The sequence below is a fragment of the Thunnus albacares genome, chromosome 17 (assembly GCF_914725855.1).
Source record: "Thunnus albacares chromosome 17, fThuAlb1.1, whole genome shotgun sequence".
NCBI classification, from domain to species: domain Eukaryota; kingdom Metazoa; phylum Chordata; class Actinopteri; order Scombriformes; family Scombridae; genus Thunnus; species Thunnus albacares.
The window spans coordinates 15374534-15951249 of NC_058122.1; the positions used below are offsets into that span (position 1 = coordinate 15374534).

The 576716-nt window shown below is 41.6% G+C and overlaps 24 protein-coding genes, 1 long non-coding RNA gene, 1 other non-coding gene and 1 pseudogene across 53 annotated transcripts in view; 17 read left to right on the forward strand and 10 right to left on the reverse strand.

Annotated features, from left to right (window-relative positions):
• Positions 1-39886: 39886 nt before the first annotated feature.
• On the reverse strand, positions 39887-61213 carry pdgfab (platelet-derived growth factor alpha polypeptide b). Of its 2 annotated transcripts, XR_006398554.1 has the most exons (7): positions 59779-61213; positions 58402-58498; positions 53692-53835; positions 52225-52415; positions 43701-43827; positions 42975-43099; positions 39887-42230 (listed from the first exon to the last, which is right to left on the reverse strand). XR_006398554.1 is itself a non-coding variant. In XM_044331718.1 (6 exons), exons 1-6 carry the CDS (start codon positions 59839-59841, stop codon positions 42217-42219), a joined length of 636 nt encoding a protein of 211 aa, XP_044187653.1. In that variant the 5' UTR covers positions 59842-60553; the 3' UTR covers positions 39887-42216. The 2 variants fall into 2 exon arrangements, 1 of the variants encoding a protein (XP_044187653.1); XM_044331718.1 differs by lacking the exon at positions 42975-43099 and having other exon boundaries at positions 59779-60553.
• Positions 61214-74371: 13158 nt separating this feature from the next.
• prkar1b (protein kinase, cAMP-dependent, regulatory, type I, beta) lies at positions 74372-140880 on the reverse strand. 2 transcript variants are annotated; one of them, XM_044332266.1, is made up of 11 exons: positions 140671-140880; positions 138627-138814; positions 124733-124903; positions 120261-120352; positions 101661-101722; positions 98082-98128; positions 94221-94379; positions 88337-88397; positions 85744-85865; positions 77621-77702; positions 74372-75774 (listed from the first exon to the last, which is right to left on the reverse strand). In XM_044332266.1, exons 2-11 carry the CDS (start codon positions 138798-138800, stop codon positions 75602-75604), a joined length of 1143 nt encoding a protein of 380 aa, XP_044188201.1. In that variant the 5' UTR covers positions 138801-138814; positions 140671-140880; the 3' UTR covers positions 74372-75601. The 2 variants fall into 2 exon arrangements, with proteins under 2 accessions (XP_044188201.1, XP_044188202.1); XM_044332267.1 differs by lacking the exons at positions 138627-138814; positions 140671-140880 and adding an exon at positions 129698-129780.
• A 1906-nt stretch (positions 140881-142786) lies between these two features.
• On the forward strand, positions 142787-167006 carry LOC122967309 (dynein axonemal assembly factor 5-like). The gene is made up of 13 exons (XM_044331875.1): positions 142787-143371; positions 144099-144283; positions 144414-144538; positions 144756-144874; positions 147003-147235; positions 147646-147870; positions 152271-152414; positions 153856-154024; positions 156635-156782; positions 160367-160517; positions 162100-162256; positions 162551-162742; positions 166281-167006. The coding sequence occupies exons 1-13, from the start codon at positions 142834-142836 to the stop codon at positions 166433-166435; spliced, it is 2541 nt and encodes an 846-aa protein (XP_044187810.1). The 5' UTR covers positions 142787-142833; the 3' UTR covers positions 166436-167006.
• A 259-nt stretch (positions 167007-167265) lies between these two features.
• Positions 167266-173070, forward strand: LOC122967310 (glycerophosphodiester phosphodiesterase 1-like). The gene is made up of 6 exons (XM_044331876.1): positions 167266-167717; positions 169006-169181; positions 169509-169614; positions 169890-169982; positions 170254-170465; positions 171246-173070. Exons 1-6 carry the CDS (start codon positions 167457-167459, stop codon positions 171391-171393), a joined length of 996 nt encoding a protein of 331 aa, XP_044187811.1. The 5' UTR covers positions 167266-167456; the 3' UTR covers positions 171394-173070.
• A 537-nt stretch (positions 173071-173607) lies between these two features.
• LOC122966672 (MAPK regulated corepressor interacting protein 2-like) lies at positions 173608-178219 on the forward strand. 2 transcript variants are annotated; one of them, XM_044330937.1, is made up of 6 exons: positions 173608-173967; positions 174097-174174; positions 174287-174356; positions 174883-175022; positions 176147-176239; positions 177812-178219. In XM_044330937.1, the coding sequence occupies exons 2-6, from the start codon at positions 174120-174122 to the stop codon at positions 177880-177882; spliced, it is 429 nt and encodes a 142-aa protein (XP_044186872.1). In that variant the 5' UTR covers positions 173608-173967; positions 174097-174119; the 3' UTR covers positions 177883-178219. The 2 variants fall into 2 exon arrangements, with proteins under 2 accessions (XP_044186872.1, XP_044186871.1); XM_044330936.1 differs by having other exon boundaries at positions 173610-174174.
• An 816-nt stretch (positions 178220-179035) lies between these two features.
• On the reverse strand, positions 179036-188836 carry trap1 (TNF receptor-associated protein 1). Its single transcript, XM_044330935.1, has 18 exons — positions 188631-188836; positions 186203-186397; positions 186009-186091; positions 185767-185907; positions 184512-184583; positions 183871-184031; positions 183613-183722; positions 183429-183502; positions 183113-183268; positions 182801-182921; positions 182590-182659; positions 182252-182399; positions 181962-182147; positions 180945-181083; positions 180753-180838; positions 180360-180505; positions 180189-180261; positions 179036-179337 (listed from the first exon to the last, which is right to left on the reverse strand). The coding sequence occupies exons 1-18, from the start codon at positions 188749-188751 to the stop codon at positions 179236-179238; spliced, it is 2184 nt and encodes a 727-aa protein (XP_044186870.1). The 5' UTR covers positions 188752-188836; the 3' UTR covers positions 179036-179235.
• A 704-nt stretch (positions 188837-189540) lies between these two features.
• crebbpb (CREB binding protein b) lies at positions 189541-228259 on the reverse strand. 4 transcript variants are annotated; one of them, XM_044330319.1, is made up of 31 exons: positions 227376-228259; positions 215506-216125; positions 210746-210913; positions 206160-206412; positions 205155-205268; positions 204166-204417; positions 203876-203969; positions 203322-203459; positions 203087-203204; positions 202730-202904; positions 202504-202566; positions 202049-202170; positions 200817-201005; positions 200285-200665; positions 199853-200026; positions 199387-199564; positions 199141-199259; positions 198782-199021; positions 198486-198574; positions 197351-197431; positions 197139-197195; positions 196937-197014; positions 196753-196820; positions 196511-196661; positions 195363-195509; positions 195156-195269; positions 194881-195046; positions 193873-194040; positions 193462-193623; positions 192996-193277; positions 189541-192882 (listed from the first exon to the last, which is right to left on the reverse strand). In XM_044330319.1, the coding sequence occupies exons 1-31, from the start codon at positions 227458-227460 to the stop codon at positions 190555-190557; spliced, it is 7374 nt and encodes a 2457-aa protein (XP_044186254.1). In that variant the 5' UTR covers positions 227461-228259; the 3' UTR covers positions 189541-190554. The 4 variants fall into 4 exon arrangements, with proteins under 4 accessions (XP_044186254.1, XP_044186251.1, XP_044186252.1 ...); XM_044330316.1 differs by having other exon boundaries at positions 197351-197461; XM_044330317.1 differs by having other exon boundaries at positions 199387-199567.
• A 1072-nt stretch (positions 228260-229331) lies between these two features.
• On the reverse strand, positions 229332-263386 carry LOC122966716 (adenylate cyclase type 9-like). 2 transcript variants are annotated; one of them, XM_044331015.1, is made up of 10 exons: positions 259793-263386; positions 241698-241870; positions 239785-239895; positions 239118-239374; positions 238874-238976; positions 237914-238122; positions 236938-237097; positions 236584-236726; positions 234377-234400; positions 229332-234091 (listed from the first exon to the last, which is right to left on the reverse strand). In XM_044331015.1, the coding sequence occupies exons 1-10, from the start codon at positions 261603-261605 to the stop codon at positions 232711-232713; spliced, it is 4374 nt and encodes a 1457-aa protein (XP_044186950.1). In that variant the 5' UTR covers positions 261606-263386; the 3' UTR covers positions 229332-232710. The 2 variants fall into 2 exon arrangements, with proteins under 2 accessions (XP_044186950.1, XP_044186949.1); XM_044331014.1 differs by having other exon boundaries at positions 238868-238976.
• Positions 263387-267739: 4353 nt separating this feature from the next.
• srl (sarcalumenin) lies at positions 267740-281975 on the reverse strand. 2 transcript variants are annotated; one of them, XM_044331483.1, is made up of 7 exons: positions 281875-281975; positions 272984-273073; positions 272759-272854; positions 271795-271830; positions 270346-270462; positions 269685-269918; positions 267740-269530 (listed from the first exon to the last, which is right to left on the reverse strand). In XM_044331483.1, exons 1-7 carry the CDS (start codon positions 281933-281935, stop codon positions 268719-268721), a joined length of 1446 nt encoding a protein of 481 aa, XP_044187418.1. In that variant the 5' UTR covers positions 281936-281975; the 3' UTR covers positions 267740-268718. The 2 variants fall into 2 exon arrangements, with proteins under 2 accessions (XP_044187418.1, XP_044187419.1); XM_044331484.1 differs by lacking the exon at positions 271795-271830.
• A 3326-nt stretch (positions 281976-285301) lies between these two features.
• On the reverse strand, positions 285302-295499 carry tfap4 (transcription factor AP-4 (activating enhancer binding protein 4)). 2 transcript variants are annotated; one of them, XM_044332041.1, is made up of 7 exons: positions 295124-295499; positions 291217-291382; positions 291019-291117; positions 290701-290871; positions 290441-290590; positions 288722-288889; positions 285302-288538 (listed from the first exon to the last, which is right to left on the reverse strand). In XM_044332041.1, the coding sequence occupies exons 1-7, from the start codon at positions 295210-295212 to the stop codon at positions 288380-288382; spliced, it is 1002 nt and encodes a 333-aa protein (XP_044187976.1). In that variant the 5' UTR covers positions 295213-295499; the 3' UTR covers positions 285302-288379. The 2 variants fall into 2 exon arrangements, with proteins under 2 accessions (XP_044187976.1, XP_044187975.1); XM_044332040.1 differs by having other exon boundaries at positions 288722-288892.
• Positions 295500-299828: 4329 nt separating this feature from the next.
• Positions 299829-329251, forward strand: glis2b (GLIS family zinc finger 2b). 2 transcript variants are annotated; one of them, XM_044330644.1, is made up of 7 exons: positions 299829-300897; positions 320094-320295; positions 320419-320549; positions 323045-323200; positions 323293-323426; positions 323527-323645; positions 323812-329251. In XM_044330644.1, the coding sequence occupies exons 2-7, from the start codon at positions 320118-320120 to the stop codon at positions 324552-324554; spliced, it is 1461 nt and encodes a 486-aa protein (XP_044186579.1). In that variant the 5' UTR covers positions 299829-300897; positions 320094-320117; the 3' UTR covers positions 324555-329251. The 2 variants fall into 2 exon arrangements, with proteins under 2 accessions (XP_044186579.1, XP_044186580.1); XM_044330645.1 differs by having other exon boundaries at positions 299829-300892.
• A 1694-nt stretch (positions 329252-330945) lies between these two features.
• Positions 330946-446838, reverse strand: LOC122966427 (mitochondrial import inner membrane translocase subunit tim16-like). 3 transcript variants are annotated; one of them, XM_044330641.1, is made up of 31 exons: positions 446407-446575; positions 444479-444575; positions 443833-443913; positions 443579-443649; positions 442534-442720; positions 441356-441432; positions 437356-437406; positions 414247-414330; positions 413469-413551; positions 346855-346909; positions 346530-346587; positions 346264-346409; positions 346036-346134; positions 345839-345943; positions 345500-345659; positions 345208-345383; positions 344918-345026; positions 344717-344803; positions 344443-344585; positions 344114-344218; positions 343784-343869; positions 343422-343563; positions 343220-343309; positions 342955-343071; positions 342667-342802; positions 342383-342474; positions 342109-342195; positions 336844-336928; positions 335041-335177; positions 334514-334579; positions 330946-331118 (listed from the first exon to the last, which is right to left on the reverse strand). In XM_044330641.1, the coding sequence occupies exons 1-31, from the start codon at positions 446464-446466 to the stop codon at positions 331029-331031; spliced, it is 3162 nt and encodes a 1053-aa protein (XP_044186576.1). In that variant the 5' UTR covers positions 446467-446575; the 3' UTR covers positions 330946-331028. The 3 variants fall into 3 exon arrangements, with proteins under 3 accessions (XP_044186576.1, XP_044186575.1, XP_044186574.1); XM_044330639.1 differs by lacking the exons at positions 330946-331118; positions 334514-334579; positions 335041-335177; positions 336844-336928 and adding an exon at positions 339272-341193 and having other exon boundaries at positions 446407-446838; XM_044330640.1 differs by lacking the exons at positions 342109-342195; positions 342383-342474; positions 342667-342802; ... (22 more) ...; positions 444479-444575; positions 446407-446575 and adding an exon at positions 337277-337398.
• Positions 367192-392691, forward strand: vasnb (vasorin b). Of its 2 annotated transcripts, XM_044330642.1 has the most exons (3): positions 367192-367446; positions 375002-375063; positions 388730-392691. In XM_044330642.1, exon 3 carries the CDS (start codon positions 388761-388763, stop codon positions 390810-390812), a length of 2052 nt encoding a protein of 683 aa, XP_044186577.1. In that variant the 5' UTR covers positions 367192-367446; positions 375002-375063; positions 388730-388760; the 3' UTR covers positions 390813-392691. The 2 variants fall into 2 exon arrangements, with proteins under 2 accessions (XP_044186577.1, XP_044186578.1); XM_044330643.1 differs by lacking the exon at positions 375002-375063.
• A 453-nt stretch (positions 446839-447291) lies between the features above and the next one.
• dnaja3a (DnaJ heat shock protein family (Hsp40) member A3a) lies at positions 447292-452062 on the forward strand. Its single transcript, XM_044330653.1, has 11 exons — positions 447292-447538; positions 448342-448478; positions 448571-448654; positions 448771-448977; positions 449158-449310; positions 449409-449556; positions 450190-450254; positions 450530-450658; positions 450767-450882; positions 451108-451205; positions 451649-452062. Exons 1-11 carry the CDS (start codon positions 447331-447333, stop codon positions 451669-451671), a joined length of 1368 nt encoding a protein of 455 aa, XP_044186588.1. The 5' UTR covers positions 447292-447330; the 3' UTR covers positions 451672-452062.
• A 1028-nt stretch (positions 452063-453090) lies between these two features.
• On the reverse strand, positions 453091-459859 carry hmox2b (heme oxygenase 2b). Of its 5 annotated transcripts, none has more exons than XM_044330657.1 (7): positions 459838-459859; positions 458642-458802; positions 457981-458064; positions 457752-457869; positions 457091-457582; positions 455679-455802; positions 453091-455551 (listed from the first exon to the last, which is right to left on the reverse strand). In XM_044330657.1, the coding sequence occupies exons 3-7, from the start codon at positions 458040-458042 to the stop codon at positions 455424-455426; spliced, it is 924 nt and encodes a 307-aa protein (XP_044186592.1). In that variant the 5' UTR covers positions 458043-458064; positions 458642-458802; positions 459838-459859; the 3' UTR covers positions 453091-455423. The 5 variants fall into 5 exon arrangements, with proteins under 5 accessions (XP_044186592.1, XP_044186589.1, XP_044186591.1 ...); XM_044330654.1 differs by lacking the exon at positions 459838-459859 and adding an exon at positions 459400-459485; XM_044330656.1 differs by lacking the exon at positions 459838-459859 and adding an exon at positions 459304-459363.
• Positions 459860-464759: 4900 nt separating this feature from the next.
• LOC122966430 (tubulin epsilon and delta complex protein 2) lies at positions 464760-473588 on the forward strand. 6 transcript variants are annotated; one of them, XM_044330649.1, is made up of 12 exons: positions 465913-466111; positions 466338-466449; positions 467934-467992; positions 468500-468931; positions 469052-469088; positions 469212-469265; positions 469357-469435; positions 470492-470636; positions 470944-471039; positions 471913-472106; positions 472234-472303; positions 473037-473588. In XM_044330649.1, the coding sequence occupies exons 1-12, from the start codon at positions 466069-466071 to the stop codon at positions 473042-473044; spliced, it is 1329 nt and encodes a 442-aa protein (XP_044186584.1). In that variant the 5' UTR covers positions 465913-466068; the 3' UTR covers positions 473045-473588. The 6 variants fall into 6 exon arrangements, with proteins under 6 accessions (XP_044186585.1, XP_044186584.1, XP_044186582.1 ...); XM_044330648.1 differs by having other exon boundaries at positions 465918-466111; positions 472207-472303; XM_044330647.1 differs by lacking the exon at positions 473037-473588 and having other exon boundaries at positions 465916-466111; positions 472234-472906.
• On the forward strand, positions 466871-466944 carry trnat-agu. The gene has a single exon. It is a non-coding gene; the product is annotated as a tRNA-Thr (tRNA).
• Positions 473589-474045: 457 nt separating the features above from the next.
• On the forward strand, positions 474046-479146 carry LOC122967632 (transmembrane protein 100). Its single transcript, XM_044332379.1, has 2 exons — positions 474046-476467; positions 476604-479146. Exons 1-2 carry the CDS (start codon positions 476397-476399, stop codon positions 477067-477069), a joined length of 537 nt encoding a protein of 178 aa, XP_044188314.1. The 5' UTR covers positions 474046-476396; the 3' UTR covers positions 477070-479146.
• Positions 479147-485282: 6136 nt separating this feature from the next.
• Positions 485283-497406, forward strand: ccnf (cyclin F). Of its 3 annotated transcripts, XR_006398341.1 has the most exons (18): positions 485285-485642; positions 486458-486612; positions 486777-486883; positions 486988-487055; positions 487287-487483; positions 487856-487909; positions 488310-488414; positions 488657-488734; positions 489473-489627; positions 490512-490676; positions 490797-490920; positions 491051-491231; positions 491406-491493; positions 494311-494410; positions 495166-495299; positions 495986-496161; positions 496487-497080; positions 497169-497406. XR_006398341.1 is itself a non-coding variant. In XM_044330193.1 (17 exons), exons 1-17 carry the CDS (start codon positions 485630-485632, stop codon positions 496930-496932), a joined length of 2343 nt encoding a protein of 780 aa, XP_044186128.1. In that variant the 5' UTR covers positions 485283-485629; the 3' UTR covers positions 496933-497406. The 3 variants fall into 3 exon arrangements, 2 of the variants coding, with proteins under 2 accessions (XP_044186128.1, XP_044186127.1); XM_044330193.1 differs by having other exon boundaries at positions 485283-485642; positions 486461-486612; positions 496487-497406; XM_044330192.1 differs by having other exon boundaries at positions 496487-497406.
• A 3148-nt stretch (positions 497407-500554) lies between these two features.
• On the reverse strand, positions 500555-501181 carry LOC122966198. Its single transcript, XR_006398345.1, has 2 exons — positions 501079-501181; positions 500555-500834 (listed from the first exon to the last, which is right to left on the reverse strand). It is a non-coding gene; the product is annotated as an uncharacterized LOC122966198 (long non-coding RNA).
• Positions 500828-528006, forward strand: abca3b (ATP-binding cassette, sub-family A (ABC1), member 3b). Of its 2 annotated transcripts, none has more exons than XM_044330189.1 (31): positions 500828-500956; positions 502189-502287; positions 505053-505299; positions 507848-507975; positions 509176-509341; positions 510295-510554; positions 510641-510757; positions 511010-511130; positions 512537-512710; positions 512850-513031; positions 514728-514874; positions 515017-515146; positions 515250-515404; positions 515888-516043; positions 516145-516355; positions 516637-516787; positions 517223-517321; positions 518708-518906; positions 519062-519368; positions 519459-519732; positions 520141-520345; positions 520471-520690; positions 521006-521164; positions 521840-522012; positions 523114-523248; positions 523400-523594; positions 523748-523935; positions 524068-524238; positions 524396-524592; positions 524779-524852; positions 525527-528006. In XM_044330189.1, the coding sequence occupies exons 2-31, from the start codon at positions 502234-502236 to the stop codon at positions 525656-525658; spliced, it is 5127 nt and encodes a 1708-aa protein (XP_044186124.1). In that variant the 5' UTR covers positions 500828-500956; positions 502189-502233; the 3' UTR covers positions 525659-528006. The 2 variants fall into 2 exon arrangements, with proteins under 2 accessions (XP_044186124.1, XP_044186125.1); XM_044330190.1 differs by lacking the exon at positions 500828-500956 and adding an exon at positions 501112-501199.
• Positions 528007-528927: 921 nt separating this feature from the next.
• LOC122966197 (cytochrome P450 2K1-like) lies at positions 528928-532206 on the forward strand. Its single transcript, XM_044330208.1, has 9 exons — positions 528928-529206; positions 529352-529514; positions 529714-529863; positions 530219-530379; positions 530678-530857; positions 530959-531100; positions 531292-531476; positions 531618-531759; positions 531863-532206. Exons 1-9 carry the CDS (start codon positions 528997-528999, stop codon positions 532048-532050), a joined length of 1521 nt encoding a protein of 506 aa, XP_044186143.1. The 5' UTR covers positions 528928-528996; the 3' UTR covers positions 532051-532206.
• A 5414-nt stretch (positions 532207-537620) lies between these two features.
• Positions 537621-541644, forward strand: LOC122966187 (cytochrome P450 2K3-like). Its single transcript, XM_044330197.1, is given in 8 exon segments — positions 537621-538208; positions 538354-538516; positions 538776-538925; positions 539265-539425; positions 539727-539906; positions 540008-540149; positions 540343-540810; positions 540914-541644. Coding segments are annotated over 8 exon segments (1662 nt in total). The 5' UTR covers positions 537621-537998; the 3' UTR covers positions 541102-541644.
• Positions 541645-544196: 2552 nt separating this feature from the next.
• Positions 544197-550199, forward strand: LOC122966955 (annotated as a pseudogene).
• Positions 550200-553907: 3708 nt separating this feature from the next.
• On the forward strand, positions 553908-557197 carry LOC122966188 (cytochrome P450 2K1-like). The gene is made up of 9 exons (XM_044330198.1): positions 553908-554225; positions 554369-554531; positions 554649-554798; positions 555183-555343; positions 555641-555820; positions 555919-556060; positions 556254-556438; positions 556566-556707; positions 556803-557197. Exons 1-9 carry the CDS (start codon positions 554016-554018, stop codon positions 556988-556990), a joined length of 1521 nt encoding a protein of 506 aa, XP_044186133.1. The 5' UTR covers positions 553908-554015; the 3' UTR covers positions 556991-557197.
• Positions 557198-560056: 2859 nt separating this feature from the next.
• On the forward strand, positions 560057-574005 carry LOC122966189 (cytochrome P450 2K1-like). Of its 2 annotated transcripts, XM_044330200.1 has the most exons (14): positions 560057-560404; positions 561172-561334; positions 561446-561595; positions 561697-561857; positions 562340-562524; positions 568729-568897; positions 569042-569204; positions 569946-570095; positions 570437-570597; positions 571449-571628; positions 571730-571871; positions 572066-572250; positions 572391-572532; positions 572628-574005. In XM_044330200.1, exons 1-14 carry the CDS (start codon positions 560207-560209, stop codon positions 572813-572815), a joined length of 2337 nt encoding a protein of 778 aa, XP_044186135.1. In that variant the 5' UTR covers positions 560057-560206; the 3' UTR covers positions 572816-574005. The 2 variants fall into 2 exon arrangements, with proteins under 2 accessions (XP_044186135.1, XP_044186134.1); XM_044330199.1 differs by lacking the exons at positions 568729-568897; positions 569042-569204; positions 569946-570095; ... (4 more) ...; positions 572391-572532; positions 572628-574005 and adding exons at positions 562613-562754; positions 562861-563045; positions 563172-563313; positions 563396-563812 and having other exon boundaries at positions 562340-562519.
• Positions 574006-574300: 295 nt separating this feature from the next.
• Positions 574301-576716, forward strand: part of LOC122966192 (cytochrome P450 2K1-like) — a 2598-nt gene continuing 182 nt past the window's right edge. The window contains exons 1-6 of one of the 2 annotated variants that reach the window (XR_006398342.1): positions 574301-574522; positions 574624-574765; positions 574960-575144; positions 575285-575426; positions 575522-575772; positions 575912-576716. The exon at positions 575912-576716 is cut by the window's right edge and continues 182 nt beyond it. Coding sequence is in view for 1 of the 2 variants with exons in the window: in XM_044330202.1 (XP_044186137.1) it covers positions 574334-574522; positions 574624-574765; positions 574960-575144; positions 575285-575426; positions 575522-575709 (846 nt within the window). In the remaining variant the exon portion in view is untranslated. Of the gene's footprint in view, positions 574523-574623; positions 574766-574959; positions 575145-575284; positions 575427-575521 lie in introns of both variants that reach the window. The other variant, XM_044330202.1, reaches the window with a different exon arrangement.

Here is a 576716-nt window from a genome sequence, read left to right on the forward strand (position 1 = left end):
TATTGCAAAAGAAAAAAAAATCCCTCAAAAAACATGGACAGCAGCTTCACTATCATACAAAGCTATTTAGATCCTTCAGTGAACAACTCTACATGGGTCTCTCCTTATGTTCTCTCATGTTCCACATAATTCGAGGGCAAGTGTAATGTGTGTAGCACATGTGTGCAATACATAGCAGCCACATGTGAGATCTGATATGCATTTCAGAGGAATGAAGAAAGTTGAGCAGAAAATAAGTGAAGGATTCATTCAGGTAAAGCTGTCAAAACCTGCTCTCCTGTCTCTCATATCAAACACATCCTTTACCCGGGACAGGCCTGATTGCCTGGATTGAATATCCAGCGTGTGTTTATTAAAGATCAAACTGTTCTCTGCTTTTGTGGCAGGAGCTGGATGTCTTTTCTGTGGTAAATTACATCAGCAGTAATTTGTCTGTCTGATCAACTGTATCTATTTGTGTTACTGCACTCCAAATACTTCTGCAGGTGGCAGTGCTCGGCCTCTCAGTTGGTGGCTTAAGCTCACAATAAGTATGAAGGAACAGGAGATTGATTTGAGGTTGACTCTTGAGTCAGTGTTTATATTGTCAGGTGACCTCACAAGTAAAGTTGGCCACATTTAAAAGCTTCATGAAGGCTCTGCAGTGGTTACTCATGGCTCCTCTAGCCACGCTGTCTCTCTGGACTACATACCGCTTGTTATCCATCCACTGCCTTACCATCAATGCCACAAAAATCTCCACTCTTTGTGTGTGTGTGTGTGTGTGTGTGTGTGTGTGTGTGTGTGTGTGTGTGTGTCTGTGCGTGCATGCATATGTATTTAGCATGTGTTGCTATGTGTGCAAGGAAGCATATGTGTATATGGACTAAACTGTGTGTATATATCTAACTGTGTTTTTGCAGGAGCTTGCACCAGCCGCAATCACTTTTGATGGATATCTACTCTGGCTTGGGAGAGCTGAACGTTTTCCAGTGGGTGACTCATGGGGTTTCTGACGGATGCCTGTACCAATTTACTGCTACTGCCACTGCTGCTGCTCTTGTTCCCCACCCCAAGTGTGTGTGCGTGTGTGTGAGTGTGTGCTAGCCTATGAATAAGTGTCCTGTGCATTGGCTGGTTGTGGTTGTAGTTTCCAGCTTCTGCTTATGGACTTTCCACTCTGCTCTTGAACAGCAGATGGGAGACCGGGACAACCAGAGTTCTTTAATGGCACACATATACACACAAACTAAAACACACTTTGTTTAAAAATGCTTAGAAATTTGGTTTTCCAGGTGACTCACCCCTATCTTCTCCCTTTTTCAGACTCAGACATGATGATCACTTAAATTCCTGATCTACTCAAACATAAATGAGTAATATGTGATCAGTGTTACACACCCTCTGGTACAGACAAAAGTGCGTGCCATTCGTTTATAAAGGTTACATAACGTCATTGTTGGTACAAACAGACCAAAGTGTGGCGATAACACATTTGCTGCTGAATCCCTAGACGAAGCTGTGGCTCCGCAGGTCACCCAGTTCAGGTGTCTTGTGGAACTTGAACTTTTGAACTTGCAGAGCCCTGAGTGATAGATTCTTTACCTGCAACGCCTTACCTGGAAAAGCTGACTTGGATTGCTTTATTCATTTATTAGCTTGACAAACAGAGCGCCTCACAAGTTATTTCCTCTCTTTGGCATCTCCAGCCAAGACTTCAAAGGATCAGACACTTACCAGTAATCTGTGTTTCCAAGACAAACATAGAGATAAAGTGTAAATTGTGATATTATGCGTGTTACACAGGAAATAGGTCATCTTAACACAGTAATAATGTGATGTCAATGAATCCAATCCTGCCAAAGTTAACACTGGATGAGTAGGATTTGTCTGTTTGCAATGAAAAATGACAGCTGTCTAAAACCTGCCTGTCTGTGCTAAATCCTAGTCAGTGTGTGTGTGATTGGAAGGTATGTCCTCGTCAAGACGTGTGTCATAGAGTCCAGCAGATTTGAACAGGCAAACTGGAGCCTGCTTGTGCACTCAAACCAGGCTTAGGTGGAGAGGTAGCACCCTAGAGCCTTATGTCATGGTCTTTGCTGGTACAAACACACTATTAAACTATAAGGGGTGAAATCCCTTTGACTGCAAGTAAAACACAATTTCTTTAGAATCTTCAGGAACTATAATACTTTAAAAGTATCACATATTTTTAACCTGAGGTAGTTCTCTCGCTAAAGGGACTTAATTCATCCTTAATTACCCTGGTCTAATCTAATCCAACCCAACCTGGTTGAGAAAAGGGTGAATAGTCTCATCTAGTCAACTAAAAAAAGAAGATATAGCTCAGATTCCCATAAACGACATGGCTGTAATGCATCAGCCATATTTAAAAACCGTGTGACTAATCGCTGACCACTTCAAAGCAATCAGAAACTCTTGCCCGAGCCTGTGGCCTGCCTGGAGGACATCCCACCTGGGAATCATTCAGAGATGATGGAAATACAGCTCATCCCTTTAAGCACAGCATATTTTACATCCCCCCTTTACATCTGTCGTCTGCTATTAAATAGCATAAAGAGAATGACTAAAATCTTTTGGCTTTGACACACATGAGAGTGACCTGACCACCCAGTCAGCGTCCAGCCTCCCTAGTTCATTCTCTATAGAAAAAATTTGCCAAATTCCAGTTGGCTGTTACTGCTGACCCAGGCGTCAAGTCTTTTATCGAGGATCATATCTGGCTAGAAGACTCTCACTTCTAGTTACTCCCTCTCTGTTTTCATCCCTCCCATCCTCATCTGTAAGCAAAGGAGACACTGTGACTCCTGTCTTCATCACAGGCTATTCTGGGCTGAGGTTACCCAGGACATCATGTGGCTTCACCCAAATTTAGCTGCCCGCAGTATGCCTGAGTTAAATCATCTGTGTTTGTTATGCAAATAATAAATATTCATTAATGGTTCTTCCACAGTTCCTCAGATTCTTCCTCATTATTTTGTGTCAGCTCTGTAATCTCTGAAGGGATTTTATCCTTCTGGATTTCTAGAAATAATCCTAAACTAATATTGACGTGTGCTAAAGAAGTGCGCCTGCGGTGGTAGAGTTGGACCAGAGGGCTGTGAAGAGGGTCGTGGAGCCAAGGCCAAACCGCGGGGCTACACAGAGAAGAGAGGGTGGCCAGCGGAACAACGGTGCATCAAAGACATCAAGCTGAACCACCAGCCTTGTCTCCGTTCCTCTCCGCCTCTCACACTCATACCCTATTTTCAGAAAGACCAACATGAGGGCAAACAGCAAAGCCTCCATTATTGTTGTTATCATTTCCAAACAGCAATTTTCCAGGCCAAAACAAATTTAGAAACGCTGGTATATGATGTGCGTGCGTGGAAATGCGCGGGCACTTGGGTGTGTTTTCACGCTAAGTTTTATCAAGCTGCACACACCTTTTCATAGATCTCCATGTGTTTACTCATGCTGGTTTAGCTCACGGAGAGTCATACTCTATCACTTTTACTGTAGCCAGTTGGTCCAGAGCCCCCTAGCTGCTCTGCCCAGTGCTGTGGCTCAGCTAGGGATGGACTTGGCTGGGCATGGCCGCTCTGGGCGCTGATCCCATTCCCACATTGAGGTGATGAAGGAGGACTCTGTCTCCCCCCCCCCCCCCCCGACCCATGGCCACAGAGGTGAGGAGGCACCCAGGGGACATGCTGGCTGGCGTCTGAGGCCACATTCACACAGCTGACAAGACCCGAGTTGGCTGTTCTCAAGGTGATGGTGCCAGCGTGTCTTGCCTGCTGCTGCCCACGGCTACCCTGCCCAGCTGTGAAGTGCTCCATGACCACTACAGTATAGTCAGGTCAGCATTTCCCATCTCCATCGGTTCATGTTGCAAATATGGGTCCTGCTGTAGGAAAAGGGAAAAATATAAGAGATGACCATAGTTACTACGTGGTTTACGTTTCATAAAATAAGCACAAATCTACAAATTACATTTCTTTGTAAAATGAAAATGTTAGCCAGTCTGTATGATCGTATATTCAAAACATACTGCAAAACTGGCCTCCCATGTTGCAACCTGATAATGGTTTTAGGATTTGGCTCTGTCCGAACTCCACTCTCCACTTGCCCCCTCTTGTTGAGAGAGAAGGCACCCCTGTTCATTTTACTGCTCTCTTAAACACAGTCTCTCAACTCACCCTACATCTCCAATCCTCTGAATAGGGACTTGCATTTGTTTTGATAACACGGCAGAAAGGTTTAACTGTGCCGGCCTGCCCAGGTGCTGGTGAATAGGGAGCTGCGACAATGGGCCATTACATGAATGGAGCATCAAAGCTGCCACTGATGATTTGATGATGGTTGAGGGTCCCTGCATAAGGGTAGGGCCTCCTGCTTCAGAGAACTATTTGTGAGCGAAAAGCACCATCATACAGGTTCACCCTGCCTTTGATTTTAGTCTTTCATTAAGTGCAATAGTGGCACCGATGTCAGCTACATCTCACTGATCATTGGCCAGCAGGGATAAAGCGTTGGGTTAACCAGGTGTATTGTCCTGATTTTAATGGCAAACACAGGCAAGTGCTGACTGGGGATTTGGTTGAAATTTTACTGAAGAACAGAAGCACTGTAGATAAAAGAAAAAGGGGGGAAAAAGAAAAGAAAGCTTTCTTTTCCTTTTTTTCTTTTAGTCAGCGAACTAAACACTCAGTTCAGGCAACGACCCACATGACTACCACAGCTTGCCACCTGTTTCGTGGGAAAGCAATGTTCAGGACAAGGGTTCTCAAATCCGAGGGGGGATAAAGAGAAAAAAGAAATAAAGAAGAATGGAAAAGCATTTAGTTTGAGCACGCCGGGCGCATACCGAGGCTCGACTCGGAGATTCCAAAGACAAGCTGATGGAAGCGAGCCAGGTCGCCTCACACGGGAGGGGAGGAGATATGAAAGAGAGGACAGAAGAAGATGGAGTAAGAGGGGAAGAGAGTATGAGAGGGGGGTTGCTGGTTACAGGGGGCATTAAAGAGATGTTTTCTTTAATCAGGAATCTGCAGGATGCTGATGGACAAGGGACAGTGAATGATGGAGGGAGAGGGTGGAGGGGAGGCAGGGAGTGACAAAGATAAAGGGAAATAGCTTGAGGAGAGCTACAGCTGGAGTACCTCAACACCCCCCACCCATCACCCTACTAACCCCTGCTTGCCTTCTGTTTGCCCTCGTACCCCTGGAAGAAAATGTCACTGTCTCCTTGCTAACACCCCTATATTAACTGTAGAAAAGAAAAGGATGAATGGAGCAGTGCAGGGAATGGGGGATGCTCTGTGAATTGTTGACCTCGGCTGTTCACTGACAGAACGGCTTTGAGAGAAGACGGTAGCCAAGCAGGGCCTTGCAAGTATTAATAGTTCAGGGAGATGCAAAGAGACAACCATGCCACAAGTGGTTTGTCATGTTCTCTCTACAGTTTCTCTCAGTGCTCCCACCATATCTTTATCCCACACGCACACATCACAGTCCCAACTCCACAGTCCCAGACTCTGAGCTCTTAGTCCAGACTCAGCGTATGTGTGGAGAACAAGTGAGGCTCTTTGTTCGCTGACACCGCCATCTGTCACTCCAGAGCAGTAACTCACTGACAGACTGCTCAGTCGCTGGAAGAGAGATGGATGAAGACACTTTGTACCTTGATGAGAGAAGGAGGGGAAATGGACTGATATGACCAAGAGATAGCAGAAAGTAGGAGAGGATACGTTATAATCAGTGAGGGGGTAAAAGAACAGAGATAAGGGATGAAGCCCACATTAGAGAAGATCGAAGAGGGAAGAGGGGAGAGCAGAAAAGACCCAACATAAATTTTCGATTCATTTAGTCCAGGTCAGAGCAATAGGAGCTGCATCCTCTTGAGACATGGCGGCATCACAGGCCAGATTACTGTCTCCACCGTCTCTCAGCTGGACCTCTCTTACAACCAATACCCATCCAAGAAGTCTTGTAACCCAGGCCATGAGAGGGTGGGGCAGGGTCAGGGGTTGGGAGTTATAGGTCTGACAGACAAGAGAGATTGATGCCCGTTGACAAAACTTGAGCCCTACTTGGTCTCAGCAGCAGCCCTGCCTGCTCCCCAGGGGCCTGGGGGGGGAATCAGAGATACAGATACAACCCCCCATCCCCTTCTCATTCCGAAAGACACACACTTTGACTGCCCCCAACTCACATACACCTAAATGCTACCCCACTTTCCTGTCCTGTCTTGTTTGATCACGTCTTAAACTGTAAGAGGAAGCAGAGAAAGGCCTCAGTAAAAGGAGAGCTCTGACATATATTTTGTTACATCCAGTCGTGAATTCCTGCGGGGTGGCGTGCAGAGTTACTGTATGTGTGTCCAGCAGCTAGAGGAGAGCGTGGTGTTACTGGGAGAAGGTAAGATGGAGTGAGTCTGCTGGGTGGAGGTAGAGGTAGAGTAATGCAGCATGAACTGTCACAGATAGAGTTACATGGGGGACCAATTCCTTAGACCAAAACAGGCTGTTAAACTCAGAAATGGCCTTTCAGAGATACTGTTACACATAGCCAACTGGCTCAGTGACGGAATAGGAGTTGGATGGAAAAAAAGAAAGTAGACAGGTTTTGCTTTATTGTTTGTTTTGACATTAGATTGTTGTAGCACTTCCTCTTGTAGAAAAGAGTCAACAAGGAGAGCAGAACATGTAACATGGAGCCCGGCTATGAGTGCAGATCATTTACTCTCTCCGTCTCTCTCGTCTCTTGTTACATGAAGTCATTCATGTGGAACGTGAGAGCGTTCTCCAACCCTCTGCTCTCTGTGGAGAGAATGTGAGATGATGGGTATACTGTTTGCAGATATGTACAAAGTTGTAAAATTTCATCTGCAGGAGCTGCCAAATAAATAGTGCTCTGTGTGGACGTGTCTACACGCAATTTGTGTGTCTATGTGCGCTGGCAGAGGTGAAACTCTGAATGGCAGCCAATGAAGAGTCTTCAGGGCAGTCATAAAGGAAACCAATATTATGTAACACACATACTTTATGTACATAAACTGACCATCAGTCTACTGTATGCAAGACAGAATTTGATTTCCTCACATACGTGAATCAGTGTCAGTATCAGGATTTAGCAACAAAATAAATCTGAGAAATTTACTGTCATCAAACCATTTTTCTACGTCAGATTCTAAAAACAAATCTGTTCATGCATGTGATTCATATATGTTGCAATTATCATAAAATTAAGTTATTGTTTATTTAGTTTGTTTAGCACTCTATATGTCTTGTGTATGACAGAAAAAACATACAGAATAGATACACAAACATATCTATACATTAATGTTCATATAATTTGTTATATATATATATATATATATATATATATGAAAAATATAAAGTAAAAAAAGAGAAAAAAGTAATAGAATTTAACAAAGTAATTAAAAAGTTAATATGGGAAATGGGATATCAAATATGGAGCAAATAGGACATGGAGCGATATGGAACAAAATGTCAATATGGATATTGTGGAGTATGAAATGTAAGAAAGGAGAAGGAGAAAAAGAGATTAGTATATTGCACAATATGTCAAATATACTATTCGATATATTGTGCTGGGATGTTTGTACAGGTATTTATGGCTATACAGTGTGTATATACTGTATGTAGATGTCCAAATGCTTGATGTTTTACTGTCTGTTTGGGTTTTTTAAGTCTAATGTCATTCTTGCTTGACACTTTCTTCTGCCAACTTGTACTGCAATAGAGGACCAAAATGGAAATGAGCCTTAGGGCTTTTTTGTATATTTTAATCCTCGACTTTTAAATCTTATATGAAGTCTGTCTTTGTGTTCAGCCTGTCATGTATGTTTTTTAAATTTTATAAAATAAATCTATCAATCTATGTAAAAACTGATATCTGACTTAACTAGAAATTCAGAAGTTTGCATCTAAAACAAGCAATGACAGCAGTTTTGAGAGAAAGTTTCAATAAGATGGAAGTGAACTAGCTGACCTTCCTCCATCTCTGGCTAACTTTAGCCGATCAGAGGAACAAGGTGAGGATTAGGTGTAAACAGAGAATGACTGGCCGTTTGAAGCCAACCAGGAGGTCATGTTCACATCCCTGGCCACTTCCACCCTGTTTCCTCCATTGATTGGGAATGTTTATCACATTAGGGAGAGGTCAAGGAGGGGGTCAAGTCAGAGAGGGGCTAGTGGGCTGCCACCCAGCAGTCTGGCTTATGATACTGTCCAGAGCCTGACCACAGGCACGAAAACCTGTTAAGTAGGATTTAGTAGATTTTAGAGATAGAGGGAGAACATGTTTGTGATTAAATGAAGCTGAAGAAAGCTGGGTGTTTCTAGAGGAAAGTAGCAGGCAAGGAACAAGAAACTTCTTGAATTTCCTGTACCAAGTGATTCCAGTGTTTCTGCCCACTGGCGCACCAAAAAAACAACCTAAACCTACCTGTTAACATCCTCAGTCCACCATTAACCTGCCCATGTTTAACTCCTCCTCTGTAATTTGTAGCGTCAGCCTGGTCTCAAATCAGCAGGACACTCACATGAAGCTTTCATCTCCAGACACAGGCTGAGTTCAGGGCCTTTCACTGTAACCTGGACCATGCCTTGGCTTAGCCTGAGGCACAGAGACATCCCTCTCATGAATGACAGGGCTGGGACCTCCCCAACCTCCCCATTTGACCCCCTTGTTGGCCTAATTGTGTGTAATGCCAGTGTCATGCCCCACCCAACCCCAGCAGGCCCTCGGGCTGCCACAGCGTGGCCCAGCGGCTACAGAGGCCAATTATTCCCTTATTGTTGACACAGACAACCTGACAGTCTCCCTCCCACATAACTCCTGTCCTCCCATGTACTCCTGTGTCTCTCTGTCTTCCCATCTTTTTTCAAGACCACCTAGGTGTTTGCAGGACCTAATGCACACAGAGGCCGTTTTTTTTTTTTTTTTTTTCTTTTTCACGCTGTGTTGGCAGGATCCTTTCTGTTCTGCTCGCACTCTGCATACCAGCGGAGAGAGCCATTAACCATGCTGCCTCAAGGCACGACCGTGACGGAAGGGTGCAAGGGGGTTAAAGATCACCCGCTATAGAGGCAAAGTCATTTGTTTACTTCTTGACCCATAACAACTTTTATGATAAAGTTGTTATTTATTATTGTTGTTGTTTTGGGGATTTTTAATTCAGGGGGGTGGGCGGGGAGCTGGGGCGGGGCATCTCTTGCCAATAGCCTTTTTTTCATGTTTTCTCTTTTCTTTACTCTGTATCTGGTTTTCTCTTCTTGCTGGTGCTTGGTACGGAGAAGCTGTGGGACACATTTGGCATGGAGAACTGTGTGTTACGATAACTCTCTGGTCTGGTCTTAATCCCTTAAAGACATAGTTTCTTGGCCAGTTTTCCTAAATGTAACTTTTACCAGCAGTGGCACAAACACCCTGTCTGCATTAAGAGAATGACCCCTTGCTATGCTAGGCATGTACTGTATCTTCCATTTTCAGCAAGTCAGCAGTTTCAGTCACTGGTGATGACCGCTAGTCATCTGTTTCAAAAGCAAATCCTTCAAACAAAGCTGAGTTATATAAACAGCATTGAGTGGAACACAGCAAACTATAAATTGTAGACCTTTTTCATCTTGAGCCCTGCATGGACACCAGCCAAAGTTTGAGGAGAAGACAATGACAAGACTGTGAGTGATTGTATTTGTGTGTGTGAGTTATGATCAGCACCTTTCTGCAAGTTGTCAGGCATGGCATTGGCAAAGGGATAGAAACGTAAGAGAACTTCATGATCACACTTTGATGAGAATAAGGGGGCTTGCCAAGTGCTGAAGGCCCAGAGGGACTGTTTGAGTGTGTGTGCGTACACAATATGTGTGTAGATGTGACTGCTCAGCTCTTTGAATGCATATATACCTGTTTAAAACTTCCCTCCCAGGTAAGCAGTAACAAAGTCCTACCTATACAGTTAACAGCTATGTGATCACACCTTAGTCCTTTCCTTCCTCACTGTGTCTTCTCTCTCTTGTAAGGTCTTGTGGCAGAGTTGGATGGTATTTGGAGGCACAGTGCATTTTAACAAAGCTGCTTCTGTGTGGACCCACTCACTGTGGTCTCGACCCCTAACTACCTCTGCTGTCAGACCAAGATGGAGTGTGTATGTGTGTTTGGTATAGCTGTCTTGATCTCTCTCTGTTCAGCAGCCTAAAATGTTCACTCCACTTCTCAGTGTCCAAACAATATCCAGTATGTGACAGTTATTGTTCTACAGGGATACAAGTCCCACCAGGTGTGTGTGATGTGTGTGACAGCCTGATGATTTAGCACCACAGCTCTGCACTTTTTAACGAGTTAGAGGAGCCTGCCCAGATGGATGGATAAGTTGGACCCATGGGAGCCATACAGGCTCCTATAGAGAGGTCCCTGGACTGCATGACTCCACCCCAGAGACAGTGCTGCGACCGGGGTGTCGGTCTGGGCTGGGGCCGGTCTGTGGTGTGACGAATGGGACACCTGAGCCAAACTGTAACACCGCCAGCGTGGTGGGTCCCCCTAATCACTCTGGCTGCCCAACTTCCAGCTTCGGGTTTCAGATTCCTTAGGGTGTGATGGTGGAGCACTGGGGCTGAGGTGTCTGGTTTGCTTTAACAACAAACATTTACAGACACTCCTGCACATACCACTCAGTGCCCCTACAATACCTGACTTAAAAACAGACAAATGAGCAAATTAATACATGCAAGCACACAAAACACATGCACCTCACACCCAAGGCTCCTGGGCCCCGTAATTGTAACTGTGATGAAGTTACAGGGCAAATCACAGTCAACCTGGGTCTCACACTGGATCAGGATGACAGTTTACAAGACTAGGCTTCACCCAGCAGATGGTGGACAACTGGAATTTTCTGAAATATGATCACCTATATGCTAGATGATGCTCCTCCAATAAAGCGAAATATATGGAAAAAATATACCAGCTGTTGCTCTCCATTCAAATTTCTAGCCATGCCACTTTAAAGCCCCCACCCAATAACAAGTTTTAGGAAGTAGTATTATTAGTCCCTTACATACACAGCATTCTCATGATCAAATAAACCTTGGCAGAAAATGAAACGGCCAGTGAATAAACACTACTCTAAATTTGTCATTGACAGTTCAAGTTGGCCTACTTTGTGGATATAAGGGGGCAGAACTTAATGCTTGGTGATACAGCGCTCTGTTGACATGGCAAACTATCAGTTTACCATGTTAATTGAACATCTAATAGCTTGCGTAGAGCAGATGGCCTGAGGTGAAACATGTCCTGCCCCCTCTCTTTGGGTTTTTATTTCTGGATCAGCTGGAGGAGGTGGGGTGAGAAGGGGGCAGAGGATGGTGTCTCTGCCCAGGACTAAAGCCTCCCTGTTAGGGCACATGAGACTCACTCCTCCCCTCATCTTTGCCGACATCCACCACCGCCAAATTTAGGTGAGGGGAAAACTACGCAGGGAGATATTTCAGTAAACTCTGTGTCAATAGTGATTTGTGCCAAACCAAACTCCATTTGCACTTGTTTCTCTCCTTAATCGCTCATCTAAACAAGCTTGAGGGTTGGTGGGAAAGGAGGAAGAAGGGCAAGGGGGCGGGAGGTGGAAAGGTGAGGAGGCAAGAAAGGGGGAGTGGACGGGGGTTTGCCAAAATAAATGCATGAATGCCGTCTTTGACTGACTGGCATCTTTGAAGTGAGCTATAATTGCAGGCCTCTTGTCCAGCAGTGGAGCCTGTGGCAAGCCAGGCCCTGGCCATGCTGAGATGTCTGGCTGCAGCACTGAGGAAACGTCATGGCTTGACAATAAACAAAGTCGAGAGGCCTCAATTCAGCGTGATGCAGCGTCATGCTTTGGTGGCAGCGGAGTGGAACCACACAAAAGAAAATCAGTTATTGTTTCATTCATATGTAGAAATTCTGCATTCGTAGAAATTGGGTGTTTATAACCTTCCATTGCCTAATCATTGCACTGATATGAAACCAGTGTAGTTCCACATTGGGTGCACCACTTAGAAATCCCTTTACTAAGAGATGACGGCATGTATAACGAGGTAAGTACCAAAGCACTATAAGGGCTAAAGAGGATCCCTCACAAAGCTCCTTTCACAGCAGCACATATCCAGCTATTAGGTAACACTTGAGTCCCCAGCCCTCACAGAACAGCACTACCTGTGTGTACTGTACTCTGCTGCTCTCCGAGAACGCACTGAATGTATGAGCATGTGTTTATGTGTTCATGCATGTACATGTACATAGGTACATACGTGTCAAGGGGGCAAAGGGGGGGTCCTGAGACATGAGAGCCGGACGTGCTAGGGAAAAGCTCTCTCTGACCACGGTGATGTTTTTCCACTGGGGGGGAAGTGTGACAGGGTTACATGGCCTGTGATTAATACACGGCCCCTTGATGTCTTATTTAGAAAATAAACCCACCCAACCCCATGATTATTAGACTGAACTCCCTGAAGAATACCTTACACAATGCACCTTTCAGCTACCCTTTTTAAACTGACTTTTTTTTTAGCAAAGGGTGTGTTGTCTGGGTTTTTTAAATGTTCCACTGCAGCACTTGTGAAAAGGGGAAAACCCAGCTTGGTATTGCATTACAATACTCCTCGGTGTATGCATATGTAACTTTGTACAACTTTTTTAAGACTGGAAAAGTAAACGGAGGAGGGATCAGTTAGGTGTTGCGGAGAGCAGAGCTGTACTTGTCAGGGCAGCACTTAAAATGGCTGCTAGGGGTTTCTTGTCCTTTGTTTCATTGATGAGAAGATGGAGAGGCTGATCACTTTGAAGCGGCTATTTTATGTTTGCCTGAATTCAGGCACCGTGCCAAATACGCATTCCAGGTCATGCAGATGCAGTGTCCCTCTTTAACCAGCGGGTATTTTCACAGCCCTGAGAAATGTAAATCAGTTCCTATCAAAACTGGTTTCAATAAGAATACTGTATCTGCATTTTTGGGTGTATATTGTCACTCAGATTTGTGCATACAAACCAAATCTGTGATTATTGACCCATACTTTATCTGCAACAACACAAAGGTTTTTCATACCCTAACTCCAAACTTAATGTTACAAATATCATTCCTGCTCACCCACAGGTGTCCTTGTGGTAAACTCTACAGTAAATCCACTCTATTCTGCACCATGCATCCTCTATATGCTATCTGCAGCCGGCGGATTCCCTCCTTGCATGCAAACCCTGCTGCTGACTGGAGGAATCCAGGCCCAGGTGGGGGGTTTGCGGGTGAACCTGGCAACCATCCAAAAGGCTAAAATCCCCCCACCCACCCTTAAAGTCACACAGACAGCCCCTTTCCTCAGAGTACACACACCTGTGCCTGTGTCTGAGCCTTTCTCGACTGCCGGTCTGAACCCCAGGAACCCCAGTGCTGTTCTGCTGTTTGATCCAACAAAATCTCAGGTTTTCTTTCACTTTCAGGTGCCGCACACAGAACGTACACCTGCACTAATGGTTAAACACAAATGCACACATGCATATACATTCACATACACGAATATACCATGCATTCATGTTGTGAACTCACTCACACCACAGATGGCGACTAGATTCTGCTAGCTGCAGTAAAGTTTCCTGAGCTTGATTTGTACTTTAACTGACAAAATGGCATGGGTGGATTGAATAACGTGTTTTGAAGTAGCTAATTTCGGTGATGCATGCTACAATATAACAAAATGTTATTGTAAAACCATCGCAAATTGCAGTAGTCAAAGAGTCCTATAAAGGACGGCTTAAAACTTAATCATTCCTGTGAGACAACACCTGGATATATCAGTTTTGGCACAGTTTGTGTTATTGTAGGCAATGTTGTGTCTTCAGTGAATGAAGAAAGTATGACTAAGATGAAGAGTATGTTGGGCAGTAGAAACAAAGCGTAATCAGATTTCTATAGGTTCAAGTGCTCTTATGAGAGGCCATGGGACAAATAATTGATACAGAAATATTGTATAACTTGTATGTATTGTATAATAACTCATACACACACATGAACACACATGCCAGTGCTGTATCAAAGGAAAATGGACCCACATACACTGTGGACATAAATCCACCTGATGTGCTGTCCACTCAGCACCCATTTTTCAGACCTCCATCGGGGTAAATCACATTCTGTGAGCATTGGCAGGGTGGGTTGAAGCAGGGGCTTAGTGGGGTGGTCTGTGAGCAGAACAAAGAGCGACGAATGCCCCTTCTCACCCTCACCCCTCCCCTTATCATAGAACCAGGTTCACCTTCCCACTCCCAGCCCCTCCGCTCAGATGGAGGGGTTGAAATTACAGCAGTGCAGGCTCCAAATCTCCCTCCATTCTCCACACATGCCAGACAGAAGGGAGGAAAGAATAACAGGCTTTACCGCCTCTGGCCTGCCTTTCTCTCTGCCCAGGCCTATGGCTCAGCCCCACCAACAGATAATCATTACAGCTCATAAAAACATGGAGGAAAGGAGGGAAATGTAGAGGGAGGAGGACAAAGACAGGAGGGAGAGAGAGAGAGAGAAGTGATACTTCGTTGAGTTGAAGGTGGGAGGACAGAAACAAGGAACTGTGGGCAGAAAATGATGCAGGGCAGAAGTTGGAGTCTGAAAACGAAAACAGGTTGGGTGGTGGTGAAATCAGAAGAAATTGGAGCATAAAAAAGCTGCAAGGGTTGTGGGAATTGTTGGGATGTAGTGTAGTTGAAAGAAAATATAGCAAAAAATACCCACAACTGATTATGACTATAAAAAAACAAAAGAGTTAGAGAAGAAGGATGAGGAGAGACAGCCACAGCGAGAATAAAGTGACCAATGAAAGTAAGACAGAGACAGCACAAGAGATATGGAATAGAAATACAGGCTGACTAACATATCAAACACGTAAAAAAGAGAAGAAAATGATGACAGAAGACAGACTTGGATCATATCCAAGTCAAAAGAAAAACACACTTAAGCTGCATGCTGATCACACACACCTAGTGTGTCTCTCCATGTCTCTTTCATCTACAGCTCTGAAGCAACAGCCAGCACACATGAAAACAGTTCAGGTAATAAAAGTGTGGAGGGGTAGTTCCCCAAGTCATCCTCAGCCCGCAGACAGCGTGCAGACAGATATAGAGCCTGCTTGTGCAGAGGGAAGATGTCATACCTGGATGGAAAGCGAGTGGAGACAGGATGAGAAGAAAGTGATGGAAAGGACCCGTGACAGCAGAACATAATGAGTTACTGTAGGAAAAAAATGGGTTTATTCAAGATTAATGAGCCCATCAATCCGTCTTGATATGAACAAAAAAAAATGGTTTAAATTCAAGGAAGTAAAGAAGAAGTTACATTTCAAATAAGGGCATGCATAATGTTTTAAATGCTCCCTGCACTAATCAGGTTTTATAATATGTATGAGGTTCAGCACACTTTGTGATCTAAACTACAAAATTTACCCCTGTAATGTATCAAATATTCTCATGCGTTGGCTAGATATTGGTGTCTTATATAGCAGAACATAGGCCCTGAAATATTTTACCCCTTAATCCACACACAGCAGGACAAAGAGACCTTTTAGCCTCTTGTGAGCTGTCATCAGGAAACATCTTCAATCTCATTTTTGAAGTATGATGAGCTACCTGAAGTCATCTATAACATGCTTATGTAATGTCTACAGCGGCACTTTTGTACTTGTGTGATGACAGAGAGAGAGAGAGACAGAGAGAGAGAGAGAGAGACAGTAACCATGAGTGGAGAGGTGGCTGTAGCGTGAGTCCAGAGATGTGTTTTGCTGATGTTATCTGGACAGCTGTAAACAATCCTCACTCAGAACAGACTGGCCAAGACACTAGGACATACTGATTGTAAACTAAAACATACAACACCCACCCTCCCTCTCCCCCCCCCACAAAAACAACCTCTATCTGCCTTCCTCTCTTACATGCTACAAATACATACTATTTGATATTTTGTCTTCATCACTATTTCCCTTTTTATCTGCCATGTAACTCTTTTGCTTTCTCTGATGTGTTTTCATCCTTCTCAATTTGTTATACACTTGTGGATCTTGTCTCTGCCGTGGATGTTATCGCTCCTATCATGTTCTCTCTTCTTCTCGTCTTTCTCCTTTTTCATCTTGTCTTTCTGTGTTCGTCACAGCTCACTGCCACTCCATCACACGCACTCCAATCATACCTCTGTCACTGCCAATCGTTTTGGTGAAAAAAAGACCAGCTTTTGCCTAATCTAATCCATTACCAACTACTTTACATGACTGCACCCTTATCCGCAACATGCAACGAGCTGTAAATATAATTTTAATTTGAATGCTCTTCATTCTCCACTCCGTGATCTGGGACTTTGCCTAAGCAGATATGTGTTTGTATTATACAGTGGTATGAAAAAGTTTAGGCACCCCTGACAATTTCCATTATTTTCATTTATAAATCATTGGGTGTTTGGATCAGCAATTTCATTTTGATCAATCAAATAAGTGATGGACACAGCATTATTTCAGTAGTGAAATTAAGTTTATTGGATTAACAGAAAATGTGAAATATGCATCAAAACAAAATTAGACAGGTGCATAAATTTGGGCACTCCAACAGAAAAATCACATCAATATTTAGTCGAGTCTCCTTTTGCAAAAATAACAGCCTCTAGATGCTTCCTATAGCCTCTAATGAGTGTCTGGATTCTGGATGAAGGTATTTTGGACCATTCCTCCTTACAAAACATCTCCAGTTCACTTAGGTTTGACGGTTGCCAAGCATGGACAGCGCGCTTCAAATTATCACACAGATTTTCAGATATGATATTCAGGTCTGGGGACTGGGATGGCCATTCCAGATCATTGTACTTGTTCCTCTGAATGAATTTCTGAGTAGATTTTGAGCAGTGTTTTGGGTCGTTGTCTTGTTGAAATATCCAGCCCCGATGTAACTTCAACTTTGTGACTGACTCTTGAACATTATTCTCAAGAATCTGCTGATATTGAGTGGAATCCATGCAACCCTCAACTTTAACAAGATTCCCAGTACCGGCCACACAGCCCCACAGCATGATGGAACCTCCACCAAATTTTAATTTGGGTAGCAAGTGTTTTTCTTGGAATGCTGTGTTCTTTCGCAGCCATGCATAATGCCCCTTGTTATGACCAAATAACTCAATCTTTGTTTCATCAGTCCATGGGACCTTATTCCAAAATGAAGCTGGCTTGTCCAAATGTGCTTTTGCATACCTCAAGCGACTCTGTTTGTGGCGTGTGTGCACAAAAGGCTTCTTCCGTATCACTCTCCCATACAGCTTCTCCCTGTGCAAAGTGCGCTGAATTGTTGAACGATGCACAGTGACAGTGACTGCAGCAAGATGATGTTGTAGGTCTTTGGAGGTGGTCTGTGGGTTGTCTTTGACCATTCTCACCATCCTTCGCCTTTGCCTCTCCAATATTTTTCTTGGCCTGCCACTTCTGGCCTTAACAAGAACCGTGCCTGTGGTCTTCCATTTCCTCACTATGTTCCTCACAGTGGAAACTGACAGCTGAAATCTCTGAGATAGCTTTTTGTAGCCTTCCCCTAAACCATAATGTTGAACAATCTTTGTTTTCAGGTCATTTGAGAGTTGTTTTGAGGCCCCCATGTTGCCACTCTTCAGAGGAGAGTCAAAGAGAAGAACAACTTGCAATTTGTTGCCTTAAATACCTTTTCTCATGATTTGATGCACCTGGCTATGAGGTTCAAGGCTTAATGATCTCACCAAACCAATTTTGTGTTCCAGTTAATCAGTTCTAAGTAGTTACAGGTGTTCAAATCAACACAATGACAAAGGTGCCCAAATTTTTGCACAGCCTATTTTTCACGTCTGATTTAATTTCATACAACTTAATATTGCTACACTAAAATTCTTTGTCTGGAAAATACCCCAGTACTCAGCTTTTATTAGAAAATGAATGGCATGCCAATGTGATCATTTTCTGTGAAGACAGATTAAATTATTATGCAGCCTCAGAGGGGTGCCTAAACTTTTTCATACCACTGTATGTCTGTTTATTTTGATGGCAGGGTTAGTAGGTGCATTAGAAACTGTCAAAGCCTTGTCATACACTACAGCACATCCACAGCGGTCGCATGCTTGACTGCATCCAGAACGGGAATGCATTGAGAAAACTCTGCCAAGCCTATCCATCAAACCAGACCCCAGAGTTTGGTCGTGTGAGCCTTGTGTTTCTTGGAGGACTTCTCTTTCCAAAAGCCATGTGTTTAACGTGAGTCACAACAGTCGCAAAACTCACTTTTCTACTCATTATGTGTTTTAATGTGTAAACTTTTTTTTGGATGAACTTCCAAACACACATAAGGGACAACACCTTTCATCTATTAGCTAAGAAACTCGGCATGCAATCCACAATGTTTATGTCTGTTTAGCCAACAAGTCTGCACAGGTCTGCCATCTGAAATCAATCAGTGATTCAGACACAATTAATATTTCCTCCCCAGACGTTTCTAATGAATAACTTATCAAAATGTCCTCTTCAACCCAGTGTGTGTCTACAATATGTGTGTAGGCCCATCTGTACAGTATCTGTGTACTTGCAATTGATAGGCGTTGGCTAATATCTTGGAGTGAATTAGGATACTGTACATTAGCAGTTTTCTGCACAGTAATGACATTTCTCAGTGTGTCTGTTTTCCTCCTGTGTTTTATAGTTTTGTACAGAGAAGGTCAGCAGGTTGCTTCACTGTACAGTAGGCCTCAGCTCCCTCCACTTCCCTCCCTTTCAAACTGCAGAGATGAGCTACAAAAAAAGAAGGTAGACAGGAGGCAGTGAAAGAAAGAGACTTATGAATATTGTGTGCATTTGTCATTCAGTAAAGGAGGAGGAAATATTTAAATGGGCACTTGGAAAACAATGGCCGCAGTGTGGTGGATATATTATATTTATGAGCGTGCAAGCTGAACCAGCATTGGGTTTTGTTATGGAACAGTAGTTCCTGAATGGGACAATTTTCAATAATCACAACACATGGAAATAAATGGAGAAAGGTCATGAGCAGCATAGGGCCAAGCATCAAAGAACATGTGAGTGAGGGAAAGAAGATCATGTAATGTGACTGTTAAAATGATAAAAGGAGGGAATGTGGGAGGAAGCAGGGGCATGAGAAGAGAAGACGGGGGTGTAGAGGATTGTGTATATGGTTGTTCTGCTTGCGGATGTTGTAGACGGTAATGTTATACCTCCTCTGTGTTTTGACATTTGAAGACTAATGGAACAGTTTCATACCAACAAAAAGCCAGACGATTATTAGGCCTCTTTTCTAGACGTAAATAAAGGGTCCAGAGACATCACTTTCCCATGATGACACTTGTGCCTTTGTACCTGATATCTCCTGCTATTTATTCAGATTACAACCACAAATATCTCTATAATTGGTTTATTTATACTTTGCTCCTCTGTTGCATCCTCCTCTTGAATGCTGATAAGAAATCAACTCCATGGTTAAGCATGAGGAGGATTTTTTTTCAGTGTTTGGACCAAATGAGAGGCAGACAGACAGATAGACATAAAGTTGTTCCTAAGAGGAAATGCCGTCTGCATAATTTGGATGCGGGTGGATGGTTAGGAAAGAGAGGGGGAGAGAGAGCTGAAAGCTTGTGGGACGAGAATGAGAAAAACATATCCTACCGTCCACAGCATCAACAATGTGTTCTGCTGTGTGTGACCCTGACATGGATCATGTAATACCACTTATGTTATTATAGAGGAGACCAGTGTATCAGTGAATGTATGTTCTACTAACATTTAAAGTCAGCTAGTTCTTATTTGACCTTTGTTGCAGGTTTGTCTCTGGACGTCACACAGAACTCAAGTCTGCAACTGTAGTTCCGCAAGTCAACTGTGCTAAACCACAGTATTACATTACATAACACCATGTAAAGTTAAGTTTCAGTTCAGTTTTTCTCTTTTACAGGATTTCCTTTTCTTGTATATCTACTTGTACATGCTCTTTACTCCCTCTCACACTCTCTCTTTTTATGTCATTCTTTTGTAGACCAGTCCAGTATAAAGAAGATTTTCATGAATGGTCAAACATCAATAGCATCAAATTAAGTTCCCATTATGAAGACACCTGTTCACCAAAGCCAGGCAGCATTGAAAACAGGGAAGGAAGGGGGTTGAGAAACCAGATGCAATGCTGGCCCATCAAGATTGACCAAAGCACTGTGTCAGTAGTAAAGGAGTGTGACACCACCAATGTACAATACAGCAGACTATATCACAGGCAGCTGTCTGTTGGTCTGGTAAGGGGAAATTGTGTCCCAAATCTCTTCTTAATCCTCATGGAAAATAAATTTAAAATCAAAGTTGGAAAAAAAAACATCCATAGGTATTAGTTATGAAGAGTTTAACACTCATAAACTCAGATAATCTGCTTCATCAAGATTATGCGGAAGTGGTTTCGAAGTTTTGATTGTCCTGATTGACTTGGCGACATCAGCAAGCAGTCACAAAACTTTCATCACACTTTGATTCAAATATTGCTAAATCCTGATTGCTACATGGATGTGCGTGGCACCACCTTTACCAACTGAGTCCTGCCTACTTCAAACCACTAAGAAGTGCTCAGACAATTGCTTGCTATTATAAAATTAGTTTTCAGGGCCTTTAAGGTAAGACTAATTTTTCAAACCATTCACCCAAACTAAACAACAAAATACAGTGCCAGTTGAAAGTTTGGACACACTGAGAAAGTGTGTCCAAACTTTTTACTGATGCAGTACATAATTTCTCTTCCAAAATGACCCATATGAGCATTTTCTGATCTGCAAACTCTATGGTTAATATTTGGTTAGATTTAGGCACAAAAAACAATTCATCAGAGAAGGTTGAGGCTGATGGTTTTCTATATTTTTCTTATTGTCAACGAATCTCATGTGCAGAGCCAAACCAACAATGAACTAATGCTACTTACAAGTATTGTCTGTGCATCCAAAGTCTGGTATATCTTGTTCCTCTGTGCCATACAGCTCTGTTGTTGTCCAAAAACTAAAAACGATGTCATTGGGCCTCACCGTAGCACTGGATGACATGTTCTTTCACCACAAAGGCAATTGTTACCGTAGTTTGTTTAGAAACGGTTCCAAAGCGTAATAACAGCTATAACATTTTCACTCTCAGGAGAGCAGTTCCTTGTACGGCAGACGCCACTGCTAATTTGTTGGAATACATTTCCGTTTCACAAGAGGTTGTGATATGTAGTACAACACGCTAGCAACGCCCTGTAAATGTAACTGCATTCCCATGCATGCATAGTGGCATCTGCTGTACACAGAACTACTCTCCAGAGACTTAAAATGTGATTACTGTTATTAGTCTTGGCCATAGTTACAACAAGAGCTACTTAGTTAGTGTTCATAGTTAAGAGGAACCGATGTTGACAGTTACTGGAAAACAGGATGAGAAACAGTGAGCTCTCATATGAACGTCACTTGTTTTGGTGACCCATCCATCAACCCCGATGTCATCACCACAAGGTTTTACTGCAAATGTGACAACATCACGCTACTTCCACTTTTGTTCCAGACAGACAAGGATGATAATTCACATGCCCGCTGGATGTCTTATATGTTGTAAACATAAAAAGGTTGTCTTTGTCTTTTCTTGTAAGGACAATCTCAATTTTTCTGGTATTTTGTTGATCCAAGCTTGAACCATAATCCAGCTTTCATAAGAATGTGTATCATTTCCTATTTCATTTGTAGCATTCATCTTTTCATAATATTTTGAAGGATTAATAGGACTCTCTCGTCCTTACGGCTGTTGGTATTTCAGCATCATCTTTATAATCTCTCCCACTCTGCTGCACACAAAGATGTCTTTTGTACTCCTTAAACGGGCTGCAACACCTTGACACTTACTACAAGCCAGGTGGCTACAATCTCTCTGTCAAGTGTGATATCATTCATCTAGAGCTGATAATGTCTTGGAGTCCACTGCCATCTCTCAGATTTGGTTGCTGTGGTCGTTGCCTGACGACGTCAGTGTTGTGGTCATGTTTAGGAGATAAATCAGGTAGTATCTTGTTTGTATGGTCTGTGGGACAGGTGATAGAGTGTGACTTCATGGTTGAGCTGTCTTCTTATTACTCTGGGGTCACATTACAGCATAGCCAGCCATTACTTTGCTACTTTCTAAACTCAGCAGTATATATACTGAAGTTAAATATCAAGAGAGGTTCAGCTTGATGTGATCCTGGTTTTGTCAGCAACTTAAACTTTAAATGCCAGAATACAAAGGTCTATCCTCTGATTTACTTCTCAATTAACCTCCACACTTTCCAGCCTCTTTTTCCCTCTTTCCGTGTGACCTTCTCACCCCTTCCTCTGTTTTTATATCCCTGCCCCCCTCTTCCAAACACAGGAAACCTGTGCTGGAAAACTCAGCTTGTGTGTCACTCCACTTTAAAGTGAGAGTATCAAGCAGGAAAATAAATACGGGATAGAGAAAGTAGCAGCAGAACAAAGCGAAACAAAATTGGCGTGGCTGCATAGCCGGGTTCTGGCTGGTGTCCATGTTGATAGAGAGGCTTAGGCTGAGACTGGGAGGACGCTAGCTTTTCAAAAAAGCCGCCTCTGATGCTATCACATCTTATCGCTGTGTTATTAGACTGCCAGGGTTGTGATTGTTGCTTTGATTATGCTGCACGGGGTGTAAGGCAGCCCTCTTGTATTTCCTATCCCTCACTGAGTAATGATTTGGAAAGTCCTAAAAGCTTAGTGTGTACCCACCATGGCAACGATTGTGTGTTTGACTCTCCTGCTCTTCTCTATTTTTCATGCTCTTTGATTTACTTCCAACCAACCCAGGCATCCCTCTGTATACACCGGTCGCCGATCTCTCACCTGACTAATCCTTCAAAGCTGACAGAATAATTTGTCTGGCAGAGTCGCACTTATCCACTGAGCTCTGTAACTGTGTATCTTCATTGCCAGCCTACAACGAGGGCACCAACAGATGATCAAAAAGCACAGGCAGGATAATAATAATGTTTCGAAACTGTGATCTTCTCTTACAAGTGGTGCATTGTGGGATACAGGCTGTCAAATGTTCGAGCTGATTACATAAAGGTGTACATCACTCCTTTAATCACACATCAAAGACTCATCATTGTCATGGCGACAGGCTGGTCCGTCCCATCTTGTACACTTCAAAGAGGTGGAAAAATCTCATACGCAGACACACTCTCACACAAGTACCTCTCACTTTGTCTTTACACATAAACTGACACACACAGGCAATTTAAGTGGCTCGTATCAACAGCGCAAACATCCTTCAGTGGGTAAACTGATATCACTAGGTATGACTTAAAACACCATACATAGATGGGCAAGCGTCAAGATGAAAGCAGATTTCCCAACAAGTCTTAACGGCTTTGTTCTAGAAAGATCCTGAGTAGAGATTTATCTGCTGGAATGTGGAGGGAAATCGCAGCCTGCATATTAAGCAGCTTGGCAAGGGGAAAATTCGATACAGAGGACAGATATGTTTAGGTGGTGGGGGGCGTTAAACATTCCTATAAAGTTGCTGTAGGGACAGGCAAGGCTGTGTTCCACGACCGTGTCCACATGTTGACAGCTTTACGCCTGTGGTCCTGTACTTTAACTGCTGCCTTGGATAAACCCAAAAGCCATCGACTCTTACCGCTTGCTATATAAAGTGAGACCTAGAGAAAATCTGGCCTGGACTGAAGCTTGTTGCTCAGTTACAGACACTTCAGGTAATGGATGAATACTGTAGACAAGAATTGGAAGATATTACATACAATTTCATTTGAATGACAGTCTCTCCCCTCAACAGGTGCCCCATCTAAAATCCAAACAAAAACCTCAGAGAGCAGACTTCAGATGGTCACACTGGTTAAGTTCGTCGACCTATGAACCTTCCTCCTAACCCCAGTTAACAAACACACAGCTTGTCTTTCCTCAGTCTACCTTTCAGGTCTTAATCACAGAGGAGGAAACATTGTTGGTTTGGGGTTCACAGAAAAATGTCCCGGGCTGTTTATAAGGTTAAAGGGTCAGTCCAGCCAAATTACAAAGAAACATATTTTCTCACTTACCCCCAGTGGTAGATAGCCATGCAGATAGTTTGGGTTTTATTTGCTTGTGTTCTTTAATAATACCTTTTTAAAAAAGTAGGTCCTATGAAAACTGTCAACAGAATTTAACAGGGACATTGATTACAAAAATAAATGTTGCTGTTGAATTTTTTAAACAAATTTCTATTCACCTCCATTATAATAGTGTGGGGATGGAGACAAATATATAAAAACCTGGACAAATAAAATAATAATTTTATTTAATAAGTAACACTGCCAGATACCATCTAGGGCAATTAAGAGAAATGAGGCATAGCATTTGTTCAGACAGATGACTGAAGCCAGGACCAGCTGTTATGCTATCAGCTGACTCATAATATCCAGTCATATTCATACAGGTGTAGAGCTTAACCATTATCCATTATAATCTGACACTTCTCACTATTACTTTGCTATTACTCATGCCAACGCTGTTTGCTGCTGCACTATTACTCATGCTAACGCTGTTTGCTGCTGCAGCTCCCACCACCTCCCCAACCTCCTCCTCATTTGCTATATTTTCAGTATTGTTTATTTTAAGTTAAGACTTAATGTGCATGTTTGTTCTCAAAGAGGCTGGTCTGCCAAATCTCACAGTGTAACAATTTGCTATAAATGGTCAATTCCTTGTCTTAAGTGTTTCTGACTAAAATGTTTTTTGGGGGGGTTTTTTGGGGGCAGGGGGGGAGTCCAGGGAACTGCATCATCCTTGCTTTGATTCGTGTTGAAGGCCTTCGTTGCATGTCATCACACTGTTTTTCTCTTTCCCTACGTTTCTCTCCACTCATTTCAGTCAACTGAAGAATATAATTTTTTTTTTTTTGCAGGGTAAGATCCTGTTCAACTGTGCAGCACTTTTATGCAGTGGATCACTCTCGCTACATTCACATTACAGGCTTCAATGCTCAATTCACTTTTTTCTTGTCAGATCCGATCTTTTTGTGTTGATGGGCCACATTCATGTTTGTAAGTGACATGTATCAAGCTTCAGTGGTTTAGACCTCAACACCTGTCATGCATAGGCAGATTTAACTGAAAGGTGAGCCGTATGCATACAAGAAAAACAACTATAACGTAATTTGTGCGACAATCTAATCATGAACATGGATGAGATGAGATCTGATATGAAAAAAAAATCAGATTTGGTTTGTTCATACTTCCATGAAAAAATAAGATCTCATGGAGGCAAAAAAAAAATTGGACGGATTTGGACCACTTCAGCATGTAATGTGAACGTAACCATTGCGATTGAAATTAAGTTTACCATGCACGTAAGACAGGACTGTTGAAGATTATTGTAGTTATTTTTTATTGCGTAAATGTGTAAATACACTGCACAGCCATGCTCAGGGAAGCTGACCATCCCAACACATGTTTGCTTACAGGAGCTTTTTTAGGGGCCCTGTTTCCCAACATGTGTTGAGCTTTCTGGTCCATAGACAGTCCTCAACCAACCTCTCCACACCGATCCCTCTGTCCATTACCACCTCTCTCTCCACCCTCATCCCACACACACAGCATCATAGTGAGACCATCCAACCCCAGCACCAGCTTTGATGACAGTATTAAGTGTTTCTAAGTGTAGCTCTCATAAGTGTAGTTCCCTGTTTTCCTCGATCCTGTTGATATGTAGCAATAGTGGGGGCCTCTGCAGCCCACAGGTGTTAATTTTACGCATGTGAAGTAGTCTGTTTTAAACCTGATCATGGTCATAAGGTAACCAAAGACAAATATGCAAGTGCATTAAGTCTGTGTTTTTCCAAGGGCCAGCTGATGAACTAATACACATTTGGTGGATATGAGCGGGCTACTTATAGGCTGAGAAGAGAAACATATTCTTGGTCCTCCCATATGGCATGGATGATATTCAGTGGACCGCTAACACTGTCGTTTTTCACGAGGCTAAAGTGCACATTTCATATGAGATGTGCCTGAATTAGCTGAAAGGGGGCAAACAAATTGTCTTTCAGACTCGGTCTCGACACAGTGTCTTCTCTCCCTCCCTCTATCTGCCCCCTCCGCTCTTTTAACTGGAGCTTCTCGAAGCAGGAGAGCTGCACAGTGAGTGGATTTCAAAAGCGACAGTCTGATGGGGCTCTTTATATGAAAGAAATAGCTCCAGTGTTCCCTTAATGGATTTTTTTTTTCATTGAGCACTTCTCAGAATACCCTCCCTTGACTTTCCTCTCCACTTTATGATAATGGTACATTCTGTCCTTATTGCCCAGAAGTAGTTCATTCCTCTTCCGTAGGATGAATGGAGAAATAAGTTATGAACATGCCATTGAATCTATCTTTTCTTATTCCCATAAAGAAATATCTATAAGTAATGGCATTAAAATGACAAGTTAACAAAAGGTCAACAAAGAATTTCTGCACGATTCTCTGCCTTTATCTGAATAAACATTTATTTGAGAGCAACAAATATTAACATTGTTCCTCAAATGTGTTTTGTGCTTATGCAACAATGTGCTGAGAGTTTTTATCATTCACAGAGTTCCCGTAAGGCTACCATGTGAGAAGAGTGTGTTTCCTTTTACTTTCACAGAGAAGAATGGCCTGGTTGCTCCCTGTACTGGTATCAGTGCAGGGCTCAGATATTTGAGTATAAATAGCGTGAAAAGAGGAGTTGTGCCAGACAGGAATGTCCTGCTCAAGGGCATCTGTTGGACGATGCCCAGCGTGCCATGATGGGTGTTAAAGTTTGCTGGAGAGCAGCCAAAAGCAGAAGGGAAGAAGGGGGACTGAAAGAGAGAGAAATTCCTCCAAGGAGACTCTTGTCTCACACTGTTCATTTCTCTACCATGCTCCATTTATGAGCAGAGGGGGGGGGGAAACAAGACAGAGACAAGGAAGAGATTGACAGATCTATGAGGCAACAGGTCGATACAGAAATATGGTAACTCAAAAGAGAGGACAAGGAAGATGAAATGAAAAATTGCAGGAAAGAGAAAGGAGGGAGAAATGAGTTTAAAGAGTGTCAGAGGAAATGAGGGAGGAAACAAAGACAGAAGATATCTGATTGGCTGGAGGCAAACAGGCAGAAGGGGACAGGAGAGGTGAGAGAAACAGAGGATGGAAGAGTTATTTCACACTTCTAGTTAGCATGACACTTTTCCTTCACTGTGTCCTATTAGTCCTCTGAGGGTGACTATACACAGCAGTATGCACAAAGCTGAACTCACTTAACACACTTTCATTACCTCATCCTGAATGTCCCCATTTCCTCTGTTTTACTTAGCCTATTTCTCTTCTCTCTCCTCTAGACTGTAAACCTAACAGAAAGTTTAGTTTTTAATCCATCAAACACCAGGGCAACTGGCAGCTATTCTGAGTGGCCGTCACCTGGATATCAGAGACATGAAAACACACCGCTCAGGAATGGAATCTGAGCAAATGACCTTATAAAATAACATGCCAGACAAGCTTTCAACAGCTCCTTCTCACTTCTCAAACAGAAACCCTGCAATGCCAAAGCAGAGCATAAAGCGATTAACCAGGTATGTCAGGTATTGTGGAGTGATTTTGTGTATGTGGGTCTGCACTGCTGCGTGTCTGTATGAATATTAGTGAACTGTATGCAGCCACAGTAGCTTTGTTGCCTTGTTTGTAGCAACAGGAGCCGCTGTCAGTTGCACAGTGACCCCGCTATTTTGCAGGGGTCAGAGGTGAGAGGTCAATGAGGTGACACTGGGATTGTTGGGAGATATGGAGTGAACTGGCCCGGCCCTGACACAAAAACAATAGGCTGTGACCCTGAGAAGTTTTTAGGCGCAAGCAAAGTTGCTGATTTGGATTTTAAATCAATTGTAAGAAAACACTTCAGCGATAACTCATTAAGCTCCTGGAGGGCTTAGAGAGGCACCAAAGACATGCGGTCATTTTGCCACCTCGGTGAAAAGGAGAATGAGGAATGACCACAAAGCAGAGTCATCGGTGCATTCCAGTGTGGCGGGATATGAATCACAATGCTGACACTGTGGAGACACTCTGTAACTCATGGCAATGGGATTACAATGAGGAACAAGGATATTAGTGCCTGTAATTTTGGAAATTTGAGATTTTGTGATTTTGACAGACACCAGAGAGGTCATCTGCTGGGTTGTGTTGGGAGGGGTGATGCTGGTGGTGCCGTCCCTGCTCCCCTGGTGCTTGAGATTTCACAGCAGTGGTGAATTCCTAGGCTCCGGCTTGTCACAGTGAGATTTGTTTCATATGGCAACACAAAGGCAGTGCTGGCTGCTCGCGGGCCCCCAGCACAGAACCAGTCTTGCTGGAAGGGCCACGCAGTCACACAATGGCACCTCTGTGACTCCAGTGTGCCTGCAGAATTTTGCTTTTGATCTCTGATCACGCGAAGTCACACTCCAGAATAGAAATAAGAAAATCCTTACATCTTCCTTGGACTATCTGGCGTCTACTTCCACTGTTTTGTTTTGGCTCTCGTTGTCAAGAGCTATTTTCAGAGAGGGAAGCTTCCATTTTGATCTCCACCCACGGAATACATCTCTTGATCTGACACTGAGGAAAATGAGCAAAACAGGAATACGGGAGTAAGAATAGAAAAGAGAGACTGAATAAGACCAAGACAGGGAGAAAAAAGATCCTTGCCATGTTCTGCCCTTGCATGCTATTAGTGACAGAACGGGTCAGAGAGGCCATATTTTACAAGGTAGCATTCAGTGTTGCTGTGACCTGCAATGCAAACAGGTGTTCAACAACATTATCTGACTCACTGTCTGTCTCTGCCCCCAAAATTGTTGACCTTTTCTCCTTCAAGCCCCCCATCTGTTACCTCCTTAATCCTCCAGGCTCTTTTCACCACAATGGTTATCCCTCTTTAGATGCACATGAATCTTCATGAGACCACAGTAAAGATAAATGATGTCAACAAAGTCACACTGCTATGGCCCGTACATGAAGTAAACATGAATTCATATTTGTTTTATTCCAACATATGTTTTGAAGCTAAAAATTTCCAAAAAAAGACAACAAGGTGATCAAATGTAGGTTTTAGGGAAATAGATGTAACTTGACACTAAGGTTTTCAATCTTTTTTGAGTGTATTTTGGAGTGGTTCTTCCTTTAATACAGAATTAAAAGCATTTCTGCACATTCACATACAGTAAATCCCTGTATACCAGCATGAAATAATCAGTTCAGCAACCCCATTGTGTAGAAGCTTTGAGGTTAACCAGAAGACTTACGTGACTCCTCCACACATTAGACCACGCAATGCCACCTTGTAGCACCAACCGCAGTCTAACACAGCTGTTCAGAAAAGAGCATGCCACCCATATTTAAGCCAGGCACCCACAACCAAATGCTTGTGCCTCGCTAGAGCCTGATGAGACCTCTTGTTGTCGGATTGGGAACAAGACATGAAAAGAGACAGTAGACGGAAAGAAAGAACAAAATGTTGCCACTGCTGCCAGTAATTCAAGGATTTGATTTCGCATCTTTGTGTGTTATCGCAGGGTGGAGATCGACATGGAGAGAGGGTGAGAGAAAAAAAGAATAGAGAGAAGAGAGAGAGCAGTGTGGGCATGCCCGCTGTTTGCTCGCCTATCTCTCTTCTCCATCAACTCTGCAGCAACTCATCCAGCAACAGGAGGACAGCTTTCCACTGAACCAAAGCTGCAGCGAGATCTTCAAACACACATGCACATGGCACAACACATACATGCAGAAGGATCACTTGCCTTCCAGCTGTTTTCTTTAACTCGCTTCTTTAGTAACTCTCAGTGCAGCAAAAGTATCCTTATTCTTCCTTCTTCCTGATTCCTGATTGATCTGATTGATTGAATCAGGCACTCTTATTAAACGGCATTCCTGAAGTACAGGGCATGCTGGTTGCCTCAATCTCTGCCCTGAATCTCTTTATTCTCCCTCCTGCTGCCTTCTTCATCAACTTTTTCACCTTATGTTTGGTTTTATCAGAGAGCTCAGATAAATATTCTGCACTTTTCCTCATCTCCACTTTCTTTATCTCACGCTCTCTAACTTAACCTTTATCTCATCCTGGTCTCCTCTCCTCTTACATATCATTGCACATTTAAATATGAGACTCAGTGCTAATCTCTGTCATAAAAAAGAGCCATTGTCCTAATTTGCTCTAAGATAAATGTCTCAAGCCTGTAATATCATCAAATTATCAAACACATTAAGATTTTCCTGTTGCAGTATTGGTTTCCCCAGTGCAAACATACTACCATTGTCATTCTCTGACTCTCATATACACACGAGCCCCTCAGCATTCAATGTCTCGGATGAACTCAGAGCCGAAATGCACACTTGCGCCACTGGCATAGGAGCAACAAAGGTCTACACAGGCCCTGTTGTCCTGGGACAGTAAGGTAGTTATCTGTGCCACAGTGGGAACATAAAGCAGTCAATAGATGAATGCTATCTTTATATCTACTGCACCAGAGGTGATTTGAAACACTGCCACTGGACGTCATAGAGCCCCACTCTGAAACACAGCCTTTGAAGCACTGACAGCGCCGACAGAATCAGGCCAGCTCTTTGATACGGGTGGTGGGGAAAGGAAAACTTGAGCGTTAAAAGGGAGCATTATTTAGTTACAGCTCCATTAAAAATGTTGAACTTTTGAGAATGATAGGAGGAATTACACATGTTGGAGTTGGCTAGAAAAGTGCATAGAAAGTGGTTTTTAACCACACATTGGAATGATGTTTGTTGGGGCTTCACTTCAAGTAAAGAGGGCAGAATAAGAATGTTAAGTACTTGTGTGTATATATATATGTATATATATATATATATATACATATATATATATGTGTGTGTGTGTGTGTGTGTGTGTGTGTGTGTGTGTGTATGTATGTATATATATTATTATTCTGCATTTACATGTTGTGCAACCATAGGTTAAATCTTTTAAATAAACATGATTACTGTATACCACACAAGCACAGAGACCACTAAAGTAATCCTAAATTGGGAACTTGTGGTGTTATTCTTTGTTTAATCAAAAGGCCTCAACTATAATGAAGTCCCTTGTTAGACCTGTTTGGGCTTGAGGGAATTTAGCTATCTACCCCAAATTCTGTTTATTTTACTCAGACTTCCTGTTTTCCTATCACACATCATCTAAAAGCTCTTTCTCACTTCCTGCCCGCGGGACTGCAGGTAAACCAAAACATTACGTCAGTGAGGAACTCACGTCTCGCCGCTTTGGGCCCCGGAGGACTTTTTGAGGCGAGTGATCAACACAATCGCTGGCAGTGGGAGAGAGAGTTAATTACTAAAAGCCGATTCACTCACTAATGACTGTTTCACTTCTGTGGGGTGTTTTTAATGGGATTCAGGAGTCAGGCTGAGCAACGGCACAATCTGTTTTTAATGGGACTTTGAACGGTTGGAGTTGATGCTGTTGCGCACAGAAACAAAGCCACTGCTTTTATTTGTGCTGCAGAGTGATCTCATTTGAGGCTTGGCAATAAAAGAATAATGGAGTGATTAGATCAGGAGGAACATAGAAAAAAAACTGAATGACATTATCGCCGGTTTCACACTGCTCAGAACACACCCCGAGGCATTTCTTTCACCATGATCACACTTAATCCCTGTTGTTGTGCTGTTACAACATAAACTTTTACTGCAATGCTGATTCAGTCTTAGGAAACTGGGTAAAAGAAAATCTTTTGTTTACACTACATACTGTATGCATATAAAGTAGAATGCATTGAGAATGAAACTTATTTCTTAGAAGATGGTTGTATTTGCTGATACACATACAGTAGATTGTAGCCTGAATCTAAGCATTTGGAGAGTGAGATGGTGTGCGTTGATACACAGTGGAAAGTTCTTCAGATCCTCCTGAAGACTTCCCTTTTTTGTTTTTATTTTTTCTGCGTTTAGAGACAATGTTAATGGCTGCACCTCCTCTCAGTTTCATCATTTTTTGCTGATGAGGCCTGCGTAGTTTAGGCGTTACGTAGTTAGCAAAGTTGAGTAAGAAAATGGTTATTATAATCAGCTTTTTTGTTTGTTTGTTTATTTTTTTTTATAATTATTTGATAAATTAACTTTTTGTGTTTTTTAACTCTTGAATATTACTGACCAAAACATAAGGGATAACATCATTACAGCACAATACCACTGCAGCGATAAAACACTATCTCACTTTAATATATTAGCAGCAAAGCATTCAACATGTTAAGCATACTACAGGCCTCAGAAAGGAGGCTCAGTCGATGAAAAGCAGAAAGGTGATTAGCAGTGTAACAATAGAGAATGATGACAAAGCATTGTGTGTTTCACTGCGGACCCCTGTATGTGACTGTCCACGGCTACAATGAGACAATGGCAGAGAAGAGGAGCCTCAAGTCACGGGGTGAGCCCTGGACTTATCACCTCAGCCCCCTGCTGCACAGCCAGGGATTACTGAGCTCTTTATAAAAACCACTTCCCTCCACATGCCTGCAGACCCCCCAGCATTCAGCACGTGTTCACACAATGTACATGCTCTGCACATATAGTCATATACACATACCTGCTCAAGTACACTCACTCATCTTCCCCCTGATTGTCTGTTTCACAGCACATATTAGTTGCTGTAGTATCAACTAGTAGAGTTTATACAAGAATGCAAACTATTTACATTCACCCTGGCTACTGAGATTGAATGACTTAATCATGCACTTTTTTGGAAGATTTCTCGTTTTTGTTTAGTGCGTTTCAAGACATTGAAATCGTCATCTGTTAAGTGTTGTGAGAACATTTTTCCCATTCCCGTTCCTGTGGTCCAGACTGAAATATCTCAACAGCTATTGGATGGATTGCCATAAAATCTTGTAAAGACATTCATGATCCTGAAAGAATGAACCATTCATGATCCCGAAAGAATGAACCCTAATGACTTTGGTGATCCCTCGACTTCTCCTGTAGTATGACCAGCAGGTCAAAGCTTATCCAGTAAAATATCTCAACATCTACTTGAGGGATTGGCACAAAATTTCATACACACATTCATGTCCCCCTCAGGATACATTCTAATAATGGTGATTCCCTGACTTCTGTAGTGTTGTAGCGCCAACATGGCTGTACACTCTGAGGCTTGTTGGACTTAACCTACTTGCACTAAATCCAGTCAACACACCCTACAGCACAAGATACACTTCTGCTCCATTGCAAAGACAACACTGAGCAGCTACTGAGCAATCTACAAGTGATTTGATAGCTGTGTGTGTCTGTTGTTGGGTCAAGCTTAAATAAGGAAGGGGGAGTGAAAGAGGAATTCCTGGACGCTGAGCGCATGTTCTGTTTTGCCCTCCTTTCTCCGTGAGCAGGGCAGAGGTGTCAATCATATATATTCGAGTGTACGTGCACAGCAGCCTCGTGCAGTGGCCCACAATGATTTACACCTCCAGCTCTGCACGACAATGAGTATGTCATTTAAAATAGCAGGTGTTCACTGCTGCTTAGCTCATGGAAAGCGAGTTAAAGAGAGAGACAGAGAGAGAGAGAGAGGGAAAGACAGAGGGGTGTGTGTGAGGGGAAAGAGGAGGGGGTAGGACTGAACCTGAATTAAACTCATAAATGGTGCAGTCAAACTGGCATGCAGGTTCACTGAGTTTCCCGACCACTGCGGGGCCTGTTTCTCATCCTGCGACAATAACTTTGCCAGGCAACTTCCAGCAGCACTGGTAGCAGTTATCCTGTTGCTGTTATTAGCTTTGGTGAAAGTCATGTCAGAGATATTCAGGTCAGACTAAAAACCACTGAATATAAAGCACTGGGGTTAGTGGGGAACTGTGCATGCATGTGTGTATGTGTCTGTGTGCACTTCTGTTTCTGCACAGTGGAGTGACATCATCTTACTGAGTAAAGAGAAACGTGAAAGTTTAAAAACATATTTTCATATGCACAGTGAGCGTGCTAGAGAGAGAAACCGGAACTTCCGGGTTTTGTTCAAGAAGTCAAAAAACTTCATTAAAAATGCCATAAATGTTTTCAACAGTATGTTGTGTGGTTCGCTCCATATGTCTCAATAAAGATTGAATAACGTTGTTTATTCAGTATTTTTGTTTTTAGCAGCCTTTGCTGGACATGATTTCAAGATTTCAATAGATTTCAAGAGCTTTTATTTTTCATTTCCCATGAGCCCTAGACATTCACAGGCTAAACGTCACGGCTCGACAGAAGAGGCGAGTCCATGAAGGAGTCGAGGTTTCATGGCTAGCTCAGATGTCTGTAATAACAGCAGGACAGAAAGCAGAGAATGCTGTAGAAGTTTTTAGACAGCAGAGATTACAACCAAAATGTTGAAAAAAACATTCAAAGGAAGCATTGGTGAGTTTTATGGATGTTGATGAAACCAAGCTATGATCATGTAAGTACCTGCGCTGCCATGCTAATATTTTCATGTGAGCTGTATTTTTTTCTGTGCACGTAAAGTAAACGTGTAACTTTGTTAAAATCACAAGGGTTTCAGCTTCTGATAGCAAGTGCTGTAGTGCCCATTTGTCTTAGAATATGAACAGTAAGTTAAATACATTTTCAGACGGGCCGATGAAAGAAGTGATGAATGAGAGATTGCATTGACTCACAGAAGCTAGTGGAACTAGCCTGGACTGGATGTCATCACTTTGGGTCTTTATACTTTAACTGGAAATTCTGTTTCTGAAAACAGACAAACTGAGCCGTCAGAAAATGTAAAATTACTACAAAAGCAATTTTAATGGATTTTACCAAAAAAAGTAGCCAGATGAAACAAGAGTTTGGAACAGAGATGCAACGCAACAAAAGAACAACATGAAGTTAGAATAGGAATACAGAGAGAAATCCTCATACTGCACAACAAAGAGAACAAACGGGGTGCTGTGAAGTCTGAGAGCCGGCAATGTTAACAGGCTGTCAGAGATCCTTTCACAGTCTTTCCTCTCCCCCACCATCCCTCCATCACTCACTCCCTCCTCCCCCCACTGTCGTGACCTTCCCTCAGAAGCCACTCCGTCAAACCAACTTCCGCTCAGACTCCTGCGTCTGAGCCTCACCTCGCATCAAAGACGGTCATGTGGGGACTTTCTTACAGAAAACATCTTTACAGAAACACACACACACACAGCTTTTAAACGGATATAACAGCCAGTAGCCAGTGTTTTGTCATTCTGTCATTTATTCACCAGCTAGTCACTAACTTTGTATGTGCCCTTGGGTGCTGGGTGTAATGTACAGTGGGTTTTTAGAACTTTTTCGCTGAAATCAACTACCTGCTGTGGCTGAAAATGGCGATGACAACAGCGTGAGAGTAAGCCAAAACAGTAAAGGGCAATGCCTTTCTCTGTAAAAACATTGATTAGAACAGTTTCAAACAGAGCACTAGACTAGACTTAATTAATGTTTTTAGTTACACCTGCCAACACAGGTGAAAATGTTGGCCATGAAAAAGGCCTAAAGCACTATCTTAAGCAGTTACATGAATTAATAGTATTATTAAGTCTTCTTTTTGGAAAACCGTCATGTGTGCGTTCAACTACTCTTCAGTACCAGGTGTGTCTGCCACCTGCCAGCCGGTGTGAACAGTGTGAGGTCTGTTATGTGATGTTCTCATCATACCCCCATCAGACAAGGAGGTGTGTGGCTGCTTTCGTGGTCTTTCCCACACTCCGAATGTAAACTGCATGCACACAAAGTCTGCGACACAGACACATACCAAGGTCCAGAGTCCTACATTAATGTGGCTCGTCTAATTTTTTTCTTTCTGTGAGCACAAGAAAGTCTGTGTGTGTGTGTGTGTGTGTGTCTGCCCTGTCTATAGACAAGTGTTTAAAAAAAAGCTTAAAAGATAAGAATGTGTGTGTGTGTGTGTGTGTGTGTGTGTGTGTGTGTGTGTGTGAAGGCTTGTTCACAAGAGTTGTAGTACGGTTGTTAAACTAGGTGGTCTTATCTCACTGTTGAATTATGGGATGTGCGAGAGCACTAAGCCCTTTGTGTTTTGCTCACTTCAGAGACAGTTCAGCTTTCTTCCAAAGAATCAGGAGCTACGATGATCTGTGTCACACACACATCATCTAGTCAGCGTATAAACGGTGCCTCCTTTTAGTTCACCAGCCCTTTCTGTGTTGAAAATAATAAAGTAAAGGACATCCTGAACATCATCATTGCCCTTCGATAAAGAGAATCGCTAAGAGGAAAAACAGAAAGAGAGAGGGTTCAGCTGAGTCCATTACTCCTCTGATGGTGGTTGGATCAAAGTAAATACTGATAATGGTTCCACCACAGTTAATAATACTGCTGCCCAAGAATGTTGGCTGGGCCGGCTACTCCCGACCTCACACGTATAATTGTGCACACACACACAAACATGCATGTGCACACACGCATGCACACACTCCTCATTCCTCAATAGCAGTGACACATTCCAAGCTTTCTTCCTCTCTTCCCACAAACCAAACACTGCTCACTCCTTCTTTCTAATTGTAGACTTTCGATTTATTTGATGTGCAAAGGGAAACTGGCTTCCCTAGCTGCGCTCCCATCGGAAAACATGCACACTCACACACTCACCCAGTCACACAAACAGACAAGCAATGACTCCATGCATCTCCCTTTGTAATTACAACACATACAGACTTCAGCCCCCATTAGAACCTGACTTATCTCCCTCCAGAGACCTCTACACTCTCAGTAGTTCCTCTGACACACCCTCCTTCACTCCCTGCTTCTCTTGCTTCTTCTCTCCCTCCATTTAACAAGACCTTACAGAGGCTTTGCCAGGTTCCCTACAATCAGATAGTGCTGAAGTTGAGTACTTCTGGATCAGTCAGTGTGAATTTCCGTTTTGCCCTTTTTCTTTCTCTCCACACAGACATACTGTAGACAAAGTCAATTATAAGAGATACAGTATGATTTAACCAAGAGGAAGTGAAAACTAATTCCATCAGCCCACCAGTAAACCCTGTATGGTTGTATGGATTAGCGCTGTTTGCTATGTGTTTTTGCCATCTCTTGTGAAAGAGTTTTTTTCCACGTGAGAGAATGTGATTACTTGTCTTTTGTAGAACTGAATATCCTTGATGAGATTATGTGAGTAGAATATCATATGTTATGCAGGTCTGCATACACACAAATGGAGAAACAGAGTGTGACTCTAGGAGGGGTCCTGTGTCAGCGAGTTCCCACTGAGGGGCCGAGCAGGCTGCTGTACATCTCAGGTTTATCAGCAGCATCAGTCAACTCATTTCCCTGGTGGATCCAGAGTGCAGCGATCTGGTTTCAGAGCCCATCTTTGCCCCATCTCCCATCTTTGCTTGGGCCCAGAAACATGACAGGTGATGGGACTGTGACATAGCTGTAACTAAGGGAGAGGAGAAGGGCAAGAACAAGGTGGAGAGAGGAGAGCCTGTTGTTGGGGATTAAGGAGGTCTTGGATATAGGGACGGAAAAATTGTGGTTGTCTCACCAGCAGGTAAAGGTTTTAAATTGAACCCAGAAAGGTTATAATTGAGCCTTGACACTTTTTCAGAGAAACAAATATCAGAATGATTGAAGTTTAGTGAGTATTTATGTTCTGTATCATCTTTCCTGTGTTGCTAATAAACTGTTACATGTGTTAGGTGAGAAACGTTTCTGAGGGACTGCCACTCACGGGTAAAACCAGAGACCAGAACTCAGAAGTTCAGGTGACCCGCTTACCTACCCCTGTGCCAAACCCCACCACCACCACCACTCTCCTCAATCAACCCTCGCTGCCCTAATCCAGTGTTTACATAAAACGCTGGGCAGTAATGATAGCCATGAGACCATGGACCACCCCACGTCCCACTCCCTACACACCCTCCTCTCCCCGACCGCCCCCACCACCTTCCACCACTAACCCAAAGCTGTTTTCACAGGAGCCAAATACCTTAAATACATAATTAGCGGGGTCATTTGTGCGATGGGGGCCCCACCGAGGGCATGAGCGTGAGTTTGTGGGGGGCAGAGGGAGGATGAGGAGTGTAGCGGGGTCAGGATATGAAGACGTGAGAGAGCCGGACAAAGACGTGTATTCATGGCTGTGGCCCCGGACAAACTTGGCTGTCGCCATCTTCAAAGGCCACCTCTGCCTTTCCTCAAAACCCAGAGGCCACAGGTTGGGGCAGAGAGGAGAAACATAACAGGGCGACATGGAGGGAAAGAGGAAAGGGGAGGACGGGGGACGGAAGAGAGGGGTGTAAGTAATGAAGCAAAGGTTACAAGATCTGTAATCTGGGAAGAAAATAGTCAAAGTTGACTTGAGGGAGTTGAGGCTGGAATTTAACTCCTTCTCGATCATATCCGGTAAGTTTTCGATCCAATAATGTTATAATTGTAAGATTATGTAATGACCATACATATTTCAATCAAAATTAAGTAGAATTTATTTACAGTAAACATAGAAATGGAGGGAGTTAATTAAATCTTTACTCAACATCCGCCACTTTGCACCACCAGCAACATCCCCCATATGACCCCTGCACCCTGAACTCTGACCCTGTGCATTGTGGGTAGTCAAATCACAGTTTGCCCTCTGCAAGGGCCCAGAATTCCAGTGGTCCATGTTTCACACCAGGAGACCTCCTTTGTATTTTTAAACTACACACACACACACACACACACATTTGCACACTTGCACACTTGCACACACACAGAGCCAATTCAACAGCCTTCTTTACACCTTGTCTGCCCTCTCATCCCCCTCTGGCATTGTTTATGAAAGCATGTCCACTTAGTGCTGCCCTGTCTGCTCCCTCTTGCTGTGGTGCCGATTACCCACATCCTGAGTCCACTTCATTCTTGCTTTTTTCCCTCTTTCTCCTCATTTTTTTCCCCTGTCTCCATCCACTTACACTCCCACTCCTCAGGGTATTCTCACCCCTCTCTCCTGTGCTCCATCCTCCCTCCCTCTTTCCCCACCATGACATATTGCTCTCTTTTTCCTGCATGGTCAGTAGGCTGTACACGCTTTAATGACTCCTCACTCGCTTTAGCTCTCCCTCCTTCCTTATGAATGAAGCTGTGCATGTCAGATAAAAACAATAAAATCAATCCAACCCCTGCTCTTCCTTTTATCTTTACTTTATTTGCTTTATCCCCCGTTCCACTGGCTTGCTGAGCTGCTGTCTCTCTGATCCTTCCCCTCTTTCATGTTTTGCCTTTCTTTATCTGACTCCCTCCTGAGGTAATAAGCGGGGTGTATGGCCGGGAAGTGCAGAGGAGAGAGACTTTCATGTCCCTTAGCCCTGGGATTAGGGTGAGCTGCTCGGGGAAAAGTAATAAAGCCCCCAGCACCTACCGTCTGCTGCTGGTGGATCCTGGAATAAAGCCCAGCTCCTGCTCAGCCTGCAAGCCTGGAAAAGCTCACATTTCCTGTGTACACCACCACCCTCATATCCAGCCTCTGTCCTGCCTCCTGCAGCAGCACCAATACACATCGACTCCTCACTTGTGAACTCACATAATCTATGTCTCTGTTACATTTTTGCATTTTTTACTTTCATTTAGATAAAAATCAAAAGTTATTTGAAATGAGGGAGCAGGTAAGGTTTTTTTGGTGCAGGGTGGTCCCTCTAACCTCTTTCATATGCTGTACTGTTTTTTCAGCTTATTCTGTTCATTTACTTAATGTTTTACTTTCCATAACTTTACTTTTGTGCCCATTTAAGTACTGCAAAACATCTGTTTCATAACTTAATTCAGCCTCAAATACCATCCTTGACACACAAATCAAACAAATTATGGGACTCAACATTCAGTGAACAATTTCATGAGCAGAAATATATTTATTGTTGAAAACATAAATATATAAATTATGATTATTGCTGTCTTTATCCAATGGAGGCCCAAAAGAAAAGTGATAAAGGCTTAGTGATAGCGTAATGGCATTTTCTTTAATCAAATAGCTCGAAGCGTGGTCCCTTGTTTACTGAGAACACTATCTTACATTGATGTGAATGGAATTGCAAAACAGTGATGAAACATCAGACTTATAAATATAGCACCAGTCAACTGATGGTTAGTTAATTCACAGACAGGCTGCGTCTATTTAAGATCTGATGTTCACAACCCAGTGGCAGCTGATACAGCAACAGTCAAACTTTTCTTGTTTTACTTTCGCTTGACTCACTTCACTGTGAACAGTGACTCACTCTTTTACTGCTATAAAAATCTCCTTCAAACTTCCTTATTCAAACACAGGTTGGACTGTTGTTTTTGCTATGTGTTGGCCTGATTACACATTATTCACTCTTACAGGAACTGGTAAGGAAGTAATTGTTCCATCAGGGCACAGGTTGAGGCCAGAACTGCACTGTTTTCAGGCCACCTCATCATCATCTGTCCTGGTGGTATCTGGCTTCATAAAGTGTGAGTCCCATCAAAGGGTGGAGTGATCAGCGATCTGTTCTCCCATCAACAGAAGAGTTAAAGCCTGGTTAAACAAGGAGCCCATTCATGCGCTTGTCGATTCGCGTTGCTCACTCATTCGCTCTTTAAGCTGGCCGAGGTGGACTTTGCTCTTTGCAGGCTGAACATGTGTGCTGGTAAAGCAGGCCGGGCGGGCATCTTCCTTATCAACGCTTAAGTGATATGGGTGAAAAATAACTTCATGTACTGTAGGAGAGAGATTGTGTGTGAGCGTGCACACGCCCTCTCTACCCTGCCTCATACATGGGTACTTGCACACTAAAGTTGCTCTGACATAAAGTTTTAGTGTGTTTATGGGATTGGCATGCACACACTCTAATGTGCTGTCTGCATGTTTGTGTGAAATGGCACTCTTGTTACATAAATGATTGGGCAGTGCTTTTTAAGGACATAGAATAAGCTACAATATGACTACTCAATATGAAGTTGCCATGTTTAAGCCACTATATCCCCCTTTAAACACCTCTGACACACATTGCCAATGCACACAGGCTAACAAGCACTGACAGCCTTTTTTCTCCCTGATCTATTCCACCATGCCCCCTCCACACATGTTTGCATCTTTTCCAATGGATTAAATACAGGCATTCATCAACAGAAAGAAATAAACATAATTCCTGCTTGGCTATAAGTAAGCATAATATATTTCATAACAAAAATAAAGCATCTTCCTGTACTGACTCCCACATCTCCTCCTTGCACACATATATCCAAACCATATATCATACATCATTCAGATATACTGTAATATAATAAGAAACATGGATGACAAGATAAAACAACAACTAGAAAAAGGACATTGAGATTGTGATACTGATTGTTACAAAGAACCAGACCACACATTGCATGTCTCCAAAATCATACAAACATCCTTTTAGTTCTTTCTTTCTTTTGTACTGGAAGAGACAGAAAGCAAACGTCCACACGTATAAATAGTTTGTAAGTAGCGGCGTGTCTTCCTTTTCAGATTTTACTGTACAGAGCAAGTGGGCACAGTCACAGGCCGCCAGGGGTCTCTTGATTCAGAGCAAACATCTAAAAACTCAACTCAGAGCTTCTTGAAGAAGAAAAAACACATCTCCCATCTGTCTCTTTCTTTCTTTTTCTCTTTCCATTGTTTTTCCTATATCTCTCCTTCCTGTGTATGCAAGAGTCATTTAAACAGGGCAGGGCACTTTTATGTTGCCCAGCTGGAGGTCATCCACTGCTGTTTTGGAGTCTGAGTAACCGATTCCCACGAAAGCTCGATCCAGCTGTTTCATGGCCGTTACTGTTGTGCGTCTTGTTCAAACAAAGTCTGTCAAAATGTTCAACACAAATCCCTTTCATCATCTCCCTTCGGCGTCTTTATGCTCTGCCCGAGCTCCACAGCATCATTCTCTTTTCTTCCTGATCAATGGCAGGGTTCAGTTGACTCGGTAGATGGCGTACCACAGAGGAAGTCATCATCACTGGTTATTGTTTTTTTTTTTTAAAAGCACCTTTGGCATCTTATTTATTTTTGTCTGTTGCTTATTATTCAGTCACTCATCTTAACAGAAAAGTTTGTTTTTTTCAAACGAAGGTGGCATGGCGGCGGGGAAGAGGACAGAGCAGGTCTCCTGATGGTGGCATCCTCTATTTAGGTCCCTCCCACGCTGAAGTCCCTTGTTCCAATTGGTCTCACCTCACGTCCACTGTGGGAGAGAGAGCAAGAACTAACATGAGAATATGAATTTATAACAACAACAACAACAACAACAACAACAACAACAACATGGGTTTCATCATGAAAAGAAAAGAAATTGGATTTTTGTAATTTGTGCATAATTGCATCAATTTCTGCATGCATTTCAACCAAGCTGACACAACACACACAAGATCCACAGTGTTCCAAATCATCTCCAGATTTCAAAGATAGTGATGAGACCAGACATCATAATGTCCAGTCAAAATAATCATGTGTCATTTTGTGTGTGTCCAAAGTAAAAGGCAGAGGACTCGGCAAGAAAACTTTTGTGTTACAAAACATTGTGGAAAAAAAATCTCTCTTTTAGTTACAGCCGGAGATCACAGAGGATAAATATTGGTGATGATACAATAAATTGAAGGTAGGTGAAAGCAAAAAAAAGAGAGAAAGGTGTCTTTTTAGCAATGGAACAAGACATACAGTGAGTGTTGTCTTACTGTACAACACAACAATAACAGTGCACACAACCACACGCAAGCACAACACAGTGACACAAAATATGTGTTCATGCTCAGCAGGCCACAAAATCAACATGCAGCGGTGAGGAACAGAACATTTCTGCCCTCCCCCTTCTCAGACTGATTGGCTGTGACGTGATTGGTGACGGTGATTGGCAGGCCCTTTTTTTCACCCCTGATTGGGCCAGTGCAGTGCCAAAAGGTGAGAGGACACTTTTGTGCTAAAGTCCTACCTGTTCCCTTCACAGCTCTCCAGTGGACTTTGGGTAATGAGTGCAACTTTATTATGTCGCCAATAAATCCTTGCTGGGTCTTAGTTTTTTTGGTTTCCTTTTTTTATCTTTAGCCCTACGGTGGCCTGAAAACACAAAGTTGGGGAGAGTGGATTGGAAGGAGGGTTAAAAGCAAGAAGCAGGGTTTATGATACAGAAAGAGGCAAAACAGCCCTGGGACAGAAGCAGAGAGTGCAAAGATATGACACACTATAAATACTTCAGATGCCTTATCAGCACACATCACAGCGCTTATCTGCTCCCAGGGAGAGAAAGGCTTGAGATCAAGGCACTTGCAGTTTACCTGCTGTCTTGCCAAGCAGCCTTTGGACACCCTCCCTTAACACACAGGCTTTCACACACACACGTACACATCCTTGTCTAACAAGGCACAAACACACAAGCTTTACAGTTTTGCAATAACTGCCCACCTTACAGGTCTGTCTGCCTGTTTGTGAGCAATCATAGAAAAAAGGTCACTCAGTGCAAAGCCAAGAGCCAGACAGGGAGAAAGAACATCAGACAGACATGAAGAGGTCAGGAAAGGAAGATGATGTAGGGATGAGGGCAGGACTCAGCCATCAAACTCAGCCTCAGTGTTTGTTTGTTTGTTTGTTTGTTTGTTTGTTTGTTTGTTGCTTTGACACTATTTGCAATAATGTAACAAAGATGTATAACTTTGATTACCTGTTTCTGCATCTGAGTGCTCCACCACATGATGCTGTGACGTGCACACACACTCCAGGTGGTCTTCTAACCGCACAAAGACCTCTTTCAGCTTGGGTTTCCTTCTCACATACTCCACCTTGGCTACCTGAAGAGAGGAGGAGAGAAAAGGTTAGCTACAGAGGCAGCTCCTGCACCATCATTACTCTTCGCCGTGCGTGTGTCGTCAATGAATGCACACTCTCTTTGCCCATCCACTGACATCAAGAAGCATAGCGCTGTGACTGATGACTCTTTCATAAACTGATTCATAAAAACGCCAGCCATAGCTTTGCCTCCATGTGTTTGAAGTATGACGACAGCATTCCTCAGAGGCTGATGCATTGGGTTCCGCTCACTGTGTGCTCTATGGGCTGTTGATCAGGTGTGTAAATACTGAATGGAGTGTATGACCTTGTCCAAGCAAGCTCAAACAATGGGAGAGGAGAGATGGAGAATAGGTGGGGAAGCAGTGTACGCCCTAAGGCCCAGGGAAGGTTTACCCTGGCAAGAGAAGAGAGGCTGGGAGATCCCCCCCTGCTCCAGGCCTGGAGCATCCACATCCAGACAGACACACACCTAAACTCCATTGCCTTGTCCTGACATGTAGGTTGGTTTTAAACCGCATTAATATTTCTTCATGGGCTAGGGAAAGTTGCTTAACTGCTGCATGCAAAAAATACAGTTTATACGGTCTAATCTAAGCAGTAGAACCCCAGAAAGCAGCCCTTCCAATCTAACAAACACAAAAGCAATGCAGGAATTCCTATCCTTCAGTCCAGCTAACACCCTCTCAGTTTAACACAACAGGACTGACCTCCACTTCCCACCCAACAGCTAGTAATGAAAAGGACTGATCCTCGGAGGGTTATGAATAGGCTATGTTGATTAAAGCTTAGATGAAAGCTGAATAGAGAAGGTTGCATGGAGGTTATGATGATCTTGTTGTGTAACCCAGGGGAGGTGGCTACATGCTTTTCCCTCTCTGATCTGAGTGCCAAGGGCAGGTAACCTCCTCATCCACCACTGAGGGCCTGGGGGCCACATGGAAACAATATCCCCTGCTTCACCTATCTTTCTGGTGACTGCACGAGAGAGGATATTGGCCGACAATCTCCCAATGCTCTCTAGTGTTATGAACAACATGGTTTTACAGTCAGCATGAGGCTCACACACGCACAGACAGAGGGCCAAAAGAGATGAGAGGCTTTCTTCCTCTATCCTGTGATGGCATAGCGCCAAAGCTGGCTCTTGGTGGTAAATTAGTCATGCAGACAAATGAACATACCAATCTCTGTCTGATAAAACAAAGTGTAATGTTGACATTCACACAGCAAGAGCTGCCTCATGTCAGTGCTGTAACAATGGCTGGGGAGTCACTTGGTGAGTCTAAAACTGAGACCAAAAGAAGTCAGGGACCAGCGGTTTCACCGGCCGCTCCTTTGCAACAGTGTCTTTCTATGGAGGGAGGAGAAAGAGAAAGAAGAGAGGGAGTAAAAAGAGGGTAAGCAAGCAGGGGAGGTATGCAGTGAGCAAACAGAGCACAATGGTGTCTGGGTTATTGGTGGTGTGTTTGCTGTTATCGGGCCCTGACACAGAGAGAGAGAGTGGGTGTGTGTGCAAACAGAGGGGGTTATTCAAGGAAGAGGGAAGAATGACTGACCATGATCATGACTAGCATTAGATGACATTCATGTGTTACCTATTAACATTTAGTTTCTGGGTTACCCATTGGGGAAATTTACTACACCGATACTGACAAGTAGATGAAGACAGATAGAAACGTTATCAAGAGTTTATTATTACCTGCTAAATGTGCAGACAGTATCCCAGAATGATATGATTTTCCCAGAAAACCATTGCCAATACTTAATCAAATTATCAGACTGAAAGACAGGGTACTGTAGGAGTGAGATGAAAAATGCAGCTGTCTCTGTGGACCGCTCTGCTGTCGTTGGTTACGGGAATCTCTCAGCTGAGGGGGGTGCAGAAGTACCTAACAAGAAGCCAAAAGAATCAGCCATGTCTGACACTTACTACTGAGGCTGATCCTAATGACTAACACACACACATACACATGCCAGCACAACTCTTCAGGCCAAACAAACAGCTATTGATAGAGGGATAAAGCAATGGGCCCCCTTGATGGGAGGCCCAGCGGTAGGCTTGTCTCCTTGCCCTTCAAACAGCAGGGTTATAAACACTCCCTGCAGGAGTCATGATACACACACTTACACATTTATATTTGTGTCTGAATGTGTATATGTGTGCCACAATACTTCTCAAACAGCCTCTGCTCTGCCCACTTCATCAATACTCTCTCTCTCTCTCTCTCTCTCTTATTTCCTGTTTTGTGTGTTACGGGAAACTGTTGATGCTACAGAGGAAGGAATGGTGGTCTTCACTCCCAAAATTTTTCCACTTTACATCCATATTTAACTCAGCCTCCCCTCATTTTCATCCACTTCTTCACTTCTGTACAAAGAACACCGGCTTCCTATCCGGCGCACAGTCAATGACTTCCCACATAAAACATACATCAGAAAGAGACCCCCACACTACGACGAGGGGCCCCACACTGTCTTTGTATAAATCAAACTGCTCTAAACTCCCTAGAAAGCCAGGCCCTGAGAAAGAGTCCCCTGAGTGGCTGTGGAATGATATCTGATCCAGAGGGTTGGGGTGAGGCAGGGGGCTCTGGGAAGTGCACCCCCTTCGGTTTGACCTAGGCTTTCCTCTGAATCTCCGCGGCCCTCTGTGTGAAGCCGATTGTCCCGGTCGGGTTAATTGGGAATTCCCTGAGCACCAAGCACTGATGAGAGCATGATGGAGGGGAAAGTTTTACTCCAGCCTTCCAAGGAAAACACAACAGGGATGTGGATGTGCACCGCGGGCCATCGTGAATTGGAACAGTGACAGAATCAAGCAAGAATAAATAAAAATGGATGTGTGTGTCTGGAGAAAGGAGGGGTGGAAAGAGGCAGGGTGGGGTGGCAATTCATCTTTCAGGAGGGAAATCGGGCGACTGAGACACAGAGCTTGTGCCCTGGAAAAAAAAGAGCTCTTGTTGAGATGCTACAACTGTGAGGTAGGGGATGTGCTTGGGAAGAGGAACGTCTGTCTCATGAAATCAAACAAGGAAGAAATGAGACCCAGAAGAAGAGATGCAAGATGATCTGCAGAGGGAGGGAGAGCAAACCACAGCAGACACAGACTGAACATCAGAGGAAGGCAGGCTAGACAACCTGCTGTTACCCTCTGCTTCAACCCCCCGCAAAACACACACACACACAGACACACTTGGGGTGACGGGTGGAAAGGGTTATCACAGGCGGTGTGTGCAGAAGAGAGGAAGCAACGACAGCATTTATCATGTTGCACAGGCCTGCAGTGCCAGAAAGGCACTGCGTGGCACACCACTCCCTCCCCACCTCTCCCAAACACACACACACACACACACACACATTAATGTATCACCAGATGTGAATATCTATCTAACCCTGTCCCTTCCCCTAAGAGACCAAAAGAAACCATCATACAATATCAAATATCAAAGAATACCACAATGTGTCATTTTTCTCCTCCTTCGCATGTCTTTACAGAACAGCAGAATTGCAGACGAGAAAGACATTACTGAGCATTTAAAAGAGGGAGAGCGACCAAAAAAGATACAGACTGAATTGCAGAGACAGACACAAGGGTAAAATTAGTGAGTGGGAGATGGCTCTCTTGCAGGAGAGAGAAAGAAAGAGCAAAGAGGGAGTGAACAACTATTTCACATAACAGACAATCAGACTCCAAGAGTGTAGAAGAGAGGTGGAGGGGGAGGATGAAGTCATAATGGAAGAGCGAAAGGGAGGACAGGAGAGGAGGAGTGAAGCAAAATACAGAAATGAAGTAAAATATGATTAAAATACGACTGCTACTTTTCCTGCTCAAGCTGATGCATTCCAGCCGGCGCAGCAGAAGCCAAACTCTCCGGCTTCTGGCTTGGTCGGGACGCTCCCATGGTCTCTGACCCGCTCCGCAACCCCCGTCGTGCACACCACACTCACACATATACACACACAAACTCCCTCACCCTTCTTCATCTAGTCGAAAGAGTTGAGTGAATCAAAGGGAAAATAATTCACAGCTGCAAAGGACTTCAAACAGGGGGGCCCCTCATTCCCATCTGCCCCCCCCTCTTCACCTAATCCACAGGACCCCTCAGACATTCATAAATCATGCACACTGTATCACCGTCACACTGTCTTTTATTTATGAAACACCCCGTAAGTCAGGGTCCCACAAAACCACATGGCTACAGCTACTGCTTCCCCCAACACCCGGATCTGCACCACTGTTGCTGAGGTAACTGTCAGTGTGTGTGTGTGTGTGTGGGTGGGTGTGTGTGTGTGTGTGTGTGTCTCAGGGTCGGGGCTAGGGCCAGTGCAAGGAGATGTGTGGACCCCCACACTCAGCACTGTGGCTATATCCGCCTGGCCTCTGTCAGCCTCCACTTTGATCCAGCAGCCATCAACACTTCATTACTCTGCGGCCCGTCTTCCTCTTGCTGCCACTTCACACAAATGGCCTTGTCCCTGCGCTGCGGTGGGGGAGTTTACGTAGCATAACGCGCTCTCTCTCTCTCACACACACACACACACACGCAAACAATCTCCTTAGGTTTACACAGATGTGCGCTGTCGACCCTCTCCGACCTCTGCAAAATACTTGTACATATGCTTCAAGGGCCATCAAAAGTTTCCAGCTACTAAACCAAACCAAATGATAGAAACTGTACTTTATTGTTGCCAAAATATGCTATACTAATTAGATCAAACTACCTTATAAAGGCAATAGAAAGCACTGGTTCTCGTGTTTTGCTTCAATTTTAAATTGTGTCAGTAGTTATTTATGTGAATTATGTTACTTTTTTTAGCAGCTCTTTCCCCATTTTTCTCTTCACTATCTATTATCTAAAGCACTCTGTGAGCTGTTGTTGCAATAGGATTTAATTTATTTGTGTAGTGGAAAACCTCCAAATTTACTGGGGTACATCAAGTATTTCTAATCTGCTCATTTTAAAAAATCTGGTTATTTTTTGTGAAAATGTCATCTCATTATTTCTGTATCTGCTTATGTGGGTTCATGAATGAAGAAGGGGAAGATAATGAACTTACAGACAACATGTACTGCATAAGTCTTAGAGTTAATGAGTGAGAGGATGAGTGACAGCTCCATTCTTTGCCTGTGTCATGGCCTGTTTACTCTGCCCCACTGGAAGAACAAGAGGCATTTAGATTCACACACATACTGGTGCACAAAGACTAATGTGCAAAAGAATGCAAAAGCGCACATACGTGTGGCGATCACTACGTAACTCACTCTCCCTTCTGTGCACACCTTGTTCACTAGTCTCCTCCATCCTTCCTGTCCAAAATCACCTGTTATTTTATGAGTGAGTTTGTCTAGTGAGCAAGAAATGAGAACCCCATCAAAAATTCTGGTCACAGGTGCAGCCGTGAGCACATGGAGAAAAAGATATGAGGGAATACAGAAGAGATGAGGAGAAGGAGAAGAATGAGGGAGAATGATAAAATATGAAAGAGGAGAGATGAAAGAGTGAAGACCAGAAGGGAGGAGATGGAGGGATGAGGGGAGTTTGAGGGAATTCATCTTGTTCCATCGAAATGATGCCAATGCTGACATTTATTTTGATGACTGTCATTTCACGCCATAGTGTATCTAGATCATAATACATCTAAGAGCACTATGACACAATAACACTGACAAAATGGTGAAAATATTCTGCAAGCCTTCGGTGATAAAACACCAAAAGAAAAAGAGAAAGAAGAAGAAATGTGGAGGAATCACTTCGATGGAAAAGAAAGGATAGAGCAAAGATGCTGGGATAGGGGGAGTGAATATGGAGTCATTGAAAGTGCAAAAGGAGGTGGGGTGAAGGAGGAGTTAAAGGAATGCTGGGATGATAGAGTTTGAATACATGAAAACATTTGCTCATTAAATATTCTGTTTGCATCTGTGCTCTGTCCATTTCCCCCATTTGTCTGTCTCTCTTTCCATCTCAGTCTCTCTCACTAAATCTCTTTTTAATGAATTTTGGACCATCCCTAAATGGCTCGCAAGACGCTTGTCTTTACACTTTCACTGTGTATTTCCCATGCCAAGGTATGCACAAAACAGGAAAACAACTACCAACGTAGCTGCACACATATCACAACTGACAGTAATGGACAAAAGTGCAAAATAAGTTTAAGAGAAATGCAAGAGAATGAGAGGAGGGGAAAGGAGAGACAAGAAAAAGAAAGAGAGTGACTTTAAATCTGCCCCTTCTCCTCCCTCAGGCTTGTCCTATTTAAAGTTGCCTTTTTTTATTACCCTGCCACTGAACAGGACAGGCTTGTACAGTACAGGGCCTGCACAGACCTGTTCTCTTTTTTTTTGGGTCCATAGCAAGGAAAAGGAAAGAAGGAGAGAAAGAGAAGAGGGGGCATAAATAAATAAAGGTGCATTTGGACAAATGCATAGTGGCATGAGATGGAAAGAAACACAGCGAATGTGTTCTTTTCCCATCCTTGGCCAGCAGAAGGAAAACAGGGTAGACAGGCAACATTTTTAGCTTTCTAATAAACGGAGGGAGAAGCACAAACTGAACCCCTATTCAGCCTAACTGCTGAGAGGACAGACAGGAAAAAAAAACTTGGCATGAGACAATGTTTCTCACACACAATGTGGTGAATGTCTCCTGACCGGAGCGAGCCCTGACGGATGACCTTTCCAGGGATACAACGCCTCTCTGCCCCCCGCGGCTGAAACCACATGGAAAAAAACGGCCCCGTGAAACCCTGTCCAACATGCCTGAAGGTCCCTCTCCAGTCTGTGTGCTCATTTTGTCCTCGGGGGTTTGACAGTGTCATGAGGGGGACACGGACAAAGTCTTATGGATCATGGCATTCCAGGAATAGCTGAATCAAGCCTTAGTGTCTTGTATGCCGTCGTCAGTGTCTCCCCATCCGATCCGTCCTCGTCTCCGTGATCACAGACAGAGCTCCTATTGAGGACGACGGATACCGACTGTCTGGCAGACGGAGAGACAGACAAGCTTGCATGCAGACAGACAGACACACAGGGTTGTACTGTATATCAGAGATTGACTCTGTTACCGCACTATGAGTCAGCATTTCTGACCATAAACCCTGTGCCCTGGATGCAGTGCCCTGTGCCCTTCAATGGCCATCTTGTCAGTGCAGCCTTACTGTCTCTACTCTATAACTAAAAGAGGGGGTCAGAGAATGTCCTCCTATCCATATTGAAATCTCCCGACCTGTGCCAGTGTGCCAAGGGGCAGGAGGCAGCAGCAGGTGGGGTTGGTATTTGTTTTATTACTCTGGTCTATCGAAGCGGCATCTTAAAAGCCCTCCATGGAACAGGGGAGAAAGCAATGTCTCCGTGCCCATGGCCAGGCAGGATGACAATGATTAAAGAGTAGAGACAATAGAGTGCAGAGATAGACTCAGAGAGAAACACAAACACACACAGAGTGTTCCAGGCTATCCTGTTTATCCCCCACTTGTCTCTTACTCTTACAGAACAGAGCACATAACTCCCATACCTCCAAACAGAGCCATGCACCGGCTATCAGGCTGTAGTGTAAATACACCAGAAATATGACTCAGCTCCAGTCATGGTGTCTCCTCTGATCCTGAACAGAAGGACATGTTTTCAAGCTACCGATGCCAAAGAGCCTCTGAGAACAGTGCAACCCCCTTCGCTCTCTCGCTCTTTCTCTTTGTCGCCTCGTCTCCTTCGGGCTCCCTGCTTCCAGAAAAGACAAAGGGCCCAAACAAACAGAGAGTAGAGAGATGGCTGTGCAGTAACCGGTGACACTCAGACATTCTCAAGATACAGGAGACTGTTTCTCTCTCTCTTTCACTGGCTGTCTTATATCTGGCAGGAGCATCCCTCTTGGGTCGACCCTTCAACAGATGTCCTTGCTGAAGGTGCCAACAACCCTCCCTGTCTGTCCTCTCTGTCCTTCTCTTCCTCCCTCCTGCTGTCCTGGCACGGCCACCCTGGCCTCTTGCCAAGCATGGGAAAGAGTTGATGAAGAGAGAGGATGGTGATCGGCTGTAATGGAAGGAGAGAGGGGAGGGGGCAGCGGAGGTGAGGTGGCCACTATTTTGGATACTGGCCAAGGAGGCTCAGGGGAGAGGGTTAGACTGAGATGAACTGTAGAGGAAAGAGGGAGTGAGGTAAGAAAGGAAGAAAGGTTGACCCAACCTTGCCTCCCATGTAATTTACTTACCTGGTGAGAGGAAAAGTGGTGGAGATCTATGTAACTATAAAGAGTGTATGTGTTGTAAATGGGGAGACTATGATATATTGTGTGTTTAACCTTGCAATGCAGTAATGTTTTTGGCAACTCATCAAGCTTGCAGACAAGAAAGTGAATGTATGTGTGCATATCTATACTGTAGGGGTGTGTGTGTGTGTGTTTTACCTTAACGGTGCGGTGGTGCTTGCGGGAAGGGTGACAGCGCATGTTGCTGGTGTTGCAGCAGCCCGTGCAGCGCTTCACCTCCACACAGGGCGGCCATATCAGGAAGTTAGCAGACGTGGGATCCACCTGGCTCCTGGGGATCTCGTAGATCACCGTCCGCGTCTTACACACCGCTGGGACCGCCTCTTCCACTGGAAGACAGACAAGAAGAGGAAGGAGTCAAGTTAATGCGTTTGGTCTGCATGAATGTTCAGTGACACATTTTCCAAACGCAAGCGCACACTGATGTATTGTTGTATTCCATCCTTTTCATTCCCAGCTGCTTCATGCATTCCTTCACTGCTCATTATTTGATGACTCACTTGATGTGGGAGCTGTTTGTCTTACCTCAGATCACACCCAACCTCCTTTAAGGCTGTTAAGAAGACAAGCTATCCAAAAAGCTGATCTCATATCAGCTAAGGAGCTTTGGGATCAAGTCGGTGAGACAGAAAAAGACTGCTCCTTTGTTCAGAGCCCTCAGTGGGGTTAATGCAGCGTGACTAGGCCAGAAAACCTTTATGTCCGCCGGTGGGAAATCTAATAATGGCCTTTGACCCTGTTGGCCATTGTGAAAAGAGGAAGGCAGTAAGCATTCATTTCAGATTTAATGCTCTGACAGGCACTCAAACCTTAAGATGTGACAGCAAGTGTACAGTAAGATACCATTATGTCGTAAAGATGATATGTGCATCATGTACAGAACGTGAAGGCCTTTGTGGACAGCTGCCAAAATGTTATACTGTATCGTACACTTATCATACAGTGCACATACATGAAATACGACCAGTCGCTTTATCCTGCAATGCTTTAAATGCTGTTGCTGTTGGGAGAGATGTGAAGAAAATGCAGCCAATCTTAACACACACATTGCACACTACATGGTATTCTCCACGCCTCGATCAGATATCGTACCGCGTGGCGTTTTATGAAGAAATCTGACTGGGAGCCCAGACGGGCTGCAACTTGAACCCTGAATGCCTGGAATTTCCACGCTCAAGGATATATTTCTCTCCTGACGCGTGTGCCTTAGATCTCCAAGCCTCTGGCCAATTAAAAGGCTTCATGTCAGACGTCCTCGTCAACCTCACACACCAGTCTCGTTTCTCATGATTCCTTGATTGCCATAAATACTAGGTAGATGTCTTCATTAAGATGCCTTTTATCCACAAAAACACTATATAAAAGCCACTAACTATTAGCTTTATTTGAAATTAGTGTAAAGCGATCGGTTTCCTCTTGTGGAAACTCATATATGTACAGTAAGGGGGGGATATTTAAGATAGAAGTTATTTTTAAGGCATTATGACACTGTAATGCTGTGCCAAGTTGTGATGTATATAGTATCAAACATGGTCATCATGATGCAACCTCTGAGCTGCGCTATGAGCTGCGCATGACAGCATAATTGTATTATTTCAGTCTTACCGAGGCTCCTCTTGCGTCGGGTGTGGAGCTGGGAGCTCTTCAGGTCGTTGTAGTAACCAGGGTGACGGGAGTAGTTCTTGTGGTGGTTGTGGTGGTTGTGGTGTTTGTGGTGCTTGGGCTCCTCAATAACATCATTTCCCGTACCTCGTCAAAACAGAAGGCAACAATATTAATAATGTCACACAGACAAGGCACAAACACACACACATACAAAAGCTTATTCAACCAATAAACTAGCTATGAGACTGTTAACCGCTGCTGGAGCTTTAGCAGTGTTGACTGACTGTGGTGGGTGGCTTGCAAGGCCTCACCAGAAGGCCGCATATGATCCACTATTGATGTTTTATGTACCCTTCCACAACAAACAATGTGTTGGTTAGTCACGCGACCATAATGAGATGGTAACTTCCTACTGGCTTCTTGTGCTGTATGTAACACATGCTTTGATTCCCTGAAGGGCTTAGGGTTCCCTTTATCGTGCTAGCAGGCGGGCAGGCAGGCGACTACTGATGATGTCACAAATTGAGGTAAACAGTTAAGAGTACACAGGGTACAGGAGGCACAGTTTTACACAGACCTCTGTGTAATTGCAAGCTTTGTGTGTCAGCCTCAGTCACTCATTTGGCTAAACCTTCCCAGCAGGAATAAAGTAGCTAGACACAGGTGAGTCAGCATGCTCCTTCAAAAACAACTAGCTTTCACACAGGGGACTAAAGTGGTCATTTGACAGGTAGTACTCAGTCGCCATTATCCCTGCACCTAATTAGTGGTTTCATGTCTCTCATTTACCTGAAAGTGTTTACTTTTTCAATCATTCCTTGGCTTGGAAAAGTACATGTTTTGTTCTGCTGCAGTGCTACCCTCTTAAACCTCTCTAACTCCAGTCTAATATAGCCAGCTCAGCGCATTCACAGTCATGGTCATCTGATAAAGCTTGCTTGTTTTGGTCCACACCCAATATGAAGTGGATTACAGAAGAGTGCCAGAGCAGCAATAAAACGATAAAGCTTTCCCAAAGAGCAGAGTCTGACAGTGTTTGCGAATTGGGTGGGTCTACCTGTCTGTAGGTACAGCATACCCACCTAGCTAACACAATCCTACACCTGTACACTTAACATAAACACACACTCACAACTACACAAACTCCTCTCATTATCCTCCATAACATGTTAAAGCCCAATGTACACCAGCACAACAAAGCTTAGCCATAGGCAAACACATTCCACTCATCCAGCTTCTTTGTGCTCTGACCAGAGTCATCTGAAGGGATTTCCTCTACCTATGAATGGTCCAATTCTAGGATTGGTTGTTTATTTGCTTTTAGATGCCTTTTCTGCAGGTATGTCAGGTTCCCACCCCAAGATCATCTCCTCAGTGAGAGTGGAGGAAATTTCCCTCTAGCTTGTCTTGCAGTCAGTCAGACAGCCAGTGACCCAGAATCAAAGGTCCACAGAGAGGAAGTGTTGACTGCAGCTGAGGCCTGCAGTTAAGCAAAGGGCTGAGCAATCAGTGTGCAAGGCCAGTGTACCCACATACAGAGACACACACTCTCCAGTGCATGACACATAATTTCAGACACACACCTACACTGTCTGCGAGGCTGTCAGGTGGACTCATTGTCACAGCTGGCTGATTTTCCAACCTAACAACCTTTTAACACTGCAGGTCACTGACTGAACTCCCAGTGTGCCTCCTCTCACTCTGCCCTACCTATCCTTCTCTTCATCTCCTCCTAGCCACCCGGAGACAGTTTGTGTCAGAGCTGACAGGAGAGAGGGAGGGAGGACATAAAGAAGTCTTTTATAGACTGCACAGTCCATTTTTCAGCACCATAGAAGGGCCTTTCTGTAGTTTTTTCTATATTCAAAAGAGAGGGATGAAGAAAAAAGAAAATAGGGAAAGAACGCAATCAGCGATCAGGCAGGAAGATTCAGGAAAAAATGAGGTAAGAAGAGAGGAAAAAATAGAGGCAGAATAAGAAAGAGTGTTAAATAGAAAGGTGGAGACAGGGAAAAGTAGAGTGAGGGGTTTGCTCCTCCGTCGGTTCCAGGTGACTAAGAAGTAATAACATGCCCAGAGCGTCGTCAAACTGAGACAAGAGAAAAGAGGACAAGAGACAGTCTCTTGCCATGAATCAGGCTTTTATGACTCGCAAATTACTCCCTCCATTAGCTCAGGGCCCTGTCTCCCTCCCTTTACTCCTCCTCCTCCCTTTCTTTTCCCCTCTACCTGTAAAAAAAGAAACATGTTGTTGACTTGTTGTAATAAGGGTCTCCATAATTCTCTCTTTCTGTCTCTCCCCTTTGTTCCTATTATCAACATGTTACATGGCTCAGTATTAGTTTAGGTCATATGGGCAACAGGTCCTCCCTGTGGGTGTGCAGGCTAGTAGGAGACACGATAAGTCTGTTTTTAAAGGCACTGTAAGTTTATAGGAAGTGCTGCCAACTGTAAAGGAGGTAAACACACTGCCAGCTTGTCAGAAACAAAGCAGATTGCTTACTTCTGAGTGACGTGTAGCGTGAATATAACCTCCAGAATCCTAATGCTCCCTCCTCCACCTCTGCCCCACGCCAAGAGTCAGGTTCCCCTTTTCTGTCAAAGTCCTTCACTGAGAGAGATAAGCAAGCAGGCCATGGGGCCGCATGAGAAGGGAGACAGGGATAGAGAAGAGGTAAAGCGAGCAGAGGAGCACCTCAGGGGCCAGACAGCCATCTGCAGACTTCAGCAAGGTCATCTCATCTGTCACTCAGAGCCGAAGACACCATCCTCACAGGATGTGTGCACATTGAGGCCCAAAAAGAAATACAAGCCTGCACTAAGCAAAGCAACACTAAATGAAATACATAGCCACTAGCTAGATAAGCCCTGAAGGCCTTCTCAGTGATCCTGACACATCCGTTCTTACAGGCTGAATTATAAAGTCATTCTTCCAGTTGACAGAGATCTCAGATAAGGACAACCAAGTGCTATGAAGACAACCACAGGGTAAAAATTATCGCTGCCTACATCAGTAAAGTGCTTCAAAAAATAAATGATTGACTTTGAGGATCTTCCGGATCCACTATTCATCACTGTCATCATTTTTTGTTACATCTCCCAGGTCCCAATGTGCTGCATAGTATCAAGGATAGAAACAAATAAATTTTAGCCTTTCCTTCCTCCTTTCCTGGCTGGCATACTATGCCATGTACAGTCCAGCCTGTAGTACTACGGTAGCTTTACTGTCCTGGCCATTCGCAACAAAAGCTCTGAAAATACCCCTCAGGCTGGCGTCAAAGGTCTTTTAATGGGCTGGCCAGGGCCGCCAAGCTGGCCCTCAGACAGATTTATGTCCTCGTAATAATAATCAGCCTACTACTGTTACCCTGCAAAACATTCCTCTGTTTGAAGAAAGACATGTTAATTCAATTATAAACACCTCTTCTCATGCTAGAGGCACTTTGGGGATCTATTCTGGGCTCAGCATAAAATGGGGTGATCACTGTTATGGAGCGCAGGTTGGTTTGATTGTGAATTAATAAAATTAAAACAAACACACTAATGATACAGGACTATTAGTCCTAATTGATACGTCCATCAGAAAAGTAATCATGTGGTTAAACAGAAGAATACTTGAGTGAAATACCAGCTCTAATGCTGCCTTGCTTAATATAAGTTTTGAGGTTACTAATGAGCTATGACCAGTGAGGCAGCTTACATCATTAGACTGTTAAAGTAAATTTAGTAATTACCTATTTCCATCAACAAATCTTTAGGGGGGAGCCATGTATTTGATATATGGCCGCTGCCTGTGTAAATACAGGCTCAAGTGAAGGCAAACAGCTTCTTCCAGCGCACCCCTGTAACTTAATCTAAGACAGTCTGACACAGACTGGTCCCCCACCACAGAAGAAGCAGCACCTCCAAGAACCCAAAGCTGAAGAAACCCGCCTGACCTGCGAGCCGCTGTCTCTGTTTACAGGGCAACATATGTGACAGTCTGGTAGCTATATCATTGCTTATTGTGGTAATAGCAGCTGAAAGAATATGCAAAAATAAAAGCCTGCCAGTGAACGTCCATCTTTGTCAAATGTGTACAGTAGATGCACCTATCACGGCTACTGCTTTATCATGCACGGTAGAGCTATACTTGGAAGCTCCCCTGGGTGCACAGATCCCTCAGCAATTTCCTGTGCAGTGCTGTAGTCATGGGCATGCCTTTTGAGCTTGATTTCAGGAGCTTACTAAAATGAGCCATAACTACACTAATTCCCTGCTGAATATACCATGCAGAGTGTGCAAAATCAACACGGACTCCTGTTTGTTCATTAAATTCACTAAACCCTCAGCTATGGCAAAGTCCTGGCATCTTATTAAATTAAATGCCATTCAAACATCTGATTTCCCCTATTCTCCCTAAACATTGGATCCAATTGGATCCATGAATTGTGACACTACACTATTAATTTGTGTAATTATTACACATAGGTCACCTCGACTTCCAGTAAAAGTATAGATACTGTAGTTTCAAAGGACAAGCACACTGTATTTTACAGTTCATGAAAGCTGATGATGTAGATCATGGTGGCGCTTTTAGTACTCCCACACTTTTCCTTTACTCTAACATCAGCAATAGCAGTCTCACATGTGGACAACATCCCACTTAGGCATCAGAGTCAAAAATGTAAATCAGGTCTGTTGAAAAAAGTATCAAGAGGCAGAATTTACCTACGGAGTCAATCTCCAATAGCCGCTGGAGGTCGCTGATGCTGTGGATTTCACTGTGGGACAGTCTGTCTATCAGCTCCTGGGGAAACTCCACTTCCTTCAGGAGGCGGCGGCGGGGGGGGGGGGTTGCAAAGAAATCAAACAAGAGAGGAGGGTTAGAGATGTGTCAGGTCAGTGGCAAAACATTGCTGTAATTGTTTGTCTGTATAAATAAATGTGCTGTGTTTAAACAACCACCAAGAAGATCAGTGCGTTAACCACTTCGCAACAATGTGCCAACTACAGTAAGCAGGTCTGTTCTTAGGCTACGTCCCCCTCATGCATGGTGAGAATGTGGATCCGAACTGTCTTCACAAATTATGCAATGTAATTATGCTTTGCTAATGCGCAAACGTTGTATTCCAGTGGGATAATATACCAAATATTTTTTGATTTGGGTCTTTTGGCTACTTCTGCACCCAGGTATTTCTAGAAATTATTTTTTTCTTGTAAAATATCTATTTTTTTTAAATGTTCCCAATTGCCTGCATGCAAGACAATGATTATGGGAAAGCTATCATGAAATTGAAATCGTGTTAATGTGACTATTACTTTTAGTATAACTTGGATGCCGGATGAAAGAAAGTATCCTAATTATCTTAGAAAGCCCTTTGTTTCATATTGCTTATCTTCCTTGTTTGCGGATAAGTGAAACAACTTAAAACCGTTTGCTTTCTAAAGGAATTTGGAGCACTACTACAAATCGGGGGCTACGTCTGCCCGTGTGAACGGCAGCTCGCCACACTTTGCACTTGTTGCGGTCCTGCAAGCACCTCAACTTGAGCAAACCGTGCAGTCTTACAGGAACAGTGGCTATTTATATCGCCCGGAGCGGTTCCCATGAATGCTCTTTGCCCAACCAAAACGTTTGCCCAGTTGGCTCAGGCTACAAACAGATTTGGCACAAAAGCCAAAAATAACTGCGATATGCGTCCAAGTGCAGACGCGATGCTGGTTCCGAAAAGCGCGCAGTCACTGCTCCTCATGGTAACTGGAGATGATATGTTGTTTGGTCATTCTCGGATTCATATCTTCACACTGTTCTTAAAATAGCCCCTCAGATTAAACTGCTCATTTTATTTTCTTAGATGAAACCGTTTGTATGTTATAGGTTAATTAAAATGAGGCTGTGCCTTAAATTATGCACGTCCTTATCTTCGAGCCTAACTATATCAAAACTTGGAGCTATTACTCCAAGTTGTGGTGTCTAGCTGTTAGAGAAATGTGCGCTCTGTGAGACCCTTGCACCCTGCACCACTTTGTATGACATGGGGCCAGAGGGACACAGTCTATCTGGTCCCGTACCACTCTGGCTGCGTGGAGTCCTTGTAACTTTACCTCAGAGGTGGCCAGCAGCAGGTACGTCGTCCACAGCAGGAAGTAACAAAGTGCGGCTCTCATCTCCCTTTAATTTAGATTTAACCCCAAACAAGAAAAAGGTGCTATTCTGTAGGAGCCGCAGAGTCGCTCCTGGCCCCAGAAGATCCACAACCATCCCCTCGGGGAGGGAAACCGGGGTGTCAGAGCTGTTCAGCGGGCTCAGTCAAACTCCGTGCTGCACTTGCTTGTAACTGTGAAAAGCTGAAGAGGCTGGAAGTTGACTCTTGTTATTCACATTGGACTGCGTCCTCTTCAACAAGCTCTGTGCGGCAGATCGACATAGCTCCTCAGGCGCAAGTGGGACAATCCCAAGAGACAAGTCTGAGGCGCGTTGCACTTGTCCTTCACCCTCTAACAAATAAACTTCAGCCCAGTTTACTGAAATATTCAAGAAACGCAGCTCCTCTTCTTTTGGAGAATTTCAGTATCAGACAGAATTAAGACGCACGAGTTTTTTCTATGATAGGATTTAATAGCCCTAAACGAATATAATCCAATAAGCAGATCCTCTGAGAAAAATCACAAAGGCAGTCGAAGCAGGGGGAAAATCGTCCGTGTTGTGCTTTCCAGAGCCTGTCTCGCAGCAGTCTGCACAGGTCCTTGGCTGTGTAGGACTCTGAAGTGAATGGAGTCAGAGCGCCTCTGAGCCGCTGGATATAGAGCCAGCAGCTCCGTGCCCGTTGCGCCTCCCCTCGCGTTTCGGTGATCGTGCGTCTATTTAGTAAGGGGAGCTGGTTGGCTGGTTGGATGACTTAAGACTCAAGAGCATGTTCCCATCCCCCCTCAGCCCGTGTGTGTGTGTGTGTGTGTGTGTGTGTGTGTGTGTGTGTGTGCGTGCGTGCGTGTGTGTGCCCTTCAGCAGACAGCCCACTCAGAGATTCAGGCTGCAATTTATATTGATTATCGCTGATTGGAAAGGATGCGAAAAAGTGACAATTAACTTTGGACAAAAATTGAAACAAAAAGACTGATAATGAAGATGATGACAATGAGATATTGTACTCATTCCTCATTGTCAACTATTGCATATATATATATGAATTAGGGGCTGATGAAGCCATTTATTGCATTTAATCTGTAAAAATAGACAGAAATGTAGTATTTTCTGGAGGAAAGGATGTACAATCGGCGAAAAGTTAGACAAAGTTTTTGATGATGACTATTATCATCATCATCATACATCATGGCGGTGGCGGTGATGATGATGGTGACTCATGATGATGTCTCACAATGATGTTGAGATTGTATCACAAACTGTGCATCTGAGTTTAAGGCAAAGGAATGTATTATGTCTATTATATATTAACGCTAAAGAAATATGTAAGAATGTCTGTAAATGTAGCAAAACGCCAACAAAAATGGCATGAACGATGACAGATGATGACAATGACCCTATATTATCTTAACCATTCAATACTGTGTGTGGGCATGACTTTGGGACACAGGAAGCAACTAGTTAACAGCAGGTTAACAACTGACTGGTCCTAACTTGTTGTGAGGAAGCTGGAGGCTGAGAGGTGCTCTACTGTGCTTGGAGGTCTGGGAGAGGAGCCCCGGGGGCCTGATAAACGAGGCATACCTACAGGAGCAGAGACACAGACAGAGACAGTGTGCACACGAATGATCAGCCAGAGGTGACAATCAGCAGGGAGCCATAGGTCACCTAACCAGGTGGTCTGCCCTCCACCTTGTCCATTCAACTAGATCGCATAGCGCAAGGCCAGCCTGAGGGCTTTGTGACTGGAAATACTGCATGGAGAACACACTGCAGCAGCAGCAGCAGCAGCTGGTGGAGTAATTAATGTAACTATTTTAATAGGCTTATGAAGTTCATTTTAGGATGGTGTTGTAAAATGAATATAATATTTTTATAATAAATGGCCCTCTGCTAAAGCTATTTATGTGACACGTTTCTTTGACTGAAGCCTCTTTTTTTAGATTTAAAAAAAAAGACTGCCCTGCAATAATCATTCATTCTCCAGTTTGACATTGCACAAGTGACTGCACAGAGGTATGTGATTTTTTGGCAAAATGACTAACACTGGCTGGTGATAGACAGGTTTATCATACCCCCCATGTGTTCATGGTTACATCACAGGTCAGCCTCCCTCCCTGGATGTACGCTCTCACTGAAATACATGAATCGTGCTTCTTGTAGGTGTACACTTCACGTCACAGTGGGAAAGGGGGAGTCAGAGGAAGAGGCATGAGAGCAGTAGGAGAGAGTGATTGTTACGTGTGTGAGGTGAAGAAGTGAGTAAAGGAAAAAAGTAGCAGGTGAGGATGACGTGTTACAACTATTTTGCTGTTGATCATTTTTACTTGTCTTTTTTGTTTCGGTGATTGTGAATATAAAAGGTGCTTTTGGCCAAATCATTAAGAAGAAACAAAAATCTTAAACTTGAACTTGAGATACAGAAGAGTGAGGCAGATGGAAGACAGATTGGATGGAAGAGGTGGTGAGAGGAAGATAAAAAGAAAACATTATATAAAGGAGGGGAAAAACAAACTGAACTAAGTAAAAGAAAGACAGAGAAGAAGAATGACTAAAACGTCTCTCCCTCCTTCTCTTCTACGTGAGCTATTAGGCAACATGTTTACTGGCAACTGAAGTCTGTGTACCTAACAACATTAACCCCATTAAATGGTTTTATAGATGCTGGTGCACAGTAAATCTAGCCATAAAGACGCTGTGGAGAGGACGTATTCTGAGTGAGGTGATGACTCCTGTTTCCCCCCCCGGGCCACACATAGTTCCCAGTGAGAGGAGAGAAGAAAAAGGGTGAACATTTTTTTAAGAATGTGGTGGATATGAGTAGCATTGCCTTTGGGGGATTGAAGTGTGCCTCTTAGTCTGGATAAAGGACATCTGTTTTTATCATTTATAGCCATAGTAAGAGGGCGTGATCATTTGAGGAGTCTTGATCTTGTGAGCCCAAATGTCTCTTAAGCTGGGACAGGGAGATATTATTTTTGGTTGGTTGTCAAGCATAGTGTTGGACCTGGTTCATAGTCAAAATAAACCCATATATAGGGTGACTGAGGAAGAAATGAGGCTGGTTCAAAGATGATTTTTTAATAATGTTAAAAAGAAAGGAGGTAAAGCATGATGATGGAAATCTATTTGTCTGATGTTATATACAGTATCTACCTGGACTTCTTATCGGGTATTTTCCCATCTTTATTACCTCAAAATATACTGGTTATTTTTTTATTTTGTTTGTTTGTTTCACTGACAAAATTCTAATATACTCATAAAATACATCATTTAAGACTTTGTGGGGGATAAAATGATAATGTCCAGGACTTATTGCTATCATTGCTCTTTTTTTTTTACTGTCCATCAACCTTTAACAAGATGGAGAATCATTATCTCCGTCCTAATGAAGAATCTGTGGAAACTGGTTGGTGTTTTAAACCATTCATATGCCTGACTAAATTTTCTGTGATACTTGTATGTCAGCCAAAGTATGATAAAGTCCTGAAACCTATTGGATATGCTCAAAGCTATATCTTGTATCCCAGCACAGAAAGTGTTATAACACACACATTATTATCCTTAACCCAATCTCAACTTGATCCCTGAACAGCTGAACTCTGACCCTGCAGCGAAAGCAAAGAATCTCACACTTCATTGTGCTGGAAAACCATAAAAAGATAGCAGAGCTGACAATAGAAACTCCACATACTGATAGCCACATATTCACGACAGTTATGATACCTGCAGCTGTTATGTTTCCTTTCCAATGAAACCAAGTGCATATTTTCCACTGTGCATCCCTGTTCTATTGCACCTCATAATGTCAAAGACCAACTGGATTACAGAGTGGATTGCCTTGCAACAGAGAAACAAACACAGCTCTTAATCTGGTGTCTCCCTCAGCGCTAACCAGCCATATCATGAGCACGTATGAGTCACGGACACGAGCGACTCCTTTGTAGACTCATGAATGATCTCCTCCCTCCTCCTCAGGGTAGAGCTAACTAAAGCCCTAACAAGCTCATCAGCGTCTATGATGACAAAGTTGATTCCATTAGTGGGTTGTGTCTTGATGTTTTTAGTGTGGAGCTGTGTGTTATTTGACACGAGCTCATGTCTTGTAATAGGCCCATTAGAAACAGCGGTTACATTTATGGTTGGGTAACTCATGTACGCACACACACTCATACTCACACGGGTAAGTAATTCAGGTGAAATTTCCCAGGAGCAAAGGTACATTCCTGAGGCTGGTAGCGATATAGATTGGACTTGGAAGTTATCCAGAGCAGAGTGCATATCCAGGGCAACCTCTACACACATAAACACAGAGTCACACTGACAAATACTCAAAGACACACTCTTACTGCTTGTTCACCTAAATATTAAGCAGTGTAGAGAGGCAAAGTACAGCAGCCATACTTCCAACTTGTCCTAGAAGCAGCTGCTTTTTTATAGGGATGATTACTGGCAGCCATTTACAGGCGTTCATCTCTCCAACATGCATAGCAACCTGAATGAAGTGCTCTGTGGGGCCTCCCAGCACCCCTATGAACCCCTTTTTCCTTTAAGGCACTATAGGTGTGCAGGCATTCAGGGGGCACAATGCCCAACTGCTCTTTCATAAGTCACAACTGTGTAGTGTAAGTTCACCTCTGGGATCAAAAATTATGCCACATGCACACATAAATGCACAAAGCTGGTGGTACAAGGTATGCAAGGCAAACATCCAGCTGCAACACATTATACATTACAGGAGCACACTTCAGTTGTTAAGGGACCACGGCATCCTCTCCGTGTGATCTCCAGATCTGTCAAGCTGCGGTCTGCTCTTGTCATAACGCTGCCTTGACTTTTTCACTCTGTAGTCTTTCCATGAAAGCTATCCTTAGAGAGCCAGAAATAGGTGTTCGGTGTGAAGGAGAAATGACACCAAAGAGAGAAAATACTGGGAACACGCTGGAACAAATCTGTGTTTGTGTGTGTGTGTGTGTGTGTGTGTGTGTGTGTTTGCTCGTTCCCTGCGGGCTCAGCATCCAGTTCCTGCGGGTTCCAAGGACTTGACCCCGTCGTTTAGGTCAGAGATGGACTCCTGACCGCAGACTCCAACCACAACAGTGCAGAGGAGGCATCAGACAGTAAGCGTCAACTCCATATGTGAGGAAAGGAAATGCCATCTAGAAACAAAATCAGACTTGTAGCTCAGGTATGAACAGTGGGAACCCTAACACTTACACTTACTTACACACCTGCACTCTCTTAGGCACGTTCTCCAATTTCCACAAATGGACAGACAGACAAACATGAAGCAATCCGGCACAAGTCCTTACATGCAGTTCCCCGTTCCCCCTGTCCCAGCTCCTTTTTCCCCTTAAAACACTGCCTCTTTATTCTCTATGAACGAAAAAAAAAAACTTTTTCTGCACACACACACTCACACAGAAAACAGGGGACTTCCAGCCACAGAGAAATAGCAGCATAATTGCCGGTGCTCTGTTGTCTATCAAGACCTGACCTTTTCAACATGTGTGTGCCATGTTGGGAGCGGTGGGAACCGGCAAGGAGGAAGACAGGGGTCTCCCCAGCTCTGTGGTGGTCTGACCCAACCTCCCCCCTCCTTTCTACACTCCAACTCCCCTAAAACTGTGGGAACTCCCACTGCGTCCCCGTGTTCTGTGGATTTGGAGGCTAGGAGGGGAGGACATGGCTAACCAACAAATCAGACTCTTGGCAGGGGGATATCAAAGGCGGGACAGGACGATGTGGAAAGGACAGAGGTAGACAGAGCTGCCCTGTCTCACTGCAGTCCCAAATGGATGGAGGAAAATTTGAGGTCTATGTGTTGAGCCTGGACATTATAGTGGCACAAATGTAAGCTTTCTGTTAGTGCCAGTGGGAAAATAGCTGACGAGGATTGCCTTACATGAATCTGGCCCTGAAATAAGGACAGAGAGAATGAAACATATACAGGGACATATTCATAATAAACATAGGGGAGTTTATAGGATTATACACCAATGGTAAGCGGAAAGAAATGGCTTTGACTTGCAAAGGAAAGTCATCCAAACAAATAGCAAGAATCTAATATAGTGAAAACGTAGATGTGGGGTTCATGAGGGACCCTTATATGAAAACTAATAAAAAGCATATTAAAAGCAAAATGGATCACTCATGGGCCCAATGACAAGTCATCTTTATGTTGCTATATGACAGACAAGCTCACTTCTCAGAGGGGGCACACAAAGCTGTCCTCAGAAATGTATTAGGAGCCTGTAAGCCCATAATTACTCCAATTGGCATGTCAGATGGGGCTTTCACTTTGTTATTTACCGTTCCTTCTCCATGTGTCTTTCACTAGCCATAGGTCGTCCCACTGATGGTGAGGGGACCATGAGATGGGGGAACTACTGGTGGTCGTGATGATGGCGGTGGTAATGTGTATGTGGGAAGGGGGCAGGGCTCTGTATCAGGGGGATTAAGGGGAGATTTCTCTGCTTGACTTGAGCGACATTAGCTATCCGTGAAGTGAAGAGGAAAGAAGAAGACTAGGATGGAGGGAGGAGGATGAGAAGAGACAAGGAAGGGTAGAAAGGGTTTGAAAGAAAACCAAACCACCAAACGAAAGCCCCTGGATTAAAGGGTGATTAAGACCAGTTATACAATCCACTTTGGCACACCTGGTTGCTTGATGCTTTACCATGGTTTGAGGTATGCTATGACATAGAGCAGGGCCCAGGATTGTGTTTGAGATTTTCGTCAACACAGCGCCATTCCTATAGCAACCACACCTCCAGGAAAGACGCCCACCCAGTTTATGGGTCATACCGTGATGCTGTTTCGCACGCATCTTGGTAACGATTAAAGGTGGTTAATGTGAGCCCCCTACCCCAACAAGCTCCCAGCTAGCTCCTCTGGAAGCAGGACTATAGCTGCTTTTAAAAAATAATTACAGCAGATTTTTGGCTTTTTTATTGTTGTTGTTATTATCGAGGGCCATAAAAGCAGTACCAGATCCAGGCCCAGCATTGAGGGATGTATGTAAGCAAGTGAAAGGGAGAAAAGAGAGGGGAAAAAATCAAAAGATGGGACAGAGTTAGGGAGACCCCCATTGTTTTTTTGTTGGTTTTTTTTCTGCCTGAATTAAACAGCCCACAGAAGAAAGTAACAGAAAACATCCTTGTTGTATGGACTGTATGGATTTGTATGGATTTGAAATATATGGATTTTAAACAGCATGCCAACATACCAACTCACAAACATGGACACACCTTGTACCACAGAACATATCATCAAAAAACCCACATTACCCCTGAGGTAGCTACAACTCTCATATCACATATTGCAACCCACAAAAATAATGAAGAAGACTTGGTTAATAACTTTAACTAAAAAATGAAAACAGTGCTTGACACAGTCACTCCAATCAAAACCAGGAAAATAAAAACAAAAAGGTTGTCCCATGGAAAAACAGTCAAACCATGGACCTAAAAAGAGACTGCAGAATTGCTGAGTGCAGATGGCAAAAAACAAAATTTGTAATACATCACACTATACTCATTGAAAAACTTAAAAATTACAACAAGGCAATTCGAACATCACGGCAAAAATATTTCTCAAACCTGATAAACACGAACATTAGTACAATAGATTCTCTGGTAAATCCCACAACTAACTACAGTATTGAGCTTCCAGGTTCTAAATGTAAAGAGTTTGCTCACAACTTCAGAGAGAAAGTAATCAACATTAGATCTGGTATATGTCAGCAGAACAAGCACACTGCACTTTTACCTATATCCTCTGTACTGAAACTCTCATGAAAATAGTAACAGAACTGAAGCCATCCACATGTTCCCTTGACCCAATTCCTACCTCCCTTTTTAAAACTATTTTTAATTCTGTATATGAAGACATCCTTGCCTTAGTAAATCACTCCCCACAGCCTGGTGTCTTCCCCACTGATTTTAAAACTGCTCTAGTAAAACCTCTTTTAAAGAAAGGGAACCTAGATGTTTTAGCACCCAGCAATTTTAGACCCATTTCAAATCTCCCATTTTTAAGCAAAATTTAAGAGAAATTAGTTTTTAATCAGCTAAGTACCCTTTTAAACTCAAACACTAAATGAGAAATGTTTCAATCAGGTTGTAGGACACATCACAGCACAGAGACAGCCGTGCTAAAAGTAATGAGTGATATCCAACCAAATCTTGACAGCAACAAGCCTTCAGATCTGGTGCTACTTGAGTGCTACCTTTGGCACTGTGGACCATAAGATTCTTTTAGATAGATAAAGTGAGCATGTTGGACTGTCTGGAATTGTTTTTACCTGGTTTACCTCATATCTTTGCAGAAGAAAATTTTTTGTATCTATAGATGACCACTCCTCCAAACACTATGAGGTTACCTGTGGGGTACCACAAGGATCAATTTTAGGACCGTTACTTTTTAATTTGTACATGCTACCCCTGGGCAGTGTCATCAGGAGGCACGGCATCTCTTTCCACAGCTATGTTGATGACACTCAGCTCTATGTGGCCGTGTCTCCTGATGACACCAGGTCAATTGACTCACTTTTTTTTGTCACAGAATTTTTTACAGCTCAACCAGGATACAACAGAAGTAGTGATCACTGGTTCAGAGGCTCAGAGAGAGAAACTGTCCTCCAAACTAAACACACTAGGACTCAACCCAAGCCAAGGGGCAAGAAATCTAGGGGTGATTTTTGATTCTGGTTTTAATTTCAAGGCTTGTGTGCGGGGCATCACAAAAACAGCATTTGATCATTTGAAGAACATCTCAATCTCCAAAGTGAGGCCATTTCTCTCTCTGAGCAACACAGAGAGGCCAATACACGCTTTTATAACTAGCGGGCTTGACTACTGTAACACTATCCTTTCTCGTCTACCGAAGAGTACAATAACTCAGCTACAATTGATTAAAAATTCTGCTGAACGTGCACACATTACACCTATTTCAAAGTCTTTACACTGGTTACCTGTTAATTTTTGCACTATTTGTTATTTTAACTACCCATCTTTTATTGTTGTCTTATTCAATTAACTTTTTTGCTTTCTAGCTGTTTTGGCATGCATTAGCCTCTAAATACATTTTTAACATCCTATGTTTTGTCATTCGCTTGTAAAGCACTTTGAATTGCATTTGATTTGTTTGAATAGGGCTATATAAATAAAGTTTGATTTATTGATTGCTGGAATCAAACCAGAGATGTAGCAGCCACATGGCATCCATCCCAGATTGCTGGCCCTCCAGGACACCCTGAGAGCCCCATTCTTGTTTGATGTCACACATCTATGTACTGTATAAATAATGATACAGCAGGCATCCATACACAGAGGTCTGTTATAAGATCTGGGACTCTAATTAGAAAAATAGAATTTTTTTGGTCTCTATGCCTTTGATGCCACCCCATACTGTCATTATGGTACACAGACCAGAACCATAATAACACCTCTTTTCCTCCTCCTCCTCTCCTAGGATTTAAAATGAAGTGTCAAAATCCTGAGGCAGAGGGAGATCACAACACACTGATTATCAACAGGAAGTGCCTCCATTATGAGCTTAAAGATAGGAGAGAGTGCTCTCTGGTTACAGCACTCACTCAAATCCACACATTCCTGCGGGGTTTAGGGAGAGCCAGGTCACCCCTGCTCCTCAGCCACTGCCTCAGCCCAGGGGCATAGCTCAGGGTACAGCTGGGACATTGAAGGGATTTGAGGGTCTTCAAGGAGGGGCTGGAGGGTTGCGGATTCCTAGGGTGGCCTGACAATCAAGAGATGCTTGACAACCATTGCCTTGTGACTTAACACACCTGTACTGAGTGGTTGTGTTGTGTGGGATGAGGTGAGTCGCCTGGGATGTACGGATAGACTTAGTATTAATTCCTGGAGAATCTTATCTAGATATCAAAGAAGGAATATCTCTTAATTGTCAGCTATTGAGTTGTGATGCTCCAAACTGGAGTGGGTGTATTGAAATCATAAGAGCCTGTAGCATCATCCAAAATGTCTGAAAGTCAAAATTCTATTAACATTATCTGAGTGGGCGTCTAAAACCATTTCCTAAATAGTTCAACTGGGGCTTTTCGCTCATTGCATTCCTTCATCTTCCTAATGTGATTAGAACAGGGCTCCACTACTTTTATGATCTGCACTCAAAACCCTAACGACTCCTCAGAGAGTAGGAGGCACTGACAAAAAGGAACAATTGAGACAATTGCTGAGCTGCCTCCCCAGGGAATGAAGTCAGAGCTGAAGTGAAGAGATGGATTGTGTTTTGGCCGGGATCAACGTGGGTAGGAGATTGCAGAGTCATGTGCACGATGGAATATCTCACTCAGAAAAATGCTACTGACCCATTATTTCCCCTTGAGCATGCAGAATGTTAGGAGAACATTTCAGTCTTTTGTTTGTTTTTTCTACACGTCGTTTGAAGGCAAGTCACACAAGGCTCTGTTGGCTGGGAATAACTTTGAAACTGAGGCCAAAATTGAGGCAAGTCGGGGAGGCCTGGTCCCAGTGTCGGTACATGTATACATGTGAATTATTTACTTGTCGTCCAGCAGGAAATGAGGAACGATAACAAGCTTGGGAAAGAAAAGCAGAAAAACAAACAGATGGTATCTCATCCCCTCCTTCATTTCTTGCTTTCTCTCTTTCTCCTTTCTTCCCTCTGAGGCAGTCGGCCGTGTCCTACTGTGGACAAACAGCAAAGGACGTGTCACTTTAAAGAAGAGGACATTTCCAAAGCCTTACATCTGCTCCTTTGCTGATTTGCTCCTATTAAAGCATCAACGAGAAAGACGATTGCCTTTTAATGTAACTTATTATTGTGCTCTAGTAACACCATATTGGTATTTACACAATTTTGGTTGTCACTATGTAGAGCAGCAGCAGTTAACTGAGCTGGACCTTGTGATGATCTCCTGACCCAATTTTTGACTCTCCTTCTCCTCCTGACCTCGATGCAATACCCCCTGTCCTCCCTAACCTTTCAATCCCATCAGCCTCACTATTGCCCAATCACCTGTGACCAGGCCTGGGTGGTGACCTATGACCTGAAAAGGTCACGATTAGAGCTGAGAATCAGAGCTCTAGAAGTGGGGACAGGCGGAGATGAGATGCCACTGGACCAAGAGCTTCGACCCAGCCAGGCTGAACTCTGCTCTGGAACAGTCAGGTCGCCACACCCAATATATCCAGACAAGAAAAGAGATGCGTATCAAAGGCTCTGGTCATTAGTGCAGGCGGCTGGGGGTTGATTCTTCCTCCGGGGTGTGAGGATCATGGAGGAGGGAGAAGGAAGGGAGAATCAATGGAGGTTGTAGCCCAGTGTTGGCAGGCATTTTAATTAGCCTGGATCCACCCAGACAAGAGAGAGGGAAGCAGAGATGGTGGCTATGGGAACATCGGGAGTAAGAGAAGAAGACAGGAAACAAAAGAGAGAGAATCAGGGATAAAGAGAAAGAGAGGGGGTGAGGGTCATGCGCCCAGGGGCTACACTCACTGTGCCAGATCTAAATATGCAGCACCAAATAAAAAATCCTCTCATGAGATCACGGGTGGCTGTGTCTGGTTATGGGATGCAACTAATAAACATACAAGCATGCACACACACACAAATCACTCCCAGCCATCTTATCTTGTAAATATTTGGCAATCATTGCATAAAACTTGGAATTTGGATTAATGTAAATTAGGAGGCAAAACGTTCCCATGCGGGACACATTCTTTAAGATCTATCTTGCTGGTTAAATGAGTGGAATTCACACCACTCTGGGGTGCACTTAAAAACCAAGTGAACATTTTCATGTTCCTCCTCCATCTCCTACTTTATCCTCTCTGTCTCCTCCCTCTCCTCCTCCCCACCAACTCACTGAGTCTGTCCTCTTGTATATTTGGGCAACAAGATGCACAGAAGTCCCACACCAAACATTCTCCAGTGTGGGAGTAGCCGGGAGTTGTAGTACAGCCAAGCTGTAGCAACACAAAAAGGATGGATGGAAGGAGTAAAAGGGATAGTGGTGCATTTGGGGTCAAGTCCCTGCTACTGCTGCTTTCCTCCCCTCATGGACCACTTTCTTTCTCTCTGAAAGGGAGTGAGAAGAGGCACAGTTGAGAAAACAAAGCTAAAACTCAAGCGGATAGGATATGGCAGGGAGAGCAAGTCTGAAATCATTTAATGAGTAACAAACTGGCTGTGAACATAACATGGAAAAACACTCAGAACAACTAGAAAAAGCTGCTTCACTTGTTCAAAGACATTTAACACAATATGTTAAAAGATATGTATAACAATGTGTGGGCTGGAGGTATTTGAACCACTGTATGTAAGACAGAACTCGGATCCAAGAATTTGTTTTTATTTTTTTATTGCAGCTTTGAGCTTTAAAGACTGTCCAAACTGTGGCCAACTTTAATTTACTGAACAGAAATGATGAGCTCTACATGATCTGTTGTGGCAAAGTAATTGAATATAAGCATAAACATACAGTATGTATACTGGGAATAAAATTCACATTTAATCATCAACCTTAACATGGCATGCTCTCCAACCAGTGGTTTGCAGGCCTTCATATAAAAATGAGAATAATACTGGGAAGCTTTAAATGACTGTAATCAACTTTTCATCCATTTTGTCGGATAAAATCACTTCAAGCAAAAAAGTACTTTTTAATTGGCTGTTGTTGACCGAGTCTTGATGGTTGGGCCTCTCCTGACTTGACGATCATGTTGCCTGCAATATGAACACACAGTTACCTGAACTGGCAGCTTAGCTGGTGAAATGTTGTTGCTCTCAATGTTACAGGCACAGTGGGACCACAGGAGCTGTATGACGGATTATGAAACCATGAAAGCATAAAGGAACCAAACACAGAGCTGAGTGACTTAAATTAAAAGTTGGTAAAGGAGTGTGTGAAAGTGCGTATTTGGTGGTGCTCAATTTTTGTAGCGCTGGCACAGTGCCACGGTGTCAAAGCTTCATCTTACTGCTTATGTGACAGTGCCAAGTTTTGTCCGCAACTGGCCCACCCAGAATGGCCCAGTAATGGCTGTGCGTAATCAGGTGCTTTGGACGTACACCAACCACACTCACACTCACACTCACACACACACACACACACACACACACACACACACACACATAAACACAGGTCGGCCCAGGTTGACCTGTTCATTTTAGTGTCACCAGTTACCAATAAGGCTTCGTTAAGGGAGATCAATGTTTGTTGTATGACAAAACAATTCAGTCCCAGCTTCTTCTGTAGCTTTCATCTGAACCACATGGTCTTCATCAGTAGCAAGAGTTTGCTCGGTAATAATGGAGATTGACATGCAATGTCAGTACCTCTTGGGATATCATCGATAGCACTTTTAGGAGTTCGTAGTAAGAAAAATCAGCCCCAACTCAAGGTCCAGTTTTAATCACATACTATCATACATAGTTGTTGAATTTTGTTTTTCTTTGTGTGTATCTTACCAACTATTTCTCAAGCTGAAACATCAGCTGCATCCTCTTCAAGGCAAGGTAAGTTTATTTGTATAGCACATTTCAACAACAAGGCAATTCAAAGTCCTCTACATAGAGCATGAAAGGAATCAAGACAGAGTTTAAAAGCAACACAAGGCAATGTAAAAAGACATTTAAATACAATTAAAAAGTGTTAAATTTGGAATGAAGCCTTTGCTTCAAGAAAGCAAAGACAAAAGGAAGACTGAAAGAGGGATCTAGAAAACAGATGAGAAGAAATTTTGATTCTTTATAGAGTCTCTAGTATTAAAATGATGGAGCGAAACTGCATGACTGTCAGCATCTTTATCCAAGTGACAGTGGACCAATTACTAGTGCACATGAAGGAGAGAGAAAGATTCATGTACTGTATGCAAGTGGTTTTGATATGTTATTCACGGTTAACTGCCATTAGTTGATGCATTTTTTTTCCCTGGAAATCAAACCCCACACCTTTGCTGGATGGTGATGGAGAGGCAGTACTTGTTTCACTGAGCTACAAATCCCAAACTTGTGTGTTTATTCATGTTCATGTGTGTTAGTGTGTATTGTCAAAGTGATGAATGTGTATGTGTGAGCATGTGTGTATGTGCGGGGAGGGGTCGTACTAAACTCAATGTCGGTGAGTTGGGGGCGCATTCCTTAGTTGATTTAGTGGGCATTAAGATGAGGAGGAATGTGTCAAAGCTGTAGCTGCTTTAGTCCACTGTGGTGTAAACTGGCTGGGAGGAACTCTGCGACTTTCTGACAGCCCAGACTGACGAATGACTGACACTTGGCTTAATGTGAGAAGGATGGAGAACAGGGCGGTGCAGAGGGAGCCAGACTGTGGTGGAGAGGGAGGCTGGGATGGAGGGGAGGTAGCGTGTAGACTAACACCGCATGAGCTGAGATAAAGGGAAAGAGAGAGAACTTAAGTCCAGTCAGGAGAGGAGGTAAGGATGCCAAAAGTTGGGATAAACAAGGGGGAAAGAATGTGAAAAAGAGTCACATTCACACCGGGACAAATCAGGGCCCATGAAGAGATAATAACAACTCAAATCAAAAGGCTTTCAGAAGCTTATCTTTATTTGCTCAAGATGGTTTGATAGTTGAAAGAAGGAGATACATAGAGAGAGAATACAGAAAGATTCTTTTCTTAAGGTCCCATTTTATACAACATCAGTCGCTGGGTCAGTTGTGCAACTTTGACAGATTACAATAGTTCAAAGGAAAGCAAGTTGTTGTTTTTTTTTTATATATTTAGTACATGGAAGTCTTAAAAACAGCTAAATCAAACTGCTGTATTGACCCAGCATTACGTACTGCAAAGTGGTGCAAAAGCTTTCATCAGCAATAAAACAGAACAAAATTAGCTTAAAAAAGCATCAGGTAAGACGTGTGTGTGTGTTTTGAAGATTCATTTAGTCCTGAGACAGTGTACGCATATACAGTATGTTTGTGTGTGATTCAGACTCTGTTTGTTTGAATGTGGACTGGACTGATACCACTATTGCGCCTTTGGAATACCGCAGCTCACGGATCAAACTGAACCACTTTCAGGAAACATTGGGACAGAGAGGATCTGAAAAAAAGCAACTTGTCAGTTAATTTGCCTGGCACACGCCACACAATAGTCTCAAATAACCCCCCAACTGATGATAGCAGTAAAAGCACATTTAAAAAGCAGTGAAAAGGAATATAACAGCCAAGAATTCATTGTCATACCTCTAAACCTATGTTTTAGGGAAAACAGGTCTGTGTAGTGCGGGTCTGATTTAACCTAGAAATGGCACCACACACACCCAGAAGTGAAAAAAAGGCAAACCACAGGCAGCGAACAAAGAAATGTGTACTCACTTCTTCCCGCTGTACGTAAACATGACTTTGCTTCCTCCTTATTTCCTGAATGAATCCTTTACCCTTCATAAACTCACGAAAGTGCAAGCGTCATCCTTTGTCAGTCGAGAAGCATGCATCATATACAGCTGACGCACTGTATAAATGACTCATTTACAAGATAGAATGAGCTCAATGATCTCTGTTCTCGCTCTGATTTTTACACTCCTGCATGTTGTTTTTGACATAAAGCTACGTGACAGCACAGGTCAAGTCAAAGTGCACAAGATCAAAAGAAAGAAACGCGCAAAATGGAAAAGAGGCAGCAAATGAGCGCCCTGTCGTTGTAGATGTAAAACCTATGTCCTTTCCCCCGAATCCTCACCCCTTCCCACCCACTGACCAAAACTCTGATGCTGATGTCGCCCACCCCTGCTGGTAGGGCCCAGAGGGGCCGACCTGTCACACCGTGAGAGAGATGAAGCTGTTGTATCTCTGGATGTTCCTCTTGAGGATCTCTGAGCAGGGCCCCAGCACACGCTCAAAGCGGGGCCTGTCCAGCTTCACACACTTGAGCGGACCACGGGCAACTACAGTGGCAGCCCTGGGACGGTTCAACAGCAGGGCGATTTCACCTTGAGGAGGAAGAGGAAGAGAGAGGACACCAACAAGTGTTCAGTGTTTAGTTGGGATGTCACTAAAAGTGCCACAAATCTAGAAACATGAATGATGAATGATATGATATGTTGTCTAAGCATTTGTAATGAATTAAATGTCAGTATCTGTAATGTATCACTGTGTAATAAATAATTCTGATGTCTTCTAAGGTGGCTGTTGTTGTAAAGAGGAGCAGCTCTGATTGTCTGTTTCAGTTTTATTTTTTCCTTCTGGCAAGTTTGTTTTTGGGACATCTGGCAACAAATCCAGAACAGAACAGAGAAATTGTCAGGAAATACTGTATTCCAATAAAATGCAACTTAGTGGGGAAAAAGGGTAAATCACTTTTCCAAGACAGTTCATTGTTTGATTTTCTTTTCTTTATTCTAAGAAACTTACTCAATTCTAATCTATGACATTCAAAAATTACACCACACATTGTTTGGAACGACACTATATTTTGTTCAGAGCTGAAATGATTAGTCCATTAATCAATTAGTTGAATGACAGAAAATTAATCGCAAACAATTTACATAATTTTTGAAGCAAAAATGTTAAGATTTGCTGGCTTTCTTTGGTTTATATTAATGCAGACAAAATGTTTTTGAGTTTTGGACTGTTGGTCGCACAAAACAAGACATTTGGTGACATCACCTTGGATCAGTGGTGAAAGAATAATCAGATCCTTTACTTAAGTAAAAGTAACAATACAGCAATGTAGAAATACTCCAGGGTCACCAGATAAATCTGAGGAGTCTTGAGATGATCAATGGGAGAGGAAAGCAGAAAAAACAAAGTTCTGATACACAAATCTGTTTTCAGTTTTGGACTTTTTCTCTCATCTTTGATTTTTGGTGAAATATTGGATCATTTGAACATTTATTGAAATGAAACCATGTAAGAAGTTTAGAAGGAAAAATCACTATTTGGTGGAGCTGTTAACAACTCATAGACATCTGAAACGTGACCCGACTACACACTGCTTTTTGTAAGACGGCAAAAGCCAAAAAGGTTGGAAACCACTGATTTCATCTTTAACAATGTGTTGTATTTTAAAAGCTTGTTATATTATCCATCGTGTCAAATCTTCAATTGAAAAGTAACTAAAGCTGTCAAATAAATGTAGTGGAGTAGAAAGTACAATATTTCCCTCTGAAATGTAGTGGAGTGGAAGTATGAAGTATTAGAAATACTCATGTAAAGTATAAGTACCTCAAAATTGTACTTAGGTACAGTACTTGAGAAAATGTACTTAGTTACATTCCACCACTGCCTTGGACTGATGATGGCGATGGGCATTTTTCTGACATTTTGATAAAGATTAAACAATAACCCTTAATCAAGAAAAGAATCTGTATATTTATTGATCATAAAAATAATTGATAGGTTGAGATAAAATGGTTTCGTTTGGGGTATTTTTTTTTAGTATTTCGTTGCTGAAGAGATTATGTGATCATTACATACGGTAATTTTACAGCATAATTTAAGATTCCACCTTTCTCATAGTCATATTATTTACAGCTTCTTTTACAGTCTAGTTAGTTCAAACTCTGACTGGATGGAAATAACAATTATTGCAATATTAAGACAAAACACTCCTGCTACACTTCAGTGCAATTTAATCAACATTTGACCTCCTTCAGCTAAGATATAGCAACCCTGACGTGCTAGAGTTGTTATATTTGGGTTTCTTCTCGCGCAATTTACATTTTTAATGCTAAATAATAGGTATAACACAAACCAGTTGTTGTTCTGACCGATAGCTTTGTGTGTGTGGTGCCAAATCTGGAGGAGAAAAGGCTGCATTGGCCCAGAGCCACTCACCAAAGTAGTCAGAGGGTCCGAGGCGTCCAACCTCCACATATTCCTCATTGTCAGACCTGCGCTGCAGAACAGAGGCTATTCCCTGGAGACAGAAAAGAAAAGAAGGAAAGTCGGAGGAAAGAAAGAAGAGACAAGATAAAGAACAGGATAAGAGGGAGAGAAATAAAAGGAGGAGGGAGTGTGGGTGAAGAAAGGAAGGATGGAGAAAAAAAAGGGGGGGGGGGGGGGGGGTTATTTCGAATGGGGCTGAAAATCATCAGGAGGATTAAGCCAAGGAGAAATTCCTTTGCTTCATAAGAACACAGGTGCACAGGATTTAGCTCACTTTTCTGTGGGACGGACACACACTCATATATTCCAACGGAGTACATGATACAAACTCTGATTGGTTCTGCTTTATTTCCTCCAGAGTGTAATAAATACAAACATCTAAGCCAGATAGGGACTGAACCGATTCCGAAATATCCCTCAGTGTCTCCATCACATAATCCCCTTTATCAGCATTCATCCACATAATGGAAACAACTGAATTGTCCAAGACTGAGGGAGCTCCAACATAGTGTCCCTAACTGACCCCAAAACACTAACACACATTCATGTAAACTCACAAACCAAGTATGTTAACCACATCGTCCATTGTGTATTTGCAAATGCACATACACAGACAGAGTGAGAAAATCAACAGCTGATGTCTGCTGGACAGACTGACTGGACTCAATGACCAACCACGATACGCATATTATCCATCACCCACTGTGCTGTTGTGTGTGTGTATGAATGTGACTCATCTAAAAAGTATAACGGAGGAAATCGGATTTCCATTCTCCCTGCCCAACAGATGATAACAGTTTGTGTTATCATTTCTTGCAGCTGTTGACAAACTTTGTGTGTGTAAATGAGCATAATATTTGATTTTTTTCTCTTTGCATAAGAGCTACCAGAAATTGTGGCAATATACTTGATGCCATATATGCTTACACTAACATCTAATTCAATCAAATACTTGACGACATGCTTCTCAAAGCGTTGCTGTTTGTGTGTGATGGACACAGATTTGGCACGTATTTGTTTAGACAGAGGTAGAATATGTGTTTTGTCATATGTCTAGACTCTTACATGTGCTCAAGTCCAAGTGTAATTGGTAGTAGGTCAAACATGAGTAGGGGAACTTCCCAGCTTGTCTTGGACTGTGTCTTAAAACAGATTTGACCGTTCCAGCGCTCCCTCGCCATCTCTAATCCTTCTCCGCTCACTCTGTTCCTTCTACTGACCAGGCTAATAATCCTAAATATGAATATAATGAGACTTAATGAGAACCCCAAAACTGCCAGCTCCCTAATGCAGGCATACAAAGGTGTGACTGTATTTCAGTGAAAGGGATGTGTGTAATTTTGAGTTTGTGTTTGAAATTAGCTATGGAGAAGTGGGGAATACGGTGCACGAGAGAGTCACCTACAAGTCATACCTGGCCAAACTGTGCCATAATGCCATGACCTCCACACACGCTATTCAGCAGGGTGGAGTGGGGTTCCCGCATAACCACAACCACTAGAAGACAGGCCAGTAACACTGTTACTGTTGGCTGAAGCTGTTGAGAGCGTCGGGAGCCGACCGACATGTTTGCTTACTTATTTTTGTTTAAAAGTCACTCTTGATAGTTGCCTCTCAACAAAAGATGATAACTTGCATTACTTGTCAATAACAAGACATGATCACACACGTGATCAGCAGCAAGGCTGGTGTTGTTTTACTTGTGGACGAGCACAGCAATAAGCAAGATGAAGCGTTTTACAGTGTATTGATGTAGATGATTCGTGAGAGAAAATGTCTTGAAATGAGTTTTCTTACTTTTTCTTTGTCGTTTAAGGAAGTGGCAAGTATTATCAAGAGCATTATCAAAACAGACCATGACACTGCAAAACAATATGCTAATAATGCTAAAAGTGACAATTATTCACTGAAAAATGTAATTTCTGTTCAGAGACAACTGCCACAACTTTCCAGCAACTGTTGAGGATAGATGACGTCTATTATTTATTTATTTCTTTGGCTAGGCTACTCTCATTTTTGCTTTTGGTTTCCATTTTTAACAAGTAAATTCTAAATTCATATGCATTTTAAACAATATAATATTGACAATAAACCACACCTCAGATTCTGGCCTGAGGATGTATGCCACAATGGACACATTTCTGTTTTTTTTCTGACGCATTAGCACACTTTCAATTGGACTTTTTAGAAATGTCATGTACAAGGAATGTTTACACAGTATTAAAGTAATTTAGTGAGCGCTACTTGGAAAGTGTGCGTGTTTACGAGTCTGTGTGTTTTTAGCTTGATCTGATTTAGCTTGGCAGATGATGGGGCTGGTGGCCAAAATCACAATCACTTAGCAACTGCATGAAATTTGTCTGATGAGGCTGACTGAGTAAAGATTATCCAGTCCCAGTAGCTGAACTGATCACCCGGGACAGTTATCTGAACTGCCCTGAGCACGAGGCTGACAGCTGGAAACAGGTAACTTCCTGCGTGTGCTACCCTAGGTCCTAGTGCTGCTCCAGACTGCTCCTTAAACATCCTTACGAGCATGCAGCAAGAGGGGAAAAGCTGGTGTTTCATAGTTTACTTTTATGGTTGACTAAAATGCTGCTATGCTGACCAGTTTACATGGCATGCTGTATGGCATTTAAGCCACAATGTGAACACAGCATAAACTAGAAGACACTTACTAGACTACATCAAGTATTAGTGCATCACACAGAGGAAGAGTAGTTGAGTAGTTTAACAGATAGTTGAACATAATTATGGGATGAATGTTATTGCCATTCATTTTCGAAAAGGTGACCAAAGACAGGAAATACAATATAAAATTATACCAATACATTTACACCATCTCTCTATGTTTATTCTCAATCTCTTAACTCCACAGCAACAAATTTTATTGTAATGAACTACATTACACCATGATTTTGATGGTGCTCTGATTTTGTTTGTGCTTTGTGCACCATAATCAAATACGCCTCGCTCAGTAATTCTTGTGAAATTTTCCCCTGGAGAAAAATTACAATCATTCCTAATTTCTGAGCTAAATGTTTTCCATGTTGCATCTACTTTTTGTTGACTCATCCAAATGTGATGATGATCCCACTGAGGGAATGTCTGTCTGCTCATCTGCACTGTCAAACGAGCTTGCGGAAAATGAAGAGCTGATTTGCTCCACACTTTTTTTTTATAATATAATTCCTAATCTTATTCATTTCAAGTAATTCCATGTCAAAGGGTTAAAGTTCAAGTTAGGTCACAAATCGAGTCAAGTCTTTTTGATTGCGTCAAGTTAACACATCACATTCAGACACCTCTGCCTTTTAGCCTGTGGATGAAAATTCAGTAAAATCAGGTAATGGTAGTTCATCCTCACGCCATCCTCCCTGCTAATGCATTCACTCCCATCTCTTCTAGTCATCAATCTAAACAAGTCAATATGTTGTCTCATATTTGTCCTTTGACCCCCCACAAAGGTAATCACACTGAAGGGATCTAAAGGGTCCCTGTGGGTCAGACAGAAGAGGAATCCTCATCGACAATACATTGCCTGTTGCTGTAACCTACGTGTATGTGCTGACATGCAATTTAGCAAATGGAGCTGCTTTTATATACGGAAGAGAAATGCTGTTAATGAATGAAGTCATTTTTGTCTGACTGCAAGCATACAGTCAAAAAAAAAACAGTGAAAAAAGAGGCTGTCGTGTGTATGCAAGAGAATAAATCTTGCGGGAAAAGCTGTTGTCCTCCAGTATGTTCAGTAAATGATCTGTGTGTGTATGCGTGTGTGTTGGTGTTTGAGTGAGAAGGTGCAGACGCTGCTGGTACTGGGTGGCCTTGTGAACAGGCTACTCAGGATATCACCTTTCTTCCTCCATCTCTTCTTGTGCCTCTATCCCTTTCTCTTTCTGTGTCTGTTGTTGATCCAGCGGTCGATACTTCCCATGTTGCAAGATTTTACGTTTCGACATGTCAACAGGAGCCTACTGGCTATGCTCTGCATGCGGTGTGTGTGTTTTTCAGGTATGATTATGGCAGATAGGAGTGTTATCTGGTCAGCGATTCCTGCTAATATGAGGGACTCATTTACCGCTCTTCAAGCTGACTCACACTCTTCCTTTTCTCTCTCTTCCCTCCCTGCTTGTTTATTTTTTAATTCATTCATATTCTTCGGTTTGGTTTCCCTTTCTCTCTGCCTTTTCTCCTCTGCTATCTTTTGTTGTTGCCAGCCCTTCACACCCTGTGTCTGGCAGCGTGGTGAGGAGGATCTCTGATGTTTATAAAAGAAATATCTGGAGCAGAGCGCTGCCCCTGGGGTGGTACAGTATGAGATGGTTATCTGGACCACACTGGATGAGGCCTGTTCACAAATTAACTACTGTACTTGACGGCGCTGCACTGTCTCACTCTCTTTGTTTGGACATGACTGGAAAGGAGAGGAATCAACTGGTTGTAAACACAGAGGATTCAATGTCCCACCCCCCTCATTCTCTCCCCATTCACATATTTTATACCACTTCTGCACTCAAACTTCACAGTTTTTTATTTTCTAATCTGCTATACCCATCCTCTCTCATATTTTCTGCCATGTTTAAAATTGTTACTGAAGTTCTGATATGATCAGACAGTAGGGAATTCAAAGATGCAAAAAATTAACTTTTCCACCATTCATATTTACATAAAATTGTTGCTGCCATAACTTCCTATCAAGTTATGGCAGCAATCCAAGCAATCCCCAGCAGAATCCCATTGGATGCACGATGGAGAGGCCACCATATTTGGAGTCAATTCCAATTTCCATTGGAAATAAAGGCCTTGCTCGGCTCAGTATGTATGTATGTATGTATGTATATACTATACTAATCATTTAAAGATTAAAAATGAATAAAAGGCACATAATGACTTATTACGGACAGTGTGTTTACGGATAAGTAAAAAAAAAGAAATGTACCTATAGAGCAGCATATTTTACACACCTTTTCAACACCATGTTTAAAAACTGTCCCTGAAATCCGCCTCTCTGATGTGCAAGAAGTCTCTTAATCCCTCCCTCACCCTTATTTATATACATAATTTCAGGTGACAGTGAGAGCACAGATGACAGGGTGCTGAGCTCGGGTCTATGAGCATGAGGGAGACTGTTTGTGTGCATGTGCGGCCCTGAAGAACGGAGGGAATGGAGGAAGTAGGAGAAGGAGGGGATTCGAGGGAAGGTGAGGCTGATCCTCCACGGCCCTGGAGTTCTGTAAAGGCTTGTTTGTACAGTGCAAGAAAAAAAATGTAAACATGTCACTTTTCATTAGGACCCTATTCCTCCCTGTAGGCAAAGAAAGTGATGTCTCTATATCTCTCTTTTGTTAATCCTCCCCATCAGCAGCATGTAATTTGTGATTGTGGGGTTTGTCTTTGGCTGATGCACCAAAACCACAGAAACAACAAAAGTAAGTGAGAGGAGACATAAGAAGAGGGAGGAGGAGTGAGAATGAGAGTAATGGCAGGGTTTTGACTGAACAAAGCGCTGCAATCTCAGCCTGAATTAATCAAAAGAAATAAAGGTGTGCACATGAAGAAAAAGAAACACAAGAGCGGAGGATAGAGGATAGAGGGGAGACTGATCTTACTGAAGAACAAACTCTCATAAAATCCCTCTCTCCCTCCTTACTTGTGGTCCTTTTTGAATCGACCATCTCTCTACCCATACGTCCCTCCCTGCCCTCTTTGACTCATCCCTCTCTCTCTCTCGTCTCCCTCCCGGGAGGCTGGGTCTCCTGACCCCGTGTGAAAGTCAGCAACACACATTCCACCACAGTCCCTCCTGCTCTGGGAAAGTCAGGCACTGCTGCATGAGAGACGGACAGAGAGAGAGAGAGAGAGAGAGAGAGAGAGAGAGAGAAAGCGAGGAAGGGGGGGACTGAGAGAGGGAGCTTAGAGGAAAATGGAAGATAGACAGGAGAAAGGGAAAAGGGATTAAAGAAAGAGACAAATCCTGCTGTTGGGTGATGGAATTAAAAAAGGGAGCAGCAGTGAAGTAAAAGAAAAAAAAGGAAAATATTGTTAATGCGTGTTAAGGAAAAGTGTAAGGAAGTGGAAAAGTTGTCCCCGTTCCTTCGTGGTGAGTATGGATTCACGCTGCAATCTAAAAAAGGATGAGGCTCAAAGTGTCTGGTCTAATGTGACACACTTCCCATCTGCCTCCTCCCTCTCTCCATCCTATAATCCCCCAGATTCCTCTGCATATTTTGCCTTTCTGCTCTCTGGGATGTCTCCGATTGATGAGTCATGCATTGCTAACTGCTATATTTATGTCCTAAACCCCAATTGGGTTCATTTTTGCATAGACAAACTGGCTTTTAAGGGATTTCTGTAGCTTCAGGAGGCTTCAGTTGGAGGCTTCAAACTTGACCAACACTGCTCAGATAATGTGAGGTGAACATAAGATATATGCAAAGCAGTCTATAAATATTTGTACAGGGAGATTTTTTGTAGTACTGCTAGCACATTAGATTTGAAAGGAAGCAATAGTCTATGAGGTTAAAGTGCCAAACTTCCGCTTTAAAGTGAGACTATTTAACTTTGGAAAGACAAAATAAAACATTCATAAGCAATTGCTCTGTATAGTTTGTACAGTAGCAGCTAATTTCGCTGTTACAGCCTTCTTTTGTCTGGTATGACCATTAGCTTATGGGGGCTACTGTTACCAGTTTTTTAAGTAGATTTAGATACTGCTGTGTAAGTCACATTACTAAGTTTTAGTATTATTCTCTACTTATTTTACAGTTACAGCTTGCTTTCACCATTATTCTGTAAATGTCACTTGTGGCCACAGTGACCACTTTTTGGCAAAACATTACATTATGTCTTTCATTTGTTTCATTTGAAGGAGTCTACATTCACATAACATGAACAATGTAGGAAGATTAGCCATTTTTACACATACATTTATATTTTTACAATTTGTTTGGAATGTCTTTGCAATCAATGACATCCTGCCAACATAACTTTCCAAGTGATGCTCTCCCAGGGCTTTACTGCAACAGTTCTTGCTTGTTTCGAGGGCTCTTTTCCTTTTTTTTGCCTCCACTTTGGTTTGCAGCAAGTGAAAGAAAATGATAAGACAAGATCCACTGTAGAAGTAAACACCCTAAAACCTTTAGAGTTTAATGTCTGCTCTTTAATCATATAGTGACTTGCATTTCAAATTCAGCTTGGTAAGACAGAACTAATCTTCTTACCAATCTTTGGTAAGAAAAACAAAAATATGTCTCTGTCCAAATACTTTTAGACGATAAGGTATATATTTGAGGAGAGGTATAACATGGTGAGTGAAAGGATGGATGAGAGAGGGATGGAGGGGAGGAGCGTTGTGCTTGAGGAGCACAGGTGGAGATACATCACTCGGCACCTTTGATAAAATCCTCCTCTGGCTCAGTCGCGCCTAACCACTCCCATGCAATGTAACCAATGAACTGCTAATAAGGACTATTGATAGACATAGAATGAGATGGACAGACAATAACTGACAGACAGAGAGACAATAAGCGAGAGACAGACCAACCTTCAAGTAAGTCTAAGAATGAGAGAAGTGAGGAGGAGGAAAGGACAAAACGACAGCAGATTGCATCCCTACCTCTCCCACAAAGTGCTCTCTTGACATGACCCTGCCAAAAGCTGTGTAAGTATGGAGTTAATCAAAAGTGTGTTAGGATGACAGGCAGGGGGCCCTTCATGGAGCTGCGCCAGGGGCCCCAGCTCAACAAAGCCTCCAGTGTGAGGGGGGCTATTCCTCGCACAGGAATCGTGGTTGAGGGCCGGTGGCAGGGGAGGGTAGTCTGTCTGCTGGTGTCAATAAACTGGGATCAGTTCTGATCTCAGCAAAGAGCCCACCAACGTCTCGGCATGATGACATGTACATCAACCCTGGTGCCCAGCTGATTACACATACAGGGTCTTGGGCCCCATATGTCAACACATACAGGAAACGGGACAGTAAAGTTGCCACGAAATGTCTTACTAGTGCACCTATTACTTTTTCTACACACACACACACACACACACACACACACACACACACAAAGATTTACCTCTGTGATAATGAAAAAGTCATCACCAGGTTCTCCCTGCACCACTATCTTCTCTCCATCCTCAAACTGAACGGGCTCCAGAGCATCTGCCACAGTCAGACGTTCCCATTTATCCAAAGACTCTGTGAATAGAAAATGCACACGGCTCAGTAAGGGGTGTTAATTTACAATGATCAAGGCAATCTTATATACTGTTCAAAAGTGCAAACTCAGTGTGTTTGTGTGTTTCATGGTCTGAGAAGATGTCTCTTGCTCTAGTCCAGTAAACTGGTGGGAACAATAAATCCCACCTCAGGCTAATCCAGTCATTCACCAAAGACCATTACATCCCAGATCCCCTCCCACCTCCCCTCCTCTCATGGAGCCTCACAGAGTTAAACACCTTGAAACTAACCTGTAATCTGTAAGCCCTCTGTTCTACTGATTCTGGGGTGTGCTGACAGAGAGCTGTCTTCTTTGAGGTTAATTCAAATCTGACCATCCCATAACAGAAAGATCAAAGGTTTTATCCCCAAGAAAGTCAAGTATCCTTGAGAGAGACACTCGCTCAAGGTAAATTGCTGTAGATAAGAGTATCTGCTTGTACAACATGCACAGAACTGTGTTCTAAGGAATACAATGGGCAGTGCAAGCCTATATATGTGGATTGAATAAGAATAATGTTTGCTCAGTGGCTGACGTAAGCAGTGTTTAAATTGAATATTTCCCTTCTGTTGTTGTAAAATGTGATTCAATTATACTCCATGCATAGGACTTATAATTTAATGAGTTTATATTACCAATGATTACATTAAGATGACATTATTTTAAATGGAATTGAACATAATAATAAATGTAATTTAGATATAATGACTTAAGTGACTAACCTATGAAGGCTTGGAATGATCTTTATTTCTAAACATGTAGTACATTTCAAAATTCCCTGGAAACCATGTAGAGAATGGACCATTTGTGAATGAGTCCTGCCAAAACCTGAGATAGGATCTTCTATCTCTTTTCAGTTTTGTTGATCTTACAGTAAGAGCTGGTGGCGACAGCTATCTTTCCAACTGTCCAACCACATGTTCAGTGACATGGTTAGCCCAGGATATTTCTAGAAGCTGTTGGTATTCACACAGAAACCAAAAACATAGATGGTCACACATTTTTACTGGGAAAAATGTTCCAACCCAAGGAGTTTTGAGCAACTCAGAAATATTGCTATTTATAGATATAGAGATATTTATATGAGGAACGCGAGTTATCTGCAGTGAAAACACTTCAAAGCTTTAGCTTTGTCTACATATAAGGATGATTCAATGTTTTGATTTGACTAAGACGTGACTTAAAGGCGTAAAAGTACAGCGGAATCTTTTTGTCTCTGACTATTGTCTCCCGATGTACTTAGTAACTGATCCCAGTGTGTGTCTAGTTGTGTGAATGTGTAAATGTGTATGTATTTAGGATTAACTGAGGTGAAGTCTGGTGGTTTGGAGGTGTCCAGTGTCCCCTCCGGTGGGGCCGTGATGTCTGCCGGCCCCAGATGGATGTCCTCTGTCTGTCTGGCAGGCTAAAGGTAAGTTCCTATAGAAGTGATCCTTAACAGCTCGGCAGGTAACACGATACACAAATGTGCTGACTAAAGAACCTACATTTCACGCTTCGCAGAGCCTGCATCCACTTGAATCACCTTGCTACACACATACATAGTACGCACAGAGGGAATTGGCCATTGGGATGCTGAAGCTTTTGTGTGTATGTGTGCGACAAAGAACATGTCGTTTTCTCCCATTCACGCCACAACATCAAGGGCTTGTACTCAATTTCGTGGTTATCTCAAAAATCAAAGACAAACAAAAACACTACCGCCTCCTACCCCTCCTCCAATTCAAAGAGGTAGAGCAGAGAAGGAGGAAAAGCACTTCGAAGAGGGAGGCGTGTATTTGAATACAGGCCTCGACAGGGCTGTCAGAAAGGGAGTCACAGAAGAAAAGAGGTGAATGAAAAGAGAGTGGATCTCGCGGAGACGTTCTCCTAAGACCTGAATTGAGTGTATGTGTTTACTCAGCCAGCTAATAACTCTGTACAGGGGGCATGGCCTCAGTCTATACACCACACACACACGATCAAGTGGAAGGGGATGAGATGTCAGTTCCAATTGCAATTCGTTTTGAAAGTCTGAATGAATCTCATTCGCCATTCCACCAAACTCAATGGCCTATGTAGGCTGGTGTTATCCAAATTCCAGTGAGAAAGAGAGGCTTAGCTTAACTCCCGATTCTTTAATTGTCCACACAGCGACAGTGCAGAGTGTGACTGGTTTTAGTATGAACAGTGCGAGAAGATTAGGACTGTACATACAGACCTTCCTGAGCCATGGGCCTTGTGTGACAACGTGCGCCTGTGGGCTAATCTACAGTATATGTTGCCCTCGGCAGATTTAACTGCCTGCACTCTGGACTCTATGACTTGGTGTTTAAAATTAATGCGTAACATAGCATACACGTGCAAACACACTCATGCTTCAGCATATTCATAAAGCAGAAAAACAGTACAACAAAATCTGTATTATCTTCATTATGCAGTACACTTTGACACATATACACAGACTTACCAAGGATGGACACCTTGCTTAGGAACTCTTCATACATCTTTCTCTTCCTTAAAGTGCTGCCCTGTAAAAAGAAGAAAAAGAGGAGAGACATGCACCATTAGACACACTCTCTCAGTAGCGGTAGCAATGGTAAAAAAAACTGCAACAAATAAATGTCTTGTTCTTTGAATGTTTTTTTCACATACTGTCTCACTGTGCTTCTAATCTAAACCAATTCAAATAATTACCACTTTGGAGTGCTGCTACTACTGAATAATAACTCCTTGGACAAAATCTGCAATAGTTTGTTGTTACAGATTGTTACAGACCGACGGTGATTCCTTTTTTGGAAATGAATGAATACTGATATTCAAAACATTTTCTTCTCTAAATATGATTCTTTCTATTTGTTACACTTTCCTTGGTCTGTAGAAGATTTGTCACCCTCTTTCTTTTTCACTTGAACTCACATCATACTGTAACTTTTCTTTCGCCACCATGGCTGTGTTAAACAAGACTCAGGATGAACATATTTTAAGAGAAGGGAGTATGGTTCTATTCTAAAAGAATAAGTTAAAACGAAAGTGATTAGGCTGGTCGTCAGTGGCTTTACTGATGTTCTCTGGGTGTAACTGCCAACTTATCTGGTTTAGAACAATGAACAATATATGGCAACAATCACAGTATTGTATTAAAATCACAGCATCCTAAAATAATAGCATATTCTCTAAATGAGTCCATTTAAAATTACTTAACTATCAGAATTCTAGTAAACATAAAATGGGCTTATATAACAAAGTATTAGGATTTATTAATTCTAACATGCATGCAATGCATTAAAACGTATTCTCTGATCTGCAATTCTTATGACTAGTATATTCTTATACAAAACAATAAATTAACCCAAATATTATAATAAATTCAATGGCAAGTATTACAAATTAAATAAATTATTTTCTATAGGTTTACCAACTACTAACATCATGGTTTCTGTGCTAAATACAATATATCTTATCTGTATTTACAATGTAGCTTGATTCTGCACTCTATTCATATTCCATTAGCACATGAATATTTACCGTTGCTATGGCAACAGGTGACAACTGACGTTAGCATATATTAGCTAGCTTAGCTTAATCATCCAAAAAATAAATACACACAAATACCTCATAAGCCACAGCTGCACATTACTTGTTCACTGATTCACAAGTGTAATAAAAGCATATTATGTCACAAATGGTCTTGGAGGCTGAGGCTAACATTTAACAAATACCAGTACCAATAAATTACATTATAAAATATGGAAACATGAAGTTAACAATTAAAACTGCAGTATAGTGTAATCTGTCGTTAATGGTATAGACGCAGTTCATGAGGTCATGCCTGTGGAGGTGTGTATGAGCTGTGTGGTAATGTTCATGGCATGTGTGTATCTGTGTGTGTGTGGCCCACCCCACCCACCAGGCAGGGGACTTTCCCCTCTCTGCCTCTGCCATGAACATCAGGTGCTTCCTGACAAGTCTAGACCCAAAGGACCCCCTTCCCTAACTGCATTTCTCTTTCTTCCCCTCCGTCATCGCATAGAACCACTCAGCAAGAGCGGGAACATAAAGAGAAAAAGAGAGAGTGAGGAGAAACAATCTTGTCCGCCCTGTGTCTGCCTTTGCATATGGAAATGATATATTGAGGCTTGGGGTGTCTTTATTGCATAAGTGCCTGAGTTCCGCTGCTGCCTCTAATTTCATATAATTTCACATTTTGTCTTAAAAGGGGAGAAAATGTTCCCAAGTGAGCCAACGTCAAACTCAAAATCGTAAACAACTTGATTAAAGGAATTCTAGTCTGCATTGCCTCCCTCCTGGATAAATGATTCAAGTGTGTATGTGTGTGTGTGTGTGTGTGTGTGTGTGTATGTGGTGTCAGTGTGTGTGCGTGGAGCACATGCAGTCTGTTTTTAGTTTTGCCACTTATGTTTCGTTGCTGTCTCTGCAGAGATGAAACTTCATGCTCATTAAGCAAGCAAATACAAACACTCACACATGTATATTCTACCTCTAACACAATCTCACACGCACCTACCAACACACACATGCGGTCAGTCTTCCACAGCGGCTTGAGATGTTGAGTTGCTCTCCTGATTTCATAGCCTCCCCATAGAGCTCTTCAGCTTAAAGGCTTCCCATGCACACATAACATTACACTACACAGCAGGTCTGATTTATGCGACTTGAGGAAGAAGGGCCGGGTGGGCCAAACTAATGTCAGTAACATAGGGGTTTACTGGAGTGGATGAAATAAAAATGTATACTTTCATAATGTTCTGATTCTAATTTTTCAAGTTATTTTTTTTTTTTACTGCACATCTTCTTTGTCTTTGCATTCTTTTTATTTGCATCTTTCCTTATTTTTATCTTTCATGTCGACTTGGGAGGGCATGAGCACATGTTTCATGTATAAAACTCCCCTAATGTGTTCTCTCCTCCCGTGGTTAAAGATGAGCCAGCCTCTGTCTGCTCGCTGTCTTTGAGGTAGAGTCATCAAAGAGTTGAGGTGTGGAGCAAAGCCAGGCTAAACCAACTGCACCTTACTCCCCATCCCCATCACCTTCATCTCCGTCCAATGCGAAACACACACCCCCCCCCAACTCCATATTTCTTGGTATCATCCTTTCTTGTCTCCTTTCGTCTTGTGTTCTGTTTGTTGACAGTGGTCTGTCAGTTTGTTAATGGCTTTGTCTGTAGCCGTGTGTGGTTAAATACCATGATGACACAACAAGGTGGGTATTGTATGACTGGCGGCAACACAATGGAGAGAGTGTATTTATCACAGGGAATGGTATTTATATTATATTTTATTATTATAAATGCACTCCTAGATAAGGAAAAGGAGGAGGCAGCAAAGTGAGGTGGTTTTTGAAGAATTTCTTGGCTCAAATCAATGAAATCTTCTTATTCTATATAAACTGTGTCATCAGCATGCTCAGTGGTTGAAAGTGCTTCAAGACCAGTTTTCATGATGCTGATTATGACATGTGGTTAAGGTACTGCCCAAAGGTGGTGTCATCTTCAAGGAGACACATTAAGGATGATTAATCCCACAAATTCCTGATAAAATCTGCTCTTATTTCCCAGCAGAAATAGCTGTGGGGACCAAGCATTATTAGCATGTGAGTGCTAATAATAGTGTTGCTGCGTGCACCTGTGCATTAGGGTCCTATAGAATATTGTATGTACTAAAACTAAAGAGTCTTTCTCCAAACCTAATTTCTTCCATGCAACTGTCATAGATGTCGTCAAACAACTGCTGTTATTACAGTTATACAACTAGATCAACTTTCCACTCACTTTTCAATACTTTTACTTTTAGATAAAGTAAACAAAGTGGAGCGCAAAATCTGTAAATGAAAACTACGCAGTGGCTTAAATTAATATGCAGATTGCAAAGCAGTGTTCAATGACTTGAGTATTGATTGCATAAGATCATAACTTAACATCCAATAACAATGCTCCAATCTCTCAAACAACTAAACAATACACTGAGATGGCTGCATGTCATGAATATTCCTTTCCTGCCACTGCGGCAATAATAGCATCAGGTCAGCTGCGTACAGGTGGTAAGACGCTGGTTTGTGAACTTCACTTTGATCAATTGAAATTAGTATTGACTTTCCTTTTTATGCGTGTCATTTTGTTTTCGATGCACATCATGGTTGATAACCATGGCTCGTCAATGGTTATATAGCCAGCAAAAGTTGACAACTTTTCAGGCATGTGGTGGCTAGAGACATGTTTCTTGAAATACAATTAATCAGAGTTTATCAACCTATTTACTTGACTATAACTGTACAAATGTAAGACAATTCAGTCACATTAAACTCATCATTGACTATCTGGAGGTGCACCAGAGAGGCAGGACACGGTAGAAGCAGATGTGCAAACAATGAAAATGATGGTAGCAGCAACACACCTTCCTGAGCTGCTAACTATCTAGCTGCAGAAGCAGAGACTCAGCATAGTTTTACTGGGGAAACACACACACACACACACACACACACACAGAATGCTCATTGTGTTTTGGCCTGAGACGTTGCCAGAATACCATACTTTATAAAAACAGCTTAACAAATCATTGACAGCAATAATTAACTACAGGTTCACATAATTGAATTCTGCTTCACCCCGTCTCCCCTCCTGCTGCTGCTGCTGGAAGGAATGCAGGAATGAGAACAGGAGAGAGAGAGAGAGAGAGAGAGAGAGGGAGAGAATCCTCTCAAAGAAAGGTTACCAGGGCAAATTGTGCCCTCAGTTAAACTATGTGCTTAAGAGGTGACCTGAGTGCTGGGCAAAGCCAGTGCCAACTTTACACTGAGCTGAAAGGTCTAAACACAGATCTGCTTCCATCTCTGTGGGTTCAAACTGTTTGACACTGTTTTCAGCGATGCACTTAGGGGAATGGAAGGTTAATTGGAGGCTATCTAATGTATTTAGAGAAAGTTTTTAGGAACATTTGAGGAAGTATTTAGTTTGGCATGGAGATTCATACACACACACACACACACAAACATATATACACACACACATACATGCAGCAATTAATCATTATAACAGCACCCAAAATGTGTGTGTATGTGAATCTGTATGACAGATAGGGCAGAGCACCTTGTGTTTCCAGTTTAAACATTTAGACATTCCTACTAGATAAGCTCCTAGAGGGGGAAGTGTGTGTTGAGGCATTAGAGTTGACTCCACAGCCCTCCATTACTCCCTCCCTCTATCTCTCTTTTTCCTTCCTTCGTCTAGAAACAGATTAAGAGAAACATTAAAAAGGGAGGATACACTCATGTGTGAGTCTATGTATGTGGGGGTGTGTTCGTGTGTGTGTGTGTGTGTATTTTGAGTATAAAAATGAAAGTAATGGTTTTAAGTGTTTAAGGATTCTTAAGTGGTTGAGTGGGAGACAGTATTGCAAGTGAAGGACCACAAATGATTAGAGTGTAGATAGTGTATTACAGTACATTTTTGTTGTGCGTACATCACACTTATTTGTATATTGTGTCACAGTGTCAGCATTTTTTCTTTTTTAAAAGTTTTTTATAGAATAATAGGAAGAGTACGGAGTTTAACTGTTCCAAGTGTCCTTCTAGGAGGAAAGAAGGGTTTTCCTAATCACATATTTTGTCCAAACAAAGAAACTAGGAGGTTGTGATACAGAAGCCAAAATAACACATTACAAAATTATCAGTGTAGGGTGACTGTTCAAGTTCTTTTTTTTACTGTGAATATTTGAGTTGTGTAACTGACATTTTTTCCGTATCTGTGGTGTAATGATAGAAAAATTAGGATTGCAAGTGACTGTTTCTACAGACAATTCAGTTTTGTTTACTTGTCTGATGCTACCCAAATAACTTAAGGTAATGCCCATTTATAAATAAATAAATTATATAATATCAATACATTTATTTATAAAATCTTCAAAATGGAGATTAGTGTTACATAGTGACACTTTTAATTATTTTAAGTAAGTGTGAAACGTAGCAAACAAAATAAAACTGCCATTACATTTTTTGCCTTTAGGCATTTAGGTGACAACAGTCACATGGCTACTACATCTGCAGGTATAAACTGCTAATACTACTCTTCTTAATTATTTGTGGTGCACACACCATCAGGTAATTTTGCGCGTGTTATTACAATCATTTATGGAGCGTCTTCTCTTAGAACAGGGCAAGCAAATTATTATACACATTGTAACGAACATCTGACAGCACCAGAAATATTTTTGACTAGAAATAATGGCTACCCAACCAGGTCGCTGTAGAGCAAGTAGCCTGTGGTGCATGTGCATAAAGTTTACACTGAACCCGGAGTGTAGTGAAGTTGTATTAGTCAGTGTGTTAAATTCATACCATGAGGATGCGCCGGTAGCTGTCTCGGTCGATTCCCCACAGTTTAAGATCAGTCTTGGCCTTCACTGTGGCAGCTCTGGGTGTCCCATAGATCAGGGCCAGCTCTCCAAAACTGCCTCCTTCTCCAATGCTGGTCACCCACTCCCCATTCACATAAACCTGCAGAAAGAGCAAGAAACACAGTAAGAGAGAGGATGTTACAGAAGTTTCAATGCTTCTGAAGAATTAAATTTTTTCTGTCTTTTCAGCCTCTCTATTCACCTTGAAACACCTTCTCCTCCCCTTCTTCTCCCCCTCCTCAGTTTCCGGGCTATTTGATATGCTCACTAGGCTTGTCACTAAGTATTTGATCCCAACTAAGCCCTCAGATGAGACCCTCTAAAAGGTCCTCTATCCCTCCTATCTCTCCATCCATCCCTTTTATTTCCTCTGTCTTGTCTTGGTAGAGCCTTCCCTTTGATTTGGGAGTGATGGAGGACAGGGGCCGTGGTAGACTTTGTGGGTATACTCTCAGATCTAAAACACATACATGCACTCTCACATGCTTGGTTACTTACAAGCACGCACACACACATACACGCACACAGCTCTATTTAGGCCAGCGACTTTAGCTCTACGGACAATACAACCTCATTGAGACACATTCAGTCTGTCTCTGGGGCCGTTATAGTTTCACCTGTCGACACACTATCCACTATCTTGTTGACTTAATAACACAGAAAGAAAGAGAGAGAGAGAGAGAGAGAGAGAAAGAGAGAGAGGGAGCGAGGTTTTATCCCTCCAGTGGCTGTTGTGAATTGCTAGAATTGTTGCGAGCTATTATCCAAGGCTCAGAGTAGACCACAGGGGACTCATCCTTCACCATAAACCGGGATAGCTTCAAAGAAGTGCTGGCTATGGTTATGTCAAGCTTAGAAGTACAATCATTATGAATGTTGCAAAAGTGTTGCATCAGAGCAAACAGGTTGTAGTATTTTTTTCAGCTGTTTCCTGATTCAGTCCTCAAGTATCTCCTGTCTTTGTTCAGTCTTCATTGTTTTATGTGTGATCCCACATGGTTAACACTTTCATGCTACTATATGCCTGGTAAGGTAGAGTTGTTACAAACTAATAATCAGCAGTAAATCCTAACCAGATCAGGTATGCATGAGTAAAGCTGCAGACTCTGCAGAAAAGGTGGTACATAAGGACTGAATTTGGAAATGCTTCTGCTGTATTGAGTTAGCACTGTGCAGAAGGTAAAATGGAGTTCATGATAAATAAAATTGAAACAATGCAAGTCTTGAACAATATATGCTATCTTGCAGCTGTCACTGAATTTTAAATATGTGATTATGTCTACAGTAAACTGTGAGTGTCTGGTGGTAATTAAGAAGCAACAAATCATGAGTACTGGAAGGTGGACGAGCATGCAGTGTCACTGTGTATTTCTGTTTGTAGTTACTTGAAGTGTGTGTGAGAGAGCGTCTGTCTCTATTCGTTGTCTTTTTGGAGGCAATTATTTAGTTTTGTTCCCAAATGCCATATCCACTTCAAAAAATAATAATGAAATAGAGCCAATTCTTACAAAATCATTACTTGCACTATGGTAACAGTAGTAAAGTGAATTATCACAAAGTGACAGATTTAACCATGATTTAAAGATAATTAATATTTAATTACAACTGGCATCTTTTTCCAACAAGATCATCTCACATTTTGGAATGAAAGCATTAATTTCCCTCGTTTTGCACCCATATAAACACACACCAACGTCTGTAAGTGAATACATTTGTATGCAGACATGGAGGGGTGTTTACATCAGTGGCAGTGGTTGTCAGCTTTCAGGCAGTTTGTGGGATGCCAACAGATTTACACCCCTGTCTAATGAGAGACATCTCCACACTTTAATAACCTCGTCACTGAGCTTGAAGTAGTTTAGAGCCTGAGCTGTGGGTGGGAGGCAGCGGCTGTCTGTAAAGATAGAGGGATAGATGGTGCGGTGAGGTGAAGGAGACACAGACAAGCATGGAGTGTTCTTCACCCAACTTGGGTGACATGGTTTTTGGCCAGATGCCAAAGATTCACCAGTGACAGACAGGGAGAGGTTGAAGTTCCAGCCCGGAGGGGACCACCTCCAGTTGAACATACTGGAGTAGACAATAAAGAAAAATGCTAGACTGAGCACCAGGCCAACTGTGGATTTAACATGAAGTTGGGTCAGAGTCAGAAATAGCTACTCCTGAGATCCAACTGGACCAAGTGTTTGAGCAGACTGACCGACATACCTAAAAAGATGCAAGCCAATGACAAACAGATAAGAGGTGTGAATAAAACTGCAATGTTTCCCACTAAAGAGCCTCTACCGTGTGACTCTAAAGCTGAAAACACACCACTGGCGCAGCTCCGTGGTGCGTCATATGACATGCATCAAGTGCTGCCCCTAGCCCCAACAGGAAGCGTTGTGCTGCAGGGCATCAATCAGTACAGCGTGAGACAATGAAATGCCATGGATGAGTTGCCCATTGTAGTTGTGTACTTTTGATTGCTGACTTGAAAAAATTATAATCTGAGCAGTGAGATTATGTTTTGAAAGCAGCAGATCAACCAACAATATTAATTTTTGCCTTTTAGATACAGGCACAAGTGAAATAGTTAAAATTAAAGTGAAAAGCAAACAACAAACTAGTAAATAATGTCTGTAGCTGGGCCAAAATTTTAGTGAAGTACAAAACAGCTTTTTCTCTGGAAAAAAATGTGTTTTTTCAGGAAAGGCGATACTCAAAATAGGACAGTGGCGTGAGGTGTCACAGTGCAGCGTGTCGACATGCCTCGCCACCATTGGTATGGGGGTTGTACATAGGAAATAATGGTGGTGGTGTGTTCTGGTCTTAAGAGTATCATACATTGAATCACAGATGTTAAACAAGACCTTACACTAAAGATGGCTGAGGCAAAGAGGGAAAACAATAGTTGAAGGAAAAAGCAGAGAATATCTGTACACTGGATTATAGCTCCATACTGTTTCATCAGGCCTGATGAATATTGTTGCTTGTTCAATCTAATAAACTTGCAGAACTATAATCAAATATGCAGATATTTTCTGCTTTTTACTTTACTGAATTTCCTATCTTGCAACTTGACTAAATATAGGATTGTGTGTGCACTTAACTACCCTTCTGTAAAAACATCAGGGCCTATCACTGTTTCACCAGAATCTAGCAAGAACTTATCTAATCACATTTGACAAGGCATCACCCGAAACCATGCAAGTCAATGCAACAACATTGGTTTAAGTTGGTTTTACACGGCCTTTCTATCAAGGCACCGTCTCTACATGCAGTATTTATATGCTCCTTTATTTCTGTCTCTCAGGTGGGTTGACTTTGTCGCGTCACGCTCAGCAAAGCTTGCCAACCTGCTTCTCCCCTCTTGGCCACTCTCAGTCGGCACTAACCGCTGTAAGCCGATAAGTTCATTTCCTGTTTAACTTTCCGTCAGCTCCTGTTTTATCTCCCCACTTAACTTTATCGCTCCGTGTCAGGCTCGCTAAGACAAAAGACGTTCTCAGTTGTCTGCTTCACAGAGTGCAGGAGTCTATAGCGCCGTGTTCAGATTGTCATCCGAGTGGAACCGAACTTTGAAGAGAACAAAACATGGGGGCAATCCAATACAACCTGTCCATTGTTGGAGGGAAACATTGTCTCAACATGAGTGGAGAAGGCTGGGTTTTCCCACTGAGGCACAAATCCCTCTTATGACCTACCTCTGAAAACAAGTGAATAAAAGCTAACATAGGCACACTGCAATTTGGAATCCTCAAATGGTTTGCTTAAGGAGTGTTTTTGTGTATGTGCCTGTGTCTTCTTGTCAGCCACTTACGTCCACTTCACCTTGGTCAATCACATAAAAGTTGTCTCCTTCATCGCCTGGAGGGGAGAGAAGAGGAAAAAACATGGGAGTTTGTGAGAGAGAGCAGAAAAAAGAAACATATATCTGGTGTTGAACCAACCTTCTGCTTAAGTTCTTAAAGGTGGACTTTTAAACCATTAAACCAAAATGGGAAACAATTCTGTGCTTTTGGACTAGAAGATTTGAATATCCTGAAACTTATACATTAAGACACATAGGCATACATTTTCTCAAACTCTCTTCCTCATGTCTGTCTACGTCCATTCCTTCCCCTTCTTTTGGTCTTTAAGAATTGAGGGCCTCAAAAATCTTCAGGGCAGCACCAGTGTAAAAAGGAGCCCCTGCCTCCTCCCGAATGCATATTTCACTGGCCCTGCCAATATCTTTGTGAAATAGGGCCCTCGCCAGCAGAAAGTTGCAGCAACAGCAGTATTTATTACTGCTGCTTGTGTGGCTTAATAGTGGAAACTCTGAAACTGTGCTGCCTGAGCATGCAGAGCTACAACACCTCAGTACAATGTTAGGTACAGAGAGATTCATAGGATGACCAAAGTGCGGTTCAAAAGAGTGAACATAATGACATAATGACTGGTCTACACAACAGTGAACATAGACACAAAAACAAAGCAACACAGACATTGACAGTTATGTTTTTTTTTTAAATGCAGACATACCAGTTAGATGGATATAATGCCAGATTAATGTGTGTTTAGCAGAGAACCTATGCATCTGTCTGTTTCATTTATTATGCTGGAGAGCTTGCTACTCTGAACAGAAAATAGACGCAGACACAAATTTTCCTTTAGTAATCAGGTAGTCCTATTGAGATATGTGTTTCTTTTTCAAGAGAAACAGTGAATGTGAGCAGAACACAAGACTAGAAGGTGTACACGAGGCTGTAATGCTCATTGCACACTTGAAAACAAAATCGTACGGTGGATGAAAAATAGAGACAACTTGCTATTGGATCTTTACCACTTGCAGGGCAAAAATGATTCGGTTTGGCCCGAGTGCAGGCGGAAAGCCTGCGTTACTGCATACATCAGGATTTGCTCCCTGTATAGTGACCATTTTAGGACAGACTCTGGTCAGGAAAGATGTGATTTTCTTGCCAAAGTAAAAAAAGGTGCAGCACCTGATTTTTGGTAAGAATACAGAATTTTAGCTTTCTCCGTCTCTAACAGGCTAGATCCACTGCAACTAATTGCTGGATTACTATTAAATGTTCACAGTAAGCAACTCTACATGTTGTCTGGTTTGCTGACTGGATCTCTGTTGTGTCATTGACAGAAGCATTCTGTGCTTTCTCTGGACCTGAAGCGAGCCATGGGATCTGGTTGGTTGATGTCTGCTAAAAGCATCTCGTCTGGAGATAAGGCTGAAAAATGGCAGAGTGTTCCTTTAATTATGCTATCTGTTACATAGGGCTCAGGGGAAATTATTAAAAAGGTCTGACAGCCACATGCATGAGCGCTGTGAAGCTCTCCCTGCAGCTACTTCTTACAATAAGATATAAATGCAACTCCATTCAGAGGTACAAGTGGGTAATGATGCATGAGTCTACATGACACAAGTATGCATGTGTATGCATTTCGTAGGTACCAAGCGGGGGCGTGTATGACTGTGTGTGTGTTCTTGTGTGTATGTTCACCTGAGGAGTTGAAAGGCTCAGAGCACCCTGTGTGTAAAGTTCACAGGAGTTCACACGGCTAATTAATACTGAGTGGAGAGTGCTCGTTAATCATACAGCTCTATTTGTCACACAAAATGCTCCTTGTCTGTCTGATGGTCTGTCCTAGTGGAGACCCCAGACACACGCACACATACATACACGCACGCACGCACACACACACACACACACACAACCTGCTGCAACCTGGCCCTACGCTATCTCCCTCTCCCTGTCTCTCCCTCTCTTTCTTTCATCTCATCTATCTCTCTTTCAATTCCCTCTCACTCTGTCCTTCTTTTCTTCTACTCTTCCTGTCTTTTATCACTTTGGTTCTCAAGCCTTTGTTTTGCACCCTCCCAATCCCCCTGTGCCTGAGAGCCCTGGCAAATATTTGACCAGAATGTGCACAGACACACACACACACACACACATACACGTATGCAGGCCAGTGTACTCAGAGTGGCCTTGTTTCAACACAAGCTAATTGTCGTACACACTGTTAAGGTTCTTTGGCTGTACTCTAAAGGAGAACATGGGTTACATCCTTGACTACTAATGTGTTTTGTATCCACAATGTTGGCACACCATAAAGCTGACCAACATGTTGACTTTCTATTTTGGAATTTCAAATTTGAAACAATATTCTTAATTTTCTCTTTACCATATCAAATTGCTGCAATCAAAGACTGCAAAGTTGCATATATATGAGAAACAATGAAAATATCTCCACTCTTCATTTTGCATGTTATGATAAAGTAAATTCTGCCTTTGTTTAAATACCACTCGAGCCACAGAGTCGATAACTTCTAGCTGTGTCTAAATAGTGTGTGATGGGCCAGTAGCAGAGGTGGTTTCTTGAAGCTGTACAGTAGTCCAGACATTAGCAATGACATCAGCGCCGTATATACTGTATACCACACACTCTATAGTGTATATAACAATGGGCTGTCTGGGACTGGGGGGCCTGCAAAGTTAGCTAGACTTATTATCACCAAATTAGGACTGATATATCCCTGGATGCTGTCTTAGAGTAGGTGGGGGTGACTGATGGAGTGTGTGTCCAAGCGCCGACAGTTTTCCCTCATTTAGTGTTTATGAGTGTGTGCTTGTAAGATACGCTCTACAAGTGCGATTCTATGCAAGTGTGAACACAGTATTATCTAATACTGGGCATTTGTCGGACCGAATGTGTGTTTTCAGTGTTTTAAATATGTGGTTGAATGTGTCTGTGTCTGTATTTGATAGGACTTTAAGTGGGGGGCACTGGAAAAATACAGTCTGGCCTTGCTAGGCTCTGTGTTCCTTCAACGTCCAGAGATGTCTAGATTGAAGGCTTTGGAGACTGTGGTTAGGCAGACGAGAAGGACCTGACATCTGGTGCAGACTGAGGGAATGTGTGAATGAGGCAATGAGAGGGAATAGAGGGAAACAATTTATTGAAGTAAAACCTGATCAATAAGTGTGGCCAGGTGGATCTAATTTATGCTGATACAATGTAACTCAGCTCATCAAAAAGCTGTCTGAACATTACCTTCATTATGTGTCAATGTTGTCATGTGTCAAGGGCTTTTATTAGTGGCTAAAATTGCAATATTGCAATGTATTTGTACAAAACTGAGTTGGACTGAATGAAATAGTAATATTCATTTTTTTGCCATTATATTATTACAACTATAAATTGTGATTTTAATCTTGATATTATTGCATGTTATAGCACCATCATGACTACTTTCAACTACAGCACTCATTAAAAAATATCAATATCACTGTTATCCCAATTTTCTAAAATTTTTAATTATGGAAAACCAAATTGTGATATACTCAACAAGTGATTGCAGCTCTACATAAATTCAGCTGAAAACAACATTTATACGTACCTTGCTGGATGACTGTTTCCCCTGCAATGTGGGTGACAGGGAACATGGCATCAAATATGTCACTGAGGGAGAAAAAGGCAGAGACGAAAGAGGAGAAAGAGGAAGAAGGAAAGCGAGAAAGAGAGAACACATACAAATATTAGATTCCATCTGTTGCGGTGTATTACTCAACTATTCTTCAGAATTGTTTACTCACTCTTATACAAAAACATACAGTACACACACTCAGGAGTTTGTTCTCTGGAAGAGCGGTATGATGGGAAAGACAGCCATCATCACTCTGTTAACTCTGTCATCTGAGGCCATTATTCACTGACAAACAAGTAGCATAGCCAAAGAGACGGGCCTGGAACTCTGGATGACCCTAACACACACACACACACACACACACACACACACACACACACACAACTTGTGCACAATACGCCCACCTGAATGAGTTCACTACTGATTTCATCATCGTCATCCACATCCAACAAAACTCCCACTGTCCTCAGTAAAAACTATCAAGAAAGAAGAACAAAGCTGCTAACAAGAACGCATAAAGTTTTATAATTTGACTCCAACAAAACCACCACAGTTTGGTTCATCATCAGGCTCAAAAACATAACAATGACATTATTACTACTTATCTGGTAATACTGGTGTTTAGACTGAACTAGTTCAAATGAACGTACAAAACCTAAGGGCATGTTATTGTCAGATAATCTCTTTACATATTATTGGTATGGCACATAGACTTAAACATGACTCTGTATTGTTGAGGCCTATGATCAACGCCTGTATCTCTGTGTATAAAGAGACACTCTCTGAGTGTATCTTCAGAGAGAGGCGCTGAAAAAACAAACAAAATGACGGCTGCGCAAGTACTTAATTTCTGTTTCAGCCCGGCAGGGAAAACGCCTGTTAGACTGTTCCTAATCGGGCCATTTAAATGCATGAAGCCTCAGTAGATTAAAGTTCCACTGCTGGGATGTGTTGGGACAAGAGAAAACTCAGTATCCTTCCTCTCCTCCTCTCCGCCCATCTCTCACCTTCAGGGTATATTTATCTATCTAATCAGTTGCATACCACCCGTCTTATAGAGAAATATAGAAAAAACAATAAAAGAGGGTCAGGCATATCAAAGACATACTGTACAAGACCTGCTGAGTGAATGCGGGGCAAGTTTGAGCCTGTTCTCGGTTATGCGTGCATGTGTGTGTGTGTGTGTGTGTGTGTGTGTGTGTGTATGCATCACTGAATGTGTATTTGAGCCAGTCTGTCTGTGTCTGAGTATATATTGCCTATGAAAACACACATGTTTGTTTGTACAAAATAACGTGTGGGTGTTGAATATGACTGCGTTCATGACAGTACACTAGGCTATGCATCACTTAGAAATGAAAAGGCTTACACAGGCGAACGCACCTTGCTGCACATAACAGACATGAAAGTGTGTCTTTACATGAACTTTCCCGGTAAAGCTGCAGGTCAGCAGATGTTGGGGAGAGATCTGAGGATGTTATTGAGTGGTTTGGAAGTGAATGGACTCTGCTGGTATTTGTTTATGTGACATTGAATAAAAAGCAGACTTAAAAAGGTGGATTTAGGCCAACTACACCCACAGGTAGGCCCTGTGTGTTGCAGCTGGCCACTGACTCACACATAATCCAGGACATGCAGCGCACACACACACACACACACACACGTGTTCAAAAAACAAACTCACTCTTTGAAGTATGCAGACACCAGCTAAAAGATGCAGGGACATACTTATAAGTAATCTAATATACAAGACAAATTCTATTACGTGGTACCGTGAACGCAACCACTACAATCAGCTGTATATGTCAACATACTCACACACAAACTTACAAGTACAACAACATATTTAAGCGCAGGCATTCCTGATTAAAACATGAATACTGGCACTCTCGTATGACACGCAAACTCAAACGCTTTGATGGTGATTAGTCAGAGCAACATCTGCAGGAATGCCCTGAACTCTCCTCACGTCTGTGCCCACCTGTGCTCAGCATGGAGTCTGTTTATTCAGGGAGCTTCGGAGCACTTAGTTTCAGGTCACGTATTACTAATTTTGTGTAGTCTATCAAAATAATTACCTTCGCAAAAGAAAAAAAAATCAAGAGGAGACCAATTCAACAGCCTGAACTGAGGAAATAGAGAAAGAAAACAGTATTTATGAGTCAGAAGGTGTCTTCTTGTGCTCCTTAGCTTTGAAGACTATAGGCTGTACTTCGGTAGTGGTGATGATGATGGTGTTGATGATGATGATGATGATGATGATCCTACTAGCCATGCATCACATGGCTAGTAGGATGTTCAAGACTGAGCGAGATAGTCATAGCAAGAGGATCAAAGGCAAGCAAACCTGCGTTTAGGTAATTACCCTTGACCACCTCTCTCTTTCCATGCCCTGCCTCTCTCCATCCCCTCAGTGAATGCATCGGTGAACACAACAAAGACACTTATGCAGGTAATTACTTCCCCTCGTCTTTACCTGTCTCTCTTTCCCTTTCTTCATCCCCAACTTCCTCCATGTCTGTTCTCGATCACTTTTTCTCTTCCTCTCCCCTCTCAATTACCCTTTTCTTCCCTCTAATTCTCTTGTTGCCCCACCTATTTCTCCCATCTCTCGGTCTATCGCCCCCCCCCTCCTTGCCTGTCCCAGATGAAGTGATTAATCTTGTCCTTTCCGCTACCTGTACCCCCTCTGACCTTATGAAAAGGCAGGGAAGCCCCTTAACAATGGATGTGCTGTTCTGACAGAGACAGACAGAAAGAGAGAGATAGAAAGAGAGACCCTGCAGACTCTGTGGGGGCTAGGAAGTTCACCTCCACCCTAGGGAGGGAGACAAAGCTTCTGTCATGGTTGAGATATGTGGAGATACTTCCCTGTGACACATGTGTACGTGCCCTCACACGCACACACACTCTAGTGCACATGTACACAAAAACAAAAATGCATCTATGTAAATACCCAATTGTTTATTTCTTTCATCCTATCCTCACTGACATCATTCTGATCTCATTTGAAACTCTTACAATCTATCCCCCTGGGCGTGCACACAGTCCCTAACCCGATGACATCACATAGACAGTACAAAGCCCGTATGTGTGTGTGCTTGTTTGTAGCGCAGGAAGTAGAAGCTAGAGATAATGACACTTTTGTAATAAACTAAGCAGGCTTGTGTGGCGATAAAGCATCAGTTTCAAAGGAGGATGCCAAAAGATGCAGTCATAGGTAGAATTAACATCTAAATGGATACAATTAGAAAGAAGACACCTTTATGTAACACCCAGCATTGTATTGTGTTGTGCTCATCATTAAACTGTGGTTTTGTTAAGAAAAAAAAAAAGCAAGTCAGAATAACAAAGTGTGTGTATACATGCATGTATGTGTGCAACTATGTGGGAATGACAGTTTATGTGTTCCTTCACTCTCGCTTACACACACCACACTGCAACACCCCATTATTGTTCTCAAACACCCATAAAATGTGGTTAGCTTGGGGGATTTCAGTCATTAATTAAATAAAATCAGGCTTGCTTGTTGTAGCTGGATTGCTTGTTGTTCTTTCTGGTTGGCGTTGACTGCCTTTCTCTCTCACCTCTTCCCTCCTTCTCCTTAATCTCTCCTACAACACAGCTGTTCATTTGTTCAGCAGCAGACGTCTTATCTCTTACATTACTACCTCAACACACAGCACTGCCATTATGCCATTAACACCAAAGGGCTCTTTAACAGCACGGCGTGCCGCCATGTCTTTGTGTTTCTTAATGGGCCGCAGAATGTTGAGTTACACAAGTGCTTAATGGGGAACCCATCCAGAATGCTCACTCACTGGGTGGAAGGGGTTTTGCAATAACCAAAATAATCAACAACCGCATAGGGGAACTTCAAGTTGTGTCTTGGTTGGCAGCACTGTGCCGCTGATTTGGCTGGCACAGTGTTCATGTCGTAAGTGCTTGAAGGATTAATTTTCACTACAACTGTTGAAAGTAATTCAGATTGCTGATTCTGGCAAATAAGACAATAGGCTTTGTTTCGCAAGTCTGCACAATTCAGCAATATAAGCAATGGCCCGAAGACACCAAATGTACACGTGATTTGTTTAATATGTTCAAGTTTTGTAGGCTAACAAGGACAACAAGTAACAGGGTGATAAGGTGATAATACTTCACCTGAAAAGCCACATGACAACAAACAACTGCCCGACTCTGACTACACTGTACATTGAGATGAGGAAAAAAAATCCTACATGGATCAATAGAATATTGTGAGAGGTTGTAAGCATCTGACAAAGGGCGAACAAACCAAAAAACTAGGAATTTATAGTTGTGAAAGGTAAAAAGGGGAGTTCTCCTCTTTTGCTCATATGACTATTATTACACCTCCCAGATGAGGCTACTAATACAGTATGCTAGGGTAAGAATGACTGTGCCATAAGACGGAGGAAAATTGGTTTTCATGTGCCCTATAAGTTGGAAAGCCCTGTGTTGGTCATTTATGTTGGAAATGTAGTCTACCAAGAAGTAAAAGCTCTTGGAGGTCTACAGAGATGCACTGTGGATTTCAACAACTTTAACTAAAATGGCAGGTTGCTATGGATGACATACTACAGTAGTGCTTTTTGTTTGGCTACCAAGTGCAGAGTTGTGATTAGTCAGCAAAATGTAAAAAACGCAAGCAAATTCAAGAATAAGCATGCAAACATTAATTAGAGTTTCACTGATGACGGTGGTGAACAGAATTGTTTACTAGCCTTTTGTGTGACTCACTCTGGGTATATCACATCGCTATGGAAAACCGTTTTATGAGGCTGACTAAGTGGTGCACAGTTTAATGTCCAGAGTTTAAAGTTAAGCACAACCAGCCAAAGTTACTCACATGGAAGAACCAACTCACCCCCACTGAGCTCTGTTAGTGTGCACACAATGAATTTTTTTTTTAGTTTTTTTTTTTTTATAAACTATCTAATTCAGTCTCATCTAATTAAATACAGTAAACATGTATGCACATACACACAGGACACAAGACAGAGACACACCACTGACACATAACACATAGGCAGTAGTATTAAAGAGTGAGCAAGAGAGAGAAAAAAGGGGCAAATGAAGAGGGTATAATTATAAAGCACTGAAGCATTCAAGGAGGATATTTATGACATGAAAGCTCTTGGCACGCGCCCTGAATCTCCCTGGAGGTGCAGCAAAAAATGGAGAGACCAGGCCGTGCCAGCTGCTGCCCATTTCTTCACATTAGCCTCCAAACTCCAAAGGAAAACCCCCGGCACTGTGTGTTGTGCCCAACCACCAAATCATAAGATTCGTCCTCTAGTCAAACTGGACAGGATACTTTATAATACAACAGCTACAGCATGATTTTAACAGCTGCCAAATGAATAGACAATGTACAATGATTTCTATATATTTCTTCTCACACACCATAAAGTCCTATTGGCAGATGCATATGATCGAAAACTCTGCAGAGAAGAAACCATACAGCAGAATCCTGCAAACTGTCAGTCACTTTATTTTATTTATAAAATAGAAAAGACAAAAATAAAACAGAAAATAAATGGAAATACACATAGAGTAGGCTGTGTTCAGTTTGTTATGTTTGTTTGAGCTGATGTGAACTGGCCTTAGAGGTTTACAGGTGGGCATAACAGTCGGTCGACTGGTGGCAATGACCACTTAGGGATGGTCAACAATGTGGAAGGAGAGAAAAGGCCAAGGCTAGAAAGAGTGAAAGAGAGCCTTCACTTTTCTAACACTCAATTGGCCTTTTCCCAGTCTGCCCTTGGCTTTGGTCCTCAGGGCTCTAAGACTCCAGGTCTGATAAACATAATGGGCACCAAAACACGCTGGTCTATTGCACAATGAAGAGTTTTTTTTAAATAGAATTTAAAAGTGGTTTGGACTGATATTTTTGTCTCAAAAATCTAATGGGGGCTAATGTTCTCGTACACGGAATCCAAAGAGGTCCAGTTAGAGTAAGCTCTGTGATTAAATGTTGGAGGTTGCATTTAAAACCAACAGAGGGCAGGGAGCACACTGTGTTAAACCCACACACCTGGCCCTGGTGGGTTTATAAGGGGTGTAAACCTGGATGCATCCTGTTGCCTCAAACTGTAGACGTGTGGCTAAGTATGTGCGCACTGCAGTACCAAAGCACCTGAGGGCCGGTGCGTTTATGCTGGTGATACACTGCTGCTAAAACCTGAAGGAAACAGTGTCATTTATATGTACTGCAATGATCAGACCACCTGAGAGAAAGAGAACGTTTGTTGAAAGTGTTCAAGTGTAGTCTAAGATGCGTAGTTTTCCATAGTTCTGTCTAAGATGGTGAGATGCATAATTTTTTATCCTTTCAAAGCCAGACAACATTTCGCAAGCTCTGTTTTTGCTCAGAAATTTCTGGAGAACTGACTCAGCATTGTCAGATATACACAGCAGACAGCAAATAATGAGGACTGTTTTAGTTGATGGCGAGACATACCACCTCGAGAACCCTTCAACCTCATTATCACTTATTTAAACAAGGGTGTCTGTTGTTGATATAAGATGGAATGTAATTCCTCAACTACACAGCCTATTTCTTAGCTGAACTTTATTCAGAATCTGATGTTGTTGAATAGTCAAGAGGTGCAGTCATCCAATCAGAGGTAGTAAGGGTTTATGTTGATGATGAAGAGTGAAGAAATCTCAAACCATGCCCTTGGTAGACCACTAAGGGAAAGGTGAATTTACGTCTAAGATGTAAGATGACCAAATGAACAAACTGTGTAAATCAAGGAGCCCATGTCACCATGGGGACTGCTCAATAATGAACAGTAGCTAATACATTATCTAGTAAATACACTTTATAGCTGTACTGTATAGCTGAATAATTGATACAGTAGCTTTCCTGAAACCTTTGAGCCTAACTGTAGTCCTCACACACTGTAAAATATCAAGTTGAACTTTCACTGAACTGGCACTGGCACCTTGGACCCTGCTAGCCTGCCAATGCCAACTTCATGAAAGGGCAATCCGGCCTTATTGCCTCCATTGCTTTCCTAACACTGTCATGCTAGCATGGCAAGGGTAAAGACAGGGTTGGAAGTGTTTGTTTAGACATAAGAAAAGGTAGAAACAGAGAGACAGTAAAAGAGAAATAGTGAGATTTCATTGAGAATAGTAAAATGCTGTTGAGAAGGACAGCCAGCTGATGCAGTGAATACCAGACAGCTTAGGCCTACTACCAGACGGAGCTAAATGAACACCCTGTTCACACTTGCTTGTACATAAACACACACACACTCATACATACAAAAGCTTTAAAAAGATAATTTACGTCTGCCATCAGCTTTAATGGCAGCTGTGATAATGATGTGGAGGTTGTACAATCGAATTCCTCTTCTGTGACTACTGCTTGGAACATACCCATCCAACACACACACACACACACACACTAACTCACAAATATACAACACATTCATACTGGCATCAAGGAGGTGAGAAGCAGAGTTGCATGGCAGTGGAAGAAAGGACCAGACTGAGGAGGAAAGGAGTTTGAGAGCAGTTGATAGGAGGATGTGAGGAGAAAGGAGGATGTGTTCCAGGGCGGCGAGCAAACATCAAGTAATTTGACAGTATCACGATTGTAAATATATGCCTCATCAGTATCTTTGATGTTTAAAATCATAGGATTATTGTGTGATACTACAGAGAATAGCTGAATAATTTCCAGTACTAGTACTCAGTTGGCTGAGATGGTGTCTTGTGGGTCGATATCTAATCTATTTTCTCCTTCCTCTCCTGTATTCTGTCTATAAAGAACACACACTATCATGAAAAATGGAGCTGGATTAAGAAAAGGGATAAAAAAATAAGACTCACTAAATCTCAGAATACATTGCTGGCCTTCTGGTGATATGGATAGAGGTTTTCCTGCTCCCTCATTGTCAGACTGCGCATTCAACATGACAAGGCTGTTATACAGACCTACCTGATGATCCAACACACACCACCTGCTGATGCAGCCATGATGTCAGCCTATAAACATCACAAACATGTCCAACCCTGCTGCCTCTCCCTTTCTTTCCTTTTCTCTTTCTCACATTTGCTCTGTATAGTGGTTAAGCTGCTGTGCTGTTGATTAACTTTAATAAAAACCTATTTCTGTCTTTGCTTACTTGAGCTAATTTTCCTCATGCTGTCGGCCTAGGTCATTCAGTATTTTCAGTGCTTGTGCGTTTTCACACTTCCTAATGCCCCCTGTCTCCCGTTGTTTGCCCCAGGGCAGGAAAAAGCGAGCCTCCTCCTCCATTTAAGGGGAAAAACGGTCAGGCTGAATCAGGCGCTGACAGGACTAAACCTCCACCGCTCTGATGTGTCTACAGGGGACATGTCACTGGAATGAGGGAAAGAAACAGACAGAGAGCGGGAGAGACAGAAAGAGAGAGAGAGACAAACTCTCTTCCTCACCTGATATGCAGAGTTAAAAAAGACGTAATTCCACCAAATGCACACAAATATATTATACACAGATGAAATAACCCTATACATTGTGTACAGGTGCCAAGAGCTGTGTCTCATTCTCTCTCTCCCTCCCTCTCTCACTCTCTCAAACACACACACACACACACACACACATCCTGACACGTCGCTAAACATCACAAGACATGCCGCTGTCTCGAGGGCATGTCCTTTCCTCTCCTCTCTTCTCCACCCTAACCCTCCCTCCTCCCTCATTCCCACCTCGAAGAAGACAAGCACTAGAACAGGATAAGCATTTGAGAAGCAGATTGGGACAAAATTGCTTTTTTTTGTTGGGGTTTAAACCTGAGACTTTACACAACATGGCCCATTATACATGCACGCAGAAACACATGGATACAAATGGAAATTGAGACGGAGAGGAAGAGGAGGAGGGAGGGAGGGATGAGTAGATGACTAGATGGAGAGAAGTGAAGGAGGGGGTATACACTGTAGGACTGCAAAAGGCTAGAACTGTGCACTGTATTTGTGTGTTGTGTATGTTTGTGTGTGTGTGTGTGCATGTATAAACTTCATCAACCAGTCAGTGAGGTAATAGGTGCAGCGGGTGCATGGGAGGGAGAGAAATGGTCGACATTCAATAGCTGACATCTGACTGACGTAAGGCCTTCCCTGCTGTAAACAGACAGCTTCATCCGACACACAGCCTGCAGACCTGGACAGTGTTGAGCAACCACCTAGCACCTTGTGTATAATGTGCTACCACCATGGAATGTGCTATTGTTAGCGGCTTGCTAACTGAAAACCTCATTGAACTGTAACAACAACATAAGTTGACTCGCTGAGGCTGCTATTGGATACAATACGAGCCGTGATTTTCTCACCGAGAAGTGACAGCACAAGTTTCAGTCACAATTCTTAGGGAGACTATTTTTAAATGAAAGTACTTATTTTGTATCATCCTTGTGCCTGTATGAGCTTCTTGGGTATGGTGATCCTCAAATGGTTTTGGATCCTCAAACTACTCGTTTTAGGGAAAACCCTGCTGTTATAAACGTTTGGGTGGCCTCATTTTTGTTTTTCCTCCAAAGGATATTCTTTCAATATGTTACTCCTTCATCTCTCTCTCTCTCTCTCTCTCTCTCTCTCTTATACACATCAGATTTGTTTTTATTTCTGCATTTGCACCGTCCACCATGTGGTGTAAAACAACCTTGCAAGTTGTTAATGAAAATTATGGAGAAATTGCGAGTGCTTGGTGAGATAAAACAGATCTCTCTGCTAATGCAAATACAGCAGAATTGTTATCATGTATAAGTTTTTATAGAGATGTGAATCAAAATACTGTAGCACTTATAACACAAAAAACTGTAAAGCCCTAAAACTCACCGAGAGCCCTCTTGATAGTCAAGTTAATGTACATACTGTAACTAGATAGCAGCATTTGTCCGGCAACTTTTAAAAAAATCTATTGCCTGAAAAACCCAATTGCTCTATGGTGGCCTACTATCTACAAGTTCCCTGAGACATCGCACATTCAAGGTTATCAAGCATGGAAATGGGCTGAGCGCCTCTTATCTAAATGAAACTCGACCAGAGTGACACCCACACACCAATGAGTAGGTCATGGGAGAATTAACACGCTATAACTAGACTCTTGTCTGTGCCTGTGCGCTGGAACCTATCACAGTAGCATAGACAAAGCAGACGGGATGTATACAATAGGAGGCCATGGGCCAACTAGGGCTATTCTGTATAGGGCGCTGGGCTGCTCCGTCCCCGTCTAATGTGTGGTGGTCAGTGTGTAGGTTGTACTTTGGGCCTAGCTGAGCTATAAAGCCACTGAAGGGTTGCAGGAACATCATGTCCTCACAGCAGGGGCAAACGCTCACTCGGAAGTCAGTGTCATGCACGATTGTACATTTACCCTACATATTCATTCACATAAAATGAATCGTGACACTGTCCACGTTCACGAATGCCATGCATCATTCCAAACCAGTGTACTGCTACACAAACACTGACATACATACACAGGCGTGTGTAAGCTTTAAAGTGTTAACACTGATTTTTTTTTTTATATACACTTGCTCTCTTCTACTACTGCACTACTTTCACTCTCTCAGCAGTTGAAGTACTCAGCCAGGACCATTTTGTGAGGTGACACTGAGGGTGATTCACTGTTTCTCTTATTGTAGACATTTGATCCAACTGTTCGGATCCAAAAGGAAGGCCAGTTTCTCTCTGTTTTCCTGTTTACTGCAAGACAAACATGCATGTGTGCTGTACATGCATACATGTACAGAAACACACAGTCGCACACCATTTTTGTAAGGATCCGCAAACACATAAATGAACGGGCAAACACATCTAACCCTCACTATACCCACGCATGCAAACGCACAAAAACACACACTCTCATTGATGGTATAAGCAGCTGAAAAGGCAGGGATGAATCATAACTAGCTGGAAAACTGTCCCGTATTGACTCTGGGGTACATTTTGGAAGGGATACAGCTTTCTGAAAGGACTCCAGACACTAACACTACTATATGACTCATTACTGGATGGAGAAATAGATTGAGTGAAGGATGGAGAAAGATGGCTGGAGGGCAGAAGAGGCAGCAGGGGACAGGTTGAAATACAGCAGAGGGTGTGAGAGAGGACAAAAGTTTCCAGCTATCTGTTCATTCGTGTACTCTCTTATACACATGTACACGTGTGTTTGTCTGCAGAGGCTTGCAAGCATGCAGATTGGCTGATACGAACTTCCTACGAATTATTATGTTCATGTCCGTGTCCTGTGGTTTGCATGGGCGTAAAGGTGAAGTCGTCTGAGCTGAGGCAGAGATGCGGTGCGCTGGGGGAGGTGAGACTGCTGGCCTGTTCTGTAAGCTGGATGGTGGTGGGGATGGTCGAGGTTCAGTCAGGCCTGCAGCTCTCCTGTGGAGAGTGACCTCATCGCCTGGCCCCTGGCATTGTGGCAGCAGCACAAAGCCACGCAGGGGACAGAGAGAGAAGACTACAGATGAATGTGGGGGAGGGACTGGATGTGAGGGTGGATGTAGATGTGAATGAGTCTGCGTGACCGAGAGAGGGAGAAAGACAGGAAGGGAAAGAGAGAGAGTGTGGTGAGTTCTGAAAAGGGGGGAAGAAGAGGACCACCGGGCTCTCAGGAAGAACAGGGATGAGAACACACAAAGAGTCAACGAGGAAATCAGTAAGACAGGAAATACAAACAGACGCACAAACAAATAGACTAAACAACACACAACATAAACCTGCTAATTTGTTCATGCTTCGGACTGCTGTTGTTGCTTAGCTCACCATAAAATACAAATCATAGACCGAGTCAAACATCCTCACAACTCCTCCACCTGAACACACAAAGAAACAGGTCCTGTTAATGACGGGAAAAGACAGACAAATAACCGTAAAGCCAGCACGCACACACACACACACACACACACACACACACACACACACAATTGAGGTATGAGAGACTACAGGATACCTCCTCTATCCTCATCCCAAATTCACAACAGTGGGAGAAGAGTGTGCAAAGTGTGCAAGTGTGTATGTCCACACACATACCATTAATCTTGGATATATGTACTTGTTTGTGTGTCTAGCAGAGACAATGACTCAAGTGATAACTAGTTAATATCTACAGTATATTATCTGTGTGTGGCAAAAACACCCTCTAGAGGCAGCTATATGGTAACAACACATTCTGAGTGTCACTGTATGCATCTGGATGCCAATATTGATCTAAGTAGGTGTGTGTTTGTGGTTTTGCATTTCATCATATATTAAGAAAAAAAAAGTTCTGGCTGTACTGTTAATTGTAGAAACAGAGGCTTAAGACACAAGAGCCTGTGTCTGTGTTTCAAATATGAGGCCATCTGCCGGAGCACTGAGCCCAAGTTCCACATCCATAATGAAGATATGAAGCCTGATTCAAATGAGTGAGCTATCAGATATTATAATGGGAGTTGTGTTCATCTGATATGGCTACACAGCACACTATCTACCATCTCATCCTCTTTGTTGTTTTGTCCCTTCACACTGGCCTTAGATAAACCTACGCTGGAACACGAGACAAGACAGATCTCTCAGGTGACATCAGTGTCTTTCCCTTTGCTATTGTTTGTTTACTTGAAGTTTTCTGTTGCTCGCTGATTTATTTATTATTGTTTTTGCACCTCTTCAGGCACACACAAACTCACACACACACACACACACACAAGGAGTGCCAGTACACTAAAGATGTTCCCCGTCCATCGGCAGGGGCTAGTGGGGAAGGTGCAGAGGTCAGGGTTTCAGGGTCAGAGGTCAACTAATCAGTCACTTCATCAACTCATTACTCTGCTTGTTAATTAGAGGATTAAAGCAGACAGGATGAGGTGAGCACCACCTCTTTACAATCTCTTTCCCTATTGTATCCTCAGCTGAAACGTTTAAACAGCAAAATTTAGCTTGTATAAAAATTTGTTTAACTTCTGACGTTTTGGTTCTCTATTGTGTATTTTACAATTGGGCCCCGTCCTGAAAAGATTTCACAACTCCTATAACCAGATGGTAACTGGTTATTTTAGAATTTTGCTGGCTCTGCCAAGACAGCTCAAGTAATAGGATGGACAGGGTTTCCTTGTGCCTGCCAGAGTATTTATGTCGTTATAAAGGGAACAGGGCTTCTAGTATCTGTACTGTCCCCCAGGAGAGTGTTTTGTGGTATGAGGGTGTTAGACTAATGCAGGCAAACAGGACAAGACAACTTGATGTGCATATATGTGTCTATTTGTGTGTGTTTTTATGTGTCAACGGCAAAATAAATGCAAAGGAGCAGTGAACACCAATGGCAGATTTCCCAGAGGCCTCTTATTCTGTAAGTATAATCCCTCTCTAAATGTAGCCTCAAATAATTGCTCCAATCCTTCACTTCATTCCCTCATACATACCGTACACAGAGTGAGAGATCGTCAAGGTCATTTATCTAGGTGTGCAGAAAAACTGACAAAAGCATGAATACATACACAGCCCATTGATATCAGAAGTTTCATTTCATATCACTTGAGTGGGAAGTTAGATAAGAAACACTATCACAGAAGGAATGAGTGTTTAAACAGGCGATATCGCTTCTATTGACCATATTAAAAGACTGATTCTCAATGGGAATTCATTCTCATTTGAGGTTGCACCTGGATGAACAAGAATGTGCAGGTAAGCACATGAATGCAAACACACACACACACACACACACACACACACACACACACGTGCACATACATAGTGTACAAGTATGTAATGTGACAATTTGGCTGAGGTAAGATATCCAAATTGGCGCAAAAGAAAATGACCTGATTCTTCCTGTTATCAATCCTGACATGTTCCTATCAAAACCTTTAATCTGAAAAATATTATCATCTAAATGCTGTTAGTTACCTGAAAGCAAAACAGAACAATCAGACAACCAGATGGTAAGTTGAGATAATAGTTTCAGTCGATATGATAACAACTACTGTACGGTTACAGTATTGAGACAGGTGGTTGCTGGCTGATTTGGGCGTTAGCAAAACAGGCTTGGGACAATGTGAAATCAAACACCTGTTCCCAGCTTATCTTGCGCACTTGTGAGTCTGTTTGTGCACATAATAATGAGGTCATTATGGCAGCTAACGGGCAGCTAATAGAGAGGTCAACCCAGTGAACTGCTGGGAACCACACCATGGTAGAGATTCAAACTTAAGTTTAGAGACCAGCCAAGGTCAAAGAGATAAATAGACAGAGACTCAGTCCTCTGATGGTACAGTACATGTTCACTCCCTTTTAGTTTGTATCACCAACAAATCATGGCCATTTTATTCAGCAAAACAAAATATCCCTAATGTTGCACTGTATTTACACTGGTGCAATGCATGAGCATATGTATGTATGTCTACAAATTTGGAGGGCAAAACGTGTTAAGGTTTTACTTCCAGGCAGCTGAGGAAAGATGCACCACACACACACACACACACACACACACACACACACACACGGCTGGAGGAGCTCAGGAGATTTGAGGCCATAAAGTGTGACATATGGAATGGTGTGTTAATCAAAGACTCCACACTCACAGCTGGAGCAGACTCACTGGGAACTCAGACTGACGTGCATTCTTGAAAATGTGCGTGTGTGTGTGTATATATCCATATAATCCCTGTCATCATTTGTAGTGATGGTGGTAGTATTTGCATGCCTGATTATGTGTGTACGTTGGTGTGTGCGGCGTGTGTTTGCTTCACATTTTACTGTTGTTCTCTTTCCTGTTCACATAGCTTATAGGATGGATTCCAACATTTTGGCCTTATGTCTATTTTATTATTATTTGCTTAATCATCCACATCAGAGAAAGTCGAGGGTGTCATGGTAGGGGTGTAGGTAGCAAAATGTGGGGCATTACCACATCCATCTTGCTCCCTTTTTTCCTTCGTTTTTGCCTCTTTCGCTCTCTGACTCTCACCTTTAAAGGGAAAACAAATGTCTTTGCTCTTGCTCAGTTCTCTTCTCAATTCTTATCTTCTGCTTTTGTTCTCTCTCCAGGACTTACTCAAACACACACATACACCCTCGACCCTGACATCTTTACATTAGTGACAATGAAAGCTGAGGACACAAACATTTACAAAACAGGATATGATCAAAAGACAGACCACAAGCTTGCTCTGTTTTAGTTGAAGTAATACTCTGCCCTACCAGATCATTTTTCTCTTGTCTGAACCAATCTTGTAATTATACACACAGTCACCTCAGCCCCATCAAAAGATTGATAACGCAGCTTCACTACTGAGAGATAACTCTCACTCTGGAAAGAGTGAGAGTTATATGTATACTGTACATGTATGTGTGTTCGGGGGAGTCGACGTAACACTTGAATCTCTGAGATTGCATTCTTAAAAAATGTACACACATATTTAAAAGCGTAGACTTTGTCCACTGTGACTGATATTTGTCAAGCAGGCAACAAGGACGCACGCAGTGGTCTATCTTCCAGAGATGCCTCTGAGGGAATTAACTAAACTAACCAGGAAATCACTGTAAAGCCTCTCAATCCTGCAGTGTCAGCTGTGTGCACATGGACAAATTTTTTGGCCAAGTAAAAAAGTAAACACACAGTCAACCCATTTATTATTATATACTGTTTTAAGTCACGGACTGGCATGATATATTGTTGCTAACTACTAAGTTTGACACTTAAAATTTGTACATCTGACTCATTAGTGGTTCTAGTGTTCAAGACTGGCAGATATAAATCATGTTCCATAAAAGACCACAGATTTTAATTGGTATCTATAGAGTATGATACTGGATTATGCCCAAATATGCCTTGTACATTTTTGCTTAAGAAAAAAAAACATAAACACTCATAGGAGATGGAGCAGCAATACCAAAAAAGAGAAAGAAGAAAATGGAAGAAAAAGTAGTCCTGTCAACTAGTCTGTTATTAAATTCATCAAAATGCACTGCTTACAGAGCCAGTGCAGTCTCCCTGAATTCCTAGAAAGGCAGATAAGTAACTTAAGAAGATTAGATTATGATTATGAATGAGAGACTGAGCGAGCGAGGACAAGACAACACAAGAAGACAACAAGGAAAAAAAGAGGGCAACAAAAAAGAAAAAAAAGTGATGAGAGGAAAAATAGAGCGCTAGAGAGAGCAGAGAAACAAAGAGGGCTTCATTGTTTTCAATCTTGCTCATTACTGAAGGGGATGATAGCATAATATAGCGCTAATGGGGGAACAAATTGTGTGGTGTTCAGCTTACATAACTGCTGAGTGACTAATCACACAAGATGTTTTCATTGACACACACACACGCACATACACACACTGCTATCAGCCTTCTGGTTTTCCTCTCTCTGTCTCTCACATACACATACCCTTCAGAAAAAATGGCTATTTTATCACAGTTTAAGCCAATTATTGAACAAAATGCAAAAAAATACTTGCCGATGCAAAACATCAGTCAATAAAAACTAGTCAGAGGCAGTTTTTGTATGCAATCATCTGTAATCACGCTGCATGCATTGACCTATTCCCCTGATGTCAAGCAAAGGACCTGAATGGTCCTGCAATACTGATGTGATATCAGAGGTAATGGTCGACTGTCACTGTCTTCTCAGCCAATGAGACCACATGTGCAAGGGCGTGTGATAACCCAAATAGCCAGCTGTTTGAGGAACAAGAGAAGAGCAAGAAAGAGAGAAGGAGTGAGAGGCAGAGAGAGAGAACCGTACAGTCAGACTCCATCTGCTAATGTGCGTCAGTCCTTGACAGCTCTGGCACATCTTAAGAAGCCAATGTACTTCATACCGTGACTTCATCAATGCCAACAACAGAAGGGATCAACAAGCAGAAATTATTACTTCGAAGCTTCGAGTTTGGCTTCATCTGCTGTTTTGCTGCCTGTAATAACATGGATACACACTACTATTGTAAATTACTGATATTGTACAACATTTAGTGTGAGCCAAAATCACAGATGCACCTTCTCAGGAAAAATTTTTGTGCCATCCCTGACCAATGTAAGCATGTAGTGTGCACTCCAGCAACTGAGCTATGTGCAAAGGCCTGCTGGTTGCTGTGTGCAGTTTTTCATTAATGTTGGAGGACCACATTGGCTATACATCAATACACTTCTGTCTGTAGGGGCTCCAGGCGCGACAACCGCAACATTACCGCAATGCGACCAATTCACCAGCCAGCCAACCGGCCAGCCATCAAACATCATCAGCTGGAAGTGAGAAGTGAGGAAGAACAGAAGAGATGGAGGGAGAGCAATGCAGAGAGGAATAGAGAAAGGACGAAGTCATAGCCAACTAACTGCCATGTCGCTGTACAATCTAGCAAATCAGACAAGGTCTTACCCAATTTTCACGAGCTGAGAGCCTTAAGCACTGCTAGCTGCATGTTCACCCACAAATCCCACAACAACGGATTCCTGTAAGTGCAGCATTAATGGTTCATGCTAGCTGTGTGTAGCGAGACAGCAAACACGACAGCCAGTCGAATAAATTCTACATCATACATGGTTTCAAGGGCTGACGACAACGCCATTACATAGCTTGGCATGCCAAGAGGCCTTGAGTACATTAAAACCCGATGGTTTATGGTCTACTGGCATATATTTTTCTGGTGTAACTCTAATCTGCCACATCAGCCACCCAAGTATATGGTTTTTCAGACTGTCCAGATCTATCACATGTTGCACTCCGCTCTGTGCTGCTACAGAGGCACTGACGTGCAATCAGAGGCCTGTGTGCCTGTGCCAAAGGAGCACGGTAAATTGTCAGCTGACGAAAGACTGGAAAGAGTGTGTTTTGGGTTTGGTCCGCAGCGGCTTTTGCCGACAGGAAAGCTCTGGTGTTTTCCTCTCCATGGGGCATAATGGATTCTCCCCGCCAATGAAACACTATTCCGGCTGGCGGTCCCGCCCGGCAGCCACCTGAGAGACTTTCCCACAAGGCCCCCCTCCCTTGTCAGAGCCAGACCCAGCCATCACTGGAGATTTGGGACAGATGGAAGGATGGAGAGAGGATGGCTGAAGAGAGGAGGAATGTGATGGAACAATGAATAGGAGCAGATGGTATGAAAAAAGGGAGGGATGGAGAGAAATTGGCATCCTTCTCTCTCAAAGCCAACTATGGAGAATTGTTGATTTCTGACCAAGGTGTCTGCGTACCACCGCCCATATCTGTATACACATGATACTGACATAATTTCAAGTTACCATAACAGCCGACAACACAACACAATACAACATACAGACAGATCCAGTTGCCCCCTTACCCACCCTTCGCTGTATCCCCCTCCTCTTCTGCCACATCTGTCCATATTCAATCCTCCTCCTCCCTCTGTCGTGTCTCTGCAGACCTGAGGTGCTCCCTAAGCAGGCAACACTGGCACACAGTGGCCATGAGGGCAATACACTCGACTGGAACAATGGCCTTTTCATGACTGCTTACAAACATACACTCATTGTCCAAACACACGTCTCGCTTTCTGGAATCACACTAGATGCTGTGCAAACTTATTAAAGTTGTCAATGGAGTCATAAAGGTTTTTTACCTTCTCTCATTGTCGTCCAGGTGAGCAAACAGCACATTCTTGGAGATGGCTTTGGCCAAGGCCGTCATGGTCTTGTAGTCCTTTGGGATCACCTGTATAGACAAAGCAGAAATATCCATAACAGTAAAGCGCAACACCATGCAGGTGGACACATGAAACAAACCAGTGCAAACACATAATAGGCCTGACTTCAAAAGCAGACTAAATTGAGTAATTAAAGAGCAGCGTACTGGCAAACGCTGAAAGGAATATACCGCACGTGTGTCTGTGTATTTTTGGGAAAGCCCATCTGTTCAGGGATTACACTCAAAATGTCACAAAGCCCTTAAAAATTCACAAGAGGCCTGAACTCATTCATAAAACATGCATTTTCATGTCCCAGACTCAGTGGTGTGTGTATGTGTCCATGGGAAGGGAATGGCAAAGTCTGTAGCCACAACAAAGCCACAGAAGTCTGTATTTATAAAGAGGCATCCCAGAAGAGAATTTAAGCTCTTTTTATCATAGGATGAGAAAGGCAAAAAAGTAAGAGAAACAGGAGAAGAAATGTAATAATATGAAAGGGAGAGGAGTGTGTGTGTGTGTGTGTGTGTGTGTGTGTGTGTGTGTGTGTGTGTGTGTGTGTGTGTCTGCGTATATGTGTGTATGTGTTTTGTCTCTGGTGGTAGGGGAGAGGAGGGGGCAGGCTGTAATTACTTTAAGGCAACAGATGTCTCCACATGAAGACAACCACGTAGCACTGTGCACAGCATGCACACAAAATACACACACAACCACATCACATATGAAATAAAAAGTACCAAAATTTTATCTATCTGCAGTACTTGGACAGAGAAAGGGAAAAGAGTCTGGCCTGGCCTGGAAACTGAGTTGGTTGAGGACACAGTCACCCAGAGGGGGCTCAGTGGTAGAAGTCATTTTCAGATTCAGATTTCAGGTCAACCTCCTAATCATCCTTCACAACATCCAGCTCCAGCTCTGTCACCCAGGGGATCATTAAATGTCAGGGCTCTCAGCTTGTAGCCAGCTTGCAACCACCTATTTAAACTGTTCAGAATTATATATTCATAGGGTGTCCTTTCTAACTTGTCAGGGTAATGTCAACATATTCTGCTCTAGCCAAGTGGAAATTGCAAGATACATATTTGGGGTAAAGCCACATATATTCCTCATGATTTCACAGCTAAATTTACAAGTGGTTATATGAGAGAGCCAATCAAATTCAACTGAAATAAATACTCAATAATAAAATGAGATGAAAAATGGAAATTAGGTTAGACACAAGCTGATTATTTGCTTCCATCAGCAACATCCATATTATATTCCTTCAACAGCATTACTTACAGTATTATATTAGCTGTGAAATATGTTTGGAAATCCCAAAAATCTCCATTTGAAGTTGAAAGAAACATCTAATCCCAACGTCCACTCTGTTCCTACCTCATCAGGAGAGTGCTCTCAATCAATCTGATGTCAGTCCTGACATTCATTCTGTTAATGTGTTCTCCAGGCCTGACTGACAGGCCTCGCTATTCATTAAGAGAAGAGTCGCAGCACTTTGCAGCAAAGCTATTTTAATCGGATGAGCAGGGTAAGCTAATTGATTGTGTTCTGTTAAAAACATCTGTTGATTTTCACAATGGAGTCACTAATGGAATTGATGATGGAGGAAGATGTCAGCATGTAGGCTGTGTGTCTGCCTGTGTGTGTGTGTGTGAGACTAGTGTTACCTCGGTGTACAATGGCCAAAAGAAAACCTCTCCCATACTGAAGCAATAATGTGCTTTCATGTTCTAAATCAGTTTTCCCGGATGGTCTGTTTTGTTGGGTAAGCACATTAAGTAATTTCTTTTTCACATGCTGCTGACGTGGCTGTGTGAGCCGTTGCATGTGTGTGTGTGTGCATGTTTGTATGTGTGTGTGAAAGAGAGAGAGTCTTTAAGAAAGTGAGGGACAGTGAAGAAAATGAGGCTAGAGATAGAGGAAGGCTTGTTGCCATGACACATGACTGCAGCATCTGGTAGGGACCTCAGAGCCATGAACACAAATGCATGTGGGTGCATGTACACACCTGACACACACACACACACGCACACACACACGCGGCATGCTCCAGTGGCCATGCGATTACAGCGTGGTGACGGGGGTTCATGCCGTTTTGTCATTACCCGGCAATTAATGCCGTGTCAAGTTAATTACAATTGAACAAGCACGGTAATGATATAACGACTAGGGTTTGTGTGTGTGTGTAAAGGTGAGTTATAGTTTCTGGCAAAAGAGCACTCTATCCTGTAGCCCTATTAAATTATAAAATGGAGACAAGATGATAGATAACAACCTCGATGTCCGCAATAAGAAAACACAAAGTCAATTTACAAAAGAAATCATTTTCAGGTTCACCTACCTGTTCACCTCCAAAGACAAGTAAAAAGAAATGTCTTGATTCACTCTTAGACTTTGTGTCAAGAAGTGTTTATAAGCACTTAACTTTCTGCAATAACTTAATAAGAAAACCAATTTCCGTAATCAGGTTAGGAGATTAGAAAAAAACAAAACATTCGACAGCATAACAGCAAGAAAACATATTACATGTAATGATGCATCCTTGTATTCAAAATAATTTAACTGACAGTTGAACCTGACACGAACCAGCCTCTTTAAGTCTTCTTCCACACTTTATTTCCTGATTTTATTATAATATTAATCTACTGTATGTGGTTTAAGACTCTTAAAACGAAGCAAGAAATGGCTTAATAAAAACAGTCGCTCCGTTCAGCATTAGGAAGATGTCAACTATCTGTAAAAACCTGAGGGGGAGTCTATCACAGTCAATCTAATATCACAGAGTTGAATCTCAACATCCATGCTGAACATCGGTTAGGGCTGCTGACTCATAAATTGTGTATTTTGTGTCCAAGTCTATTCATTAATTTCTGTAATAAATTTACACAGTTAATATCCCTTCACACTGTCACGTTGTTCCAATGAGTGTGTTTATATTTATGCACTAAGTGGGTGTTAACAGAATGACAGCTCTCTGTCCAACAAATAAACAACAAACAACCTCAATGTCTGCTTGATTAGTAGAGCAGCAGAGCTAATAGGACTTGATGTTTCAATCCTGGTGGTAAGTTGGCACTCTTGATGTTGGTAGTGGGATTGGAGTGGTGAAAGGAGGGGTAGGTAGGTCATCGGGGTCATCAGGTGGGCACCTTCCTTCTTTGACGTTTCACTGATAAGCTCACGACATCTCCAGAGGGTTCGACGGTTATACCTGGCGTCCCAGTTACACCCCCCTCAGTTCCATACCCCTCTATCTTCATCTTGCCGCCCAGTTGTTATCTCTCCTTTTAAACCAAAGCTAACTACCACTTTTTTCTGCTGCGTTTGACAAGGACAGAGGAAATCTTGGTCTTCCAGCCGTTCTGGGCAGCTTCAATTGCCAGTTCAGAGTACTTGGTCTTTTTCCTCTCAGCGCCAGCAGAATCCTTGCATCCTTTGATGTTATGTGGTGCTCTGGAGGTTGGCCTGCTGGTACGAAGGGCGTGAAGTGGACATTTCCTGCTGATGTTTGTGGGAAAGCATTTGTCGTGGTTCGCCTCTGCTCCAAGACTGATGCCAGCTGTCTAAGAACTTGGTTATGCTGCCAAGTGTAACGTCCTTGGGTGAGGCTCCTAGCGCATCCTGTTAAAATTTGCCTTAGTGATGCAGGTTCTTGACAAATGAAGAAAAAGGGGTCTCCCAACCACTGCTTCTAGGGTGTGGGTAGGAGGTCATAAGTGGCTCTGATGACAGCATAACTGAGATCCCTCCATCTCCCAGATGTCATGCCAGCTGGGTTTCCTCTAGTCCAGGCTCTACCAGTTAGTCCATTGACCTCCATCACGAGTCATCTCTTCTACACTGACGTTGCCTTGTGCCATTGAGGAGCTTTTGGGACTAGCCCTAGACCTGCTTTCCCATGTTGGCCTTGGCCAACCACATCCCTAAAGTGAAGACCAGACTTAGCACTCTGAACGGTTTCAGATGGGGTCCACTTCCTCCCTGTTGCCACATGAGGAGCTGCTGTTCAAATAACAGTACCTTCAGATTCAGTGAGGGTCATGACCAGCCTTGCTTTGGAGCATTTGAATTCTTCCATAAGACCTGCAACTGGTAATTCCAATTTTCTATTTATATTAGACTGTATTTTTAATTCCTTGTGTTGGGGAGGGCCTTTGATAAACCCCCTTAATTTCCTCCATCCCCTGCACATTTTCAGTTTGTTACGATTATGTGTAAATCATGCAAATACAAAAACAAATAAATATCATATTGTGTTTTTCAATTTAAGTGTTATCGTTCTGTTATCTGTTTCTGTTATCTTTCATATAACCGCAACAGTATGTGCTTGCAGGCACTGTACTAGCTGTGTGTGCCTGTGCATGCCTGTATGTAGATGTTTGTGTATGCATCCATCTTCCCAGGCTGACCTTGCGTACGTAGCTGACAGCATCCTCTTCAGTGTAGACCTCGGCACTGACCCCTCCCCTGCGGCGCCGGGCCTTGACAACTGGGTTGGGCGGTGGGGGAGAAACCTCATCATCGTGTGAGTCCGACTGGCTGTTAGATTTCTGGCGTGCCATGATCTGCTTGCATTCTTCCTGTAAATGCAAGAGGAGAGACAAGATTGGTAGGGGGGACATGCACAGAGCGAGGGACACTGATAGGGAGAGAAAAAAGCTTTTCAGTGGTTTAAATATAGATAGGCAGATGCTCTATCAAAACAGTGCCTTTATTGACAAATTCTATGAATGCATAAAAAAAAGACGCATGAGTAGGAAAACTGATGCGACAATTATTGTAGCTTTAGGCAAAACAAAAAAAAAAACATCTGAGACAACAGTGTTATTCTTTTGCCTCACAAATGATCACATGAGGAAGGGCTGACAAACATCTCCAAACGCACTCTCCAACATCAAGCATCATGTGGATTCTTCATCAAATCAGATAGTACAACATTATACAATAAACCTCAGAGAAAGTTTGGACATGTCCTAGTCCTGAGTGTATACTTTGTGGACATCTGGCTGCTGTGGGATGAAGGGAAAGCCATCAAACATTAATATCTGTGGGCCTGAGCATGTAAGGAGAAGAAGGCTAAGCCAGGTACCCTCCTCCTCTGAGATAATGAACAACAAGGAATAAAGACATCAAAGGGGAGACAGGATGCCTCTGGCTTGCTGTTGTTTCAACTACTGAACCCTCTGCAGGTGATGAATTATTGATGGCAATCTTGATTAACAGATTAGCATAAGTACACAATATAAAAAATAAAAACACTGTAGGTTTGTTAATATGTGAGAGTGCTGTGAGACAAGGGCAAGGGGATAACATTTTGTGCAAATGGAGCCAGCATCCACTGCTTTGTATATTAAGGTGTACCATTATGTTGAAATACTAACTAAAACTTGTTAGTGTGGAACTAACAATGGCTAGTGTGTATCTGTGTTCATTTGCTGGCATTGTGTGTTTAATTCTTTTATGCATTAGTGTTTCCAGTGGCACAGTGGGAATTGAACTGACAGCAGTATTACTCACCACCACATGTTTTCAATATCTAAAATACATTTTAGTGTTTGTCGTTGCAACTATGGCCAGAGATCGCACTCTCACACTGCAACACAGAAACACCACATGGGCAGAAATAAACAGACAGACAGAAGTCATGTAAAAGAGGCAGGTAGAGTAGTGTGGTGATTTTGTCAAGTCTATGAAGCAGATCAGTGGTCTCTCCTGCAAGTTTATAGCAATGCTAAACAAAGTTTCGCCTTGGTTATTCCTTCATGAAACAAAAAAATGACAGATTTTCAAATCAGCTATATTTACTTTAGTTTGCATTAGTAATGTTAATTATTAATTAATCACAAATGTATTTACCAACTAAACAAGAGGTTACAGTCAAAGGACACACAACTCTCTCCAGACCAAGTACATATGCTCACATATACTTGAGTCTTTTGTCAGAAGACCGAGACAGCCGATTTAATCTTTCTGCTCAATGTAGGAATTCATTTTCATTGACACACATATTGGTCAGGCTTTGTTCTCAATAAAGGCCTGTATAGCTACTCAAGTGACATTTTTACTGCAATTACTTGTAATAGAGTATTAGTCATTTTTAGAAGTAATTTTTGTATTGCGGTATTGCTTCTTTTAATTAAGTAGTGGATGTGAATACTACTTCCACCCCTTGTCAACACACTCCCGCTGTGCAGCGCACACCTGTGTAACAATTTCGTCTCACCGCCTCCGTCCCTTTGAAAGGATACGCTCCCACCTTTTGCTCGTAATCATTGTCAGACGATTTTCTATTTCATAACATTTATGATCATGTACAATTGTAATTTAAAATTTACTTGTGTTTAATTAATTTATGTTTCAAGACCGCTAATTTATTTTTATGCTTAGCTGACACAATAGCACACGTCAATTGTTCAAATATTGCTTTTGCCAAGAAAAAAGCAGGCATTTTGTTTTCTATAAATGTTTAATGTTTAATTGATCATTAAGATGACTGACAATCACTTAAGGAACTTGCTTCAAATTTGAATTCCTGGCACGCATCACTAAGAGAAAATGAAGACGCAAGAAGCAAAGAAGACAAATCTTGCGCCTGACTTAATGCCAACATCGTACCACCACCATTACCGCTGATTTGATGCATCCGTATCTGAGTGTGTTGTATAATGCAAGTACCACCATTTTCTATAAAATGTATTGAAGCAACTTTTCACTCTGCAAAATTGGAGAGGGAAACAGGAAAAGGAAGAGCCGGAGCAGCCGGGAACAGAGTGATTACTGAATGCCTTGAGCAAGGAGCTGCTGCTTCCCTCCGCTCATATACTGGCAGGGAGGGTTAAAAAGAGACAGTGAAGGAAAGAGAGACAACCTGTGACAGAAACACAGAAAAACCAGAGATAGAGGTGAGAGAGAGTAGTTGACAGCGAGGAGGCAAATGCTGAGTTTCATCAATCACTTCTCAAACTGCCATATTACCTGAAAATTGAGACAAACAGAAGTGTCAAATCCAGAGCTCGCAACTCAGCACTATGTGTTTCAATCATCCCAACAAGGTAATGTAATGGGGATGGGAAGAGTAATCTGCAATGCTATAATAATACAAAACAGCAGCCATTTAGACAGTTTTCTAAAGGGCATTCATCAGCTTGATAAAGAATGCAATTCCACACTTTCTTTGAGTTGGTATCCTTTTATCTAGCCATCTTTTTGCCACAGTCTCTCTCAGATTCGCTCCCTCCTCTCTTTGTCCCTCTCCTGCTCCTTTCACATCCTAAGATTACTGTGATGCTTTGCTCACTGTCTGTGTAAAACAACGTGATAATGAAGATCTCTCTCACATACACACACACAAACATACATACCACTGTGAGAAGCAAGCAAACGTACTCCACAGCGCACACATACACACACACACACACACACACACATTTCGTGCTTACGCAGAGTCACTGCCTGAGGGAACACAGCCAGCAGGAGGAGAAGAGGGGAAATAGAGCCAGAGAGTAGCATCAATGCACACACACACACAGACACACACCCAATCTCACAAGCAGACTGCAGGAGAGAGGAGATAACATACTCCAGCTTCATCAAGGTGGCCAGATCTGCCATCAGGTAACACACTACATCCCTTGACAACAGCAAAGCCAAAACAAACACAGTGTTTCCCTTTCTTTCAAGCACTGAAAATACATATTGATTGTCTCCTCATCATGACAAACTACAAGGCAAAATTGCAAAATAGCAAACACCAAGTCTGTAAACAACGCTTCTGTCTAAAACATTCACTGATGTTTCACTTAAATTCTCGCAGACACTCAAAGTAGCAGCACGCATCTTTACCTTGCAACAAAACTTGCCCAGATTCACACGCTTGGACAACAAAGACAGTGTATCCTACCTGCTCATACCTCTATGAGATTATACACATTAGCTCCAGCTGGCTAGGTATTTACCATGGCATGGAGGGCCCCTGGCCAGGCCTGCTGTGTGTCCCTCAGCCTGTCAGAGGCACCAGGCATCAAGTCAAAGTGTGAGCGTGTCAGAGTGTGCATGGGAATCAACACACCTGAATCCCCATCTCATACACACCTGACACACATGTCACACTATAGCAGCATCTCGCTATACAAGCACAGCAAACCGCTGTGTGTGTGTGTGTGTGTGTGTGTGTGTGTGTGTGTGTGCGCGTGCACTCAGGTTTGTGTGTGTGAGTAAGCGGAGAATCCAAGTTCGTTTGTGAGAGAGAGTAAGAGAGCACAAGTGGCAAAAAAAATATCTGCAATCCCCACGACACAGCAGCTAAAGAATAAGACTACTGATGAAAACACTGATCACAGCAAAAAGCCTGTCTCTCCATCGCTCCTGCGCAACTCTCTGTCTCTGCTTTCGAGCCTCTCTCTCTCTCTCTCTCTCTCTCTCTCTCTGCCTTATCTCTCTCTCTCTCTCTCTCTCTCTGACACACACACACTTACAATCAGGTGGCGCAATGAGCGGGCTCCTCTCGCTTCCCCCCCTCCCCCGTCACTATGACAACTGGGTTCTGTGAGCATCCTGAATAGTTAGTGGTGAGTCTGAGCAGGAAGCAACAGCGGCTCGCACACCTACATTTGTGCACACAAGTTCTGACGCCTGCTGACAGATCGTCCCTCTCTCTCTCTCTCTCTCTCTCTCTCTCTCTCTCACTCACACATCCACAGTGATTCAGTTCACAGAAGGGAGGACGTCACTCCCGTCAATAAGGACTACTGTTCTGGCCAAACGGCACGTCTGTGTGTTTTGCAGCAGCGAATGGCTCCGAACATTCCCATAGGGATACAGCATCGTCCCATACGTTCCTCGTGTGTGTCAGACACTGTTCTGTACCATGCAGTGTCTCTCTCACTTCTCGCTGATGTCCAACCCCACCCACATGCTTTCCTCTTAGGTCAGAGGGTCAGGCGACAAGTGAGGACTTTGTGTCTGGCTCCAACAAGTCCTCATACTGTTCTGGTCCCAGCACTCAGACACAACAACACGTACAGTACAACTTATGATATGTCACAATGTAAAGGGGTGTACACTGGGGGCTTCATTAGTCCAAGGTGAGCTGAAAACAGCTGCAGCAGGGACAAAGTTTTTCCTACTTTAGCTTTTCTGTAACAAACAGGCAAGAATCCAGATAAAACTGAGGTAGAGCCAATTTTTTTTTCTACGGCTATGTAGCTAAGCGAAACCTTTATCAGCAGACTGTATTTGCAGCTGCTTTAGCTTTTTGCTTGCAACACATAGGACCAATCACAATCTGAAGTATCGTAATTTCAATTTTCAAGCAAAATTAAATGGTCTTTTTTCCATCTTGCAATCTTCTATTTATTTACCAATATATTTTCTACCGTAGCATCGGTGCCGTTACACTATGTCAGAGTCTCTCTCTCTCTCTTCTCTCCCCTCCTTCTCTCCTCTCCCTGCGTCATCATCAGCGGCTGGGTGCCAGTGAGAGAGGACAGGAGAGGACTGAGAGGAGAAGAGACAGAGGACACAAGCGTAAGCAGGATACAAAAGCACTGGAAAAGTTGTCAATTAGAGATAGAGTGCGGGTCTGCCGGATAGAGATTAACCCGAAAGAATGAAGACACAGACAAAAGATGACACACACGCAATGCCACGTGCACTCGCTCCATCTAAAGTCACCGTTATCGGTTCTGATTTCGACTAAATTGTGGATGATGAGTCATATTAAAATTGGCCTCACCTGTTATTGTTTGTTCCCTGAACCTATGCGCACCATTATGACTAACTCTCATCCTAATAGCTATGCCTAACCAATATTAATCAGTCTAACCACCCATCGTGCTCACCCCAAAAGCATTCAATGTATCGGAAGATCAGTAGGCTCGCAGCACAGGAACATATCAACTCTTTCATGATGTTCATTTCTAAAAATTTAAAGGAAACTTTCATCGGCTGTTACCTTAGGTAGCCCTGTGTCCGGTGACGTAGATGATTTCACTCTCCTCTGAAAAGCCTGTGAGTGAACCAAAAACAACAAAGTGCCGCACAAACACACACATACACACACAGGTAATGAAGCATGGAGTGCTGATCCACCAGCGGAGCTAACAGTCTACTCATCACTCTGTTCCACATCATTACAGAACCACAATGGACAGAAAGTTCGCTGCTGTATCATGTCTGCGTGTTGTCGAGTGCTGACCTCCTGGTTATGAAATGATGTTCATTCTCTTTATGGGCTCAACACAGACACGCACACACACACACACTATCCAAATGGTGACTCTCCATTAGGTAAATTCATTCTCTATCTGTAACCCTTAAATCTACTTGCTTAAATGTAACCCTTAACAAACAGTAATTCTAACCCTTACACTACAATAAGTTACTCTGAACTCTAAAATAAACTCGTGTGCACCAGCTTTTCCATTCCAAGGTAGTCAAGAGTAAATGTATCTGAGTAAACTGTTGCTGAAGACTCATAACGTGCATAAACACCTAACTCCTTACATCACATGTACAGTTTTCTCATGCTTGTAGGATGTTAGTGGGAGTTCTTTCAGTTCTTCGAGTATTTCCAGTTTATTTACAAGAACTAAAGGGGGATTTTCTTTTAGCTAAAACAATTTTTGGTGAGTCAATAATTCAAATGTAAATACTTGCTGGTTTCGTGAGTCTTCTGAGATATTAAAATGAATATTTTTGGATTTTGGACTGTCGGTTGGACAAAACAAGCAATCTGAATGTGCCAACTTTGGGAAATACTATTTTCTGATGTTTTACTTTTCCGACCAATTAACTGATTGATCAAGAAAATAATCTGCCGTTTAAATGATAATGAAAACAACTGTTATTGCAGTCTTATCAATTTACGCAATGATGCTGCCTAATCACAAACAAAGTCAGTGCTTTACCAGTGCTGTGTTTGACTGTAACTTTGATTAACTGCTCTGTCAAACATCCTTTGCTTTAATTCCTTGTGTAGTTTTTGTATTTATGGATCCTTCTTGCTGTCTCTGTCCTAGCTCTTCACATCTTAGGGCTGCATTACCTCCTCTGTTTCTTTCACACCAACCACAGATTAGTAGAGGAGGGATGCAACGGGCAGATGAGAGAGGACAAAGGAGGACCACCAGGAAGACAGGGCCTGGGGGTCCGATTTACCTGCAGAGGCCCAGGGTGGGCCAGGGAAGAGGAGGTTTAGGCCTGGGTCACTGCATGCACCCCAGGCTGATTTGACAAAATACCCTGTTCCCAGCACGGTGGTGATGAGTGAACATACAGAGGCTGGAGACACTAATTACACTATACATCACAAACTAAATGTATAGGGCATACTACACATCATTTACACACACATATAAACTGATACTGATATAAATAGTGTTGAAGCAGAACAAACAGAAGACTGAGAAAAAGAAAGAAAAAGGGAAAGAGGAGATAATCCATAGCTACGCTCAATTCTCCTCTAAATGCTCTCAGCAGACTCAACAAACAACCAAACCCTTCTGACAAATTGTCAATCAGAGGCCTTTGAAGGGACTGGTGGATTTGTTATGATAGGTCCTGGTGACAGCTGAATGGCTGGCAGCACAGACGGGCTTCTCATCTTACAGGGGAGGGGGAGACAGTGACTGATAGACTGACAGACATAATGCAATGTGATGGGACCATTCGCAAACAAGAGTTGATGGAGCAGGATTTACATTTGTTTTACTTAACATGCAGAGATGTAGAGACACAAATAAAGACACAAGCAATCCAATCACCGTATCCAGATTTTGCTACTGGTTTCTGATGGGGGTCCGTCTTTCCTGTTTTTGTTAGACATTATTTTACATTTAGTCATTTATATTTTAAACTAAAAAAATAAGACGAAAGAGCAAGATAACTAGGGTTTCACATTAATAATAACTTTATTTATGTAGCACTTTCCTTATCATAGTAAGAAATTGTTTAAAAAGTGATGATAAGATGCTAACCTTACATTGAATAAATTAATTAATAGAAAAATAATGACAACATAATGCATCTTAAACTAAAACCAGGTTTTTCAAAAAAGTGGTTTTAGCCTACATTTAAAGGGTCACTTCAAAATACCTGGGAGAATATAAATGTAGGTTGGAGCTAATCAACTTAATACCTAAAAAAAACAATGAACGGAAGAGAGAAAGCACAAGAAAGGATGTGTCAGAGAGGCAGGAAGAAAAGGGAAATAATAATGGAGGAGAAAAGAGAAAGAGGTTAAGTATTGAATACATGAAAGAAGGGAAGCGAGAGCGGATGAGACAAAATCCACATGGACTTGCGAAAAGAAAACATGACTGCCTAGGAAACGGAGAGACATGAAAAGATAGACGACAACGACACGAGAAGGGATAAGGGAGAAACTGTAAAAAGCCAGGAGTGAAGCATGAGACACAAACTTATGACAGCCGTGTGAGCGTAATGAACACAGGGTTCATTCTACCGATACAAAAACCCAACCGCAAACACACATCACAGTACACAGAAGAAGCAGAAACTGTTTAATAGCAACTAATATGAGGGCAAACATTTATGGGGCAGTTCACCCAAATCATAAAAAATATACTTTCCCACCCAAGCACCAGTATCTAGTTTTGCAGATACTGTAGATTTAGATCACAGCACATTTGCCAAAGGTTTTGAGATCTTTGCCTCTGAAAAATCTGCTGACACAGCAATACAATGGAATACAATGAATGGATTTTTGTCAATGGTTCAATGGTTCAATGGTTGAATGTATTCGCTGTCAACTGTTATCAGGATTTTCAACCTTCAGCATAAAGTAGTTTCCAATGAAAACTGTCCACAACTGTTCTATGACAAATGAAGAATAGTATCCCAGGGTAAGAAACCAAACTTGCTTGATAAGGAGAATGGTGACAGAGACCCAAAAGATGAAAACATGAATTGGAGACTGGTTATATGTTGGGGTTGAGATCACAGAACAGTGTCTAAGCGTGTATTCATGCCTTAGCATTTGCTCATTCAAGATTATCCAAACAGGACGCTGATGTCCAAGCACCACACAGGAGTGACAGCTGTCATGTGCTGAACATTTGGGCTGTGTTGCGTGTGTTTATGTGTGCGGATGCCAGTGCAGGTGGTATGTTATGTACAGAACAAAGTGTTGATTTCTACATAGCTGCAGTGAAAATTGCAGGAGGAGGGAGACACATCTTAAGACATCAGATATGTTCTCCCAGACAGTAATAAAAAGAGGAAGAGGGGGTAAGACGTATGCAGCATGTATGGATCCTTTGTAGTGTGCTGTAAAATTAAATAAGAAGTCTAAAGCAAGTGTCAAGTCTCTGCAAGTTGATTGTCATACATGTAGTCATCTAAATCCTGCGAAAGCAATTGAGGGATTGCAGAAAAAACTGTTGAGCCTTGGAAGGAGGAAATGTGACTAATTCAATAAAACATCTGTGGTGGCAGCTGCCCACTTGATATACCATCCAAGTGACATACTGTATCCACATTCACACCTTCGGTCCTGGCACTTTGAGCTGGCGCGTGGTGCTGCCTGTTGGACGGATCTGTGATGGTGCAGACTGATGAGAGCTAGCCATCATCTCTAGCTTAGTGCAGCATTCATTTGACCATCTAAAGCCAAGCCTGTCAACTTAATTGCGACAGCAAAATACGTTATGCTTGATAGGTAATGCTGGATGAATTATGATTTCTCTCAACGTAATGAGAAAATGTTGTTAATTGTTAAAGTATTTGGCAAGTTGCAAAAACGTTGATACTGAACGTATGAGTGAAATGTTCAGGGACAACGTACCTAGTTGGGGTTTTTTCCCCCAAAATATCTTGCAGCACAATATCTGCAGCAATATTAAACTTTTTATGGTTATTTTTAGACTCTAGACGCAGTCTAAACTTCGGTCTAAACTTAGCTGTACATGAACATAATTTCTAGGGGACAAAGTTTTCTAAAACAGACCTCTGTAGAAACCTTCACTTATTATGCACATGGCTGTGCCAAAAAGGACTGAAACAATAAACTCTGTGTATTAGAAATCCATTCTTTGTTCAACAGTGTTTCAATTCCTGCTGTCCATGAGCCATAATCTCCTACAATAAGCTTTTGTATTAGTGAGAAACAAACTTGCTCTTTAATTACAGATTCCAGAGTAAACTAAACAGCTATGCTACAAAACTTACAGTAAATCATAGTGACAAACACACTAACAAATAGGAAACATGTGTTAAAGCATATAGCCCTGTCAGAATACTTTAAAAACTCCGCTAATGTGTCATAGAGATATCGTCTCTTTACACTGCAGTGAGCCAAAAATTAAGGCTCACTTCTCAGCAATTACACACTGCTGAGCTGAGCTGATGGAGAAAGGGAGATGAGAACATCCATCTGAAGCTACTGTTGTAGAGATCAAAGGCATCATTACCATGCATAAATGGGCAGGATAAAAAGGAGCGAGACGCCTGTTATTTTCCCATTCACAACGTCAGCTGGGGGACCAAAGACGTGTTATTATATCCAAACAAAAGTTAAAAACAAACTAGTCAGACTGATGATTTAGTGTGTTGTAAAATGTGCATGTAAAGTGTGTGTGTGTGTGACTGTACGAGTGTATGAGTAGGAAAGAGACATCATATAGAGAGTAAAAGAAAGAATGAAAGAAAGAGAGACAGAGAGAGGAAAGGAAGTGTGTATGTAGAGAAACAACAAGGGGAAAAAAACATCAAAGAACAAGACTGTGAGAACTGATGATGGAGAAACCGAAACAGAGGAGAGATCTTCTAGATAAGACAGTGAGTGCTGTATGAAATGGATCCTGTGCAGATATGAAATGAGATTAGGTCAACCCCGCCGATCTAATTGGTGCACAGCAAAAGGTTGAACGCAGGAGAGGAAAGAAGGAATAAACTTTGTGAATAAAGGGGCTCATTGAACACAGGATAGACTACAGTCTATCTATCCTCTACTGTTGCCTTGGTTACCGCCTCTAGTGGGCGACGAGTGCTGACGAAAATGGCTGGAAGAGACGAAAGAGAAACACACACAAACATGGAGGGTGAAGTACAGGGGGAAATGTGATGACAAAGGTGTTTCTCGTTCTATTTTCTGGTATCTCTTTATGTTGAGAGCAAGATCTTCCTGCTCTGAAAGACTGTTAGACCTGACACCTTCATTACAGACATACACAAAAAAAATCAGTATGTTGTTTTGCATTTAAAAAAAAAAATCTTATTCTACTAGTAGTTTTTTGTTCAAGGAAACATAATATTTTAAGACATTAAGATGGATATTTTGCACGATAGAATACTGAAAACCCACAAAATTCAGAAAACTACATGTCAAACATGGCTTGTTGAACCAAATATCGTCCTCACAGTTGCCCTGTGGAGCGAGAAACAACACAATAAGCTCCTTAAAAAAAACTGGGGCACCAAAAAAAAAAAAAAAAACAGACATGACCTGTTTCAATTCCACGAATGACTGACCTCACAACACAAGCATAGGTTTGAGAGGCTAGACTCTGTCGGTTGGGACACAGAAAGGCTGAAAGCTTGCAGTTGTTTTTATTCCAACCGCTTGTATAAACCAGGTGATTTCACTGACCGGCGTTCAACACAAGCATTTTGCTCCTTAAGCTCCCTCAGCTCAACAAATGCTGTTTTGATCCTGAACTTTGACTCACACAAAGAGACACAAGCAACAATAATAACATATTATTATAGTTTTATAACAGGTTTATACAGTGAAATCATGATCTTTAAGCAAAACTGCAAACACCATTTCCTTTGAATAATCAAAATAATATTTCCTGTCTTATAAACAGAATTATGTTGAGCTGTTAGTTTTGCAGTCATTTTAGTCAGACAATGTGCGTCAGTCAGACTATTGCTTTTTTTTTTTTTTTTTAATGACAGTGTTTGATGTCTGCCCCGGCATACGCTTAGCCAGCACAGACGGAGATCGAGGAGTGACAACAACTAATTTCCTCCACTTCACAGGAAAGAAGAATCAGAGCCAACGGGTGGACGCAGCGGTCGAGATGGGGCTTTGAGATGAAACACTGTACGTGAGCAGCAGCAGCAGAGGTAGTGTGATACATGTGAAATGTAACTACTGCAGCGTAGGCAGGGTGTGATGGGCATGCACTGCAGAGAGTGGAGCATGTCACATGCAATATTCCACCTGATAACAAGGTATTCATCCCGCTCCAGCTGCTTATAGAGGAAGTAGGAATTCTTTCACTTACATGTACTTGTGCACAGTTTATACTTGTGCAAGATAATATAAATCCTGTGTTTATCTTTTCATATGCCCTATAATCAACAAGGTGGTCAGCACATTAGATGGCTCACTTGTGAATAACTTCATAACGCAACGGAGCGTCTTTGAGGTTTGTTTGTTATTGTGATGGGATACACACGGCATAGGTGTGCAGTATGTCACTTTACAGCATTGCTAACACACACAACATGCTACTGTATGCTTCTGCTGAGCTATATCACAACCATTAGTATTCATGCTGCCTCTCTGACAATGCAGCATTACAGCAGCAGCGGCTCCGCTATCAATGCTCTGCTCATTTTGACGCTTTGTCTCTGTGAGGACCACAATATTTACAAGCGTACAATCTCAAGCAGAACAGCCTGACCCTGACCTTACAACTTGTTGTACGTTCTGCCCTAAAACCTAGGATTAATATGTTGTAGGCGCAGAGTGTTGCCTTACTTATTCCTTTATTCACTTATTCATTACATGTGCTCGAACACACAGGCAAAACAATACTTGTATTAACATGATACAGCCTTTGATTTAAGAAAATTACAAATATTTGTGGAGAATATCACTTGTCATAGTAAAGGCTGATCAAATCAGATGATTCTCACATGCTAGCACGCACACACTAGGACACACACACACATGCACACACACCACTCTAGCGAGGATGGAGACTCTCCTCCAGGCATGACGAGAAGGGTGAACTTCAGCTCTACTATATCTGATGTCTCCTCACAATCACTTCTCTTGTTGGAGACGTCTTCCCGAGGCCTAAGGCTCCACCTCATACACCTTTATGATCTATTTCTAACAGCAGTGTAAGAGTGGAGCCCATTGTTTAAACTAACACGTCTTATGATCCACACATGAGCAAACTACAGCTTGATCAAAGCAGAGCCAGAAGCTCAGAAAGAACATCCATTTAGGCTAAAACCCTGGGACACCACGTTTTGTAGACAACATATTGTCCGCAATAACAATTTGCTGATCATATGATATTTCTTAAAAGGTTAGATAAACCTGACAATATTAACAAACTTGCTTATTTTTATATCTACAGTATAGTGTTGCCTGCCTCTTAGTAGCACTTTTGCTCATAAAAGCACATTTCAGCAGTCAGGGGGGCAACTTTTATGTGAAAAAAAGAAAAAAAAAAGCATCTTGCCACTGTAGAGGTGCCAACTGGAACCAACACTCTATCTTATTGCTCTAGCACATTGTTTGTGGTCTATCGGGAATGTGCTACATAGGTTTCCCCTGTTTTCACCTGTTTCCTAGTTCTGATCTTTCTTGTCTCTCTTCTCTCAAAAGCCTTTCTCTCCTCTCTGTAGCTGTTAATGAATGTGTCACATCTTTTGTCTCCCTGCTCACAGACGGACAGACAGACAGACAGACAGATAGAAACAGTCTGTTCCCTGAGCCTGCAAACAGGACACTGGCCTTTTATGGGTGCTCCTCTCACATTCCCTAATGGATTCTACTATTGCAGGATGAAAAATGAAACCTCTCTTATAACAGTTTGAGCACAATCTGTTTTTTTCTAACATACACAAGCTAGTCAGGGATGTTATTTGTCTGCACATATGTGATACAATATAACAAATAAATACAACCACTCAGGAACACAACTATACAGTAAAAAGTCCACATGAAATACCAGCACGCTCAATGAGATGTGCATATTTACACACACAAGTATCTACCATAAAAAAAGCATTCCCCTTTGTAACTGAGCCTATATTTAAAACTTTAAAATCTTATAATTTATAGACCCTTTCATTGACGTAGGCTGCATTATGATACATGGTTAGAGGAGTTCAACATCAGAGAAGTCAGACAAGAAACACTCCTTGTTAACTTGCACACACTGCAATGAGCATTCACATCACAGATCATATCCAGGTTGAAACAAACTGCAATTACCAACTTCAAAGTCACCACAGAAGAATTCGGACAACACAGATTCCCACATTAAAAAACGAAAGACCCAAGTCATACAAACACAGAACTTTGTTATCACCAACCTTCTCCAGCTTTTCAAAATGCTCCCGCAGGAACTTCATAGGACGCTCAGGCTTAGCGATGCAGAGGTTCACAATGCACTCTTTGAGGATCTGCTGGATGTTGTGCTTCTGCACAAAAATTTCACAGCCCTTCAAACTCTCGTCTTCTTCCAGTGTGGAGGAGGAGGTGGCCATCTTATCTTTTATCTCTGTGGCAGTGGGAGAAAACAGGGTGGACCATGAGAGGAGGGGAGGGAAAGCAGAACAGAGAAGGGGGTAGTACAGGGTGGCAGGGGAGAAGGGGGTTGTGGAAAACAGAAAATAGAAAGGAGGGGCAAAATGGGGAGCTCATACTGTATGATAAGAGGGGAACAGTGGAGAGAATGGATTGTGGGAAGGAGGTGACTGAACATTTCACACCCTGTTGCTAATGTATCCTGTGAATGACCTCATGACATCACCTGTTGTCAGTTGGCAAAACGTTCAGTAAGACATGACATTTTTTGTAAATAAGTTATGAATCATTAACTTGGTGCTTTAGTAGAACAGTTAGTCATTATGACAATATATTGTGAGCCAATATAAATTTGCTAACCATCAGATTTTGCCATGCTGTTTAGGGCTGCAATTTACGATTATTTTCATTATCGATTAATCTGTAAATTATTTTCTCGATTAATCAATTAGTTGTTTGGTCAAAACAATTAACTGATTATCAAAATAATTGGCAATTAATGTAATAGTTAAAATTGATTAATATGAATTAATATCTCTGGGTGTATTAGACATTTGTGGGCCATGCTGCAATACAATGAGCAGGAATGCTTTATGGCCATAATGGATTTTTGTGATATTTGAATCATCGTGGTGAAGTACCTTGATTTGAATTTGAGATGCCAGGATAGAGGATTTTATCCCTATCGCCCACTCTTACTTGCTATATTAGTAGTAAAACTGTATCCCTGAGCAAATGTGCAAGCCTCTTCCTTGTGTCTTTGACTGTGGACAGGTGACAGAAGAAGCCCACAAAAGAGTGTATTGGATAACAGTATTTCACATAGGACTGGGCGATATGGACAAAATCAAATATCACAATATTTTTAGACCAAATACCTCGATATTGATATTGCAACAACATTGTAGAGATGACTATTGATGCTTTCACAAAATATTTACACAATGAGGTTTTTTGATAAATAATCATAAGTGGGTAAAGGCAAATAATAGAACAGCTAGAACAGGCTGGTAAGTTCAGAAAATTACATCAATTTACTGTAATGCAGCCATTAAAACCAAGAAAAGACAACACTTATGCCATATCACAATATTATGATATCCAAAATCTAAAACGATATCTAGTCTTATATTACAATATCGATATAATATCGATATATTGCTCAAGCCTAATATCACACTTAATAGGGGTGCACACCTTATGTTAAATGAATACATAACTAATACATGCTCATTAGTATGTTTCTTTGTGGATGAGGATTGAAAACTGGTGCTTAAACAGATATAATGTTATTAGTGAAGTAAATTAGCATAAGCAGGTGGAGGCAAAGTAAATCATGTAACAGTGTATGGCAACTGACAACATGATCATATCAGGCTACAGTTGTGCCAAATAACAGCAGTATGTTACATGACAAGCCAGGAAGCAAACTGCTCACTACCCTATATGACTTCCTGAAATGGAAATCACGTCTATGATATGGTTAATGCTGCATAATAAATCACAATCAGTCATGACTTTAGGGTATGACATGTACCGAGTGCACTTTCTTCACAGCAAATGACAAAGCAGCGTCCACATATAGCAATTTTTGCTGGGTACACTATAGAGCTAGTGATGAAAGTGGGCACCTGTTCCAGTGCATTCAATAGACGGCTAACCCAGCTAGCCTTGCTAACCTTACAATGACAACCAAACCACAACGAGGCGGAATTACTGCGACTACCACGACGTGAACGCTGCCAGGGGGGTGGGGGCTGATAGGCTATAACCCGCTACTCTGTGTCCATAAATGCACGGTGTAGTCGGTGCTCTGGCGGGTATCCCTACCGTTATATTTTGGAGGATGCTCAGTGAGAAAACACCTCGCTGCTGGTGGGAGATTGGTGAGGTACCGTTTGCTGGCTTAGGATGCTGCTGCTGCTGCTGCCGCTCTGCCTCTCTGCTACCTCGGCTCGCTCTGCGTCAGTCCGGATGACGTCAATCTGTCATCTTCTCGACCGCAAAGGCGCTCACTCCCTCTCCCTATCGAGGCCAGCAGCAGCAGCCTGTTTGCAGGTGAAAAACCTTTAAAGGAAACATACACCTGAAATCATCATTTGGGGAAGGGGTGTCTTTCTGTGATACTGAACAGGTTTTGTCTGTGAATTTGAAGACTTACTCCAACAATAAGGAACAATAAGGAACATTTACTTGAAAAAATTCAGATTTCAGAGAGTTTAATGGCCTCTCAAAATTAAAAATCTTCCCAGAGAAAGGAGACAGGGCATATCTTGCGGCCCCCAATATGTATTAACATGCCACAACCTGAGGGACAATGAATGACCTACACACACACACACACACACAAATTCATGCATAGGACATACTGTATAAATACATGGATATACCATATATAATTAATATATATCAATCCTAATGTTATGTTAATGTTATTTTGTTTCACTGACTCTTGACTCATGCCAATAAAGCAGATTTGAATTTGACTGTATGCTGATTCCATTTATAGAGAAACCCTGGAGCTGACATATTTGACACAGGGCCATAGTCAGGATTACTGAGGTCATGAGTCTCAAAATGCTCCCCCTCTCCCCTCTCAGATAAAGACCAGACTGGCCAGATTTTTCATATGCCTATTTTATTATTATTAGCCTAATATTCAACCGTTAAATTTCCTAATTCTATTTCCTAGTGTGAAAGTCTGAATGCTGTTTCAAAGCCATTCTCTACACTGTCAGGAAAACAATTTTGGTTTGGTTTATTAAGCCTTTATTTCTTTTTGTGCTCCATTTTGTTGGCATAAAAGTAGTCAAATTTGAATACTGAGTGCAGACACACCAACTGCAACAAGTGACAGCATAAATTAAAGTCTTGATGCTTGATGTTGACTGTTTTCACTGTTCGTAGATATGACTTTAGGCTATTCTGCTACTGTTTGTAGATATGACTTTAGGCTACTATGCAACATCACTGAAATAGCACAATGTAAATTTTGTATGAGGGCAGATTTGACGGTGAAATATGTGACAAGACTTGCATTTTGCTTTCATCATGTGCAACCAGACATGGGGCTAAATGAGCAGTATGCCCCTATTGATCCCCCGTTATTCATGCTTTCTGCGCATTAGTGTACCCAAGTAACACAGTGGTAGTCATGCATCTTAATTATTATTTATGATTAATTATTTTGCCATTTGTCACGTTGTTTGTGTAACTAATCCTAAACAAATCTGCAATAGTAAAATGATCACAAACAAAAAAAAACAGTATGCAGCCCTAACCTTGGTTGTTTGGGGGCTGCTAGGTTCTGGGGCATTTGTCCATTTTGCCCAGTTGGTAATCCAGCCTTGGTTAGATCCCACTAAAGGAGGGGTCAACAATGACATGTTCTTTTGTCCTTGTTCTATGGGGGGGCAATGTTTCACAGGTGTGGTGAAAACACAGGCCTATATTTTTCCTTTTTTTTGTTTCTATTAATTTATTTAAGAATATTGATAAATGAAACTGTTTCTTTTAGGACAGTATCCAACCGCAAATTTCGTTTTTCCCATTTGTAATTGAGGACTAACAGAATTAAAGCAATCAATATTATTACAATTTTTGCAAAAATGACTGTGTTGCACCACCAGACTAGAGATGTAATAGTAGATTTGCCATCTACTGATAGTAGATTGCTTTTTGGGAAATCAACAGAATAGCTTAATCTTAAAAGGGTGATTGTTTAAAAAATTATAATTATTGTCATTTTAATTGCATTATTTACATGTTATTTGGCAACATGAACTTAATACTTTTGCTGCCCCGATCATATCTTGTTTGGATTCAAATTCCATCGTGAATAGAAACATTTGTAAACAAATGTTGGAGGGGAGAGAACTAGGTGAAGGAAGAACGTTGTGATTGCGAATAAAGTTTTACGTTTTGAATAGGAAGCTATCGTAAAGCAGCCGTTTGTTTGTCGTGCAGCTGCCGGTTGCTATAACAACAGCCAAGATGGCAGCGATGGCGGCTGGAGATGAGCATGCTGCTTCTGAAGTTTTGAGAGGACTTGCCAGACATTTAAACTGTCTGAACGAAGACAACAAAGCGACAAGAAAGAGGGCTCTCGAGTTAATCAAGAGGGAGACTGTTGATAAAAAGCTCTCCAGCAGCGTCCTACAGGAGGTTTTCTCTGCCCTCCTCAAGCCTCTCCTCAAATGTCTGTCAGATCCGATGGAAAGATGCAGAGAAACCGCAATTGCGACGATAACAGAGTTTATTCGCTGTGTCCCCAAACCGGAGGAGTCGTTGCCTTATCTCATGCCCTGTCTGGCTCAGCGGCTCGGGGAGAAAGAGATCCAGGAGCCGGCGGAGGAGCTCCGGCTGTCCGCCGTGGAGATGTTGACTCTGACGGTGGAGGTGTGCGGGACGCAGTTAGCGCCGTATCTGACCGAAATGTTCAACATACTGCAGAGAACCGTCGTCGACCCTTTCCCAGACGTTAAAAGAGAAAGCTGCAAATGTACCGTCGTCTTTGCAAAGTGTTTGCCGGGTAGGTGAAAAGCTTTTCTTTTTGTTGATAAACTTTGTTGCCATGGTTCCCAGGCAAGCAGACAGATACACACACGTACTACACAGCTGCAGATCTCAGGCTTAGCTCTAGTATTCTCGATTATCGATTTATCTGTCACTTATTTATTTATTTATTACTCATTTAGTTACTAGTTCCCACCTTTTTTGGGCTCGTGCTACCCTTAAAACAAAGCAACAATCCACTTGAAACCAATTATCAGCAGTTGAAAATGATTATAAGATTTATGCTGGGTCAAATATTTTCTGATCACTTGTCTTATTTTATTAATTTTTAGATGTGCAACCCCTCAGATGGTCTAAACCACTAGTAACTGTTGATTTTCTGTTGGCTAACTAATCGATGTATCATCTGAGCACTAATTATTTACCTTGATCCCAATATTTGTTGGATTTGGCTTGCATGTGATGCTCTAGCAGGGAGATCCAAAGCTGAGAGGCCCCGATTGAAAAGCGCTGGTCACCCCTAACTTTTCATTTCACTCACTTTGAACAGTCACAACAGTGTATACAAAAGTGTGTCACTTAAGATTTATTCATTATTTTATTCTAATGATGTCAGAGGACACACTCCTCCTCTCAATCATAAATGGTCAGTATAAACGTGTAATTGAGCCTTTGAAACCACAAAAAAGACATTTAAAGTTATATCATGATATAATACAAATAATATGATCTCTGTATCTCAGAGCACTTTCACATGCAGGCTGAGAGTCTGACCACGCCTCTCATGCAGACGATTGCACATCAGCACTCCCGGGTACGAGTGTCTGTCATCGAAGCCACCGGGGCGGTCATTCAGCATAGCACTGGGAAAAACATGGATGACGTACTCTCTCATCTGGCGCAGAGACTGTTTGACGACTCACCACAGGTTCAGTTTCAGCAGTTATTCACCTCTAGCAGGGCTTGCACCTCTCTTCAAAGTCAAAGTGTGTTATATCGATGTAAACTATGTGCAATACTTCTCTGTGAAATATATCTGTTTCTCTCTTTGGGTCCAGGTGAGAAAAGCCGTGACTGCAGTTGTTGGTGATTGGCTGCTACACATGCGAGACAGATACTCTTATTTCCACAAACTCATCCCACTCCTGCTGAGCAGCGTTAATGATGAGATTCCTGAAATAAGGTAAAATAGTTTCCCCTTTGCTTCACAATGCAGTGTACCTCATGTACTCTGTATTAGCTGTGTTAAAAATATATCATATTTTTATATTATATTATATAACTGACATCTGAGTTGGATGTAGGAACAAGAGCCTAATCTAAATATCTACAACATATGTGAAATAAGGTGATGGTGATGATGTTGAGGACTGAGAGAATGACTGGTGTTTCTCCTGCAGACTTCTAGCAGCTGATTTATGGAGGCAGGTAGGCGCCCAGTGGGAGAAGGAGAATGAGGACGACATCAAGGACAAGATGGACTTTCTTCTGACCCCACCTCCCCTCTACCCACCAGGAGGTCAGGCGCTGCAGCAGCAGCTTCTTCCTGCTCTATACCATATGGGCAAACAGAATTTGATATGTAGATGGATAGACTCCAAAGGACTATCACCATCCATCAACAATAGCCCTTTTACTTAGATTGTCCTTGAGCTACATTTGTCTCTACCCCTACAGTGTATCAGTTTTAAAAGTTGTTTTATGTGATCTACAGATATTTAGATCTTTTATTTAGGTTATTTATCCTTCCTGGTTATTTAAACTAGTTGTCAATTGGGTCTACATGTCATTCCACATGCAGCATTTAACATGCTAATTACTCGCCCATTTTAAGGTGCGTAGGTTTGAAGAGAAGAACATTTGGAGTAATTGTTAGGAAACATACACAAAAGTCATGGCTGTTTGTGGCTCATGAAAGTGTAAAGAGTGCAAAGTAGGGTGGTAGCATTTTAGAGATACTTCTACTCCTGCCATCTGAAGCTCTTATTAGCACACATTTCTGCCATTTGTCAACACAGCAATGAGGAAGAAACTAACTTTATGTTGGGCCTGGGTGATGGAAGGACGAGACTGTAAAGACAGCTGATTTTTTTTCCTGATGAAATAAACTGAGCAGGAAAATCCTTGGGATCCAGCTTAAGCCCAGGCTATAAACTCAGACTTACATCCTATAAATATTATCTCATGTGCTCTTTCAGTAGATGGGTTCATTTAGGTGAAATCTAAGGTGGGAATGAATTTCATTGTCACAACAGAGCTAAGTTTGGCTTCATTGGTCCTTCCACTTGCAGAATAAAATCCCTGTCACACTAGTAAATCAGAATTTTGAATCTAAATCAAATCCCTACACCTTGCTGCATTAAATACTTTCTGTCCAAGGTTATTACAGCTGTCCAAGGTTATAACATGCAGTAAAAATGACACAGGTATGACTAGTTTTCAGTACAGGCACTGGCTTGGAGAGATAAATGTCAGCCCTGGGGCTTGGAATGAGTGTGAACCTGAACATGGTCACCACAGCTTGCCTATAGGGCTAGGCTAAACTTGTGTGTCTGTGTGTGTATGTGTGTGTGTGTGTGTGTGTGTGTGTGTGTGTGTGTGTGTGTGTGTTTATGTCAGAGGTACGGTACCCGGCCATGTCCCACAGCTACACATGTGACAATATGGATAAATACGGGTTCCGCCTGGGGACAGGAAAGGAAAGGAAGAGGCTCTCTCCCTCTTTGTCTTTTCTCTTTCTTGCCATCATAAATCTGCCGGGCCTCCCAGTGTGAAGAGGTCACTGTCAGACAGTGAGAGACAACCAGAAAAGGGCTTGTTCTGTCTTGTCCTGGTGTGTTTCTCTGATTTATCCCTGTCTTCCTTTAGTCCTCCCTTCCTCTCTTATTAGTGTAGGAATAGGAGAAGAAGAATAAGGGAGGGGGAGAGAGAGAGAGAGAGAGAGGAAGGGAAAGAGAGGGACGCAGGATTGGAACTGTAGAAGGCCATTTGAGAATGTGTTTCACTTGCTCTGACAAGTCCCTTGTGGGGAAATCTCAATCGTAAAAAGTTATAGGTAGAAAATTAAGAGCCCTGTCCGCCGACATTTGAAAACCTGTGAATCTGTGATATTTATTGTTCCCTATATGCTATTTCTTAGTCTATTTCTTTGTTACAATACATTTTTTTAAAAAAAAGTGTGTAAAATGGGTGATCAGATATCCCAAAAGCTGCCTCAATAGACATGTAATGCAGCCAGACGATATGTTCCAGTTTGAATTGCCAGTGTTCATAAACTACGTGCTAAATGCTGATTGGTTATATTTATATGCCCATTTCCTGGTGTAGTTCTGGAAAGAAATAAGTAGTTCACTTACTTAAGGCAAAGTAGAAAAAGGTGGGCTGTGAGACAGTGAGTTCTTCCAAAACATAAAAAAAAAAACTTGTGAAAATTCACTTTTAGATGTTATTTGAGTTTTGGTTTTCTTGGATGAAATGGATTTTTGGGTTTTTTTTAAATCTCACCAGCACAATCACTTTTACTCCTTTTATGCCATATGTCATTTTGTGTCTTTTTATTTGTGCAAACTAAAACTTAAACATCGCAGGCTGATGTCTAACAGTAAAGAGAGTGTATGAAGATGAATGCTCTTCATTTTCTCCTCCAGTGGAGCGTCCGGGGCTTGGCTGCAGAGAGTTGGTGGTGAGGAACCTTGGCAGGCTAGTGCCAGCCATCACCCACGACGTGACCGACTGGCTGGTTCCCACACGGGTCAGGACCTCCCAGCTTCTCTCTGTGCTGCTGCTCCATGCAGAGGACCACAGCACCCAGCACCTCCAGCCTCTCCTGGCCACCCTCTACCGGGCCTGCACCGACTCAGAGAGGGACGTGGTCAGCAATGTGAGTTCCAGAGAGCTTGTCATCAGATTAGCAGGATGTTATACAATAATACTGTATTTCCTTTTTGGGATCAGGGGTTGGCATTTATTAACTCTGCACCTCTGCTTAGACACAATAGAATTGTTTGGTTATATTTCAGTTCTCACCAGACTGAATTATTTCAGGACACATCTGTTGAGCTTTGAGTCAGCACTTCCAGTGACATGCGAGTCTACCCACTGTCCTCATTTAGACTGGGCCAAGCGGAGCTCAAGGACTTGGGATGCACCTGTTTACATCGGAGGATTCTGTGGCTCTTTGATGTTTGGCATATTAAAAAAGACTTCCTGTTGTTCTTCTCCTTCACACTCCCCCATGCCTCTGTATCTCTCTTCACTCTCCTCTCTCTCTCTCTTTGTACCTACAACTAGTGCCTGGCAGCTGCTAAACTGTTGGGGACCTTTGTCCCTCCTGCAGTCTTCCTCAAGCTGCTGCTGGATCATGTGACAACCTCATCCTCTTCCGCTCACCCCTGGGCCCCCCTCATGGTGCTGGCTGCAGCTCTGGGAGGCTGCTCCAAACCTCTCCTTAAACCACATCTCCAACAGATCGCCAACACACTGGCCCAGCCTGACGTCTGCCAGGAATATCAACAGGTCAGAAGAGGGATGCCTGGGTTTGGTTGTTGTCAATCTTTTTTTTTTTTTTTTTTTTACTTATCAACCTGAGAATGACTGCTCTCTGCCAATAACATCATGTATCTCATTCACACCCAGTGCAACCACTTCCTTCTATTGGTAACTTAGTAGCTCCAATAGTCTAGTGACACCTTGGTAGAAGTTACTGTTGAAGAGGAAAGAAAAAGATGACAGCTTTGCCAGGTCTTTTCTGCCCTCATAGGTTGCCATGTCTTGATTCTCCCTCCCCTGATCTGTGCGCACCAGCTGTTTCAATTCCAGTCTTGTTAGGTGATCTTGGCAGTGTCATAGAAGGTCATTTTCTAGTCTCTCTGTGTACCTTAGCACTCTTATTTTTGGCAGTGACAGTGGAGCAGTCATACTCTATATTTCTTGCCTAATTTGTCCCTTATGGAAATGGGTTTCGTGATAAGATGCCACATCTGTTAAAAGGGCTTTCGCTGAAGAGCCTCTTTTCAATAGCACCACTGTACGTGGTGAGTTCAGTGGGTTCGCTGTTGAGTAATTCTGCAAAATGCCGACCCCACTAAAGTGACAGTCCGGCCACATGGTGTTTTTCAAATCTTACATTTCAAGTCTATGATCATAACGTCTCCACTCACACGCAACTGTGAAATGAGCTCCCACATTTTTTTTTTTTTTTGAACTTAATAGAAAAAAGTGATTAAAAATGCCTTCTCTGAAAATAAGAGTCTACCAGTGGAAAAATCTCATCAAGTCCAGAGCAGACTCTTCCCCACTTCCTTTCCTCTTGCACCAAATATGTTTCCCTTTCAGAATCAAAATAACAGTTGCTTGGCAGAGGGTTATTTTCTGATCCTGCCGCACCACTGACTCACCTATACCCATGACCCCACCCGACTCCCAGTGAGGCCTGCAAGAATTTCCTCCCTGGGATAATAATAACAAAAATCCACTAATTTCACGTGACCCCTGCATGGCTGCTCTGACCTCTCTGAGTAGACAAGGCAGCGCATAGTCTTTGTTTTTTTTTATAGCCCTGTGCAAGGTCTCAGCACCGGACTGTGGTTCAGTCACCTTCATTCTCCCCTTCTCTCTCACAGCGCTAAGCCATTAAAAGAATCCCTGAAATTTCAAAGCCTGCCTGGTCAAGGCCAGTGATAAATGGGGAGAGAAGCTGACCCCCTTCTGTCCTCCCGCATCGCTGCCCGACGAGGTCAGCCAGAGGGAGAACTAACAGGACGAGACGGTCACACATTGTCACACAGATGGAGGCAGACCTCTGCTTCCTCTCGGTCTGTTTCTCCATCTATCTCCCTCTGTCACTCTCTCTGTCTGTGAGTCTGACGGCGAAGCAAAGAGCGCTGTGATTCAAGAGCTCGACCAGACAAAGCACCTGCAACATTCTTCGACAACAGGCGGGATTCTTAGCAGCGTGCAGGGCCAGATCCCTGTGTAGCTGTAAATAACACTACTGGAGACAGTAGCACCTGCATCCAGCTCACCCTCTTTCTCTCTGAAATGCTGACCCAGATTATTGCACATGTACTTGCTGCACAGTTGCACGGTCTAAAGTGCTGGTTAGCCCCCAGATCCCTCATATAGGTCTGACTGACTTTGTATTTGCAAAAAAACAAACACTCTACTTTCTTTTTTTTTTTTTTTTTCAAAACGAGGCATCTTAAAAATATGTACGTTTGGATCCGACTTGAGAGAGCTCTGTGTCATTTGAACCAGAGGCAGAGAGGAAGAAAAAGTGAAGTTTGACTTGGACAAAATGAAGCCCGTTAAGAAATGAAATATAAATAATCTTCAAAGTGAACAGTGGCAGGGGAAACTGCGAGGCTCTGTGGGGAGTTGAGGGAACAAGCTGAAGATTTGGCAACTGATATATGATGCTTCTGCACGACTCAACCTCGCCGACTCTTTCAAGTCTCTGTTTTCTTTTCTTTATTTTAGTGGGGGAAAAGACAGCTTACAAAAATAAATGGCAGATGCTCGGGCAAAAAAAAAAAAAAAAAAAAAAAATACTGGTCGTAAATTGAAGATGGTGTCAAGGGATTGAGGGAAAATGAAAGGAAAGCCAGCGGTTAGAGAAGCCACCGTGTTCTGAGGTATCCTGTGCAATGTGTATGGGATGTTTGCTTATGATTCACATACGGGTTTTGCTTTTAAAGGGGTATTCCAGAGAGGATTAACAAACCTCCACCGTCACACAGACTCTTTACACAGCTGAGTGTCGCTCTGTTGTGGGTTGCCATGGGGATGACGGCATCACAATATCTGCAGGGCTGGAGAAAATTGGTAAAGATAGTACTAAGAAGAGAGGGAAAGAAAGTTATATAGAGGTTGCCTGACAGTGAATTAGCAGGGATATTTACAAGCGGGCTTGTTAGAAGGGAACATGTGCTTTTGGTGACACACTGTAAAAAGTGCCACAGTAGCCCAGAGGAACAAATCAGCAGGAGAGCAGGGGAGAAAAAGAATTCTCCGTTTCATTTCACAATATGACAACAAGCCAGTATTCAGCTGAACGTCCAAACATACTTGCGTACATCATCGTCTCATCTGCGTGCCTCGGAGCCTGCCCTTTGTCATGAATGACAGCTGCGTAGTCGCTCACTGCTCCACTGAACGACAGATGAAGAGAGGAGAAGAAAGGCAGAATAGCAAACTTTACCTGACTGCAAAGGGTCGGCATCCCATGCAACACCAGTGTTTGTTTCCCTGTTGCCATAGTAACATCAGTAGCTTTGGGGGGGTGGGCTCCCCACTGGATAGGAATCCATCGCTTGTGTGTGTGTTTATAATTGATGTATCCAGTGGTGGACAGATGCGCACACACACTGCGTAACGAGGCCCCCGGAGCGTGCCCAGACCAATGAAACCAGGTGTATCTCGCCTGGCTCCAGGTGTCCACCTAGTCATTACACCACAGCACTTTTTCCGCTCTCTCTCTCTCTCTCTCTCTCTCTCTCTCTCTCTCTCTCTCTCTCTCTCTCTCTCTCTCTCTCTCTCTCTCTCTCTCTCTTGGCCAGCTCTAATGGATGTTTTCTGCGCATGTATAATATGCGTGTCTGTATGCGTGTGCGCTAATGTGTGTGTCTGGCACAGTTTGTCACATTATTTCCACAACTGCCTCCCTGGAGCTCTCGCTGTATTTACACGCCAGTGAATGGCTGTGTCGCAGACAGGGAATTCCCCCATCAATGAATTCACCATAAGAGTGCACAGTGCGGTGCGTAAGCCGTTATAAGTGTTTTGAGTCTAGTCAGCTGAAGAAATGAGGGCAATGTTCAGGGCTGCATGGGAGTTTAGTTTAGCCTCAGACTGCCTCAGGAAAAGATGTCTACACACGTAACACCCTGGACTCAAGATACATATAACAAGCATTTTTTCCAGTGTGTGCTCATGAATGCCTCGCGCTCACCTCCACTATCAACACGCTATTGCAAAAAAAAAAAAAAAAAAAAAAAAAAAAAAAGTTTCTTGCAGACTGGAAATCCCTTAGCTGCCGTTTCTCATCACAAGTTCTGGCTTTGTTAACACTCTGAGCATCTTTACTTGGCTTGACACTTGTTTTCCTTCCAGACTAAGCCAAGCTCTGCTGTACAATAGCCACTTCAATTTGTGAAAAGATAGTGCGCCTCCTAGTGATACCTCTTGTAATTGCCAGTCAAGCTCAGCGAGTTGTGTGTGTCTGTGTGTGTGTGTGTGTGTGTGTGTGTGTGTGTGTGTGTGTGAGGTATGAATGTCACATCTCGCCACCCAACTCCTCATCACCAGACCAAAGCAAACACCTGGAGGGCACTCAAACTCTACAACTCTCTCTCTCTCTCTTTCTCTCTCTCTCTCTTGCTCACTCACCCCCCCCCCCCCCTCCATCTAGCCCTAATGACAGACTGGTAGAAAACAGGAAAAGAGGCCATGATCCCAGTGATGGCATGGAAATTAGCCTGAGCCGCAGGTCTTTGTCTAAACATGAGCTCACCACAACACTGGCTGACAAGTGACAGCAATCTAACACACACTCGTGCTCGGAAAAGGAAAGAAAGTTCTCGCTCTCGGTTACCGTATCTTGTCGATCGCTGTTATTTTTTGTGCAAAATAGGAGACGGGGAGCTGGTGTGCTTTTTAAGTTACTTTCTGTAATGGGAAGGGAGGTATTTGGTTAAGAAGCAGCATTACTACTTAGTTACTGCTGAAGAGTAGATAGTGGAAGGTGGTGTGTGCTGTGGAAGAGGAAAGAGGAGAAGAAATGGAATCAAGGCAGAAAAAGGAGATTGTGTGGATTGAAATGCAATGGGGTTCCCTCTCACGTAATGACAGCTGCTATCCAGATAAATCTTAATATGCTTTTCTCTTTTTCTCTGTCTTCCTATCTCCCTTTTTTCCAGGTTATGTACTTGGAGCAGTTGTTGGCCTGCGTGGATGTGCTGCTGTGTCAGTGTGAGTCAGAATGTGGCTCAGTCAGCCTGCAGCTGCTGCAGGTGTTGGTCACCGTCCAAAGCCTCTCCACTGAGCCGCAGTTCAGCGAAAAGGTGAGACAATACAACTTAACCGCACAAAGATACAATCCCAGATACATCGTCTTCTGGCAACTCTGCCATCAATTTGTTCCGCGTGAGCAAATCATCTCACCTGCGTTCGGTTATGTTCTGACATGGCACTTTTTTTTTTTTTTTTTTTTTTTTTTACCTTTTTCACCCCTTCAATTTTCTTTTTCCATCCCAGTTTTTTATTAGAAAGGTAAGCAGGTTTTATGAAGCAAGAGAGCTATTTGAGGAATGTGAGCATTTGTACAGGTTCAAAGTGGGCATAGCCAACAGTATAATTACCCACTTAGCCAGTGGAGCTGAAATTGCACCTTTAGAGTGGAACTTTACATCTAGTGAAGGGTTAAAGGAGATGGGTGAAAAGCAGAGAAAGAGAGAGAGAGACAGAAACGGAGAAGAAATGGAAAGGGCGTGATGAGCTGTGTTTCTTAGCAGGTGTGTGTCATCAGCCAAGCCCCATTTGTGGCTCCATAATGCCTCCTAACATCACAAGTAACGCGTTTTAATGTTTTGATCAGCCTCCAAGTGCAAAGACACAGACAGGAACTGTGATTAAATTAAATGAAGCCAACGGTATCAGAAGCCAGTGTGTTGCTTAACTGCTTGACAGGAGCGGGAAGGGATTGGCACCGATGCTTACCAGACACCATATGTATGTTCAGAAAGAGAGCAGTGTTAAAGATGAGACTGGGACAGTAAGAGTGGAATAGATTAAGAAAAGAAAGGGAGGGTGAGAATGGCCTTGGGCATTCCGGGACCCAGAGGAAAAGCAGAACTTGTTTTCCCAGAAAAGGGGCACGTCTTTCCCATCAGTGGACAGCTCAGGGTTGTCTAGCGTTTCTCTGAAGGGGCCGATATGTGACTCAGACATTGTCTGTGTCCCTGTCCATCCCTGAGGGACTATGAAGGGAGCTATGAAGTGCCCTAAAGGTCAGTTCCCCTGCCCTGTAGAGTCAGCTAATTATTTACTCTCCTATCTCTCATTCCTGCCCTTTCCTCTCTGCTCAGCTTTTATTGATGTGTGTGTGTGTGGGTTCCTGTGCCTTTGTGACATCCTGTCTATCTGTCGGGGTTTTTGTTACTAAGTGGTTTTATGTGTTAAGATCTTGTCATGTCTGCTGTGTTGTTCTTCCCATGGTTTCACATGATGGTTTTGTGCCTCCCATGTGAGCATGACCTGAAGAATTCCTGACATTACAAGAAAACAGCTGTAATTGTTCAACTTGAACACAATACACTCTGCTCTGTTACTACTTTGTGTCATCGACATCATCAGCCTCTCTCCCACCCGATCTACTCTGACTTCTTGTCTTTTTTTTTTTTTTCTACATATTCTGTATGATTTCGTGTAAAAATTGCAGCTTAAAAATGTGTTGACATAACTTTGTTTTCCTCCCATCCCTCCATGTCTCCCTCTATCCCTCAGGCCCTGGAGAGCGTACGGTGCTTGGGTAAGGTGCAGGGCCTGGACTCGGTGATGGAGCTCTATAGACAACATATGGGCCAGCTGCTGGACTGGCTGTCTGCCTCTGTCAGCACCTGGTCCAGTTACTCCCCACAAAGACTCCAACTGCATATCATAGTCATTCAATCAGGTGAGAAGTGAAGCCTGAATGTGCACAAGACATTGCCAAATTATACAGCAGGTGCTGAAGTTTGCACGTATAAAGACACAATAATAGACAAAGAAATACACTGAGAAAACTGCCTTGTCAAATGACCTGGTAATGATGAGAAAATCACTACATCATTCATCCATCTGAGCATACCCTTTGGCTCCATTTCTCCCCAGTATGTTGGTGAGACTATATAATCTATCTAATGTTTTATTAAACATTACTTCACGGTGTGGTTTGTGAAGCCATTCCTTCCTGAACTTGTTCAGACACAACGCGTTACATCATATTTTAAGCATCGTGCTGTTTGTCCTGTTCACACATGATCCATCATCAAGGCAGCACATCAAGGCCAGCAGCTGTCGAAGCAGCAGCACAGATTCTCTTCCACAAATAGTTTAGAAAGGGTCAGGGAGTAGCATTTTCTTGAATTCACAAAAAAGCAGCAAAACATAACCTACCTGATCCATCCTTTTTCCTTCAAACTCTCTCCATTCATGTTTTCATACAGTCCCACTTTTCTCCTGAGGTTAACTGTTGTCAATTGTTGGACACGTGTGCGTCAACACCGGTCAGAGCAAGTGTCAGCAGCACTTGACGGATGCGAGGGCTGGCAAATGACCCGATGTTTAATGTTAAAGTCTATGTGATGTATTGCTTGATGCCCCAATGGATGTTATATTGTTACATCGATGGTTTCCAAGATGGATGAGTGACTAGGAAACACAGAAATCTCCATTATTTTCTGTTACCCAAGCAGAGAGGCACATGGTCAAAGACACACACACAAAAAAAACAGGGCTGTCATTAACACCAGTTGGCTTACTTTTGTAAATCCCTGTCTTTCCCTCCGTGTGTCAGTCAGCCAGTGTGTCTCAGCCTTGTCTTAAGGAGTTAAAGTGTCTGTGTGTGTGTGTGTGTGTGTGTGTGTGTGTGTGTGTGTGTGTGTGTGGTGCAGTGGGTTAAAAAGCTATGACCCTGTCCTCTGTGCTGAGACTTCACTTTACCGCCCTCTATACCAAATAATCCTCCATCATCAGCACCTCACTGTGCCACACTTTCATCTTCATCTCTTTCTCCCTCCCTTCCCTCTCTTTCTAATTGACTGGGCAGCCGGGTACCTCTCTAATCCCCACACACACATCCACACACTCCCACGACTAACTGACCAGTCCACTCAGTGATCCCAGCGCAGGTCACCACATCAAACGGCCCCACAGCCGCCTGCTCTTGACCTTTTCCCCTGGATCAAGGCCACTTTGAAGCTCTGTGTGTGTGTGTGTGTGTGTGTGTGTGTGTGTGTGTGTGTGTGTGTGTCTTTATGTGTATGAGTGTGTTTTATTTATGCAAGTTGAATGCTGCACTAAGCCACCCTAGGTTTCATTCTTGCAGATGTGATTTTTGGTCTATTAGAGAGACCCGGCCGAACAGAGAGTGTGTGTGTGGCCGATGCGTTTGATGTGCACATGATTCAGGGAAATCAGCCCTCTGCCAAACAATTGACGGTAGTTAATGTGACAACTGAGAATTGGTCATTTTGCTTGCTCATCAGCTCTTCGCACACTTCATCTTTGTTCGTTTGAGACAGGAATAATTATTGCCTTCTCATATCCTCCTCCTCCGCCGTCTTTTGTTCTTCAGCTGGTGTGCGATCCTGGAGCCTGCAGGAATCTCTTACCCCCTCTTTCTCTATGTAGGGGTATAGTGCCTTGCTCAAGGACAGGATACACGTTGACATTCTCCCTAAGCAATTACGAGAAGTGTGTTTGACACACACAGACAAACACCGCCTCGTCATGTCTGTAGTCGATGTGAGTTGACCTGCAGACGTCTCTGGTCGAATGACACACCCTTTGATTCACACATTCCAGCTGGTTAATGCAGGTTTCCCTTTCTCTCTCCGTATCTCTTTATGACTTTGGCCGCCACCCTCGGGCAGTGTCAGGATTTCCTCTGTCTCCCTTCACGTCTGTACAATTGAGTCCAAACAGGGCACGGACACTTATCGGCCATGGCGCACACATATCACTAAATATAGCTCTGTAAACATGCAGCGAGACTGTCGGTGGGTGGGTGGGTGTGTGTGTGTGGGCATGAATGCAACTGGGAATATTTGTACTGTGAGATTTTCACTTTTCCTGTAATAGACACTTGTATAGAAACACTCTGTCACACAAAGACCTTTTTATGCCTCATTTCCTCGGAGCTGTGTGTCACCGTCTCACCAGTCCATTGATCTCTCAATAACACAAGCCCTCTGGTCAGTGCTAAACCAAAAAAAACAAAAAAAAAGATCCTATGTGTGTGCAGGCTTTGTCTTGTTTGTCATGAGATATTTAGTCTCGACAAAGAGGGGAATTAAGAACTTTTTACATTTAATATTTAGTGGCTGGCTAAAAACGGCAGAAAAAAATCAAGAGGTACCCGGAGATTTTGATATCAAGTAATGCTATGCAGCAGTTCTTTATGAGTGGATCCCTGTTTTGTTTGTCCCTTGCAGGCTACTTTGTGTTACTGGAAAAGCATTATGTTCAATTAAGTATCACAGCAGTAGTAATACAAATGTGTGTGTGTGTGTGTGCATTAAAGGCCCAGTGATTGGGGAGTTTGTGAACCAATTGATGCCTCTGCTCCGTGGCTGCCTCCAACCAGACAGAGACCCAGAGATGAGGATGACCATCTTCACAATGCTGGCCAAGTTGCTGCTGGACTCAGGCAATACACTAGATTCCCAGGGGTGAGAGGGACACATATACACATCCACATATAAATACACACACACACACACACACGCAGTGAGCAAGGGAACCTATGAAATAATGTAGGAACTGTTTTTGTAGTAGGTTTAAGAGAAGTTCTTGTATGTTTTTCACTTAACAAAGACGCACGCAACAGCAGAATTGCAGGTTAATTGTCCATAATTTCATAATTTCATGATGTAACATTGAGCTTTGAACTCATCCAGTTGTTTGGGTTTGTCTAGTCTGAATTTTCCAACTCATTGTTATTAGCACAGCTCATATTTTTAGGCTTTACCTCACATTATGTGAATAACCACCCAGCCCACACTATAATTAGAAACACACACACAAAAACACAATAGTGTACTTCCATGAAGTCATTATAACCCCATGAGCTTTTTTAGGACCTTGCGGTTTATTCACATAAGGTCATATTGTAGAGTCCTATTTAAGTTAAAACAGTCTCTTAGGGAGTATCAGATAGACTAACTCAGATTAGTTAATTACTTCCCAGCATGCCTGTAGAAGAAGGCACATGTCGTCTGAATCACTGGTCAGTAATTTAACAACACCTGGATGGTTATTGAATGATGATGGAGGTAGGACTTGTGTTTGGGATAGCAGAGATGTCTGACATCCAGAGAAGATCTCCAGTTTGTGAGTTCTTCCTCTTTGCAGCCCCCGTTGCCCTCCCGGGTCCCCTCTGAGCCCTCAGCTGTGCAGCCTTCAGCCCGGACTCAGAGCTCTAATCTGAGGGAATGCATTAAGCCTGAGGCCCTCCCCAGGTCCCAGCTATCACCACAGCTGCTCCTGTCGATCAAGAAAATAAACCTCGTCCATGGGGTTGTCTTGGAGACATCTGTGCAGCGTGTCACTAACCCTTAATATGAGGGATAGATTGATAATCTTTGTGTGGTGCAATGTTGAAAGTGCCTTTGGCATGAACCTGGCAGAAGTGTAAAGAATACAAGACAAAATAATATCCATGTCAGTGAAATATGTCACATAAACAACAGGAAGTGTTCTTAAGCCAAAACATTCAGCCACCTTTGCCAAAATTGTGGAAATTGGAACTTTGCTTTCAACTTTCATCAGATTATTTTATCCATAAATGTGCATATTAGACAAAAGGGGTCTCTGTCTCGTCCTCACTCTCAGCACGGCCACCTGCGCTGCTAACTGCTCCTCTCATTCCTGAGCTATATCTGCGGTAATCACAGGACCATCAGGAGACAGAAATCATGTTACACCTTCAAAAGGTTTCAAACAAATGCTTAACTTACAGTATGTGGGTCTGTGCGGTCTGCCATAATATTTCCATTCATACTCATCTCATCCCTCCATTCATGATTTATGGCGTAATCTTTGCTCAGCAGATTGTAGCCCACACACACACACACACCCTATATGTCATCAAGAGGACAATGATAGTCATAGAGAAAACCTCTTCTCTTTGTTCTACAACCCAAAATGACATAATGACAGCTCTGCTTTACAACAAGCAGAAAGGGAAAGGAGTTTGTGTAAGTGCCTTTCATCCACACACACACACACACACACACACACACACATAATGTCTTTGTTTCATGTGGATTTGTGTGATGTGATTAAAAAGATGGATGTGAAATCTAAGTAGAAGGTAATGTGTGAGAAATGAAAGTTTATACTTTTTTTTCCCTGGATGCGGCAGGCCAAAATCATGTGCCACTTGCAAGGGAGATAAGAGAGTGTGTTCTCATGCATGCGTGAACTGCAATAGGCTGCAATCTGTCTGTAATCTTAATTTCAACTTTAAAGACTTAAAACAAGAGAAAATAAATGCTACCGGGATGAGATCTTCCTCTTATTCCAAATGCAGTTTCCCTTTTGCCAGGAAACAAGACATGCATGTATCAAAAATGACCCTTTATTCTGTAACTAGAAAACCAGAAACAAGACTTAACCTCAAAACATTGGCACATTCATTTAACAGCTTTATGAAAATAACATTTTGAAAGTAACAATAACAGTGACATGGGAATGGCTGATATAAAGTACCAGTCAAAAGTTTGGACACATTTTCTCATTCAAGTGAATGGGAAGGTTTGTCCAAACTTTTGACTGGCACTGTGGTTGAAATTATTATCATAGTAACAATATGGATACTATCCATTATCATTATATATCATTATATATGGCAAATTTATGCACAATCACGCATTAAACAATCAAACTCATGTTCAAAGAAATGATAGTGCTACACATTACCAAATTCTTTATATGAGTGAAACAAAAATAAAAATCACTAATTTTGTTAGTTTTTAATGACAAATATCAATAAGTTGGATGTAAGGTCGTATTGTAATTTTGCTGAAATATGATAATATTATTAAATTAACGCCCATCCCTACTTGATGATAGACTAAATTTCTCGTTAAGATGTAGATTCTCTATTGTTCTATTGCTCTGAGAGAGCAAGTACTGATTGTTTTCATTATCATTTATTTTATCATTATTTTCTCCATTAATTTATCTTTTTTTTTTGGTCTATAAAACATCAGAAAATAGTGGAAATATGCCCATCACTGTTTCCATAGAGCCTGAGGTGATCAAATGTTCCACTATCGGTCCCAAACCCAAAGATATTCAATTCACTATGAGCTCAAGACTAAGACAAGCAGCAGGTTTTCACATTGGAGAAGTTGGAACCATAAAATGTCTTTTTTTTGAAAATATACTTAGATGACGAATTGATTATCAAAACTTATCTTCAGCCGTTCAACTAAACGATTAACTGACTAATAATTACAGCTCTGCTGTTACTTTGTGAGCATTAGAAGCACAGAGAGCTCCACTGTGTAGAGACTCATGAAGCGTACAGTCAAAGTTCCCTGGATCTTTGTGTGTATGTGTGCGAGTGCGCTAGCGTGCATGCACAGACATACATGTGAAAGGTAAAGTCCTACTCTTCTTTCCTTTGGAAATCATCCCTGTAATGTGGAAATATGTCTTTCCATCATCTGGCGTCATTCATGATGAGCTTTCAACACCTGTCAACATGAAGCGGCTGAGTTACAGTCCTATCTTTATTAATGGCACTCAGTCTCCCTCTACTGGCACTGAAACACTACAGCATACTTTATCAAATACATGACAAGTTTATTGTGACACCAGCTGAACAGCCAGATGCCAGGGCAGCTACCAGAATTTTGTGGAGTTGGTCGGGACTAAAGGACAGTGCGGACTCGTAGCGTGTGAGAGGACGTCAGAGGGCCTAAGCCAGCGTGGAAAAGACAGGGAGAAGGGAAAGGAGGACACCCAGATGTTCTACTCCTCGCCTTTTTGCCTCTCCTCCACTGCGCCCCCCCGCCCCTCCTATCTTAGAACGAGTGTGGGAAAATGACTGCAGTATAGCAATTGTGTTGCAGTAGCTTATGAATTCAACAGTCACATAGCATTCCCAACAGCCAACATCATTCGCTTAACTTCAAAACTGTCTTAAGTGCTCCATTTTTATAAAACTAAGATGATTGCCAAATGCTAATTCATGGAAAGTGACTTCTCTGATCCTGTCTATCTTTTTCTCTCACCCTTCTTCCAGGCATTTTCGTAATGAGTCAGAGAAGTTCCTGTGTGACATCCTGCTTCCTAACCTGGTTTGGCACGCGGGCCGCACTGCTGCTGCCGTCCGGACCTCAGTCCTCAGCTGTCTGCTGGCCCTGTTGCATGGAGGGGCTGTCACACCTGGACAGGTACCAGCACTGCATAAATGACATCTACAAATACATATCATTGCACACAGGCTGCATACGACACACAGTGGTTCCATTTATTCCCACTTGTGCAAAAAGCACTGGAAGCAAACACCGGATATGAACCATCTCCAGTAGTAAATACTCCTGATCTTCAATCTGCAGAAACACTTTTTATTGACTCAGCTGTAAAGGAAAAGATGTGGTAGTGCATTCTTCTAATCCATCAGGAAGTGACATTTACTTGAAATTCTCTGTTTTGTCCATTTCACATCAAAACAGACTTCCCGCTTGGCCATTTGGGGAAATATATCATCCGCCATCTTTTTCTCCTTAGCTGAAAGAGTTGGCCACTGCAGGTAGCAGGTGTACATGGGGCCAAGCGGGTTCACATACCTTTGTCCCTGAGGAACAATGCTTCTACTGTTCTGGGCTCTTGTTATATGTAGGAACTATCACCAGGACATGCCCTTGCACCTGCCTGTCAAAGCTTGTGCCCAGTTAGGGTATGCGTGCTCTCACACATGTACATCTGGCTGTGTTTGCCCTTGCGTGTGCAGTTGAGTGACCAGTTGAAACCGGCTCACACACCTCTGCTATTCACACGTCTTTAACTTAAAGGCAAAGCAAACAGCTGGGGGACAATGCGAGTATGGTTGTGGGTGTGTATGATCAAACTTTGATTAACTTATGGGAACCAAACATTCATGAAAGAATAGAAAACCTGAAAGAGTGGTTGCTAATCAGGGCTGCATTACTCTAACTTGAAATTTGTAATTATGTTATAGTTGAGATTAGATAAATAAGAATGTCAACTTCAGGATATGTGTGTATTTCCATCAGCAAATTTAAACAGCCTTTCATTTAGACGGACATTGTTTCCTCGCTACTCCCTGTGAAAACAATTAGCAGGTCCAGTTACACTTGGCACCCTGATATTGTCACTGATGTAATGCCAGATCACTCTCTGCCAAATTTTCCTTCTCTTTCTCTCTCCTCGTCTCCCTCTCCCCTCGCTCCTTCACGGTTACGATAGCAAACAGACGGGGTGACAGAGGTTTTAGCCATCACCTCTTGGCCTGTGGATCCCGGCGCTCAGCTTCACCTTGTTTGTCCATTTCCTCTGTTTCTCATCTGTTGGTGTGATGAAAACATTGGTTTTCACTGGACCTCTGATATTGGGCTCTATGCCCATTTGTCTGTACAAACTGATCCAGAGCTTATGTCAATCTGTCATGGTTCATGTGATATTTCACTTGGGTAAATATATACAAAGAACAGTAATATTTCCAGTGGAAGTGTGGACATTGTAACTTTCTTAAAGCTATCCTGGGCATGTGTTGTCGCCATCACTATCCAGCCGTTTCCTCCTCTAATAAAGGAGTATGTTTACTGTGGAAATCTACATGAGAAATGTAGAACTTAACTTAATTTCTTAATTTTTTTAGACCTATTTTGTGAACTGGAGACATGATTGCCCCATTAGTGAGTTTGAAATGTGTCAAACATGCACACAGACTTTGAACTTGTCATTGATGGTCTAATCGCTAAGTAAACCGATCTGTGCCTTTTCTGTGTGCAGCTGCTTTGCATGGAGGAAAAGCTGATTCTTCAGGTGTTATCAGCCCTGGAAGAGGACTCTCAGACGGGCAGACTGTTGGCCTGTCGCTCTCTGTCAACCATACTACGGCTCATAGGATCCAGTCTGCACCCTGAGGCCCTCAACAAGGTCTACCCTGGTAAACAAACACATAAAAATGAATGCACAATGCAACATTTTGTCGCACTGAAAATGACATGTATGCTTTGCAATTAATTGTTTAGAATTTCTTGAATCTAACAAATCAAAGAATAGCAGCATATTGGCCATTTGGGAAACATTTCACTTCGTTTATGTTTGCTGTCATTAAAAATGAATGTTGTGAGATGCCACAGATGTGGTGAATTACTGGCCTAAAAGTCAGCCAAATTGAAGGAAAATATTTTTTCAAATCCTTAGACTATTTTTGTGTGTGGGTGTCTTTCCTCCACAGAGCTGCTGAAGCGTCTGGATGACAGCAGCGAGGAGGTGCGCAGCGTGGCTCTGCAGGCTCTGGGGCTGTGGCTGTCCAGTCTGACCAAAGACTACAACCCAGAGCTCTGTGCTCCCCATCTCCAGTTCCTCTTCCAGGAGCTCCTCCTGCACCTGGACGACCCCGACAGCTCAGTGCAGGACCAAGTGCTCGGTGAGACTGGGTGGGGTGTTTGAACCAGCGACCTCAGAGATGAGGATGGAGTGTTGATAATAAGCTGATGGTGAAGGTTTAACAGGAGGATGTGCGACTTTCCTGACAATGCTTTGTTCAACGTGAACAAAAAAAAAAAGAATAATTTGTCTGGATCCTAGAGCGATGGACGCAGAATTATTGTCTAAAGCTTTAGTCTGTGTGGAATGTACCATAGCTGGGTGAGACGGTCAGGGAGGTGTCTGGAATACTTACTTTTCCTTCATCACTATTCGAATCCTCACTATTAATCATAACCATAACTCTTGACAAAATTTGGCAAACATTTTTCTAGCTGGCCTCAAATGCATTTTAGTTTTTTAAAACATGATGCTGACAGTCCTTGATACCACTGCTGATAAGAAATAGGAGGGATTGTGAAGATAACATAATGGGATACATAATATGAAACATCCTCTTGCGTATATGTGTGTACGTATACTGTATTTGACTTAAAATAATGATTCGTCATTGGCCTAATGACCCTGATTATCTGATAAACATGTTCAGATGATACAGATATTAAAGATGACGATGCTGAATGTGAGTCGATGATGAAAGCAGCATTTAGCTGTGATGATCTGCAGACCGGCCTGCTGTGTTTGAGACGCTCACAGAGGGATGAGAGGAATTAGGGGTATCCTCTATCAAACACTCGATTATTGCCCTGGCTCGCTGCCAGCAGATTCCCCTCTCCTTCATTTCAAAAGGCTCTCCGTTATCCTTCTTTTCCACGCAATTCATCACCGAGAGCAGCTCGAGCAATTCCCCCTGCCAATGTGAGTCCTTTCAGGGTTGGGTTGGAGTGAAATATAAGATCCAGATATGGATAAGCACCCACCTGAGAGAGACACTGTGCCCTAATATCTGTGTAACTGCCTCATTCCCCTGCCAGCACACCTGGGATAGACTGGGCAAATATCTGCCTCTCCACCCAGGATCTCACTCCAGAACATCTCAGAACAGTCTCCCCTAATGACAACCACATGGGGCTGAACCCCCTCCCCCCCCCCCCACCTCCACCTTTTCCCCATCTGTCCTCACACCCATCCCGCTTAATCCCTCCATCCTTTATCTGTCTGTCTGTCTTCCTCCTCTTATACCCAGTGTTGCTTCACGGGTGTGTTTTTATTGATGTTTCAGTGGAAAGTCTGAGTGGCTTCTCCTGAACTCTGTAACTGAGGCTCAACTCTTCTGGACTTTCACTCTCTCCCACTCTCATGGATGTTAGCTGTCATTACTTCTGACAGGACACAGGTGAGCGCTGATGCCTTAGCCAGGGATGAGAGGCCTCGCTACGGGATCTCTCATCTTCATACGGCTAGACGTGGAGGGAAAGAGGGGAGGGAAAAAAAGAGTAGAGAAGGCATTCTTACACTCGCCAGATGCAGCAACAGCTTCCATGCCATGACTTCTAGTCTCTGCAAGATTACTTTTGAAAGCCCTCCAAGGAAAATAAGCATTTTTGTTGTTGCCATTGGTTATCAAGTGTCTGTAACCTTGACTGCAGAAGGCAGAATAACAAATGTAAATGAACTTCATGAAGCGACCTTCGCCCACATACTATACGTCTGAATTCCTTGTATCTGAGTGCTTTTGTGTCATGTTCGCGTACGTGTACTGTAAGAACTCTCTTTGAAAAACAATATGGTAATACTGTATGTTCCAGTTTAAACATGAAAGGAGCAGTTATTGAGGATTTCTTTGTTGCATATCCAGCACAGGTTGAGCCAGCAATGATTTATCTTTAACTCATGCTCTGGCAATTAGTTACGCACCTAAACTGATACTAGCGAAAGCATAAGTCTGGTGACATTTTATATTTTTCTTATTGTCCACAAATCCCATGAAAAGACACAAACTAAAACCTTATATCACTCATTCCTTTGTGGCATAGACCTCCATAGATGTCCAAAAACGATTTATAACACATGAATAAAGCACACCGTATTTTGAGTCTATCCCACATACGCCATCCTGTTGCTGTAAATACTCACTAACGTGCCAAATAGCAGAAAATAGTCCCCAACAAGTGCATCATTTGCACTGTTAATGGAAGGTATTCATCCCTTTTTAAAAATGCAAGTTATATATTTGTGACCTGTTTTTAAAGATGTATGTTTTCATTAGGAACTGTTTTACACTTTACACAATATTGCCAACCTTATCATTTAAACGTAATTGTGTTGTAATTGTGTTGGGACAGTATCTTAGTAGTTATCTAGTTTTCTCCATCCAATCTGATAGTCTAAGTTTACATTACTGAGGTAGAGTAATTGATATGTCTTATAATATGAAAAATGAAAACAATGGTGATGCATCATTAACGAGAAATTAGCTTTAAGGAGTATGTCAGCGTATCTGTCCTGTACAGAGGCCCAGTTCATCACACTGTGATCCCCATGAAGTACAGTACACTCATGTTGAGAAGAGCACGTAGACAGCTCTGAGTCTCTTTGTGAAATGAGCTGACCTCATATCTTCCTGAGTGATCGTCTGTATCTGACAGCACCCATAACCGCCTGCGCCGCAAATATGGAAGCATTCCACACTCTCATGCATGGCTCTTTTTGAAGCGTTCTTTTTTTTTTTTTTTTCCCCTCCCCGCTCTTTCTTTCTCTCTATCTCTGGTTCTTTGTTCCTTTAATAGTTGATCCCATTCTTATGCTTCTTGAATTTCAAACGCATATCTGTGAAGTGGCTTGATGTCTGCAGCATGTCCTGACAGCATGACGGACAGCACCGCCAACCCCTCCTTCCCTCACTCCTCCAGTTCTCCACCCTGAATAATCCCAAAGTCCTGGCAGCACGGCGGCTACCTGCTCAATCACACACACACACACACACACACACAGACTCTTTCCACTGATATAACTCACTTCTCACAAGTCATCATTGTTCTCCTTTATCTCAAAGTCCACCCCCACCCCCCCACCCCCCGTCATCTCCATCCCAGCTAAGTACAGTATACACAAAAGCTAAAAATCCCCTCAATCTCCTTGAAGAACAAAGGCTGGTATCAGATGATGAGTTTACATGAGCTAACTCATCCAGAGTGACGGCATGTCACCACTAGAACAGCACTTTTGCATTGCGGTTTCCGAAGCATTTTACCCACTGACAGCAGTTAAAGTAATTCAATATACCTCTGATAATCAGCAGATGGTGTGGAAATGATGGCAGGAAAAGATTTGGAAAGAGAATTGCCGCCTCCCAGTGGAAGAAAAGGGCATTTGAACATTTTTGGTTTGCAGAGTTAATGTAGTGTAGTTCATCACTGCCATCTGCTGACTGATTTTTGACATGAGTAATGAATGAGAAAGCAATCAAGGCAGGCATAACTAGAGCACCATCACCTTCAGTTTAATATTTACGGTACTTCATGTTCTCTGAGTATTGCTGCTTTTAATTTGACTGCATCTTTTTTCCTCTCATCATGTCGCTAGTGCTGACTCCTGTCTGTGCTGTGTCTTTTGGGTTTTGTTTTGTGCGTTTCCAGAGATCCTGAAGCAAGGCAGCTCGGTCCACCCATCACTCCTGAAGAGGGAAGTGAAGGCAGTGAGGGACAAACAGCGGAGTCCTCTCTACTGCGACCAGCTGCTGCAGCACATCAGCTCACTGCCCACAGAGACTACAGCAGACTGTCCTGAGTGACAAGCCCAAAACAGACACAGAGACTGATATTTGTGCCTTTTAATCAAAGAACTCTCACTTTTTGCTGTGAAACTGGCTTTGATGAACAATCTATAACAGCACGATGAATCATTATCTTGCTCCTGTGTTGACCCTTGTGTGGGCGAGTAGATGACTGAATTTTCATTTTTTTTTATTTTCAGTATGTCCTTGAATGTGAAATGTCTCCTTTACCATTTGTTCAAGAACAGTCGTTCTGCATCCGTTGCATTTTATTCCTTTGGTTCTGATGTTTGGGTTTTATGAAAACAACATGTTTGATTCACTGTGGTTGTGTTTACATGTTTCAGTTATACACTTATAAGATCTCTTTGTTCATATCTTCGTAATTCTGGCAGACTGTTTGTGATATTGTTTCATTCCTGCACCTACTCTATCAGCATCCCAGCCTCCAGATGGTGCTGAGCCTGAGAGGAGGTACTCATGTGATATCTGTCTTTAAAGTGCACTTGTTCGCTTTGTGTTAAAAGAAAACCTGACAGTCAAGATGTGTACATACAAATCACATTAAAATATACCTGAATCTTTTAAATATGGAGTGAAACTACTGACACAGGTTTAAAAGAAATGGTCATCGGTAAGAATGTTATTTTGACAAAAGCCAAAATTACATTTTAATACATTTTTCATGTGCGTTTTCACTGAACCTCTTAATATCAGTGGGATATTATTAAACATAATCGTAATAAAATGGTAAAAAATGTTCTGGCCGGGTGTTTTAAAATATTTTGTCTAACTTGACCGTGATGACATCAGCGACGCTCCCTCTCTCCTCTCCCATCCTCCGCACAGTCAGAAGTGAAACTGCTGATTCTCCATCATCTCTGTGTGTGATCTGCTGTCTGACCCATCCACCATATAGTCAGTTACCTGAGTGCTGACAGCAGAGCTCCATCCATGGCATCTTTCTGAATCCACGATTCTCTCATCCTCCGGTGCGGTCGTGACATAAATAGGCTATCCGTGCGCTTTTGTTTCCACCATGCTGCAGATTGGAGATGAAGTGGTGTATTTCTCGGCGGTGTTTCTGCTGGTGATGTTAGGGACGAGGAGCGCCACGGGGGCCTCCCTTCTCACTGCATTGCTCTACGTCTTTATGGTGATGTTCCGGTTTCCTGCGGTGCCTGCGAACCAGGCCGGCCGTGTCCTGCGGCCCAGGGCTCCTTCAGGCGGCGTCACGGTGGTGGCGCACCGCGGAGGGAGCCACGATGCTCCGGAGAACACCCTGGCAGCGATCAGAGAGGTCAGACTGACATCCAGTCATCTGATGAAAATGCTGGAGTGCTGCACTGTATTATAGGCTACTTTAGAAATCACCCATGTCTATTCTCTGTAGTAATCTATAGAGGACCACATGGGAATTAAAGTCCCTAGGGAGATATTAGGACATTTTTTCAAAAAGGATTTTGTCTGATAATAACTGTTATATAATTATATTGATAGCCTGGCCTAATAGTTGCTTGGGCATTGCATGTCGTGTTTTTTGTTTGTTTGTTTTTTGAGGTGTAAGCAGAACACACTAATCACGATGGTCAGGTTTTTATCAGCCTTTACAGTGAAAGCAGATCAGTGTCTATGTAGCTTTATATTCTTTTTACCTTTTAAATAAACCATTATACTGATGCCATCTGCATTATGAAGTCTAGAATTGCATAACCTCTGACTCACAGGCTTGTAAATCCTTCCCCTCCCTCTTGTAACTCAATGTCCTTTCACATGTTGAAGGTGCTGAGTCAGCGGTGCTTGCAGTGTCTCATAGCTGCCCCACATACAGTCATCACTGTGCCCACCCACTCTTACCAAAATCCTCCTGAGATCATAACACACCCAGCTTTCTCTCATATTATAGCATATTATATAGCTTATATCTAATGTCATGGCAAATATCTCTCTGGCTCAGTTGAATCAGCTGTTTTCAGGGTCAGTAATCACACTGATGCTGTGGTGCACTACAGTTTGCTGCTCCTTAACCTCATCATTGTCTTTGTTGTTAATGTCCATTTTTATAAGATTGTATGGCACGATATAAGACTGGATGGCACAAGTTTCCCTCCCTTTCTAACCTGATTAAACAGTCAGTGGCTATTGAGTATGTAAAATGTGCAGAATTTTGGTCCACCAGTTTATATAAAATCCTCCTCTAGGTGTCACTTTTGACACTTGAATATACTGTATTGTGACTAACATGGTCACTCGGTCGTGCTCACTCAGCAAAGAAGCCCTACTTTATTCAATACATTCTATATTCTCTTTTATATTTGGGAATATTTACTCATTCTTTATTTATGTTGTCATTTTGAAATAGTTGTAATACACTGTTTCTTCTCATAATCATTCCAATCTAACCTTGGATTTTGGGGCAATGTACTGCTTTTGTTAAAAACTAGTATAGCTCCTATGTTATGCCTTTGGACTGCATCCTTAGTGACCCTCTGGTCACTTTTTTTTAAACATATGTAGGCTAATTTCCATTTTGCAAACAAAACTGTCTCTTTATCTTTTTTTTTTCATTCCATAACTTCTTGCTTTAGGCCAGTAGGAACGGGGCTACTGGAGTAGAACTGGACCTGAGTTTCACAGCTGATGGAGTGCCCGTACTGATGCATGATGAGACTGTGGACCGCACCACCAATGGCTCTGGACCAGTTAACAAAATGCAGTTTGTCCAGCTCAGGAAACTAGATGCTGCTGCTCGCCACCGTCTGAGGTACACTGCATTTCAAACACCCACATCAGCTAGTCTAGACTTGTGATTTCATGCTCAGATAAGGAAACTAAGACCAATGTGTCCATGAAAAAAAAGTGTGAAGTTCTTGCCAAAAAGTGAAAATGCAGAAATGTCCCACAAATATGTCACCATTTAAAGTTTTTGACACATCACCTCTTGTCCTACTTGTTCTTACTTGGATTTTATCACAGATGTTAAAGACTTTAAAGAAAGGAACAGGAGAAACAGACTGGGAGCATGAATGTGTGAAGTTTTTACAGCAGGAATATTACCTCTCACAACTGATGTGGTTGTCTTCGCGGCCAGGGAGAGGTTCAGCGGAGAGAAAGTCCCGACTCTGCAAGAGGCAGTGGAGGAATGCATCAGACACCAGCTGACCGTCTTCTTTGATGTCAAAGGTCAACCTGATAAGGTAGCGAATAAACTGAAACAACCTGACAGACAAGTGTTAACAAAAAAAACTCTTTTTGTGGATACATGCATATCTACAATTCAGCCAACCTCCTAGACAAGAGGCTTACTCAGATTGCCTACTTTTGTGATCTGCACTTTGACCCTATAAGAAGGCACATATTTCAGTAATTTCTTTGACAATAAACCAGCTTATGTGGATAATTACATAATGTTACCTTAGTCATTTATCCTGTTTTTATGAATGATTGAAAAAGGTCTCCTTTCTTCAATCAGGCTGCATCAGTGCTTCATGAGATGTATAAGAAGTTTCCAGTCCTTTACAATACCAGCATGGTTTCCTCCTTTGAACCCAAAGTCATCTACAAGGTAATAAAACATATAACATATTAATACAAATGCTTATCATCGTCTTTAGAAAGATGTTTTAGTGTTTTGGCTGATATATTTGAAAGTTTTGCTTAGTTTTCTCTGATTTTCTGTTCCTTTAATTATTTTATCTCTAACTTACTTCCTTGTTTATCTACTGAATTATTAGATGTTATGTATTATTACATGTATTTGTCATAAAGAGCTCTGATTAAAAACTGTATAAGATAAGACAGCATGCTGTTGACGTCTGACCTCTTCTGATCAATAGATGCGTCAAACTGACCCCAACGTGGTCACGGCTCTCACCCACCGGCCCTGGAGACTGAGCCGCTATGGTGATGGCACTCCTCGGACCCTGTCGTCGTGGGGTCAGATGTGGACTGGGGTTCTGGATGTGTTGCTGGACTGGGCTCACCACCACATACTGTGGAAACTCTGCGGAGTCTCTGCCATCCTCGTGCAAAAAGACTTCATCTCACAGTAGGTGACATTAAATGTGTTTCTTCATTGTGATGCAAAGCTGTGTGTAAGTCACAGAGTTTATGGAGTTTTATGATGTGTTTATTTAAAACTTGAAAACTGAATTACCTTTTTTTCATTTAATTCAGCTGTGTAGTAATTCAAAAGGTCTGGGAAGATTTGAAACTGTTCTGCACTCAAAAAGCAGGATATATTTGTAATTTAGTGGTTGACTCAGCAAGTTTCTCTCTATCCAGAAAGAAACTGTTTTTATAGATGTACACAAATTGGTTCTGCAACAGATTGTTTGTCCAATTTAACTTTATTAATTGTGAAAATCTGATATGATAAATACCAGGATGTCTTTCTATGTATATGAGGTAATGAGAAACTAGCAAAATGCAAAACTGCCTCCAGTTTAAAATGGTTTGATTTGCTTGGTGACATTGAGACACGTAGCACTGGACCATCTTCTGTGTGAATGGTTTTCAACTTTGGGGTTGGTAAATCTGAGGGGTCACAACATAATTAAAGGCAGTAAGAAAATATATTTCAAATATGCAAAATTATGTTCACTTTTTGTTGTTTTTTCATGTGAAATACTAGATGCTTTCACCACTTCACACCTCTAAAAATCCTTCAAATGAAACTAAAAGGAAAACACTCATAAGCAGACATTACCTCTTTTGATTTTTTACAAGCCAAAAAGGTTGCAACTGAGAATGTTTCTCTGGCTTTGGGCCCTGCTGTTCATCCACCGATCTGTACTGTCTCCCCCTCCTCCTCTTCTCTTTCACTCAGGGACTATGTTCAGTACTGGGCAGAGCGTGACGTGGAGGTGGTGGGCTGGACTGTTAACACAGCTGTGGAGAAAGACTACTACCAAAACCTGCTCAACATTGGCTTCATCACTGACAGTCTGCTGGAAGACTGTGATACTCATTACTGAATGATCTCACAAACACACACATGCGAGGTTGTTCAAAACATGTGACAATGATTAAAAACAAAGAAAAAGTTTCCTTATAAACAAATTAGACATTTCATTAACATTTCTAAGTTTCTTTTCTTGTTTTTTCAAAGAGCATAACATACTGAAATACATAGATGAAGTTTTAAGAGGGAGGAAGCTTGATATTTGGTGCTAACCAGCTGAGTAGTGGCAATCGAACAAAGCAAGCTTTATAGAAACACATATATGATTTAGCGTAAGACATAATAACACATTGTTACCTGTAGCTGGCATACAGGTAATTTCCCTTTAAATCTACAGTCACGTTAAACCATGAAGGCTCTACTGTATCCTTATCCTACTACCAGCAGCTATACCTCCGACTCTCCTGGACCAGGGATTAGGATTACGCTACTTTAAAGATCTTTTCTACCTTCTGTGCTGATCTTTCAGAGGCTTTGTTGGGGCGTTTAAAGAGACATCAGTATATATAATTGTAACTTTAGACATATTGGCATCATATTAATGCCTGCTATCATGATATTTATCCAATTCATAGACTTCTCTTGTGCATATTCTACAACTTGACATAATTGTTTGATTAATCTGAAATTTCCCCTCTGTTATTAAGTGCCATTGTTGCACAAATACATGAGAAATGTTGTTATAAGACATTAACGTATGATAAAAGACACTTATATAAAGAAGACAAACAACTTGTAAACCATAGAAAGTCCTCACACTCAAATCTCAGAGACTGAAAACAATTTAGAATTTGTTTAAAAGCGACTTGTCTTTTAATTCAGCATTTAATTCAACAGCTGCTCGGAATAAGAAATGTTTATATCTATTATATTACAGTATGTGCCGGTCTGAGTGCTCTGACACATCTCTGCCACCAGAGACCCAGCAGTTTTGGCAGACACATGAATTAAAAAGACTAAACATTTTGATCCTAGCTGCACCGAAAGGCCTCTGTTGTCTGTTTTGTGATCAGGGCCACAAACAGGATTTAATAAAATACTGAGGTCAGGAGTTCAGATTCCTTCAGTGCCACCCCACCTGCAAAAGAAGTGTTTGACTAGACACCCAAAAAACCTTAATATTACATTTCTTTCACATTATATTTATTCACTTAACATTTCAGTTATATATTCTGCACATTTTATCTCTCTACATAATGGTCTAAATGCTGCTTTAAATAATTCTCCACACTGCCAGGTGTATAATTTTGGGGGATAAATGCTAAATCCATTAAATTGACTTTTATTGAACTTAATTGTTTTGCATGAAAACATGTACAGATACTGACTGTGGAGAATATCAGAATCAGCCTTAAAAACCAAATTGTCTGTAACTGTAGAATGTAAACTGTTAATCAAAAGCTCCAAATTTCCAGAGAGGGTACAGAGGACATGGAATAAACATGTACAATAAGAGAATCTTGTAGGCTAAAGATGAGGTTATTCTCTTGAAAGAAAAATCTACATTTCAACAAGACTGTGGTCTGAGATTAGTGATAAATCAACAAGCGATTACTCATCAACATTTCCCTGTTTGGCTGAAATATATCTTCAGAATGTATATCCAGTCTGCAAAACAGATGGAAGCTAATAATGCCTTGTAAGTGAAAATCCTGAATTAATAAATGTTTTTGTATTAGTTTCCGTTAATGGCCAGCTGTGTGTCTTTGTGGACTTCGCTTTTTAATTTACCACAGCATCGCTAGTTAGTATAGTAAAGCCTGATTGCATTGTAAACAGGGTTATGTGTGTGTGTATGACTGCATTGTGCACCTGACCTCATCTGTGTGTACTGTAAACACAGAAACGTTGGATAGATGGAAAGCCTGTTTCCAGACCCTAAAACAAGTCCAGAATAGACAGATGACACCAATTTAATGAATTCTTGACCCACAAATTTAACTCATCTGAGTGGATTCTATTTTTGAGATTGATTTTATGCTGAAAATGGCAAATCTGTGGAAAAGGAAGTCATGACTAAAATCAAAAAGTCATTATTACACTGCACATTTGTGTCATCATGACTGAGCAAAATAAGGAAAGAAAAAGTGACATTTTCTTCACATTCTGGGAATCTGCTTGTCTCTACTAAGTGGGGGAAAAACTGTAAATGGAGCACTTTTGGGTTCCTCCCTCTGAGTTACAAATTTAATCCCCACAATACTGGGACACTGTCTCTTTAAAGCGCAGAGGGAGGCGTGTAAGGACGTCGAGAAGTGGTGCGCTTTGACGGTGTGCGTCCAATGTCTTATGAATGACAGCCGATGTTTCAGGTTATGTGACATTGTAGCACTGCGGGACACTTTAGCACCAACGTGACTTACATTGGGTGTCTGGTCTGCAGGTGAATAAGAGGTAGGGTCGCCGGTTGAGATGCGCCCCGGCTGTTGGTTTTACGCGGAAAGGAGCGTGGCGCACGGTTCTGCTTCCTGAGGTTACCAAACAGCCTGAACGGTCTCATGTCTGCTCCGTGGATTTGCTTAACCTGCGAATTGAAATTTAACCTGATTAGCTGAGGAGAGGACTGACGTTTCTCACATCGAGAGAGGTTTTTTTTTTATTTTTTACATCGGCAGATCCTGGAGGAATGTGTTTAACTTAAAAGTGCCTTTACAAGTAGACTTGCTCCTCCTGCCATCTGGACTCTAGTTCTTCTCACAAAGTGCCAAACTCTAAGTTTACAGGTGGTTTTCCTTGCGCATGATGTACACAATTACAAGAGGTCCCAGCAAACTGGTCACCCAGCGACGGACAGGTAACAACCAACTTGCAACCCTTAAACACTCATTGATAGATCCACCAGGCGTTCATCTTGTTGGATAATGATTCATGTGGAACCTACATGTGCATATGTTCCTACTTTCTAGGGCCTACACAGCAGCTTGACAACAAAATTAACGACTTCAAGCACAAACAAACGTCCTGGAGCATGCCTGAGTAAGTGTCCAACTTCTGGAGAGACAGCTCCATGTAATGAAAAACCACCAAAATGCTCTTTTGTGCTGTTTATTCATGTGTGTCTTAAAGGTTTTGGACATTTTACAAGGACCAGACTTACTTGGCAGATTAATAGTGTTGGTTAAAGTGTGTGACAGTGTCCTAGCAGCAGTGGACGTCATCAGCTTGAGACAGGCAGTGTCCATCAGCGAAGGACTGAATGATTTATAACACACCTTCAGAACCAAGGCTGAGTGTGCCTGCTTGGCTGTTTTCATGCCTTTGAACCAGCCTCTATGTGTGTGTGTGTGTGTGTGTGTATGTGTGTATGACCTTGTGGGAAGGCAAAGGTGGCACATGGTCCTTCATTCAGCTGTTGCAATCTCTAACTCCTGCACAACCAACCTTGCTTGACTTTTAAGAAACATCCTGCTGGAAAATAACAGTGGCAAGTCATGTGTATTATTTTCAGAAATCATCAGACTATTTGTGACATGTTTTCTTTCTTTCTCTTTGTGCCCACCAGCCTTCCTGCACCCAAGATAGTTTTCAACCGTCTGAATGGTAAGAAGTACCATCACCCTACTCCGGCTCTGCCCGCAGACAATCAGCATGAAGAGAGCTTCACCCCTGCACACGAAGAAAACGTCAAGTTTGTCTATGATGGTAAGGAAATGAATGAATGGTCTGACTGGAAATACAAGAATATGACGCTAGACAATACACATTGTATCATCTTCCAGCCCGTCCCTCACCGGCTGTTTTGTGAATGACTTTGTTTTACTATCAGAGTTTATAAGAACTGCTAACCAGCCCCCCTCCCAGGCCTCACCCACACAGCTGCTCTGACACTGATAGGCACCTAACAGAGAGCCGCTCTCACACCCACATATCATGCTCCCCATGACCCCCGCTGCCACACGTGCTGAACAAAACAGGATTTTTGGCTTTGACTTCATGCACGCCAGCCACCAGGGAAAGAGGCTTGTTGTCTGCTTTGAGCAGCAGCAACAAAGGGGTCTGACGGGTTGAAGGGTTTTGCTGGGTCTGGGTGAAACTTTACACAGTGACCCAGTTTTGAAGTGTGTGGCTCTCTTTGGCATTCACAGGCTGGTTTAGTCTCCGGGAGACTTCATTTGGCTCAGACGCTCTTACTTTTCTGTGTCCTGTTAGTTGTTGGCATTGAAGCTCAGCCACGGCAGCTCATAAACAACTTCAGTAACCTTGTCGTTGAGCAGACAAGGACACAAAGTAGGCCCGACCTCCGCTGTTGAGAACGAATACTGTTCAACTCTCTGAAATACCTCAACCCACGATATAAACACTCGTTCAGTTGACTTTTCTGAAAGTCACGACCTGGAGGCCGCTACCAGAGATAAAAATCAGCCACAGTTCACATACACACACTACATGTGACGAGTCCACATGTTGCCTTATTTGAAATACAAACGTTTGCCAGGAGTGACATGCCTTTGTAGCAGTTGCCCTTGTGGACTTTACTTGTTTGACACTGTGGGTGTGACTGACGCTAGGGTGCAGGACTTTTTAACTAGGACAGTTAGGGACATTAGCTATTACCTGCTAATAACAGTCTTAATAGTATATCTTTAGGTTCATCAATTGTTTAATTCATTAAAGGAGCATGCACCACCATGAATATGACTGTGTTAAATCCTGGTTGATGTGCAGGCTCTGATAGTTGATTAGAAGCTTACTAAATCAAATAATGGACATACAGTATCTTAGAAGTGTTAGTGGTGGCTGCACTGACTGATCTGTTGTGTTTTCAGCGTGGCAGGAGGTGGTGCAGCAGGAGCAGGGGCCTGACGCGGCTCAGGGAGCAGTCCACTATAAAGAGACCACTCCCAGCCCACACATGGACAGTGAGTACAGCTTCTCCTCCTCTGACACAGTTCTGTCCTCCTCCGTCCTCCCTCAGCTGCTCATGTCCTCAGGTCATAAGCCTATTTGTTTAATAGTTCATTTTAAGGCTGAACCTAAGCCTAAATAAATCGGTGACAAGTATGAAAAATAAGAAGCGAAGTTTACTGCTTTGATGTTTGGATGACTTCTTAATGTTTTTGTTGTTTAGTCTCTTATGTTAAAAGCCCACAGTCTTGTAACTGCTGTAACCTGGACAGTAGGTTATATCATGACAGCCAGCCAACTGAGGATTAGTGGAGCTGCTTCTAATCCTTCCAGCTGGAAGGAAATGAGTAAAGGTTAAGGACCTGTCTCTCCTCATTGTCCAAATAAGACGTGGCAACTCTGTGACACATCTTTAGATACTAATTTACATTTCATACTTAATTGTCATGTCAACCCAGTAGAAAGAAATTTGTCTTTAAAAACACAATACATGGCATGCATGGAGGGAAGATAAGAGGACATTTCCATGTGGTCTGTAGTGTTAAGTTTCAAATTGTTATTTGATTTTGCAGACCATAATCAAAATAGTGCTAAAGGCATTAAATGTGCACCCAACATTACCTCTACACAGCCAGTTGGTTGAAGATATACAGTTTTTTCTTAGCCTGAAAAACAAACTGAATATCTGTTTAGTTTTACTTCGTTATTCAGGATTTTTTATGTTATGTTCAGGAATATCAATGAATCATTGATTATTAATTTGTAGGAGCAGTTCCTCACTGTGTCCACTAGAGGGCAGTGAACACTCCTGATTCTTTGATAACCCAAGATAATGATAATAATGACCAGTTATAATAATTATCAGTTCAAGTATAAATATGTGTATAAGTTTTGCTGTAGAATGTTACTGCTGTTATTTGTAATAACTATACTAATAATTACTTCTACATTTTGAGAATGAGATATTTAATGATAAATTAATAACGAGTTTGTTAGCAACAAATAGAATGGTGTCACAATTCCTCACGCATTTTTTTTTCCCACCCATATTCTGCGAAAACCCACCCTAACCTTCTCACGCCTCATGCCTAAACCTAACCAACGAAGTCAACAAATACTAGCCAATCAGAGGCTAGTAGTAGTAGGAGGAGGAGGAGGGCGGGTCTTCGCAGAATGTGGGTGAGGAAAAAAAAAAGTAAGGTATTCCTCACTATGACCACTAGAGGGCAGTGAACTAGTCAACTGTAAACAGTGAGCGCCAAGGCAGACACAATGCCATACTAACTCTTCCGGGCATAACTTTAAATTATAAATTATATTATATAACTTAACTCCACTTGGCACCAAGACATGTCTTATTTTTCTATTTCTACATGTTAAATACACACATTACCACTTAGAAATGAGTGACAGAGCTTCCGTAAGGCTAGCAGTTTCCTCCCTGCTTACAGTGTTTGTGCTGAACTGATAAGAAATACAGAAAGAATAAATATTCTTTAGATCTTTATTTATAATTTCGACTGTGCCAATTCATATATTTTTCTGGTGAATAATAATCTTTTGCACTCCTCTCTTTCCTTTCTCAGGCTTTGTGCCGATAGATCTGGATGAATGGTGGGCTCAGCGTTTCCTCGCCAACATTGACAAGCTATCCTGACACTTTTTTTGGATTTGTGGATCTTGACGGACAGTCAGGAGATGAAGGCCTGAGGCAGGATGGCTCACTGGGGAGAGGAAGCCTGGGAGCGGCGGCTCTCAGCGCCCTCATGTGGTTCAAATGGACGGACAGCACTGGGATGCCGACATAAAAACCACAGTCACTTCTCTTGAACTCTAGCCTTTTAACTACAATCCATCCAACTCTGAGTAGTCAGTCTGCAACAGACGGCACACTGGAGGACAAGTCTTGAAGCTGAGGTTTCCCTCATCTTACCACCCGCACAACAGAGATGTAATGTTACTTTGAAATGCAGTAAAAATTGTATTTTCAAGAAGCTCTGTACTGACATCTTTTTTTTTTAATCTGCCATTAGAGTGGATCCATGTTTATTCATCTCATCACCGACATCTTCATAAACAATGCTGTGAAACCTGTGAAGTATCTATGTTTGACGACTGACAGCTGACAGTTCAGTTATAGCTAGTACATCATCTACAGTATATAAGTTCTCAGTTCACATGTATTTCATCACAAGAAATATTCCCGCATTTCACGTATTCAGTTCATAACATAAAAGATTAAATAACAAGAAAAAAGGATGAAAAGATTAAAAAAAAACAGACAATGGTAACAGCTCTTTTCAGCAGTTAGGACGTCTTACATTTGTTGCTGGATCATGAGTAATTTTACCACCACTCTCTAGCATCTTCAAAGCTGTAACTCCACATTTTAGAATAAAACTCTGCTGTGGTGCTTACACTTGTCATTTCAAAAGGATTTTCAAATGCAACTCAAGAGCTCAGATTGTATTACTTCTACATGTCTGACCTAAATTTTAACACATCTGAATTATTTATTCCCACTTAACCTCCTCATCTCTACATTGTTTGTGGCTGATTTGCTTCCAGACTATTCAGGATGTGGCCTAAACGTTTATTTTATTGGACCTGGTCATTAAAACAAGGTATGATCGGAGTGTGAAAGTCACATTGAGATGACAGGTGTAACCACAACGTTCACAACAGGCCTGTTTGTGGCACATAGTCTTCCTAATATTATTACCAAAGCATGAGGACATAGAAGTCTTTATGGCAAAGCTCTCTAGGAGGCTGCTAGCACTTCATCTTCACTCCATTTTTTGTTTTAAAGCCTTTTTGTGCGCTCCATCAGCGGGGATGAAATACTCCAGAAGGGGAAACAGATGTGATTTAATGGTTTCAGATGAACAAAGGCCTGTAGTGCTCTTCAGAAACTGCAGTTCTCCAGCTTTGTTAGGCCCTTCAGCTGCTGTAAATGCTTCAGTCTAGCAGGCCACTGTCAGTCTGCACTGTTCATGTCTGCACGCAGCTCTCAGTGCTTCTCCAGAGCTTTCGTCAGCAGATCGTTGAGGCGGGAAACCATTGGCCGGGGGTCGTCGTTCAGGCCTGCTGTGATCATGGCGTTGTCATAGATCTGAAAAATATAGATAAATATTTAGAACTGCACTGGTTGGTTTCAAATCAATTATCAAATCATGTCAAAGACAGTAATAACATTTAGTTAATTACCCAGTTGGCCAGTTAACTGAAAGTTAAGTCATTTTATAAGTAAAAATTCCAAAATTTTACAGGTTATGACTTCACAAGTATAAATATTTTCTGGCTTTCTTTGTCTTCTATGATAGTAAACTAAGTATATGTAGGTGTTGGACTGCTGGTCAGACAAAAACAGTTAAACAAGTCAACTTCAGCTTTGGGAAATTGTGATGCACATTTTCCCCTATTTCTGACATTTTATAGACCAACATTAATCAAGAAATTGAGAAAATAACCATAGACAGTAATCAGAGTAAACAATAATGAAATAACTTAGTTGCAGCCCTACAGTAATATCCAGTGAAAGGGATGGATGACATGCAGCCAGAACAGCTAACCTAACAGACCAGTATCTATTGTTTATCATCTATCATTTTAATTACATTGATATTTTCTGTCACAAATTGAGAGAAATGATTCCCTGACAAAAAATAGTCCCCAACAAATGCACTAATGCTAAAAACTGCTGTTTTAAGAAGTTATGGATACTTTTTAGTAGTGAAACTATGTATTTTGGGCCTCTATTTAAGATTTATGTCTTCAATAGGAACAAGCTAGGCTGAACACCACAAGGAGAGAAGGATGTCAGAAAGTATTGAAAGACTTACACTTTGCTGCTTTTGGTCTTTTCATGGGGTGTGTTGACAGTACAAAATAACAGATGCAAACCGGCTTTATGCTTTAACAGATATCATTATATAAATCTAACTCAGTTGTAACCCACAGTACCTGTTCCAGAAGCAGTCCAGCCAGTTCAGAGTTTGTGTCCTTCAATGCGTGCAACTTCTTGATCAGATCATGTCTAGCAAATGATGGAAAAAAAGTACAGTGAGAGCTGAACACAATCTACATTATTTAAAACAATCCCTCTACACACACACACACAGACTCCTCTCTTACCCTGCGTTGATCTCCAGTGTGGGCTGCAGGATCTGGGCTCTTTCCTCGGCGCTGCGGGCCAGCTGCTGGGTGCGGAGGAAGTGGCGTGCAGCACCCATTTCAAGCACGGTGATCATAGCTGGGTGGGTGTCCAGTCGTGGAGTCAGCTGGGAGCCAAGAGTGATATTGTTTTATGCAAGGTGTGTTTAGGATGAAATATGAGACTAAGTTGATAACTTAAAGAAATGTGACATAAAAAAAAAAACAGTTGCTCAACATTTAAATACATGCTTTCTTCTTAGGAAAAAGAACATTTGAGGCCTTGGGTTTAAATGTTTACACTTGAGCTCAGTTTATTAATTAACAGAAACCACGATACCAAATCCAGACATACCAGACACACATTTTCTTTACCTTTATGTTGGTGACTCGGGTACTGAGAGTATTCTTCATCCAGGCTATCAGGTCGTCCGCCTGCTCCTGTGTCAAACGCTCAGAGGCTGCGGAGGAGAAAAGAAAAACAGGAGTCAGAGTTGATTTGTGTAGCAGGAGCCATCTCGCTGTCACATCTGTAATCCTAACTGGACACATGAGAGGGAACCAGACCGGGTTTGCTGTCCTCGAACTTCTCCTCCTTGTAGTGATCCACCACGATGTCCGTCTCTGCTGAGATCAGCTTCTTCTTGTCGAACTCCCTGAGGTGGAGCAGGGTCAGTTCATCGAACTGCTCGTAGCAGAACAGCACCTGCACGCATGATATTGTCACAGTTTTTATTAGCTGACATCTCACAATCTGCCATTTTATCAGTCACTTTTTTTCTACTGTGACACAGAAAACTGACTATTGTATGATAACCTAGTGTTTTATGAATTGACCTATCTGGGTGCTTATTAAACTAAATAAAGTACAAAGTTTAAAGTTTCAAAGCTACACAATGAGGTTCAGAGTTTGGCTACAAGCAAAAACATTTTAGACCTTGATTTACATTTGAATCTTTGTATACTTGTGTAGCAATAAAGGCATAAGATTATGGTTGCTTCTACATCTAACATGTTTGTTGCAGTTCAAACAAACTCTGGTGCATCTGCCCATTCACCCGTTTGGTTTGTTTATGCTGAAGTTAAAGCTGCAATTCAAATTCAGTTCAACTTCCAATCCAACTCTGGTGTTTGATGTCTGATAAAAGATACAGTTGTGATTTTAGAATGAATATATATAGGCTAAACTACTATTAAAACTATCTGTGGATTGTGGGAACTGTTGAAGAATCGATATGTATAACCAATGTATATTTTTATGCAAGATTTTTTGGTAACCATAGTAACACATATTTGCTTTAGTAGATGCTTTTTTTCTTCTTTGGTCTAGACCAAGTGAACAGAGCTAGAGGTGTGAAAGCGACCTCTGGGTTAAAGCAGACCAGAAATAATAATTTTTAAAAAAGTATAGGAGGTATTAAAAGTATGGGAAAATAACACAACTTAATTTCACTCAATACATTTGGGGGATAATGTGATGAGCTACCCATTAGAGCTTTTATTGCATGGGCCTTCAACCTATTGATTTCTCAGTACACGTCTCTACAGGTTTAATCATCACTGAGAGTCCTGTCAGCCTCTCACCTCCATGTCTTTCTGTTTCATGGCCTCGTAGTAGGGGGAGTGTTCTGCGAGATGGCGGTTGGGGGCGCACAGGTAGTAGATGTTACGTGTGCCAGCCTTCATGCGGGCGGAGTACTCCATGAGACTGGTCTGCTGGCCCACTGGCAGAGCTGAAGACTCAAACCTCAGCAGCTTGGCGATATCCTCCTGCACAGAGACAACATACACCGTGTTTCTGCTGTTTTCAACACCGACCATATTTATGTAACACTGGTCTCTGATGAAAACAAAACCCCCCAAAGCTAATTCACCTTGACGTCCTGCTCATGGGTGGTGACGATGCCTTCCCGCATGAAGAGGCCGTAGTCCTCAAAGAACTTGTTGTACTTCTCTGGCTCCTTCTTGCCTTGGTCCAGCAGGAAGCGGATCACCCTCTGCTGCAAAACGTCACGAAGTTTCCTGAGGCAAGAGGTGGAGTAAAAGTAAGGATCTGTGTCACACAATGTGAATTCATCAGTATATAGACTGTATATATTCATAAAAACATAGATTTTGATTATAAAAAAAGTAAGAGTAAGACACCATGGTTAAAGAGAAGCGAATACATTTCAAACAAAAAACAAAGGGAGTTGTAAGTCTGGTGCTGTACCTGATGAGGGCACTCTCCTGCAGCAGCTCTCTGCTCAGGTTCAGCGGGATGTCCTCACTGTCCACCACACCTGCACACACACAAGCAATGTTCAGGTCAGGATTTTTGTTTTTTTTTTTTTAATTATAAAACCTTTTTTTTTTTCCTTAAATCTATGCATGTAAAAAGAGAGTAGAAATTCTGAAACATTAACAAGCAGGAAGATCCTCACCTCGGAGGAAGCGCAGCCACTTGGGCAGGATGTCAGTGGCTTTGGTCTGGATCAGCACCTTCCTGCTGTACAGAGCCACACTGGAGCCCATCTCCCTGCTCACGTCAAACATGGACGGCTTCTGTTGATAGATAAATTCATATTGGTAAAACTCGATCTTTAACACCGGTTGCCATAATTTTACAGGTTGGCAAACCGGCTTTGAGCCTGGAAAGTTGCTGGTCTTTTTTTACAAGGTCATCACTGGCTGTGCTTACAAAACTATATCGTGAAAAAATACAGACAAAATACAGACAATCCTGAGCTCCTCACCGCCTCAGGGACGTAGAAAATGCTCCGGATGTTGAGCGGGGCGTCTGCACGGTAGTGAAGCGTGTAGCGGGGCTTGTCGTAGGCCTGGGCAACATATCGGTAGAATTCCTCGTGCTGCCAGTCACTAATCTCCTTAGGCTCCATCATCCACAAGGCCTGGTGACACAGAGGTCAAAAAACAATTGTATTTTTTTAAAAATCCCACAAAATTAAGTGTATGTTAATGAATCAATGTCTACATAATTCAACATTTAGTTTTGCTTTAGTGAATCTTCATTCAGTGAGCGTATGAGCATTAAAATCAAGATCGGCTCACCTGCAGAGTGTTGAGCCTCCGTCCATTCAGGAAGATCGGGAAGCTGACAAAGTTGCTGTACTTTGTTACAACGTCTGAAAACGGACACAACAGCTTGTCATCATTTGGAGAGATGGACTGATGTTTACCTTTAGCTTTGACACCGTAGCCCTTTAACTGCCTGAGGCGGCTCTGGCGGTCATACCTTTAACTCTGTCCTCAGAGCAAAACTCCTTGCAGTCGTCTTTGAGGTGCAGCACGATCTTTGTTCCCTGTTGAACGCCACTGGCTTCAGCGATCTCAAAAGCTCCGGAGCTGAAGGAGACAATAGCAGAGCAACATTTGGTTATAGATGTTTCACTAATTTGGGTATACACTCTTTGTTCTACTGCAGAACCTTCTCTTGATGTAAATAAAACACTTTCTTTCATTGCTCTCATTCCCGTCCCTTCCTCCCTCTCACCCATCTGAGGACCACTTGTATCCAGGTGTCCCCGGCTCAGAAGCCTGGGAGTAGACGTCCACACGGTCAGCCACCATGAAGGCCGAGTAGAATCCAACACCAAACTGACCGATGATGGTGCTGCTGGCCTCTGCCTGGTTCTGCAGAGCATCCAAAAATGCCTGCAATGTGTAGAAGAGATGATGATGATGACTGAAAGAGTGATCAGCAGGATACATTGTGTATAAACAGTATACACAGGTGTGAACTTCGTAGATCTGCAGTGGTGGAAAGTAACTAAGTACATTTACTCAAATACTGTATTTAAGTACAATTTTGAGGTACATGTGCTTGAGTATTTCCATTTGATGCTACTTTATACTTCCACTCCACTACATTTGACAGATTTAGTTACTTGTCAGATGAAGATTTGACACAATGGATGATATAACAAACTTTTGCAATACGGCAGATTGTTAGAGATGAACAAACCAGATAGCAAATAGCTGTCAACTCATTGAACAGATGAGATACACAACCGTACATTTTAAAAACTGAACCTTCATGTAGGACAGACATATCAAATAAATTACATGAAGAGGAAAGGAAAAGTGAAAGAACAGCACAAAGAGCAGAAATGAAAGATATATAACGACAGCTACCTTTGAACCAGAACGGGCGATAGTGCCCAGGTTGGCAATCAGCTCCTCTTGGTTCATCCCGACTCCTGTGTCCTGTTATGAGAACAGAGAATCCCAGTCACTCAAAAACAGATGTCACTCTAGCATGTTGTATCCTATTCATCCACCAGGTGGCAGTATCGCTCAAAAACAGGCCAGGACTCAGAGTGCACGGAGCCCTTTTCCACTGCAGGAATTTATCAACCAGTAACCTGGAGCTTCTCATAAACCGGTTCTTCCTTTGTGTTTCCACAGTGTTTTACAAACCAGGACGTATCTGATATAACTCACTGTATCTTATGACTATGTAATTTTTATGTACTATTTGGTAGGTGAGCAGTTAAAGGACAGATAATGATGGAAGAGGTGGCACAGATATCATTACCAATTTTCTTACATGTTTAAGCTGCTTCAAACCACTTTGTAGTTTTGTAGTTTTTTGGTTTGCTCCACCGTGTGCATTGTGAATCTTTATTTTTCTCTAATCTTGTTTTATCTTTTTATTGCCCTTTAAATGGCCTCATCTCTCCAAATACTAATGAGTGTTTGAACGTCTTTATCTGTCCAACAAGCGTTCTCCATTATACATTTTTTTTTATATATAGTATTGCTTGTCCTGGTTGATAAAGGTGCAATAGTGAAGTGGTGGTTACAGTTTATTGTGGTCGTCTTTGCTGGGATTAGGGCTGCAACTAATAATTATTTTCACTATTGATTAATCTGCTGATTATTTTCTCAATTAATCAATTAAAAAACAGTGGAAAAGTGGCATTTACAATTTCTCATAGCACAGTGATGCCTTTCATTGATTTGTTTTGTCTGACTAACAGCCCAACAGATATTCAATCTACTGTCATATACATCAAAGAAAAAAAGCAAATCGCCATATTTCAGAAGTTGGAACCAACAACTATTTGGCATTTTTGTTGGAAAAAGTTACGGAAACAATTAATTGATAATCAAAACAGTTGCAGATTATTTTTCTTTCGACTATCTAATTGATTAATAGACTTATCTACTCATCCCCAAAATGGTTGTAGAACAGCAGAAAGAAAAGCAGAACCTGTGGCAACAGTTAGTCGTTATATTACATTTTGTTCCTGCAGTGCAAAAGGCCTAGAGGTTGTACGTTTCAGCAAAATTCAACATGGAACTAGAAAACCAACAACAATATAAAACTAATTGACTTAAATTCATGCAGGCTGCACGTTCTCCACAGACGTGTGTGTGTATGTACCTGGATTGTGAAGGTGCCCTTGGCAGCGTCAGTCTGCAGGTGGATCTCCATAGGAGCCGTTTCACCACCGGCTGTGATCAGTTTGTGACGCAGTTTTTCCAGAGCGTCACTGCCGTTGGAGATCAGCTCCCTGATGAACACCTGGTGGGATGAGGGAGAGAAGAAGAGCAGTTATAGTTAACAGACACTGTAAAATTTTAAATCATAAATACTTTCCCCCTCTCTCTCTCTCACACACAAACCTCTTTCTCCGAGTACAGGGATCTGGCGACAATGTCCAGCAGCTTTTTCGTCTCTGCTTGAAATTCATGTTTGGAGAAGCTGCCTGGATAGATCAAAAGGAGGACAACGTTCAAATCATCTTACATCTCACAACCAGTAATCAGTTATGAGCTGTAACATTCAACAACGGTTATGAGTGCAGCTGTTCCAGCACCTTGTACGGACTCGGTGTCACTGATGATTGTGTGCAGAGGCTCCTCCTCGGGCTCTTTCTCGGGCTCTTTCTCAGGCACTTTCTCGGCCTCCTGGGTGCTGTAGTACGACTGCTGGCTGATGCCGAGGCAGGACTGCTGAGAGCTCCACACTCTGGGCCGGCTGCTCCACCTCTGCTGCTGTCCAACCTGCAAGTCTGATGACAGGTGGATTTAGCTGGGGGAGCTGCCTCACAAGGAAGCTGAGGCAGTGAGTGTTTTGTTTTATTGGATGCTTTACGGAGAGCTTATTAACCAGAATTAAACTTAGGTGTGCTGTCAAAAGTCAACGGAGGAGTAAAAACGTTTTGTGTAGTGTGAAAAATTAGACATTTATCAAGCGACTCACTCTTACTCACAGTTAAGTGTAGGAGTTACTTTTAAAAGCAGCTTTTAAGTGTTTTTAATTGTTCATTTAAAAAAAAATCTTTATATTTTCTCAAGTAATTTTAAGTCTATATATAAAACACTTAATTCATGAGTAATCCTGAATATTTCCAATTGCAATTAACACCTTCAATTATCAACAAGGAGCTTCAAACCATATAAATATGTGTGACATAAAAAAAAATTTGACCAGAGAGTTTGTGAACACAAATCAATACCAGCTTTATTGTTGCTGTTTTGACTGGCTAGGAATAACTGCTGTGATTTTCAATCAAAAGTGAATTTGCAGATAACAGTTTACAAAAACAGCAGCAGTTGTAACTGGTAGGCCAAAACAATCTGATTCTACATTATGAATATTGCTTTAGATGGCATATTGTTCATCAGGACAAATACCATGTACAGTCCTTCCAAAAAACACATGGTAACATTCAGTTTCCTTTTATTTTCTGATTAAGCAGCTTTAAGGTTGTAAAAATCATCTTATTCCACTCTGACATATTCGTATCATGTATATATATATATATATATATATATATATATATATATATATATATATATATATATATATATATATATATATATATTTATTTATTTTTTTATTTATTTATTATTTTTTTTTTCGTAGCTTGTTTCAGCTCTTTGTTAAAGTTATGGGATGTGAGTGAAACCCAAAACCCATGAAAATATTCTATTCATTTTATACACATTTCCGCAAATTCAGTCTGACATATCCGGTGTCGTTAACCCTTGTGTTTTACTGGCATTGGCTTTTCTTTCCTCCTTACGTCCCACAGACCCCCACTGCTGTATGTGTAAAATCAGTAACTATAAAATCATATCAAATGTTTATCCTTCAAATATTTTATTCCTAACCTTATTAAAACCCAATATCTAGGAAAGTACTGAAGTGTTAAATCTTCCCTTTGTCATATGAGATGACAAAGTACAGAAATGAACATACAGCATTGTTGTTACACCAGGAATGCAAATGTTTTATATATTACATGAGTTATGCATGGACAAATATAAATTACTTTTGTTTGACAAAAAGTCATTCACTGTCAAAGACGTGCAAAAGACAAGTTCACAATTTTCCAAGTCTGTCATACTGACCATTAGAGGATCCCTTCATAGTGTACTTACAATGTAAGTGACGGAGGCCAAAATCCACAGGCCTCCTTTTGTGCAAAAATGTATTTTAAAGTTTATCTGAAGCTAATATGAAGCTTCAGACATCCAAATGAGTGAAATCAAGTATATATATTTTCCAGTCTTTTTAGTGCCAAAGTCCCTCTTTATGTTACTATATTTCCACCGCAGCTCAACAGAGAAACACTGTCCAAGGAAACACAAAGAGGCAATTTGATGCTAAAAAGACTGTAAATGTGGCAGATATCCACTTGATATGACTAACTCAGACTGCTGAAGCCTCATATAAGCTTCACATCAACTTTTAAATGCATTTTTGCACAAAATGACTGTGTGGACACATTGTGAATTTTGGCCCCCATCACTTTTGCACATTTGAAGGGGATCTTTTCATAGCCGGTATGAACAGGAGGAATGATCACAGCGAGGAAAACCTCCTCCAGTGTTGATAGTGACACCTGACTGTTGTTTTAAGACAGACTTGAAAAATGGTGGACGTATCCTTTAACCCACGTAGTGACGTCACTCATGTTTGGGGTCAATTAGAGCAAAGACAAGTCAAACTCCGTTAGTAAAACCTCTTGAACAAACTGTGATAAAACAATAGCAGTTATATATGTAATGCATACAAGGCGTTTTGCAAGTATCTGTTCTGTTGTCAAACACAAATCCGTCTATTTTTGGCTGTTAAATGAAATCAGTTCATTCTATAAATTTCACTCTGTGTTTAAGTCTGATGTAATAACTTTATCTACAGCTGTCATGTCTATCAGACTAACAAACTGCGTTATCTTGTAGCTGTCAGCTATCCGGCTAGGCTAACACACATACACGCAGAGACACAAATCTTACATCCAGTGAAGGAGCGCGACACAGTCCGGCTGCTCAGCCCGCGTGCACATGTCATCAGTCGTGAATTGGTCCTCTGAGAGAAACCGAGGGCGAACCGAGCCAGCGCGAGGCAGCGGGACATGGTGAACGACTAGGGGACAAGAACACACGAGAACTCGGGTCGTCGGTCGGTTGGGTTACACACCACACGCTAAACCACGGTGCACCAAGGACCCGTGCATAATGACGTAAGCACGGCGTCCATCACACTGCCTGATGAGAAATGGGAATTATTACACACTTACTGCAATTCATCCCATGTAAAAAAGTATCTAGATGATTTTTTTTCTGTTTGACATGTATAAAAAACACCAACAGCCATAAATGTACAAATTTATCAATTTATCCTTCATTTGATTATTTACCAGCCACTTTTTTATTTGACGTGGATTAATTTGTTCTTAATTTGCCCTTCAAGGTCAAACGGTGGTCACCTGAAATGCCCTACAAATTCAACTAAGATATTTATACTTATTTTATTATATAAATAAGTTTGTCATTTGAAGCTGACAGGAGCTGAAATTATAACTAAATCCTGCATTAAATTTATCTACAACTATTCTGATAATTGACTATCTTTGGAGTCATTTTTTAAGTAAAAATATCAAACATTTGATTGCTTCAGCTTCCCAAATATGAGACTTAAGTGCGTTTCATTGCCTAATTATAAACTGAACCTCTTAGTTTTGGACTATTAGTTAGACTTAAAAAATAAATATATTGGACACATCACCAAGGGCTCTAGTATATTGTAACGACCAGTTTTGTAATACTCAAAAGACCAACTGATTAATTGAGAAAATAATTAATAATAATAATAATAATCAATAATGAGAATAGTTTTATCCAAACAGAGAAGTTAGAAGCAGAGTCTGTGGCACACAGGTTTATTTAACAATATGGTATATAAGTACGAAATGAGCCATTTGAACCAGTTTGTACAGTGATTTCATTCTTATTTTTCTGCATATTTACAGTACTGTCTAGCTGCATGATTTACATTAGAGAACAGTTCATCATCAATTCAAGTTTAATGCAAGAGAGAAAATGATGCACAAAACTCTCTGAACACAAATCAGCAGTCAAACAAGTTCATTTCCCACCACAGGCAAAAGAGGTTTAGGACTTAATGAGAATTTCTTTAGACTGAAGGAGAGACAAAGCAATTATTTAAACATCTGCAAGACAAATACTGGGTCCAGGCCAGTAAAAAGAACATTCCGGCACCTGTGAACATTAACAAGCTTCAATACAAGTTTCTCTTACACCTGCATGTTCTGTTTGGGTGTGTGCAGAAGTTCCTAGATCTATACAAATACGTTAATCTCCCATAGACTCTGCAGACAGGAAAGAAATTTAAGGCTTTCCCAAAGGCAGTCCTTTTGAAAAATGGCATTTTAGAATAAATTAGCCAGGAACAGAGAAACTGAGCGAGAGGTGAAACCTGGCAAAAAACTCCCAGACAAATAATTTTACAGTCTGCTCAACACAAATACGATATTAATTTGCAAAGGTACAAAATAAAAAAAAAGAATAATAAAATGAAATATTTTTTGTTTTGAGAAGTTTTGTTAAAAAAGTCAATACCAGAGCATAACAAATGAAAAACAAATTTAAACAACACAAAGACCAGAGCAGAATCTTGCAAGGCTGGTCTGAACCAAAAATATATTCTTTGTGTCTTTGTTGTCTTCTTTTCAACAGCAATTATTAAATCACTCTGTGTGTTGGAAGAAAAAGCAGTCCGTTGGTTTAAGGAAAGTTCACAGTCCATAGGCCTCATATGACTCATTTGTTTGCGTTTCTTTTAGCTTTTTACATCAGCAAGTACAAAAAATGTCTCAGCTGAAAACAGAACAAGGCCTTTTTCTTCTGTCACGAAATGCTACAATCCTTCAACAAATTTCTCCAGCGTGTCTCCCGTGGTGTCACCCACCATACCCATGTCATTACTTAACCCCCCTCGGTTTGGTGTGTTAAGCTGTGGGAGCATGGCACTCTGCTCCGGTGTTCCCATGTGTCCCTGGTCCATGGGGCCTGACATCGGTCCTCCAAGGCTGGGGTGGGGAGAGCTGGAGTGGAGGGCGCCGTGCTGGGGTGAGGGCTGCGGCTGTATCCGCGGGGAGGGACTGGAATGTGGGGGCTGCTGCGAAGGCGGACGGGGCGATTGCACTGGGGCTGGCGAGCGTACTTGATTTCCCAGGGTATTTGCCATCGTTTGGCCAGGTAAGTGAGCTCCTCCCTGCGCTTGGCCTTGGAGCATGTGGGGTTGTGGACTCATCGAGTTAGCCTGTGCTGGAGAACCCATCTGCTGCTTCAACATCTGCTGCTGCTGTTGCTGAAGCATGCGCTGTTGGAGAAGGTTCTGGGCCCCATCCATGCCCATTCCAGGTTGGCCCATTTGGGACGTTGGAGGGAGCTGGCCCATGGGCCCCCCACCTCCTTGCATAGCCATTTGCTGCTGCATACGGAGCTGGGAGTAGCTTCCTGGCCCCGGCTGCTGCTGGGGGAACTGACCGTGGCCCTGAGGCATGCCTCCTTGTTGTTGCTGTGCCTGCTGCTGCTGCTGCATCTGCTGCATCCTGAGCAGCTGCTGTCTGCGGTACAGCTGGGGATTGCCGTTTTGAGCAGCATTCATCATCTGACCTTGGGGGCCCATGGGTGCCATGCCCTGGGGCCCTGCCTGCTGTGGAGGCTGCTGCTGAGGTGGCATCCCTGGCCTTTGTACCTGATTTGCCATTGCTGCCATGGCCTGCATTCCTGCCTGAGAACCCAGCATAGCCTGAGGGTTCTGCTGCTGCTGGGCCTGCTGCTGTTGCTGCGGCTGGTTGGCCTGGTACTTGGCTGTCCTCTGTTTAATGAAGGCGGCCATGAGGTGGGGGTTAGACTTGAGGATGTTGAGGACCTGCTGTTGCTGCTGGGGGGAGCTGGGAGATTTGAGGGTGCGCAGTAGTTCCTGCAGAGCACTCGGAGCAATGTTACCAGGAATCCCCCGGGGCATGTTTTGCTGCTGTGGTGTCATGCCCTGCTGTGAGGGCCCCTGGGGAGGCATGACCCCAGGCATTTGGAGACCCTGTTGCTGCGGCATCATGGGTCTCTGCATGAGCTGGGCCTGCTGGGGCATGGGGGTTCCCTGAACCTGCTGAGGAGCCATGGGGCCTTGTTGAGGAGGAACTTGTGGCTGATGACTCTGGGGATTCTGTATGGGATTCTGCATCCCTGGACCCCACTGGCCCTGCTGCATTGCCTGCATCACCTGGGGTCCCCGTGGCCCCTGCATCATCTGCATCTGGCCCTGCACGGGCCCCATCATTCGTGGATGGTTCATGGGCATCCCATTCATGGCATAATTTTGCTGCTGCTGCTGCTGCTGCTGCTGCTGATGTTGTTGCTTTGCCTTGGCAACCATCTCAATCTGTCTGGCCACTTTCAGGGCTGCCAGCAGTGGCTGCTGTTGTTGCGGCTGCTGTGGCGGCTGAGGCTGAGGCTGCTGCTGTGGGTGTTGCATGCTAGGCAGAGGTGACTGCTGCTGATGGAGAGGGGATGACTGAGGCCCTGGTTTGCCCTGTGGGACTGGTGTTGGGGGCTGGCTGCTGCGGCCATTGTTGGGGAAACCTTGGGCAATATTGGCCGGGTTGGGTGGCTGCTGCTGTTGGGGCTGGGTGGGCATGGGCTGCGGGGTCTGGGGTGTATTAGGCTGCTGCACAGAGTTGGGGGTGTCAGGGGCAGCTGAGGTAGGTGGAGATGGCAACGGCATACCCCTTCCAGCCATGGTGGCCATTCTGCGGCGCATCATTTGAGCCTGCTGGAGCCTGTGCTGCAGCTGCTGCTGACGGAGTTTGTGCTTGATGTTGAGACAGAAGGGAACAGGACACTTGTTCTCCTGACAGTGCTTAGCGTGATAACAACATAAAGCAATGAGCTGCTTGCACACAGGGCAGCCACCATTGGTCTTGCGCTTGCAGCCCTTGGTGTGTTGGACCACCCTCTTCATCTTCTGGCATGATGGCAGAGAGCAGTTGGCATTGCGGCACTGGCAGGCATGGACCAGGGACTGGATGCAGCGCTGGATGCTGAGACGTCTGCTCTCCTGAGGGCTCTTGGAGGCTTCTCCACCCTGGCTGTTGCTGTCATCGTCTATACCCAAGCCCCACTTCACCATCTGGTGCTCATGGCCCTTAATGTTGTAGCAGTTAATGCATAGGTCGTAGTCCTGTTGACAGATAAGGTAGACCACAGCAAGGTTAGGTTGAGATTTAAATTTGATTCAAAATTGATACAGATGTAAATTTCAAAACATTTCTGTAAAATTCCAACATTCCCTACCTCACAAACAGTGCAGTGCCAGCGAGTCTCCACATGGTGCTTGCACTCGTTGCAAGTGTACACAAAGCGGTCCTGGCCCTGGTTGTGCAGCTCCACCAACATGCACATTGTGCTCCATTTACATCTTCTCAGTGAGCTGAACTCCCAGTGCTTGTCCCTGGCCAAAGTCAGAAAGGCATCACGGCCATCCATCAGGTCACATGTCAACAGAGGGTCGGGGTCCATGATGGGTGGCAGGGTGTTAATGACTGGCCCGGAATGAAGGTGGATAACAAAAAATACCTAGTAATAGAAATAAGGAGGAGAGACATTCTCTGTTAGATTTAAAGACAGTCACAGTGCACTAAAACCAATTCCCCACTCTCAGTTCATCCCATGTAGGAGGCAATCCCTGTATGTGATATACGTATGTGCACTACTCTCGAAGCAGAAACTTGATAGCTGCAATGTTGTATGAAAATCCCACCTCCTTATGCTTCTCCATCGTGGCGTAGAGCTTCTGGGACAGATCGTTGGCTACATTCGGCATCCCAGGCTTTTTCTTATTGGCTCGGCTGACGCTGCTTTTGTTTTTGTTGGTTTTCTTGTTGTTCTTCTTTTTGGCATTCTTGCTGTCAGCCTGGGCTCCCTTGAAATAGATGGAAATGAACGTTCAGAGAGGCAGAGATTGCACAACAAGCAAGATGAGGTTATGCAATTAAGCTGAGTGGTTACACAATGCCTGAGTGGCTGCTGAAAGCTTTTATATAATGAGGACTTGAGGATGATAAAATGAGACAGAGGCCTTAGCACCAGGCTGTTGGTTTTGGCACAAAAAGAGCATTCCTTTATTAAAACCCATTTCAAAACACTCAGTCCACCTATCCATCTAACTCACCTCTGTCGTCTCAGAGGAGGCCGTGTTCTCCTCCTTCTTCCTCTCCTCCTCCTCCTGCTCCAGCTCCTTGATGCTCTCCTCCAGCACATTAGGCCAAAAGTCACCCTCAAAGTACGGCAGCTCGTACGCACTGGTCAGCCTGTCTTCTGTTGCTTGCTTAAAAATGTCCTGAACACAGACACACAAGACTCCCATCAAGCAAGATAGTAAAATAGCTACAGGATGTCTGCAAGTTTCACTAAGTTGAGTATATGACTTTCAACAGCTTTTTACTGACAAATTTATATGTGAGATCGTTTTTCAACTGAAATTAAATTCGAAAAGTAGAAAAAAAACAAAATGGTCATCCTATTGGGGCATACTGTAAAGATTAGTCGAAATTATTTAACTATATATTGTCTAAAAATGGTTGGAATTGTAGCTTTTGTTGCCAGAATTTTCGCACTAACCCATATCAAAACACATAGGGTGAGTCACTCCTATGCTGCACACTTGTGGAAACAGTGGGTGGAGATAAATAGACATTTACGTTTAAACTTCGAGAGTAAAAGCAAAATCCTGTTTATCTTGTAAGGCTTAAGTTTTTTTGTGCATTTTAGTAAACCATATTAATTCTATAATTAATAAAAAAATATCACCATATCTCTATGAGAATCTTGTAACTAAACAAAAACACAAAATTATCCCCCAGACTTAGATTTAAAAAGAGCTACCCAAAAGAAGATGAATAAACACAAACTAAACGGTGAATAGTTAACAATAATGCCAGACCGAAATAAATTGAAATTTTAATATCTGCTTACTGTAGAGAATCAGGACTCATTGTTTTTATTCTAAAAATAAATCAGATAAATTCAGCAAAATGGCATCTGACAGCGATATTCATCACAATAGACACCTAGATTTACACCCTAGATTAGTACTGGTTGCGAAATAGTTAATTATAACTGATGACATGTTTAGAGAAAGAACATCCCACCGGGGACGATACTATGATCATATGCTGACCTTGTAATCGTGTATGATCCTCTCAGCGAAAGCCTTGTCCAGCATCTTCCTGTACCACTCTTGGAGCCTCTTGGGCTTGGGGATCTTCTGGTCGGGAGGATGGCAGTGGAAAATGTAGTCATCTCCTTCACTGGGTGGGCAGGCCCAGATGTGACCCATCACATACCTGAGCAGGACAAGAGTTATTAGCCACTTAGCACTAGCAAGAATTATAAATATAGTATTAAATAAAAAAAACGTAAAGACTACTACGTGTACAGTTACTCGTCACCTACCCCAGTTTCTTCACATACTCCAGGTAGCCTATTAAGATCTCATGGTACACTGCAGTCCTTAGCAGACGTGGTTTGAAGAAGTGAATACTGTCGAGGTATGATATGTAAACCCGTCTGCAAGACAAATATGGAGATTTTGATGAAAATATACTCAAAAAATACAAAAATAAAAACAAGATCCATCACTTTTTTTTTTTTTTGTTTCACCTGGTATTTGGAAAGGGGCACTCTGAGCCGTACTCCTGGACGTGCATGCCGAAGAAACAAACATCCACCCCGTCTATTTCCTCAAATGCAAAAAGTGCTTTGGTTCTGTAAGGGAAGCTCTCCACCATCTCGCCTGAGTCCACAAACCTGGAGAAACAGAAAAAGCACAGGAAAAAGTTGAGAGTTTTGTTCTTTGTTTATTAGTTGTTGTTGTTTTTTTTACAGAGAACTTAACTTGAACAATCAGCTAATTTTTGTAGAGGACGGAAGATAAAACTATTTTGGGCTCCAGACTCGAAAGTGCTCCTGGATCATTTCCATGCTCAGGTCTTTCAGGCATGTTTTTTTTACATGGAGATTTTATTTATGATATGTGGACAACTGTGCTGTAACTGGAATTTATTTTTAGCGCAAAGGCCGAGCAAGAAAACCACAAAATACATTCTTAGTGCATTTGGAAACTTCTAGCTGTGGAAGGTTGTCACAATGAAAATGTATATGGAGAAGGTCATTATTTAACATGTTTAAATCCATCAATCAAAAGTGTCAATCTGGCTGGTCCCTAGTACTCTTGGGGTTCAAGACGCTGACCATCCAGTGAGTCCAGCTGAGGACCTATGTTGTCTTCCCTTCTCTTTCTCTCTCCTCTCATTTCCTGTTACCTCTATACTGTTGCTATCAAATAAAGGAGAAAATGCCCAAAAATACTTCAAAACAATTGACAAGATGTCGGTATCCGAACCTTGTGATAAGGGGAGTTCCACTGATGCTTTCACAATTCATACTATCACTAATTTGAGTTCAAACATCTTCTTGATCTGTGATTTTGAAGACTTTGCGTACATATCAAATGCATGACACAACAAATACACGATCAATGAGCCACATTTTCTTACAGAACACCTAAACAATCCCTAATTTGTTTTAAAGATTAAATGTGGAAGAAGCCACCAATGAAAACCAGCAGCAATACATTTTTAAATTGTAAAATGCATTTTATTGAGTATGTTGGTTTTGTGCCCACATTACAGACCAATTTCCCTTTGGGTTAATAAAGTTAGTCTGAAGTATAATGTTATAGTATTCCAGATTGATCAAATGTCCTTTTCAGTGAAGACTAAAGCACTAACAGCAGGTGACAACCTTACCTAGACTTCATGCCAGGCTTAATCTCCACAGTTTTGTCAGAACTGGCCACCACTCGTACAAACACCTCACCAGCCTCTGGGTGGTTCTGCCTTTTCAAGTACTTATTCACTCTGTCCTCGATGTATGTCCCCAACCGTGTAGACTGCAACCCTTCACAAAACACAAACACATTTAAGATTAATACAAGTATTAAACATTGAGAGCTTTACCTGATTAAATAGAGGAATTACATGTAACTTACTTTTGGCTGAAAACTTGTTCTCCTTTCTTGTTTTGCCAGACTTCTTGAGACAGTTGTCACAGATAAAGCTAGAAGAAAGAATATCAAACTCTCAACATACAGTAACTCGTGTAGACAGGAACTCCTGTGAATTAGCAAACTCAAAAACGTATTGAAATCTGCTGTGATAAACCGTGAGACTTACCCTGATGGCCAAATGACATCGTAGTGCAGCACGCAGATCTGATGCATCTTCCGCCCACAGTCTTTACATTCAATAAACCTGCAAAGACAAACATTTGCCTTTTACATGCTTTTCCTTAAAAATTAGTTATGAAAAATCACTGTCATCACGTGAATACCATCACATAACATCACACTGAAGCTACTGCCCGGACAGTACTCACGGTTCAGGGTCCAACATGTCATTTTTCTTCTTTTCAAACTGCTCTTTTGATATCATGCTGCATGGAAAAGAGTAAAAGAGACAAACAGTTTCACACCGGCCCCTGCGACCAAAACTGCTTTCCACAGATATCAAGTCCAGAGAGACAACAGCCTGAAAATCTCGAAAGAAGACCACCAGGTAGTGTTCGGCCACCCGGGCCTGGTAACTTACGTCTGTGGCTGTGCCGGGTCATCCCCCAGGGTCACACTGTTGCCCTGGATCTCGTTGAAGCACTTCTCACAGAAGTGATACCTGTCGGCAATAAGGCCATATTTGGGTGAACTGCAGCCAGCACACACAGTAGCAGCACAGGCAAACCGGCGCACAGGTGGCAGAATGCAGAGTGAACGGAGAACATGGCAACAACCGAGGAGGGAGCATGGGCAGCGAAAAGATGGAAGGACACATACACATATACACACACACACACACACACACAGGCAGAGGTACAGATTAGTCACAACTAAAATGATCATGATCCAGCCACTCTCAATCAAACTACAACATAAATGGGAGAAAACATGCTAAAAGGCTATGTTAATGACAGATGAAGTATGAAGGTCAACATCAAATGAATGTTTAACAACAGGAACTACAGTATGTCCATACAAAACCATTTACCTGCATGCTGGATTATAAAAAAAACGGTTTCACTACAATCATTTATAACGTTAGCAACATGCATTATGGTAAATGAATGTTATGGTTGTGCCAGGGGAGACAGAATGAGAGATAATGGAAATGCAAGTGTGGGCGTCTTTCAGGAAAACCAAATAAATGTTATTGAGTCTCAGAGAGTTTCAATCTTAGTATACTTTAGGCATTTAGCTCAAGATTTAGTCAGAAACTACATAGTGAAACACTACATTCTCAATTCTCATAAACACTGAAGTTTTCAATCAAAGTGTTGTATCCTAACCTTGTAAGCTTCACAACATATGTAGTGAATATGTGCAATAATTGAATGGTGTTGCATTGGAATGACACTTAAGTGCAGTAGCAGATTCTGCACAGCAGGGGGAACATTGGTGCTGGTTGTAGGGTACAATAGCTGTATGAAGACAACACAAGGCATGCACTTTCTGCTTGGCCACATTTTAGGTATTGTCTGTGACACCGCTATAAAAGGAAAGATCATGTGAATAAAGTCCTTCTAGCTTTGTGGAGAGGTACGGCTGTACGTGCGGTGGCATCTTATTCCATGTTTTATCTTTGAGGGTGCAGCTACACACCCTCTTCACAACTGCTCCTTCACCTTTTCACCCACCCACCTATTTCCTTAACAGAGTCAGCATGCAAGGTTTACCTGTTCTGGTAGCTGTAGTAGGTGCCATCCCTGGAGATGGTACACAACTGTTTGCCATAGCAACACAGCGTCTGGGGCGAGAACTCGTACTGCGGAAACACCAAAGCAACATTAATGATCCGTTTAATTGTTACAAACGGGTTGCACTTCAGTCAACAGCAATGTATAGGTAGAAATAAATGTGAATTGACAAGATAAATGTAGTACAAAGTGGTTTATAAAGAACAGTCCTGTATATGCCTCAGTGTTGTTCAAGAACAGTGTCTGTGTTCAATTTCTGTCCTGTATTGTCTCACCTTCCTGCCGCAGCAGTAGCCCAGGCCCTGCATGACGGGATCGATCTCTGCCTCAAACACTTCTGCCAGTTTGCTGCAGTACTTGTAAACACGAGATGTCTTACGGTTGTACAGCCAAGCATTGTTGAACATGAGCCAAATATCGTCCACGTACTGCCACGGCTCCTGGTACTGACCCGTATCCAGCTTGCGCTTGATGGTTGATAAATCAATGGGATTCTTCACTATGTCAAAGTAGTCCTGTAAAAGCAAGAGAGAGACATTTGCAGGAATGAACGAGGAATACTCAACAGTGCTTCTCTGCATCTTGTAATACTGGAACAAAAGGTGTGTGTGTTCCTCTAATTGTGGACACTCACAGGGATGCCCAGTAGCATGGGGTCTACAGGTTGTCTGAAGGGCAGTGACTCTGGGTCTTGCCTGTAGAGGGCCTCAAGTGTTGGCATTAGGGCTTGTCTCAGTTCTTCTGGCTTGAAAACTGGACAGACAACAATAGTGTGTCAAGAAACAAACAACGTTAGTATTACAGCATTCAGCCCCCCAAAAATATATCACAATAGGTTGTTGCACGCCCTAATATATACGAATGAAATCTGTGTTCTCACTTTTTTTGCGATTCTGAGTGGCGGAGGTGGTTGATGTGCCGTTGGCCCCACTTTCCTCCTCTTCTTTGGGTTCTGCCTTCATCTCCGGCTTCTTCTCCTCAGTTTCCATTGGTTCCTGCTTTGGCTCTGCTGCGTCTGGCTCCTCCTTCTTCGTCAGTGGGGGTTTGGTTTCATCATCCTGCTTTATGAATAGAACCATGATTAACCAACTATCCTATGGTGATGAGTCAGGAAACCATCAAGTATTTAATACATTTTCTTGGAGGCAGAGAGTGAAAAAACCACAAGTCAGATGTACTTTATGGCCAGGAAATGTGAGCAGAACTTGTAGGTTGTGGTGGATGGATTTTGCAATAGTAACCAGGGGAATTAACAGCAAATGGCTTCTGGTCTGATCTACACTAGACATAAGTCAACAATGCCTTTCTTACCTACTGATCACTTATTTGTAAAATCATGTACATACCTCCATTTTTACGTTCATCTGCTTCTTCCCAGAGTTGCTGTCATCATCTTCTTCTTTTACTTCAGGTTTGACTTCAGTGCCGCTCATGTCAGGCAGGGCCTGCTGAGAGCTCAGCTCAGCCACAGAGCCTGGGGTGGGCACTCTGTTATCTATACTGGCTGCCGCCTGGGACAACTTAAAGGAGAGAAGAAATAGACATTCTGCTTACCACAATGCTGATAATTTAAGAGATCATACAGACCTATAAGTAAATGTAGTACTGACTGTTAGTGATCCTCTGTGAAAAATAATTAGCCTTTTATATTCCTTTGAAAAATAGTTTGGTCAAAAGACCAGTCGGGTGCCTCAGGGAGCTTTAACAGAAGTTAGCAAAGGCATAAGCAATAACAAAGCCCTAGTCACTTTATCAGTACTAACACAGTTGTATCTCACCGGTGTGCTCGGATGCTGTGCTTGCACTGACGTGGGCTGCTGCATCTGGCTGGGGGGTTCAGGCTGGGGTTGTAAGGGCGTGAGCGGCTGGGAAGGATCAGGTGGTGTGCTCATGGCTGAAGGGGGACCAGCGAGGCTACTGGGTATGTGGGTTGGGGTGGAGGAAGGCCCGCCCGTGGAGTTGGGGGTGGAGGGCCGCGGTGTCACCTGGGCCTGTGCAGGAGCATGGTGCTGCTGCAGTTGCTGCTGTTGAGGCTGCAGGCCAGCAGAGGCATTGGGTGGAGGGGTGGCACCCATGCTGGGCTGGGCTGCGGGGCCACAGGGCAACTGTGAGCCAAGGGAGCCCAAAGCATTCAGAGGGAGGTTAGAGTTCTGCGATTGCTGGAACAAAGAGGGATGCACGGTTAGCATACCGATGTCACAATCAAAAAAACCCTGTTCAAAAAAAAGGAGAAAAAGCAATGTGCACCAAAAAACGCAGGGAACATACAAAATGTAAACATCTCTCTCAGCACAGCATATGTCTCCTCACCTGGGTGACAGCAGGCTGTGTTATGGGCTGGCCCAAGCCTACATTCACATTCATTGCTCCACCTGCAGCTGCGGGGAACTGGCCCTGTGGCAGGAACTGGCCCTGGTTGGCTGGCTGAGCTACCATGTTATTAGCATGACTACCCATCATTCCTTGAGTCTGAGGCATCCTTGAAGGGGACATGCCCATCTGGGAAAGAGAAGAGAATGAAAAAAGAAAATTATGGGAGTAGGCACCTAGCATTCAGTGCCTGCCAAGTAAAATAAACTGTATCTAAATGGAATGCAGCATACAGTCCATGCGTGCAACCGCTACAATAGTCTTCTTAAGGGCTTGTGGTGTAACTTACAAATTGATAGTGCTGAATCACAACATTGCACGGCAACAGATCTAAAGCCAAAGAGAATCATTAAATGGCTCTAAGCCAGGCCTTACCCCGTGTCTAGACAGCAAGCGTTTCAGACGCGTTTTTCATATGCACGTCGCACGCAATACATACGCTCTCGTTTTAATCTATGCAGCTGCCTGCATCAGCTCTGTGCAGGCTGGCATGTCAGAGGCGTAACCGTGACCTGAAGCATTCATTTATGCTTCAAGTATATTTTTCTCCATTTTACACGCGTCACTACAGTCATGTGCACTGGACTCTGAGCGCTTCCTACATGCGGGTGACCCACACCTAACGCTGTACCTGAACGCCTCCAGTGTAGACACACAGACGGAGCACTCGCTGCTGCTACTGCTGTGCTGACGTGCTGCTTACGCTACACTTGCTGTCTAGACATGGGGTAAGTCTCTGCCATGGTTTCATTACAGATTACTTTTTGGCAACCAGGCAGCTAGTACATAAACGGATCAGGACATGTGTCAACCACAGGCAGAACACTCCGTATTTATGTTGTACAAGTGTCAAAATGGTGAGATGCTAAGAGATGAAAAACAGCCAAAAGCAGTGTGGCATTTTTACAGCCATCGGGAGAGGAAAAGTGGAGGAAAGAGCCAAAGAATGACTTAGAAAAACAGAGCAAACCATACTTTAATAATGATGCAATATCTATCTATCTATCTATGAAAGTGAGGAACTGCGTACAAAACAAACATGGTGAAAAATATTTCAAAAATGGTTCCAAGAAGGGCAAGTTTTAGAGGAACTGAAGGGCTCGGAAACAAAAATTTAAAGACAAGAAAGACAGACCAAAAAAAAGTAGGGAGACAGAGGAGAAAGATCTCACCGCTGGGACGGAGCTCATGTTCATCTGCTGTGGATGGTTCATGGGAGAGGGAGCACGTGCTCCCATGGGTGCCTGAGACATCTGCGCATTCTGCATTGCCATTGGGTTAAACTGATTGATTCCTGTGGGAACAGACACACACAATTATATACCTGTTTATTATACTGGGGAGCTGTTGTAATTTAATATTCCATGTCCTTCTGGGCTGCAGAGGCACTGAACCAGCTCACTTAAACATCAGCGCTCCGACAAATCTATTCAATTGTCTTAACACTCAGGTGCGCGCGAGGAAGTAAAACTCATTTCACTGTTGAAATGTTTAACGTTTCCTATTCTTCGTTTAAAGGCCATCCATTAGCAAACTTAAAATCTAGGATTGTTGGACAAAAAAAAGGATATATGGATTGTGTTTCCCAGGACAACAATTGCTAAGAAAGCAACGGGTGCACACATACCTTGGGGCGCCTGCATACGGTTCATTATCTGATTTGGCATGTTGGGCATAGTCACAGGGCCATCTGAGGGAAGACAAAATATAGCAGCATTCATTTATGCACTCAGCATTCATTTTATAGTTCATTTAGAGGTAATTATTGTTTGGAAAACACCCTGACAGTTAGATATTAGTACTTATATCAACTGAGAACTGTCAACCAGAGTGAGGAGAGTTTGGCTACTAACTGGGAGGTCGGACGGCCTGTCCTGGGCCCATCACGTTGGGCTGAGCCATACCAGACTGCTGAGGCCCAGCTGTACCGCCCATGACAGGCTGTTTCTGGAGCCGTGAGCGCCTCTTCTCCTCCAGTTCCTTCTGAATCTTGTAGATCTTCTCTGCTAGGAAGTGGTAATACTCGTCCTAGTGAGAGGATGAGAAGAAACAAACAGCAGACATCTTTAAAACGATACTGTACGTGTTTTGTTCTCTGCTCTCATAGCATCAAGAGAAAGGTGTTGGAAATAAAAAAAAAAAAATGCTCATCAAGGATGGCTGTCACTCATGTTGCAATGGTGTGATAAAGGAAATGAACTTAGTGTTACCCTGCTGTTGGCTGACTCATACATGTCGCCCTCAACCTTGCGTGCATATGCCACCAGGTTCTCCATTCGCCGGTCCTTCAGTGCTGCAGGGTCTGGGGTGGGGAATATGGCTTGTACGCTGAAGAAAAAGAGCAGAAAAAATACAAAACTCGATCATAATACATCAAATTCTATTCTATTTGCACCTGGATGGATTTCAGTAATTCTAGTACATCTGTTTCATTGTCCGACTTACAGTTTGTGCACCAGGTGGGTGCGCAGGTCCTGAGTGACATGTTCGTGCCAGGCCTTCCTTACCCCCGAAGCAGAGAGAGGGGTGGCAGTGGGCAGGTTTCCCATGCCTCCTCCTACTGACCCATCTGGCATCAACTGACTGTAGGGCAGAGAGAGAAGGAAACTTGTTTAGTCAAGTTCAAAATAAAGGTTTAAATCATCCCACACAAAGTTTCATGAATTAAAAGAATGTGCGTAATTTGCAGTTTTTCCTCAGAGGGAATGTGAGTTTTCCAAGATACATTTGAAATTATATTTAAAAGAAACCCAAAGGAGAGTGGACAGATTACAATCATGGATTGTTATTTGTCAACAGAAGATGCACATGATAGTGATTTTGTTGATTAGAACAAATTAGAAGTCATAGGACTCATTATCCAAACCAGCTCCTAGTCTTTGAAATAAATGGCAGCTACATCATCAAGATAATGTTGTAAGAAAGATGAAACAAACTGTGGCAGCTCTGTCGGTAAAAGCCTGTTTTTGCTGTGATATGGAAAGGATGAGATTGCTCACTTGCTGATTGTGGAGGGTAGAGAGGAGTCGGAGTGCATGCCAGCCTGATCTGAAGAACCCATGCCTCCTGCCATCTGGTTCATCTGATTAGTGCCTGATAAACATTCATTAGATTATTAAATGAGACACAGACACAGATAGGTAGGCAATTAGGTATCTGGTTACAGTCTGGTTGAATTTGTATTTACAGGTTTCTCAGAAAAAAAATTCTTCTGCAGCTTTTTGTAACTGAAAAATCACATGCTCATTAACTTCTAAAATGCCAGTGAAATCATTTTCTACCCCCGTACCGAGTGGGTTCATATTTCGCAGCTGCTGGTGCCCCTGGGGGTTTTGTTGAGCAGGACCCTGGCCCTGGTTCTGTCCCTGGACTTGAGCAGGAGACTGGTTCCCATAGGGCAGGCCCAGGGCAGCGTAGGCCCTCTGCATGGAGCTGGGGTCGATGTGCGTGGCAGCACTGTTGATGGCTGTGGCGCTGGGCTGGCCAGGCCCCACTGTGTTGATGGTGTTCTGCAGACCAGCCCCAGGGGAACTTAGCATAGCTGGAGGGAGAAGAGGAAGGAAATAAATAAAAAGTGTCTTGGCACAATGAAATAAAGCATTTAATTAATATCTTGTAATAACCGAGGTGTAACTGCTGCTTCTGGTGTCACGTCTACATTTCTATATATCAACATGTGTACATAAATAATACAATTTGATATTTCTAATTTATATGAGTAAATTGCCATCTCATCTGTATACAATTTGTGTTTTTCTGTGTAAAGAAAAAAAAAAATCTTGGGCTCTATGAACCCTGCACTGCTCCCTGCTGTGTTGATTGCTGACAGGGAGCATGCTGCCTCTGTGGGGGATTTAAATCTGTCATAGCGCCTTTTAACCAATCAGAGAGCATGCAGTCCCAGGGCCCTGCCCCCACTGATAGCAGAGCCACAGAGCCCCTCCCCTGGGTGTCTCATTACAGGCCCTGCCTTTCTAGAGGAATCCTCTCACTATTGGAGCACTCACAGCCAGCGAGCCAGCACAGAGCTGTGGCAGGGAAACACAACCTGCAGGTGGCACCACTTTATACTACACACTGACTTGAGGCTTACTGCTGACTAACAGCTGCCTTGTTGAACAGTTTACAAGGCAAAATGACCACAACCAAGCAGATAACCGAGCCACATCAGGAATCCCATACTATGGTTTTGTATCAAATTAAAATTCAACCTTTTTTTTTTATATGGATTTATAAATGAATAAGAAGAGAGAAGGGGGAGCTGGTGGAGTTACTCACGCTGCTGGTTTCTTTTGTCACTTGCATTCTTCAAAGGCAGGCAGACCGGACAGTCGTGCCGCGTACAGTTCTTCCAGTGGGAGATGATCTGTCTGGATGATGCACAGTGAGCCACTAGGGAGAAAAACAAGGGAGACAGTGGAAAAAAGAGTGAGGCTTGATGACGGGTCATTCAGCAGAATCTGACATTTTTCAGGTTAGGTTTCAAAAAAAAAAAAAAAAAAAAAAAAAAAAGACTATGAAAACACATTCAATTTATACATTGCCGCAGTGAACGGAAGTAAAACAGGTGTTGACTCAGTGAAGAGATTTGGATCATAAAATGGGGATGGTAAAGTGATTCAACCGGCACAGTCCAAAAAAAAAAGACCCTTCAGCTACAGTACAATGTACAAACAGCTATGTTAAAGCTATTAATCTACATGCTGTAAAACCATAAAACGCAAACTAGTATTTACTATGAGTGTGTAAACAGTATAAATATCAGAGCTCAAAGTTCATGATTTGACCTTGTGTGACCTCCTCACTACCCGAAGCCGTCAGAGGGAAGCTGCTAGACACCGGGGTAGACACGGAAGTTGAGAGCGACCATCATGACAGGCATTTTAATAAGATTAAACGTATGTGCCTGCTGATGTTGTCAGGTGAAGAGACGCAGGCGACAGCAGGCGCTTATATGACGTGTTTACTGTGTTGTTCCTGTGGCATGTACAGCTGCTGTCCACGTTGCAGGTTCTGATTGCTGTTTATCACAATACACATGGTGCAGTTTTCCCATCCATAAGGAAATTCTAACCAAGTCTATTTCTTGATCCAAATCTCAGTCGATTCTTAACAGTGACTAATAAATAAAATACAGACTACCAACATCATAGTCACATAAAAGCTCACGAGTGGCAATTTTAAATTAGTACAGTTACAAACACATTAAAAAAGGTGAACTCCCACAAACAGGAGTCAGCCAATCAGACCCGGTTGCTCTGAAAACACTTCACTTTCACTCACCCTGGCAGGACTTGCCAGCCTGGCAGTGGGTCATGTGGTTGAGGACGTTCTTCATGGTGCGGCAGTGGGGCAGAGTGCAACCTCTCACCTCCCCGTTGGCCTGCTCCCGCCGCTGGCACTTATGTGCATGGAGCAACAGGACCAGCTGCTGCTGAATAAGTTTGCGCTTCTCAGGATCGGCCGTTGGGCCTGCTGACACGCCACCAGTGCCAGGGACCATGCCCACTGACGCTACCTGCTGCTGCATCTGGGACTGCAAGAGTACCGACACACAGATCAGAACACAACATTTTAAACTTTGGTGTTGAATGTTAAAAAAAAGAAACCAATAAATATAATGAATGAGAGGAAATATTGATGTAAAGCAGGGGCTTAGAGATGTAGGAGAAGAGAAACCAAGAAAGAGGAGGCAATTCAGTAGAAGTTAACACATGAAAAACTCAAGAATTAAAAGAAAATGTTGATGACAACACTGAGAACAGAACTGGTAAACAAATCTACAAACTCAATATATTAACTTTCTCAAAAACAGAGTGACTGACATTTCCTGTCTCGATTAAATACATTTCCTGTTCCTCAAAGAGATTTGCATGGCTCTGGCCCATTTACTTTGTGCCTTGACAGAATATTACTCTCTCACTACTCAAGAGTTAGTGTAAACACTCAACAATATCAGACTGAACAGCCTTCAATAAATAAATATGTTGGCCTTAGAGTGATTTAGGCTTGCCGCGGTAGTCGGTGTTACACAGTGTTCAGGCATACACCCATTACATTATTGGCTGACCGCCCACACTGTCATTTTGTTCTTTTAAAAGAAATAAAACCCATTCAGTTTATTTTTGCATATCAGCACCCACGTTCATCAAATAAAGACTCTAATTTGTAACATACTAAGTGTGTTATCAATATTTAGTCGGACAAGGGATGCTACACACACACACGCACAAAAACCATGGTGAAAGTGGACTTGCGTTATCCTCCAAAGCTGAGGAAATTGTTGACAAAAAAGGTAACGCGACGTAGGGCGGGCAGCTATCATCTGTTCAGGTGGGCGGCGACTTCCTGACCAAACACTAGCATTGGCCACTAGTGTGTGCGAGTGATTACGCCGAGCCAACAAGCTTAAATGTTTGTCACCTATTTGTTCTGATACTAAATTATTGTACGTTATAAACCATAATCAACCTTCTGGTTTCTTTAGGGTTCTAATGCCGGCCCACACCAAACCACTTTTTTAACGGTTTCACTGTTGCAGACAAGTTTCCGATGTGGCGCGTTCCCGTTATCTCAATCGTTTGGTGTAAGGTGGTCATAAAACTGTCTTAAGTGAGTAAGTCTTTTTCTCGTCTTGATGTTCCGATAAAATCAAACATGTTTAATATTATCATAAGTCTTTAATCTTGGCTCATGCCAATAGTGAAGGTCATGTCAAACAATCAATAGGTGCGCTCTCCGAGTAGTTACTGTAACGGTCGAAAAAAACTCCTAAAATACCATCACACACACACACGATAGACGGTGTATTAATAGTGTTATGAGTTAGTGTTTAACCCAGCGTGTCTCTGATCCAGCAACCAGCACGTATTTTAGTGAGAAATTTAATTCTTGAAACGGTTCACCTCCAATTCCCACGGTCCCCTCCCACTAAAATAGCGCAGCTAACTAACAGAGGCTCGGAGCGAGATGAGGGAAAAAAAAATCCAAAACGTTAAGTTTGTACACAGATGCACTTTATCTTTATGGATTATATTGATGCCGAATTGACAAGAAGACTGTCAACATATGACGCCTTTGATCTTGTGTTTCTAGAGTTTGTGTTTTTTTGCAAACACACGAGGAATTGTTAATGTCATATTTCTTAAAATGGAGTTTGGTGCAACATTTTCCCCAGAGAGCACAGGAGCTTCAGTTTAATTCAAACTGCTAATATGAATATTTTTAGTGTTTTCTCACCACTACAGAAACACAAGGTAACTGCTAAAGTATGATAAGGTTGTCTGACTTTGACTGCTGTAAGTTTTTGGTTTGATTAATGGTTTACAGCCTAATAATGTGTGTTTGTATTGATTACTGAGAGTAGCTAATTGTACTCAGTTTCTAACAGCAGTGTGCAGTAAATGGTTTCCCTTTGTGTGTGTGTGTTTTTAAACTACTTTCCTAACATGATGTGCTTGATGGTGTTATTAACAACTCCTGATGAAACTTGAAAGCTCAGCATTTCTGTTGCCCTTTAGCTTCCCTTTTTATAAGTCACATTAGCATTTTTTTTTTACCCAGAAAAAAACTAATATTTCTCTGTATAATTTGACCTCTTTCTGTCAGCTGCTGTGTGTCTGCAATGTATTTATTGGTTTTTCAAACATGATTTCAGGCCGGTTAAAGAAGTTCAACCTGTGACTTTCTACTTTTGTATAATTATCCAGGCTGCTGCTGTTTCTACTGTATTTCATGCAGGTTTCCAACAGAAATACTCCGACATCCAGCAGCTGAAAGCTGAAAGTGCTGTGTACAGATAGTTAATGGTTGAAGGTGGTTTCTGTGGGCAGCTGAATAAACTGTGTAGCTGTTTTAAACTTGTAAAAAATACAAGTACAGGACGACACCTGTTGAAATGTAATTGTCTTAGCTGGTGTGATCTAAGAAACATTAACTCAGATATATTTTTATTCGAAGGGGGAAAAAAAGGTGTTAAAAGAAAATGAGTTAATAACAGGAACAATAAGCGTGTAGTGTCTGTTATTTCTCTTCTTAGTTGTTGCGCAGTTATAACTGAATTAATTAATTCATTTACATTTTCTTTTGGCTGCTTTTTCAGAACAAACCGCTGCACACACAAAGGCGGCTGTGGCCAAAAGCAGCTTCTGTTTCTACTCCATTATTCAACAGTTTTTCTTCTTGTAAATTTCCACCAGGAGCAAGATGGGAAATAATCTCAAAAAGGAATCTAGTTGTAGTCCGGCAAAATCCCCGGTCTTTGCAAAATCTTAATCTGGGACTGAAAACTCAGTGACTTATGACATTGTCTTTAGATGTGAGAGGGTGTCAAACTTCAGCCTTAAAAGTCTTTTCAAAGTCTTCTAGTGTATGATAGGCATAAGGAGAATACTCTTAAAACTGTAAATTGAGCATTATTATTATTAATTATTATAATTATATTATTATTGTTATTATTATATAATTAACTATCATAATAATTACGGACCTCAATGAGTATAAAAAAATACATCGTGATAACTTTTTTTGGCCATATCGCCCAGCCCTAGTGTTGTGCCTGTTTCTATCTGGCAACTATGTTACTGCATTCCCTCTCAGGTTATTTGCTTATACATGTTTTCTACCTGCATCATTTTAGTTTTATTTATTTTCATATCTATCAAGATGAAAATCACCCCACTTAAAAGATTTATGCTTACACCCTGACAGCACAACACCTGTTTCAGCCGCATATTTTAGTTGTTTGTCTGACGTACATCTTATGAAGCCAGTACACTCCAACTTTAATGAAAGCAGCTGTCTACATGGGCCACATAACGGCATGAGCTTTACATGCACTCCAAATCCATTTCCTTCTGTATTAAGAGCAAAACTCCATTGACTGTGTACTGCACTGTCAAAAACACCTTTGAGTACACACAAGCACTGTGGCTGACCGGATCCAGTCTAGACACTGATGGAGATCTGCAGCTGCTACTGCTGCGCTGCTGACATGCTCCTTCTGCCAAGTGTCCACTGTACACAAAGTATTAGGCTCAAGCTTGGGAGGAAACCAAAGTATTTTACTGAAATAAAGATGAAACAAGGTAACAGCTGGGGCTGCAACTAACCATTATTTCCATTTTCGAAAAATCTGCAGATTATTTTACTGATTAATCAGCTCGCTTTGTTAAAAGTGCCCACAGTCAACATCTTTAAATGTCTTCATTTAAGCACCTAAAGGATATTCAGTTTATCATCATGTATGACAAAGAAAGGCAAATATTTGGCACTTTACTTTAAAAATGAATGAAAACTTGATCATCAAATTAGTTGCCAAATCACTTCCTGTTGATTGATTAATCGACTAATCATTGCAGCTCTGATAACAGCCACAGTGAAATTGAAACTACTACCGTATTTACCAACAGCTGGTCTGTTTAAACTGTGTGTGCAATGTGTTTGCTTTATCCCAACACTTAATACTGTACAAAGGAAACAAAGGGTCCTTTATATCAGAATGTCAATGTTTCTGTAAGGCTGACAGACTTCTATGACAACTGTCCTCATGAATGTGCAGGGACGACAGCAAAGCTTATATGTATACTTCAAGTCTACAGAATAGCATGTCCATTTCAAAGTCAATTCCTATAGATCTTATTAAACAAAGACCCTACTTAATATGAGTGTGTGTTATATAGCATGGTACCAACACCACAATGCACATTGTTTTGGTTTTACATTGTATCTATTTAGGCGGTGTAGATGCAATGCAACATGCAAAACATTGACAATGTTGCCTGAAACAAAAACATGGCTGGGACAGATATCCAGCTTTTTTTTTTTTTTTTCTTCTTTTTTTTTTTTTTAAAGATCCTGGTGACACTCACCATGTTTGGCACACTCCCAGCTCCCTTCAGCTCAGCAGGGAATTGGGGCAGGTTGTTGGGAAGAGCTGTCTTGTTCTGGAGTTGTTGGGCATTGACCCCTGCTGCCCCCATCTGCTGCACCCCAGCTTGACCATACTGCTGGCCAAATGGAGCTCCTGACATCCCCATCTACAGTGGGCAGACAGGACAGAGGGATGGTCAGAAGATTTGCATATCATGCGGCATTCCATCACAGGAGATCAAACCTTGACCTCTGTGCTGAATGTATGTGTGAATGCCTGTGGAAGGGTTTCCCTCTTTGAGAAGGCACAAACGGCGAGGTGAGGACGACTCCAGCTCTGGTACAAGTCCATCAAAATTAAACATGCCACACAACTCTCAAACTTAAAAAGCTGTTTAATGTTAGCTTGAACGTCTCTTGAAACTGAAGTGATTACTAGAAGCAAAATGAATTGTCGAGTTGCTACAAAAAAAATCAGCAGAAATAGATCATTTTTATTTTTTTTTTAATTGGCCTCTGAAAGAGAATGGTTAGTCTTCTTCTTTGGATGGTCCTCGACATCCATCTGTCTGCTGGCTTTCTACAAAACTACAGCCTGCTTTGCTTCGCAGAGGTTCCCCACTGCCAGCAGTGCTCCAGCAGACAGAACAAGCCCAGCCCAGCGGAGAGAAAAAAACGGGAGGAGACACACACACACACACACACAGAGAGAGAAAGACCAGCTTGCTCAACAGCTGAGCAGAGCGCTGCTGCCTGCCCCTCCCCCCTCCGCAGCACAGAAGCTTGCCCAATGACTCCCTCTCATTCACACACGAGCATGGCTTCAACCTCCTCTCACACACACGGGCTTTCCCACTTGATGATCCGCACTTATTACAGAGTGCCACCAGGCTAGAGGATAGCACTGTTGTGCGTGAAGCCTCTGGTGTTTCCCCTCCTCTTACCATGATCCCCCTTTTCTCCTCTTCTGTTCCTCCGTTTCTACCCCGGCCTCCCCCACCCCAACAACACGCTAACCGGCTCCTCTAAACGTGATTTACAGCTCCACTATCAAAGGCCAAGGGGCCCGAAGAGAGACGGCATATGCCAGAGAAAGAGAGAGAGAAGGAGAAGGAGAGAAGAAAAAGGAAACAGTTGAATGTAAAAGAGTGAATACTAGCAAATAAAGACAAAACAAGGAGCATCTAAAAACATTTTAAAACAGAAAAAAATCTGAAAATGAAACACAGGTTGTTATTCACCTCTGCATCATTTCCATCTTAGTGCTGAATAGCAGAACCATCTAGTGATTAAGTGATTACTCAATGTCACTGTTAACTTATATCCTAAAAAACTCAAAGGGTTTAAATCATTTCAATTGTGTTGAATGTTGGTTCAAAAGAAATGTTGATTACAATTGCCACGAACCTACACATCATCAGTAGCATCTAACTAACCTGTCTTACAACAGTCTAAACCCAGCTCACCTTCCCTAATAAGTGGCTGAACAATTCGGTGACTTCTGTTTCACAATGACTGGAAGAGCTGACATCGCCACAAGCCAGTCATCCTTGAGCTAACTTCTGTGTTTTGTTGTTGGAGCCCTCTCTATTGGCTACCCTACTGTCTATTCATGTCTAACTGGCATTAACAGAGATGAAGTATTTTTTTTGAGAAAGCGCTGTTCTACATCTGAAAACGTGATCATTGAGAGCAGGAAATGACGTACCGGGAGTTTAATCTGCCAAGATCAAGAGGAGAAACCGGGCCGTGTGTCGAAATGGTGTATCCTTTCAATCCCAGATATCTGTTAATCCTTTAATTTCCTGAAGCCCAAGGTGACATCTTTGCTTGTTTAGTCCAGAATTTCAGTGATCTTCAATTTAATATTACACAAGACAAAGAAAAGCGGCAAAACTTCCAAATTTGAGAAGCTGTAACTAGGAAATGTTTGACAGTTTTGGTGAAAAATTAGTTAAATGATTAGTGAATTATCAAAAATTTGCAGATTATTTTTCTGTTGATCAACTAATCAACTAATCCATTCAGCTCTGAGTTAATCACACAACTAGTTAAGTAAAGTTATGATCTGCAAGCCACCGACAAGCAGTTTACTCAGGTAAACTCGGCAATGTTAACTGCCATATATGAGCATTCTTCTGTAACTTTGCCATTTCTAACTTTAAATAATTATTCTGCCCTGTCACAATTTGGTCCAACAATCATACATGTTGTCTTTGCTATTACAAAAGTAAAGCCATCTACATCGGAAGACACATCGCCAACGTATCGAACCCTATGTATTATCCAAAAATGTACATTTCAGTGATCCATTTCCCATGTGCTCAATACGAGTAATGTTCCATTTTATCCATAACATGCTCAAATGATAGTGAATCCAGTTACAGTCACCTGCCATGAACAGAAAAGCCGACGTCACTCTATGACACAATTCAGCAGCATGTTTCCCTGATGGCAGCTGCGCAAGGTAAATATGACGTGTGCCAGACTCGTTACCGTCCAACCACAGACCCGCATAGGCGACACTCAGAGGCAGGTTCAAATCTGTGTCTTCCTCTTTCCCCATCGCTGCCTATTAGACGCAATCTTAGTACATAAATGTGATGTAAACCCCTTTGTTTCAGTTTTGTATTAAATCTGAAACTGCTCATGTACACGCAGATGCAGGACGCAATGACTGTCTGTAGCGTAATGAAAGAAAATGAAGGCAGACATCAAGGTGTATGTGTCTTTATGGGGAAGAAGGGAAGGAGGGGCTTGTTTCATGTGGTGACGTCTGTTGAAATAATCTTGGTGTGAACTAGCGAGCTGGTTTAACTTTGGTTTCCTGTCAAACCACAAACCCCTGAGACTCAGAAACAGGGGGAGACATTTTCTCACACTGCGCACTTCAAAGTGTGAGAGAGCAAAGATATTCACATAGAAATACGACCAAAAAACACATCACGTTAAGTATGTTTCATTCACAAAAACATTAAAAAATCGTTTCACTGTGTAGTTGTGCCGTGACAACTGTAGCTCATTCTCAGATTAGTAAAGGCATAGGAATACAGCGATAAACACATCAGCATTGATCTGCTATGAAGCTCTCAACTGAGCCAAGTTAGACCCACAGAGATTGATGCACTTGACTGCCGATTCAACCCCTTCAACTGATTGTCTGCTTCCTCCAGGAGACACAGGAAGACGAACAAATCAATATATAGTGAGGGTGAGATAACTGACGACAAGCCAGCGGTAGGGCTAGACAATACAATTAGTACTTTGCATATACTTATCTAGATAAAAGGATGAGATGAAAATGAGAAACTCCATGATACTGTCCACTGGGTTCATTGCTTAACATCAACGTCCCATTATATTGCGACATCACAGCTATTTCTAACTAATCATATAGCATTTAGGAAAGAACGGCCCACTTCGTTAAACAATGCACAGCACAGTTGGCTGAGTTAGCTAATCTCACCACATGCTATTACTTTACTGTCAAAAATCAGAGAGAGAGGGAAGATAAGCCCTTGACTCATACTTTATGACCTGAAGCACTGCCATCCAACAAAACAAATTGGTTTGAAATATTAAAAGGACAAAAATGCACTATTAGTGCATCTTGCTAATGCTGAAGGAGAGACTAAAGTTGTATCTTATGAACAACAAATGTTCCACAACAAGATGAAAAGAAGGAACACGCTGACTGAAACTTGATAAAAAATAACATTGAAAATAAAATCCCCTCATTTGACTGCAGGACTGCTGTGAGGAGAGAAAACTGACCAGTACATGCAACACTTCATGAAAATTACATTTAAATAAGTATATTTGTGATAAAGTCCAGGCTGTTTAACCCCACCCTGAATTCTGACTCTGGCTAGGAGAAGCCCAATAAAAACATTTATTACTGAACTCAGAGATAAGCAGCACAAGGTAATTAGAGTTGCTTATATATCTGCTGCTGGGGTTAATATAACTTAGGGTATAAAATGAAAATGAAAATGTCCACGTTTGATATATTTGCAGCTGTAACATAACATATATCAGTGTTTCCCCTAGGTTGGCTGCCTTGGAGCGGCGGCGGCTGCAGCGGGGGGGGGGGGGCACTCAAGAAAGAGACGTTCTCTGTTTAAGAGCGGCTGACATTGACACTAAATGAGACAATGAGAATTGCGGTCCACCTTAAAAGTCAGTCCACCTTAAGTGAGCCTGGTCAAGTTAAGCTAATGTTGTTGCTAACTTCAGGGCTAACCCCCTAGATGAGTATTTTCTTTGTCTTGAGGAGCTGCAGCATTTATTAACTGACAAACTGTAGTCTGTACTGTACATTTACTGCCAGATTGACAACTTACTGCTAAACTTTTCCTCTGCTCTGCTCGCATTCACGTCATGTTTCTGCCGCTCGCGCAACTACTCACGCACATTTACACACACATACACATACACACAAGCACTGCCTTATTCCTTAACGAGTTATGCTACTCTTGTACCTTTCACATAGATGTCCTTTGAAGAACGAAGAGAGGGAGGATGACTAAAAATAATCCACAATAACGCAGGGTTTTTGTGCTCACACAGTGTACGAGTGAAAATCATTAGTAATGATCGATTAATGATCGTCTGAAATTTTAGCAGCGGCGCTCATAATTTTGCAGTGGCAGTGAATATAGGGGAAACACTGTTTGTAGCAGTTCATGTGCTCAACAGATAATTATGAGTAACCAACTGGTCACTTGTGGAACTAATGAAGATGGATTTTTAACCTCACCTTATTCATGTTTCCAGGTTGCTGAGCATTCATCGCGTTGTGTGCACCCAACTGTGGCCCTCCTTGGGTGAGGGTCTCTGCCAGCACACTGCCACCAACACCCGGTCCAGCTCCCACCTGTGCCCCCTGCATGCCTTGGCCCTGGTACTGCATGCCGGGCCCAGGTCTCCCCCGGCCTGCTGGTCCCAGAGTCCCGTTCATCACCTGTCCCGTCTGGCCCAAGACCCCATGACCCTGCCCACTGTTCAACATGGCCTGATTGAAGCCCATGCCTGTGCCTCCATTGCCTTGTCCAGTAGCTATGCCTCCTTTCTGGGCCTGGGGAGACTGGTGATTGGGGGAGCCCTGCCCCATAGGACTTTTACCAAGCACGGCACCTAACTGGCTTCCCACCATGCCTCCCTGTTGCTGGCCACTCCCCAAGATGGAGGAGCTTCCTGGTCGCAGGAGCTCAGACAGCTGCTTGTGTTTGGCAGCTGCATCGGGGACGATGGAGTTGAGACCAGGACCCCCTCCTCCACCTGGACCACCGTTAGAGGACATTCCCATTTGGGACAAGTCTCCATTTGGGATGAGCTCATCTGGAAGGTCATTTTCCAGGTCAAACAGAGACACAAGATCTAAAGAAAAAGAGAGAGAAAAGGAAATAAGAATTTAGCCATCATCTCTGACACACCCACTTAAACCCATATCAAACTGGCAGAACAAGCCGATAACCATCGAGCACAGAGAAACTAAGGTATTTGTTTCAAGAGAGAATTAGAAGGTTTATTCAATCGCCTTTACAGATTGCTTCCTTAAAAAAAGGTCCCATGATCAGCAGAGGGATTCAGCTCTGGCTCAGCTTCTGAAATTAGGCTAATTTCTGTGATTGGTCTGCTTTGCGTTCACTCCACAAACTAACTACACTTAAGAGGCAAACACATCATTGTCCGTCTGAACCAAACCAAGAAGGTTATGTGTGAGGAGGCCCTCATTTCTAAATGCATCAATTGTCTAACAATTATCAACAATTAACCATGTGTCAACCACAAAAATTAACTTATTTACTGATGGTGTCAAAAAGATCTGACCAGCTGTTATAACCAAAATAAACCAGACCTGACCAGAAAACAAAGGTAGAGATAATAATGGAGCATATTTTTGCATTTTTAGGAGATAAAAAAATGCTATACTGTAGTAAGCAAAAGCCACAGTAAATTCACTGGATCTACAGTGGGATTATCAAAATATAGTACATGCAACACGTTTCTTTCTACAAATTTCGCTTTAGAGTAATTCATAAAAAATATCCACAGAAAGGGCACGTTTGGCATGTGTCAATATGACAAAAGTATATTTGTTGCAGTTGTGCAAGAGCAACCATTAAAACCAAAATCATGTGTAAAAGAGCACAATGTGACTTTTGATTGAATACTTGATAAACATTGTAACAGTACCACAAACCACACACCAGTTTGCACTATTTTCCTGAAAGTGCATATTGAGTTACCTTATTCTATGGTTGACAGTCAGACTGAATGAATAAAGTAAACTGTACTAAGGTGACTTGTTAGGTGTGCATGTGTACACATAGAGAACATGTATGTGCACAAACATACAATAAAGTGGCTCAGCCCCTAGACTAACTCTACAGTACCATTGGGGACAAAAAAAAAAAAAAAAGGTGAGGAGAGAAAATTCGAGCTATGTAGCTGAGAGCGCTCGTGGCTGGCTGTGCAGAAAAAAGTAAACATGAACATTCAACACACACAGAACATTAATAGAACATTAATGGAGGTTACAGTCCAAATCACGCGTCTATGCCAAGATCCTTCACGTGAGGGTGCGAGTGTGTGGCTGTGTATGACAGCCCATAAAGATTTTACCAGCACAACCGCCACACCCCTACACACGCCTTGCTCGGTGTCTGGGGTTACTGGGTTGTTAACAGTGGAGAGGAATCCAATTGGTTTCGCAATTGGATGTGGTGGAAATTAATGGCAGCCTAAATACTACAACCACAGGCTTTAAATGAAGTGATTGATCTTTCAGCGTATAAGGTTAAAGCAACAAGTGTAAGTGCACACCGAGAGACATGGATGGTGCATTGCTGAGAGCCAGCACCTGTGTCTTGCCCCGAGCCTATTCAGCAACAAGATTGAGACCACACAAATTTAAGAGGGAGAGGATACAGTGGAGCCAAAAGGCTGGCTGAAGAAGAAGAAGTGCCTTCAGCATGGTGGTTCTTTTCAAAAAGGTGCAGGAGTATGGTTTGAATTCGCTTATTAGACAACAAGGATATGATGAACATATCCAGGAGCGAGCAATCACATATCAAGTAGTGAGAACAGATGCATCCACTAACCAGAGAATCCCAACACTTGAGTCACATTATTCTCACCTGAAGAGGACATTGCTGCTGCCGGTTGTAATTCATCCAAAGCTTTTCAGCAGCCACATGAAAATCTTAAATTAAGACTCTTCAGTCTGGGAGATAATAACAGGCTGCAGAAGGCTGTTGCTACCTCACCAAAGTCAAAGAGAAATGGGATGGAGGCTGAAACGTAGATGCTTCCACTCTGTCCTCCAAGAAGGGGGAGTTCAGTTGCTACTCAAGCACACTGAGGGGGAATATTAAACGTATTTGGGAACAGGCTACACATCTCATGTCTCGACTACCAAGAGACCACCTGGCTGTTGGTCATAATATTTAACCAGATGGCTACTTACTCGCTTCCAGTGGAAACGTACGACGGAAAGAGACTAATTCTCGATTACAACACTTTCATTGGACAGATTTAGGATGTCTGTTGGATGCTCAATGTGCATCCAAACTTAAAAATGTCACTGAGACAAAACTAAGTTCATTGCTGAGTGAAACGTGTTGCTCATATAAATAAAAGATCCATGATTATATACTTTTATGGGCTGAGTGTGCCATCACTTTTCTAACCATATGCAAGTCTCTTCACTGAGAGGCTTTTCTATAGCGACAGGAAGTAAAAAATCTGGTGACATACGCTTGTCCATACTAAGCTATCTTTTTCAGAAGTGGTTTGGAGTAGCATCTGAAAATACTAATCTCACTCTCTTGACTCCAACTCTCTCTGATTGTTCATTTTGTATAGAATTATAGCTGATCACACAATACAGGTGTTAACATTTTGATTAGCTTAATGTCTCAACGCAGCTATAGATGAATTACTGTTTGCCGTTTGGTTAACAGATTATATTTTTGAGTCTCATGCTAATCGCCATTTTATACTTGTGCAGTGATCTGACAAGATAGGTCAATGAGAACAACTTAATTATACATTTGGCTAAAAAGAGGTTTAACCAACTGAGACCAGGCACAGTAACAGGATGTTGTTGCACTCCTTACTAGATGATGGCTGCAAACCCAAAGAAGGAGGAGGAAGAAGATATTTTGCTGACTCTATTTTCTATTGTTTTTGAGTTGTGGGTGTGGAGTGAGGACTTTTTAAAAAGCGGGTGTTACTTGAATTATTTTTCCCATGTTAAAGTTTATTGGAGGAGCATAATCTTCAGTTTCATAATTAAATGCCATAGCGTAGACATGGCCTCATTGTTCAATGCTTTACATTATTACACTAACTAAAAACTTAAATTGTCTTAGTTGTTTTATATTAACGCTGTTATGTGTTTAGAAGTAGAAAATGAGCAACTGACGAAAAGTTACCCTACACTTTGAAGAAATAAATGTGGAAGTAAATGTACAAATAACTATATTAATGTGGAAGCAAATTTATATATATAAATATATTATTCTATTACTCTATTTATTTATTCAATCTATTCATTATTCTTATTTGGCAGTATTACAATTTATTTATCTATTTTTTTATTTCCTTTGTCAGTTTTGGGCCCCAATATGCTGCTAGAATAGCTAGAATAGCAGCATATAGGGGAGTTTTTTGGAGACTAAAAAAAATACATATTGTGTAAACAGGACACCTTAAGAGTTGGGAACATATTGATTCTGTGTGTGTGGCACATTTAAAAACTGTGGAGGTTTGATGCTGGGTTGTTTTTCCACACATTTGATTGGAAGTACATCTGTAAATATGGTACTTTATAAGAAAAGCTGTGATGACTTCAAGATGTGCAAAATTAGTGGCACACTACACTTGTAAAGCTGGGGCTGCACTCATTTGCTGTTCTGCTTTTATGAAACACAGAAAACCACAGTCTTCCACAGAAAATGACAAGAAGAAAAAACTTTGGGCAAGGCTACATGATCCGAGAAGGCGAAAAACTGTTTTAATTTAGCTTTTGCAGACAGACACACGGCTAACAGTCTTGTTTAAGAGGATATGAAAGTTAGGAGTAGAGGAGGAAAGGGTAGATGTAGCGAGGGCTGCAGGACAGGGGAACTGCTGGGGTGGCCGACTGGTTGGTGTCCAGTGCTACCGGCTCTTCTCCTTATCTCAATCAGTTCCACATTAGCTCAGACATTGGCTAGCAGATCCAGAGAATCATCTGCCACTGCTTTACCACACTGGTGGAAGGCAACATTTTAACGCTTGACTGTATTTGAACGCATGCTAATGTAGCTGAATAATGCTCACCCAGGGGCTGGTGATCATACACACAGGCCAGACGGAGGAGGCGGAAGCCCCGCTAGGTGAGCAGTCTGGTTGGAGAGTGGTGGCCCATTTCTCACCTCTGGTGCTGACATGCCCACTCAGCCATACAAATGAAAACAAGAATGACATTGGCCTGTGGCCACAGAAGCAAACGCATACTGACACGAGACTAGAGGACCATAAAAACTGTCACACATTAACAGAAACACCACAGACAGGCTGCTAATCTGTGGTTTAGAGCGACAAACACAGCGTTCAGTGGGCTAGATGTGGTAAAGGGGGACGTCTTTGCTATCTGACTACCAATTACGGGTCCATGCCAATAACCATGTGCTGTCTGAAAACAGTGAGTTTGGTCATTCACTCTACACATTGAGTTAGGGCTGCAACTAACGATTATTTTGATAATCAATTAATCTGCTGATTATTTTAAAATGCCCGTTATAACTCCCCAGTCAAAGTCAAAGGTGACCTCTTCAAATTTCTTGTTATGTCTGACCAACAGTCCACAGACATTCAGTTTACTATCATGTATGACAAAGAAAAACATTAAATCTTCACATCTGAGGAGCTGAAACAAGCAAATTTCTGGTATCTTTTTAGGGGTTGGTATCTTTAGGAATCTCACGATTCAACTCTGATTCTTGGTGTCCGATTCAATTCAGATTCGATTCTTGACTCAAAACCAATTCTCAATTTAATGAATAGAAGAGGGCACAATTTTTAGTGTCTTACTCCAGTATACTGTGTGCCAAACCATTCACTGGTGTCCTTAGTCCACTGAAAACACAATACGAAACATAACTGACAGTTATAAATGGTCCTCAGCTTTTTGATTTCAAGTTAACTGTATTAATTAATTCATTTGAAAGCATCTTACAGTCTTCTGCCTGTATGAGAATAATGAAATGAAAGTGTAATTTACCGACCGACATCACTGGTTAAATGTCTTTTGTAGAAACAGAAGCTGGTTCGTTCGCTCTGGAGTAGGGGGAGGGGGAGGCAGAGTGCTCCGCTGTGTTATTATTAGCGTTATGTCCCCAGCAGTGGAGAGCAGCCTCTCTGCTGCACCGTTAGCTGCGGGGAAAGCCATCGCTGTCCAAGATGCTGAGCTTAATAGGTGCAGGTGAAACAGACTGCAATGAGTTATTTTCTTTGCCAAACCATAGTTGGTTTAAGTTGTTGAAGTGTTGAGTTTGCTGCTCCACTAGCAGTCTCAGTGATGGCGTAAAAAGTATTCACAATATACTTGACGTTCTTCCTGCAAAGGTAATTATTTAGTCATTAAATTTAAAAAATGCGCCCAAACGCTTGCCTTCTTTGAAGATGAACTACAAGATATCTCTAGCGTGTGCACACTGTAGACTGCCCGGGTGCTGCACTGACCTCGCAGTTGAGTTCCACCTTTTTCATTCCTTCAACGTCACATTATTAACTAACATTCAGAAAATCGATTTTTGACATTTGTGACTCCATTCAGAATCACAGGAGACAAGAAGTGTGATTCTTATGTGAATTGATTTTTTCACCAACCCATAGTATTTTTTGTTTAAGAAAATGACTGAAGTGATTATTCGATAATCAAAATAGTTGCAGATTAATTTTCTGTCAATCAACTAATCGATTAATCGACTAATTGTTGCAGCTCTATATTGAGTACAATTGTAATTCAAGTAAATTTAAGCAGACAAAAGAAAAAAAGGCACAGTAGACGATCGAGGCTATAAATTAAAAGTTCTTCACAGATCTTCCTCAGAATTGAGGCTTTATCATCCCAACGACAAAAAACTTCAGTGCTTATCCTCCCATCTGCAGCCTGGCACTTAAAATTTTCTCAGTATACTTAAGACCCTGAGCCGCATCCAAGACTTCAAAAGAGAGCAGATCTCCAAGAGACACTGTGCAATATCATACTAAATACATGTGTTTGTATGTGCGTCGACTGAGACAGAGAGGGCTTCTGGCGGCGGTGGGGGAGGAGGCCCGATGTCAGGTTACTTTATTGCCCAGCGAAAGCTCCTTCCACCCCTCTGAGAAGATGAGCTACCTCGCCGAAGACTGCAGACTGTCAGCCGACTAGATAATGAAGCCACCAACAGAAGACAAGGCACACTGAACAAAGAAATGTCTGCAGCTGATTGTAACTGCCGGACAGATGTTTCCGATCTTTACTACACTTTAAATTAAGCAACTGTACCAGTCATAATGCGCTCTCTAGAGGATGAGAGTTAAGAGGTGGCTCCAGTGGTGTAATCCCAAAGCCTTCTTTGCTGATATGAAATGGTCCATGGTTTTTCAATGCTTGGTGCCAGCGACTGCACAGCGAATACCAACAAAGCTATTTTCAGTCCACAGCAAGTATATACACATGCGCAACTAGAATGTGCTTTGCAGGATATTATTTCTGAATGCACCCTAGACTGGACAGCTGATAAAGACACATGCAGTATCTTACTATGACAGCTTTTAAGCGTGGTGGAAATGATACCCAACAGTGTTGACGCCATTGTTTTCCAGCTTGTAGCTGAAAAAAGTCTAAGTCCAAAGCACGCTCTTGCAGTAACAGTGGATGGAAGTCAGTGAGACATTTTCATATCTTAAAAGGTGTCTTAAGGCTGTGCGACAACAATGATCATGTCACAATGTGTGAGATACCTGTGATAAAATCTTGGTTTCAATCTGTGTCAGACTGTGCAAAATCAGTATGAGGCGTGTCAGATTGTGTGATGAATGTGTGGTGAATCTTAGCACAATGATGTTAATAGAAAGAAGTGGCCTATATGAGAGTTTTGTTTTGTGTGTGCCAAGAACGAATTAGGGGGAACAAGTGTGTTATCTCACTAAACAAAAAACAGCATATACAAAATGTCATGACAGCCAGTGTGTTCCGTGTCATTTCATGCTGTGTTCTGATTGGTTTATTTGTATATTTAGGTCACAGCAGCAGTCACGTTGTGAGAATTTGGTCTTAAAGATCTCGTGTTACTGTCTTTTTTGACTAATTTTTATGAATACGGAGTCTATTTTAAACATCTTTCTTGACAGCCCAGATTCCCCTCTGTCCTCCAGTAAGCTGTTTCAGCAGCTGTTTTCATAAAATCGACATTATTGATATCCTCTGACTCTGATTGGCCGGAGGCGTGGCTCCCACCTTTACCCCTAACCAATCGGAATATGACCTAATGAATAATGAAAGCTCCCTTACGCCACATCTTTGCCTGGAGTAATGGCTGCAACTGGAGATTTAAGACAGCATGTAGCGATCTATGAACTGGAGTCTGATCCTGAATGGGAAGAGGAAGTACCTGCTGTTGCACAGTCGAGATTTCAAATGGATGTTTCAGAATGGTAAGATCGTGTCCAAGTTTCGTAAGTAAAAGTCTTTTTTTCTAGGGCTGTAGTCAACCAAAGAAAATCTTGGTCGACTGAAATCGTACATAATCTTCAACTAATCGATGAGTCACGCGCGGGGGGAGGGTAACGGGACAGAGTGCACAGTAAACTCGGCAGCCACACATTTCTCTGTTCTGTATTTCTCTGTTGTGTCTCCAGGTTAGGCTAACCCATTGTTGCTAACTTTGGAGCTAACCCCCTTTACTTTTCCAGCATTTGGGGAAACAACAGACGAGACTTTTTAGCATTTATTAACTGACTAGACTGTACTGACAACTTACTACTTATCTTTTCCTCTGCCCCACTCGCATCCACCGTCACTTCTCTGCCCCTCGCTCTTTCCCACTCGCTACGCAAACATACTCCTTAACAGAGCCACACTACCAATAGTTTCCCAGGCAACGACAGAGGTTGACTCCCGTACCGGAACAGCGCTGCACAGAGACTCCCAAACGCTGTCAATTTCCGAACGAATGGATATTCATTCGGATAACAAATGTTAAAAAATATTTTTTTTGGCCTGGCGGGGGTTCTCGTTCTCATTATGGAGAAACACAGATTCAGTAAACGTTCAGTACGGTTAATAAACGTTGAGTACAGTTTTACCCAGCAGTCTCCATTAGGTTGGGCGAGTTCAAAGTTTTGAAAACACAGGTAATTTGTTAGTCTGTCCCTCTCGCCACAGGATATAATGAATTACTCCTGGAAAGCTATTGATGTAGCACTTTTCTCCTTATGAAAATAACACGGAGATTGTTCGACCAATGAGAATTTAGTCGGACGAGAGCATATCGACCAACTAATCGACCGGTCGACCAGCAGACTACAGCCCTAATTTTTTCAAAGCTTCAGCACAGATACATTATATTCCTCTAGCTGAGTAACAGAAAGAAACAATGTTTACGAGTCCACTTGTTTTAAAACTTGATCCAAAGATTGAAGCTCAAAAAGTAGAAAATCCAGCGGCGTACTGAGTCTCATTAAGAAGACAGTCGACCGTAAAATATGCAGGACACACACAACCACTTACCGCTAACGAAGGGAAGATTGTCTCCAAAAATGAATTTCAGCCATTTCTGACATAAATTTCCATCCTCTGAGACGCTGTTAAGACTTTTTAGCTGCTGACCAACCAGTAACACTTCCAGTGTCCTGTTTTGCTCATCATCCGGCTGCAATGCAAACTCCGACTACAGAAGATCCGTACGCACTCAGTATAGCGCTGGGCGGCAGTGGGCTCGTGCTTAAGCTTCCTAGTATGTTTGATTTGACTTTCTGGTGTTAAGTATTGATGGGTATGCCTCAACACCGCTAGCTCTTGACCTGCGAATTCAAAATTTAACTCAAAAATACAGAGGAGATAGTAAAAAAAGTCATTTAAAAGCAAGAGGGCCTCACCCTAATCCATCCCTAAGCTTATTTTTCTTGTTTTCTACAATAATAACCCTTTAAATATCTCACACTGTCAAAATTTTGCCTCAGGCTGTTGATCGCCAAAGCTCCACATCGCACATTGGTGCACGCGTCTCACAGTGTGATCTAAGACCACCGTTTTAGAGGGACGACCGAAGATTTTACCAAGTTTCTCTCAGGATTGTCAAGTCTTGCCTCAGACAGCTGAAAATCACACATGTAAAGGCACCTTTAGACACTGTCCAGTCATTTTGTCTTGTCTGTTGTTAACATCAAACTGGCAGCTAGCACTAAGACACAACCACTCACTTTTTCTTTCCTTTCTTCTGAGAGATGCATTAAAGCCTCAATCTCATGTAGAACCTATGTAATTGCGGATCCACCATTCAGACAGCACTCATGGTTTTAACTCGTCAAAGTCTGAGTCACCATCCATATCATATGTCCATGTTAAGTGAGTTCATACATGATAGGATACTGCAGGTCCAGGTTGGACAGACTAGAGCTGAAGCTATTAGTTGATAAATCAATTGACAGAAAATTAATCTGCAACTGTTCTGATTAACTGTTTTCAAGTCTGTTTTTAAGCAAAAACGCTCTTTCAAACATTTAATGGTTTACGATGTCTTAACATTGTAGTAAATTTAACATAGTTGGGTTTTAGACTGTTTGTTGGGGTAAAAAAAAGACATATGTTGGGCTGTATGAAATTGTTATGGGGATTTTTTTTAGTTCTCTGATATATAGACCAAGCGATTATCAATTAACAAAGAAAATAACCAGCAGATTAATTGACAATGAAAAACAAATGCCCGAAGACGAAGAGATGCCAAAAGTTCTGTTTAATTTTAAAAAGTCACGAGGTAATTTTAGAGCGATAGCGAATGAGTATTCTGGTGCCAACTTTATCAAATTATTATTATTATGCATATAATTAATTATGTCCTCCAGTCAGATGGGTAGCAGCTCTAATTTCGTGGTGTCTTTCAAACTTCAGACATCTTTGAAAACATACCGTCCTTAGTTTGTGACGTGCAAACTTTTAGTTCTTAGCTTGAATCAAACTTGGCATTGTCATTATGGAAAACCACTGAAATATTGACCCATCTTTAATTCCCAGGAGAACACACAACACAGCAATTCTCTAAAAGTGCATCTGTTACATGCCCATGTGGCTGGTCTCTGTCTGGACAGTTATAATAGTCGATAACTAGAATAAATAATGACCACTGTAAAATCTCAGACCCCATAGTCCATTTCTGTGTCAACCACTTACCACACACACAACTCAGAGCGTGAACAACACTGGGAGACCATTTACTGTTGGTGTGAGCAGAACACACATAACCTCACAACATGTTAGAGCTAGCATGTCATCGGCTGCTGATGTAAGTAATGTGTTATAGCCAAAAGAATAAGAAAGCTTATATTAAGAGGGCACTTTCTTTTAAAAACAGTCCTCTTTCTTTTAAAACTCTACCAGGTAATCCAGAGAAGTTGCTCTGCAGGTTGGACAAGTGAAGACACAACCTAGGGCTAATTTCTAATACTCAGTCCTATCATGGCAGTGGTTCTTCTCAACTTTGCAGCTTCTGTTTTGCATGTTACTGGTAGACAAACACATGACAGAAGAAGAGTTGGACATAGGTACAAAACAAACGTAATCTTCCGGTATATTTTCTTAGCTAACTTTGTTTTAGCCCAGAGCATTTTGTTGAAGGAAAGAATGGTTGAAGCTTCAGTAGTAGTGGGCTGACCTAGTGGTAAGAGACATTTGCAGGTTCAAGTGCTTCTTGTGCTGTCAAGAATCTGCACTGCTTTTGTGTCAATGAGCAAGAGACTGAATCTCCAAGGGAACAGATGCAGCACTCTCCTCTGTGCTGATTGGTAGAAAGAAAAGGACTTTCTTTAAATCACAATATATTTATGATGCCAGGCGTATTGATATACAGGTGCCTGGAGATTACTTAAAGCCCTGTGCTAAGTGCTAAGAGGTGACAAGGGGGAAAAAAACAGGAACCAACACCATAACATCCCTGCAGATACACTGTCAACATTTTACTCACTTATTTCTCACAGCTGTCGGTGATGGGTAAGTACCATTATGTTTTTTTTTTAACTTTTAACCCAGCAAAACTGAAAAGTTGGGCGCAAACTCTTCCTAATGAGCAACCACAATGTGATGAGGAGGCAGTGAGTTTGCACTTTTTTTTTTACACTAACAGCAGTTATGCATTTGTCAATCACATATAGATTTAATCAAACAATCCTACAGGGACTTTGCGTGCATGTGTCCTGTGATATGAGCCCCGCTTTAAGTGGTGATAGCTTTACTTCACCGTGGCTCTTTTCCTCAAGGTGGAGGATGCATCCTACCTCATAAAGCAGCAAGACTGTGCAGTTTGCATGTGTAATAAACACAAATGCAAGTTAGCACATTCTTGCTACAGTTGTAAAATCGTGATCTGCACTTACCTGGGCCATCTGATCCTGAGAGAGGTGAATTAAGCTTGGGTCGCTTTGCAGTAGGGGGTCCGACGTCCAGCAGATTGTCAGCCATCCTGCTCGGCAAATATTATGAGTGGATGTTGATGCAGGAAAAACACAACTGGATCAGTCCAACTTGTGGGCCTCTGGCTCGTAATAACTGATAAGTTTCTCTAACGTTACGCGTAAAGGATCAATTTAACTGTTTGGGTTTTTTTTTTCTTGACTGGCAGGCTGGCGAAATGCTGCCTGGAGAAAAGGGTTTCAAAAGAAAGGCAACAGCGCCACGCTTCGCCACCGAAGATCACCCCATGATAATCCAACACCCAACACCCACATAATTATCCTCAATAATTACGTCCAAAAATTATTTCAGTTCGAGAAAAATAAATAAAAATCAATCATAAAATATTACACAAAGCGTAAGCAAATCCCTTTCTCCGCAGATCGCCGGATTCACGTCTGTACAGAATCATTTTTTTCGCAGTCGAAACGAGCATCCATAAAATCTATTTTGGGCTTAAATAAAAAGAGTAAAATTCAAAAAATATTTTCTATGAGGTGGATTATTTTTCTCGTCGCTGTCTCCCGGTAAATACAGCGTCTCGGGACGGAGATACGGCGAGAAGCGGCGCTCTCTAAAAGGGAAATCAAATATACAGTGGGCTTTCGACACGATAAAAACCCATGTAACCCTCACATGTTTGCATTAATTCTCGTCGGAAGAACTAATACTTCGATTTTCTGCAAGAAAAAAGCCGTTTGAGTCCGGTCTGGGTAGCTCCGATCGGTTTTTAAAATTAATGCTCCCCCAGAAATCCCGATTCTGAGCCGCGTCAAGATGGCGGCTGTTGATTCCTCCGATACAAAAAAAAGTTTTTTTTTTCTTCCCAGCTAGACTGTGGGGGGAGGAGGGGGAGGTGTCGCGCTATGACGCCCTGACGTAAACCTGTGTCCCACCGTGCGTCATGTAGACGTACGTATAATAGCCTCAAAGAGTGGAATAATCCCCCCAAAATTTAAATTACCAATAAATATTAACTGCTTCAAACTTTGTAAGCACATAACAGTCACTAATACAGATTTAAAATAGTAATTTAAGAGGGAAAAGAATGCATTTAAGATATGATACAAATAGATACAAATAGCGACATTACAACTATTTCAGTTATTCTTACCATATTACAATAGGCTACCACATTTAAGTCCCCATACTAATACAGTATATTAGAATAACTTTCCACTCCGATCTACCGATATTTCTTTTTTTTCTTCTTCTTCTCTTTTTTTGTTTTTCAGTATTTAAAAATGAATGAACAGCAAAGATTAGCTGAAGCCATACCCAGCTTCACTGGTCCTGCACCAGCTCCAGTTGTTGGGAAAATTGAAATGATTCTCAGGGTTGGAGCACTGTTACATGTTTATGAAAAAGTTATGAAAAAATCTATTCCCGAGCTGTCCCATTATTATTTAAACATATGCACTCAACCAAATACGCTAAGTAATTTTCATCTCTTTTGATTCCCTGTGTGGGTACCAGTATTCAGATCCTTTACTTGAGTAAAGTAGCAAAGCTATGCATTCAAAAGCTTGCTTAAGTGAAAATACACAACTCATATAGTAAAAGTCTACTTAAATTAAGTATTCATTATGCAGCATAACAGCCCCTGCCAGTGCTATTTTTCATATTATTCAATCGTTATTACTGATGCACTGTAATCAGCATTTTAATGATGTTGCTGGTTTAAGGAGGAGCTAATTTAAACTATTATGTTACAAAGTTTAATCTACAACAATGCTTCATATTTTATTAACTGATCTAATGTTTTACATGCAAGATCTTAAGCTGCAATGTAGCAATGTAAGGCAATGGCATAGTATACCTGGTATAAAAAGTATTACATAGCATAAAACAGAAATATTCAAGTAAAAGTAAGTACCCCAAAGTCATTGTCTACTAAGAAAAAGAAAATGTGCTTAGTTACAATCCATCACTGCTAAATACAATGTAGTGTACAAGCTATAAAGTCAACCGGACAACATTTCCCAGCAACTCTTTATTCAGTTTTGACCTCCATTTGCATACCTATTAGCGTGCTATATACAAAACATTTCCAAAGAAAGCAACAATTTATTAGAACTAGGCTATAGCAGGCTACTCAATTACTGCCTACCAGCAGACATCTAGCAGTGTCTCACCATTTTAATTATATGGCCAGTTTGAATTTCTAAAAAAAAAAAAAAAGAAAAAAGAAACCTGTGTTGATTGAGTTCTCACTGTCCTAGCATGTCATACTTTTAAAGAGTATAAAGTTGACTAAAATGTCCAGGTCGCATTCCTCCTAAGATTAGAGCATCCCTTCCAAAACACACACAACCACACAGTTTTACAAACACTCATACATTTTTACACACATGCAGGCAAACAGAATGCACAAATATTATTCCAACATTGTTAAAATACCCAGTTCTTTATACTATTTAATACTCTAGCACATGCGCATATATAAATAATAGAAAATGCTCAGATACTATACAATACAAAGGCATACTGTACATAAAAAGTGAGTGCCTTGTGCAAATGTGTTTCAACAGTGAGATCTATGTTGAACGTGCTCAACAAAATCACAATCTAAGAAGGAGATAAGACAATACATACAAAAAAAAAAAAAAATCAGGAGATGGCAATGACACTCTTTGGCATCTAAATTTTCCCAGTGTGCCATTCTGCTGGTTCAGAATGTCACTTACATCTCAATAAATCCAACCAAATCAACATTTAAGCTCATGTTTGCAGTGTAAGAATAAAAAAAAAAACACACGTGGCAATCAAATCTGTGAGTTCTCACCCCTATTTCGTTGTTCCTGTTTGTCCCAAATACAATAGTAATCCAGAAAAAATGTTCAAAGTTCATAAAAACACAATATTCAAAAGAGCTCATCAAAATTACCAACAAAAGAAATGTAGCTAATGCAGTATCATGACCTTTGATAGTAGCAACACTGATTATTCTAAGCTTCCCTTTATTGTAGTATAAGATACATGAATTTGGGCTGGTACAAGGGTTGTGTGCTCATCAGCGTAATGAAGGTCATTTTCCCTTTAAATCCAAAGATGTTTAACACTTATTATTGCATTTAAAACAAACAAACTCCATCTGTGCAATAAATACGGTACTAAATGGAGGGCCAAACAAGAAGGAATTCGAAAACAGCAATAAGGCCAATTAATGTTGAATACGTTTGGTATGATTACATTGAGTTTTATATATTAAGAAAAGGCACTAATTAAATTTATGACCTCATTGTAATGTCATCAAAATTAAACGTGATTCAAGAGCAAAAGTAAACATTCTCCTCCTTATGCCTGGCATAAGCTTTTGAGAAATATTCAGTGTCTCAAGAAATGAAGCCTAGCCTTGAGCTGACTGTGAAAAAAATTATCAGGGAAATCAAGTTCAAAGTTAAAAGGCACAAGCTACCCTAACTCCACACATAGAAAACAAAGCAAAACAAATAACTTACTTATTAGGGCAATATTAAATAGTGCAGCTGAAATTAGATGTTAGGTTAAAAGAAGGCAAATCGGTTCTTTGTTTTTCTGTAACATTTGTCTCGATTGCTTTATTACTTAAAAGTATTGATTATAAATGGTGATTTAAAAATATGAAGTTGTTAATCTGTTGTTCAGGGAATTTGAATGTGAAAAAGAAGACAATGAACTGGATTTCATGGTGAAACTGTTTTGCCTCTGAGCACACAATCCATTTAATCAGCTTGATTTCCTCAATAATATTGACATAATAGAATGAATTTAGGGAAGTCAAAAAGAAAGCATAAAAACACCTAGGCAGACACCTGACCTACATTTGGTGCACTGCCTTTGCATTTACAGTGCTTATATACTGAAGTTTTATGCCATTGCAAGTGTGAAGCAGCTAACATGTTCAGCTGTTAAGATCCAGTAATGTCTTTCAAATCATAGAAGTAAGAGAGGGGAGCTTCACATGAGCAGTTCAAGTTTTGTGTTACAATAAATACAATAAAACACATTTTGATTTATGATTTTGCAACATTCCACTTTGATTATCCATGTCTTAAAAGCTATCAACTAGCACACAGTGTAATCCATAGCAACCTAGGCAGCTGTTTTCTCTAATTGATCTAAAGTCACAGCTAAAGACACTCCACAGGTACAGAAGTACCTTGTAGGATCCATTGAAATACTCATCAACACTAAACACAGCTTGAGTTCCCACAAGAGCCTGGATCATGGGGGCACATAGTCTAGTAACAGTTTAGCCTCGTCTATGGTGCTGTCGCAGCAAGCACGCTGATAAGTGTAGCTGAGACCATCATGCCTCAGTACTGAGACAATACAAAGATCTTAGCTGAGGCCAGAGAAAAAACTGCCACATCAGCAAGCAAGAGTTTTTCATCCAACTGCGTTCCTAAACTGTTTGTCATCCTGTTGTTTCACCAAGTCAGCCTAATATCTCATAGGCACCCCTCCTCATTAATGTCTGCATGATCTTGCTATTACGCTAACACATAAACACACACTCACACACTGTATACATGCAATTACACTCACACAACACGCAGCACAGCCTCCTCTGCCCTTAGTCTGCATTGATTAGTTTCTGCTGTGCCTATCACAAAGAGTTTTTGGGTTTTCATGAAGAACATGGAATCAGGCTCTGCTGCATTTTAGTGCAGATTTTACTAATATATATATTGGAATAGCATCTTACATCCTCCTCATAATGTAGCACTTTCCATATGTAAGGTCAGCTTGCTGAGCTGTTTGTTGATAAAAGGCAAAAATATCATAGCAAACCACAGTTTTGAAAGTAAAATTGTAACAAAAGCAAAGCATTTTTCCCAAAAAAGTTTGCAAATGTACAGTTTTCCCTTTATGTTATTCTACTCTTATACTCAAAAAGGCTTAGTCTACACATTATTCTATTCTAAAGGCACTTAAAAGACATATGAAACGCATAATCAAGATTAAAGGTGTAAAGATAATCAAGTAGTTTAATGGGACATGATGGGATCTGTAGCAGGCAAGAGGAGGTTCAGAGTCAGCCATCATATCTTCCCATTTCTTCTGTGTGTCCCTGCCTGACACCATCTTTGTGGTCGACCCAGCACCCCCAGATTAAGACCTAAAACAACCTGCTGCCTGGCTGATGCAGAAGAGAGGCCTGTGGGTCTACCTGGGGTAGGACCAAATGTACAGCAATTCTACAAATGCAAACTGGCAGGAACAAGAGCTTAAAGGGTAGAAGATTTGTGATAAAAGCGCCATTGTAGCAAATTCTTAAAGTCTGGTTAACTCTCCAATGTTACTGTCATAGGCATCCTCGTATTTGTCTTTCTTGGAGTCTTTCTGGGACTTTGCTGTTGAACTTTGGGGTGCATTTTGCTGGACTGTGGATGAGATGATGAGTGGTTTGTTATTTGCAGAAGGAGGTGGCCCCTCTATGTTGGTAACAGGTATAGATGTCAGGCCACTGTGAGATGTAGATCGCTGGGCATGGGAAGTCTCTGCAGAGGGACGTCTTTCAAGTATGTCCACCCTCTCTCCGCACCGTGCAGCTTCTCTCTCATGGCCAAGCCCTGTGTTGGTAGAGCAACCAGCACTGGCACTGGGAACCATAGTATTGGTACTGCTTGCAGTTATGCTGGTTGTTGGCATCATGCTGGCGATTTCATCAGTGGGTGAGCGCCCAATGCTACCATCCACCTGTGCCCGGATCTCTGGTGAGACTGAGAGTTGATACTGAGGCACAGGGCCACTGTCACTACTCTTAGGGTAAAGGAAGGTCTTCATCTGACCTTTGCCTTTGACATTAACTGTGCCACGGTAATCAAACTCGTAATCCATACCACTGAGCACACAATAGCTCTCCTCACTGACCTGGACACGACACTCCACACCTGTTGTATCCATGCGACTGGCGATGTTGACTGTGTCACCCCAGATGTCGTAGAGAAGCTTGGTGGTGCCAATCACCCCTGCTGTTAGAGGCCCGTGATTGAATCCGATCCGAAGCTTGAAGCCAAAGCCCAGCATGTTCTTGTTGAAGTCGTCCACCACACACATCATTTCCAGAGCAAATTCAAAAAGAGCGCGGAGGTGGGCATGAGGATGGGCTGCATCTGCACACTGCTGTGCATTGAGTCCTGCTGCTGCCATGTATGTGGCACCAATGGTCTTGATCTTTTCAATATTTGAGAAGGCTGGCTTCCGTAACAACTCATCAAAATCTCCAATTAGCTCATTGAGGACACGATAGCACTCCTTGCCTCCCTCATAGCTCTCTTCATAAAACTCACTAAAGTTAACAATACTAGCAAATATTACACCCACATTGTCGTGGTTCTTGGAGTAACTCTGCGTGACCTTCAGTTGCTCAGCCACATGTATTGGGATGATATTGCGAAGCAGCCAATCGGCCTGGTCCCTCATGTTCTGGATCTTGATGCGGTGTTGATCAGCCTCCACGTTGCCATGGTAATGCAGACGGTAACTGACCTCAAACTCACGGTTAAGAAACCACACCAGGAGAAGGAGCAAGAAAAAGGCCACGCAGGCCTCAGGGCCCAGCAGGTCCTGGGGGTGAGGCTGTGGGTCAGGGTCTGCTAGGCTGTCAGATATGAAGATGGAACTGTTGCTGTTGTTGTTCTGTCCAGCCGACCTGGAGGAGAGAGACAGACAGACAGAGGGAGGGAGAAAGAAATGCAGTGAAAAAGACAAACTGAATGCTTGTCTAAATAAATTGTATCTGAAAGCACCACAGCAATTACAGAACCTTACAAAAATACATTTCTGTGCATGATGCAGGCGATAGTGAGTGACTACCTGCAAATATCTATAAAAGAAGGAAATTGAATGGTTTATGATACATGTATGCTTTCTTACTGAGCACAAATGTGTAAAAAGACAAAAAAGCACCAGAATGAACAAAATTTGTTGTACGTACCAGAAAAACAGACTCTTAGCAACACTAGAAGAGATAAAACACATGTAGCACTAGTTAATACATCAAGAACATGTCAAGATCTAGTGCAATCCAACATATACTTATATCCTTTTTTTTAAATTAGTGTCATCATGGTGAATGGCTACTGCTCCGAATTTTTCAAATTTAAGAAAGGTGTTTGGCAAGGAAATCTGGCCTTGCCTATTCTGTTCGCTTTAGGTGTCAAACCGGGAATGATCAAATTGAGGGGATAGTAGGTGGGGGAGGCATGATGCACAAAATAGCGTTGTTCACGGATGACCTTCTTTTGTTTATAAGAAATCCATTATTGTCTATACTTGCTCTCATGCAATGTCTGAGCAACTATGGATAAGTTTCTAGGCATAAGGTCAATTAAGGGTAATCTGAAGCAATGATGATCACAGGAAGTTGGCCCAAACAGAGGTGAAATTCAGATGGTCAAAAGGGGGCTATAGATACTTGGGGGTCACTTTGACTAATAACTCTTCTCAATTATACACAGCCAATTACTATAAACTTATTTCTCAGGTCAAAAAGGATTTGGAAATTTGGAATATGCTTCCCCTGTCTTAAATAGGTAGGGTGGAAACTATCAGGATGAATGTACTGCCATGGTTGTTTTTTCTATTTTGTTGCCTTCCTATAACTGTCCCAGTATCTACATTCAAATTCCTGGAAAGACTTGTCTCCAAATTCATATGGCAAAATAAAGGCCCCAAGTGAGACTCAAAGGTCTCTGCTCCCACAAAGCCTCGCCTCATTTCAGAAGTTACTCCTGGGCATCGCAACTTAGAATATTGGTCTCATGGATTAGGTTAGATGTGGAATCAAAATGGGTGCACATAGAACAAGGCTCTGTACCTAATATATCAGTTTCAGTTCTCCCCTTCCTAAAGGCAAGGGTATGGCGGAAACTTAAGATACAGAATGAATGGGTAAATTATACTTTAAAGGTTTGGGAGAGGATATGAAAATAAATTAATTTACCTATAGTATGTCTTTATCAAGGGCAACAAAAAAAGCTTCTATTTGCAACTTTTTGCCTGAAAAACTGGATAGTGGTCTTACGGTCTTACTAAGTGGGTGGATGGAGAAAGGTCTGACCGCAGTAAATCAGTTATTTGAAGGAACAACTCTCAAGGTATTCTCTCACCTCCAGGCCCAGATTGGTATTGCATCTAATTATTTTTTTTAGATATTTTCAGATATGACATTTGGTGACACACAAGAAATGGGACAAAATTAAAGAAGTACCAATCAATCTTGAACAGTACTGGATTGAGAATCAAACACACTCGAGGAAAATAATAACATGTTTGTACAGCAGGATTCATATGGATTCAACAGACAATACATTAGATGTAAAAGGTAAATGGGAATTGAAGGTCAACACCATAATTAAACATGAGGAGTGGGAGAGGTCCTGGATGTCTTGGCATGAATGCTTAAGTAGCCCAACACCAATAGTAATATCCAACAATGACAATAAATCTAATCCTCTCTATTGGAGAAGATATGGTTTAATAAGAGACTTTTCTCATATTTTTTGGGATTGTCCTAAATTACAAGTTTATTTTAGAGAAGGTAAAAAGGAAATAGGAGGAATTCTGGCCTTAAACAGATCATTTGAACCACATTAAGTGATTCTAGGCAATGTATCTCTTAAAGGGTTGGGGAAAAACAAATAATAAATGCTCAGAGCTCTTGTGTTAATAGCCCATAAAATGATTACAATAAACTGGCTTAAGCTCCACCCACCTACCTTTGACCAATGGACCAAAAGACTTAAGGCCGTGAACTGAATGGCCTGCGAGACACAACTGCGAGAATGCAACTCTAGAGGGACATTTTTTTTAGAAAGATGGTCTTCTGTTATATTGTATCTAGCAAAGTGAACATACTGTAAACATTTAGTTGGATAATTTGGGGTGAATATGAAAGTATGTATAACCTGTCTTATGTCTTTGTATTACTTATTTTTTTATACCAATATTATTTGTGTATGTAAAGTTGTGTGAGACTTATTGTCAAGGAACCTGATTCAATAAATGTTCAAAAAAAAAAAGATATTAGTGTCATCACATCCTCTTTAAATTGTTGTTTAACACATTTTAATCATATCATATTTTCAGAATCACTGGGTAAACAGTGTTATTTCCTTCCATCGATTCATAGGTATGTCATACCTGCAGGGAGAGCTGAAGAGCAAGGCAAGCAGTGCCATTCCCACCAAAGTTGCTAAAGTTGAGCGCATCCAGTAACTGAGCTGGCAGGAGTTACAGTACTGAATGATAGCTATGATGACAGCACAGCAGATGAACATGGTGAACTGGGGAAAATATAGGACACAGATACATATTCATTACACAAAAAATATAAAAGTCCGGGGGGGAAATTTTACTAACAAGGTAGCCTTGCAGGCACACATTAAGACCTGAATGGGAGCCAATAAATCTGCTGTGAAAACAGCAGCCAAATAACAAAACCAGAATCCAACACCCTCATGATCCATTCCTAAAAATATGAAACTGTCAATCCACCTGGATGGAAAGATGCATGTCACAGGTGACATGGGAGAAGACAGTCACAGCAGGTAGGGACACCAGGACAGCTCCTATAAAGTGACGTGGTATCCAGCCTGAGATGGCTCTTATCAGTATTCGGGTGCAATTAAAAGCATTGTCCAGGTAGAAAGCCGTCCTGGAGAAGGAAAACAGGAAGCAGTGATTGATATACAGATTATTATGATTTATTAGAGATGATATAAATGAAGTGTTTATCTAATTGTTGAGTGTCCCATGTGACCCCAGCCTGATCACAACCTGATCACACCCTGAATGATAAACTGATTCAAGACATGATTATGCATACCTGGGTTTGTATTCACAAAGCTTCTCAGTACATGATTAATAACAAGGATCAGTAAACAAGACTTTACAGATCCACTCATTCACTTTATAGATGTTGATCCATCATTAGGGCATCCACTTTAAGTAGCATTGCAAATGGGGACAAATGTATTGATCTGTAATATAAAATCTATAAAATATCTGTAAAATAAAAATATGTTCAGGCTTTTTTCCTCCAGCCCCCTTAATTTTTTTTTTGACTGATTTTTATGCCTTCATTAGACAGCAATAAGAGGGAGATGACACAAAATTAGGAAGAAAGAGATACAACAAAGGTCCCCAGATGGAGTTAAACCAGGGGTGTTGCAGTTCATGGTTAACATATTCTCTTAGCCACAGAGGCGCCCCCAAATCCCAAATAATTATCTGTTCCAAACATTTCTTTCCTGTCTCCCCTCATCCATCTAATTATCTGCTTTCCAAAAGTATGAATACATTTAAATACACTATAAATACACTAATAAATTACACTAATGTTTCCCATTAGAATTAAAAGCAAAAATCATCTATGTAATATAAACAATATTCCCATGTCATTATCATGGAAACTAAAAGACAGAAAGCAATTTTCTGCGAGCAGGTCCAACCTACATATTCATTTTCTCACCGTATAGCAAACAGCAGAGCCACAGCCTCCAGCAGGGCAGCTACAGCAGTCAGAACGATGGCTGGTGTGGACGGAGTCAGCTGGGTGACTAGCGGTCGAAGGAAACAGGCCAGTGACAGAGCCAGAAACACTGAACAGCATAACAGCATGTCCAGGAAAGAACTGAATGTTGGACTGGCAACAGTCTGCACCGCTGCTTGCGTCTCCACCTGGGACAGAAAAGGAAGAGAAGGAGAAAATCAAAAAAGATATGAGAATATGAATAAACATACACATAAGCATGAGGTATTAATGAAAATTAGTCAGTGGAAATAGTATATGTTATTTTAGGACATCTTTTCAAAGAGCAAAAACGCATGGAAAAAAAAGTCTCATCGTTAAGGATGAGTTGGAAATGAATTATCAAACAATCAATAATAATTTAATGACTTAAGTAAGTCTGTACTGAAAACTATCTCCATTCACATAACAGTGACTCACTATACTTACCAATGTAACAACAGTTGCAGCTATGACAATATAAAAATGCACTTCTGATGTTACACCAGCAGAGGGCATCACAACCTCATACAAAACTACTTTTAAGGTCCTGCAGTGATTTTTCTTTGCCGCAGTCTTCACCGGTCTGGTCATAACGCAGCAGTGCTAACAGGCTTCCCAGACAAGACAGAGATCCACAGAGAAACGCAAACAGGCAAAACGACAAACATGTACAAACACAGGCAGATTCCACACCCACATGTGAGGACAACAGAGATTGGATAACTGGAATCATATGAAGACACTGGTTTTCTATGAGTGTGTTGTAAAACTCTGAGCGATCGTGGGATCGCTGTCAGACGTGGCATACATGGATAAAGTCAGAAATACGCAGACACAGTCATGTGTGAATGCACACTTGTTAAACACACAGGCATGCAGGCACCATTGTGTCACACACACAAAACAACTCACACACACCTCCTCCTGGAAGCTTATCCGGTAAGCAGACTCCAGGGTCCTCTCCAGGAAGGTGAGGCTCAGCTTGTTTATTGGAGGTCTGTAGAAATAGTCCTTCATAAGGCTGTCACAAGCAGAGAGGAAAGTCAGTATAAATTATGTTCAGTGTTACAATAACTATCTTAAAAGCAGCTGACAAATTCACAATAATTGGCTTCATCCACTAATCTAACATCTATTATCATTAACTCTTTTTAGCACTCACCTGTCTTCTTTGATAACATCCACAAAGTGGGCATCACTCCTCTCCCTGAAGTTCTTGGATCGTAAAGGGATGAGCGCTGAGTGGTCCATGCCCATGGCTCCTCCACTCCATGTCTTCTTCTCCTTCTCCTGCAGCATCTCACACAGTGACGTCTGGCTGTTGTTCAAAGCTTCCAGCCGAGGACTGAGCAGGCCGTTCAGAGCCTTTGGGCTGCGTCCTGCAGAAACCACTGGGGAGCACTTAAGAATTGTAGATTCCTAGGGTGAAAAGAGGAGAGAGAGGGGTACTGTATCTCCAAATATTATATCAGTATGGCCAGTAATATTACGAGGCAGTCCATACAATGTATTAAGCTAAAAAGTTTAAAGAAAGTGCTACAGTAACACACTTTTATGTGCACGTGTCTGTGGCACACTTTAACTGGGACTCATGGAGTTCTATTTCTTTGAACTATTTTTGAGTCCTTTTTGCTGCTGGGCATGAGCAAATGAAACCAGACTTGGTTTATGATTGGCCCCAATAAACTGATGGAAAAATAATTACATAAAATATTTTATATTGGACAGACACAGACTCTTGTTCACAATGAAGAAGTCAAACATTTATCATCTTAGATAAACAGTTAAAAGTCTCATCTGTGTAGTTCAGATGATAACAACAGACTAACCTTGCTGCTACTGGTCTTGTGGTCGTCATGGCAGCCATTGTGCACCGTTCCTTCTTCCAGAACCTGATCCTCCCCTGGTATTAGGACCACACTGCAGGATAGACAGGGAGACTGCAGGGAGGTAGAGATCGGAAGGGGACAGAACGGGAGGGAGATGCAGCATATGGGTGCAAGAAAGAAGAAAGAGAATGAATAAATTTGAAAGATACAGATCAAGGAAAGCACAGGAGCAGAGAAAAACATGAAGAGACGGCAAGAGATTGAGATCAAGGAGGATGACAAAATGACAAAAGGGAGATGACAAAACACATGTATCAGCAGTGATCACCACAGCACTGCGGCAACAAAGGGACAAAACTTGTCACTTAAACATAGGGATGCAGTGACAAGTCTTTCACTCATTTTACTGGCTTTATTATTTATTTCAGTGCTGAGCGGCAGCAGCCACTGAGAAACGGATGTGCAGATGGAAAGTAAACAAGAGCCGTCTGCATGGGCTCATGATCTTTATTCTCATCCCACTCACCCTCTTCAAACAGAATGGAAAGTGTGCGTATGATAGAGAGAGAGAGAGAGAGAGAGAGAGAGAGAGAGAGAGAGAGAGAGAGAGAGAGAGAGAGAGAGGTTTGTGCGATAGTTATGCTGCGCTATGACTGACCATGACACTGACACGTGCGAGGAGTATTGAGATGCCAAAACACACGCACGTACATAATGTAAACACACAGAGATTGCACGCTCTGTGTACCTACATGCTACATTAAACGTGCAAACATTCATTACTACACCTGGCCTATAAATCCTTTCACACCATTCAAATGTCGTTAAGCCTTTTTGAAGATCCATGAGTGTGATCCTTCACAATGAGCCGTATCTGTATTTGTGTGTGAGCCATGCACAAGATGAAAAGCTGTAAACGGAGGAGTCATCAGGCAGAAATGCTCGAGAAGGGCTCCCCGTCTCCCTGTTTGAGTGAGCTCATTACCAAACTGAGGACCCCCACTGATTCTCCTGTCTCCCATCATCTTCTATCCTCTTCGTACTCTTTTTTTTTTTTTTTACACCCTCAGCTACCCCTCCCCCGCTCCACCTGGTCTGGCAGAGAGCTGAAAGATCTGTGCCTGGATCATGCAGTGCACGTGTACAGAGAAAGGAGGATTAATTGGGGTGAATATAAAATACAGTGATGCAGGGTTTTAAGGGTAATTATAAAGAAATAACGTGATGCAGGGTTATGGTGAGTCCAGTATGACCTCGTGGCACATTTTGGAAGCGAATGAGAAATTCCCCTTGAAGGCAGGGCTAAGGAGGACATAATGGATGGACATGTTCTGGGTTGATGAGCACTACGGGTCAGTTATTATGTAGATGGCTGGCTGGGGAGAATAGTGCTTTGGGTTGCCTAATTAATAAGATCTTGCTGTTTTATTCTCAGATTCTTATTAATAAGGATTTAATTAGGACTGGGGTGCTACACAAGTGGGACATGAAGGCATGTGTGAAGGTGCACACATACAGGTGCACATAAACTGAAAAGGGAGATCAAAAAATATGCTTTAACTATGCAAGGCGCCCAAGGTTAAGATCATGTAATTACATGGAACAAATGGAAAACTTAAGATGCAGGGTAATGGCACGGATGGAAGCTATTCTGTTTCTTTTTCACTTCCTCAAGGTAAGTCAAAAGGAAACTCTTTGCATGCAAAAAAAAAAAAATCAAAATATTTAATAAAGCTTCTGCAACACCCACATAAACAAAAGCACAGTGAGAGCAGAGATGAGGCTGTAAAGGCTGTAGGAGAACATGCAGCTCAGAATTCTTCCTCAGGCAATATATTTGTGCAGTGGAAAATGATCCTAGAAATATACTTACTCGCTCAACCTACATTTTCTCAGATATGGTGTGCACTCACCTTGGCTTTGTCAGGGGGTAGGGTGCCAGCTGAAGGGCCTCCATCAGGCGTGTGCGCCCTGGACGTGGGGCACCGAGGATCTGCATTCTCTGGTCCAGCCAACCCCAACTGGGAGCAGCTACAGTGAGAGTGTGGCTCTACTTTCCTACCAGAGATCAGGTAGGTCCTAAGGCCTAGAGAGAGACACAAAGAGAGAGGAGTGAGTGATGTCACTGGCAGATCAGTTCTTATTCTCAGCTGTAAGAGGAACAGGCCTGAACTGTGTGGATGAAGGTCTTGTTATTTGTGGAGTTGCTTTAGGATTCAGCTCAGTACCCAGCAGGATGAATTCTCTCTGTGAATTATATAAGAAAAAGTCCTGGCAGAAACCCAGAATCAAGAAAGGATGAAGCACTGAATATCAATCTCTCCCAGTTGATAAAGCCAAGGTCATACACATGAGTTGTTCTTGTTTCCATATACATAAACATGACATGTGGTGCTTTTATGGTGGATTTTTTTTTTCTCTTATTCAAAATATGACAGATGAGAATAATTGAGTGCTAAAGAGACACAACAACATACACAGCCAACACTTCTTTCAAGGTCCACAGATTTATTTTTCTCCACTGTCATTTCTTTTTCACCCTCCTCTTCACACACATTTCTCTCCTCCTCCTCCTCCATAAGCTGAGGAGGAATTTCTGTGTAGAATTGATGAAATCCTCTCATATATCCTTCTTAATCTATTTTCTCTGTGATGAGATAATTACTCTTTAACGTATATGTCATACAGGTGCATGTGTGGATTTCATGCATGCGTGTCTGCTGACCATGAGATGGTTCCACTTTCAGACACAACAGGCCAGGGCCAAATATTTGAACACCTGCGTCCTCCCTCGTCTATCAGCGTGTTATCATTTCCATCGGTCCTAAAAGTGTGTGTATGTGTTTGTGCAACCTTTGGCCCAAAATTCAGCTGACCAGTTCACTAAAAATAATGATAAGATGTGGTAATTTTGAGATCAGTTCTTTTAATTAACTGTTGATAGACACAAGGTGTTTGACTTGCTTCGCTGACAAAACATAGATGCATTGAAATGCAGAAAGTTGTTTATTTCACACTCTCAGTAAGATTTCTTCTTTTGTTTCTACCGCCTTAGACCTCTGAGTCACCAGGAAGCTCCCACTGAGTGATTTTAATCATGATTGCAGACATATGGCCCATTTCCTGTTTGGGTCTTTGTTGCCAACTTTGTCGCTCAGATAGATACATAGACAGAGGCTGTGGCTTTTGACTCAACCTCACTGACACCAAAGAGACCGAATGTATGTGACTGAACATACATCATTTTTTCCCCCTCTGTCTGCAACACAGTTTTTTGTCACAAGACAAGGGTGACAAGCCGCAACCACAATAACAGTTGGCTGTGTGTATTAGTCAGTAACACAGGTAAGTACCTGTGACCGTGTGCGTAGCCACATAATTCAACAGTCAGTGAAGCCGCAGCCTCAGGCTCTGAGCATTGTCTGCCCTAAGTACTTCAGACAAGCCTGCCACTGCCTCGCCTCGGCGGAGCCACCCTGAGGCTGCACTCTCTGACACATCACACACACACACACACACACACACACACACACACACACACACACAGAAAGACTGCACACATGGCACAAGTAGACTGAGACTCTTTTGCAAAGATACACACATAATTTAATGGACAAAAAAATTAGATAAGTAAGAAGCAGACACAAAAAAAAGAAAGTAACATGCAAACAAAGAGACAGATGTAAACACAAGTGCTATTATGAGACCTTCACAAAAGCACTCCCCCTCCAACCACCTACACACCCAGTCAAACATATAAACGCACAGCTAGCGGAGGTGTGGATAGACAGCTTCGCTCTAGCTGGGTCGATAGCCAGGTGGATCAGGATTCAAGGATGAGAAATGAAGGCGGTAAACAGCAGTGACAAAGAACTAATTCCCCACACCAGTGATGCAGAATGGCGCAGCAGACGAGAAGAAGGCGGCAGGAAACTAAGGGGAGCTTATCACTGCTTCTGACAAATGAGAATGTGCGAGTGGGACTGTGTGTCAAATACGGATCCAGAGACACAAACACACGATGCACACACTGATGACTGATTTCATTAGCTTGCGAATCAAATCCTTCCCTGCCTCCTACCATGACATACACTGACTTCTGCTTCTGCTCATGGGTCAATGGGGTTATTTTTTTCCTTCCCTTTCTGTTTGTTTCCTTTTCTTCTGTCTTTCCCTCAATATCTCTGAGGACAAACTGGCTGCCTGTGACACTGAGTGCTCTTTCAACACATACAAGTACCACAGGTTAAGATAGCTTGAAATGAAATATGGAAAACAGCAAAGAGATGTCAAACGGTGCCTCATTTTGCCTCAGCACTGTGGGTAGAGAGATGCATAGGTGTTTTTTTTTCCTGTCTGTTCACTCAGCCAGATTGGGAGCATCTGAGTCAGAGAAACAGTCATGGCCGTTTTGAGTTGAAGCACATAAAGCTATAAAAGTAGAAGTCACACTGTATTATTTATTAATATATTTAGAGTCATGATTAATACAAATCCTATATTGTCTGTAAAACCAATGGTGCTTGCTGAGTAATAATAAAACTGAATAAGACGAGGACGAAGCCGAATCCACCTAAACAAAAATCGCTGGACCATTCAGCTCCATTCCCCCAATACTGTAACAGCTTATTAAAAATAATGAAGTGTTTAAAGCTGGATAATATGCGCACCAACACATTACCAGAGAGAAAGGGTGGAGAAGACTTAATAGTGAATGAAAGAATGATGACCTAATATAAAAAACACAGTTAATTAGATAATTACAAAGAAGATGCCAGAGACGAATGCAAATGAATAAAACAACACAGGAGTAAAATGGGTCAAGACTAATAAATAAATAAAACTCACACATCAAAATAAATGTGTTGCCGGCTTGATTTTAGAAAACATACAGAGACTTCATTCATCAGACTTCATAATATAGGTAAGAAATATCTCAATTTGGCCTTCAGTGCACCCCTTTCATCAGATTAAAGAAGAGAAACATGGGTAGTGCTTAAAAGACGGCGATCCATGGCCATCCCGTTCACATGTGGTCGTATGTTACACTGATCCCATCTTGCGGCCAGACAGCTTGTTTCAGGAAATCATTTCACATGGCAGAGCCCTGACAGCCGGAGAAGAGCAAGATAAATCGACCACAGGGGCTCGCAGAGATGTACGCTGTGTTATCTGAGTGTGTTTGTATGAGGGGTTACGTGAGTTCAAGTGTCTGCAGATGTGTGTGTTTGTGTTCCCGTTCCTGGCCATTCTAGGACAATCTCTCGTCTTTACGATCCAACCTTGTGGCAGCTGAAATTGCAATGTTGTCAGGCAGTAAATTGTGGCTCTGATAAACTGGGCTGAACAGGGTCCAACATCATCAGAATACAGCTGTGCTTTTTGGCCTCACGGCAGGGAAAAAAGGTCAGGAAACGTCATGCTGTGTGTTCAGATTGATGTCTCTTGTTTCTTTCCAGCTGAGTGTGTGTGTGTGAGTCCGTCCGTTCACTTGTCTGTCTGTGCGGATCTGTTTGATGATCTGTGATGCAGGTACATTTGTGTATTGGCCTCTCTCCATCTCTGATGACCCTGGGCTAATTGAAGAGCATCATTAGTGGCAGCCTTTGGGCATTATGGGACTTGAAGTGTCCTGTCCTGTGCTATCAACTGACAGGGAACAGTAGATAACCTTTCCCCATGAGAGCCCAGTCACATTATCTCCTTCTCCAATCCCCTTTGTTCAGGACAGAGGAGAGTGACATGAGAAAAGCACTTTGCAAACAAACAACACCATCGCCTCCACTCCTCCCTTACTCTCACCTCGTCGCAGCACGCCCAAGCTCTTCTGTGACAAAGGCCGCCCCTGAACCCCCTCTTTCTGTGATGAGAGAGGGGTTGGGTGTGCCAAACAAATATACACAAAAAACAGTGGATACGACACACACATTGTCACTGCAGTGGTCATTCCATACACTGCCACTTCCATTAGCCCTGAACAGATGGAAGGACAACTGGCTTGAATACAAACTATCAGGTACAAAAAGCCTGACTTCTACATACCCTTACACTGTCCTATATACCACAAAGCACACAGAAAAAGACAGAATAAAAGATAGAAGGCCAAATGGTTATTCAAGCAAAAAAAATCTAATCTTACCCTTGGGATATACAACAGACAAAAAGAAGAATAGATAAATTGTGTTTAAAAAAAAAAGACAGGCACACCAATTCTACAGGCACAGTGGCTATAAAAATGAAACTTTTTTGGTTGTTTATCACAAAGCACCATCATTCCTTTCAATTCCCATTTGCAACCCGAGTGGGACTGAGCAGCCAATGCTGCTGTCTCAGGGAGGTTTACTAAAAGCCGCAGAACAAGAGGGCAACGGAGAGGGAAGGAGAGTTGGCATGGCAGATACGCTTGAATCAGCACACACACACACAAACACAAACATATCATGTGCCTGATCTTCCGATAATGACAGGTTTGCCTTCCAGGGCCAGGTATGGGAGCAGGAGGGCAGTGGAGCAGGTGGCGCACAGAAACTAGCACTGCTAGGCTGGGCAGCTCTCCATGCCAGTTGGCACTGCCAACCAGCAACCTAAACCCCCCACAACCCCTTCTCACTCCACTGCGTCCCGATCCTGGGATATATTGTACATCCTGTCCCTGTTGGGGGAAGAGGACAGGAGGAACAGGAGGAAACCTGTCCAGTATGACAGCCTGTTTAGGAGGACTTTATTAGCCCTTTATTAGTGGCTTGGTTTGCAGAGGAGAGGAAAGGGAAATGAGGGGTAAGAATAGCAGAGATTTAAGGAACAATTCAAGTAGACAAAGATGGAGCCAGGACGAAGAGAAGTAGAGACTAGAAAGAGGCTGTGAATTTGTGGTAGTAGTGGTGGAATTAAATATTTTGTGTGCGCTGTCTGTGAGTGAACCCATTCAGTCAGATAACATGAAAGACACATATGCATTTTTCATGAGGAATCACCAAGGGACTCACACTGTCATATCTGACAGTAAAAGGAGGTGCAGAGAGTTTGTGTGTGTCTCCCGAGATGAGGATGGGTGGGGGAGGGCAAGGGTGAGCGTTGACCTTCCTCTTTGCAGCTGAACACTTCTGCTGAGCCCCGGTAACTTCTGAGGCATTAAAGGACATGTAAGAAGGTGAGCAGAATTATTCACAATGTCGAATGCCAGAGAATGTCAAGCAGAGGGAGACGTGTCAACAGAGAGAGCTGTTTCACATGCTGACTTTGCCAATAACTGACTGTCTTCTTAATAATATATAAGAGAGGATGTTTCATGCTTATCTCCTTTTACTACATGCACAAACATGCAAGATGAGCAAAATGCTGATTCTGTTAAAAATAGATTGTGTTTGTGTGTGCACATGTACTGCACTACCTAATATGACTTGGGATGGTCATAGTATCCTACCTCTGATAGATTTACAGTAGAGATATGATGATACTGGGAGACAACAGAGGTTTTTCAACCTGTTGAGATTCTGCTACTGTTTCTACTGAGGTATCTATCCCTTTAATATCTGTGGTAGTATACAGTAATTGTGGGTGGTGTTGCAAATCGATGAGCAGGACTGCTTTACAGCAAAATTTGATCTACAGGGTTTCATCAATGTGATACAGCACTTTAATTTGCCAGGTCTTTAAATTCACTGGATTACCCTAAATAAAATTCCAAGTGGTTATTCTATCTATGAATGTCTCAGTTGAAATCCTAGAACATATATCAATACTGCCATATAAAAGTATGTATACCGTGATAGAAGGTCTATGCATATTGGTCATAAATCACTGCTTTTATAATGTGCTTCACAGCATCAAGAGTATCAAAATTTCTAACTACTTTTATTCTTCTATTTTCCCATAACCGTGCTGTTACTGGCTATATTTTTAAACTAAAAAGTATTGTTTTTCCTTTTTTTTCTTTTATTTCATTCATTGTTTCATGTTTGTCTGAGTAAATTATTAGAAAAAAAAGAGATATCAAACAAATAGAAAAAAACAAAACACATCCTGTAACAGACAACATCCTGCTAACTATGTAATGGAAACTACTCTGATGAGATCTTAGGCTACTGTTTCAAAAACATTGCGACAGCCTTGTTCTACATTATCAGCAAACAAAAACATATAAAAAAAAAGTAGGAGCACTTTGCAGTGATGGATATGCAAAGCAGACTTGCATGAGGTAATGTTTCAGAAACCACGTGCCTTCTTGTTCTTCAGAAATTCCTCAGAGCTCTGAAAAAGGCATGTTGTTACCAGTTTCCATATCAGTCTCCATTTGAAAGTGCTCCTGCTTCTTTTTCAAGTTATTATTTTTGTTTGCTGCCCAATGCACGTCATGTGCAGCAGAGCATACTTCCCTGCAGGCTTGATTGCGTAAGCTACTCAAAATTCTTATTTTGCAACTTTGAAACAACATCTATTAAATCATATTATGCTGTTGAAGTGGGTAAGACTTTAAGACTATTTAGAACTAATGAGTTAGTAGTCAAGTAACTTTTAGACATAAAAAACATTTTTCTGTAGCACCAAATATTGGTGCTTGACAAAAAAGGTGCCTAACATGTACAATATAAGTAAAGGTTTGGACACACTTCCTCATTTAAAGGAATAGGAAGGTTTGTCCAAATTTTTGACTGGTACTGCACACATCAAACTCATAGAAACACAGCTAAACCAATAGAGTTTTTTCCCAACATTCAGAGACACCAGATAACGCACAGTGACCTCTTGGTACGAGTTACATAAGTTCATAAAGAGAAATGGCAAATCTTGCACACCACCTGGGTTTTTTCAGCACATTATCCATTTCAGTTGTGAGTCAAAAACACGTCTCTAAACTGTGGGTTACATCAGAGTGCTTCTCTGCGTACACACAAACACACTCTCCAGCACAACAAGCCATACTGAAGTCTGTCAATATCCTTCCCCTCTCTCTGCCCCTCAGTGCTGTAAACAGGGGTGGCACTATAACAAAAGTTCCATATTTGGCTGTTGTTGTTCTTTTTCCTGGCTTCAATCCCGCCCTACCACGGCTCACTCAAAATGACAATAGAAACACTTGACATCTCTCCAAAGTATTTAACTCTCGCTTGGCTGTGTCTGTCTCTTACTCCCTGTGCTCGTTTTATATTCTGTGCCTCCGATCCCTCCATCCTTGACAGCCCAAGGCTGCCATGGTCTGCTGGCAGAACAATAGATACAGTTGACATCCCTCCAGAATCTCTAACCCCCCTCCCCTCACCTTTTGCTCAGTGGCCTGTGTTTTCTCCCTGTTTTGTCAATCTCACTGTAACTCACTATCTGTCTTTCCCTCTCTCCGTCCCAAATCCAACTCTCCTCCCCGTTCTTTTGTGTCCGAGCCAATATCCGTTTGCCTCATCACCACCCAGGCTTAAAGAGCTCTCCACTGTGAAGAATTGCTCGGGCTGACATCATCTCAAAAGCTCACTTTCCATCTCATCTTTTTTACACTGTCTTACTCTCCTCTGTCAAACCCTTCACCCGTGCACGCTCCTTTGAATGCGAATGCCCCCACCCTCTTTTCATCTCTCTCATAATGGTCACCATATGGCTCTCCATATGCCATTCAGCACATCTGTCCACCCTGCAGAAATATCCATATGAGCAAGCACTTTTCAAACTTTACCTTTATCATAAAAACAAGTTAGGACGTTTGCTACAGAGGTATCTGATTTCACTTGTTTCCCATGTAGCTCAATATGTCTCAAAGATCTTTTTGAATCAGTTGCAATTTTCTTCATAGTGGTGATCTGCCTTGTGTTGTCTTGTTTCAAAATATAAGTGGAATTATCCTCATTCGATCTTTTACTTGTTTTAAGAAAAGATTTAAGGAGAAGACAATGAGTGTGAACCCCTTTGGAATCAACTTAAGCATCAGATACTGAAGCAGTGTGCTTTGTGGAGTATTGTGTGGGAAGTCCCAGCCCAGTGCATCAACATTTATGTTTAAAATCTCTCCTAATTACTTAATTTTACAAGCAAGTCTTTGTATGATGTCCTTAACTCCTTTTCAGGAGTTCATTCCTCCTACTTTTATTCTTGACCTTCTTGTTTTAAGAGACTAACCAATTTTAATGTGTTTGGATCCTTTTAATAATTATGTAATATACTTTTTTTAGTCTATAAAACATTTTGAACTTTGGTTTTGAAAACTGCTATAACTAAAACTATTAAAACATTTTGAGGACAAAGAGCTAAAAGTCTTCCTCTACCTCATGATGACATAAACCATTGGTTTTAACGACCCTTCGACGTTTTCAGACAGCTGTCTTCATCTCACAAAACCACTTAAAATAAAATAACCATGAAAAGGAAGAATTTCTAATTTATTCCTGACCAGGAGATGACACATAACTAAAAGAAACAAACAACGTCTCTGTGACTATCCTGCTTCTAACTGAAATTCGATTTCATCTCATGCTGAATTATCACAGCCTGAGATCCTATTGACCCACAACTATGAGCAGTGCTCCTTCATCGATTAAACAGTGACCGAGTCTATGGCTGTGGGTAAATGATCAGAGTGAACAGCCAACACAGACACAAACATCTCCCTCCCGCTCACACTCCTCCACTCATACTCTTCTCCTCTAATATCACAGACTGCGCTTACTCAACACTTCGGGTAATGGCATCTTCACCGTAAGTTGATGATGAAAATGTTCTAGATCTTCTGCTGAGCACGGCACCGCTCCCCAAGGACTCTTTATCTAAAACAGGCTAATAAAGCTGGAGTAAATGAAGATGCTAACTACAAGCTCAGATTCCACCAAAGAAAGCCTGAATCATATTTTGGCTCAGACACAGAGACAGACAGTTATTTGCACTGTTGACCAACATCCTCTTAAAAAGCAGAACCGACAGGTTCGTTAAATCTCACGGTCAAGCACAGAGAGGAAGGCTGGAAACAAGTTGATATGCAGCCTGTTGATATAAGCGTTGCTGTAATGTTTGTTGATGAAAGTGTCGTTTCAAAAACAGCGGAGGCAGCATTCTGACTCAACAGTTACAGAATGAGACAGCAGCAAGATGGAGGCTAGAAAAAGGTAGAAAGCCAAGAGGGCAGAAGAGTGACCTGAAGAGACGGACTGAAAGTGATAATAGGATGGGGAGTGACCTCTGCCGGGAATACATTTGATACTTAGCACGCGCACACACACACACAACCACACATACACACATGCAGTAAGTCAGCAATGGCCTTTAGGAGTGACAGCATGGGGGATTCCTGGGCAAAGTATGTGGAAGAAGGAGCAGCTGACAGGTGGCGGAGACACAGGAGGTCTGTCCTACACTGAAGCCAACAGATGGCGCTAAACCTGAGACAGGCTCAACTCACTTTTTTTTTTAAAAATTCTAAGATATGATATCAGTATCAGCCTCACAAATCCAGTACCAGTCAAGCTATATCATACATTAGACATGAAAACAACATTTTCATTTTAAATGTATGTATTAATAATCTTTTTTGACTAATCAGTTCATCATTTGGTCAACAATAATCTTGCTTTTTATCTGACCAACAGTACAAAAATACGATGATGTCACAGAGAAAAGCAGGCAAATCAAATGTAAATCAGCAAATTTATGGCATTTTCATGATGTATTACTAATCAGTTACCAAAATTGTCATCTATTAAGTGTCACTGACTAATTGTTTGAGCTCTAGTATGCCAAAAAGCACACTGACTCCCACATGTAGTGACTGGGCCATGTAAGAAGAGAGTTATATAACATCGAAATGATAAAGGAGGAGACCTTTGAATATCGAAGATTAATAATCTAAGTCCACATACCACAGAAATATGGGTACAGAAAAGATTATAGGAATGTGAAGAGGAGAGGAAGAAGAGAGGGTGGCGAGGAAGAAAAGAGGCTCAGAAGTGAGATGAAGAAAATGAATATAAAAGAGAGACAAGCATTGCAACATACAGGCTTCCTCATCCTTAGAGCAGAGAGAGCTGAAACTGTGCTTAGATACCACAATGCATTTCACGGTCTGCACTGCTAATAATAAAATACTTCACAGTCATTTATAAGACAGACACAGTGCACATGAATACACAACATAACAAAATAATGCACTGCATGACACACACTTTTACTGTACACACACACACAAACACGCACATTCAATCCGTGCAGGGTGAGTGCAGTAGCGGGCTCCAGGGTTGACTGGCTCCCCGTCATCTTCCCTCATTCATAATTCACACAGCCATTTATCACACACACACTCCCTGCCGTGCACACTAACGAGTCACTACAGCCGCAAACATGGACAGGGTGCGGCTGCATGGGTGGGTGTTTGCATTAAGTGTATGCAAAGAGTAGAAAGTGTGTGTGTGTGTGTGTGTGTGTATAGGTGAGTGGGTGTGGGTTTTTTTTGTGTGTCACCTTAAGAGTGAGCTCCATCCATCAATGTCAGTGAATGCAAGTGTGCATCTGTTAGGAGGAGTGCTGGCATTTTCTGTACCCTTGATCACAAGGGAGAAAAGCTCAGGATGCATCAATGAGTCATGATAGCCCTTTATCACCCCAGTATCTGCACAGCTGTGAGGAGGGCTGAGCACCATGCACGGGCTCAACTCATACTTTACAAGAGGAGATTTAAATGAAGTATCAAATATACAGTGAGATAGCAACAGCAGGAGAGAGAGACACACAAAGACACTTTCACATTTCTTTCACTTTTTCAAGGTTTACAAATCTTTGAGAGTCAGATTGTATGCAATTTAGTGCTGTGGAGTGTTCAGCTTATTCTTACTGGGCTCACACAAAAATAAGCCTTCACTTGGCTTTTACCACAATATGAAAGTCAGAGCTTCAGCGGAATAACGTCAATTTGGCCCGTCTCTCCCAGTCAGAGCACCAGTCCTTCCATCTAAAAAAGAACCTCCAGTTTCCAGCTGACCCTCGTCCCTTTTAATAGCCTGTTGCCATGGCAATTAGCCTTGGTGGGCCCAGGGTGCAGAGCTGGAGTAAGTATGTGTGTATGTGTTTGTGTGTGTGTGTGTGTGTCTGTGTGTGTATGTTGCTGCAGATGGGAAATGTCCTTTCCCATGTGTTGTGCTGAGACTGGTGTTATGACTGTGAGCCGAGTGGGGCTGCAGAAAAACCCTGAACATGATGAACCGTACAGGAGCAACTCTATCCATCTTTTTGTCACAGTCTGTAGACAGTGTTTCAGTCTCTTTTTTTCCTCTCTTTCTTTTTTCTCACCTTTCTTTCATGCCCTTTCCTCTTTTCTCGACTCTCTCTATTTCATTCTGTCTAAGTTTGCAGGAGGGAAGTTATGTTTGCAGAAAGATATGCAAGCAGATCCTCGCAGCACATTTGCATATGTGAAAACTCCTACAGCGTACGATAACAGATTGATTTGCTGTGTGCAATCAAGAGAGAGCGACAAGAAGATTCCTTTATAATCTCTGGCTGCATAAGCATATCAAGATGGCATGATATCATTGTATCTTTGACTCTGTAAATAAGATGTTTCTTACCCTAAGGTAAAGGAAGGAGTCCAATTCTAGTGGTAATCATGTTTGCAAGCCTCTTCTATTTAGGGAGCCTGATAAATATTGCAAATGCAAATACTACAAGGAAAGCTCTTTGTGGATTTACAATACACTTTGCAATTTGGAGATAAGAAACCACATAGTCCACATAGCTAAGACATTATGTTTACTATCCTGCAGATCAACACTCCCTCCACCCTCCACCACTCACAACCTCTGTGAGGCTAATTATACCAGAAAGCAGATATCTGTCATATATGACCACCTCCACACAACAGACCAATGCATGGCTGCACTACATTAACTTACTTGCATTACCCCACCTGTTTAATGGTAGCTAATGGAGCAGCAGAAATGTGGAGGAGCCAAAGCACATTATTCTCCCATTTAACCAGACAAGATCCCCCCTGAGCATAAATGGATAGTTCATAAGCTGACATCAATATTTGCTTTAAAAGATTATAAAGGCTGTAACAGGTCTATAATTTATTTGTATTTTCTTACACTTAGAATGAGGTTTGCCAAATATTTTGAAGTAATCATGGCTCAACAAATTGATAATACAACAATTACTGTATAAATTGCTAACAAAGCTAAAATCCCCTCCCTGGCCTATCCAGATCATATTTCATGCCACCAGAACATTATTCTTTGCAGGCACTGCAATTATATCAGTTTCTATCCTTAACTTATTCTAGATTAAATTAAAAATAACAAAAGGCTTCTGAGCTAAGTGAAACGATGCGTGAAGACAGCATCTTGTGTTAACATGTTATACTCCACATGCTACATGTGCTGTGTTTTTCCTACAGGCTAAGCCATGTCAGCCTGCTCGCATGTGGCTCCTTATCAGACAGACAGTGGTGGCACTGATATCAGGCTCTCTCTTATCCACCTCGCCCTGGGTCATCTCTGTCAGACTAGATAGAGGCAGGACACTTCACCACTGAGCCATTAGGACAGCTGTCCCCTATAGGGGGACTGAGAGGTCTGCAGGGTCCTCTGACACTTGTCAGGATTAAGTGGAGCACAACAGGATACATGGATGTTCAGAGCAAAATCTCCAACAGCATCAGCTCAATGGAGAGCTCACTGGCCCATGCAGATAAGATTATTTGTAGCTCTTTGAAATAATATGTTTTCTGCTTTTCTGTTTTAGATCCCAAAACTCATTACACCCCCTGAGTACTAATCTTTTATTGCTTGCTGGGATGAAGCAGCAAGCAATACCCTTGCTGCACAATCCTCCTGAATGTGTACAGGTAGCCCAATCCTGCTGAGTAACAGCGTGACACAGCAGATAACCTAAATGACTGCAGCTATAAAATCCCGCTAATCACCACATTGTAGACCTTCAGACAACCTTGCCACAATGGCCCCATGTTTGCAGAGCATGACAAGGGATCCTGAAGCTCTGCAGACTTGCTCAGTATGATAAGGCCAAAAAGATGATAAATGGCGAGATTGTGTTGCTGCAGGCTACAATGCCATGCTGTGCTGAACTATAATACGCAGTATAGAGCAATACTGTACAATGCAGTGTGATGTATTATGCCATTAGTCTCAGCAGAGCTGTAATCTACCATGCAGAGCCAAGGTGTTCTAGGCAGGGCTCGGTCACTGCAATACAATATTGCAGCTCAGAGTCCCTCTGGCTGTTTCATTCCCCCTGGCAGTCTCTGAGCAGTCACATCCCCCTCTCAGAGTTCAGATGAAAGGGCCGCAACAGAACACAGTATGGTGTGTAACAGTAATCCCAGGATCTATTTACCAATGGTTTTATAAACCATACCAACAGCTGCCACCACAGCCTAACCACACTCTCTCCATGTCTGCCCCTCCTTACCCCATCCTATCAGTAAGCCACTTGACTCAAAGTACTCTACTCCACTATTGACCCATCACCCCCCACTCCCCACCCCGTCTACCTACAGTGGGGCTGAATGGTGTGTGTGCATACTGATTTGGACTCAAGAGTCTAGACAAAAATTAAGCCAGGTATTTGATTGCTGGCTGGGGGAGAAGACAGCTGTGTATATAATAGGGTGAAAAAGCCAAACCATTTAACTTTTTGAGTATGGCAGTGTGTATAAAGAGCACACACGCAAACACGCACACACAGCACTTTAGGTGTGAAATCCAGAGGATTAAATGTGTACCGCCCCCCCTTTATCAGCTTGTGGGTTCTCCTGGAGCTCAATGCTGGGGTCCAGTGACATGGTAGCTTAACGTAGTGGTGGTTAGGCAATGCTGCTGCAGTTTCTGCTCCCTTAGTACCACCATCAATTTGGAGCAAAATCAAGTGTCAGCCAGCGAAACTGCACCACAGCTAAGAGCAGTTCATCTACTTTCACTCTCTAGTTCTCTCTCGCCTTCATTTCTCTGTTTCTTTAAGTTTCTTTAACCTCAAAACCAGCCTCATTTATCAAGGCCAAGGTCACAGGTAGCAGCCGTTATAAGGATTTCTCCACTGAGCCTCAGGCAAATACTGTACACTTTATTGACTGACAGTTCATCCCTGTGGAATAGCATTTGCAGGGTAGGGGAGGGGATATGTGAATGTGTGTGTGTGAGTCTCCCAAAAGCCCAAATGAATCTTCCAATAACTAATACCTGCTGCAGAGCATGAAGTAATAGGACGAGAATGAGGGGACACAGAACATTCATCACCAGAACCATTTGCAGCCCAGTTCTACTCTGTGTCCACATCAATCCTAATGTAGCTAATCAATTATTGTTCTCAAGGCTTTAAAAGGCAGACAAGGAATTTATACAAATTAATATCATGGGCCAGAATATATATAATCTTTCGTCTTATAGCTAACATAACTCCTGGCCTTGGTTGATTCTCTTTGATATCCACACGACATGAAAACCTCTCTTGTTGCCTCATCATAAATATCCACGGCCATGACAGCCTCATTATAGGCAATCAATATCATTTGCTGTGATAAAAACGGTTGGCTGGCAGGCAGCTGATGTGTTCGGGGTCAGGATAACACCACGCCAGCGTGAGAAGATATGATGACGGAGAATTACTAACATTAATCACTTTAGCCAAGGAGATTACCCAGTCTTGCTTAATTAGAAATCTCCCATAGGGCAAAGGAGAGGGGAGAGCAGGGCAGGATACTGTACACAGCTGCCCAGCACAGCTTTGCTCAGCAGTTAAGTTAGAAAAGGTCATGCTCACAATTTCAAACTGAATCTGAAAACATGCCTTACCTTTAGGCGACTGGTTACTCAGAACTGTGTACATAATGAGTGGAAAGGGGCTGTGCGATGATACAAAAGAGCGGTCAGAAGCTCAAATTAGTGAAAGTGTTCTTCAGATCATCAAAGTGGAGCAACTAGTGTTCATTTGGGTTATTTCTTTAATTTTTTTTTTATTTATTCAACTTGAGTTACAGCAACAGCCTGGAGGATTCACAGCAGGGGAGAGGAAGTAAGATAAAACACAACAAGATTCTCCAAAACAAGAGGAGTTTTTAAATATCTGCCACCAAGACACTGAAGTAATCTGGACATTTTATGTACTATTGCAGTGTTACAGATGATAATGGCTCTAATAACTACATTTGGTCTTTTCACATTGTTACATGACATTAAGCCAACATCAGCACACAAACAAGTTCATTTCCCTTGGAAAAAAAAAGGCTGCTTGGAGGGGAGAGGGAGCAACTCCGACTCTCTGTGGTGATTCTATCATCATCAGAAAGATAACAGGGCCGTACTGACAGTTTCCTCCAAAGGGATAATCTTGTGCAGGTGCCATCATTCTGAATTAAGCACAAAGGAAGGACATGGACAGTTACTTTCCAGGGAAACGGAGCCAAATATAGCAACCATTTCCAGCAAGGAAAACGCACAACACAACAAGGTCTGGCCTCACGTGCAGTCCCTTATAGAGACGACCACACACAAAGAGCCTTGTACAGAGCATTGTGAGGTGTGTGCATTGTTCAGAGCAGCTTTTAAAAGGATCATCTTAGTATATCCTTCCCATGAGCTGTATAGTAGCTTATTTTTTTAAGCTACAATAATTCATTAATCAATTGGCAGAATATTAATCAACAACTCATTTGAAATGGTTTAAAAATAAGTTATTTATTCAGAAGAAATGCCTGGTTCTAGATCATCAGTTGAAAGCATTTGCTGCCTTTCTGTGTTTTTCATTGTTGTAGGCCTAAATTATACAGTAAGCAACAACTTCTCTTTTTCTATACTCATAACTTTATAAATCGAGAGCACTTCGAAGTTAATTTAAATGCTGTCGTTTCTAATGTTCTATGTGTCAAAGAAATTTCCACTGCAGTTGACAAAAAGTTGTATTGTATTGTTAACTAAAAACCTTTTGGACCATTGGTCAGACAAAACAAGCAATCTGACAACATCAACTTGGGGTTTGGGAAATTGTGATGGCTTTTTTTTTAAATTTTAGAATTATCTGGCATCCTATAGACTCAACAATTTTTGAGGAAAAACAATCATTAGATTAATTGATAACAAACATATCATTAATCAGAGCCCCAAATGTAACTGTAAAGTCCTCAAACTGTCTTCAGTTTTCATCCACTGGGATTTAAAGTGAGGCACCACTTCTTCATCTGTTGCTAAAACCACAGGCCTCAGGTCAGTGAAGAGCCAGCAGGATGCAGCTGTAACACTCAGCTGACCACACGTGGCTGCACTCCATGTGAACCTCTGCTACAATGAACCACAAATAGTGCATAATTACAGTGGGCAGATATAAATAAAAAGTAGAAACTTTAGAACATGTGCACCTGGAAGATGAGACAAAAAGACTGGACTCTAGCTGCAGCCTGAAGTTATAGTGGAGCTGTAAAAACACTTATGAGTCAAAAACTATTTGTGAGAAGGTGAAACATCACACTAACTCAAAAAGGACATCAAAAATACAAAGAAGACAGCTGCACAAATCAGTGTCTAGGTCAGAGCAATTTACTTCTGAGTCAGGCAACAGGGACCAGCCCCAGCCAGGATCCAAGCCTGGCTGCAATGTTACCCAAGTGATTTACACCGACTAAGCTAGACAGTGGAGGGATTTTTACAGCACCGGAGAACAACTCTCTCCTGACAGCCAGCTCTCTCACTGGCACGGCAAATCTACAGGGAGAGGATAAATCTTAGGAAGGGAACTGAATACATGATGGAGGCCAGAGAGAAGTCGAGGGGAAGAAGAAAGAGGAGGGGGTGAAAACACTGTGGGTAACACATTTATCCTTGCAATAAAAAAAGAGGAGCAAGTGCAAGAGTGGTATACATTCATTAATCTAAGAGATGAGGGGAAAATGCAGGCCCATAAATCACTCTGGGCTGGCTGGTAAACAAAAGGCACTTTCATTCCATCTCCTTCCTTGACTGGTGACAGCACTTGTTTCCAGGCCAAGTTGATCATTATTAATTATTAATGTGTACACTTACATTGCTCATTTGTACAGATTACCAATTCATAATCCATGCTAATCTGTGCCTAAAATGCACTGTACAAAATAAGACATGCAGTCTCCAAAGAGAGAACCAAAACAAACCTGAAATGCAAATTTGAAAGGACAGATGAACACCATCTGCAATATCTTAGTCAGACACTGTCACTTCACTTACACCAGGTGATAATGGATCAACAAGCCTCAAATGACGAAAAGAGCTAGTAAGCCAACAATTAGTTACACGGGAGAGAATTGCTTAAACGTGTCAAATCAAAGCTGCAGTCAAGCAGTTTTGAGGCAAGGCAAAGTGAGGACAAGATAGAGAAGTGAAGACAAAGCTGCAGGCAAATCACTATTAGAGAAGGCGACAATTGCAGTGTTGTAAAGCAATCCCTGGGGTTCAGAGTGAGGTTAAGAGAACAGGACACATTGAGGACGTCTGAAAGGCAATGTAATTGAACAAGGGAATAAAGAGTGGGCAGAGACAGGGTGCAGGGGAGGCTGGGAAAGAAAATGGCGTCTGTCTGTGACACAGTCACATAATACTAACATCACAGAGGGCACTGATAACAGACTCAAACTCTTGCCAGTCAATCTATACCAGTTACGATACACAATGCTAAGACCCTGTGTCCACCTTGAGTTATACAAATGCTCCTGTGCCACTGTTTTGATTTATATCGGGGTGAACTGCTGATATGCTGGCATAATTTCCTGTAGGGATGGCAAGGAAGCATTACAGGACATAAACATAACATAAAAATGCCAAAGTTTGTGGGCTCATGGAGGAATAATTGCATCGATAAGTCTTACTGTTGCAGCCCATTTGTAGCATCTGCTGCTGACCTTCGTATTACGTTATTCTTGTTAGATATTAAAGCTACCTTTTTCATACTGCAAGCTAAAATACAACATGAAATAATACTGGAAAAAGGTGTGGCATTACCTCCACTAACTACATCTATACTTGGCATGTTAATTTATACCTTATTTTCACAGAGCACCTACCTTTGAGCTGGTCTGCCACCACACTCTGTCCTATTCTCTCAATGACCTGTCCATCTTCATGCTGGTAGCGATCATCCAGAAAGTTGGCGGTGGCCTGCGATAGATGCACCTTCCCAGCCACACCTAGTTGCTCCATTAGGTTGGCCAAGTTGACATCATTTGACCAAACATCAAACTTGAAGCGCTTCATGCCAAGGATACCACACAGTACAGTGCCAGTGTGGACACCCACCCTCATGTTGACCATCTCCCTCTTTTCCTGGCAGAATTGTTCAATAGCTTGGATCATGCCCAGGCCCATCTCCACACAGCAATAGGCATGGTCCGATCTGGGTTCGGGACAACCAGCCACACAGTAGTAACAGTCTCCTAGAGTGCTGATTTTTTCACAGCCGGTGAGCTCGCAAAGCCGATCAAAACGTCCAAACAAGTCATTTAGAAGGCCAACTAGGGCATGAGCAGATTTGTTGGCAGACATCTTTGTGAAGCCCACAATGTCTGCAAAGAGGATGCTGACGGGCTCCATCCGCTTCATGTTGAAAGGTCTGAAGATGATCTGACCTCGGGGGATGGAGGTTTTCTTGCGTTTATTGTTCTTAGGGCTGGAGATAGCAGCTGCTGCACCACTAGTGGAGTATCGCTTCACAGAATTGTCACCTATCTCCTCATCGCCCTGCTTCATCAGTTCATCAGCCACGATCCTGGGCATGACAGAGTGGATCATTCGCTCCTTTAAGGCCTTCTCCACCTCCAGGTCTTTACCATGCATGATAGCTTGCCCCACCTTAAGGAAGGTGCTGCGCGACCGCACCTCAGACATGATGAACAGGTGAATGCCAATGGCGTGGGCACAGAGGTGGAGCAGGGCTTTGGCTGGACCCAACCAGCTTAGTGTATTCCAGTCTGTTTCAGAGGCTATGCTCCAATTGCCCCCCACCTGGGTTAGATGCCACCAGCCCAAGCTCTCAAAAAATACAGAGTAGAGAAACCCGAGTAGGACAGAAGCATAGAGACGAACATGAAGAACACTGTAAAGCAACAGAAGAACCTCAATACAGAGTGAGAAGGTGCCAACAGGAGAGAGACAGGGGGACCAGGTGCTACCTCCCACAAGCTTGTCATAGGACATGTTGTATGTGGGCTCCATGCCACTGAACTCTTCCACATCAAATGCTGGTGTAGGAGTCTCCGGATCTCTGAAGCCTGATGTCTGGATCTGGGGGGCCAGGGTCAGGATGAAGGTTACAATAATAAGCAACAGAGATGCTTGGTTGTAACAGCGAGAGTAGAGCTTTGTGAAAGTTAAGAGGAAAAGGAGGAGGCAGAAAAGGAGAAAGGATGCAGTGGGAATGAGAAAAGCTGTCCTGTCACAGCGGGAAGGGTTGGCAGCAAAGTACAATCCCCAGAGGAGGCCAGCAGCAGCCAGGTAAAAGAGCACATAACGGAACCGCCGCTGGGTCTGAGGGAAACACCGTTCTCTACAGGCCTCCTCCAGGATGGAAGAGTCAAACTTTGGGTCCCAGAAATGACCTGCAGACCTCTCAAAAAGCTGAGGCATCTTCTTCTGTGTGCGAAAGCTCTTGACCACCGGCCTCCTCACTCCAGACTCTCCAGAGCTACAGCTGGAGGAGATACTGTACTTGCAATGCTTGGATCCTCCGATGAAGCCTCCCCCGATTGAACCAAGCGGCCCGCCTCCGTGCTTGTGTTTGACACTACTGCCAATCCTCACTGAGACGCCCCCATCTCCACTTGAGTCACAGCTCACTTCTGTGTTGTGAGGCAGCAGTTGTTGATGTTGGGGGGATGCCATGTTGCTTTTTTAATCTTTCCAAAATCACAGACGATGCAGAGGGGACAGTTCAAGGTAGAGAAGATAGGTAAAGTAGTAAGGCAAAGTATGGAGCCACAGTATAACAACCAAATCTTAAAAAGTCTTAAAAGTGAAAACACAGAGCATAATCAAAACCTCTTCCAGGAAAATTGCACTCAGTTAGCAGTGTAGTGGCTGTAGAAACACTAGCAGACCTTCCAAAGATTTTGAGTAGTTCATTATTGCCCCTCTTGACGTCAATCCCTGCATTCCTCCATGTTCCCGTCTGTTTTGACGCACTCCACGGTTCACTCTCTGCCTGCTAGGTTGCACTCCAAGTCCACTCAGCTGCCTACTCACTGTTTCACTCATTGGAAACATATGTAGGGGAAAAGAATTACAAAATACTGTCTGTAAAGGGAAAAGTTGAGAGAGAAAAACCAAGTAAGTAAAGAAGATGATTTAAGGAAGTTCCTGGGAAGTTACTGAAATATCAAATCCAGTTAAATGATGGTGTTGTTTTTTGGAGAGCTTGCTGCAGTCTTTCATTACTGGTGCATGTCCAGTCATGCTTATCGATTCAGTTTTTTACTTTCACTGGAAATACACAGTAATACCTCCTGACGTTTTTGTTCTGAGCAAAACTTAATCTAAAACTAATTCTCTCTAGTGTTTGTTTTTACATCTTTAAAAAAAGACTCGACACATGGATCTGCTGTTTGCCGTGATGAGGGAAGAGATCGGCTTTCAACTTTGGGGCGCTGATCACTTCCAGGTAACGGAAACATGCGCGCAAAAACTGCCACCTAAGCTTGTGTTTATACCCACATGCTCCTTGCTGTGGGGCCTAATCGCGACTATTTCCGTGGACAGAGCCCCGTCCTTTCCTGACTTCTCGCTCCGGGGTCTTCACCGCTGCTGCGTCTCCAAAAACGCAGAGGGGTTTTTGTGCACGGAGGTCAGCAGGAGACAAATGCATGAGACGCGATGTGCAGAAATCCCAGGAAAAAAACTGTTCGGTTTTATTATGAGCTGTCAGTGACTCGTGTGTAAACACTCTGTCCCGTGGCTATGCACCAACCAGTCTTGGTTTAGCGTTGCATTGGTGGTGCTTTGGTATCCACAGACACACCAAATGTCGCCAACTCATCGTCACAATGCGCCCTAAGGAAATATCCAGATTGTCCAGATATCCTGACCATGCCGGTTCCTGGCTGTATATTCTGTGTCAACCGGCCAGCTGAGAAGAAAAATGCAGACTTGCACCGACTAGGCTACATGAAGTATCGTCCAGTCCATCCTTTTCCCTGAAGTAAAGTTTGCCCATGGCAGCTTGGTGCCCCCCAGTTAAATGGCAGACGACGAAAGCCCGGAGAGAGTCGGGCTAATTAAAAGGTCTCCACCTCCGCTCCACGCCCCCCACGCCACAGTCCCACAGGTCAAACCAGAGTGCTGCCTTGATCCAGCCACTTTAATTGAATTGCATGGGGTGCACAAGAGAATATTTTCATATCTCCTAATAATTATCCTTTAATCCAAGACAGATATGATGGATTAGGGCTGCTGCATTGTCCAGCCTTTCAATTCCCTGCATCGTCCACAGTGAGATAAGATTGTCTTGTGTCCTTTATCTGACCAGTATCTGTGCGCCGCAGCAGCGTCGACACCTGCGTGAAATGTGGTGTGCGCTATCCAGGCGCGGTGGGTAACGCAGTGGCCGCAGCCGCCACCATCTTCTGTGCGCTGACAGCCGTCCAGCCGCGAGAGGTGTGTGTGTATGTGAGAGCGTGTGTGTGAGTGTGAAGTATGCCAGAATAAAATAAAGATGATTTCCGCCCCTTTCTTTCAGAATAAACCCTCATGTAGTACATATAATAGCATGTTTAATACAACTATACAGTTCTTCAGTGACGCACACTTTAAACTAAAAATGAAAACGGTTCTTTCATGGCAAGTTTTCATATTCTTTTTCAATCTGCATTGCTAAACATGCTACAGAAGACCCCATTTATGCCTCAGGTGAAGTTTTTTAATCTTTCATTCTCACATGATGGGACTTTGTTTTGGTGACAGTGGCCACATGGTCGAGCTGAGCATATGATTTTCTTAGTCATACCTTCAGAATAACTTGTATAAATCTTTTATACAAGCTTAATTTCACACAGTGAAGTCACACATACCACTGTTTTGAAGTAATTTCCCAAAGTATTACAAAGGTAAATATAGGCTTTTTTTTTTTGCAAGAAAAAATAATCTGCTGCACACGATCATTAAAGGTGCAGTGTGTAGGTTTTAGTGGCACCTAGTGGTGACATTGCACATTGCAACCAACTGAATACCCCTCACCCTCACCTTCCCCTTCCAAGCGTGTAGAAGAACCTACAGTGGCCACGAAAAATGCGAAATTACTTCTCTAGAGCCAGTGTTTGGTTTGTCCATTCTGGGCTACTGTAGAAACATGGCAGTGCAACATGGTGGGCTCCATGGAAGAGGACCCACTCCCTCTACAGATATAAAGGCCTCATTGTAACATAACGAAAACACAACAATTCTTATTTTCAGGTGATTATACACTAATTAAAATATACTTATGAATATTATTTTCCATTTCTGCCAATAGATCCTCCTAAATCTTACACACTGGTCCTATAACACATGTGACACATCATTGTAAAGGTCTGAAAAGTAAAAGCAATACTTAGGAGGAAAAACTGAGGCAAAGTTCAATTAAATTCCAGACTGTATGGTGTAACAACTGTACCAGACATTAGTATTGAATTTCTTCAGATCTACTCCTAAAGACTCCAAAATTACAGCCTCAACCAAAAAAAAGTGATAAAACAGACTATTAAAGGTCGTTTATTTAGAAGTCCAATTGCTGTGCTTCCGGTTTGAGGGCTGCGGTTAACTTGACGGTTCTGTCTGTGTTAGGCGAGCAGGGAAGAGGAGAAGGGTTGACTGTTAATGGGAGGGGAGGGGGACCGTGGAGCTACGTGCACGCACTGGGAGAACGGGAACTGAGAGGTAACGAGCACGTATTTTTGGAAAGGGTGGGGACGCCTTCTTCTCTTTTTTTTGGACCGCAATGAGCGCAACCTCACTTTCAGTTGAACGATGAAGCCTCTCCACCTTCTTGTCTTTTCCACCCCTTATTTATTTTATATTGAACCTCTGCCCTTGGATGACAGCAGAAGAAAAACTCATTGCAGAAAAAGGGAATATCATTATATTACAGTGAAGCCACAGAAGACAACATACACTAATTCACTAAACAGCTCTAGACACTCACTATTAATGCAATATCAATATTGGATTATAAGATTATTATGATGGATTAAGATCTTCAATTAATAAAGTTAGCACATAAAGGCAGACTAAATTTGGTGTTGCACACTGACGTATTTGAAAACGGAAATCTCAGTGCGGAGAAGTACAATCCTACAGTATGTGCAGCATATTTCCTAATTGCTTCATTCTCCATTCAATAGCCTAAGAAAATATCAAACTGCAGTCTTCTGTACAGTGGCTTCACAGTATACTGAGAAGATCACTGGGAGGGAGTGTGCACACTCTTTTGAAGTACACTTCTCTGTAGGGGAAGAACAAAAGCACGTCTTTTATGAGAGGAGAGAAAAGAAGACTTCTGCCACTTTTAGATCAGTGTGTGATTTACATAATATAATACAAAGCTTTGTGGTCGTGCCATAGAACTTGCTAGTGTAAGGTAAGTCTTAAGATGAATTTCAAAGCACAAGATTTATTCTACAGATACAAAAGTCTTTCTCATATGTAGTGAAGAAAGATACCCTGAACAAGATACAATATGTACATGTGCCTGTGCATATTGGGTTATGCATTGTAAATGTATATGCAACATGCACATCATACAATGATCTTGTTTTTAATGCAAATAATGTGTCTGTTTTGTGTGTGCCTAAAAACTCAGAAATGTTTATTTTTCAGGAAACATTTTTGTGTGTAAAAGGATATTTTAAAAAAAAAACCTTTTCATTTACACAAAGCCCCTGTGTGTTAATTCCTTAAAATGGTTGCCGTTGAACCTTTTATGCATAAAAAGACTTCTGTAGAACTTATTATGAACTTTAAATCTTTTTTTTTTCCATTTTCAAGTCAGACCTCTCATGTGAAATCATTCTTTGAGGAACAGTGCAAATACACTCACAGAGAAACACACGTGCTTTTAAGTCTTGGTGCATAGCTATCAAACCTACTACTGAGTTACAACATGTGTATACTCACTTATGCACACAGACATATACACACACACATCCCTCCCCACTTCAGGTCACGACAAAAAGTTGGTGCAATGCAGCTGCAGGATAAAACCATGCTTTCAAGCCCAAATGTGACAGATTGGACCCTCAGAGTATTCAGACTCTTGGCGACAAGGTATAACAGAGAGAACAGAGATGAATGGAGACAGAGATGTGATAGAGGGCTGCAGTAAGATAGTGGGAGAGAGAGAGGGAGGAAAAGAAGAAAAAAAATCAGTTTGCTACAGGAACTAATCTCTCTGTTTCCTTATTTAATGGTTCCTGGTTGGGAATTGATCATTTTATCAGAATAACCACAAAGTTTCACTTAACCTAGTCAATCAGAAATCTTTATTCTTGATGATCAAGCTTTCCAATATGGCTAAGAATGGTTTAAATTTGATACCAAAACAAAAAAAGTGAGTCAGCAACTACTTTAATGGGACACACATCCTTTCCAAATCTAATTCACAGGTAAATTAAGATGATTGATACTGAAACATACTAAAAACACAACCACACAACACTAGTTTAGCCTGGGCTATCACTCCACTATAAACTGTTGCCATGATGAGTGTTGGTTAGTGGTCTGTATATATATATATTTTTTACACTTTTACACAGCACTCTCTAGTGGGCATGTTCTGGATCTGCAGTGTAAACATACTAAACACATCCTGTGGAGCACTCACACTCAAAGAGAAAATTAAGTTTAATTGGAGTTTGTTCATTAGATTTATTTGCATTATGCCTCAGAGTTTAGTTGGGAAAAGACTCTTCTCTGTGGGGTTAGTGGGGGAGGAGGCAGAGGGAATTGGAAGTGCATTTGTCCATGAGTTAACTTGGTGCTTTTTGGAGCTGTACTCTTTACCACCTACTTGTGCTCTGAGGATTTAGGACTTTATATTTAAAGCAATAGTTTGACATTTCGAGAAACATGATTATTCACTTTCTTGCCAAGAGTTAAATGAGAAGATTAATACCACTGTAATATGTGTATGGCATATGTAGCTGGAGCCAGAAGCTGGTTAGCTTATCTTAGCATGAAGACTGGAAACAGGGGGGAATAGCTAGCCTGGCTCCGTCCAAAGATAATGAAATTCACTTACCTGCACCTCTGAAGCTCACTGTTATATCTTGTTTGTTTAATCCATATAAAAACAAAGTGAGAGACACATGAAAGAGGGGTTATGTGCCAGACTATTTCTTGGCCAGGCGCAGGAACTTCCTGGCTGCCTGACCAACTGATTGTAATGACAAGACTCTATGAAGTTACTGCGCCCGTTCAAGAAATAATTCAGTATCGAATAGGTGTATTTCCAAAATGCTGAACTATTGCTTTAAGCAGTTTCACAATGCCATACACCTAGAAAGTTCATTGAGGTAGGCTTACATAAGAACCTGCTGGCTAGGACATGTATCACTCCAAACCAGTTGTGATGTGTAAGGGTCAGTATTTGGGGCTTCCTTCTTTCCACAGAGGTCAGGGGTCAACTCACGAGTCCTCCACTTCACCTTTCCCTCTCTATCACCTCCAGACCAACTTAAGCAAGCTGAGAAAACCGGGCATCAGAAATCTCATGATCAATGACAGTTACATTTTTGAAGTGAAAGTTCATAAAATTGTACAGCAGGATTGTTCAGTACACATACACAGCCTATTTCAATGCCCATTTGGAAAATTTACACAGAAAAAAAAATCAATAAATAGATTTCTAACCTGCAGAAGTAATGGCAGAACAAATGGATAAAGACAGCTATAATTTAAACACATCTTTCAGGTGTTATTTCTTATGGTCATTCAACTTAAAAAGCTGGGAAGCTTATTGATGCAGGAAAAAAATAATTCATAACACAGTATTGAATTTCTGCCAGAGACTGGCAAATTTATAGAATCAAACAAAACAGTAAGAACAGTTTAAGAAGTGAAGCAGATGAACGTACCCTCCCCACTCTGAAGACTCTGACTCTTGAACCCTGACCTCTGCTTCCATCACAGTGCTCATTTCACAGGTTGTCAACAACCAAGACCGGTGAGCATATAAAACTAAGAAAAAAAGGCCTCATTTGTTGCATGGCAGGGTTGGTTCAGGTTTCAGTAACATAAGGAAATGTTACATGAGTTTGTTAGAAGGCAAATACACGCACCAAAACTGACATCTGTTAAATAAGATGTTACCACTAACATGCAGGGTTAAGATTAATCTATGTCAGCAGTAAAGGTTTGCATAACTACCCAAACACAAAGGCTTTGTGTAGCACCCACAAAAAGGCTACTTCAAAAACAGCTTATGAAGCTTATGGAATTGACCTGCTGCAATGCAATTCTCAGGATTTTACAACACAAATTTGCAACACCTGTTTCCACTTTCCTGTTTTATTCACATACAAGGGAGCTGGTATTTGACTGTTTTTAGTATCAGGATTTTCAATTTTTATTTGCTCTAGCTTATCGTTTTTTCCATTTCTGTTTTTCTTCACATCATTACTTCCCCAATCCCCAAAATCCCAGACAGTCCACTGTGATTGTGCAAGGGAGAGAGGAGGGCATGTATTTTAACAAAGCTCAGTGATCAGTGGCATGTTCTCATTTATTCAGCACTTGTATCCTTAAGCTGCCTTTTCAAACAATGACCCTTCCCTACCTCTATCTGCCTCATCCCCACAGTTCCCTAAATGCACCTTGCCATATTCTCCTGAGGAAAAAAACACAAACAAAAATCTCCTTTCCTCAATACAATACAGGCATTCTGACAAAAGCAGGGTTGGCTTTCATCAGAGCCCTTTTCTCCACCTCCTCTATCTCCTTACTTCCCCCACTCAAGTTATTTGGTGTTCCTCAGTTCTTTCGGTAGCGATTCTTTGGCTTCTCACCACAGCCAGTAGCCTCGCAGGAGGACAGGCCAGGCTGCTTGCCAGAGTTAATGCTGCTCAGAAGGGCGGGCAGCTCATTGGTGATTGCCCTCTCAATCTTATCCAGCAGACAGCCTCCCATGTAGGAACACTGAGCCGTCAGGGCCTTGAAGTTGTTGATTGGGTTGATGCCAAAGAAGTCACGGTAAGCGTCACGGTTGGGCAGGTCAAACTTGCTGACATTGGTCTTGGCTAGGATGGATTTGAAAATATAGAACTTATCGGGGTCGTCCACAATCTCTTTGAAGACTAGTTCAGGGTCACTGAAGAAGCTCATCTTCTCTTTAAAGGTCTGGACATAGCGGTCCACCAGCAGGCCGTGGATGCGCACGCGGATGCCATGCTGGCGGATAAAGGCAATCTTGTTCTCCATACGGTTTTCAATCACCTGGTTAAGATCTTCGAGCAGGGAGATCTCCTCTCGCTTGAAGAGCTCACGGCTGGTGTCAGGTGCGTAGTCATATGGCCAGAAAGAGCTGACGTAGACGCGAGGGGGTTCAGTCACATTGATGAGGGGAGCTAAGCTCCAAAAGAGTGCTCCATAGACTCTCATCAAGTCCTGGGTGGCCAAGTTGTCAGCCTTGTTTAAGATGATGCGGATCTGGGACTCACGACCCTTCAACTGCCGGAAGAGCATCTCCAGCTCCAGGCCAACGTCCAGCTTGGTGGGGTCAAACACCACGAAGATCAGGTCAGCACGGTCAATGAACCACTGGCAAACATCATTGAAAGGATAGCCTAGATCGAAGAAGAGACATAAGTAACTGTTACAACTAAATACCGAGTTGCATCACATAGATCAACGTCCACGAGTAAAATTGATTAATGAGGAAGTTCTAATGTATCTGAAAATTTGCAAACTGAGGGTAAAATCTTCTGCCTCGTGCTTTACCTCTCTCCTGCTGCTTGCGGTTCTCAATGATTCCAGGTGTGTCTACAAAGGTCACACGTTCCAGCAACTTGTGGGGCATCTCAATACCAATCAGCTTTTCCAGGAAGTTTTGGCCAAACTTCTCCAGGGGAGAAAAGGAGCGAGAGCTGTCTGCAGCCATAACAATGCCCTCAACAGAGCGGATCTTCTCCCCGTGCATAATTACAGTGAACTCAGAGGTAGTAGGCTCAGCTCCTGAAGATTCATGAAAAAAAAGAGTTTAGCAAGAACACACGAAAAAATCTGAATAGATCCACACAGAGATGAGATAAGATGTTAAATCGATTGAGCAAGGGGTACTAGATTGCCAAAAATCATTGTTGAGCCTCCTTAATATGGATCTAATTCAACAAAATGCATGTGATGGTATCATGTGATGGATCTGCCTACTTGATAGCCAGAATGACATACTCGTACACTCACACATGTAACCTTGTAATATTTAGATAAGACAGTTGCCTCTCTAATGGCCCTTTTGGTTTTATGATGCTATTTTAGGGTTACTTCATCTTTCTCTTTGACATTTACATTGGGTATCTGCCTGAATGCTCAGCCTGAATTGTAGATTACAACATTAAACATTGTTGATTACTACTTTAAAAAGAAAATGTGTGTAACATACCTGTGTAGAGCTGATAGGGGCTGTCGCTCAAGCCCAGGAGGTAATTGATCATGGAGGACTTGCCTACACTCCAGGGTCCCAGGAACAGCACCATGGGCTTGGAGGTAATTTCTCCATCTGTGAATAAAAGATGACAAAGATTAAAATCTCAGTAGGATGGCTAAATGATGATGGAGAACCTCTCAAGTTCATCCCAAATGTTATATGTGAAATTAAGTTACACAGAGAGATGTAGGCATCTGCAAAACTATGCAATTGTATTTGTTTCTGATGAAAAAAGGCCTTAGAGCTTGTGCTGCAGTCTCCATTTCCTTTTATGCCTCATGAAAGGATAGTTTTTTTAACCAACAATCCATCCCAAATATATTCTGGGATTGTTTTTGGGATGAACTATATTTTAATTCTGAGAGACACCAAGAAGCACATCAGAATAACACTGTCACTCTCAATCCAGAGGAAAAGAAAAGGATATGGGTAAAGAAAAATGTCTCAAAGCTGTTAGGCATATTTAATAGCATAATAAAAAGCTCAGTGAAGTGCTGCAGCCATGTCTCAGTGACACATAGTTAGGCAGTGTCCATACTATGACTAAAGACTCAAGAGGGAAAGGCTTTCAAAGCAAGCTTTGTGTCTCATAGCAGGCTGACATATGTGTGTGTATGTGTGTGTAGGGGTAAGCTCTGCTGTGTTGGTCCAAACCTGCATGAATTCAGCAACATATGAAGAAAAGCAAAAAAAAGAAAATGTCATCACAAAAGAATGATAAATAATTCAATTAAAATAAAATTTAAAAAAGAAAATAAAGAAGAAAGTGTGTTTATTCAGTTCACTCCTAGCCAAACGCTCACCACCCTTCCCCACCAGTGTCCCCTCCTCCAACCTGTTCATCCTTTGCTGAAGCCAGAACTGCACATGCAACCCCCCACATTTTACACCCTAACTACACAACTTTCTGTGTAGTCTCTCATTAAATACATAATATACTACCTAGACATTAAAAATTCATATTTTAGGAACTTTTGATAATCTGTATATGCACATTTCTTCCCTTTTAATTCATTAGTAAGAAATTAGAGTTTTGGTAATTTTAAAAAATTTGAAGTGACAACCAAAATGTCTTTGAGTAATCTCCTTGGATAACACTGCTGTCCAAAGTGATATGAATAGAAATCCTTATGACACCAAAGATAAAAGTGGTGACATAAAGAGTACAACCAATTTAGACTCACACTGCACTCCTTCTATGGGTTGATGCTTTCACTCATGGAGCACTTTGACCACACATCATCTAAAGTGAGCCGTGCTTGAAAAACTCAACCCATAGAGAGCAGCACAATGTTCATTTTGATCTAAGTGACTCACAGATGTATGAAGACAAATGAAGGGGGAAACCGAGGGGCTGAGCACTTCAGGCAGTGCCATGCATGGGTAAGTCCCACCCACACCCACCTGTGGCTGAGTCCCCCAGGGTTCGTCCGGAGTAGGCTGTTAGATGAGGGGAGCGGAGGGGATGGGGAAGGAACAGAAGAGGATGGAGTACAGAGAAGTGAAGGGAACAGGAAGTGGAGGAGAGTGAGGAGAGCTCAGTGAGGGAGTGAGGTTTCTAGAAGCAACAGGGAAGGGGTAGAGTAACAATGTGTATGAATGGGTGGGAGATAATGGAATGTAGTCCCATATTTGACTTGATGTGTCAAACATGTCAATCTCTGCATAAATGGAAGATGTGAATCTGATTGATTGCCCAGTTTTTGACTCTGTACAGCGAGAAATAACACTTCATATCAAGGCATGGCACTCAAATGATATTTTATGCCAAGCCTGGAAAGCCGCAAGAGGGTGAGATTTATTTCATTGTGAAAAAGAGTTTGTTCTTGGCAGTTCAGTGTACTGTGTTGAGGTTACTGTGGAGAAATAGTGCAAAAAGTCATTTAAAAATCAAACAGGGAAATTACAAAAATGAGTAAAAAATGAATAGAAGAAAAGGGGAAGAAATATTTTAAAAGTAGCATGAACGGAGTGATACAGACAAGATGATACTTTACCTTTTCCCTAAAGCCTGCATTGCCACAGCTAAGTTCAGTTTAAGTTGGACTTTAAACTGAATACAATTGGGTATGATTACATTTGTTGTCACAATTTTTATACTCTAGAGCCTACAAAATTTCCAACATACTATTAGAAATATCACAGGCAGTCCATACCTTCATATAACAGTGGTTCTGAAGAAGAGCCCTAAGAGCCCCAAGAAGTGAAAAAGTACAAGATCCTGCTATTTTTATGAGTTGATAGTGTAAAGATGTTGCATGTCAACAAACAAGTCAACAAATCAGTCACTAATGCAACCCAAACAAAAAATCCACACAACGGAAGAAAGTGAAGCAGAGTGCAGTTGAAGTTGAAGCCTTGGTTATACCTGAGATCTCATGCTGCCTCAGCTCATTGTACTTGTAGGCCTGCTCCATCGGCTTGATGGATGTGTGGTAGATCTTCCGCAACCTCTCCAGAGCCGCTGGTGGACAAGAAGGATGATGGGAAAGAATAATAAAGATGTTAGCATGAGGAATTTCTCTCTTCTTTTCTTTCACATTACCAGCTCTAGTACATGTTTCTAGTCTACTGAAACATCTCTGATTTTCACCTGCATAGTCTCCCGATTTTTCCTCAGCTGCAAGTCGCAGCGTCTCATCGATGTGAGATCTGTCTCTCAGGGCAGAAATGAAATCTTCCTCTGTAAAAACAACAATGATAAAATTAAACTCAGTTCAAGTTCTCAGTGTCTCTTTAATGGTCTGATAAAGGAGTGATGGAAGTGTACCCAGGTGGCCAGATTTGGTGAAAACCAACTGAATGACAGTTTCATTATATGTTTGTCATATGTGATCAATAAAGCTTTGCTACTGAGGCAAGTGATGTTGTTTTTTTCTGTTTGCGCGTCAATCAATACATCCTACATCTCGCTATATATGTCACAACTGCTGGGTGTAATACAGAGACATTTGGTAATAAACGCTGGAGGACAGTTTTACATTGGGTGTCATCCGTTTCAGACATATCAGACATCTGAGCTGTCTCATGATCAAACGTTTGCCACCCGAGCCTTCATCTGCAGCTCCTTGTGCAGGAAAAGGCTCTTCGACATCGTCTTTTCTTCTAGTTCTCCTCTGTTTTACTGCTATCTATTAGATACAAAACCTTAAGAGTGTTCACTGTACATGTTAGCACCAACCTAATATTTTATAATACCAAGTGTCTGGAAAGAATGACCACAATGAATAACTGATATCATTTCGGTGCTTTCAGTGTGGCAGACTTCTTTCAGCATTGATTCCCTGCTGTGTGGTTCTTTTCAGCAATGAATATGAACAGAGGCAAACAGTCACAAAATGTTCATACTGAATGTATTAGCAAAATGTTCACTATTGAACTGGGAATGACAACACTTAACCTAATTTTATGTGTTTGTACTGAAAATTGATCCATTATAACATCATATGTAATTAAATGACCTTTAAAATGGTATTCTTAAAACACACAAAAGAAATCTACAAAAAGGATAAAATAATCTCATTGTTTTAATCCAAATTTATTTTGAGCTTTATTGTTTAAAAAAATATTTTATTATTTAATTTTTGGAGATTTATTATGTATGAATTTCTTTCAATGTACACATAATATTGGGCATTTTGGTCCAAGGCAGATACCATTTGTCCCTCAGCATACATATACAAGGGGAGCAATTTGGGGTTTAGTATCTTCCTCATGGACCCCTCAACACGTGAACAGGAGAAGATGAGAGTTAAACTACCAACTATATAGATAACTGCTTTCAGGAATGTTTCATAAATCTTTTGACTAATCCCTCTGTTAGTTAGTCATGAGGTAAAAAAAAAACATTTTAAACATGCATATGCATATTTCATAGGAGCCACACTGATAATGTTAATAACAAAATGTATAAAAGTAATAATATATCAGTTGTGTGTGTGACTAGGAGAGAGAGAGAGAAAGAGAGAGAGAATCCGAGAGAACGTATCCGCTCACCAGTGTGTCATGTCCAGTGTTGAGCATATCGGATTACTTAGATCACAGCTGTTAGTACAATCAGCTCTTAATTTAGAAAGCAAACGCTGAAAATAAACAGACAAAGACATTTGTTTGGCATCACCATGGGATTTATAACAATGGCAAAGATAAGAGAGAGGCAGACAGACAGAGTGAGGGACTTCCCCATTTCACCTCGGACCAGGAGGAGAACTCAGAGCTGGACTGAGTGTTCTAGTCAGTAATATACATGAGACAATGATGTGCAATCCTCTGTCTTTTCTCTTCTATATTTACCAACCAATCACAGACTTATCAGTCTGTAAGACCTGTCCTTGTGTGCCCAGGTCTCAGAGCAGGCGTCCCTGTGATGCCTCTCACACTGTCCTGCTTCAGACAAATCTGCTGCGGTTATGAGCTATATATAGGAGTAGTTGGGAAGTCTTCCTCGTTCACACTTCCATGCCCTGGGGGGTTATGGGCCTTAGTATCCAAGCTACCAGACACTCCCCTAATAGAGTTGTGGGGGAATTTTAAAGGCATTTGCAGCATGTTAGTGGAATATTAAAGCTGATATAGTAGCAGCTGTGGGGCAGTTAATTGCAGTCATTGAATTGTAAATCAGAAAACACATGCCATAATCTGAATATTGATGTTGTTATATAAACACATCATCTGCATACTTCCTGTCAGCACATCCCAGTTAAACTCAGTTTACTGGTGCAGGAAACATATTAGCATAATTCAAAATCAATCCTTGACTTGATCTTGAAATAGGTTAGAGAAGAAAGTTGATAGAAAATGACAGAAAAGAAAAAAACCTCTTCAGCTGCACATCTTTTGACTTCCTTGACAAAAATCTAACAAAAACCTTTTCAAAGTTGCTGCTTATTGTGTAAAACTAGCAATAAATGTTCAGATGAAAATGCTTGCATGGAGGATCAGAAATCATGAAAAGTTAGCACTGTTGCCAATGGCATAATAGTCATCACAAAAAAACACAAAGTGAAGCACTCGAGGGAAGTTAAAGATTTCTTATCAGGTTACAAGTCAAGTCATCTTAGGCCTATGGGACAACCTTTAATAATTTTATGTACACTGCAGTAAGAGCTCAGGTTTCTTTCATTCAGTTACATCATACTGAGCTGAAACAGGTCCAGGAGCTTTTATAGTTTGCATCTTTCCTCTGGTGTACACCAAATAATAACACTATAATCATTTGGTTGTCATTACACCTGATTTGCTATTGGACTTTTTTGCACATAAGAAGGTTGTATTTGAATTAGCGGCAGATTCTGGGTAGTAAGAAGTGTCAGAGGTCAGGAGGTGACAGAGGAGGTACAACCTAAAGCCATATTCCATGAAATACTCCAAAACCTCATTCTCTGGCATCACAACAATTCATGTTGAGCGCTGGAACTCATTTAGTCAAAAATGAATGACCATATTTTTGATAATATGATTGTGCTTGTTTGATGACAATATATAATCCATGACATTATTTCTCTGGAAGAGATAATTACAGAACTGCTTCTTTTTTAGTGTCAGAACCAAGCAACAAAAGTTTGTCTCACAGCAAAGCAGTGTTGGATGTTAACGGTGTTTTCTACAGGTGACTATATACTATATTTTTAAGTGAGGAGGCTCAACCCTCTCAGAGGGTAGCACTGTAATGGCATCCTGCACCCTAACCTGGAGTAAAGCCACTGGCCATGTGGTCATTGACTTCTAGTGTTTCTGGCCAAGTGTCCGTCAGAATTGCACGTTGCTTTGGCCAAAACTGACGCTGTATCAAATTACAGGAAAATCATCCGAAGGCCTGTTTGTTTACAAGCCTGAAGCAAGCTTTTTTATATCACAACACCACAACTGTTTAAGATATAGACACATTTATATCATAAAATGAACTGGAGTCAATAAAAATGTATGCCAAATGAGTCAGAAATTGAAAGTGTCCTTTCTCCATTCATAAAAATCCAGGTAGCACTTTCAGTTAATCAAAAGATTTGACACCACAAGAAGCCAAAAGGAACATTTCAAACCGTGCATAGCTAAACAATAAAATAAAGACCCCCCACGATAAAACATTATATGGCTCAAGATTTAATTTAGACCCCAACAGATTTTTCTTTGCAGCGTAGCAGCAGTGACACACTTCTGGTTAAGGAACAACGCAACACCGCTGATTCTCCCCGAGTCAACCTGCTAAAAATAAGCCTGTGTAATGTTGCTCCCAGCACGGTGCAAGAACAAGAGAAACCAAAAGGTTAGCAGCCAGAATAAAAGGAGGTTATAAGTAATGCTGCAGTCCAAAAAACATGCAGTAATGTGACTACGTATTTATATACATATAGAATATGTTTAATTGTCAGGTTGTTAAAATGGAAAGGAAAATGGGTGTTATCCTTTCATGCATTTGAACTCATAATACCATGTCTGCCATCCCTTCTTTATCCCGTCACTACACTTAATGCACTGATGAAGTAGCAATACAACTTTATTTTTGTCATCTTTAGAAACAACAATAAATTATGTAATCTTGTAGCATTATCTGTAATAAATGGTTGCCATATAGAAACCTCAACACAGATCATGGCACAGGTTGGCTGCATGTCAAATGAATCAAAGAGAAACACGGCACAGGTAAGAATCAAGGTTATTAAGGTTATGGCTTACACTCTGGCACAAAATGTGACAAGTTACACTATGAGTAAGGGATTTTTTCTTGTCAGTGTGAGAGAAGTCACCTATCAGAGGATGCTGAGGATGATTCAACTTGGAGGCTAAAGTGGCTCTTGAGGAACAGGTTTCATCTCTTCAACATAATAGGATTGTATCTGCAGTACACAAAGCTTACTCAAGTTTCTGTAACTTGACTCATCACTAAGAAGAGTCATGTCTTTTAACACTAGTCTCTTGAGTGGGCCTTAACTGCCGTGAACTTGTTAACACCTTCCAATCCAGTCAATCCCTGATTGAGGCCCAGAGCTCCGCAAAGATCAGAGAGGCCAGTGTTGCCTGTGGACGGCGGGCCTTGCATCAGTGCTCAAAATGAACCCTGCAGGCGCCAGGGGAGTTGAACCCCTGACATCTGCGCCCAGGACCATGTGTCCTCACTGAGCCCCGTTGCCACACAACCCTCCCTCAGTTTGGAGAAACATTCTGGTGTCATCGGCACATCCAGTAGGAATGTTGGCGATTTAAGCCTACTGCGGCCTCAGCGGCTGAGTAAGTCATGCCTCAACTATAGATCCTTATGTGGATGCTGTTCAATTATCAGATACAATGTCAATTAACTACTCTGAGTGTGAAACTCCTGTGCAAAGGTTGAAAGTGCCCAAGTTTAAAGACCCCCTCTACTCTACTGCATTTTTATTCCCCCAAATATTCGAATTTAACTATACAAACTGATATATGTACAAAGTTTGTCTCCTGAAGGCTGAGGGGAGAAAACTGCTCTATACTTCCCTCTGCACTTCCCTCATGTGGACATATCAGCTGAGACAAGTTTTAAAAAACAATGCAAGTTGAGTTGAGAGCTCTCAGTTTCGTTCTGAACAAAAATATGCATTATTTTATGTACTCAAAGCATACAACCCTAATGTGTATATATTCTTATGTAGGCGTGCATGTGTGTGCTGGTATGTATTTGCAGTCATGTGCATTTACACTGTACGTATATATTAGGTAAAACCCCAGGATGTGTAAAACCCCCAGATCATGTTCTGCTTGCAGCACAGTGGAGGTAAATTGAATTAAACTGAACATGATGAGGGTGGCGGGCCGGAACCTCCAGTCAGAGGATTTATCCTGAGCACGGGGGGATTCAGGCAACCTTAACTAAAGGCCAGGGGGTTCCACTGGAAAGATCCATGGAGAGGTCTCTATTTTTTTTCAGTTTAAACAGAATGGATGAGATTTTTACATAACAATTGGTTTGTAAAATCCCAAGGATTTAAATGCCATCAATGACACACACAAGCCAATTCTCCTGCTCACTTTAGAAGGACTTTGCATCTGCATTTCACTAAAAACAGAGTCTAGTTTATGCATAATAAAACTGTGCCCATAAAAATACACAATTCTTTCTCAAGCAAGCATCAGAGGTGTGAACGTAGTCAGGAGAGCTTGCATAGGGTGTGGTGAGAAGAGGCCACGGATGGCAACAGGTGGCACAGCATGTGGAGCTAGTACTCCCCCATAGTCAGAAATAGCCCTACAATGGGTCAGAAGATGGATAGAAGAGGGGGCAGAATTGCCTCCTATTTTAAGGCATTGACCGTTAGTCATTCTGGAGACTGAGAGACATCCCTCATAACAGGCTGTGTAATATAATGTAATATATATGTATAAATGTCAAATACTGTACTGATTTTAGCAAACTAAACAAATTACAGTCTCCCATGTATCTCAGGTATTTTACACATGAAATAAAGCTCCATCACAAGTACAATCCAGTTTTATGTCTTTTTTCTACATTTCACATTAGTCCCCATAAATGTATGATCTCAGCCGGAGTTACTTTACATGAAAATGCTTTCTAGATCCAAAGGTGGGTACATGTTGGTCTACAGTAAAGGCTGGGCTGTTTTTAGCTGGACTGACTCAAGGTTTATTACTGGCACTTACAGATCATCTTATGTTAGCTATATCCACATTGGAAGTCCTCTAAGGGGTCACAGACGAATGGATACGAAGAGGAGTGACAGGCTCAAAGGAAGGTGCAAGGGCAAAGACACTTTACGCTGAGGTGTTGATCTGATGCTTCTATCCCTGCTCTCCTCTCCGAGAGCCAGGAAAGGTGCCCTTGGGACTAGGAGACTTGTCTTAAGGAGAGGTGTGGAGTAACAGAGTACAGTTCAGTGTCCCTTCCACTATTCCCTTCAGAGGGATGTCCCAGACATGCCACATGCCATCGCGTGGAGACTGTGCGCCATTAACTTTCCATGTCTCCTTTCTGCACACTGAAAAGTCCAAAGACGTTTTTCTTGTTTCAGTGATCGATAATATTATCACTTAAGTATAAACCACATGTGTAAAGAACTAATCAAGGCTCCAATGAGGCTGTAATATAAGAAAAAAATATATATCCCCAAAAAACCCCCCAAAAACCCTTATAATTACCTAACAGTTACTATAGTAGCCTATGTTTACCCCTACATGTAAACACTGTCAGATCTACCTAAAACTCTGGTAAGGAGCAGAATCATGGACCAGGTTACTCATGTAACATATGTTAATCCATTCACACCCACAAAAATATAGAGGATTCCACTGGTCATTGCTTCGGCATGAAAGATCGAAGTATGTAACACATGCAGGTAAATGACTGTAAAGGAAATATTACGGCACAGTCAGAGCTACCCTGGCACAGCAGATGGAGCAAGCTGTACTGAACCCGGAGGTTTGATCAGATTGCTAAACCCGCATCTAATGATGTCTAACCATACATCTGAGGTAGGCAAAGCATTATTATGCCAAAATGATTCTTCTATTTTGTCTACAAAACGTCAAATGTCAAGGTGTCCTTAGTTTACACCAAAATGTGGACAGTTCTAATCTTTCATTTAATGCGATGGATGCTGTTAATCAACTGGCTTCAGTCTTCAAATTTGCATGTGACAGTAATGAGTGTAAGATTTCACAACATCAGTATTACCATGTCAATGTGTAGGCCCTGCTGCTGCGTTCAGCTTTATTTCTCACAAAATCCACAATGAATGAAACTAACTGTGTTAGAATATAATGTTAATGTCTTTGCTTTTTAGACTTGCTTTTTTGCACAGCCCAGGGCTGTTAGACAGCCTATGATGAAATGATAGCAAATCGATTCCACATTCCTTTAGAGGGAGATTACCCTTTTCTGCTCCTCTCTGCAGAGTTAGCAATTTCATTGGAGTTCCCGACAGCGATCAAACCAATCAATAACACAAATGATTACATACTGAGCGGCAAGAAGTTCATGATTCTCATAATTGCCCATAACCTGCTGGTATTGGAATCAAAATTCTTGTGTGCTCTGTAGCAGAAATCAATATTATGCATACGCCACCACTAAAAGACACCTGCACAGGCCTGCAGAAGAGGTCTATGAAGGCATGAGTTGCAGCCACAGTTCAGCCCCTCCTGCCTGGAGAATGCATGTCCCTATAAGGCCAACTGCTGGGAATAAATTGCGATTGTGACAGTGCAGAGTGACAGCAGCTGTGCAGCGTATCTAAAGGGTAGCTAGGGGATGGGAGGGGTGAGGAGTCAGGAGGGAAGGGGAGTCAAGCGGAGGGAGGGAGGAACTATAGTGGACAGTGTTGGGTTTCAGGAGGCCTTCCAATCTTAGACACCTGACAGCAGCCTGGAATATGGAGGCCTGGCCCTAGGCTGTGGAGCTGAACGCCACCCCAAGGACAGACAAGGGTGACAGACAAGGGTATCTTCTCTAGTCCAGATCCATAAGCCAGTCCACATTTTCAGCTGGGATAATCTGGGAGTAGTTGTGGGTGATCAGCTCACCAAGATATTCAATTCCATGGGTTCCATGTAATCATATTTATAATGAGATAGCCATAATCCCTGTGCTTTACGATGCTATCATCACAGCGACTTGAATTTCAAAGAGGAGTATCTCTTCAAAATCAATAATAATAATTTAATTAATAATAATTTATGAACTTGTAGAGGATGTAATTCAAGAATGAAGCAAAGAGACCAAATCTATGAATGCGTAGGTAAAAGAGACTCGTGTGTCCAATCAAGCTCCCGCATGACTGTTCTCTTCTAGTCGGGTAGACTTTCCATCAGCTGGTGCCATGCATTAGGACAGCTGACACGCTGTCAGTCCACATGAGGCTGAACTCTAGTTTGAATATTCCTGAAGAGCTCTACTTCAGAAACTCTCCAACACATATGATAGGAAATTTGTTCATATATCAAAAGTAGCAGACACTACAGTATTTGTTGTGTTTCAGATTTAAAAATAAAAAGGTTAGGAAGATACACTTAAGTCCTCCATTTAACACCTGGTGCCAAAAGTGTAATTATAAACTGGGACAGATTTTAAATAGTTCTTCTTGGTGGTAAAGACTGGTGTAACATTTCTGTCTCTGTCACTGTCTATCCTTGGCTGGTGTCCCCATAACTGTCACTGTCCTCATACTCTGCCTCTAAAAGCCAATGCCATTCCTGGCTAAACTGCCCCCACAATGGACACAAGAACCTACTTGAACTAACTATTTTTGGCAGTAATACAATTTAATATCTATGACTATAACAACAGTCTGAATCACATCTTCTGGATCTGAACAGTCACTGTATGATCAAACTAATGATCAAATGTGGCAGTAGCACATTCAATACCCCCACCTCTAAACTTAAACCAAATCACTGTTTCATTCTTTGGCAGCACTTGTACACAAACATATATAGCCTCAGTGCACCGCCCGACATAAACCTACAGGCCACCAGATATTTGACCAAAATGCGTCTGAGTCTTACCTGCTGTGGCCTGCAAAAGCAGCAGGGAGACGAAACAGCAGATCGAGACTGCACCCTTCATGATGGCTGCCAGGAGAACTCTGATAGTCACACAGACTATATATACCAAGGCAAGAAGGTTAAAGGGCTTGCAGAGAGAAGAGGCGGGGCACAGCAGCTGGTGGAGGGGATGAGATCTGTGTGTGCCCTGTGTATTCGAGGTGTTGCAGGAGTCATAGCATGCCACAGGGACTCTACGCGTACAAGCAGCTGACTCTCCTTTTTAGAGAGGCTGCAGCTCAGCCCCCGGCATCAGTGCAAGGAGACCTGGCTGCTGCAGTGATGATAATAATACCAAATTTGTTTCAGTGACTGAAAAATGTGTGTGTTTAAAAGAATCAAGCTTAGAATGGGATACTTCACTTTCACATGCTGTATTTCTTGGCTGGGTGCAGTGACTTACTGGAGTCTTGTCGTCACTTTAAGATTGACAGAAAATCATCACGTAACTGCCAGAAAAATGACAGAAAACTTGCAGTTGTTACATTTCTGTTTGTGTACAGATTAAACAAATGAAATATACGGTGGTAATTTGTGATATTTAAAGGTACCAGTAGGGATATTATTTTTTTTACCTTTGGAGAGGGTCTCCCAAAATGTCAAACTATACCTTTAACATTCAATTATTTCAATTAAAGGTATACTACGCAGAGAGTGCAGCGGTGGTTGAGTGAGCTAAAGAGTGAATGAAGAGAGTGAGCAGCACTGGTGAGAACAAAGCTGTGAATCAGATAAATAAAATGTTATTTTCTGATTGTTTCACAGCATTTAGTTTGAAAGCACAAATAAACGCACCCACACCTCTGCACAAGCCTGCCAGAGGGTGCCGCATTGCCGGATTTTGTGTGAATGCTCTGCGTGTGTGTAGCTCAGACACACAGACCTGCTGCTCTTCGTACATCCATGTCACAGAGACAGAGAGCAGAGCAGAGCAGAGGAGGGAGATGGAGACAGCTATGTAACCTGGTCGCTACGCTCCGAGTCCCGACCTCACTCCCTGCGCACTGTTGTTGGTTGGGGGCTACACACCCACTGCCCAAAGGTTGATGTCCAGAAACATCCCGAAAACAGCAAAATAATAAGAAAATACAGGCAGAGGGCAGAGTCTCTGTAGATACATACACCGCCACACACTTCTAGTGGGTCATAAGTGATGATTGAGAGGGATTACTTTTATATGAGTCTATACATTGTTTGTTTTTGTTTTTTTAGGAAAATCCTGCATAGTGTACCTTTAAGCATAAACAGATTGAAAATGAATATTGCCTGCCTCTTAATGAATGGTAGAAGAGTAACTTTAAATTTGACAAAATGAGGCAGAGAGAGAATCACAATGAGTGGCCATGATTGCTTTGCCCAACAGAGAATGATGATCAAATGACTGTAACAGCTTTAGAGCCCTTGCAGTAAATGAGCTGCAAGTAAATTAGCAGCTGGCATTGGAGAGAGCTGTCAAACCCTTATTCTAGTGTGGAAGACACAATGCTCACTTGGCTGGCATGCTGGGGAAGTCATCATCATAAGAGTGTGTGTGTGTGTGTGTGTGTGTGTGGTGTGTGTGTGTGTGTGTGTGTGTGTATGTAAAAAAAGGAGGGAAGGGTGAAGAAATGGTATGTCTGGAAACATAAAGACCTCTGAGTCAACCTAGAATCCCTAACACAGCTAAACGCTTGGCGGATTACTGCTTTATCACACTCAAGCAGACACACTGTGCTGAACATAATCCCACAATTCCTCAGGGAATCAACATCTCAACTGTAAATTAATCCCCAAAATATGGCAGGAGTTTCTTACTCGAGCATGTCCATCCCAAATGACATGGGAAGCGTGTCCAGACAATACAGCGTGTTCATTTTGGTGCGTAAAAACTGCCTTAATCTTGTGCAACTTCACTGGCGGTGGGAAGTGGTTGAGAGGCATGATGATTTGTTTATGGAGGAATCTGTGTTTTGGATGAGCTTTTATGAATTCTAATTCTTTGTAAATTACAGACTGACAAATACTGGCATTAGTTTCCAAGCACGCTCTCAAAATATTGAGTGCAGCTTTAGAGCTGCTGTCACTAGCAGGAAAATAACATCATACAGGTGACTATCAGTAATGAATACAGACTGATCATTTGTAAAACCTTGTGTAGGTTCATTCAGACATGTTGAAATTGTAGTCCAGCCCTGGTTAAGAAAGGTGTCATTTTATGTTTTTGCTTATAATCCGTGCCTTGATGAACAGGGCTGTAACCAGGATTTTAGAAATGCTCCTGAGTCCTAGTCCCCCCAACAGCCCCCTCTGCCCAGACACAAAAAAGAACATCTTTTAATTCAATTACTTCTTGGATATTTCATATTTTGTCATTCAGATGCCTGTACAATTATATTTTCTGTATATTTCATAGGGGCCTACAAACTTTTTTAAAACCTTCCTCACCCTACCAGAAATATAAACTTGTTTTTTTAGGCCTAAAATTTGAATTTGAATTTGAATTTCAGTCTAAAAATAGAATCAACATATAAAATAGCCACAATTTTGTAATTGTGGAACGTAAACTCCTCCCTGGTTGTTAAATACCCACATTACAGAAAATTACAGAGGAAATGTACTCAGTGTCCTCAAAGGTAGCTACAGTCCTGTCGATAGAGCATTAAAATGCTGTTGTTGGATGGCATTTCATATTCCAATTACATTTCTAAGCAGTTTTTCCCTAAGTGCCGCCACAAGTTTGTCTACACACTCTATAGCCACCGACTTTGCCCATTGACACAATAACTTTGTCAAGATGCCCTGTTCAAAACTAACCTCACTTAGCACGATCTCACTCAATACCTTGTATATTAAGTCAATATCGCTGAGCAGAATTTCATATAAAGTGCCAGTGCACATTTTGCAAAATTAGTAATATAGTTGACTGTTGTGGTTTTGGACACTCCCTGATTTAGCTTTTTAACAATAATGTATGTTGCTTATATATTTTAAAGTCAAACACTAACATAAGGACTGACACCAAAACTTCAAGTATTTGTGAATGAACGTGTGAGGGTGTGAACATGAGGTTTGGCGTGTCAGCAGATGATGGCAAGAGATGCCACCTACTGTCCCTGGTGTGCATTTAAACTGACACAGAGAAGGTGGTCAGTCTTAATTTAGCAATGAGCTGCTGAGCTGGGGAGGGTGGGGGGCTTCAACATCCCATCCACCAATCAGAAATAGACACTTGTGCATCAACTGTACCACTTGAGTGACAGCCAACCAGTGCTGCAGAAGAGACCGGTTCAGCTAGTTATGTCATCGTCACTACTATAATAAATGTTGTCTTTTCACATCAAGTTTTTACAATGTTTAGACTGAAATACTCATTTTGAAAAAAAAAGACACACACACAAGGCCCAATGTGTAAAAAACAAAGTACAAACTTTATTATTCTGTCTTTACAAAGGCACAAGCCTCTTTATCCCCAAAACATTTCTCTTAAAAAAACAAAAACAAAATAGCTTCTTGATGACCATATGCACTGACAGGTCTAACAAAAAAAAAAAGGTATAGAGGACAGACAAAAGGAGGGGCAAAGAAGGGAGCGGCAAAATGTGAAGGGAGACAAGAGATATTGACGACAGATAAACAAAGACAGCATAAAAGATTCTGCAAAAGAACAAAGAAGATATGAGGGGCAAACAGGACAAGATATAGGAGGCCTGGACATGGAGGGAAACAGGGATACACAGCTGTGCGGTTTTTACTCATAACCTCAAGAGCTTCAGCTGAGGAGGTGCCCCTTTTTACAAAAGAAAGAGGCCGACTCCAGTATAGTACAGTAAGTGCTTTGTAATCTTGACCCCATTTAATGATCCCCAGACCCACCCCACTCATCTGACGATCTGATATGTCCACGTAACGTATCCTAAACGCACAGAACAGAGTGTAAAACAGATGGAAATATAACAGTTCTGGGCTTCGGCAGAAAAACTATCAAATGCAGATACACAGAGGAAAAAGCAAAAGGCTCTACAAAAAGCAGAGCACGCAAACTATGTTCTCAATATCCAGGAATCCCCTTCCTATACTGATAAGTACTGGGAAAACGTCCCTTGATTTAATTTTACACATGACGCATTTCAGTGCAGCTGACATCAATATTTTTTAAAGGGCAATTCTGTGATGTAAATAATGATAGATGAGTTGTGTTCAGTTGAACACATTATCTGTCCAGCAGTTCTAAGCTCCATCTATGCATTGATGCAGGTGATTCTAATAATAAATTTGTAACTAAACGGAATTTTAAAATAGCAGGGATGTGTCAAAAGCCCTAAATATAACTGTAATCTCTAAATCCACCAGGTTTTACTGTTGAAAGTTACCTGGTATAAAAGAAAATGTGTAAAAATTCAATGGAATGTCAACATTTAATTGTGGAATTTTCTTCCACACATCTGGTAATAGTAGTGCACACAATGGGGGTAAAGAAAAAAAGGTTGCCAATCTACATGTAAATCCAATCAGAGTATTCAGATACATTTTGAATACTTGCATTGGGAGGGGAGGGGGGGGGGGGGTAATAAGGAGCGCTTGAATGTAATTAGTATATCAGCAACCTGTTCATTTTTGAGGCAAACATAATAAAACAAATACTCAAACGGATTAAAAACCATTTTCTAACACACCAAGGGTGTTTTTACGAGCCTGTGTGGGATGGCGCGGTGAAAACCAAAGTGGCCACCAAAAGGCCCAGATCAAGTGTTCAAGTATGTCTCTCAGATCCCAGGGCTGTGTTAAGGCTGGCTTTACAGTGCCTCCCTGCACCCACAGGCTATTAGTAAGGCAAGCTGCTGCCTCTCTCCGTTACATGTCTTAATGTATATCTGTCTGTCATCCAACAGTTTCAGGCAAAAAAAAAACAACAACAACACATTTAATAGTAAGATCTATGCAGGAACATGTAAATAGCATGGTACACTACACATAAAGCGCACAAAGAACAAATGCTGTAAGGAAATGCATAGAGCATGTAGTCTACCCAGTCACCTCCATGGCACATTCAAACAATTTCACTGGGCTTTTTCCTCATATGTGAAGCAAACTCTGCTTTGATAGATGTCCCAACATTTGGACAAGAAACTACACTTTAAGGGCTAAATAAAACAAGCCCTTAAGATTGAGCAAACAAGTGATTGTATGTCAGTCGTATTTATGTGTGAGTGTTGTGCGCACAAACACACACAAGTGTGCCTTAATTTCAAGGCAAAAGTGGTGCTGTTGCAGACTGCCAGAGTCTGGGGCACCTCTAAGCCCTGCTGATTCAAAATGCTAAGAGGGACAAACACATACACACCAGTGAAACTCACTCAAGAGAGCCCACAGATTAGCTTATTTAACAAGCCAGGTGCTTTTATATTCAAGAGGGGAGGATGTCAAGAAATGTCAAAGCACTGATTTTTTTTTTTTTTTTTTTTTTTTTGTCAGGCCATGAGTAAAAAGAAGAACATGCCAAATACATATGTGGGATTACTGGGAACCCAGCCCAGTAAAAAATGGCAACAAACAAACAAATAAACAAACAAAAAAAAAATTGTGTTGTGAACCAGTAAGTGCACTCTCTCCTCCCGTGCTTCGCTTCATTTACTGTGAGCAGTAAATGAAGCGAACAGCTTTTAAATTCCCGTCAATGTGGTGCTTTTTTTTTTTTCTTTTTCTTCCAGTACAATCATTTTAACTTGCTGGCCGAGGGAGCCTTAAAGAAACGAAACACGAAAAAAGTAGACTTCACAAGAGTAAAATAACATATTCTTTCATTCAGAAGCCTAAAAAGGTGGAACTTTGAGACAGTCTTGTTAGCTCACAGTGTCTCTCGAAAAAACAGCTCAGATGGGTCAGGAAGAGAAGGAGGTTAAAAGGATGTTCATCTTAAGTGGAAAATACTCGGTGTTGGGGGTGTGATGACGCCACATTGCTGGGCTCTTCGTTGACTTTGTCTCCTGTTGTCAGTCACGTGGCTTCAGAGCCAAATAAAGAGAAAAGCCCCGGCGGTTAATGGAGATGTTTAGCAGACATTTGAATTTCTAGTATCCAGTTTGACGGAGCATTTATAGGTCAGTCAGTGAAGAAGTCGCTCTAATAACCTTTCTATAGAGTAATGAATAGACATGAGTGTGTGTGTATGTGTGAATGAGACAGCGGGGGGAGGGGGGGCTATAGATAAGCAGAGAAAAGATGCAGAACAGACTGCATGTATGAGTGTCTAAGTGTAAACCTATTCGGGCTGCCTATCACGGTACAACATGTAAGAGTGTGTGTATTAAAAAAAAAAAAAAAAGTCGAGTGCTTCAATCTGTCTACCAGCCCTATTAACGTCCACGGAACAAGAGTGCTGTGGGTTTGTAGCCTCCCGTAGCCCTGGTCTGCTTGGGCCATTTGCATCTGTGTGTGTTTGTGTATAGGTGTATGTAAGTGTACGGCGTGCGTGATGTCAGGGTTGAACTCAGGGCAGTGAACAGTCGTCGGGCCCGTCGCTGTTTGAGGCTGTGTCTGAGCCCGCCGCGTCGGAGAGGACGCGCCCCGAAGTGACGATGACCGCCCTCCGCTGCTCTTCCTCGCCGACGCAACCCTTCCCCTGGGTGCCCTCGATGTGCTGGATTGCCTGGAGAAACAGGACGAGGGAGAGATGAGTGATGTGAGCGACTATAGCACCCTCTAGTGTTCGGATTTAAAAACTTTTTTTTTTCAAAGATCCAAACCAGAATGTTCTTAACCAAAAAAAATGGTGTTTTCACAACCTTTGTAAGCAAATTCTGCTTTTATCTGCCGTTTCTCGGTTTCTTACTTGAACAATGGTGTCCAGGTTCTGTCGAGATGTGGACACTGTATTGATAACTGATGTCTGGCCCATGGTTACCACGGTGACATGATGGGGCTGTGGAGGTTGGACAGGTGCAGGGACAATGACTGTGGCATGGTGTGTAGGCGCAGGGGGGGTAGCCGGGGCCAACACCTGCTAGAAAGGAGCAATTATCACACATTACGCTTATGTCACCACTTCACTGTGCTAAGAAGTGATGTTAGCACACTCAGGTATCATGGTAACAAACTACCATAAATATATAATATAAATACATACAAACATGCTAAAGCAGTGTGTACACACCTACACGGGCACAGATACATATATAACAATGAATTCAACTGGACAGTGTACTGGATATCAACCAGACCAGATGTTAAGATCTCGCACTGACCCAAGTTTTCTCATGTCCCAATGTTTAGGGAAGGGTTTTTTTTTCCTCACTGTGTGCAATTGAGAGGCGTTTATTAAAACTAAGCTTATGGGGAAACCATTTTCCCCTAAAATGGTGCAGCAAGCGGTGCTCAGATTTCTCATGAGTGTGGCACTTAACAGGTGCTCAGGATCTATGTGAGACTGAGTGATATACTCGCCACTTGCCCAAATCTGTCACACCGCTCAACCTGCACATGCATCAAACTCACGATTTAAAATGTGCATTAAAAACCTGCTTGCTCTTCACTCAAGGTCCACTACCTAGGCTTTGACCTGATATTAGTAATGTTCTCACTTATAACATGTCATAACTGTGCAATGTGGTTGAAAACTAAAAAAAACAAACTAGTAATTAAACATTTGTTGACATATTTTGTCAAATTTCCCTATATTGTTTTTGATGGTAGATGCGATGCGTATGTAATTCCTTTATTGAAAAATATCTGTTTCAATAGTTCAGCAAAGTTAAAATGTGGTATTTAAGCAGATAAGAGGCTGTAATGGTATTAAAAGAAAAATGTTTTTTTTAAATTAGGTTTATTCATTTCCCAATATAATTTTGAAAAAATGATTTAATTTTGTCAATTCATAGAGATATTGATTTGAGGTCATATCACTCAACTCTGCTTAGTGAGTCACAAAGTGGCGCATGGCGAATCTAGAGTGTATCAATCATCTTTCACTACCGGTGCCCAGCTGCCACTAGGAGTAAATGGGCAGACGGCTTGCGCTGATTGATTTGGCATCATGTTCAGTTAGGGTCAGCCTCTAGAAACAGGATACTGCGGCTGTCAGGACAGGAGACAGGCACAGCAGAAAGACGTGTGAGCTGCTTATTTAACACATTGTAAATGTGTCTTAGCTGTTGACAGCTCTAACTCTTTGACATCTACAATACACCGTGAGATTAGTCAGGTGTGTGTGTGTGTGTGTGTGTGCGCAACATGCATGGAATTTGGTGCCAGACCAAACAAAGACTAAACAAAACAAAAACATTAAAGCAGACACAAATCTTTAAATGGATTTATTTCCTTGTTCTGCTGTTTGAAATTTATGCCCATGTGTCAACTTTATGTATATATTCAACAAGAAAAAATAAAGTCTAAATTTGACAGCTGCCAAATTGACAAAAGGTCCATCTCCTCAATTTTGTATAGCAGGGGTTTAAAAGAAAAAAAAAGTAAAATTTATCAGCACATGAGCATAATTCTCTAAAGGATTCTGCTGTTTATGTGTGAGTCACACTCCTATGCAAATGTTTCAAACCTGTGGGCTGTGGGCTGGAGTAAGGTCCCTCTCCAGCTGCTTATGCTGCTGCAGACAGACAAGGCTCTGTGTTTGGGCCTGCTGCTCCTGGAGCTGTTGGGCGATCGCCTTCAGTTTCTCTGGGTACAACTGGGCATCCAGGGAACGCATCTGCCACACAGAGTAGGATTTAAAAAGGTGTGAGTCAGCATGTCAAAAAATATCGGGTTTGTCATTTGAAATGGGCAGAAATTGTGTTACATGTCACGGTTGTTGCTCACCTGATCTTCCAGCATCATCCTGACTGAGCGCTCTTTCTCCAGCTGCTGCCTCAGCTCGATCATCTCCCTCCTCAAATCATCAGTCTTCTCCTCCTCCAGGATGTCTGGCGAGCCGATCCCTTCATCCTTCTCCTCTGCACGCCTCCTCTTGGGGGAGGAACCGCTTAACTCCTGGGGAGAGCAAAGAGAAAAGAGGAATAAAATCATGGATTAGGGAATCTGTAGAGAGATGAGCACTGAAATTCATGATACTGTAAGGCAAAAAAAAAAAGCCCAGATTTGTTCGAAGTTTTAGGGCTCTGTATGATGATGCTTTACTTGTATGATTCGTTTGAGCTGACTGTTCTGCTGCAATAGCCGTGTTTTCTCCTGCTCCAAAGTAAAAATGTACTCTGCTGTCTGTTGCAGGATGGCAGCCTGAGGAGAAGAGAAGAAGGTTTTCATTTGAGAGTGAATTCAGACCTTAACGGATACATCTAAGTCATCGTCCAATTCAAACCTCTCTTTGTGACCCACCTTGCTGAGCTTCTCTCCATCGCTGTGTGGGATGAGTGTTTTAAGTGACTGGAATCCAGCATTGATGCTCTGCATACGCCGACGCTCATTGCTATTGGCAATCTCTCTGCGAATTCGCCTCTCTTGGTCCCGGGCTGTTTCTGGGGTCAGAGGAATGTTGGCCAGACTAAGGAAGAAGGGGAGGTAGGGGGCATAACAGTCAGTGGGACAAAAAGACAAAATAAATCACCCTTATATGGTGAGTTTTGCCCTAATCCAATGATAGAAAGAGCACCAAAAATAGAAAAAAAAAGTTAGAACCTAATTTGTTCCTACAAACGACCCATTCAGCAATCACTTCCATTGGACCCATGTAGGCTAACAAGCATTGACAAGATACTAAATTGTAGCTACCACTGTACAGTCACTATGTTCTTTAAAGTTTGACCATGTTATTCAGATGTTGCATCCTCAGATAACCTTACGCAAAATCAATTTGTGGTATCAAATGCTTTGCGTGACTTTTTCTGTGATTAAGACTCTTCATTTGCTTTTTCTACTCCGACTTCTGTTAGTAGAGGGCCGTAACATTCTTGTTTGCAACCGAAGCTGAGTGTATGGCCATAAATACAGCACTCCTGTGAATGCAATCCTGTCTCACTCAAAATGCAACATGTCTTGTGACTTCATCTGTTGACGCTACTGTCATCGGAGATCTTAGTATTTTTGCCAGTGTTTTTAGTACTGTTTGATTTTGAGGGACTGGCTGTCAACAGTTTTATTAGAACTACTTTGCACCAGAGGAAAATGTAATTAAAATTGTTTACTGTAATGTCTGCGGATTGTCCACAATAACCAGGACAGGGCGTTGTTTCTTGAGACACAAATTGCTGTTGAGTTTCCAGTTACGTCACTGTAATGGGATGGCAGCAGAATTTTGCATGTGAAAACCTTAGTACATAAAACTAAGGGTAAGCAGGAAAATCTTTCTATTTAATTACACATCATCCACAAACAGCGGAATGGACCTAAAAATGCAAAGTACATCACCAATTTTTTAACACATATTGAGCGTGCATTAGTCTTTTAAGTCCATGACTAACTATTCATGTGTGGATTAAAACAATTACTAAAATATTTAACCCTAAAGCAAAAATTTAAGTCCATGTTGGCCTGCATTCACCCTGAAGCCTTGTGCAAACACAGAATGGGGCTACAAGATTGTTCCTCTGCCATTTCTTAACAGGTGTTTAAGTATCACACTCATATGTACAATATGATTTAGTAATGATTTAGATTTTTAATGAGTGATAATGTTTCCTCCTGATAAAGCAGTGTTGACATTTCACAACACACACATGCGTAAAAAAAGGTATCTTTTCAGTAGCACCATTGCCGGTAACTCCAGTAGACTTTTTCTGAGATGTAATTGAAGCAGCACCCAGACTGTAAATATTGCCATCCTGAAATTGTAGAGAAAATCCACTGCAAGCCACCTGCTGTAATTCAGTTGAGGGGAAATTCTAACCGAACTTCCTCTAACAACCTCTGTATCGAGCTCAGTATCTCTGGGACCCTCTCTAGCCAAGCTCTTATCTGTACTGACTCAGCTGCCTCAGTGCAAACACTGGGAACAATTGTGCAGACACAGATGAGAAAAGTTGTGTGTATGCGTGTGTGTGCGCACATTGCGGTGGCACATCCAGCAAACACATCCACTGCCAAAACATGACCAACTGGGCCTGGACTTCACCATATGACACAAACACAAACCAGTACAGAGGAGCAGTATGTGTGCTAGTCAAAGCATAGAACAGGAGTTGCAAGTGCAAGGCAACTGAGTGAAGCTGAAATGATTAGTTGATTAATCTGTTAGCTGATCTGCAGTAAATCATCACCAACTATTGTTATAACCAATTAATTGTCAATTTAATTAAAATTTTAAGCAAAAAAAAAAAAAGCCAAACATTGATGGGTACAGCTTCTGTATGGTGAGAATTTGCTGCTTCACTTCTCTTGCGTCATGGTAAATTGAAGATATTTGGGTTTTGAATTACTGGTCGCATAAGAGAAGATATTTGAAGACATCATCTGGACTCTAGCTAACAGTGATGGACATGTTTCACGAGAGCTGGGCAATATATCGATATTATATCATGATATGAGACTAGATATCGTCTTAGATTTTGGTTATCATAATATCGTGATGTGGCATAAGTGTTCTTTTCCTGGTTTTAAAGGCTGCATTACAGTAAAGTGATGTAATTTTCTGAACTTTCCACACTATTCTAGCTGTTCTATTATGTGCCTTTACCCACTTAGTCATTATATCCACATTACTGATGATTATTTAGCAAAAATCATTGTGCAAATATTCTGTGAAATCACCAATATTCATCTCAACAATATTGTCGCAATATCGATATCGAGGTATTCAGTCACAAATATCATATTTGATTTTGTCTATATGGCCCAGCCCTACATTTCACTATTTTCTGAAATGTTATAGACCAAATTATTAATCGGCAGATTCATTGACAATTGAAATAATCACTGGTTGCAGCCCTGAAAACTGTTGGGTGGATTTCTTTCTTATTAACAAAGGGTATTAATTATTAGAATATTTTTATTTTATATTATTACAAGTTTTTATGTCGTAAACTATTTATTATATGATGACATGGTCTCATGATTACTTGATAAAAGAGTAACACTTTTTGTTACACAGGCCATTGCTTTTAAGTTTAAATAAGCGCATGAAGTCAATCTGAGTTAGTTGGGGGGGGTATATTTCCTCATTTCTGTAGGAATGAAAATAAAAAACGCTTAGACGATCTAAAAAAAAACATATTAAAAAAGGACTACATTTCCCAGCTTGCCCGTCTCAGTGTCAGCAGCAGCAAACAGCAGCTGCAGATCCCTCCGCCTCCGTCTTCAAACAGGGCTGCGGACGTATCGACGGGCCTTCCGCGACATACACACCCCCTTATTAATAACGCCACTTATAATTTTTCTGCCTCCTCGCGAACGCCAAGTGTCCCTTTTACTGACACACCGTATGACGTGTGACTCCTCTAAACAGTCGCAATAAGCACCCCTCGTCCTCACAGACGCTAGCACCACCACAACCACCACCACCGTGCTCCAAGCAGACTTTTCGTATCCTCCGCCATTACAACAATGCGGCAGGCAGCATGGCAGAGGTGCGGGATGAAAAGACGCAGTGGAGGCGACTCCACGGCGCGAACAAGATACGCAGAAACGCCAGTTAAACTATCGCCACGTCGAGTGTGGCCAATTTTGACAACAGTTGTACATTTTCACGATGGGAGTGAAGGAGAACAGGGCGCCATAAACAGGAAACAAACGCCAGACCCCCTCATCGCTTTTAGTACAAGCCACAAGCATGGCCGCACTACCCACAATAACTTCGGATCGCTCTGAGCGAAATCTGCAGCCCTCGCGGTGTGTGCGGCAAAACTAGACCCTTTCTCTATATATAACACCCGCACGTATAATCATACCCTTTCTTATGCAAATAACAGCACCTATAGGTGTCACTTGGGGATAATTTGAGGATAAATAGAGCAGTGATGCGCTCTGGAGCGGAGTAGCAGCGTGGTGTGCACGGAACCACGTGCTTTATGTTTGTTAGCCACAAAATGCATCGATTTCGCAGCCAAATGTGTGAAATAACATAACGGGGTGGTTGCTGCGGTCTAAGTCGGAGCCCCCACTTGCCCGGACGCAATATTATTTCAGGCTTTGGTGACAATTAATGCCCGCAGCTCCCTGTGAGCGGGTCGTGTACATAATAACAGATCAGATCGAGCATGTTGCCTCAGCGCCGTCGCTAAGTGCGCGCACTCCAAACAGATGACTTATAATAATACACACAGCATGCAGGGTGAAGCGCGTTTATACACACCTACAAAGACCTCCAATCACTTCTTTCTCCGTTTTCCTGAAATGTTGCAAGGAGGGCACCTTCTGAGCTGGTACCATGAAATACTCCATGCTCGCCTCTCTCCAGTTTGGTTTCCCCCCCCCCCTCCAAAAAAAAAAGCAAAAACAGTCACCGTAGAATAAAAGAAAAATGATGACGTTAGTGAGCAAAAATCCCGTGATCCGACGCGGGTTAAATCCTCAAAGAAGATATGAATCCCTCGTATGTGTAATGTAGTAGTTTGAGGCTGCTGAGAGTTGTAATGTTACTCGACTTCCAGCTGATGGGGTTCCCTCGTTGTGTGTGGCGCTCTACCTCTCTCTCTCTTTCTCTCTCCCTCCCCTTTGCTCTCTCCCTCTGCATGACCGTGTGTGTGTGTGTGTGTGTGTGTGTGTGTGTGTGTGTGTGTGTGTGTGTGTGTGTGTGTGTATGCAGCTGATCGGATGGCTTTCAAGGCGGGAAACAGCTGGTAGGAGTCACTGCACTACCAAAAGCCTCCCTCCGCAGAGACGGGGGGACTGCATGTAAACAAAGGACTATTTAGCGCAGATATACACCGACAGGAAAGCGCGCATATGGAGTTAAATGGGATTAAATGTCTTTAATAGGAATTACAGCAAAGCATTGACAGTTAATTCATAATTAAATGTTCGGTATAGGGTTGATCTAAGGCAATCCACCAATCCTCCAGTCGGTGATTAACATATATATCAATTAAAAATCTTTCCTCTTCATATTAATTGCCTCAGTTTACATGATTACCACTTTTTTTTATACAAAGAGCGCATATAACTTTAACCCACAAACATTTAAAGCACTACTAAAAAAGATGTTAACAACAGGTAATTATATAATCATAGCGCCTGGAGTCAATTTTTATCCTTTTTTCATCGCAATTATCCAAATGTGTGTTGCATCTCGGCAGCTATGACTGATATACAGCTCGGTAATGTAGCGGGACTACTACAGGGGCGGATACTCAACAGCTGCGATAAGCGAACAACAGATCAGCTGACGAGCTGGCAGCAGGGCTGCACAGCAACAGCGCACCGCGGGGAGGACGGACTGCTGCTGCTGACACACAGTACGGCTCAGCGTGGTCACCATTTTGCGTGTAAAAGTGGTAGTTAAGGAGGATATAATTGCAACTGCTGTAAGTGCATGTCACTTTAATACTGTTGGTTAGAGGCTATATGAGGTGAATGCAGCGAAAGCGGATACAAAATGGGAGCTGTACATTTTTTTTTTTTTGCTCTCGCACCCGGAAATGTGAAAAGCACCAAGCGGCACCTTTGTGGAGGCGCCCTGCTGGCGTTTATTAATGAGTCTACGTTACGTGATGCAACTACAAGTTGATAATAACATCCGTGACGCTTATACAGCTGTTTAGATGTGAATGACCTTCACGGATTTGCGAGAAAATCGAACCGTGGCATAGATTTTTAAGAGAAACCAGCTGAAATAAGAGAAATAGATAAATGGACTTTATTAATACAAGTGGGAAATTGATTGGAGATATTGCAAAATGGAAAAATAGGAATTTAAAATAATACATTTCTATGCCTAATTCCTGGAATGACTAATTGGCCATTAGTATTTAAATTGACTGCTATATGTGCAGTTTAGGATTATATTCTAGTTTTATAAGCAGAATTTTTCTTTTCACTGCTTACTTTGTATTAGGTATTAATTATCATTTGATAGATAGAATCTTAATATTAAAGTCTGATAGTATGGTACGAATTATTAAATCAATCAACCGGCCCTAAAAAAGGCAGCTGAAGTACAATCCAGACACTATTGTTTGGCTGAATACTACATGCAATACTGAAACGCATAGGCCCACACAATAACTTGCAAAAAGTATTATTAGTAAACTGAAATGTTTGTATTTCGGCTGTTTTGGTGTTACTGTAACACAATTAATTTGCTCTGTCACTGAACATATCATTTTCCAAGGAGGTCATAACTTCTAAAAACAAATACATGAAATAAAATCCAAATAATGAGCTTTAGGTCTACAGTACAAAATGCTTTGGAGTACATGAGGAAATCTAGATCTTTACAGAATGAAGATTTATTTTAATTTATGAACTGTATGATCTTTAATTTAGAAATATTGACTGGTTGGAAAGTTGTGGTTTTCCACAAAATGGAAATACAGTATATGATTTTACAAATCAATTCTTACTAATGAATCAAATCTCTGAGGGCTCCATGGTTTAATTAATTAAATCTTCTCCCAGGCTGCTTCATGCCCTCTAGTGGTGGCATGTTGGAAAAGGCTTATCATGCACAGAAAAACTCACCCAGCATCAGACAAACTGGGTGGCACAAGGTGAAAAGCTTTTTACCTTTTGTTCTGGTGGTGATGGTGGCTTTATAGGTTGTGGGACTTCTCTTAAAGCTGATACAGAGGCTACTGCTTTACCTCAAAACTGATTCACTTGTGTGGATACCTTTTTAAGAGTCATTTACAGAAGTTGGTGTCTGGATTTGTGATGTGTTGTGATCAGCTGTATGGCAAAATTAACATCATGATGACATACAACAGACTGAACAGTGGTCACATGTGCACCCTCACGTGGCAGAACAGGACTGTAGTTCAGATCTCACTGTGCACCACATCTTTAAATATTAATCTTTAATTCTTCACAAGATAAGAGAGGAGTTTTTTCATTAAGTGAACCAGTTGAACATGATATTTGATCCGAGACAGACATACAGTATACATGCTTCAACAAACATGCATTGTGTAACTAGCTGTAATGTATTTTCTACACTTCTGTCATATATTGCTATCAAAACAACAAGTCACTTAACATTTGTATACTTTGCCTTTGTATTTTGTATAGATATAAAGGTTTAATATTTCAAATCTAACACATTGCCATTTTACACGCAATAGTTTTCCTGAATTGTTCAACCAGTTTGCCTAATCTTTTTTTTTCCAAACACAATCTTGTAACTGTAATCTTATGATGTTGTTATTGTGGGAAATAAATGGAATTAGGACAAGCATCGGAAATCAAAGCAAATTGTTCAGTGATTTAAAAACAGAGGGGGATAAATGGCTGTCTGTTGAAGAGGGCTGAGAGTCGTCACAAGGTCAGAAAGACAATTGCTCGATTGTTTGAGATAGTATCAGATATTTCAAAAAGGCATAAATCTTTATGAGGTAAAGTCATGGTGTTAAGGGCATATGGGGGGGGGGGGGGGGGGGGGGGGGGGTTATGGGGGTCACCACTCCTGCCATTGTTGTTTTTAGTACAAAAATGCCCTTCATGTATGACAAAATGTTGGATTTTTTTCCTCATCTGTTTCATGTATTATTATCTGGTCCAGAGATGTAACAAAAGACAGCAAAGTAGGCATAACAGCAGAAAGCAATTACATTTACTCAAGTACTACAGGCAAGTACAGTTTTGAGATACTACTACTGCTTCAGGAGGAAATATTACACTTACATGGACTATTAGTTATTTTTCAGATAACAATTTTACAAAACATATGATCAAACACACAGAGAATATGATACATCATTATATTAACTACCCAACATAAATGGTGTAGGCCTAATTAAGTATTTTATTATTTAAATTCTTTTTTTAGTTAGTTTGTTTTATCTTAACCATTCCTCTATCTTCCAGTGAATGTTTATTTTGTAGCACATGCTATAACTTTGTTATTATAAAGTGCTTTATTAAGTTTATCTCTGAAAATATAATATATTTGTGATAAGTAAGTCAGAAGTTACCAACCTCTCAATTAAGCAACTTTAGGTTGTGTTTTTATGGCAGCCTGTTGAGCAGAGGTGGTGGCCAGCATGAGAGCAGAGATGTCTACAAACTAGGGATGTGCAGAGAGCCCAGTATTTGTATTTGTATCTGTATTTGTTGAGGCAGAAAAATTGTTTGTATTTGTATTTGTATTTGAATAAAAGTGGAGAGAAGCTTAAAAATCCTGTTTTTGTTTTTGTTTTATTACGCTTTTTTTTTATATTTTAGAAAATTAAAGTGTTACAAGTGTTCATGAATAAATTACTTTATGCAGGAGGTCCCCGCACTGGGTCTTGGACTGGAGTCTCCCAGATCATCATGAGATGACTGCACTGACTAGCTAAAACTTTACTCATTGCCTCATTGCAGACAGACCTTTACCTATTTATACACCCATAACACAGAGACAGCACACCATGTAACGCATAGGGAAGAACTTCAAAGGCAATTCTTGCTTTGCACTTTTCATTTATTGCCTATTTTTTACAACCTAATTTTGTGGAAAGCAAAAGGGGAACAACAGGTTGTGGAGAGTGCCTTGAAAGCACTTTGCGTGTGTCAGTGGCTCAGCTTTATCTCTGGGGAACATCCCCAACTCTGGGAGTGAAGTCCAAGTATACAATATGCATCATGTAGCAGATGGATGTGACTACCCTTGTTGAGACATGTGGATAGATGTAACAGCTGTGCAGAGGAGAGAGACTGAGATAGCGACGTAACCAACCTGTGCAGTGGTATTTGACATGTTTTTTGTTTTTTTCCCTGAAAAAACAAATAATTTTTGTAATATTTGTATGAAACAAATATTCGTTTAAAAAAAAAAAAAAAAAAACCACTATTTGTGCTTTGCCGAATAGTAGCCTATTTGTATTTGGGCACACCCACCCCTACAACAAACTCTGGAGAAGAAAACCTTTGAGAGGACAACAACGCGGTGAAACAGCAGTGGTGTGTTACCCTTCATGATGGCCTGTTGATGGCGGGGAGCTGAGGCGGAGAGATGGCCATGAGGACAGAAAGAGCAAGGGGGAGAGTTTGGAGAGGAGCCGGGGACTGCCCATGGTGGATGGGCGGAGCAGTAAGCATGCGCTGAGCTGGCAGACTCTGGGCTGGTCCTGACGGGCTGGCTGGGCTCCGGGCGGCTGTCTGTGCGCTTCAGACGGTCGTGGGGGAGACTACCATCAACACTCAGCGTCTCCTCGAGTGCTCAGAGGAAAAAAAGACAGAAGAGACACGGGGATAACTAGGAGAAAAGAAAGCAAACAGCCCCCACCTCGGCATCTGGAAAAAGCACCGAAGAGGAAGGGGACGATCCTCCCCTTCTACCCCACACCCCGTCGCCAACCCGCCCTACCTACCCTACCCACCACTTCGTGCCATCCCTCTGGTCTGAACTGCCCTCCCACCCCCCCTAGGAGAACCACGACCACCCATAGGAAACCCCCACTTGACCAGCGTTGCCATTAAGCGATGCGCTCTGAATTTAGGAAGAAATCACCTATGCGTTTTTGATGCACAGTACAACCAGTGGTCTTCATTTTTCCACAGCGGGAACAGTTAAGGCTACGGATTTGGGTGTTTACACTTTTTTTGACGGGTTTCCAGTGGCATGATAACATGCATCATATATCATCCCACTGCAACAAACAAGGCTGTCACTCCTTCGATTAGTCTTTATTTAAACAACCAGCTGTCACATACGTTGCGTTTGCGTTGATGTTTGATTTTTCCATGCTTAGAAATAATACTGATAATGGTCTGGGAACGGACCGCCTCTCCAGACACCTAGTGAAATTTTCTCAAGACGTGTCAGCTCTATATTTCGTTTTTATCGAAGAAAAAGCGACAAATTGACGAGGAGTCACTTGACACCGACGGCGCTTGAGCCAAAGGACTTTGCGTGGCGAAGTTTGCAGAGGGAAGAGGGGCACCAAGTCGGAGATATCTCGGCCATATCCACGGCATTTTCCCTGTAAGGTAAGCCAGCTCTGTGTTGCATGTCAGTCCTGTGTATTGTGTCTATTGTCGTGTGTGTCCACGTTGGTCTCAGTGCGTTGTTACCATGAAAAAAAAATTGTACGGGTTCAAACAGGGCAGTGACCTATTTTCAGAGACTATCCAGCGGTGCGCCGATATCCTGCAGCCTGGACTCCCCACACTGTCATATTCAAGGCCGGTCGTGGCGGACGTGCCTTTACCGGCGTTTGTGCAGTTTACGCAGACACTGTGCCAATACCTATTTCAACATGGGAGCGACCTTTTCCTCTGGTCTGCATCCTCTCTTAAACTATCATCCTCTCCTCAACCCTGAGAGACATTTTTAGAGCAGTATCACAAAATCCTGCTCTATATATGGGCGTACATCACAGCTCAGCCAGCTGTTGTGCAAGATTCAAGCTCGCACTGAGCCCTCTTCTGTCACAACATCTGATAAAGAGTTCAACGTCTGCAGACCGCTGACAACCATTTAAACCAGCGATGTACTGGTAAATAAAGACGGTGGGTAAACTGTGACCTCCAGATACACATAAGGTAAATACCCATTGAAATCATGTACATTTTTAGAATTACAGTTTGTCTTCCCCCAAAGTGTGCACTTTGTTTTTCTGACTGTGTTCCTGTCACAACAGCAGATAAATCTCTTCATGACTACAGCCTACTACTAGTTATGTATGCTTATTAAAAATCTTTTCAGTGTGGTTCACATACTTGGCTGGAACTTGTCTTGCCATTTTATCATTTTTGTTTAGACCAATTCTAACTTAGTTGAGGCCATGCATGTAGTGCAGGGGGCAAGGATGAGCACAGGCGGAGAGGCCTAGATAAAGAGCTATTTTCCTCCAATTAAGCAATTCCACTGTCCCTAAGCCTCATTGTGTGCACATTGGGACTGGGTTTGGGATGGACCTTCTCCCCATTGGCTGCCTCCCATGGGCCCATTGTTCCAGAAGATGCCAGGGGAAAGAGCCAGGCCCTGCCAAGGCAGACCTAACAAGCCCTGTGCTGGAGAGGAATAAGGCCTGATCATTAAAAAGCATTAGGCCACAATACAGATCGAGGCACACTCAGGGGGCTGCAGTTGTGTTTTGCATCGGAGTTGGATGGCTCTATCTTTCCAAGGTGACTGTTAGGTACAGTATGAACATTATCATGTGTTAGTGCATGTGTGTCACACAGACAGCACATGAGACCGGAGGAGGTCTGGCCATGGGCCCACTGGACCTCTCTCAGAGTATGTGGGGAAGAGGAGCAGTGAAAGAGGTCGCACAGGCTTTCTGCAGAGAGGGGACTTTGACTCCCTCCTCCCTCCCTCCTTAAGGCCCCCGCTATTTAATCCATAACCCCTCTCTGAACTGTGAGCACAGGTGCTCCTCACATTCACAGGCCAGCCGGTGCATTGTTTATCCAATCAGCTGATGATCAGTTCAGCTACAGGTCAGCCATAATATCCATCTGACAGAAAGACCGTGGCCAGACGGAGAGGTATCTATCACCATCGGTACATTGGTTATTCAAGCGAGGCCTTTCTCACACGGTACTTAGTCACTGCAAAGGCTGTCAGCTCCACCATAAAGCCAGATGTCCACTGAGGTCCAGCTGTGCATCCCTGTGGTGGCATTCCACACTAACAGGATGTGTGTGTGTGTTTGAGTAGGCAGCCTTTTTGCTGTACATTTTCTCATCCTGACTGCATGCTTGGCCAGATGTAGATACTTGGACAGCTGCTGGAAGCAACAGCTTGCACAGAATTTTTGTCAGAGTTACAGGTTTGACACCAACTGGCTTCATCTGCTGTAATTTGTACAGCAGCAGATATACCATAAAGGCTTTCCACCATGTCAGTTCCTGAAATCAAATCATGGGTGTGGCTCTCATCCCCCTCCCCAATTTTCCTTGTGTATTAAGTCTTTGCCCCATACCGCAACTGTGTGACATCATACCCCTGAGCTGAGGTCCCAAACTGTGTGTGAGAGGGGCAGCTACTTTATGGTGGAAAAGGTGGACCCTAATGGCATATTCTTGCGTCAGAGAGCAACCACGAGGCATGTGGTAGAGGGATGGTGGGAACCCACAGTGCACTTGTACTAAATGCTTTAGACCAGGCTAATAAAAGTATACCACATCTGATATAAAGAGAAGCATGTTTAGTTGATTCTTACATTATGAGGTATGGTGCCGCAAGGAAAGTTGCGAGAATGCTGGTAAACAGAAGTCCTCTGATATCTAAGTTGAACAAGTTTTGTTTTTCGCCATGTTGTCGGTCTGCTGCGGTGCCAGGAGGAGTGATTGCTACTAGTAAATGTGTGGAATGTAAGCGGCACAAACTGCACTCTCCCCGTGTAGTTTGTGCCAGTGTGAGTGTTTGAATTAATATCACAGTGGGGCTCCATAGCTGCTGGGGATTATGGTCAAGCTGAAAGGCAACTCAGCAGCAGGGGAGGAAGGATTACAGTGGTCAGTGAATGAGGCAGCACGCAGTGAAAACAAGGCACCTGACACACACTCACATTTATCTTCTCATGGATAAGACCCTCTTTATTTCAGATTCCCATGACAGACGTGTCCTTTCTGTGGCAGCACTTGTAGCCAAGTGCTCGGTGGCAATTACCGCTAATCAGATGAACACTATTGTCATGCATTAGCGTGCTCAACAGATGAAATACCACCACCATTAAGGGTATGTCATTTCTCTAACATGTTGAATGGAGTTGGACATCCCAGCTCTTGACCTTTGTTTGAGCTGAAAATGTCAAAGGAGATGCATGATGTTCCCAGATGCAGCCATGTGTCCCTTCGGTGAAATGAGTTTGAGAGAGGATGTGATGTAAAATATGGTATTTATGGTCAGATTTGGATAAAGACTTATTATTAGTTTTAATATTTATAATATTAACGTGTAAGTTTGTCCCATAAACGCTGTTTCTTACAATACCCACAAAAACTATCAGTTAACTATCAATCAAATTCCTTGTAATTTTGCAGCCTATATTGACTGTATGGTATACCAGTGGAAATCATGACCCTCAAGGCTGAATTAATGTGACTCAACGGAAACCTCAGTAGAAATAAAGCTGATTCAATGGCTGAACATAAGTTAAACCTGAAAATGACAGTAAATGACTCTCTCAGCTCATATCATTGCAGACCAGAGTCGTACATTTTTTCCACGCTAATCATTGCCATGTGTGCAGCAGTGGAGGTGACACTCATACTTTGGAGCAGTGCGGTGTGATGTGTCTGTGTGGGGTGATGGCCAAGCTCCCCGACCCATACATTAAGGATAGACAAAGCGAATACAGAGCCTGACTCACACTAACTTGCAAGCTGAAAGAGACCAGCGCGTACAGCTTTGCTCCCTGGCTGGCTGGGCTCATGGACCGTGCATTTTTCTCCAGTTAAACTGTAACCACTAATCACCTCACAGCCTCACCGTTTCCTCCTGGAACGAACCATTCCTGGGTCCCCGGGGTGGGTTAAAATGCCCCCCCTTGGGGATATATGGTCCACCCGTTTTAAAAATCACCTGCGTGGGACATCCCAAATGACAGCAGAGCTCTTGCGCTTTCTGCAAGGATCTGCCGTGGTGAAGTTGAGGGGTCAGTTCCTCTGCTGCAAGTCTGCGGGCCTGCATTTCCAAAATAAACACAGACAACTCAGTGCCTCACTCCAACTACCCCACCCTACCTCTTCTCATTCTCTTTAATGCTCCTTCTGCGCTCCCTGCTCAATGTTTCTATCGTGTGAGAATTTCAGCTTGTGGAACCCTTCAGACAATACGCAGACCATGTCTGGGGTAGGGCACATTTGATGAGGAAAAGTTAAAGAAAGAATATAGGAGTAAAGCCAAGACATGGAAGAATAACAGCAATGTAAAGAAGTTGGCAGAAAAAAGGGTTGAGGGAGAGGAAAGCCTGTTTTTACAAAGTCCATTTTGGGGTAGTTCCCACCAACATATTTAATATTTAACTTATATATGATAGTAAAAGTGCATCTAACTGGAGCCTTTTAGATATCTGGGAGCTCAGTTCAGGGAGCTGTGAGTTGTACAGTAATATGCTCAGAGTAATGCAGTTTAAGTGGAGAGACAGCTGGTTTGTATTATTATTTACTTGCTTGGCCAACACCCTGGATTCTCTAGTATACCCTTAATAGCACTACGGCAGTTCAGTATGACTGAGGTATGTATGTATGCATGTGCCTGTTTGCTTGTTTGAAGAGAAAGAAAGGGAGGAGTCGGGCAAGAGGGGCTCTGCCTGTAAGTATGGTTGAGGAAAAGCATGCTGGGAAGGGAGAGACGGGGAGAGGGATAGATGGTGGGTTTTTTTAGAGAAGGGGATGAGGGAGAGACGGGTGAGGCATTTCTGAGACTCAAATAAAGCTCTCAAGTCTGGGCCTGGGCCTGGCTCTCTGTCTGGGCATATCCAGTCCTGTCAGCTAGCTTCCAGACTTTGCCCCCTTCACCCCCTCCTCCCCTCCCTTCTTCCCTCCATCCCCGACTCCCTGGGACTCCATCTCCTCCTCGCTTTTAACTCCGCTTCTGTTCCCTCTTTCCCTTCGTCCCTCCCTCGCATTTTCGTCTCCCACTTTCCATGAGCCCCCAGCTTCATACTGTAGCCGACGTTTACATTATATAAGATGTTCTCCATCTTATACATGCAGAAGGAGAAGGGGAGAGAGAAAAAAGTTTGGCCTGTAAGTGTTTACCTTCTCTGGTGTTGTGGAGATGTTGCCAGCACTAATTTAATTCATATGTACCGTGGCTGTTTTTTTTTTTCTTATGAGGGAGCCTTATGTAATTTGGAAATGTTTTAAGTTTGAGGTTACATTTTATGAAATAAAGACTTATTCTGACCTCAGATGTGCCCGTGAAATAGCCTTACTGTTTTTATTTGGTTGCTTAAGTGTGTAATAATGGACTTTCAGTGGCCATCTTGAATATTGACCAGTCACTATCTTAACACAGCTTCTCTTTTACTGCATCCATTTGCTTCTGAGAGTCCTTGCTCCTTGTTTGCTCGGGTCTCAATAAATGGTTCTGTCAGTCATAGTGAGCTTGGCTATTCCTTAATTGATTCTAAATGTCAGTATTGATTCAGGGCAGAAGAGTGTGTAAGAGCATGAGTATTGCCCTGACCTTCAGCACTAATAGAGATCCTCTCTTTGGCTCATTCTTTCCAAGGCTGCCGATATATAATCACGTTTGTCCATGGCACATTTATTAGCCCTCGCTGTTCAGTTTGTTTCACCGAATGAAAAGAGGAATCAGCTCCAGATCTTTCTGATGCTTGTTTCCAACAGATTGCACAAATCGGACATGCCAACGAATTCAAATCAAGAGTTTTGTGCTACTCCATTTTACAGCATTATGGTGAACTCTGTTTGTTGCCATCTCAGTCGCCCTCCATCTGTCCCTTTGCATCTGTCTCTCTGCTCTCTTTTTCTGTTTCTCTCTCTTGGATGGAGGCCGCAAAAGATGAAAGCTTTAGGGTGGAGCCTGTCACTTGGTTGAGCTAGAACACAGAAATACAAAGAAATACAGAGAGAAGAGGAGAGGGAGGGAGATAGAGGGTAAAAAAAAAAAAAAAGAGGAGAGAAAAGACTGTCATATTGACCTTGTCTTATTGCCAGCCATGGTGGGAGGGGATGTCGGGTGGAGGGTTACTCAGAGAAAACAGGCGCTCCGTGTGAGGAGGGAGAACACAGGGCTGCCGTTAAGTTGGCACAGACACAGAAGGAAAAGACAACACAAGCTTTGTGTGTACACGTATATGTCAGATCACTGGAGAGGGAGACAAAAAGGCTGAAATGGAGGTACAGCAGGCGGGGGGGGGGGGGGGGGGGGGGGGGGGGGGGGCAAATTTAAAGAAGCAGGAGTTACTTGATCGCCTGGCTGCTGTGTTTGCCCCCCCAACACACACACAAATACACATCACTTCATCTGCTAATTGCTCTCTGCTGTTTTGTATTTCTGCCTCTTCCTGTTTTCTTCCCCTTTCAATATGCTTTGGTTTTGGAAGCTGAGCCCCTGCCCTGTTTCTCCTCTGTGTACATATACACAGTTATGCACACATAGACTTGCATGTTAACAAACTCACACTAATGGAGACACTCCCTGTCCAGGGCACATCTGGCTCTGTGCGGGCCCCCTTACTTCGCGCTCCCCCGTGCAGCATGGCTGGTGCACAGGTGTCACCTAGTCTTCTCCAAGGACAGGGAGTGGCCCTCCAGGAATTCTGGAGTAAAGAAGTAGAGAAGGTACGACACCCCAGACGTGTTCAATAGGCCTCAACAACACCACACGGAGATAAAGACAGCACCCACCACCCCACCCCACCCCTTGCCCCTAGCCTCCCAGAGGCCGTGTTGCATAAAGCTGATGTTGGGATCATATTACTGTGGCTATTGAATAAGAAGACTTGCTTCCCAGGGAGTTCACTATGCGCCTTTGGCTTATTGAGTTGCAGGCAAATGAAAGTGGCTGGGGTCAGTGTGTAAAGGCAAAAGGGGTTTGTTTCTCATGCGTGTGGTGCCATAATATCCCCGTCCAGGAAATGACTGTGAGACAGGCGCACCCCTCCCAAAGCTGGAGCGGTACCACAGCGCTCTGAACTGGTCTGAACTCCACAACACACAGCCAGCATGCTGTGTACTAGTGTGTGTGTGTGTTTGTACACGTATGCATGTCTGCATGGCTGTGTGTTTAAGTGTGTATATACTGTATGCCACCATACCTCATACCCTGATCGTCGAAGTTGTCATTGGGAGGACAGACCACAATGGCCCAGCAACTGGAGCCGAAATATAGCTCAGGATTGCTGCTTATCGTACCACAGTTTCCATACGCAAGTCACCCCTATTAATCTACCCTCAGCTTGCTGTTAACTGTGTGGGAGAGAGGGGGAGAGAAAGAGAGAGAGATTTCTGGATTTCCTCCCATTCCCTCCTACCCAGTGGCTTAGAACTGGTGCTGGGTTTTCACCAGTGAGGGAGTAGAACAGACAGATCTCCTGTTGAGTTCAAACGCAGCTATTTTTGAGTTTTGAAAGAAGCTTGAAGCTGTGGTTGTTTTTCAGTGATACATTTTGATAAAACCTCAAGTCCTGGTGTATACACCTGAGTCTTTCGTTTTGGGCTAAAGTCATTCCTCTTAAGACTTAAACCCTGACCCGGGGTTTAGGGAGTGGCCAGCAGTGGCCTTTTGTTTGTGCATGTGTGTGCTGAGAAAACCTGGTATTTTAAAGATTTAGGCAGGTGCCAGTGCTTTGCATTCCTAACCTGACCTTGTGCTCATTTCTGCTGCCTTCAGGGGAGGTCTGTCTCTGCAAAGCTGGTATAGCAGGACTGAATGTGTGTGCGTCTGTGTGACATTTGTGTGTGTGTGTGTGTGTGTGTTGTGTGTGTGTGTGTGTGAATACATGAATACACACCTGTGCATAAATATCTCAAGGTTTCAACTTTAAACTTTGCCTTTTAGTAGTGCCACAATATCATTTTCATCTGTGTTTAAGAGCATTGTGTTTGATAAGATCACTCTTTGCATGCATGCAGCTCTACAGTGAAAAGCTCTTAGCATACCTGCATATCCATTACACGCTTACACATTTTAGCTGCCCCAGTAAGGACATTATGCAGAAGCGGAAGCGTCTTTGAAAAAGTATAGACAGGGAATGCAAAAATGCCAGATATGACAAAGTTATACCACCACAAATATTAGTAGAATTTCATACCAGCCAGCCACTGTTAGAATAATGCTAATGTTGGGAGTGAGTCAGCTGGAATGACAGCATTTAGTGTGGGAGTAGCAAAGGACCGTCACTTCCGAAACACAGACCCTATCCAGCAACCCCAGCAAACCAGACACAGCTGGTTAGTGGGCTGATGAGAGGACAAGAGCTGGGGTGTTGCAACAATTGTGCTCTTTGATCTTCCAGAATCAAATTCATTCAAAAGTTCCTTCAAATCAAGTCAAGTCATGTCAGTTTTATTTATATTGTGCCAAATCATAACAGAAGTTACCTCAGGGAATTTTTCATATAGAGCAGGTCTAGACTGTGCAATATTATTTACAGAGACCCAACATTCCCCCATCAGCAAGCACTTGGCGACAGCGGCGACGAAAAACTCCCTTTTAACAGGAAGAAACCTCAAGCAGAACTGGGCTCTAGGCGGCCATCTGCCTTGACCGGTTGGGCTGAAAGAGAAAGAGAGAGGGGGGGGGGAGAGAGCAGGAGGAAAGAGAGCATAGCACAATGCAAGTTCCACATAAAGATGTATGGTAGTAATGAAAAATAATGATAATAATAATACTAAGACATCGAATAATAATAATAATTGTAGCAGTGGGTGCTGAGCAGGATCACAGGGTCAGTGGGTGGCTTGCAATCACAGATCCAGATTCTACAGCTCCGGAGGCAGAAATACCTGCAGAAAGCAACAGGACCTTCAGTACACACACCTCACCACATGCACTCACACCAAAAACATGTTTACCCCAAAGTAAAATAAACTTGTGAATATGCTGTAAAACGGAGCCGTTAACTTTTATCGCTGTACTTTTTCCTCTGTCACCCACCACCAGCTCAGACTGTTTTCCTCCCTTCCCTCATTGGCTTTATTTCTTCTTTTCTTTCTTCCTCCACCTCCCCTCTTTCCTCTCCTGTTGCTTTTCCTACTGAGCATGGTGTGGTGACGCCCCTGCTTTGCTGGCGAGCCCACTCCAGACCCTGTGATTGCACGCAGGAGTCGGAGGATTGCATCACTGCCTGTGGGGAGAGGCCACAGGATAGGACTGAAAGAGAGAGAGAGAGAGACATGAGATGGGTCGATGAAGGAGAGGAAGAGAGGAGAGAGTGATGACAGACGATGGGGATATAGCCCGAGGAAGTGAAAAGGAAGTCAAGAGGGAATAGAGCTGAGGGGGATCATGCAAGTTCATGTTTATATGGAAGTATGGCAGAGCAGTGATGAGAAAGGAGGAGTGAGGGTTAGAGGGAATACATTCAGTAGACTGCAGGAGGTAGAGAGGCCCAACAGTTAGTGGGAGGTCAAATCTCCCTAAGTGCAAAGACAAACAGATTCTTCTCTTCTCTTCTCTTCCCTTCTCTTCTCTTCTCTTCTCTTCTCTTCTCTTCTCTTCTCTTCTCTTCTCTTCTCTTCTCTTCTCTTCTCTTCCCTTCCCTTCTCTTCTCTCTTCCTCTTCTCACGGATGGTGGCAGGCATCCTGCTGCGTTCGCTGGTTCCTGCCGCCCTTTGCTGCGCTATGAAACTGCTATGTTGTGAAATGCCCCACGTTATTGTAAGATTACTCACCGCTCTTCAAAGCCTACAGTACCGTTGTGCGAAGTGCCTTAAGCGTTAGTGTTGGGTAGGTTTACTGCTTAAACACTCTGAGTCATCGCCCACTGGGGATTATCTGTTTACTGTTGTTCGCTGTCCTGATACTACAGTTGTAGATTAAAACAGTTTTAGTTGATTAAAAACTTATGTGGCCCATCTGATAGTCGGGTTTTGAATGGGAGTAGGTGGGAGAAAAACTAACCAGTGGCTCAAAACACGTGTTCCTACACGTGGGCCCTCAATCACGTACTGTTCATGTCATATAGCAGCTACAAGGGAGTCTAATAAATTGACTGTGGCTTGGGGGAAGTTTCCTAGCCTCATGCCAATGTACAGCTACCCCAACCCCCTCCCCACCCCAAACCTTCCTCTTCTCTTTTCATTTGTTCTGTCATAATAGTTTGGATGATTGCTTTTATTGCAGAACAGATTTTCTAATGATATTTCCACACTGAGGCACACTTTGTCCTCTTCTAATTAATTACAGGATCAAAAACAAATCTCAAGAGCTTTGCTTAAAGATGCACTCGGCATTAGATGTTTCATGATTCAAGTTTACAGATGTAGTCAAATTCTTATTCGCAAAAGGCAAGCATTATTATACTGGCTTGATAACGCATGCTTCCCTGAAACCCACTCATCATCCTTTCAGCCATCCATCCGCACCCCTCCCCTCCCCTCCCCTTCCTACCAAGAGTCGAGTCAGGTCACTGTGTCGTGCGATAATCCCAGGTTTAGCAGGCCATAAGGCTTACTGACACAATGTGAAATCTCAGTCAGATGGCTGTTTATAGATCGTTCATGGCCTAATCTCACTCAATGGCAGACTGAGCGGAATTGCTGCTCCGTTGTCAGGTCTGTCTGAAATGCTATTAAGATGCAGGGTCTGCTGGAGTTTTTGCTCTCAAATTTAAAATATATAACACCGACAGTCTGTCTCTGATGTTTAATTCATCCTGGTCTGAGCTTAATATCCACAGTGCTGTCAATAGTGTAGTCTATGCAATGTTTTTTTTATGCACAGTTGCAAAAAGGTCTTAATACTGTGGGTTTAAAATGCATGTTTTCATTTGTCAGTTCTTTTCATTATCAATTAATTGATTTAACTGTTTAGTCTATAAAATGTCAATAAGAGTGACAAATATCATAATAAAATCCCAGAAGTGACGTTTTCAAATGTCTTGTCTGACCAACCAACAGTCCAAAAGCCAACAACACTGAATTTATACTAATGTAAAACAGAGAAAAGCAGCAAGTCTTCATATTTGAGAAGCTGTAACCGGCATTTTTGCTTGAAATCTGACGTAAACAATTAATTGATTAATTTAATGTTCATTTCCAACACATTTTCTGTCAATCAGTTCATTGACTAATTGTTTCAGCTCTAGTTGCACAGCATCAGATTTCTTTATGCTATAATATTTCATGCTGTCTTTGTGTGTGGCAACTTTTGCACTATTGTAACTTTTTGTAACATTAGTACATTTAGACTTAAAAAAAAATCATAATCTACTGTGAATGTACAGTTGAAATCCAATATTGCAATCCAAAATCTCATTTAAACATACTAAACTGTGTAACTAAATCTCCCAAAACAGAAGCAAAAAGACACATTAAATGAACACGGCGGCGGCTTGACATGTCAAACGGTTCAGTGTATTCATACCGAAGTTTTGCATCCTAACAAAAAATGTTAATGTTCAACCACAGAGAGATATCGCTTTAAGTGTGTGCTCTTTCTTTCTCATGTAGCAGTACCCTTTGACAACAAACCGCAAGTGCGACCCGCCCTCCTCGTTCTTGCCTCCCTCCCTCCCTCCTGGCACCTTCCCTCCCTCCCTGCCCTCTGCCTGGAATTCCTCAGTGTCTGAACACTCTGGCTGGAGGCCATTGGTAGCTCGCTGAGAGGCTTCCTGTTGCACTCTCCTCCTTCGCTCTGTCTATACCTCCCTTTTTTCTTTCCTTCTCTCCCTCCTTTCACTCCTTTCTCCCCAGCCTCATGTGTTGTCTCAAATCTCTCTCTTCCTTTCCTTTTCGTTGCATCTTTACCTCTTCGTTTTGCATGCTCACATGCTCTTTAATTTGTTGTTGGTGGTATGTTTCTATTCTCTCGTTTGAACCCTCCGAAGAACAAGTGATGATCTTGTGTTTATTTCTCCCAGTGTTTGAAGCATGCGAACGCACGTGTCACTCTGTCTCTGCGTCGCAGCCGTCTTGACTCCAGCTCTCCAACAACTGTATTTTTCCTCAATAGCCCTTCCCCATTGGCTCCATGCATGCTGCTATTACATAATCCTGTGTACTATCCAGTGTGCTTTTTTGCAACCATGGGCAAGAGGAAGGGGGGAGGTTTAGATTGACAGTCAGAGAAAACTGTGTAAGTGAAACTTGAATTAATCTCTTCATCTTGATTACATTCGTTTATCTTGATGAACTGATGTGAATATAGAAAGTAATTTAATGTCGCATAGAAACCGGGGTGGTCGGTGGGACAGTAGTTGGTGAGAGAAGAACGAGATGAGAGTGGAAGAGGAAAAACAAACTGAAAGAGGAGGCAGAGCGGCGAATGTGAGAGGCAAACAACGGCAAAGAAAGAATAAAAGGATAGAGAGAGAAAGAGAGAAAGAGGGAATGAGAGGCCCAGAGGAGGAGGAGGAGGAGTGGAAACTGAGGTTTCCTGTCTGAGGAGGCGGCTGGCTGAGGAGGACAGAGGCAGGAAAAAAAAAAAAAATCTCTCAGCTGTGTGTGTGTTTGTGTGTTGGGTGATCCATCAGGGCTGCGGGGTGGAGGGTGTATGCGAGGGCTGTGGCTCAGGGGTGTATGTGTCAGCGGAGGTGGGGTCACTTGCGGCTATTACCTCAAGAAACGTCAGCAATGACATGACTGAGAACGAAAGAGTGATCTTTTTTGGGCCTGTTGTCTTATGTCCCAAACAAACATGCAGTCAATTGGATATTAAGCTGCCTTACAGTAGGTCATACACCACTGGTAGCCAATGTAATGTCTCACTTTTGTCTAATTGTTTTTATCAATGTTCAATAAAACTTGCTGTATCACATCTTTCTCTGATTAATTTCACTTTGATATGAGTTCAGTTGTTGTAAATCTGGCTATTAAGGAAAATTGCAAATGGTAATTGCTTTACTTTGAAGCGTACAATTGCTTGGATCATTTTGATCTGATTATTCACATAGTATTTTGTGTAAAAACCTGCTTGAAATGTGCCAACTTTGTTTATTCCTCCTTGGCCTTACAGATGTAGAGCCCAAATGCCAGAGGTCAGAGTTCACACCACACCCATCCCACACTCGGTCACCTTTGACCCTGTCCTTCCCACCTGGCGGATGGAAAAACCAGCAGGTCTAGACACGATGCACACTGCAATTGCAGCTCTTTAAAACCACAGAATTACCAATTGTAATGGAAACATATTTACTAAACAGGGGCTGTTAACTTTAAATGTGGTCAAAGCAATGTTGCACTAAAGACTCACTGTGGCAGTGAGTGTATTTCATAGGATATCTTTTCTTTATTTGGTCACCTTTTAATGCAGTAACCTAGATTTGACAATCATGTTCCATCTCTGATATTGAGAAGAGTTTATGCTTGAAAAGGTGGGACCTAAATTTATAACAGTTATTATAGAAACCCTTAGAGCTGGCAGATACCAATATTGATATTTGAGAGTTTAAAAATCTGATATTTCTGAACATAAACAATGAGGATCCCTCAAATTTGGCATCAAAGAATTGTGACCAAAATATGTACCAAGCAGGACATTTTTTAATAAACTTTTAAAATGATAATAGAGACACTAATTATAAATTATCGCAAACATATTAGCATTAGCATTTCTGCACTGCAACTTCTAGTTACTTTTCAGCCAGCATATACAATACACTGTTATCTGTGATAAATTAACAGCAGCCAGTAATATAGAGCTGGCAGATTTATTGGCCATTCATACCTGTGCTCGACCCCGATTCTGAGGAGTCATGAGGCCAGGACAAGTGGAGCATGATGACCTATTCATAAAAAAAGATTTATCACATGTCGGCTGTTTTGGTCTTAAAGCTGTTAGTTAGTACACACCTGCGGATGAATGCTTGTTCTCTATAAATGAGGGAACATACCATTCTTCTGAAGGCTTGTTGGCTGAAGTGTATGAGCATAAGAAAATTAAACTGTAAACTGAGCTCATAGTATATTTTTACAGTGCTGCCATCTCACTCCATAAATTGGTCTTAAAACTTTATTACTTTATCAATACTCGCTGATTTCAAAATGATACCACAGCAAGGTCTGCAAGAATCGCTACCTCCCGCATGAAAAGTTTAATGCAGTATGATCGTTCATTATTTAAAACAGGAGGTTAAAGCTCTTCAGAATCACAACGATCAAAAGCGTTAGTTGTTAGAAGCGGTCGTTCCCACCATGTTCTTCTGTGTGTGTGTGTGTTTGTGTGTGAGAATGAAAAAGAGAGTGCAAAGAGCCCCAGGGAGAGATGGCTTACCTCCTACAGACCACCTCCCAGGGTCACAGCAGGAGGGAGATTAAGTTACAGCCAACCTCAGAGGGGGTCACACAAATGTACACACACACACACACACACACACACACAGACACACAATCTCTGAAAGCCTCACAGATAACAAAATATTACACCACACGATTTATACCCTGCAACATAATCATCTTACACCTCACAGTTTTTATGTTCTCTGATGCTTTTCATTGGCTCTCATCTCCGCACAATCAGACCGAGCCCAAACACACGATCCCCCTCGGCGCCGATCTCGTCAGATCAGGCGAAAGATCAGTCGTTCGGAGCGGGGTCAAGGGTCAGTACTGATCCGTGTGAGCCTAGCCTCGGAGCACGGAGGTGTTGAAACACATAGCCCTTCTTTGACCCAATGTCCCCCTCGATTACCTCACCCTCCAACCTCGACCGATGTTCACCCCCCCAAACACACGCACACACCCATACTCCATCAAAGACGTTTGGGGCGGCTTCCTAATGTAATAGGGTTGATGTAGGACTCAGGTGGAAAAAGGGTTATGCAGGGGAATAGGTTGCTAAAGAGGATACACACAAACCTCTCTTTCAGGACTCCTCTTCCTCCTCCACTTCCTCCTCCCTTCATCCTCACCCTTGTATATCCTCGCTGTGGCCCCCTCGGTCATCCGTCCTCTCCTCTCTCTCTCTCTCTCTCTCTCTCTCTCCTGTTCAGCTGCTGTAGCCTGTGTTTACTCTGCTAGAGAGAGAGAGAGAGAGGGCCCAGAGAAGGGACAATGCCGCCTTTCAGAGAGACTGTCGACCCCACGGCTGAGCCGAGGAAGTCTGCATGGGGGCCAGCCAAAACCCCTTCCCCAAACTTCACAGCCATCCGCCACAGAGCTTTACACACACACTCGCATATCACGCAGACGTGCAAACCATGCTCTCTCCTTGTCTGTGTCATTCTTTCTCTCCGTCTTTCTCACTCTCTTTGTCTCACATTTCCCACAAACCCCTCTCTCAGTGATCGTGGCTGTTTGGAGGATGTAGTCGAGATCCTGTAACTGCAGTCCAAAATCCACACACTGTGAGTCACTTCCCAGCCAGTCCCAACTTCTAAGAAATAATCGTGATGAGGGTGGGCTGAGGTGAAATCCAGCTGCAGGGGTTGATTCGCCAGGAGCTGTACTATCCGACTCCACCGGGATCACATTAGCGCGGTATTGACTGCCTTGGGTATAGTGGATATTGTAGATATTTTATGACCTGCTGAGATTTGTTGGAAGTTTAAGAGAGTCTCAAGTGAATTATTTTTTTCAGATGTTTGTCACGTCGGTTGCTTTGCAAAAAGTGGCTACCTAAATTATTTTGGTTTCATACTGCATCTTCTCAAATGTGATGATTTAATGCTTTTCCTTGTCATGTATCATAGTAAACTGAATATATTTGGGTTTTGGACTGTGGTTCAAAACAAAACAAGACATCACCTTTTTTTCAATTTTATTAAAACTGGAATTTACATTATTTTATGGACCAAACGAATAATCCAGATAATATCCACAGCCCTATTGGAAGTCGTAAAATGTTGCTGGGCTGCAACTAGTAATTATTTTCATTATCAATTAAGCTTCAGGTTCTTTTTATGATTAATTGATTATTTGTTTGGGCTATAAAATGTCAGAAAATGCCTAATACAAGTTCATGATAATGACAAAATGGCTTGTTTGACAATAAATCCAAAAAAAAGTTTACTGTCGTGTAGATGAAGAAAAGCAAGAAACGCTGACATTTCAGAAGCTGATTTCTCAGCTAATTTTTGGCATTTGTGCTTGAAAAAAGATTTCCATTATTAATTTATTATCTAATTTGTTTTCTGACAATTGATTAATCGACTAATTGTTTCAACTTTAATGTGCTGAAGTGAGCAGATCAGTAGAATTAAGATAACCACATTGAGGAAAATGCTGGAAATGGTTATTGCATTGGAATCAGCTGAAATATTTACACTCCTGACAACTTAACCTGCAATTAAAAGGAAAAAAAGATATAACATTAAAGTAAATAACTTGCTTAAACTGATACTTTATTGCAGTGTACTTCTAAATTAAACTACCTCTCCTGCAACATGCAACAAGCTGAGTGATACAAACAATGCTCTTTATTATATAGGGGAAAGGACACATTTTTATGAGACTGGCTGTTGTTTGAGCAGGAGAGGAATAGCTAGGGAGACCTGCTTAATAAATTGGAAAAGATGAGCTATACAGTCCGTTATGGAGGTTTAGTAATGGTTTGCACGTGGAGCAGCCGTCTGAGAAAGGCTTTTGTGTACGGAGACCCCTGTAGTGTCTCTCAGCCTGTCTCACTCTGAGAGATTTAGCATCATATGTTTTGAGGTGCCAGGTCCAAATGGTTGTATATTCTGAGTTATATAATAATAATGATAATAAACTTTATTTACATAGCACTTTTTTTAACAATGTTACAAAGTGCTTTGCAAAAGGGAAATAAAACCAGACATGACAGATAAAATGAGAATGAGGCCAGAAGTTTCATATCTGTTTCACATTGTATTTTATAGCATGGATTTTAGTGCTGACGGGAGGCCAGATTTCTGTTTGTTCCCGCAGTGGATGAGAGTTGGATTTGTAGAAAGGTTAAGCTGATTCCTGGTCTGTGCCTCTGAGTAAGGGGCTTACTCATTTAAAGTGGATGACAGGCGATTTTCTGCTACTTTCGCCAAACAATAAAGCCAAAACTCTTGGCAGCCTGTGCGGTAGGAGTTACAGTAAGTTAGTGAGACCCACCCAGCCCAGAGGAGAGATAGAGAGAGAGAGAAAGAGGGAGAAACAGAGATGTGGTATTAACCGCAGCTCGTTCTAAATGAGGATCATATCCACTCAGACAGATCTAAACATGTTTATTTTAACAGCTAATGGCAGTGTTTGCCTGCATAACAATTTCTCTATGGTCAAAATGATCATTAGAGCAGCTACCAGTAATACTCCTCCTTTATCATTACACATTTGCACTGGGTTTGGTTGATGGAAATGATACATTCATTATGTGTCAAGGTATAATCTACTCCACTGATGTGGTCGCATTAACAGTTAAATCTCTTTGTTTAGCAGTCTGCACAGGTGAAAATGTAGGACAATGCAGGACTCTGACTTGCATACCAAAACCCGAGTGTTCTTATATTATATCACACCACCACAAATATTATGCAGACATTATTAGATGTGAAATAGAGGACCCGAATGTACTCAAGAACCAGTGAGAGCACAAATGGGCCTGTATGCGCTTCATACAGTAGTTGTTACACGGCAAGATTATTTAAAGGAAAGGTTCACTTTCTTAGAAGTTAGTCTTGGTTATGAAGAGATCCTTTCTTAGCGTGATTCTGGTGCAAATGTGAAACCTGAGGGGGTGATGTATTTGTATTTTGTTAGCAACTGGCTGCAGCTTGTTGAAATTGGCTTTTCTAATTCTGTCAATTAGTCTCTATAAAAACACCCTTCTCCTAGCATGAAGCATGCTTCTGTGGGTTTTTCCTTCACAGTGTGTTGTAAGTTATCGCTGACATTTCGGTGTTAAGTCATTCTAAACTGCCCATCAAGATGGACCTGTGGGTCATGTGCTTGCCACTGTGGTCTGTAATCAGATAAAAACCAAAGCTTATGTGTCCAAACATCTGTTTCTTTGAGTGCATGTGAAGAACATGAGTTATATGTATATGCATCTGTACAGTAAGATCTCACTGATAATGCTATAATGCTGCTCTGTGTGTGTGTATATACAGTATGTTCCTTAGTTTGTATCAGTACGTGTGTATATTATCATCCTCTTATCTATGGCTGATTGAGTCTGTACATCCCCCCCAGCCCCTCTGGTTGCATATACGAGTGTGTGTGAGCTGGTGGCCATCCCTCATTGGACTGGTGAACCTGGTGACCTCCGTGCTCCGTGCCTCCCAGACACAAGGGCTTCTCATGTGGCCCCTGGCCAGTCGCTCTCAAAGCCCACCATTCACTACCACCGCGGCTTCTGTGAGAGTGTGTCGGCATGTGTGTGTGTGTGAGGGAGAGGGAGGAAGGGTGAATTTGTTGAAATTACAGTTTGATTAATTACTTGTGTGTGTGTATGTGTGTTTCTGAAAGTATGACTCTTTTCATAGCATACGCACTACATGTACGCTGGGAGTGTTCCACATGAACTCGAACACAAATGTAGGACACTCACACTGTGTGTGTGTAGACGGAAAATGCTTTGAGGAGATGTATGTGCGTGTGTGTGTGTGTGTGTGAGCCTGGTGAGAAGGAGCAGTGAACCCTAACACATTGTGTTGAGTGGAGAGCTTGGCTATAAACCAGCAGTACTGTACTAGCACCGCCTGTATGTGTCAAGCAGTAAATGCTGGATGGGGAATCATAGAATCAGCATTTATTTACATCTGAAATGTTAAAGTCTCTACTTCAGAAATGACCACTTTTTCTGAGGGTGGTTTTGTTGAATATTATTAATCTTTTTTATGACTGCTCCGGACACCTCATATATGATTTAAATCCTTTAATTAATTGCGGACATCTAGTTGTTTGGAATGAATGTTGAATTCTTTGCATGGTAAAACACGCTGATGCTGGGCCAGTCTGCTGGCTGAGGTAGTGGGACTCAAAATGACAGCTAGATGAAGCGTCCTGCCCACAACCCTCAGGCTGGGTCCAGAGGTCAGTGTGTTTAGAGGAGGGAGGAGGTGGACAGAGTGGGTGCAGCTGGACTTGAAGGCCTGAGGGGGGGTTGCCGGTGGGTCTCAAAGGTCCATGGGGTCTGAAGGTGCACGCTGTGGGGTTGGAGGTTGGGACTTGGGAGTTGTGATGTGACAGAATGCAAGGGCCAGTGACTGGCCAAGGGGTGGGGTGATGGAGAGCTGGCGGTGAGGGTGACCATCTGGATTGGATTGTAGACATTCCTCAGGAAGAGTGTGTGAGTAAAGGTCAGGATGGAAAAAGAGGAGGGGGTCACTCAGCTCTCTACGTGTGTGTATGTGTGTCTGTGTGTGTGTTTATTTTTCTTTGGCTTACTCAGTGTTTCAGTTTGCAATTGTGGTGAGTTTACCATTGTTGGGGAGTGTTTCTTACCCAATGGGATTGTGGAATGTGAAATACTTTGAATAATATTCACGTGGGAAATATCGCAGGTGTGAGAATCTGTCTTCTGAAATCTGTCGCTGTTTCACACTGGAATGCAGCATTTCATCGTATGTGTGGTTATATGAAGCTATCCTCCACTGGCCCCACTTGGCCTGACTCTGCCCCTCTGTCACTGGATGTTTGTGCAGGTGGGAGGTCGGAGGGTTGCGGTCATGCTGTCCCTGGACGAGCCCCTGGACCTGAAGCTCCCTCGGCGAGCTAATGGGCGGGACAGAGGGGCACGCTCACCCCCCCTCTCCCCACTACACCCCAAGCGAGCTCGCCAGCTCCGCATGGCAGACGATGGCACCGCAGTCATTGAACCCGCTTCGCCAGCATCTCCACACACAGGTAGGTAAAACCAGTAAAACTAAAATGTGCATTTGAGAAAGAGTGACAGAGTGGGAACGGTGTCCCCATATGAGAGATTATCTTACCAGGTGTGTATGCATGTGTGTGTGTGTGTTACCTCAGGTATGCAGGTGGTCCCTCATGACCGAACAGAAACTCCCACCCCCCCTGCAGTGGACCTGAGCCTGTCTCCCTCCTCCCGCCACACCCCCAGCTCTCCAGAAATGACCAATGGCAACTACATCCCCTCAGGGGTGAGTATGATTGAGCTCAAACACACACACACACACACACACACACACACACACACACACTCACACACACTCACACACCTGCACCAATCCAATACAGGTGTTCCACCTTACCTTTTACCACTTTTGCCCTTCAATATCCACATTATTTCCCCCCTCTTACTTTTTTCTCACACTTTTTCTTTGTTCACTTCCAAGTTAAAATAAACACGGTAAAGCAGCAAGTGGCCAACACTCAGTTGGTCAGGAAATCAGGAACAACACTGGGTTGTGTCATACTCTCTATAAGAGAATCCGGCTATGCAAGAGGTGGGAGGTGTATGTGTGTGTGAGAGAGGAGAGGGAGCTATTAGCTCTTATCAAACACTTCTTGTGTCCCCAACAAGTGCCTCTGTCTGTGCAACTTGCACTCAGTGGCCCCACTGGTATGACGTGTGTGTGCATGTGTGTATGAGTGTGTGTGTGTACATGTATAATCGGATTTAAGACAAGGTACAGCCATGCAGACCTCACGCCGCCTAATTCAATTCCCTCTCAATTGAATTGAGACACGCTGGCTGGGACCATTCAGCCGCCCTGCATCCCACTGAGTGCTAGATAGCCCCCCGACCCCATCGCTACACATAAACTCTACACTTTACTTATCCCCCATGGACGCAAATAGGACATTTTCTTTCCCTCTTACTCTCTCTCCCTCTCTCTCTCACACATACACACATACACACACAGACACACACGCACACACTATAAGCATTTATAAAAGAACAGCTGCATACAGGCACACTCACATGTTCTCTCCCCTACAGCATCTCACAAAGCAGCTCACATAGTTTTGCATGCAGAGGCAGAGCTCAGTGAAGGAAATTGGTCTCATTTTATGAAATTTGTCACATACACATTTCTGACATAGCTGACGACGATGAGACAGCCACAGGATTGTTACCCATTTGCACCCTTTTTCTCTCTTTTTTGTGCTCCCCTGGTCTCACAAGACAACATTGACTTATTCTAAATTCCACTCTTTATCAGGGCTCCTTTCTGTTTTATGCTTGAGCTAAGTTACACTGTATGTGTGTGTGTGTGTGTGTGAGAGAGAGAGAGAGATGGTGCATTAGCTCTTTGAGCCTCAGCTGAGGTTCAGTGAATCTTACAGCTCTCATGCCGAGCTCAGGGATGTGTCAGGGTTTTATAGTTCGCAGCGGGTGACTACAAGAGAACAAGTAGAGTGAATTTTTGAAGAAGACGATCAGCAGTTTTTGTACTCCACTGACAAAAAGAGGGGATTTGTCACTGCATTATCCAGTATTTTCTCAACTGAGGTGGAGTGTCCAGTCATCCAGCTGATTGTCTGTTCTCAATTATGCCATCTGCATAGGACTATCACAGCTGCAGAGACAAGAGGCAGTTTTTACCCTGGTAATTGTTTTGTTGTCTTTAGCCCCGTTTGGACCAAAAATTCTAGGTATTTGGAACCAGAGGAACTAATCTTAAAAGGTTCTTATTCCTGGGGAAAGTTCCTGTGGTGGAAATAGGGATGTCAGTTTCAGTTAATTTTGCTTTCGACAGACTGACACCCATTAACCGGTAACTAACCGGTTAATTTTTAAGAAAAGTTGTGATGTAGCTTTCATTTGTGAGAGCTGTCCAGCAGTAGGTGGTCAGAGCTAACATTAGCTCATCCTTCTTCTCCTCAAAGTGATTTTCAATATGTTTAGTCACAGTAGCTCTCGATGGCACGAACTTGAGCTCGAGGTACAAATATAAATAATAATCCGATTATAAGGTGACCCTTATTATAAAACGACCCCCTCCCCCTTTTCCAATAGCTGTTTTTGGAAAAATAACATTACTTTTTGAATATAACTTACATTATAGTATAGTTGCATACTCACACTCTCCTGCCAGGCTCAAAAAATTTCTCTGGCAATTAGCATTTATAAGCTTGTTTGTCTTTTTGAGCTCCTTATCATCTTTGACAACGGTATTTGGCAGCTTGACATATTCCTTTTCTGCAGTAGAGACATTGGAAGACGCTTTGGACTCGTTTTTACTCATCATGAATTTATTTCCTCTGTGGCAGAAAAACATGTTACACTAGCCTTCAGAAACCCCTGCATGTTAAACTGGACTAACGAAACACTTTTAGGGCTGACTGACTCTAACACACTCACTATAAACAGACTTTAAGACACTCTCTAGCCTAGCAACATTAATGCTACAAACAACCCATAATGCAACACTCCGTGTAGAAGTCGGTTTTACACCAGTACTTTATCCATTCAAAAAGAATATCTCATGTTGTGAACACATAACTGTCTAGCCATTAGCGGAGTGTGTATGCAAATTAACCTATAGACTGACACATTTAGCTTTCAGGTGTTTTTGCACATTTTGGGTAAATATGAACAACGGTAAAGTTTAAGTGCATGTTTCTTTATTATTGGTGCAGTAGACTGATGATCCCCTTGTCCCTTTTCCCCTTTTTTATTGTTTCCCAGAATTCTCACATCTCACAGGCCTTTCAGTTCTTTGTGCCAATCGGAGCTGGGGCAGGACTTCACCTGCCATCCTCCATGTTCATTGGCCAGACGAGTGACAAAAGGGCCTCTCCTGACCTCTCAGCAGATGAACAACTGGCTTGCCGCTGGAAGAAGGTGAGACCCAGAAAGTAAAATGGTCAAAGTCAAAAGAACCTCGTCAAAACAACACACGCAATTTGAAATGCTGAATGTCTTCTCTTCTCCAGTGCCATCTGCTCTTTGACTCCCTCCAAGACTTGGTGGATCATGTCAATGACTTCCATGTCAAGCCTGAGAAGGATTCTGGTTACTGCTGCCACTGGGAGGGCTGCGCTCGCAAAGGGAGGGGGTTCAATGCTAGGTGAGTGTTTCATACACTGGGGTTATTTAGTGAAGTGTACGTCTGAGGGCAGAATTAAAGAGGTAGTTGCTATAGTGAATGTTGTTTTGTGTTGCTGCAGGTACAAGATGCTCATCCACATCCGCACTCACACTAATGAGAAGCCCCACCGCTGTCCCACCTGCAACAAGAGCTTCTCACGCTTGGAGAACCTCAAAATACACAACCGCTCACACACAGGTCAGTGGTGGAGCTGCACCCAGTGAGTTACAGAATGGCGTTGGAGGTCATGACCCTTGGATATATGAAACGTTATCTGAAAACCTGTTGTATGCATAGTATGTAAAAAATGCCAATCTGTATCTGTATGTCAAAGCTAAAACCTGATTCCTCTCTCCTCCTGCAGGTGAAAAGCCCTACATTTGTCCATATGAGGGTTGCAACAAGCGTTACTCCAACTCAAGTGACCGCTTCAAGCATACACGCACACACTATGTCGACAAGCCCTACTACTGCAAGATGGTGGGCTGTCTGAAGCGCTACACAGACCCCAGCTCTCTTCGCAAGCACATCAAGGCCCATGGTCACTTTGTGGCTCAGGAGCAGGGCTCCCCAGGTGGTGTAGGCTCTATGCTGAAGGGGAGTCAAAGTGGAGTGCTTGCTAGCGGAGGGGGGAAGGATTCGGAGTTGTCCTATGTGAGTGGAGCCCACATTATCATCCCAGGGGCAGCGGCTGCTCTCCTGGGAGGCCATGCTCTGCAGGGCCTGGGCGGCTCCCTGCCCTTGTCCCCCCTCAGTCCTCGACCCCTGGACCTCAGCACACTTGGTTGCCCCAGCTCCCCTCCAGGCAGCTTGGGAGGCACACCCATCCTGTCCTTCAATGGCTCCCCGCTGGGCCTGGCCAAGTCCCCTCTGCTCTCCCCGGCGTTCCCCTCCTCGGCCCTGGGCCTGCCAATGGTGTCCGTGCTGGGGGCTGCGTCTGATCGCAGGGTCCCCAGTCAGCAGGCCAAGAGGGGCCGGGGGGAGGAAGGCGAGAACGAGGTGACTGGGGGGGTCCTAAACCTTTCCACAGGAGGGTCTCATGATCCCCTGTCCTGGGTGGTCATCCCCCCAGGCACCGTGGTGCTCAAGCCAGCTGTGGTCAACTGATACACACACACACACTCACACACACATTCCAGAAGAGCTCAGGGGGTCGGGATGGGAGGGTGAACGCCATAGTGAGGGTACGGGCAGTCAAAGGTGATAGGGATTGGCTCGCACAATCAAATCCAGGCAATGCATTTCAGAGAGGGGGTGGGAAAAAAGAAAACAATAGAGAAACTCAGTCAGATAAACAATAGATAACACTACACCTCACAAGAATTAAGAATACAACGCAAGCCTCTTTTATTGTTGGGAAACTAAGGGGCCCAAGAACTCTGTTCAGGAACATGTAAGGCTCTGTATTTCTATCACAAGGCCTGACAGCGGGCTCCTTGTTGCTTATTTTATACTTTATTCATTCCTGTTTGCTGGTTCTGTGGACGGGGGTCCATGAACGTGACAGTCTTAGTGCTCTGTGTTCTCTCAAAAGTCCTGATTCATTAAAGTATTTATATATGACTATACTTAATCGACAGTGTGCCTCCAGCTTAGCAGTGAGATAGATACACCATGAAACTGAATGACGCTCTCTCAGTTAGGCAAACGTGCACGTGACAGGAAGATTCTCCACAGTTGATTTCAAAGTTATGACCTATTTTTCACAAACTGTGATTAATATGATTCAGACAAGCTTGCCAAACCAAAGCAAGTGAACTCAAACTGTCTTGGATTGGGTGTTGTGCTGGAGAAGGCTGCAGGAGCCGGCTTCAGCTCTGAGACAGTTCAATTTAACACAGCACTTAATAGTGTCAAATGGTTATAGTGTTGAAACCTCAAAACTGCTGCTAACCTCTTGGCTCCCCCAGTGTAACATAAACTGGGAGAGAGCAATTTTTGACAATCTGTCCCCAGTTTGGGGAGGGTGACAAACACGGACCAGCCTAGTCCACCAGAATGTGTGCCAGGCATTCAGACTAGGGGCTTTTAGGGCGCAGAGCAATCTGATGACTTACTGCAGACAAATGGTGTAATATCACCTGACAATGACCAATCATCACTTCCTCTTTTACACAAGTGAAATTTAAGGCACTTGTGTGTCTGGCTCCCCCCTCTGGTCGGACAAGATACACAACATCCCACTTGTCATTTACAGAACTCGCACTGTTTTGCTTCTGGATTGTCCAGCTGCTTTCCCGTAATTGAATCAACACGGCCAGTTTGTGTATGAAAGGGCCACTGTGGTGATAAACACTAGCGTCTTGTACTTTGAAAAGTGACCCGACCCAAAACCAGCTGTGAAAAACAGGTGGTCATCCATTCAAAGCCCAACATAGCCGTGTTGGTTGAAGTTTTGTCCCAAGTTCAACAAGTCCCAAGCTGTGCCAAAAATACCTGGAGAGGGAAAAGAGGGATGTACGTATTATGCCACAGAGGGGGGTGTGATGCACTCAATGCCACATACAGCTGGACTGTCTAGGAAGCCACACTATTGCAAACTGCCTCATTTTATTCTGTCCAAAGGGGCAAAAAAAAAGAAAGAAAAGAAAAAAAGACTCCTTTGACTTCTGGGAAAACTTTTCTCACGGTTCGATTACGCAGTCAACATGCACTTACCACACACTATATTTCTTACATGTTTTATGAAATGTTACTGCCAATTCATGGTTCTTTAAAGCCTGTCTTGCTCTTATCTCATTTTGGCTCAGGCCTGCAAGGGTCGATTTCGCTGTGGGGTCCTTCCAGGCTTGTATTGCTAGTTTGCTAATGCATGTATGATGTTGATTGCCGTGTCTAACAGAGGAGAGGTAGGGGAGCAGGAGAGGATCATCACAACACAAGGAACATTCCCTCAAGAGACTGACACACACACAACCCTCTTCTCTTTAACTCCTCCATCTCTCCTCTTCCCATCTGCTTTGTTGGCGGTCTTACTTTTCCATCGCCCAGTCTTAGAAATAATCAGTTATTGCTGTTTTATATTTGTGTCATTGTTTTTTTTGTTTTGTTTTGTTTTGTTTTTGCTGTTGTTCAGACGAGACATTTTTTCTGATGTTGAAGTTGCTTCTTGTGTTCTGCGAAGGCTGCTCTACGCTCAGCTTTCTGCTGTTGTGGAGGAGTCTTTTGAGGAGTTGAAGAGAGGGAGAGGTTTGGGTCATCTTTAAGGGCAATGGTTCCTGACCTGGGGTTTGGGACCCCCAAAAAGTTCCCTGAAATGATTCTGAAGAGTATCAATTTAATCAAGATGATTTCATTGATATAAAAGACAATTTTTTTTCCATTACACAAAATAGTGTTAATGTTTATTTAGTAATATTTGCTTTTAGCCACGCTAGCTGGGTGGCTCATGGATGGCAAAGTCAGTCTGTGGTTCGATCCACCACTTTTATCCAGACTGAAATATCTGAACAATATTTGCATGGATTGTCATTAAATTTTGTACAGACAGTCATAGTGCCTATAGGATAAATCCTAATGGCTTTGGTAATCCCGACTTTTTCTCTAACGCCACCATGAGGTTGAAAATCTTTGTTTTGTTTGTCTCAACAACTATTGGATGGATTGCAATGAAATTTGATACAGATATTCATGTCTCCTTTAGGATGAATATTAATAACTCTGGTGATCCTGTGACTTTTTATCTTGCACCATCATCAGGTTAACCTTAATTTTTTCAATACTTTACTTTATGACCATATACCTGTAAAATTTATAACATTCCCATCAGCCTGCTTAACATCAGCATGTTAGCATTTAGCTCAAAGCCTCAGTACAGGCAGAGATGCTAGCGTGGCTGTAGACTCAGTAGGTTCACCTATTCAGGTCTGTGAGCTTGATGTACAATGAAAGCATGTGGGAAAGAAATCTGCTCACAACAATATGTCCAAACTATGACCATAAACTGTAGATATTGCTTCATTTTATGGGGGTTGCAAGCCAAAAAGGTTTGGAACCAATGCTCTATTGGGAAAATGAGATTTTAGATAGGTATTCAGTGGGCCACATGACATCACAGTCCTCCATGACAATCACATTGGTGCACTGAGGACCATTTAGAGAGTTGATGGGCATAGAAAAAAAAACGCATTTTGTTTTAAGTGTCCTTACAAAGAATTATCTTCGGTCTCTGCTCCCTTTGTTTTGACTTTTAATTCCAGTTCCATAAAGGGAAGCCATAGAGAAATAACATCCGACTGTGAAATGGCGGGCATCACTGGGAGAGTGCGAGAGCAAAGAGAGAAACGATTGGCTGAATGAATAAATGAATGAACAGGGGACAGGGAGAGATGAGGGGAGAGGCTGTGTGCCAGCAGAGGGAAGAGAGGCAGAGGATAGCTGTGCCGTGCAGCCGCCCTCCATCTGGCCACCTACCCAGCAAACGGCCCTCTCAGCTCTGAAGTCACTGGCTGTGCTGTGCCCAATGTGGCAGCCACTCACATGCATACCAGCCTGCAGAAAACTAGGCCACTGAACTCTGTCTGCCCTCTGGGTTTTTTCTTTTTTTATAGATTAAACCCAAAAGGCTCAACTCCCCCACCTCCCGGCCACAAAGCTTTTTACCAGAGATGGAGAGAACAGTTAAACTAGCAAGCCGCATTCACAGTAAACAAAAACAAGTATAACCCTCCCTGTCTGAGGACGAGCTGTGCTGGGCTGCCCACAGGTCTGCAAGGATTTACATCAGCGATGCACTTCATACCTGTGTTTCTGCCTCAGTAATTCTTTGTCATTATTATCTCAGACACCTCCTCCCCCCTCACCACACACACACACACACACACACCAGTGGTCAGTCTCTTGATATCAGAGAGTATTGAAGAGGATCTCTCGCTGTGAGTGGACAATCCTGGTGTGTGATGTCATCAGAAACAGGTGTTAAGTAGGCTAGACATGGTTTCCGTGGCAACAGTGAAACCCACAGATGCGACGGCTCTCCTCCTCCTCCCTGTCTGTCCATCTCTCCTCTGCTGGTAGCAGACAGGGACAGAGACTCAGCACAGCGGCAGAAAGCTGATAATATGACACGGATCCTCCCAGGGTCCAAATATTTTCAATATTAAATAAGCTGTATGATCCATTAACCCTTTGAGCTCAGTCTGTAATGAACTGCACTTTTGTTCCCCTCATTGCGTGTGTAGATAGGGGGATGCTGTTACATCCTTTCTCAGTGTAGAGCTTTATTCATCAATTGTTTTGGGAACCAAGAATAATTGTAAAAAATCATCACTGTTGATACAGTCATCCTCAGTCTGAATTTAAAGTCTTATTTTTAAAAGCGGTACTTGCTCCTGGAGATTTTAAAGTAACCCTCACTTAAAGCTATGAAAAGTGGAACTGAAATCCAGGGCACAGGAAAATTGTGTTAGCTAGGTCAGTGACATTTTAAAGGGGTGCCATTGACTGAAGTGCCACAGTGTTGCACAAAGGGTTAATGATAAGACTAAGGCCACGCAAGGCCTGTTCCAAGTTATGTTTTTTGCACATTTGTGAGATATTATGTCAGTATTTTAATTTTTCCAAGTGCCTTTTTATTATAGGTAAAATATAGAAGCTATACACTATATGAAAAAAAAATGATTATATGAAAATATATTTTTTCCTGGCATCATGTTCTGTGGTTGAACATGCAGAATTTTAGAGTTGTAAAAGTCTCCAATTGGTACAACATAGCGGTGTTCTCCTGTTTTAGAGGAATTTTATTACGATATTGATAATAATGTCAATGAAAAGAAAAATGTTTAATAAAGTGGCATTTGATACAACTTGTGTTTTCATTTCTGTCCAAATCACACAATCACTACACATTATGGAAATGTACATGTAATAATAATACATAATGCCCCTTTAAATACAGTGGGACCCAAAAGTCTGAGACCACTAGTCAAGATACTTCTATTTTGCATTTGTTTCACATGTAATACTATTTTTTTTCCATTATAAATGATAATATCAGCTTAACAATTTGAGTGAAAAATGTACATGAATTTCAGAATATCTTAGTATTTGGTAGGCCCCCCTTTTGCTTTAATGACATCATGCACTCGAGCTAGCATGGACTCCACAAGTTTGTTGAGGTCAGGCGACTGTGGAGGAAAGTTCACGACAGTCGACAGTCAGGACTCCTTGATTTTCTTTGGTCCTCAAGTAGTTCTTGCAAAGCTTTGAGGTGTGTTTGGGATCATTATTTTATCCTTTACCACAAAGATGCAAACCAGAGGAGAAGAACAGAGTGGTACTTCTCCTTGGTCAGGGTGTAGTAAATTCAGTGCAGGTGTCCAAATCCAGAGTAGGCAAAACACCCCCTGACTTGAATATTCCCACCACCACGTTTCACTGTGGGTTTGATACACTGTGGTATTATTCTCTCTCCTATTCAGCTCCTTACATACACCCTTCCGTTACTGCCATACATCTCAAAATTGGATTTATCAATAAAAATGACTTTTTTCCAGTCATCCACTGTGAAATGCTGGTATTTCTTAGCCTACGCCAAGTGTTTGGCCTTGTTTCCCCTCCTGAGAAGTGGTTTAGAAACTGCTACTCGTCCTCTAAAACCACAACAAGGCAGCCTTCTTTTGCATTCTTTATTTAGCAAATTCTGTATCTCTCAGTGAACTTAACTTGATGTATTGATCTTCTGATGGTGTGGTCACTTTTGGTCTGCCTGATAGTGCTTTGGATACAACTGATCTAGTTTGTGCAAAGCGTTTTAGAGTTCCATGCACTGCCCACTTTAGTCTAGCTATGATTTGACACTGAGAAAGCCTCTTTGCTTAGAATAATTTGACTTCTGACACTTTCACTTAGTTCTGATGCCATGTTTACCACTATCACTATGCTACTTGGTAAGCAATAATCTGCTGGAAACAAGGAACAGCCATATTAGTAACAGGTGAACACCGGCTGCAAGTTGAGTTACTTGAACGAGCCTCTGATGAGTAGATCAAATCCACCTGAGTGTCATCTGAATGCTTCAATGGAAGGGATACAACTCACGGAAATCTGACCTTTTGTACAAAGGAGTTACAGTAAGTTGGTCAATGCCACAAATTTGCTTAAATTTGATTACTGTACCAGAAATAGTTCAGAATCTTAAATATTTCTTTTTATGTTGTAACGCCTCAAACTTCCTAATTATTTCCAGGTTTACATGAAAATATTAGAGATTTGTTGTTTCTGATTAATGATCAATGAGCTGTAGTTTCACTCACTGTATTATGTGTTTTAGATATTCAAACCCACAGTAACCAAAAAACTAACATTAATTTATTTTACTCTTTATGTTCATTAGATCATTGCAAACCACACAAAACCATGTGACGATCTGTAAGCCTCTGAAGAACAACATTTTTTTTAATAACTGGTATATATCTTGATGTTGTAATCATGTTTGTGCTTCCTCATCTTGAAAAAGCTTCCACTGGTTAAAAAAATAAAACATAAACAAAGTCAAGACTAGAGAAAAGGTGAAGGCTTTTATTAGGTTATAATTTACAGAGGATGGGGAAAGGAAAGAAAGAGCGAGCATCATTTCATACTTCATGTTTCCGTTTTCTGCTGTGACTGCTGCTTTTCTTGTTGCGTCTGAATACTTATTTCCTCATCTAGACGCTCTTTAGCCCGCACCACCTGGACATAGACACACACATACAATAATAATGATGACTGGGAGAAAAGAAAGACTCTTTCAAAAATAACCAAATTACACTGTGGCTCACTCAGAGCACAGAAGAATTGTTGAGAGATAAAATCAGTAACAACTTAATTTCAAACATGACCCAGTTCAAAGAGTGGATTCCTCCTATTGTACATGCTGAGAGTCACATGCGTCGTAATTTTATATTTGACACAGACACAAAAGCAGAAAGAGAACTGATCATTGTTTGTTTGGATGTTATGAGCAAAACAAGTAAACTGAGTGACTAAGAATATGAAAACCATTGTTTTAGGTTGCGCAAGTTCTAATGTTTCACAACTGCATCTATGGCTCAATAATACTGGTGCCACAAAAACATCAAATTAAGTTTTCTCCTGAGGGTGAAAACACAGTGAGGTGAACAGAGATTGAAAGAGGAAAAACAAAAGATTGAATTGTTACAATCATAAAAGCAAACTAGCATTGTGCACAGCATACCTGTCCTTGTCATAGAGAGGCTTCAGTACTCGGTGTACTGAGCAGTCTACTTGCTCTTTATTTACCCTCTAGACCCCATAGCACCCAAGAGTGCCTGTCATTTTAAAATGATTTCCAGTGTATCAAAAAAGGGAAAATAAAGTCATGAGCTTTTTTATTGTATTGTAGATACTTAAAGTTGTCATTGATGAACCAGAACCGGAAATATACATCATCATAATTTTTTTTTTGTGGGTTTCCACCCGGTTTCCTCTTGTAGACAAGAGAATGGCTTTGCTGACTAAGTGTCACAGATGCCGTAAGATTGTGTTGTGAGAGAGATCCTGACTCATCATGCATGGTGGAAAGCAACAAAGACATTTTTGAGGTCAAGTTTTTGGCCCAAAATCGCATAATCACCGTCAGTAAACAATGGGACCTACCTAGCTCTCACTGCCAAAGACAGACGCTGTAGACGGAGACGGATGAGGCAGAGTGCCTTGTCGGTAGGGAGGACTGACCGGGTTGCGGCGACTTTTTCCCGTATGAATTCTTTTTTCCATATAAGTTTGGCGACTTTTGTTGACTGTTCTTATAACACTGCTGTGTGGGTTGAAGTGTGGGATGTATTTTGAAAGCCGGGCATTATCCAGTGACGGACCTGTTTTGTTGTCAGACTCTGAATGTTGACTCGAGAAGCAGACGGAGAGAAATGTTGTGGATCACATTTGTTATAAAATTAACCTGAGGTTACTTTCTGTTCTTTAAGGTAGAGTCAGATGGATTTCTCATTGAATGTTTGGATTGTTTGGCATAGTTATATGTTGATTTCATATACACTTAAGTGAAAATAGGGTTTGATTATAAGCTATGATTTGTTGACACTAGGAAGCAGATGGAGGGAAATGCTGTGGATCACATTCTTGTTGTAAAATGACCTGGAGTTACTTGATCTTCTTTTAGGATCCATTGCATCTCTCATTGAATATTTTGATTGTTTGGCATCATAACATTTATTAATTTCATAGTATGTACACCTCAGTAAAAATAAATAGGATGTTACTAAAGGCTATTATTGGCTGACTTTGAGGTTTTACTTTTTGTAACTGCATGTACAGTTTGTAGTGACTTTTGCAGTTATGATAATAAAGTTTCTTCCAAAGAAAAAGTGTGTTGTTATATTTATATTGTCATATTTCACACTGTAGAAACTGATCAGTGCCTCATCACATGAATGTCATCCTGAGGGGAGGTGGGGTTATGAGTGAGTGCAGGTTTATAATGATAATTACTTGATGTTTCTGCTATACATGCCACATATTGGTACCACATTAAAGAGGAAGTTGTGTTTTTTAAAATGAAAACATCTCTTGATTGTCAGTTTCTTTCTGTTTTTGAGATAGAGCTGTTTGGATTGAGTAGGAAAATGCTCATGAGGGTTCTCAGTGAACTGCAGCAACATTTTAGAATTCTACTGTGGTCTAGAGGGTTAATTAATCAATTTATATTAATGGTATTAATGCAAATGTACTCTAACTTGAAAGTGCAAACAGTTATAAGTATACATCCTAAGTCCGTGTCTAGACAGCAAACATAGCGTGATGCACTACGCTATGCAGTGTTGAGCGTAGGTCACCCGTGTGTTGGAAGCGCTCAGAGCCCAGTAAACATGACTGTAGTGAGATGCGTAAAACGGAGGGAAATAGACTTGAAGCGTAAATGAACACTTCAGGTCGCAGTTACGCCCGTGAGACGCAGCTAAGACGTGAGTATGCATGGAGCCGGTGCAGACAGCTGCACTGATTACAATTAGAGCGTATCTGTTGCGTGTGATGTGCGCGTGAAAAACGCATTTGACACGCTTGCTGTCTAGACACGGGGTCAGACAACAACTTGAGCTTCTCTGAGAATCCATAACCATATTTTCAAGAAATGCACCCAACAGCCCAACAATCAGTCAGTCTTAGAAATAGTTTACAAAACTCGGATTGAGAAGGTGCAGACATTCAACTCCGTATCACAGTTTGGTGACCTGAACGGCAGGTTTAGCAGTAAGCTTTTTAGTTGAGTTGCATTGATAATTGACAAGATAATATGCTGAGTGACATATATATCAACACTCTGAACTCTGATAGGTGCTATAGTCTTTAGCTACCAAAAACATTTCTAAGAAGTCTCTTATTCTAAGTGTGATCAGCATTGTAAACTCAAATAAACAGAGCTGCAACAAATAGTCAATTAATCGAATGATAATCAAATAATCATTCTTTAAGCAAATATGCTGAGAATTTGCTGCTTTTAGCTTCTCAAATGTGATGATTTTATGCTTTTCTTTGTCATACGTAACAGTTAACTGAATATCTTTGGGGTTTGGACTGTCGTTTGGACAAAGTAAGACATTTAAAGATGTAACCTTGGACTCAGGGAAATTATTATTATAATGGGCATTTTCACTTTTAACATTTTATAGACAAAACAACTGTTCAAATTATCAAGAAAATAATCAGCAGATTAACTGATAATGAAAATAATCGGTAGTTGCTTCCCTACTGCAAATCCTACTTCACATAAGGCATTATTTTATGTCTCAATGCCCAATATTCTGTTTTTAATCATTTTGTTTATACTTTTCACCACTGTGCTGTGTTTTATATTCCTATGACGTCCTGTTACATCTTAGTTTTATGTTCTTGTGCTGTTTTTTTATGTCTCGGTGAGCTAAAAACAATTATCCACTTTGTGAAAAATAAAATCATATTTGCTTCTGTTCTATTCTAAATTACAAGTTACCTTCATTGTCTTCCGCTCTACAATATACTTGAAAATAACAGTGTGATGCAATATAACTAATTAATACTTCAATAACAAAAAAAAGTGAAATGTCTTGTGTCACGAGCTACAAAATACTTACTTTTGATTGTAGGTAAAATGAACCTCCGACTGACTTATCATTGACTTTGAAAAGGTGTTCATAGTTCTGGAAGAGATACACAGTAGTGTGAATATTCAGATAACAGCATTTCATCTTCATTTAAAACATTTATTTCAAAACAGCGAAGACACAGATAGACACATTTTCTGATAACCATTACTGTAGAAAAATAAATAAATCAAACAAAAGTCAGTTCACATGAATCTAAATCTGTGTTCCTGCTGTAAAAACTTTATTAGACAGAGGCAGTGTGTTAAGCCACCAGAGGGGTTGAGTGTTTCATATTCAAAAGACAGATTTGGGTTGGAAGAATCCTTTTGTTATAAAAATCATGGTGTATCTCTGTATCTGACTCTTCTTCCACTGGCACAATGAAACGGTTTGCAAAGCTCAAGGAATAATTTTGTTAAATTAAGGAGGGTGCTGAACTCATATAGACAGAGACACATGTTTAGACAGTGGCTGGTGCTATAAAAAAAAAACCTGACAAGAGAGTGTGTTCGCACCTTCTGAATCTCCTCAGGGGAGAGTGTGGAGACATTAAGAATTTGCTGAGCCTCTTGAAGGGTCATCCCAGTGATGCTGGAGGCTGCAGCCGACTGCTGACCTGCAGTGTTTCTCGCCCGCGCTGCTGCTTGACTGGCTGTAAGGGGAAAAAAAATGTAACACACACTAAAGTTCACCACTTCATTTCATCAGACAACCTGCATCAATGTGAAAGCAATTAGGGCTGGGTGACACTATGATATTATGACTTATCAAATTTCAGCATGATATAACTTCATCATATTATTCTACAAATTTCTGTTCTGAGCAGGTTGTAATATTATCAAGAGTAAACTAAGAACTTGGTCCGACATAACACTAGAACACAGTTTGTTACTTTGAACATCAGTTTACTTATCTAACATGTGTTTACACATACATTTACCATATTGTGATATATATTATTATGGGCCAATATTACAGCCCGACCAGTAATGTATTTTTGGAGTTGATGCCAATACCAATATTAGGGAGTAAAAAAATTCCAATACCAATATATCAGCCAATAATCATACAGAATATATATATATAAACACACTTTTTTTTTGCAATGACCCCTCAAATGCAGTTACAAAGATATGCAATGGAGGCATGATATTTTACAGTTTAACAATAAACTTTATTTTATGAAATGATATCAGTGCACTTAAACAGTAAACTTCACCTCAGGAATTTAATAATTATAAATAAATCTAAATAAAAAAAACACACACAAAAAAAACACATGAATATAATAAACTTGAAGTAAGAAAAAGGATCAAATATACATAAAATGCTGCCTATGTAACTTTAAAGCTGGAATGCGGGACTTTTGTCTCCCCCTTCTGGCACTGAGAGTAAAGGGGGGCCGGTAAAAACAAATATGTTTTGATGTCCACCAGCCCAGAAATGTACATTTCTAACGGTCCACTGGTCCATCGGCCAAACAGGATTTGTCCCTGTATGCCAGTACACCACTGGCCATAACCTACTGCTTCAGCTGTAAAATGGTGGATTGTTTTGAGAATCACACAACCCCCATGAAATGACTTGTTTCACTATCAGAATTTGATCCAATAACATTTGGAAAGTCTACAGTCATGATTAACAGCCAAACAGCCAGACAGCGCGGGAATGTTGCTCCTGACATGAGATTTAGTAAGTCTGTGTACTGTGAAATACAAAGAGACTTATCGGGTGGTGATAGGCTTAATCTGCATTGTGTGAACTTGTTTGGCGAAGGCTTGAATGTAACAGATGTTCATTTATATGTAAAAGTTCTGCACTACAGGTTTAAAAAATAAAAAATAAATACCGGTGCATATCGGACCACATATACGCCGATACTGATATTTCTGTGATAGGCCAATATCGTCCGATAATATCGGCTGACCAATATATCTGTCGGGCTCTGGACAATATCTCTATTACTCACGTGATAATAATTACCACATCAGCCAACCCTTGCTGCAAATAATTAATCTGATGGTAAATTTGTGATGACTCACTCAGTCTTTAAAAATGTTTTCTGAACCAAGGGTTTTGTCTGTAAATTACTTGTTTTGTCCAAGCAACAGTCAAAACTCCAAGGTATTCAATTAGCAATGATATAAAACAAAGAAAAGCCAATTTTTTTGACATTCTTGCTTAAATTGCTGCAACGATTAAAGAATAATATAAATTATTGCTTATCAATCTGCTGATTGATTAATCAGTTGTTTTTTGGATGTTTTACATACCACATTGAAACTCTAAGAGACTTATGGCCACATTATGAGTCATACCTGCATATTCCTGTTGTAAGGCACGAGCAAAAGCACGTCCCACCACCTGTACTCCCATCACAATGACCTGTGCTAGATATTTAGCCTGCAGAGGAAAAAATAATAACATCATGAATGCAAGAATGAAGACAAAAATGATCACACCAGTCCTCTGACAGTGCCTGTACATCTAGCAGGTGACATTATAGACTGAGTCCTGGTTTAATATAACTAAGAAGATGTCAGGAACTTAGATATTTGTTACATTAGCTAAACATAGACCAATTGAACACTGTCCCAGTGAAAAGAAGGCAACTATCTTATGTAACAGTGCTGGAAAAGTAAACTGCGACAACGTCTCCAGCTCATGCTAACATTTAGCAACATAGCTCCACACTAACGTTAACAAAGACTCTGGGTATAAGAAAACGACAACTGTGAAATGTATTCTTACCATTTTTAATATGTTAAACGCCTTTTACCGACAGAGCACGACTTGTTTTCACACATGTAGCAACACCAGTGAAGGTTACTGAAGGGTCAAAGTTCAAGCTAGCGCACAATTCAAAGGGAGGCTGTTTGTAATACTGACACCTACCGGCAGGGAGGCCAAACTGCAGCCTGAGCTCTGCAGCCTCAAAATTGTTGTTTACTGGAAATATGCTGAAACAAACTGTTAGAAATTTTATTATATCAAAATTTATTATATCAGGATAAACCCCTTTAAGATGTATTTGTAGATTTAAATGTAGATGTACCCCCGTTTTCAAGCAGGTCCAAAACAAACACTCAGAAAACAAATAGAACACAAAACAGCTCAAGACACAATAATACATAACACAACAATGACAAAACAAACAACCATACAAACAAGAACCTAAGTAACAAAAACAGAAGTTATTACCTTCGACTAGACACAATCAAAAGAAAAATGATCAATCTATAAAGGAACAGTGATAGCATTACTGAAAACACAGGGAATTTGTTTTAAGATGAGAAAACAAAACATTTATTGATATTTGCATGTAACTTATTCCAATCAGACATAGACAGAAATATAAAAGCTTTTTTTTATCACCTTCCTTTGATACAAAGAGGACCATAAAGATGATCTGATCAGAGTGTCTTTGTGAATAATTTGTCATATAAGGAACAAAAATTGTTTGAAACAATAAGAATAGTTAAAGTTAGTGCATTTCAAAATAAAGTGGTACAAGTGAAATTGATGTCTTATATCAAGAGGGAGTCTAATATTGTGCAATGGTGTGTAAAAAAAAGAACAACGTAATATAAATGTGCAGACTCGGTTATCTACAACATTTATGGGACCAAGATCAGTTTTAGAGGCATTCTGGTAAAAAATGTCAGTGTAATCCATTATTATATTAAACTGCTGCTAGTTTGAAACAGTTAGTATATTAAATTAAAATGTCAGAGCAGCTGTTCTGCAATAAACCAGACTTTGAACGTGACCCTGCACAGGATAAGATAATAATATAGTTTAATCCATAATATAGTTTCTGATTGCTTCAGTCATTTCATTTTAAAAGTGCTGACCTGTCTGCCATCGATGTGGTTTCTACACCACAAGGCTGATCACAAATCAGCTTTTTATTGTATTTATTTATCAAAGACCATGCTTATTGATCAACATAAAAACAGCTGTTAATGAGTCAGAGTTAGCTTAGAAGCCCTATTTAGTGAACATCCATTACCAGATGTTATACAATATCATAAACAATATACAGACCAAACTCCATTTATTTATTCTTCAGAATCAGAATCAGATTTATTCACCAAGCATGTTAACACACACACACACACAAGGCATTTGGCCGTTGGTGTCTCTCAAGCAATGCAGACAATGTACATATTATTTACAGAAAATACACAATATACAACCAACATTCAGATAACATAAAAAACAAACAATATACATAAAGTTCAAGTGTGTGTGGTATTGCAAACAACAATAATGTGCATCACATATGGGAATGAAATTGTGATGTATGAGTATTTGTATGAATTTTTGGCAAACTATACATGTATTTATTTAATTTACTTATTTTGTTATTTATTTATTTACTGTATGCACCTAAAGTTACTCATGACATAACCCAGACTATTTGCACTACTGTATATGTAGTTTACAGTGACAGTTTGACCTGTGTATATACATTGTTTGTATGTTACTGGACATTGTATGTGTGTATATATATATATATATATATATATATATATATATATATATATATATATTTGAGAGCGATTGGAATTGAAAGTCAATTAGCTTTTGTGTTCAAACATACTCGACTAATAAAGCTGATTCTGATTATTTATTTTACACTTTGTCACTTAAGGGGCCCGTAGTCTCAACCAAAGAGACCTTGATGCTGACAAGCTCAGAAATCGCTGCAGTTTATGAATATTAACCACACGAGGACAAGTATTAATGGATTCGAAAGGTGTTTATTGCAAGACAATATTGAAAAAAAAAAAAAAATCCACAAACCATTACTCAAGTAAGACAGTAAAAAACAAACAATGCTTTACTCACTGTATAAAAAGGAAGTTTCTTTTTTTTACACAATGGAAGGCAGGTTAATATCCAAAAATTACAAAGTATGGCGTTTGAGAATCACAAGCACATACAGTACACATCATCACACAAACACTGACGACACCTGCAGTTCATGTGTACAACATGATGCGCATGACCATGCGTGGCTGAATTGGTTGGTTTATTTCAGTCCATCAGAGGTTGTAAACAAACTCGGTTGGTTCAAGCCTGGATAATTGATGATATTGCTATAGCCCTGATTAGGAATTACATGATGGCTGTTATGGCTGCATTGTAAGTTATTAATACTGTAATGTTATTGTTTCATACACACCGTGATTGAATACTACTAATAAACATCGGATAAGAAAATTAGCTCATTTAAGTGAGGAATACCCCCCAAACAGTCTGAAAACCGACAAAGATCATGATTAAAAGTCCAGCAAACAAGAAACTAAGAGAAACAATCATCTTTAAGTGTACAAAGGCCCCTTTAAAACTCCAAAAAGGAGGTGGTTTGGCTTTCAATGCATAACAACCAAAAGACAAAAACATCTCATTATAATTGACCTTTAACCCCTACTTATTACTATTCTATTCCTAGATGTCAAAATATTCAAATAAATCTAACTAGCACAAATACAATAACACATTATCATGTTCAAATGGCGTTATTCTAACATTTGATAACAAAGAAAAGTGAACTTTATGTTGTTGTCATAAGAAATTCCAGTTCAAGGCCAAACATGAACACTGGTGACCCTGTTGTATCCTCACTGTGGTGTTTGCATCTGAAGGCTTGAACATGTTACAGTAATCGTGTGTGTGTGTGTGTTTTACCTGAACAAACAGGAAGACAAGGTTTTTTACATCAGATGCATGATGTTCAAGATCCACATTACATTATTCAAAGACACAATCTGACTGAGCGTGCTCACATGACTGACCAGTAGGAAAAAAGCAAGCAGTGGTCCACTGTGGAGGTAAATGTGCACACAGATAACAACTTTGTACACAACAATTCACAACCTGGTATCCCGTTATCAGAAAATAGCACAATGGGCACAAGCATAAAACCATTATTTTTTAAATATTAAGACACCAGAGTGAACTATCATGCTCATAGCATGACCACATACCACAGACACGAATAGAAGCTGTGCTCAAATCATCATCCAGTTTTAAAAAAAAAAAGTTTGCTTGTTTGTAGACAGTGTAACCCATGATTAAGAGTTAACTGGTAATGTAACATGAGAGCAGAAGTATTATTGCTTTGGTTACCTGCAGTTTTCATTGACTTGGAATGGTTATTTATCTGTTGACTGGAGCTATATTATACAAATCAATGGACTTGTCTGGTATTTATTGTTGTATCATCTTGTATTGTGGATTTTTTTCTAAATACTGTGAATAGTGTGACATCATTTTATAGTAACAAACCAATTAGTCAGATTTATCCCAGAATATGATTTTAAATATTTATAAATTCCAGCTTTCATATCAAATTTCATGCAGTCTGATATGATGAACATCAACTTGACAATGTGACATTTGATTTTCAAAACCCAAACATATTGTGATACATACACGCCTGATATCAGAGGTTTTAGTTATTGTGATTTTTTTTTTAAACCGTTTAGACTTTTACATTGTACAGTATTCTTTGAGTGTGCAGGAAGGCTGAGATGTAGCTGATAAAGCTCAAGAGGACGACTGGGTGGCACAGCACACACGAGTGACTCTGGCTGGTCTCTCCTCTGTCGTTGGCACCATGACTGAAGCAAAGGAAGGCGACGTCCCCTCTAGTCATCCTGGAAGACAGAGAATACAAAGTCAGATGACAGAATCAATATCCCATAGGTCCCGAATGTCTCCATATTTACATAAACTCTTGACTACATTTCTCCATTTCTACAAACTTCAGGCGATTATTTGCTGTTATCATCTATAAGATTTCAATGGAGCTGTATTGTGATGCTATGATGATATTACACACTTGTGTTGTTGAATTTCATGATTATAAGCTAATTATAACTAAAAACAACAAAATGATGTAATGCATAACAGTGGAACACAGTTCACTCTACTCAACATCAAATAAATTCATGCTATACATTGATATTATGTGTAATATTATTTATGTGAAACACCAGAGACTGTGCTGAAAATAAGTCCAGATGAGTTGTATTTCTATAAATATATTATAATATAGCAATAAACCAACATTATAAAACCAAAACTCCTAATTATAAAAACAAAACATGTAATAACAGTGGGATATTGATTTTAGTCATATCGCCCAGCCCCCATAACCTATTCAATAACTTGAAAATATCCGTATTTATCAGTCATAAAGGTTTCTGAGTTCCCGAAGAAACCCAAATTCAAATAGTTTGGAGATTTGAGGCTAAGACAGCTTGCCATAAAAACAGGATAAACTCTTTAACCATAGGAAAGAGCAACCTCAGAAGTTCAGATGAATCAACACAATGTTGATTATGAGACACCTTTTCTTGCAGAGATTTTGTAGGCTGCAATGAATTGTACCAGGTTTCATAATGTCGAAAATGACACAGTAGACGCTCAGTGTGTTGTGTGGCAGGATGTGTGTCATTACTGTTAAAGCACACTCTTTATTTTAACATCAATACTTGACAATTGAAAACAGAAAGGCAGAAAAGTTGGGAGACTTCATCTTCACGGCTGCTCCCATTATGTTCACTCACCCACTCGTCCTCATCGACCCCCTCGAAGGACTCCTGTGGCAGCGGGTCATCCATGTTTCCCAACTTGGCCACCATGGCGCTCAGCAGCTGGGACACACACACACACACATATTCAATTTCAACATACATCAGGGAAAAGTAACCAGAAACTCTTGCTTCTTTTATTCAACAACCAAGACATGTGTATGAGGATTTCAACATATTTAATATGCATAATGGAAACCCGACATATGCTCCAGATGAGATGTACTGGATGACACCAGACAGGCCTCACCTCCTCTTTCTTCTGTTCATCAGTCTTCTCCTCCAGGTAAACAGACGAGGGCAGATACTTCCTAACTGGAGCCTCTTTGGGGGCCTCACTCACTGAGAAAACACACACACACACACACACACATGCACATAGCATCAAGACACCAAGACATACCCACTGCTGATATGTCGACTGTAGTGGTAAGAAAAGATGTGGATGAACACAAACAAATCTTTCTATGCTGTGTGTTAGACAAGGTCATATGGTGTGTATACAGTATGAGAGTCTCTGGTTCATGTCCACACCTGGCGTCATGTCTTTAGGCTTCAGGCTGATCTTTTTGTGTTGACCGTTGGAGCCAGAGAGCCAGGCAGAGGCGGTCAGCGCCGGTTCCCACCACACTGCTGTGTCTGAGTACACATCATCCTGGAAAAACTCTTTCTGGAGACCCAAAGTGGACAGGAGGGGAGAGTTATAGTAGGGAATGATAAAGAAACTTATGGAAAAAACCGTGGCCATTAATTAGAAATAACGCTCAGTAGGCAAGGTATGCAGTGTTCCCATGTGTCCACTAGGTGGTGGCGTTGGCTCACCTTGACACGTGGCACTCTGAAGGCCACCGGCTCTATGGTTGTCTTGGTGAGCATTAGTCCCATAGCTATCTCCACATCACGCACATTACACTCTGTCTTGGGAAGAAAGGCCAAGCCCTGCAGAAATGAAACAACCAGGTTATCTACTAGAGACAAAAAACAGACTGCTAAGAGTAAGCATGTATGCAGATGTGTGGTGACTGACTGATACATTAAAACATATGAAAAAGAAAAGTAAGAAAAGTAATGGAGATCAGCCCAGTACCTTATGTGGCTCAGGAGAGTTAAAACTGCTGCAATCAACAAAGTAGGGAGTCTCAGGGACCAGCTCATAAATGTGCACTCGGGTGTCGCCCTGGAAAATGGATGAAACATTTAAATGTTACATCAAATTTTTATTTTATGCAACATGAAACTTGTGGCAACAATGGCTGTTGATTCCATCAAGTAGTTGTTAATGCTCTTACTTTTCCAGTGAGGATGACCACACTGGTGTCGGGGTCGTAAAAAGGGATGAGTGTAGAGGGGGAGACGTCCACAGAAGTGCTGGCTATGGCTCCGGAGGACAGGGATTCAGCAGAATACAGGTAGAGTACTCTCTCGCTGCGACTGCAGAGGCAAGACAAGAGGGTGGATTGTTTAGATGTTTTAATATAATAAAGGACTTTGGTAGAAAGCTCACACACCTTTATATTGTTAAAACCGCCAGCAAATGTCACTGAAATAACTCAAATAAATATATATATTTTTTTTTTTATTTTATTTTATTTATTTATTTCTTTTTTGTGCCTGATTTATGATACTTTAAAGGTCAAGTTGTGTTCAGTACCTGTCAAATCCTGACACAAGCAGGTATTTGCCCTCACACACCCACACCACACGAGCTCCTCTGTGGCCCTCAGGACCTGGACCCTCCTAAAAACCGAAAACAGTACATTTACGTGTGAAAGATGTATTAATGGAACAAAAAAAGCTATGTTTTGCATTTCTTTCTGTGTAAGAGCACCTCTTAGTTACCCCAACTCATCATAAATATTAACAACTCAAAGTTGTTTTGATATATTGAAATATTTAAGTATCAATATGAGAGGGGATTATGAGACAAATCTCATCTCTTTATGGCTGTATTCTACCATATTGCCCTTTGTGATGTATGTACCTGCACAGGTGAAGTGGACTTGCGAGGGTCATAGATGCGAACTTTCCCATCTTTGCACACTGTGGCCAGGAGTTTGCCATCTGGGCTCCAAGCCATGCCAAAAACCTGAACATGAACCACAAGAGAGGGCAAGAAGAAGAAACTCAGGGGTATTCAAAATAAACATTTGACATCTACAACTATGATCCTTTCTTAACAAACTTTCCTTAATTTATCCTCTCATCATGGCTGAATGAAAACTTTTTAAACTCAGACTGAGCTTTGATTTAATAGTTTTTCAGTAGTCTTGTATTTCAAGATTAAAATTTAAGTGGTTCCTGATCACCCACCTGGTCCTCGTGTCCAGTGAGGAGCTTGACCTGCTCTCCGCTCTCAATGTTCCACAGTCTGACTGTGAGATCATATGAGGAAGATACCAGGAGTCCACTGGCCAAAGGGTGGTACTTGATGGAGTAGATTTTCTCCAAGTGGCCTACAAGGGGTCACAGCAGCTGTCAATCAGCTTGACTTTCTCTTTGTCAGACTTGTCAATCAACAATCTATTATAAAGAAAACTGAATTCAAGTGATTTCAGTAGTGTGCCCTTTGTGGAGGCTATCCTACCTTGCATGATAAGGTCAGGCTCAGTCAGGGTCTCTTTCAGCCCTCCCTCTGGTACCTGCCACACCCGGATCTTTGCATCATCACCAGCTAGCAAGGTCAGAGAGAGAGACAAGCATCACACTCATGCACTTACAGTAATAACACAGACAATGAGCAGTCCAGCATACAGCTCAAATATATACAGTAGACGCATTTACCCACCCACAGCAAGCCGTTGTGTGTTGAAGGGATCCCAACAGAGGTCAGACACATTCACAGAGTTTTGGATGGTGGGGAAAGCTGTGTCTGGCAGCCTGCCTGGCTGAGAACGCTGGAAGAGGAGATAAATATATAACAAACATACAATAGTCTCATTTTCTAAAATAATTCAACCAAAATGATCATCTTGTACATTGGTTTTAATGGGATAATAGAGAGACTTAACTTGGAGACACTCTGCAGTTTTTCTAAATCAACATGACTTCTCAGTCTGTTTCTAGCTGCTTCCATACCTCAAGGATGGCGATCTGGCCCCCGGAGATGGCGAGGGGCACTGCCACACGTTGACGGTTGACACAGAAGCCGTCGGACTCGCCCGGCGTAGTCAGGTTGAGGCCTCGTATGTTGGTGATGTGTGTGTCTCTGTGCATCACTGCACCCTGGATGTGACGGAACTTGGAGGTTGGCCCTGAATCAGAGGTCATTTTAAATAAACAGCATTGTCAGTGAAGAAACGTGAATATGAAATGACAAACATCAGAATGAAGATATGTCAGGTGTGTCTGTCTGTTTGTGTGGTCATACCCAGCAGGCTTTGGATAGTCTTGGCATTCTGGCTGGGACTGGGGGAGGGGAGGAAGCCTGAGGAGAGGCCCGAGGTGGAGGAGGGAGAGCGGGACGGGGCAGCGCTGCTGCTTGGAGTGCTGAGAGGACTGCTGGAGATGGAGCAGCCACGTGCCGGATCCTGTTTAACAGAATGTTATGTGTCAGAAAACAAATCGTGTAAAATTTTTACTATATCATCTCCTGACATGAAGTCAATAACTCCTTAATGATCAGATGCTTTTAGAGAATTTAATCCTTGGTTAGCTAAAAGTTGAGACCATTTCATACGAAAACATTTTCTACAGATGTGTCTCTCACCTCCTTGCTCCCCCCACTGGCCAGTTCCTTCTTTGCAGGTGTCTTACTGGCTGGTGGAGCCTTGGGTTTGGGCCGTTTGTCTGGCTGGAGGCTGACTTTCTCCACCTGAGGACAAACAGAGCTAATTGTTTGAAATGTCCGTACAATGTAAAGACTGTAAAAAAAATTGTTACTGACATGGAGTGTGTGTTGTTTACCTGCTTGTTCCCTCCCTGCCACCACTCGTCAGCAGACATAGCCGGTGTTGTGCCCACTGTGTCTGGGTAAAGGTCTGCATGAAACTCCTGGCCTGAATTCTGGAAGATACACACAGCACACACACACACATGTGCATGAAAACACCAATGCAAACATGTAAATTACTTGCATGTGTTATAAATCTGCTGTGTGTGCGGGTATGTCAGCAGTGCTGTGCTTTTGCGCACCTTGCGAGGGACTTGATAACTGATTGGCACAATGCAACTGTCTGTCAGCTGAAGCACACGCATCACTTCGCAGGACATGACATCCAATGCCAGCTTGGGTACCATGGCAACCCCTCGTGTCGAGACATCGGTCAGACAGTGGCTCACTACGGAAATAAAATTACGAGATGAAAAACATGATAAAAAAAAAGCAAAGAAAGGGATCAGACACTAGGAGGGAGGCTGTGATAATCCGAACAGAATGATAACAGATGACCAACTCTTACCTTGAGAGAGGAAAGGCTCCGAGGCAGAGACTTCAAAGCAATCAACCACAGTGTCTCCCTGTGCAGAAGAGAACATCAGTAAATCATACACTGTATTACAAAGCATGACTGTTTAATCTGTTGAATCAGAGAATGAAATACTTCAAACTTAATCTTCCGTCAACCCAAGATATTTATCAGCACAAAAATAGAATCTAAATCACAGAAATGACGGTTGACCTTTAAATTACGTAACAGTCCAAACTGCTGAGGTCCTGATTGCTATGTAACTACATAAAACTTTTAAGGCCTAAATATTTACATAGACGGTTGATCTACATCTTACCATGCCAGCCAGTATGAGCAGACCAGTGTCGTCATCAAACAGAGGGATCAGCGTCCTGAAAGGGCAAAGAGGCAAAAGAAGGAGAAGAAAGGAATGGAGAGAAAAACATTCAAATTAAGCTTAGAGTTTGCACATTGATTATGCACACTTACTATCACACAAACTTTTAAATATGTCACAGTGTCTAGTTTTATTACGGCGCCACTAGATGGAGCAAAATGCCCAATTGGGGGGCAAAAGTGGGCACACAGAAGTTTTTCCATAAATTTTCTCTTCAGGGAAAAAAATGTTCAACATGTTCAGTTAAACAAATTCACAGTCAGACTCAATCATATTCACTCAAAACCATTCACTGTGATTTCATTTTACACCATTAAAGCTATAAAGCTTATTATAAAGGGAAAAAACAGCACTGAGCACATGAGGAATCATAGTTAAACTAATGTCTTGTTCATTATGAATTAATTCAATGATCGTTTCTTCATTTAACTGATGCATTTTAGTCAACAAAACGTCAAAAAACAGTGAAAAACACCCATCGTCAATCTCCTACAGCCTGAGTTGACATCTACAAATGACTTGTTTTGTCAGACGAACAGTCCAAAACCCAATGATATTGAATTTCCTGTCACATAAGTCCAAGAAAAGCAACAAATCCTCACAATTGAGAGGCTGCAACCTGATAATGTTTGACATTATTGCTTGAGAAATAATAATAACAATAAATTGTAATAAATTAGAATAGTTGCTGATAAATTCTGTCGATCGATCGATCCAATAGAGTAACTGTTATAGCTCGACCTTGGCCCAGGCAGGCCTCATGAAGGCTACAGTCACCTGCCTCCTCTCATGATCTGAGGTAATAAGATTGAGGAAACTGAATGGGATTTTAACTAAATGGGGAAAGTACAATTGGCTGGAGTAACCAAACCAAACAGGAAATCATAACTTAGACAGAGGCATACTTGCCCAGGAAAGGCTGGCAAATCTCCCTTTTATATTCTCCCCGTACTGTATGCTCAGAACTCTCTCCTCTTCCCTCCCTTCATCAACAAGAGCGAACAGTCAGCATACTGTATTTTTCTCCAGAGCTGGTCCAGAGTCAGAGGAAGAGGACAGAGTGCTGGCTGATCTAACCACTTCACATCACAGGGCTGAGACAGGCTGACTGAAGAGGAGAGGCATTTCCAGTGATTGGCTTATGATGACGACCTTGTGTAATGGTACTATTCTAGAGAAACGCCACTCGGCTGCCTCCACATCAACTGAGAATGACAGAGCGGTGATGTAATGCTCCAAGTATGACAGCATAATGACAGACTAAGTTTGGGTATCTTAAGCGACTGCTCATGGTGACACGCGATGGCTTATACTGCGTGTGAGAGTGACAGAAAGAAAGAGAGTGTGTGTGTGTCTATTTGTATGAATTTGACACTTGAAAGAAAAAAATAAACGAAGGAAGATTTTCACATTTTGACAAACGAACTTACACAAGTCTGTTACTAAAAACTAGCTGCAATGATCCTGCGGTTGTAACAGCTCATATCCTTTTTTTTCCATTTATGAATCTTTTCCAAGTGAGAAGGATCATTTTCATTTTAGTCTTTTGTCACATTTTAAGAAGTAATTTTGCTCTCTGCAGTTTCCAGTAATTGCAGTCAGAGAAACCACTGAATGCCAGTCATGACTGTGAATCTGTTACATTTTTTTGATAAACTAGCCTGCCAAGTGGAAATTATCCAGTATCCAATATTCCTGAGTTAATCAAATTAGGCTATACAAAGCTGCTGCTTTATATGATTGCAGAATGATTGACAAGAGGGACAAGTAGTCTAGGTTATTATGTGGCGCCGCACATAGACTTTAGCATTCTGTATCATTGAGTACATGCTAAGGGGCATCATTTAAAAAAATCATATAAAAAAAACTTTTTATAGTCAAGCCTCTTACTCTGACATTATTGTAACTTTTTCTCCCCATTAACATAAAACTCTTTGAGACAAATTTGCGACTGCATTTTTGACCACAAATGTCATAATAATGCTTTTTTTTTTCCATCCAAGGTATTCATGTCATATTGAAGCAGACACACATGGAGCTGGCTTGTTATCAGGAAGCTCTCTATTTCACCCTCACTGTCTTTGCTTCACCAACAAACTAGACCTGTCCCAGACCTGTTCCTCTTCATGCCTCTTACATCTCTCCCTCCCCTCTATCCACAGCCTGTGAAGTCAGCGAGGGGCGGCCACGCTTCGTTAGGGTGACTGTGTGTTCCCATGTCCGAGTCAGTCCGCAGGGAGTCCCTAAACGCCTCCATTCCCACACCCCTCCATTCTCGCTGCCTGCCTTCCTCTCCCAAACTCTTTCCCCATTCCTAGTCAACAACACTACCTTTCACCCTGTGCTCTCTTTATGCCTCCAATCCCAATTATTCCTCTAAATTGCCATCACTTTCTCCTCTCCTTATCTCTGCTTTTCTCACACTAAACATACAAGTCAAACAGCCACGTAATAGGAGCGGAGCTTTATCACTGATAATGGCCTCTGTTTACTATCACTTTCATGCTCCACCTCACCAGCCTATTTTCCCACACAGGAAAACACATTACACATGCAAGCACGCATTCATGCACACAGATGTACAAGCACACATACATACATGTGCTAATAACACAGCTTAATAACGTGTGGTTATATGCTCACGCAGGGTTAAGTGTGGGAGTAAGCTCGTTGGTGCAGATCACAATCACATGGGCTGATTGTGAATGAAAAGAACAACAATTACAGACCTCATTCATACTCTTAGAAGAGATGTCATAAATAGGTGTGTGTGTGTGTGTGTAATACCGAATCCGGCCTGACACACTAATCCAGACATAAGCTTTATTCAGTTCAGTAGGTGTGTGACTGAAACAGGTTTAACCACACACACGTGCTAATTAGTCAAAAAAAACGATAAATCTTTTCTGAGTTACAGGATAAGAGAGAGAGAGAGAGAAAAAAATCATCTGGATAACATGAGCAACAGCTAAAAAACACTCCACCAGGAAAAGATTTAACTCCATAAAACGACAATTTAGTACTTCCAAGTCTCATACTGTCAGGGCTATCTGCTTCCACTAAAGTCTCAACACCTTTCCAACTCTTCCACCACTCAGCGATGAGCCCCCTGATGCTCCAGAAATCCTCCTGGCTTCAGTCTGTCACTGGCACTCCGCTCCTATCGGAGTTTACACAAGACAGAAAGCGAGGGAGAGAGTCCGTCTCCGCGCATCGTCTGCCATCGCTTCACGCCGCTCTCTCGCACAGACTCAAGCGCACATCATAAAATGACCTTCTGCCCATGACAGCAGCCTTCAGCACCAGCAGATATGATGGGTATATTACTCTACTCTAATGTGCATCTGTGTGTGGGCATGTATGCCAGAGCCTGAGCCAGCCCAGGTATATTATGATTATGAGAACGTGTTGTCGTTTGATAACGCAAAAGATACTGGAATGACTGACTAATGGAGGGCCAGACAAATGGATATGATGATAGACAGATACAAAAAGGGTGTGTGTGTGTGTGTGTTTAAAGCAGGGAATGCATGTGATAGGGCATCTGTAGCTGAGATTATGGAGAAGAGAAAACCTACAGTTGACAGAGTTTGACCGAGCAAAAATGTCTGTGACGACAACAACAACAACAACAACAACAACAACAACAACAACAACAACAGGCACCGCAATCAAATGACTGAAACACACATATATCGACACATACACAAAATCCTTCCAGAAACACATTAAGGTGAAGAGATAATCACTGTATTATGAGAAAACGTTGCGGTCACACATGGTTCATTCCTGTGCACGCACCATCTATGTGCTTACCAGCGTGACAAAATATGAAAAAGTATGCGCACAACACACATGAACACACACACCAACACACGCTGTAAGCTTGTGTGAGCACATATAGGCAAGTCGAGGCGCGGTGATAGCATCGGACACACACAGCACCGTATTATGTACAGTATATAGGTGAAGCTAATGAAAGCAGCCTGTAGAGGTATAAGGTTATGGGTTGAGCTATAGCAGCTATGACCAGATCAGTATCAGTCAAAGGGACCTTTCTCTGTCATATGAGATCATGACCTTTAGCTAGACCAGACGTAGTGCTAAAAACACACACTAGACAGCACAATAAGCTCCAGCCGACCAGGTAGGCGCTGGTCAGAAAGTAGAGAAGAAAGAGAGAGGAGCCGTTCGTGGAATATGAAAGCAAAACAAAGCAGCTGGTCGTCTATTTCTCAATTTTAGGTGGACAGACTTCTGAATTTGAAGATTTTTAAAATCAAGTTATCAAAGACTAAAAAAAATTATAATATATTTTGGAGATTACAGTTGTAGACAAGCATGATTATAATCAATTTTCCCTCATAAGGTTTAAATTACAGAATCAAAAAAATTAACACGTCAGTGCTCTTTGGTAGACAAACTTTGTAATGGTGACACTGTTTCTAAACCACCCTAAACATATCTTTGGCATTTCTGTATTACAAATTCTTGTTACTTATTGGTCAAACTATATGCTGATGAGCTAATATCGATCAGCTCTAATTCTGGCTCATCTAAAGGTCATACAGAATAAATCTCCACCCATTACAAATGATGTATTCTGTGCAGACTCGTTTCTTCTCTGTCATCCACCCCCCTCCCTTCTTCCTTTTCAGTCCCTCGGTTATGTCATCCCATTCAGTGGGAGTGAGTGAGTGGTGCGGCACTATCACTGAGCACGAACTGTGAACTCCGACAGTCCGCTTTATCAGCCCTCCTGCCTTCACAGACCGCAGGCCTGCAGCTCGTTCTGCCGTACAGGCTCGCCTCTGCCCTCCTGTCGGGCAGAGTGAAACTAGAGCTGCTGTGGCCATAAAACAATGTTTGGATTATCACACAGGGTCGCAGGAACACTCGGGGTGGGTCACAGCAAAAACAGTGCATGTGTTGTTTCTTCGATTCACTGATTTCTGAGTTTGAGTGTGAGGGTGCATATTAGTTTCCCCAGTAGGTCCAGTAAACATTAGGTCAACACACTGTTACAATATTCTTTATGGCTTCATAGTCAATGACAGCTAAGGTCTTATTTTGTGAGGTTCAATAACTCAAAGTCGACATATTTTGGCGCCTCGGGAGCCTATTGGTTGATACGCACACTACATAACTGCAACGTCAGCATTTTCAATCCCAATCCTGTCTCTCAAACTGTAAATTAAAGGCAAAAATGGCAAATAGTAATGCCAAAAAAGAAGATTAGATATTAGCTATATAGATATTAGAAGCTGTAGGATTTAGTTGTGTTGGTGAAATAATTTAATATCAAACTGTGGTTGACACAAATATCATCATAGATTTTTCTTCAAATCTTAAGTGTTGTTGAATTTGGGTGCTGTTGTGTTGGCTGTATGTGTTAGTGTTCACATTTAAGAAAAAAGGCATTTCAAAAATACTAGAACATGAGGTTATCTGTTAATCTCCGCTATTTTCATTTAATAAATTGAAACTGTAAATCAATTTTAACACCATCCACTCATTTTCAATAACATTTTAGGCCTTATTTTATCTTCCCCACACATACACACTATCACTGATGCGGCAGATCTGATAGTGTAGAAAATGAATCAGCAAAACTATTTGGTATGTTGAACTGCAACTAAAGAGCTGTATCTCCCATTTAAAAGTATGATCATATGAGCACACGCTTTTTCATTGTCTTAAGTTATCTTCATGATCGCTATCTGATAACGACACGTCATATGACCAGCAGATTATTCATTTGTTCTTATGATAACCCGGCCCTCTTCCTGTCTTTACTGTTTTCTGTGACAGACACTCTTGCTGTTCCAGTGTTATTACTCTTGTGTAAGGGTATTGGACACAGCTAATGGTTTTAAGCACACTTAGGCTGCAGGCCCATGGGTCTTCACATTTCCCAGACAATGGAAGGACCAGTGCGGAATAATCCACTGCTGATTAAAAGGGATTCATAACGGAACAACACTGGACCAGTGAAGCCATCTCCAGGATGGTAAATCCTGGGTTGGTTTCTAGTGTGGTTTAAGAATGTGAAACATTTTCATACAGAGAATTAGAGACGATGGTAAATACAGTCTATAACTGAGTTTAAGATCATGGAAAGATCATCAAAACAGCCAACAAATGGTTTGGCAATTCAGACTTAAAAGCATCATAAATGAGCAGAAATGCCCGAGCAAGCATATAAACAATACATCACAACTAATGAACTTTGTCACCTTTGTAAACTCACAAGTTACACAGAGGAATCAAACCTCTGCACTCATGCCGTCTGAATGTGTAGAAATGTTTCCATTAGCGCCATCAGAGCTCCAAAGCCTGCACTACAGAGGCTAAACCACAGGGTCACAGCGAGGGCAGCTTCAATCTCACAATGGTTGGATGCTACATCACAGTTACACCAGCATTAAACCCAAATTCATATGGTTGTCCACACTTCATTCCCATAGAGGGGATCAAACTTTCAGACCTGATTGTCTGCCACCTGACTTACATGTGGCTCTATTTCTCATTTGTTTCTGGACACGAGATGGTTAAGAGAATGATAATTTGGTTTTAATAGCCCCGGTTTGAACCTTTCATGTATCATAATTACATTCAAATCACAAGGCTAAGCATCTGTTTTTCCTCACGGATAATTCCCTGAAAATCTTTGAACAACCCAGAAGGTCATTTAACACAGTTAATGTAAAAAAAAAAAGGAAAGATTTTTAACCAGTTTCCCCAAGTTGCAACTATATTTCCTACAGTAATATATATGTGTAGCCAAAAATTACTTATGTCCTTCCTCATTTTGTATGACACAGAACATCTTGTATCCAAAATATGAAACAATGGAAAGTAACATTAATGTAGACAAATATACAGTAACTTATAAAAAGAAAATGAGCAGGGGAATTTTTTTTTTTTTTTTTAATCGAATGGAGTGTTTTTTCATCCAGATGGTCTTTGACATATCTGTGAATACCTTTAAATAAGCTGTAAATGTCATTTAACAACCTTTTGGGTTATTCAGAGATGAAGAAACAGATCCTTAAGTCTACAAGCTCAAACTCCAGCAAGGTTATTAAAAGCTAAGACTCAGCTCTGCTTGGGGTGGCGGTAAATGCAGCCTGGAAGTCATGATGAGTTCAAGGATGCTCAGCAGGTGTTTGAGTCAAGCTGCACAGTCGCCCCGGTGAGCACTGAAATGTACTGAAGTGCAACATACTTTCTCTTCTGTGTTTGAGGTGTGTGTGTGTGTGTTTAGTTTCCAGTGTGCGTGTGTTTAATAAGTGCGCTGGGCCTGCCTGCTTAGCTACCTTCAGTAGCCAGTTCATTAGAAGGGAATTAGAGTTGACGCACTGCATTACTGAGAGGGAAAGAAAAGCCAGGATTGTTGGTGGAGGGGCCAGCTGTGGCCACGTCTGAGCCCAAGTGACGAGGCTCTCAGATGGGCTGCCAAGCGGCTGCTCTCCCCTCTCTCCTCGCTTCACCGGGCCCCGTCCCTGGCCCCTGACAACCGGCGTACACATGTACAGACACACACGCACGTGCATATAGGCATGCTCAGGATTTAATTAAACTCAGTGAGTCCCATGTCAACAGGTCTGCACTGACCCCTCTGACACCCCCCACACGCTCCCAATTCCACATACAACCGCATGCAAAAAAAAAAATGCCAAAGGGGGGGAAAAAAAATGCAAAAGCTTTAGCAGTCATTTTCCTCCTGTCCTCAAGAAACAGAATAATGCTTCATTACCATTCCAACTTGTCATCGGTGCGGCTCAATCTTCACAATGCCACAAGCAGCCACAATCAGTGCCACACATCTCAGCTAATCCTTGCTCACAGGGGAAACAATGACCCCGCAACGAGACAGTCCATTACGCATCAGCCACATATCAGATCTTCACACAATATCAAGTATGTGTAGAAAAACAACCCTTTACAACATAATAGACACTTAGACACATCGCGGGACAACTTAGCACACAGCGCTGTCTGGCCGCAAGATGGACAGCATGTCTGTTTTGCATAATGTTGACATGAAGAAAGGAAACCCCAATCTTTATTTTTACAAGAGGAGACACAGAGAGAGAAACCCAGGGCTTCAACTGGTTGAACGTATGACTACACAGACCGATTAAACACGCAGTTCTACTTATCTGAGATGAATAAGAGACATTAGAAGCTCTCTCACATACAAACGCTCATGCAGACGTATAAATGCGTGGTAAACTGGTCCAGACGGGCTGAGCCATAAAGCAGCCGGGTCACTGGTCATAAACTGGCAGAAGCACTCAAACCTTCGACATCCAGTGCTGCTTTGTGGACTGGGAGGGCTCAAGGGTAGACTTGGGTGCAGGGGGGAGGGTGGGAATAGCAGGATGTGGGTGGGCATAAAGGTGTCAGGGTAGGACAGACTGAATGAGAGGTCAAGGCGTGAAAATTCTTAATAGGAAACATGAATCTTTTGAATGCACTTTGATAAAAGTAAGACAGCTTGCAGACAGACATTAAAAAGTATGTGTGTTTTCAATCCTGACATGTGCTTGAGTCTGTGTTTGCATCTGCGATGTCTGAGGTGTGTCTCTAAAGGGTTTGTCGACGGCTGCGGAGGTCCGGAAGAGATACGTTCCGCGTTAACCCTGGGGTTCAGCATCAAGGGCCCAGGCTAGATGACCATTAAATAACCTGTTGGCTGGGGCCTGGGAACCGACCTGCAGCCACGACTGCCACAGACGAGAGAAGAGAGAGGAAAGGATGGCACAGAGGACAAAAAGAGAAGGGGTGAGGGTAACGACCATAACGACCATCTGTGCTGTAAGGTCACCGGAGGAAAGTCCGGCTCTCGTCACGGTTGCATTTTAAACATTAAACACAGACAGAGGTCCAAATGTTTCAGAGGAAGCTGTTTTTGCACTCTCAACTAGCAGTTGATGGATTATCATCCAATATTAGTACTTCACAGATGTGCTGTAATCAGCAAAATCTACGCCAATGACGCACAGATAAATTTTGCAGAAATTTACAATGAAACAAGCACTGAATGCCTGCATGACAGCACACCAATTGTCTGAAGAAATATGCTTTCGGCAACATCGAGGCTCCAAAAACATCACCCTTAGTGCGTGACTCTCACAGTGAGTGCAAACTTAGGTTAGTTTGCAAGTTAAAATAAAGAAGCGAATCATGTTTTTTCCATTCCTTTTCATTAACAAATGTCTGTCTCTTCAGAATAAATATGAGTGTTTCATTAGCAGTCCATTAAAGTCCCTCTCTTTCACATGCAAGCCATACCGCCAATGTTAATGCCAAAGACATGGGAATATATTTTTAGAAAATCAATGATGAATAAATAAAAATCATAACAAGACAAATGGAAAATACACCATTTATGGTATGATATAAATCAGCAGATACTATAATTATTGGAAATCTAAATTGCACATAATCTGTATCAGTATCTGACCTAAAAATATTCTGTATAAATCCACTTCAATTCAGTGAATAAACCACAAAATACAAATTTCATGCTCTAAATCAGACATGGATATCATGTATTCCATAGTAATTATTCTGCATACCAGAGGAATAACTTAAAAGTAATGATCATAAGTTCAGCCTCGACTTGGCTCCAGTGAGTCAGTCGCTCCACACCGTGCATTGATTTGTTATAGGGAACAAATTGGAGATGATGTCAGTGTTAGGTGCACTCAAGCCTATTTTTCCTTCTGTGGAAAGGCTACAGTCCAAACTGCTGCTGTTCTGCCATGCGCACACTGAACCACCCAATAAAGTCCACTTTAAAAACACAATCCACCAATAACAGGCTCGATGACTGACTTACTGCCCTGTTAAAATCCAGTCCAGCTAAACAGACCGTGGTCGCCCTCGGACGGACACTTGGCCGCTAAAGAGCAACAAGCCAGCCGTTGGTTTGGAGGACGCCACAAGTTAACTGTGATATCACATGACTTGGACATTTAACAAAGTTCTTTTGAACGATGGCAGCGTTTGACCTCGTACCAAAGCTCATACTGGATGATCCAAACCATTTTCAAAACATACTCGCTCTACTGTATATGACTGAGTGTATGTGTGTGTGTGTGTGTGTGCATATGTGTGTGAGACTTTCCTTCATAGACAGCCAAGACAGAATTATTGGAAATGCTAGAACCATAAAACCCAGTAATTTACAGACACACAACATTACTGTTTAATATTTGTTTTTCTTGCAAAGCCTGAGTACGTGTGTGCAAATGAGTGAGAGGGTCAACTCGAGAGACTGAGTGAGAAAAATAAAGAGAGAAACATAAACCTTAAAACAATTCCTTCAGACTTTCTCTTTTTTCCCCCACCGTTTCTGCTCGACTAGAGCTATAAAAACATTCTTGAGGCGTTCAACAGAGCGCCTTTCACCGATCGTCATTTGCACTTGTTTTGACTCCGTGGTGTCTTCGAGTTCTTCTTTATCAGAGTTGGTTAACAGAGGAACGTTTATCAGTTGCTCTGTCTACCAGCCAGTGGGTCTCTTATCTGGGGCACCAAGCGACAGGAGATCTGACTCATCTCTCTGTGACACACATACATCTACCCACACACACACACACACGCCTTTGCTAGCTGTGACTATGTGTCTATACTTGCTCTTTCTGGTCCATCTAAAACTCCACTTTTCACTCTTATCGCCACTTCTGATCTGTCTCATATCTTAAAAGCAAACATTCCACTCCTGCTGGATGAAAAACTTTTGCATCTCCATAAAGTCAACATTTGGTGGAAACACAAAAAAAAAAGGTTCACCTCTTTTCAGAGTGACAATTGTGATGTTGCTTTCACTTCTTGGCTGATAAAATTGCTTAGTTCGAGTACAAACATGAAAATCAAGTTAAACATGAAATCAACTGTACACCGCAAGAGAATCCAAAACATACTTGTCCCGCATCACGCTGTATGCCAATTTAAAATTTATTTCAGCATCTTACCCTCAGCCTCGCTGTGGCCGGAGGCCCTGCTCCTTACCTTTCCCCCTTTGTCCTGGGTGGACCAACTTTGCACGAAAGCTTGTGTTTTACTGTTAGTGGGTCCAACACACCCACACTAAATCATCTGCTTTAATGACCGAAGCAGGGATGTGTACAGTGAAAACCAATAAAAACCTCACGGGACAGAGCAGATTTACTACAAGTGACACGGTGAAAGATGGCGGGGAGGGAGAAAATAAGAGAGAAACTAAACGAGACAGAGAGAAGTAAGAGATAAGATTGCTATCACATTTGTGTAGTAAATCAGAACAGCTATTTGTGTCTTCATACCGTCTGTGTACATGTGTCCGTGCACGTGTCCTTATGAGAATGCTTTGAGTTCTATCGTGCCACATCTGGGAGAGTTATTGGACAGAAAGGGAGGAAAAGAAAGTACGAGATTGTTACTGTAGCCTTAACTTGATCGCCCTGATGGGCTGCAACTGGTACGACAAGATTGACTTCTATTCCTATAATACACACACACACACACACACATACACACACACACACACACACACACACAGACATTTTTGTTCTCATTTTCCACCATCATTGTGTGTATCTTGGTCAGGAGAAAACCATGTTTTGTGACCACCCATGCAGAGTAACCATTGCTAATGCACAGTTTAGTATTCCAGTCATACATTACAAACATTTCAAGTGTATGAACTTTACATAGTAAATAGAGAGGGGGGAGGGGGTGGTTTACAAAAAGTAGAAAATATGCATTTGACGAAGAGAGATCTCCCGGTGCAGTCTATGTGGCGCTCATTGAGCCACCATCTCGTAACAATGAGCAGTGCTGACCAGGCGTTTACAAGCCCACATACAGCCTCAGCCTGGGCCCTTCCACCGCTGCATGACAAGGGAGCTTTGAGCAATTTGTTTACACAGCATATGCGTATTCCTCTGGAGGATAAAGCTAAGTGGCGACCGTGTTGCGTTGAGTCGGACTCAGACGGGCTTTAGCCTCGCAAACTCAGAAGAGGCCGGAGAGACACTTCTAATACCGATAACAATAGGAACAAGATGCTCTCTCTCCTGCTCTTTCTTTTCATTGAATCAACGTCTCTTTGACCTTTCCTCGACGTCAAGGCCGCCACATCCATCATTTCAACTTAACGTTATCAGTGCTTTGTGTCGCGGCCGAAGGAAAGCTCGTTATCTTTGTTCACGTGCGCCTGTGTGTTTGTTTTTATTCAACCTTCTTTATTTAACTAAGCAGGTAATTTTAAAGCTAAACTACTTGCTGATTGTCTTGCAAAACCCAAAAGGGCTTTTGACAGTGACGCAGTATCATCATAAAATATCACAAAACACAGAGAGACAAGAAATAAAGCCTAAATCCATGCAAGGCAGTAATGGCGCCACAAGAGTTTGGAAACAATGCATCAAGGAAAGACCACACAGTTTGAATGATGGACAACAATGAACAGTGGTAGAAAATTGCAGTGTAACATAGTAAAAGAAGTATTCAATACTTTGAAAGATAGGGAAATGAGACAGAAGGAGAGTATAGAATTACTGCCAAAGAGAAAACCTGTAATACTGTGTGTGCATGTGGCTCAGTATAACTGAGGTTTATACATTTTACAATGTTTTTTAAAATGTCCTCTGTGGATGATCTCAGCATTGAGCCGTGTGCCTCCACACAAGGCACGCTCCCACCACACCATGTGACTGATGATAAGTCCGTGGGGGGGTTGACCAAACATTTCTGTCTGCTGCTCCACTGGACTGAATGGAATCAGACTGACTGTGAGTCAGAGGCTTGGAAATCTTTATTTTCACTCTGTGGTTCTATCAAGCACTTTAATTTAGATTTACATCTCAGAAAGAAAGGCTCCATCTGCACTCTCTGACACAAAAAACTATGACTGCATAAACACAAAAAGGGATTAGAAACAAATTAAAAAAAAGAAAAAGTGAACCAAATGTGTATAAAAAGATATTTGTACATCACATATTGCTGCATAGGTTTATAAATGTTCGCCTTGATCTATTTTATCACAACATGTAAATGACCCATCTGTAAGCACTGGGCTGAACTTATGTGACCTGTGCAACATAGTTGCTCTCATCTCTCTGATAGGGTTTCTGTAATACAGCAGTGAAGTCATAGTGAACATACTGTAGCTAAGCTGCACTCACTTTGCTTCCCGCACTAAAGCCACAGGCATGCTGCTGTTACTCAATACCTGACATACCAGACTGCAGGGTGCGAGTGGGACCGAGAGGTAGGAAGGAGGGAGCACGGGAGGAAAGGAGGAAATGAAGGAAGAGGATATAAAGGAACAAGGAACAAAGGATGGTTGAGTAAACAAGAAAGAAAGAAGAAAAAAAAGAACAAATGCAAAAAATGAAAAAAAAAAAAAATCATGTCTCATCTTGGTTAATGGTGATCATGGGAAAACGCCACTTCTGATGACCCTCAGAGCAACTGAGCGACCAGAGGTCACCCACACGCCCCCCACACCCCCACCCTCTTCCCTTCGGATCTCACCCCTTCTCCTTAAGGCCTCTCTGCACTCTCTCCTCTTCTATCACTCTTGTCAGAGCCACAGTGATAAGCAGAAATCCCTCTCTTTTAGCTCAAGAGAGCACAGATAACCAGCCGTAATTGTTCTATCCACAAATGCAGGATACCACACAGCTGACACAGAGCCCACATGCGTCTAGTTTAAAAGACTTTGAAGGCTAAATGGCTATGAAAAATATGAATCATAGATTTGCTAAGGGAAACATGTTCTCAATCAGCTCGATAATATACGTTGGTAAACCCAGGATTGTTTTCATCCATTTAACAATAAAATGAACACTAATAGCTTGTCCCGCTCTGAGGCGTGCATGGCCCAGCTGTGCTGTCTGTCTCCGTCTCTCTCCTTAATGAGAAGTGCCAGCATGCGCAGAGTCAACAGACTAGTAAACCTCAATGTGAACTCTGGTCTGACCTCTCTAGGTTTCTGTGTGTTCGCTGTCTCGCCCTCCTCTGAGAGAAACAAACTTCTCCTGCAACTGCAAAAACTTTAGTGTACAGATTCTTGAGGTTCTTGTGTTGAGGGCATTTTAATGTTGTTAATTGACATAACTAGCTCACATGAAGCTCTCAGCTTGCTCTAATGAGGCCGAAATGCCACAAGGGGACCAGAGAGAAATGACAAACAGCCCAAAATCATAATAATAATAAAAAGCACACAAACAAAACAATAAACAAGCCGACAAACGGGAGCCAGAAATTTTTTTTTATGATGACATCCAAGTCTGTGTTCCCAAAGCGAGGTTCGTTAACACAGCCTGTCTGACCCTCCGTCTGACAGAAAAATGGTAAGAAAGGGCAAGATGATATTTTGGGTGACACCCCGAGCCCTTTTCACCCTGGAAATGAAGTTCACTATGGGACACGTATTCCTCCAAGTAACCAGCGATGTATGTAAACAAGATAAAATAAAGTGCGCTTGCTATGATAGCGTTATATATGAAAGGTTCCTCTACAGATTGACTTATACTGGGTAAAGCTAGCAAGAGAGGACAGGTGGGAAAAGTCAACATTTCACCTAATGTTTAGACAGGTATGGACTTTTATCTGATCCGGTGCATTTGATTATAGCATTATGTGTTTGTTCTCACACAAACGGTGACAACTTCTGCTTTGAACACACTCATTATTCCCCTCTTTGTTGTCCATATTTCTCCGTCATGCTCAGGTTCCCATTGCAGCCACTAATTAACCATGGATGCTCCTAGCTTCTCCCTCTCCCTTCCCAGGTTTCTTTTCCTCTCTGTGGTGCTCATTCTCATAGACGGTTTTTTGCTAACTACTGGGTGCTAAGGCGCTGTGGGAAGAAAATCAGCCCGGGCTTCGTGAGGAAAACCCGGTCATGTCTCACGACAGCCCACACATTCTGCCGTCAGAACATATTTATGTGTGACAGCAAGACATATAGTTGCGGACAGAGGGGGCAGGGCTTGCACATGCACAAACACACACATGAATACAGATACCAATACATATGCAGATATACTAAACACTAACAAAGGACCTACTCACACTCTCACCTAAGCCTCTAAAGGACACGGAGAGGCTGGGGGAATAATGAGCATGGGTTGAACTGGGGCTCCATCAGAAAATAACCCCGGATGATCATTCCCAGGCTGTGCTAATGGGAAAACAACCGCCCCCACCCTCCCCCTCTGTGTTTGGGCTCATTAATTGTGCTGAATATTGCGAAATAAGACCTATTCTGTACATTCCCATACCACTTAAGTGTAATAAAGTAATGTTAAAGGAACAGCCCACTGCAAAATGAGATTGTAATCATTATCTAAAAACTTCATAGGACTGCATATAGAGCTGTTTTGCTCCCATACATCCAACTTACACTTGTACTTTACTAATTCAGTTCATGCAAACATGTCTTTACAACACAAAAAGACAAAATGCAATCAAGTATTCAGCTTATGCAACAAGTATTCTGCTGGTCTTTTTCTAGTCTATGTGACCAGAGCTTTGTCACTGAGGAAAAATTGGGGAAATTATGACAAACTGGACTTTTCAGTATAAATTGGCCTTGTTTGGTTTAAAAAATATGCTGCAAAATCTGTTTTAAGAAATGTGATGGACACTTCAAGCTTTTTGTGGCGCTGTAAAAAGATCCTCCTGCTAACTTCAATTCTTCGAAAGAAGGTATGTTTGTTGTTTTGACTGACAATGTGGGGAGTAAGTGAATAAGTGAAATGTCACTCTGTGGTGAACATTTCTCCTAAACTCTCATTCTCACTTACTCTCTTCCTATCAAGAACCTCCTCTGGTTCTTCTGCAGGGACACTGGTTTACTCCTTTGTCTGCCTAAATCACTCGTACCTCTTTTTTGAAATGTAAAAGCCACAGGCATGTTGTGAACAACAAAGCACATACACCTCAAACTGAGACACATGCTCATATTTCTGAATAGATCTATGGACATGATTATGAATTCTATGACTATGTGGTACGACTATATTTATGTCTTCATGGTGGTCTGTGTTTGTTTTTGGCAGGAAGGTAATGTGCTGTTGGGTCACAGGGTCAAGGGCAACCCAACAGCACATACTGCTATTATATATACTTATATACTTTTGTTATATACTATATATTCACAGCATACATTATAGCAAGTATGCACTAAACACATAATTCAGTTTACAGTGAAAATTGAAGTGATTAGGAACATAAAAAAATCAGGAAAAAGTAGGTGGTCATTTGTCACAAGAAATGAACTGTGTTGTAGATCCAAAACAAACATATCCTACGATACAAAGCAAGAACAGATCATTGCTGAGTAATACCGCACTAACTCTGATGTTGGTCTTGGGAACTAAGTTCTAACTTAAAAATGTATGAACAAGCAGACCAGACTGAGAGAGCAATTTTAAGAGTCTAAGAGAGGATGAAGACAGTTTAGTCTGTTTAGAGTCGGCTCCTTTCTGATAAGCTCTTTGTTGCTGTGTGGACTAGGAGTTAATACCAGTACATCAAAGCTTTCGTCAGGAGAAAATAAAGTGTGCGCCGATTTGTAATACACCAGAGTAATTTCTATTTTACAATCATGCCAAAGAATGAATCATGTGACAGGTACACAAGATCTAAAGTGATTCATATCAAATCCATAAATTAGGCAGGCAGATTAGGCAGAGCTGAACATGAAATAAAATTGAGCTGAGGTATAAAAGCTTGTGTATATCGTGGAGGCAAGAAAAGGTCGAGTGGAGTCAGAGATGATGAAGCAAATGTTAGAGATACCAAAGCATCCAAAAAAACAGAGGGCATTAGGGCCTAACAGGGTGGGGAAAGAGAAGGTGATGAAAGTCTGGCTGACAAAACACTTAAGCAGAGTGTACACAGACACACACACACACACACACACACACACACACACACACACAAAACACAAAGTTGCACACGAGTGAAAGAAAAAAAATATTAAAGAAAAAGAGAAAATGTGAGAATACAAGTAAATTCGTAGAGAGGGGACTTAAGAAAGATGCCATCCTTAGGAAAAAACAGACAAAAAGGGACAAGAAGAAGAAATCCGTGTCACTTCCCTAAAAGTCCAGTATGGTGCTGTGTGGATAAGTGCTCTAGCTTTTAAGTGTTAGCAAGCTGCAGTTGGCTCAGCAGCAAACCAGTGTTTTACTGGTTCCCCCTGGGCAGTGTTATGGAGCGGGCTGGATGCTGCCTCACCATCTTTTACTGAGCCAGGGTGATTAGAAGCCCAACATGCTGACAGCACATGCAGTAATGCTGTTACAACCATTAGACTGTGATTTACACCTCCGACCAAGCGCCTGCGACTGTCCTGTAATGTACAAATATGTGGAACAGACTGAAGTAAGGCGTTCCTGCTCTGCTGCTCTGGTCACATAAATGCAGAACAGAGTGGACACTTCAAAAGAAGTCGAAACTTGATGAGTAGAGGTGTAACAATGTACAGTGTTTTATGTTGGATAGTTGGATGATGAGTGGAACAATTCTCCACACATGTTCTTCAGTGTTTGTTGAAAACTACAGTGCACTGTTGTTGCGATGATTTGATGTTTCATGTTGTTGTCACCACATCTGGTTGACTGTTTTAAAGAACTTTTTTTTCCTGCTAAGAAACTATTCTAAATGGGTAAAAAAAAAAAAAAATCAACTCTTTCATCCCAAAGTCGCTTTAATAAAGTGGAATGTTACAATAAATTGTGGGTGGAAATGCAGATAAATCCTCAAGCACTTCTGCTGGATTACCAGTCTACTGAATCATGATACCACCAGTCCTCTATTCTGTTTAGAGGTCATGTCCTCAGTATTGTCTCTGGGAATTTGTTGGTTTTAACAACTTGAGTGGGAATTTACATTCTACAATAACACGATAGGCTGATTCTGTTTTTTTTTTTTTAAATAGAATATCTTTAAATTTGAACATTTTTTATTAAATATTAAATATATTAAATAAATATTAAATCAAATAAACAAATAATGAATGAATTTAGTATCTAAACCATCGTGTAGGGAGATAAACTTTACCGAAAATATAATAAAATAGTTAAATTAATATATAAAATGAAATAAAAGTATTAAAATCAGAAAACTGCAGTCAACCGTGGTCAATAATGTCTTGAATGTCGAATAGAACTAGCAATTTTGTGAATCATTATGCCTGTAATGATGGTCTAGAGATCAAATTCAAGTTTCTATCTGAATTTTTAAAATATAAATCCATCTGGAAAAACATAAATTATATTATTTTACATTGTAAAATTGCAAGAATCTGAAACATCCAAAGCTGCTCCGAACTTTCACAAATATATGTTGCTTTTTGCTGCCAAATGAAATTTATCTTTATCAGAAAATATATTTAAGTAGATTATTCATTTTTTGTTTTATGTATTTTTTCCTCCAAGTTCCCACTATCACCACTCCATAATGCATGTTGGCACTGCAACACTGTATTTATTGGTCAATTTACTTATTTTAATCTCACAACCCGCTGTGGCAACTTTCCGTTCATGCTGACTTTCAATCTGAGAAATGTTCTGTGTGCTCAGCAGCTGGCTGTAAAAATCGAGCCACAAATGAGACAGACAGTCGCCAGTCTGTAGGTGAGTCGTTGAGTACCTGAGCTCTGGAGACCCTGGTCTTCCTCGTCATCCAACAAACTCCCCCTCAGTGTACCTGGATAACCTCGGCACTGCTGGTGTAGTTTGCACACAGAGATTTGCAGTAAGTGTGTGTGTGTGATAAAGGTGGAGGGTCAGTGAAGGGAAGGAGCACTGATTTTCTAAGCCTAATACATGTGTGCTAAAGTACAGCAGCGTAAGATTTATTTCTTATCCCCTTTATTTCTTCTTAACATGTATAACTCAGTTGCGGCTATGACTGAGGAGCTACATCTGGACACTGCAGGACATGTGTGAAATCATTTCTCTATTCCTGCAATTTACTGTAATGCTTTGCAGATGGTACCGTGCGTGTGTGTATGTGTGTGTGTTACATGGGCAATAACTCCTACAGTAGGAGCAGGAGGAAAGAGAGCAGGAGAAAGGCACGAGCCACAGACTGTGTGGAGACTGCTATCAAAAAGTAAACTGCACAAAATACATAAGCATGGCTAAACAAGTGGAACTAAAGTGTCCCTTGTCCAAAGGATACGGAAGGTGGTGGGTTGGAGGGGGGGGGGAGTTCAAGAGACATGTGCGACGGCTTCGAGGCCAGAGAGAGGTCTGTTTGTTGAATCTTTTTCTTGTTGGGAGTCTCTACGCCTCCAGCACGAGGACGAGTGACATCAGCACAAGGAGAAGTTTGGCCTGCTTCCAATTATTTATTTTTTTTACAATTTCTTGTCAACATGTGGAGAAAACAGAAACTCCGCAGGAAGGTGCATGTCAAACCAATGCAAGGGTAAAGTATGCAGCACTCTACAATTCTGCGACATGTGGCTAAAAGTACACATCGGAGGTGACACAGTTCCTGAGAGCTATCACCTTACTGCACCTTGTTGGGAAGCCACTCAGGCTGACATTGAAAAAGGCTGCCAGCTGCCGACGGGTAGTTTGTCACTGGCGTTAGGAAGCATTCAATAGCTTTCTCAGCTTGAGGATGGCTCTGTGAATGAAGAAACCATATGTGCAAATATACACTGCACGTACGCTGTCAAGGCAACTGTCCCTCATATGTCAATGGACAGCTTCAGAACAGATAAGATTAATTAATAACTTGGACATAAATAGAAATAACTTTCTTAGCAGCTTTTATATAAAAAACATTATTACCAAACCGCAAATGTTTACTGGATGGTGTATTTCACATCAAAGGGATGTTGTGTAACCAGACAGTTTTATTTGGTGTGATGTGATCCCAGCTTTGACCATGTCAAAGTGTCTGTAAACAAGATGCTGAAACCAGCCACTGGCTTGGTTTCCTGCAGAGGAGCTGAGTAAAAATGCATACTTTCAAAAGCAAGGTACTAATTAAGAAATAGTCTCTCAAATGAAATGTAACCAACTTCTCAGTACAGTACATAATGAAACCAGTAATGTCTCTTGCTTAAAACAGGTCCTGCAAGTAGGCATCAAGATATAGTGAACTGAAAAGAGGCTGGAATTTCTCTCCTTGAGCCCTCAGCCAAGCGGCAAGGTGAGTTGCTCGCTGCTCTCCGGTCTGTGCAGGAGTGCGCGCTGCTGCGGTGCGCCTCGACTTGCCCCTCCCATCCCTCTGCTTAAACTCTCCTCTGCGCTCACCAATAAAGCGCTTTTTGTCCAGGGAGTCAGCACTTGAGCGCATTCCTTGACGTGGAGGTTGGTGTTCCTCTCCAAGGATTTGATGAACACCGATCGTTCTAAGTTTAATGCGTTCACAGAAACTTTTTTGAAAGCACGCGTACAAAGAAAACAACAAGGTCTGGAGTTATATCGGCGAACTGCTCCGCTTGGATAAAGACACAAGCGCCACTGCGCTCACAACTTCACTTCTCCGAAGTTAAGGGTAAGAGTTTCCTGCTTTGACTAAAAAAAATAAGGATAAACACTTTATGCTTTTCGGCTTCAACGCGGGGTACAGAATCAAGGACTGTGCGTAAAAGGGTATGTTGACAGCTGGGTGACATTATCTTTAGGAACATCTTAATAGATTAACTGCACGTATTAACCTAATTAATTTAAGAACACAAACCAAACCTTCCGCCAGGTTTATGTCCCTTTTAAAATATAAGCCACCAACGACCAGTGCAGCTCATTTAAGATTTGTGTCCTGCATGACAGGAGAGAGCAACTCCTGAAACGAAAACTCACTAAAATAATCCAGAGACTCGCTATGATTCTGTTTTCTCAGCGGTGGGTAATAAACAAGTCATTGCATTTAATTCGCAGTGTATGAATGTAGTAACAGCACGTCTTTAGTATTTCTGTGATAAAGAAAATGCACACGCATCCCTGTAAAAAGCAAAAAAAATACACTGTAGTTCTTTGTTGTAAGGAGTTAACAACACAGCATGAACGCGCCACGGACTTATTGGATGTAACAGGTTTTATTGGCGATGCGGTCGCCACTAATGCTTCAGATCACCCAATACTGGCTATAAAACAAAGTTTGTCTGTAGTCGGGAAATGCGTAAAACGCGAGCGTGTGCGCGGAGCGAAAGGAGCCATCGGGGCGGTAATAAGGCGGCCTGGTGTTGGACCGCAGGACGCCGTGCAGCATGCAGGGGCCGAGCCGAGTGTCTAGACCGCACCGGGCCGTGTTCACCGCAGAGGACAGCTGTTTTTGGACCGACAGAGGGAAACGTCCCACAACAGAGAGTAAAAGAAAAAAGAAATGGTTTCAATACGCAGGACTCGCAGGGGTCAGATAATGAAAAGTCACTGCATTTAGTGTTTTGGCAGCTTGCGGTCAAGACCAGATTATCTAGACAACATCTCGACTAAATCTGGAGACAAGTAGATGGTAATATTGTGTTATATTAATGTATCTTAATGTAGACCACGCGTTTCTTGTATTATTTTATATTTTTCAGAAACTTTTCTGACAGTTAAGTGGATCACTGCTTTCCACTGCACTGACAAACACCACTGAACTGGGACTAAGTGGGCAAAGACATCAAACGCCAAGCCTGAGTATCAGCGATGAATGTGGTTTTAGCTCGCTTAGAACAAAAACAAACTGTGAGTAATTCATTAGACCAGGAAATAAACCCCATAAGATGGATGGTTGACAAGAAAATGTCTTAGCTTTGTCAAACAGTGTTGGTGGCCAACTTTCAATCATAAACAAGATTGATGGAACACTAACATTAAAAGATATTCATCAGCTTGCAACTCCTACCGTTTGTAAAATTACTCCATAACTTATTTATTATTAATATAATAAATTAAACTTCTGACTGTGACTGAAATGTGGACACGTTCCAAAGCCAGATTTAAAGGTTGAGCAGCTCAATTGTTTGATTTTTTAGCTGAAGGCGATGCAGTGAAGACAGATAAATTAAACACGTACAGGTACACACATAAATTAGAGAGATATCAGTTTTCTTCAGTAGAGTAAAGACCAATGAGGTCAAATTCCTGAAAGATTAAATCTCTAAATGACCTGCTCCACCGATAAACTAACGTTCAATAAAATGACATGACTCAACATGTTTAGACCAATCTCTGTTCTAAAAAGTAAAAGGTACGAGGAACTGTCAGTGCATCCGTTATTTCCAGATTATATAATTTTATCTTTCAATGTTAAACTTTCAGCCTCATTTGTTGTCCTGCCATAGAAGCCGTTTTTAAAACTTAGTTTTAACCTTACATTCATGTAAGTGTTTCTGCTCTGTTGCCAGGGTGATAAGCAGAAACATGATCAAACCAGTCCTTGTTTAAGACATAATCTCACTGTGTCAACACTGAATGAAATAGTGACATTTAATGGTTATTTATAATGTGAAGGAGCGCTGAAAGCTCCTAAGGGATACCCGGTAGCCCCAAGACCCAACAGGGGAAAAATAAGCTTTAAAAAAAAACATATAATAGTGTTTATATGCCTTCATTCAAGATGCTTAATTCATGTAACAACAGTCTTCTGACCACAATCCTTTATGAGCTTTCAGCCAGATTAGCATCTTTTACACAGCCCCCACAAACAGTTACGGAAAATCACATAATCTTTCCTGGGGGCGAAACAGGCAGCGTAAACTACTCCAATGGCCCCGCTATTAACCCCTACACCGGTGTAGTGCTTGTTTCCTCGCCATGTGTTTCCTCACAGAATGTCATTATGCTATAGGAGAAGCTACCGTGTCATTGACAGTATATAATGGTTGTAATTGGTTTATATTAGGCTACCAGACACAGTGGGGCAGCCACCGGAGGCCCATTAACCTGTGCTAACGTGGAAGACTTTCAGGCTACTATGTTGCACAGATTGTAACACTTACAGTACAAGAGAGCGGTTGTGGGCACAGCTTGACATGGTAAAGAATGCAGAAGTTTGCTAGTATAGTTATTTTCTATATGTGGAGCCATACAATAACAATACAGGGCCTCATTGCTTTCTGCTCCGGTGTTTCACTCTCTACACACAGCAGGCTGTTGTGTTTGCACAGTCACTTGTTTACGCTGACACACTTCTCACTGCTCAGAGGCTGAAAGAGGGTTTGAAGAAGTCTGAGAGGGTGAATGGTGTCTAGGATTAAAAGACAGAGACAGAAAAAGGGAATAAATGAGGCAAGGTGAAGCACTAACTGCATCTCTTCACCTGTTGAATGGTATAGCTTGTCCAAAATATTAGTACCATAACATATGGGGACACTTTGATGATAAAATGTGCAATTGTGCGTGTTGGTCTAAGCATTAAGTGAGACACACATGCATACTGGGTGGATTACCCCTTCCCCACAGGACATAGCTTACCCTTAAATGACTGTCTGTGGACGGGAAGCATGGCTAAGGCAAAGGAGCCCTCTGTCATAAAACCCAATTTAAACAATTAAGCACAGGCTTGCTGTCACACCACTGTGACAGTGATGTCGAAACCGCACTACCCATCCAGGATTTGGTTACCGACATTGTGTCAGCCTGTACTTTTATCTGTTTTTTTGTTGTTGGTTTTTTTTTTTTTTTTTACAAAATCAAGGGTGGCATTTCATTATCTGTGCCAAAGAGCTCGGGAGGAAAAGAGCACTGATGTCTAAATCTTCTGCTGACAAAAGTTTGTCAGCTATGAGTCTGCTGGACATTTTACAGGAGTTTATGAAGTGAGTGTATCTGTTGATTAACACGACACAGTTCTTTAAACTGAAGATTGCCCCTTTTCTTTCTCCAAACTGGCGGACAGTAGAGGATTTTCACATTATGCTTCATACTGTAGCACCACAGCTCCGTTTTACCACAATTAAGGGCAGCGCCTGAAGCATCCTGCGTTCTGCATCAGAGGGATTAGAGGGTTAAAAGTCAGGTGCTGAGGCGAGGAGGCCTGGGGAAGGGAGTAGAGGAGGTGGAGGTAGGAGAGGAGGACAAGAGTGGGGCACTCACACAGCAGGCAGAGAGAGGGGACTCGACAGGGTAGAAAGTTGGAATTAGTGTGTGAATGTGTTTTTCTCAAGGCCACGTGAAAGTGAGGTATCATCACAATTAGCAAGGAGTGTGTGTGTGAGTGTGAGTGTGAGTGAGAGAGAGAGAGAGAGAGAGAGAATCCAAGATGTACAAATCCTTCCTCCGTCAGAATTAAAGGCTTCAGCGTGCCCCTCCTCACAGCGGCATCAGGTGCTGCCCAGCGGGGGGCGGGGGGGGGGGGGGGGGGGGGGGGGGCGTTCCCTTGTTGACAACCGAAAGCCGGAGCCGCTCTCTCGAAGGAGGCATCTTAAATAAAACCTCGGCATCAAAGGCCTCAGCCTCACACTTCAATGCTGACCCGGCGGTATGCAGAGGCAAACCCCAGCTCGTACGGCTGCCAAGCTAAATTGAAGAAGAGCTTGCCGATGCAGCCAAATGATGCGTTCAGAAGAACCACTTCAAAACCTTGCATAAATATACACACACATGCAAAGGGATCTGAGGGCTTTGGAGCGCCCCAGCTTGAACACAAACCCCAAATAACTGCTGTGTTCACATCCACATACACACACATGCTCGCTGCAGTCAGATATGTTTGTCTGTTTTTTAGGGCAGATGACCTCCTGAAGCAAAGACAGCACTAAAGAAACTTTCTTTCCTTTCAAACTTCAACTATTTTTTAACCTTCTCACTTTGTTGGAAAATCCGCAAAAGGCTAAAAATCCCCCAAAATTCCTAAACCAACTCCAGTGCAGTATTGATAGATAGGAGTAGAGTGGGAGAGACACATGCAGAATGAGACAGAGAGAGGGAGGATGCTCATCCCAGAAAGCCACCACAAATTGCTGCATTTCAGTGGGCCCCTAGAAAAAGAGAAACAGCTCTTAATCTAAGGTTGTAATTACCTCTGGCCAACACCGAAATTAGGAAATGAGCCTTGAACCAGATCTTACTGGGCAAGAGCAAAGCCACAAAGGCGCACACACACACACACCTATAATGTTTGACCAAAACCAAAACAAGTAAAGACAGATCTCCCTTTGAGAGGAGGGTCAAATATTGAACACCTCGCTATTAATGACTGATGAAAATTAAACAAGCAAGTTCTGAGATGATCATTAACTATTCCTCCAAATATAGACTGAGTGACAAGACAGTAGAGTAAATTTATGAGGTCATACAGGGTGTGTGTGTGTGTGTGTGTGTGCCTATGAGTTTTTTGTGTGTCTGCTCATCGGGTCATGCAGTGTCCAAGAACTACATCATGTGTCTGAGAATGTACATCACAGAAAGTGGTGACATCCACACACACTCTCATGTAGGCACATCGTACTAACAAGCCAACACGTACGCACACAGCTGCTCATTCATTACATCAGTCCATGTTTGAGTTCTCTGGTCCCATTTTTCTGAATGGCTATTTCCGTTGTAGCCGGTGGACACAAATAGTCTTGTTATCTGCTGCTGTCCACACTGGGAGAGAGCCAGATGCAGCCTGAGACAGACTGATAGAGAAAAACCTGTGCGTGTATACGTGCAAATGCCTGCATGTGTATATCCGAGCACTGCAGCGTATCAGCCCGAATCTCAATCACTCAACGCCGCAATCAACAGCCAAGCGGTTGTGACAGTGCCACAAGTCACAGCTTGCCGCTGCAACATACGAGAAACAGAATATCATATGAAATGTCAAACGCAGCACACCTACAGCAAAACATCCAAAGTTTTTTGTTTTTTTTTCTCTGTTTATCCCACCCTTCTTCAGCAGGTTTATGGTTTACACTGATGTTTTGAGCTGTAATTTGTACAAATTGTTGGCAGTTTTAGATGATGCCACTACAAAGTGGTTCTAACATTAACGCCAGACTGCGCCGCTCTGTTCTGCTTTGGGAGAGATTAAACCAGATGGGGAAAGAGAAAGGGAGTGACACGGAGCGAGAAGGAGAAACAGCGCAGGCGAAGGGTGAGGCAATATTTATGTTTAACAGATGAGCAGAGAGGAAGAAAGAAAGAAAATTATAGTGGACAGAAAGGCTGAAAAGTATCAGTGCTCTAAAAAAAGAGAGTGAGGGAATGGCAGACGAAAATAGGCCCCTCAAAAGAGAATAAATATGAAAGTAGACCGATAATGGAAGAGAGATAATAAGAGGTACTGGCAGGTTAAAAGATACTACCATGTTTTGGCAGCGCGCAGTCTGCACAGATTAAAGACCAAATGTTTCGTGGAGCTATGTGGAAGAGGCAGCCTGAGCTATTACGGCATACCAAGGCAGAAATATTGTTGTCAACAAGTTTTGTCCTTTATAAAAGTGCTACAGTCATTCAAAATGCTAAGCGGTAAAGATAATTTGCATCTATTTTGAGTGTCGAGTTCCACTTTGAGAGCTAAATATTTACAGTGCAGTCAAAGGAGGGAGTCTAAGAGGGAGACACACTGACCTCGACAAACTGACCGCAGCAGGGTCAGCGCATTAGAGTCCCCACACTTAACAGCTACACACACACACAAGACGGTCACTCAGCCCCGCATGTATTCCTGTACACTCTAAACCGTTGCACTGTGCTGTCCGCCTGTTCAGATCAATGAAATGTATGCAAACAACCTAAAAAGACGTACTGAGCACACACACACAAAAAAACATGCACACGCCTTTTGTGCAGCAGTGCAAAATACTCACAAAGACAAACAAACACACGGATGCAGAGTGCAGCGAAGGCCTCGGGTCACAGAGCCAAACCAAGCCCAGGATTGTGACAGGTTATTTTCAGATGTAAACACTGCATTCTGTATGCGAGCCAGCTTGAGCCACAGGGCGACTAAAAACTAAACTGTTGTATGTAAAGTAGAGTGAAGTTTCAGGTGTTACACAATCAGGTTCGGCACGTGTTTTAGTAGTCATCCTTACCGCCAGAGATAGTTTGACTCAGAGCTTCGGTATATAAAATATGGCTGGAAAAACACAGCTTAGCGGAAACAAGACTGGAAGAGTGAGTCTAGTGTATTCAGTATGCATATGCGGATCGTTAACAGCGCGTGCGTGTGTATGTGTGTGTAGTATGGAAGCGTAAAAGTGAGAAATACTGTGTGCATCTCAGTTAATTATCTCAGAAACCATTTTATGGCCATGCCTTAAATCAATTAAATGAGAAACCGAGAAAGCCTGCCATTAGAAAGAAATGTGGGCGCTGCTCTTGGCCAAACGTCTCCCACTAATATAACATCTATCAAGTGGTCACTATGTGTTGGGGTTTTCCCCAAAACCAACTCACATTTATGATCCTATAACCACGCAAAAAAATACCAATCATACAAAGCTACAAGCATATGAATGCAGGCATAAACATACACACACTAATCGTTCTGGTAATGGATAACGAGACGGTAATTGTTATAAAACACACAAACAGTATAATCAAAACTGAGGAAAACAGGCGCAGATGTCCCTTTTTTTGAAAACACAAAAATGGAGATTGAAATTAATACCTTATATCTGCTGTAAATTTTAGCCATTGTTATATTACTTTTACACAAACAGGTTAAGCAGGTGTAACTAAATTAATCTTACAGATCATAACAGAAACCGTGCTATGAACACATTACAGCATATAGGGGTTTAAACAAGAAGTGATTGTCTCAGGTCACAACGCTTTACACACACACACACACACACACACACACACACAGATACACACACGCTCTCGGGACACGGCTGATGGGTTGATACCACAGGACAAGGAGCTGACAGAGTGGAGAGTGGTCGGCCTGCATTCTTCCTCTCCCCGCTCTGTCATTCTCTTGTGCTGCCACACGGCCTGCCAGTGCTCAGCACGCTCCCGCACACAGCTGGAATCCGACCAATTAACAGGAAAAAAACTTCCTGTTTTGCTTGTGGGCCATTAATAACGCATGGCAGAGGAACGGGTTCCAAATACGGGAAGAGAAGAGCAAGTCAGTAACATATTGCAACATATTTGGCTAAAAGGTGAAACTTTTGTGTTATTTCCAGGGAAAGAGGTCCTGAAACCAAGCTAAGTGGAACAAGGGTAGAGGAGGAAGCGTCTTCACTGGGTGAGTGAAGCATTAAATTAAATCTGACAGTTTTATTTGTAATCTGTGTAATTATGAATAATATGTGGCCACTTACCATAATACAAACAAACTGTGAACATCAGGAATAGTTTTTCATCAGACCTAATGCACGATATAAGCAGTGTCGTATGTTAGACACACATCATAATAACACACTCCTTTGAATATTTGCATCCAGAAACCCAAACCACACGCTGTTGGCGGTCCTTATTGTGTTAACCGTAACACCCTGCTTCCTCAGTAGAGTCCTTTCACACAACTCTGAGCCTCTTAACAAGACTGGCAGGAGAACAAGAGCTGCTCTCTTAACACACATACAGCATTTAATAGATACAGTGAGGCTGTGTAGGGTTACACACAGAGGGAAAAGGAAAAGAGAGAATAGTGGAAGTTTGGAGTTTACCATGCCTGTCTGGTTTCTGAAGTAACGGAAGTGGCTAGGAGATAGACATCTCAATAAATTTAACCCTGTGTTTGTCTATTGTTCATGTCAGGCTCATTGTTTGACCGATTTTCTCAAAAAATACACAAATTACACATTTCCTTGCAGAAAAAGAGAAGACAAATGGGAAAAAGGCATATGATATGTTTTTTTAAGAGACACATTCCCAGAACTTTACTTAAAAAATAAAAAACAGAATTAATGAGCATGTACATATAGATGGTCCATGCGTATTTAGTTATTGGCTGTCATTGCATCACTAGTGAAAAGCGCTGCTCTGATTCTCTATTCTACTTTCCAACCTGACCCCTCTCCTTCCATCCTACTTCATTCCTGTGTTGTGCTAGTTGCCAGTGAGCTGTGACAAGGACTGTGTGGGCTTGTAAAGACACACACAAACACACACACACACACAGGACTAGACTGTAGCCCTGGGCCTCTGGACGCACACTGCTACTCTCGCTAATTGCTTTACAACCTCTCCACCTCTCTCTGAGCGGCCCAGTCCTCCTTTAGGGAAAACAGAGAAGAAGAGAGGGCAGTGGCGCAAAGTTCTTCTTCTGCTGTTGACTTTTGGTTACAACACATGCGCACATTCCTCAGGTTAAGGAATTTGTGCATGGTGTGTCTGCTTGCATGCTGTAAATTATTTGCCATGAAGGCAATGCTTCACTGTCAATCTACACGCCGACTCTGTTTCTGCCTTAATCCTGGAGTTAAAACATCAAAGCTCATACACGCTGGCTTGAATTACAGCACACTCTGACATCCTGCGTGTGTCCGGAGTACTGACTACACATCTCTGCCCCACCTATAGGTGTGTATTTGATTATGTAGTAAAATACAAGAGTGTGCATGTGACATTTCTCTGAATTCAAACCAAATGTCTGGCTTTTAGCTGTCTGTGTTTCCCATTATCTCTGTGTGTTAAACTTCTTAACGTGAAGGTGAAAAACAACATTAACACAGCCTTTCCCATTCAGGTGTGTTGCTCATAAACACCCAATCACCATGGAAACTGTGCGTAATTTGTTATTAATGTTAATATTTCTACCGAAAATCAAACAGTGGAAGAGCAAACAAGGGTGTTGGATGATGTATGCATCTACTCCAACTCTACCGCACACATCATTGCCATCAGGACACACAGACACACACATCACAGGTGTGAGCAAACACACACAGGTGAACATTGTTCTAGGTAGAGCTCAGGAATCTACTGTACTCACTTAATGACGTGTTTGGAAGAATGTGTTGATTAGAGCAAACATACTGCTCTTTATTTAGACAAATTGCTGTCCGCTGCTACAATAACAAAGCATTATTCATTCCTTCTCTCCCCTCTCTCTCTCTCTCTCTCTACCTCTCTGTGGCAGTCTGTTGGGTCATCTCAGGTTCTCTATGACAGTGTAACTAATCCATAGGTCACATGTGGTCAGAGGCACGGACATACACACATCCTGTAAACTGAAAGCATATATCTAGGCTCCCTTAGAACGACACCAATGGACCGTCTCTCTGTTCTTAAGCAGGTGTCAGCATGAAGGCCTCTTTAAGGGGACCATACCAGTAGTTTGCATATTTTTTAGCCCATTTAACACAAATCATGTATACTTTACGTCACAGTTAATTATTCGGCTGTGTTTTTAGAAATTTGAATGTGTTTTTCCTACAATTCCAGGCATCCACTTTTTTTCTATTAATTTCCTTACAGTATGAAAATCAAGTCTGTGTTTTGTCAATCTTACATTAGGGCTGTGTGGTAATTCGGGTTAAGTGTAGGTTGATTTGCAAATACTGCACTGTGTTATCTTAATAATTTAACTTTGACAAAAACGTAATGGATAAACACGATTGTTAATTGATTTTCATCCTGTATGGAAATAAATTTAAACTAATGGCCGCCCAGGAATGGTTGGAGAAATATATCCACAAGTCTAAAACTGTATTGCATGCGTGCAATAATGGTCAAAGAAAATGTAAAGTTTGTTATTTGTGGTTAAGTAGCCAAAACTTGCAAACAACAGTGGAAATGTCCTTTAAAGTGGAGCACCATGTGGAATAAATGGCGGATCCTGACCAACAATATCAGCAGATCATCCTGCTAAATGCTTTTGACGTTAGAAGGATTTCATATTGTGTTGATTTGACGGGGTGAGGTGAGGATCGTTGAATTTAGAGGATTTAAGTAGTCTGCAGTCAGTGTACACTTGCACCCTGAAGCAAAAAAGGAGTTCTCACATCTTTGTTCCTCCACTTCTGTCACTACCTTCCTTCTCCTTCCTTTGCTCTCACCTTGTTTGTGCTGGAAATGAAGAACCTTCTTGTAGCGCACACCTGCTGCAGGCAAATTGTGGAGTTGAGGGTCACTGATGATGTCTTAATAGACTGTTGCTGACTGATGTCTGTACACTCACTAAGATAGTGGGGCTCACCTGTGTAATCAGTGGTTGGCACAGGTAGAGTATGCAGGTCAATGTGATAATCAAACTAGGGATTACAGACTGATGTTGGCTCACAGGATCCTGTCAGTTATCCGTGAAATTTTAGGATAACATCCAGAGGCATTGCTTGTAAGTCATGATACCAAATCCCACAACTTTTTAGATTGTAATATTTATGGATTTAACTGTTCGGCAAGGTTTTCCAACACCTCACCAAAAGTTGCACTGTGGTAGTAATTTTAACTTTAATAAACCAGCTAACAGTCATTGTTTCATGAGGTAAACTCAGGGCAACCAAGGCCATGGAGGAGAGGCATGTTAGTGTTGGGGGTGGGGGAACTGTACTGCCTGCCTGCTGGTTTGCCAGACAGCCTCCTCACCGCTGGCATGGTACCAACACAGGCAGCCGTTTCACAATAAATTCCTTTGTGACATCCTAATCAACACCATCTTGTGTGTGTGGCACATGTCTGAGGTGTTTTGTTTTTCTTCAAAAGGAAAAAGGCTGCGAGGCGGAATGACAAGAAAAATCACAAACGGTAACTCTTGGAGGTGTGTGTGTGTGTGTGGGGGGGTGTTATACAACGTCTTAAATGAAGGTTGCGGTACAGGAAGAAAATGAGGAAAATTCCACGTGCACCAGATTTACGGTACAGCTTCTAAATTACTTAATGCCACTGACAAGTGATTGATTTCAAAGCATGATTTCACACCATACTCCACTCATGACAACCACATAAATCAAGGCTGAGATAGAGCATATGAATAGTAGTTAAAACCAATAACTCATTTGTCAATCAGCCTGTCAATTAATAATTTGCTTCCTTCTCCTGCACTACATAGCTACCATTTTTCATGTTCTTTAGTGCCATCGTGTTGCTACTGGGGACAGCAAGATCACTTTAGAGCACTTAAGAGAACAACTAAAGCTCAAGAGGTCTGTCTGGAGGATGGAAATATGAACTTCTGTCATGCACTTAAACCTTCGTGGAGCTCCTTGAGATGAATATTCCTTTGTTTATCCTCTTGATTTTATGTTTTACAGAGAGAGATCGATAAATTGAGGCAAAGCTGCCGCATGGTTGAATGTAGAGACAGTAAAAGCTTTGTCCAAGTGTAACCACAGATGTGTGCCTCTTGACCTTCAAATATCTGCTCTAAGTCCAAATGAAAAACTGCCCTGTGCTAAGGAGGTGCGTGAAGAGCGTGTATTTTCTTTTCAAGTCAACACAACCTACATTTTAAGTTAAGTTTGTGTGCTGAAACACTACAAACAAGTTGATGTTTACCTGTCAGCACATAGTACGGCTCTAAGTTTCTGTTTACCGTCCCATCGCCCTAGCCTTGAGCTCTTACGGGGTCTTCAGTCTAATGAACACTTTGACAGCAACACAGTTGCCACGAGGCCCTGCAGGGCTGTTGGAAGGTGTAGAAGACGTGCCTTCATCAGATTCCTGTCATACTCTCACCAGCTACATGAACAAACCTGAGAGAAAAAGGTCAGCACAGGAACAGTGGGAGGACAGAGTGCAAGATTGACGGGGTGAATATAAGAATCTTTGTGTCATGTGTCAAACAACAGTGTCACTTGCTGCATTCTGCCATACACTGTGTTTCTGTGTGTGGCTCACTCGACAGAACTGCCGTCAGACTGTTCTGTCGAGACAAATTTGACTTCATGGAAGGATGTGGACATACTTTGATAAGTAACTAAAGTTTGTTCAAAGACTAAGTGGAAAGATGAGCCAGGTGCTCAGACAGCAGAGCAGACAAGACGGACAAGGCAGACGGATAATGCGCAAGTGTTGCCTCAGTGAGTGCGTGTGACAGTGTTTGTCTAACACAGAGAGACAGCCTGCCAGTCAGTCGGTCCTACAGTCAGTCAGTGTGCCTGCCTGATGCCTGACTCATACACAGCCTCTGATTTAGTTGAGCTCCAATTTGAACTCTTACACAGTGCTGTCGCAACAAAGAACAATGGAAAAAACAGTGTCAACATCAAGCATAAAAAAAATGTCATCCGTCGCTTTATCTTCTAATACAAAGAGAAGAATAGTAATAGCTTAAGTGTACGTAAATCAGTCATACTTATGTTGTAATTCAGGTTCACTCTTAACAATATTCTGATCTTGACGGAGCTTTTCATCATACATGATCGCACATGCAGTTCCTGAAAGCCTCACACCTTCTATTAAGTCAATTAAACAATGACATTAGAGGTATGCAGCAGCTTAAAAATCAGCATTCTGTGTTTCATATCAGTGAAAGATCATGGTGGCCAGGTTAAAACCAGCATTGCAGTCATGTTGGAGCTGGAAAAAATGTCAGTGAGTATGCAGAGTGTAGGAGTGTGCACATTACTCCTTGGCTTGTGGCTTACTGATAAAACTGGTCCATCCAGCCAGTAAGACACACAAGCACACACGCTACACAAACATTACCCTGTCCCTGCTCGAGGCTAGGATGTCTCATGTGCTTTTCAAAAAAAATGTCAGGAGGTCTTTTTGAACTGCCCTCTGTTGCCCCAGACCTGTTCGCTCTGGGTGCCCCTACCAGGAGCACAAAGCTCTGGACAACACTGTGTTCAGGGTCACTGGGCTAGACAGCACAATAAAGTTTTGATTTTGCGATGAGCCGTGGACAGGATATGAAGGCATGAGCCAAGGCCTGGACAGAATCCAGTTTTGTAACACTGGGATGTCGTATTTACTGTTTCCTGATAATGCAGTGCTTTTGGACACATCAGACTGTGACTTCTGCAATGTAGTGGTTTGCTGCTGTTTCTGACAGAAAAGAAAAGAGAGACAGTGAGTAAGTGCAGCGGAGAGGTGTTGTATTTTTATGCCACTCAGCCGTGACTGATTCAAGCAAAGATAGATGCAGTGGAGTAATGGGGTAATCTTTTTTAGGTCACCGACAGGCTGAGCAGGACGGGAGAGGTTGCTGGCACAACTACGGCAACTGATTTTTACAAAAGACGGCAAACTGGCAAAAGTTACAGATTCAAATGAAAACAGATGAAAGCCAAGGTTCCTCTTTATGTCTGTGTAATGTGAGAATCCCACGGTGGAGATCTCAGACAGACGTGTTTGTGTGTCCCTCAGAAAGGACTGTGACTGTGACCTGAATGACATTATGTCCCCAGAGGTCAGAAGGTAGCATGCGGTAATGAAAGACGTGTGTCAGTGATGAGACATCGCTCACTGGGCAAAACAAGAGGACACTGTGTGGGAACTGAGAGAAGGAGAGATGACCTACCTCAGCCAGAGTGTCTTGTGTCTCCCCCTCATGTGTGCCTTTATAAAAACAAAATCAAGTCTAGCATCTACAGCACCATCTGTCATATCCTTCAGCAATAAAACAAAAGGAAATGGTCCACATTTCCTTTTGGAACCTGAAGTGCCTGACCTCTATGCTCTAAAGCTCAGAGGAGGCAAAGCTAGACTGCAGGAGAGATCCAGTTCTGGTCTGGTTTGGCTGCCCGGCCGCCCACCTCTGCCTGCTTCCGGTCCCTACCCGCCTCTCTTGTCTGAGGCGAGAGTGAGCAAGCTGGAGCTTTGGCGCAGGTCGCATCATTTACTCTGACACACTCCAACGGTTTTGGATTTCATGTTGCCCTGCAGGAGCGGAGAAAGCACCTGTTGCAGAGACAAGGACCAGCAAGCTTCAGGTGTGTGTGTGTGTGTGTGTGTGTGTGTGTGTGTGTGTGTGTGTGTGTGTGTGTGTGTGTGTAACCAGAGCTGGGTGTGTGCCTGTGTCAAACAGTGCCTGTTATCTTTGTTGTCTGGGCTCCAGTTACAGAGGACACAGCAACACTGATCTGAACCTGACCTCTGACCTCAAGGAGTCTCTCTCACTGGTTCATGAGCTTTGTTGTCCTCTGGACTGATGCTATCTGATCAGATTAAATAGGCAGAGGAGTGGCTGTGTGCCTTTCAAGTTTCTTTTTTTAAATATTTTTTGTTAATATTTTACAATCAAACATTCTGCACTTCTATAGCATGTAAATGGAACGTAAAATGTAAATACTGACACGGATCAGTAAATAAAACATTGAGTTGCCCCGTATTGCTCCTATAATGCAGCAAATATACACTGTTTATGTGAGTTTTACTATTCCGCTAACCTCGCAGTCACCCCTGGACTGTATATTATGCCTTCTTTCAACTTCTCCAGCTGCAGGCTCTAATGGTAATGCTTCACACTGTCCTCATAAACAGGCTCGGTTAAAACCGTAAATCCCGAGATGAAAGGGACCACCTTTCACACCAATAATAAGACGCTTAGCAACTCATTTAGATATGCACAACGAAGGAAATAAAAAATGAGAGGAAAATGTGTAGAATGAGAGAGGGAGAGCGAAGGATAAGCAAAGGAAAGTGAACTGTGTTCCGTAACGAGGAAGCAGCCCGACAGGAGCCTGTTTGTTGGTTAAGTGGATGTTTGCGTTAATTAAAACAACAACCCATTGACATCAATCAGTGCTGGCAGAGCTGGCATACCATGGATGTGGCTGTTATGTGCTTTTCTTGTGGTCAGGCTGAAATCAGTTGGAAAGCTTTGTTTGTGCAGCACATTGTAAAACTACTATGTCCCCTAATCCCCCTTCACGCCACTACAAAGCATAGCAATGATATTGTGGCTTCAAGAGGCGCATGGATAATGACAGACATTGTAAAACTATCATCCTTCTTTCATTCCACATGTCATCCTCTCCGCTATCCTGTTGGCTTGACCGACCTTGATAAGTGCTGTGTTAGTAGAGCGCATTTTGGAATATCTTCTCTCTTTGCGTTTTAGCGAGGTTACTGCTGGCCTTACATATGTTTTATGCGGCTAAGCCTTGATCTTTGGACATTATATTATTTTGTTGTTGTCTTTTCACAGATACATGCATCTTAGAAGACTGGCATTTCAGTTCACTGGTATTGGTGCGATGATAATCGGCTGAAGACAGACAGATGCAGTACAGGCATAGGATTATTTTTAACATGACATAAATTATAAAAGAAAACATGGCTCTTTGATCCCTACATATTCTAATATAGTTTGCTCAACAGGTACAACCAGCACTGGAGCGCTACATTAGAATTAGCATCAGCTCATGCCATAAACAAATACTTCACAGCATTACATGCGTACCAGCAGGGTTGCATTAACATAGCTGACATTTTCAGATGCATAGTTGTGCTGCATGACTCTGCTGTCTCCACAGACGTGCTTTTTTTTTCCTTCTTCTTCTTCCCCATAGCTACCTCTTAGGTAATCTTTTCATCCCCATATTCATCCAGGATATTCTACACAACTCTTGTTCCTCCTTCCCAATTCTCTCTTAACCCCTTTGTCATGTTGACGGATAACCCCGCTCGATTGTTGATAACAGGGTCCAGCTGTGGCGTGGACGGTGCTGACAGTGGGAAGGGATGGGAACATGAGGAGTGGCTCTTTGTCTTCTCATTGTGTGAGGGTTAGAAAAGGTGGCAAAAATAGCGAGGGGAAAGAGGAGAGTCAGAGGACTCACAATAACATTCATCACCAGCCTTTCTCTGTGTACCTAAGTTATAGTTTACAACCAGTGTGCATTCGTGTCCCTGTGCTACTGTGGTAAATCTACGCGAGGAGTTGAGCAGTGAATTTTAGTAGTACACCCAAGTGAACTGAGCCCCCAGACCTGTTACACAGTAGATCATACTCTAATGCACATACCAAAAGCATTGTTCCTTTAGAAGATAAAGTCCCCGAAGAGAAGGGGCCTCTTTAATGGGAGTATGCACTCTGTAGTGTGCAGCCTTATCCCCTTACTGTGACTTGGCGTGGTGCCCCCCTGCAGTCTCTTGGCCAGCCAGCTGAATTATGCAAGTGCGCTGTGACCTGCGACTCCTCCACACACACACACACACACACCAACATTTTCTACCCCCTCTTGTACCATTCATTGCCCCGCAGTGTTGGCCTTCAACTCTGAAGATAAGAGCTCTTGACGCTCGGCCTGCCGGGACTTAATTGCTGAAGCCCACTTCACCCTCCCGAAGCCAGGCCTTATCCACCTCTTCACCCCGGTGCCCCCGCTGACAGAAACCTGCTTTTGTCTTCACTGTTCCCTTGCTTAAAAAAAGAAGAAAAAGTGGGATAAGAAATTTGTTGAGGGAGAGGAAAAAAAAAAAACAACTTTTCTTCCCTTCGCCTCTCCTCATCGCCTCGTTAATGTTTCTTTTCAAGGGGCTGACCATGTATTTTGCTTTGTGTTGCGCAAAGACATTCCCATGCTCTTTTCTTTGTGTTTTCTCCTTACTGTTTCTGGCCCTCGGGTGATTCCGCATATTCATCAGCCAACACATTTTATTCTAATACAAGCCACAAACCTAGACTCGAGCAAAATGAAAACACAGATGTAAGAACAATAGTTAAAGAACAGATCTGGTCACAAAGATGTCTTTACTTCCATTCATATAAGCAGGACCATCCTTCATCCAATCTATCGTCTGTTTATAAACCCTGAAAAACTTCCTGTTAGTCTCTAAATGCCAATCCAATGACACACACAAGTGCACTTTTTCAAGCTCAGCTGCTGGCTGTCTCAGGAATGTCTCAACAAGTGCGCAGGGGAGAGAAAAGGAAATTACAACTCAAGAAAGGAGGAGCGAGGGAAGATGGGAGGGGGCATTCCTTGTGCAGGATGACAAGCCTGTCTTTCTACTACCTCTCTCTCTCTCTTTCTCTGGGCCCTCCACCTCCACTCACTTCAAAACACTTGAAGTTACAGACGCACAGTCAGGAGTCACTCAGCACAATGGTATACTGCGGATCCATACTGTCGTGACGCCGCTTATCTTACACGCTGATATGACCTGCACAAGTCACTTGCGTCCAAACAGAAAGACAACAGAAGAATCTAAACTATCAAGCTATAGTTTATCTGTGATCTGGCATTATTCACAGAACCCCTCCCCATCCACCCCCAACACAGTTTCTCCTCCACTGGGTTATCAGATGTGCCTGGCTTGGTTTGGAATGAGGCACATTCAAATAAACATTCTGCCCCGGGGAGCTACGGTAGAATCACCATGTTGAGTTTCTAAGAAAAATATTCTCATTTTTTATCTGCATAGCTCGCACTCCTCTCATGACTGCCTTTATGTTGTTGTATATTCTGGCTCTGGACCTTTATACCCGTTTCGGGCCCTCATATACTGTACTAAAGCCTTCTATCTCCGGAATGGAATGAGATTGGATTTTTGGAAGACTTCAGACGCATATGATACCTCTCTCACACAAACAGTAAAGTGCATGCAGTGTTTGTTCTGAACAGTCGCCCTTTAATATAAAGTGCACTGTCTTTGACACGTAAACACATGTTGTATCCTACACTGCAACTGAAATGCTGTGATGATATAAAAAACTGAAGCCATCCGCATATGTTCTAGTTTTTACTTAATTCTGCCTTTCCTCTCCGTCCTTCTGTTTATCTTCCCAAATCCTTTTGTTTTCCCTTATTCTGTACACACACGCAGCACGGCAGCCACACTTTCTTTTCTTTCTTTTCCCTCTTCCATCTGCAACTCCATCATTTCTGAGCCCTGTAATGAAACCTGCATTTTCCTACTATTTAAAACCATTCTGGCTGTCCATGGAACTTGTGGCTGTAGTTATTATTGATTACCGCCATTAAAATTTTTATTTCCAACAGGAGCATATAAAATGTTCTTGCTTTGGACTTATTGCAAGCCACTGAGACATGAACCAAAAATCCTCTCTGTACATGTAATTACGCACCTGTTTAAATGAATTCCCTCAAGCACTGTGTGTAAATTATGGGATAACTGCAACCCTTCACCTTTGCTGCCCATTCAGCTGTAGCCAACAGCAAACTATGGCCATCAGATGTTATCGCCATTTTCTGGACAAGAGTTTCCACAAACATTTTCAGTACTTTTCTGCATGGCTGGCAAAGTTTAGGTAGTGTTTCTGTGCTGTTAGCAGGTGCCTGAAAACTAGTTAGATGCTTTGTTCAATCAAGCCTTGAGGTTTGGGCCAATTTATTAGCGTTTGGCTGCACACAACAACATTTCGACCCTGTCTGAAAGAATCATCCAGATAATAAGAGTAACATATTGGCAGTAGGGTTCAAGCGCATGCCAATGTAACTTTTAGTCTATACACAGGAGAAAGAAAAACAAGAGATCAGGGAGTCTTTCCAAGAAGGGTGCAATTTCAAGGAGGAGTGGAAAGAAAAGTATGTTGAAAGTGAAGGAAAATAAATGCCATAGCTGTGGCGTGATGAGATGATACTGACCCTTCCTCTGCCTCTCCGCTGCGCTGCAAAAACCCTTGATCTCTTCTCCAAGTTCTGACATTCAAGGCAGGCGATTTTTTTGCGTAAAGAAAATGTTTCATTGAACAGTCAGAGTGAGCGGAAAGAGAAGTAAATGAAGTTTAAAAAGGAGAAATTATTTACATTGGAAGCAGCTCTGATGCTACTGTAACAAGCACTTGGTTTAAATGAAATATTTTTTATTTACACACGACAGACAACCCTGTTTTCAGAGGTGGCACTGATACCTATGGGCAAATTAAACAATGCTATAGCAACATGCAAATTATTTTGTGTTTCCTTGACCAAACACAGACACTATGGGATGCTTCAGTGTATTAGGTAAAAGAGTTAACCAAACATCATTTTATTTTAAAATTAGAATAAAACAGAGAGATTATGTTTGTCAATTAAATTGTGCTTCTACAGACATATCTGGGTATATAAAGGCTGACAAGATGCATAGTTTGTAAGAAAAATATATTTATGCTGTAACTTCAGAGGAAAAGTACATAGTTCCAAGAAAGAAAAGGAAATGAGGAAAATAAAACGTCCAAAGCAATTTCTTTGACGTTTCTTGTGTGATGGGCAACGACCCTAGGTAAGCAGTGTGAGAACAGAATGTTCTGTGTGTGCTCCATCAGTGTAAAACTGTAAGTCACACATACGTGGCTACTCATTCAGGTATTTGTGCAGTGCAGACAACAACAACTGCACCATATAAGGCTCTAAAATATGCTCCCTCGAGCATTCAAGTCGACCAAGTACTTGTGGGTGTCATAAATATTCTCTCTTACAGAAAGCGAAGTTTGGAGATATCAGCCACTGTCCTCACCCCCATACAATACACTTAAATCACGGCATTAATAACAGTAATTGAAGGACACTAGGGGAATTGTGAGTGTATTGTATAAATCAGGCTTTGGAGTCTCTGGTTAAGGATTCAACACAACACAAAAATGGTTTTCTATTGACTCACTGAGAGTGAAAAAAGAGAAGACAAAAGCTGTCTAAAAAGGAGAAGTTGCCCCCCCCCCCCCCCCCAAGGCCATCTTACTCAATAGCAGAGGATAATAAGCTTCCACACAGACTCTTGTCAACAACTAGTTTCTTCTTCATCTCCCCTGATTCCTCTCCCCCTCACCTCCATCATCTCTTCCCTCCTTTTCAGCCCTTTTATGTGCAGTGTTGATGCTCTACTGGGGTGTTTGTTTTGTGAGGCTTGGGCTCAGGTGAAATGGGTTTAAATCACAGAAACTTATCTTCCTGATGATCTGCTTTCTTCAGTCTCTGTATATTTGACAGTATTAGGGATACTGGCAAGTAGCACTGGCCGTCAGTCTGCGTAATGACAACACATAAAGTTATTTACGTCTATGGTCAGGGATCAGCTCCAGGCTATCAGTGAATGGAGCTCCTCTCCAAGTTAAAACGCCACAAAGTAAATCATCCACAGATGTGTGGCCACGTGCAGCATGGCAAACATACAGACACACAAAGCGGTACAAACGGTAAAGTTATATGAAACAGGAGAGTTTAGAGCACTGTTTATGATGAATCATTCAGAGGGCGTATGTGAAGCTTTTCACTGTCTCAGTGGCTCTTGAAGGACTGAAAAACATATAAAGTTTGATACATCATCTCAGAAACAGAAAACAACTTGAATCTGTTCATTGCCACTGTGTGTCTGTGTGTTTCATAGGCTATGGAGTCTTTCATAAACATGGGGAGAACAGTTAACTGTGTCCCCACTACAACCACAGAGTGTGTGCAGCACCGTAAACAGTGGTGGGTGGGCGGCTTAGACACAAATACAAACCCTTTTGTTTACAAACACCAACACACATATAAACATATATAAATGAGTGGTTGTGCGTGTGCACATGCACACACAGACATCTAAAGGAACATTAGAGAACGAAACAATGGATTTGGCATCCCACAGTACTATCTATTACACAGATCATTGTGGGGAGAATGTGGCACTCCTTTAGAAAAGTGTGGCAGGACGCCACTGTGTCAACTTTTCTCTGAGTAGAACAGAAAGCTCCCTCTGAAGCCTGAGGTCATAGCTATAGCCCTATTGTTTGAGAGACCTTGTGACAAAAGACTGCCTTTGATCATTGGCTATGCATAGTTAAAGCTCTGATAATAATCTCAGTCTGTGAAACACATTACAGAACTACATACTGAATCAATAGCTGACCTATGCCAGTCTGGAAACTAGTTTACATAGAGAAAAAACTTATTTTGTAAAAGAAATTCAACATTGTGCCATATATGTTAAACACTTGTTGGTGCAACATCTGGATGCTCTTTATCTGACAGAAGCCAGGAATATTATGTACACAAATGTTGTATCCCATTGAGTAGGCATTTACCGTATACTGTATATTCCTCTAAATGCATATACAGGTCACTGACGGTGTATGTCTTCTCTTGTTTTAGGCTGAGCAGGGAGAGAGAAAGAGTCTGCACCATGAAGGTCTTTCTCACTCCTCTGATGCCCTTCCTGCTCTTTCTCATCCTTCCTGATGGCACCTTATCCAGCGACTGCCCAAGGGACTGCTCCTGTTCCACGCCAGAATCTATCCTGTGTTTCCAGAGACGCTCTTCTACCATTCCCCAGGGAGTTCCCCCAGCCACAAAAAGCCTCTACCTCTTTGCCAATGGCATTGAGGGCTTGTCCACTGAGGACTTTGATGGTCTACAGAACCTGGAAATGCTAGACCTCAGTCAAAACAAACTGACCGAACTTCCTGATAGGGTGTTTGAACCTCTGACCTCTTTGAGAAACCTGGATTTGTCATCCAACCAAATCACTCACATTTCAGAGCAATGCTTCCAAGGTATGGCACTGCTTGAGCGCCTTTATTTGTATAGTAATCACATTGAGACCATCCATCCTGCAGCATTTAAAGGCTTGGAGCACCTGCTGGAGCTCAAATTACAGGGCAACCAGTTGACATCTTTGCCTACACTCTCCATGCCTCAACTGCTGCTGCTGGACCTTCGCTTTAATGTCTTACCCACTTTGGGCCCTTCAGACCTCCAAACCCCAAATCTGGAGTCACTCAAATTGGGTGGGGTGGGGCTCACAAGCCTGAATAAGGAGCTCATAGGTAGTCTGATGAACCTCCATGAACTGGACATCTCGGAAAACCAACTGGAGTCCTTTCCCCCAGTGCTGAAAGAGACCCAGGGGCTGATTCATCTCAGCCTGGCTGGGAACCCAATGGGTCCTCTTACAGTCCAGGACCTGCAGAACCTTGGGGAGCTGCAGGAGTTGGACATTAGCAGCCTCAGTCTCCAAGGCCTCCCTGAAGAGTTTCCCCAGCTCTTCCCCCACCTTAGAAAGCTCACAGTGGCAGAGAACCCCTTCAACTGCCTCTGCAACATAGCCTGGTTCCCAAGGTGGCTGAGAGCCCAAAGCATCACCCTGGAGAGAACAGAGGAGACCCGCTGCCATTTCCCACCTATCAATGCTGGAAAGGTATTGGAGAGACTGGAGCACAGAGATTTTGGCTGTCCGACCACAACAACAGTCACTACTAGTACTGTCAAAACTACTACTACCCTGCCTGTTCCTGTCACTACACTCCCAAGTACGACAAGAGCTATTGCAGTCCCGAGGGCCAGTGACAACCCCACAGACAAAGATGATGACTACCTCCTGCCCCCTGTCCCTGCATCCCCCAGCATGGGCCCAGATGAGGAGCAGCATCTCTGCCCCTCTCACACCTGCCTGCATGGGGGCACATGTCGTTTGGACCAGCATGGCCAGGTAGAGTGTACCTGTCCACATGGTACCTCTGGCATGTATTGTGAAGTCCAAAACCATCACCCACCTTCACCACCTGAAGCTGAAATCCCCATGGCAACTGTCACTGCAGATGCACCAGACATCAGCTCACGTCAAGCAACCTCAACCTCAATCCTACTGGACCTCCACCGCTACATTGAATTGCGGCCTTATATCCGTGGAATCCGCCTTACCTACCGCAATCTCTCCGGGCCAGACCGCAGGCCGATCCAACTCAGCCTGCCAGCATCCTACCCAGAGTATAGACTTAGAGGCCTGAAGCCCAACTCCACCTACACTGTGTGTGCCAGTCCACTAGGTGCCCCTAGTGGCACAGACACTGTCTGCACTGAGGCCCGTACAGCCGATGAAAAGAACGTCAGCGTCACAGGAGCACAAATTGAGGACAAGAGGCTGACCACTATGCTGGTGCCTGCAATTGCCATCTTGCTACTGCTGGTGGTGATAGCAACAGCAGTGGGAGTGGTATGCTATCTCCGTAGGAAGAGGGCTAAGGGCCACCTGGACCTAGAATGTGAGCCCTCGCAGCTAGAGTTGGATGGAGTAAAGACTGGTTTGGACAATGGGGCACTGCCTCAAAAACAGCCCCAGCTTATGATCTCTGAACCTGCTGTTCAAAATGGCAATCTGGAATATGAGGTGTTGCTACTACAGGACCACTGTACATCAAATAAAAATGTGTCTTCACACAAGCCTTCCTACTTTTGACATCTGACTCAGTACTACTCGGACCTAAAGAAAGATTTTAATTCCTCAGCTTTGTTCTTCCCACTGGTGAAATACAGAGACCGGCAACTGCCGCTGTAAGAGTGGAGGAAAGAGCATCAGTCAGCCAACCAGCAAAGGAGATACTGGTTATAACTTGGACTTAATGTCCTCCATTTGTCTAAGTAGACATTAAACATGTTTGAACTTTAAAAAGCATTGAAAGTGCCTCTACTCCATTTACATGCTTCATACTGCTTCAACAATATTTCTTCACTCACACTGCTGGATTGACAACCACTCCCATGTTATCAGCAGCAGGTCAAAGGCCAAATGATGCTGACAAATGGTGTGTGGCTGAAATTTAGGGTCAAGGGACATACTGACCTTTATCTGTTCATAAGGGAGTGTGTGCTGAAATGGGGTTGTGCTACCTTTTCCCATCACAACAGCCTAACTAAACACTATCATCAACTGTTTTCGCTACAGGTTGTAACTCCTCAGTACTACCCCAAAGGGATCAGTGCTTGCTGTGAATGGCCTTTAAGACACTAAATGAAGTTGTGCAGAGAAAATTGCTGATGCTTGTATTTCTTTATTTGGCTCTAAAACTCATGATTTTTTTGTTTTGTATGTATGTCTTTTATACTTGTGTAATTTTTTTTATTGTGCAACATTGTGACTGTTAACAGCCCTCTAAACCTTCCACCCCCACCTCTTGTGACCAACAGACAAAAAAGCAGATTAAAATCTTTGAAGATTAAAACTCGTTTGGTACCAGCAAAGTCAATCAAAGAGCTTTGCCCCCAGAATGTCAGACAGTCTAAGTAGATGTGAGTCTGGACAGACTCAAGGCTAAATCCCCCTTCTCCATTCTGAAGCCCTCAGCCTGCTTCACCATCACAAAGGAAGAAGGTGGGCAGTATTACAAAAAGGTACAGAGGAAAACAGTTGACCGAACCCCTCTGTTTCAGCACTGTACTAATTTTAACCAGTTTAGAGCCTCAATTACTGTAAACACATATATGACTACATCACAGCATGAGAGAGCTTCAGAGACTTTATTTATTGTTTATTTTCCCTGTAAGGGAAACTATTTTATCCCTCAGCCACAATTCACATAGAACATACTACATTGCCTGACCCACAACAAGCAAAGCAAATACTGGTTGTGTATTGTGTTTCCCTTGAATAAAAATAGCCTTGCTAGGGGTAACGCAGTGCACAATTTCTCCTTGGCAAAGAGGGTCCAAGTTTTGCTCACTTACACCTAACTAGACTATGAAAAGCCCAGACGCACAGCACAGCATATTCATAATGTTGATACTGTTGTGAAGAGGACAATGAAACTTGTAAAGTGGGAGATCCACTGGAAGGTTTTTATGTAAAATACAGAGTGCTGAGATCCAAATCTGTGACTATGGGGCAAAGAAGGACTCAAAGTAACCTTTTGTGTGAATGAATGTGTGTGTGTGTGTGTGTGTGTGTGTGTGTGTGTGTGTGTGTGTGTGTGTGTGTAGATCTGTCAGCATCAGTGATAATGCAAGTACGTGTTCTGTCTTGTGCAAAAACCTGCAGATATCAGTTACCCCCTCTATGTGCCCACATGCCTAGGAGTACATTAAGCACCCAATACCTCTACCTATATACAAAAACACACCAAAGACACATCTGTGAATTTCTGTAAAGTTACCCACAGTATTTCCAGCTCACAATTAACAGTTCCATGCAAACAAAATGTTTTGAGATCCCACACAAAAAAAAAAAACAAATAAGCAATGCAACTGGAATATTTGTCTGTAAAATAGTATACATTGAAGATAAAAAAAGTATTTTCGATGAGATTGTTATTTTTTCCCTGTTTATTTTGGGAAGCTCCTTGTTGTCATTCATTGTTTTGTTTTTTTAATTCTGTGAACTATTTGTACAAACAGAAAAAAAGTGATATTATCATTAAATGAATATCCAAAAATATAACTGGGCAAGTTATCTTTTTTGTTGTTCCCACCCTTTGCTTGCAAGAGGAAGGATTAGATTGACAGTGTTTGTCATTAACTTCTTCTCTTTTAAATCATCACTCGACGGGGTGAGGGGAGAGATCACAGGAGAGGGAGTCCGGGAAAGAGAATGAGAAGCGAACATAGGTACAAGTGCAGGTATAATTATGCCGCATATTGAACTCATCCATTCAGTAGTCTATTTGTGTTTGTGTGCATTTTTGCAAAGTAGCCGAGCCTCTTAAAAGAGTGTGTCTACACTGATATTAATGCCTTACTTTTTCTCCCTCTTTCACATCTTTGCAGAATAATAAAAACAGTTAAATCATCCAGGTCACTTAAACAATTTCCAAGGTGATTAATAAGCAAATGTGTAAGTGTTATATAAAAGTATTAGATTCTCTTTGCTGCATCCAACAGTGAACCACCACCCAAAACACAATTTTACAAGACTGTTTAATGTGTGTTTTCAGTGAACAAGAGGTCTTGGAATTCTTCCTTAACAGCAGTGAGCTGGAGGCAAAATGGAAATAAAGATTATGATTGAAAACACTCAGGTTAAGGTAGTAAGTGGATTTAACCATTACTCATAGGTTTAAGTCTAAGCATTGTTTGCAAACCCACACAATAAACAGGCTGACCACCCGTGAGTTTTATAGGTCGGATGCTGGTAGGGAATTGATACAGCATGCACCCCCATGCCCACAAACAAACACACACATATACTGGCCCAAGAACATACCTGGGAGCTGTTGTGCAAGATCCCACACTAAAAACACAAACACATAAAACAGCACCACTCCTGTCATGGAGGCTCATTATATCAATTTGCTCTAAGAGAACAAACTTCCTGGTTAAATAACAGGAGATATAATGCACCTCTTGGAAGTCAATAGGCTTTAACTTATTAGTCCTTCCACTTGTCATGTTTCCCTTTTTTGAATGTTCATTAACATAAAGTTATATAGGGGTTTAATGTCTTTTAGCCAAAAAAAAAAAAAAGTTATGATGGAGAAGACAATGGATGGGGCTAAATTGTGAGCATATGTCTGCATACTGGAGTGGCTCCAGGTAAAAAGACAGATGATGTCAGATAAGAATAATGCCTGCAGCAAAAAGAATGCATGCATGTTTCTGTCCCTCTCTCTGGCTAGGCATCTGTAAATGTTCATGTATGTCAATAACAACAGGAGTGGGAGAAAACAGTGAGAATATATACAGTACCAGTCAAAAGTCTGGACACACTTTCTCATTCAAGTGAATGGGAAGGTGTGTCCAAACTTTTGACTGGTACTGTATATGTGTATGTGTGTGTGTGTGTGTGTGTGTGTTTCTCTCCTTTCCTTCCATAAAACAGTCCCTCTTTTCTTCCCTAGGCTTTAAAAGAAACTTGGTCCCTGGATGAGAGCCAACTTTAATGCTCAAACTCAGTCTGAGCTGCTCAATGGCCCCTATTGTAGCTCCAAGGGACCTTTTTCACAATTATCAACCAAAAAAAAAAATTCCACACAGATTTACTTTTGAGTAAATGTTTTCACTGCCCCCCATTTTTTCTTTTTCTCTCTCATTTTTTTTGTTCCTAATTTGTTTCCAAATCCAGGGCTGCGAATAGGCAGAGCAAGGACAATGAGTTGAGGCACAGGGTCATGTAGCTACAAGTAGCGTATACACCCAGAAGTTGGGGGCATGAAATTAACTACACCAAAATCATAAGATGAAGCATTAAACTCATCATACACCAAGAAAAATGATGGTATACAAGTAACTGTATGACATTTTCCATATTTCTCCCCCCAAAAAATTATAATCTTTATGGTCTAAGGAGAAAGATCTTCATTATTCCTGAGCTTCATTCGGTTTCTGTGATGTGGCTACATGCTAATGAACATGTGCCTATGATTTAAAAAAGAATAGCAGCAACAGAGAGTAAAAAAGCAGAGAAGGACTAGAAGAGCTGAGTAGAGAAAACACACCACCACTTTGTTTTTGGAACCTGGTTCTCTGGCTCCAGTTGTTGGCCCTCTGCTTGTTTCCCTACTCACTCCAACTCTGCAGCCCCGCATCCCACCTTCCCTCCCTCTAAATCTTTCTGAAGTACTAATAACAGATGATGGGTGGTGTGCCACCAGTTCCTCTCATGCTGTACAGCTGCCAGGCTGTGCCAGCAGATGGCCCAGATGCTGATCTGACAAAAAGGCAATGAGAGGAAAGAGGAGAAGCGAGCGAGAAAGAAAAACAGGAAAAGAAAGCAAAAGGAAGAATTTTACTCTGGTTAGTTCTTGGCAATCTACATTAGCAGGCACACATGCAATTCATTTCACATGCTGTTCGGTAGATTATTAGATATAGAAACAAATGGCAGTATGATTTCCCCAGTGCAGATATTTTCTTAAACCCTATTCTTGTCATTCTTGTCTTTTTCAGTCATAGTCTTTCCTCTCAGTAGGATGTAGACCAAACTTCCATATCCTTTTATACTGGAGAAGGACAATGCAAGCTAGCAGGTAAGTATAAACGGGGTAAATTAGGATTATACATTGTTAGGTTTGAGTCTATGTATGACCAGCCTGTGGCTTAAGCAAAACAGGCACTATACTGCAAATAGCCACATCTATTCTTAGGGGCCCCTACATGCACACTTGATTGTGTTTTTGAAGATACATTCAAGGCTCCAGGCGTATATATTAATGTTGTGCAGGGTTTAAGTGTCTTGCTCCACATGCTTGCAGAGAAACTCTGTGACAACTTAAGATCTGAATACACTATAGACTGTTCTTTCCTTTTATCTTGGAGTGTTTTTTCATCCTCTTGTCTGTTGTGAATTTTTCAATTCTTGTCCCGAGTAGAAGGGGATATGCACATTTTTAAAATTACAAACTTTTGTCATGATGTGATATTCCTCCTTAAGTCGAACTCTCACGAAGGGATAATATGCAAGGTTAGAAACTCCAAAGCACGCTGCAGTTTAATGCAAGATACATGAAACAGTAGTTAACTTCACATATTGGGAACTTTTGTTCTCTGTTTAGTTTCTCCAACATAAAATGAAATCTTTTAGTGTCTAAATACTTATTTACCTCCTCTTATTCAGTTTGTACTTAATCTGCTGTAAATGACATTCAGTATTTTCACCTTGGGCCTTATGTTTCTACTTTTCCCATCATGACAATTCAAAATTGAATTGCTCTCTTCACTGTAGACCCTAAGTTTGTAGGTAATGATACTGGCTGAGTCTAAGCAGGGCCACATGCACTGAAAAGCCTTTTAGAAATGTACTGACCAGAGGCACTGAGGGGGACAGTTGTGGAGGTGTTGAGTGTGAGTGTGTGCCTTTGGGAGTCCAACAGACAGCACTGAAATTAAAGAACACTTAAACAGAACCGCCTGTCACTAGGGATGGGTATAGAGAACCAGTACTAAATTGGTACCAGTTCCTGACTGGTCAGTGCCGAAATATTGATAAGCTCCTGAACAAACTGTGCTGTTATCGGTATTTATATAACATTAATTCATTCTAACATAGCTGGCATAGGTGGTGGTAATGTACCATAATGCTGGTTGCCACCCGCCATAAAACGGGAAGAAGAAGAGGATAGAGCTGCACAGCCAGCAGCAGGCCGAGGAGACAGCCACCAACCATGGTGAGTCTGAGATGGAGGCAAGAGCAGGAGGAGGAGAGGTCTTGCCCGGGCTTGTCAAGCTCTGAGATAACGTTATCTTCTGCCTTCTGCTTAGAAGTGGTGAATTTACAGCTCACAGCAATTTAAAGCAATATAGTCTCTGGCTTTCTATGATATCTATTATAGGAAAAAAATCTTTCCAACACTAGATACCACCATGATATCGCTATGTAGTTAGCACGCATTAACTTGGAGGGATAAATGTGGCTTTTTTTACTATATTACATGCATGTTTTCCCCATCGACCAATCCATTGGTTGAAGAGTAGGTAGAATTTCAGTCGACCAAGATTTCTTTCGGTTGACTACAAACCTAATCGTTATAAAAATAAGTGTAGTTAAGGTCAACAATTAAGGCACCTAATTAAAAGCAAAATAGAAAGATGTAGTGTTAAAGTAACCTTTAAGAAGGTCTCACTGGGGATAAGGGATGTCTGTTTGTCAGCTAGCCCTAAGCAAGGTTGCTTACCTCACAAGGCCTTTGCAAGAAAACAGCTGTGATGAAAAGTCCTGAGCAGCTGTTCGTGGAGCTGGTAGTTAGAAACACCAAGAGGCATATAAGGGCCCCAGTTTTAAAACTCAGCGGTGAATTCCAGTGATTGTCACCAACAGTTAAAGTTGCCACACTAGCGTCTGGCCATCCGCAAGGCTTCATACAATGCTTTCTTGTTTGTCAGGATCCCAAAACCTCAACACTTCCAACCAAAATCATCTCCAGACAAAAGAAAAAAAAGAGAACAAGACAAGTGACAGTAACTGGGAGCTGTCATCATTTCTGGGTTGTCTAAAAATCACCCTTTGGTCACAGCTGTGGTTATGATTTCAATGCATCTTTTATCACACGCATTATTAATGTGCTGCATGCAACTTTTACAGATTGAGAAAGCAAAGGATTCATGGCCAAGAGAGGGTAAAAAAAACCACATGTAAATTTCACTGTGATTATCCTTCACTTCTGGCTTGAGGGCACATAGAGAAACCTACAAGGGCCTCAGTCTCATACTCACAATTAATACAGTGTTGCATACCAATTGCAGGCAAACACATATAAAGTGATATCAAACCTCATCAAAGATCTAGATTTTCAATTCAACCCTGATGTATTCACTAAAAAAGCTTTAAAGAGAAATTCAACACGATAACTTCAACGCATCTTTGTCTACTTGGAAAAGAAAAGAAACAAATTATCAACAATTAGTACAACAAAATTACTATGGTGTGAAAAAATTATTGTTAGTCTCATTTGTCACTGCAAGAGGCCACCCATGCATCTATGTGTAGGTGGGGGGCAACAGCAGGAGGGGATGCTCTTGACACAGCCTGCTTGGCTGAGTCCCCAGCATTGATCAAAACAATATTCCTCAGTGCATTACTTCATCTCAGCAGATCAGCAGAGATTCAGCTGACCCAGCAGAAGAAACATATGATGCACACATGCACAGACTTGCACTTCAAATGAGGTTTAAGGAGGAATCAATGGTTGTTTGTGACATGCTGTAAAAAAATAATGTACTATTGAGTTCAAGCCAGGTAAGCAGTTGCTCTGTCTGGCATGCTATGGCATTATTCTCTGTATATTAATCTAGCTGGAGCGGCTCCCTGTAGTTGTAAAAATGCACCTGTGGCCAAATATAGACAGAAAACACCGCAACAACTACAGTGGAAATTACAGCTTTTAAATCATGATCTAGATATTTGAAAAAAAGGGCCAAAAAAGGCATCTGCAGCATGTATTAGAACTGATCTTGAATTTAGCCTGGGAGTTATTTGACGTCAACAAAACCAAAGTTACAACCAGAGTACTCGAGATCAACAACTAAATTAAAACAATCTCTCGTCAGCTCATAGATTTCTTATTTCAACAGGAGGAAGAACAGAAGTCTTTCCACTCTGTTCCTCCAGTTTCTTTTATATTCGTCAATTTTTCTTTCTCCAGACATGCAGAAACATTTAAAGAGATAAAAACCTGCAGCACAAACAAAGCAGCAGAAGCATAACATCCATAACTAGAGTAGCACACTGACAGAGAGCCAGCCAGCTAAGGCTTTGGGGGGGTCAAGCATTCAGGCCTCTGATACATCCCCCTTAAGACACCAGCAGACATTCATCAAATGCTTCTGTGTACACATCCTGCACTGACTTTCAAACTCTACTTGCATCATGGCAGTGCTGTGTATGCACATCTGCGGATTTCACATTGTTTGTGGCTGGAGCTCCTGTGTAATCTCAAACTGAGCAAGGCCATGTTGTAATGTGGGTGGGTATATTATGGGTATGTGCAAATAAAGAGAAAAGAAAACTTCCACTTGAATTATTAGCTCTACCAACCACGAATCCCAATAGGTAAACCTCACTTTTTGGAAATATGATAAAAAACACCTTTAGAGAAATGAGGCATTGTATAGGTTGGCAGATGTGGAAAACTATATATAATTCAAATCTGACTTTTATTCTACCACATTGGAGCACTGTGTGTGTGTGTGTGTGTGTGTGTGTGTGTGCGTGTTTGTGTTGAGTGGAGGGTGGCGACAGGCACGGATTATATGTCTGTAATCCTTTTCATCACAGTAGGTGCTCCTAGTGTCTCTGTGGTTGACAGCATGATTTACATACACCTCTTATAGGATGGGAATCACTCCCCGCATGTTTAAGTGGATTAAGCAAGTTTTGTAAATTGTCATGGATTCTTTTCAAGGGTAGAAACATAACATAAATCTGCTCCTTGCATGTTTTTTTGGATCGTGTAAGAGGCTGACCAGTTAAAAGATGTGTTTAAAAAGTGTGTTTAACTATGTGTGTGTATACAGTATGTGTGTTCTGGCACAATGGTTGACTTCAGTAATCCGCATCAGTCAAGACTAATTCCGTTTGCCCAAAACACACATCCACATCCAGCCCAAACACAAATCTTCACTGGCAGAACATAATGGCCATTTCAAACATCCTGCTGTCACAGGGCTGAGTCCAACTGACCTCTGACCCCCACCAACAAACTCTAACCCTACAGGAACGAGCCGTCAACTTTTGGCCAACAAACACCAGTTTGTTCCTAACTGCTAATAACACTCGAAGGGAAGGGTGTGTTTGGGATTGAGTCATTACACTCAAACACACACAAAATGTTGATCTGCTAATCCTGTCCGAAGGGAGGGTCTGGACAGTCACAAGTGTCTGGGTGCTGATTAGTAGTGAGCTGGTGAATGAGAAGCAGACCAGGATAAGGCTGATTTTTACAGGCTGTTGTCTGGTAATTAGAGTGCTGGTTTACATATCCAGGCCAGTTGGCGGTAAACAGGGACAAAGACACACAGACGTCCTTTTATATCTGGAGTTAACAGTGTTTTAAGCCTATTCATACGTACATTTGTTCAACTTGTGCATTCTTGCAACTCCCCACTTACTCTCCAACATGAAATTAGCACTATATAATAAAAAGGTTGATCTTGTTGGTCATGAAGATTACAGCAAATCAAATGTAAGGTTCAAAATATTTGTTCAAAATATTGTCAAAATTTAGAATTTAACAATTGCCCAACGCTTGCCCAATATCACACACAATTTCAGGCTGTATGTGAACCACATCGGCAATGGTTCCCGTTCCTGACTCAGCCCAAACTCTCCGGGACAAGAAAAAAAATAACTGCCAAAAAATGTTCTGTATTTTGAATTGGCAAAAGCATGGTGCAACTTGTGCAATTGGTGCATTCAAGTAGGCAAAGTGTACTTAACACTCTTAGATTTTCACTTCAGTCAGCAGTCAAACAGCAAATGCTTCGCTGCAACAACTGACCGGATTTAATTCTTTTCACAACAGTGAAAATAAGATGAATCTAACGCTTTTTGTCGACTGACTTTCAAATCTGCCTGAGCTTAACTTGAATGCACCACCATGAGGGAGTTTTCCCAATTTTTTTGAAGAAAAACAACACGACAAAAACACTGTAAAAATAAAAGTGGACTAAACGTTCACTGCAGTTAATTAGCTATCTAAAGCAAAATTCAAGATTCTAAGTTGATTTTCATTCTGAACTAACAAAATATGAAAGCATTAGCTCAAGTCGAAGATTTATGGTATATGGCAGGCAGTAATTTAAAGTATACACAATTTGTAGTTCATGAGCTAAAACATGCAAACCACCAGAATGATCCTTTTAAGTACAGTATGGCCTGAGCTCGCAGCCACAGCAGACCTCTGTCCAGTCTAGTTGCAGTGACAGATGCCAAAGGCCGCTTACAGCCCATAACAGTCCAGGGCTTGGCCGGGGTTGGAGAGGGCATTTCCTGGTGTTAGAGGGCGGCGTGCCAGGTTGGGTGGTGCTACAGTCACTACGGCCCAGTGAGAAACTAGCCACCACGCAAGACAAACATAAACAGGGACACCCGCTGGGCAGGCTGACGCCGCGTGCCTGTGTGGGTGCCTGCCAGCCCGGGCTGTGGCCAGGGGGTGTGGGCACGGCGGCCGAACACCCTGGTAGGCACCCCAAGTCGATGGGTTCACCCCAGTGGAAAGTCTGCATCAGCCCGCGCGGAGCCCACTGTGGCTAGGAGAAGGTAACGATTCACCAGACCCCCCCACTAATGTAGCCATCACTTCCCAAGCGACCACAAGCTAAATGTATCCTCCATGCACAGCAGAAAATAGCATAACTGTGGGCAGGGAGAAAGAGGAGGGAGAAGAGTTGGGGGGAAGCTGATATAAAATCATAAAAGTATATGTTTCAAGATGGACAAGGCAGAGGTGATGAATGGACAAAATAGGACAGGAATGACCGAAGAGGACAACAACTAACTAAAAACAAAGGAATGAATATTGAGAGCAAGATAAGGAGAATGACATAAAGACAGGAGGAGTGGGGGGGTATGAAAGATGGATGGCGTACTTATGAAAAAGAGTACAGCAGAAAGAGATGAAGAGGGGGAGGGGGTCTCTCCAGTTCAACCACCGCATATTTTCCCTCGTAAGGGATATAATTTACAAAAACCAGCTAAAAAGGTCAGGAGCAGAGCATGCGGTGCCAACTCCATCTCAGCAGCCAACACATACTTTTTTTTTTTCTTCCTTTCTCTGTCTGTCTCTCATTCTCTCTGTCCCTGTCTTTGTCTGTCTCTCCGCTTCTCTAAGCATCTCATCCGTTTCATAGAAGATTTCGTAGAACAATATTTATTTATATGGGACTTACTCCAAACACTGGATGGGTTTAGAGATGTTCGTGTGTGTTATTCAAAGGTCGTATGTCTTTTAACAGTCGGTTTTTGCCACGTGTGGTTGGCAGGCAGCTGTGTTCCACTCCAGTTTCACTGTCTCACATCCCCCTCTTCATGGTCAAAACACAACGAGGGGAAGAGATGTGAGGGGAAGAAAAAAAAAAAGAGTGTAACAGCAAAGGTGCAATGGGTGTGGCATTGCATACAGGCCAGAAAAATGAAGGATTTACAGACATAAAGGTTCCAAAGTACTGCTTGTCGGACTGTCAAAGAGCATCTGAAACCACCTCCACCTTTCCAGCATGGAATAATAAATAAATAGGAATTATGGTATTAATGTTATCCCCCATTTGTACAATTAATCATGTCTCACCTCTCTATAATGCCAAGCTTTTCAACCCATCTTTGAATGTGGACATTCGGAACAGATATTAAGACTTAAGCCTTTAGATGAGGTCAGACGACACGTTGTGCTACTTTGTACAGTGTGAAAAAAGTGGAGGAAAGTAAGGCTTTATAAAAAGTCTGATCTGTGCTCTCGGTCACCTCAAAATGGCTTCCAAAATAAAAAAAAAGCATAAAATTTTAGACAAAACAGTATTTATCATACTGTGAAACGTTCCACTAATAAAAGCGACAGTCAGACTCCGGAAGCAACATGGAATTTGTCGTGTGTTTAAACAGATAATGACAACAGTCAAAAAATGTAAATGTTTCATAAAGATTACAAGGTGAAACGGTGGGGAGAGGTGGAGACAACCTGAAGTGTTTGTCAGAGAAATGAGCAAGCTGGGAGTGAAAAATAAAAACCTGGAGACCAACATTACTTTCCCAAAATTACTATACTGCTCATAAATCTTGACCTCTTCCTCTAACCACCACTGAACAGAGTAGCAGTGTCATTCCCTTAGGCCAGTAGGCTGGGTCAGGTCAGATGTTCACCACTTAGTTCAAAGGATAAAGACATCTGTTGACAAAACACTGGTATTGACTCTGCAGATGACTGAATACACTGGATGTGTAAGTTTGCACAGTCATTAGCTTTTTTTTGTTTTTTTAGATGATTTTTTTCGGTATTTTTGCCTTCATTGGATAGTGGGCGGTGAGGAGGCAGACAGTAAACAAGGGGAGAGAGAGAGAGAGATGGGTATGACATGCAACAAAGGTCCCTGGCTGGAGTCGAAGCAGGGACGTTGCGGTTATGTGGCATGTGCAGTAACCATTCGGCTTTAGCTTTTGTGAGTTGCGCAGCCTGCCAGCTCACAGCTGTGAGTCCCCATAGCTTCACAGCAGCAGTGGAGCGTGGATGGTCCATGATGGCCAGGATGTGTGGAAAACAGTAAAGAATAATACTTTTTTATCACCATTCGTCCATCAAGTAGGTATTTTTTCAGTCCAGTGCTAATGAAAGGGTTGCTCCCCTAGGAAACCACCAGGGCAGGTCAGAGAGAAAGGCCCAGCAGCTCCCCAGCTTTGTCCCTTTGGCCTCTAAATATTTCCCTGCCACTGGGCCTCCCCCTGTCTCCGGGCTGGTCTTTTGGTCAACATGTTTGTCTAAGGTGCTTTTGTGAAGGAGTTGCTCTTTCACCCTCACTCCAAGACCAAATCCTCACAGCTGGCATACAAAGAAATTCATTGGAAAGGAAAAACAGCAGGATACAGTAAACATGTAGGTACAAAACTGAGAAAGCATAGGAGCTTTACAATGTCTATCTATTCAGTGGCAAAATACTTCCTGCTCTGGAAGTAAAAAAGAAACAGAAGCTGATAGAAAGATTATTTCCAAACAGACGGCTCATTTAGTCATCATCGTCACCTGACCAACCAATAAGAGAAAGACGTTGTGGCATCAGCAAATGCAGCAACCGTATTTTAAAAGTAATGCTAATAAAGCTAATTTAAACGGAATATAACATATCAGACTTGAAATAACAAAGAAGAAGAAAGGAATGTGGAAAAACAAAGAGGTAGAATTCATACTGTTTGTTTTAAAGTGTACTATCTTGTTAAAGTAGCACCTATGTGATGCCTGAACACAAGGCTAAAGAAAGACATGGATGATTAAGTCTGTGTCACTCCACTTGTCAAATCCTGCTGAGTGATGATGAATAATGTTTGGCCATGGTCTGCGTGTGCTGAAAAAGGCAAATACATGGCACACTCATTTAGGCACAAATGTGCGTATGACAGTGTGGCATGTCGTCTGAAAGTACACATATGTGTATGTGTGTGTGTGTGAGACTGAAGTAAGAATGCAGCCCCTCCACCTCATGGTTGGGTTGCTGTGTGAGAGACACCTGTGCCCCACATGCCCTCGACACACACATACATACAACCATGGAAGAGTGCCCCTATAATGAGGTTAATGGCAATGCAAAGTCCCTCATGCCCGTCAAGTCACCACACACACTTCAATGGGTGATGCAGGACAGGAACTATTCTCAGGAGACGTTTGCGATGGGAGCTACGGGTGAGAAAGTCTGCAAACTTTATGGGAGACAGCACACAGCAGCAAACCACCCCTTCAATGTATGTCTGTTTGCCTGCATCAGTGATTGCAGAAACACTAGCAGGTCGATTTTCATCCTACCGCCACCGTTTAACACCTGCTAATTTGATGAGATTAACATGTCAGATGAGTCTTGCACTGTTAGAACTAAGGATGCCTTGAACTTGAAACAGTTTCTCTAAATCAACAGCCATGATGAAGTCTGCTTTCCTCATCATCTTTTGTGGCTGGAGGAAAAAAGCTTAGGACAAAAGATGGCAAAGGCACAATAGAGGGCTTACACTCTACCTCCCACTTGTATCCAACTATTCAGTCCCCTGCGCCCCCAGCCTTGCACAAAACATCCATACAATAGCTGGCTGACTAATTGACCTTGCTGAAATAATGTTAGCTGGTTTCATACAGAGGACATTCAGTTGATGTTAGAGCAGGAAAGTCCACAGAGGTTTCTTCAAAAGCACACAGACTAAAGGCCAACCGGTGTTCACCCCAAGGGTCCTCCACCTTTTCTTCTGTTCTCCCTCTCTAACTTGCTTTGCACAATGGGGAAATTATTTCCTTGCCACCACCAACTCCCCAGCTCTCCCACCAATTACATTTTGATGAAATTTTTTAATCTGCTTAGGCCAAGTGCACTTGCACAGACAAACACAGACACACACACACACACGCACGCACAACCCTGAGCAGAAAAACAGGGAGGCCATGCAGGTGCAGAGCAGCTTTTGTTGTCAAAACATTTCCATAGAGACGAGAGAAATACGACATGCAGTGATGCTGTTCAGTCTTTTCCCTGCTATTTTCCTCCCTTTTGTACACCTGCCAGTTAATATGTGTGTGCACATATTACACACATGAACACAGACGCACATAACAGTAACTGTGTGTATCAGTCTAGTGCATCAACACAATGAAAACACAGACACGCATCAGAGCATCCAGTCAAATGACTAGATATATAGCCAAAAAAAAAAAAAAAACACACACACACACACACACACACACACACACACACACACACACACACACACACACACACACACAGACACAGACGGTGAGCAGCGGCATGCCTCAGCACTTTTCCTATTAAACTAAGCGTGGCATATTACTCCTGCCTCACTGACACTGATGTGTTTCCACAGTGTGGGCAGACAAATAGGCCCCACATGGGAAATGACATCAGCCAGGAGCACATGTGGCCCACCTGCCACCGACCAATCAGGGTGCCTCTTTAATAAAGAGTTTCCTTCTGTTTTCTGGAGTTTCCTTTTCAGACAGCAGGTCTGCCAGTGATTGGCCCGGGATCGCTGGTTTCTATCACGGAAACATGATCATAAAAGAGAATAAAATGAGCAGACAATCCACCTAGCCTGCTCTCCCTATTAAGCGATAGGAAAAGTCTGCTCAGTCAAACTCACTCAAAAAAAGAGGAACAGTTGAGCTGGATTTGCTATTGTGCCAGATGTGGATGAGTGCGGCGCTGATATTGTACAGGCCATTTACAAATGGGAAAAGTCTTTGGCTGAGTTTAGCTATGGCATCACTATTGGCAATCACGATAATGTGTAAGTATAGGGAGAGGAATACTTTTATGGGTTCCAAAATATTGGATTCGACATGAAACAATGACTCTGGTGTTCAAGCATCCACTTGCAGATAAACTGAATTACTAAACATAATGGGACAATTGTCTCATTTGTCTTAGCAGGTGTGTTTTGCTGTATCATCCAAGAGCTAACAAAAGCTTTACAGCTTCTTCTAGGTGGGACATTTGCATTTGGAGTCTATTGCTTGTCCACATAAGGACCAAATAAGCCATGGCGTAAGAATCCTTGGAACGGTGAAAAAAAAAAAAGGTTTACGACTGTTCAACCAATCAAGAACATTTTCCAGGTTGTAGGTTTAGATGTGAAAGACTACCATTAAGGAGAGATTACACCAGCATTATGTCAGAACATAAGATGCAAACCCTAGCTGGATAACTCTCAAAGATAGAAAGGGGACGTTATAGTTTGCAAAACTAGTATAGTCAGAAACCTGTAGAGTTATGGAGCAAAGAGTTTGAGTTTGGCAGTACTCGTTTGACATTACAGTAGATCAAAATGCAAGAAGACACTGATCATTAAGCTACAGCAACAAAGGATCTTTTAGGGCCAAGGAGTGAAATGTTTTTGGTTTTTTTGTTTGTTTGTTCTTTTGGCATTTTTTCCTTTATTGGATAGTGAGCAGTGAAGAGGCAGACAGGAAACAAAGGGAAAGAGAGATGGGTATGACGTGCAACAAAGGTCCCTGGCTGGAATCACACCAAGGACGATGTGATTAAGTGGCATGTGCAGTAACCATTCGGCTACCAGGGTGCTCTAAGTGAAATGTTTTTGACGGGTCGCCAATAAATGTGTCGAATACTTATGGATTGCATTGTGGGCTTCAACCACTTTTGATCAAATGGACTTTCATGTTGACATATCAGTGGGAGTTAGAGCTGCCACAATTTTTTATCTGGGTTTTATCTTAGACTGTAATTCAAGAGAGTCCATCTATCTCTGTCTCTCCCATTTCGTCTGTCCATGAATAATGTGGGCAAGAGCAACTCCTGCTTGTCTGAGTGCATAAATATCCTAGTCTTTCCCATTCTCTTTGTACCTTCATTATTCTTTGTAAGGCTATGAGGTGTGCAGTGACATGCTGCCAATCTGCAGCACTCCCAGAGGCAGCAGCGGAGGCCAGGCAGCAGGACGGCGGTGGGCGGGGTGCAGGGCAGAGGAAACCATCTACTAATGGGAAACACACTTCTCTCCATCACTAAAATCGTTTTTCTACCACAGCAGAGAGAGATGGCAGCCATCCAGGAGGTGACTGGCGTCCAGAAGCGAGGCATGATTTAAAAACGGGAGCTCTGCCGCGCCACGGTCCCTGATTCTCGTGAAAGGGACAATCATGAGTCTTATAAAACAAATGCATGTGTTGAAAGAGAGTTTTGGGGGGGGAGAAGAGGGGGGTAAATGAGAACATATAAAATAGAAAGAGAGAAAGGATAAAAAATGTACAGTTAAGGAAATTGAAAGCAAAACTAAAGATAATTATAAAACAAATCGGACAGTAAGGAAACCTTGCAGTTTTTATTACAAGCTGCGCCTAGTTTGGAAGATCGCCGCGAACCTGCTATTGCGGCTACAAGACTAATACTATTCCTTTGCACTGATTCTTAATAGCAGTGTGTTTATTCATCTCCTAGCACTGCATCCATGTGTTGTGAATAATGCCCTGTGCTGTTTCCACTTTAGCCCTGCATCTTCTGCCAACTCAGCCTTCCTCACGTCTCTATCAGATGTTCGGCTACTGGAGATCTACCCCACAGAGCACAGAGAAAAGTGCTGAAATGGACTTGGGATGGCCCAATGTAGTGTGAAGGCTTTTGGTAGGGCAGAGATCCCAAATGTTATTGCTAGTGCATTTTTAATAAAAGGAAAAAAGACATTTTTCCAGATGTTGGAGAAAAGCAATATCTGCAGCTGCAAGTGCAACTCTGCTGCTGTTTTTGTAAAGGACGGAAAGTGAAGTCTGACACTGTCTCAAACTCCAAAACTGAGACAGATTACAGTGAGGTTACAGAAAAAAAAAGCCTTCCAGTTTTTAGTCATTTGTACAATCACCTTAACAGCATTAAGACCTTCTCAACTGCCACGTAATACAGAGCACCATCCCTTGACAAATCATCTCCAGTTTAGTCTGCATGAAATTATAATCCAAACCATAAAAGAAAATAAAGTTAAGGTGAATGGAAGAGGAGAAGGGGGAGGTAGGAAGGAAGGAGGTAGCTGAAGGTGGGAGGGAGAGACTTTTTCTATTTTTCCTTCTGTGGTGAGTTCACACAAAAGGGTCCTTCTGATCCCTGGAGTGCTGAGCACATACCTGCGGGATGAAATCAAAACCCTCTGTGAATTATATTAAATATGCCCTGCCAAACGCTCCACATACTTCCATGTGTTTTGACCAGTTCTGAAAGGCTCCATTAGGCTTTGCTCTAAAAAAAAAGCACTTAATTAGAATCCCAGACACCAGCACCTTCAAAACTCAGCACCCTGTTTCCATTTCGTTTGTGCAGATAGAAAGAAAAATGAGAGGAGTGAGGGAATAAAGGTAACAGACAGAAGGTGTAATAGGTGGCCAGAAAAGGATAAAGACAGGATTCTCTGAAGGATGGCAGCTGTATTTTTGATAGGTTAATAGGGCCTGGGGATAGTAGGACATTTGTTCTTTTCATTAATCACAAGGCATGAAAGAGGAACAGAGGACTTCTGCAATGAGGTGTTATGGAGTAAAAGAAGGTTGGGATTGCCACATGAGCCTCCATGAAAAGTCCATAAAAGCTAATAGAGAGATGATATCTCTAAAAAATAAAAAAAATAAAAAAAATGAGGGGATTTCAGAGCTCCTTCCTCCTCCTTCCTCCTCTTTTCCTGGTCAAACTCCCCCTCCACTGCATCAGAATCTGAAACCCCAAATCACTAACAGATTCCAGACACCATGTTTCAACTGTCAGAACGCGGAGTTCAGGTTCTTTGAGAGAGCGTGTGCGGTCACATCTTTACCCCACCCCATCCCCCAGAGCCATCCCGGAGAGGGGTGCAGCAGCTGAACTGTCAACTTGACCCTGCCAATCACCTGAGGATTGCAGTTTTGCCTTTCTCTCCATGTAAAACATTCGTTTCTGAGGTGGACCCAAACAACAAAGCTCCGTTTTGCTCTTAGACAGTGAACTCTGAGAAAGGAGCAAGGTCAAACTATCGTTCAAATATTCTGTGGCATTTTTTTTTTTTTTCTTTTGGTCTGGTTTGGTTAGCAGTGCTGCAGCTGCACCTAATCCCCACAGGAAAGCCTTCATCTGGGACTGATTTTAGAGCGCCTGGGCCAGAGTGGGAGAAAGGGGGGACTGTTCTGTAAAGGCTGGTTCCCTTCTCGGGGCACGGGCCTCTTCTCAATCCATCTGATTAAAGGGAGTTTGGCTCAATTACACCCAATGACTAGGCCCTGCTCTCAAGCACGACCCTGGAAGAAAAAACACACAGAAATAGATTGTGGAGAGTCAACAGGGGGTGTGAGTATATGCATCACACCTGTGGCACTCCCTTCTGTCCACCGCAAAACTTCTCCCCCTCAGCAGCACAGTCTGTCAGCAGTGCCTGCCTCAGAGGGTGATTTCTTTGTGTAACCCATGACTGGGTTGTGAAAACAGTTGGGTCGGCTCTCCGGGGACAGGCTTATGTCCTCTCCAATCGGTAGGCTGGATGCAGTCGGACACCGGGTCACAGCAATCTTTTCTACTCAGCCTCAACATAGAAGAAAGAAAGAGTAGCCGAGGTTTGCCAGGATGAGAGGTAATGGAAGATGCATGTGTGTTGTCTACTTGTATAAGTTCAAGTGCTTGAAGAGAAGAGCAGAACATTGGTGGTGACTGGGGACAATTACAGGGGTTAAAGCCAGAACTTTCTCTCAGGTTATAGTTTCGTCACACTGAATCCTAACCGAGTGACCCTCGGAGAGTTCACTGTCAGCTTTATGACACGATTACAAGCTACTATACAGGCATGCATCATCAAGACTTTGCTGTGTTAACTCTGTGTGAGCGTGTTTAATATGTGTGTAGCTGCTAAAGTGGGCGAGTATGGATAATTATCGCAACGTCTCAAGCATTTACACGGCAAGCTGGTTGCAATCGTGCCCAGTTGTAAAGTTCACTGATTGCAGCTGGCTTAGAGGCCCAATTAAACTCATTATTATAATTCAGGTTTATAGAGGGAAGAGTATGAGGGAGAGAGCCGTACACAGAGGTCCATGCTGTTCTCCAATGTCCAGATCTGCAGCTTGCATGGAAAACAGGCCTGCAGTAATAGCTACCTCACAGTTAAAAACACCCCTCTCAGACTCATCACCCTCCATGTCTCGATTCTTCAGTCTCCATTTCAACCCCAACCAAAAAGTAAACATTTCCCCTCCATTATTCTCCATCCAAATTATATTCCACCCACAACCCCATTTTACTGGCTCATACTCCGGGCCTCTTTATGTTGTGACACTCCAAAGAAAACAGTCCTACTGAATGTTGTGGACGAGCACAGCTAACCTGATACAAGCCAGCTCGCTGCTCCAATTACACACCCTGTTTACCACGGTCCTTTTAATTAAAAACAGGCAGGAAAAAAAAAGAACAAATCCATCTTTATATGCACCTCAGGCCTAAAATGACAGGGAGGAAATGCTCAACTATGGATGTTTGACTTTGAGCTTCCTCAGCTGCTCATGTACAGCGGCACGGTTCAATCTTTCAAGTGCAGAGAAAAATGGAAACAAGGTCTCCTTTTGATCATTGCATTTTGTCTTTTTCATAGCTGCTTAGTCATACACAAGAGACATGCACTGAGGCAATGCTGAACTAAAACAAAATTATCCACAGACAACCTACCATGATAACAAACCAGAAACAAAGAACTAATACCCTGAAGGCCAAAGGGAATTTGAGGACAGGCTGAAGCTAAAGGGAACAAGCTGAATGATGGCAAAGTATGGTGCCTTTGCCCAAAATCTACAAGCAGAGTGAGATACCGAATAATGAGCGGCTAGCATGAGTAGAAGGACGCCCAGACACGAGCCTGTATTCCCCAGTGGCGTTATAAAAACACTGATAAAAAATATACAGTAAGACTGAGTAAACAGTCAGTAACAACGGACATTTTGACCTTGCCATTGCCTAGAAATAGGCCAGCCATTTCTGTTATCAGCATTTGCTGATTGCAGACTATGTCTCAAAGCTATTTAGTTTCATAAAGTGTTTGGCCGGTGCTTAGATAGATCTGACGGAATAGGAAGTAGCAATTACATTTTCCCCCCGATTTAACTCCTGAAACTCCTGTTTGTTCTCGACTGTGTTCTGGATGCTTCCCGCTGTGGAGATTAACAAACAAGAATGGAGCCTCGGCCTGTAACAGCAGCTTGGGTCAAAATCCAAGAAAGGAGCAGCTTTGTTAAACTGTAGCTCCATTTAAAAAGTGCAAGAGGCGAGGAAGAGGAGGATGAAGGTTAAGGATTAAGAAGGATAAGAGGGAAGAGAGATGAGGTGGTGTATAATATGCTATTAATAAACATCACAAACCTTTTTTAACACAATTGGAAATGTGCTTGTTTAGTACATCTTTCAAAAGTTTGATTGAAACTTGAAAATATAGTTAAAGATGCTGAACTGATAGTATTCTGTGAGATGGGTATCTTAAAGGTTCAACAGAAAGTGTTTGGGGGAATAAGAAGAGTCGGGAGGGAAAAGGATGAGGGCAATATTGTGGCTAAGAAAAATTGAGACAGTGAAATGGATGTCAGTAAAGGGCAAGGTCTCATCTGTCATTTGATTGCCTACCTGTTTTATATCAGGGCTGGTCTGCAGGCATCTGGAGTGGATGTGACCTTGGGAATGATAGCTCTCTGACACACCAACCCACATATGATATCATGATTGAAGTGATTTAATACAGGACGTATTACAGATGAGGCAGCACACACCCTTGCAATTATGTTGACTGGAAAATCACAGTATTTCAAATGAACTAGAATCAAAATACAGGAGATTGTAGGGCTGTTCTCAAAATCAAAGCTAATGAAATGTATTTAATAAATTCATCATGATGTGATTTAAGACAGCGTGGACATACTCATCAACAACCAGACAGCCCGTGGGTATGAAAGCATGGGAATGCATAACAGATCAGATCATACCAGATGAGGTGGACAATTCGGTAGAAATCCTCACACTGTTGGTATGTTCTCTTCAGTTTGCGTCATTATCACAACCACAAAACAGCAACTAGACTCTGAGTAAACTTCAACATTCCTTTGTCTACGAGCAGAGACATCAGGGAGACAAACCTTCCAATAAAATTAACTAATTAACACTATCTTCTGTGGGTTTTAGAAGACACCCACTTCCTGATGTGCTGTATATAAAAGTGTTTTGTGGGTATTTTTTCCGGTCATGCAGTATGAATGTCACAAAACACATATTTGTTTTGGTAATAGGAAGAAAAAGAAAAGTGGCATCAGTGGCATCAGATATCCTCCATTTCCATGACAAGTATGCTGGCATCAAACAATGCGATGGATTCAAAAGAGGCACTCAGACAGACAACTATCTGTCTCACTCAAATGACAGAGGAAGTGGAAGAAATGGAGATGAGTGGCAAGCATGAAGGCAAAGGGAGGAGGGAGAGCAGAGGTTGTTATTTGGGACCCCGCTGCGGCAACGTCTTAACGTTTCTCTATCTCACGCACACGTACAGATTCCAGGGAGGGAAAAAACAAAGACATTCCTCCGACACCGCCTTCAAACGGTAGTCTTGGGTTAGTAAAAACTGTCAAAACTACCAATATAAACTTAGATTTCCCAAATCCCTGCTACAACCACATATAGGCCCATCGAAACTCTAAAGCGCACACCTCTGTCGTGCTCTGTGCAGCTACCTCACTGCCTTTTTACAGTAATAATAACGATAATAAATTTATTTAATCCACGACGGCATGCTGCATGGCTTGGCAGAGTCTGGTCGGCTCTAGTTTGAAATGACTTGGCACGCCAACCTGTTTATAAGAGCACTAAAATGCATGAGCTGGATCTGACAAAGGAACCCTTACTCCCACTCCCCGCTGATCTCTTTCTAACTCCATCCTTCCATTCCTCTCCTCTCCTCTCTGGAGTGCGGCCACGCTCCCACTCTCCTTCTGTCCTCGGCAGCCGTGTTTGGAAAAATAAACGGCGCGACTGGAGCACAAATGACAGGCGGTGAGCTGAGGGGAGAAGTGTCAGTGTGTCTACTGCTGCCTGCCTGACCATTCACAGTGCTTATGAACAGAGGGATACAGAGCGCACACATACAAGTCTCAGAAATATGGAGTCTCTGTGTAGCTCTGACCCAGGAAATGGCAGGAATGTGGAGGGACCGTGTCACATCTCAGGGAGGTCCGCATGTTCATCCAGCTGTACAGCCGCAAGGAAGCTTCACAATGTCCTGAGGCCTCCATACATCATTCCATATAAGCAAATGACACACTAATATGCACATACCACACACATACACTGTATGCTAAGTATGCCAAATCACACACACAGACACACTTTGTACTATAACACATGACCTCTCTCACTCACTGCCATTAAAGTGCAACACTGCCAAGGTCATGACCTTTGGAGGGGGAGGACAGTGGTTGCACACTGATGCAGTACTCACCCGCTGGAAGTGCCGAGTGACACGGAGCTGACCGAAGAGCTCAATTTTCTGCTGTCCCAAAGCCTCACCTCCCGGCTACGCATCTATACACACACAACGACATGAGACAATTAGTACTGTATAGGCAGGCAAACATAAAACAAAAAACTAAACATGCAAATTAATACCAGCAAAGGAGTGGATACAAACCAAGTGGGGCACAGATCATGAAAACTGAGGTAATAAAATTTCCAACATATTGGGTTGGTATTAGTCATTTTTCAAATATCACATTTCAGTGTGTTTCCATGTATTTCCTCACCAGTATGAAGGACAATAATAGTGATTCACTACTGGAAATTCTTCTTAATGCAGCTGCAGTATTGCATAATGACAATTCACTCATAGCAGGTGAAGTATTGCATTTTACAGTTTTTAATTAAGTAGTGCACAACTCTACATTTTTCATTCCATTGTGGGAAAGTCTCCGTACAGTTTTTTACACTTTTTATCATTAACATCTTGTTGTTAATAGTGTTGTAGGTCTCAGGGCATTTTGTTTTTACACCATCTTTTCTGTTTATTCAAACAACATCAAAAAGGAATTACATTGGCAATTTAGTCTTGGTTTTTATAGCATAATGTTCAAATTTAACAACAATATTGTCATTGGATAATATTTAAGAATAAACGGTGGCTAACAGCAGTGTTTGATTATATTAAATACTACACATTGGAAACACAGGACTCCTGATCCCCGCAAGGTGTAAAACCACACCTGGGCTTAAGATTTTCTCACCATATCAAAGCCGGTGGTCAGTAAAAAGTCATCTTTGGTCCACAGGATGCGTGAGTCCTTGTTGTGCTGAAGGCCCTTGGCACTCTGTGAGACAAACAATGCAAAAAAAACATACATCAGATGACCTCAACAGCATCACAATTAAAGAAATAAAATATATCCTACTTGACTACTTGGTGTTGACTTCTTTAAGTCAGTGTCTCTATGGAATAAACATAAACATAACCTAGGGGTCTAGTTCAAGATAATGAGGGAGGTGATGAGTGAATGAATTGCAGGGGAGAGAAAAAAGACAGCGAGAGGAAGGGAGACAGACAGGACTATTCCCGGATGCCTCCGACAGATCCTTGTTGTTGGACAGAACAGAACTTGTCCCATGAAAGGAGCGCTTGTTATTGTTGATGTAGAAGACGAGCTGACTTCTGCCCCGAGTGCAGTTTAGATTACAAAACTGTGACATAGCATCTGTGTGTGCGTTCATGGTACTGCGACTTTGTTACGTTGTTTCCATAGGGAATATGTGTCAAAACAGCATTGCCGGGCTTGGTTTGATAGGTGGTCTTCAAGTACAAATGACACATGTTGTCAGAGGTAATGGCTAAAAACAACTGCGAGTGTTGAAATGAGAGAATGTGCCAGTTTTTGTAAAAACAACATGTTAAACAGGAGAAAGAGAAAGGGGGAAGGGGGAATGGTAGTAAGGTAATTGTGCAGGATTTTGTATGAATTGTACTCAACCATAGGCTGCTATTGAATCAAGCCATAGATGTACTGTAATTACTAAGGTGAGGACAAAAGAAGAGACAAGATGTTCAAGGCTGGCTTACAGACTGTCAACTCTTTAAAAAAGTGACTGTTAAGTAACCAGGGCTTTAAAAAACCCTAAAAGCTTGCTATTTACAGCTTATCTGTCAGATCCTAACTGCTTGTAATGTCTCAAAGCTGCAGTCATTTGGTAAACCCCCTGGTATCTGTGTACTAAATACTAGAGTTACACTGAGCTTTCACATTAGGCATGGGGGTAAGCGATGAAGTTTCCTTGGAACAGGAGCCGTTAACCCATCAGCTCACCATGTCTCTCCAAATTACTGTTGTTGTTATTATACCCACACTAACCCAGAGTGTGGCTGGACATCTGTGTATATAGGGCAGAGGCTTATTTTCTAAGGCTTGACACTTACAATCTCCCCAAAGAGTGTGCCGCCTCATTCTCATGTCACCATTAAATGGCTGCAGATGACAAATTGTAAAAACAAACGTGGAGAACTTCAGCTGCCATGTTGCACTCCTGAACACGGGGTAGGTTACATGGTAACAGGGCCCTATACCTCCACTATGTACAGTGGGTCTATGTTTGAGTCCAGTGCGTACCTGCAAACTGAACAGTCTGACAAATAGGAATAAGCATAGTTTATAAGGTCAAGTTTGAGGAGAGTTCTGCACATGTGCGCAGGGAGGGACATGCACATGTTGGCCCTATCATTTCCAATTCAAACCCTACTTCCTTTTCTCTCTTTTCAAACATCTCTCTCGATGCACGCCCAGCCTAGTGGTTTGGAAATTGATTGCTGAAGGGGGAAAAAATGGAGAGTCTGGTTATTTTAATTTCTTTAAACTGTCTGAAATCAAATGTTTCATTGCCGCTTGCTCTTCCCAAATCCTCTCCAGGGTTGCTTCCTTCTCCGTTACATGCGGCAGATAAATGACACACATATGTTAGCTTGGCCAGGGTGCAATTCAATTAAATTCAATTCAATTTGTATTTATATAGCGCCAAATCATAACAGAAGTTATCTCAAGGCCCTTTTCACATAGAGCAGGTCTAGACTGTACCCAACATTCCTCCATGTGCAAGCACTTGGTGACAGCAGCAGGGGAAAATTTCCCTTTAACAGGAAGAAACCTCAATCAGAACCGGGCTCTAGGTGCAGCAGGAGAAGAAAATGGAGTCTGTTTGTTTTGTTGATTTCAGTGAAAAAGAATTTTTGAAGTCCCCTCCTTCCCCCATGAGTGTAGTGTAATTGTTATCTTGTTGATAAGATATGGATATGAAACGCTCATTTTGAGATGAGTCATTCTCTCGATCTGCAACCACCAGGGGTATTGACTAAGTACATGTAGCATCTCAAAAGTCACGTCTTTATTGAGGTGACCCAGTTTGTGCACTGCTGGAAATGAAGGAGACCATGGTGACTTTTGGATTTTTAGAGGTTATCAGCTCTCAAATTATCAAGATACAATGTGTAAACATTCTGACAAAGCTAGACAAGCTGTTGCCCGTGTTTTGAGCAAGACTAAACACATGTCTCCGTAATACTATAACTCTAACTGTGGGTTGGATGTAAAACAAGTTTATTTCCCAAAACGTTACACTTTTCTGCTAAATGCACAGCTTAGGCCAAGACTCCTGTGCTGGAACTATCACTGTCAGTGAAGCAGAACAAACTAGAAATCATAAGGAGTAGTAGTCAGTTGAATGCATGCTTAAAGGCCACACTGGTGGTTCAAACCAAATTTATCGTTCTCAGCTATACAGGGATTTGACATTGCCACATATGTTGAGAGTACACACATACATCAAATCACATTTTAAAAAGGAAATTCTCAGATGTGTACTTCTATACCTCTCTCAGGGATGATACGTCTTTGTCCATACCAGTGTTTTATCTGACACCATCTGTATGTTATACAGATGTTTCTGGCTCCTGGTGTGCTCCCAAATAGCCATATCTGCTCATAGGGATTAGAAAACACTCTACTGATCTGGCTCTCAAACACGTTTCTGAAGTAACACTACCAAAGCACTGACAGAGTTGATAGTAAGTCCTGGATTGAATAAACACTTAAGTCATGACTCAAGCTCATTTTTCAGCCCGCAGTCAGCCGGTATGCCTTGTGCAGGTAACTGAACTCATATTTGACTCGATAAGTCCATGCAATGAGTCAGTTGAAAAATAACCCAGATGTGCGGGAGAGGTCCAGAGTAAACTCAGACCTCCAAAAGAGCTATAGATCAGAAAAGAGCGGGGGAAGGAGAAAGGCTAAAACCAGTACGGTATAAACATACACGAAGGGAATTCATTGCCACTGAGCTGTTCATCACCAGCAGCACTCGCTGATTTCCTTCCAGGGGCAAGACAATGCAGAGCTGGCACTCTGACCAAACTAGGAACAAGTTGAGCTAGGACTATTTTAATCTGCTCAAGGTCTGTTTAACACTCAAACTGCTTTGAGAAGCAACATGTGGTGGTGTGGTGATAAATATTTGTGGCAAACAGAAGGAGATTCAAACTGAGTTCATATTACATGCAAGAGTAAACATCACAACTTTTGCATTATTTATTTATTTTTTTTGACTTATTGAGTCATGCCGATCCATTGCTGGGCACCAGATGAGTTTATCAGTGTAATGCCTGAGTTTCCCATTACATCATCATAATTACTCCCTAATGAGGAGGTTCATAGGTGGAAAAGTACAATTAGGCAATTAGTACTGTCTATATAGTGAGGCTGACAAAAAGACTCAATAAAAAAAAAAATCACTGAATATATCACCTTTCTATGAACCTGCTCTGGAGCAGACAGGCTTAGTTTTGCCATTACAGCATCCCTCAGGCCTTTGCTAGGCTGCCTGAGCCAGCCAGCTCCAGGGATGAAGGCAAATAAACCGGCCTGACGTCTCTCACAGCAGACAGCTATACATGCTCCATAGGTCACACTGCCATGATGTCATCCTCCACCCGGATCTGAAGGCACGTGCTGCTTTGAGCCTTTTCGTCGAAGATGTCATCAGGGCTCGCCGGCAGCAGCGATGGAAGTGCAACTGAGGCTTAAGGGGTTTGAGCCGGGCGTCCGCTCACCTCTCCCCAATAAACAGTGTTTCGGCTTAGGAAGCATGACGCAGCCGTCAAGAGACTTGCACTACTACTAACACTCCAGGGCAGCCAGAGGACACAACATCTGGACCTGTGTGTGTATATAAATGTTGCCAAACGGTATCTCTCCTCTGCAGTCATAAATTCTAAGTCAAATCCCATTCACCTAGTACCCCCCCTCATGGCTGAACCTTACCGACATGCTACAAATTGATCATGACACACTTGAATACGAGGAGAGAAAAAGAGGGGGAAGGAGAGAGAGTGAGACAAAAAAAGGGGGGGAAAATAAGACAAATGTTTTCCTTAGCAGCAGAACAAAGACTCCAAGCTGAAGGAATTCACACAGAACGACAGACAGAAGGAGAGAAATGGTTCATGACTTGACAAAATACACAAAGGAGGTGTAGAGAATCACTTACACCTGCCCGAATGGCAGGCTCATATATACACAATAAAGGAAGTAGAGGAAATGACATCACATCTGGGAAAAGAATATTACCAACACAGGTGTCTGAATCAAGATGTGGGAAAATAATTTCCAGACTGGTAAATAAAAGTAATAGACTATGTTTAAAAACTACAAAGATATATATATATATGCTTATGTGTGCTTAAAATGAATAAAGAGAAAGGATTAAAGCATCGCTGACTGTGATAATGTTAATCAAACTCAAATGACACCAGTCATGGTTTATTTATACTTAGAAAGTTCGATACTTTGCAGACAGGCAGATGTAGACACGGGAAGGTGCCATTTAGCAGTCTGGCCAATTATGGTTTTATAGGTCTATTAAATATCCTCTCCCATTATAAATAAATGAGAATCACTCTGTCTCCTTCTGTTCTTCTCCCTCAGCTATTTCACATCTGAACTTCAACAGACAGTGTGCACATCTGTGTCACTTGCAGAGAATGTTGATTCACCCACCGGGACGAATATCAGGTGCCTGTTTGCACATATGGGAACCATCACAATCTCTGCATCTCCCTCCGTCTCTCTCACTCACTCTTTGTCTTTCCACCTCTTTGTCTATCGGCTCGATGGGGGTGTAAGTAGTTGAGAATAAGTGCAAGCGGTGCAGAAATTAATTTTTTCTCAACTTCATTAAAATCTTTGAATATATGTATATGTATGGTAGGTTGTCCTCTCAGCCTTCTTCTGCACTTAAGTTTATGTCATTTCATATTAAGCCTTCAGCCCTGTTTTTCTAAAAATGGGCAAAATATCAGCCGCAGGATAGATAGTTGTAGCTAATGCTGTTTGGCTTTTATAGTTTATAGTATAGTTTGACATTTTCTGAAATATGCTTATTCACTTTCTTGCTAAGATGAGACTGGAAATGGGTGGAAACAGCCTGCCAACATGTCAAACTATTCCTTTAAGAAACTCAGAGTTGTGACCAGAAAAAAAACCAGTCTTGTACTTGTTTAACCTGTTTAGAAAATTGATTGCAAGACTCAACTTCTCATGGTAATTATGTATATGCCAGTCTGTCCCCAGTCCTTGTCTCCGCTGTGCTGTGTACTCATCCAACGAACGACACAACACAATATATAACCCCAGCTGCAGCCACTCATCTCTTCAACCTGCTCCTCATTTTCTCCTCTCCCTGTCTTTCCACTCCTCTCACAGAATCAAAATTATTTTCCTTTAATTACCCCTCCTCTAATCAATCACTGGTGCCTCGTAGCTTTCATCACCTCTGAAACAGACTCCCTCTCAGTCTTTTCATCTACAGCTAATTAGTCTTTTCAGCAATTACTTGGGTTTTCTTCATCCTGTTCTGTCTTCATGGCCAATTTAAGAGTCAGGATTCACTATCTTGAATGGAACTCTGACTATACAGGAGCAGACGGGCGTCTAGAAATAGGACACAAGTGGAGGGTAGAGGAGGACTGGGGGGGGGTAGGAGATGGAAATCAAACCAGCCATTTTATTCTTTCATTTCCTCTGCCACCTACCACCACTTTTTCTCAGTTAATTGGAACCATCTTAGGTTTCGCTCATTCCTCCAAAAAGTCCAGAAGCCACAAGCCGTTCTCTTATTTTTCCAAACTTCCCCTTTTCTTTGCTCTCTCCCTTCCTGAAGATGAATATGAATGTGCAAGGTCAGACTCTGGGCAGGGAGTGTAATCTAAGGGAATGACAACATGGAGTAAATTCTTAGGTGCAGCTGTAATAGCATGAATCTGAGAAGTGACCTCTCTGACATACATCTTGAACTCATGATGCTCAAGAGTGTCAGCTTATACAGTACAGTTATATACGTAGTAGCAACCTTAAAACACAAGTATATAACAATCAAATCCCCAATTTAAAAATACAGCAAGGCACGACTTCTACTGATTCACCTCCCAGACTGTTACTGCCATCAATCTTTTTTCATATTTGCCTTGCCTGCAGTCATTCTTTCCCCCCATTTCATTTCCTTTGTGTCAGCAAATGAAAATCACTGTGCAATAAAAAACTACCTTATACATGAGCCAATGGGACAATAAGAATGGCTACGGGCCAGGTCTACTATACAGACACCAGGCAAGACCTGCAGCCTTTAGGGAGGGACTAGTGATACGCACTAGACTGATCCCCAGTTAAATATAGTATCCAGCTAGAATGGGATATCCAGAAGTCTTTTCCCTTCACGAATAGTTTGGATTGTTTTTCTTTTTTATCTACACACATCTTTTTAACTTTAATGGGAACAAGCACGGAGGGATAAAGATAGGACACAGAGACGGCTAGAGAATGCACTCTCGGTTTTGCACAGAAGACACATCAATCTTATAGGGATCAGGAGGGGATTTCCTCAATTTCATCCTACACACTCTCCAAATACTACACGTCCTATGTATCATATATCCTATATTTCCTTTATTATAAAGGTGGCAGGTGCAATGCTGTCATGAATGTTTTTACTGTACACTCACTTTCCACTTCAGAAAAAAAAAACTGAAATTATAACGGATCAACTGACAACTGGAAGCTACATTTTCGCTGTAAATTAAGTCCTTATTTTCACATACACATCAATAGGGTTGCAACTAACATTTCTTTTCATTAAAAAATAATCTGCAAATTATTTTCTCAATTAATCGATTAATTATTTGTTCTATAAAATGTCAGAAAAAGTTTAAAAATGCAACAGTTTCCCTGAGCTCAAAGTGATGTCTTCAATGTCGTATTTGTCTGACCAAAGGTCCAAATCTCCAAAGATATACAGTTAACTATCATATAAAACTAAAGAGCAGCAAATATTCACATTAGAGAAACTAGAACCTTTGTTTTTTGGCACTTTTTCTTTAACAATTAATCGATTACCAAAATAAAGTGAATTAATTTTCTCATTTACTCGTTGAATCAAATATTTGTTTCAGCTCTACGCCTAAAACTCTCTAATAACAATATCATAAATTGATCTTCTGTATCAATAATTACATGTTTCTGGCCAACAAAGCAGAAAGTTGGCTCGGCTTCTGTGCTCCATGTAGAATTTGTGAGAGACTGATCGCCACCGACTGCCTGCCACAAAGACGTCACACTGTGTTTTAAGAGGGCAGGAAAAAATACTGGCCCAAGAAATCATTCCACCCCATGGAAAAATAAATCAAGAGGGGCAAAAGAGGTAAATGGAAAAAGGGGGTTTAACAAGAAATCAGTTCCGTCTTGGATAGTGGGTGATAGAAGTAAAAAAAGAAAGAGAACGGTGCAGGGTTAGAAAGAAAAAGAGAAAGATGCAGTGAAAGAGAGCTAAAGCACAGGTTAGTAGATCAATTAAGGTGTGTTGGTCATCCATGAGTGGCTAAAAATATAGGCAAGAAAAATGGACGTTGTATGTACAAGCACTCTGGTAGCCGCAGTGCAGGAGGCCCCGCTTTCTCACTGGTGTAGGCTTTCAAGAGCTGGCACTACGCTACCATACCTCCATTGCTGCAACACTCATTTGTTTGCTGTAGTCTCTGTTCTGTACACTTTCCAGATCACCCAAAAGAAAAGGACTACAATTATGTAAAACGGGAGTTTCCGTATTTCTTTTTTTTCCTCCAGCATTTGGTGTACTGTGACTCCCAATTTTCCCCACCTATAACATTTACATTTCCCTCTATCCCTATCTACATTTATCTATAATGACGAGGGGACTCATCATGTACACTTTTTAAGGCCATGGTCTCTCAATTGTAAAATAATCCCTTAAAAGCAGACTTTTCCAGAAGGTCTCAAGTGACAATGATCCACTGAGGTAAATGAATGCATGTAAGGCCAATTAGAAGTATTCCTGCTTGTGGCTACTCGATGGTGAAGTAGTAATCTTATCCAGCATGTGTATTTCTTGAGGAATCTAGAGGGGCAGGTGTAAAAACCATTACTTTGCTTGATAGCCAGGACAATCATTCACTCCTCAAATCTAGCCAAGGACCACTTGTTTTGTATTTTGCTTATTTTGGATGACTACGGACAGGAAGAGGTCATGTGCCTATGAATAATGGATTAATGGGAGATACATTTTCATACTCTCAAAGCACCAAGAACCAGATCCAGTTAAACCAGTGATGTAAAAATGAAATTCTGGGAAGTAAAAAAATGTAAAGAGTAATCCCTTAATCCCATGGTGTTGCCCATAATGTCAGAAAAGTTATGAATCACACATCAGGATGTCATAAAATGTTTTCCAAACACAACTTCAAGTCCTCCTTGATGTTTTTAAAAACTAGGTTTCGGATGTAGTAATGCAGACTTGCATTGTGATTTTTGGTCCATGCTAGGCGTACAAATCAGTTTAACTGCTGTGCTAAGTGAAATGAAACACTGAAGTGGTAGAGAGGCTGTGATTATTGTGCCACTGTGCTAATTGGGCCGTGTGACCACAGTCGAGGATCCAGCCAGCCCTAAGAGCCAGCCTGGGCTGTGGTCACCCCTCTCTGGGGCCTGGGGACAACAGACTGGACCCAGTCACACTGCACTGTGGGGGGACTGGCACCAACTGCTGTGTGCCTAGTGGCAGGGGCCTCCCTCTGGGAAAGCTACCCAAGGTCGAAGAGGCTGCTGGATCAGAGCACTATACAGAGCTAGCTGCTTCCTGGAACTATCATGATTAACAGGACCAGTGAATTGACCAAATCTGCATTTCAGTCCAAGAGAAGCACTAGGGAGCCAGAGGAGATTTCAAGTGCATGTTTGGTGATCTCCGAGGTTTTTGATGGTTATTGTGGTTGAGGTTCAAGCAATGAATATTCTAGAGATGCACTTAGTGGCTTGGTCTTTTAAATCCAAACAGAGATCCATGGGGCAGGACAGGGCACTAATGACAGAGGAAGGAATGATGCTGCTGACGACAGCAAGAACTTCAACACCCGGGGCTGATGAGAGTCTGCATGCCAGACCTGCTCCGTAAAAACAAAGAGATGATTCTTTGGTAGGGTTTCTTATGAAGAGAGGGTGTATTAGACAGCTCACAAGTAGACAACACACAGCTAATCATGCTCACACTGTTGGAGAGACCATGGAGCCCCTTACTCCCTGTAGCCTGACCAAGCCCTCCAGTGCCTGTTGTCATTTACAGTTCTTTCATAGCTGCAACGGATACAGTTGGCTGGCTTTACTCCCTCCCTGAAACCACATCATAGAGGCTTCACATCTTCAAAGTACCCCCACGCATTTGTATAGAAGCATGGATTGTGAACATTAGGATTCACTCGGGAGGCACATGTGTGCAAGGCAAGTCATGTTCATGTCATTTGTGTATAATCATGGAATCCTATACCTTATTGTAAATACTGTAAATACTGGAGGCTATTCCTTTGTTTTACAATCCTTTCTTAATCTACTATTTGTTTGCTGTAATCAAAGTGTGCTATTGGAACTTTCCTGCGTCAACTTCAAGAACTTGAGAAATCATTTATATTAAAGCAAAATTCAACAACGAACGGTAGAAAAACAAGTTTAATGTGATTTTAATTACAGCAGCAGGTGTTAGCCTAAAGGGACATAACTGTGCAATGAAATAACTCAAATGTGTAGCCAATGCAGAGGATTTTATCCTTTACACTTCACATTTCAATGCCCACAGCACAAGTGTTGACCCCTGATATACTGTATGTTCAGCAGCAGTGCACAGGGCAGCTGATTGACAGTTTGATTAACTACCTCATCATCTAACAAACAGTTCAATCTGCCACTGTTTACACTGCTCTGCAGAGAATTCCCAACTATGACAGGACCTCCAACGCTAACTTTATCCCGGCACTCAACAGCTTCACTCTATTTAGCTCTTGCATGAAACCACAAATTGTAGCAGGACCTGTTGTCTTAAGAGGCTCAATTAGTAAATGATGTCCTAAGTTGGCTTTTGTTGGAGAAGGATGTGGCATTTATAAGACATGTGCGAGCCAGATTTCTGGGCCCCCTATGCTCAACTGCTTCCGCTGTTAGGAGGTCATTATGTTATGGAATACCGCTTATTTTCTTTTGCCTCCGAGAAGAAAAACATTTAGCACCAATGCAGGTATGCACACCTGTGTCCCGTTCTCATAACCTGTGGTAAAATGCAGCTGCACTGGGGTACAGTGTGTTCTTCTAAAATAACCCAGGAGAGACACCACAGTGGAAATTATTTTCATGGGGCTGTCTAAACTGGAACTTTGAATCTTTGTATTCTGCAGCATTCACCGCTGTTGAGTGGTGTTAAACCCTCAGCAAAGCCGCAAATGTGATGACACCACACCAGTTCCCCTTCCCGTTCTCCCCCTTTACTTTAAAAACACACCTTGTATTTACTTCAAGGTTCATAAAATACAAGGTTGAGTCACAAATATGTAAGTTAGCACGGATTATATGACTGATGGGTAAATTTACTTAATTTTGATGTATTATGTAAAAACAGGCAAAGTGGTAAAATTAAATTGAAAAAGGATTCATCTAATATTTAACTGTGCTTCACATTATTTCATATGTGTTTGATATGATTATCATATTAGCATTGTTTACATTTACAATTCAGTTATTCAAATACCACCGGTGATTTATGGCTATGATTTGTTACCAACTTGATCGATTATCTCTAATTATAACATCATCATATAAGCCATTTTACTTTTTCATAATATAATGAGCTTGACATTACATTCACAATGGATATGGTAGAGAATTGGCTTAATGTTTTGAAATCTGCAAAGTGCTTTGGCTGTTTATAATAATAAAATTGTCTGTATATCAAAACAAATAACAGGTAATATATAGCCAATAACTGATTTACAGTAATCAATGTCTGACAGAATTTTTCAATCTGGGCATTCCAACACAATATGCCTCACAACTTAGATTTGTATATCTTTTCAACATGTCCCTGGTCTCCAGAACTGGTTACTTTTCTCAGTTAGCTAGTTATTAAGAAAAATACAGAGTTAATTCACCAGGCTGTCTGTCTTACAACTCTAGGGCTGCCCCCTAATAGTCGACCAAACTTAAGTCAATGAGAAGAGTCTTACTCAACCAAGTTTTCATTGGTCGGTTAGTTGCAAAAAAAAAAAAAAAAAAAAAAGAAACCCTTAGCCAGACCATGTATGAAATGTTAGAGGGCTTTGACTTGAAACCAAGGACACAGGAAGTGCAAACTCTGCATGCAAAGATTCGCCAATCATTCACTGACCTCAAACATGACACATCCGAAATGTGTAAGTAGCCTAACGTTAGCCACCTAGCATTGCTGCTCTAACTCAGATAAAATGTTCAGTCTGCTTGCTGGTTGTTCCGACACATTCAGAATCATTACCTCTTTAGCTGTTAGCATTGTCGTTAACGGGCGGCTTGTGTCACGTGTGTGCTTGTAAAATTTATATTTTAAAAGCTCATTTTTACGGTTTTGTATTTCTCTGTAATGCAGTACAGTGTTAACAATGTTTCTTATAACGTTCTTTCTCAGCTCTAGAACTCAATCCATTTTCTGATGCCCCAAAAAGAATATATTTAAATAATTAATATCATAAACGTGTAACAATTAGTTGACTAATGGCTTGAACTAACGACTACTAGTTGACTAGGAAAATCTTTGGTCCAGGGCAGCCCTATAAAACTCTCACCTCTTGTTTGCAGCACCACTGTCTGACCTCTTAGCTAACCACCAGTATAATTAAGCTAGCATATGGAGAAAACAGGGGCTGAAATGCACTGACAGACAAAGTTAATTGAAATAGCACTGGCGTTTGGTCAAACTTTGGTCAGCCAGCCCAGCCACGGATGTGGCCCACACTGCACTTTATATCCCTCGGGGCATTCTGAGGTTGGTCTCAGCTGCTTCTCGGGTCTTGCCCTCGCTCTGTCCTGTGGGGGCCTACTGTAGATCTCATCTGATGGTCTGACTGGTCAACTTCTGCTGTGTTGCTTAATATTTCACTTGCTGTCTACGTCTGTTTACCACAACCGTTATGGGGTTGGATTCATAGTAAAGATCTTTGTGGTTGTCTAGGCTTGTTTTCACTTGTGTGCACATCACAACAGGAAGTCTTCTGTGTATTTAGCTCAGCATGATGACCTGAGGACGACCCATGCGCACAATCCCGGCGTATCTATTCCCTTAGGACCAAATCAATTCACACACAAACAGTGCCTGCTGCCTTCAGCTACTTGCATACCCCAAAACCACATACTTACACACTTAAACCACAGCAATTGATCTTTCGCAGTACAACATAGGGTAGAGAAGACCAACAACAAGCCAATTCACACCTCATTCTGCTGTTCCGGCTCTGAAACAACCAGAAAATACTGAATTCTCCCTGCTTTTGTTATACCTCCAGGAGCGGCAGACTTTGGCCAAGTTTGAAGCAAAGACAGCAAAGCAATTTGCTGTTTTAAATGAAATGGATGACATAAGCAAATCACAGAGGGTGATTAAAACCACATTGTTATTCCTGATAAATAACAAAGATAGGAGGGATACGAGGGCAAACCAAGGTGAAGACACATGGGAGCTGCGTGAGCTGTATTGTTTGGGAAATGCTGATGTCAATGTTTTTATTCATTTCTAATATTAGATCAATCAAGAGGCTTTCTCTGCCATTCAAAAATGATAACAGAAACTTCCCAACAAGATCTCAAAACAAGAGATTCCTTTGTGAACTGATCTCATTTACCATGACTATTTCATTAATTAATATATCTTCTTGGCTTAATCTTTCAGCTTTTTATTAATGTAGTAATATACAGAGAACATATGACTGACAGCTGAAGATTCCTGTGGTGGTGAATCTTCACTCTCAGTATGCAGCAGGAGAAAAAGCTTAACACCATCCTTTTTTGTCTCCAGGTGTCACCCACATGTGTGCATAGGGCCATAATTAGTTGGAATCTTAGAGTCCCAGAGCAGCCAGCCCACTAATGAGGCCTCCGCTCACAAACAACACACATATGTGAGCAAAGAGCTCCATCTCTGCCAGCTGGCACCCACTTTTACCCCTTTCCTCCAAAAAAATACTTCAGCGCCACCCGCAGAGCACACACCCACATACACATGTGCACACACACACACAAAAAAACAAATCCTATTCATTAGCTGAAGCAGCTAAACCCCTTCAAACTTCAAATCCTCGTCTTTTTGGACCCGTGACTTCTTCACGCTCTCAGCTCTCTCTCCAGCAACAGGACCAGTCAACATTCATTAACTCATCTTTATGTTTATAACCAGACACACAAAACATAATTCAAATGAGTATCAAATCAAACCCAACGCAAGATTCTCTTAGTTTACAATGAAAAAAGGCACACAAAGAGAAGTTAGGTCATAAAAACTAAGCATTGATAGATCAATCTTGATTGAGACAGACTCCATCAGGTGCAGTGAGTCCTTTCAGCCCGACCAGCTTTCCCTAAAACTATAACTAACACTGGCAGTGGTGCGGCCAGCAACACAGGGAGCTGATAGATGGAGAGAGAGGAGAAAATAAAGACAGAAAAAAAGAAGGGGGGCACATCATCTGGGCTGAGTTAACCACTGGCTATTACCAGGTCCTGAGCCCAGCGGGGTCCGACAGAGAAAGATACAGGCACAAGGCACCATGCATGGGGGAGACAGGGGAAAAAGGGGGAGCGAACAAAAAAAACAAACCACAGGGATAAGACAGTGGGGTGAAAGAGGGCAGGGGGAGACAGAAAGAGACATATGTGACCTTAAGTCTGCACAGAGAAGCCACAGATCTACAGAAATGATCTCATCATTTTAAAAAGCTAAAATGTTATCAGTCCCGAGAAGGTCAAAGGTCACAGGGATTACATTTTAAAAAGGTAAAATGTTATCAGTCCTGAGAAGGTCAAAGGTCACAGGGATTACATAGGTTAGATGGGGATCAACCTACTAATTGGCAGCTTGACCCTGGCACAATTAGATACATATTTCTTGCTAGGTGTCTTTTTCCTGTATTGATTTCTAGAAGCAGGGGAGAGAGGGAGTGCATCGTGCTGTAGTTATGAACTTGATGTCCCCTATTCAACGCTGTCAATATTTGTAAAATTCATGTGTATGTTATCTTGCACTACCGTGTTAAATCATGTGTGTTATACAGTCACATATTTGCTAGAGTGATGAAAATGTTACTGAAGCGAATGCGGTGATATGTACAGAGGGATATTTCTGCTATGACATGTTTATATTTGGAAAGAGAAACTGATTTTGAACACATATTTCGCAGTAAAAAACTTGCGTTGAACAGCCACACTAGACATGCAAAAACAGTGCATGAGGTTGCTGCCATGAGACTGCCCATTAAATCACATGTTATCACGAATGGTCATATTCCAGCCAACAGCTATGATGGGTATATTGGCTATATGGACGAATAGCTTTTTAAAACATAGAAGCATTTTTGGCTCAGTTTTAGGTTAAATTATGCAGCTCGTGTATCTGGAATTTGGGGCTCAGGGTTGAGTAAGCCTGTGACATATTCTTGGAATGAGCTCCTGTTCTTTATAGACATTATATTCTGCATTTCACAATGTTGAATCCACAGCCCTGTGGCGTTAGTATTAGACATTCTCCAAACTCTAAACACGCTTTGTTTGGGGGGGAAGTATCAAAATCTCATTCTCTGGCAAGTGCTCGTATTCTGTGAGGAGAAATCATTTGTTGGTACAACAGAATACTGGGCATTCTTGAGACTCAAAAGAATTTCCACATCTGTATCTACATCTTAAGCCGATTTTATGTGATAATCGTTTCAACCTTGAAGGATATATTTGTCTTTGAGCTTGCCCGGGGGGGGGGGCAAGCTCAACCTGCTTGGGCTCAAAGCTCAGAGATGGTTTCGGAGCAATTTTGTATGAATGGAAAAAATCAATTGATACAGATCAGAGCTCAATCAAGACTGCAATTTTGAGGCATATTACAGTTTCGGTATTTAAGAATAATAAAGTCAACATTTTAGTGGCCAATATTATTTGTTTTTAACATGAACCGATAAAATCCTTTTTGTCAGGGATCCTTAAAATTTGGTTATGATATATAAGAAACACACAGTTCTAGTATTTCACTGTAAATATTATAGTTAATTATACATAATAACTGATTAAAAAAAACATGAATAAAACAAAAAAATGTTAAACTTGAATCAAAAATTTGGACTAATTCTGTTGATAGGGATCATGTGACACGGTTGAAAGCTCAAATACAGCAACTAAGAGGAGCTTGAGGTAAGACTACTGAAGTTTCCATGTTCAAGAATGAAATGTGAAACTCAATTTTTAAGTCACCACGGATGAGAAGTACCAATAATAATAACCAATATATGTAATAAGCCAATACCAGCTGATAATATCAGCTCAAATGCAGATAAGCCGAAATCTATGGAACAGTGACACCTGTCCACGTGGACGTTCATCAGTTCATCTTATTCCCCTTTTCTTATACATGAAGATACACAAGCAAATGGAAAAAAAACCCATCAAAACAACAGAATATAGAGGCACAAAAACCTCAATTAAGCTCTTCCATTTTGCGTCATCTCTCCGAATGTTTCTCCTTCATGGCTCTCCCTCTGGGTCTACATCTGTGATACAAACTAAACTCTTTTGCAACAGTCAAAGAGCTTCATTGTGCTGCCTGCCAGAGTCCACATACACATATTAAGTTCACCATGCCCGCCGGTAGTTTATTCTGCCTGTAATGAGAAATCTGAGCATGGATACACACATATACTCACCCCCACTGCCCCCCACCCCCATTCTCCAAACACACACACACTTTTCCAATTATAAGAATTCAAAGACATATAGATAAAACAGAAGTAGAAATGCAGTTTATTACCCCTGTAATGAGAAATCCTAGTATAGAGAGACACACATACACCCACACACCTACCAGGGAGTTCAGTCTGTGTAATTTATCGCAGGATATAAAAGATGGTATGAGTGGCTGCTCTCAGCCACCTATAGCAGGGAAACCGCTGAGCTTTTCCTTGGCCCTGCCCATGTGTTCCCTCCTCAAGTCCAAACCCATTCCAGCCCGTGATCCTCTCTAATTTCACCCAAAGCAACAGAAGCTTGAGCTGAAAAAGAGGAATCTGGCCCCCAAGTCCAGCAAACTATTCCCTTTTCCTGTCTCCCTCCTCTTCCAGCGACCACAGATCGACAGCTCTACGGCCAGTACTGGCCCAAAACTATGAGGGGTATTTTCAGCACTGTAATTTGAAGCACACATGGTATACGCACAGACACACACTCGCATACTGAATCACATGCTCAGCAAATACACAGACATTTAGGTTAGATCAAAAAATACAATAGGACAGGAGAGAGGAGAGGAGACACAAATTCCCAAAACACACACCTGGTCCAGCTGAGGAATCGTATAGCTCAGCACAGGGAAGTAGCACGGAGGCCTAACTACATAGAAATGTGAAAGAAACTCATCCGAAAACAAGAGGCCAGTATAGGGATGTTATGGAAGGGAGGACAAAAGCGAGAATAGCTAAGAAAGTAAGGAACAGCTTCCTTTAATGCTGCATGATGTTTACCTTGGGTGCTTGATGATTCGCCACTTTGCAATCCTTACTCTTTGTGTAATTTATTTTTGCAATTTAATTAATTTGGGTCAATTTAATTATTTGAAAAGCTTAAAGGGCACATATCATGCACATTTCCAGATCTATATTTATATTCTGGAGCTCTACTGGTATATCTTTGCGTGATTTACAGTTCAAAAAACCCCTTATTTATCTTATACTGGCCCTTTATGCAGCTCCTCAGTTCAGCCTCTGTCTGAAACAGGCCGTTTTAGCTCCTGTCTCTTTAAGGTTTTTTTTAAAAAAGTTTTTACTCAACTGGCCTCACTTTTTCATTAACTTTTAAGTACCATAAGTTTCCCATGTCATTATGAGGACACAGTGATTAATGTTATGTAGGACCTATGTTAACAGACAACATATTAGCTGTTTTATGGATAAGACAGACAACAAAACAAAATTCAAATCTAAAATTCTTTCTGCCCTTCAGTTGTGGGACAGGGAGCAAAGAGATGCCACATGTACGGACACACACACACACTCCTAAAGTGTGCACTGCCAACTACCTAAATACAACCGTCTGTATGCTCGTGCACATACATACACACTTGCACTGATTACAGATGCAGTATATACTACTCCTCCTGTCCAAGACCTTAATTACCCTGCGCAGTCTTATTTCCCATAAATACAGTGAGAGCAGGGCTGTAATTAGGGCCTATATTTACTCCACCTGGCTAGGGGAGAACCCAGTTCAGTGCAGGCCACAGGGATGAGCCAGCTTCACTCAACTACACTGCCATGAGAGGAAACCAGGACACTAGCTGACACACATGAGCAGTGTCCCAGCTCAGGGGATGTGGTCCATGTAGGTATACCCCCCCCCACCCCGCAAATGATACTGTCTCACCTTGCAGAGACAAAATCTAATGGTGCATTCAGGTGCCTCAACTTGTAATGTACAAAATGTTTTCAGCAGCAGGCATTTGCCCTCAAACTCATCTAACAAAGTGTAAATTGTAGTGGCAGACTGGGACAAAACCCATGATATGGGGCTGAGAATTATGATTTATACACAAATTCCATTTATTTGTATGGTCTTTGTTGACAAAATGTTCATTGTTCTAGTTCAAGTGCTACTGTATATTTTAAAAAATACCTGATAAACTTGATGTTATGTGACAACATCATAAATTATATTTCCTAACATTCGAGTGATCATCGCACGGACAAATTTAACAATCGGTTGGCACACAATGAATTATAAGATACAGGGGATGAAAAACTGAGAAAAAAGAAAGCTGCATGTCTTGACCGCATTTGGAGAGGGAGCTTTTGAAACGGGATAGAAAATAGAATCGAGAAAAATCAAAAGTCTGGTCTCTGGATTGGCATCAGCAATGGGATAGACAGTAGTGGCCATATAGTGCTTCAGATGAAAGCACAGATGATAATCATATGGCGCCAGAACAGCAACCGTTAAATTTTGGCATCGGAAATAATATTTGGCATCGAACACAAAACCTGAACTGAAAAAGGAAACATTGGCATTGAAACACTTGTATTGGCACTGAAACAAGTTCCACTGAAAAATAAAACACAAGCATTAAAAACATTACAATCTTACAATCTTATTATCTTATTTTATTTCGATTTTTTTTGCATTATGATGTGTTTTTCAGTGTCAATCTTCAGATTTTTTCTTCATGTCTGTCTTTTTTCAGTTACAGTTTTTTTTTTTACGCGGTCAGTTTTTTTTCCAGTGTCACTGGTTTTCAGTTTCAACTTTCTGTTTTTCGGTTTCAACTTTCTGTCAGCGTTTTGGCATGGAGAGCAGGGCCCTTTCTGGGCCTCCATTACCCAGTATGCCTTGCGGTCCGACAAGGACATCTAAGGGCAATGGAATCATGGCGGAGATTTTGAGCCAGACTCTTGTATTTTCACTCTAGGACTTTTAATGTCGTTTATTAAGTTTTAATATCTTTTCAGGCGAGAAAGTAACCACGTACATTCCCAATATGTGGTCAGTTTATCCAAATAACAGATCAGTCTATATTAAATTTGGTTTTATTTTATTAAGAACTTGCAAAGTCCTCATCATAACTACCTGACTGTACTGTGACAAAATAATCTCAACTCAAAGCTCCACTAACAGACTTTTTCTCAGGAACAAATAACCTCATTGACAGAGAGAAGCAGTAAATTATGTTATTCTGTCTGTAATGGAGCAATAATAAAAATCCAAGCTGTTATGTAGCTTAATAAAATAAAATTACATTTAATATAGACTGATTATTTCAATACATTTATTTATATTGAAATGTGGTGACATCTGTATATAGAGCCTTAGAGGCAGCGCTGTTGTTCTGTCCAATAAAAACATGAAGCTTCACTTTACATTCAGACAAACTAATGTGGCAGCTACAATTGTTAGATTTCATCTGTGAGGCCAAAATTTATCTTCCACAAGGAATTATATCATATATCAAAATGCAGCGGAGACATAAGAGCCAGCAGTAAATCACCAAAGAACTGCACAGATCAGTTCATCGGATCATTTTCTCCCTGCGATGATGACGCATGACCTCAGGCTGCCGCTGTGAGATGACTGGCTGATCTCACCCGACCAACAGCTCCTCAAAACTCAGAAAATGTTGCAGCAGATTTACAAACAGCCGTTATTTGGATAAACTGACTACATATTGTGAATCTACATGGTTGCTTTCTCGCCTGAAAAAAAATATTAAAACCTAAAAAGGTGACATTAACAGTCCTTGAGCAAAAATTACAACAGTCTGGCTCAAAATCTCCGCCATGATGCCATCGTCCTCGGATATTTTCATCGGGCTGCAAGGCATACTGGGTAGGCCCAGCAAGGGCGCTCCTCTCTCTCTCTCTCTACGCCAAAATGCTGACAGAAAGTTGAAACTGAAAACCAGTGACACTGAAAAACAAACTGACAGCGTAAAAACAAAACTGTCACTGAAGAAAGAAAAAGAAAAAAACGCGATTGACATTGAAAAACACATCATAATGCAAAAAATATCACAATAAAATAAGACTGTAATGTTTTTAATGCCCATGTTTTATTTTTCAGTGGAACTTGTTTCACTGCCTATACAACTTTTTCCAATACAAGTGTTCCAATGCCAATGTTTCCTTTTTCAGTTCAGGTTTTGTTTTCAATGCAAAATTTGATTTTCGATGCCAAAATTTAACTGTTCTGACTCCATACAATCAGTGCCTTATGTCTCAGATTATGAGGTTGTTTGAAATGTACACAATGCATTCTGTTTGTGTACCGCAGGGAAATACAAGCCACCTCGTGCTTCACTCTAATGCTCTTCAGCTTTCGTGAGATAGCCTTCCCCCAGAAATCTTTTCAGCAAAGACTTGTGGCTTCTCTTGATGAGGACAACTGACTGGCTCTCATGTGAGAAGCCAAACAGACCTCCCAGTGAGGTTACAAATTCAAATAGTTTGGACACTTCTCTGCCCCTCTCTGTTTACTTTGTGGCAAGTCCGGCCTTTCCCTGCCATCACATCACATCTAAACAAACAAACGTATCAAAATGCAAAGTGGAGAAAGTGGCAGTGCATGAATGTGCCCTCGCAACAGTCAATTTTGTGGACTTCTTGTAACCACTGATACAATGTGAAATGTTGTGTTATGTTATGTTTTATGGTCTGTGTAGAAATTAGAGCGATACACTCTTCTATCCATCCAAATGAATGGTCTCATCATGTTTCAGTGTGTTTAGGATTCATCGTCCGCACCTTTTAAACCCGCCTTCAGATGCGGTGTTAATAGGGGCGGCGGTGGCTCTCCCGTTCTCCAGAGAGAGAGAGAGAGAGAGAGAGAGAGAGAGAGAGAGAGAGAGAGAGAGATGCACATGTGAAACGCACATTGTCTGGCTGAGGCTCTGCTCACTCTGCTTTCAGATGGTTTCAAACTGAAACTGACACCTCTCAAAGCAGGACTTAAGTGTATTTCAGAGAGATAGAGAACAGGAGCATGCAAACCAAAAAGGGAAGATCAACCCTCTAATAACTTTGATCTGAGTCGTAACTCTTCTTCGGTTTGAGGTGGTGAGGCGGACAGTGTGCTGACTCAGGCCTCCACGCTCGGTCCGCCTCTCCATGGCAGTGGGATCAGGAGGATTAATGAGAGAGTGGAGAAGACAAAGAAAGAGGGAACACAGAGAGAAGAGAGAGTCTACTAAACTTGGCTGGATGTTCACTCAGTGTCCTGGTGGCCCAGCGGTTTAAAGCAACCTTTTTCTTTTTTGTTTTACACAGCAGACAATTTTTAAAACTGATCATTTTCTTGCGGACTGGCCGAACAGGGGTCTGTCATAGAGTCTTTTTGCAGGCTTTGCCGTGATACAGTTTTAAAAATGAGAAAAAAAGAGTTTGCTCTGTCTTAAATTGTGGTTACTTTCTAAATAAAATATTTTAAAAACAGAACGCTGAAAGGTGGTGACAGACTGGTTACCTCTCGTATGATGACTACTTTATATTGTCATTGGGAGGTGACAGGTGATGAGGAAAAATGAAGCACAGACAGAAACTATATAATTATTGTTCTGCTCTGTTTGGGTGAAATCATATAATTTCCTTGCAGCCTGACATTGGCCTTAAGATCTTTGTCGCATCTCTTTTTTCCCCCCTTTTCCCCCAAATATAGCCTGTTGCTCACCGCTGTCAACTACTACCCAACTAATAAAGGCAAAAAATGTCATAGACACGGCTGGAATTTCTCAGCAGCACATCGCCGCCACCAGCAACCACTGGACTCTTACTGGAAACGCAGTTTCAGACAGACAGACTCTACCCAACACTGATTCAGTCTAAACTAATGAGACCCTTTAACTGCACCATGTGATTTACATGCAACACTGGTGCAATTTTATTTCAATTACTTCAAGTTATTTGTTAAACAGAGAACGCTGAGTGGCCGAGGATCTGGAATATCATTTATTCAGGTAATCTAGGGTGCTGTTAAAAGAGCTGTGCTTGATTTTCTGCATTGCAGGTTTGGTGAGAAAGAGTCAGAGAGGCCCTTGCAATGGAGAAAATTCAAACATGCTGTTGAAAAGCAGTGTGTTAAAAGGACCTCAACACTGACGCACCTGATGTAAACATCTAGGTTCAAACACTGGAGAGGAGCCAGGCAACTCAGCTCAAGTTACTTAAGCAAACACAGACACACATGCACCGTCCTCGCAGTCTGTACTGTAAAGGCACACAGTTCTAAGTGTGCCACAAAGAAAATAATCCGCATGTATTTTTCATAGCTGGCTCCCTGCCTGTCAGAGTCGATGACATCACATACCTCTGAAACACTGCGCCTTTCACAAAGGTGTCAAAGGTTTCAAAAACACATACAGAACAACATATGGGCGAGTAAATACATTCAGCATCACATGCAGAGACATGCAGAGTCTACGCGTGTGCACCGAGTCAAGAACGCACAAATATGCAGTCATCCTCCCTCTCACATCCATACAGGGTGATGTGCCTTCCAGGTATTTCTGCGGTCTAATATTTAATCTGAAACGACATGTAGTGTTTTTGCAGGATTCCTCATATTTACAACTTAGAGAGCCTGTAGCCTAACGGCCGGCTGAGTGTCTCAGTAATGAAAACACCCTGGGAGGTCTTCCGCTCAAAAGTGTGAGAATATTTGCTCTATACTGACCAGCCTCTCACAGCACTTGATGCTTCTTTTCATCTTCTCCCACCAAAACACAAATGCTCTGCCACTCTACTTCCTCATTGCTGCTGCTTGTGACAAAATCCTACTGGCTCAGGCTTGGTTGTCATTGGTGAGAAATTTGCAAGACGGGAAAGACAGGAGTGGTGTGAGATGAGAGGTTCATGGTCGTGCTGGTTTAATGTGGGATTGGTACCCGTGGGAAGAGGATAGCTGGGACTGCAGCTTGTAAAGTACATCCATAAATCAATAGTGGATGAATCACTGAGTTGCCAGCGGTGAGGACTCTGACTTACTGTCAACATGTTTATCACTAGATGTAGCGTGGAAAAAAAACACGCTTGAGAGTAAATGGCAGTGAAGGTACCAGAGCTTTTTTTTTTCTCTATATCTACCTTCCTGTTGGTTTCTTTCAATAGCGCTACATCAAGCTTTATTTTTATTTAATAAAGCTGGAAAATTAGATCTAATTGACCTGTTTTCTAGCACAAAATGCCAGGTGTTAAGGTAGTGTGGTATTGGAGTACTCACCTGAACAGGTGTCAGCTGGGCTCGGGGGTCAAACACTCGCAGCATCTTGTCCTAGACAGACGAAGAGAAAGAAGAAAATTTACTGCAAGAATGGAGAGAAAGCTGGAAATGATTAACTTTATGAATCGTGTTATATGATATAGTGTTAAAAATCAGCTTCACACTGTCTAGACACGGAAACCTTTTGTTTTAAATTAGTTTTGTGTAGTTGCGAGGGGACACCTTGGTTTCATTTTCAGTGCAAAACTATAAGAATATTTAAAGTTGAGTAACAATAACGTATAAGGGCTGTGAGGCAAGTCTGTGATTCACTGTTAATATTTCCTTTGTGAGGAGTATGGGTGTGACATGCAGGGGAGGTCCACGAGGGTTGAGGTCAGGATTTAAAGTTTCAAAGAAAGGGGAAAGGAATTAAGGTTCCTCAGCCAGATGCAACTAACAGAAATGGACAGCTAAAATATGAAAGCTGAATATTGAAAACATTAATAAACAGTCCCTAAACCCCACTATAACTCAGAATAAGCAACACAAGCTCTCTGAAGATTTCCCATTTATCAGTGTGATGTGTATGATTCATTGTTAGCGAACGCAATCCAGTGACCTCTCTACGGCCTCATGCGCCTTGACCCCGGCCAGTCCAAACACGCATTCAGCATCAATCACGGCAGCCAATCAGAGAGGCTCCTGCATGATTGAGAGGAAATGGGGCCTAATGGGATCAGGCTGTGACCGGGACGTGCGTGTCTGCAGCCGTGTCACTCAATACTGCTGTGTGACTGTGATCACAGCAGCAGCCTGACATGCAGGGCTGATAGCAGGTAATAACCTTAAGGGCTGAGACTAAACCATGTGCACACTTAGCACACATACACATGTCAGAGAGAATCAGGGGGGCTGACAATGACACAGTCAAGGGACACCATACCACACAAGATAAATACAGACATCATAAGTCTCAACTGTCATAAAAAGCAACATGTTGTTCTGTCAGGCTGGAACCAGTGTTGAAGCAAATTACCAATGTGAGCATCAGCCTCTCTTCATCAAAAGATCTGCTCCCTTCAGCCACCCAAAAGAGGATTTATTTCCTGTTTATTAGCTCGAATAGCAAACAGGGGTTTTTCCTAATGTGGCGTTTCTCTCTCTGCCTCGCTCACTATCTGTGTCTGTGTGTGTAGGAGAGTGTGTGTAGCTAGCCCACCCACGAATATGATGCCCTGAAGCAATGTCTCCAGGCCTCTGTGACCTGGGCCTAAGCCAACGGCTCAGAGAGCAGTGCAGGAACAACACACACACACACCAGGCTTTCCCGCCACATGACCTATGGACACTCTTGTCATGGAACTATTGGGGAAAATTGCATATTCTGGCTAAAATCAGAATCTGGAGAAACACATACAACACACACACACACACACACACACACATGTACAGGTGCTGATAAATGCTGTCTGATAAGCTCAGCTACCAGACATTTTGATAGAAAGCCAACCATCATCTAAAAAATCCAATCCGATTCAAGCAGCTTAATTTTTGGATTTACCAGCCACCGAGTCCCCTGACCTGGCATTCACACCACAGACTAAACAAACACACCCATATCTACATACACACAAACATACATTCACCGAATTAAAGCTGCTCCTTGCCATTTCATCTTAGGTGTCGTCATGCAAACACCAACATGTGAGGGAGGAAACTATCTGGCTGTGCAAACACACAGATGAGGGCCCACTCACATACACATGTGTCCCCCAAGCAAACACACTCTCTAAAGCCTATGACAATAACCCATGTAAACAGACACACACAGAGTGAGCCACTTCAACTCATAAACGCACAGATGGGAGGGCCCAGATAGCGATGTGTGTGCATTTGTGTGTTTGTGTTTGTGCGCTGAAACAGCAGCTGTTTAATCAAAGTGACGGAGCCTCATTCTCAAGCTGCTATAAATGAGTTTTCGCTGTGAGTCCGCTGCACACAACTTTCAAATGTACACAAACACACAGAGGGTGGGAATCTTCAACCAGGGCTGATCTCTCTTCACTCATCAAACACGCTGCGCTGCCAGCCTCCCGTTTCCCAGTCTCTCACGGTTACCGGAGTCATGAATGGCAGGTTGAGAGTGCGGGATCCCCTCATCGGTTATTCTTGTCACCATGAGAGAAATGTGGTATGTAGCTCAGTTATAATGTGACTTTCTAAATTCAAGGTGTGTACAATAAATCCTGTAACACCCAATTTGATAAACAGCATACCACCCTCTCCCGTCCATCACTCGAATAAACACAGGCTTTCCTCCCTCTCTGCTCGCACTACCTGTGGATTTCCTTTCTCTGAACTGAATGGCGCCTTTCTCCCTCCGAGTGTGTCATAAATATACATCTCTCTAGGTCCAAACGAGGCCTGTCATGATTCCTGCACTTTGGGGTGGTGGTCTCCCCTTCATCTTCCCCCCACCCCAGCCCTGTGCCCCAATGTTTACCCTATGGGAGGGCCAGGGGATTGGACCCACATGTTGGCAGGCCTTATTTGCTTTAATAAGCTGGATTGGAGAGATTGAAAGGGGCCTTTTGGGTTAAATGACACCAGAGCCCAACAGGGCAAGAACCTTGGAGGCCCCCGTCTCTGATCTTAGCTCACATTTCCCCTCCCCTCTCTTTCTTTTCAGGTCCCTCGTTCTTTCAGGCTACATTGAGGCTGGTGGTAGCTCTGGTGAGGATGATTATCCTGTCAAGGTAAATGTCGTGATTTGGACATAGCCTGTGATTGGTGGAGTAATTTGTTACTTGTCAGCGCAAAGACAAACAGAGGGGATCGGACTGACAATCATACCTGTTAAGCACGCACATGTGGTAGATTTTTGCGTCAAAGTTTATTCGGGCTCGAGCACAATTGAGCTCATCACTCATTGTATAAACTTGCACATCAGGGGCCTCTGTACTCATTTTCACATCAATCCATCGGCGTATGCGTGATTTCAAGAGGGATGCAAATTCACTGCTGTGCACAAACTGAGTGAAACTATAAAAACATGTAAAGTTAACATCTGCTGATGAAAAAGGCCCCTAGCTCTTCCTATAAACCAAATATATTCATGATATAATTCCACCTCAACTCTAAAATCCATTCTTTCTCTGCCCCCTTCTCATAAACCCATACCACCTCCCTCCTCCTCCTACACAAAATATTAACAACCTAATGGAAACCCCTTCAAGCACTGTGATTATTTCCCAATGAAACCATCGAAAAGGGGCCATATGGATGCATAAAAGCCCAGCGAGACTTTCTCTCCTGGGCAATTACTTCAGTTTCTTCTTAGCGTCGACAAAGCATTCCCCTGTCTTGCACCAGAGGAGAGGAGGTTTGGAAGTGGTGTACAGGGACATGTTTTGGGGATGGCGGGTCAAGGGTCAGGTGGGGTCAAGACGAAAACAAAGCCTTGATAGATTTATCCTTCACACGCAGGCTCGTGCCCTTGTCAGAGCCCTAATTAATACAGTTTCCCGTCTGACAAGGAAAATCTCCACATGCACTCTATCAACTGTGGCCAAGATCTCTGTAACTGCTTTGTCATCATTATTACTGTGTTAAAACAAACTGGCTATTACATCACTTACGTCATAGGGCTTACCATGTTTATCCTTTTTCCCTCCGAAAAAAATTCAACAACCGCTCACTAATTCCTAATCAAATGTGTGATGTGATCTCCACCCTTTTTATAAGAGTCACTCTTGTTGACATTTTAATGGAATAAACCTTATATAAACATATTAACAGGTCAGGAGCAACTGTGTCCAAAGTGAGGCACGCCACGCTAAATGTGAGCCACTGGCTTCCTCTAGTGGTCACACACAGCAACTACAGCAATCAAGCCTCAATCGAGTGAGGAGCGCGAATGAAACAGCATACACTTTCTACTTAATCAGCTTTAGTCTGTATAAAAACGTAAGGTGAAGCTGTTGGATTACTCATCTGGTGCAGTGTTAGGTGTCCTCACCTTGCAGGAGGAAGCCAGCAGGGAGCCGTCCTGTTTCCAGCTCAGACTCTGCAGCTGATCACCGTGCTGCTCCAGAACTGCGGACGCATACGATCATTTAGACAGGCAAGAGGAGGAAAGGACAAGAGACAAAGTGCTCATGTTAGGCAGGGATAAAAAATTTTTTAAAAAGTAAAAGATTTAGACCTACAAACTATGAATACAGAATGACGGCACATACACACAGACAAGACAAAGACCACAGACATCTAACATCTGAAAGGTTACTGCAGCAAAAATGCAGGGGAGAGATGAGGCCATAAATAAAGCACACAGAGTTCAGAGAACACACTGAAAAATACAGATGATTCACACCAAAGAATGCATCAAACATCCTTATAGTTTAGGCATATGAGAGAAATTCTGAGCATGACGCGTATTAGGCTGCAGTGCCGTAAGTGAGCACAGCACAGCTTGAGTGAATTGTTCAGTTCCACCATGACACCAAACAGATGAAAAGAGATGAGAACAGCACACTTGTTAAGACAGTAACACACAATGTGATGTGACATAAATTTAAACACTAAAGAAAAAAGAAAAAAAAAGAACACAAACACACACTCATTCAAATATAGATTTTTATCGTTCAGATTTTGTTCTTCAAACCATGTAAAAAGAAAACTCTGAATGAAGGTGATGAGAAACAGTGTGGTGGGGGGGTACAGCTCATGAAAGTTGGATCAGCAGTGAGCAGTAGCAGCCAGGCCAGCTGTCATGGGATAGGGGGGCGCAGTGTTTGTGGGGTGGGGGGGGTGAGGCCAGAGGATAGTGACTATATCCTGAGGCCAGTGTGGGGAGAGTGGGACCAGGACTGCAAACCAAAATATTACCTCTGCTGCTCCAGCACTTAGACAGAGCCACAGGGCTGCAAAACGTAGGCAGTGTCAGTCAGACAGTCCCCAATGACAAAAAAAGAAACCAACCGCTTCACTCCATTCCGAATATATATTCATGTTACACATAGAAACAAAACAAGCCACAACATAAACTGAAGCCTAATTGACAGAGACTGAAATGTTAAATGTAACAGACAGTGCGTGATGTACAACAAAGACTTTTGACAAAAGAAATTCTGGTTGTGGTGTGTGTTTTAATTTAAATTGTGTGCACATGCAGCTCATGCTGCCAGCTGTGGTTACCTGCTAGCGGTGAATCCTGGCGGCTGGTGTCCCAAATGAGGGGTGACTTGGCCGTGCTGACAGCCAGCAAACCTGAGGAGGTAGGGTGGAAGACCACCAGCTCCAGCCTGCCCTGACCGGGGCAAAGAGTCAGCTCCGGCGCGCCGGGCTGCTCCAGCTCTGGATCACACAAACGCCACAGTTTCACCTGTACACACAGAGAGAAATATGAAAATAGTGGGTGAAAGGGTCATCTGAGAAAGAGATGTAGCTACAGAGAAAACATGGCTTGGTAATCGTCTCTCTTTGTCTCCATAATATCTTAAATCATTTCAGCAAATTACCCCTTTGAAACTTCTCTTCTTTCCCCTTTGGCAGTAATGATCGTAAAACCTCAACTACTAAAACAGGTATTTTTAAAGCCACACCAGAGAAGACATTCAATATTGACCCATCCGCAGACTCTTGTCAGTTCATCTGGAGTTTGGATTTCTCGCTGAAGCTGCAATATGACAGCTGATTAAATGACACCGTATGATCATTATTTAAGTCCCAAGAGTCATATTTCACTCAGTTTCACTCTCACTTAACTTGCTCAGCACAACCATGTCGCTGGAACAATATGCCCTGCTGGCAAAAGATAAAAGTCAAGTCAAGTAACTGCTCTGCAGATGTTGGGCACTGCAGACCACTCTGGTGTGTGTGTAGGTCTATGTGTGGCGGGTACAGTTATGTGTGTTTACACAGGTCCCACTGGTAAACCGAGCTGCTGAGTCTAAAGATGCAGACTCACACTCAGCAGATTCCAGTAAGCCAGGGCACCTGCGGCTGAGGATAATGTGCTTAGATGAGGGAGTCTTCAAAAGGTTTATATAACAAAAAACCAAGGAGGTATATATCATATTCAAAGACCTGCCAGGAACAACAAAGCAGAGAAGCCAGAGAGGATGGAAAGTGGACTTATGTAGCACAGTGCAACAAGATAAAACAAGATCAATACAAAGAAGAAGAAGTAAAGAAAGAACAAATGAAGGATACAAAGAAGGAGGGCATTGGAAGAGCTCACCGTCTCATCTCCAGAGCATGTTGCCAGGAGACTCTCATCAAAAGGAGAAAAGTCCATATCAGTGACCAGATCTGACAGAGAGGAGGAGAAAACAAATGGAAAACAAATCACAGATCTGGGTCATAGCTGTCTGGCTTAATTTCAATTCTGAGAAAAGGCATTTGCATTTCCCATGCGAATAGTCTTTTAAAGAGATCGTTGGACTGATGGCAGTTATGCAGAGGCAGAAAAAAGAACTGTGACAGAAAAACTACCAGAATGGCAGGAAATCTGGGTGACTGTCCATTGGCCATCTGGACCAGGTTTGATTGAAGACAGGCCCAGCATACCTCCACCTGCAGACAAAGGGAACCACACACACACACACAAACACAGACACTGTCATCCATCATACTGTTAAAATACTCTTCCTGAGTCTTTATGGTGCCCAATAGTGCTTCCTAATAAAACATTTCCTCCCTGCTAACAATGGATTACTGAGCTCATTATCAGTCACTGTATCTAAATGACTAAGTGACCAACATTGCTTCTGTAATCAAAACCTTTTGGCATGTTTTCCTGAATAAAAGGAAGTTGTTTTTTTTGTCATTTGCTCATCTTCTTCAATTTCTTAACAGATTATACTGTATGTGGACACCTAAGCTATTCAATGTGAAGCACAAGCATGTCAGGATTGAAACTGTACCCAGTGGATGCTGTGTTTAAAAGTGGTCTGCAGACAGACAATGTTTGGTGCTGCCGTTTTATAACTTTTAATTGTTTTGTTATGTATTTTTAATATATGCACACAAGACTTCCTGGAAGGCGGTACTGATACTGAGAGATCTATCCTGATGAGATAAAGTCAAATTGAAACTGATATTTCTGTGTACAGGAAGGAAACATTATTCTTGATCATACCGGCCTGCTCGGTGTTAAAGGCAACCAGCTTGGAGCTGGCTTTGATGTGGTTCCCCTGGCAGGAGAAGGAGCCAGCACGAACATTGTTGATCCATTCCTGGATTTGAAGACATGGAAAGCAACGGGTATTGGATCAGAAGGGATGAAACAAATCATGCTAATGCACACAGATAAACTGCTATGAGATAACGTTACAGAGAGGAAAAGAGATGTCATTCGAGCCCAAGCGTTTCAACAGACTACAGTGTGGTGGGTCTTGACAAAATGACTAGAATCCTAAGTGTTCACTTGACATGTCTACACAAGAGCACAACCAACTGGCTACACTGAAGAATCCAGCAGAAAAAAAAACATAGTTTATCTGTTTCATAATATTAGGGAGTACACACTATTTGCACACCCAAGTTTCAACTAGAATGAAAGATAGAGAACACTTCAATAATCAGGAGGGATCTAGCTGAGAGCGCACACACTTTAGTGCGTCTGAATGAGCAAAGTGCTGAGGAAGTGGAAGGACTCCCCGTGTTGCACAGCAGAGAACTCTTAAAGCCTCTTTCATAACATTAACAAGGCAGAAGTGGCAGGAAGACAGCGTGCCTGTACAACATGCTCCAACTATTATGGCTAATCCTCAGAAAACTGTTAGAGACCAGACCAACCATGACAGCCCCACAGAGGACACTTAACAGCTGAAACAGCTTTGCTGAGGAAAGATGTTTTACTGCTTTATTAATGCAGCCATGCATTTTTAAAGTACCCTTCAAAAGCATGCGTCTTATTTTAACAGGATAGCAGATTCGGCAAGTGAAACACACAAATACAAATGTGTCACTCATGTGTCAGAGGCTCAAGCTAAAGTTGAGTCAGAGTAGTTTAATTTGAAATTAAATAACATAAATAACAATCGACCTTAATTTTGTCTGATTTAGCCACATATAAGGATTGTGACCATGAGGGAAAACTCAAGCTGTTCTGGATCATCTAAGGCGAAAACATCCCATTCATCTTGCTTGTCTCTTCATCCCTACAAACTGCCTCTTCTCTGACTTTCTGTTCTTTGTCCCATTTTTCTCTTTTGTACAATGTTGGACATGACAGCACTTGTCACATGACTTGAGCACTAGAGTAGCCACAACCCCATATTTTCATTGGGTCTGTTGTGTGAAGGGCTAGTTTAACATTCACAGCATCAGAGCTACCACCTGCTGTCATAAGATCCTGTGCAGAGATTGGAGAGATACCAAGACCATCAACTGTCTCTGCACATACCAAGCATTTTACTGCCTCAGTAAAAACAAGGCAGGGGATTACATAATGCACCTCAGCAAGGAGAGCTGCTGGCGTTGCAGCTTGAAACAAATGGGTCCAGGGGATGACAAAAATGGCAGATATGTATGCAAGACAGCGCAGTCCCATCCAGACATGTCGCCTCATGCAGCCTGCAGGACACTTCTCACTGGGGGAGATACTGCACATCGTAATATATCAGATATCAGTCATCGGATTTGCCAGTCAAATTTGTACTGTATCTTTCCACTTGGCTGACATAACAAATCTGTACACATTTGGAAACCATAACAATCAAAATTGTACAATACCACGTTATTATTATTGAAAAACAGTGAGGAAACTCGGATAGTTCAGCTATAACGTTACTATAATAACACTATGATGGACGTCACTGCAACACCAGATGTAGGCTAGCAGCTTTGTGCAACCACATGGCTCGTACTTCGTAGAAGCATGTAGTTTGTGTGAATCAGTGTGTGGATTCAGATTTTCGTTTATACTATGCAGCCCTCCAGATGCAGGAAGTTCAACATCCCCTGCAGGCAGGCGTTCCCCAAAACACCACTTAAAGAAGCTCAGCTAATAATCAATGCTAATGTTAGCTACTGGCAACACTCAGACGCTCGTGAGTTACTCACATCTTTCTTGGCAATTTTCGGAGAGGTGTTTTTGAATTTCGAGGTCTTAAAGCGATTCATGCTGCTCTCTGAAATTGACTTTCGTGCCTTCCGGGTGTCTCTGTCGAGCTGGTTGGTACTCGGCTCCTGCTTCAGCTGACAGCTCAGGCTGGCCGCGCGGCGGCGATGTTCGCTCGGTTTGCTCCACCGGGCTGTCCGGTTGGGCGGAGTTTTCGTTTTAAAACACAAGAGAATACCCTGCCCTGTCACATGCTACCCTGGGTCTTAAAATATTTTGCTGTCATTTTCACAATGAACTCGGTGTTTTAATACTTTTAATCAGTCCTAACTGATATCTACAGTATCCACTCGCGTAAACACCATAAAAACCAACAGCAAGATTTAAAAGACAAACTTTTGCAACTAGTTTTTAATCTTCTTCTTTCGAGTTTATTGGCGGTTGGCAACCAGTTTGTGGGTGCATTATTGCCGCCACCTACTGGACTGGAGTGTGGAACAGCGACTGTATATAAAGATTTATATTTATATAAAAACAAACTAAATTTAAAAGAACTAAATTCGCTTTACTATACCGGTTTCTTTTAAGTATCTAATCAAAAAACTAATCACTTTCCACGAGGCTCATTCCAACAGATTCCCTAAGGTTATATCAAGTTTTGCTTTCTTTAGTGCTTCTATTAAGTCATTTCGTTGCCCACTGCAACTATTAAGTCAAGTTGTACACGATTAACTGTTCAGTCCAGTTGGCTGCTTGCCTCTTCTGTGAAAGTGAGTCCTGTGTGTGCTTTCCTCAGGCCGTTTGTGACTAACTCGTTTTTCCTGACAGGATATCATCTTGAATCAAACTTTGTGTTGTTGTTGTTGTTGACGCCCACTCAGTCCCGGACATGCGCAGTGTGTCCGGGGCAGAAACCAGTGGAAGGAATGATGGCGTCCTCGGCTGCTCGCTGTTCCTCACGCTGGATTACTGTCATCGTGTCCTCTGGACACCGCCGGGCCGCCGGTGCTGTTGCCTGCGTTGCTCATGGAGGAGTCCGTAGTGTTTCTACACTGGGAGCGGGAAAACCGTGGCGGGGAGGGAGCCTGGAGTGCGGGGGGGCAGGGAAAGCGTTGACATTGAGAGGGCTGTCAGGTGAGTGGCGTATTGACCATATGGTATCGGCCTAGGCTAGGCTATGCTAGGCTAGGCTAGGCTAGGGTAGGCTAAATTAGTTGTAATTTCTGATTTACTTTCGTGACACACGGTAAGACAACTACATTAACTTAGCCTGGTTCATACCGGCTCAAACATGCATTCAAGATAAGATAATAACACACATGCATGTCCTTATAAGCATAGTTGTTGAAATGTGTCAGTTTAGCTGGCTTGGTTTTATAGCCATCAATTTGAGTTTGCAAGAGGATGATGCCACTGTATTTTGTGGCCCGTCAGATTCTCGTATTAGTGCAGATCAGTTTCCTCCCTTACATTAACCTGATACCAACCACAGACCCGAACCCCAACCAGTCATCTCTGCAACGTCAAACCATAAACACATCCCAAGGGGAACTTGCCAAGACTGATATTCATAATTTGCTTTGTCAAGAACCTTTGTTATTATTAACTGGCAGAGCCACTGGCATATTGTTCACAGTAGATCATCTCCAGCTTTAATAGCGTTCGTATTTCTTGAATCTTCTTAAAGATCTTGTTAGGTTAACTAGATGTCTGCTTACCTGTGTATTAAAAGATGTGCTACTTAATTCTAAATGCTCGGCTAGCAAGTAAATTTAGTAACTTAAGTAACCATAACTAATTAAAGATGTGACGTGCAACAACTCAGCTGTTAGAAGAACAAAACATTGCAGTCAGTTATCAAGTATTACCTTGATGCAGCTATAATACAGCTCCACTGTTCTATATGGTATTTACTCACCCTGTTTGTCACCTCTCAGGTTTCAAATCACCCCACGTAATCAGCACACTGTCCTTTCACACAAGTGCCCCTGTCAGCAGTAAGCAGGACTTCTACCAGATCCTTGGGGTACCTCGCACAGCAACCCAGAAAGAGATCAAGAAAGCCTACTACCAGGTCTGCTCCTGCCCGACGCTCACTCACAGCTTGTATTGGTCCTCAGCTGACTAATTACCACAGTGAGTGACTTTGTGTTTGTTGTTCCTCAGATGGCCAAAAAGTACCACCCTGACACCAACAAAGATGACCCACAAGCAAAGGAGAAATTTGCTCAGCTGGCTGAAGCTTATGAGGTTTTGGTCTTTGTTTTTATTCAGGCTGTTGACACATTCGCTGCCATCTCTTCCAGTTTAAACAATCCCAGTAGAATCCTACGCGAACCTCTTATGTCGCTGTGTGTTTCTCCCAGGTCCTGAGTGATGAAGGAAAGAGGAAGCAGTATGATACATATGGCTCAACAGGCTTTGATGCTGGTCAGGCGGGTGGAAGGCAGCAGTACTGGACTGGACAGGCCAGCAGTGTGGACCCAGAGGAGCTTTTCCGCAAGATCTTCGGGGAATTCTCAGGAGGCCGTGGCTTTGGGGACTTCAACGCCATCTTTGATCAGCCACAGGAGGTTAGTTGTGTATGCTGGGACATAAGAGAGTGGAAGTAAGACCAGTGAGTGGCTTTCATCGTGAGTAGTGTCAGTTTTGCATTTGAAAGCTTATCTGGTGCTTATTTAGTCATTTCTGTGAGTGAATGATGAAGAAAAATAATTTATTAATCTTTGGCTCTTTTTGTTTTTTGGGCACAGTACATCATGGAGTTGACATTCACTCAGGCAGCAAAGGGAGTCAACAAAGAGATTTCCATTAACATGGACGCAGCCTGCCAGCGCTGTGATGGTAAGGGCCACGAGCCAGGCACCAAGGTCCAGCACTGCCATTCCTGCAACGGCTCCGGCATGGTAATACCTCTGACATACGCTGCCTTTCTTCCTAAAATGCCCTAAATGTATATGCGTTTGTGTGGTTTTACCTAACAGTTGTGTTTTCTTCCTTGTAGGAGACAGTAAACACGGGTCCATTTGTGATGCGTTCCACATGTCGTCGCTGCGGGGGCAAAGGCACAATCATTTCCAACCCCTGTAACTCCTGCCGTGGGACGGGACAGACCAAGCAGAGGAGGACCGTGATGGTTCCCGTGCCTGCAGGTCAGTCACACTCAACTGTTCCATTCAGAACTTTTTACATGAAGGGTGTTTTTTTTTACCATCACCATTAATGGTCACGAAAAACACTCAGCAGTGTATCAGCCACCATCAGAAGCAACCACTGCCTGTTCAGTTGCAAATTTGCCTGATGTTCTGGATGTTGAAGGCTTCCATTGTTTTTCAAGATGGATATAATTCAGCTTATAGATTAATCTGCGCTATTATACATAATCATTTAGATGAAATATCTGTTGTATTTTTTCTAGCATGACTTTATAAAGACAAATAATTGTGCATTTTAACAGGAAATTGTGAAAGTAGTCCCCCCCTAAACACACAATGATAAACATGCCAGAGAAAGATTAAATAGTTTGAGCCTTGAGGGTAGTTTATTGGCGGGTTTTGGCTCTTCACAGATCGTAATGCTCATAGGGAAAGTGAAAGTACACTTGGTGTTATCCTTAAAGTTTATAGTCTATCCTTTGAGCATGAAGCGAAGCTGACCACAGCCTCTGTCTACTTTTTTAAGCCCACAAAGGAATGTTTCATACTTAAAAGATAGATTTTGGAGGGAGTGTTAAGTAAGCAAAGGAAGATATCGTCACACTTTAAGTGGTTTGTTTTTGCTTTCAGGAGTGGAGGATGGCCAGACAGTCAGAATGCCAGTTGGGAAGAAGGAGATCTTCATCACATTTAGGGTGAGTATCTAAATCAACTGGTAGTATTTGTTATTCATTCCAACAGAGATAAAAGTGCTTCCCTGGAAGTGCAGGTTGCCATTAGATCTTCCGTAAGGAGATTGTTGTGTATAATGCAGGTGTGTGGGCAAGTAAGAAGCATTGAGCTGTCTGAGCTCTCGGACTTTAAATTAACACAGCTCAGACAACCTGCGTTACACTGGTGATTTCTTGGAAACGTTAAAGATTTGAAACTATTTGTGATTGATTGTGATGTGCTCTGGTTTGGTGTCCAGGTCCAAAAAAGTCCAGTGTTTAGGAGGGACGGTGCAGACATCCACTCTGACCTTTACGTCTCTGTGGCACAAGCCATCCTGGGTGGCACGGCCAGAGTACAGGGCCTTTATGAAACACTCAATTTATCAGTAAGTAGATGGGTACATTCTTGGGTTTCTCTAAATACAGCATATACAGAACATGAACAGAAAGCTTGATAGTTTTTATATTGATTGGTGTGCTTTCTCAACCTTCAGATCGCTGCAGGCATCCAGACCGACCAGAGGATCCGTCTGGCAGGGAAGGGAATCGCTCGCGTCAGTGGCTATGGCTTCGGTGACCACTATGTCCATCTTAAAATAAAAGTACCCAAGTAAGACTCCACAGACAAACACACACACCTCATCGTATCATTCATCTTTTTGTTCCGGCAAAAATTTTAAATGCTGCATTTATATCAGCCGGAGACATGAGAGGGCCTTGTGATTGAATACAATGACTCACTGTAGTCTAGAAGAAATGGTTTAAAAGAACATTTTCCAGTCACAAGGACTGTAAACAACTTTGTTTAGATGACAGAGGTTGTTCTCATGTGCAGGACGCTGACAGACAGACAGAGAGCTCTACTGATGAGCTACGCTGAGGATGAGACAGAAGTGGAGGGGACGGTTAACGGTGTCACTGCCACCACCACAGGTAAGAGTCTTTACTTTTTCTCTTATATCCTGCTGTTTTCCTTGATAAGTTGGGGTTTTAGGGAAGGACATATTTAGTCACAAACCTGGCTGATAGTGACAGTGTTAATCTCTGTCCAGGTGGGGGCGACAGTGGTAAGTGGGAGAGTTGAAACAAGAGGGGGGGGGGCTTCTTCTCCAAATTAAAGAAATAGTTTAGTTCTTCCTGACAGCCACAAACCAGGTAGGATTAGTATCGATGTATCTTTACTTATTTATTTGGAGAACTTTTATTATCTGGTTTGTGGCTGTTGCGTTAAAGCCATCCCTGTATTCAGAAGGATGTCAAGCATGTCTGGCTTATTCTAAATGTCTGTTGGCTGTTTTTGTTTTTTTTTCACTTGCAGTTCAATTGACTAAAAGGCATATTCTGCAAACATTTTTTTTTTCTTTTTCTCCTTGAAGGTAAGAGGTCTTCCTGGAACTGAGATGCTTCATCACATGGCAAAGGGTACAGCGTAAAGCCAGGACAGCCACATTCTAGAGAAAAGGACAGAGGAACAAGGAGTATCGGGGTGTTGGATGAGGCCCACAGTTGTTCTTGACGGATCAGCATAGACCTACCTAACCACTGCAGTGAATAAGGCAGAGGATTACCTGCTCTGTTCCTCTGCCAAAGTGAATCCGCACACAAGAGGATGTTCCAGTGCTCCAAACACCTCCCTGTCAAATGTCCGTTATTGCCATTTTAGCAACAAAGACTGGTCGTTTATCATAGCAGTCTGTGCATGTTGGTTTTCTGTCGATTACCGCAAGAAAAACATAATAGTGATAACAGAATCCACATGAACAGAAATAAACTATTATACTGACAAAGACTACAGTTATAGTCAGAAAGTTTTATTTGGGGTTAAACAAACCTCCTGTTTTCAATCCGTTTGTTCTGTATGCTCGATGTTCTCTAAAAATTCTTAACGCTGTCAGTCCAAATCACTTGAACATTACCTGACTACATGTTTACCTTAGAGTTTAAGTGCTGGACAGTGTAGAGGTGTGTCTGCAGTGGGTAGACAAGTTCAGGTGTAGCTTTCCTGAAATGTGATGACCCTGTCCTGTCCTGTCCTTCAACCCTTTGCATTATGAGAGAGTGAATTCAACCGGAGTTCTGCTCCTTCTTTACATTTGTACATAGACAATGTGTCACATAGAAGAGAAATATTGTACATCTATAATAAAACTATGGTCTGGGGATAAAGTCTGTTTCTTAGAAATGACTAAATAACACTTTCTTCAGAATACTGTGATGCTGTGTAGACATTAAAATGTTTATGCATATTCACTAGCTCTTGTTAGTGTGTAAGGGAGACTGAACACCTCTAAATATAATGCAATTTAAGACACTACAACCAGAGCTATTGTTTTACATTACATTGAATTGTACAGGTGTACCTAATAAACTGGTAACTCGGTATAAAGCCTGCATTTTACTTTGGAATGTTAGCATTATCTATTAGCATTATTGTCAAAGTGGTGTTCTATGGACATTATTCTAACAATGTTCCATACAAACTGTCTTCAAATTAGATTTTGTTCCATATAATATGGCCCATAATGTTACTCAAGTAGAATAACTATCCTCCAAAATTAAGTATGTGATCTTAACAAACTAATTTACCTTTTTTCAAGTCACATGGAGGCAAGAAAACATTAAGGGTAGCATAAGAAATTGATATTTGTGAATATTTCTATGGAATATCTACAGACACAGCCATCAACCAAATAGATATTACTGATTAGTAATTAATCTTTTTGTTGAATCCATCATCTTCAAAGAAGGGTCTGGCAAAAAGCTAATTAAGTACATGTCAAAAAGTCATTTAATTATCTGCTGTGATTAAAAACACCAGTCCAAATGAATCAACTTTATTTCAGCATAAACAGGAAAGCAGAAGTTATTTCATTACAGACAGCACAGCATACTCCTGGATTTTCACTAATACAATCAGAGTATCCTAGCCTTTGACTAATAAAGCTTTGTCCAGTTAGATACACAAAGGGATCAAGAGCAGAGTTAATGAAAATGCAAGATAATTCAAAATCAACATGAATTAGACAAGCATTCCACTCATTTTAATCTACCGTTTAATTAATGGCTAAAACTACCTGAACTCCTGAGATTCAAGTAAGCGTCCCTTCAATATACGTCCAAAAAATACTGAAGCGTTTTGACACATCAGACTGGCATCATGAAAATGAAATAAAACATGTACAGTGAACTACAGGAGTATATTAGGCACTCCCTGTATTAGTCCTTTTTTTATGCAATGCATTGTATTGCCATCTGTCTGTATCATGAACCTGAGACTCTCAAATACAAAACACAGCATCACTTAGATCTCCACGTCTGTGATCAAAACAGCTGCACTACAGCTGTTATCCTGAAGGAATACTGCACATCCATATATGTGTGAATGTGTTGTACAAATACACACAGCACAGAAACCTGCTTGAAATATTATCAGCAGGTTTCCTTTGGTTCTGTGTGTCCAATAATTCCAAGCAGTGGAAAAAAAAACAACAACAAACAGCTTGGAAAGATAAAGCAAAGTTAAGAAAATGTCAGTAATGTGTCAGGATAAATATTAATCTTCAGTCACACATCAGTGCAATTACACTGCAATACACGCTGCACAAAATATTCCCCTTTATCTATGTTGAAAAAATTACCGTGACCAAAACATACAGTATGAACAATATATGAACAGTTTTAATGATGATGCACAAGTGTATCACAAATGTATTACAAATGGATACTTAACAGGGGCGGAGCTGCTGAGGGACCTACGGATCGGTATCTTACGTGATGTGGTTCATGATAAACCACAACACATTTAGCCTTCATGTAGATAGACTTGGTATCTATTTCAAGAATGTAGACAAAACATTATTACAAAAAAAAGACAGCTGCAATGACCTTTGTTAACACTTTTGTCCTAAAACAGGCTCCTGTAGCAGGTAGAACTGATTCATCAATGACTCGTTCATCTCGGAAAGTTAAACTGTGCAATTAAATCAAAAACAGGCAGGTTTTTTTTTTTTTTATACAATACGCCCGTTCTCATAATCCAGAAACAGAGAACTACTATTATTGAACATGCATCAGCAGAGATTCAAATACCTGGTATATTCACTAGCATTTGAAACATGTTTATTAATCATACACTCATCAAAGTGTAGGTGTGCTATATTTTTTGAGGGTGGGGGGTGGAGGGGTGGGAGCTTTTGAATCCTATCACCTGTTCCGCAAGCACAAACCTCTCGGAAACATGTAAGGCCCAAATATGAGTCTTGAAATGTGATGAGGGACTTAATGTAAATGCAATGCAGCACACTGTGTTTTCACATTATGTTATGAACTGCAATCAATGTGTAGAGGTAAAAAAAAAAAAAAAATACAGTATATGGGGACATTTACAGATAAACTGTTGTTTCAGTGTTGCATTGTTTAGTCAATTACTTTCTCTCCCAGGTCAAATTAAGATCTAGTAATGCAAAAACAAAAATACCTCATTAAAAATCACAGCAGTATGCCCTGAAAAAAAAAAACACTTGCTGTGCTACTCTAATCATGCATAACATATGCATAGTACGTTTTAACAAGTTTTTACTAAGCTAAACATGAATGGCTTTAAATAATACATTCATCATTATTAACTAATGTATCACTGTATAGCCAATTATATAAATGAGTGACATTAAAATTTGGGAGGAAATGTAATTTCACAAGAGATTAGTTATTCACTGGAATGCTGTGCTTCCATGACAAAATCAGAAAACAGCTAAAAGAAGGTCTTGAGATACAACCGAACACACTGGAAGGACACAAGATGGAGGGATAATGCAAAGGAGGTAGAAAAATGAAATGACCGGAGGAGAGACTGCAACAAGGTGTAGCTCGATGAATGGATGGATGGATGAATGGATGGATGGATGGAGTTGTGACGTCCTAATGGTCCTATAGATCATCTCATTGGAATTCCATTGATAAGAAACAGATCCAGGTATATTTGTTTTAGCAAACATGCAACATTTAATAAACCTGGACCTGTTTACAATGTTTTACAGAAACCATGAGATGGTCTATAGTTTTGGGGGATTTTCTAGTCTCCTTACTGTCCTTCCTTCAGTGTTTCTCCTCCCGCTCTCTCACAGCAGCAGAGTGACAGGCTGAGGGGCTGGATCACATCAGATACCATGCAGCCAATCCAGCCAAAGCAGCAAACCAAGTAGCAAACAGCACCTGTCCTGTTGGGTGTCGGAGCACAGCCATGGCGAGCTGACATGCGTATGCTGTTCCACCGGTGGCCGCTGAGACACAGAGTTAGCACCAAAGCAGAAAACAAACTTAATCAAGGCCCTCACAACAGCTTTATAAAAGCTTCATCATGGGTTTAATATAATTTTACTGATATGGTAATTACTGATAAAAGCATACCCATTTTGGCGGTATAGTAGGGACATTTGCTGATGTCTCCACCCATTTCTCCATGGACAGGCATGCCGGCATCTAAAACATCCTCCTGGAAGGTTTTACCAATCTCTTCCAGCTCCTCAAAAACCTGCCAGCACAAACATAAAAGGATTATTAAGCTTGCTGGATACGCTACAGAATATGCAAAGTATGCAGCAACACAAAGGGAAACTCCATGTTCCTTGCATTTGAGCATAGAGAAATGTGGATTACAACATGTATAACATCTAGTCATAATATAATCATCCTTCCATGATAGTGGTACCCTTATACAAGGATTAAAAATGCTATTTTAGTTAATTTATTGAGTGTCTGTATCATTTGTGGTTGAGGACCCAAAACTAGTAATTCGGGAAAACCAGGGCTGCCTCATCTTCAATCCAGTATATTTAAGGTTACTTAAAACAGTCAGTGTGAAATTATCTGTGACTTAAAGGACAACGTTCACTCCGAGGTCTCAATAAACAAGACAAGAATCTACAGTCATGCCATCTGTGAGGTTGGACTTAGGCACAGTGCTTTGAGCAAAATGCTAACATCAGCAAATTAACATACTCACAATGACAATGCTAACATGCTGATGCAAAGCACATATGATGTTTATCATGTTCACCATCTTAGTTTAGTATGTCAGATTTGATCATTAGCACCAAACACAAAGTGCAGCTGACGCTGATTGTAATGTGATTAGTTTTACAGATATTTGTTCATAAACCAAAGTATTGGACAAATTAAAATTTGGATCATTTGATGATGGCACCAGATGAAAAGTCAAGAGACCACTCAAGTTATCACAATTCATCCTGTGAGGAACAATGAATGTCCATAAAAAATTTCATGCCAGTGCATTCAATAGTTGTTGAGACATTTACTCAAAAATACAAATGTGAACCTCACGGTGGTGCTAGAAGAAAAGTCAAGATTACCAAAGTCCTTAAGATAAATCGTCTACTAGGAACCATGAATATCTATACAACATTTTGTGCCAATTCATCAAGATGATCTTGAGATATTTCACAGGATGAAGTGAAAACTTTGTCCTCATGGTGACACTTAAGAAATCATGAAAGTCATTAGGACTTGTCCTCATAGCCACACTGCTTATCTATACTAAATTTCATGGTTGTCCAACATCCAAAGTTGTATTGAGATATTTCAGTCTGGACCATAGTGGTAGACTGACTAACCAACAGACCGACATTGCCATTTCTAAAGCCATGCAGGTAGCATAGCTAAAAATACACATCACTTGATTACTTGATCAAAGCTGGCATAAGTAGCACATCACCTGTCTCATTATCACAACCAGGGAGCAGATCCCCCCACTAGTGTTTCCAAACATAGCTTTCATTTTCTCCTACTCCCTTGCCTCTTACCTCCATGTTGAACTGGAAGGCCTTGACAGCCTCGTCCACCAGCCTCTTCTTTGTTTCCATGTCCAGCTCCAGCTCGTTCATCCGACTGCGGTACAGCTGCTTGAATGCTTTGGCACTGTGGATGGCATCAAACTGATAGAATTCCAACCCCTCTCCTGTGGGAGGAAGCTTCAAGGCTCTCTGCGCCACTTTCTTCAGCACCTGGCCCCCAGATAGGTCCCCCATGTAGCGGGTGTAGGCGTGGGCCACTAGCAGCACTGGGTCCTCCTGCCCTACTTGGTGGATACGGTCCACATAGCGTTGGGCGGCCTGGGAGCAGCTGACCTGGCTCTGCCAGTCAGGGCCGTAAAAGTACTCAAGGTCACGGGCCAGAGCCTCGTGGCGGTGCAACTCTGCAGGAAAATAAAGCGGGGCGAAATGGGGATGGTCCTTGTTCCTTTCGATCTCCTCCTCCATGGCTGTGTAAGTATAGTAGAGTGCTACGGCACCAAGCTGGGGAAGCAAGAAAGAAAAGTTGTCGAGTCATTCTACTTGTCTCCTTTTTTTTCTTTGCCTCTTTTTTAACCTAGATGCTTATTACATTGTATACAACTTGTCTGGTTTGCAGAGAATTTTACAACCTAAATTGTAAAAAATCCTCCCTGCTTCTCTTCTGACTGACCTTGAAGAGCTCTTTGCGGATGCGTCCCCTGAGGAAATCCTTCACAAACTGGGTGTTCTCAGCTTTTTCATGAACATCCTTGGTCCCTGCTGCGAGCATCTCAGACAGATCATCAGGACTGGGGGGGGAAAATGGTAGGTATATTGTGTGATTGAAAGAATTACAATGTCAGAATTGTAATTGTAACTATTTTAAGATAATGATATTACAATACTGGAAGGAGATTTACCTGAGGGTGTCCTCTTTCTCCTCATATACAGCCCCCGTTCCATTCATCTTTTCTTCCGACATTAGTGGTGTCTTCCTGTCTGCCCTAACATTAGTGAAAGACATCAAAATTGCATTATTTTGACATTCTCAACTTCACACATGGCAGCAGTTGTATTAAAGTTTTCTAAAACATCATATTGCACATATAAGTCTCTGAATTACCAAAGTTATATCTCATTATCATGTATACTGCTACAGTCTTGACCAAGCACATTCAATCATAACTAAACGATGTGTCATGACTATGATTTTGGCAGGTGCTGTCGAAAGTTGTCACTTGAGCCAGCATTGCGTAACTGCTTTCCAGAATAAACAAGGGACCAATGTCAGGCTGCAGTCACCACAATACAACAATAACAAACAACAAACAACATATGCTGTATACTAAACATTATTTACAGGAAGAAGGCCACCAAGCACAATCACAGTCAATTGTCTGTTACAGTCATCTGGTCTATAATAGTGAAACAAATGTTGTATTTACTTTGTCCACATAATCACTCAACCACAGCCAACATATCAACCCTCTCAAAAATCCATTTGAGCGTTAAGATAAATAAGCACTAATAAGCAATAACAGACAGATAAGCAGTGTAATTACAACATCTTTTAACCCTTACCTAAGAGCCAGCAGAGGTCTAATCAGGATAAAGGGGAGCTCCTATTCACTGTAGCTGTTGTCCCTGAGATGACGATGATGATGGTGGTGGTGGTGGTGGTCAAAGGAAAGATGCCGTCTGCCAATTAATTCAGCTGCTTTAAGCCTTTGACCTTATTTACTCTGAAAGGGAGATAAAGCAATGTGAGAGTGAAAGCTGATACAGTCTGGCAGGGGCTGGCTTGTTTTACGTAGGAAAGGCGACTTTAAAAAAAAAAAGCATCCCGATTTGAACAACACGAACACTGGCGAACAAAAACCAGCCCATACAGCAAAAACACAGGCCTTCTGGCGTTTACCAGGAGTCGCAAGCTGCTCTCAAAGAATAACTGGTAGATGCAGCTAGCAAGTGGTGTATAAGGCGAGTTAATAAATTGATTTAATTCAGTTCAGTTCCTTACAGTTATCAGAAATCATAAGCTAACATCATCTTTAACCATGACACGAATAAACCTCTCAGTAGTTACCACTGACAGTAACGTCATCTAACTTGCAAGGAGCATCTTCTTTGACAACAGCTAAGTTAACTTTAGTGGATGACGCTAGCTGAGTTAGCTAATAGCTAGCTAGCCTTTCAACAAGCTAACAAACACGTTTAACGTTTGATGAGCACCATGACATTACATAACAGGATCGGCTTGTTTATTCGCTGCTCGGATTCAGGTAAAGATTAATGTATTACGAGGCTCTGCTATCGTATTGACATCATAAACAACAAACCTTCTCCCCACCACTTCTTCTTCTTCTTTGATTTTACTGGCGGACTGCAAACCAACGTTAAAAGTGCATGCCGCCACCTACTGTATCGGAGTGTGTAACACCATGACTTTAAACAACAAAAACTAACAAACGAAAAAAGTTGACATTATATTGCGGTTATTAAACCTGTTTCATTTAAATATTTAAATAAGGCCATTTGAACCTGTAATTGTTTGTCTCCTGTCTCTAACAGACCTTTGATGCACCACTCCCTTCCAATATTAAAAGCCTGCCCTCCACTCTTTCTCCTTCTACACTTAATGTTAGCTCCCTATAACCTATTAACACACGTTTAACAATTTCCTTACAGTTACAAGTCTCACATTTATCCGACACTGTCTTTTTCATGGTATATAAAGAAGCATTGAGTTTCACCCCACCACTGTGCTCCGTCCTCACCTCTCGCGGTTGCTCTTCTTCCGGTGCTCTTCTTCAAGGAGTGCTGAGGATGCAGAAACTTACCAGATAAAGTTTGTACTTAATACATCCACGTAGTTCTCACACAGCAGGAAGGAACAGTGACATATATGACAATATTATAAAATGCTCTCTTCTTCTTCATCATTATCTTTAATGATAATAATATTATTATTCACAAGCCCTGAATTTGACCAGCTTGAAGAGATATGAGTTATTGTAATAATGTAACACTGTAATATACCAAAGGCACTGAATGGCATTAATAATAATAATAATAATAATAATAATAATAATAATAATAATAATAATAATAATAATAATAATAATAATAATAATAACAACAACAACAACAACAATAATAATAATAATAATAATACTTTCTTAATATTTCTCACAAGTGTGGTGTGCTTTTATTTTGAAAGTTTGATTGACAGGATGAGAATTTTCTGCAGGGAGAGACATGTCTGTCTTGCTCACACCTGTGTCATCAAAATTATGCAAGTTTTGGGCTCATTCACTTGAATTTCAATTAGTAAATTGAAAACTCTTGATGAGTTTGTGTGTAAAACAAATTATTTTCCTAATTTTCATCAAGTCTATTTTTAGAAAAGGAAAGACTTTTAACCCACATGACCTGGTCAAAGTTTGATTGACGTGTACTGTCAGGTATGTAGAGACAATAAAACTGCAGCTGGACACAGAAAAATACTCATATATTTGAATGGAGAGTGTGTGCAAACCCACTCCTTTTTGAACATTTACTGCTTCCACATAGTTTTAGATACAAACTTCATTTGAACTTTAAATGAGTCACAAGACTTTGACCTACAAATCTTGAATTTATATGTTTTTTCTATCTTTTATTGGTTTTGAGATATTAGAATGTGAGTTTTAAAGTCTTTTCTTTGGCCAAAGCTTACATTAAAAATCATATTTTTGGTAGGAAATTTCGTTGCGAATCCATTGATACAGGTTTGAAAGTGGTCAGACTTATAGTTTAGACGTCAGAAGCCTCTGTTTGACACAAAGTTCATGCCCATAGATTGGCTCCCCATTGGTTTACATTGTAAGGTGTGATGTGGCACTGCAACTTTCAGGGCTTATTAAATCCAAACCGTTCGAGTTATTACAAAGTTTTTGACAACATTTTTTCAGCATAGTGTCATAAGTCACCTATTAAAGTTTGAAGCCGATACCATTAACACCCTCGGAGGAGATGGCGTTTGTTCAGGGGCCAAAATTGGGGCAAAGTCTTATTTTGAAAGGCTAATTGCAGACTTCCTGTTGGATTTAGGTCAGGGGTGTCAGCGTACGATTTGTAGGTCTTGATGAGACAAATAATTGAGTTTTGGTTTGATCTCTCTACAACATTCCTACGGGCCGTGGCGGCCATTTTAGTTCCATAGGTGCTAGAGAGCACATTTTGGCACTTTAGGGGTTAATTTTTACATTCTATCAAATTTTTCACCAGACCTGATGTGCATGCCAAATTTGGTGAGTTTTTGAGCATGTTTAAGGGGTCAAATTTAGGTGTGATGTTCTGTAATAATGAAGAAAGAAAGAGAGAAAGAAAGAAAGAAAGAAAGAAAGAAAGAAACAAACAAACACACGAAAAACAATAGGGTCCTCGCCCTCTGCCATTTGGGCTCAGTCCCTAATAATAATTTATTAGCCCTGAATTAGACCAGATTGAAGCAATAGAAGTTACTGTAACAATGTAACTGTAATACATCAAAAAGACACTAGCAACAACACAAAAGATATGTAAGTAAGATATTGAGAGAGTCATACAATCCAAATGGAGGGTCTTTTACCATAGTGGCCCATGTTATACACTATATAACACAAGATGCAACACAGATGCAAGTTGGTGTCTGATGTTTTAGCAATGTACATGCTTTACACAAGTTAGGGCTTCATCTTTTAGTGAGCCGCCTGTATTGTAAATCCATCAGAGGACAGTCTTGAGCTGTTGGCAAAAGGCTTTTGTTCATACTGTTTTCTCTTGAAAAATCCACAAGACAATACCAAGTGAGCTAGTTAACTTGTAATATTGCAGGCTATTGTATTTTACTGGTAGTATTGCATCAAATGTCTTATATCACAACAAGCCAGACACCAAATTATTACCAAGACAGAGAACCAAGATCATCAGGCTAGAAGAGAGTAACCACAAGATGGCATTCCCACCAAGCTAATACAAATGTTTGGCAGGTTATAGTTTCACATTTTACTTTCCATTTGGATGTAAAGATCAGAAAGCTGTTAATTTTTATCTTTTTTGGCTGTTGTTAGTTAGTTTTTTAAGTATTGTGTAATATTACTTATCTGTGTTTGTTAATATTATATACATGTGAGGTTTCTGTTTAGAGATTAATCATTCTTTGAGATGGGTACATATTCTATTGCCCCTTTTTGTTAATAGCATCACACTTTACACAAGGCACTTACAAATCTGGAAATTGGCAATTATAATTCCTAATCGATCTCCCTTGTCTTACTCTTTGTTATCAAACAAATTATCTCACACAGAGACTCTGTTGCGCTCCAGGGTCATACTGAAATGATTACAACGTTCTAGCTCCCAAAACACCATCAATGTTATTGTGCAATTACCTCTGTTATGATAGTATTTGTGTGTAGCGTTGTTCAATCAGCTTGTCGGTTCTTATTCAGTGAGTGTCAGTATAAAGAGACCCTTTGTCAGTCTCTCCCCTCTGTCCCCCTTTCCACAGCACCACCTGAGCCCAACATCAAATGTCCAGTTGGCACAGATTCACTGTCTTGCTCCAGCAGACACATGTCTGTCAACATAAGGCTTACACCTGGGATTTTCTGGATGAAAGATAGGTTCCCCGCTTACAATGTTATCCTATTGATCCTCAGAAATTCTAATAAGCACTACTATGGAGCCAACTATGGAGACACACTTTATATTTTCCACATCAGTTTAAACATCATGCGTTTTCTTTATTTATTTTTGTATTGTTTTTAAAATTAAGATTGAGAATCTTGCAGAAAAAAGGCCTAGAATAACATTTTAAACTTCTTTGATTTATCCAGTCAGATACAGGGACTGGGTAGTTCAACTGAGGAGTTTGGATTCTGGATTCACACCGCATCTCAATACCTAATAATAATATATAAGATGACAAGAAATGAGTGGATAACAAATAAATTAAAGGAGTAAGACTTGGAGAGGTGACAAGGTACAGGGCAGGGTGCAGAACTGTAATAGATAGTCCACTATCTCTACAGAGTGTACAGTAAACACAGTGTACAGAGTGTACTGTGTAATCACAATAAGTGCTGGCAGACTAACAGGTGTTCGTCCAAAGCCAGCTCCAAACACAGAGGCAACCTGAATCTTACTTTTCTTGCCACAGTTTGAACCTCAACATGCTGGTCTGTACCCCTTGGCCAAACAAAACAAGTTTCCTTCATGTTGTTTACACCGTGTGCTAGGATAATCTGCCAATTACAGATCATTGATTAATAAGGATTTTGCAGGTGTTTGTGCATACATATGATTCATGCATGCTGTTCATTGATGAATTATGTATGAGATGGTTGTTTGTGTGCTGGAGGGTATTTGTCCATCAGTGTGTGATTGTATGCGCGGTGTGTCTGACAGTCTACTGAAAGTATGTTGTGCATGTGTAAGAGTGTGTGTGTGTGTGTGTGTGTGTGTGTGCATATGTGAGAGAGGGAATGTGACAGAAAGAAAGTGTATGTATGTGCGTGTGCAAAAGTCAGAGCCTGATATTAATCTGGCAGCCGGCTGCAGTGTCAGATGCTCTGTTGGCGGGGCAGCTGAGTGCCCCCCCTTGCTTTGCTTCTGAGCCACAGGAGGCTGGTTGGGGAAAGATGAGCTAACAAGATGATTCACTTCCCTCCAATGGGGCCAGCAAGCTGTTGCCATTACATTAAATTGCTTTGGGAAGTGCTTTTGTGCCACTGATGCATTTTCAATAAGAAAGAAAGGGGACTTAACTCTAACTTCATATCCTTTTGGATGCTAGTCCATTTATAGATGAGTATGTCACAACACAAAAACAAAATGTCTGTTTGACAGCCATGTTCACTCTTATGAATGTGTTTCACTCTAGTCCACTGTGGACATGTGGTTTCAGTATACTGATTGCTTGGCTGGCTTTCAAAAGTTGCATCAAAAACACACCTCATAGAAAAGGCAGCAGGAGGTTCATGTCACCATACCACTGTTGGAGATAGCACCTGTGTTGTGATGCTTTAGATTACATCCTAGCAATCAATAGAGCAGAATAAATATGATGATAGAAACCTGAGATGGAGACACCTGTTTTGTACACCTGACTGGAGTATAAACTGCAAAGTGAAAAGTTAAATATACCCTTTTCACTGGATATATTTTGATTTGTCCAACACAGGTGTAACAAAGTGCCACATTGCATTGCAGTAATTGCTGGACTGCAACATCATTAAGTTTATTAGTTCCACCTGTGCTTTTTCTGCTATGTCAAAATGTCTGCTGTGAAAAGGGTATATGAATGGAATTATCTCCGGACCAATAAGAAGCAAGAGCGCTTTGACGGTAGCAAAACTGTCAGCAAGCTAGACAACATATAAAGTGAGCAGATTCATGACAGACAATAAAAAAACTGGCAATGACCATCAAGCTATCTTGTTCTCAAGCTCACTGACAATAAAGCAGGTTTTTGTGGAAAAATGTTGCAACACAGTCTTTGTCATTCTTTACTCTCTAAGTAGACTTTCACATTCAGCATGATGGAGTTAGAGAGCTGCGTCTCTGTTAGGATCAGGCCAGGCTGTACAACAAAGTATAGAGAAATGCACAGCTGCAACTAATGGCATTAATTATGGCTCTGCTCCATTTCAATGAGCCTGCGATGAGCCAGGATGCATAATACCATGGCTCTGGCACACTTAAATGGAGTGCATCCATCATGTTATTAGTCACACTGGAGCTTGCCAAGTCAAAATTCCTGTTACGAGAAAGGTAAAAAAAAAAATGTGTGCATTCAGACCATTCATTTACCATGTTTCATAATCACTTCTCCTCATTGATACTCTAAAACGCTGAAGCGGTGTAGGACAACAGACACTGTGTTGGTGTGAGGATTGAAATTTCAGGTCAAGCATTGGTGTTAATTTAGAAAACAATAGTAATAATGCCTGACCTACTTCACTGGTGCTTCTGTATGAATGCCACTTCAGATGAGTGTACAAATCACATGTAATAGTTTTCATTGTGCATGGACAACAAGAGGCACTGAGCTGATAAACTGATGTGCACAACATGTAGGCTACTGGCATGGACATCACTTCTACTAATATGCCTCAGTGTTGTTGAAGTTGGTTGATAATTTAGAATGTTATAAAGCCTCAACAGCAAATTAGCCAAGAGTTTAGTCATTTACTGAGTCTGTTTACTCTAATTTGCAAGAATTTTTAATAATTACCACTCACAGGGACACCAACTGCACAAAACTGTAAATGTAAATAGGCTTCTTGGGAACATAATTACAAATTTAATGAAAGTTGATATGAAAATGATAAACACTTCTCTTTAGAGTAATCATTTAAATTGGTAATTCGTATTTTATGGCACATTTATTCTTATCAAGAGCAGAATATGAGCAGAACCTGATTATTAAAAAGTGCTGGAAGTCTCCATCTAGATTTCTCATCCTTCTCTCTGATGAAAATACTGCCGCTAAATTAAACAAGGCTCTATTTTTTTCTTTTTTAATTAATCTTTTTTTTGTAGCACTGAAAAATCGTTGCACACAATATTAATTTAAAAATCATTGCATAAATGAGGGGTGAAGCTTTTACATCATTGTACTGACTGCAATATTTTTTTTACCCTAGGATGGCGAAGTCCTGACCCGCCTCACTCTGCCTCTGATTGGCTTACCCTGGTATTCTTACCCTAACTCTAACCAATCACACTCCTTATGCCTAAACCTAACCAACCCAGCAAACGAAGGCAACGAGTACTAGCCAATCAGAGGCAGAGTAGGGCGGGTCATGACTTCGCCATCCTAGGCTGCATAAAGAAGCAGCATCCCTGGGCAGCAAAGACACTTCTCGCGAGAAGTGAGAACTGATGTAGAGATGGAGCCACAAAGTTTTTCTTTGTGGTTTAGATCGATTAAAACAAAAACCTTACGGTATTCATTTGCTCACAAATGTTAGACAAGTATCATGACTGTGACCACCCTCTTGAACATATACACATTGCTTAACGGTCAGTAAGAAAGCAGAAATGTGACTTCCGCATCCGTTAAATTTGAATTCGCGGGTCAGCACCCAAAAAGCGAGCGTTAAATTGTTGTTTTATAGAAATATTATCAACTGACGATGTGTTTCCCCACCTTTTTGACAATTAGACGCATCCTAACATTGATTTAGCGTGTCAACCAATAGTTTAACAATTGATTAATCGTGTCTTGTGTGTAGTCACGACAAAGCAGACACAAGCATGTCACTGCTCACCACGGTCGAGAAAGCTATCAAGTCATGCAAAGCTGAACAAGGCAAGATTAATGACTGCATTCAACTCTACAGAGAAATACTACACGCCCTGTAAGTACTGTACATCTGACTCAATAACCCACTTTTCTTATGGCTTCACTCCTACCGCCGGTGTCTCGTTTACTCGACGGGAACGAAACTTATTTTTTATGTTTACGACCACAAAACACGCATATTAAAGAAGAATGCTTTATATGCCGCAATTATTTATCGTACACGCTCATGTAAAGTACATATGAGATGGCAATCTTTGACTTTATGTTCTCTTAGCCCCAGTTTGTACCGCTCCTGTAGATACATGTCATGTAAAATACATGAGAAGCACAAACCGGGGCTACTGTTGTCTGAAACATCTACAGACGTCATGGAGATAAAAAAAAGAAATAGTTTATATATCTATTATAACTCTCCATCTCAGTAAGTTAAGAGGTTGATTTCATAAGATGACCTTCTGTGCACGAAGTCTTCATCCGGCGCTGTGGCTTAGTTGGTTAAAGCGCCTGTCTAGTAAACAGGAGATCCTGGGTTCGAATCCCAGCAGTGCCTTTTCTAGTACTCGGTGATGCGACGGTGTCCGCTCTTAATCACCGGGACTACTGCACAGTTCAGTCTGGACGTGTGCACAATATACTGATAGGACATTAAAGACAAATTTGTGGTGAAGTACATAGCGCTCGAGCATTGAATTGTCTGATATTTCTTTTTTTATTCTGGCTGGTGTATCAGCATATATCTTGGCTAATAAGTAACAAAAAAACTGCATTACAGCGATCGCAAAGATATGTGTGAGGTAATTTGTGTAGAACTGCAACGATTATTTGATTAGTCAGTTGACAGAAAATTAAACTATTTTGATAATTAATTGATTGTTTTGAGTCTTTTTTTTTTTTTTAAAGAAAAAACGCCAAAATGATATGATTGCAGCTTCTTAATATGGATATTTTCTGTTTTGTAAAATAATCTGTGTTAGTAAACTGAATATCTTTTGGTTGTGGACTATTGATCAGGGCAAAACAAGATATTTTAGGAAGCATCTTGGGCTTTGGGAAATGGTGGTTTTCACCATTTCTGACATTTTAAAGACCAAATAACTAATTGATTAATCGAGAAATGAATAATCAGATTAATCAATAATGAAAATAATCATTAGTCTTGAATTAGTGTCACCATTACATCGTAATATCCATCAGAGAGCACAGACTTATTTTTTCAACTTGATAATGTCCAGTACATATATTGGTCACAGTTCTTTAACAATCTAATTTAATACATGTTTATCAAAAAATATTGTTTATATTATGTGTTTTTGTCAAAAAATATCAGCTGATATATCATTATATACAGCCTCAAAAATCCACTATCATTTGGGATCTTTGGTAAACTGTATGTATCTACACAGAAAATAGTTATATCTATTAACAGAAAACTCTTACAAAACTGAACGTTTCAGATGTAATTGTAATTTGGAAAACGCTTGTTAACACTGATGGTCTGATGAATTTATATGTGTAGTCATATTCAGTCTTCTCCCACAGAACACCACAACCTCAGACACCCACTGACGAGTCAGAATCAACAGATGATGCTGCTACAGGTAATTATATTTTAATTATAGAGTCAAGTTAATTTTATTTGTATAGCCCAATATCACAAATCACAAATTTGCCTTTACAGTCTGAACATCCCCTATCTTTAAACCCTTAATTCAAATAAGGAAAAATATATTATATTTAAATTTTTTATTTTATTTATTAGGGAAAATCTTCCTTAACCTTTGGCACCCATGTTAAAAAAGGCACCCAGAAATAGAATAAAACATCATATATGTTCATTTCAGCATTTTTGGTTAATGTAGCCAAGTAGTGAGAAATGAGAGCAATCATGTATAATGTTATGAATAAGAGTGAATTTTCACACTTCATTCTTTCAGCCTTGTATTGTGCTGTATGTAAAGTTGTAAATTAATTGTGTGTGTTCTTAAATCACTATGTGTTAACTACTCCATGCTGCCAATCTCACCACATCTTTCTTGTAGACTTGGCGGTTAATTAAATGACTAAACTATAACCACATGTTTGCATGCTGTGTTTGCTGTGTTCAGATACAGATACCTCACCAGGGGAGAAAGAAGATATAGAATTGCTTGAGCGAGCACTGGAGAAAGCCCTTTGGGTTCGCACTGGCACAGGGCCTTTGAAAAAAGGTGCTGACAGAAATCAACAATCTGTACCTGGAAAGGAACCAGCTACTACAATTGCCACATCCAAAGAAGCATTTATAGGAAATCAGACAAACAATAGATCAACTTCTAAATCTGCCAGTCTTGACAGAAAGGAGCACAGAAAGCCTGTAACATCTGTATCCTCCATGGTGGGCTCAAGACCTTCAGCTAGCTACAATCGTGGAAAGTGCAATACCACAATAAATGGAAACTTAATCCGGAGCCGTTCTGTCTCATCATCGGGGACTGTTCATCGCCAGACTGCAAGGAAATCGCAGCAGGCTGTCTCGGCATCTGGCAGTCTTGATCATGGTCAGTTACACATCTCAACACTCCACTCTAAAAACAAGACTGTTAGAAGTAGCGTGCTGAGTGGTGAGGACTTGGGCCACATGCCCCCATCAAATAACACAGTGCCTGTTTCACACACAGATGACACAGGAGCTCACAGATTACCTCAACAGAATGGGTATGTATCATACAGATGGAGCACAAAGAAGATAACTATGCTTTGTCAGTTACAGTCGGGAGGGCTGAACATTTTGTTTTATGTGCTATTGTAATAATTTTGATTGCCTTTACTTCATGGCAGGATACCTTTTGAGCAGGCAACAAAATGGAAGTCTCTGAGGATCAAGCAAAACAGGTGGCCAAAATCAGCCCATTGATTTTGTGAGAATATTACATCATTTTCCACAATTTCTGTTTTGACGCTTCCTTCACTACGTTATCTTCAGGTTGTGGGACAAAGTAATTGCTGTGCAAAGGAAACCTGTGCCTGGGAGGAGTCACTTCATGGAGAGAATGAGTGCTACGGTATCCTTCCTCTTTCTAGTGAAGCCTGTCAAAATGGTGTGGGAAACCTTAGACATGTTTTCCTTGTGTAAAGTTGAGCTTGGAAATATACTCTAGTATCACAGTCTACTAAGAATTCCACAGCTACTGATTTCCATTCCCCGGCTCTAAAAAATCAACAGAATAGATAGATTGACAGACTGACACATGGATAAATGTGTTTAATAAAACTCAACGCAATAAACACTCTTTAAAGTGCTAACACAGAGCAAATAAAGAATTCAAAAGATCTAACAGCCAGCAGTAGTAAACAGAGGTGGGGGACTCGAGTCACATGACTTGACTCGAGTCGCAAATTTGAAGACTTGAGACTTGCTTCGCTATCATTGATAAAAGACTCGACTTGGCTTTGACTTGATATTCATGATTTGAGACTTGACTTAGACTTGAGACAGATGACTTGAAAGGAATAGGATATTTTTTATAAAATATTTGCATTTTTCTAGATGGATTTTTCAAGATTAACTTATGTTAGACTTGGCTTTGACTCAATTGTTTCAGTTTTATTTATTATAATATAATAATTTCTGAGACTCGCTCTCCATTGTTGTTCATTCAGGAGGGTCGTTATTGATTGCCACAAAATGTCAAATATCAGTAAGATTTATAAGGTGTAAGCAGGCTGCAACAGTTTTCATTAATGTTGAAAATAAAACTCAACTTTTCATGACAACTGTCTTTTAGCTGACTTTATATGTGGAAACAGGCGTAGATCATCAGAATTTCGTATGACTGGTGACTTGCTTGACCTGAGCAATGTCTTGACTTGTCTTGCTTAACTTATAACAGGGACTCGACTTGCTTGATTCTCACCATAGTAACGTGGGACTTGCTCGAGACTTGAAAGTTAAGACTTGAGACTTGCTCGTGACTTGAACATATGTGACTTACTCCCACCTCTGGTGATAAATACTCATAAAGGCCAGCGTGTTTCTGAACAACTTTGATTAATACACTTTCATTCGCCCAAGCAGTCTGGATACCAAGTGTGTTGTCCATGACCCTGTCCCTCTGTAGTTCCCCAAGGATTGGCCGTGTGGTAGCCCAGATCAGACCAGGGTTCTGGTCGACAGGTTGACTCACCAGGGGCTTGACCTCATCGAGCACTACCAGACACAGGAGCTTCTGGAAAAACAGACCAGAGAAGGCGTCACAGAGCTGGGTAAAATCCTGAACAGAATTACACATGCAAACGCATATAATTAAGAGTGAAGGACTGAGGATAAATAAAGTTGATGGATGACACAAGTGCATGTGTGGGTGAGAAAATGATCATCTGGGAAGAAATACCACAGAGAGTTGGCAGAAAGTGACTTTCTGAGAGCCATTTGGACTGATATCAGTGCTGAGCTTTACCTCTGCTCAGATTGTACTACGAACATAATTAACACAGTGCAATTCAACTCTATTTGCTCCTGTAATAATGTTTCTAGTGTACTTATGTTTTTTCATTGTGTATTTTAATGTAGGTAGTAAAGCAAACAAGAGTGATTCCTATCTGACACCTGAAAAGTTTCAGATGACAGCAGCAGAGCTCCAGAACTTTACAGACCAAATGAAACAAGGTAGGAATCCTAACATAACCCATGTTTTTTTGAAGCATCATGTATGTTTCCTTCTAAATGAATGACGTGTTAACTTGTCTGAGATTTTATGTAGGTGGTCATGAGCGGGACTAAAAAAAGTAACAGCACCAGGGTCAGATACTTGTATAATAAAGAGGACATTGGTGGTGATATTGTGACCCTGTGTTTGACTCTGGTTACCCAGCTGTGTTTGAATTAGCATGTCTGGGTGTCAGTATCACTCACTCAGTACCTACAGTATGTAACACAGTATAATTTCCATTACCTCCAAAGATACAATCATAATGAAGTTGATTGCCCAGAGATTTTCCGTTCGCAACACTCAAATGACCGTATCACCTTCAGGCAGGGAGTTTTGTTTATATTTACTGGTAATAGTTCCAGTGCAGCACAAGTATGTTGCTAAAGCCAGTGCGAGAGAGAAGTTTCCAGTCATTTCAAACTCCCTGCTTAGTCGACTCACCTCCATCTGGTGTTGTCATGTCCACTGTTCAGTAAGTATTTTATTTCAGAGCATTCTGTTTCCCACCGAAGGATTTATCATTTATTGCGTTTTAATAGCATTTGAAAAATGATTTTGATCAAGGCATTGTGCTAACGAGTTAACGCAGCCTCTCCATCTTGGCGTATGGAAAATGAAAACAGAGCTGCAGTGAAGCCTCGGTGCCAGATCAGTACTTTCCTTGGTCTCGACAGATCCCCCTCTCTGTGACGGTGGAGTTTTAAAGCTGTCTATCCTGACGTGGCTAGGCAAGGGCCTAGCTATTTAAAGATGAGGCAGCAGAGCAGAAAAACGTTTTAGGGTACGGTTGCTCACGCTCACGCTCTAAAAATAACCGTATTTTCCGTCAGAGTGGGAAGCATGGGATCGATGGAGGCCAGAGGGAGGTTGTCTTTGCCCCGTTGGGGCAAATGGCGAGTGGGGAGATGGGATAATTGCACCCCTGCCCCTGACTGTAACCTACACAACAGAGGCAGAGCTCAGAGAGCTGGAGAAGCTGAGGTTTAGGGTGGCACTGCTGCAACAGGAGATTTACCTCGAACAGGTAAGGGTTGTAATCTTGATTGACACTTAATTGTGCTAACTAATTAGACAGCCTATGTGTTACGAAGAATGTAATGTGCTGACAGTCTTTTCTGTGACAGGCTCTGTCGGACACTCTGTCCCCACAGCTTTCATCTGTTGTACCTGGATGTCCAGACCACAGTGTGCTGAGAGACATGTACTCCCTGCTGGGTGAAGGTGGGGAGCGTTTCCCTGCCATAGTCCTGGACTCTGAGCCTGACTGACTACTGAGCATATTAGACTGTATTACCAATTTATATGGTACTCTTGTACAATCTAATGCAATCCCTGTTTGTCCATCCCATTTACGCATGAGAGGGACAACATATTAGAAACAACTCTCATTATAGTGCAATCCCGTGCAACACTGTGTGAATGATAGCCTTTCTGACAAGCTCAATAAAACATGAACATTATAAACTTCACAAAAATGGGATTATCGCAGGACCAAGAGTAACAGGTGTACCTAATAAGCCCAAATAAACCCAGTAATATTCATTCATTTTTGAAATTATTTAGAAGAATGTTGTTTTGTGTGCTGTGACTGTATTTAATCTGTCTGATGCCATGTAATAATGTGCATGATGGAAAAAAACAAGAATGAGAATTGTCCTTCTTTAATGTTGTTTCTGATTTTGAATTACACTGGTTACAAAATGTTGACATAAATCTGTACAATATCACAAATACTACATGATATCAGCATGTGGCCAAATAGATTTTACAGTCTGAATGTTTGTAATTCCTGTTGGTCTTCTTATAAATATTTTACTTTGAACATGTTATGTTTTATTTTTGTAATGCTTCAGCTATAATTTTAGGTTAATGAATTATATTTTAATTTAACATTTCTCAGTTTAATTATGATATGTGACAATTAATAATTAGTGATGGAAACATTTTATTTCAGGTCACTGATGGAGCTCTTGCAATACCGGCTGTGCCAGCAGGTGGCACTCAACACACAGAAGTGACCACAGAACACTCAGCAGGTGTCTTATGTTAACAGCTTGTTTATTTAATGACTTGCTGTTGCATCACAATCAATCAATAAATTGTCAGTTAGGTTCAATCTGAGACCTAGAATCACATGTGGAAACAACACTAGTTCTTATAAAACACTAATAAACAGTGGTTAGCAATCAGTGTGCCGCACGATTGTCGGCCTGCTGGTCGGTGGATTTAAGTGATGTGGTGGAACAATAGAGGTGTTTCATCCTTTTTTTAATCCTGTCTTTCACTGAAGACAGCAGGGACGCCATGACTTCATGCTCATCCTACGTACATTCTAGTTTCTTCCCACTGTGGTAGATCTGAGTTTCTGTAGAGCTTATGTGAATTAATGTGTTTGTTAGCCATGTGATGGACCAGCAACCTTTGTACAGTGTTTCTTTTCCTTATGCACGGTGTCAACCATGACCTGGAATATGAAGTAATGAAACAAGGGAACCCAGATACCCTACCAGTCATAGTGTTTCTCCATATGATATGTTTGTTTGGCATAACTGGGCATACATTGAATGACAGATAACACATATGGGGCCAATACTATGTCTCTGTGATCAGAGAAAATTGTAGTTTTGCCCGCCACATATGCGAAGTGAGGGAGTATGCTATGTGAGATGCAAGAGGGCTTTGAGAAGCCTTAAAAGCTCATGCCCACAGATGATGTGTGGATGGCACGGGCTGTGCCAGACTGGGCAACAGGTGGCGCTGGGTTCACACAGCAGGACGTGGGTGTTTTAGCCCTGCTGCATCGATCCTCATGTACACACAAACACAGAGACATACACACCCAAAGCCGGCTGAGTCACAAAGACAATACACTTGGGGGCCTGCTTCTCTGCATGCTGCAAGCTGGAAATGGCATGTTTCCCTGAGGAGAGGGAAACAAAGATTAGAAAAGGAAGGGGACTCTTTAAGCTTCAGATTGTCTGGTAGGTAACAGACAATAGGAGTGCATTAACTCAAGCCACTGCTCCTGGCTTAAGTGAGAAAATCACTCACGTGTGTTCACAAGACCTATGTTCCAGCAACAGAATTGTCTCACCACTCATGGATTGCAGCCAAGTCATCTGTATGAGACTGTAGCAATGTGCGGCAGGCCTCTGGTCCGCCCATACAGTCTTGGATCAGTGTGTGTGAAGACAGTAGAGGAGGAGGCAGTGAAGCATCCTTGAGATCACGTCAACACTACATACAGGTCCCATTGGGAGTGGCGCCTACGCAATTCAGCCTTCCTGTGACCTGCATACATGAGCTGTTGCATGGCTCTGGCTGTCACCAGCAGAACTCTTCCACTCCTGCCAGCATGGCCTGGCCCTGCCCAGGTTACCCATGTCTCACGCCTGTGTTCCACTTTTCTCACGCCTTTTTTTTGTCACATAATGGAAGATCCAAAGCAGTTTTATTTTCCATGGAAGAAGCTTCATTTTCTTTCCCATGTCAGCACTGCTGTATGTCACACGTACTCTCACTCAGAGAGGGACGGAATTGAATAACCGTTCACATTCCTTCCTTCTGTTTCACTTTTTCAGCTTTTTTCTTTTCCCTTTTTCAGTGCCCAGAGTCCACTGCACAAGACACTGGAGTCCAAGTACAAATCCACAGAAACCGAACAGTGCTACTAGGAATCCACTTCTCTCCTTCACATGCCCATTGCTCTTGAACATCTCTTTTCTCCTGCACCCTTGCCCCTCACAAACACATTCCTCACTTCCTTTCTTTTGCTTCTCTTTTGCTTGTCTACAGCTCTAATGACTGTTGAGCTACAGCAGAGGTTGTTAAGTCAGTGTGGTCATCACTTAGGCTGCATTAGGGTGTATCATTTGATTTCCCCCACCATTCAGCTTTTTCTAGGCCAGCTTCCTCCGTCAAGTTGTTTTTTTTCTGTCAAGGAAAAGAATACAGTGGTTTAAAAAATCAGTTGTCCCATGCTAATGGAGGCATGTTTGGCATTTATATGAGAATATTAGATATCTGTTAATCGGATAATGTGTCCCTTGTGGGCATTAAAGAGAAGTAATCCTTTAATCTAATTATGAGTGGATAACCTATAGCTAAGCTTAAGTCATGCTACTGTTTTATAACTGTATAGATATGTTATTTTAAACCCATTATTAAAGCTTGTTGGTTGCTAGATGGTCCCACATCTCTACTTTTTGGATTCCCACAATGTCTTTGACTTTTACATTTTGGACATATATTGAGGTCAAATCATCAAATGTACATTATTTTAAACATCAGTGTATGCATTTTTACCCCTATAATTGAAGGTAAAGGTACAAACTCTAAAGCCATTCAGGATTCATCATTCAGCATCAACTTGCCATATTATGTTCACAGTTCATTTTCAGAAACCTTTGAGCAAAAAAAAAAAGATAAAATGTAAATCCATATTCAGTTGTGTACACATATTTATCCTTCTACAACGTGGCTTTTTCGATATATATGAGTTAGATTAGCAAATTTAGGAGAAGAGAGTTGTCTGGATTGATTTTATTTTCATGGAGGAGAGAGCTGAGCGTAGTAGGGATTATCTACTACTAGCTTGCCTTCCATTCAGTAAGGACTGGCACCGGCAGTGTGAGTGGGTGGGAAATGAGTGGGGGCTGCCTGTGTTTTTCATGAGTCTGTTTCTGTCTTGTGTGGGCATGCTCAATAGTGTATTTACACTTTCATTATAGAGGCACTGTATATTTGACGTTCTCTACCAGTGTCCTCAGATGTCTGCATGCACATAAAAGGAAGAGAGTGTGGGTGGCTGTAGGGTTTCTGTTTGATGCTGTTGTCCACGCAAGAGCTGGTGGGGTGTGATGGCAGCACCATTACTGTATGATTTCCATATGGAGGTGACACATCTGTGCTATTGCGGTGTGGGCTGAGATACCCCTTTCCCCATCAAGTAAATGAAAAAAAGTAGCTTTCCAATCTGAGATGATGAAAGATTATCCTTTCTCCACAGATTTTTAGTCAGCAAAAAGGTTTCTTTATTCCCCAGAGGACGCTTTTACTCTGCAGAACAACAACAAAAAAAAAGACTGCAATTGAGAGCCAGTGATGGGGAGATGAAGAAAAGAGGGAGCAGTTAACTCTTCTCCCCTCCCCCTTCCTGTTCTTCGTCAACCCCTGTTCTCCCTGCTTCAATGTTTGACGTCACACAAAAGAAGACCAATGAGAGCACTTGGACGTCCCCGTTTTTCTTCCCATGCTCCTCCCCTTCCCATAGTCCCTTATATATCTCCCGTCACTACATTCAGCACAGTGTACAATGTGCTGCCAGAGAGCCAGCAGGCAGTGCACAGAGAAACAGCCAGAGAGGGAGGGAGAGAAAGGGAAAGTGTGAGTGGATTTCAGCGCTGACTTAAAAGCATTCTTCCAACACGCTCCCGTCACTTCTCAGGTCTCATTTAGACCTCTTTCTCCTTTCTCTGTCTCTTTATCTCTGCCTTTCTCTGTATCTTTTCTGTTCCTCCAGGCCGGACCTGACTACAAACGGGATTCAAGAGGCCAACGCTGCAGTGTGGTTTCAGGATCCACCAGCCCACACCGTTAGGATGGGCTGTACGACAGGCCACCTGGCTTGCCAACCGCAGCCTCAGACCTTGGGGCAGGAGGGTCAGTCCCTGGAGGCTGGTGGTGCCAAAGTTCCAGAGGTGCTCTCCTCCTTGGAGCGTCTGTCCCAGGCCACTGGAGGCATGGAGAAGTCCTGGTACCGCTGCATCTTTCCCTTTGGAATCATCTCTTTGGTGATTGGTGTAGCAGGGACAGGGGTGACCTACACCTATAATGACCTGCCTCAAACCAAAGTGGTGTCAGTGGTGCTACTCATCATGGGGATTTTGCTGTTGCTGATGGCCACTGCCTGTTGGACTGTCCACAAGAAGAAGAGAAGGAAAAAGAAAGAGGGAGGCTCATTCACCTCTGAGCAATGTCCCCTGTGAAACTCATGGAGGAAACAGTTGTAGGAACTTGAAAACAGAGACATGCCCAGGGTTGGGAGCTCAAGGTTTGGCTAAGAAAGCCGCTACTCCACCTCCTCCTAGCGCCAAATCCCCTCTATTCTTTATCACAGAGTTTGGCACAGCTCATACCGGAGATTACTTGGGCTGAGAAATATTAGAGAGAGGAGGGACAGATAGACAGGACACTGAAGATCTGTTTAGTCTGTGAGGTTTGGACCATTTTGGATTAGCAAGGAGGTATCACCAACACCTCACACACTCTTTTATCATCAGACAGCAGGTGTCCAGTGTCAAAACAACCTCCAAGGAGACACACACAAATATGCATTGCACGCTGCATGCATATTTACACACATGGATACATGGCCCTCACAGTCCTCACTCACATATGCACTAGCAGTCACAGTGGGAGCTCACACAGACACCCAACACGCTATGCAGAGCTTCTGCTGGAGTCAATGCTGGCGTCACTAGGCACGTCAGTCACAGCATTCCTCCTGCCAGGACAGGTGACTCTCAAAGAGGCCAGAAGTGGGCCAAAGACGGCAACCTGATACCCAGCTGAAAGAGCAGCGCACCCGCGTCAGCGGCCAGCGTCATTCACTCGTCCTGTGACACCGCAGCAATGTGTTGGGGGCTTTTTTTACGCAATGGGAGAGTGGAACTTGAGTCCAGCAGGATCTTACTGGCATCTGTGTGGACGATGAGCTGGAGAGGGCAGAGGACCTGCTGGGGAAGTGGAAGGTGTTAGCGTATGCATGTGGTCAAATAAAGATTCTGGTGAACTGAAAGACTGTTGGACCTTGGACTTCATTGCTAAGGAACAAAAGATTTGCACACATGGCAATGTCCATGTCATAAAAGGCCTTTTGTAGCTTCAGCTTCACATTACAAAGGAGTGGGTCACTGACTTTCTGACTGACTGATTGCTCTCCTGACAATGTGCGAGCATTTACGCCCAGCCTAGTGTCTACGTGGGGTACCTCACCTCCACACAGGCCAGGCCAGGATTACTGAAGGACACTGCCCGAGGGGACATGCCACTGCGGGGACACTTTGACTGATCCTACTCTCCTACAGCCCCTCCCGCTTGGTGCCTTGAGCAAGAACACATGGAAAAAGGCTCTGTCACATTCCCCCACTTCCATCTGAACTCCTGAGAATATCCCCCCTCGCTCGCTCTCTCTTTACCCCATCAGGACTTTCCTCATCCCTCCCACATGCCTTTCCACTATTTCCTCCATCCAACATCCTCAGTTTCTGCCTTGATTCCAGTCATTTCCTTGACATAGCCCAGTGTGTACAGCCTTTTGATACACAAATTAGGACGCACACACTTAAATTTAAACCCCACCATCAACAGATGTCTGTCTTTATTTCTTTGTGCCAAAGAAAGAAGATTATTTTCTCTCTCACAGTGGAAAGAATATTGACTGAGAGTGAGTGGCAAATCCCTTTGTCAGTCTGAAAATAGGGTACAAGGCTGTTCTCTAGTGAATACTGATCATGTTTGTGCTCTGAGTGACTCTGGGGTTTCCCTTTCCTACGCTTTTTCTTTCAGAGAGAGTGGCTGAATGTAGCTGTGAATAGGTTCTTTCTGTTGGTGTGTGGTCTCATGATGAGACACACAATGGCATTTTATTCTTGTCTTAAACATTCTTGCGTAGGACAGAAAACGCAAATCACGGAAGGAGAAAGTGCAATGTACAGAATGTATAGAGCTTGAAAGGAGTCTAGACTGTCTCCAGTGAAGGACTGTGTAGTAGCACCCCTTTACCCTTGAAAACTATCATTGATCACTATTGCATCGATCCCAGCTACCATGTTAGTGACGTTTGTTGCTGAGTAAAATGTGTCTATGCATCCAGAGGTAGCAGTTAATACACAATGCCAAAGACTTTCCAATTACCCGGCTGCAGTCGCCTTCCTGCTTCAATAGAGATTGCAGGGTACAAAGGAGTGATGTCTGCGCAATGTCAGTCTATTCCCTCTTTTTTTTGAGACAATGTTGCCTCAAAAAAGAATAAAATGATGATGATGATGACGATTATTATTATTATTGTATAACATTATAATTTATAATACTATAATTATTATAATTGCTATAATAACTATTATTCTAATAAAATTATTAACAGTTTGCAGACCTCACTCCTTTTTACCTTGTAATGAAATTTTTTTTGTCTCGTACCTGAATAATTTGCCTGGATGTGCATACACTTGGTCCCTCTCCTGCTTCAATGGACACAGTACAGTGGATCAGTCCTATCTGACACTTTTTTTGCAGCTCATTGTGCATTTGAATGTTCTCTTGTATAGTGATTTGCATAGTCAGCCAAAGTCTGTTACTTTCAACAAAGGGAAGAAATCAGGCAAAAAGAAGTAATGGTGGAGCACAAAAGCAGAAACTGGCATGTCATTCCTTTCACCTTTATGTAGGAGTGGGGAGCTATCCTTGTGGTTAGATTGGGATGAGTCATCCGGAACAGAAAAGTATTATTCTTAGGGGATATGATGCATTACAGCAGCAACTAACTGGATGTGGAGAATGTCATTTATGAACCTTTCTTCTTTGACAAAAAGGATTAACATAGATCAGTCTGTACCTGCAAACACCTGCATATGGCCACATCAACCCTGTGTTTCTTTTAAGGTTAACATGAATGGAAGTGCTCATAAAGACAAGTATTTATGAACATGTACTATCCTCTAAACAGTAAGACAAGAGAGAAACCCCAGGATTACGTTACATTAGATTATGGTAACGGCATTGCAGCAGACTGTCTCGTTTCTGTGGACTGTAGCATATCGGTCTGTCTGTCTCTCCTATCTTCAGATCTGTTCACTTGATTTGGGATTTGCGCCAATCAATTAACCTTCAAGGGGTGGAGTTAATGGAGTTTTAACTTTTCGCAGATGTATCATTGAACTGTGCTCAACTATTTTTGTTAAGTAATTGATGAAATCATTAGCTGTGCAATGTTTAAGAAAGTTGACAGAAGAGCTGTGGTTACGAATGTCGTGTTTGTATGTGATGTTGCTTTAGATTTAGAAGCTGTCCAGCAACGCACACAGTATTTTCACTCAGAGAAGGATGTTGCATCGTTGTACTTGGTAATTTTCAAACTATTTTGTGCCAGTATGTTGCCACATTGATGGTAGGTGACCAGAAATGGTTTGTAAGAGATGTGAAGAGATTTCCCCTCTGCCTTTTGAAAAATTAAAGGGAAAATCTACCTCACTGTGCTGCGGGGAAATATGTCCCTCACCCAGCGGACAGCCATGCTGTCTGCCTTTGCTGTTGATCACTCCAGTGAGTGACAAAAATATGTTTGTTTGTGTGCCCTCTAATATTTGGTGCTGTATATACAACTATTTTATATTCATACTGTATATTTCTACTTATATGTAAATTTGAATCGTTGTATTAAAGAAATGTTATGTGAAAACATCTGTCTGTGATATTGTAGCACAAAGGTTTGTGGTATAAGGAGAAACTCCCTGAGCATTAATCAAAAAATATCTTTGTACAAACTTTTCTGCTTTGGGAGATTATTCAGGATCATCTACAGGGTAATGACAATAAACTCTATCCCAAAAGGTCTGGAATAATCTCTGGACAGAGCTAAAAATACAGAAGACGGATGGGGGTGGATAGTGAGAAGACAATGAACTGACACGCTGTTTCGACTATTTGAACACTGTCCACATTAGATTGCAATTGTCACTGCACTTAATCATTTACAACATAAAAAAAATCTTTGATTGAGGAGACCACTTGAGCATACACTTTGGTTCAGATCTAGATGCTGTATATAGGCACATTACTGTGTGCTGCCCTGCCAGTTTAAATGACTGGTACAGATAGCTGGAGACATGCGGGATACTTCGGTTGTTAGGAAAACAGACAGTAGAAAGGGATTAAAACAACACCACCTAGAACAAATGACACCCCCTACTGGCAAAATAATGAAATGGGCAAAACACTCACTCCGCAACAAAGATATTCTACACTGCATATCATTAACATGGTCTGCCCAAGTAAGACTCACAGAACTGTTGACTAGGAATTTATTTTATATTTGAAGTAACACATCTCACTGTACACTGGTTCTGGGAAATGGCTGTGGGTGTGGAGGGAACAGTTTTGGGTCTGAATAAAGGGTGGGGAGGCCAACAAGGGCAAAGTGCAGATGGGGTGGAAGTGGTCAGTTGGGATTGCTAGGGTCAGCACAGATTACAGGAAACCAGATGGGAGCAACTCATCCGCCTCTCAATCTCCAGAATTTGGCGTAAAACTCAAGCATTCAGCGCTATTTGGCTTATATCAACATAATTTGGCGTAAAACCCAAGCATTCAGCGCTATTTGGCTTATATCAACAGAATTTGGCGTAAGACCCAAGCATTCAGTGCTATTTGGCTTATATCAAACTTTGATACAGAAAAACTGACACTAGTTCAAAAATGCAAAGCCAGAAATACACAACAAGCTGCACAATGTGACATTAGGAAGTCTGGAAACAATTCTGTTGTGTATTTAATTAGTCACTGCTTGCTGTTGGTTCCAGTTAATACCTTTGTAGTCAGGAATAACATTTCAATTCTACTTCAGATATTATGACGCAGTTTGGGAGACAGGTGGGAATCATACATGCTTGGCCAGACAGTCAAATTGATTCACAAGCACAATGAAATTAAAACGCCGTCTCAGTATAGGTATTGTAATAGAGATAAATGAGATACAGATGAGATGCACCTGGATATAATCACTCAGAGACTTGAGAATACTGGAATAATATAATACTGTCACAGGTTCTGAACACTGATTATTCTGGAAATCTCAGTCATGAATAAAATACATTATAGATGCAGGAAAAAAGAAACTGGATTTCTCTATACCCCCATGAAAGACCCACTCTCCTGTCTGACTTTTTCATATTCTGTCACTCTCTTTTTATATCAAATGTCAGCGTTTCAGTCCACAAATGCTTTTTTTTCAAGATGTGTTCTCCAGTGGATGTCAGGTTTCTTTAATTAATGCTTTAATTAATACTTACTTCTTATGAAGTAAACTGTTCAAGTGTGAAGCCATTGCTTTCCCATCTACTTTTCAGATCAAACTCAGTTACTTCATGTGGGAGGTACAGTCTTTATAATGACACATCTTTTTTAGTACAATATGCTGAGAAATAATGGATGCTTAGAGAACAAAAATTATAGACTTGGACCATGCAGTTCTGCAAGCTTATTGTGTATGGTTTCATTGGTGTAATTATTTTCAATTTAGGTTAAATGCACTGCCCGATTTCTTTTTCCTAGCAATTACTGGTCACTTTGTTTTTTTACCGAGAACATGGTTGAGATGGGTTGGAGTTTCTATGGAAACACTGACTGCATCCAATTGAGGATGTCACAGCCTCTGCCCCATCTGAGGTCACTCAGATACAAGATAATTTGATCATACAACACCTCCAGTATGAAATGCAGCAAAAATTACGTGCCTCAGTGAACACATGGAAAAATAACAAATATATTTTCTTTATTCACTATCACGCATGTGGCCTACGTTTATAGATGGGTGACAGATAAGGCAGAAGGCCACATATTTTTCTATTGACTTGCCCTGTTGTAGTGCATTTGGGAAGTATATAAATGATATAAATTACTAATTGTTTTAAACTTACCAGAGCATTTTATTCTATTCCTCTTAAAAGCAACTATTGAGTCATAGCGGAAATGTTGAACACCGGCTCTTGGAGGTGATGATGAGATTGAGTGAGCTGGTGATGCACAGATCAATAGACAGCCTGAAAGGAACAAATGATTGCCACTGTAGTGTACTCTGCTCCTTTATGACCCTCTTCAAAAGACCAATCAAGAGGACACTATTCTGGCAAGGGAGTAGTCTATTCATTCACAATAGGGATCCAACACAATGGTCTTAATCATCATGTAATTTCCTCAAAGGCAGCTGCGTCAGAGGCCATACCAATCTTTCTCTTTATTCATTTACATCTCCACAAGGACACACAAATATTGATGAATTGATAAGTTTTCTGTGTGTGTGTGTCTGTGTGTGTGATGTACAAAAGGACAAGACATAATGATTTCTTAATGTCCCCTATTATAAGGTACACATCAATAATCTTGTTTGCTCCACCAGCGTTTTCATTCTTTGTACTTGCCATTATGCTCACATTCACTTAGGTTTACTTTGGACTTTGATTTCTTGATTAACCTATCCTCAAACCCTCAGTGTCTAATATAACATTTCCCCCCCACTGGCCAACTTGGCCAGTAGATTAGGGTTTTACTGGCCCCTTTTATATTTTCATTGGCCCGGCAACCAAAAAATGAAAATAACTTTTTTTCATTTTTTTTTCTATTCATTGTATACATAATAAGTACAAAAGTGAAGTTCCCTTTAGATTTGGTTGTTTTCCTTTAATTATGGAAACAAATATGACAAATATATGACAAATATGGATCAGTAAATGAATGGTGTATAAATGTAGGTTTCTCCATATTTTGTCCTCCTCCCTCTGCTGCTACTGATCACAGACTCACTGCTGAAGGTACTGTTGGTAGAGAGGAAGGGCAGGCAGCCTGAAGTCTACATGAATCCAACTAATTTTACGATATTTAGCTAATTAGACTCATTCGTTACATACAATGAACGTTCATCAAAGTTCACTATTAGCATAACGAGCTCCGTACTACTGTTAAACATAGCGGCTGCGGATAAGAGGGGAGTTGACTGCTGGAAGTCAAAGACTGTTCAACAGTTTGATAAATTACGACTCGAGTGCATAAAACCTGAAGTCCGTTTCATTCTGTCCGTTGTGGACTGTGTGTGTGTGTGTGTGCAGCTCAGCCCCGCCCTCGTGCAAACAAGCAAAGACAGAGAGCAGAGGAGAGAGAAGGAGAGGCCAACATCCCATCCTCTCCCCACAAGCAGTGGAGAAAGTGTGCGTGGTTTGCATGGTTTATTATGTACAATGTGAAATTTCAGCAGTAGCGTTCATCATTTTCTGCGCCGTACAGCGATGCAATGTTGGCTCTGTACACTGTGATTCCAAATTATTTATCAGCTGCCTAGCAGGTGAGCCCAATTTATTGTCCGCCATGACTGATTGTCCAATCAACTTTCCCTGCATGTCGGACCATGACCCTTCCAGTATCATACCAATCAAATATGAACTTCCTTGCATCCATATCCTGTGGCCCAGTCTGCAAATGTTAATGTGCATTTGGCGGAATGGTATAATTGAGTTTATTCTTTACTTAATCATGATTAAATCGCCAATATAGATCAGTTGAGCTTGAAACTTCATTCATGGAGCCGATTTGTTTAGTCCTTATGAATGCTACTAGAGAAACATAATGCTTATTCCATATATTTTTAATTTAATTTTGGAGAAGAAATTCACGGATGTGAATGGAATAGGATTTGGTAACAAGATATTACACAATTGAATTAGTAAAGGCTTGTTAATGTGGCAGTTGCAATCACAGATATGCCTGATGAATAAAAATGAAAGCTAATCAAGCCAGATTTTTACTTCCAAATTGGCTATGAAGGATTACAGTTCATCATCACTTCAAATATGTTAGTCTTTGTCCTCAAATCATAGTCCTGGGCTGAAAAGACTAATTTGACAGGAGTTATTTCATCTTCAGTTCCTTCCAAATAAAAATATTTTACGCCTTCTATATCATTACAATAGAAGAAATATAAATCCTTGAAAAGAAGACAACAATCCAAGCTTCATTTGCCAGCACCTTATTGCTTTATCAATTAAGATTTGCTATAACTCTTCGTGCTCTGGACAATCAAAAGACAGACCATTTATCACTGTGAATGTGGCACAATATATTTTTTAAGGGACTATTCACTTGCACTGCCAATAAAAAATCTACTCTGGCCCTAACTGTGCGCCTGTCCCTTTAAACGGGGTACCTTTAAACGGCATTCTCTGTCCAACTACATGTCCCACAATCCACAGCAAATAGGTGGGTCTGTGGACGGTCGTCGTAATCAGGTCAACCAATCACATACGTTCATTGGCGAGCGCGTACTTCGAAATGGCATTACGCTGTCCAATGATCATTCGATATTTTACAGTTTATAAAATCCGACCAATCAGTGCTCCCATTCTTCACGCTAACCAATCAAGAAACTACTAGGTCGTAGAGGGGCGTACCCGTGCTCGACCAGTCAGATTGAATATGGAGTTTAAACTCTGAGCGCGGGCGGTCCTAGAGTAGCTTTGGGGCGGGTCCAGCAATTGAGGACGCGTGCTTGAATTTGAATTCAGGCAAGAGCTGACAACTTCTTAAGATATTAGTTAACTACTGCAGCATAACAGAGACAGCGAGCTGTATTGTGACACGAATATATAATTTCCTGGTGAATTCGACTCTACGTTTGTGAGTGTGTAGTATTTAGCGAGTATCACTGCAACATTTAAATCGCTACTCCGTGCTGTAACGTTAGCTACAGGCATCACTGTCCGAGGAGAGATCACTGCACTTGCAATGAAAGCGGGCGGTAAGTAACTTTATCCAACTTAAACTAGCTCCTACTACCAGAAATATGCGAATGACTGTTACGGAAAGACGACTGTTTTAGAACCAGTGTTAAATTGTTGCAATTTGACAGAGATAGCACTGGTAACTAGCTCCTAGCCAGCACCAACGTTAGGTAACGTTAACGTTAGCCATGGGTTCCTCTTGGAGTTTGAAATAGACTAATGCTGGCAGTAACCATGTAAAATGCGTGTCCTTCTGAATCTTAACGATTTTGTGGTGTTTGAGAACTAATATATGTTAATATATATGAAAATGGGCGTAACGTAATGCTACTTACATTTAAACCACAGGAGGGAAATTTGGGCGCTCACTTGGTTTGACTTAGCAGCCTCAGTTCACCTTCGTTAGAAAGCTACTAACGTTAATGCTTTATTATATGATGTTGTATTCTCACTTTAATACCTTTTTAGAGGTTATTATCTTTCCATGAATTTAAAAATTCAGACCAGGTATTTGACCAGACCTCCCGGAGATGCCTTACGTTATTTACGTTAGGCATTTTGAATGGGGAGCTATATCCTTCGTCTTAGTGTGCCTGGCTACCAGTGAACATACTAAGCGACCACAGGCCTGCTTTAAATGAACTGCAAATATTTGTGTAACATTAATGTGAGAATGAGTTTGTTAGCCCTGCACTTAGATGTGAAATGCTTCTGGGTGATTTTGTTGTGTGTGTTTACCTACATGCTATGTCTTTAGCTGAATATGAGAATTAAACTCAAGGATGGGGGAAATGAATGAATTGTGTGAGTTTAAATCCCTTTTTTCTTTCAGTAGTCCACTGCCGTTGCTCAAAATGCTACTCGGTTCCGGCACGGAAGCGGGTCCGTAAGCGAACTCCAACTGTCACCTTGCTGTCTCTCCCTGAGGAGGTCCTCCTTTGTGTGCTCCAGTGCCTCTCTGCTGAGGATCTGCTGTCTGTCAGAGCGGTGAGTAAACATACTGTACTCACTGTAGCACTCCTACACAACATCTAGCATGTATGTGCCTTGTCATCCCAGATTTGTTCTGGCTCAGCGTCTTGTAACCACCTGATTTGATGGGTCAGATGTTTCTTTTGTTGAGTGACTTAATGGCTTGACCTCTGTTATAGGTTCACTCCCAGCTGCGGGACATTGTTGACAACCATTCCAGTGTTTGGGCCAGGGTCAGTTTCAGAGACACGTGGCCATCCCCCAACAGCTTATGGTTATTTGAAAGGTGCAGTGTCTTTTGTCAAATTTAAAAAAACAAAACAAAAAAACAATGTGTTTTTGTTTTTCCATCTGTATGGATTTTTATCTGAAATCTCTCTCTTCCTTCAGAGCTGCAGAAAAGGGAAATTTTGAAGCAGCTGTGAAATTAGGGATTGCTTATTTGTACAATGAAGGACGTAAGTAAAACACTTCACAACTCCCTAACTCAAACATTTTGTAGGCGTTGCACTTATGTTTTTCCTCCTTTTCATATGCTGGTTGGTCCTGTGTTAGTACATGTAACCTTTATCCTACATGACCCTGATTTTAAATAAAGGTCAAGTGAAATTTAAGGGGAAAAAATACTTTTTTGATGGATGCTCTTAGTGATTGCAGCTCATCACTTGTGCCTTGTCTCTCTCCATCAGCATTGTTGAGCGATGAGGGGCGAGCGGATGTATGTGGTCGGAAGGCCTCCCACTTCTTCAGCCTGGCCGAGAGCCTGCGCTCTCCTTTGGCAGATCCCTTTATCTGGGTGTTCATCCGTCCACCATGGTCGCCCACTGGCAGCTGCTGCAAGGCCGTGGTGTTTGACCGTCTCAAGGCTGAGTGTGACGACAACATGGTAGGTTTTGCTACAGTTTAGGGGACAAGACAGTGTTGTTCATTTTCACCCAACCTTGATGGAAAATTAACCTGCATTCATTTTTAGCAAGAACTTGTGACTACAATTAATAAGCGCAGAAAATAGTCTTGATTTCTCCTTTTCTGTTTTTATTAATGCAAGTTTCAGGGCAGTGGCGGTATTTCCACCAATCACAAATAATAGTCTAAAAAAGGTTGAGTTTCTGTTATTGCTCAATGGACAGACACAAAAATTACTATTGCTTTAAATTCACAGAGAAATATACATTACATTCATGTATACATGATGGTTTCATAGAAATTGAAAAGGTTTAGTGCTGAATTCACACTTCTTTTTTTTTTTTCTTTACAGGAGAAGAAGGGGCCCTTGTTGCACTGTTTGGCCAGAGTTTTGCAGCTGTTTGAAGTGAGTGTGAAAGTGAGACTGAATCTGACTGGCTCTGTCTCTCTCTGGGTGTGGTTAACACAGTTTCTAGTCTCTAATAAAAATGTAGAGCTTAGTGCTACTGTCATAGGGGGCTGTTTGACTACTCATCAACTGCACAGATGGGATAATTTTGTTTTTTTCCCCCTTTCCATATAACACAGTTATTGCCTTAGAGTCCCTGTTGGTTCTTCTCACTCACAGCCCTGGTTTGCTGTATTATTAAACAGTGTGACAAATGATTTCATACAGCTTAATTAGAACTCTGGTTTGCAGGCTCATGACACACAGGCTTTATGTGCAGAGCAGACTATAATGTTTGACTGCGTGAACAAAGTCTAGATTTTCTATTCACATCTGGAACCATGTCACCTTTTTCCAGGAGGATGAAAGACGTTCAGACGCCATATCGATGCTGGAAGAGTCTTCGCAGGCTGGCTGTTTACAGAGCTCCTACCTGTTATGGGAGCACAACCGTAAAGCAGCTGTGAGTCTGAATGTCTCATTCAGAATAAGAATCAGTGTTACTCTTGGAAATGTTGACCTTATTGATCTAAGCTATTGTTTCTCCATGTCAAACTCAAGTTTATTAAAAATAAAATTAAATCAATAGTTAAAAGGTTTTGTTGCATGTACAAAAATCTTTTGTGGGTATATTCATTGAAAAATATTGCTAAACCCAAGATTAATTTAATTCTTTCCTTATTTTTTTTTTTTTTTAAATTTTAGATGGCAGATCCAGGCAGGTACCTTCAATGTGTACGAACTCTGAGGGACTATGCTGGCAAAGGATGCTGGGAGGCACAGGTGTGTGATTATAACAGCTTGTCCTCACAGGAGACTACACAGGCCACTTAACAGCTTGCACCATATGCATGTAACCACGCCCAATGCGTAATTTTGCACTTCAGTACGATTTTCTTTTGTTTTACGTGTGTTACTACGGTGACTGTGTGTTGGTTTCTGGGTGTTGCCCAAATGCAGGTGACTGTTTCTGAGTGCGTCTTGTGTAGAACGTGTCTGAAGCTCCTGCTGCTCTGCTAACGTGCTGCTTTGGCTATACAGGCGTTGTTGACATTTTGTAAGATGGATTATTGTCTTGTGTCATTATGTTGCAGCAGTTGGTTTAATGTGTTCTTCTTTGTCAGTCTGCAGCTTTATTCTCCCACGGTTGTTCACTTTAATAATACAAAAGACTGTAAATTGTTTGTCACTTTTCATCTGTCAAGTTTTTGTTCGTTTCTTTTTCATTTCCCACTCCTCTATTTGTCCAGCATTGAAAGTTGTCAGTGTCAGGAGGACTTGACGGTTGTTGACATACTGTTGATTTTTCATCGCCATTCACAGCTTAATCAAAGCTGTACCACTGAATCACAAAAATGACTCATCCAAAACACAGGCTCTTACTAAAATCCCGCTAAGTAATTACAGCAGAAATCTGTTGCAGTACTCAACCTCATTGTCATCTTTTTAGTGTGACCAAGTTCAACAAGCTGTCAAGCCACTCTGAAATATTATTGAACACCTGGTCTTTTCTTTATCCAGCTCTCTCTGGCCAAAGTGTGCAGCAGTGGGAATCCACTGGGTTTGGAAGCAAAGGCTTGCTCTGACTTAGTGGCCCAGCTTTTCAGTTCCTCTAACCTGGCATCGCGTCGCTGTGCTCAGAGCATCCTCAGACGAGGCATCAAGGACACCATGAGGTAGGCGGGAATAGAAAATCCTCCAAGCTATTACTGGCAGGATTACAGTCTGTTGGTGAATATTTTTCTAAAAGATTGAATGATCCTATTGGTGTTATTGTGATGACTCACTGAGTTTTGATCATTTTAGCTCTCTTTTAATGACATTACTAAAGAGAACATTAGCAGTGTGCCAGTAAGGCTGGGCGTTATAGCTGAAAAGTTTATTACAATAAAATGTTTAGTGTCCTTTTTTAATCAACAATTTCCTCACCGCCTGCACTCATTTCTAACTCAACGCTGTTTCTGTTGTTGTGTCCCATGTCGATTGTGCAGCCGAACAACATAACTGTTAAATGATTGGCTGTTTGCGTGTCATTCATAGCAAGGGATATGATAGGTTGTTTATGAGCCAGGGAGGAAACACGCTTGGGGTTTGTTCATGCAACTAAACTTGCATTTCAAACTGCATTTAATGTATTAAAGTGAAATTACTGAACATTCTATTGACCAATTTTCTTACTGCTATTGATGAAGTGTCTATTGTCGGTATGTATCGCTATCGTTTTATCGCCCAGGCCTATGTGTCAGTATAAAGATAATCCTTTCCCAGTAAGACAGGGGACACAACACATAGCCGTTAGGCTGATTTCAAGTCATGATGTGGCCATAGTGGCTGATTTTTCAAGATCAGATAATGTCTGCTAGTTTAGGGTGGTTGCTGTTGACATTTACCCTAGATTATTTTATGCATGAGGGTTACAGACTTAAACCAATTGCCTCTGATTACTGTGCAATTCACATTTAGATTAATTTTTAAAAAATTCTGTATTTTTTCAGACCAGAATATCCCTTTTTTGGCCACATGATCCTCATTTTTTTTCTTCCCCTTTATGGTTCTGTAGGTACATCCTGGTGGACTGGCTTGTGGAGGTGACCACCATGAAGGACTTCTCCAGCCTGACGCTGCATGTTACAGTGGGTTGTGTGGACCGCTACCTGGCTCTGCGCTCTGTCCCCAAGGCTCGCCTACAGTTGTTGGGAATTGCCTGTATGGTAGTTTGTACACGGTAAGAAAGACATCACATTAAAAGAATATTTGTATTTTGTTGTGAATAAACACAAATTGATTTATATTTGTAACATATATTTGTACTTCCATGACAATGTTTGGTTCTTTTCTTTTTCAGCTATATCAGTAAAGAAATCCTGACCATACGAGAAGCTGTTTGGCTCACAGACAACACCTACAAGTATGAGGACTTGGTTCGGATGATGGGAGAGGTTGTCTCTGTGCTGGGGGGAAAGATCAGGGTGAGTACATAAACAAATATCTCTCTCATGTAATCTATATTTTTATATGTATAATTTCATGCTGAAGAATCTTTTTGGAAATTCAAGCACTGCGTTTGAACAAATGTTAAGAGAGTCATTTTATGCTCAGAGCCCCACACTGCTGGACTACGGGGAGGTGCTGCTGTCTCTGCACCCTCTAGAGAGGCGGACCACTCACCTGTTCAGCTACATCTGTGAGCTGTCCCTGCTCTACTCTGCTCTCGCCACACCACCTCCTGCCAAACTGGCCTGCGCTGTACTGCTGCTTACACGTGCTCTACATCATTATGGTAATAACACTCACTGACACACACTTAAAACATGCCAGTTTGGAAAGATGTATTGTTTCAGCCTTTTAACACAGACATGTGATGCAAATATTTTTTCAAACAAATACAATTTATGGTTTTAGTTGAGTGTGAAGTTTATGTTCACCTTGAATTATGCCTGCTTGTCTCCTGCAGCTCCTATCTGGCCCAGCCAGTTAGCTGACTACACAGGTTTCTCCAAGCAAGACCTCACCCCCCTTTCTGTGCTGCTCTATGTCAAGTGGTAAGCTTCTCACAGTGTGTGTTTTGACTGGATTGGTAGCCAAGAAAGTTATTTCCCTCATTCCCCACCTGCACAATCACCCGGTCTGTCAGGTCACGTTCAGATGTAGAGACACTCCTGTACATCCACACACATGCAGAGCAAACCTTTGTTTTTGTAATGGTTTAGTTTAAGTGATGTGATCAGCCATGATGAGCTCACTTTTAATAAGAATTACATTTGTGTTATCACAACCTTGGAAGAGGGAGAGTCAATGTAGACACTGAAAGGCACATTTATTTACCCTAAAAAACTTTTTTTTGTAACCTTAGCAAAGGTAAGTCTCACCTAGTGACTGATGTGTTTAGTTAAAAAATTGATTTTTTTTTCTTATCTATAAAGAAAGGGACCAGTCATTTTATCCCTTTGACAGGATGCAGCTTGTTTGGCATCTGCCCTTCTGTAGCTACACATTTGATTAGCCTGGGCTGGCAAGTAAAATAGGCTGTGATGGGTGCATTATGTTTCTCAGCACGTTAGGTAAGTGTGTAAGGGCTTGAAACATTATGATGGCTATTTCCATGCTCAATTATGTCTCACAAGATACCATTTGTTACACAGATTTGGTGCAAAATGTAACCATTTAACCATTGACCACTCAAGAACTGATACAAAAACAGTCAAAAATCCCTCCAAAATATCACATTAAGACACCAAGAATTTGAAGAACACCATAAAAAAAATCATGCTTTGATTTGGTGTCAAAACTTTTGACGTTTTGAGATTTCTGTAAAAATAGCATTTTTCAGCGATTGGATGGTGAGCACTTCTGTTCTGGAAATTGCTCAGAAACCCCCTTATTGTCAATATACCTATGAAAGCCATACATCCTCTGAATGCTCTAGGTCTCTAGTTTGTGAGCATAAAGTTTCATGAGGCTGTGATTATTTTAGAGGTTACAATAGGTCATTTTATACAGTGAGGTCAAGTTTCAAAAAATGGTCTCACTGCAATGAAATGGCTGCCATGGGGACTAACATCATCACACATGAATTCAATTGGGCTCATTGAATCCAAAAGAGTCTCAGTTTTCCAGTCATACCCATTTATGCAATTCCAAGACTGTTTAGGGACCCCAGTATGCAGAAATATTCACATACTCACATTTTTAGAATAGGTGGAAATGACATTTATACTGCATGTAAAAAAAAAACTGCATGGGATTAGCATAAAGTGGGCATGTCTGTAAAGGGGAGACCCATGGGTACCCATAGAATCCATTTTCATTCAGATATCTTGAGGTGAGAGGTCAAGGGTCCCCTTTGAAAATGGCAATGCCAGTTTTTCCCTCACCAAAATTTAGCCTAACTTTGGAGCGTTATTTAGCCCCCTTCCCGACAAGCTAGCATGACATGGTCGGTACCATTGGATGGCTTCAGTTGTCTAGTTTCATATAGTATATTCAGTCTAGCTTTAAAACTGAGCCTTCTACAGCCTCTGAAAGACAGTAATCTCGGCCAAGGGCGCAGACGCCCTCACAGGAGGGTTAATTAGTTTTTCTTTAGATTGGTATTAGACCAAACACACCCCTGCTCTCCACAGGGGTTACTGACTTGTACTGTAATTCTGTTGAAAATTATAGGTCCATTAGCTACATTCTGAGGGTGTATACCTGCTTGGGTACTGAAGGCTGTCATTGTAAAACCCCTGCAGATCATAAAATCGCTCTATTCACAGTACCGCTAGTTTCCCCCGCAATATCCAGACCATACAATAGCAGATTTCTATTGTTGCCAAGCAAAGTTTCTGTATACCTTCTTGGTATTACAACTGATTTCTTTCCATATGTGGTTTATTTCAATCACAGCAAGAAAAAGAGGGATATGGTGAGCTCGGAGTATTAATCAAAACAACTGATCTGAAGTGTTCTGATTAATAAAATGTGTTATGAGCATGATTTAACAAATATGATTCACTACAGCTGTTTGGTTGACAGCAGTGTTTGGTGACATGGCAAAAATCTGTTGCTTTTGCATTTTAAGTGACAATCTCATGAGTCTGCTTTCAGCTGTTTGACATCAGTGACTATGCGTGTCCTAGTTCCAGTATGACATCAGCACTGTTTAAAAACCTCTGGCATCTGCTTTGGATACAACATGACAAAAGATAAAATTACCAACAGACTTGTTAGAAAAATATTCATTAACATATTTGTTTCATTTTTTCCAACTATTGATTTCCCGCACAGCATCCTTTCATTTTTGGATGGGACAAATACACGCCATAGAAAATGCCACTGAAAACGTTACAGTCTACTGAATTTTCTGCTTTATCATACTTTGACTCACACATGCCTGCTACTTCACTGTGCTGTCCTCCATGAGATGTAAGAATATGGAGACTTGTGAGATAACAAGAATTGATTGATAATGTGTCTGGCTGTTTACAGCATGCTCATATGGCCACATTGATTAGATATAAAAAAAATTTTTATAATGTCTGATGACTAAGAAAATGGATGGCCATTAAGGTTTCAAAGCAAACATGAAGCCCAGAGAGCTGTAGAGTCATAAAAGACAGCAGGAGGCATTTGGATAGTAGGGGTGTTTGTGTATGTGTGTGTAATCATCGGTGAATCACCAGCTGAGTCATAGAAACGTGCCTCAGGATGAGTCACTTTGATAAGTGAGCATCACATCAACAAACTGTAACTCTTAAATGGGCAAGTGACGGGATTTGTCCCCAAGAGTTGATTTTAGAGATGCAGTCAACAAAGTGGATCAAAGTCAGTAATTTATCTTAACTCGGTTTTTCTCCCCTCTCTTTGTCTCTCCCCAGTTTCAGTCAAGATGTTCCCAAAGATTACAGGCACGTGTCTCTTACTGGTGTTAAGCAACGGTTTGAGGATGAGGCCTACCAGCACATCAGCAAAGAGAAGGTACTTGCAATTTTTTATTGAAGGTATAGGAAAAGTCATCTCTGCCCACAAGTTGAGACTTTACTTGTGGTGGTGCAGCATGTGACGGACGGGTTCAGTAATAAGGTAGTCAAACAAAGGTCTATAAATAACGAAGTTAGAGTTCTTTGTAGAAAAATACAACTCAGTTGAACTCAGCTCCTCGACCTGGGTTTCCACCAGAGGGACCAGGGTCTTAATTAAGGTCTAGGGAGATTCTTCTACCCCCCAAAAAGTCCCTGCTGGGGGGAGGTTCCTGTTTTTTTTTTTTTTCCAAAAGTACAGGATATTTGGGGGGCAGGGTTTGCACAGATGGACCTCACTGATTGATCAAACACACACAGCATGGCAGCTTCAACTTGTATACTGCTTGATTCACAAAAAAGAAGTACTCTAGGAAAGGGTTCCCGCAGATCCTTGAAGTCTTAAATTAGACTTTCAGAATTTAAGGTAGTTTTTTTGACTGTTTCACGGCAGTTACATTCTAAAGTAAAAAATAAATAACCATCAAACACTCAATAGATTATTTACTGTGGAAACAGTTTCCTTTTCCTCATCTGCATGTCTCCTTTTCATTCATTCATTATATCCAACATTACATCCAGTAAATACAAAGACAACAGGACAAATCTGTATTGTTTTACATTTGGAAATGATACTATTTATTTAACTTCTTAAAAAACAAAAACATCGGTTTTCTGAATCTGTCACTAATATTATTTCTTGGCATCCACAAGGTAATGGATTTTAAAGAGCTGTGTCAGATCTTGGAGATTCCTGAAGTGGAGCCTCAGATGGAGCCTCCCAGTCCTACCAGCCAACCAGCAGACATCCACACCTTCCTCGCCTCCCCATCCAGCACCAACAAGAGGTAAGACTGTCACCAACACACAGTTTCCTCAACACACAACACATTAGAGCTGCATGATACTAACTAAGAAACAAGCTGTGGCAATATGGACAAAAAAATGTAACACTACTTTGGTCCTGAGATGTCACATTATTGATAATGATCAATGTGATTTTTCATTTGTTAATAAGACTTCTCTTAGTGCTGTCATGCAATATTTATTCTAAGGTAGTAATGATTGCTAAGCAGGTAGAGGCGTTCACCGTTCCTTGCGCTCAACGTCAACAGTCTGGACTGTAATTTAGCCTTAAAGACCAGGAAAAGGCACCATTTTAAGTTCCCTTATATCACAATATCAACATAAACAAAATCCCAGAGAAAAGAAAGTCTCATATGACTACATCTTTAATATATTCATATACTTAAGTTCCCAGCTTTACAACACATTTATATTGCACATAAATTATTTGAAATCTTTGAAAATCAGGCAAGAAATCTGGTTATTAGCAGCAACACACTGACAGGAAAATAACCAATGCCCCACCTCTCTTGCTCATTTACCAGTTCGTATCCTTGCAAAGTCTCCTGTGCTTTGTGACAGACTTGTGAATTGTCTCATCCAGAAGGTGTTAGTCTGCACCATCTGTGAGATGCCTCAATGACTCACTCTAACCCACTACTTGTACAATCCCTCCCCCTCCCCCTAGGAGACGTGATGACAACATGCAGGCCCACAGAGGCAGCTTTGTGGCCACTCCCACGGCGGAGCTGTCCAATCAGGAGGAGACACTGCTGGGCGACATCCTGGACTGGAGTCTGGACACTTCCTGTTCTGGCTATGAGGGGGACCAAGAGGAGAGTGAGGGGGAGAAAGATGGCGATTGTGAGTATGAGGAACAGAAGGGGAATGGGCTGGGCACATTTAATCCAATTACTAGCAGAGCCCCAAATGTTTAGTCTAAAGCACTTATATTATCCAGTCCATACAGCATGAGTGAGTCTTCCAGTTGGACATTATATGACACAGCAGTTGCAACGTCCACATAACTTGCACATACTTACACATACTGTCTCATAATTTGATTCATATGCTGCTGTTATGAACAGATGTGGATGGATGATAGTAGCTGTGCAGACTGTTATAGGCTCAGTAGTTTGTGTAGATTTTCCAAAATGATTCACTGTTATAAACTCTTCTCTTTCAATAGCTTCAATGATATCCATCAAACTGCACCCACTCACTGATGAAGACAAAAGACTAGAGCACTGCAGAGCCCTCTCCAGCGATGAAGACAGCTTCTGTGAAGTGGAACGAGAGGCGAACAAGGATTGCCAAGACCAGGAACCTCTTTTCTTCTCTGCAGACCTTCACAGTTCAGGATACTCCTCCGTCCAGAGTGTTAGCCCTTCATCTACATGCTCCTCCTCCCTTGTGCCATACACACTCAAGACATTTACTTCCTTGGGCGCAGCCTCTGCCAGTTCCCAGCCAGGCTTCCGCCTTTTGGTGCCCATGCAGAGGCCTCGGGGAACCTCCAGCAAACAAGTGAAGAGGAAGAACTCAGCGGCTCACAGTGGAGGTGAGGTGGAAAGGGAAGAGGAGGAAGGGGAAGTAGACGAGAATTCTGCCGGTGCGGGGTTTCTGAGCCTTTAGACCGTGGTTGTTCAACTGGCCTCAAGCCGTTTACAGACCACCTGCTCAGTTATTATCCTCCAGCACTTTTCTTTTGTTCTTGATGCTGTTCCTCACTCCTGTCAGTGTGCACTGGTCCGTCAGTTGCCAGAAGATCGAGACTTTGAAGGTAAAGACAAGTAAGGGAAAATAAATAAATATTAATTACCTAGAGACTTGCCTTTCTATTACATTGCATTTCATTTCCGTGTTTACAGGCATGGAGCAAAATACCTCCCATAGACCGAAACAGTACACCCTTTGACTCGCAGTTAGCTCTGAAACCACTGGAACATGACTTGACTTTCCTCAGGACCCTGGTACAATAGTTGCCATTTTTGTTGTTTTACAGCCTTCTACAACAACCTATCTCAGATCACGTTGGATAGTTGTTAAATAAATGAAACCTCATGGACTTGTTCATTGTGGAAAACATTAAACATAACTGTCATGTTATTGTGGTTCTGTTGGTTATCATAGTTTCTAATATGCACTGTCAGTACAAGAATCTATCTTGTATTTGGTGAATGTCATCAATAGATGACAACTGTCATCTAGCTGATGAAAATGTCTGCATCTGAAGCCTAAATATGATTGTATGAATTCTTGTTCAATTTTGTCCTTAGTTCAAGTTCTGTGTGAGTTTGCCAAAGGTACTGTGGTGATGTCATTTTTCAGGGGCATCTACTTAAATAGAAACAGCTGTGAAATGAGTCTTTTGGTAGTCAGCATCTTTGAGTCTTGTACATATACACCAGTTGTGCTATTGATAAATATTTTGATCAATGTTACTTAATGGACCAGTATGTAGAATTTAGTGGCATCTAGTGGTGAAGTTGTACCCCTCCCAAGTATGTAGGAGAACCTATAGTTGCTGTGAAAAATGCGAAAGACCAGTGTTTGGTTTGTTCATTCTGGGCTACTGTAGAAACATGGCGGTGCAACATGTCGGCCTCTGTGGAAGGGGACCCACTCCCTATGTAGATACACAGGGCTCATTTTAAGGTAACAAACACAGCAATTATTTTCATGGGATTATACACTAATTTAAACATACTTATGTATATTATATTAATTTCTGCCAAGTGCACTCCACTAGATGTCACTAAATTCTACACACTGCACCTTTAAAAGACCATCAGGAACACCAGATAGGTGTTAACTGTTGAGATATTGACACACTTTGTTCAACAAGGTGTGCTGATAATGGAGCCAAACAATAATCACCAGCTGGATGAGTACCATGCAAACTTCATGAAACTCTAACATGCTGACAAGTTGTACTTTGCCCATTTTTCCTCCCATCTGAATTAGGTCTAGCACTTTTATCATCACAGAAGGAGCGCAAGTCAATGAAATGTTACCATTTCTGTGCTTGAACAATCAATACTAAAGTATTTTTTTCATAGATTTGCTTTGCCTCCTTAGAGAGAAATGGAAGTTCAGACACTAAAGGAAAACTATTACATGATGGGGTTTTGTAAGTACTGTACGCCGTATTCAGGACACTGAGTACACAATGTCTACATGATTGTCTCTTGACTATAAACACATTTTAAACTGTTACTCCAGACTGGTTATCTCCTGTGTTTTATAAATGTACATAGTACTATATGTATAAATGGAGGACAAAGAACATGCCACTACTTGAAATTGTTTTTTGTTGAAATTGCTTCATTCCAAAAAAGGCAAAGTTTTCTTTGTGAAACATCTGTTTTTCTACAGTACAGTGTTTTTTCAATAGACCTGTGATGTGAATATGTAATTTTGTATTGATTTTAAAATAAAACAAGCCATCATGCAAGCCAGTGTCACTTTTGTGCCTTTTTCCACCACACAGACCCACAGTTTAATTTGTAATAAATATACTCAGAATTAGTGTTCCCAGATTTAGCTAAACTGAGGTTGGTAATAAAGTATAGACGTATGATGGTGTGCTAAATTGTTCTATTCCCTGTCTTTTGTTTGAAAGTTTTGTGTAGGTTTTTGGTTTTTAAAGTTAAATTTGAGATCTCATGAAACCGGGTGGCATTATTAAGCAGAGCTGTGACCAGGATTTTAGAAATGATTTGGTAATGAGTCGAAAGCCCCCAATGTACACCTGCACAAAAAAGATTATGTAATGTCTAAAAATTATTAAAACGGAGCAGCTCTGTCAAGGAAATTCCTCAGAAAATCAACAAATACTAAAAGTCTCACAACTGTCTCTATTTTCTGTATAATTCATACAAGATTACCCACAGAGGTGGGGAGTTTACCAGGCAGCGAAAGGTTTAAAGACTACTGAGTTACATTACGGGAATTTTAGGATGCAGTGTGTTTGGACTTCGAAGTGTAATAGGGACTAAAGAAAGGATATCTTTTCCTCTGCTGCACTGATTTTGACCAGTCATTCACAAATCTGTTTCTTGGAATTCCCCCAGGTTTATAAAAGTGAAATATTAAATCACAGGAGTACCAGTTTAATGTGAAACATAAGCAATGTAAAAAAAGCTTTCAATTTAACCCATAAGAACCCATGGTGACACAGGGGTCACCAACTCTTTCAATGTTCTGGAAAATTCCTTATACACCTTGATTTTAACTCATGAAGTCCCTAAGTGACATCTACTGAACATCCTGGTGCAGTCATGTGACAATGTGTGAATCCATGACATCACTTCCAAAATGGCAGTGTACCTGGTCAGCAAATGTGATAGAACTAGCTAATTTTAAAAAGCTTGTTTTTTGTTACTAAACATAGGTTTCAACCCATTTAACAATTCTGATGCATTAATAAGATGTCCGGTAGATAAGATGTTCCCTTGAACAAATTGATATAAAACAAGTTAGGGAAATATCGTTATGACATATATGTTACATTACAGATCTTTGACACTGAAGGTAGAAATTTAAAAAAAGTCAGAAATGTGTTCTTTGTAGTCCATTTGGTCTGTTTTATATTCTCCATAATTTTCCTTTAAGGAGAAATGGGTCCAGGCTCTTATGGGTTAAGCCAGAATCCACAGTGTGTCCACACAGTCATTTTGTGCAATAATGCATTTAAAGGTTTATCTGAAACTTATTTCAGGTTTCAGCAGACTGAGTTAGTCATATCAAGTGGATATCTGCCACATTTACAGTCTTTTTAGTATCAAATTTCCTCTTTGTATTTCCTCGGACAGTGTTTCCCTGTTGAGCTGCAATGGAAAAATAATAACAAAAAGAGGGACTTTGGCACTAAAACAACTGAAAGATATCTACTTGATTTGGCTAATTTGGACGACTGAAGCTTCATATTGGCTTCAGATAAACATTTTTGTGCAGAAGGAGTCTTGTGGATTTTGGCCCCCATCACTTACATTGTAAGTGCATTATGAAGGGATCTTAAAGTAATCAGTGTGAATAGGAGGAATGATTATGGCAAGAAAAACCTATTTCAATGTTCATTTGGGCATCTGACTAATGTTTTAAGAAAGACTTGAAAATTTGTGAACCTGTTCTTTAAGCTCAAGAGTTCATCAATGTGTCTTCTTTCAGCAACTAACTACAGTGCAGTGATGGGACAATACTGCTACCAGAAATAGAAATCGTAATAACAAATGAATGAGTCACAACACATAAGAATAATTCTACATTTATTGTTAATTTTTAGGCAGCTGCAGGACAATTGTGGCCATAAAGCCCAGCTGTGTAGATCACGTGACACTCTGCTCCAGTGAAGTCACGTGAGGTGTTTTGTTGACGGTTGTCCCTGCATTTTGCACGATGAATTCACTGGTTTATCCGGCGGCTGGTGCAATGTCATCGCCACGCTAGCAGGCAGCAAACTGGAGGGTAAAAACCTTGACTGGGCTGCAGACGTCCTGAGCTTCGCTAATGCTAGCCGGACCTGCATAGTGTGTCTGTGAAGGAAGAAGCCCCGCAGTGATGGTTTTGTTATCGGATTAATACAAAAAAAGGAGGAATTGTTTTTACCCCGAGGAGGAGGGACCACAGCTCGTGAAGTTCATGCTGCTTTTTTAAGGTAATTTGACATTTTTTGTGCGATAAAACACGGCTGAGTGAATTCAGATTAGATGTCTAGTGATTCAGAGAGTGTTAAATGAAGTCATGTCGGTGAGTCAGCACATAATATATGAGATATACCTCGCTTTGTCCCTCAGCTCCATCATTAGCATTCATCAGAATCCTTAGGGATTGACGAGCAGGTCGATTGTCCAATCAGGAAGGCCAGAAGATTGTGCTGGACCTATCACAGAGGAGAAAGGTTAATCGGGGAAAAGGTTCACGTCTCTAATGGCTTACTTTATGTTTATTGTTTGCTAGAACATATTAATAGAGAAACGGTCGCTGTAAATGAGTGGCACATGATTTTGTGAATTCATTTACACGGATAATGCAGTAAACTACCCCTGATATATCATGAAAGGGATGTATCCTTTCTGAGATGAATGGCAATAGTGTGAAATTCAAATAGTCTCAGCATGACTAGTTTTTATCAGATTTATTTACGCGTGTGGTATGCTGTGAAATGGGACTCCATTAAGGCAAAAAAGTGCTATGATTCTCTCATGAGGCAAACCTGGTCCCTGCAACTTTAACAGTTCATCTTTATTGATCGCCTTGTGTTGATTGTATATGTGAGTATCTGCAAATGTGACAATGTTGGCAAAAGTTCACATTCTGTTGTTTATAAGCTTTCATTGCCTTGAAAGAGGTCAAAGACTGTGACCATCCTATAGTAATTTTAACAAAGGAGAAAAAAAGAGTCTCAGTTAGCTTGTCCAACTGGTTAGGCATGTGAATGTCAACTGCCTGTTTTTTTTTTTTTATATATGTATATTTTGCTCATTTGCCTGTGGTTTTCTGTTCAGGCAAATGTCATCGGTCATCAGTCCTGGAAATGAGTTCAGTTTTCTAACTGAACTCATTTCCAAGACTGATGACTCCTCTTTACTGTCACATGTTAGTACCCGCTTCGCTGTGTTAGGATTCCCAGGGTGAAAATAATTTCCCCACTTTTAAATAACTTTGTGAAAACATACACATGATACTGCTCATTGCTCAATTTCACTTCTCTTTTTTCTGTTTTGTCAAGTTATTGTTGAATAGAAACTGAGATCAGAAACCATTTCAGCCATCGCTGCTGGTTGAAGCTGTTTCAAACAAACCTCCATAATAAACATTTCAGTGATGCAATTATACATATAAACCTAACCTGATACTAAAAGATGTCTCTCTCTTTTTGTCCCCCAGCCACTGTAGAAGGCTGACTGGACTGTGTCCTGTGTACCGCTCAAAATGGCTATTATGCGACAATTTGGATTACTGGTTTGGAAAAACTATCTTCAGCAGGTGAGTTGGAGGACTTTGAACTTACAGCCAGCCAACATGTGCCCTTATTACGTGGTGACATTGTGTACAACTGTGAATTGTCAGAGGTAGCTGGGTTTACAAAGCAGAGGCCTGTATGACAGTATTTGTTAAGTTATAGACTTATGTGACATCGTAAATACAGTAAACTGACTAACATCTTGTTTTCTACAAATGATGATGTTAGCCAGCGTCTTGGAAACTGTTTGGCCCCAGTCATATCAGTATGCCTGTACCTTGTTGTAATTTCAAGCTCTAGCTGGGTAAACACGTTGGTAGCTGTCTCATGCTTTTCCTAGCCTTATATTGCTGTGTGCAGTGAAAATCCTCATCTACACTTAGTTATTTTGTTGCTTTAAAACTTAATTTTAATTGTTGTGACACAGATCATGAGACTTCATCATGAGACAGGCCTCACAACAATCAGATTTTGTGTTGTGTAATTGTATGCTGTTTGTCTACCTTTTCAACTGTTGGCCGACATGTTAGGCAGGTTAAGCACCTGATGATGATATCTCAAAATCCCAAAGAAAAACATGCTTTCCTACAGCAACGGTTCACTCACGACTAACACTATAGTATCGTTTATAGAACACCATATCATCAGATTCGGGGGCTGTGTTCAGTTTACAGAAGATAAGAAAGAATTTTTACAGTGAACATTGCCTGATTTCCACAGGCGTAGAATATTGGCACATTTCGTGCTGTGTGTTTCTCTGAATGGCTGCTTGCTTAGAGTTCAACTCTTAATATCAGTTGATTGTTGCACAATGCTGCAAACATTCAGAAAAGGATCAGGCTGCCTGCTTCATGGCATGTGTGGTGAGAGGTTGTTGCTCCACCACTGTTTATCCACTCTCTGCCACTCTAGTTGTTCTTGTCTGGAGACTGTAGAGACTCCATTTGGACCAAGCGGGAAGAAATACTGTGCATCATAGTGTTGCTTTTCCCTCTTGGCTGCAGAACACAGGCATAGAGTGCATGTTAATCACTTAATCTGCATAAACAAATGTTATTTATTGTCACGTTTCATTTCAGCAGGACACTGTGGATAATCTAATTCAGGATTGTAAAAGCCTGCTATAAAAACTGCTGTTGGCACAGGCCTTGTTTTTCTAGGCTATCTTGTTTTTTGGTGTTATCCCTATTCGACTACTGGCTATAAACATTAATGATATCATTGGAATTGCTCTTTGAAGTACAACTGCATTTAGCCAAATGCAAGCAAAATTAAAGGCAGACTAAACTATATTATAATCAGGGAAAACATCTGTATTGCAATATTATACATGGCCTCCTCACTTAGAAAAAACCTTTTTTTAAAGAAATATTTGAGCTAACCTTCTTATTTCCTCCACAAAAGCAGGTTAAGTCTAATCAGTTGACAAGGTTAATGATTTCTAGTTCTTGTTTTTACTAAATGACATACTGTCTGGCTATGCTTTAGACAATTACCGTACTGTTGTTTTGTGCTGTGCACAAGTGTTGGTAGCCAGTGCACTATTTCCTGTATATCAGAGTCCACATAGACCGTGTCCCACTGGCAACAGCAGCACCATGCCTGAGCATGGCCTCCTGGATAGTGAGGCTGTGGTGCACACACAATGTTTTCTTGTGTTTTTTCAGCAGCTACTACTGTAGTAAACCAAAAACAAACAGATGTGGTGATAAAAACTGAAGATGTGATCTAATCTTAGCAATCATAGCATACATAGCAAACATGTAATGGCTTGAGAGGTCTTGTATACCATTGCTGGGTATTGTTCCAAATGTTATGATACTGGTACCAGTATCATACCTGAGTTCTAGTATCTGCAAAAAAGCTATGCTAATTTTGACGCATTTCTTTCTGAGCATAGACATATTTTCAAAAAAAAAAAAAAAATCTTACATGCATCAATATTCAAGAACTTGAACTACTTTATCTAAACTTAACAGCTTTGTTATTTTAAATCAGGTAAACTCTGATTAAAGTAGACTTGATTAAGAGTCTGAGCAAGCATCCAGTTCTAACTGAACAGCATAACAGCTCTGTGGTGCTTTGGGCACTATCTCATCAGTACTCAAAAAGTATTCAGACTTGATTAGCAGCCTTGCACTAAATTGTACTGTTCAAATGTGATCATAACACCAAATGAATTTATACATGAACTTTTTTGCCTACAAAGGGGAAAGGTAGTCTATTTTCTTGCACCTTACTCGACTAGTGTCGAAAGGTTGATGGTCTAATATTGGGTCCCTTCGTAGATTGACTGTGTAATGTCCTGAAACTGTCTAAGTCACTTTATACTCCAATCACTCAATCGGAGGAGGCGATTACATAAATTATGCTTTGTCTCAACTGTCTGTGAAATCCTCTTGTTTCAAATCTGAGTTGTGTGAAAGAATAAAGTGATGCCCAGACCCCATCTGTAGTTAGCATTTTCATAGCACATTTAAATGTTTGAAACAGGATTGCATTTGCTTTCCATCACTACTCAGAATTCATGCTCACCTGTGGCTGAAATATGGAGGCATTTATTAATTTACATTATATTCTGCCAAGCACAGCATAGCTTCTTCATCTCAATATCATCTCTTAGATGTGCTTCATATTCATTGATAATTCACCCCATTGTACTCATATTCCCTCAAAACCTAAATAACTTTTTCATCATTTTTGATGCTATCTGCTATCTCTTTTCATCCTACTTTATGTACATCTATGAAACAGACAGCCACTAATCTCTCTGTTTCTGCTCTTCCAGAAACGTCAAATCTTGGTTACTCTGGTGGAGATTGTCCTGCCACTGCTTTTCTCCGGCATCCTCATCGTGCTGCGTCAGAAGGTGCCTTTTACAGACTACCCAAATGCAACAGTCTATGAGAGCTACTCTGTCGACAAACTACCCAAGGCCTTCATGAAACAATATCAGCTGGCCTATGTGCCCGGCAACTCCAGTGTTGTGCGTCAGGTGGCAGAGGATGTGCGAGGCAGCCTGTCCCTCTCCTCAGGTGGGTAGTAGCCGGGCAGGAAATAGGCAGAAGGTTCACTACAACAATGCTGACTTGTTTAAAAAGCTCTTGAAGGCCCTTATCCATCGGACAGCCTGTGCGTTGTGTTAATATGGCTCTTCTCTGAATGTAATTACCGAAAACTAAAATCATTTGCTCACTGTATGCTAAAGTAATGCATATCAGTAATGTAATATATTTAACCAGCCCGTCTCTTGTGATACATTGGGCCTCATGCAAGAACCACTTGTATAAACAGATTTGTTCTTAAGAGGCATGTACGAGTGATATAAGAACATTTGTGGCATTTAACAATTTTCTCTTAGGGACGAACAAAATTTACAAGTCTTTTGTTGAATCCAACTTGGATCACTCGTACAAGTGAACCTCACAGAAAAAAAGTATGAATTTTAGGATAAAAAGACGAATATGTTCTTGCATGAGGCCCGTTATCTCTTTTACAAGGAAGAAAATGGCAGTGTGCAATAGGTGTCACAATAAAAAAATAATTTACAACAATCACATTCAACACAAAAGAACAGGATCTTAGAAATATGAGAGATAAAACTTGACTATTCAAAACAATTACATTCCTCATTAAACATTTTTATAATGTGATGCTTGAATGCCTGACATGAGGGCAGCATTTTCAGATTATCTGGGTTTATCTAGTAAAATTTTCCAAGCCCAGGGTGCATAATATGAAAATGCAGTTTTACCAGGTTCAGAGCAGACTATAGGGATACTGATCCTCCATCTGGATGATCTGGAGAAACAATTACTACAGCCTTGACAGCCATTTGTAGTTCAGGACAGACCTGGGATTACTGGTTCCTCAAGAAATGGGCGTCAGGAGAGTAAACAGGCCGCACCCTTCTCTCATGTCAGGGATAGGGAAAGAAATGCAGCTCACACACACTTTAGCATGTTATTCTGCTCCGTCAGGACACATACACTCCATCTCATTAATTCACACCCTCAGAAACACCTTCTCTTTAGGACCGGTCATTCACATAAACATTTAGACAGTCTGACTGACAGGCTGTTTACATATTTGTTTACTTTACACATTGACAGACAATCATCAGAGGTTGACAGCAGAGGTGTAGCAGTAGGTAGTCAGAGCTGTGTAACTGCAGGTTGTCCCATACACACATGAGATCCCAGCTCAGCCATTAATGAATAATTTAGCTGCTCTCAGCATTCAGAGGGGAAGGTGGAAGTGGAATGATTGAGGCTGAGTTTTAATATGTCATGCACACACAGAGGACCACCAAAATGTGACCTTAATGTTCTGTCACTTTAAAAAAAAGCTTTGCGGTGTTTCAAATGTCACAGTTTCACATATTAGAATAACAAAATGATGTTGAACTAAGAGCACTGAAAAGACTGAAAACACATTTGTGGTGTTGTCACAGCTTGTTTATGTTATGCACTATTGTGAAATTAGATTTCCTTTATTGTGTAACCTCAAAATCTTTCTAAGAGTTGCCTTGTCATCTGACACATGTTCATTTTTTCTTGCACTGCAATTCAAGAATAAGGTTACATCTTTTTTTTTTTTTCATTTTCAGTTAATCTAGATTTGATTGATTGAATAAAATAATGACATTCTCATCACAGGTCACATTTGAGAAGCTTCAGTGAGAAAGTGTTTTATATTTTCACTTAAAGGAGTAGTTTGACATTTTTTGTAATTACACTTCCTGGTGGTGAAGTAGATGAGAAATGATTGATGATTGACATTTTGAAATTATTGATACCATTCTCATGTCTTGAAGGTAAATAAAAGGCTTCAGTCAACAGCCAGTTAGCTTAGTTTAGTACAAAGACTGTAAACAGGGAGAAACAGCTACCAGCACCTCTAAAACTCACTAAATAAGACGCTTTGTCTCGTTTGTGTAATCCGTGTAAAAACGGCCTTGACCTGTTTCCCTCTCTGTGTCTCCATGCATATGTTTATTTTATGAAACTGACCCAGATTTAACCCCGGGACCCGGTATTTAACACAGACGCCCTTTGCCAGACCCAGAATACCTGCATATTTACTTGATAAGTGGAATAAAAAAGGCCATTGCAAAATCCAGCTCTGGAAAAGAAAGAACTTTAATCAAAAGTGAAAAGAAAACCAAATCTTTTTCTATCTAGTTTTGTATTGTTGGGTGTTTCCATTCAGTTTGATATAGAGTGGGGTTTTTCAAGCTGTCTTGTATTTGTGATGTGGTCTTTTGTGTGTTTCAGCTTCGTATCTCTTCCCTTTTTGGTATAATCTACAGCAGCATCTGTGTCAGTAAATGGCCGACATTTTGAAGTGCACATTCATCTCTTTGACCTGTTGTATTGATAATTTTGGCCATAGAATTCAGTATGCTGACAGCGTCTCAACCAACTTCCTGTCTGTCAGTGAGCTCCAAGGTCGGGGCAATGAGACAAGCATGAAAACAGACGTACGTGAGATGAATTCGACACCACAGCTAATTTAATGGTCTTTGTATCTGTGTATATGTGTTTCTGTGTGTGTGTGTGTGGGTGCGTGTTTCTTTTCCAGTGCGTGGCTTTGAGACAGAGGAGCAGTTTGACGACTATGTGAGAAATGACCCTCAGTCAGGAAGGCTGTTGGCTGCTGTGGTGTTTGAGCACCCCTTCAACCATGATGATGAACCTCTGCCCCTTAAGGTATAAGGCTGGATACACACACTGTCACACACTTTAGCAGGTAGATGGTTGATTCTAAGTGCAACTGCAGTGCATTGTGTTATTGTCTTGTAATTGCACAGGGACACTGCAGAATCTGGACACAACATGTGTTTTTCTGTATTTTAACAGAGGAGAGAAAGGCATAAGCATTTGAAAGGGTTGTAAAACATACTGTCTATGTTTATTGGTTTTTCCATCTAAAAATCAAGCCTTGGATTAGCCTGAGATATGGGAACATAAAGAGTTTTTGAAATTTCAACCGGCAAAAAAAAAAAAATCAAAATGTCAGCTGTTCCCTTTTTTGTTTTTCCTACATCATGACCTAGTGACCCGTGTTTTACTGATCTAAATGTGGAACAGTTTAAGAAGGAATGAGTCAGTACATTTACGGTATGCGTTACCAGTAAAACTGGTTCAGCCACTTTGCTCTGCTGCCTGAAACTCTGTTTGTTTACCTGCAAAATGAAACATTTTTTAGCCGGCTGGGCGTTAAAAGAGCGTAGAAGCAAAAGTCTTACCAAACAAGCTCATGTTCTGGTCAGTTTTTATTACAAAGCACTATAGTACATACTAATATATAATTAAAAAAACCTAGAAATTACACTTATCCTCCTGTGTAGCCAGAAATAACGGACTGAGAGCAGATTAATTCACAGGTTTGTACTGTGTGACTCCATATGGGAAAAGCTTTATCTGGATGTGAGGGAAAATTCTGTTAGACTTAACAGGTTTGACTGTCCAAAGCTCACTGAACTACAAGGGAGAGAAAGATGTATTCACACATTTTAGGGTGACTCATCTCCCCATTTTTATAACCACATTTCTATTCACTCTTATTCTATGTGCCTGCATCCCTCTGTCTCTCTCAAATCAATTCAGCTCAACTTTATTGTCCTTGTTGCTGCCAGATACATAAAACCATAAACATGGATACAGAGTAGGTGATAAAACAAAGACAAAAGCGATTCTTCATGTCTCTCTTTGGTTTTACTTCTCCCCCTCTGCTCTCTATATTTCATTCCCATAGATCAGGCATTCACATGCTTATTAACACATGACCTCTTTTTTGTTTTTTAACAGAAACCATGGAGACCGAGCCTGACACGTCTCCGCTTATCGTAGTTTTGTTCAGTCAACCAATTCAGTTTCTTTTTTTCTGTTTCTTTCTCTCGCATACAGGTGAGCTACCACCTACGTTTCACCTTTACCCCGCGCAACGCCCCTGCCAAGGAGAGGTCAGAGCTGAATCCGAACAGCGACCTGGACTGGCACACGCTCAGCCTCTTTCCCCTTTTTCAGCTGCCGGGGCCGAGGGAGCAGTATGACAGGGAGGGGGGCACGCCAGGTGAGAATCCCTCCTCCTTCTCTCTGATCCTCCTTCCCTTTGTTTCTCTTTATGTCTCTCTCTCTCTCCTTTTCTTTCTCTGTGTTTCTGTCACTTTTGTAATGCAACTCATCCTGTGTGCATTGAGGGTTCTAAACCTCCTTAATATTCTTAAAAACCTCACATTTTTTGAGGAGTTATTAATTAGGCATTGGTCCTTTAAAACACCACAAAACAATATCAAACAGTTTGTGTTTTTCTGCTTAGACAGGTATTATGATTGATGCAAAGCACTTAATTTCCACAGTCTCTAGAGCGAGGGCCCTCTCTTCAGGCTATGTTTCCATGGCAACCATGTCCTTGCACATCTTTGGCATTATCAGTGTTAATCTAGTTTTGGCAGGATACTGTGTGCCCTCGCATCATTCCTGGGGCATTTATGAGGTGTCAGGCACCGTTCGGGAATCATCAAATGCTCTTAACTTTATCTTCACATTTGTCCCTCTGGTTGTTTGATGTGTCAGCTTTAAATGATGTGATGATGATGAATTGGAGTGTAGAGAATACAGCGTTCTGCTGGCCCCCACCGGGCCCAAACCTTTTTTCATAATGAAGTTCCAAAGTTGATTGCGACTATAATGAGAGCGAGAGACATACTCCAAAAGATGAAGTCATTCTGAAAGCATAATAGAATCGACAAGCTTTTAGCGTCACATGAATATGGATTTCCAACCTCCACATGCATAATAACTCATGACTGCAGCTCCACTTGTTCCTCAAGGACTCTTACCCATTTTCATTTCATGTTAACTTTTAGAGGGAAGTTAGAAGGACTGTTCCTCATGGGAACAGGTCACTTTGGTCACACTTTGGCCACGCTTTGGTCACACTTTGGTCACACTTTTAGTTGATGCTAATGAAATTGCTGTATTAACAAATTCTTCTCAGTGTTAATATTTCATTTCTCTTCACAGGTTATTTCCGAGAGGGCTTCCTGGCGGTGCAGCATGCAGTGGACCGAGCCATCATGCGCTCTTACAACAGAACTGCTGCTGCCTCTCTGCTGGGACAGACCAGAGTGGTCCTGTCCCGGTTTCCTTACCCTGCCTTTATATACGACGTCTTCATCCTGGCCATTCAGAACCAACTGCCCTTACTACTGGTGCTCAGCTTCACCTACACGTCCCTCAGCATAGTCCGAGCCGTGGTGCAGGAGAAGGAAAGGAAGCTCAAGGTATGTCTTTGTGTCTCTGTAGGAAGGTGTTTTCAAAAAACTGTCAAGGCTGTTTGTTTACCTTTTGCTCTCTTTGTGCATCTCAGGAGTACATGAGGATGATGGGTCTCAGCAACTGGCTCCACTGGAGTGCCTGGTTCCTCATGTTCTTCCTCTTCCTCTCCATCTCAGTCTTTTTTGTCACACTGCTCCTCTGTATCCAGGTGAGTGAGTGTTATGAATCATAATTTGTTACCTACATTCCCGTGTGTAATGCCTTTGCCAAGCAAAAGGCAACACAATATCATTATCTATAGTAATATTTAGTATAAATAAATGCAATATGTATTTATTCAATGTAGAAATGTCTTGCTAAGCGTTTAGCTTTCAAAACAGTACTAGATACAATATGACTTATTTAGCAGCAAGTCAGACCTGAGCGCTGACTGGAACTATTTGTTTTTAAATTGTTGTAGGTGAGCCCTAACGGAGCAGTGCTGAGCTACAGCGACCCCACCCTGGTCTTTGTCTTCCTGCTCGCCTTCACCGTGGCCACCATCAACTTCAGCTTCATGATCAGTGCCTTCTTTTCACGAGGTGTGTGTTTCTGTGTGCGCATTCGTGTGTTCCTGTATGAGCTTTGTCCACTCTTTTCTGACGACACTCTCCTGCCCAATTTTGCTGAAATGCACAGTATGTTCAAGAGTATCTACTGCAATCGGTGCTCCTCTTAACTGCTCTAAAAGCATAAAAACAGTCTGCACAAAGAGGATTAGTGCTCTTGACTAGTCAAAGCTATATACCATATGCTTGTACACAACAATCACATGACATAACCTGCGTGGATTAACTATGAGAGTGTAAATATTCAACTCATGTGATTAGTGATAAGTCTGTATAGGTTGTTGGTGTTGTATGGAGCCACGTTTTGGTGAAGAGAAATGTTTTGTTCACTTTAAAAGTTAGAAAGTTAGCTTTTTCCATTTTCAGATGTGGGAAATGAATCCTGTCCGGCCTAAACAACACGGACAATAAAGACAAATATTTAAATTCCTTTTTTATGTTCCTCTTCTCTCTCCCTCTTCACACCCTTATTTAGAGCTTTTCACTCAAACCAGCATCCATCTCCCTTCCAACTTTCCCAACAAAGTTGCTCAGATTGCACACAAATACTTATTCACCAGCCATGCTCTCAAGTTAATGTTGTTGGCTTTTTTCAAATACAATAATAAGAAAACTGAATTTGATTATGATGATGCCTTAAAAGCCTTTTGTCCACAGGGACCCAAGTAGAAGAGAAAAGAGACTTAAAAAGCCTTCAGTGACATTAAACCTAGATATAAACTTGCTAAGACACAAAGATCATCATGTAATGCCACCCAGGTTGTTTACAAATGATGATTTTTAGATGGAGGAGGAAAGAGGCTGAGATGAGGGGCATTTATAGAAAATAGGCCAAACCATGGGAAAGGATCCTTCAGTGCCCTCCTTGGCCATTTTTGTGTGAGCAGCTGTCTGGATACTTCTTCCCACCCACTGATGTACTTTTTAGAAACAGATAATGACACTTAATCAATACATGTTCCACGCAGGCTCAAAATGTCACAGTGTCTGCTACAAGTGCTTTTCTGAGAGATCTTGTCATACAGCTCAGAAATGGCAGCAGCCCTGAAAGTCTCTTATTCTCCTCATCCACAGCACTCAAATTTCTTCCCCTCTTTCTTCCCCATTTCTCATTTGGCCTCCTTAATGATTCATCTGGACAACACTCACAGCAAAAGTAGTTCTCTTCTCATATTAATTTCCCTCTGCCAGCTCTAGCTTAGGTCTACAAATGCATGCGTGTGTGTTTCCTATGACAACAAACAATATACAAGAGCTGTGATTGCACTCTTTAATTCACTATTTTTGTGTCAGATCTCAAATTATTGAAGGCTACATGAGCCTGGCTATTGTTTGGCATCCCCTCAACCTCTTACACTTTCTTTTCCTTCTGATTTCAGCCAATGTGGCGGCAGCAGCGGGTGGCTTCATCTATTTCATGAGCTACCTGCCTTATTTGTTCCTGTGGCCTCGCTACGACTTACTCAGCCATGCCCAGAAGGTTTCCGCCTGCCTTATCTCCAACGTGGCCATGGCCATGGGAGCTCAGCTTATAGGAATGTTTGAAGGCAAAGGTGAGCCTGGAGGTTTCAGTTAAAGCGAATTTTGTCATCTACAGCACGTAAATTTGGAACTATTTTTTTGTTCCTGTATGTATGTCCTTTAAAACAGTGACTTCTAAGGTTCATTTCGGTCTTTTTTTTTCATTTGCAGGCACAGGAATTCAGTGGTCTAACATGTTTGATTCTGTGACGGTCGATGATGACTTCTCCGTGGCTCAGGTGCTGGGCTTGCTGCTGTTTGACTCTGTCCTGTACGGGCTGGTAGCCTGGTACATGGAGGCAGTTTTTCCTGGAGAGTATGGAGTGCCTCTACCATCCTACTTCTTCATACTGGTACGCTTCAGAGCTAAGCAGCTCACACATGCACAGACCCCCACACACATTCCACCCTCAATTGAGAAAAAGAAAACAAATACAGATGCATTAGTGGGATATACAGTAAGTATGAACAGATAATGCAGTCAAAACAGATTTGAGTATGTCAGATAATTGCTAGCAGTAGAAGTGCAGCCATTTTTATTCCATAAGCTCCTCACATTTCATCTAGTCCTTACATTAGGCAGTAGCCTTTGTGTTGGATACTCAGACCACATACATAAAAGGATCTTTACTTACTTCTAGGATATTCCCTCTGTCTGTTCCCTCTATTATTTAGCTTTTAAAATATGAAATACTGTTGGTACACTAGATAAATTCGGAAGCTGTGTGCGAATAAAATCAACAGTTGGTCATTTTAATCTCCTTTCCCCGTAGCATACAGTGTAATCTGTTTTCACATGTCTGGATCTTTCACATTGGATTAACATACTGTATTGTCCAGGTTCACCACATTTTTTTTCAATGTATCTTGTAACATTTAAACTATATCAATTAATTATTTAATATTCTCTTAATATATAGTACATATACATCGGAAATATACTTATTAGTTTTTGGTATAGAGATTCACTTGAAAGTTGTTCCCCTTTGGCTTTCCAATACATTCTCACTGGTGTTTGGCCTTTCAGACTTGTGGGGAATGTGGTGTTTATAATAATCTAAAAAAAAAAAATTTTGATAAAGTAGTTAACCCATCGTTTTGTATAAATATTTGCATGACTATTCATAGTTTGGTGGAGAAACCACCAGTAACAGGTATGCTGCAATCGCCAACCATTTAAGACAGAACGTCTTTTGAAAATAATGATAAGGATACAGATATAGACAGCTTTTTAAAATGTTTTTAAAAGTGGAAGACATATCAACACATACTCGCTCATTCACCTAGCGAGGGATATGATACTTAGTACTACAAGTGCAGTAAAAAGGACATGACCCCATACCAGCTTCTCAGCTGTGAGCACTGCCAATTGTGTTTGCTTCTACATTGTAAAAGGGGCTCTGACACAGTGACAGCAGAGAGGATTGAGAACGTGAGGCCACGACTCGACGGCCAGAGGAAGTCTTCGAGTTCAGCTAACTGGAATAACAGGAAATGTCTGACTCTGTCCAGCCAACACAAATGAGGGTTATCTTTATAACGACTATGGACGATCACGAAATGGCGTGCTGTTACACTCACACAAAAATAAACTCTTGCTAACCCATTTCCCAGGAGTCAGGAATTCAAGAGACTGCCAGCAGGGTGTGGATTAAATGTTGACGCACTTTACTCTGGGTCCATTGTGTGTGTGGGTGTGAGATGCTGTTTCTGCAGCGTAGAAAGTGGAGGTTTGACTCTGATTCCTAGGAAGGGAACCAAAGGGAGGTTTGATCAGGAAACTCTCCCCTCCAATGTAGAGTGTATATGGACAATGTTACTGTCGGCCTACTCTGTCTTTCTTGTGTTTTGACGTATGACCGTGTTCCTCAGCATCCTTTGTTGCTTCCTGTAATTATCGTGCTTCATTCATTATGGACATGATGGGTTTCTACTGTAAAGCAACACCTGGAGATCCGTTGAATTGCTTGAATTGTTAAGAAGCTTTTTAACTAAGGCCATTTTCACCTCTATCTGTCCCTCACTTTATTCCTGTCTTCACACCTGCAGCCCTCATATTGGTGCAGCAGCCCTCGCATGGCTTTGGTGAATGAGAAGGAGGAAGAGGAGGATGCAGAAAAGGCTCTGAAAGGAGAGTTTATAGAGGCGGAGCCAGCTGGACTAGTCTCTGGGATCAAAATTAAACACCTTGCTAAGGTGAGCTTTAAAACACAACTTGAGTTATCGTAAAAGGGTGCAGGTGGTGGGAAAATTACCAAAAAATGCAATAATTATGCAACCCCCGCACCTATTCTGCATATATAATACATGTAAATGTTCTGGTGTATCCCCTTGACAGGAATTCAGATTGGGCAACAAGACTCGGCAGGCTGTGCGGGATCTTACGCTGAACATGTTCGAGGGACAGATCACAGTCCTGCTAGGACACAACGGTGCTGGAAAGACCACCACGCTATCCATGCTAACAGGTGACCAGCTTAAACACACTGGCAAGCAAGCACACACACACACACACACACACACATATATGCCACCTTAACGATACTAACCCACCTGCCTTTGTACTCGCAGGTCTGTTTCCCCCCACCAGCGGCAGGGCCTATATCAACGGCTACGACATCTGTCAGGACATGGCTCTGATCCGACGCAGTCTAGGACTTTGTCCCCAGCATGACGTACTGTTTGATAACCTTACAGTGAGAGAGCACTTGCTGTTCTATGCGCAGGTACACACATGAATATTTCTACTTACAGTCATGCCCTCATTAGTTAATTGTTCTCCTGCTAGTTCATTGTCTGAAGAGATGTTTTAAAAATGATTATTGAAAATGTATTGTGTGGCGTTCATTGTTCGTTTCCTGTACCAGTAAATTGAGCTTTAGTTTAACCTTTATTTGTCCAGTTTAGTATTGCTACAAGCATTCTCCGACTTTACTTTCTTTCTTTCTTGCTGTACTTGCACAAAAACGCTGTATCATCTGAGTTGCTAGTCCTGTCAGCTTACTATACTTTCTCAGTTCCTCTAAAACACTCAAGAGTTCCTCTAAAAAAAAAAATTGAAGAAAGTTCTCCACTCTAAGAACAAGATAGGTGCAGACACTCTCTGTCAGGCTTACAGCTTCATTCACATTAAGGTGAAGTAGAAGCTGGTAGTTTGGATGAGGGTATGGTGTATAGCTGCTCAGTGTGTTTATCTGCCTTATATCCAGCTGAAAGGCTACTCCAAAGACAAGATTCCAGATGAGGTGGACAGGATAATCCGTATCCTGAACCTTGAGGATAAGCGACAGGCTCGTTCCAAGACCCTCTCTGGTGGCATGAAGAGAAAACTCTCTATTGGCATTGCTCTCATTGGAGACTCCAAGGTCAGCATCACCATTATTTTTCCACTCTTGTTGCTTTTATACCCATGCACCTGTCCTTCCCCCACTTTAACCACCTCTCATCTCTTCCTAATTCTATCCAGGTGGTGATGTTAGATGAACCCACATCGGGTATGGACCCATCAGCACGACGGGCTACCTGGGACCTTCTGCAAGGGGAGAAGCGCGGTCGCACCATCCTGCTCACCACGCACTTTATGGACGAGGCTGATCTGCTTGGTGACCGTATCGCCATCATGGCAGGAGGAGAGCTGCAGTGCTGCGGGTCACCACTTTTCCTTAAGAACAAATATGGTGAGTGAAAATAAGAGTGAAGTGGAGAACAAGTACAGGAGGAACAAAAAGTACAGACTACAAGATGTCTTTCTCAGAAGGGCAGAATATGTTGTATGGGTAGTTAAAAGAGAGTGACCCTATCACAGAGCTACACAGTTGAATCTCCACCAAAGTTGGAAATCCAACAAATAGTTCACTGTTTTTGAACTACATATTTGCAGGAATGGGGGAAACAGAATAACAATACATGATTATCTATGATTAATTATACATGCCTGTTCCTTTCCTCTGCTAATCAGGTGCTGGCTACCACATGGTGATAGTAAAGGATGCCCTTTGTAATGTGTCCGAAATCACCCGCCTTGTTCACATGTATGTTCCTAATGCCACACTTGAGAACAGTGCTGGGGCTGAGCTCTCTTACATCCTGCCCAAAGAAAGCACCAGCAGGTGAGTCAGTCTGGTCTTTGTGCATGCATGGAGTACTCACAATAACAGTGGAAATTATGAGGCGGCCTAGTTGTCATAACAACCATTATTCAGAAATAACCCCTGCTGAACTGCGAACAAAATTTCTCTCACTTTTTTTTTTTATTTTTAAGGTTATTTCTGTCTTTATAACCATCTCTCCTGTTTTAGCTTGTTTTATGTTTTTTTTATATACTGAAAATCAATATTTTTTTTCCTCCTACAAATAGGACTTTGACTTCACAGTGACGCTTACTGCTGTTCTATGTTTAGAATCATGGCAGAACTAATGGCACAACAGATGTGATGAGTGACATTTGGCAGCTTCACATTCATCATGAGCTCATGTTGTAATACTGAGTGATCCTACTGTGATGTCATGTGTTTTCCTGATGCACTTTGTGTTTTTTTTCTCAGGTTTGAGCTTCTGTTTGCTGAGCTGGAGATGAACAGAGATGAATTAGGAATTGCCAGCTATGGAGCTTCGGTAACCACTATGGAAGAGGTTTTCCTCAGGTAAGAATAAGACATGGGGGAATGTGATAGTCTTTCTAATTATCTGAATCAGGGAGCAACTCTCCTCCTGCTTGGCACATTTTCAATTAAGCAGCAATTTCAGGCAATGTACCACCAGATATTATTGTAATGTACAAGGCAAGACATTTTAATGCAATATAAAAAAAGTAGATTTCATATACTATTCAAGTTAGTAAAAGCCTGTTTATAGTAGTTCTGCAATTATGCATCTATTTTGGAATTTGTGGAACTTTAAAACGGAACCATACACAAATGTAAAAAGATCAATGTTCAGTTTTGTCTACATGCATACCATAGACTGCACAGCCTATGATGGAAACAGATGCTTTGGCAGATATGCCTGCCTTCTTTCCTTTACTCGCACATCTCAGTCCCTGCTGCCTGCTGCTTACTGAGCAGTTATCTCTGCTTCCCCATGGACTCAATATGTGTATCTGTGGCAACAAGCACGAGTGACTCCTCTGCAGACGACTAACACTGCATGCTATTTCAGCTAGCACAAGTGTACAACACTGTAATTGGCGCTGCCAAGAATGTTTGTCTCACAGGCCTCATTACTTACAAGGCATACTGAGAGTCCATCAGTGTGCTCTGGCCTTATTACACTATTTATACACAGAACATCAAACATGACACCAGGAGAAGCTGCTGTGGTGCTCCCTTCTGGTAATACTTTACTGCCAAGTAAAACCACATTTGTGTTATGTAGTAATGCTGCTACTGTTAATACTTCTTTATGTGCTTCTTGTTTCTAAAATAGCTTTGTTGCACTTTTCTCATCCGGAGTTGTCACAGTTTTGGAGGTATACTGTCATAGAAAAAAATCTTTTCTCTGGAATCTTATTTTCTTTTCCTTTTCTTTCATGTTTTCTACTATGTAAGAGGTGTAAATAGGATATGCTGAAGAACTTGCAGATAGATAGATGTAACTAGGTTCACAAAGGCACACTATCTTGGGAGATGAAGGTGTTTAATGTAGTTTGATCTGCCCTCCCATGTGTGTGCCTTGATTGGATGGATTCACTGATAATTGAATTGTAAGGCCCAGAAATAGGTTTATTTGCAAGAAGGCCTGCCTTCCATCACCTCACTGAGCTGCTGAATGAAGAGTAAGAATGGATGCATGTGCACAGCAAGTGACACAAAAGAGCTGCTGTAGATCTGGTTTTATTTATATGCATTTTGGAGACGTTCTGCTTCCTGAAATTCATCATAATGTTAAATGGCATTTTATAAACATTATTTGAATAATATGCCATCAATGGTGGTTGGACAAAATGGAGTCTTAAACTTAGCATTTAAGACTCCATTTTGTACTGTTTTCAGTAAGGTGTTGGATAACTGTAGATTAATTTGTGTGTTCAGAGTGGGAAAGCTGGTGGATTCTAGTTTGGACATCCAGGCTATCCAACTGCCCGCCCTGCAGTACCAACATGAGAGACGCTCCCATGATTGGACCACAGATGATGCCAGCAGCATCAGCGGCATGACCGATGTCACTGACTTCACAGATAGTGGCACACTAATCTCAGAGGACTGCTCCAACATCAAGCTGAACACCGGGGTGAGATGAGAAGATGTAAACCGATGCTTGTTGTCATGTAGAGAAGGGGCGTAAATGGACGTGGTCCATAATGTGCAACAGTGTGTCTCTGTTATTGGATTCAATGTTTTCCTGCATATCATTCATACTGATCACTCACACTTTTCACTCCACAGGTCAGACTACACCTGCAACAGTTTTATGCCATGTTCCTGAAGAGGGCGCTGTACAGCTGGAGAAACTGGAAGGTGATGGTGGCTCAGTTCCTCGTTCCTTTGGTCTTCACTGTTGTGGCCTTAGTTGTGGCACGCACCTTTCCCAATCACCAGAATGCTCCTCAGCTGAAGCTAGCACTCAGTCGTTATGGTCCCACCAAGGTCCCTGTGGCTGTGCAGCCTGGGGCGGGTCCCTTGGCCTCCGCCCTGGCAAATACATACAGTTCCCAGCTCGTTGCCCAGCTAGGCCAGCTCATCAACATTACAGGTAAGCATAGTGAGAAAGACAAAGTCCTGGCTTGATTGCTTAGGTGAGTATTTACTGACCATATGTCCGTTTTCTCCTCCTCTCCGTCAGACTTTACTGATTACATCCTGACTCAGGCAGACGAGGAAGGTGGCAGCTTTAATGAACGCTGTGTGGTGGGCGCTGCTTTCCGTGGCAGCAGCAGACAGTTTGCAGAAGCAACAGCCTACTTCAACAATGAGGGTTACCATACACCTGCCACGGCCCTCATGATGGTGGACAACGCTTTGTTCAAACTTCTAGCAGGGCTGAACGCTTCCATCCAGACGGGCAATTACCCCATGCCACGCAACCTGTCTGAGAACGCCCACAGCCAGCTCACAGAGTGAGTGGAAGGACTTGCAGGGGAGCATTTGGCTTGAATCCAGAATTTAAAAACATTGAGTAGATAGAGGTACTGTAGTTTGGGGAGAAAAGAGTTAGGAGAGATTGTAGTAGTAGAAGTAAACAGAGAAGAGTGCTAACATGACTTTTGTGCAAGCACCATTACAAGGAACAGACTTCTATAATGAAAAAATAGTGTAGTTTTCCAAGGAATCGCTGTCAATTTGGAGATCAAAATATGTTCTGAAGGAGGAAAGTGTTTCCTGTCTCTCAGTTGTTTTGCATCTCTGTCTTACTATCTCTTCACCCTTCCTTTGCACATTATTGTTCACTTTTCACCTGTCATCAACCCCTTTTCAACTCCTTTTTTTGGTCTCATAACCACATCACTCTCGTCTTCCTTCTCTAGGAGCAAGACAGGCTTTGTCATCGCCATCAACCTGATGTATGGTATGGCCTCCCTGTCCAGCACCTTCGCCCTGCTGCTTGTTACAGAGTCCTCTATCAAGTCCAAGCATGTGCAGCAGGTCAGCGGCGTCTACCTGTCAAACTTCTGGTTTTCTGCCCTGCTGTGGGACCTGGTCAACTTCCTGCTGCCCTGTCTCCTCATGCTGGTTAGTAAGACATCTGACACTGCTTGTTGGGATTAGGATTATGATCTCATCTGTGTGGATGGATATTTATACTAATGCATTGTGGCACTTGAGTCTCACATTTTAAACCGTTTTTTTGCTCTCAGGTGGTATTCCAGGCTTTCGGAGTCAAGGCTTTTGTAGAGGACAACCACCTGGTAGATGTGTTGTTGTTGCTGCTGCTGTATGGCTGGGCTGTTGTGCCTCTTATGTACCTGCTCAGCTTCCTCTTCTCCACTGCTGCCACTGCTTACACTCGCCTCACCATCTTCAACATGATCTCTGGCACAGCCACCTTTCTGGCTGTCATCATCATGACCATCCCAGGTGAGAAGAGACACTGGCAGCCAACATTGGCCAGACATCTAAAGTGTCTCAAACTACATGCATGTTTTAGGTGTTTGAAAAGTCAAACAATATTCATGTGCAGTTAAATACATCTTGAGTGCACAGTGCGTGGAAGGCACATAGAGAATTCGGTTCAGTTATCAGCATCAGTGCTTCTGGCTTTGCTGTGTCCCTCATCAGGATGGGAGGCTAGTGAGGGATCATGTTCTAGCAATCTACTGAAATGAACTTGTGAAGCTCATTACTGTCAGATGAAAAAAAAAAAAAACGCTGTCTTATGAATTCCCTCTCCAGATTTGAACCTGCTGAACATGTCACGCTTACTGGATAAGGTGTTCCTGATCTTCCCGAACTATTGCCTCGGCATGTCCTTCAGCCAGTTCTACCAGAACTATGAATTCATCTCGTTTTGCACCTCCAGCCCTTTGAGCCAGGCATTCTGCAAGTACTTAAGTAAGTACTGCCTTAATGTGCCTTCAGAGAATGAAGAGGTAATTGCTTTTGCTGTAGAGGTGTCATAGTGCATTATTTTAGTTATAAAACAATATGAATGGGATTCACTACCTAAATTTACCAGTTACATTGTGATGGATATGTGAAATAGGAGATGTATGATGAGTCATAATGGGGGTGGCAGTAATACAGATGAATTAGAATGATAGTGCTAGTTCATTTTTATAGAGACAATGATTTGAATCCTTATTTGAAGGATAAATAGGATCATTATTGCTATAGCAAAAGTTGTATTTTCTGCTGCAATTTCACTGTGGTTTCCAGAAAACAGGGTCCTCTTGTGACAAGGACAGCTCAACAAATACTTTGGTAATGGAAAGTAAAGATGAAAATGGTGGGAAAAATACAAATGAGATGTAATATGCACCAGATTCCTCAACATAATTTTAAAAATCACAATAAACCATTTAACTACAGACTGTTTAGGCTGCAAATAGTTTTTTCATGATCAAGTTTTCACTCAGCGTTTTGTATTATCGTTTTTTAAATAAAGTCCAATCCCTGTTTTTAATCACCAAAATAAAGACTATTTAATATCACAGATCTCTTGTGTAACTCCTGCATACTTATGCTCTTGATTTATTTTAACATAACTTAGTGTTTCTTTGGTTCTAGACATCACATATCAAACAAACTACTTCTCGATGTCGGAGCCTGGTGTGGGACGATTCCTTGTGGCCTTTTCAGTGCAGGGTGTAGTCTACATTGTTTTGCTGTTCGTCATTGAGCTGCAGTGTGTCCGCACTCTCCGGCGACTCTTCACCACCCTGTGCAGAAGACGTAAACAGGTATAGATTGTGGGAGTGGTGAACGGGGCACTGTGTCTCTTTCCCTTCTTTTTTACTGGCAGAATGGAAACTTTCCATTTTCATCAGACATTTTAGCAACCACAGCTTGCACTGTGTAGGAGGTCTCACTGGGAAACTATTTTCAAAGTGTGGTTAAATATATTCAGACTGAGGCCTATAAAAAAGGAAATCTCTAAAGATGACTTGAATACTGGTTGTAGATCCAAAAAATGAACCGTCTTCGATAACGCAGATTTGTTAAAATGTACATGGAATACACAAAATGGTGTGAACAGGAAAGGAAACTTTAACTCTGTAGTAACTTACAATCACAGTTAGAAACACTGCTATGAGGGCGGCTCATATTAGGCTGAATGCCAGCTGGCAACATTTTTTATTAATAAGAATTCTAGCAATTAGCATTGATTTGTGAGTTTTCAAAGCAACATGAGACTTCCTGTAAAGAAGCCAAATCATCAAGTGCATCTGTCAACAAATGGGCAAAGTGATTTATACCAAGCATTTTGTATGTCACACCTTTTTATATAGCAAAATCATAATCCCAGCTGTAATATATCAGGAAGTAGAAGCAACAAGGTCTGCTTTCATCAACAATGACATTAAAGAATAGCAGAAGACTGAAACCCCTCCAAGGGATTTAAGAAAACACATCTGCGGAAATGTCGAAAATTACAGTTTCCACAGATGTTATTAATAAGAGTTCTAGCAATTAGCACTTTGATTTGTGAGTTTTCAAAGCAACATGAGACTTCCTGTAAAGAAGCCAAATCATCAAGTGCATCGGTCAACAAATGGGCAAAGTGATTTATACCAAGCATTTTGTATGTCACACCTTTTTATATAGCAAAATCATAATCCCAGCTGCAATATATCAGGAAGTAGAAGCAACAAGGTCTGCTTTCATCAACAATGACATTAAAGAATAGCAGAAGACTGAAACCCCTCCAAGGGATTTAAGAAAACACATCTGCGGAAATGTCGAAAATTACAGTTTCCACAGATGTCTTACTTTTTTATGGTTGATATTTTCAGTCATACATTTCCATCTTACTTATTGGGGTGTGTGTTTGTGTGTGTTAGTTACCTCTAATAGAGGATGCAGCGCTGCTTCCAGAGGACAGAGATGTGGCAGAAGAGAGGAAGAGGGTTCTGGAGTGCCAGCCGATGGTGGAGTCCATGGTTGGCAGCCCCCTCATTCTACAAGAGCTCAGCAAGGTATGTAACACAGGGCTATTTTTTCTTGTATCTATGAGGTCTGAATGTTTTCTGAGGTACTGAATGCCTCAGTGTTGAAATATGTGTGTTGTTTGTGTCTCTGTGAGATATGCCAAGGTGGTAGAGACTCATTGTTATCTTTCCTTCTCAGGTGTACAGCAGTGGGGAGAATCTTCTGGCTGTGGACAGGCTGTCTCTCGCTGTGGGGAAAGGAGAGTGTTTTGGCCTCTTGGGCTTTAATGGAGCAGGAAAGACCACTACCTTTAAGATGCTGACTGGCGATGAGAGCGTGACCTCCGGGGATGCCTACATCGATGGATACAGCATCTTAAGGGACATTAAGAAGGTAGGTGCAGAGGGAGATGGAGGGATTTCTATAAATTCAAAGATGAATCAATGGCTCAGCTTTAGGATTTTAATTGAGTCAATCTTTAATGTCCTGCTACACTGCTTTCAACACACAGAGATTTGAAAGGGAACATTTATCTCTGCATTACAGGTGCAGCAACGCATTGGCTACTGTCCTCAATTTGACGCCGTGTTGGATCACATGACAGGAAGAGAAACTTTGAGCATGTATGCCAGGCTTAGAGGAATACCAGAGAAGTATGTGTCCGGCTGTGTCGAGAACGTCCTGAGGTCACTGCTGTTGGAGCCTCATGCTGATAAACTTGTCCGCAGCTACAGGTAGATAAAATATAAAATGACTCGCATTTCTCTCTGTTTTGTGCCATACACTTCACATATTAGTCTGAATAATAGTGTGGTTTTTTTTGAGCAAGTGTGTGTAAAATGATATGTCACTATAAACATATGCAGTGGCGGTAACAAGAGGAAGCTGAGTGCAGGCATGGCTCTGATTGGCGGGCCTCCAGTCATCTTCCTGGATGAGCCTTCGACTGGGATGGACCCTGTGGCCAGAAGACTACTGTGGGATGCTGTTACACGCACACGGGAGTCTGGCAAGGCAATTATCATAACTTCCCATAGGTGAGTTTTATAATACGTCTTGAATGTCAGGTTGACAGATGCTTACTTGTGAATCTAGACTACATTCAGCCTAAAAAGGATGTATTACTGCTTCTTGATAAATAAAAGCCAAAGATGCACAGATTCAGTTTCCTATTCTGATATTTTCCCTCATCAGTATGGAGGAGTGTGAGGCCCTGTGTACCAGGCTGGCAGTGATGGTCAATGGTCAATTCAAGTGCCTCGGGAGCCCGCAACACCTGAAGAGCAAGTTTGGCAGTGGCTACACCCTGCTGGCTAAAGTTCATATAGACACTGAGGTGGAGGACAGCGACCTGCAGCTTTTTAAAGACTTTATCGAAAGCACCTTTCCAGGTTAACATTTAACATTTACAATGGTATCTATAAAGATAAACACAGCTATGAAAAAGATTGAAATTGGTCTTTTTGATCTTTATTTGGTGCAGGATCTAGTGCTTGTCCTGTGCTTACTTGAATAACTTCTGCTGTTTTAAAGGCTAACAAAGAAGATTTAACTATGGGATTTTTCTCTCACCACAGGAAGTCAACTAAAGGACGAACACCAGGGAATGGTGCACTATCATTTGACTGACAAAACACTTACCTGGGCCCAGGTACAGTAACTGATTTACCATTGACAGTTGATTTAAAAAAACAAACAAGAAAGAACAAAAACCTCTCCAATGTTTGGTCAATACAGTACAGAGAAATGCATCCCTGCACTCATGCTGTGTTAGACCTCCCTCTAGTGGGCAAAATGGTTCTGTGGCTTACTTAAGTGGTACATAGTACCACTGTAAACAGCCTGAGTTACAATTTTACAACCTCAAAAAAGTGATTTATCTTGGAAGTAACATGTCATTCATCTGGATCAAATGTTTTCATAGAACCAACCACAGAAGTTTGACATTTGAATGGCAAGAGCAGGCAATCTGTGATTAAAAAAAAATGCCTTTATACTTTTTAATTAATGTTGTGTTAGGGTCTAATGTTGCTTGGAGGGTCATTTGACATGCTCACAGCAATGGCATGGTAGTATAGTCATGGTTTTTTAATTCAAAATGTCCCAAATGACACTGAAAAGCCATCTTTTAAGAAGGAAATGGGTATGAAAAAAGATGCAGAGTAGCTGTCTGTGTAAGAAAGGTATATTTATTTTCAATGTTCAAAAAATGCATATTTGAGCTTTAAATTGTGATCTTGGTACAAAGCCTTGGTTAACACCAGCAATACATTCACATCACACTTCTCTATGTTCTCTCCCACCCTATTTTCCACTCCCACAAAGGTGTTTGGCACTTTGGAGGCAGCCAAAGAGAAATACCGCATTGAAGACTACTGTGTGAGCCAGATATCACTGGAGCAAGTGTTCCTCAGCTTTGCCCAGTTCCAGCACTGCACAGAGAGCAGGAGGAAGTAAGAGGAGTGAGGAAACCGTCCATCCATTGTCCATTTTTTTACAGTGTCTGTGTATGACCAGTGTACATGGACTTGCCTGAGTTACACAGCAGGTACTGTACACAGGCTGGGTTAGAGCGCGGTCCTCTGGCCGTCCAGCTCCATTTTTACCTTGACCACCAACACAAACACACACACTGGGCCAGTCCACAAACATCAACTTCAGCATTTCTACTACTGTATCATGTCTCTTTGTTGGGTCACTCATGCCGTTGTTATTGTTGTTGTGGTGTGACGAGAAAGTGGGTAAACTGGGGATTATGACATTGAGGGATTGAGGTGGGATTGAACTCTGTGCTGCACCTTTTTAGTGAGGTCAAAGACAATGACACCACTCATTAGATACTACCACTACTCTGAATTGTGTGTGACAGGGTTAATTTGCGTGCGTGTGTGTGTGTGTGTGTGTGTGTGTGTGCACTTATGTGTGTACAGCTTGTCTTTTTTTGTTATTTATGACTTTATTTTATGACTTGATTATGTTTCCAAGGATTTGTGCTTTTTTTTGTGATCATCAATCATCACAAGAGAATTTGATATGTTTCTGAAATTGTTGCACACCTTTGCGCCTTATCTAACTAATGAAGGTTCTCGTTTCTTTATATCGCCCTATACAAAATGCCTGGTTATCCTTAAGAGCCTCTTAATGTTGTTGCCAGATGTAAATAATGTGACGTGTCCATGGTACTAAAAACCACTTACTCATTGAGGCCAGAGCAGAACATTTACTCATTTAAAGACTGTTTTGGGCACATTAATGATTGCATGTAGAAAATACGATTTAGAGAGTGCATGATACTGGAAGAGCAGAGAGCTGCTAGCAAACACTTGAAGACTGTCATTATTGAGGATTAATCCTCAGAGTACTTTTAGGCCAGTCTGAGTACATATAATCCGCCTCCATTGTTCAGCTGGTGTGAACTAATGATTCTTTGCACCTCACCTGTTTTTGCTGCTAAACAAGTTACAGCAACAGGTGTGTTACCATGTGGATATCCGGCCATTATAGTTTACATGGGAGATATTTACTAGAAAGATGTTTGATAGTTTTCAAATGCTGTTGCAGTGAAATCGGGGGTTTTGACTTGAAAGCAAATTGTACTAGACTGTATGTGATTGACTTTGACTTCGAACAGCAAGACTGCAATGACCTTTTCAGGTGTTTTTAGTACAAAAATGTTTTGTTTTCTTTCCTGCAGCTATGCATTTCGCATGGTACACCTGTGTGTATGTGTGACAGAGAGAGCGAGTATAAGAGAATAGCAACATATGATTCCTGAATTCATCCACACTATACTGAAACAGTGCTATGATCATTCTTAAATATTAAAACTAAGAGATTGTGAATGTGCAGTGGACAAACTGCACCGCTTTGTCATATTTAACATAGAGCTGCTCCTTCAGAGAATGTCAGGAAACGCAATAAAAAGGCCCAACAATAGTATGGATAGTAAAACTTCAGTTAGTCCTCTGCTTAAAACTAGATGCCTTGTTCTGAAGAAGAATGATCAGCACATTGTTTGTCCTCTTTGTCCATTTTTTTGTCCATTTATCACATTCCCAAAGCCTTTTTTTGTACTTGTAAGAACTTGTAAAAAGATTTATGTATTCTGTAGGAATATTTCAAATGACATTTGATGTTTCCCCAAAACAAATCCCACAGATATTGATGAGAAATATATTCTCAGTCTCCTGCTTTTCATCCATGTTAGAGATCAATATTATAATCTGAGATGAATTAACATCCTACTCTAAAAAAATCACTCTTGACTTCTCAGAAGTGAGATGAATGTATTTACTGTCTTACACATAAGCAAAAAGCACTCATGTTAATCAACTTTATGAACAGCTTGATATGTTTTGCAGCGCTTTCTTTAGTGGATGACAAAATATTCCATCGTGTGTATGTGAGTGTGTGTGTGTGTGTGTGTGTGTGTGTGTGCGTGAAAAGTAGAGGCTGACATTCCAGAAAGACACTGATATTGTATGTGGCTTATTTGTCTTTAAAGGGTTTAACCTCTTAATTTTGACTTTTGTGACATTTGTTTGTATATTTGCACAATTCATGTCTCATTACATGTACGACTTGAATTAACTGCAATGTTAAATAAGTGGTTTGAGAAAATTGGAGAGGTCTGCGCTGCTGATATTGAAGGACTGAGTACGATGAAATACAGTGTATCATATTTAAAAAGGGAATTTACATCAATGTAACTGTGTACTGTACTGTACCATGCAACTGACCTTGTCAACTGTATATGTATCGTTATTCTTTTTAAATTAAATAATGCTCTATGCAAATGGAAGCAATCGCCTTTGTCTGATGTAATTTTTCCAGCAAACACTTTATTTACATACATAGATACCAACAGGGGTACGTGGGGAAAATGTGTTTTTGGTGCTTTTGTTGAAGCGATCCTTTTTAATAGCATCAAATCTGACCATTGGAGAGGCCATCTTACTTGGTTTAATAAGTTATACATAAAATCTTCGACCATAAAGTGTTTCACAATAAAAAAAGAAATGAGATTATAGACAAATAACCCAAGTTTTAAATGAGATTAAAAGGGCTAATGAAACAAAGCTAAAAGACAGTATAAAAATGTGTTGATTTCATTTCTTGTGTTGAGAAGCTCTGTAAAGCTTTTCTTGTGTGTTATCATGTTAACCTTATATTATAAGTAAACAGGTACAAACATGCTGTGTGAAATGATTAAAGGAGTCATAAAACAAAACAAAACAAAACAAAAATGCTATTGCACATAATTTTGTTTTTTACATTTTTTTCTCCTGTTAAATACTTTATTGTTTCACCTCTTCAGGCCCCCCAAAAATATCTGAGAAGGTCTAACTCCACAGCACATAAACATGTACAACATGTGATAAGGGATTGGAAGCAAGGTTGGGAAACACTGGTTTGAACTTATAGGGCCCTCAAAGTTCAGGTAAATCATAAACATCTAAAAGAATATGTAAACAGAACCATCTATCAGGGATTTGTAACCTACAGTACAGGTCACCTACACTCTAACCTAAATGTACCTGATATCAGTGATGCTATGACTTAAAAAAAAGTTGATATTTTCTGAGCTTGTTTGTTGTGGGACTTGCCAAACAAGTCCTTGTTATTGAAGTGTCAGGTTTTCTCTCCTTTGAGACTTATCTCATACCTGTGTAAACAGAGCCCAAAAGGGCGGGGAGATAATTAGTAACCCTATAGGAGACATTCCTCGGTGAGGTTAACCCATAAACACCACTGTCCCAGGCTCAGTCAGAGGACTACCATCAACAGAAGAGAAAATGTCTCCTTTGGAAGATTTAGTTTTCTTCCTCTTCTCCAGTCCTACCACTCTGTTGGGGGCTGTTGCTGTCCTGCTCATCCTCCGTCTTGTCTTCAGTAGTTTCACCTCCCAGGAAATAGGGAAAGAGCCTCCAGGACCGAGGCCTCTGCCCCTGCTTGGCAACCTGTTGCAGCTTGATCTCAAGAGACCCTACAAAACCCTGTGTGAGGTAAGTGTAGCACTCCTAATATGAACATAACCCATTTTGTAACATGTTGCAATCTATTTTAATGTCCTTTCATTTATACATTTTTGCAATAATCAATGTTCTTACATTATCTCTGATATATGTTATTGCATTTTTTTTCTTCCAGCTTTCAAAACAACATGGATCTGTATTTACGGTTTACTTTGGAACCAAGAAAGTGGTGGTGTTGGCTGGATACAAGACAGTCAAAGAGGCTCTGGTCAGCTATGCAGAAGAGTTTGGAGACCGAGACATTTCCCCCATTTTTTATGACACCAGTGGAGGTCATGGTATGACCCTCCTTTATTAAACCTTTAATATATGTTTGCATTTCAGCACAAAAAGAAATACTAGACATGAACACTTAGAGCACAAGTAAAATCACAAATCACATTGTATTTACCATCTTTTTAAAAATCTAATTCTGATGAGTGTTAGACATATAAGACTAGTACAGATTACTTCTAACTTGCGTGTCATGTTTAATAGGAATTCTGTTTGCAAATGGAGAATCCTGGAAAGAGATGAGACGTTTTGCTCTCTCCACCCTGAGAGACTTTGGGATGGGCAAAAGAGTTGCTGAGGATAAAATCTTAGAGGAATGCTGCCATCTGATTCAATTGTTTGACGAGTATAAAGGTACAGAATTAATATGTGTGCGTGATAATAACATGACACAGTGTCCTGATATATAAAAATAAAACAATACGGGTTGGAGATGAAGAGCTCCTCATCATGAGGAAGAGTGGTATTTTGTCTAGTGGGTCTTTTATTTTCCATAACAGCACACCTCTGAGTGCATTATTGTGCTCATGTCATGGTCACTTACACAGAAAGAAATGCTTATTTTTTTTGAATAGTAGAAGACTGCAGTTTAAAACATCATCATGGTGTGTTACCATATGTACTGACTATGTTTGAGTTGTCATATCAATCAGTCAGAAACCAAATCTTATGTTTTATAATGTCTTTGTTTCTTGCTTTCTTTTTACAGGGAAACCATTTGATACAACATGTCCAGTGAATTATGCAACATCCAATATTATCTCCTCTATCGTGTATGGAAGCAGATTTGAATACAGTGACCCTCGATTCAAAAACTTGGTGAGACGAGCCAACGAGAACATACGCATTACTGGTTCTGCACCAATCCAGGTAAACTTAATGTTTGGTTTTTGACTCAATAGCATCCAAATGCTGAATATATACGAGTCTGTAATGAGATCATTCCATGTAATACATCATGAAATATGTGCTTTTAAACTCACATGGATGGCACATAGATAACACACACAATAAATCTTACTGTTTGTGTTAAAATATCCAGAATGTATATTTTCATTTTATATGTTTGCATGAAATTTTGCATGCATGAAATGTATCTGTTTGGATTTTTGATTGGTTTATACTTAAATATTCTTAAATCTGTACTATTTTTACTATTATGTCACAGCTTTACAACATGTTTCCCCGACTGGTCAGTTGGATAAAAAACCGGCAACTGATATTAAAAAATGTTGAGATGACTCTCAGAGATGTTAAAGATTTAATCAAGCATCTGAAAGAGACACTGAACCCTCACATATGCAGGGGACTGGTGGACTGTTTTCTGATTCGAAAGCAGAAAGAGGAGGTATGACAACAACTTTGGTGTTTTTCAGCTAACAAAAGATACAACAATGCTTCACAGGTCTGTTTTATAATAATACGTGGGATGGATGTTCTTTCTCTTAGGACTCACACATTATAGACACTCACTACCATGAGGAGAACTTGATATTTACAGTGACAAACCTGTTTGCTGCTGGTACTGACACCACAGCAACTACACTGAGATGGGGTTTGCTGCTTATGGCCAAATATCCACAAATACAAGGTAAGGACAGAGACCAAGCATTTGAATCTTTCTTCACAGGTGTGCATTTATGTTTTCACCAGTTAATGGTCTGAAATACTTGACAAAGAGCAGGACAAAGGAATATGTATGCTTCTCATATACTCATGAATACATGTAGGTTTGTGAACAGAAAAATGCAGGCAAAGAACATTCTTAGTTTGTGTCTCCAGACAAGGTCCAGGACGAGTTGAGCAGGGTGGTTGGAAGCCGCCAGATCCGAGTAGATGACCGAAAAAACCTGCCGTACACTGACGCCGTCATTCATGAGACACAGAGACTCGCCAGCATTGTCCCCATGTCAATTCCTCACAAAACTAGCCGAGACGTCACTTTCCAGGGTTACTTCATCAAAAGGGTCAGTTATTCAAAGCTGTTTCACTACTTTCCAGCATGAATTTGTGGATACATTCATCCACCTCTGAAAACAGTTAAAACAGAGCTTTGGTTCTAAGACTTTACAGAGCCTAATAGACCTGTTCTCTTCTTTTGCATACAGGGGACTATTGTGTTTCCTCTGCTTACTTCTGTCCTGTATGATGAGAGTGAATGGGAGAGCCCACACACTTTCAACCCTTCCCACTTCCTGGATAAGGAGGGTAAATTTATCAGGAGAGATGCCTTCATGGCCTTTTCTGCAGGTAAAGCAACTTTGCAGAGTTTTTATTCTCAAAGAATTGTAGAGTCTTTATTCTCGGGCAGGAATGATCAAGTTTAACTTTTTGCCACTTTTCATTCTTACAGGTCGCAGAGTTTGTCTTGGAGAGAGTCTGGCCAAGATGGAGCTCTTCCTCTTCTTCACCACCCTCCTCCAGCGCTTTCGTTTCACTCCTCCACCTGCAGTGACAGAGGATGACCTGGATCTGACTCCTGCTGTGGGCTTCGTCCTCGGTCCTTCACCTCATGAGCTGTGTGCCGTGAGTCGACAATGAGGTGGTTTCATCACTGCTTGTGGCAATGGCTTGACAACTGTTTTACTTCACACAGGCAGTAACTTCATTACTTGCATGTTCACCACCTTGATTTACATACTGAGTAGCCCCATCCTCAAGACCAGGATCAGTAAACAATGGCCATATACCGTCAAGAGACAGTTTTAATCAGTCATTTGAGACAGCTGTTATGGTATTGGTTAATGTCCAGCCTAAATGTATGTGTTAGTTATGTACACAATAGTCCAAACAGCTTGTTGGAATTTGGGTGTATATGCACTTTTGTAGTATAGAATTGCAGTCGGCCATATTCCTGCCACTGTCGATCATTTTCACAATTTTCACTGGTTTGATTTGTTATATACTATATATTTACCATTTATTTTGCAGCAAATGACAGAAATCGTGTAATTTAATGTAAATAGACACCTGCTTGTTCAGATTAATGATCATCCAAAATTACAATAAAAGTAAGCTATATTTATATTCCAATAACAGCTATTTTAGCATTGTCCCTGTTTTCTTTCTCTAAAAGTCCTGACATACTATTGTTTTCAGGGTTTTTTGGTGGATAGATAGACAAAAAGTGTATTTAACATGGAAGTATGGTAATAAAGAGGGACTTTGGCACTAAAAGTACTAATGTTGAAAGATATCTACTGTATTTCACAATTTGAACAGCTGAAGCTTCATATCAGCTTCATAAACTTTTAAATCAATTTTTGCACAGGAGGACTGTGGATTTTGGCCCCCCATCACTTTCATTGTAAGTGCATTATAAAAGGGATCTTTAAATGGCTAGTATGAACAGGAGGAATGATTATGGTAAGAAGAACCGTTGTTGTTCAGGGCTTTTGTTTTAGCATAGGTGAGGAGGTCACATAGGGTGCCAGCAGCTGGAGGGCGGCCAAAGAGGAGGAAGAAATATTGTGCAATTCATTTCAGATGCCTTATTTACAGTTAAATCTCACTCACATCCAATGCACCTCTTACATTAAAAAAAAACAAAAAAAAAAAAACACACCTTGTCGCCGCAGTGGTCAACGGAGTTAAACTAACACAATTTCAGTTAAGTTGCCAGACAACGCCACCTTGGGAATTTTACCCAAAGAATTATCACTATTATCAATAGGACACAGGTTCATTTACTGGAGGCAAGAGAAAACGTGGTTCGATACTTACAAAATAGTACACTTTATTAATACAATTTAAAATGACAACACATTCATATCAGAAGCGGGGGGGGGGGACTAAATTAAACGCCCAGACACACGTGACAGTCACACACACTTTGTGAAAGTCACCCATGATCCCAGGGAAGACACTACACACAAAAGGGAGGGTCACAGCGACACACACTCAGTGCTGCTTTGACGGACCAAAACTCCCGGACTGGAAGTGACGAGATGGGGGAGCGCAAGAGGAAGAGACAGGGGAAGACTGCCACCTTTATATAAAGCTGAACCAATGACCGCCACCAGGTGGAATCAATTATAAATAGCACCCTCTATGCTGCTACATCCTGATAGTGAGAGGAGGCTACAGGCACACTCTGTAGACTGAGACTTCATTGGAGGTTGGAGGACAGTCACGCAGTTCTACCTTTAACCTGCAGGCTGCTGCTTACTTTGTGGTTTATTTGCTCTGACTGCTGTGAAATAATAATTTTCCGGTAAGTCCTGTTCCTTTTAAGTAGTATAATATGATCCACAGCAGGATAATTCATAACCAGGATGTGGAAAATACCATTATGTGCAGTACAGTATATAAGTATAACCATGGATGGATTTAGTGATCTGGGGGCTCTAGGCAAACTCAGTAATGGGGCCTCCTTCATGCCTTTCGTAGGTGTTTGTGCACTCAAATAGCTTCATGATTTCAAGGGGGGAATTATGAATTATTATTGTGCAACACTCAAAAATGAAATTATTCCTCTAGCAACATAACCCATATGTATAACAAAAGGGAAATAGTCCTCCTTGTTGGCCACACAAGAGAGGTCAATTGGAATTATGATTGTTATTGATATAAATTATGATTTTGCGAGGGCATAGGTCTTTTAAGGTTAAGTCACTGAGTTGCAAGCACAAGAAAATACAACAAGTCAAATCAACAGTTCAACAGCTTAGTTCTGAATTGCCACTGAAATTGCAAATTATGATATCGCCAGGGTTTAAGCAAGTTGATGAAGGTTTTGTAGGAATACTTCCTCGCTCCCTTGAGTGGCTTCTCACGGAGAATGGAGTTCGATGTGCTGGGGTGAGAAGCTGGAATCTGGATCTTGCGATGATCAGTAAGTTGCCCAGTCCAGATTTGAAAAGTTCTCATTGGAAGACAGCTCCTAGTTTATGCTCTCCTAGTCTTGATCCTTAACTAGAGTTTGAGGTTTCAGCCCCTATTTTTCAGGATCACATCCTCAGACTAGCAAACAGCTAGTCTTCAACCAGCATGGCAAAAAGCAAGGGCCAAAAGTAAGAAAAGCAAAAAAGCAAAAGCATGAATTGTCAGATAAGATATTATCTCAAATTTTCATTGGGTGACACACACACATATACTAACATACAATATTAATTTCCCTTAGACAAAATCTAAGACTACATTTGGAAGTCCATGTCTTTTACAGTTCTTTGTTTTCCTTGATCTGGCTGCAAACAGCAGGGATCCAGGCCATGTGCTACATTTGTGTGTGTGTGTGTGTGTGTGTGTGTGTGTGTGTGTGTTTGTGTTCCTAGAGGTGAGTTTATGTCAGCAAGTGGTGGGTTGATGTTTATCCACGTCGTACTATCAGCTCACACTGGGGTGTCAATTGGTCTTGCTTGCTTGAAGTTTGTTGCTTGCAGGATCAAAGGTGGTTTGGGTCAGTGGTCTGGTTCAGTGACCATGCAGGAGATGAGGGGTTCCTTATCTGATCCTTTCTGTTTGCAGGGTGCTGTTTAGATGGTCTAACATAGTTTAGATGGTGTAACATAGTCTGTTAAAAGTGAAAGACTTGTGTGGCATAAATCATGTTGAGCAGGGGGGCTCTCTCATTGGGGATGAAGACCATTCAATTTGGCCATTTTTGACATATGACATATATCTGTGCTGTGGAACTCCTCTATCTTCTCTCTCTCTCTCTCTCTCTGTGTGTCTGCGTGTGTGTGCATGTGTGAGTACATGTTTCTGAGTGTCTGTGTGTATATAGGTAAAATTGAGCTGAACTTCATATGAAGGACATAAATGTGTGGGGGAGTGTAGCATGTATACTCAATGATGTTTTTCTTTTACTTCACAGAAAATAAGCCAAGGCCATGAAGTTTCAGGTTGAAAAATTGTTTCCTTGTATCATTTTTCTTTTAGTAAAATTTTGAAATGAATCAATTTGATCTGAAAACCATGTAAAGGTTAAGTCTGTTTTTTTTTTTTTTTTTTTGCCTTTTTCCTCTTAATAGGCTACTGATCGTTTACCAGCTGTGGGCTTCATCCTCAGTCCTTCACCTCATGATCTGTGTGCTGTCAGTTGACAATGAGGTGGTTTCATCACTGCCTGTGGCAATGGCTTGATTATTGTGTTTCTCACCCTCAAACAGGCAGTAACTTCATTACTTGCATGTTCACCACCTTGATTTACATGCTGAGTAGCCCCATCCTCAAGACCAGGATCAGTAATCATTGACAGATCATGAGACAGTTTATATCAGTCATTTAAGACAGCCAGTTACATGTGACTGTATCAAAGAACGTCCAGCCTAAATGTCTTTATTTGTTCATTTTTATTTGCACACAATAGTCTAAACAGCTTGCTGAGATTTGGGTGTATATGCACTTTTTTATTAAAGTATAGCAGTAGGTTATATTTCTACTTTTCTGCCACTGTTGATCAATTTCATTATTTGCCACTGGTTTGATATGTTACATTGTAATATTTACCATTTATATTGCAACAAATGGCAGAAATCACACCTGCCTGTTCAGATTCACAAACATCCAAAATTACAATAAAAGTAAGCGACATTTATATTCCAATACCAGACATTTTACTGTTGTCTCTGTTGTTTTCTTTCTCTAAAAATCTTGACATTCTATTGTTTTCAGGGTTTTTTGGTGATTACCTAAAGAAAAAGTATATTTAACATGGAAGTATAGTAATAAAGAGGGACTTTGGCGCTAAAAAGACTAACGTTGAAAGACATCTACTTTATTTCACAATTTGGATGGCTGAAGCCTCATATTAGCTTCAGATAAACTTTTAAATATGTTTTTGCACAGAGGGAGGCTTGTGAATTTTGGCCCCCATCACTTACATTGTAAGTGCATTATTAAAGGATCTTTATATGTCCAGTATGAACAGGAGGAATGATAATGGTAAAAAAAACCTTTGTTGTTCAGGGCATAGGCGAGATAGGCGGTCACCTAAGGCACCAGCAGCAGGATGGCTACCAAAGAGGAGGAGGCAATATTTAAAAAAAAAAATTTAGACACTTCATTTACTTTTAAAAGTCTCACTCACATCCAATGCACCTCTTACATAAAAACACCTGATAGTGACAGGAGACTACCAGCACACTCTGTAGACTGAGACTTCATTGGAGGTTGACAGTCACATGGTCCTACCTTTAACCTGCAGGCTGCTACTTATTTTGTGGTTTATTTGCTCTCACCACTGTGTAAGAATAACATTCAGGTGAGTCCTGTTCCTTTTAAATATTATAATATGATCCAAAGCAGGATAATTCATAAGCAGGATGTGGATGTGATTTAGGGGCCGTAGGCAAACTCAGTCATGGGGCCTCCTTAGTGCCTTATTTTTGAGAGTGTTGGTATTAGTGGGTCTGTATTTGTGGTGGCAGAAGAAGTAGCCCTCTCAAAACTTCAGACTATTAATACCACACTAAACATAGTCTGTTAAAAGTAAAAGTCATGTATTCAAACATTTGCATAGATAAAAGTGCAGAAGTATTTTTAGCACAATGTACTAACATTTACTTAATGTCTTTTTAAGGTGGAGCTCATGTTAATTGCTTTATATCTTGCTGGATAGTTTTCTAATATAATCTATAATAATGCATCAAATTTTATTGTTGATTATATATTTTGTGTGTAAACTCTTAATCTGTAATGTAACTAGCAACAAGCTGTCAGATAAATGTAGAAGAATGACGAGGACAGTTTTTCCCTTTGAAACAGAAGGAACTAAATCCCTCCAAGTACAGTTAGAGTAGAAGTATACTGTTGCATAAAATGGAACATTAAAGTACATGTACCTCATAATTGTAAGAATAAAACTTTAGTAAGTGTACTTTGTTAACTTTTAACCATATGGTATTGAGGAGGTTGATGATTTCCATAACTGCAATCATTGACCAGGTTTTTTCTCTGCTTCTCTGACATGAAGTGATCAATGACCTATCACATGAAAAGTTACTCATTTTATTTACTCAAGTGATGTTAGCTACTTGTACTGTTTGTTGTAGTCTGTTTTTTGCTTTTTTTTCCCTGTTAATAAGCTACTGGATCATTTTACTTCTTCAGGCCTCAAAAGACTATATGAGAAGGTTGAGCTCCTCATAGCTCATCAGACATCTTGAAGAATGTGTAATAGTCTGCAGGAGAAGCATCTATCAGGAAATGCTAACCTACAATACAGGTCACATACACTTAGATGTACCTGGAGTCAGAGAAGCTATTATGTAAAGAACCATGTTAAATCAGGGGTTCAGTCCTGCTTTCTTCATCTTAGAAACATTACAAGAATTAGACCATTGTTGTTTATTTTAACTAAGCTTTCAAGTTTTTTCTCCTTTGAGATATGTCTCACATCTCTGTGCAAACAGAACCAAAAAGGGCGGGGAGGTGATTAATAATCCTGTAGGTGTAGGGAAATTTATGATGATATTAATGTCAGCATAAACACCACTGTGCTTTAACTGTCACGCTCATCCAGAGGACTACCATCAACAGAGGAGAAAATGTCTCCTTTGGAGGATTTTGTTTTCTTCCTCTTCTCCAGTCCTACCACTCTGTTGGGGGCTGTTGCTGTCCTGCTCGTCCTCTGTCTTGTCTCCAGTAGTTTCACCTCCCAGGAAATAGGGAAAGAGCCTCCAGGACCAAGGCCTCTGCCCCTGTTTGGCAACCTGTTGCAGCTGGATCTCAAGAGACCCTACAAAACCCTGTGTGAGGTAAGTGTAGCACTCCTAATGTGAACATAACCCATTTTGTAACAGTTTGCAATCTATTTGAATGTCCTTTCATTTACTCATTTTTACAATAATAGATGTTCTTACATTATCTCTGATATATGTTATTACATTTTTTTTCTTCCAGCTTTCAAAACAATATGGATCTGTATTTACAGTTTACTTAGGAACCAAGAAAGTGGTGGTGTTGGCTGGATACAAGACAGTCAAAGAGGCTCTGGTCAGCTACGCAGAAGAGTTTGGAGACCGAGACATCTCCCCCATTCTTTATGATGCCAATCAAGGTCATGGTATGACCCTCCTTTATTAAACCTTTAATATATGTTTGCATTTCAGCATAAAAAGAAATACTAGAGATGAACACTTAGAGCACAAGCAAAATCACAAATCACATTGTATTTGTTAACTTTTCTGATGAGTATCATATCTAATAACACACACACACACACACACACATATATATTTATATATGTATACACACACACACACATACACACACACACACACAGATTTACAGATTACTTCTAACTTGCGTGTCATGTTTAATAGGAATTCTGTTTGCAAATGGAGAATCCTGGAAAGAGATGAGACGTTTTGCTCTCTCCACCCTGAGAGACTTTGGGATGGGCAAAAGAGTTGCTGAGGATAAAATCTTAGAGGAATGCTGCCATCTGATTCAAATGTTTGACGAGCATAAAGGTACAGAATTAATATGTGTACGTGATAATAACATGACACAGTGTCCTGATACACAATCATCATACAATATGCGTTGAAGGTGAAGAACACCTCATCACAAGGTAGAGTGGCATTTCATTTTCCATAACAGTACACCTCTAAGTGTATTATTGTGTTCATGCAATGGTCAGTTACACAGAGAAAAATATGATTTTTTTTCAGTGGTACAAGATAGGCCGTTCAAAATACCATCATGGTGTGTTACCATATGCACTGACTATGTTTGAGTTGTCATATCAATCAGTCAGAAACCAAATATTATGTTTTATAATATCTTTGTTTCTTGCTCTCTTTTTACAGGGAAACCATTTGATACAACATGTCCAGTGAATTATGCAACATCCAATATTATCTCCTCTATTGTGTATGGAAGCAGATTTGAATACAGTGACCCTCGATTCAAAAACTTGGTGAGACGAGCCAACGAGACTATACGCATTACTGGTTCTGTACCAATCCAGGTAAACTTAATGTTTGGTTTTTGACTTGATAGCATCTAAATGCTTAGTATATACGAGTCTGTAATGAGATCATTCCATGTAATACATCATGAAATATGTGCTTTTAAACTCACATGGATGGCACATAGATAACACACACAATAAATCTTACTGTTTGTGTTAAAATATCCAGAATGTATATTTCAATTTTATATGTTTGCATGAAATTTTGCATGCATGAAATGTATCTGTTTGGATTTTTGTTTGGTTTAAACTTAAATCTTCTTAAATCATCTGTACTGTTTTTACAATTATGTCACAGCTTTACAACATGTTTCCCCGGCTGCTCAGTTGGATAAAAAACCGGCAGCTGATATTAAAAAATGTTGAGATGACTGTCAGAGATGTTAAAGATTTAATCAAGCATCTGAAAGCGACACTGAACCCTCACATATGCAGGGGGCTGGTGGACTGTTTTCTGATTCGGAAGCAGAAAGAGGAGGTATGACAACAACTTTGGTGTTTTTCAGCTAACAAAAGATACAACAATGCTTCACAGGTCTGTTTTATAATAATACATGGGATGGATGTTCTTTCTCTTAGGACTCACACATTGTAGACACTCACTACCATGAGAAGAACTTGATATTTACAGTGACAAACCTGTTTGCTGCTGGTACTGACACCACAGCAACTACACTGAGATGGGGTTTGCTGTTTATGGCCAAATATCCACAAATACAAGGTAAGGACAGAGACCAAGCGTTTGAATCTTTCCTCATAGGTGTGCATTTATGTTTTCATCAGTTAATGGCCTGAAATACTTGACAAAGAGCAGGACAAAGGAAAATGTATGCTCATATACTCATAGAATACATGTAGGTTTTGGAGTGAATAGAAAAATGCAGGCAAAGAACATTCTTAGTTTGTGTCTCCAGACCAGGTCCAGGATGAGTTGAACAGGGTGGTTGGAAACCGCCAGATCCGAGTAGATGACCGAAAAAACCTGCCGTACACTGACGCCGTCATTCATGAGACACAGAGACTCGCCAGCATTGTCCCCACATCAATTCCTCACATAACCAGCCGGGACGTCACCTTCCAGGGTTACTTCATCAAAGAGGTCAGTTGTTCAAAGCTGTTTTACCACTTTCCAACATGAAATTGTCTTTGCTGGATATATTCATCCACCTCTGAACTCTTAAAACAGTCCTTTGGTTCTGAGATGATATATGATAGACCTGTTCTCTTCTTTTGCATACAGGGGACTATTGTGTTTCCTCTGCTTTTTTCTGTCCTGTATGATGAGAGTGAATGGGAGAGCCCACACACTTTCGACCCTTCCCACTTCCTGGATAAGGAGGGTAAATTTATCAGGAGAGATGCCTTCATGGCCTTTTCTGCAGGTAAAACAACTTTGCAGAGTTTTTATTCTCAAAGAATTGTAGAGTCTTTATTCTCGGGCAGGAATGATCAAGTTTAATTTTTTGCCACTTTTCAATCTTACAGGTCGCAGAGTTTGTCTTGGAGAGAGTCTGGCCAAGATGGAGCTCTTCCTCTTCTTCACCACCCTCCTCCAGCGCTTTCGTTTCACTCCTCCACCTGCAGTGACAGAGGATGACCTGGATCTGACTCCTGCTGTGGGCTTCATCCTCAGTCCTTCACCTCATGAGCTGTGTGCTGTCAGTCGACAATGAGGCGGTTTCATCACTGCTTGTGGCAATGGCTTGACAACTGTTTTACTTCACACAGGCAGTAACTTCATTACTTGCATGTTCACCACCTTGATTTATGTGCTGAGTAGCCCCATCCTCAAGACCAGGATCAGTGAACATTGGCCACATACCATCAAGAGACAGATCATGAGACGGTTTATATCAGCCATTTAAGACAGCCAGTTACCTGTGACGGTATCAAAGAATGCCCAGAAGTGTCTTTATTTATTCATTTTGATTTAAATACAGTAGTCTAAACAGCTTGTTGGAATTTGGGTGTATATGCACTTTTTTATTATAGTATTGCAGTAGGCTTTATTCCTGCTTTTCTGCCACTGTCAATCAATTTTACTATGTTACTGGTTTGATTTGTTATATAATATATATTTACCATTTATATTGCAGTAAATGGCAGAAATCACATAATTTACTATCAATAAACTAACGCCTGCCTGTTCAGATTCATAAACATCCAAGATTACAATAAAAGGAAGCAACATATATATTACAATACCAGACATTTTACTGTTGTCTCTGTTGTTTCCTTTCTCTAAAAATCATGACATATTATTGTTTTCAGGCTTGTTTGGTGGATACATTAATAAAAGTATATTTAAAGTGGAGGAATGATTCTGGCAAAAAAAACCTTCAATGTTCAGGGCTGCTTCTTAGCATAGATGAGATAGGTGGTCACCTAAGGCACCAGCTGCTGGATGGCTATCAAAGAGGAGGACGAAATATTTTGTGAAAAATTTTAGATGCCTCATTTACTTTTAAAAGTCTCACTCACATCCAATTCCCCCTTTTGACATAAAAACACCTGATAGTGAGAGGAGACTACCAGCACACTCTGTAGGCTGAGACTTCATTAGCTACATACCATCAAGAGACAAATCATGAGACAGTTCATTATTTATTTATATCAGTCATTTAAGACAGCTGCTATGGTATTGGGCAATGTCCAGCCTAAATGTCTGTTTGTTATTGTACACAATAGTCCAAACAGCTTGTTGAATTTGGGTGTATATGCACTTTTGTAGTATAGAATTGCAGTTGGCCATGTTCCTGCTTTACTGCCACTGTTGATCATTTTCACTATTTGTCACTGGTTTGGTTTGTAATGTATTTTTAACCTTTATATTGCGGCAAGTGGCAGAAATCATGTAGTTTACTGTAAATAAACCAGCACCTGCCTGTTCAGATTCACGAACATCTCAAAATACAATAAAAGTAAGCTATATTTATATTCCAATACCAGACATTTTACCATTTTCCCTTTTTTTTCTTTCTCTAAAAATTCTGACATGGGCTTACTATTGTTTTTTTTTGGTGGATACATGAACAAAAATATATTTAAACTAGTTTATACTATGTTTTATCAGATGATTTATCAGGAATTTTTGTCATCAGTTGACAGTTTTAGGCAGTGGCCAGGAGGCGTCAGTGCCGCTGTTACAACAAGCCTGGACCTGCCCCCTAAAATGCATTGTGTTTATTAAAAAGTTATTCATTGTCATGGCCATGTCTTCTCCATTTTTCACTGAGTTTCTGCAAGTGTGTGAGACAGCCCCACTCTGGATTGTAACAGTCAGGCAGGGTGCGTCTCTTTGACGCTTGTGTGGTCAAACACAACGACTACCCAAAGGAAAAAAGGTATATTGGTATTTGATTAAGTATCAAACAGTCACTATGATGTGAAACTGCAAATGGTCAAGACCAGTGGTGGACTCAGGCTGACTCAGGGGGAGGGGTGAAAAAATATATAGGGCACCTGATACATTCAATGGGCCCTCACTTCACAATGTTTTTCTCTCATATGGTGCACCTCATAGGGCACCTTTTTTCATTGAAAGGACACCCAATTCTGCCCTTCAGTATGTTAGACTTAGGGGAACCCTAAATTGCACTTTTTCCATTTGTTTTTTTTTTGTTCACTAGAAGGGCACCCATACAGAACCTCTAGGTCACCCCATTACAACGGCATCATATGGGACTGCATTACATACTCTTTATTTAAAGGGCACATCATGTTTTCTCATTTTTGGGGGTTCTTCACAGGGCACTATCATATTTTCTTCCACCCATGAGGGTACTTCATTCCAGATTGTCACATGTAGAGGCACTCTATAGGGCGTTTCATCCCAATTTACCCATAACCAGACAGTCATTACAGAACTTTGTTATGTTTTCTCCTTCATGTGGGCACCTTAGAGGGCATTTTATCATACTGTGGGGGAACAATGAAGGGCACTTTATTATACTGTGGGGCACCTTAGGGGGCATTTTATCATACTGTGGGGGCACCTAAGAGTGCACTTTTCGGTTGCCCTCCCTGCTCCTCCACTAAGTCCACCAGTGGACAAGATGCTGGAAAAGAAAGCCAGTCATAGCCTACTCTGTCCTTGCAACAGTAGAAAGTTAACAACTTTAACATTTACACATCTTGAGTTGTAAATGTTACCTCAGGGCTGTTTTTCACATAGGAAGTTGGCGCCAGCAGCTGGAGGGCTGCCAAAGAGGAGGAAGAAATATTTTGCAATTAATTTCAGATGCCTAATAAAAACACAGTAATTGCTGACACTGCACTAAACACTTGATAGTGAGAGGAGACTACAGGCACACTTTGTAGACTTAGACTTCATTGGAGGTTGACAGTCACCCGGTCCTACCTTTAACCTGCAGGCTGCTGCTTATTTTGTGGTTACTTTGCTTTTGTTGCTTTTGGTTACCACACAGTGGTTTGCTTTCACCACTGTGTAAGTATAACGTTCAGGTAAGCCCTGTTCCCTTTAAACATTACAATATGATCCACAGCAGGATAATTCATAACCAGGATGTGGATAATACCATTATGTGCAGTACAATATATGGGCATAACAAGGGACGGAATAAGTGATTTAGAGGCTCTAGTCAAACTCAGTCATGGGGCCTCCTTCGTGCCTTATTTTCACCCTTTGTCTAATTGAGAATGTTGGTATTGGTGGGTCTGTATTGGTGGTGGCAGAAGAAGTAGCCCTCTCAAAACTTTAGACTATTAATACCACACTAAACATAGTCTGTTAAAAGTAAAAGTCATATATTCAAACATTTGCTTAGATAAAAGTGCAAGTATTTTCAGCACAACGTAATAACATTTACTTAATGTCTTTTTAAGGTGGAGCTCATGTTAACTGCTTTATATCGTGTTGATTATATATTTTGTGTGTAAAATCTTAATCTGTAATGTAACCAGCAACAAGCTGTCAGATAAATGTAGAGGAATGATGAGGAGCATGTTGAGTACAGTGTTTCCCTTTGAAACAGAAGGAACTAAATCCCTCCAAGTACAATTAGAGTAGAAGTATACTGTTGCATAAAATGGAAACATTAAAGTACATGTACCTCATAATTGTAAGAATAAAACTTAAGTAAGTGTACTTTGTTAACTTTTAACCATATGGTATTGAGTAGGTTGATGATTTCCATAACTGCAATCATTGACCAGGTTTTTTCTCTGCTTCTCTGACATGAAGTGATCAATGACCTATCACATGAAAAGTTACTCATATTATTTACTCAAGTGATGTTGGCTACTTGTACTTTAGTCAGTTTTTTGCTTTTTTTCCTGTTAATAGGCTACCGGATCATTTTACTTCTTCAGGCCTCAAAAGACTATATGAGAAGGTTGAGCTCCTCATGGCTCATAAACATACAACTTGCAATAAGGGGTCGGAGGGAGATATTAATTGCATTAACAAGCCCAAAAGGTTGGGAACCACTGGTCTAAACTCAGAGGGCCCTGAAAGCTCAGGAAAATCAGACATCTTAAAGAATGTGTGATAGTCTGCATGAGAAGCGTCTATCAGGGATTTCTAATCTACAATACGGGTCACATACACTTAGACGTACCTGGAGTCAGAGATGCTATTATGTAAAGAACCATGTTAAATCAGGGGTTCAATCCTGCTTTCTTCATCTTAGAAACATTACAAGAATTAGACCATTGTTGTTTATTATAATTCAGCTTTCGAGTTTTCTCTGCTTTGAGATATGTCTCACGTCTCTGTGCAAACAGAGCCAAAAAAGGCGGGGAGGTGATTAATAATCCTGTAGGTGTAGGGAAATTCTATGATGATATTAATGTCAGCATAAACACCACTGTGTTTTAACTGTCAGGCTCAGTCAGAGGACCACCATCAACAGAAGAGAAAATGTCTCCTTTGGAGGATTTGTGTTCTTCCTCTTCTCCAGTCCTACCACTCTGTTGGGGGCTGTTGCTGTCCTGCTCGTCCTCTGTCTTGTCTCCAGTAGTTTCACCTCCCAGGAAATAGGGAGGGAGCCTCCAGGACCGAGGTCTCTGCCCCTGTTTGGCAACCTGTTGCAGCTGGATCTCAAGAGACCCTACAAAACCCTGTGTGAGGTAAGTGTAGCACTCCTAATGTGAACAGAAGCCATTTTGTAACAGTTTACAATCTAGTTGAATATCTTTTCTTTTTCACATTTTTTGCAAAAAATAAATGTTCTTACATTATCTCTGATATATGTCACTGCATTTTTTTTCCAGGCTTCAAAGAAGTATGGGTCTGTATTTACAGTTTACTTTGGAACCAAGAAAGTTGTGGTGTTGGCTGGATACAAGACAATCAAACAGGCTCTGGTCAGCTATGCAGAAGAGTTTGGAGACCGAGACATCGCACCCATTTTTATGATGCCAATCGAGGTCATGGTATGACCCTCCTTTATTAAACCTTTAATATATGTTTGCATATTATAGGGCCCTCAAAGTCCCGGTAAATCATAGAACATCTAAAATAATGTGTAATTGTCTGCAGCAGAACCATTTATCAGGGATTTCTAACCTACAGTACAGGTCACCTACTCTTTAAACTAAATGTAGATGAAATCAGTGATGCTATGACTTTTAAAAAAAGCTGTTATTCTCTGAGTTGTTCATTGTGGAAGTTAGGTCAACTTGCCAAGACAGGATTAATCCTTTGCCAAACAAGTCCTTGTAATTAAATTGTCAAGTTTTCTCTCCTTTTGAGACTTATCTCATACCTGAGTGTAAACAGAGACCAAAAGGGCGGGCAGATAATTAGTAACCCTATAACTGCAGGCATATTCATTGGTGAGATTAATCCATAAACACCACTGTCTCAGGCTCAGTCAGAGGACTACCATCAAGAGAGGAGAAAATGTCTCCTTTGAAAGATTCAGTTTTCTTCCTCTTTTCCAGTCCTACCACTCTGGGCTGTTGCTGGGCTGTTGCTGTCGTGCTCGTCCTCTGTCTTGTCTCCAGTAGTTTCACCTCCCAGGAAATAGGGAGGGAGCCTCAAGGACCGAGGCCTCTGCCCCTGCTTGGCAACCTGTTACAGCTGGATCTCAAGAGACCCTACAAAACCCTGTGTGAGGTAAGTGTAGCACTCCTAATGTGAACATAAGCCATTTTGTAATCCATTTGAATGTCCTTTTATTTATACATTTTTGCAATAATAAATGTTCTTACATTATCTCTGATATATGTTATTGCATTTTGTTTCTTCCAGCTTTCAAAACAATATGGATTTGTATTTATGGTTTACTTTGGAACCTAGAAAGTGGTGGTGTTGGCTGGATACAAGACAGTCAAAGAGGCTCTGGTCAGCTATGCAGAAGAGTGGCGGCTGGTGACTCAAAAAATTGGGGAGGACAGGAGGAAAACCAACACGGAATCTTACAACAAACCGCATCAAACTATATCATTGTCCCACCTGATGAAATCGGAGGGGTGGGGGGCAATTTTATATGCCAATAAAACAATTTGCTTGAGTGGTGAAAAGGCTGCGTCTTTAAAGACATTTAGCATATACATAGTGTCTCTAAACAAAGAAGAGCTCATTTTAGCCATGGAGTGGATCAAATGCGTCATTTTACCAACAAAGTGAAACGTGTTTCCTATGTATTTTCTTAGTATACAGAAATATAAAGTAGCACAAAGCTTATAATCTGATACAGGAACAGATCAGTGCTGGATACAAGAAAGATTGAACACTAAAAACATTCACAGATCTAAAAGTGTAGGTTCACATCAGAAAGTATTAATGCATGTATCAAATACATGACTTACACACTCTTATCTATATGTACGATATACAAAAAAAAGTCTACAAAGCTGACATGTTAACACTAGGGCTGTTAACATGAACACAAAACTCACGGTATGGATCGTATCACGGATTTGAGTCACGGATCAGATCATTATTAGGATCAGTGAAAAAAAGGGGGGGGGGGGGGGGGGGGGGGGGGGGGGGGGGGCAAATAAAACTTTGTTTTCCATTTATTCTGTAACACACTTACAGCCACAAACAGCAAGGAACTTTTGCCCATGGTCTTAAATGAAAACAACATTTAAGATGTCCAATGTTTAAATAAAATAAGATAAAATATATAAAATATTCAATGCTCAGTTATTGCAATATGAGGCATGAAACCTTCCTCTTTTAAACAGTGAGTGAAACAGCCTGTCCACATCATCAAAACTTGATGATAACAAACATTCACCGCTAACGTCAGTTAGCAGCTAGATGCTAATAAGCTGCTCAGCTGCAGCACATTAAACAGCAGGTAAACATAAATCAAATGTCACATCGGACCCATTAAATGCTGGTTTGATCGTTGCTCTGTTAACCCTGTTAACGTTAACGACATGCTGTCTGTCCATGACTTGTACTTACAGCAGTTTGTTTACTTTGTCTTAAATGAGACATTAAATTTTGCAATTAATCTGCAGTTCATATGTCTGCCGAACCGTGGTGGGGGGGCGATCTGTATGGATCACGGATCAACTACAATCCTACTCCACTAGTTAACACTTGTTATTCCAGTTACTTTAAGCTTATTACTCAATATATGACTCATCTTAAAAATGAACTAAAGAAACTGTCAGAAGCAAGCAGCCAGACCTCCTGCACACTAATCATACAACATCAACAGGTGACTGAACTACCACTCAATTAAAAACGAATGAATGAGTGAGTCCAGACAGCTCACTGTAACTTCAACTAGCAAACTAACGTTACCCACAACACATTATATGATCTCTGCTGCATTCTTGTTAAGGAGATAAAAAACACAAAAAAGCCACACAGAGACATTTAACCATGAGAGATGAAATTAGTGACCAAAGAGACAGAGAGAGAGAAGCTGTATCTGACTCACGTTATCTGACGTCTTCTTCTTTCTTTCATGGAGATGAAGTATTCATGTCATAACGTCCATTTGTGACTGTTGGTCATCTTGTTTGTTAGTTAATAGAACTTTGTGGCTGCTGCTTAACCAGTCTGATATCATTAGCAACAATGACAAACGAGTTAACTCTGGTTGTTTCTCCAGTTGCTTCTCTCTCCAGCCTCCCCGGCAGTGTCCTGCTGCTGCTGCGCTGCTCATTCCAGATCATTTCTCCCATTAGCTTAACAACAGTCCTTAACAGTCCTTCCATGGATGTATAAAGAGTCATTTGATACAACATGTCCAGTGAATTATGCAACATCCAATATTATCTCCTCTATCGTGTATGGAAGCCGATTTGAATACAGTGACCCTCGATTCAAAAACTTGGTGAGACGAGCCAACGAGATCATACGCATTAATGGTTCTGCACCAGTCCGGGTAAACTTAATGTTTGATTTTTGACTCGATAGCATCCAAATGTTGTATATATATCTGTCTGTAATGAGATCATTCCATGTAATACATCATGAAATATGTGCGTTTACAGTCAAGTGGTACATAGAACAAATCTTACTGTTTGTGTTAAAATATCCAGAATATATATTTCCATTTTATATGTTGCATGAAATTTTGCATGCATGCATGCACGAAATGTATCTGTTTGGATTTTTGATTGGTTTATACTTAAATCTTCTTAAATCATCTGTACTGTTTTTACTATTATGTCACAGCTTTACAACATGTTTCCCCGGCTGCTCAGTTAGATAAAAAACCGGAAGCTGATGTTAAAAAATGTTGAGATGACTGTCAGAGATGTCAAAGATTTAATCAAGCACCTGAAAGAGACACTGAACCCTCACATATGCAGGGGGCTGGTGGATTGTTTTCTGATTCGGAAGAAGAAAGAGGAGGTATGACAACAACTTTGGTGTTTTTCAGCTAACAAAAGGAACAACAATGCTTCACAGGTCTGTTTTATAATAATACGTGGGATGGATGTTCTTTCTCTTAGGACTCACACATTATAGACACTCACTACCATGAGAAGAACTTAATAATTACAGTGATGGACCTGTTTGCTGCTGGTACTGACACCACAGCAACAACACTGAGATGGGGTTTGCTGCTTATGGCCAAATATCCGCAAATACAAGGTAAAGACAGAGACCAAGCATGTGAATCTTTCTTCACAGGTGTGCATTTATGTTTTCACCAGTTAATGGTCTGAAATACTTGACAAAGAGCAGGACAAAGGAATATGTATGCTCATATACTCATAGAATACATGTAGGTTTTTGAAGTGAACAGAAAAATGCAGGCAAAGAACATTCTTAGCTTGTGTCTCCAGACAAGGTCCAGGACGAGTTGAGCAGTGTGGTTGGAAGCCGCCAGATTCAGATAGATGACCGTAAAAACCTGCCATACACTGACGCCGTCATTCATGAGACACAGAGACTTGCCAGCATTGTCCCCATGTCACTTCCTCACATAACCAGCCAGGACGTCACCTTCCAGGGTTACTTCATCAAAGAGGTCAGTTGTTCATACCTGTTTAACTACTTTCCAACATGAAATTGTCTTTGCTGGATATGCTCACCAGCTTCCGAAAACTCTTAAAACAGTCCTTTGGCTCTGAGATGATCGATAGACCTGTTCTCTTCTTTTGCATACAGGGGACTATTGTGTTTCCTCTGCTTACTTCTGTCCTGTATGATGAGAGTGAATGGGAGAGCCCACACACTTTCAACCCTTCCCACTTCCTGGATAAGGAGGGTAAATTTATCAGGAGAGATGCCTTCATGGCCTTTTCTGCAGGTAAAACAACTTTGCAGAGTTTTTATTCTCAAAGAATTGCAGAGTCTTTATGCTCATACAGGAATGATCCAGCTTGACTCTTTACTACTTTACAGGTTGCAGGGTGTGTCTCGGGGAGAGTCTGGCCAAGATGGAGCTCTTCCTCTTCTTCACCACGCTCCTCCAGCGCTTTCGTTTCAGTCCTCCACCTGCAGTGACAGAGGATGACCTGGATCTGACTCCTGCTGTGGGCTTCATCCTCAGTCCTTCACCTCATGAGCTGTGTGCTGTCAGTCGACAATGAGGCGGTTTTATCACTGCCTGTGGCAATGGCTTGATTATTGTCTTTCTCACCCTCACACAGGCAGTAACTTCATTAGTTGCATGTTCACCACCTTGTTTTACATTTGTACACAATGGTCCAAACAGCTTTTTGGAATTTGGGTGTATATGCACTTTTTCAGTATATTATAATATATATAATATATTTACCTTTTATATTGCAGCAAGACCTGCCTGTTCAGATTCACGAACATCCGAATATACAATAAAAGTAGGTACATTTATATTCCAGTACCAGGCATTTTACCGTTGTCCCTGTCGTTTTCTCTCTCTTGGGCCTACTATTGTTTTCAGCTGATTTTTTTTTTTTGGTAGATACATAAAGAAAAAGTATATTTCAACAAATTCATACAATGTTTTATCAAGTATATTTAATCATGTTGATACTATGTTTTATCAGTTGATTTATCTGTTACAAAAAGCCTGGACCTCCCCCATAAAAAGCATTTTGTCTATTATAGAAAGTTATTCATTGTTATGGCCAGTTTCTTCAAGTGTGTGAAACAGCCCCACTCTGGATTGTAACAGTCAGGCAGGGTATATCCAGCATTTGACGCTTGTGTGGTCAAAGACGACAACTACCCAAAAGAAGAAAGGTGAATTGGTATTTGATTAGTAAGTGATTAAGTATCAAACAGTCACTATCCTATTTAAATGTTAAAGTTAACAACTTTGACATTAGCATGTCTTGAGAGTTACCTAAGGGCCGTTTTTAGCATAGGCAGGTCCGTATATGGCACCAGCAGCTGGAGGGCTGCCAAAGAGGAGGAAGAAATATTTTGCAATTAATTTCAGACGCCTAATTTACTGTTAAAAGTCTCAGTCACTTCAATGCACCTTAAACATAAACACAGTTATTGTTGACACTGCACTAAACACCTGATAGGATACTAAGAGGAGATTGCAGGCTCACTCCGTAGACTGAGACAGTCATTGGGGGTTAACCTGCTGGCTGTGTATTTGCAGTTCATTTGCTCTCACCGCTGTATAAGAATCACGTCTATGTATGTCCTGCTCCATGTAAACATTATAATATAATCAGTGGTGGACAAAGTACTTAGATGCTTACTTAAGAAACGCTGTCTTCTAAAAATACTCAATTACAAGTAAAAGTCCTGGATTGAAAATGTTAACTAAGTACAGAAGTATTATCAGTAAAATGTACTTAAAGTATCAGTCTCGTTATGCAGTGTTATATTATTATAGTATATTATATTGTATTTTTCTATCACTAATAAATACATGTCAGAACATTTTAATGTTGTAGTTTATTGATGTGGGGCCAAGTATAGATACTTTGGGTAGATTAATAGTAGTAATATTGCATCATATTATATTCTAAGTGTACCTTTCATAAAGCAACGTTCACACAAAGTGCATAACATTTTTTATAAGCATAACATTAGAAAATAAAATAGTGACAATTTAAACAACAGTAAGAACATTAACATATATTATTTTATGTGAAATATTAATCTAAAAAATAACTAAAGCTGTCAAATAAATGTAGTGGAGTAAAATACAATATTTCCCTCTGAAATGTAGTGTAGTGGAAGTATAAAATTGTATCAAATGGAAATACTCAAGTGAAGGACAAGTACCTCAAAGTTGTGATTAAGTACAGTACTTGAGTAAATGTACTTTGTTTACTTTCCACCACTGAATATGATCCACAGCAGGATAATTCATAGCCAGGATGTGGATAATACCATTATGTGCAGTATCGTCGTAACTGTGTATGCGCACCTGCGTCCTCATCTTGAGTAAGTGAGTCAGTGGATTTAACAAAAGATAGCCAGCCCACAATAATAAACAATGTTCTACACTTTGGAATTGAAGGAAGATGATTGATGTCTCGATCCAGGTCAATCCAGGCATTTTGATTAACAGTTATAAATAATAATAAATAGACAGAAAAAATGCCTCACTGAGGGGAGATGAGGGGAGAAAACAATCTTCTTAACTGGGGTCAAGAAAAAAATCTATTGCACATAATTAGACTTTGTTGTTTGCTTTTTTCCCTGTTAAATACTGGATAATTTCATTTCTTCAGGCCCCAGAAAACTATAGGTTGAATTCCTTGTAGCTCATAAAAACACAACCTACAATGGGGGGTTTGAAGCAGAAATGAATTCCTTTTTTTTGTTATTATCAATCATCACAAGAGAATTTGATATGTTTCTGAAATTGTTGCACATCTTTGCATCTTATCTTACTAATGAATGTTCTTGTTTCTTTATATCTCCCTATACAAAATGCCTGGTTATCCTTAAGAGCCTCTTAATGTTGTTGCCAGATGTAAATAGTGTGATGTGTTCATGGTAGTAAAAAACCCACTTACTCAGTCACACCAGAGCAGAACATTTACTCATTTAAAGACTCTCATTTAAAGACTGTGTTTGGCACATTAAGTAACGTATGCATAAAATATTATGTAAAAGAGTGCATGATACTGTGATTTTGGTGGAACAATCCTTTTTAAAATCATCAAATCTAACCTTTGGAAGGGCCATCTTACTTGGTTTAATCAGTAACACATAAAAGCTTTGACCACAAAGTGTTTTACAATAAAAAAAGAAATATAAGATTATATGGTTTAATCAGTAACACATAAAAGCTTTGACCACAAAGTGTTTTACAATAAAAAAAGAAATATAAGATTATATGGTTTAATCAGTAACACATAAAAGCTTTGACCACAAAGTGTTTTACAATAAAAAAAGAAATATAAGATTATAGACAAATCGCCAAAGTTTGAAATTAGATTAAAAAGGCCAATGAAACAAAGCTAAAAGACAATATAAAAATGTGTTGATTTTATTTTTTGCATTTAGAAGTACTATAATGCTTTTCTTGTGTGTTATCATGTTAACCTTGTGTCTTACATGTAATTACGTACAGACATATTGTGTGAAATGATCAAAGGAGTCATAAAATAAAACAAATAAAATATATATATTCTATTACAGATAATCAGACTTTTATTTATTTATTTACATTCTTTTCCTGTGAAATACTGCATTGTTTCACCTCTTCAGGCCTCAGAAAATATCTGAGAAGGATTAAGTCCTTGCCACTCATAAACATATACAACATGTGATAAGGGACTGGAAGCAGATCTTAAGAAGTTGGGAAACACTGGTCTGAACTTATAGGGCCCTCAAAGTTCAGGTAAACCATAGAACATCTAAAATAATGTGTAATTGTCTGCAGCAGAACCATTTATCAGGGATTTGTAACCTACAGTACAGGTCACCTACACCCTAACCTAAATGTGCCTGAAATCAGTGATGTTATGACTTTTTTTTTTTTTTAAAAAAGCTGTTATTCTCTGAGTTGTTCATTGTAGAAGTTAGGTCTACTTGCCAAGACAGGATTAATCCTTTGCCAAACAAGTCCTTGTAATTAAATTGTCAAGTTTTATCTCCTTTTGAGACTTATCTCATACCAGACCAATAGGGCGGGCAGATAATTAGTAACCCTATAACTGCAGGCATATTCATTGGTGAGATTAATCCATAAACACCACTGTCTCAGGCTCAGTCAGAGGACTACCATCAACAGAAGAGAAAATGTCTCCTTTGGAGGATTTTGTGTTCTTCCTCTTCTCCAGTCCTACCACTCTGTTGGGGGCTGTTGCTGTCCTGCTCATCCTCCGTCTTGTCTCCAGTAGTTTCACCTCCCAGGAAATAGGGAAAGAGCCTCCAGGACCGAGGTCTCTGCCCCTGTTTGGCAACCTGTTGCAGCTGGATCTCAAAAGACCCTACAAAACCCTGTGTGAGGTAAGTGTAGCACTCCTAATGTGAACAGAAGCCATTTTGTAATTTTGCAATCCGTTTGAATGTCCTTTCATTTATACATTTTTGCAATAATAAATGTTCTTACATTATCTCTGATATATGTTATTACATTTTTTTTCATCCAGCTTTCAAAACAATATGGATCTGTATTTACGGTTTACTTTGGAACCAAGAAAGTGGTGGTGTTGGCTGGATACAAGACAGTCAAACAGGCTCTGGTCAGCTATGCAGAAGAGTTTGGAGACCGAGACATTTCCCCCATTTTTTATGACATCAGTGGAGGTCATGGTATGACCCTCCTTTATTAAACCTTTAATATATGTTTGCATATTAGCACAAAAACAAATACACACACACACACACACAGATAGATTTTTCTTTTAACTTGCATGTCATGTTTAATAGGAATTACGCTCGCAAATGGAGAATCCTGGAAAGAGATGAGACGTTTTGCTCTCTCCACCCTGAGAGACTTTGGGATGGGCAAAAGAGTTGCTGAGGATAAAATCTTAGAGGAATGCTGCCATCTGATTCAATTGTTTGACGAGTATAAAGGTACAGAATTAATATGTGTGCGTGATAATAACATGACACGGTGTCCTGATATATAAAAATAAAACAATACGGGTTGGAGATGAAGAGCTCCTCATCATGAGGTAGAGTGGTACTTTGTCTACTGGGTCTTTTATTTTCCATAACAGCACACCTCTGAGTGCATTATTGTGCTCATGTCATGGTCACTTACACAGGGAAAGATATGCTTATTTTTTTTGAATAGTAGAAGACTGCAGTTTAAAACATCATCATGGTGTGTTACCATATGCACTGACTATGTTTGAGTTGTCAGGTCAGTCAATCAGAAACCAAATCTTTTGGTATAACTCAATGAAACCTTTTTTGTGTTTTAAAATTTCAGTGTTTCTTGCTTTCTTTTTACAGGGAAACCATTTGATACAACACGTGCCTTGAATTATGCAACGTCCAATATTATCTCCTCTATCGTGTATGGAAGCAGATTTGAATACAGTGACCCTCGATTCAAAAACTTGGTGAGACGAGCCAAAGAGATCATACATATTACTGGTTCTACACCAGTCCAGGTAAACTTAATGTTTGATTTTTGACGCGATAGCATCCAAATGCTGAATATATACGAGTCTGTAATAAGATCATTCCATTGAATCCTTCATGAAATATGTGCTTTTAAACTCATGTGGCACATAGACAACACACACAATAAATCTTACTGTTTGTGTTAAAATATCCAGAATGTATATTTCCATTTTATATGTTTGCATGAAATTTTGCATGCATGAAATGTATCTGTTTGGATTTTTGTTTGGTTTATACTTAAATCTTCTTAAATCATCTGTACTGTTTTTACTATTATGTCACAGCTTTACAACATGTTTCCCCGACTGCTCAGTTGGATAAAAAACCGGAAGCTGATATTAAAAAATGTTGAGATGAATGTCAGAGACGTTAAAGATTTAATCAAACATCTGAAAGAGACACTGAACCCTCACATATGCAGGGGGCTGGTGGACTGTTTTCTGATTCGGAAGCAGAAAGAGGAGGTATGACAACTTTGGTATTTTTCAGCTAACAAAAGGAACAACAATGCTTCACAGGGTTGTTTTATAATAATACATGGGATGGATGTTCTTTCTCTTAGGACTCACACATTATAGACACTCACTACCATGAGAAGAACTTGATATTTTCAGTGACAAACCTGTTTGCTGCTGGTACTGACACCACAGCAACTACACTGAGATGGGGTTTGCTGTTTATGGCCAAATATCCACAAATACAAGGTAAAGACAGAGGCCAAGCGTGTGAATCTTTCCTCATAGGTGTGCATTTATGTTTTCACAAGTTAATGGCTTGAAATACTTGACAAAGAGCAGGACAAAGGAATATGTATGCTCATATACTCATAGAATACATGTAGGTTTTGGAGTGAATAGAAAAATGCAGGCAAAGAACATTCTTAGCATGTGTCTCCAGACAAGGTCCAGGACGAGTTGAGCAGTGTGGTTGGAAGCCGCCAGATCCGAGTAGATGACCGAAAAAACCTGCCGTACACTGACGCCGTCATTCATGAGACACAGAGACTCGCCAGCATTGTCCCCACATCAATTCCTCACAAAACAAGCCGAGACGTCACCTTCCAGGGTTACTTCATCAAAGAGGTCAGTTTTACTACTTTCCAACATGAAATTGTCTTTGCTGGATATGCTCATCCACTTCCAAAAACTCATAAAACAGTCCTTTGGCTCTGAGATGATCGATAGACCTGTTCTCTTCTTTTGCATACAGGGGACCATTGTGTTTCCGCTGCTTACTTCTGTCCTGTATGATGAGAGTGAATGGGAGAGTCCACACATGTTCAACCCTTCCCACTTCCTGGATAAGGAGGGTAAATTCATCAGGAGAGATGCCTTCATGGCCTTTTCTGCAGGTAAAACAACTTTGCAGAGTTTTTATTCTCAAAGAATTGCAGAGTCTTTATGCTCATACAGGAATGATCCAGCTTGACTCTTTGCTACTTTACAGGTCGCAGGGTGTGTCTCGGGGAGAGTCTGGCCAAGATGGAGCTCTTCCTCTTCTTCACCACCCTCCTCCAGCGCTTTCGTTTCACTCCTCCACCTGCAGTGACAGAGGATGACCTGGACCTGACTCCAGCTGTGGGCATTATCCTCAGTCCTTCACCTCATGAGCTGTGTGCTGTCAGTCGACAATGAGGCGATTTTATCACTGCCTGTGGCAATGGCTTGATTATTATCTTTCTCACCCTCACACAGGCAGTAACTTCATTACTTGCATGTTCACCACCTTGATTTACATGCTGAGTAGCCCCATCCTCAAGACCAGGATCAGTAAACAATGGCCACATACCATCAAGAGACAGATAATGAGTAGGGGTGTGTAGGCATCATGCTACAATTATTGTAGGTAAAAATATCATGATGAACTGTATCATCATCATGATGAAGGTATTATCACGATAATCATTCAAGTTTTCTGAAATCCTACCATTAGTGCCAAAATATAGTTAAAGGACACTATGATTTGATTTTTTGAAAAGTGGTCTGTGTATTACAGAATTGTTTGAGCCATAAGACATCAATCAAAAACAGTTTAAACTGTAAATAAAAGTAGGTTTTTAAACTGTAAACAAAAGTAGGTTGTTCAAAGTTTAAGACTGGAAATCACTTAAAATGCAGCTCAGTGTCTCTTACATCCTGTTCACTCATTCGTATTGTAATAAATCTGAGTTCAGACAGAAACCAGAACTTATATGGGATAAATGACAGACCTCAGAATAATCGACACCAGACCATCAGAGTATCAAGAAAAATAGAAATCTTTATTAAGTAAACACCAATAAAAAGAAGGGGCTTCGGAGTTTCACTAAATAGGACAGTTATGCCACTTGAGGGGGAGTCAGGGCTGGCCACACTAAAATTTCACACCACCATCCAAAGATGCAAGACACTACAAGGATAAGAGCACATCACCACAACTTCAGGAAATGCCTGGGAGCACACCACACTGCACACAGTGGAGTCGCACGTCTACTTTAAGAGGGTGGGGCCAATACAAGACCTCCCCCCACCCGGAACCCAACTCAATCCCACCCAGCTTCTCTCCTGTCCCCACGGCAATAAAATACAACAACAAATACACAATACATACAAGTTAAAATATATACTAAACTTGCGTGGTCGACGAGACCCCCCCCCCGGGGTCTGAGCTTGTGGCACCGTCCAACTCCCCGGGGAACCACGGCTCCGTCGGACGGCGCAGCAGGGAACGGCGGCGTGCCGGAGGCACCAGCGAGGTTGAAGAGCAGCGGCGGCGGCTTGCGCTCCTAAAGCCCCAGCCCTAACTAACTAAAGGAGGCAACAGACCTCCCCTCCTAACACAGGAACTCACTAACCCCCTATCGTACCTGTCTTCGTCGCCGGCAGCCCTAAACGGCAGCGAACGACACCCTCCCGCTCCCGGAATGAACGCAGCAACACCGCAGGACAGCACGCTCTCCCGACCTCCACACACACGAATGCCCGCTCTCCCCTTCCCCCTTTTCAGAGTCCCACAGCTGCGCAATCAGCCACACCTGACACTCATTAGTCCATCACTTGTCAGTCCAATCAAGGTATCTTCGCCAATTCACATCACAGTATTTTGAAAATTCACATTTTTTTATGATGAAATTGATTGATTGATTTTTGGAGTGAAAGTACTCTGTAGTAAGTGTTATCTGCTGGGTGTCATCATTTGAAATTCCTTGGGTGTGATCTTGATGCAGGTAGTTTACCAGTCAGGTAAAATGCAGCTCTCTCTCTCACTGAACTGTATGACTAAACACCTTTAAGCCAGCTGTGCTTTAGTGGGCATCTCTAATGCTGAGTAGCCTCAACCTCAAGACCAGGATCAGTGAAGGCCACATCCCTTCAAGAGTACTGGGAAAAATTGATGGTGTCACACACAACTGGGGAGAGTGTCTGGTGTAAATGTTTTTATTTGTTAATTTTAATCTGTACACAATAGTCTAAACAGCTTGTTGGAATTTAGGTATATATGCACTCCTTTGGTGTGAGACTGCTACAGAATACATATATTTCTGCTTTTCTTCCTTTCAATCATTTTTACAATTTGTCACTGGTGTGGTATATTGCAGAAATCATGTAATTTATTTACTGCAAATTTATTTGCACCTGCCTCCTCAAATGGCTGATACATCACAGACATTCAAAATTACAATAAAAGTGCATTTGTATTCCAATATCAACCTTTTTACTTGTGTCCCTGTTTTTTCTTTTTCTTAAAATCTGGACATATTGTCATCAGGGTTTTTGTTGGAGACATAAAGGAAATTATATTTAAACTTATTTTATTCTATGATTTTATCAGTTGGTTTTTCAGGATTTTTGAACAACATCTTAATGTTTGTTCATCGTGTGTAGATTGAATAAATCAGGTTTAGCCACATTAAACCTGCTCCTGATCATGTTTGACTGAAAGCATTAATTAGGAGAGCTGTAAAAAGAGTAGATTCAAGAGATAACAGCAGACATGCTAACTTGTATTGTGGTGCAAATAATCCTCAGCTTGGTGTTAAGTGATTGCATCTCAGTTTATTTGAGTCTTATTAAAAAAAACATTCTGTTTGCATTTACAATCCATTCTGTTTGAGTTTTGTTCTTCAGGGCTGATGTACAAAAGCTGCTTAGCCAGTTTCTTTGACATCTCTGTTCTCCTAAATGCATGCAAGGCACAGATTAAATTTCTTTTGTTATTGTTCTGCTGTTGAAAAGTTGTTGAAAAGGGGAGTGTTTGCTAAATCAAGGCTGGTATCTGGTAATGCTTCTACTGGCACACAGGTACATGGCACAGATTCAGTTAACCTGGTACAAGCTGGAGTAAAATCTGAAGCTGCTTCTTCCTCTGAAAGGTGGATTTGCAAAGGAAAATCTGTGAGACTGTGTTTTTCCCTTGATCATTATCAATGAAATGTCAGAGGGAAAAAGTCAGGGAGTGCAAAGCAGTAGATTTCTCCATCCACACATGCACTGTATCCTCCATTGCTAAACAACCTTTTGAATGTCCTTATTTTTACTTCCTTCATCTTGGAATTTCACAGTATTTTAATCCTGACTGACAATTTGATCAAGCAGACCTGTGATTGGATGGCAGAGCTGCTCCAACATGCCTACTCAAGAGGTGAGCTTGGAGTGATTGGTGAAACTTTTTCAAAAGAAGGCGGGGACTTTTCATCTACAGCCACTCCCAGACATGTGGTTTTCTGGAGTATTTTGAACACGTCATAACAGGAGGCCCTGGTTGTGACAACCCAGCAGTTTTCCCTTTGTGTAACACTGAAGACAGCTGTTCAGAGAGAAAGTTTGTGTGTCTGAAAGGAGTCAGGGTTAAGCTTTGGGGTCGTTAAGATCATGTTAGAGGATCTTTTCCACTCCCCCACTTCACTTTCCCTGTTGGGGGTTATTATGGGCCTGCTGGTCCTCCACTTTTTTTACTCCAACTTCAGCTTCCAAGAAAAAGGGACGGAGCCTCCAGGACCAAAACCTCTTCCTCTGCTTGGTAACTTACTTCAGGTGGATCTCAAGAAACTCGACAGCAGTCTTTTTGATGTGAGAAATGTGTTTTTTGTCTTAAACAGTAAGATTGTATCCAATGCTTTGATAGGAGACTGTTTTTGTAAATCAGTTGTTGATTTACAAAAAGTTGGACATGCTCTTATCTATTCTCATTTTGATTATTGCAACACACTTTACTAGGATGTCAGCCAGAGCTCCCTCCACTGTCTGCAATTGGTACAAAACGCTGTTGCTCAACTTATTACTGGAACAAAAAGGCATGATCACATTACCCCCGTGTTTGCCTCCCTACATTGGCACCCTGTTAAATTTCACATTCAGATTAAAAATCTTATTGCTCACTTTTAAACCGTTAAATGGCCTTGCAACTAAATACATCTCTGACTTACTGACCTGATACGTACCCTCTCGGCCATTAAGATAAGCAGATGGGGCCCTGCTGGTTACTCCCAGGTCACTGTTGGTGACCAAGGGTGACTGGGCGTTTGCTATAAAAGCTCTGACACTATGGAACTCTCTGCCTGCTGAACTCAGACACACTAATTCGCTGACTTCTTTTAAATCTCTTCTTAAAGCGGTTCTCTTTGTAAAAGCTTTTGGAAATGTTTAGTATATGCTTTTTTTATTTGATACTAACATTGCTAAGAAAAGTGCTATATAAATTATGTTTATTATTATAATGTATTTTAGTAGTTATATTATGTGCAAATATGTTTTTAGTATAAGACAGTTAATTCCTGTAAGTTACATTTCTTATCTATGACTGTGAGTCTCAATTTATATTGCTTTCATCTCTTTAGCTGTCCAAAAAGTATGGACCAGTGTTTACAGTCTACTTTGGTCTCAAGAAGGTGATAGTTCTAGCAGGATACAGGACAGTCAAACAGGCTCTGGTCAACCATGCTGAAGACTTTGGGGACAGAGAGGTCACTCCCATATTCTATGATTTCCACAAAGGACATGGTAAAGAAATTTTTTGATTTTGATAATTTGTTTTGTCCAGCTTGTTTTTTTTTTTTGTTTTTTTTTGCCGATGTCAGTCGGTTGTGAGCAGACAACCACTTTTGTTTCCAGGCATACTGTTTTCCAATGGCAACACATGGAAAGAAATGAGGCGTTTTGCTCTCACTACACTGAGAGATTTTGGGATGGGCAAGAAGATTACTGAAGGGAAAATCATTGAGGAATGTCACTACCTGATTGAGGAATTTGAACAACATGACGGTAACAGTATATGCCCTAAAGCACTGTATGATTTATACAGCAGTCACAAGGATAGTTTACACTTTCTATCTAACTCTTGCTCATAACTCTTTTTCTCTCAGGTAAAGCCTTCAACAACACCCAAACAATTAATTATGCAGCTTCAAATATCATATCAGCTATCATGTTTGGAAGGAGGTTTGAATACAAAGATCCAGTCTTCCAGGCCATGGTGGAAAGAGACCATGAGTCCATCCGTTTGACTGGATCAGCTTCCATCCTGGTACATTGAAGTGATTTCAGATTTAGTGACTTCTTCCCCAGATTACGAGGGAATTTTACACTGCTATTCATATCAAAACTTAAAAAGATAAAATAACTCCTCCACTTAAACCGAAATAAATATTCAGTTACTGTTCATTATTCAGTGGAAACTTAATTCTGGCTGTGGTTATGTAATATTTTTTCTCTTTTATTATTATTCATACTGGCTTGTAAACAAATTTCACATTTTTGCATGTTGCGCTGACCTGCTGTGCACCAACTAAAAGACTTACTTAATGGGAGGCGTACCAACTGAACATTGCAATTAGTAGCCCTACCAAATTATATTGCTCTCTCTGGGAAATGTCCTTGGATATTATACATTTATTTGGAATTTACAAGTGCCAACAAACAATTTAAATGATATGACAACCAAGTGAAAAATTAAATCAAATAAAAACATAATAAAGGTCAAAGGAATTGTATTGTGTTTCATTACAGATGTACAATGTGCTTCCTTGGCTGGGCCCTTGGCTGAAAAACTGGAAGGAACTGATGAAGAATGTGGAGGACAATAAAAGGGAAACAAACAACATCATAGCAGATCTGAAGGAGACTCTGAACCCTGAGATGTGCAGATGTTTTGTTGATGTGTTCCTGAACCGGCAGCAAAATTTGGAGGTGAGGTGTTCGACTTCAGTGACACTATTCTTCTGCTCATAATATCATTCAACCAATTAAAAAGTAAAATCCCTCTTTTCTGTATTATACCAGGTGTCTGAAATCAAGGATTCACACTACAATGATGAAAACCTGGTCTACAGTGTGATGAACCTGTTTGCTGCTGGAACAGAAACCACAGGAAATACACTTCAGTGGTGTCTAGTTTTTATGGCAAAGTACCCTCATATTCAAGGTGCGAAAACACACACACACACACACACACAAAAAAAAGGGGGGTGGGGGGGTTAAAGTAGCATCACATATTCATTGGGCTGAATTTTTATTTCATGTGTGTCCAGACCAAGTCCAGGAGGAGCTGAGCAGGGTGGTTGGAAGCCGTCAAGTCCAGGTAGAGGACAGAAAGAACCTGCCCTACACCGACGCCGTCATCCACGAGTCACAAAGACTCGCCAACATTGTACCCATGGCGATTCCTCACAAAACCAGCCGAGACGTCACCTTTCAAGGCTACTTTGTCAAAGAGGTTAGCAACTCATAGCTGTTTCAGTAATACAAATGTATTTGATATTTTCATTTCTGTAAACTCTTCAAATAGTGCTTTGTTTCTGAGACTTTATATGATAGACCTGTTCTCTTCTTTTGCATACAGGGGACGACTGTGTTTCCTCTGCTTACTTCTGTCCTGTATGATGAGAACGAATGGGAGAGCCCACACACTTTCAACCCTTCCCACTTTCTGGATAAAGAGGGTAAATTTATAAGGAGAGATGCCTTCATGCCCTTTTCTGCAGGTAAAACAACTTTGTAAAGTTGTTGTTCTTTAGAGATTGCAGATATTTTATGCATGTCTGATGATGATCTAATTCTTTGCAGGTCGCAGGGTGTGTCTCGGGGAGAGTCTGGCCAGGATGGAGCTCTTCCTCTTTCTCACTTCCCTCCTCCAGCGCTTTCGTTTCACTCCTCCACCTGGAGTTTCAGAAGATGAACTGGATCTGACACCAGTTGTGGGCTTCACCCTCTCCCCTTCACCCCATGAACTGTGTGCTGTCTGTCGAAAATGAAGTGGAGAGCTGGAAAATTATGGAGTGTTTTTATGACATGGCAGGAGAGGGAACTACCATGTGAAGAACAGATGGTGGTGTATGAGACTGCTGTGTATATGACAAAAGGCACATTGATGGTATCAAGCAGGAGCAGATCTACTGTATGTTAGAAACCACATAACAGGTCATTAAAGTGTCTGTGATCTCAATGGAAACTTGCCTTACTGACAATAAAAATGTGTTTGATTGAAAACAGAGCAAAAATCATTCCTATGTTTTTGCTGTATTTAACTGGGAATGATGCTTGTTCTTGCATGGACCCATTTTGTGCATGTTGCCATGGCAAAAATGCTAGTGCCAATGGCATCAAAACTCTAATTCAGGTCAGTCGGCCATCCTTACATAGAACAGTAGCCTCCTCACTGCATATTCATCACCTTGATAGTACTACTCTCACTATTACCACTACTACTACTACTACTAATACAGCTTTTATTATGATGGTTTAAGCATTTAGAAAAACATTGAAGGAATCAGTCTACTCCTGTGTCTGACTCAGACAGAGCAGTAAAACTAGTTTCTGCCTGCTGCAGGAGGAGTGGGGGATGACTGAGATACAAGGATATCAAATGCCTGGTGTTGCAGCAAGGTTAGACTGTCATATAGCAGAAACATACCATATTATAAGACCCAATGGATGTGACTACTATATGATTTTTACATGCACTCTATCCCTCCATGGCACAATAACCTTAGTGCTTCACTGTTGTTGTTTCTTCTCACTCTCCTCTTGGAACTTCACACATTCATTATTTTAAGCTGCATTCCATTTACCTTGGAAGTCAGAGCTGAGAATGATGTCACAACCGAATTGACCTTCTCTCAGTACAAGTCAGAAAACCAGTTCTAGCCAGGTTAGTCATTGTTAGCTTGCTTGTAGATGCCATTGGCAAAATCTGGAGGTGAGGTGTCCGACTCCAGTGACACTATTTGTCTGCTAATAATGCAAATCAACCAACTATGTTGCGATGAGAAGAACATGACATGTGAATGTAGCAGGCTACCCAACGATCATAGAATGCCAAGAAGAGACAGAAAATTTGAAGACAATAGTATTGAATAGTGTTAGTATTACAATAGTATTGTATTGAATACAAAGAAATCTGCAAAATGCAGCCAGAGGCAGCAAGGGAGGAGACGAGAGAGATAAAGATACATTTGCATTAGCCATGAGCAATTAGATGGGATGCCCAATAGAACCTATACCTAGGCATGTTAAACAGTTTTAAAAATGTATCCTGTCATGAAACTGTTATTTGAGTAACCCTGACAAACAAACAGAGAGGAGTGAAAGCAACTTCCTTGGTAGGGGTAAAAACATACATGACAAAGGCAAGAGGGCTAGTGCACTTCTAGTGCTGTATGTCAGTGCCTTACTATCCCAAGGAACTGGAAAGGCATGACGAATGACTGAGCTACTGTCCAATCTTTCAAGGATCTTGATCACTGAACTGAAGGTGTTCCACTCTTACTATGCTCTCCCTATCAGCAATGTCCAAGCTATGCTTACATGCCTTAAAGAAAATGATGTGGATACAGTCTTCCCAAACCTGACAAAACTCCTCAAAATAAATGCCATATTTCCAGTGACAACTGCATTAGTCGAGCAATCATTCTCCAAATTGAAGCTGATCAAGACCCAGCTTAGAAACAGATGTGGAAAAGGAAGGCCCTCCGATCTCCTGCTGTTGTTCAATAAGAGGGACATCCCAAATGACTATAATGAGGTCATTAACATTTACACACTCGATGCCAAAAGAATTCTCCTTTTATTTCACTGATCTTGCGTCCCTAACATGGCTGCTCAACACAGTTCATTCACACACACAATAGTTAATAGTTTAATGTTTTTAATTTCAATTCAATTCAATTCAATGTTATTTATATAGCGTCAAATCACAACAAGTCATCTCAGGACACTTTTCACAGCAGGTCTAGATCATACTCTTTAATTTACAGAGAGAGAGAGTCAACGATTACCCCATGAGCAAGCACTTGGTGACAGTGGTAAGGAAAAAGTCCCCTTTAACGGGAAGAAACCTCAAGCAGAACATGGCTCACGGTAGGCGGCCATCTGCTTTGACCAGTTGAGTTGGGTTTACAACAGATCTGTTGGAGAAATACATGCATTTATTCACCCATTCACTGTATTTTATGAAAGAGATATTTGTAAAATAAAAATGAAAAGTAAAAAGTAACTATATATAAATATTTAAATATAATAAATATAAAAAGTAAATCCCCTTTAATACAGAGGTGTTGTTTTCTTGTATTCTGAGTCAATCTATAAACTGTTAATCTTAATTTGGGATGTATAGCCTTTTTACCAAACATGCAATGTTGTTCTCTGCTGATGGGGGCCCACTGAATGTATCAGATGCCCTCTATATTTTTTTGCCCCTGCCCCTCAGACAGCCTGCCACTGTCTGCCACTGGTTTAGACAGGCGGTAAATGAAAAAGCCAAGGTAAATTATTTACTCATACAGGTCAGGTAGGCTATACATACTATTTTTCTTATGTAAACTTTCTGATACACAGGCATTTAAATGCCTATTTAAACAGAGTTATTTTTTAAGGTTATTAGGCCTTAAAGAATTTAGGTCTAAATATATTTGCCAGCTGAATATCTGAGTGGTACCCAAACATCCTCTGTTGAGCCATAACCCAATAAGGCAAATATTTAAAAGGTAATTTTTACCAGTGATTTTTTAATGTTCAAACCCTTCCCCTGGGTTGTTTAAAACCCTCCCTTGCTTCTTCAAAAATGTATGTCGTTAACAGAGGCCATACAGAACATACACACAGTTAGAAGGAACTAGACAGGCTACTCGTTTTGGCAGTGCAAGGCAAAAATACATGTTATTTAAAAAATGGATGTACTAGATCCTCTCCTCCATTTCTCTCCTACCATCTCCCTATTGGGGGCTGTTGTGGTCTTGTTGGTCCTATATCTCTTTACCTACAACTTCAACTCAGTAGATAAGGGGAAGGAGCCTCCAGGACCAAAACCCCTGTTTGGCAACCTGTTGCAGCTGGATCTCAAGAGACCCCACACCACTCTTTGCAAGGTACATAGCTCCGCAATGACATGAACATGATTATTTTATAGCAGAGATTATCTTTAATCAATTAATGTAGCCTAGGTCCCTACCCCATCACAGTTCATGTGAATTAGACATTTGAAAGGCACCAAGTTAGCCACATTTTAGATTGGTATTTGGTCAGTACTCTGACTTAATCATGGAAATAATACTTCAACAAAAATATTTCTTAACTTTCACTGATATAAAATGTATTTAATTTCAGATGAAAGACTGACTACCTTAAATATATTAAAAGTGTCTGTTATACACCAAATTGATATTACATAATGTGTACTATTACAATGGAAGATAACATGTAAATTAAGTACATATAACTTCTTAAACTAATCTTATGATAACAAAGTCTTCATCTTCCAATTTTGAGACAATAGTTTGTGATTGTATGGAAAAGAAAAGGAAAATGTAATTGTAATAGTGTGTGCCATTTGAAAAGACTATGATGATGTTTTAATTTGCTTTTACTCTTTTGGTTTGAAATTTTCGGAGAATCACTGAGCAATATACTGTACATAGCTTCACTGTTAGCATCAATACTGTGCTGGTTTAGTGTCATCTTATCTTCTGGAATACACAGACAATCCACACTTTGAGAGACAATCACTGGTAGAAATTACCTTTAAATATTTGGAGAGATATATAGTTTATATTCACCTAAACTGGTGAGCTGAAAAAATAATTAACTACAGTTCCATCGAATCATTTACACAAAAATTCCTCCCGGTCACACACTGTCTCATACACACACACACACACACGCACACACACTCAAGCCATAATAAGTTAAAAATTAAGGATCAGGGAATCATCTTCCTCCAGTGAACATAAAATTTGTCCGATCCTCCACAGACTTCAGATTACTAGTCAGGGTGTAGAAAGCATGCTCTACTCTTAGAGGAGCTGCAACCAAACCCTTTGGACTCTGCACCACATCAGTCCAGCCCTGCCCAAACATCTGATTCTTCCTGGTCTTCCAGGTCGCTAGTTTAGCGATATTTAATGAGGCCACCCTCATTAAATATGAAGTAAGGTACAAGTAAGGTGCCTGCCTGTTCAGATTCACGAACATCCGAATATACAATAAAAGTAGGTACATTTTTATTCCAGTACCAGGCATTTTGCCGTTGTCCCTGTCGTTTTCTTTCTCTTGGGTCTACTATTGTTTACAGCTGATTTTTTTTTTTGGTGGATACATAAAGAAAAAGTATGTTTATACAAGTTCATATTATGTTTTATCGAGTATATTTAATCATGTTGATACTATGTTTTATCAGATGATTTATCCGTTACAAAAAGCCTGGACCTCCCCCATAAAAAGCATTTTGGCTATTATAGAAAGTTATTCATTGTCATGGGTTGGGGTCATGTTTGTTTTGATTAACAGTTATAAATAATAATAAATAGACAGAAAAAATGCCTCACTGAGGGGAGATGAGGGGAGAAAACAATCTTCTTAACTGGGGTCAAGAAAAAAACATGTGATAAGGGACTGGAAGCAGATCTTAAGAAGTTGGGAAACACTGGTCTGAACTTATAGGGCCCTCAAAGTTCAGGTAAACCATAGAACATCTAAAATAATGTGTAATAGTCTGCAGCAGAACCATTTATCAGGGATTTCTAACCTACAGTACAGGTCACCTACTCTTTAAACTAAATGTAGCTGAAATCAGTGATGCTATGGCTTTAAAAAAAAAAAAGCTGTTATTTTCTGAGTTCTTCATTGTGGAAGTTATGTCTACTTGCCAAGACAGGATTAATCTTTTGCCAAACAAGTCCTTGTAATTAAATTGTCAAGTTTTCTCTCCTTTTGAGACTTATCTCATACCTGTGTAAACAGAGACCAAAAGGGCGGGCAGATAATTAGTAACCCTATAACTGCAGGCATATTCATTGGTGAGATTAATCCATAAACACCACTGTCTCAGGCTCAGTCAGAGGACTACCATCAACAGAAGAGAAAATGTCTCCTTTGGAGGATTTTGTGTTCTTCCTCTTCTCCAGTCCTACCACTCTGTTGGGGGCTGTTGCTGTCCTGCTCGTCCTCTGTCTTGTCTCCAGTAGTTTCACCTCCCAGGAAATAGGGAGGGAGCCTCCAGGACCGAGGTCTCTGCCCCTGCTTGGCAACCTGTTACAGCTGGATCTCAAGAGACCTGACAAAACCCTGTGTGAGGTAAGTGTAACACTCCTAATGTGAACATAACCCATTTTATAACATGTTGCAATCTATTTGAATGTCCTTTTATTTATACATTTTGCAATAATAAATGTTCTTACATTATCTCTGATATATGTTATTACATTTCTTTTCTTCCAGCTTTCAAAAAAATATGGATCTGTATTTACAGTTTACTTTGGATCCAAAAAAGTTGTGGTGTTGGCTGGATACAAGGCAGTCAAAGAGGCTCTGATCAGCTACGCAGAAGAGTTTGGAGACCGAGACATTTCCCCCATTCTTTATGACACCAGTGGAGGTCATGGTATGACCCTCCTTTATTAAACCTTTAATATATGTTTGCATTTTAGCACAAAAAGAAATACCACACATGAACATTTAAAGCACAAGCAAAATCACAAATTACATTGTATTTGTTAACTTTTTAAAAATCTTTTCTGATCAGTGTTAGACATATAAGACTAGTCAGCCTGGTCGCCAGAAATATTAACATATTAACATTTCAACAAAACGCATCATTTCAACATTTCTAAAGTGACGTAGTTCACATGTGATTTATATGAGCTGACTTTCCTCTTAGGAGGAGGAGGGGCCGGTGGATGGTTAGTAAGTTTCTTGGCAGCAAGTTGGAAATCAGCAGAGAGCATGGTTCGAGACCACCTTGAAACCAATGCCCCCTTCCCGTTTTAACCGACAAAAGCGGGTGGGTGTTTTTAGCAAGACATCGGCCGTTTTTATTTTATTTTTTACTCTATTTTAACCCAAACCATGAACCTTCCCTAACCCTAACCAAGTGGTCTTTGTGCCTAAACCTAACCAGACCTTAACCACAGTGTTGTCACACCATAAAACATCATTATTCAATGGGTAGAAATGTTAATATGCTACATTTGTAGAAATGTTGATACGATACGTATTACACGTGTTGAAATGTATATATTCAACATTTCTGTGGGTTTCAGAAATGTTCAATGCCAACGTTTTGTTCTGGCGATTGGGTTAGACTAGTAGAAATTACTTCTAACTTGCATGTCATGTTTAATAGGAATTCTGTTTGCAAATGGAGAATCCTGGAAAGAGATGAGACGTTTTGCTCTCTCCACCCTGAGAGACTTTGGGATGGGCAAAAGAGTTGCTGAGGATAAAATCTTAGAGGAATGCTGCCATCTGATTCAAATGTTTGACGAGCATAAAGGTACAGAATTAATATGTGTACGTAATTATAACATGACACAGTGCCCTGATACACAATCATCATACAATATGTGTTGGAGGTGAAGAACACCTCATCACAAGGTAGAGTGGCATTTCATTTTCCATAACAGTACACCTCTAAGTGTATTATTGTGTTCATGCAATGGTCAGTTACACAGAGAAAAATATGATGATTTTTTTCAGTGGTACAAGACAGGCCGTTCAAAATACCATCATGGTGTGTTACCATATGCACTGACTATGTTTGAGTTGTCATATCAATCAGTCAGAAACCAAATCTTATGTTTTATAATATCTTTGTTTCTTGCTTTCTTTTTACAGGGAAACCATTTGATACAACATGTCCAGTGAATTATGCAACATCCAATATTATCTCCTCTATCGTGTATGGAAGCAGATTTGAATACAGTGACCCTCGATTCAAAAACTTGGTGAGACGAGCCAACGAGACTATACGCATTACTGGTTCTGTACCAATCCAGGTAAACGTAATGTTTGATTTTTGACGCGATAGCATCCAAAGCTGAATATATATGAGTCTGTAATGAGATCATTCCATTGAATCCTTCATGAAATATGTGCTTTTAAACTCATGTGGCACATAGACAACACACACAACAAATCTTACTGTTTGTGTTAAAATATCCAGAATGTATATTTCCATTTTATATGTTTGCATGAAATTTTGCATGCATGAAATGTATCTGTTTGGATTTTTGTTTGGTTTGTACTTAAATGTTCTTAAATCATCTGTACTGTCTTTACTGTTATGTCACAGCTTTATTATTTATATTATATTATATTATTTGCTCTCACCGCTGTATAAGAATCATGTCTATGTATGTCCTGCTCCATGTAAACATTATAATATGATCAGTGGTGGACAAAGTACTTAGATGTTTTACTTACAAAATACTGTCGTCTAAAAATACTCAATTACAAGTAAAAGTCCTAAATTGAAAATGTTAACTAAGTAAAAGTACAGAAGTATTATCAGTAAAATGTATTTAAAGTATCAATCTTGTTATGCAGACTGTTATATTATTATAGTATATTATATTGTAATTTTCTATCACTAATAAATACATGTTAGAACATTTTAATGTTGTGGTTCACTGATGTGGAGCCAAGTATAGATACTTTGGATAGATTAATAATAATAGTACTGCATCATATTATATTCTAAGTGTACCTTTTTATCCAGAATGTATATTTCCATTTTCTATGTTTGCATGAAATTTTGCATGCATGAAATGTATCTGTTTGGATTTTTGTTTGGTTTAAACTTAAATCTTCTTAAATCATCTGTACTGTTTTTACTATTATGTCACAGCTTTACAACATGTTTCCCCGACTGCTCAGTTGGATAAAAAACCGGCAGCTATTGTTAAAAAATGTTGAGATGAATGTCAGAGATGTTAAAGATTTAATCAAACATCTGAAAGAGACACTGAACCCTCACATATGCAGGGGGCTGGTGGACTGTTTTCTGAATCGGAAGCAGAAAGAGGAGGTATGACAACAACTTTGGTGTTTTTCAGCTAACAAAAGGAACAACAATGCTTCACAGGTCTGTTTTATAATAATACATGGGATGGATGTTCTTTCTCTTAGGACTCACACATTATAGACACTCACTACCATGAGAAGAACTTGATATTTACAGTGACAAACCTGTTTGCTGCTGGTACTGACACCACAGCAACTACACTGAGATGGGGTTTGCTGTTTATGGCCAAATATCCACAAATACAAGGTAAAGACAGAGACCAAGCATGTGAATCTTTCCTCATAGGTGTGCATTTATGTTTTCACCAGTTAATGGCTTGAAATACTTGACAAAGAGCAGGACAAAGGAATATGTATGCTCATATACTCATAAAATACATATAGGTTTGTGGAGTGAATAGAAAAATGCAGGCAAAGAACATTCTTAGCTTGTGTCTCCAGACAAGGTCCAGGACGAGTTGAGCAGTGTGGTTGGAAGCCGCCAGATTCAGATAGATGACCGTAAAAACCTGCCATACACTGACGCCGTCATTCATGAGACACAGAGACTCGCCAGCATTGTCCCCACATCAATTCCTCACAAAACAAGCCGAGACGTCACCTTCCAGGGTTACTTCATCAAAGAGGTCAGTTGTTCAAAGCTGTTTTACCACTTTCCAACATGAAATTGTCTTTGCTGGATATGCTCACCCACTTCCGAAAACTCTTAAAACAGTCCTTTGGCTCTGAGATGATCGATAGACCTGTTCTCTTCTTTTGCATACAGGGGACTATTGTGTTTCCTCTGCTTACTTCTGTCCTGTATGATGAGAGTGAATGGGAGAGCCCACACACTTTCAACCCTTCCCACTTCCTGGATAAGGAGGGTAAATTTATCAGGAGAGATGCCTTCATGGCCTTTTCTGCAGGTAAAACAACTTTGCAGAGTTTTTATTCTCAAAGAATTGCAGAGTCTTTATGCTCATACAGGAATGATCCAGCTTGACTCTTTACTACTTTACAGGTCGCAGGGTGTGTCTCGGGGAGAGTCTGGCCAAGATGGAGCTCTTCCTCTTCTTCACCACGCTCCTCCAGCGCTTTCGTTTCAGTCCTCCACCTGCAGTGACAGAGGATGACCTGGATCTGACTCCTGCTGTGGGCTTCATCCTCAGTCCTTCACCTCATGAGCTGTGTGCTGTCAGTCGACAATGAGGCGGTTTTATCACTGCCTGTGGCAATGGCTTGATTATTGTCTTTCTCACCCTCACACAGGCAGTAACTTCATTAGTTGCATGTTCACCACCTTGTTTTACATTTGTACACAATGGTCCAAACAGCTTTTTGGAATTTGGGTGTATATGCACTTTTTCAGTATATTATAATATATATAATATATTTACCTTTTATATTGCAGCAAGACCTGCCTGTTCAGATTCACGAACATCCGAATATACAATAAAAGTAGGTACATTTATATTCCAGTACCAGGCATTTTACCGTTGTCCCTGTCGTTTTCTCTCTCTTGGGCCTACTATTGTTTTCAGCTGATTTTTTTTTTTTGGTAGATACATAAAGAAAAAGTATATTTCAACAAATTCATACAATGTTTTATCAAGTATATTTAATCATGTTGATACTATGTTTTATCAGTTGATTTATCTGTTACAAAAAGCCTGGACCTCCCCCATAAAAAGCATTTTGTCTATTATAGAAAGTTATTCATTGTTATGGCCAGTTTCTTCAAGTGTGTGAAACAGCCCCACTCTGGATTGTAACAGTCAGGCAGGGTATATCCAGCATTTGACGCTTGTGTGGTCAAAGACGACAACTACCCAAAAGAAGAAAGGTGAATTGGTATTTGATTAGTAAGTGATTAAGTATCAAACAGTCACTATCCTATTTAAATGTTAAAGTTAACAACTTTGACATTAGCATGTCTTGAGAGTTACCTAAGGGCCGTTTTTAGCATAGGCAGGTCCGTATATGGCACCAGCAGCTGGAGGGCTGCCAAAGAGGAGGAAGAAATATTTTGCAATTAATTTCAGACGCCTAATTTACTGTTAAAAGTCTCAGTCACTTCAATGCACCTTAAACATAAACACAGTTATTGTTGACACTGCACTAAACACCTGATAGGATACTAAGAGGAGATTGCAGGCTCACTCCGTAGACTGAGACAGTCATTGGGGGTTAACCTGCTGGCTGTGTATTTGCAGTTCATTTGCTCTCACCGCTGTATAAGAATCACGTCTATGTATGTCCTGCTCCATGTAAACATTATAATATAATCAGTGGTGGACAAAGTACTTAGATGCTTACTTAAGAAACGCTGTCTTCTAAAAATACTCAATTACAAGTAAAAGTCCTGGATTGAAAATGTTAACTAAGTACAGAAGTATTATCAGTAAAATGTATTTAAAGTATCAATCTTGTTATGCAGTGTTATATTATTATAGTATATTATATTGTAATTTTCTATCACTAATAAATACATGTTAGAACATTTTAATGTTGTGGTTCACTGACGTGGAGCCAAGTATAGATACTTTGGATAGATTAATAATAATAGTACTGCATCATATTATATTCTAAGTGTACCTTTTTATCCAGAATGTATATTTCCATTTTCTATGTTTGCATGAAATTTTGCATGCATGAAATGTATCTGTTTGGATTTTTGTTTGGTTTAAACTTAAATCTTCTTAAATCATCTGTACTGTTTTTACTATTATGTCACAGCTTTACAACATGTTTCCCCGACTGCTCAGTTGGATAAAAAACCGGCAGCTGATGTTAAAAAATGTTGAGATGAATGTCAGAGATGTTAAAGATTTAATCAAACATCTGAAAGAGACACTGAACCCTCACATATGCAGGGGGCTGGTGGACTGTTTTCTGAATCGGAAGCAGAAAGAGGAGGTATGACAACAACTTTGGTGTTTTTCAGCTAACAAAAGGAACAACAATGCTTCACAGGTCTGTTTTATAATAATACATGGGATGGATGTTCTTTCTCTTAGGACTCACACATTATAGACACTCACTACCATGAGAAGAACTTGATATTTACAGTGACAAACCTGTTTGCTGCTGGTACTGACACCACAGCAACTACACTGAGATGGGGTTTGCTGTTTATGGCCAAATATCCACAAATACAAGGTAAAGACAGAGACCAAGCATGTGAATCTTTCCTCATAGGTGTGCATTTATGTTTTCACCAGTTAATGGCTTGAAATACTTGACAAAGAGCAGGACAAAGGAATATGTATGCTCATATACTCATAGAATACATATAGGTTTGTGGAGTGAATAGAAAAATGCAGGCAAAGAACATTCTTAGCTTGTGTCTCCAGACAAGGTCCAGGACGAGTTGAGCAGTGTGGTTGGAAGCCGCCAGATTCAGATAGATGACCGTAAAAACCTGCCATACACTGACGCCGTCATTCATGAGACACAGAGACTCGCCAGCATTGTCCCCATGTCACTTCCTCACATAACCAGCCAGGACGTCACCTTCCAGGGTTACTTCATCAAAGAGGTCAGTTGTTCATACCTGTTTAACTACTTTCCAACATGAAATTGTCTTTGCTGGATATGCTCACCCACTTCCGAAAACTCTTAAAACAGTCCTTTGGCTCTGAGATGATCGATAGACCTGTTCTCTTCTTTTGCATACAGGGGACTATTGTGTTTCCTCTGCTTACTTCTGTCCTGTATGATGAGAGTGAATGGGAGAGCCCACACACTTTCAACCCTTCCCACTTCCTGGATAAGGAGGGTAAATTTATCAGGAGAGATGCCTTCATGGCCTTTTCTGCAGGTAAAACAACTTTGCAGAGTTTTTATTCTCAAAGAATTGCAGAGTCTTTATGCTCATACAGGAATGATCCAGCTTGACTCTTTACTACTTTACAGGTCGCAGGGTGTGTCTCGGGGAGAGTCTGGCCAAGATGGAGCTCTTCCTCTTCTTCACCACGCTCCTCCAGCGCTTTCGTTTCAGTCCTCCACCTGCAGTGACAGAGGATGACCTGGATCTGACTCCTGCTGTGGGCTTCATCCTCAGTCCTTCACCTCATGAGCTGTGTGCTGTCAGTCGACAATGAGGCGGTTTTATCACTGCCTGTGGCAATGGCTTGATTATTGTCTTTCTCACCCTCACACAGGCAGTAACTTCATTAGTTGCATGTTCACCACCTTGTTTTACATTTGTACACAATGGTCCAAACAGCTTTTTGGAATTTGGGTGTATATGCACTTTTTCAGTATATTATAATATATATAATATATTTACCTTTTATATTGCAGCAAGACCTGCCTGTTCAGATTCACGAACATCCGAATATACAATAAAAGTAGGTACATTTATATTCCAGTACCAGGCATTTTACCGTTGTCCCTGTCGTTTTCTCTCTCTTGGGCCTACTATTGTTTTCAGCTGATTTTTTTTTTTGGTAGATACATAAAGAAAAAGTATATTTCAACAAATTCATACAATGTTTTATCAAGTATATTTAATCATGTTGATACTATGTTTTATCAGTTGATTTATCTGTTACAAAAAGCCTGGACCTCCCCCATAAAAAGCATTTTGTCTATTATAGAAAGTTATTCATTGTTATGGCCAGTTTCTTCAAGTGTGTGAAACAGCCCCACTCTGGATTGTAACAGTCAGGCAGGGTATATCCAGCATTTGACGCTTGTGTGGTCAAAGACGACAACTACCCAAAAGAAGAAAGGTGAATTGATATTTGATTAGTAAGTGATTAAGTATCAAACAGTCACTATCCTATTTAAATGTTAAAGTTAACAACTTTGACATTAGCATGTCTTGAGAGTTACCTAAGGGCCGTTTTTAGCATAGGCAGGTCCGTATATGGCACCAGCAGCTGGAGGGCTGCCAAAGAGGAGGAAGAAATATTTTGCAATTAATTTCAGACGCCTAATTTACTGTTAAAAGTCTCAGTCACTTCAATGCACCTTAAACATAAACACAGTTATTGTTGACACTGCACTAAACACCTGATAGGATACTAAGAGGAGATTGCAGGCTCACTCCGTAGACTGAGACAGTCATTGGGGGTTAACCTGCTGGCTGTGTATTTGCAGTTCA

What these genes read in the sequence shown, in the direction of transcription:
- tfap4 (XM_044332040.1), bottom strand. Translation starts at nt 295,212, where the DNA reads ATGGAGTATTTCATGGTACCAGCTCAGAAGGTGCCCTCCTTGCAACAT. An exon ending in AGCTCAAACGAATCATACAA is followed by an intron (nt 290,872 to 291,018) that starts GTAAAGCATCAT and finishes TGCTCTCCCCAG; the next exon opens with GAGTTAAGCGGTTCCTCCCC. An exon ending in ACCTGGACACCATTGTTCAA is followed by an intron (nt 288,539 to 288,721) that starts GTAAGAAACCGA and finishes CTGTTTCTCCAG; the next exon opens with GCAATCCAGCACATCGAGGG.
- LOC122966716 (XM_044331014.1), bottom strand. Translation starts at nt 261,605, where the DNA reads ATGGCATCCCCCCAACATCAACAACTGCTGCCTCACAACACAGAAGTG. An exon ending in GGTGGCAGACCAGCTCAAAG is followed by an intron (nt 241,871 to 259,792) that starts GTAGGTGCTCTG and finishes GTCTCTCTCTAG; the next exon opens with GCCTTAGGACCTACCTGATC. An exon ending in GCTCTGCTGTTTGCTATACG is followed by an intron (nt 237,098 to 237,913) that starts GTGAGAAAATGA and finishes TTCCTTCTCCAG; the next exon opens with GACGGCTTTCTACCTGGACA.
- LOC122966188 (XM_044330198.1), top strand. Translation starts at nt 554,016, where the DNA reads ATGTCTCCTTTGGAGGATTTTGTGTTCTTCCTCTTCTCCAGTCCTACC. An exon ending in CTGGTTCTACACCAGTCCAG is followed by an intron (nt 555,344 to 555,640) that starts GTAAACTTAATG and finishes ATTATGTCACAG; the next exon opens with CTTTACAACATGTTTCCCCG. An exon ending in TTCGGAAGCAGAAAGAGGAG is followed by an intron (nt 555,821 to 555,918) that starts GTATGACAACTT and finishes TCTTTCTCTTAG; the next exon opens with GACTCACACATTATAGACAC.
- pdgfab (XM_044331718.1), bottom strand. Translation starts at nt 59,841, where the DNA reads ATGAGAGCCGCACTTTGTTACTTCCTGCTGTGGACGACGTACCTGCTG. An exon ending in ATTGGAGATTGACTCCGTAG is followed by an intron (nt 53,836 to 58,401) that starts GTAAATTCTGCC and finishes TGTTTTGACGAG; the next exon opens with GTACGGGAAATGATGTTATT. An exon ending in CCGACGCAAGAGGAGCCTCG is followed by an intron (nt 52,416 to 53,691) that starts GTAAGACTGAAA and finishes TCTGTCTTCCAG; the next exon opens with TGGAAGAGGCGGTCCCAGCG.
- glis2b (XM_044330644.1), top strand. Translation starts at nt 320,118, where the DNA reads ATGCTGTCCCTGGACGAGCCCCTGGACCTGAAGCTCCCTCGGCGAGCT. An exon ending in GCCAGCATCTCCACACACAG is followed by an intron (nt 320,296 to 320,418) that starts GTAGGTAAAACC and finishes GTGTTACCTCAG; the next exon opens with GTATGCAGGTGGTCCCTCAT. An exon ending in ACACAACCGCTCACACACAG is followed by an intron (nt 323,646 to 323,811) that starts GTCAGTGGTGGA and finishes CTCCTCCTGCAG; the next exon opens with GTGAAAAGCCCTACATTTGT.
- srl (XM_044331483.1), bottom strand. Translation starts at nt 281,935, where the DNA reads ATGAAGGGTGCAGTCTCGATCTGCTGTTTCGTCTCCCTGCTGCTTTTG. An exon ending in AAAATCGGGAGACTATGCAG is followed by an intron (nt 272,855 to 272,983) that starts GTGAAAATCAGA and finishes CTTGTCCACCAG; the next exon opens with CGGCTCTGGAGAGGTTGCGG. An exon ending in GAGGCAGCATGAGATCTCAG is followed by an intron (nt 271,831 to 272,758) that starts GTATAACCAAGG and finishes CTCATCTAACAG; the next exon opens with CCTACTCCGGACGAACCCTG.
- LOC122966427 (XM_044330641.1), bottom strand. Translation starts at nt 446,466, where the DNA reads ATGAATCGCTTTAAGACCTCGAAATTCAAAAACACCTCTCCGAAAATT. An exon ending in CTTGTGTCAGGATTTGACAG is followed by an intron (nt 343,564 to 343,783) that starts GTACTGAACACA and finishes TTGCCTCTGCAG; the next exon opens with TCGCAGCGAGAGAGTACTCT. An exon ending in CCCCTGAGGAGATTCAGAAG is followed by an intron (nt 334,580 to 335,040) that starts GTGCGAACACAC and finishes TATCTCTTCCAG; the next exon opens with AACTATGAACACCTTTTCAA.
- LOC122967309 (XM_044331875.1), top strand. Translation starts at nt 142,834, where the DNA reads ATGGCAGCGATGGCGGCTGGAGATGAGCATGCTGCTTCTGAAGTTTTG. An exon ending in CTTTGCAAAGTGTTTGCCGG is followed by an intron (nt 143,372 to 144,098) that starts GTAGGTGAAAAG and finishes TCTGTATCTCAG; the next exon opens with AGCACTTTCACATGCAGGCT. An exon ending in TCTGCCAGGAATATCAACAG is followed by an intron (nt 147,871 to 152,270) that starts GTCAGAAGAGGG and finishes CCTTTTTTCCAG; the next exon opens with GTTATGTACTTGGAGCAGTT.
- abca3b (XM_044330189.1), top strand. Translation starts at nt 502,234, where the DNA reads ATGGCTATTATGCGACAATTTGGATTACTGGTTTGGAAAAACTATCTT. An exon ending in AAATTAAACACCTTGCTAAG is followed by an intron (nt 514,875 to 515,016) that starts GTGAGCTTTAAA and finishes TCCCCTTGACAG; the next exon opens with GAATTCAGATTGGGCAACAA. An exon ending in ATGGAAGAGGTTTTCCTCAG is followed by an intron (nt 517,322 to 518,707) that starts GTAAGAATAAGA and finishes TTGTGTGTTCAG; the next exon opens with AGTGGGAAAGCTGGTGGATT.
- LOC122966672 (XM_044330937.1), top strand. Translation starts at nt 174,120, where the DNA reads ATGATGTACACAATTACAAGAGGTCCCAGCAAACTGGTCACCCAGCGA. An exon ending in ACGTCCTGGAGCATGCCTGA is followed by an intron (nt 174,357 to 174,882) that starts GTAAGTGTCCAA and finishes TGTGCCCACCAG; the next exon opens with CCTTCCTGCACCCAAGATAG. An exon ending in TCCCAGCCCACACATGGACA is followed by an intron (nt 176,240 to 177,811) that starts GTGAGTACAGCT and finishes TTCCTTTCTCAG; the next exon opens with GCTTTGTGCCGATAGATCTG.
- vasnb (XM_044330642.1), top strand. Translation starts at nt 388,761, where the DNA reads ATGAAGGTCTTTCTCACTCCTCTGATGCCCTTCCTGCTCTTTCTCATC.
- prkar1b (XM_044332266.1), bottom strand. Translation starts at nt 138,800, where the DNA reads ATGGCCACCTCCTCCTCCACACTGGAAGAAGACGAGAGTTTGAAGGGC. An exon ending in AAGCAAGGTGTCCATCCTTG is followed by an intron (nt 85,866 to 88,336) that starts GTAAGTCTGTGT and finishes TTCTATTCACAG; the next exon opens with AGTCTTTGGATAAATGGGAA. An exon ending in ACTTTTTCATTATCACAGAG is followed by an intron (nt 77,703 to 85,743) that starts GTAAATCTTTGT and finishes TTCTGTCTCCAG; the next exon opens with GGAATAGCCTCTGTTCTGCA.
- LOC122967632 (XM_044332379.1), top strand. Translation starts at nt 476,397, where the DNA reads ATGTGCTGCCAGAGAGCCAGCAGGCAGTGCACAGAGAAACAGCCAGAG. An exon ending in GAGGGAGAGAAAGGGAAAGT is followed by an intron (nt 476,468 to 476,603) that starts GTGAGTGGATTT and finishes CTGTTCCTCCAG; the next exon opens with GCCGGACCTGACTACAAACG.
- LOC122966197 (XM_044330208.1), top strand. Translation starts at nt 528,997, where the DNA reads ATGTCTCCTTTGGAAGATTTAGTTTTCTTCCTCTTCTCCAGTCCTACC. An exon ending in TGACACCAGTGGAGGTCATG is followed by an intron (nt 529,515 to 529,713) that starts GTATGACCCTCC and finishes CATGTTTAATAG; the next exon opens with GAATTCTGTTTGCAAATGGA. An exon ending in AGGGTTACTTCATCAAAAGG is followed by an intron (nt 531,477 to 531,617) that starts GTCAGTTATTCA and finishes TTTTGCATACAG; the next exon opens with GGGACTATTGTGTTTCCTCT.
- LOC122966189 (XM_044330200.1), top strand. Translation starts at nt 560,207, where the DNA reads ATGTTAGAGGATCTTTTCCACTCCCCCACTTCACTTTCCCTGTTGGGG. An exon ending in TGATTTCCACAAAGGACATG is followed by an intron (nt 561,335 to 561,445) that starts GTAAAGAAATTT and finishes TTTTGTTTCCAG; the next exon opens with GCATACTGTTTTCCAATGGC. An exon ending in TGACACCAGTGGAGGTCATG is followed by an intron (nt 569,205 to 569,945) that starts GTATGACCCTCC and finishes CATGTTTAATAG; the next exon opens with GAATTCTGTTTGCAAATGGA.
- ccnf (XM_044330192.1), top strand. An exon ending in ACGTGCTCTACATCATTATG is followed by an intron (nt 491,232 to 491,405) that starts GTAATAACACTC and finishes TGTCTCCTGCAG; the next exon opens with CTCCTATCTGGCCCAGCCAG. An exon ending in GGGGGAGAAAGATGGCGATT is followed by an intron (nt 496,162 to 496,486) that starts GTGAGTATGAGG and finishes CTCTTTCAATAG; the next exon opens with CTTCAATGATATCCATCAAA.
- dnaja3a (XM_044330653.1), top strand. Translation starts at nt 447,331, where the DNA reads ATGATGGCGTCCTCGGCTGCTCGCTGTTCCTCACGCTGGATTACTGTC. An exon ending in GATGGTTCCCGTGCCTGCAG is followed by an intron (nt 449,557 to 450,189) that starts GTCAGTCACACT and finishes TTTTGCTTTCAG; the next exon opens with GAGTGGAGGATGGCCAGACA. An exon ending in ATGAAACACTCAATTTATCA is followed by an intron (nt 450,659 to 450,766) that starts GTAAGTAGATGG and finishes CTCAACCTTCAG; the next exon opens with ATCGCTGCAGGCATCCAGAC.
- LOC122966430 (XM_044330646.1), top strand. Translation starts at nt 466,069, where the DNA reads ATGACTGTGACCACCCTCTTGAACATATACACATTGCTTAACG. An exon ending in CATATACACATTGCTTAACG is followed by an intron (nt 466,112 to 466,337) that starts GTCAGTAAGAAA and finishes ACGACAAAGCAG; the next exon opens with ACACAAGCATGTCACTGCTC. An exon ending in ATCTGGCAGTCTTGATCATG is followed by an intron (nt 468,932 to 469,051) that starts GTCAGTTACACA and finishes TTTCACACACAG; the next exon opens with ATGACACAGGAGCTCACAGA.
- trap1 (XM_044330935.1), bottom strand. Translation starts at nt 188,751, where the DNA reads ATGTCCCGCTGCCTCGCGCTGGCTCGGTTCGCCCTCGGTTTCTCTCAG. An exon ending in TGACACCGAGTCCGTACAAG is followed by an intron (nt 186,092 to 186,202) that starts GTGCTGGAACAG and finishes TGATCTATCCAG; the next exon opens with GCAGCTTCTCCAAACATGAA. An exon ending in CAGGAGAGTGCCCTCATCAG is followed by an intron (nt 182,400 to 182,589) that starts GTACAGCACCAG and finishes CTCTTGCCTCAG; the next exon opens with GAAACTTCGTGACGTTTTGC.
- LOC122967310 (XM_044331876.1), top strand. Translation starts at nt 167,457, where the DNA reads ATGCTGCAGATTGGAGATGAAGTGGTGTATTTCTCGGCGGTGTTTCTG. An exon ending in CCCTGGCAGCGATCAGAGAG is followed by an intron (nt 167,718 to 169,005) that starts GTCAGACTGACA and finishes TTCTTGCTTTAG; the next exon opens with GCCAGTAGGAACGGGGCTAC. An exon ending in TCAAAGGTCAACCTGATAAG is followed by an intron (nt 169,615 to 169,889) that starts GTAGCGAATAAA and finishes TTCTTCAATCAG; the next exon opens with GCTGCATCAGTGCTTCATGA.
- hmox2b (XM_044330657.1), bottom strand. Translation starts at nt 458,042, where the DNA reads ATGTCGGAAGAAAAGATGAATGGAACGGGGGCTGTATATGAGGAGAAA. An exon ending in GAGAAAGAGGACACCCTCAG is followed by an intron (nt 457,870 to 457,980) that starts GTAAATCTCCTT and finishes TTCCCCCCCCAG; the next exon opens with TCCTGATGATCTGTCTGAGA. An exon ending in CTACTATACCGCCAAAATGG is followed by an intron (nt 455,552 to 455,678) that starts GTATGCTTTTAT and finishes TCTGTGTCTCAG; the next exon opens with CGGCCACCGGTGGAACAGCA.
- crebbpb (XM_044330315.1), bottom strand. Translation starts at nt 227,460, where the DNA reads ATGGCTGACAATCTGCTGGACGTCGGACCCCCTACTGCAAAGCGACCC. An exon ending in ATGAGTCAGCCAACAGCAGG is followed by an intron (nt 202,905 to 203,086) that starts GTAACACTAAGT and finishes TCCTCTCACTAG; the next exon opens with GACGAGTATTACCACTTCCT. An exon ending in GATGTCATTTGGCCATCAGG is followed by an intron (nt 196,821 to 196,936) that starts GTAAGTCTCACG and finishes TCTTTCTTCTAG; the next exon opens with CTTTATCTGTGACAACTGTC.